The sequence below is a fragment of the Lineus longissimus genome, chromosome 7 (assembly GCF_910592395.1).
Source record: "Lineus longissimus chromosome 7, tnLinLong1.2, whole genome shotgun sequence".
Lineage (NCBI taxonomy): Eukaryota > Metazoa > Nemertea > Pilidiophora > Heteronemertea > Lineidae > Lineus > Lineus longissimus.
The window spans coordinates 6640851-7162989 of record NC_088314.1 but is presented as its reverse complement, the minus strand read 5'-3'; the positions used below and the strand labels follow the sequence as shown (position 1 = coordinate 7162989).

General features: G+C 41.0%; 31 protein-coding genes, 2 long non-coding RNA genes and 2 other non-coding genes across 53 annotated transcripts; 18 read left to right on the top strand and 17 right to left on the bottom strand.

Annotated features, from left to right (window-relative positions):
* Positions 1-9703: 9703 nt before the first annotated feature.
* Positions 9704-98298, top strand: LOC135490987 (buccalin-like). The gene is made up of 4 exons (XM_064776602.1): positions 9704-10027; positions 22797-22881; positions 90832-92103; positions 94718-98298. The coding sequence occupies exons 2-4, from the start codon at positions 22797-22799 to the stop codon at positions 94735-94737; spliced, it is 1377 nt and encodes a 458-aa protein (XP_064632672.1). The 5' UTR covers positions 9704-10027; the 3' UTR covers positions 94738-98298.
* An 8052-nt stretch (positions 98299-106350) lies between these two features.
* On the bottom strand, positions 106351-117013 carry LOC135490840 (uncharacterized). The gene is made up of 10 exons (XM_064776394.1): positions 116985-117013; positions 111907-111975; positions 110475-111694; positions 110099-110216; positions 109673-109765; positions 109281-109418; positions 108981-109089; positions 108595-108680; positions 107145-108252; positions 106351-106599 (listed from the first exon to the last, which is right to left on the bottom strand). The coding sequence occupies exons 2-10, from the start codon at positions 111973-111975 to the stop codon at positions 106538-106540; spliced, it is 3003 nt and encodes a 1000-aa protein (XP_064632464.1). The 5' UTR covers positions 116985-117013; the 3' UTR covers positions 106351-106537.
* Positions 112711-115776, top strand: LOC135490841 (uncharacterized). The gene is made up of 2 exons (XR_010447766.1): positions 112711-113341; positions 114688-115776. It is a non-coding gene; the product is annotated as an uncharacterized LOC135490841 (long non-coding RNA).
* A 2810-nt stretch (positions 117014-119823) lies between the features above and the next one.
* Positions 119824-119895, top strand: Trnap-agg (transfer RNA proline (anticodon AGG)). Its single transcript has one exon. It is a non-coding gene; the product is annotated as a tRNA-Pro (tRNA).
* Positions 119896-120656: 761 nt separating this feature from the next.
* On the top strand, positions 120657-131870 carry LOC135491472 (delta-like protein A). 2 transcript variants are annotated; one of them, XM_064777371.1, is made up of 11 exons: positions 120657-120815; positions 122685-122842; positions 125733-125865; positions 126165-126316; positions 126534-126670; positions 126871-126993; positions 128466-128846; positions 129222-129381; positions 129555-129735; positions 129953-130056; positions 130276-131870. In XM_064777371.1, the coding sequence occupies exons 1-11, from the start codon at positions 120744-120746 to the stop codon at positions 130526-130528; spliced, it is 1854 nt and encodes a 617-aa protein (XP_064633441.1). In that variant the 5' UTR covers positions 120657-120743; the 3' UTR covers positions 130529-131870. The 2 variants fall into 2 exon arrangements, with proteins under 2 accessions (XP_064633441.1, XP_064633440.1); XM_064777370.1 differs by having other exon boundaries at positions 128466-128858.
* A 961-nt stretch (positions 131871-132831) lies between these two features.
* On the bottom strand, positions 132832-147749 carry LOC135491248 (protein jagged-1-like). The gene is made up of 11 exons (XM_064776984.1): positions 147543-147749; positions 140974-141516; positions 140424-140581; positions 137571-137703; positions 137175-137326; positions 136612-136871; positions 135934-136230; positions 135644-135803; positions 135175-135358; positions 134832-134929; positions 132832-134643 (listed from the first exon to the last, which is right to left on the bottom strand). The coding sequence occupies exons 2-11, from the start codon at positions 141028-141030 to the stop codon at positions 134418-134420; spliced, it is 1725 nt and encodes a 574-aa protein (XP_064633054.1). The 5' UTR covers positions 141031-141516; positions 147543-147749; the 3' UTR covers positions 132832-134417.
* Positions 147750-148972: 1223 nt separating this feature from the next.
* LOC135491260 (uncharacterized) lies at positions 148973-154382 on the top strand. The gene is made up of 3 exons (XM_064777003.1): positions 148973-149203; positions 150113-150634; positions 152101-154382. The coding sequence occupies exons 2-3, from the start codon at positions 150128-150130 to the stop codon at positions 152863-152865; spliced, it is 1272 nt and encodes a 423-aa protein (XP_064633073.1). The 5' UTR covers positions 148973-149203; positions 150113-150127; the 3' UTR covers positions 152866-154382.
* Positions 154383-154845: 463 nt separating this feature from the next.
* LOC135491165 (uncharacterized) lies at positions 154846-160438 on the bottom strand. The gene is made up of 3 exons (XM_064776859.1): positions 158931-160438; positions 158507-158689; positions 154846-157697 (listed from the first exon to the last, which is right to left on the bottom strand). Exons 1-3 carry the CDS (start codon positions 159168-159170, stop codon positions 156813-156815), a joined length of 1308 nt encoding a protein of 435 aa, XP_064632929.1. The 5' UTR covers positions 159171-160438; the 3' UTR covers positions 154846-156812.
* Positions 160439-165985: 5547 nt separating this feature from the next.
* On the bottom strand, positions 165986-166057 carry Trnae-uuc (transfer RNA glutamic acid (anticodon UUC)). Its single transcript has one exon. It is a non-coding gene; the product is annotated as a tRNA-Glu (tRNA).
* A 1260-nt stretch (positions 166058-167317) lies between these two features.
* LOC135491014 (uncharacterized) lies at positions 167318-173911 on the top strand. The gene is made up of 2 exons (XR_010447771.1): positions 167318-167424; positions 170789-173911. It is a non-coding gene; the product is annotated as an uncharacterized LOC135491014 (long non-coding RNA).
* A 1686-nt stretch (positions 173912-175597) lies between these two features.
* Positions 175598-264054, top strand: LOC135490776 (synapsin-like). Of its 7 annotated transcripts, none has more exons than XM_064776253.1 (16): positions 175598-175921; positions 195007-195463; positions 197230-197287; positions 197909-198000; positions 198520-198670; positions 223265-223354; positions 224856-224882; positions 247906-247968; positions 248120-248262; positions 248644-248718; positions 248818-248920; positions 249166-249281; positions 251174-251281; positions 254394-256481; positions 258283-258298; positions 259969-264054. In XM_064776253.1, the coding sequence occupies exons 2-14, from the start codon at positions 195213-195215 to the stop codon at positions 254515-254517; spliced, it is 1401 nt and encodes a 466-aa protein (XP_064632323.1). In that variant the 5' UTR covers positions 175598-175921; positions 195007-195212; the 3' UTR covers positions 254518-256481; positions 258283-258298; positions 259969-264054. The 7 variants fall into 7 exon arrangements, with proteins under 7 accessions (XP_064632323.1, XP_064632325.1, XP_064632328.1 ...); XM_064776255.1 differs by lacking the exon at positions 258283-258298 and adding an exon at positions 257405-257439; XM_064776256.1 differs by lacking the exon at positions 175598-175921 and adding an exon at positions 187413-187686.
* On the bottom strand, positions 227199-230742 carry LOC135491208 (metalloproteinase inhibitor 3-like). Its single transcript, XM_064776931.1, has 6 exons — positions 230629-230742; positions 229821-229950; positions 229261-229391; positions 228719-228827; positions 228406-228542; positions 227199-228124 (listed from the first exon to the last, which is right to left on the bottom strand). Exons 2-6 carry the CDS (start codon positions 229933-229935, stop codon positions 227765-227767), a joined length of 852 nt encoding a protein of 283 aa, XP_064633001.1. The 5' UTR covers positions 229936-229950; positions 230629-230742; the 3' UTR covers positions 227199-227764.
* On the bottom strand, positions 231148-234981 carry LOC135491151 (metalloproteinase inhibitor 1-like). The gene is made up of 5 exons (XM_064776838.1): positions 234743-234981; positions 233150-233283; positions 232750-232873; positions 232416-232549; positions 231148-231974 (listed from the first exon to the last, which is right to left on the bottom strand). Exons 1-5 carry the CDS (start codon positions 234855-234857, stop codon positions 231720-231722), a joined length of 762 nt encoding a protein of 253 aa, XP_064632908.1. The 5' UTR covers positions 234858-234981; the 3' UTR covers positions 231148-231719.
* On the bottom strand, positions 235592-239048 carry LOC135491512 (myristoylated alanine-rich C-kinase substrate-like). Its single transcript, XM_064777439.1, has 6 exons — positions 239035-239048; positions 238657-238791; positions 238137-238279; positions 237442-237562; positions 237044-237159; positions 235592-236600 (listed from the first exon to the last, which is right to left on the bottom strand). The coding sequence occupies exons 2-6, from the start codon at positions 238766-238768 to the stop codon at positions 235854-235856; spliced, it is 1239 nt and encodes a 412-aa protein (XP_064633509.1). The 5' UTR covers positions 238769-238791; positions 239035-239048; the 3' UTR covers positions 235592-235853.
* On the bottom strand, positions 239402-246319 carry LOC135491132 (metalloproteinase inhibitor 3-like). Of its 2 annotated transcripts, none has more exons than XM_064776804.1 (6): positions 245922-246319; positions 244582-244931; positions 242298-242434; positions 241960-242065; positions 241068-241189; positions 239402-240348 (listed from the first exon to the last, which is right to left on the bottom strand). In XM_064776804.1, exons 2-6 carry the CDS (start codon positions 244703-244705, stop codon positions 240148-240150), a joined length of 690 nt encoding a protein of 229 aa, XP_064632874.1. In that variant the 5' UTR covers positions 244706-244931; positions 245922-246319; the 3' UTR covers positions 239402-240147. The 2 variants fall into 2 exon arrangements, with proteins under 2 accessions (XP_064632874.1, XP_064632875.1); XM_064776805.1 differs by having other exon boundaries at positions 244582-244857.
* Positions 264055-265886: 1832 nt separating the features above from the next.
* On the bottom strand, positions 265887-267501 carry LOC135491323 (probable NADH dehydrogenase [ubiquinone] 1 alpha subcomplex subunit 12). The gene is made up of 4 exons (XM_064777103.1): positions 267379-267501; positions 267078-267160; positions 266708-266780; positions 265887-266331 (listed from the first exon to the last, which is right to left on the bottom strand). The coding sequence occupies exons 1-4, from the start codon at positions 267465-267467 to the stop codon at positions 266163-266165; spliced, it is 414 nt and encodes a 137-aa protein (XP_064633173.1). The 5' UTR covers positions 267468-267501; the 3' UTR covers positions 265887-266162.
* A 358-nt stretch (positions 267502-267859) lies between these two features.
* LOC135491518 (dynein axonemal heavy chain 3-like) lies at positions 267860-315738 on the top strand. 5 transcript variants are annotated; one of them, XM_064777462.1, is made up of 78 exons: positions 267860-267981; positions 268675-268776; positions 270890-271058; positions 272100-272223; positions 272465-272607; positions 279436-279633; positions 281153-281360; positions 281509-281647; positions 281805-281909; positions 282212-282342; positions 282542-282740; positions 283160-283366; positions 284107-284127; positions 284927-285183; positions 285599-285803; positions 285912-286115; positions 286282-286412; positions 286604-286799; positions 286916-287299; positions 287412-287540; positions 287730-287930; positions 288073-288212; positions 288399-288489; positions 288601-288668; positions 288896-289124; positions 289412-289564; positions 289772-289913; positions 290064-290262; positions 290376-290604; positions 290837-291007; positions 291253-291390; positions 291582-291725; positions 291853-292017; positions 292203-292337; positions 292518-292605; positions 292794-292924; positions 293084-293305; positions 293497-293630; positions 293809-294048; positions 294290-294434; positions 295857-296095; positions 296225-296374; positions 296511-296730; positions 296861-297124; positions 297273-297449; positions 297812-298141; positions 298268-298363; positions 298512-298703; positions 298854-298987; positions 299191-299353; positions 299590-299931; positions 300046-300117; positions 300396-300596; positions 300869-301024; positions 301190-301285; positions 301570-301674; positions 301831-301964; positions 302075-302246; positions 302380-302466; positions 303358-303474; positions 303773-303958; positions 304233-304370; positions 304482-304586; positions 304874-305034; positions 305423-305594; positions 305842-305967; positions 306102-306279; positions 307984-308058; positions 309295-309371; positions 309570-310001; positions 310118-310378; positions 310547-310639; positions 311916-312014; positions 312246-312521; positions 312824-312997; positions 313355-313465; positions 313733-313793; positions 313910-315738. In XM_064777462.1, the coding sequence occupies exons 1-78, from the start codon at positions 267967-267969 to the stop codon at positions 314053-314055; spliced, it is 12750 nt and encodes a 4249-aa protein (XP_064633532.1). In that variant the 5' UTR covers positions 267860-267966; the 3' UTR covers positions 314056-315738. The 5 variants fall into 5 exon arrangements, with proteins under 5 accessions (XP_064633532.1, XP_064633531.1, XP_064633534.1 ...); XM_064777461.1 differs by lacking the exon at positions 284107-284127 and adding an exon at positions 283592-283630; XM_064777464.1 differs by lacking the exons at positions 284107-284127; positions 307984-308058 and adding exons at positions 283592-283630; positions 306499-306528.
* A 198-nt stretch (positions 315739-315936) lies between these two features.
* LOC135491209 (uncharacterized) lies at positions 315937-320227 on the bottom strand. Its single transcript, XM_064776932.1, has 13 exons — positions 320159-320227; positions 319659-319747; positions 319130-319214; positions 318753-318795; positions 318544-318599; positions 318323-318340; positions 317939-318034; positions 317629-317715; positions 317329-317371; positions 316994-317049; positions 316731-316748; positions 316361-316456; positions 315937-316065 (listed from the first exon to the last, which is right to left on the bottom strand). Exons 1-13 carry the CDS (start codon positions 320159-320161, stop codon positions 316060-316062), a joined length of 696 nt encoding a protein of 231 aa, XP_064633002.1. The 5' UTR covers positions 320162-320227; the 3' UTR covers positions 315937-316059.
* A 1291-nt stretch (positions 320228-321518) lies between these two features.
* LOC135490596 (leukocyte elastase inhibitor-like) lies at positions 321519-325286 on the top strand. Its single transcript, XM_064775822.1, has 7 exons — positions 321519-321686; positions 322106-322400; positions 322718-322996; positions 323191-323314; positions 323641-323807; positions 324161-324311; positions 324681-325286. Exons 1-7 carry the CDS (start codon positions 321635-321637, stop codon positions 324858-324860), a joined length of 1248 nt encoding a protein of 415 aa, XP_064631892.1. The 5' UTR covers positions 321519-321634; the 3' UTR covers positions 324861-325286.
* Positions 325287-325526: 240 nt separating this feature from the next.
* Positions 325527-340837, top strand: LOC135490595 (histone deacetylase 6-like). 4 transcript variants are annotated; one of them, XM_064775821.1, is made up of 28 exons: positions 325527-326019; positions 327257-327438; positions 328155-328268; positions 328611-328642; positions 328961-329102; positions 329347-329484; positions 329860-330062; positions 330219-330287; positions 330728-330854; positions 331147-331212; positions 331408-331467; positions 331863-331922; positions 332349-332438; positions 332743-332969; positions 333105-333293; positions 333831-333918; positions 334050-334187; positions 334341-334543; positions 334781-335042; positions 335271-335420; positions 335676-335782; positions 336096-336163; positions 336785-336896; positions 337118-337200; positions 337379-337563; positions 337917-338066; positions 338474-338602; positions 339115-340837. In XM_064775821.1, exons 2-28 carry the CDS (start codon positions 327283-327285, stop codon positions 339166-339168), a joined length of 3402 nt encoding a protein of 1133 aa, XP_064631891.1. In that variant the 5' UTR covers positions 325527-326019; positions 327257-327282; the 3' UTR covers positions 339169-340837. The 4 variants fall into 4 exon arrangements, with proteins under 4 accessions (XP_064631891.1, XP_064631888.1, XP_064631890.1 ...); XM_064775818.1 differs by having other exon boundaries at positions 325527-326843; XM_064775820.1 differs by lacking the exon at positions 331408-331467 and having other exon boundaries at positions 325527-326843.
* Positions 340838-346854: 6017 nt separating this feature from the next.
* LOC135490996 (ATP-binding cassette sub-family D member 2-like) lies at positions 346855-354113 on the bottom strand. The gene is made up of 9 exons (XM_064776610.1): positions 353074-354113; positions 352633-352813; positions 352173-352297; positions 350851-351004; positions 350195-350289; positions 349610-349755; positions 349151-349296; positions 348538-348748; positions 346855-348293 (listed from the first exon to the last, which is right to left on the bottom strand). The coding sequence occupies exons 1-9, from the start codon at positions 354022-354024 to the stop codon at positions 348026-348028; spliced, it is 2277 nt and encodes a 758-aa protein (XP_064632680.1). The 5' UTR covers positions 354025-354113; the 3' UTR covers positions 346855-348025.
* Positions 354114-354586: 473 nt separating this feature from the next.
* On the top strand, positions 354587-366776 carry LOC135490948 (uncharacterized). The gene is made up of 10 exons (XM_064776533.1): positions 354587-354913; positions 357443-357578; positions 357809-357962; positions 358148-358331; positions 358698-358778; positions 359011-360027; positions 360378-360973; positions 361399-361465; positions 361846-361909; positions 362127-366776. Exons 1-10 carry the CDS (start codon positions 354863-354865, stop codon positions 366545-366547), a joined length of 6771 nt encoding a protein of 2256 aa, XP_064632603.1. The 5' UTR covers positions 354587-354862; the 3' UTR covers positions 366548-366776.
* Positions 366560-376502, bottom strand: LOC135491387 (uncharacterized). 2 transcript variants are annotated; one of them, XM_064777223.1, is made up of 19 exons: positions 376415-376502; positions 375884-376177; positions 375180-375308; positions 374816-374959; positions 374244-374399; positions 373853-373978; positions 373488-373646; positions 373039-373206; positions 372670-372837; positions 372285-372517; positions 371955-372112; positions 371348-371499; positions 370924-371020; positions 370436-370598; positions 370030-370222; positions 369306-369546; positions 368510-368610; positions 367810-368055; positions 366560-367419 (listed from the first exon to the last, which is right to left on the bottom strand). In XM_064777223.1, the coding sequence occupies exons 1-19, from the start codon at positions 376449-376451 to the stop codon at positions 367097-367099; spliced, it is 3288 nt and encodes a 1095-aa protein (XP_064633293.1). In that variant the 5' UTR covers positions 376452-376502; the 3' UTR covers positions 366560-367096. The 2 variants fall into 2 exon arrangements, with proteins under 2 accessions (XP_064633293.1, XP_064633295.1); XM_064777225.1 differs by having other exon boundaries at positions 372285-372328.
* An 834-nt stretch (positions 376503-377336) lies between these two features.
* On the top strand, positions 377337-380541 carry LOC135491394 (galanin receptor 2b-like). Its single transcript, XM_064777238.1, has 3 exons — positions 377337-377794; positions 378181-378407; positions 378897-380541. Exons 1-3 carry the CDS (start codon positions 377490-377492, stop codon positions 379391-379393), a joined length of 1029 nt encoding a protein of 342 aa, XP_064633308.1. The 5' UTR covers positions 377337-377489; the 3' UTR covers positions 379394-380541.
* A 1013-nt stretch (positions 380542-381554) lies between these two features.
* On the top strand, positions 381555-390595 carry LOC135490947 (uncharacterized). Its single transcript, XM_064776532.1, has 17 exons — positions 381555-381627; positions 381750-382804; positions 384696-384778; positions 385014-385134; positions 385394-385468; positions 385609-385697; positions 385999-386072; positions 386236-386312; positions 386763-386846; positions 387134-387204; positions 387481-387558; positions 388015-388075; positions 388316-388541; positions 388805-389031; positions 389328-389552; positions 389772-389906; positions 390470-390595. The coding sequence occupies exons 2-17, from the start codon at positions 381845-381847 to the stop codon at positions 390593-390595; spliced, it is 2712 nt and encodes a 903-aa protein (XP_064632602.1). The 5' UTR covers positions 381555-381627; positions 381750-381844.
* A 306-nt stretch (positions 390596-390901) lies between these two features.
* Positions 390902-393085, bottom strand: LOC135491206 (pantetheinase-like). Its single transcript, XM_064776929.1, has 2 exons — positions 392864-393085; positions 390902-392442 (listed from the first exon to the last, which is right to left on the bottom strand). Exons 1-2 carry the CDS (start codon positions 393056-393058, stop codon positions 391117-391119), a joined length of 1521 nt encoding a protein of 506 aa, XP_064632999.1. The 5' UTR covers positions 393059-393085; the 3' UTR covers positions 390902-391116.
* Positions 393086-393392: 307 nt separating this feature from the next.
* On the top strand, positions 393393-397343 carry LOC135491451 (retinol dehydrogenase 16-like). The gene is made up of 7 exons (XM_064777342.1): positions 393393-393474; positions 393880-394114; positions 394546-394743; positions 395099-395251; positions 395377-395573; positions 396128-396364; positions 396669-397343. The coding sequence occupies exons 2-7, from the start codon at positions 393919-393921 to the stop codon at positions 396786-396788; spliced, it is 1101 nt and encodes a 366-aa protein (XP_064633412.1). The 5' UTR covers positions 393393-393474; positions 393880-393918; the 3' UTR covers positions 396789-397343.
* Positions 397344-397463: 120 nt separating this feature from the next.
* On the bottom strand, positions 397464-411040 carry LOC135490946 (uncharacterized). The gene is made up of 22 exons (XM_064776531.1): positions 410812-411040; positions 410253-410573; positions 409866-410054; positions 407398-408258; positions 406799-406978; positions 405935-406051; positions 405324-405510; positions 404544-404679; positions 404249-404360; positions 403765-403929; positions 403415-403490; positions 402802-402993; positions 402235-402370; positions 401855-402052; positions 401493-401646; positions 401086-401152; positions 400639-400803; positions 400097-400265; positions 399603-399707; positions 399233-399350; positions 398730-398944; positions 397464-398389 (listed from the first exon to the last, which is right to left on the bottom strand). Exons 1-22 carry the CDS (start codon positions 411038-411040, stop codon positions 398276-398278), a joined length of 4206 nt encoding a protein of 1401 aa, XP_064632601.1. The 3' UTR covers positions 397464-398275.
* A 1998-nt stretch (positions 411041-413038) lies between these two features.
* LOC135491402 (centrosomal protein of 83 kDa-like) lies at positions 413039-423161 on the top strand. Of its 2 annotated transcripts, none has more exons than XM_064777247.1 (12): positions 413039-413130; positions 413975-414136; positions 414479-414629; positions 414911-415135; positions 415388-415636; positions 415948-416194; positions 416538-416682; positions 417735-417884; positions 418086-418449; positions 418603-418703; positions 420016-420184; positions 421629-423161. In XM_064777247.1, the coding sequence occupies exons 2-12, from the start codon at positions 413985-413987 to the stop codon at positions 421773-421775; spliced, it is 2100 nt and encodes a 699-aa protein (XP_064633317.1). In that variant the 5' UTR covers positions 413039-413130; positions 413975-413984; the 3' UTR covers positions 421776-423161. The 2 variants fall into 2 exon arrangements, with proteins under 2 accessions (XP_064633317.1, XP_064633318.1); XM_064777248.1 differs by lacking the exon at positions 413039-413130 and adding an exon at positions 413310-413431.
* A 6685-nt stretch (positions 423162-429846) lies between these two features.
* Positions 429847-461672, top strand: LOC135491213 (muscarinic acetylcholine receptor M1-like). The gene is made up of 2 exons (XM_064776940.1): positions 429847-430483; positions 459681-461672. Exons 1-2 carry the CDS (start codon positions 430172-430174, stop codon positions 461559-461561), a joined length of 2193 nt encoding a protein of 730 aa, XP_064633010.1. The 5' UTR covers positions 429847-430171; the 3' UTR covers positions 461562-461672.
* Positions 461673-462394: 722 nt separating this feature from the next.
* LOC135490945 (uncharacterized) lies at positions 462395-464567 on the bottom strand. The gene is made up of 5 exons (XM_064776530.1): positions 464494-464567; positions 464177-464311; positions 463798-463995; positions 463442-463514; positions 462395-463084 (listed from the first exon to the last, which is right to left on the bottom strand). The coding sequence occupies exons 1-5, from the start codon at positions 464565-464567 to the stop codon at positions 462785-462787; spliced, it is 780 nt and encodes a 259-aa protein (XP_064632600.1). The 3' UTR covers positions 462395-462784.
* A 3357-nt stretch (positions 464568-467924) lies between these two features.
* On the top strand, positions 467925-469692 carry LOC135490944 (uncharacterized). Its single transcript, XM_064776529.1, has 3 exons — positions 467925-468520; positions 468681-468901; positions 469211-469692. The coding sequence occupies exons 1-3, from the start codon at positions 468216-468218 to the stop codon at positions 469690-469692; spliced, it is 1008 nt and encodes a 335-aa protein (XP_064632599.1). The 5' UTR covers positions 467925-468215.
* Positions 469693-473577: 3885 nt separating this feature from the next.
* Positions 473578-501460, bottom strand: LOC135490795 (uncharacterized). Of its 2 annotated transcripts, XM_064776299.1 has the most exons (29): positions 500581-501460; positions 493850-493968; positions 491348-491434; positions 491046-491105; positions 490618-490698; positions 488741-488792; positions 487963-488551; positions 487642-487835; positions 487270-487354; positions 486421-487043; positions 485858-486064; positions 485111-485296; positions 481851-482021; positions 481607-481622; positions 481162-481431; positions 480827-480979; positions 480524-480591; positions 480097-480176; positions 479875-479950; positions 479626-479661; positions 479045-479214; positions 478671-478800; positions 478293-478418; positions 477784-477899; positions 477421-477495; positions 477026-477111; positions 476698-476914; positions 476252-476517; positions 473578-475947 (listed from the first exon to the last, which is right to left on the bottom strand). In XM_064776299.1, exons 1-29 carry the CDS (start codon positions 500717-500719, stop codon positions 475821-475823), a joined length of 4605 nt encoding a protein of 1534 aa, XP_064632369.1. In that variant the 5' UTR covers positions 500720-501460; the 3' UTR covers positions 473578-475820. The 2 variants fall into 2 exon arrangements, with proteins under 2 accessions (XP_064632369.1, XP_064632370.1); XM_064776300.1 differs by lacking the exon at positions 485858-486064.
* Positions 501461-503707: 2247 nt separating this feature from the next.
* LOC135491244 (transmembrane protein 26-like) lies at positions 503708-508027 on the bottom strand. Its single transcript, XM_064776979.1, has 3 exons — positions 507315-508027; positions 506545-506710; positions 503708-506063 (listed from the first exon to the last, which is right to left on the bottom strand). Exons 1-3 carry the CDS (start codon positions 507506-507508, stop codon positions 505326-505328), a joined length of 1098 nt encoding a protein of 365 aa, XP_064633049.1. The 5' UTR covers positions 507509-508027; the 3' UTR covers positions 503708-505325.
* Positions 508028-514866: 6839 nt separating this feature from the next.
* On the top strand, positions 514867-520247 carry LOC135490943 (neuronal acetylcholine receptor subunit alpha-6-like). Its single transcript, XM_064776528.1, has 5 exons — positions 514867-515143; positions 515451-515578; positions 515949-515993; positions 518669-519191; positions 519709-520247. The coding sequence occupies exons 1-5, from the start codon at positions 514867-514869 to the stop codon at positions 520245-520247; spliced, it is 1512 nt and encodes a 503-aa protein (XP_064632598.1).
* The last annotated feature ends 1892 nt before the right edge of the window (positions 520248-522139 follow it).

Sequence of the window (522139 nt, the reverse complement as noted above, 5' to 3'; positions counted from 1 at the left end):
CGTGTACTTTCGGAGCTCTAGTTGTAGGTCAGCCTACGTATACTGTATCATGTTTTAAATACATTTATGAATGATCCGTGTCGCATATAACATGCAGTACACAAAAAAACAACTAAATAGTAGCAGGTTAAGTGTTTGGCCGTGTCCATTCACAAACCATGTTTTGGGACTTACTTTGATGACATATGGTCGTAATGGTTGAAATATACTTGATATCTTTCTGTCAGGAGTTTCTGTGTTCTGAGTTTGAGGATACGGTACTTGTAGCTGGATTTGAAAATCTTGTCAGAGTGTGTATCTAAGGCTGGGAAGCTATTTTTGGACTCATATAAACCAGGAGATGAAACTATGCCTGTGGTGCACTTGGCATCATGGTATTGGAAATTTCTTCATACAATCTTACATGACGCTGGCAAAAAGGTCATTGAAAGGACAGGGCTTACATGCACTATTGTTGTTCTCTAATTCGTGTAGTTTTTATTCAATGTCATTGCAAAGCATCTTTTAAATATATATAATTGCTTTATAATACTTGTTTTGTATCAAACCATAAAATATATGAAGGAGAGGTCAATCACTCAAGAGTAAGGTGATAATGCCTGACCCCCTGGGAAAGCTCATGCGCTGATGAGAGAATCAGTCATATTAAAACCCGTCGATCACTACAGAGTGTAATGAAGAAAATAAGTAATAGTGTCTTATTATTATTTCATAACAGAGACGCCCCATTGAATAGTGCGTCAAATTCGATTATTGGGATGATAACTATCAAGATAATTACATTGGATATGCTTTTATTAATAACCACCCGCCGCATTTAACCTTTATTATAAATAGAGTTCCCATAATAAAAAGAAAACCGTCCATCGTTATAATACTGTTATATTCAAGAATATGTGAATATGATTAAACAAGCAGTGGCAAATCTGTGGAATGGCAGGGGGTACGGACCCTGAATAGCTTGTTGTGCCATCCTTAAAAATGTTTCGTCAACCACCGATTGTCAAGATGATGATTCTCAACTGAATATGACCCTTTCTTGTCAATGGATTTAGCTATTACATAGTTATTATGACGATAGTCCTATTTTGTTAAGTGCGCTATTTTAGCCATGGAATAAGAAGCCGTTTTTGCAAACACGATCTGTTTTCGAAAACCCATGCAATGTCAAGTGGTTTTTTAGCTAATTTTAAATTTGTGTGCACATTGATAGTTGGACACTTTCACCACGTACTGACGCAAACAGACGGAACACCCTTTCACAATCGCTTTACCAACGACCAATTCGACATACAGCAGCAGTGGAATTGCATTTATTTAAATTCAACTCAAATGATCATGTGACTTAGCCTAACAAGTGTGAAGAAATCCGTTGCTTTGTGTTAGATAATATGTCAACATAAATCCTGGGTTTTTGGTTTCGATTTCAAAGGTTAACCTTTGTAGATTATGACGTACAGATATTGCCGGAAAGTGTATTAAATGCATCAAAATGTGGATTTCGCTTGAAATGTGAAAGATCAAGTATAGCGTTCAAGAGTAAACAGATTTCAAAGAGGAATCCCTGGAAAGGCATCAAAAATGAATTCCCTTGACAATACCGCACTTGTGCTGCCTGAGGTCTGTAACCATAAATCATTCTAAAAGTTATGTCTGTTTTAATCGACTCTTGAATGCAATAAACCTTGGACTACATACCTGAAATAAGTAATAATGTCATTGAAACATGGGTATTTGCTTTGATATAGCAGTTACTGTACTTAGGAAGCTCGCAAGTTAGTAAGTATATGTTGATCAAATATGCTGAAAATAAAAAGAATATAATGACCCTGCCCTAATTAAGAGACAATTGAATTTTTATGAAGCCTAAGATTTACGGCTGAAAAAGATGGTAACCGGAAAAACGCCGACCGACCGACCGAAAGGGGTTTCGTGGTTGAGTCTGAGGGCAACAGTGCATGGTACCATATTTAGCGTGTTCGATTGATTGAGGATTTGATGTCGGTGACGAACATTAACATAGTTGAACGGAAGCCATACCACCTTAGCAGACAGGTACTAGAAAGCAGGTATATCATAATATTTTACCTTTCAATGAATTGCAGGCTTGTCAGCAGATATTTTAGCCTTTCATATCTAGCTACTGAACCTGATATACCTTGTGGCCAGAATTGTGTCATGATCTTCATTGCATGTGTAGTGAATTCGAAATTTCATGCGGTAGGATTTTTTATACGACTGTAGCAGTTTTTAAAATCGAAAGTTATTGCGTCTCTTAATAAGACCATGGTTTAATAAACACCCTGTGAGAAATCATATTCTGGTTTTCCATCAGATAAATAGCCAATTTTCTTCTTATTTTCATAAATTTGTAAGAATTCCAATGTCGTGGGGGTTCCTATTCAAATTAAGAAGTTGGCTTGCCCTGGAGCAATCGTTTGCAGCTTACTAAGGTTTTTAAATTCATCGCATACCTCAATTGAGTTTGACATTCTGTCAGATTTATTTGCACATTCGAATGCGTTATTTTATTTGTTGCACAAGAATTTACGATTAAATGGTAGATCTCGAAAATTGTTTGAATCAATTATGCAATATTCTTTACCGAGAAAGAAGCTGCCGCGATGAATCCTAACTGCTGCTTTGCTCATTAATATTCATCAAAAGCATCTTCCTCTGATAAATAGAAAGAAATCTTCATCCCTGGAGTGTTTTTATTGGCTACAATAGTTGTGCCTGTATGCGTCAATACCAACCTTCATTTCATTACCCGTATTATTGCTGTGTCAAGTGATGAAAAATTGTCGCCTCCATTATACATTTAGCTACCCGCTCATCAGGTGGTGAAAAATCACGGTTTAACTGATGAAAGATAAAAGTTGAAGGAAAATCCTTACCCTTTTCCTGAAAGTGACTGGCGAGAGCGATAATGGTTAAAATCAATTTTCAACTGGCGTTTAAAAAAAATGTATTGCTTTGTTGGTCAAAGTGATTGTAGGAATACATTTGAAGCTACGGCTTCTTCTGCCGACTGCTTTCGTTCTTGCCTGGAAGAATTTTTCTCCCGGGTATTACAGTGTCAGGACTTCTGATTTTTTTTCGTGAGCGCGCACCTTGAGTATGTTGGTCTAGTGACTCCCCGTCGGCACTAGGTTCGCATATACCTCACACTCTTTTTTGCTTGTACGAGTTTCAAAAAATTTCCAACCGGGAAAGACAGTCAGCCAACTTCAGCTGCCCGAGATTCTGGAAACTCCCCTCCCCCCTCCCCCCAATAACCCTTGGCATTTTTATCGCCGGATCAGCAACCTTTCCGAGTATATAGGAGATTTTATCAGGCAAGTAAAACAGTGACATGAGGGCAAGATTATGTCGACAACAGCCGTGTCAACAATCCAATGGCCTGCGACTTTGACATCCACTTCCCCGTGTTTGTGTTCCACTTTTCATCTTGTAGGTGCTGGACTAGCCCATTGGTTGCTAACCTGGCGGCTATTGAGTCTAGATTGTACCGATAAAACAATCTAGTGTGCATTGATTTATATATGTGATAGGAAGTGGAGGGCTTTGAACGTGAGAGTTTAATGGCGTAAATAAACCTAGAAATACTTAGCGATTTATGTATTCCTCGATAAGTTTAGTTGGTTGGGGTAGATGGGAGTGGATGGGGATGGGGAGGAAGGAGGGAGGGACTCTATCAAACCACCAAAATTAGCCGCAAACAATGAACAAGAACGAACCACGCCTTCATGAAAGTGTGTTAAAAGAAGTTGTGATATGACATAAGTGAGCTTTCGAAACTGCCCGCTTAGGCAAGCAACTGCAGTTAATGTCGAGTGATCAAAGTGTGCGTACCCAAACTGATTAACGAATCTTGGCTAAACGTAATCGTTTCCCTTACCACGAAAGCACACTACGTGATGATACTCAACTCAACTATAAGAGTGTGTCACGGTTAGCGATGTTGGAGGGCCTAACAAATGTCATCGTCATTTGGACTTGCTTTCTGTTGTCTGTCCCTCCAGCATGGCGGGTTGTGACGTCACGTGAAACCACTCTATTGCGTTGATTTTTATGCAAAGATGATGCTCAAATGATGCGGGATTGTGTGTATTTCGTATTTTCGTAAACATTGAAAACGCATGCATAATAGATATGTCGTTGTGTAGGTGTGGAAGACCTGCTAAGCTGGTTGACATTTCAACCTAAATACAATGTTAAACGGGATTATGTTATACAGGGTGTGATAAAGAAACACAAAGTTTTATTTTCCATTCTGAATCATTTCTATCTTCCGTTTTTTCTGTTGTAGAGGTAACTGAGATCTATAGAGGGGACAAATATCTACATCCAAACAGTTTAGCCGAACTGATTCCAAACCGACATGGCACCCCATTCAGTGAGCAAGTTGAGACATATAAATCTTACAATTTGAAATCTAAGTTCTCTGTCTAAGTTTCTCTCAGACACGAGAATTGCGACTGACCTGTAATAACTATAAGAATTCATAACCTTAACACCTCGATGTATCTATGGCAAACCTTCAGAAGTGTAGGCCTACTCTAGTATCGTCAATCTAAGACGGGTTGTGACCATAGGAAAACTTGGTATCGCCAACCCATTGTCTATCCTAATCGAACCTTTCAAATGGCGTCGAATGATTAATTTTTTTTCTATATTCGGAACCGGTCTCAGACTTTAATTTTGTTTTATGTATCCCTTTGGCTATTTACTACATTTAGTAAAAAAATCAAGCTTACACATCCAAATTGATATGAATTATATATCCGAGAGAGGATAGCCTAGGGTATTCGCAAGTACAACTTTATTTTGTTTATTTATGCCTTAGTCTGTTTACGTTAATAAAAAAAATCAAGCTTACACAATCAAATTAATCCGAATTAGATATTCGAGAGAGAAAGAGTGTTTTTTGAAAAATCTTAGAAAGGCCTAAATGAACATTCAATGGTGTTGCAAAAAGCAACAAACACTATACATTTTAAATTTAGCTCAAAATTAAGTTACATGTATTTGCAAAGCTTCAATACTGGCCAGAGGGGATATCTTATATTCGTCAACGCCCAGCAAAAATATATAAACCAGATTTTTACAAGCTTACACATTCAAATTAATCCGAATTAGATATTCGAGAGAGAAAGAGGGTGTTTTTAAAAAAAAATCTTAGAAAGGCCTAAATGAACATCAATGGTGTTGCAAAAAACAACAAACACTACACATTTTAAATTTAGCTCAAAATTAAGTTACATGTACATGTATTTGCAAAGCTTCAATATTGGCCAGAGGGGATATTTTATATTAGACAGTTGCGTTTCGTCAACGCCCATTAGCAAATTTTTAAACAGAACAGCCTTTGAGTAGCGCGTTTGTAAGTTGTCGACAGTTGAAAGTTAATTGAAAGAAGGTAAGGTGCAGAAAGCGTACATGTATAAAGATCGATCACCGAACCCTTGTTAATGGCATTTATCACAGGTTGATAAGGTAACTTTACTTAACTTAACTGTCACAAGCAGCTCATTCAACATTGACAGTGTTAAAGTTCCGTTACAAAGATAGAAAGGTTATTTTTATATCAAGGTAACCTGCAATTTATCAAATAATCTTAAAGGCTACCGTTGTAATAACATAACACTTGTTTGAGCTAACGCTGGCGTTGTATTCTAAAAAATTCTACCTATTGGAAAGATTAGATGATGACATTACCAGTGGCCCTCTTTGATAGCTGGTATCTGTGCAACATAGTATTGTGTATATTCGCATTTGTGAGTGGGTCAATTTCGATTTGGTGGACAGGTTGAAGGAACAATTTCAAAACATGACTATTCGGTTCTCTCCCAGATACTTGTATGAAATTTTGCAGCGGTTCGCTCAATGTCGTCGTTGTCTGAAGAGTATGTGCTAGGGAGAAATTGAAGGCTGAACTATAGCCGTTGTCATAACAGAACTAACACTGTAAGCTTTTGGAGCATGCTGAACGAAAAGGTCCATATAACATGCAAGAAATGGTCATGATTTGACTACAAAGTGACCAGAACTATCACCTGAGTGTAACCTATTAGCTATAAACCACATTTCCGTTGTAAGATAGCCTCGGTATTCCTCATTGGGGACCAGTTTGCTTTAATGAACGATGTCACGCCTAAACAAGGAGATATGGTCTCGTTCCGCGGTGTATAATTTTGTTGATTACCAGAGCTATTCGTTATCTGATGGCCTGCCGTGCGCGCCGGTCGTGCTTGGGTCATCATTCCAGATGGTTTAGTATCGTAAAAACAATACCATTTTGTTGCAGTATCATAAAGAAAGAACCGTTTTATCGTAAAATCAATATGTGCCTTATTCATGTAATCATTTTGTCCTTGTAATTATTTGTTAGTGTCACAGGTTGGATAAATTGCAAAACCATTAAATGTTATTATAAACCAGGCATATTCGATGGACGGGTGTCATGAACCGGATATTTATGCACTTTATAACTTTTGTCAATATGGAGAATCATTTTCGAAACTGTCAAGAAGCATATGTACTGAAAGCCCACCTCCCATGAGCTTAGAGGCTTACGAAACCATCAGTTACTGTAATGGCGTTAACAATACAGGCATAAAATAACAAAATTGAGTTCAGGTTCACCAAGCATCATCGAAATATATTCTTCTTGATATCATATCACTTCGGCAAACATCGTCATTCGACTCCAAAGTGGACTTCAGCCACATACGGCGTCGCGCAAAGAATTTAATGCCACCGAATGCGACTCCGTACAATGTTAGTGGAATATGTATGCCACGCGACACCGGATGTTACTGAATTCCACTACGTAATCTCGCATTCTGATGTTTCCCGAAGTGATATGACATTGTATATATTCTGCGCCTCTCCCCCTGACGTCAGATATAGAGAAAAAACTTACTCCTGCTTTTCAATTACAGTTATGATTACAGGGTTAGCCGCGGCACTGACCTTTGGAAATTGAAAACAGCGAAAAACAACCTGCTTAATCCGATGCATTGCGCAGCTGTTGTGTTTAAAAAAATCCAAGCTATTCCTGGACATGGGCGATGGGACCGACCCACGTTTTCTTCAAGTGTTATTGCTGGTATGGAATGGGCAGTCGCCATTAAGCCAACTTTCAATTCGTGAACCTACAAATGTAGACCAGCTGCCAATTCTAAAAAATTACGAAATATGCTTTTTTACGAGAACTGATGAGCCAACAAAAAAAGGTGAATTTGTTTTTCGTTAAAAATCTTTGCGAATTGAAAAAATAAATGGTTGTGAAAATGTTCAGGTTAACTGTACTTAACTGTGTCCCTTTTTTTCTCATTCGGCTTATTTAAATGTTACCGCTTATTCAGACAAGTACTTTGAAGCACCTTTCGGATTTTTCTGCCTACGAATGATCTTTATGGGTCATAAAGATATGAGCCGATAAATGTCATCTTTCGGACAAAAAACATTCCCTTTTTGATATTTTTTCATCCAAGATAGGCACGAGGTCACTTGTCACCATTTCACATTGACCTTCATCATTTTTTTCATCAAAAGCCAGTCGGGAGCAACACTTCAGTGTTTTGTTGTTCATTTGACCCTTCCTCTCAATTGCACTCGCCATCATTTTTACCTGTGTCACGATTTCTGCCATGCTCGTAGGCGTATATGCATCTTGAAATAAACCTGCCTCCATTTAAATCAACTCGAGTGCCCAATAGTCGGTGACGCGTTATTTAAGTCGAGATACTTTGGAATGTCAAGGATACACACCAAACAAGAAACCTCGCTATCAACTTCAACGATTGTATCAAATATTGACTTAGTCCAACATTTGTCCAAGAGAGTTGCACTGATAGCAAAAGTATACATGTGTCAGTACAACTGTAAACCGTGACATTTTCTCTAGCGTTTTATATTCGCGAATTTCCCGAATGATGGAAATAGAAAATTATTATGATGAGTTTGGAGCTGACCAAACTCTGGAATGTAATATTACAGTGTGTCCTTAAGGGTGTACTCAACTGTTTTACCCTGTATATTCAATTCATAATTAATTGGACGTGTTCTTATAAAAATACGTTACGAACTAGTAAGAAAAGTTGTCCTATTTTATTATGCATCTAACGGTATTTACTTCATACCGCTTTGACCCTCGAGCCAGAGAATTCGACGATTGTAATCAAATGACTTATAAAAATAGTTATCAGTTCTAGAAGCTTGCCCTTGGCCAAGCGTTGTTACTTGACGGCAAACTCCTTAGAAATCCCCGTATTTGCACTTTTGGACATACAGTACTCTCTGTCCACTTATATAAGGTCAGTGGTGCGTTATATAAAATGTTATCCGAAATAAAGGGGGACATGACAAAATGTCCCCCTCGCAAAGCCTTGGGGGACAAGGCATTCCCGAGAGCGACATACCCATTTCTTGTCTCTGTACTGTCCCATCACATGGAGTGAAAATTGGTCTGAGAAGTGGTAAACCTAAAGAGTGCATACCTTGTGTACGCCATCTTATAAAAGTGAATAGAGAGAATCTACTGTTACGCTGACAATAGCTTTCAGGCTCGGTTCCTTTTACAGCATAATTTTAGAAATGCTATACGAATTTTGTCTCTATATAGACCAACAAAAAGGTATTCGAGGTGAAATTCAAAACCTGATTACGTATTTTGGAGAACGTAAATGAGAACTCACTGGAAAAAAAAAAGCTTATATTCACAGCAAGTGGTTGGTAGGTTCGAATCTCACGGTCAAAATTATATTCTAACTTAGTTCAAATAGGAGAGATTGTAATACAATGAAGTTGAACACTAATGACGTGTGTTAAGGAGTAGTAAGTATGCATGAAGATTAGATGAGAGCTGTACTACACTGCTCTTCATTACAGCCTGAGTAAGTCAGAGTATGAACATTCTGAATGGATACTATCAGGTTTTACCTTCCTTTAACTGGGGTTAACCTTTAATTAAGGAATCGCTGCACGGGGCATATAATATCAACTAACAGGGTATATTAAAAAGAGGCGAATCATTGAAATTCGTCCATTCAGCATTACCATAGTTATCTGATTGTAATTTTTCAAAAGAAACAGGGACTTGTTTTTCGATTTCATCCGCTGTACTACGAAAGGCAGCTTGAGAAATACACCACATGGTCATCCTGACCCGCTTTTACCGTTCCATGTATCAAACGTAGCTTGCGTGACAACACGATTATCACTAGTCCATGCGGGGGGAAACGACAAGCGTATCCTCAGCTACTCATTTCTCGATGACAATACAAAAAACGTATGTCTTGTTGATAATAATTATTTTTGACGATACGCAAACGAAGTTATCTTTCATTTTTTCTTCCCGAACATGCCGTTTTGTCTTAAAGAGACGGACTGTCCACAGGAGCAAGGGAGTCCAGTTGGACAGTCATATCGGTGGTCTCAAGTCACTTATCTGCGAAGATATGAAACTGGGCAGGCTTTGACCTTGTGATAAGAACAAGTGAAACATACATATGGAAAACTGATCACGACGTTGTGTACCTTTATCTAGCACCTTGCTCCTGCCTATAGTCTTAACGATCCTGTATTTTGCCTGACTAAATCTACCAATAGTCATACTGCCATGCGCCATCTATAGCGTTCCAATCGATGAATGCGCTGTCAAGGCTTCGAGAACAGCGCTCCTGAATCCCACAAGCATCGCGGTGGACGGAACGTTACGAGACAAGGAAACACCACGGGGGCGACGGAACGGAGTTTAAATATCTCCAATGAGGAATCTTGTGCCTCAGTTGTAACTTCGCCAGCGTGGTACACAGAGCGGCTGGCTTGACAAGAACGGGACAAGGAACGGGACAGCTTTTTTGAAACTAAGTTATTTCCAGCATTTTCAAGTAAGGAGGACTACAAAGTTTGTTTTCAATTTTGTGCGAAAACTTTAAGAAACTGTCTTATGATTTTGAAAATTTGCAGCGGATTCAACTTATAACAGGATTAATAATAGAAAAACGGCAAAAACGATGTAAGTGTTATTGTGTTGTATGATATACATAATCAGATGTTGTAAATTGTTGCCTCTAATTTTAAATTGATGAAAGGATTTTCCGGAAATAGAACAGTTGTGATAGCCTTCTTTGGGAGGGCTGATATCGAATTTGAAACAAAGCAGCTATTATACTTGTGTAGAATAAGATTTTGTTTTCGCCGAACCAAACAAATTTGACTTCTAGTCAGATAATTGGTGAAAACGTGAAGAGAATGTTCGTACTATACTTTAATGAGCTTCTAAGTAATTTTCGCAAGGCTAGTCACTGTTAACGTGATGATACTGCTCGCTCCTTGGGCGAGGACTGCTTAATTACGGCACTTAATTCTCGTTGGTACTTGATAAATTTGCACTGGTATGGGAAGGGGTGTAGCCCGTGGTCTTCGACGGGAAGGTGAATATGTTTCGCTATTGGGAACCGTGTCTACTGCCGCAATGGGTGATATTATCACTGACACGTTCCGTTCATGAAAAAATACCTTGTTTGACTCCTGTGTTTATCAGTACCGCAGTAATTATTATATTCGTCATGTATCGTAACCTTTTATTGGATCGAGATTGCCGGCGGGTCATATCCATCGAAATAAATCGACATGACGAATCGAAATAACTTGATAATGGTCATAAAAGTGACGAAATAATGAATAATTGATTTATTAGCATTTAGTCGATTGATGACAATGATTGAAACATTCACTCGTGAGGAAAGTGAGAAATTTTTTCAAGTGAAAGAAATGCATAAAAGGAGCGGCTGATTGTAAGAATTTGATAATCGGAGAGGCGGTCACATCGTTCTTACAGTCTTGATAGCCGTTTGTGAATTCGTTGATGCCGTGCTGAACGTACGCGGCTCTTGCGTAGTCCTTCGCCGATTTCGTGAAAACAGGTCCGTAATAAACTGATAACATGTACAATTATATATAAGGGACGCGGAGACGTGACGTACTTTCGTAATCCTCCTTGGGGTTGGTTTCTGCACCGGGGCAGTTTTCGTTGGTTAAGACTGAGTTGGTTTTCCCAGTAAGTGAAATAATGCGCACTTAGTTTTAACAGCGTTTCTAGAGAAATCGCCGGTTAATAAGTGACCGGGTTACTCACGCCGGCTGGTTAAAAAGAATATATAAGGTACATATACGGTCCTTGCATATCGTGTAAGATTTCCCGAGAAATCAGTTTCAACATCGGATTAGTCTGGGTAGGAACGGGTGTAGTCAATTTGTTTGAAACTGGTCACCAATTATGTTATAGCATTCGCTAAGGGAAGTTCAATATTTCATTCGTATTAGATTTCTGACAATGACCATTTGCTTCATATAAATTGGCGCGGTCCAATTCTAGTAATAATCATTACCAGCATCTCGGCTGCGATTATTGTGCGACAGGATAAAGAATGTTGGCTGATTTGAATCGAGCCTTGAATAGGTTTCGATTTGACATTTTGCTTTTGTGAAACGGTTTTGGACTAAATGTATTTAAGTTCTTATGAATGAGATTGGATTTGGAGCCGTAACTCAATTATTGGGAAGTAAGTGCTCTTCAGAATGGCCATTGCACCCTGCTTTTATTAGAGATGTTAATCACGTAACAGAAGAACATTGTGTATTCATGGACCTGTTTATCACTGGCAGTATTGAGAACTGTCGGCAATCTTTTTTTTAAAAAGACGTCGAGCGATTTTTAGGAGACCCCAAGGAGAAATTCATATATCGTTTCGTTTTTTGTTTGTTTGTTTTATAACTCCATGCAACAGCAATTATCATTAATAATGGAATGCAGTATTTTCTCGACTAAGTGTTGTTTGCCGTTCTATCAATAATGTGAGATTTCTAATTAGTTCTTGTCATTCGAGCCAAATATACGGGTTACGAAATGTTTCGGAACGATACCAAGTTAGAGACACAAGCACTTATCAAATAGAAGATTGTGTTTGGCAACCAAGAACTCCTTGAAGAAAAGTCTTTTGAGCTAATGCGATGTCTTGAAATGTTTTTGGCAAACACGAATATGCATCACACAGAGGTATTTCACTGAGAACATTTCATTTCGTTTCGCTATGGTACTTCTGAGGGGTGCATATTCTGTGTGGTCCGAAACAACTCTTCAAAAAGGTTTTCCAAAACCTCAAAAACCTTAAGATATTCCTCATTTTCCCCGAGAGCATGTAAATACGTTGTTTGAATTAAAGTAGGCCCTATGTATGGCCCCTACGCAGGTAGTCGTTGTTTGAAGTAGTCTTGTCGTGGTCCAGCACAGCACGTCGTTAGACCACTTATCTCATAATAGCTTGACTTTTTCTCAGTGTGGCGTGAAATATCGCTTCATTATATAAAGCCTGAGGCAATAGTGCACTAATCACGCTCATTTGTCGAGGACAAACTCTATAATGATACTGACCTAATGCCATAATATGTAACAACAGGCAGTGTCTAATGCATTTTTGCTCCTTCAAACAATGTCAAAGCAAACATTGATGTGGTAGTGTTAGACCCCTTTTGCTTACGCTTACAGTCAAGTAATGCTGTCCAAATGTTTTCGAAAGAGACCTCTCATATTGACAAAAAACAACCACATTTATCGTGGCAAATATATTTTCCATTTTCTCTGGTTGTCGTGCAAACAATATAATTGCGTCCGAGAAACATGGTAAACAATACGACAAGTGGAATCGCGCTATTGTCTCTGTTGGATGTAATCATCTTGACCCTCAATGTATTGACATTGCTAAGCTTTACCGACAACGCGCGTCGGAGGTAACGGAGGCAATACGACTGGAAGTTCAGTATGGATGTAATGAAATGTCACTTAAGTGAGTTGTAAACAGTGAGTGGATAAGCTTATGACCACTAGAGAAAAAATCACTTCATTATGGTATGTTTAATGCAAAAAACCAACCCAAACTTCTCCGTCTCATGTAATTTGATGTGAATTGATATTTCTGGAGGACTCACACTAATGAAATACGCGTCTCTGGTTTTTTGGCCAAACAATGGTGATGCATTTTAATATCAAGGGAAAGCAAATGGCTCCGTACACAAATAAGATTAAAAAATACACGATAGTCTTATATCATCTAATTTAAGTGTACTCCTTATTATTCAATACTGAATACTAGAACAAAACAATCATAATTATACAAGATTGCTGCGATGCCCTTTCCTCAAATTTCTTGTGAGGTCTTTGTCGAACCACATCCATACACACATTGAAAAGACGAACTGAAAAAAATTAACTTACGAATTAAACTTCTCGATCGGACAGGATATAGGAGGGACGATCACAGATTTTTTCTTCCAATCAAGCACTTCCCCGGTCCAAAAATGCTGAAATGAACCATATAAGATTCTCATTATCTTCAGGTTTTATTCAATTTCGTATCTGTATCGGATTCTGTTAAAACTTTTCAATGTTCATATTATCCATGCAATAGCAATCTCTCAAATATTAGTTGTGTAGGTTTTATACTAAAATCGATTTGCCTGGATGAGATATAAATCCGGGTAATTGACTAATGGATCAGACTCAATCATTTATATTTGAATAAACAATTCATTACTTGTCATTTAATCGACGGGTTATGAACAGCCCGATATTCTATCAGTGATACGTTCATCTGCCATTGCCGGTGTAGGCCAATCCATCGATCCACCACCCTGAAAAACGTATCGTGGTGGTCGATATTATCGAGATTTGCTCTGATGTTTGTCGAACAATGGAATTTTAGGCCTTGGTTGCGAGAAGACAATAGAAGGTGTATTGGGCAAGGCCTGAACCCTTTTCACTACGAGGTAATGGGCAAAACAACGCAATGTGAACAAAACGCCTACCAAAGTCACAGGGGCATTCCGATGATGGAATAAAGAAAAGTTTGAAGGCATTCATAATATATATTTAACTACTTTTATTTATGTTTGGTCTTATTCACAATGTGGTATCCAAAATGCAATTCATAACCTGTATCGCATGTAAAAAGTAGAGCTTACGAAAATCCCGGTGGATGAAATAGTGACCTTCCCGGTCCATCCCTCAAGGGGGTTGCCGACTTCGCATGGCTTCTATTGATGAAGTTAATAATCTTTGCTCTTTGTAAGCTCTTGCAAGTTGTTGCTCTAAACGCCCGAAGGGCCGTTTTATCGCGTTAACCCGGCCCTGGTTGATGTACGCAATGAAAGTTCAAACTGTGTTGAATGCGAAGAGTAAGCCAATCATGCCTGGTGTTGATTTTATGGCAGATGGAGGTTAAATGGTAAAAGTCATCTCCCTTTTTAAAATCGCAACTAAGGAATGAACAATAGAGGCATTCAAACTGCATTTCGGAGTCGTGATGCAGTTAGATTAAAAAATATTGGTAAATAAATGTAAATCAGGAAACGTTCACGACAATTTATATAAGTAAGTAGAAAGTGCCTGGCACGTCATTCGTTCTATTAATGATTCACTGACACTAGAATACACAGACAAGTCTCGGGATCTTTCTTTGATCCAACAGCATTCTCGGGAAACCATATGAAGTCCATTTTAATTTAGCTACAAACTTGGCTGAATGTGCAATACAATAATAGTAACAGAACGACCAACGGTGGCTTTGTTGGAGAAACCATATACGTTCATTAGAGACTTGTGTATCCTGTCTGTGATGATATTGACATTTACACTGTTTATGCCGTAAGAACCAAATGAATATTAGGCCTTATAAGTGAACTGCTGGCGATTCGCAATGATTCATAATAATTAAATATCACGATTGGCAAATTAAGAAATTTCTGTTAATTTTTCCATTCGAAAATTACTTTTTCGAAATTTTCGGAAATTTTGCTGTTAATAGCGAAATTCGCAAAAACTGAACGCCCACGAAGATTTGGCGGTTTCTTAAAAAGTCCGCTGCAAGAACCGAATGAATTAGACTTTAAAGAGCCCTGCGCGAGTCCCTCAACAGAAGGTAATGGCTCCATGTTCTGATCAACTTCCGCAATTTTCGAAATTGATGTAAATTAGATGGGTTTGTCGTTGGTGTCTATCCAATTATAGACTCTTAATGGGCTTAGCTGTTTACCGCCATTACTGAACAAAGGTTAACCCACTCCGGAATAAATGTTTGATGTTGGTTTCTTAAAATAGGGCCCGTTGAAGGATGTGTTGACAGCCACTGTTGAATCCTCGGAAACTGGAAAGACGGCGAACCTGAGGTACATTTGCTCTTGTATCCTTTAACTATACCTGACGATTATTTAACATTACTTGCAATTGTTTACACCTTTGAACATCTTGAAATATAAAGTTGCTACATAACAAGACTTGTCGCTTTCAATATCCCGCGGCCAAGTAAGAAACGAGAGATGGTACACGGCGGATAATTTGCTTGGCAACTAATGCAAAACGATATCATGGCTAATCTGATTTTCGTACAATGTCTGTATTCGCATGACAGAATAAAATTGCAAAGAATGTGACAAATTCTATTCATTTATTACTTTTGTCATTCAGTTCCGTTGCAGGTTTTGTAAACTTTTAGATCGATCCTTTAAATTGCAAAACAATGGTGTGAATTCATATCAATTAATTCTTGAATGTCCAGTGGGAAAAAAACCCTCTGCAGTTGTTAAAGGCGTAGAGAAAAATGTTAAAAAAGATCAGGTTGATTTCTGTGATGATGATGGACGAACTATGTCGTTTGACGCCGAGATGTATTTATCGAATACCCATCTTTGCATAAACTGGTCTGCTATATATATGGCTTTCTGCTGGACACGTCCAGGCATGGTTGTTATTTTTTTAATTTTGAACGTCCTACGTGTATGCACTTGTAGTCTGTTCACACAGTCGTCACGGAAGTGCCAGGACATGTTGGACATGCTGGAGACAGTGGAAGAAGACAAATAGTCTGGTGTGACTCCAGTGTCTCGTTCGGAAGAAGTGGTGCCGGAGAAGTACCCCCAAGGCCCGATTCGGGTTTTAGCAATTACCAAGTAGACATATCTGACCAATTCTTTTTCAGATAAATGCAATCTGTCAACAAAAGTTTTCGCTAACTTTTTTTTCAGATTGTGCGAATAACTTCGATACGCGAATAATGTACATTCTTTTTTCTCATAAGACGGATTCGTGAAATTGTGTGTAAATCAACTGCACGACAGCACTGTTTGTATCTAATTATTTACTTTAAATACCGCCTGGAATGTTAGTTATTTGGTGAAAACGCTTATTAAACAGTTTAGAATCATTAGAACTTTTTCAAATTTACTTTTGACATTGACAAGGTATAGGACTACACTTCTGAAAAAACGTCTAGCTTTCGACATTGTTACGAATCTATGTTATTTAAAGTTCTGACCCGATGTACCACGCAGTACATATTCAAGCAGACGCACGGTTTGTAATGTTAGCGAATCGTCTTCTGCATGTTACGCTGCCACAGCTAATCGTCTACTACTCAGCTTTTAAGGAGAGACACCTATTCATACATGTAGCAAGGAAGGTGAATCAAGCTAAATAAAACTCCATTCGCGCTATTGGGAAAGTAATCAATTCAGCTTAACTTTTTTCGTAAGGTAAATCTAACTTTGCCTCACTACATTACATCGGCGCAACGTTGGGTGATGATTCAGCCTTTCTCCTTGTCCATTAGTAGATCTTTCAAATAGACACCTCCGTGCTATCTCGTTAACTGCCGTGGGCCGGGTAGATTAACTGAACGGCAAACAAGTGACTAACTGACCACAGTTTGATCTCATCAGATTATCTGTAGTTTCAGTGATAAAAGCATCTTGGCTGGTTAAGTTGAGGTAGTTCGCCAAACCTAATAAAAGTGCTTCCATACTCACTTTGACACCAAATGGATGCCGTATAGTGGACACTTTGTCTATGGCAGGATCAAAGTACGATCCTACGTGAACGCCTTTGGCGCTTCTCATACAATTCATAATATTGAAGCACAAATCACTATGGCATTGATAGGTCTTCATCTTCTGATAAGGGAGCGTTCTCGTAAATATCAAATGATATCCCAGGCCAGAATTGCCAATAGTATTAAAGACATGATAAGTCAATTCAATTATACCTGACCTAAAAATGATTTAATTTTTTATAAAAGTTTGAATAAACCTTTATCGACATTTTATCTTTGATACATATCGTTGATCTATGACTTTGTAACCAGGTAAAAATTTGGTTTCCAATCTAACCGAAGTTGAACTCTCATTTGCGTCTAAAGCCGCGTAGGCATGCTGAATAACGACTATGTAAAGACGGAAGATAATAATCTCCATTATCAAACAAAGTATTATCTGCAAACATCGATATTCTCATTAAAATCTTGTACCGGTTTTTTTCCTATTTTTATATCGAAGACAGTAGACAGAAAAAAAATCAACTTTAAGAAATCAACTCTTATTTAAGGAATTAATACCGACCTGGAGGTCCTTGGTTGTATATATCAAGACCGCTCGTATAGTCCGAAAAGGCGGACCAAAATCCGTGGTAGAGCCGAGGGTTTTGGACGTAATTTGAGGTCGTGATTATAAAAGCAAGGACCGACAGCGAGGTGTTAATTTCTATTCTAAACGGTTCCAAAATCAGTAGTTTGGTCCATCTTTCGTCGAAGACGCCACGTCATGCGCTGTGAAGATGGGGATTCCCCAGTCCGATCGGGAGTAGTGCGGCTGCGGTTCTTTCAGGACTCGTTAAATCTACTAGTATTTTGATAATTCCAACTATCGAGGGATTATTGTCTCATTTAAGTAGATAATGAACGGTTGTGATGGTTATTTCCGTGTTTAATACGCACTTTGCGCGTAGTTATCGAAGGAACCAAAAAATTTCCCCTACGGACATTTTGTATGCAACAATACACTACGATACACATGATACAATGTACGTCAGGATACATTGATACAATGTACGTTAGAATACATTGTCATTATATAGGCCTTCGTCTTCGGATTTTTCCATCATCATTTACCTCTTCTGGGTCCTCCAATTTTCCTCCAACTTCACAGATTCCAATATCTTGGAATATTGCAAATAACCTTGTTCGTGACAAGGGTTTCGCGGGGTAATTTGACGTTAAAAGTTGACATGAGAGTGGAAAATTCAAAATGTTATACTTACCCAGGCGGTTCTTGGTTCCGATTAAAGGGCGGTGCGGCCAAAACGAGGCTTAACGTGTTTTCCATTAAACATAATGATATCCTGTGACCAAGGCCTTTTAGAATACATTTTCAGTATGCACCATCTTCACTGCAGTCGTCTCAGGTCGCTCTATGACCGTTATACACACAAATGAATCGTCCTTGATATCCAATCCTACTATAGGCCTATATTACCTTATACCAAAGTGAGTGTTTACCACATTTCGGAGTGGAGGGGGTACTAGTATGTCGAACCAGCGAGGTACTTGACTTAGGATTGTAGCCAACCTTTGCATGTGAGAGACAATTTCTTTTTAAGCAGGGGGCAAATCACTGCTGAGCCGGTTTCACCACCAGGCTTGACATTATCACATATATACAGTGTATAAATCCCCGTGCTAAACCATACCTATTTATAGGATGAATTGGACACAGGCGCGATTGAATGCGCCGCTCGGACCCTTTGCATGACCATTTGCGAAATGAGGCATTCGTGACATATTCTACACTCGGGATTGTAGTCATGTCATTATTAGACGACGTATTAATAAGCAACACGTGCGCGGTTTTCATATCGTGGCATTCCATCAGTAATTTCCCTTGGTAGACGACAAAATTTCTTGATATGCTGATTTCGGTCTTACCATAATTGTAATCAAATGCTGCTTGAAAAAGGAATAAAAACTATATACGTACGCATATCATAAAGTATGGTCGCCTGTAAAAAAATGATAATGTGTTTTTAAAAAGTCGATAGAAGAAACACATGCAGTAGGAGTATTACTTTCTGATCTGTTCGATTTCTACAATATTCCAATATTCCAATATTGTCGGATCTTAAAAGCTGAAATTTTCAATAGATTTGAAATAAAATTCGAAGAACATATCTGATTACTTCTCAACCTACTTTATTTTATTGCCGCATACACCAATGCTCATAGAAAGGAGATTATTGAATCAATTGAAAATCAAATCCACTAAATATTGTATTTATATCTCGTATTGAATATCCAGTGTGATTGTAATCAATTGAAGGACTATTTTTATTGGATAAGAATTCGGGCTGTACGCATGGAACCACTTGGTCGTATCTATCAAGAGCCCATCATTGATACATGGAAAGAGACCTTTGCCTGTGAAGTTTTCGTAGTAATATTTACAACCTTTTTTGAAATTTTCGGTTGGGTGGGTTACTGTGTTCGCAAAATGCATCACCGATTTCGTCCGTTAAGTAGCTCCTGCTTGGTAGTTGGAATGGCTAGCATCTGCTGGCATTTGAAAACATATTTTGACATTCAAGTACAATATAGTTTTCTTTTAATCATTGTACTATCTTTGTTACTGCTTAAACGGCCAGACAATCTTATTTCCCATTCAATAGTAGAGACAAGTTCATCGTATTGTTAAACATTGTCAAGGGTGGCAAAACAAATCCTACTTAATCATAAACCTGTTGGCGAAAGAATATTTTACAGCGTGAATCTAGGCAGGTTGACAACAGTTGAAGCTGGATCGATTAGGCAGTCCTTTTAAACCTATTGACAAGGGACTAAAAGCTTCCGATAAATTGGGTTTAAGGAACGGAGTAGAGTTAATGGATATTTTGCAGAGATGTTATTTTGGTCAAGTTGACTGGAGGTCGAGATACATGGTGTTCAGTTAAAAGATCAAACTAAAACTAAACTTACCGGCTGAAAAACATGTCGTTTTCTACTGACATTATTGTTAAAAAGTAACTTTTGAGATTTTCCAGAGTGAAATTCAAACAGTCACGATATCAAACACCAGGCGAAGCTTTTGAATCATACGCGCGCTGTGAACAATTCTGTGAATGGGCTAACGTTATAATATACAACGTACAATGTAATACCAACGCTATTGTTATCAAATTATCAGAAATGTTTATAACGTTCCTCAATCCGACTTCTATGTCATGTCGGTGTCGGTGTTTAAATTTTTTTTGTCAATTGTTTTTACTTCTAGATGAGGGACACGTACATCGTAATATCAAGCAACGCGGTTCTAAATATGTTGACGACTGTGAAGTTTCTTCTTGGTTCGAATGTGCGTTTTTTTTCGGCCCACAGGCTTTTATACTGGATGGATCTGACTAGTGATATGTTCGCTTTCAAGCAGATTTGTGCCTTATTCTGAAATGCTATAGCTGTAATAAAAAAAGCTTTTCAGCGTTCAGTTCTATGAAAACTGCTATTTCTGAATACTTGATAAATGGAATGTAATGCCAGCTTAGAACATGCGGATTTATTCGAATTGACATAAATAGAAAGTGGTACATCCGGTTGGAAACATTTATTATCATGCTATTGTTTCTAAATACCCCCAAACCAATCCTTCTGTTATGTCAGCGGAATAAGAATTGTCTTTACGAAAAAGCCGTTGGCATCAAAGAATGTGGAAGCAGTTTTACCACAAGGCTTACTAGAAGAGGACAATCCTAACTGTTTGTTTAGTGTACGATTCTTATGGTTACCGAGAGGTGCATCATGTAACACCAAAATCTTCTTCTTGATCACAATCGAGTAAGACAGCAGTTTCCATACCGCAGGATTAGAAAGTTATGCTCGGTAATTTCTACTCTCTCCGCGGCACAAAGGGGACAATTTTGAAAAATACAAAGGGATATTATGAAATTATTGGCTAATTCGCTGCAAATGTTGACGTCTTTTATCCCGGTATGTCGCGATCCTTTGACAGTTGCCAAGACGCTATGAAGCAATTAACTCAAAAACATTCCACAGCAACTGTCATGAATTAAGGCCAAGTAAATCCAAATGTACCTTTCTCGTTCGACATATTTCTCAAATACGTCCTGGGGGTTTATTTTGTATTTCTATTGGTAGCATAAAGCAGAGCCTATACAACTGCGATGCAGAATTCTGTTTTCAGAAGACAAGACGAAGCGTTTTTCTTTGACAAGTGCTGTCGGGCCCGAGAATCAATTCATTAATTTTTCTTGGCCTATTCTATGAGATGAAAGGAAAATGGGGGAGTATAACTCTGCTGACACAGTCGTGGACACACTGATGCCCTGAAAGTTGTTTTGCCTGTGAGGAAATCCCGTAGCGAGTTGTTTTGATGTTGTTAAAAAACCAAATCAGTGGCGGTTGAAAAAGACCTATTCCAAAAACGACACCAAAGCACATGGGGGTTGCGTTTCTTGTACTTGTCTTAGGGGGTCTTCGGCGTATTGTGTCTGTTCTTAATTAGGTACTAGTAGGCGTGTCTTTTCTTAATTAGGTACTAGTAGGCGGCTGCCGCAGTCAACGCTGAATTCGCTCTGCCTGGCCCAGTCATACTATCGTACAATTTAATTAACTGAAGGTATCACATACGGCAAGCTTCTAAACAAACAGTCTCTTTCCGACAAAGTTGCGAGGGAGTGCGAGAAAAAGTTTAATTTCGGTGTAACATGATATTTTCAGAAAAGCTCTAATTGGTTTCATGCAAAACAAGTGTTAAGTAATCGTCAACTTATGTTTATGAGCAAAAATGTAAGGTTGTGGAGAAGTGCAACACAAAAGTGTTTTATTCTGTTAGTATCTGATTGAAGAACCTACATGTACCCAGATATCATCTGAGTGTATGAATTATCTTGCGGGGTAATGATCAATTTTGTTGTGAAAATCTCCTTTGTACAAATTGCATGTTTGCGATTAGAGATCAGTTAGTGAAGAGCACAGAACAGATGAGAATTCGCCGGAAAAAACGGCCTTTCTACCAAGTCTGGGCCCGTATTCTAGAAGACTCCTGAAACATTATAGGTAAAGGCTTTATTGGTTCATAAAACTCCACTTTGTGGAAATTCACGTTTACATAGACAAGCAATTGTTTTCTCTCGACAATTTTTTTATAATGAAAAAAACAAAGAAGACACAATGCAAAACACCCCAACCCAGTGTTTCACGCAGGTGCTGGTAAATCCTGAGAGGTTATGATGAATTTCACGATAGCGACTCTGTCTTATCACCGTTGAGACTGAATAACAGCTATCTTGTGGCATATCCAATTTGTCTAATAAGAATAACGCTTTCATGTTGATGAACCACCTTTACTTGGAGAACAACATCCGAAAATGTTAATTGATTGGAAGTGAACATAAGGGGTAAGTGATTAGGTCGTGTTCTTTGTCGGGAGCAGTGGCCTACGTCGAACTTGGAAGAGGACTTCTGGGTGAAAACGCTGATGGAAGATCTAATGCATAATTTAGCGCTCCCTCGTAGCAAGTATAGATTAGAGAAGATTGAACAACTGAAAATAAGCCCATAAATATGTGTTTTTGAAAGCGTATGGTGCTCAGTTTCAATTAGCCCCCTAGCCATTTGCAAGGATTTGTATTAATGGCAAGACCAACACGAACAAAATGATACCTCCCTCATTTTCATACTTGCTATAATAACTGAACTAAATAGATTTTTGTGAAATGGAAAAACTATGCAATTTATTTTATTTTGTTATCCATGCTTGCCAGCAGCTATATCCGACAGAATTTTCAAAGATTTCAGGTGAATCTATTGTTCATAGTTATTCAAGAAATATTTTGGTTCGGACGATTTCGTGAATCTCCCTTTTCCTCACACGTTCCATTCTTTTTATTCTTTCAGATGACAATGCGTCCGGCAGTATTCTGCCTGCTTGTGATGGTGATATGTTTGGCAAGAGGCAGCACCGTTCAACAAGAGAGAAATGGTAAGTTCATTTCATTAATTAGCCTATTTTTACGTCAATAATTAGCCTATTTTCAGCCAAGTTGTACATTGATTTGGCAGTAATAGCATCGCCAATAAGGCACGGATTTGCGAAAAGCAAAATCTCAATATTTTTTGTTGTTGGAAATACTGAAGGAAATTCTGTAATCCACCTAAACGGCAAATATTTAATTTTTTCGCAAATTTTGACGATGTGAATTAAGTACTAGTATAGAATACACTGTATAAAAATGTAATTGGTGCATTGTTTTTGTGCATACTTATCTGTAGTAGCCATCCGCAACTGAGAAAACTTTCAAAATTTACGACAGATTAAGAATTTATGCCAAGAATTTGAAGTGACATTGGCACTTGTCTACAGTGTTACATTGCGTCAATGATATTTTAACTTCACTTTCGCGTCAAATTTGTTTTGAAAATTATCAAAAGTTATACTGGTATTTAGGAGACTATCGTTAGCTAATAATATTCACCCGTGAAATAGATTAAAAATAAATAGAAATTTGTTGCGGTATCAAGTGCGGTGATGTATTTTTTGTATAATTGCACATGCGATATAAATGCTACGCTTAGCCTGATCATGTTGAGCTGAATTCACCATTCTGTCAGCATCGAAAGACAACATGTCAGATAATATCCGCTCTTGCTAATCCGTTTTAAATTAATCGTGATTATCGTTCATTATCTCAGGATCTAATTTCAAATCTCGGCTCATAAGAGATCAATGGTAGCAGCATTCATGAAATTGATATGTCGAAGTTTTTGGCGTATCGATATAGCTCCGATCAAGTCTCAACATAATTACATTTTTAGTATGATTGAAAAGATTTTATTATCTCTTCTTAATTGGCTGAATGAAGAAGTTTGCTGGAAGCATGAAATGCTTCCAATTATGTTCCATAACATATGAAAAGTGTAAAAATGTTCAAACCAACTTTCGGGCCATACTGTAATAGATCGCACTCTGAGTTAGCATACTACAATACTGTTACAGCCTCTGCACCCAACTCATTTTCATTTTCGAGTAGAACTCTTAAAACCGGACTCGGACGGGATTGCAAAATCGTTTCCTTCTTCAAGAGTAAACACGTTATGGGTAAAGCAAAGTTCAAATTGTGGCCGTTTGTTTTGTAAGCAGCCGGATATGTTTGAATTACTTGTAGTAATCTAATGAACTCTATGTAAATTCTACGCCTTCGTTAGTGTGGATCGGTATCTCCCTTAAGGCTTGTTGATGCGCAACGAGAGGAAACGACCTAAACAAAATTGACATGCCTGGCTTGCCTTATCTGCCTTTACATGTTTACGAGAAACCATTCCACAAAGAAAACCCAACAGAAAATGAAGGTTGTGATGCACACAATCCGCTATTGACATTTTGTTCTGAAAACAAAAGAATAACCAATTTATTGAACTTCAAAACCACGGCAACTTTCAGATCTTTTTGACGAACCGATAGCTTTATCTTAGTCAAACTCACTGGTGGCTGTTGTGGGATTATGAAGAAGGCTTACGGTGCTCTGTCATACAGGGTGTCCGAAAGAAGACTTGTGTCAAAATTAGACGGACTTCACAATGAATGTCATGAAACAATTACATCTTCTTGTTATTGCCCATCGAGTTGACAAACTTTGGGATCATAGTTTCTAAAACAGTGTTTATGCCTGGTAGACATAGGCAGTATTATCATAGAAATGTTCGTGATTGCAGTCAGAAAAGAGGAGTAGAGAAAAATGCATGTACATACAGTTTAACTTCAATTCGGTCACTATTTAATGAAAACAAAATAATTTTTCGCAAGCAAATGCATACGGTCGTTTAATCTGCTGCATTCATTTAATGAATTACAATGACATGATCAATGGTAAGCAATCAAAACTGCTTCAAAATCCTTACATAATGCAAACATTCGTGCAAATCAGTATCTCGAGATGACAAACAAGTATTCCATTGCTCAATGTCGCTTTGATCATTACCCATGCCTTGTTATGCTTCCTGCTCAACTCCCTAAACACTTGTCCGTTCAGCTGCCCACAATATTAACTTCGAACTCATAACTTATGATAGTATTGGGAAAACCCATGCATATTTGCAAGATAATATTAAGATTCACAAGAATAATCATGTTCAATATATCACTAAGATTCACCACGCATGCACAAGAAAATCTGACAAAAATACGGCATCCAAAGTTCGGAAATCCATGATGTTCATGCAGACGCCTAGCACTGTGGTCCCACCATACACAGGAGCGACCACAGGAAGTGTATTCACCTTGGCCCCTATACACCCATGAACTGACATACAATAGCATGCGCGCATTACTATTGTGGTTACAAAGCGAGGGATTATTATTTATCCTGACAATACAAATGAGTATAACACGGATTAAGAAAACACATGCATTGGCAACGTCACCCAAAGCTGCCTTTTAAACCGTGAACAATAGGGCGCTGTTAAAAACGGAAACGTTCTATAGGTTATAAGAAAGAAAGTGTTTTGTCTGAACAATTACATTATATGAAATAAGATTATTGTTCCTTTCTTTCAACTGATATACATTGGAAGCATATCTGTTCCATTGTCTGAAGGCCTAATTCATCTATACCACAAAAACTGCAGTAGATTATATCGTTTATATCTTTCATTTGAAAGTACACTTGCGGCTGTAACCTCGGCTAATGCTTCCTATTGGAATCGGGCCCTTTAGGCATTACTGGGATAATCCATATACAGCCGAATATGTGGACGATATTTGTCTCACGGGTGTTCTTAGAAGCTGCTTGTAGCGCTTTAGTGGCTACGGAGATCACATACTTTAATTGTAGTGATACCGTATCCGTAACCCTGCATCATTTTGCAAGCGTCAATATACGGGGAATCATATTGTTCCTTCATCAGAGGTACTCCGTCCGTAGCCTCACCTAACGGAGTCCGGGTCGGCGAGTGGATCCAAAGCTTGCGGGTCTAGATGTAGCCCGGCTCTTTAGACTGAGTTGACCAGTTTGTTCTCAAAGTGACATCTCAAACTCTATGGACCCAACCTGAACTTTAGAGTACATAAAACCCCATTACCGTATGCAAGAAAGCCAGACCTCTCGTGAGGTTACTGCAAGTATCTTATTTCATAGGATTACCTCTGTGGCACCTGATCATTCGATCCATTCCCTTAATGATGGGCTAATGTCAATAATAGGACCACTGCATCTACTCTATTGACAGAGTGTCCGATATCTTATTCATTTTCATTTACATCGGCTTAATCACTATGTCCCGCCAGAGAACCTTTCCCTAGCTCGCTCAGTCACGCATGTTCGGGAGATGACAAAAGGATAGCAGGCGCTAATGACAACATTTTATGTGATAATTGTTTCAGGATTCGCCTGCATAAGATCCCTTGTCACGGATCGAGGGTTGGGTGTAAAATGACGTAGATTTTTCTCTCAGCTCAAAAGCGTTAAGATGGCCTTATTCTGAACTACATGTACATGTTTAGCCAAAAAACAAATATGGAGAAACTAAAAATGCAGGGATTAATTTGACGTTCCCTATATATATTATACGCTGGAGCAGTCGTTTTTTCCCCCGAACAAGCCCAGCAGTTGGAAGGCTCCCTCGGTTTTGTATCCCAGAGAAAGTGCGTTCACGCATTTTTTGAAGGCCCGGGCCAGGGCCAGAAGTCACCTCCGAGATCTCAACAACTTTTTATAATCTTACAAGTTTAGTACTACTGACCTTCTGACCAGGATTCACCCTGTCCCCGAATATTTTAGATAGGATTTTACCCCCGACTTTGATTAAAGGAAGTAAGTGACGGTAAGAACCTAAATGCTAAATACTAAAAAAGTGACCTGCTCATCGTCACACTATTAAAAAGTCCTCACTATTCTTTAGGCTAAAGGATAAGGCAAATAAGACAAATTAATGAATGCAGAAAATGCTTCCTCCCACCGCGCTAACTTCCAATTATCGGAAAGACTCCTCGCGAGAACCGGAGAATTTTTGTCCGTCGGCAGTAATACAACGAGGCGCCATGTTAAACTAAGGAAACGGGGTAAACATGTCCATAGCTTATTTCGTGCAATTTTTCCGCCCGTTCATATTAACAAGCTTATCTATCAGCGCGGGAGAAACTGGAGAAGAAAAGACTCCGCGTAGCACTGGTCAAAGTAAAATGTTTCTAGACTGGTAACTCTGATTTATTATCCCCTTAATCCATTATTCGCGTCAGGAGATCTCGTCCTGCAGAGCGTGAGAAAATAAATTGCGCGAGATAACGCGGAATGTCGCGTGGCATAAGTTTTCTCGTATCGTCTGGTGCATCTTCTTCAGAGGTGCCCCCTGTGACCTTTCATCACTTTCGCAAATTGGTGAAACAAACAGAGACTCAATTTCCTGGACGATTAAACCGTATTATCTCCAAGTTTCTTCTAAACAGAAGGAAATGTTTCCCAAAGCGGTAAATGTTGGCAGAAAGGAAGGCTTTCACGCTAATTGTGCTGTTAGATAGAATAAAGACGATCTGTTTTGAATTGAAGTACTGAGAAGTAAATGTCCCTCCGGCATGAGGAGCTGTATTAGGCGTCAGCCATTGACTTAATGTCAGATTTAGATCTCAGTGATACAGTTGTATCGTTGTTATAGTACGCTGTCCAATATGCCCTAAATCAGTGCTGGCAGTGAGAATAGAAACAATAATAAGCTAAGATATACATGTAATATTTTCTGGTCTTTTCTTTCGAGTGTTGCGACAATTTAAGTGATGGATATCAAAACAGATAGATTGCGAGTTTCAATATGTCATTGGAAACGGAAGTGTAAAAATAACGCTTCGGTATCTCTCACGCTCAGTTGTTTTTAAATCGGAGAAAGCCAAAATCGGAAGTGGTTTGTTTTCAACCAGGACAGCAGTGTTTTATAGCTTAACATCTCGTATCAAGTACAACAGCATTGTTATGGTGTTTTTTAAGAGAGAGATATCAATTAGATTCATATACGAATCTTGTAATGCAATCGAAGTCGTATTTTTGAATTGGTACCTATAAGTGTTCCTTGAATGGAGTATGGAATTTTGCCAAAATGGTAGGGACAGTGTGTTGTCTTGGGTATTGAAAGCAGTGTAGGGGCTCAACATGGCACGTAATTTCTAGTCTAGATAAAGACGAAAAAGGCATTGATTTTGTTACTCACTACTAGTCACGAGTTTATGCTGGAACCTGGGAAATACTCGACTCAAATCCTTTGAGAATGCAGAAGACTGATACAATGTTCATGTACATGTACGCTACGATACAAAGAGGATTTTATCGAATCGAAATTCCCATCGCTCTATGGAACATGATGCATCACCTTATTACATGAAACTTTATCTTAAGTTACACAGCTCCTGTGATAATGACATATCGACATCCCAAAATGAGATCATAGCCAGTATATTCAGCTACTTAGATCTAGAAGAGATTTTCTTTCAATGGCGTTAGTACGAATTTTTTCGATATGCAGCAACTACACTGTTTTTGCAAAAGGGATGACGAATTTTGATGAAATGCTGACAATGGATTTTGACGTGAGGTTTTTAATCACTTTCCATCATGATTGATTAGGGAGTGTGTTAGAGCGATATGGGCGTGATCTGATTTGTGACACGATATTATGTGAGGCGCTAGATTAAATCTACTGATCCTGACACGAACAATTTGTGACAAAAATTAGTAAGTCTGCAGTACTGTTGAAAGTACGCGTGAGTACTTTTTTTTCGCCAGTATCAGCCAAGCGTAGACTGATCACGAAATAATACTTCACCTACGTATACTTTGTGTAAACAAATTATAGTCTTGCTACTTTTGAAGTTGAATAACGTAGTTTCTTCCAAAACCCATATATTTGAATGAAAACTGGTACCAATAGCGATAGCTTTAATGTAGATTGACATTGATGGAAACTCAGTTCGTTCCAAAAAAGATGCTACTCAAAAAGGTTCATGTTTTGAAGATAACTCACAACTCAGTTTGGGACATCCTCAAGTGACGTACTTGGAGTCTTCTCGTTGATATACTTAGGTCAGCTTCAAGAAATACGATTAACTTTACTCTATTCGTTTTACCCGTAAACGTACACGTACAAAATACGTACCCGTCGTGTAACCACGACATACAATTCTTGTTTTTTTTCCTTTTTCAAAGTCCTAACTAAATTTACCATCTTAACCCAATAGGAACCGCGGTACTAATTCATTTTAAATTGGATTAGCGATCAATTTGTCTCCTATACGTTTTTCCGAATCCTCCAGATTCCTTAGCATTTTGTGCAAATGCAGAACGTCAAAACGCCTTTTATTCATTAGTACCACTTCGGTCTAGGAGATTCGGATCCAAGTGTTTGAAATCGTCAAAAAAATCATTTAATTGGTTCTTTGGCATGCTATGGGCATTCCCCAGGAATACATGTGCATCGTTAAACAAAACGGACGACCTTTGGTGAAGATATTACAGTATAACGTAAACCTGGGGAGCACCTATAATTTTTATTGCAGCCAAAATTATTTACAGGGCTTGCATTGCAACCGGCATGACATTACCTTTCAATATCTGAACTCAATTTAGATCAGCATGAAAATACACGTATTCTCTTCATCTCTAGAATCGGCTCATAGTAGTTTCTGCCACGAAGGTGACAACGAAACTGGCCAGTTAATCGCCCTCTGAAACGAAATATGTAAGTCTGACCAATACCATGTATTGCAATCATATCAGGAGAAGTATTCGATCAGATCACTGCGAATATATTGATGCGCTGCACACAACAAAGAAATGCGACTATCATGGATATCGTTCTTATAATCAAATACACAAGCCTCTCCTGCTAATGGACTGACGAGGGCCATCTTAAACCGCTTTGTGCGCAGGTCTACTTAGCCTAGAGTTGCAGTAGATCGAATTTCACTGACTGACGTCGATCTGAGCAGAGGTGTAAACTAACGTGTCGCGTCAAAAACGTGTTTTCGCGATTCATCCAAACAGATTTCGGATGTGACCATTTACTTACATGTGAATCCTAAAAGGATGTCTTGGTTTAGGGAGAGGCCAGCGTCGCTAGCACTGGTATAACTCCCAAACCAATGTCAGGAAGAGCGAATTCAGATGATTCAGTAGACGAGAAGCTACTAGCAAGAATATTTGTATTTGACAGGGCATGCGTACGTACGTGAACATGAATCGTTATGCTTGAACATCGACACAGGTTGTTTCCGGCGAATTTAATTGGGGAGCACCTAGAATTTTTTGGCCGCCAAATTAATTTAGAGGGCACGCATTACAAATGCATAACAGCATAATCTCATGATTGCTTATACATTTTACACCGATCTGTCATCGTAATGCAGTTCATTATCCGTGAAATGATAATCTCGTACTGCTTTCAAGAAATCGATACATCATATCGGTGAAAGAATGATAATCTTAACACTTAGTATGCTAGCTAATGACATTGTTAGTGGATATTTTTGTATTATACGATTGGTAAAGGCAGTTTTATCTACAATAAACTTTAATAACCATTTTTAAAATTTGAATTTTCTACATGTGTCGTGACGAATGCATTCATTGCTTGAACAAAAGTGTATACGTTTCGAGCTGATAATGCAAAAGAAAGAGACGACATGGCTGGCCATTGATTCAGAAACGCTTGTTGCCCAAAACACCTATGACATATTATAGTACCACCATGAAGAGGCCATGACGGATCGCTGACCACCTTTACCATGAAAAGCAGCTCTAAGCAAACCGGAATGTGTACAGCCCAAAGTGGCCCTCGCTTTAGTTCCGGCGGAGAGATGCGTGACCTCGCGCCCCGGGGATGCTCTGGTTACACCTACTTAGCTGGTCGCGAATTGCGTGACCTGCCAGGAAGAGGTAGCTTTGTATAGGACCGGTGGGAGGGTTGCTGCATGCAAAACGATCAGCAAATAAGATAATCGAAAGGACTCAGCTGATGCATCTTCTATCAGTTTCTCATCTTTCAAGGAGCAAAGTGATTTGATGGTTAGCCCTGACCATTCTGACGACGTATGTAGTGGTGAATAACCGATCATTTAGGCAAACTTTTTGCGCTTCTTTACCCTTGATGCGGACAGAGAGTTGGGGTTCTTGTGGCGGTGATATCAAGTGATAAAGTTTCAAATTTGTCGGAAATTAGCTAAATTAAGGAATTTAGTCAACCACACCGACTTCAAATCTCAAACACAGTCGACGGAATATCCAGTTCCTCTTTCGTTTTGACTCATTTGAAACCAAAAAGCATCAGAAGGAATTTTCCTGCCTCTAGTATTTCTATCGGAAAGTACCTTGGTTACAGCGTTTGAAACCCGGCCACTGGTAAAAGCCCGGAATCATCGCTAATCGTTGCTAATAGTTTTCATTGAGACTGATACAAGATGATTCAGTGTTTTTATGGCGGGGGTACCATGTCAGGATGGAAGCATCTTGTTTAAAGAAGTTTAATAAAATAAAAAAATAAAAATCTGTGTCGTTATCCTCCATGACTTCCCATCAACAAACAGTGCTATTGAGAACTTTTTCCTTTCGGTTTGAAATATTTCAGGGGGCATGTTTGCCACTGTGACCTTCGGTTATGATCGCATGTAACAAAATCGCTCGTTTGCTCTGGTCTATCATCGCGCAGATGCCCGCGACAAAAATCGGTGATCGCTCGACCTTCGATCAATATCAAGCTCTACGATTACTGGTTTTACCCGTAGACGAGAGATCGTTTTGTTCCACATACCAGCGATAACCAACTAGTAAAAAAGGTAAACATAATGTTTTCCCTTCTTTTCAAAAAATATAGCACTACGGCGTCACCCGGACGATTAGTACAAATGTAAGATGTGTACCACACTCAGCTCTGATGCTTTTTTGAATACACGTGTCGCTTTGACAGTCGCCTCAAGCCCTAAATATCGTAGTACATGAACGTATAAATTTCAGGAGAAAAAAAGAGTTTAATTTTGAAATCAAAGTAAGTCATTTTCAAAATAAACATCATATTCATGAGCCTCGGGTGACAGTTTGGTATAATCATAGGTGCCGCCGTGCAATGTGAGGTAAAAACACACCAGAAATAGTCATGATACTTTAGTTGACGCTCAAATTCTGACAACGAGTTCGTTCAATTTACATATTTGGCGTCGCATTTTGTGAAATTTCTATTTCCCAAGATTATGGTTGCTTAGTATAATTATATCATAGGTTTCCCTTGATGTCTTTTTAGATTTCAATCTTAACTAAATGCCTTCAGCTCCGGCGTGTTTTTGTGACACACCTATATGAATGGCTGAAATGTAAAAAACACACAACGCGATGAAACCTTCATGAACACCAGCGAAAAGAGGACACGTACATGTATTTTCCAATAAACTATCCGCCTTACCAGAGGAAATCTTTATCCAAATGATATTTTGGGATAGATTATAGATTTTCTCTAGAAAATATTATGTCCTTGTTGAGACTTTATCAGTCAAGTGACAAAAATCACTCTTGAATAAGTCTGGCGCAGCGTCCTGTTATAGGTTTCCGTGACTCTGCTCCAATTGACATTCTCTGCGCTATCTCATTAGACGGGTATGTCGTGCATTTCCGAAGATAATGCAGTCAATTCGATTCATGAGAGAAACATGCCGTCATAGTTGATACAACCGAGAAAGGCAAGCAATTATAAAGGTGCACTTTTTGCCTCGTGAGGCAAGCGGTTGGCATTTTGAAAATTCAGATAGGCGAAATATTGACTACTGCCCTAATGGGTTCATTGTTTTGGCCATGGCAAATGTGACTCGGTTCTTTTATAAAGGACATCGATTGCCTTTTTTGCAAGAAATTATTTCTGATGGAAAAGCTCGTTTCGTATTTCGATAGAACAAGCATGTGTCGTTTTGTTGTTGTTGATAATTGCGATGACAAGGACAGTGTTGCCCTGGATCTGATTTAGAGATGGTCAGGGCCCAACCTCTTTCCTTAGAGAGGGTCTTTAGAAGTATTTATAAAGTGAAAAACGATATAAATAGACGCGAATATTTTCAGATCAACAGTACGTTGTTTCGATGCAGATCTGCCTGCCATTTCAGATGCTATAACAATAGGTCAGTATGCATGTCAAATTCTGCGATTGTTCGTTCCCAGTTTATTTGTCTACAATTATCTGGTCAAATATATACATTGTCAGTATTATGGTAACGCCCGAATTTCATTATGTTGGGTTTGAATTGCGCAGCAAAGAAGTCATTCTGACATTCCAGAATATTCATATGTTTTATGTCGACCTAGCACCAAACAAATCGTGTGACCGTACGTTATTATATTTAGAACGATAGCATTATTTTCTTAGGGATACCAACGTTTGAAATTTTAAACAGTGCGATAAGGCGTATCACAACCTGTTCCCGACGAATGTATGTTTATCGAAAAACCGATGAATTGTAAGTGACGCAAAAATATGAAGTCATATATATTTTAAGATGAGGGCATGGCCATTCGACTTATTCATCTCGAAGCATGCTTTGTTTTGTACACGAAAATAAATTTATCAAATTAAGCAAACATGGCCCTTTTTTCTCGATTCGTATCAAAACGTATGTGATTGACATGCTCTCAATGCGTCGTTAAAGGACTACAAGTTTTCTTAATTAATTTGGCACATGCCTGGAATTCAGTAGCTGCATTTAGAGAAACGTTGTAATATGTCGTTTGACTCTGATATTCGCACTTGCACCAGCGTTTAATAGTCAAGGCGGAGGCAGATAATAATGGCCAAGTGATGATCCTCGCGTAGTTGTTATTGTAGTCATGTGTGGAACATTTCCGGCGTGTCCGGGAAGTGCATTGGAACCGTATCATTTAGAAGTTGGGAACTGATACCACATGTAAGTTGTTGGTTTTTTCACTGGTCGTTGCCATTCTATGGTGAATGAGGCCATGCGATACACAGATCATGTTGATAAAATCCGGTATGTCCGGGAAGTGAATTGACACTTGACTTTTTTTCTCTTGTAAAATGCAATTCAAAACCATAAAGTTTAAGGATTTCCGGCAGGTCAGGATTGGTGGACGTGCTGCTATTCAAATATCTATGTCACATCCAAAGATCCCGTTTTTACTCTTCGATTCACATCCGGTTCCAATGGTTAGTATGGCCATTAAACCCAACCGGTTGATGAGCATGATGTACCACGCATCATGTTGCTGTTGTCGCCGATTGTTGATTATTTCTGCTACGTCCGGGAATGATTTGATATCTTCATGTCCTGCAAAGAATTAGTATTCGTCAAAAACTGCAGTGGCACTAGCAGTTTCAATGGTCAGTGAGGCTATTAATGCTTTCCAGGTGATGCATTACACATCATTAAGCCCGACGTGGTCTCGATTAGTTAGGAGACCTGAACACAGCCTTGGGAAGCAGTAGAAAAAGAATAAGGGAATTAATGCACCAAGCGTTCTCTATCTCTATTGAACCTAATGGCATCTAGCTATTAATAAAGTCAGTTGCCGCGGGCTTACCTAAAGTGGTAAAACTCATCTTGTTGGTGGATTGGCGGCCGCGGGAGCAGAGGCGAGAATTCGACCAGAGAGGATTGCTAATTTGCCAGATGAATAGAAAACGCATCGAAGTTGGTTATCTTTGTTAGACACCAATCCTAAGCGTCATGAATGACGAGATGATGGTATGACGGAAATTAACTCGCAATGAAGAAAGTACGTAGACTGAACAGTATTCAATTGATTAGATTTGAAGACATGGTCATTGGTCTCAATAGCCATTCATTGTAATCTGTTGTCGTATTTTCTGCCTCTCAATCTCCCTTCACAACAGAAATTGCTTTTTTAAATCGTTTACTTCCTGAATTACCATTTCGCGTGATGTACAACAATAACTAGCTTTATATGGGAAATATAATAAAAATATAATGAGGTTAATAAATGATTGGTTTCTGACTGGCATAACATTAATCAGACATTCAGTTATTTATTTGATTCGGAAGATTAAACTACATTGTATTATCAGCAACAATAAAAACGTGGTCGCTTACATACCATTGCTCCAATGTACAATGTATAGGCCTGAGTATATCAACTCTCTTGGAGTATCTCGTGCCATAGCTGCCACAAGACGCTCACTGAGGGGTAACATTCACATTGATCATAATACAGAGGAATACTCCATGGTGTAACGAAGCAAGTAGTACTCAAGGTTAGGTGACTGTCTTTCTCAAAGACACAGAGACGCAGCAGTGCTATTCCGTCCGAGAATCGAACCTAGTCGTGCCGCGCACACTGACACTATCAATGATAAACCTCAAATTGGAATATATAGATTATCCTCAAATGGTTTTATACCGCCTTATAACTTCATCAGCTAAAAGTTTAAAGAACTTTTAGCGATGTGTACTTCTTGGGGGGGGGGGGGGGGTCAAATTGGAGATAGTTTAATCACCCATAATTCATAGAACCGTTATGAGCTTCATGGAGTTAGCTTTGACATTTTCGTATGACCAACAACGACTAATCTTTCAAAGCTTAAATGCCCATCAAATTAGACTAAAATGATATTACTTTCCTGTTGGCGTCAGCCATCAAGGTATATCTGACACCTTTGTACTGATCGTCACAATGCATTATATCTCAATCTTACCTTGTCAAACACACAATGTCAAACAGATCTTATAGGTTAACATTGACTACTCGATCTTATGATATCAAACACCATAATTGTCATGTCTCAGACATGGCGCGTCCGGTTGCAAGCACTTATTATAGTCTTTAGAGCCTATTAAATTATTTGTTTCATGAGCCGGATGTTCCTTCGACGCCATATTCTTGTGAAGAAAGATAAATGTTGTAAGAATTAAATTAAGACGCACAGATAAATACGCTATAGTCTGTCGAAATACAAACTTTCCATCCTTGGAGTGGTGTACAATCATGTGCATGAACATCTGTATACGAAACTGATTAATAAAATTCTTAACGAGTTTTTCGGCCTGTGCCGACTCAAAGGGGAATGTTATACATGTAATACAAGATGTTACAAGTGGTTAACACGTGCAACAATCGGAAAATCAATGGCGGAGTGTCTTGCCGCCGTCATTCCTTTCTTTGGATTCGAACATGAAATTTAACTTCGAGTTTGAAATCACATGTATTGACGATCAACTTAGTACATTGTCTGTATTTAACAAATCCATTCTGAAGTTGCTCTCAAATTGGACTCAACGTGCAGAAACGCCCAACTGAAAAATGCGCTCGATTTAAGATGACCTTGACCTTTATGTTCGGCTGTTCTAAAGCACTTCCATACCCCCTCCCCTTCCCCACCACCACCACCACCCCCAGCCGAAAGATTCCTCGTCTGAATATCATCCCCGGATGTCACGTCTCTGTCGATCTCAGGTGACGGGACGACAACCTAGCCATATCGATCAAGTCAAGAACGTTCAAGTACATGTAGCGGCTTAACTTCATAATCGTTAGCAGACGATCTGACCGTTTTACGTTACTTACAACGGACATGATAGTGTCTTTGTTTCTGTAATTCCATCCGTCTGGGAGACATGTCTAAAGCGATTTGCTATCGATAAAGCTTTCGATGAATCAGTAATGCTAAACGGATGTACACAATAACATATACTGTCAGGCTGATGATTGTCTCAAGATTTTAACGAATGGTGATACTGAAGAAGTGTTCACATTCTGCAATGTGCAACGAAAAACGCGGGTTCGAGGCTCGGCCAGTCCAAATTCCGGTACGTTCAACTACATGGTTTGAAACTTTGAAATGGCCAAGTGTACAGCGCAGTATGTGCGTCTATTTATTTCTACAGACATTATATCTAGATTCGACTGGTACTCTGAAACAGTACAGAACACAGCTCTGTATAACGTACCTTTAGAATGATGATACTGGCCGTTCATTACATCAGAAACCTAATCACCAATCGGAAGGACAAACGAATATGCCATGTATGGCACAAACAACAAATTGCTTTGCCGGTGCGAATCGATCTTAACATGCCCCTGTTCACCGAGTTTGCAGGTCCTTCACGCCTTGTTTTCACCTCTTGACAGCATCTCTGTAAATGACAAAACGTCGGCTTTAGATAGAGAAAAGGATATCTCCCATCGGGGCATATCTTTACATCTGTTGCGCAATTCTCCACAGTCCCCCTTAGCAGTATTACAATGTAGTTGAGTAAGCATTCTTTCCTAAATAGTTCAAAGGCGGGTTGAGGACCAGGTCCACATCGCCCTGGAGTTAGCTGCGGATAAAGCTTTTTCGGATTATTCGCTGGGGACTTAGACTTAATCTTTGAAAGCTACACTCAGATCTATGGCCGAGAGAAATAAAAAACAGCTATAGAACCGTAAATGCACGTAAACGGCACATGCAATGTGTCCGTTAGAGTGATCAGGAATGTAATTTGCCTTATTTGTACAGTCAGCCTCTGGCGACTTAGAACGGCAGCCATTTTCACGGAAGATTGCCTGCCGAAGCTAAACAACAATCAATCAATTTAAGATGTTAAGGTGAATGATCAGCACGATTTCTTTTGCACATAGTCAAGATTCAAGGGCAGGTTTCGGCCGTTCCCCTGAACTTAAAGTACCGCAACTAGATTTATGAATGATGACTGACATGGTATTGATGCTACTCCAGACCTTGCACGAAACTTGCCGCCCGCGATTTCTTCATCAGAGCTTTAAACAGGATATACGCCGCTTGCTGTGCATAGATGATTGATCGTCATACCACAAACCATCAAATTTTCGCCGATTTGGTGGATGACCTCGATTTGCGTAAATAAAGTTAAATTATAGTATAGTAAAGAATTTTTTTTTTAATTTCGTGAATCGAAAAACTAATCGATTTACAGTGTTTTATTTTCGCGAATATAGTTTATTCGAGAATTCCGCAAAAACAAAACGTTGACGAAAAGTTGGCAGTTTCCAGTATTAACCAGATTGAACATTTTCAAATGCCTTGTATGAGTTATTACATATTCTTTGCTGCCATAAAGCATTCCCTCCGCCATAATGATGCACCGCGATCATATTTTTCCGAACAGATTTCTTCAACCATGATATTAATTGAAACGAAACACAACACACCCGAGATGCCTTGAAGGATGTTCAAGAATGAACGTACATCTTCACTCGCTAGATTAAATCTAGCGAAGCAATCGACAGCAAATAGAAAACTAAAAATGCATTCAGCGTTTTATTTGTTTTATTAAGCAGCGGTTTGTTTTTGCCCTTGGAAATTTTGGCTGGATCATGTTTGTGTATCTTTCATTTTTGTTACATCATTCTCAGTCTTTCAATATCATGATACAGTTGAAATTAATCGTAATTTCAATCATATTTTGTTTGTATAACATTTGAAAGTGACATCGCGCATTTTTGTGATTATTCATTTCAGCACATGATCAAATTATAATTTAAATTGATATTTTAGTTGCCATAATTGGATTCAACGAAATGTTAAAAGACTTTGAAGGACTATTTAAACTTTTTATTTATGCATCATTTTAAGAATCATCGGCGGTTCGATTATATTGTGACATGAAAAACGTCAAACTTCGAGAAAAAAACAATAATTTCTGAGTATCATATTTTTTTATTGGAGTAATACTTTTTGAAATCGGAACTATATGACCATGTACATGTACATGTACATTATCTACAGTTGTCTACAATGCTTAGCAAATTCTCTGAAAACCGAGATGGTGCAGACTGATGACTTCTCTGTCGTGTTGATCGCAACATCGCGACTATACAATGGTCACGGTGAATTAATATTGTTTAAGAAAAGGTTTAAAAAATCTCAAAAACAGGGAGGCGCAAAAAAGTGATAGAGTGATTATTCGGTGCGGTATGTTAATATGCACCGCAGCGAATCAATGGCCATCTACGCTCCAGGAATATTTGTATCACACATCAGTTATAAAAAAAGCTATTGAAGTAAAAATTTGGGTAGACAGTCTAATAAGCTGGTTCTTACATATGGGCGCATTTCCGAATGACATTAAGTAATGCCTTGTTCGTGACAAAACCAAAACAATCCGATTTTTTCAATTTCCTTTCTCATCAATCATGGTCTTTATCAAGTACCACAAAAATCCTCTGGGTGTCTGCTCTCAGGAAGCGTGTCTACTTAATAATGGTAGCAATGTGTTAGCCGTGTTCACACACACGCCTTGAAGAACAATGCAGATATACATGTAGTCTCCGCGCAGGCCCTGAACCTGATTTACTGTACATGTAATTGACGTTGCTCCGTTACTGCCAAGGTAGAAACTTTGATGTTTTGTACATGCTTTTCGAAAACGCTAGATGTTTCAAGACGACCTTTATTTCAAAGTGTGAAAATACTATTGGAGGGCCGTCCACTCAGGTACGGAAATACTTGGCAGTTGCATAGTGGAGCACATCGCTTCCAGTTGTCGATAATGCATTTAAAAAGCTAAACATTGATTAATCTGCAATTTGTTTTGTGGTCATGCAGTCAAAAGCAATGAACTTAAAATGTCATTTGTAACACTATTTCTTCTAGTCTATATTCGATCGCCCTATCCTAAATTGTTAACCACATCTCCGCAGATTTCTTGCCTTGACACCACAACAATGGACTGCTATTCCCAGACGCACCAATTTTTCAGATAATCTTGGCTTTCAACCACATTGCGCCGTGATAATCTGCAAGCTGTGCAGTGGAAGGGTTTTGATACTGTTATGAAGACGACAGTGCCATTGTGGATCTACACAACGCCCATTACTATAATTGCTGCCTTCTATCATCGATCGAAAAACAGCCGAACTCGGGAAAAGAAATTCGAAAATGGATTATCTTGTCAAATGGGCCTCTCACTGCTACAGATGACTTATCGTATATCCTATTTTTTCTATATGCCATATGCCAGATCGATCCAGATCAACAAGAACCAACGATCTGTATATCAATAATGTACAAATACATTATACATTTATTTTTATTTTTCATCGTGAATCCAGCACAAATGAGAAGATTCATAGAAACCACTCTCTGCCATGGTTATGAATAGCTCAAATAATGTTTTATGATGGTGTAGGTCTTTTCACACTTCTTGAAGAGGTAGTTTTCGTGTTTTTCTTAATCATGTATACGTAGCCATCGTTGCTGTGTTAACTGATATAGCACCGTCATAAAGGGGCACACCTTTTCTTAAGGGCACCACATTGTAAAACGCCCATGCATAACATTTAAATATCAAAAACAGACCTTGATCTATTGACATGAAATAAATACATATTCCATTTGGGCGGATTTCAAATGGATTTTGTAACTCATGCATGAATCCAGTTAAACTAGGCGTTATTTCTTTACCTGTTCAAAGGTCAAAATGGTCTTTTGGCACACTTCTTGCACAGCCAAGGATAAAGACAGAACCAAAGGTGTTTGTTGATTTCAGATGTTGCCCGACCTTCATCGTGTTACATTTTTGCAAAACGGCATCAGCAAAGTCCGCTTACCGCACCTCGTCTTGTTCTGAAGTGTGCAACAACCAAGCCGTCGATTTTTTTTCGCAATGGCAAATAAATAGCTTTAGATTTTTTTCTTCATATAAGCATTTTTTGTTTTTTCAAGTTACGACGATATGGTTAGAAATCTTTGAACTAATGCAATTCTCATTTTACCCCTTTCCTTTTATCTGTTTTTTCTTCTTTTGGAAATTGCTAGATTTAGACTTTGGGCAAAATCTAAAAGGTTGTCATTTATGACAACATATCGGGGGCAAAGTGAAATGCTCACACATGCAACTAGGAATTAGGTAATAACATCACATATCTTTAACGTTTATAAAGCTCAGATCCCACGCCTTCAAGTTAGCTTGATAAAGCTCTTCTTAAACTTCCTTATGTTGTTTCGAAGTCACCAAGATAAGCATTTTGGTTTATAAATGACTCTGATGGTCAACATGAGAGAAGTTGTGATTTTCTTTGCCACAATATTATTGATGTGACCCTCTTAGAATGATGCCTTTATAGTGATTGTATCCATTATCAAACGAAAGTTCTACACATCCAAACTCTTCTCGCAGGAAGTGACCCAAAATGTCGATTACTTGAACTGCTCCTATATTCAATTGTTGTTCCTAACTGCTTAAACAACAATGAACACATCATGGGGTGACATCCATTCGTATATTTGATCACGAAAGGCAAGGGTCAACTTCAATAGTTTTATCGATTTCAGATGAGCATTATTGGGCCGTGGATTACGGATGCTATAAGAAGGTATTTCCTATTTGTTGGCTGGGAATAAGTTGCCTTCTTGCTAAGCTCTCTGTGGCCACGGGGATGGCATTAATTGGCTACAAAGTAAGGCCATTACAGATTATGGTTGTCTTCAAATGTTATTGTGCTCGGCAAGATGGCAGTGCACCTCTAGGCATGGTTCGATATCAGTTTGCTTGGAGACAGTTTTATGCCTTCCGCGAACTCATCTCCAGTAAATGGTTATTTGGATTTGAACAAATAGCCAATGTTATATAGAAGTATATCTGAACTATCCATTGGCTTTATATCTCTGTCTAAATGTTTCTAGTGTCTCTATCATCAACAACCATGCATACATTTACTGTAATATACTAATAACCGTCGTGTTTCCAGTATGTCGACGAAATTTGAAATTCTTCACAGCTGTCCCTTTTGGAAAGGGTTTGTGATATTGTTGTTGACTGAGCTATTCATTCTGTACGGAAAAGTCATATTTTTAGTTGCATTGCTTGGGACAGTTTTACACTAGCGTTCACTGAGGCCTATGTCAACATTTTACGATATCAGTGGGTTGTTAGTTACAGTTGTTAATCAAGTAGAGCTCAGCCACGCCTGTTGTAGAATGGGGAATGACTTGATATTTTTTTCAACTAGGAGGAAACGTTACGCCGATCGTCAGCCTGTATTCTCGATGTTAGTCACGTTGAAAGTTTTAGAGGGTGTTTCCCGTTACACCTAGGCGTACATGTAACATTGTTGACAGGGCAAGGATGATCAAATACATAGCACAAAAAGACTGATCACTAGTAAACGTTACTCCGAAAAAAAAGGGAGAGAGAAAGGTTACACTTGTCTTTTTGTGAAGAATTGGCGCGTATAATATTTCAAAAGAAAAATCTCAACTTTGATCACATCACACGATAAATTGTGATATTGGGAGATGGATTCAATACAGTCCATTAAAAAGATAATCATTTCATGAAATCGACATCGGTTACTAAGATTATGCTACGGTGGCTGGGAAAGGACATCACATGATTAATTTTTTTCAACATGAAAATTGTTTTTTTTCAGGAAATATCTCGATCGATGGACTTATTATCTCGATCGCTCAAGACATCTACCTCAGTGCTTGTATTAGTCAATGCTCTTCTTCGTACTGAGTTGCCGGTTATAGCCTAATACGGACGTAAATCATTAATCCAAGGACAAGTAGTTATATTGGTTCCCAAATGCCTAGTAAAAATAAATTTTAGTGCAAATTGCAGTTCCCTTAAAGCCACTTTCGTCTCATAAACATCCGAAGGCTGAAAAGGGTCAGCAACCTCATTTCAATTTACTTTCTGGTACCTGGGTATGGGAAGTTAAGACTATTGATTAAGGTTATTTACTTTAAAAAACACAACTTTATAAAGAATTTTATTTGATTTAAATTTCTTGCATAATAGTGGTGCATAAACCGCCAAAATCCCCTTCCAAGAGGTGTTCGCGTACATACATTTTTGCCTGTTGTAACTGATCCTGAAATAGTTTTTGAAATAAAAGAAAAATGTGTTAAATAAAGTGGCTTTGCAACAATTAGGGCAGCTGGTTTCGAATCCTAATCATGAGAATCCCATGTCCCGTAAATCACTTCCCATATCAAAGGATACCCAGCGCGCAACAACCTGAAATGATTATTGGAATTTGTATCGTGTAATGAAACGTAACGCAAGACCGACGCCAAGTCATATTCGAGTTGATGATCAAATTGAAATATGTACAGCCTTACACTGAAATAAAAATGTCTGCCTCGGGCTGGTTTCAAATTATTCAAAACCTACTGGAGAACATAATGGGCGGCGCATTGTTACCGGGTATGTTGTGTTACGAATTCATGTTGCAATTGCCGGGACTGTCGCAAAGGAAATAAGATTTTACTCGAAGGGTGTATGAAGAAACGTTTGATAATTTCGCTCGTGGCAGGTAGAATTCAAGCAAAAGCCCATTCTTTGGTTAATGACGCTAAAATGTTGACTATTATATATTTTCACTTCCACACCGAGGGAGGTCTTGGCAAGTGTGCATCAGTTAACATCAGAATTGTAGATATGCGGCAACTTGAAGTCTGACACTTTGTGGACGTAGGTGCATACCTTAAAGCAATATTCCTAAAGGTTCACAGCGTCTGATGTCAATATCGATTTGAAGCAGTTTAAGTAACTTATTCCCACCCTTGGAGCATATCTGAATCATATTCAAACCGTTCATAAGAGCCTGATGCAATGTATATGTATGGAAGAACGTGTAGTAGGTGTCAAGTTTAATATGAAATTACATACTGGACACTTGACTATGTTTCCCGGGTTTCTGTGTTCCCCGCGTTCACTCTTCTCCTATTCCCATGTTCCCTGGGTTATATAACGTTCCTTCTAATATGACAAAAGACCAAATTTATCCAAAAATGGTGCAATTGGTTAGACAACCATGCAATACTTTTCTAAAACACCTAAAACTAAACAATGCCTTTTGACCACTTTCATATTTTTTTATCAACCCAAGGTAGGTTATGGTTGCCTACCTTAACCACTGTTAGTCAAAACAAAGCACAGTAGTGAGCGCATAGTGCATGATATACTCAGTCTGTAAACCGGCTTCAAGGTGTTGTGAAATAACCCACGTTAATCGTAAGCTGTGTAGAGTTTGCTTTTCTCCTGCTATTCTTCTTCATCCATCAAAATAGAGACAGCGCCGACAAGGTGACTCCCCCTGATAATTTGAAAGTCGAGGTTATGATTCATCTTGTTACAATCGATGCACTGTTCAACGCGGGGGTTTATCTCCGACTCCATAACACGTTGGTTTCGGGTGTCTTGGATAAAATTACATTTAAAATTCATTGGAAGGATTGAACATCAGTCCACTCCAATTCGTAATAATACACCTTATTTGATTAACGTATTTTGTCTGTATGATGGATTGCAATTGGATGTAAAATGCAATAAACAGTACGTTGACCGCAAGGGCACCGTCTAACTTACCAGGGAGTTTTCGCAAATCCAACGAAAAGACAACGACAAGCTGTCCAAATTATACATCGTCATCCCATTGTCGACCGAAAGCACAACTTTTGAATATACACAATTTATATTACATTTTATTATTATTGATATCATTATCATTATCATCATTATCTTGAAGAAAACCCCTGAACCCGAACTTTACAAACTCATTGCCAATCGTACGCTGTAAACCGACAAAGGTTCGAAGATTTTGTGGTGTGCAGTACTTTCCAAGCTAATTGTGTCTTAGTTGCCCACGCACAACTTCGCGGAAAGGGGGCACCTGATTTGTTCTGATCTGCTGTTCATCCACATCTCCGTCTTAGCTTTTATCGCGGAAGGATTTTCGATTTAATCCTTTACAAAAACATAAAAATGTCTTGGTTTTATGTACAATAAAAAAACAATTTAATTCCATTTCGGTTATCGAAAAACGACCAAGCATCTAAAGACCGTGGCATTTTGGAGAAAGCAGCAACTTTTCGGATTACGCACATCAGCAGGCAGACATCGAATATAGATTGTATTTATCTTGAAGTAATTCTTCCAGCTTCATGCACGTCATTATCATTCGCAATTCTTCCCCCCCCCCCCCCAAAAAAAACACCACAACCACAACCGACCGACCACGACACCCACCACCTCCACCCCCACCTACCATATTTGAAATATATTTTCAAACCAAATTATTGAATGCACCTCATTAAGAATGTACACAAGATCCGCTTGATTCTAATATGGCAAGGGACTTTTTGATACATGTAGTTTAGGATACGACCGATATCAAACAGAATCGCCGAATTCAAGATTGAGCCACTTGATAAGTAACGTCTTGAACTGTAATAGACCAATTTTGGTGGCACTTGGGAAGTGTCCTTTCATCGTAATGGTCTTCCTGGTCGAACGGGGCGTAATTTGTATGTCTTTCCACAATGCTATTGTCAGAATCCCAAGGAGTGCCTTTGTGAAAATCGCTCCAAGAACGAGAAGTAAGGGGAAAATTATAGGGAAATGTTTGTAGAGGAGAATACTGGGAGAGTTGATAGAATGTCAATGGGTGAGCCGCTGTTCGGTTATTGGGGATAATCCTGAGAATTGGCTGTGCGGCTAAGTGGCATTGAGAATCGAGTTCTATCATGAGGAGAAGCCTTAGGAGTCGGACAAAGACAACTAAAGTGACTCAATTGCTTGTCCTTCCCTGTCATTTTATATCACGTCGTAGGCGGTAGGAGAGCTGAGCCATTGATATCTCTAAGTCGCAACTGAAGTCACGAGGCGATGTTCTGGACAGTACCAGGGGACTTGATTGTAAACCTCCAACCTCATCAGGCAGACTACAAAAGAACGGAAGGCGCAGATCCAGAGATGGCAATTTTTTTAAAGATTGTCATGATCGTAGTTGCTACTTGCCATATGTGACCGATGACTTTCGGGAAAAAACAGACCATATAGTGTCTTCTTCTATGCCACATTGAGGTCTAATTAGGATAAACAAATCCAGGATGACTCCCCTGTAGGCGTTAGGCATTACTCTAATGAGCGCAGCAACCACCTCCGCAGCAGACTGTCTCTATCAATACGGTGTGTATCAATAAACATGTGAATTCTACTTGATTTTGTTATGGAAAGGAATTAATCAAAAGTAGAACTCCTGGGCCGCCTGGAGACAGACCTTTGGCTGCTGTTAGTGGAATGGGCTATTGGCGCGGTATCCTAGGTTCAGTGTGGTCGGACAGCCTCAAGGTGTAAACACCTGCTGATATCGAATTAATTTGACACTGTGGATAGTTATTTTCCATACATGCCACATGGCGATCGATATCAAAGTCACATTTGCAGAGCTTCCATTGCAGCATTCAATCACCAATCACGTGGAAAGATTATCCAAGCAGAAAGATTGGATAAATAAGTACCATGTGGTGAATTTTATGGAATAGAAATGATATTACCGTCATGTTTCCTGCGGGACAACTCGAGCAGATTCAAGTTGAAGCACAGACTTTCCCGTTGACGTTCAGCTTCACGAGATTGTGTCCATCAGAAAAAGTGTGTGTGTTTTTTCTCTCGTAACTTTGCAAGAATGAGTTCACACCTTCTGTCGCGTCTCGCAGCTAGAGGCAAAACAGAATGTCATTAATTTCGACAGGTGCCGTAGAAAACTCAGAACAACCTGTTTTTCCGTTTTCGATTTTCAATTCTTCCCCTACTGGTAGGCGTCAAATACCAGACATGTCCGCAGCTGCGCTGTTCTGCGACGTGATATGCATCGGTGTCAACGTTGAAGGTTTACCAATTCAATCCGACTTCAGCGGCGACACGATTATTTTTCAACCATTCGATGTTTTTCCGTCGCCAGTTTTCAGTAAATTACATCGTACCAATAAAAATGTATCCTGGTTTTTATTGGTCTAAAGAAGTTCATCAGCTCGGTTTAGACATAGGTTAATATGTTTTCGTATCACAAGCAAGAGTTTTTATATTCACCCCTGTTTTTTATTGATTGATAGTATTTTTAAATGATTGATAGTATGATGATAGTATTATTATATATGTAGCAGTCTCCAGACTTGTCTGATACATTTGCTTGTTATGACAAGTTCGATCCCCCGAACCCCTGATGATTTATCTAATTGGCTACTATGTTGCATTATAGTCTTTATGCAGTCTTATTGAAAATGAGTAACACGTACACCGCAAGTCAAAATATTAATTTCTTTGGAAGCAGAAATTACGCCACATAATTAGTTACAAGTGCTAGCGAAAGCGACTAGCGAATACCACAGCCACATTCCCCATGGATTTCGGGACTAAATGATCTTATTCTGACGTACCTCAGGCACCGCAAGCCGTAAATTAGACACCCTTATCGGTGTTTATGACCCTCTACTCCCACATGTCATTAAACCTGTATATATGTATCAATAAACGTACCGAGATCTGAACTATCAATATTGCCTTCAGCCGACAATCTCGCTAAATGATCATTCTACGACGACTCGTTCCGATAAATTCGCGTTGCCAACAATTAAGAAAACAACAACTCCACATGATTCTAAAGTATTAATCAACTTGATGGAGAAGTGTTAATTATAATACGATTATTGTATTTGATCTATTATAGTCACAGCCTGTTGTTTATGAAGTTAATGTTTCTCTAATCACGTGTTTGAGAAGTTGAAGACGAGTTCAAATACTGCAATGTATGTGATTAATTACTAAAGGCTTTTTTCTGAAATAAATGCCCACGTTAAAGTTTCATTATATATGATATTCATTCAAAAAAGGCCCCTGCCCAACACCCTCAAAATTGAGGAACATTCTCTTTTACTTAAGTTGCAAATCTTTAACCGGAAACTGTGTAGGGTCTAAAAAATTTAAGGGAAAACTAACTTTGAAGAAATCGGTCCAGCAGTCGTCGCACCTCAAAGGACGTGGACTTCTTTTGAAAAAACCTATAAAATCTGTTGCTCATGCAAGGCACAAACGCGAAAAGTGCCATTGCGAAATCGATTTTCATTTGCTTTGACAACCTTTCTTTGACCGAGTGTACTTTAAAACAAACAAATTATCATCGCTCCGGAAGTCTAATGTCTGTAGGGTCACTTAACTAGCGTCTACGGTCTGAATAATCTGGCTGCTAAATGTCGCTAAATTACGGCAACAGTCGGCTCATTTTTCAAAAGGAATCTTCGGAAGGATTCTACTACGACTGCGACACTAATGCATGCGGCAGTACAAGTGGAAGACTAGTAAGAGCAATCACCATCTACAAAAGAGTTGAATTGATTTGATTATTACTGACCCTCTCGTGACTCCAAGTGTTATGAGTCAATAATAACAATTAGCATGCCTAATTAACCAATTTGTAAGCTAATTACCATTAGTTAATCGGACGGAAAATCTAATTATTAGTTACAGTCAGAGTGACGTCCTTTGTAACATTTAGCATTTTTGACTTTGGCGATTACTTCTTATCTACTTCACTTGCTTCACTTTTTAATCGATTTGTGACGGCGTCTGGTCATTGCTGATATTCAGCGCCACCAAGTGGCGTGATAAGTTAAATTGGTCTTGCTTTTGGTGAAAGCGACGAGACTGTCGATGTAACGGCTTTGGTTATTAGCCATGTTTCAGTGTTACCATACAGTAGACAGGTTGGGAAACCATAAATTTTCCAGTTGGGTAAAAAAAAAGAGAAAAACGTGTCGATCTGCCTTTTAGCATTCCCCCCAACAATGGGGGGAAACACTCAAAAAAGAATACTCAAAAACGTTACACTTGTGTTACGTTTTTTCATTGTTACCCGCGTTTCCCTGTTTCTCGTCATTGTTTTGTAAGAAGAAAGACAAGCTGTCACATATTTGTCTGTAACCTCTTTTGGAAGGTTATTGTTTTTCCAGTTGTCCATTGTTGAGAAACATTAACATAATGACTTGGACTTGGCAACAACGTCAAACTGGCTCTTTTTTTCAATGTTTCTTAAAGAAAACAAAGCTTCCATGACAACACTGGTTCGACCTATGGTGGCCTGTCGGATAGTTGACGTGAACTCGTCGAGACCTTGTCTAGGCATTTGCTTCTGAGGTACATGTATATCCTCAGGGAAAAAACGATGACATTGTCTGGAAACATTGAAATATGGGGAACAACCAAAAAAGGCTGCTTGATATCTGATATTCCTCGCGGTAACACTCACACGTCATTTAATCTCATTTCCAATACCATTACTTGTTTTTTAACTGTCAATATCCCGCCCCAAAGAAGATCTTTACTACCAACCAGTTGGTTTTATTGATGTGGATCAGAGACCCAGACAGGGGTATCTTCACTTTTACAATATGTTTGATTTGGATCGCTATTCGTTATATTAGTGTCAGTCGTAGTACTGATTCTACCCTTAAGTACCTATTTTCGTTCTGATGGTTAGTTTTTAGTACCTATTGTTATTCTGAGGCCAAGAGTCTTCAGTTCCTATTGTAATTCCAATGGTTTATAGTCTTTAGTTTTAGTACCCGTTGCAATTCTGATGGTTAGTCTTTAGTATCTATTGTCATGCTGAGGCGAAGAGTCTTCAGTTCCTATTGTAATTCCAATGGTTTATAGTCTTTAGTTTTAGTACCCGTTGCAATTCTGATGGTTAGTCTTTAGTATCTATTGTCATTCTGTGGACAAGAGTCTTCAGTTCCTATTGTAATTCTGATGGTTTATAGTCTTTAGTCGTGCATGTAGTGCCTATACATAAGGAGTACGTCTTTAGTGCTTATTGTTATTCTGAGGCTTAGAGTCTTTTGTTCATATTGTAACACTGATTGTTATACATGTAAGTCTTTTGTAATTCAGATCGTCAATCTTTTGTACCTACAGTATACATGCTTCCCGAAATTGGTGGCTTGCATTGGAACTAACTTTTTCCCCTCTGTCCGTCATCAAAGGCATTCAAGTGTGTTGGTCAACCATGACTATCTCCTTTGTCCCTCCACCATGAGGCCTAGTTTCTCCTTATGACATCACTATTTCGGACACTCAGCGCTCCATTTCTGGAAATGTTTATAATGAATTTTATTCTATGAATGCCGATTGTGACACGAATGGTCATACGTTAGTCAACTGTGTGTAAACGCTGCAATTTCCAAATGTCTGATTATTTTCGTTGTCATGGAAAAAAATCCATGACAGACTTTTCCCAAGGGTCGTAACCGCTTATATATGCTTCCGTCATCATTTAGCTCAACAATAATTACATTCACTGACGACAAAGATTTCCCATTGAGGGCTGATTTCACAAGAGCTAGTTCCATAGCGGCCAGTTACAATTCCATGGACCAACTTAATAATAACTATTATCGCAAATAATCTAACGAGTCTCTGATACCGGCACCGCGTTCGCCAGCAAAATACTCATAGTGGAAGCCAATATTGAGATTCAACTCACAGAGGGTTATCCCAGCGCGTATTGTATCAACATCAACAGGAATCAGATTGACTGATTCGATTTGTTCATTACAGTTCTTGAGGCTTTCGTCTAAAATATTTTTTATTTCCCACAGAGGTGATGGTTTTGTGCGGCACAGTTTCCTTCAAATCGACTGCTTATTATTCGGCAGTTAGACCGGAGGCCAATTTTTACTAAAGAGTCAATATGCAGAGCTAGAAAGCGCGGGTATCGCGACATCTTACCGATTTTTCACACTTGAGGTTGGTACCAGCCCATAGGCAAACCTCGAGTGACAAACCTCTTGGGACTAATTGCGCATCGCCTGTGTTGCTCACTTGCTCACTCGGGTATTCGTAGATCAGCGCATATTTTCCTTTAATTTACATAACCGGTACGCATGTCATGAATATATACGCAGAGACATTCAAGCGAATTTATCGAGTGAAATTTTTTCTGTATCCCGGATCGCTGTTACTTTGAAAGTTTTCAACGTACACAAAGTATAAGTTACCCAGTGCACTTCCTCAAAGAAAAAGCTACTGGAAGTGAATTATTATCCAAGCATAGGCCACTTCACCTGTGCGTTGTGTTCTGAACAGTTGGTTCAGTAGGCCCAGTCCTTATTGCTGACCAAATAATGTATCATTGTATGCATAAAGCCATTAGCTAGGACTTCACACCAGGTTACTCGACACCTTAAACTGGTCACGCTGTTTTCCATGCCATGACTGTTGATTGATTCATCGGCCTCAAAGGATTCGAGATTTTTTTACATACATTGCCCACTTTTCCTTGCACTGCTTCCTTTTACGCCATGCTCTACAAAAATCCGAAAACGTGACTCAGTTAACGATTTCCATGACATCTTGCTAAATTTCTACATCATATGGATAGCATTTTTGGCTTTGTCTTTTTTCGTGGGATGGTCATGAACTCAGTCCAATGAACCTTGACTGCTAATCAGATCACTTTCCGATCTCAAAAACAATAAAAGTGCAACGGATTGTCGGGCAATTCTCATCATGCAGTCAACGAACAAATAAACTTTTTACCATATAAAGCATTCCCTGGAGACACGTTGGCACAGGCGCAGAAAATCTCTTAAGTGAAAGGTTTTTAGACTTCTCGATGACTCCTACTTCGACGCAGCCACTTTGAACTACGTCGCATACCTTCCGGTCCTGTTATAAACACTTCCTTTACATTTTAGACAATATGGCGGAAGATGAGTTCATTAAAGCTGCCCTCGAAGGTAACTATCGTACAGAATCCATCAATAGCTTTTGAGAGTTGTTAGAAGTTCGTACCGGGAATACGGTCCATTCTACTTGAACAGATATCTTGTACATTCTGTACAGATGTATTCAGAAAATACATACTGTGCTTTTGGTATCTTTAACCTGGATTTTATTTGTTCGCCAGGTCGGTTACAAGGATATGCTGCTGATATTGCGGTATTTATTACGCGCACCTCTGGGTCTACTCGTGTTTAACATAGAGGATGAATGACACAGTATTCTTAAATGTCAAGTTGAGGCACTGGAAAAAAAACGTCACTTTGGGCAATATAGCCATGTAACATTGTGATCACCTTTCGTCAGAGACTTGTACACAGAGGAAACTTTTATCACACTTAATTTATCAACACTTTGCCAGGGCGATTTTTTCTCTCTCGTAAGTTTAGATCCAGAGGTAAATTTGAGTTGGATAGATAAATAATGCACAAAGCCCGGACTTTTGACTCCGCTTTAAGAACGTTGCAAAATGCAATGAACGTTGATACGTGTATGACATGAAATCACATGATGTTATCAACAGACCTGTTCTCGGACAAAACAGGGGCGACCAAAACAAACCTGCAACATCGTAGCAACTTGCCCTCTCTATCACAAAAGGAAGTATCCCGGCTATACAAGAATGACGAACCCACTGGCACTGCAACTTCCGCCGTGCATAACTGGCGCTGATGTAAATGTCAATATGCATATTATCTTCTGTATACACGTAACATAGTGAGCGTGATCAAGTTATATTTTAGTCCCCTATTTACATTTAGTCAACTTTTCTCTAAAGGGCAGGTCATTGAACACTAAGTGATTACTTCCCTGAAATCGCACATACTTTTTAATTTCTACTCAGCATCATACTTAATCCGGATAATATCAAATGCGCACCCGTTGTAATGCTACCCAAGATTTTCTTTATTAATTTTCAATTCTAAAAGGTTTTTGTTCGTTATTCTGCTATATGAGATATATTTTGGTGTTTTTATTCTACTAATGGATTTTGCAAGAGATTAATGTAATCTGAACCGTTCACCTGTAGTTATAGATAGTACTTTCTACAAGAAACCACCGTGCCCTTTGCAAATTCACTTTTTTATCAGGAATTCCCGAAAACAACTGCGGCACAGGAATATTCTGGAACTTACGATATTTTTGAAGTACAGGTACTTCCTGCATGCAAATAAAATGGTTCTTTCGTCAGCGCATGCGTGCAGCTAAGGTCAATGACAGCGAAGTATCCATGTACGCATACTACTTTGGGTCAGTGTGGTGGCATTCGTACGTCTTGAGAACTTTTGAAAACATTATAACGTCGTAGATATTGAAAGGTACAGACATGTGTACAGATAATTGTGTTTAAGACAAATGTTTGACCGAATGAGAACATACACAACGTTGATTTCGACTGTACCGCCTCAATTCAGTCTAAAAAGCAAAACAAATAAAACAAAATGGCCACTTGTTTCACTTGTTTCACTTTAGCAAAACGATTCCTGCAAGTTCAGTTGCCTTCGCGACTGAACCTTTTTCCGATACAGCAAAACAGATATTCACGCATCGGAAGAGCCATCCTGCAGTTCTGATAAGAATGCTTGGCTAATTGGTAAAACAGAGGCAGTGAGCTTCGACGCATTAGCAGGCGAACGTCTAATCGTTGAGGACAGGTCATCAATATTTAAGACAATCGGCGAAATGTGTAAAAACGCCAATATCAGCTCGGTGCGTTAACTTCGTGTTTTCCCTCACAAAATAGTATTTCATAATTTCCATTAGAATATTTTGTTTTGCGAGGTTTCACGATTTTCGCGTTGAAGTCCAAATAACAATACAACAACGTTTTATTACATGCATCAAAGTTCTGACATCTTCAGGGAAATGGTTTCGACGATCTGATTCAATTTGTTGTTATATTTTGTTGTGATATTAAATGACCCATTTTTTGCAAGTAAAGATTAAATTTAATCCATTCCGTCTTGTTTTTGCAACATGGAAACTTACCAACAAAAGTTCTTCTCGAAATGTCAGACTACAACATAAAACGATTTATGTTACAGACATCCCTGCCAATACCATTCTCAAAAGCATAAAATGCCAATTCTTTTTTACCAGCCGGAACGAAAAGGGCAACGACGCAGAAGGCATTCAGCGCCATGTTTTAAAACACTCTTTAAGTCACGTTCATGTATCGAATTGATACCTAATCAAATGACAGAGAACACACGGTGGGGTAAACCCAGAGGACACGTAGTATCATACCCCGGGCCAAAAATCATTCCGACGACAACGCATAAATGTTTAATGGTTGATTTTTACATAATCAAAAACCGCGTGAAGAATGAGTAAAAAATATCACATCTGCAGATGAACTTAACTAGTCAAAGCAGCCATGTTGATGTGTTTTATATGCCGACAGCTATAACGAATTATCGGATTTCCGCTTTATGATTCTATTAATTCCTGTTGCCGATCCGTGCATCTGTTATAGATGCTGCAAAACAAATCATCGGAGAACCCTCAACGGTGCGCTGTGACTTTAGATTTGCCGTCAGTCAATGCTGGAATGAGAACGTAAATTGGCCTCGGTGGTATCGTGTGCTGGTTGTTGTTATATCGTTGATGACTTCTATCACCCTTTCGTAAGCTGTGATTTTGCGCTGCGACTTTTTCGAATACGATCCTGTTCGTATGGGTGCACATTGTCAAAGGTGCGATGCGTGCAAGACATGATCAGACTGCCTGCAGTGGGAACTACTTTGTATAATGTATGTAAATTAAACCCATGGCCCAAGATGAGTTAAGGTACTAGACGCATAAGGCATGAATGAGCGCATATTCCAGCTTTTTGGATCTTAGATCTTGCAACATTTGTCGGGAAGATCCTGAAAATCGCTGAAAAATGTATTTTGCGTCCCATTCCTGTCCTAATTTTTTCCTGAAAAATACTCCACCAGTAATAATCCAAGACTAACCAATGGTAAAAGTTTCAGTCAACTCCGCTGACCCCAAACTTCTCACTTTTTGCATGGTCTACTAAGTAAGTATCTGTGGACTGACACTTAATACGTAAGCCGCCGGATGCAGACATAGACTAGTCTTCTAAAGGGATAAAGAATATCTCGGGATTTTTTTTATCCGAAGGCGACTCGAGACCTGTCTAGGGCACTTCTTAGGTTAGTATTTCTTTCTCTGTCGAAGCTTTAGATGCTTTATGCTACAATAATATACACAAGAAGCCATCCATCGAGCAGGCGACATAATAACATGTTTATCTTGTAAGGATATTCAAAGAAGATGGACGATGTAGGTATATATTGATTGATATCGGTACAAAGAAGTACATGGCCGTTATTTTCTCTTGTGGAGAGGTGATGGCGTCTTATCCAAATCTACTTTTTAGCCATCCTCTCTTTGTGATTCTTTTCGTAAATGCTTGCTGCCTACGTAATGTCAATAATACCAGGCATTAAGTTCTGCCGAAGGACAACTCGCGCATCGACGTTCTCGTAAAACATTCTCCTGCTAGAATCGGCCATAACTTTGTATTAGGTGCTGAAAGGTTCATGTAGTATACAAAAGGGCAGGTGGGCTTGGCATAAAATCCATGCAGCTTAAAGACATTTGACACATCGACGATTACCTGAAATATTCACCTGTTCATCTGGGACACTACCTTGGAGTAGATAATGATTCATGCAGCTTGACCTGCTATTGCGCATTTCTCAACTAAGTGAGGCGCTTGACGTGCAAAAGAAATGGCGTGGGCTCTTGGCCGAATCACATCCTGCTTAAAAACAGTCATTTGACGCATCGAAGACTTCGTGAAGTATTCACCAAGTCATTAGGATATGGTCACTCTGCATCAGTCATACCTTGTGTGAGTTGCCCAAAAGGTTCACGCACTTTAAGCAGCTGCATGTAATTGCACACTTCTGAATCAAGTATAGTGCTCGTCGTTGCATATTAAAGAAATGGCAAAGCATCGAAGATATCATGAAAAGTTCCAGTTTTCCAAGTCATGGTCAGTTTAAAACGGCAATAATCTCCGTTTTCCCATCTCGACTTTGATCAGAAATAACATGGCATAAAATTAGCCATCAGTGTTTCCCCTTTCTTATGTTAATTGCCACCGCTCCTTTGAACTAATGGAGGATAAGTCGAAATCTGACTATCTGCAAATTACATTTTTGTATTCGATGGTGAGTGTCGGAGTGTCTTTATGAGCTCCTTTAAACGAATGGAGCGTAACTTCGAATCATATCATCCTCCACCTCTCCATTGTGGTAATAACATTGCATTAGATGCTGAAAGGGACAAGCAATTTGACCTGTAATTGCACACATTCGCAAATCATTGCGCAGGCAGTTGAATACAAAACGGCCAGTATCATTCCAAAGAAACAACCAATGGTCCCAGAATCCCAGAGGGTGGATGATTTCATTGCTCGCAGCATTATTGTTTAGTACACTCGGCAATAACTCCTAATCCCTACGAAGGAATGAAAAATCCCCAATTATTTACCGCTGGCGAGGTAATCGATTTTATAAACCGCGTTGGGTTAGAGGTCTGCGGCAGCGTTTCTCCCCTCGAGGCCACTCAGCGCTCTCCCTTGCCTCCTCACAGTGATGTATCGTTACAATATTGCCATAATCACCCCGAAGTCGACTGGATACAAATTGAATGACTGCAATAAACGCAGTGATTTTAATAACACGCTGGTCCTAATTGCCAATGTCGTGAATGCAGAGAAGGCGTTGAGATGCCTTAATTCATCATTCATTTAATTTCTCTGGTTATTTTCGATTCAGGATATTAGTCAAGTTATTTTCCCACCTTAGAGAATTGAATTGAACCTGCCTACATGTAAGTGAGTTTTAACTCTGTTTGAACTCAGTACTGCTCCTTTTAACACGATATCGTTTACAGCTTATTACGAGGATAACTATCAACGTAGTCCAACCTTTACAATGTTAGGTTCTTGTATCTCGCGCCACATCCCGCCCATAAGACTATTCGATATCACACCCAACGATGTCTCGTTTGATCCGAAACGTGATCTCGCCTAAACGTGACGCCATCCTTTCGCCCAACCATTGTAACAACCTGTATCGAAAGTAGCTGCACTTATCATGATAAGGGCCAAAATCGACATGATAGGGCCAGAGAAATCGATCGGGCTAACAAACGACGCTTTGTGACTGGGTAAACAGCTCACATGACAAGGCGATAATAGTGCGATACTGTTGCCATTATGTCTGATATTGGTTATGATAACGTCATTGGTTATTTGAGGTGGGAAGCGTCAGGAGTTTCAGATAACGCCATACGCTTGCGGCAGGTTTACGGCCATTGTCCAAAGTTGAAGGAAGTGACAGTCCCCGGTGTAGAGGCAAACACTACCTTATCAGTTCCGTGTTTCAGAGTTCATAGAGAAGCCGTGGTTTCGATATGGATGGACTGAACTACACTCTGTACTATAGTACTAAACACAAAAGGTTATTTGTATGTTAAGTGTCGCTGTGGCAGCGTGTGCAATAAGATGCTCTCTCACAATTCTGTTGGGCGCCCATTCAATGTATTGGCCCGTGTTGAATCTTTCCTTGATTCGGTGAGGGAGTCCATCTCCTAATGTTTCGTACTTCGATGGGGTATTTTGCCTTGCCAAACCCTTCAGCTTGATGTCTCATTCAGGTGACGCGGCAATTCAAGTTACTTGCCCAAAGTCACGTGAGACTTGACCGTAAACGCACGGGTCGAACCAACAAAGTTTGGATCACGTATCATTGCCAGAACCAGACCGCCGCTCTACACTTGGTGCAAAACATCGACAACAAAATAGTTACTTCACAGTCAATCGGCGGCAGTTTCGATAAATAGTTGCTGACACGGTTGTTATAAATCGCAGCAGTGACAATAAATTGCAACAGAAAATAACAGCAGGTGATTAATCGTATTCGAATACAAAATCGTATTGACTACGGGTGCACTGAGATAGGCTGTGTGGTTTATTGGTAGAATGTTTGAAAAGGTCGACAGAGCTTCTCGTAGCAGATCTGCTATAGAGAGATAGATACTTCCCCTAATAAACTGCCGCTAACACTGATACAGTGAACTTCAATTATGTCGCATCCAGACTCCACAGTTTGCTAATCATGTTGCCATCATTACGCCACCATCAGTTAGGGTACGAGCCCATGACGAACGATGGGAAAATACTTTCGGAAGTTTCACATCACCCTAATGACAGAATCAGGATGCACGCATTTATTAGTAGGCCATTATAAAGAAAAACGCTTCCTTTCGTATCGATTCTGGCGAGACATTTGAGAAAATCTTGTATTTTGCAATGAATTTGACAAGCCTAAGGAAATAAGGAATGTTAATGAACATATGACACATGTCTAGAGTAGTTTTGACACGGTTTCGTTAATCCATTACATCGAAGTGTCCTTGTACGGCCGGCGCATTGGGTAAAATCTTCAGTTCAGCAGCTGGTACAGATCCCTTTTTTACCAACAAATCATGATTTATCATAGGAATTTGGCAGAATGACGTAATATAAGGCCACCAAGCAGATGTAAAGACCGATTTTGCTAGAGAATCTTTCCAATTGTGACCAATACAATGCACTTGATCAGCTAACTGTCAATGGCGAAGAAAAAATGATTTTGGCAGAAGAATAAAATATGCTTTGCAAAGTAGCATTTTCTGACTCCGATCAGGTTTTTGTTTTTACTAAGCACATGTACCTTTAACCTCATGTTCAGGGTACTAATGGTTTAACTCCTGACGAGAAAATTCCCGGTGATTGATTTAACAGGTCTGTAGCATCCCACTGTTTAACGAGCAAAATAAATTACGAGGCAAACATAACACCTTTAATTAGCTCTCCAAATGAATCGCTGTCATTAAGTTAAAATCGTTTATCACCATTTATTTCAGGAAGCAATAAACAATATGGCGTTGATGGCATTCAGCTGCTTTAGAGATTACGGTGTCTCGTGTAATCAGACTGGCAATGTTCCTCGCTGCACAGGCTGTAGCCCGATTAAGCTATCCCTCACTGTTAGATCTGCGTCAGTCTTTAAATCTTGACCGGGGTAGATCGCAAATAAACTATTTTGCTTTTTGGTGTATGCTGTAATGTACCTGACCGTGGCAAATCTTGACATTGGATATGACTGGCGTCGTCGAAGCAGTGGGTGTATGGGCGAAACAGCTCGGTATAGCTCCCACTTGTCAATCGAGGATTGCCTCCTTGGTAATTGCTTGTCGGACGATTTGATGCAACCGAACTTTCCCAAGGACAGTTGGACACCAGGGTGCGCTTGTATTGGTATATCTGTATCAAAGGGTTTGCTTTTGCAAAATTGAAAATTATCGCAAATCACTTTTTTAACTCGGCAGAAGCATTTGAAGCGGAATACAAAATGTGGATATTGCGTTGTTAATTCAATTAAACTATGAAGGCTGTTTGCAAACTGGTGATTACGTTTTTACATTCACGGATAAATCATATCGTGCTTTACCAAATGAATAGATAAACTGAATTAGCTATTAAGAGAGATAAACAAACGTTCGATAATTGAAACCAGTCATTCTGTTAAAGACGGAATGAAATTCACCAGTGGAAAGATACGATAGAAATCCTTAATATTCTGAGATTTCTGGTCGTACTGCGACAGAAATCTAAACGCGCGTCTATCTAGGTGACGTGGCCACGGGGACGAATATCTCTCGCCCGATATCGTGCGCGTTCAACCAAGTGACAAATCATGGTTTCCCCACCCTGGAGACGAGTTCGTTAGCCGATAAGAACGGTGGTTGATTTTGGACCGTGTGGCTGCCTTTTTCTGGTTTAGGTAAACTTTTATGTCATTGAAGGGTTAATGATATAAACGGCTCCAATATTGTAGAGAATGTAATGCATAATGCATATTGTGTTTGCGTATTTATTCATAGTTACCACGTTGTGGGAATCTTTCTTTCATTGGCTCCATACGTTCAAGACTAGGCGCCAGTCAAAAATATACAATCATGATAGACCAAAAGGTCATCATATTCATTGACCCAACGGTGACGCGATTTTTCGTTCAGCAGTCTAGTATATGGCGAATATTTCGCCCGAAAGGACTCATTCGAAATATAGAGTAACACGTATATCCTCTGTTATCGTCGGCGAGATCGCTGGTTGGATGAGGCTCTCTTAAACCATCTTCTATACAATCCGAGCTTTAACTCGCTAGTAAGGTTCGACGAACTGAAAATGTGGGATGGGGATGTCTTATGAACACCAGAACGCAAATTGCACCAGAGGTGGTAGGCCTACACACAGAATATGAAGATGGTTATGCTACGAGGCACGTCATATCAACGCCCGCTCCCAACGAACGAATTCATTTGTCGGGAGTGGCAAAACAGATATAATTTCATTATTGGGTTCTTTTCAAAAACACAGCAGCGACCAAACTACCTTTCGACTCGCTCGGCACTCTATCCTTTGTATTTTTATTTCCTCTTTGGCTGAATCTGTTAGCTCGTATGAATGCTTTGAATCGACCAAAGAGAGATGCTCTCCCCTTTCAATGAAAAGCACATCATAAGCTTTGGCGCTGTTTACACATTCTCGCTATGTTATGCCATATTTTTTAATCTGATTTAGATTTAAAATTCATCTCTTTCATGACAAACATTACGTGTACATGTACATGTACATCGTGAACGTTCCGAAGTTCACCTTTTGCAACTCGACCCAAGGATAATCTTATATTGTGGCGTAAAAAGTTCTGACATACATATACTGTAGCTGCTCTTTGGGGGAAGATCGTTGCGCTGTATTTTTTACAGCCCGCTCTTTCGATTTCTGGACCTCGAGACATAGACTATAGACGAAGCCGCGCGCACTCCAAATTCTTTTCATTGGTTCCAATCCTTTGACGCCAAAGACACCAGGTCGCGGTAAAAAGCGACTTTTAAGGTTTTGGACTGATTCGTGCAAAGCGACCGCGTCGTCTCCCCTGGCGACAATTGGCTATGCTGAATCCCTTTGATGAGACTTGTGGATCGATTTTTTCTTCTTTTCACCGGGAATTTGTTGGGTATCAAACCTTTGTGGGTCGAATGACCGCCCTGGGTCCAATAAACATCGCCATCGCTTCAAAGGGGTGCTCGGCTTAGTTTAAGCGTGTCTAGATACAAGTCGTCACCTTATCCAGTATTCAGACTGACCTTCTTATTCGCTATGAGAAAAATTCATCCGCATTTGGATGACGCCTGTACCGCACCCCTCCGGATATGCGCTAGCCCGATTACAAATGAAAACTATCCAATTTGGTTCGTGCCCATCATTGTGTGATTTGTCACTAATTGTAATTATTTTCGAGAATACCATCAAGTATATTTTGGTATTCCAGTCTTTCATTATCGATAAACTAATAAAAGACCTTTTAGCTCTTGAGGTGTTTCGAAAGGCAACCAATACCTTCAGTTCGGGGTCCTTGAATAGACAGAGGGTATTTATACGGGTATTTTCATCCGCGTAGTGGTGCATGGCCGAAAGTCAAGGAAAGTTTTCATACATCCGTGAAAACGTTCGCACGCTCCAGGCAGCACAGATCCCAATTTCATGGAATTAACTGTAGATATTTGGAGCGTTCTTGGAATTGTGTTCAGCTAGGAAATATATTGCTATAAAGAAAATCAAAGTACATGTAGCCTTATTTTGATATTATATCATGGAACCTACTAAAAGGATTGACATTACTGAGACAATAACGGGATGCTGTGAGCAGGGCCTAGCTCCATTATCGTTTTTATTACCTTAAGTTACATTCCGGTTATTGGATTGAAATGCTTTTTTACCAACGAGAGAAAATGGAATACATTTCAGGCACGGCGAACACATTCATTAGTTTGGCCAGTGCTCAAGGAGCTGTCAAAGGGCGTAGTTGCTATAACACAATAACATGATAATGTCGGTGATGATGGAGATGCAACGAATTCAGATTCGGTTGAACACTCATAATGGTCAGAAGTGTCCACGTGAATACTGCGCCAAACCTCTGGTGTTTGATGAAGAATGGTCTGTTTTACTAGACTGTATTAACTTTTCCACAACAGTTTATAGTCTGATGTGTTTTTACATTCCGATACGAACGAATACCATGCAAAATACGACATGTTACGATAGATTGCTCTCTCCCAAATACTAGTAAGGTGGCGCATCTCCCGTCTCCTTTTGTTTCGTGGACGCGGCTAATCGGGCGAATGCAATCTCTACAGCAGGTCTTCTCCCTCAACCCCCTCGCAACTGTTTCTGACGAAGGTGATGGTGAGGTTGAGTTTTTCTGATGTGCATTAGTTGGCTCCAGCTGCAGGCAACAGCTGCTTGTCAACTAATCTGGTACGCCTATCAGACCATTCCTTACAAACTCAAATCTCAATCCGTTCTGGCTGGATTTTTCTCTTCTCAGAATAGTGAAGACTGAAACTGGCACTTTTTTCAAAATCTTTCGTGTGCTACGGAGAGCACCGTGATGCAGGCGTGGCGCAGGTTGAAGTTACAAGATAAACACGTTAAACGTCCTCAACAAGTACCTTCCTTATGATGTATTACAAAGTACACACACTGTGCAATTAGTAAGCGACTCCTATCAGTTGACATGGTTATGCTATTTTAGCAATCAGGGCGTGCTTGTTCATTTTGAGACGTGCCGAGTGGGTAATTGCCGTTAATGTAGTTGTCGTCCGTGCCCTATAATGCTTTAACCTGCGTGTTGCTGACTAGATATTGGTCACATCGACATGCTTTTACAGTTTTCTGATGATCGAGTATCTGACTGTTTCTGATTTCAGTCAGATTTCAGTTGCTCCCGCCCACTGCAAAAGCAATTTGAGGTTTCGCTACGCATTGAGAAAGCGCTCGTTTAACATCAGCGTTTCACGCCAATTATCCCTAAAAACATTCCTGAGGATATCTGGGGGTACGTTTTACTTCTTAATCTGGCTCTCACAGAAGGTGACCGGAGAAGCGACTATTTTTAAGCGGCCCTCGATGGCGCGGCGTAAACTACAAATGGCTTGCGCATGATACACTGCGTGACTCTCTGATGATGAGATACGAGGAGAGGTTAAAGCGAGTCATGCCTCTAATATGGCAAGCCGTTTGCTTCAAAAAGTCGAGATGATTTTTTTCAAGTCGAGATTTTTTTTTCAAGTCAAGAAAAAATATTTCAAGTCGAGAAATTTCTTCAAAAAGTTGAGATTAGTATTTTCAAGTTTACACATTTTTTTTCAATTCTACAAGTTTGTTTTTTTTTAAGTCGACTTTTTAAATATATATACATATTTTTTTTTTAAGTAAAAAAAAAAGTTTTTTTCATTAATTTTTTTATATACAACTTGTCAGTTAATTATTTTTCTAATTCTTTTAAATTTTTTTTCAAGTCGATAAAAATTTATTGTAAATGACAAATTTCCTATTCAACAAAAAAAAAACACATTCGAGACAGAAAAAATAAGTCGAACATTATGACGTCATCACTTTTCGTGTACAGTATGTAGACTCGTCCCCAGCCGTTCTCTTGCTGACTTCGCATTCTAGGTCTCACTAGCCAGTGCAATGGCCGGGCCTACCTGGCTCCACAAATGGCGCGACGTCATTTCATGCATACCCCTGTTCAAGTGGCTGTCGACCTTGCAGTATATCACTCTCACAAATAAACCTATACATTTCTGCATAGCTTGTCGCTTCTAGAATACATCTGGCCAGCTTTCATTGTTATCAAGTAATTCAGTCATGAGAACATGGGGGCAGCACAATACATGAGACACCCTGTACATCGATGAAAATTTTGAAAATTTCACCTTGCCGCCTTATAACTTGACAATTAACATGGATGGTGAAATAATATTTTTAGAAACTTCTACTTATCACCTTGAGAAAGCCAAATAATAACAATTTTAAATTTTGATACCAAAATAGGGTGTCGTTGCGGCTTTTCTTTGAGCATTTTGACCTCGAAGTCTCACCTTGAGAACATGTGCACTCTGACAGGAACCAGTTCATGTCAACATCCGATTGAGCTATACATAGAATGCGAGGCCTGGTCACTGCGGACGTGCACAGAAGAAGCTGATATTTTCCTCAAATAATCGTCAGAGCTACCTCTTCACAAAATACCCAGGACACCGACATTTGAACATGCAGCAATAGCGATATGATAGGCTCATCTGTATCCATGGTAATCGCCTGAGATTGAAGAACTTTTTTTTTAAGGGGGACCAATGTTGACCTGATCACCACTGGCTAGTGAGACCTTAATGGTAACATGCAGTCGCATATTTCCCCTTTTTACTACAAAATATGAAAATCTGGATTGATACAAACATTTTGGTGTCCTACATGACAGGTCCAACAAGAATAGCTTCCAGTGGTGATCCATTCAAAATCATAGGCAAACTCAGCACTTCACCCATTTTCAAATTCGTTCAGAAAGCGGAATTCAGAGGGAATTCGAGTAACAGCACACCTCAGCTGTGGAGGCCTTTTTGGTCCATGAACTGAGATGAAAGCATCTTTATCCACCCGAATGCATTCGATGAAGTCAAATGATGTTCAAAATGACACTTATTATCATATTTTATGATTTCACTTTTTTTGGTATTTTGATTAATGGTAACATGCAGTCGCATATTTCCCCTTTTTACTACAAAATATGAAAATCTGGATTGATACAAACATTTTGGTGTCCTACATGACAGGTCCAACAAGAATAGCTTCCAGTGGTGATCCATTCAAAATCATAGGCAAACTCAGCACTTCACCCATTTTCAAATTCGTTCAGAAAGCGGAATTCAGAGGGAATTCGAGTAACAGCACACCTCAGCTGTGGAGGCCTTTTTGGTCCATGAACTGAGATGAAAGCATCTTTATCCACCCGAATGCATTCGATGAAGTCAAATGATGTTCAAAATGACACTTATTATCATATTTTATGATTTCACTTTTTTTGGTATTTTGATTAAGGTCTCACTAGCCAGTGCAATGGCCGGGCCTACCTGGCTCCACAAATGGCGCGACGTCATTTCATGCATACCCCTGTTCAAGTGGCTGTCGACCTTGCAGTATATCACTCTCACACATAAACCTATACATTTCTGCATAGCTTGTCGCTTCTAGAATACATCTGGCCAGCTTTCATTGTTATCAAGTAATTCAGTCATGAGAACATGGGGGCAGCACAATACATGAGACACCCTGTACATCGATGAAAATTTTGAAAATTTCACCTTGCCGCCTTATAACTTGACAATTAACATGGATGGTGAAATAATATTTTTAGAAACTTCTACTTATCACCTTGAGAAAGCCAAATAATAACAATTTTAAATTTTGATACCAAAATAGGGTGTCGTTGCGGCTTTTCTTTGAGCATTTTGACCTCGAAGTCTCACCTTGAGAACATGTGCACTCTGACAGGAACCAGTTCATGTCAACATCCGATTGAGCTATACATAGAATGCGAGGCCTGGTCACTGCGGACGTGCACAGAAGAAGCTGATATTTTCCTCAAATAATCGTCAGAGCTACCTCTTCACAAAATACCCAGGACACCGACATTTGAACATGCAGCAATAGCGATATGATAGGCTCATCTGTATCCATGGTAATCGCCTGAGATTGAAGAACTTTTTTTTTAAGGGGGACCAATGTTGACCTGATCACCACTGGCTAGTGAGACCTTAATGGTAACATGCAGTCTCATATTTCCCCTTTTTACTACAAAATATGAAAATCTGGATTGATACAAACATTTTGGTGTCCTACATGACAGGTCCAACAAGAATAGCTTCCAGTGGTGATCCATTCAAAATCATAGGCAAACTCAGCACTTCACCCATTTTCAAATTCGTTCAGAAAGCGGAATTCAGAGGGAATTCGAGTAACAGCACACCTCAGCTGTGGAGGCCTTTTTGGTCCATGAACTGAGATGAAAGCATCTTTATCCACCCGAATGCATTCGATGAAGTCAAATGATGTTCAAAATGACACTTATTATCATATTTTATGATTTCACTTTTTTTGGTATTTTGATTAAGGTCTCACTAGCCAGTGCAATGGCCGGGCCTACCTGGCTCCACAAATGGCGCGACGTCATTTCATGCATACCCCTGTTCAAGTGGCTGTCGACCTTGCAGTATATCACTCTCACACATAAACCTATACATTTCTGCATAGCTTGTCGCTTCTAGAATACATCTGGCCAGCTTTCATTGTTATCAAGTAATTCAGTCATGAGAACATGGGGGCAGCACAATACATGAGACACCCTGTACATCGATGAAAATTTTGAAAATTTCACCTTGCCGCCTTATAACTTGACAATTAACATGGATGGTGAAATAATATTTTTAGAAACTTCTACTTATCACCTTGAGAAAGCCAAATAATAACAATTTTAAATTTTGATACCAAAATAGGGTGTCGTTGCGGCTTTTCTTTGAGCATTTTGACCTCGAAGTCTCACCTTGAGAACATGTGCACTCTGACAGGAACCAGTTCATGTCAACATCCGATTGAGCTATACATAGAATGCGAGGCCTGGTCACTGCGGACGTGCACAGAAGAAGCTGATATTTTCCTCAAATAATCGTCAGAGCTACCTCTTCACAAAATACCCAGGACACCGACATTTGAACATGCAGCAATAGCGATATGATAGGCTCATCTGTATCCATGGTAATCGCCTGAGATTGAAGAACTTTTTTTTTAAGGGGGACCAATGTTGACCTGATCACCACTGGCTAGTGAGACCCTAATGCCCACATATATGCATAGCAGGGGACCAGTCTATACAGTATGCAAGATAGCGGGAGGCGATGTTGTTGACATTGCCGAGTGTCTGCGTCAGTGTCCCGCTATGGTCCGGCGATCTGAAAGGGCCAGACAATCATTAGATCAAAACAAACTAGAGAACTGTTCCAGGCTACTAGATGACATTCTAGGAATTCTGAGTGCGCTGTATATACGTGCATGCGATCTCTTCGGTGCCGGTGTAACATTTGTGGTTGTTCCCCATGTGTCAGTGTTTCCAAACAATAGGCAGCTAGAGAGACCACGACTTTTCAATAGGGGGGATACACAGAAAAACTTGTCAATCTATTTTTGAGCGTTCCCAAACAATGAGGGGAAACACTCAAAAACAGAAACACTCAAAAACATTACACCGGTTCCGTTTTGGCAGAAGATTTTGCGGGGGTCTTGGCGCTATGCACAGCACTAACGATCAGGTATTGCACGCGATAGAGGGTTTGCAGAATAACACGACACACGGGCCTGATCGCGGCTGGCCAGGTGTTGAATTAGGCGGCGCGCGCAATGTACACAAAAACTGATGACGTCATAATGTTCGACTTTATTTTTGTAGCGCTCGACTGATTATTTTCTCGAGTATGAAATTTTTACTCGAGTATGAAATTTTTACTTTCGACACTATTTCGGTATTTATTATGTATCATTATTATATTTTACAAACACTATTTTAATTTTTATAATCATTTTTTTCTCGCAGTGAAATTTTTATTAATTGATTTAACTTCAATAAGTTAAATGAGAAGAAAAATAAATATCTCGACTTGAAAAAAATTTTTATTTCAAATTTTTTTTCTTGACTTGAAAAAAATCATTTCGACTAGGAAAAAAATCATTTCGACTTTTTGAAGCAAACGGCTTGCCATACTCTAAGTCGACCAATTAATTCAGCGTCAGTTCCTTGGCTAGTACTTTGCCTTATTACGAAACGTGTCTCCCGTTACCGTTTAGGCGTGCGATTTGAAAATCTTGAGAAAAAGGTTTTCCGTTACCTTGACTGCGCGTGTGATTTAAAGATCCCCTTAACGAGTACGCCAAGAAAATATGCAGCAGTCTTAAGAGTGCATACTTTTTTTTGGCCGAGTAGGCTAATTCTGTTTGGGTCTCATGCACTTTTAGCATCAGCGGTTGTAACTTGGCGGTACGTGTACACTTACTTGACTAGACGAGATGAAAACTTGAAACTGCGTTTACTTTAAGGATTTCCATCACAGCAATACCATGATTGAGGAAGCACACGGAGAACGGTGAATAGTTAACTGCATTTTCTCCTGATTGGCAAAAGACTCAGATCCTGTCTCGATGGTAATTTGTGTATAATTACGCGTCGTTGCTCTGTGTACACCAAACCAACCACGTCTAAGGCACGTTAGACAGCAACTATGTCAATTGTGTTCGTGAGGAATTAGCCCGATCCGCATCTTATAAGGTAAGGTAAATTGGCAAAGTAAACAAACTGTGGTTCAATATCGAGCATGTGTCTGACAGTTTACGTTGTTTTAAGGGAGCTCTATGGTTGAACCAAAGATGTCTGAACTGTTGAATGCATAGCTTATTTATCGCTGCTATGAATTGAAATACACGAGGTTTCCTGGTGTTGCAACCCTGACCAAGCTTCGTTGATGTAAAAATGCCTTCCACCAGAACCGCGACTTCTCCAAACAGGCCGATAATTGAAAAAAAAACATTGAATTGCAGCTCGGAATGCATCGTCGCTGAAACTGTTATTTGTAAGTCATGTCGAAAATCGCCTAGCGAAAAGCACTATAAGAGATCACCATTAGTCTGTTGCTGCATTGGATGGCGCCTGGTGGCGCGTCCGCACATAACCTCCTGGCCATCTCCATCCAACGACCAAGCTGGCCCCTTAAGCGTAACCGTATTCATGCATTCGTTCCGTATGGTCAGCTTTCGATACTCCGTAATCCGATGTCTCAATCCTGGCTGCTGGCTTGCTTGCAATCGTCTTAGCCTAAGTCCTCTTAAACGCTGATATAAGGAAGATTATCGGCCACTTTAGGTCAGTACACAGCTGTAGCATGCATGTTCTCGTCTTAAAGTATTTGCCTACAGAACGACAGACAGAAAGAGGAGGATTAGACTGGCCTTAAGATAAGCTGATTGAACAATGGCTAGGTAGTGTCTTCTTCGTCGTCCTTCGTTACCTCTTTCTCCTTTTTTTTCTTTTTCTTCTTCTCCTGCGATTGATAATCGGGCATCATACTCTCAATGCCGTAGCATGCTTTCCCAAAGCTGGTGGTCCGGCAGACAGTCATTCTCAGAGGAATTGACACTGATAACATTGACCGTCATCGGGAAAATGTTGCTACTTGGTAATTTTTCAAAGATACTAATCATGCTCCTGGAATGTCCGTCGAAAATACCTCAACTCTGAGACAAACAAGGTTTATTGTACATGTGAAAATGCAAGGTCATAGGCGAACACGGAATGGGAAAACAGTGCAAACGACTTATCCACTGTCACATTGAACGCTTAACAAGAAGGACCAAACTTCTGCTGAAAACATTTCCATCATAACAATTGTCTTCGCGATACGAAAATAAAAGGCTCGGGAACAACTAAATGCAGTCGGTTGAAAAGGCTAATAAACTGTCAGGGTGTTACTCAGTGGCAGAATCTGTGTTCTGATTATGTGAACAAAGGAATCCTCGGGAACTTCCCCAGGGAGGATGAGCTTGTGCTCTGAAAACAAGCCTGCAAAAAAACAAGCGTGCGCCGCCGTTTCTGCTAAAACGGCCAATGCTTCTTCACAATAAAAGGTTTGGAGACAAGGCTTGAGGTATTTAACGGCTCCACTGATATTTATATTTTCCTTTCTTCGTGACGTTCATCAATTATGAAGGAACCGTCATGTATATATAGATAATTCCTATTATGGTTTCAGTCGATTGTCGAAAGTTGCTAGACCGAGATTTTTCAAAATTGGGAAGTGATCATTATTCCCATGCTGTCTTATAAATAGCTCCAGTTCTTCTTTTTGTTCTCGACTTCCTGTGGCTCTCTCTTAAGAAAAAATAGTGAAAGTACTTCTTCAGAGGAAAGGATCACCCGGTCCTCTGATTCAACTGGCTGTTAGAAATCTGTTAGCCAGCAGGTACTTTCTTTTTTTCCTTACAAGCTTCTGTTATTGGTATGCACATATCATGTAAACGTCTTTGCAACAAAGGAAGCGACATGTTGTTTGGTATTAAACCTTGATTTTGGGCAACAGCGAGGGTCTCTTTCGCTAGTGGAGCTCATTTTGATATTTTATGCATTTTATCTCTCAGAAAGAAAGACGAGGCAATACGGGACGTTCTTAGTAATCCATTTGAACTATTACTATCATATAATTCGGTTGGTGAAACCTTGCAAGATCAAAAAGATACATAACCAAATGCGGATAAAGAAGACTTAGATTTACGAGCGGATTGACGTGTTATGGGTTTTTGTTTTTTTTTCTTTGTGACCATTATATTGTATAAGCCTACAAGTGTACTAAAATGCCAGGTCAAGAACTACATCATGGTGTACATCCTCAGTGATTTTGACAATGATTTTGATTCAGGTTGTGCTTCCGATACATTGTAGCTGTTGATATCAAAGAGATGATATCAAAAAACGACAGAGGTGATCGGTTGCCAACATGATAGTGACCCGCTGCGAGAGATTGTTACGCAGTTTTTTTAACAGCTGTATGCGAAGGATTTGCGCTGTTTTTAACAATGAAAAGATATTGCTGTGACTTGGCATGCCTTCTCCAAGTCGAACTTTCGGGGAACCGATTCGCATGGCCTCAGGAAGTGCTCAGTTGAAGTAACCAACGACACATGACTACATGTACACCATTGACCAATTGTGTCATGATTCATTTACACGTACTTCACTCCTAATACATGTCTTCTTACCATCTACTGTAGTTTTATATGTAATATCATCTCAATATCTCGAGAGTATAAAAGCATTGAGAGAAGAGTGTTAACTGTTCGGTTGATGGCTTATGCAGCATATAGTACATTGATCGCTAGTGATATTGGACGCGAATCTCCTCCGTTCCAAAGCGCATGTGCAATTATCGATTCCTTTCGCTAAGCATGGGAAAATGCAATATGTCAAAGTCTTGGCCTGTGACGTGTTGACATGTCCGTGCTATGTCAAACAGTCAGGGAGCCAGTTCGCTCGGCCTGATCTCGGGACGCCCACTGCCTCCTCGTACTGCAGTAGTTAACCACTTGAGATTGAGATGGTGGGTCTGGGATTAGGAGGACTTATTGCTGAGTAACTAATCCATCTCCTCCTCATAGTTTAAGTCAGACGTTCCGCAGGTTTAGTTCATGTGGTACGTTACGAATGGTAGATAAGCCTGATACCACTGACTTTGAAAGTAATCAAAGCTGTAATGGCAATGTGCTGAACGCAAAATTTACATTGAGTAAACACTCTTGATGACAACATATTGTTCATGTATACCTTATTTAAGCGGTCGCGAACTGCATGTTTGTCTATCTATATGAGATACCACTTGCCAAAGAAGAAAAATTAAAGTTCACGACAGATCAGAACTCATCTGGGTTGCACCTTAACTTATTTAAAATCTATGGCTCCTTTTTTTCCTCTGTCGGATCGATCAACAAATGCTCACACCTTTGAATGTGAAACATACGAATGCTTCACTTCGAAAAGCGTCAACTCATTTTTTGGTTGAGGAAAAAGTGCCTCGACTCTGTCAAAGAGTTAGAGGCAAATGGCACGCGCGTCTTTACAAGCGCGCAGTGTAGATCAAAGAGTACACAGTCTCTGTGATTCCCCCGGTACAGCTATAAACTTTAATATAAAGTGAAACATGGTGGATAAAAGAAAGTTCTTCTCTCTTCCGCGCAACTTGCCTGAAAGTGAAACGAATTATTGTACTAATCCGTCTTTCGCTACATCAACATCGATTGAAAAACCGACCGCATTTTCGGTATCTTTGATGTGTTTGTCGATGCGTTATCCTTGTCTGTTGAAACGTGAAATGTACACCTGGTTACATAAATGGCAACAAAGTGTAACACCGTATTTTGTTACTTTGTTCATACTAACCCAATCAGTGTTTTCGCGCCTGCGAGTTTCGGCTTGTCATTTGACTCTTTAAAATGAAACAGTTGGCAAATACTTCCTGAAAGACTCCCTTTGGCAAAGATAAGATACATCATGTTGAATTTCTTTGAAAGCACTTTGTTTCCATATTCGGTTATCCGTTCGAACAGTCAGTTTGGGCGGCACCTGGTGGTTCGGCAACTGCGTCAGCATACCATCCTGAGGAGATCTCGTCGTCTCAGCGCTCGCATCCCTCCGTGACCTTGTGTGCGGTGACGGAGGGAGTGGGAACTCAGAATCACCGGCTGAATATGCTCTGGACTGGGAAAGGTAAAGCCTGGCGTCAGCTTCAAGGGTTGGTTACTGTATTAAGATGTACACATGTATTTCAAGATGTTCAAGTATACCCAAAAGACTCTCCTTATTTCGATAAATATAGACGTAATTCGAGATTTGTAAAATAAAAGACTTTCATACTATTGAGTACTCACATAAGAGCCAATGCATGACGGCTGTTTTGCGCGGTGTTGGCTAGTCATTTGGAAGTGTGTACTACAACTAATATATTGACGATAGTATTTCAAATATATGAATGGAACGCTCTTTTTGCAAAGAAAGACGACACAGGATTTCTATTTCGTCTGCAAAAGCGCTTCGCTGCCATATCATTTTAGATAGAAGTCGGTTTTGATGTTTGTTTATAGCAAGGTACACATGCATAGGCCTGTGAAAACCAGTACAAAGCGGATTTGGGCTTTAGTTTCAAGCGGGAATATTGTTTTGAAGATAATATTTCAAACGTATTTGTACGATCCTAACTACACAAGAAACGCCAAAAGGTTTAATTTTACGAAACACGCGATGTTTGAGATGTTGGTTCCTGGCAAAGAGTTCAAAAATGATTCGAAATTTGAATATGAAATGGGAGTCGCTGAGGGAAGGGAAATTTTCCCAGTTTGATATTTTTTATCTGAATCAAATGAGCGTAGGTTGATCTGAAGAAGTTGGATGTAGCTGGTAAGCGAACGCTGTTTGAGTCATTGTACAAAAATAAAGATTACGCGTTGAACGACAGGCCACTACGGTATAAAAGCATTCTTCCAAAGAACTTTCTTCTGTATTTATACATCGAGCAAATTTCACGTTAGCACGAAGCATGTCAAAATAATGCCAAATAATGCTGATAAAATTTGATCACTGACGCTAAAAAATGATGCAGATAACATGACTAAACGTTTCTTTACCCCGTCCTTTGGCCTCCAGAACATCATTTTGCAACTTTACGTAAAGCAGTCTAATCCCAAGAGTGCAATAGTCAGTGGCCGGTTCCACGGAAGTTGAAATTAATGGACGGTATCTGACCAACCAGTATAAGAAATTGCCAAAGTAAAACAACGCTTTTTTGTGGCCACGCCATGGTTCGTGTTAGAATTACATTATTACCTGGCGTGGCATGTTGCAGTAATTCGGCTTAAATTGATAGTTGATATTAAAACTGATGCATTCTCATGCACTGAATTCGACCCCCAAAGGTAACGGGAGGACAAATGATTTGAATTGGCAAGGCGTGAAAAACGGATAAAACATCGAGCCTTCATCTTTCAGTTTAGTACCAGCTGAGTGCGCGCCGAAGACGAGCTTAAAATTTGAATTTGAATCGTGTTGTGAATTTCGACGTCAATTTTCGAAGTAAAGTTTGAATTTCGAAGACTTAGTCGAGTATGTTTTGCGATGTAATCATTTTAAAGTGAAACAGTTAGAGTTAGTTTAGATAACCGAATTGTTTTTTACTACAAAGCCAAGCTGATATATTGCGCGACCCGGCCATTTCTCGGCAACATTGAAAGTCTCACGAAAGACTATATCAACAAAGCAATATGGCCATCTTGATTGAGACACTGAACGTAACTTCTTAGCCATGTTCGCGTAAAGAATATGACATTACAGATAAAAATAACACTTCCTGCTCATCTCCGCGTCCGCCAATATAGGCTTCATTTACGTCAAGAGCACGGACCATTGTCTCTTTTTCATATCGGCATTTGTTTGAGCATTCCTTGGCACAAACAGAATGAAATGTTATCGAAGTTGCAAGAAATTGACGAAGCTGTATCATTCTATGATATTGTTGGTGAAGCTGTATCATTCTATGATATTGTAGCGACATGCATTTGTATTTGCCCCTGGGCGAATTTCTTTGGGTGTATTACAAGTAATGTTTTGGTAAAAGGCATGTTGAAGTTCACAATGCGTGAAGGGTTAGCTGCATACGACAAGTGTGCTTTCAAAGTACATGTAAATGCATCAGTTATCAGTTATCAGTTATGACTGCTCATGTGAGAAAAGCGTGAGCTTCCTTGATAGCCCAACGATTCTCTTCAAGATTTCACAAAAGATGACATTTAAAGAAGATATGGATTTTCCTTTAAACGAGGAGAAGACGTCATTAAACCCGACCCGTGCATCGTTAATCATACTGCTTTTAAACCAAATTTAAAGTGGCTACCATATTTCATTCATTGTGGGACATGTTTTTCCAACATTTCTTAGTGATTACTACACACCACTGAGGCATCGACATGTACCTGCTACATGTAGCTAGTTTTAATGATTTGCGTGTGATAGCACAATAAGATGCATACGTTTTATATATCAAACACGCTATTAACGAATCGACATCGTTTTGAAGAATATCGTATTATTTTTCACACGAGCGACTCTGGCGGTTGACAATAAGAATATGGAACTGACTTTACAATAGTGAAAACAGAGTAACAACCCTCAATCCTTGGCACTGATCCCAAGAATATGAACGAAGTTTGTGGTTAAAAATTCATGACTTTGCCTCGTTTGTTGTGGTTACTGGCTAATCACCGATTCACCAGCGTCAATTGTGGTTGTCGGCGGGAAATTGACAAATGTATCCGCACCGGATTGGAATCATTCAATCAGGTGATATTTTCAATGATATTGCACATTCGCATGTTTTACGGAAGCTATTATTCCAGTGGCTTTCCATCGAAGGATTGGTCCTTTGAATGATCTATTTGATATATCGCTATACCATTGTTATCAGGTTCAACGGTACGCGGAGATGTACAAGAGTTGTTTGAGAAAAATACTGCCGTCCTGTGGACCAATCAAAGTCGAAGATAAACCTCGTCCGCAGACTGCAATGTAACTGCCCCTGCAAAAAAACATACATATGCATCTCACTCTTTTGCATTTGATATGATTTACACGTACATCCGAGTGTTACAAATAGTCAAATTGGGATTCTTTTTACTCGAAGGTAGCCATTCTCTGGGGTATTCTTGCCTCTATATGAGAGTATGACGTTCGTAATGAGAAATAATGATGAAGAGTGCGATAAGGGTGATTGTTAAAAGATAGACTGTTCCGGCGTTTAGGAATTCAAGCAAGTGAATGAACGGCGCTATCACAACTTCCGCTTTCTCTGTTTCCACGAGCAGCTGATGGTGCTATTTTGTCTTTGTGTGGTAATGAAAGGATCTGTGGAGTGTCTTGTTTTGACAAGGCAATCGCTGCTATGCTGATTACATTTCTGAAAGATTAATGGAAAAGGAAAGACGATTCTTACTCTTTTTGAGCGAACGAGAATGTGGTAATGTGATACCCCTGCGACACGTATCGACCACAGCAGCTTTATATCCGGCCAGACCGCGTCCGCGTCAATGGAAACAATAAACTAACGCCAACACACAGAGAAGCAATAGTACTATTACCATGTCTTAATCTTATGTCAATAGGGAGCTGGTTAGCTATATCGTTCTCTTACTGTGGTCTCTATAAACCCAAATGATAGCAGACAACTGATCCAATTTCACAAATTACCTGTGTGTCCAGACATACTTTCTTAGTCTAACGTACGTTTTTTCACAAGGGTTTTGCAATTTTCTTCTTTTGTTTTGTTTTGGTTTTGCCCATGACCTGCCTTTCGTGGAACATAGTCGCAGCCAGCTCCCCGTAATGGTCGTTCCAACGGCGGTTCGTTTCTTAGACATCTCAAGCCGGGTGATGGACAGTAGCTCACCTGCCGAGTGGCGTTATTGTTGAACACTGCAGCGCACAAAGAATATTCATTTCTTCTTCAACAAGAAACAAATATTTATAGCTCAAAATATTTTGATAGGAGCAGTTTTTTCTTTGCTTGTCCAATTCAACCGAATGTATTGTGCATTGGGTTAGCAATACCCGCCCGAATATTTTTACACATTAGCATTTGCTGTGGAGCGATTTTCTGCAAATGAAAGGGTGACAGCAGACCACTTTCTCCCGTTGAGGGCCTTGTGATTTTTGCAGGTTTCAGCGACGGCAATTACTGCCGTGTGATGATGCCTCGTGTCTGGAAGCACTGCCACTACAAAGCTGGATCGTCAGAACTCCATGTTTCTGACCGGGCAATTTCACGATAATTACAGAACCGCAAATTAATAGCAGTTATTTGTAACTGGTTCCTGTGATCTTAACTAAGTACGCTTCGAGGCCGGACGTGAAGTGTTACGCAGATTCGCAACTGGTTTTGACGCACAGGATGGACTGTCTGTTGCATTATCATCCGACATTCAGACCTTGGGCTAGTCACTTTGTGACAGCTACGTCCATCGGATGAGATGGAAAAAAATATCTGGGTGGTCTTGATACGTGTATAACATCAAAGTCACCTCAAGTACAATGCAGTATATCCCTAAAGAAGTGGTTTTAAAGTGCTGAAGGATCATCGAAAGGTGTGTGAATTTTTCTTAAAATTTAACATGAAATTTGCTGCTCTATCCTGGAGGCAAAATGAGGATAAAATGCACGCCTGTGAATACAAGTAAACCATTAATATATTAATCGTCTAGACGTGCCCTGGATCAAGCTAATAAATATTTGGTCCTTAGGCTAACTCTGAGAAATGTCAAATTTCAGTCTTCCTTTAGCTAAAATTTTATTATTCGATATTTGACCTTTGAAATTTTGAAACTTTCGTAAAACAGATCGATTGATTAAAGATTTAAGGTCTGGTAAGTTCTTAATATTTTGGTGCTGAATGTTTTTTTAAAGCATACATTGTACCACAGTTTCCGGCGGTAGTGTACATGAAGCTTTCAAAAGCAACCTTTTTCCAACATGCACATTCCGTGTACATTTTTCGAGTACACCGATTTGGCACGCAAAACCAATAAGTGAATGAGTACGTGAGAGGGAATCTTTTAGCAGAAATATATGTGTGTCATAGAAGAAAAAAAGATGGTCTCTACCCTTCTCTGAACAATTGACGACCATACAGCATTTATAGAACCATATGCCATAATGCGCCAAAATACGATAGGGCTGGACACCTTTTCCAGGGGGATATTTTCTACTTCTACACCAGCATACATGTAGCATGGATATAGCAAACTACGACTATGACTTACTAGGAGAGGAGGGTGAGAAGTGCATCTCGAACCTCTTACTTTAATTTGTGAGTACTCCAGAAAAAGAGCGTGAGAAATGTTATTGCCTCAAGGAAATTAATATAAAATTGGCAAAGTCCAATTAGCTTGCTCTTGTTGATATAATTTTGCCATCGTGTCAATGACTTGACATATTGATCGAAAATAAACACGTTGATCAAATTAATTAACAATTAGTCAAACAAACTAAATACACCTTTTCCTCTGTGAGGAAATTTGATTTCACGGCATGCTTTGTGATGAACAATGCAAGGTTGCCAGTTTTTTTGCCAATTTGCTGACACTTACTTACATTTAAGTTGAACGATGTATAAGACAGTCGATGATGTATGCCGTTATTTCTAAAGCACCGCGATATCAAACAAATGATTCTAGGGTCCGGTGCGACCTGCAGGAGCGCCATGACAACATGACGATTCGGGTTCGAATGCGGCCCGCCGCCCCAATTTTAACTGAGAATGAGAAAAATGCTGAATTTGAATGACGTGTTAACCAGATTTTATATAATAAACCCATAATAAAACTCCACTAAAACTAAAGGAATCAATAACCATAATGTATACAATTTCCAGTATTTGATATCTATTTCGTTTTTTACAGTTGCATGTAAATGTATCGCAATTGGCTCAGTGTGTTCAAATTATCAAATGGCGCTTTGCCAAATCGGGTAATAAAATTTGGGCTACGTTATTGGATTTGTAAAATTACATTCTTGCCTCTGTAAATCGAATTCGAATCTCGTATAGGTTATTTAAATGAGTATCGTGAGGGTGTTGGCAAAAACTAGCGTTGTACATCAGTGTACTTTAGTTTGTCCTATATACGCTGTTCCTAAGCTGGATGCACTTTTTTGGGCACAGATAGAGCTCAGTCACTTTCTTCGAGTTCCATTGTACATGTAGTTACATGTATCCATGACCGTAGTTTTCTTTTTTTTAATTCTTCAGTAGCTTGCTTTGTCCATGGCTGAGTTGTTCAAAACAACATTAACATTAACGGAAGCGTTAAGTCTTAACGTGAAAATTTCAATGTGATTAACAACCGGGCTCAGTGTATGCACATCTACGCTTACATTAAATGTTTGGGCTGTGCATTGCACCTACAACCGCCTACACCCGTACACACTGCTAATCAACACGCTATCTGACTTCGTCTACACAGACAAAATGCATTATCTTTCATTACCCCGTCTCAAAACAGATACTTATTAAATCAGGAAATTCGATACCGAATCGTAAGGAGAATTGAAGACAAGGATATGCTTAACGATGAACGATCCGGTTTCGGCGTTTTCAATCTCGGATCCTGATGATATTAATGGATGCCGGTTTGGAAGGCATCCGTTGACATCAATGTAAATACAAGGATTATCTGAAGCTATCACGCAAATAAAATGCATTTCAGTAAAAATTCAGATTTAGCATGTCGGTTCAACTTATCCAGGAGCGACACTTTGATATTTCGTTTGTGTATTTAACCTTTGGACATTTGAATTAAAAGACATTCCCAAAGCGGGTTCGAACTCTGGATATTCAGCTTGATCGTAGACCGTTTAACCCACCATGGCGCCACAAAGCCGTTGTGGTGAGTTATCTGTTGCTGGTAAAGATCATCCGTATTTTCTGTATAACACTAATAGCTAAACTATATAGCAAAAACCTTCTGGCAAACTTCACTTCTTCGCGGTGCGGCAGTATTTCTGTCACATGGAAAAAGCCTCTCCACGTCGTGTCGGTCTACAAAACCTTGCAAAAAGGCTTATATAATGTTTATTAAACCGTAACGATTGCATGCCCACAGATGGCAATTGACATTAGCTAAGTGCTATGCACATCAATCAACAGATTGGTCAGTGTTAAAAACCATGATGAGGGGGCTGGCATTTTAGCTTGTTTTTTTCCACCTTCACTGACATTTGAATCAATGGGCATTGTACCGAGCTATTGACAGAAATGTTTTCGCTGAGTTTACGTCATTCGGGCTGACATTTGCTGTTCAGATTTTAAATTTAATTTTTTTCATTGCAAATTTTTCTTTTGGCCTTTACAAGAACTTTTTTGGCTCCTCCCATTATCTGATAATAAAATGCTTAAAAGATTTGCACGGGAAAAATAATTGTCAAATACATGTACATGGCATGGTGAAAATGGCAGGGTTTCTTAAGATACTGATTGGAGCTATTCGCAAGTATTATTTATGACATCATTTTATATATCGATAAGTTTGTAAAAAACAGATTTCTACAAAGTTCGGCTGTGCAGCTTACATTTATATGTACGCATATCCGTTCGGCTGTCTTGGCAGCTTACATTTATATGTACACGTATCCGTCGACAACTTGCAAATAGGTAAGTCGACCTGTCTTAAAAATTATAAAATTCCTAGCCAAATTTCCGTTGAATCGATTAAATGATACAATGCCATCATCCAAACCATTAGTCATTTTAGTTATCTCTGCAACGCATTTGATTAAGCGTGATGCGTAGAGATCCCAGTCGTCCATTGGGGGAAGTAACACGGATACCATGGACATGGTTGTAATAACATTGATTAAGTTTATCAGTTAAAATACCGATTGCCACGCGCGGTGATTTCGAATTGGAAGTTGTGATGAAATTCGCAGGTGTCTGTCCAAATTCCACGCTTCTGTGAGTCCGTCTTGCGGTATGATAAACCGTTTAGCTCTTGAGGTGCCAGTCGTCAGGAGGATATGGTTTGTTGATTCTTATCTTCGCCGTGTTTCCCTGTTAATGTTCCCCGAGTAGCCGAGTGAGTGCGGTCGGGGAATAGAAACATCGCACCTATTCGTTCTGATAAAATGCTGATCATCATGAGTTCTCGTCGGGCGAACACGCCCGGTTGTTAGAAAGCATGTTAGCTTTTAAAATCATGTTGTTTCATGTATACATCAATGCACATATAACAACATATCAGCATGATATTATGATAATATGAGCTCATATGCTTTCTAATAACTAGACCCCGGGGTCCAGTTGTTAGATGTCAAATCAGGAGTCGATGTAGGCGAGATTTTGTCATGGCTTGTAGAATTACGCAAAGCCTTTTATATGAAAAAGGCGTTTGATTATAGCACCAACGGTATTTCCATTCTATCTCACTGCGCCATTGCACCAACACGCTGAAGGCTGGTTTAGTGTTTCAAAGGCATTTGCCTTTTCGACATCCTTTGCCAAGGTAAAACCAAGATATTACCCGATCATATGGCGCCAATATTTCCAACAGGGCTTGTTCCCTTGCGTCTAAGACAGTTAATACATTTGGATTAATATTAGTAGTTTACATACTTAGGATGGGTCAGACTATGTCCTCACACAGATAATAGGACTCGTACTTGAAACAATTACGCTTGATTATCCTCCTTATTCGTTCAGCTACATTTGCTGTGGCGAGGAGATAGGATGACATGTGGTGGACGGTTGCTGATCGAACTTCAAAGCGCGCCACCCGCGGCAACCGATCAGCCGCCGTAGCCGTGAGGGCTGTATGTCATGGCGGACAGAGCGCACTACACACTAATGACAAGAACGGCTCCGCTCTGCCTTCCAGGAACGTCGTTTACTGTTAGAAATGAGGGTATAGTAAATGCATATGGAGGCAAACTTTTTAATTACCAGTTGAGGTCGCTGGCTTGGTTGACAAGATGGCGGCTACGTTATCCGTCGGGATTAACCAATATGCTCTCCAAATGAATAATAAATCTCATTGAACTGGCACACTGATTTTAGTGCGTGATTCTGCCGGCGTATTAAAGGAGTTTATTAAGAGGAGGAATAAGAGGTACATGTACCTGTCCCTATATCAGGATTTTGGTCATGCCGATTAGATTTTTGAAGGACTGAAAAACTGAAACTGGACTCAACAGATGGATGTGTTGCTTGAGGTACGAGCAAGGCGCATTTTACCACTTTTTAACGTGAGCCAAATTAGTTCGAACCAGACTTCATTGGTGAAGTTAGTCTGGCGGAAAGGTTATGGTTTTGTAATAGATGGACACAAGTACATTCCGGCGCATTATATGGATATTTATTGTAACCAGCAAGGGAACAAATAGGCAATGATCATAAAAGTCCCATTGTCCATCATTACCTTCAAGATAACAATCCCTTAATGGCCCATTGTCATAAACAACTTCCGCCCAAAGGACTTCTGGCACGCCTGTTTGTTCCTTTCGGTCATTTAGCACAAGGTCATACGCGAATGAAATATGGTGACAGGTTGGAAGGGAAACATGGGGAAACCTTAATTTTGGATTCGGATAGGCCAGCGAGAAACCTTAACAGCTACAGACAGGTTTCCAGCTAAGTTTGCATCCTTGATCATGACGGTTTATTGTTTCATAGATTCCAATGACCGTGCAATTGTATCATTCTCGCCCAAGGTCACACCTCATGAAAATGTGATGGGGGGGGGGGGGGCCAGACAGCAATGGGAAACCTCAGATATAGTGAGGCTAACGTTAAAAGACACTGCAATCGTACCATTCTAGCCAAAGGTCATACGTGAATGAAATGCGATGGCGGGTGCGGAAAGGAAACATGAGAACCCAAAATTACAGAATTGTCTGGCTAGCTAAAAATGACATCCTCAATACCCAAGACTCATTGTATCACAGAGTTGAATGACTCCGTGATTTAATAAATTGCAGTTCGTATCAGTACGGTGTGTTGTTATATTGGGAAAAAATCCCGTGCCGCCTTGAATTTAATCCCACATTCAATGGCATCTCTCTATAAGCGCACTCATGGGACTGACAAATATCGTCCTTAATAGAGAGGTTTTTCTGGATTGCAAAGGTTATTTTGAATGGAAATGGTCAATTTTGGAACAGAATCAGCGTCCTCAATAAAGACGGTGCCTTATTGACAGATGTGTCCTTCAATGGAGGTTCAACTACCTTATGTCTTGTTCAATGAACGTTGAAGCGAATTGCTAATGATCGTATTAAGAAAATGTCTGAACGCTACACCCCACAATGGACTGATACGTGCTGATGACTCGAGCTGGATGCTCGGCAGTTCCGTCACCCATAAACTGGATCATCATCGCCTCAATAACGATCTTCGATATTGTCTTTTACGTTCGCATCAACACGTGTCTCAGTTGACAATTACGCCATATAAGCAATGGAGTGATGGGTAAAAGATCGGTATCAGTTGTAACGGCGGGATGATAGACTGAATACAAACGCACTGTCGGGAGAGGCTGTCCTGTGAGGTATGTATTTTGTAAGATATTTTGGTTTCGCATTTTTCCGCCATGAACAGAAATGATAAAGGCTTACTCGTAGCCTTAATAGGTCTATAACATGTTTGGTATAGGCTGATTGGTGTCTTCTTTCTGAACGACAGAAAGGCATCGCTATGTGCATGTGTTTTTAGAGTAAAAAGCAGTGAAATCAATCTCTACCTCACACTTTTCACATATGAGGACAGCGACCCCCCCCCCCCCCCCCAGCCCAGCTTGTAGGAGTGTCTATTCCACCTTCATTCCACCACACTGTCTGCATGCGATGCCAATTCAATGAAGATAGACGAGACTAACAAGAAATGTGCGCCTTAAGCAATTGGTATCAACTCTAGCTGGCGGACCCGGAAACATTCATCAACTGATGTCGCTAATTGTGTGATGTGTCTGACCCTAAGGGGACTTGACAGGAGGGAACATGGTGCGGAGACTTACTTCCGTCAGACGGAAGGGGGTATTTTACAAAATGAATGTTGTAATTTTTTATGGCAACGTCGTCAATTTTCTTTTATAGGAGAGTCGGTACCCAGTCATAAAATGACTACAAGGTACTTGTGCATATGTGAGTTTTGTCGTCAGCGAAACGGGATTTGTGATGCATCAAAAAAAATATGTATATCAAATTGTATGCGAGATAGTTGTTGGCCTGTGGCGACGGGGGTCGGATTTCTTATACTACTTCTTTAACGTCGTGTACGTTATCGTCTTCTGGAGGGTTTGTTTCAGTGTCGTGACTCGAACCACATATATGCGATAGAAAGAACACTTGACGTTTCCAATAACAGAGTAAGATATGCGTTATGAAAATGTATTTAGCGGACCACCCTCAAGCGGGGAAAGAGGCCGTTCGATTCTGAGCCCCCTCTCCTCCCCCAGCCACGCTTCTCAGATATGACGGACAACATACTGTATCAGCCGCAAAAGCCACAAGATCTCGTCAAGCAGTAGACGGTCGCCCCTATAATTGCGAGGCCCCCCAGGACTGAGACGATTCATCATTGTTACCGGCTTGCGCCCGCCAATGGCCTTTTAGTGAGACGGATTTCCTCTGGTTTATACCTCGACCACTTCCTTATGTATACGCCGAACATGTGTCTCTGACGGATTTCCTAGATATGCTCTTGACTTGTCTCTTATTTATGTCACCTTGGCCTGTCTTAGTCGCAATCTCCCTTAACTCCTAATGGGTGCGATCATTAATTCATCTTTCTCAGCACGGAAGAACGTGAATGAATGGATCTCCAAAGGTATGGACTATCCCCTTATTGTAGTCCCCTTGACCCAGATTGACCGAGGGTTACTGCCAACACCTAATCGAACCTGACCGAGGTTCCGGTAGAGTCAACCTTTGCTGAGTGAATTCACGCGATCGGCTGAAGCTTGGGAATCTGTTATTGCTGAACAATTCCCATGCTCTCTGACTTAGTTACCTAAGGTCTCGAATCGTTGTGACACGAAGTGACCTCCTATCAAGATCTGATCACAAGTCCGATAAAGCAATCAACAGTAGACATCGACGAAACAACCGAAGGGATCCAATACGGGGCTGGGTCGGCGGTCAGCCGAGATCGATCGACTGCCTCACATAGATCTGGCCTACAGGAGCGCCCGAAGATGTAATCAAACGGGTGTCGCGTGTTTACATTCTGACCAGATACATACAGCCTTTGTCCAATGATTTCATTAGCTTCGAATAATTGACTGATGATCTTTAGGCAAATATCACCCCGCTATAGATTATCTCTTCTCACGATACCTCGGGCGAGAGTGGCCACGCATCGGGACTTGAATTTAGATAGGCTACTACTGGATCTGCTGACAGAGCATTGCTTTATCAGTAGATCCAGTAGTACTGCATTTCGTTCTTAGTGTGGCCCAAAGCCAAAAGCAGACAAAGGAATCACATGCCGAAATACACGGTCTATTGTGGCTAAACAAAGCCCGCTCGCACGGAGCCCAAAGTCCAATGTTCTAGTGTTTTATCAAAGGGTATTCAGGACAAATATTGACGTCTAGTAAGAAAAATGGACTTGCTGTCACGAGATGTATGAACAAATCTGCTATAACCTTGCACTAAAATATTCATGATACTGAGTTCTTCATCCATTATTGCCTGTAGACATCTTTCATCGAAATAAATCTAACTACAATCTGAACGTGAATTATTTACCACAATAGCGCAGTTCATGGTAATTTTGATAGTAGTGCTCCCCCATGCATGGTTGCTGGGTCTGTCATACTTAGTACTTTTAAACAAGATTCAGGTAATAAAATGACCTCGACGTTTTCTTACATTGTAGCACATTAGAGTACACACTACACTATTTAGAGGCAGTAGAAACATTACCTAGTATGTACCTCAATGGTTGTTTTCGAAGTGATACGTCAAATGCAGATCTTAGAAACCACTCCAAGGGGGTTGATTTTGCCCATAATGCACTGAACTGAAAGTCAAAGCAACTAACATGTACATGTATGTTAAAAAATCGATCGGATGGGTTTTCTTTTTGGCTTTCCAATAAGAATTGTTGATTGACACATAAGTTAGACTGCAAGTGATTTGCCCAATGATACAGCAGTCAGGAATGTGATTGGGTTTTGTGAAAAAGAACATCTAAGTACATGTACATGTATCTTAGAGCCAAAAACTTCTTTTATCTTGTTTTCTTTTCAAAACAGAGAAATCCGCGTGGGTTTTTTTGGCTCCGATCCGAACCCTAAGTTCATTTAGCCACACTCTATATTAATTTCGATTCTCGATGAGTTTTGTTATACAGCCGGTGACGACGGACTAACTTCTATAACAGGCGACCTGTTTTGTTCGAGTATAATGAATGGCATGATATAGTTGGTAACAATAAACTTCCCTTTAGCGTGTTAAGCTAATGTTTATTAATAAGAATATGGACACGTATCAAGCTAGTGTAGGCGTTTTCGTTTCAACTCGATTCTTGGGATTTGTAGTTATTGTGTTTAGAGAGTCAGCGCCAGAAACCATTTTCCGATGTATTAAATGAATGATTTATAGAAAAGCTAAAAAACAAACATTTTGTTTGACTTCATAAATGTCGATAACAGTGTGTATGTAATTGAACTGGCCTGAGGGAATGTTCATATTCTTATCCTTAGGAATCTTGGAATGACAAAAACATAAATCAGTTTGTTGGTAACATCCATAACTGATTCGTTTACATACTTGACCTCATATGTCTAGAGTTGTATAGGTATAGAGTGGTTTCACTTGACGTCATCACCTGCCATTTTGGAGGGATAGACAAAAGAAAGCAAGTCCAAATGACCATGACAGCATTTGATTCAGTTAATCATTGTTCGGCCCTCCAACATGGCTGACCGTGATAACATTCTATACTTTTAGTAATGAGACCTGTTTGGCTCTGTTTTAATGGCCTTACCTACACTTCATAAAGTCTACAAAGGAAATAAGAAAATGAAAAACGGTAATTGAACAAATTTGCTTTATGCTGCGATTTAGTTACATTAGACCAAAGAAAATTATCCGTGACGACATCACAAGGTTATAAGAACCTTTATATCTAAAGCGTATAAAGTAGACAAGGAAAATTCCCCATGGTAAAGCTGTTTCAATTAAAACAAGTTGGAGTTCACCGAGATCGAATTTCTTGTCTACGTATAACTGAATGAACTGGATGACCCATGTATCATCAGGAAAAAAATTTGTGTTTTATTTAAACTTTGCCTTTTGTAGGCCCAAAAAGTGAATGATCACGTTATTACTTTGCGGAAAGGGGTGATGTCATCTTTTATTGTAAGTTTGACAAAAGTATGAAAAATATGACAATTCATAAAGACTATTGTTGTCATATTTCAATAGATATACCTTTCCTTTTACTTGTTATCGATAATTGCATCACGTTCCAGTATTGTTATTGCTTTGGGAAGATATACCGGGGGCAATATGAGCAATTTGGCGAATCTTCGAAAGAGCTGATTCCCGCGAACACACCCCATGACGTCACAAAATAGAATCGGAACAATGGATTCGTGTCAATCTCCAGAACGAGGAGGCAGGAAAGAAATTAAAAAGGCTCTGGGATAACTTCCACTAATTACTTAATTATGGCAAATTGACGGTAACAGCCACGGGCACATTCATGATATGAAAATAACTGTGTAATGGCTGATGGAGCTGAGGTCTGGACCCCGGGGACAGAGACTTGGCGAACGCATGTCGAGTCGAAGAATTTCGCACGAAGAAAAGAAATCTATGCCGTCGGAACGTGAGATTATGCGAGGGTATCCATACCTGAAGAGCATTTGACTGGAGAACTATTCTTAATTGGTATCCAGGAGATTAATTGGGAGGGGGTTCTGGACCTGAGGGGTACAAGGAGTGAAATGCAGGGATTTTGCCCTTTAAGATAGTTGTACTCGACATACTTGAATACAATACATTCGTTAACTGAGCACGAAAAACGTCAGTTAGATATACATGAACGTATACATTTACGCACCGGAGAGGAGAAAGGTTACGAGCTGATCGCGTACCTTCTGCCAGTAATGTTTCTGACAGCAGTCATGTTCGAAAAGCTCCTAAGGTCAATCGGTGACGGAAAAAAACAGCACGGCAGCTTACAAATTCAGCCAGAAAAGAAGTTTCCTCGATAACATATGAAAATGATCATCTCTCACACACCTTGACGTTAAGATTTTCGATAATTTGCCATAACAGATGTCCTTGAGATACAAAATGTACATTCAGATGCTAATGTTAGTATCGTAGAATATTATCTTACTTTTTTTGTTGGTGATCTTATATAAAAAACATTGCAAATTTGATTAGTCTACAGATATGAGGGGAAGAGCTTGCCCTTAGAAATGTGGAATTCCTCAAACTTCAATGAAAAGGGTGGTTTTTTTACGAAAGGGTTGAAATTTTCAAATATCTCCAGTACACTAAATCAGACTAAGATAATTATTTCGTCAGATTCTAAGTGCTCAACACAGAAGTACACGCCAATTGAAAGATCTGAACTTTGGTGATGAGGAGTCTGATGAATTCAGATGTTTTTTTCAATTTTTCATTTTTTGTACACGATCTCATATTTGGTCTTCAATTTTATATTTGCCAAGTTCACCTGTTTCATGGCAATTTTGTGTCTCAACCATCACATAGAAGAACTCATTAACTAGACTAAAAGAAATAAAGGTAAAAACGGCTCGATAATTATAGCTAGAACTCCATCTAAACGCATTCAATTATTACGCCATATCCGTTTCCAAAAATAAATGGTTTGTCATTGTCCCAGTAATAGAAAGCTGATTGGATTGGTATCCCCTTTGATGTCGAGACGGGTTGATGAGAAGTAGGAATCGAAATCTAATACTTTATAGTTGTTGAAAATAAAAAGATGAAACGACTTAAGAATAATTAGATATGGCAAGGTAGTCATCAGCTCTTTAAGCGCTCATGAAGACATACCGTTTTGCCGCTTGTATATAGGACTCTATAGTCTTGCGTCAGTATTTTGTTCAGTTTGTAAAGTATTCGAACTGAAATCTTCCCTTAATCACCTCATTCCTTTCGTAAGATAAGTGCACATGAGCGGCGGAGTCTGAACACTAGAGAGAATACTTGGGGACGAAATTGATGTTCGTAGTACCCTGAACGCGAAAACTGTGGAAGTTCACATTGATTCCAGACGTTCGAGTCAGGCCACTTTAGCGGATGGTCCGCATCGGCGCATGGAGTTCTTGGTTTATCAGTAAGACAGGTCAATTTATTGTTCCAAGAGCAATGAATTATTTTAACAAATTGACATCCACATGACCATTCGTTGAAACCTTTCGGTGAGCTCATACCTGATGTTTGGTTCTGAAGTAAAACTCTTCACGCGCCGTATGAACTCCGCACTTCCGGCACCCTCTTTGTGGGTTAACGCAGCTTACACGATATTACAAGAACAACTGGGCCGATCTACCCGTCAAATCAATTAAGAAACATTAATTAATTGAACTACCACGGCGCGATAGAAAGAAAAGCCGCTTATTTCTAAAGCGCAAAAAGTGAATGGAGTTGTCAATTTGAGTGGAAGTGGTGTCTTTCAAAGGATTGGGGATGATGAAAGAATTTGTTTAATCTAATGATTGGGAAAAGAAGCTGCAGTACATTACGTCTAATATTCGGGAGTCTTCAGGTATGGGCTTAAATTTTGGAACCTATTCCGAACTCAGGTGCATGTAGAAACCTTGTTGTGTAAAAGCGCTCACTTTCCTAGCTTTCTTGGCTACCAGTTTTCCGATATGGATATGTCACCCTTTCTCCCAAATGACTGGCAACCAGTCCGGGAATGGTTCACATTCTACTTGCAACGTTTCATTAATCAGCGTGCACGCCACTAAGAGCCCTTGATTGCTGCCCCACGCGTCAACAGCCGCTCGTCACGGTAATAATGATGATGATTATGGGGACCTAAGGAGACAACATTCATGATCTTACCACAAACCATCATCGAGATTTTGTGGCGTTGACATGTAGACCAAATAAGACGTTTTTGTCACGGAAGCGCTGTTGAGAGTTAGTTCCTTGGCTACTTTGTCAGCTATTAAAAGTCTTAGTACCATGATGCCCCTAAGGAAAAGCCTTGATCGCCGAAGAAGCCGTTTCTATTATTTGTCTTTTGACCAAACCAGACTGGACCAGACCAGATCGCATCGCTCACGACGCCATGAATGACGTATTAAACTCATGACCTGGTTGTTTCTCCTTCAGCTAAACCCTCAGACTTAACGGCAAGTTAAGTAAACGCCAGCGTTAGTGACAAAATTGGGTTTGAGCAACAGGGAATATACATGTATGTACCGCGGTACCTACTTTTTCGACCACATCGAACCAGGCCAGACCAAGTCAGACACCATCCGTGCGCGTTTACACGGCAGGCCAATCAAGACCAATCCGGGTCGGCATAATCAGTTTTGTCCCGTGTAAACGTCCCTTATTTATCCTTAATCTATTCTTTTAGCGAATAAATCCGTAGCTTATGACATGATCTTCAATCACAGATGATCACGGAAGCAACAGTGTTACGTTTTTGTTGATACTGAGCCGTCATCCCCTTATTTTGTATTCATTAATTCAAATTGTCGTTTTCTTATCGTATGGGAGATAATGAAGTGCAATTAAACAGTCATTAGCCGAAATCATGCGGATGGAGCGCGCACTATTTCTCCAGCATTGCCGGAAGCGGAAATTCTGACGCTCAGATGTTAGCATACACGCCACAGGCAGCGGGAGAAAGGCAAAGTTGTTTCCGTTTGAGAGCAATACGTGCTAATCTTAATGTTACCGTACAAGTAATTAGTTTTGTAGTCAGATAACAAATCACTTGAATGTGTTTTTGTCATCTCTGTTTGGACTATTTATGATTATTCTTACTTCACAGTGGCCATTTCTTTTCTTAACCCTTCTATACACGTTGAGACTGGTTATCACGCGAATCACTTATGACTTTTCGACTTTGCGACAGAAGATATACCCATGATCTCTTGATTTCCACGAAGTTAATTCCATGACATTGAAATGGCTGTCTTAGGTCGTGATGTAAGTCTGAAGTAGCTCCAGTAAACACCTGCCTCTTCAAAAGTATGCACATTCTTTGACGCAATGATAAGTGCCCAACCCACTAAGCTGGGTACTTTTGATCACCAAGCAAAAAACAAATAATCTCATCCAGAACATACAGCACAAGCTTAACTAAACGTCAGACCTTACTTATTTGCTTTCTTCATGGCCAAAAGCTTTTGAAGACACTGTTTGTACATCATGATTTGCAATAGCCCTACTTTAAATCTGGATCTAATGAAGGTGTCTAACTTTTTCCGAGGATGGAAAGGTGAAGATCGCAAACGCACAGTCAGTGGCAAAGGAGACGTATTAGCCTCATGGTAATAATAACATTGACAAACAGAAATATGGTCTCAAATCATTGCAACAAGACAGAAGGGTTCGGCGGTGACCATTGGTGTAAAAGGGCATGGGTCCGCTCAACCGCTATTATGCCCTCTTCCGCGCAGGTTTTAATTGATATGCGCACTCCTTGATTAATTCATATATTGTGTCAAAATCACTGTAACAGTTTTCATCACTTTCGTCCTAGAAGATAATTTGCTGACTTCGCAGTCCGTACGAACGACAGAGTACGAGGTGCGGAGGTTACTGGTGTCTTCAGTTCCTGCACGAATTTCAGGAGGCTACAAACATTAGCCTAAGTGTCGTTAGTTCAAGGCATCGAGAAAGTTCGCGAGTCACCCGTCTTCATGAAATGAATCGATGTACAAGTAATGCCAGCTTTGACTGAACAAAATGAACTTTCTGGTAGAGGTTGCGAATTTTTCTAGACAATGAAAATTGCGATTATTGATCAACTTTCGCACGTTTAGATAACTACACCTGGCTGTTTGTTTCTCTTTTTAACCAGAAATGACCCCTTTGTTTTTTATAGCAGGGCTTCGGGTCATAATGCAAGTTCTTCTCAGTTGCAGATGTTGGCTCTGAGAAAATCTCACTGTTTACTTAAGGCGTTGCCGAGGAGACCTCTGACAGTAGGACGCATTTACTACTAACAGTCCGTTAATGATACTATCCCACTCGATGGATTGTATGCAACTGAAGCAAATACATAGCGTTAAGAACATATAATTTTTTCTACTTGCAGATGACTCGGGAGAGGAGGCAACAATGGAGAATTCCGAGAAGTCCAAAAAAGATACGTCAGAATACCTCAGTGACGACAGCACCAGTGACGTCATTGATTCTGGTGCAAAACGTGGTTTCGACCGCAACATGTACCTTTACGGAATAGGGAAAAGAATGGAGGAACGAATGCCTGATGCTGGCTTGAAAAGAGCAATGGATTTATTCAAATATAGAACTTTGGGTTTAGGAAAACGCGGATCGGATTACAGTGATGACGAAATGAAACGAGGAATTGATCATTTGCGGTATCAAACACTTGGATTAGGGAAAAGGGGGATTGACCACGTGAGGTATCAAACTCTCGGATTAGGCAAAAGGGGCATTGATCACGTGAGGTATCAAACTCTTGGATTAGGGAAGAGGGGAATTGACCACTTGCGATATCAGACTCTAGGACTTGGGAAAAGGGACGGTGATGATGAAGATGAGAAGAGGGGTATCGACCACCTGCGGTATCAAACCTTGGGTCTGGGAAAACGTGATGATGACAAAAGAGGAATAGATCACGTCCGATACCAGACCCTCGGTTTAGGTAAGAGAGATGATGACAAGAGGGGGATCGATCACTTGCGATATCAAACATTAGGCTTGGGGAAACGTGGCATCGACCATCTGAGGTACCAGACCTTGGGTTTGGGGAAGCGTGACGATATGGAAGCTGAGAAAAAGGGGATAGATCACTTGAGGTACCAAACCTTGGGCTTGGGAAAGCGTGAGGGTATAGATAAGAAGGGCATAGACCATGTCAGATATCAGACATTGGGGCTGGGGAAACGTGAAGGTGAAAAACGGGGAATAGACCACATGAAGTACCAGACCCTCGGTTTGGGGAAGCGGGAGGATGGGGAGAAAAGGGGGATTGACCACATGAAATACCAGACTCTTGGTCTCGGAAAACGCGATGGAGATGACGCAGAAAAACGTGGCATCGATCACATGAAATACCAGACCTTGGGACTCGGAAAACGAAACGGCGAATCAGAATCATCCGAACACACCCGAATCGAACGAGCGGTGGATTTCATCAAATACAGAAACTTAGGACTCGGAAAACGTGACAGGGCATATCAACCCTATAAAAGAGGCATGGACTACGTTTTATACAGGAATCTTGGGCTAGGGAAGCGAGCGATGTCTGACCTTGACCTCGGCGAAAACGACATCCGACCGGAACTGGAAAATGCTGACCTCGACGATGAATCGTACCCGATGCTTGACATGGACGAACTTGGTAAGAAAAGTGAAACAGCTGAGTCTGGGAATACTGACTTGAATTCTATTAAAAGAAGGCTTCGGGATTTTTTAAAGTATAGATATATGGGTCTAAGCAAAAAACGCGCACGGCTGTTTAAAATGTGGCGAAAATTTGGCGCCATTAAGCCGTCCCCTCAACTGCGCACACGCGTTGACCCCTATCGCTACATGTTTGGCATAGGTAAATGAGCACAACTTTCAAAATGTCCGTTTATCAAAACAAATGGCATATTTTGTGTGGTAATTAGGAACCGGTTTAAGGTTGTGCAAGAGACAAACTTTCAAAATAGGTTTCGCCTCATGTCCCAAAATAATCATATAAAGTACTGTCTTTACTGGTTGAACGATTTTGTATGCAACGCCTAAGAATCAGCATGCTGCTTCTTGGCGCTCAGTGAAATTTGTGCATACATGTATAAAAAATCAACTGACGCCTTTGTGGCAAAATGTGATAAGTCTGATGAGATTTCAAAATCCGATTCAAGATGACATCATAAAAACTCGTACGGTTCTAAACTTGCCAGAGAACACGTTGCGATTTGCTGCGGCATAAGGTGTCAGAATCGCATCTGTAAATGTCACAAGTCGTTTTTGCACGGACTTACTTGAGCATGTTGAGAACGATTCCCGTCAGGGCAAACGGTCGTGTGTCATTTATCCATGAGCAGATCGTTCCACCAGGTTAGACAATGAATAACGTCAATATTCTCTTCCAAAGTCAACTGAAGACGCAAATCGTAATGCGCGCCACTACACAGCTATTTTTCATCCAACGTAAACGGTATGCTGCATTGCAACATACAGGTACATTGACACATTTCAAGCACAAAACATAGTACAAGGTGTTAAAATAAGATTGGTAGTTCTAAAGTTGAATAATATTTTTAGAAAGCAATCTTTTTTGACGCAATGTTTTTTTAAGAATCAATTTTAAATGAAATACTTGATACTACCCCATGTAATTTTTAACACCTTGTATAAGAGTGGATGAAAAGTAACTCTTTCTAGACGCCAAAGGCGCCTTTTCCATTGATTTGTAATTATCGTTAAAGTAAGCAAAAACAGAATATTAATATAATACCAATGATCTCAAAGTCTATTGTTGTTCTAACTTATAATAATTTTACTGAGATACAGAATCACTTAGAAACAGAAAACTATAATGGAACCAGATCATGAAATGACAGTCCAAGAATGAGGGAAAAAAATAGTCGAAAGTGTGCGATGTTCATTTGATGTTCACGTTTTCATTATCGGTTTTTTTTAAAAAGCATGGATTTATTTCTCCTTTACTTCGCACTCAATAAAATCTAAAAAATAACCCCTTTATTTCACATTCATTTCAGTTGTCAAACGTAGATAATCATGTTATCCATGATATTTAGCTAAAATGCAAATTGCATCGGGAAGAAATGGTAAAAATCAATTTGTAACAAATGTATCCTGATGTCCGACAACGCTCGGAATCTTGTGTTAGTATGTCAAAATCTTGCAGCGTAAGTATCAATTTGGGATGCTTTGTCTCTTTGATTGATTCCAAGTAACGCTAAAGCTAGAAGTGAGACATCATTCTTGCACCTGCAAGTAACCAGAGATTGTCTAAAATAGGGCGTCCCGCAGCGCACATAAAAATGATTCTCTAGTAATTCAATAATCCCGAGAGGACGTTCTTTTTCTACAATAGCGGTATCGTTTTAATCAATTCTGTTTCGTGTATTGACATAACGAATGTTTTTTTTAAAACATGCAACAATTTGATATAGCAGCACATTCCACAGCATAAACAAAAACCTTCATACATCATGCTGCTATGATAAAACCAGCATATTCCGTTGCATAAACGAACATCATCATGTACAATGTATATCAACAACAAATCGAACGCACTACGCTTACCTGCTAAAACAGTCAAATATCTAATACGTTCTCAGATACTGCCTGACAATAACATCCTCAAACAAACAAAGACCCAACACAAAAAGATATATATATTTCCATTCTGAACCTCCCACCTAATAACATTGAATACCCCTGTATCATGATTTTGTAACCACAAACCCAACCCAATCTAACATCTCCTTTTGCCGACGCATCCCAGATTCTCCTAAGCCATTGTTAGTATTAATCCGCTTCCTTTTTTACTAACATGTATCGAAAGCAAAAACATTGCCGCTAAAACCTATAGAATACGATTTATGAATAAATGTACCCGCTTTTAAAAACGAGGAGTCCCACCTACGAAACATATAGTGAACCAGACATGCATGTGTATGGTACAGATATGTCTAGTTCATTTTCTGTTCCGTAGGTGGCGCCTCTCGTTTATAATTGAGGTGAGGTTTCCATAATCTGTTTGGTTTGCAATGTTTTTGCTGGTCTCGCAGCCAGTTAACTGAAAAAGATGGCTCGGTTGGGTACAAACCTCGAAGCTTGTACCGGGCAAGACCACCATCAGTGTTATTCATGCAGCACATGTCTGTTTTGACAATAGCATCTCACTGCAGTTGATTCATTGGCTTGGCCCACTAAAGGGTACTCGAACAGCATCTTTGAGAAAAAATGCAAGTAAATCTTCTATTTCTTCTTTGCAGTTCCCTATATCCGAAACTGACACTAAAACTTGCCGCTCACTGTCCAATGGCTACTAAAATGGACTGTCATGTTGTGTCAACTTCGGGCAATCGTTGGTCAAATATGACGGCACTGCCCAGCAACGCAAAGCGGTATCAGAAAGGCGAAAGAAGGTTACACATACACGTAATGATGTAATGGTTAGAAGTTACTTGAATTATTATTAGTCAATTGCTCGATTTCACACATTTTAGTTATGATATAGTTCGCTTTCCTGCGCCTGTGAGGAGTAATTTTTGTCATAGATCGTCATAATGCATTGGGCAAAATCTCAATTTAGTAAATAACTGGCCATGCACCTGGCATATGGTTATTAGTGAGGACAGTGCCTCGGAAAGCAACCTAGCCGTTTCACAGTCTGAGCCCACCTCAAAGAACGCATCATGGTTGAATTCTTGTTCTAATACTGGATAACGATTATTTTCAGGTCATCTCTAAATCAATTTTCGTCATTTTAATTATCTCCCCTGCCCCCACCCTTCCTGGAAGGTAACCTTAACCTATCCGCCGAGAACCCCCGCCCCTTTTTTCCATAACATTTCAAAATGCATCACCACCCCTGCCTCTTTTGTGCAATGAATCACCTACCATCCTACCCAACCAATATCCACCTATTGTTTGTTCCGTCGACTTTACAACATCAAAAAAATACATCCAAGTTAACAGGGTCAACAATTCAATTTCACATACAGTTTTCATTATGAACAAACAAACAAAGTGATGCATTTTGATATATACTTACCACAATCAGATCAATCACAAAAAAATTACAATGAAACCAACAAGAGTGACAACAACTGTCCTGATCCACAATAAAACTTCCAACGAAACAAGTGCATGTAATGTACACAGCATCCAAGTATACAACTTGCACAGCTTGTACAGCGCTCAGTTAAAAACAAGTGCATATGTACACAGCATATACAGATTGTACAGCCAGTACATCAATCCACACGTACCATGAACAGGAATGTACAGAAATATGATAAAACATCATCAGCACATGACAGACGCAGGATTACGAATTCCATGTTGTTTATTTTGGTCTCAAATTTTCTGTCGAGTAGTTTGTTTGACTCTTGTCTGTTACGTTAGTTCATGATTTTTCATTATTTTATAGTCGTTATCATAGCATCTGTGTAGCGCATGAAAGTCTAGCTGTACATACCGTGTTTGTAATGGGTGAAGAAAGCCGTCCTGCTAAGATTCGAGGGAAAATCACATAAATGAAAGAGTGGATTGACTCAGTATTTCAGTGGCAAAAGTGTTACAAAGCTGTTCAGACCAAGAACCAATGACTTTTTTTAAACGTCCTTGCCAGAAAAAACTGTTATCAGACATTAACGGGGAAAACAAGAGCATGCGGGCAACGTACCAGTTTATATGTTTCCCTAACGGGATGCCAACATATTTGCAATCCAAAGTCAGGAAAGCTTTGTAAAATGCTGTTCCGATTGCATTCAAATAGCAAAGCTCAGTGAAACTCTATCATGTCTATCAACAGCGGTCGTATGCATTTCAAAGTAGTCTGAAACGTTTTAAGTGAATTTCGAAACTAAGCATGACGATATTTTTGCACCCAGCACGATCGGAATCAGAATGGCCGAGAAGGTATAAAATGTAGCGGCCATTTTGAATCCATTAGGTCAGGTGATCAGTTTCTGCGGGATGACTGTCGAATGAAGCATATATCACCAGACCTAAGCATATTACATGGAAAGGCGATCCCTTAGCACACACTAGCAGTTGAAGTAACCGCAAACAACCTTTTTTCTTACGTTTTGAAGACAACGTGCGGAATCCCGAATGAAACTATCAAATTCATTTGGGATTTCGGAAAATTTTTGCATCACCTGAACTTGACATTTTAAGTCAAGTAGGCAGACGTCAGCCCTAAATAAACTAATCTCATGATTCCTTTATTTAACTTCTGACTATGGCTCAGTCATCTGACTATGAACTGGTAAATCTAGATGGGCGATTCGAGTCAAGGTGAAATATCTCACAAGCAAAAAATACACGTCAATTTGAATAGAAATGTGTCACAATCATTCCTTCCAAACGTTTACGCCATTATCATCACTTTAAAGGAACCGCTTGGGCGAGAGATACTGCGGTTTTTGAAACAATATTCTCCATTTTCGTCTCGTATTACGCACTATGCGAGAGTTCTTTCCCCTCCGAACACGACCTTTGGCCCAGTTGTAGCTGTAACGAATCCCTTCTGCGTGCATACATGTTGGCTTCAGGAAAACATAATCATTTGTCACTCGGCGAAAAAATCTTATCCAGGAAAAAGCAAGTGTGACCATTGAAATCATTTGGACAACACTAAAGCACTGCATCGTTCGATCAAAAAATAAAATGAAAATTTCCAATTTCGTAAACAGTAGCCTACTGAGTACAAATTTCAGCATTGCCGTTGCGTACACATATACTACAAATATCAAGTTTCAGCAAATTTGCATGCATAATAACTGGACTATGACACTGTGTGTAACCGCATTTCTATTTTCCTGAACCACCCGTAGATATGAACGGCGTACTTTTTTAAGCACTTCGGACACACTTAAGCATTTTGGACGATGTAGAGCATGTTTGGACAATGGAAGTACATGTATCACTAAATGTGTTCCTCATATGTTTCCTTCAGAAAGAACAGATGTAATTGCCTATTATGTCATTAAATGCCGCAATCTAATGAAAAGAAGTATATTTTTATTAGTGAAATACAATTGCCCTGTAAATATATTTTATGATTCGTTATATGATTGTGATTTCTTCTCAATGTATATAGTTGATATTTGAATATGGTCGAATAAAAGTGACATTATAGATACAAGTAGCAGAGATGGGAATTCGTCAGAAAAGCATGGAGAAACCTCGAGATTTTTTGGTGAAATTCAGAGTCATTCGACTTATCATAACAGTTTAAATGAACAAGGTCACGTATAGTATTGCAAAGACACGTCTATTGGGCAGATTGCATCAAATATCATCTTTGTTACTTGAAACTCTGAGCAATTGCGAAAGCCTACTTTGGAAATAAGAAAAGCTTTCGCGATTCCAACTTCGTTACCATCTGCAGAACTTCGGATGTCAGAACTGAAAGCTTGTTTTATTCTCAAAGTAAGTTACACGATGAACTTTGAAGGTCAGGTATGGTGCGTCTTCGCAATGGGCATATGTGTTATCTTCCGATGTGTGCGCTATATCATCATTATTTTAACCAAACAATGAATAAATTCTTTATGACCACACAAAGTACATTTGCAACAAAGAGTACATTTTTGTTAAAAAGTGATCAATGCTATCCAGTCCGCCATCAAAAGGTCATCCCGGCCACTGAGCGGTTTCCGAAGGATGTAAGCGGCCATCACCTCTCAGAATGGGTCATGGACAAGCTCTGATAGCGGAAGGAAAAGGTATATAACCAGTGTAATATTGATATAAAACCGATCAAAAATGATGAAAGACCTAGGTGTAAACCAACCAGAATGTACATGTATTTCTATCATAAATGGTGACATATATCAAATGACACGACGCATTTCTTCCTCGATAGATGCTAGACACTCGAATCTTCTACTGCACATTACTACTGATATGAGTGATCCTCTGTTACCAGCATAATTGTTCGACGGTTAATGTTTTATTTGACCAAGCAACCGTTATCGTCAGATGAGTAAGCGGAAGAGGACATATATGGAAAAGGAGAAGTCATCTACGCAATCTCGTTACCAGTTGTATCTGAGAAAGGTAGGTGAATATGTATTGGGGGTGCACAGACCTTATTTATAAATTGTGACGACGTTAACCCCCATACAATGCCCATCCGCCACTTTGACCTTTTGACTTTAAGCAGCAATATGGGTATTGACCACAGAAAAAATCTCTCGGGCGTATTTGGTGGAGGCAACATTCCCATGACTGAGAAGAGGGCTTTTGGTGGCCGTTTAAAAGAGCAAACAAATGCTTAGCTTGAGGAAAGGAGATATTGGCGCATGCTTGTTTGGCGTAGGAAGCATTCCCATGACTGATTTGGTGCTTCTTGGTCCCAATATTGCCCGAGGGTCAAAGAGGCTTCTCGGCGCGGAAGGTTACGAATAGGCAGAGTGGCATGAAGCAAGACGACGCGATCACAACGCGTTGTCTTCTCTAGGCAGCACCTATTTGTTTGCAAAACAGACGAAGTATTCGATCACAAGTCGGATAGAATGATGGTGATCAGTGTACCAAATGGTGCCAAAAAGCGCAACTTCACGCGGGTCACCAAAAGAATTTCGCCTCGATAGAGGAAATTCTGTTGAAACTCTTTCACAAGAAACTAAAGCGCGACGGAGAAAACCGATCATTTCTAGCTGTTGTCATTGGTCCAGAAGTGGGTGATGGTGCTGAATGTTAGTTATTTTGGAGGATATAATTGAAAACATTTACAGCTCATACGTCACTCGGATATAATTACTTATGCAAAATACATACAATAATGTATTTAATTGTGAAAAACCAATTTAAAGTGTGACCGCTGTTGATATCGAAATGATTTTGGACCAAAAATATAGAACATCCTTGACCACCTAACCTATTGCAAAGAATATTCTTGATATTGGTCATGACATGCAATGGCCGTCAGACAAGGTGAATAACACCGTGATTTTCGTCCACCCATCGCACTTTTCTCCGGCTCCAGCAAGGCATGCCCATGAGTAGATAAACCAGTTGATTTTAAACAAATATTTAGCCAGCAATACACTTAGAGGCTATTAATCTTCTAACCATCGAGACCGATTGATTCAGCTCCCATCCAAAGGGTGCGACGAGGTCTGGTCTCTGACTGCTAGGTGACGATAACGGCCGGGCAGCCCGGTACGGTTATCTGTCACTCAGGACCGGTTGATGGTATCGCATTAATTGAGATCATGCTCGTAGTAAGGGATGGGGGACTTTGCACCATTCATCCAAGGGAGAAAAGTGTTCTGGACTAAATAAGCTGTATTCTGATATTTCTTTGCGCCATCGTGTGACACGAATTGATTAAACTAATGCTGATTGGTTTCCAGGAGAAAGCATAAGAGCGAGAGAAAGATTATAAGAATGTCGGTGTGTATCATATCGATGCCTCGCTTCAAAAGGAGCCTCAGTCAAAAAACTGAGTCATGAAATTGGAAATGAATTAGATATTCTTCAGGTTTTGTCAAAATATCGAGTGCCTCGATCTAAATGTACATGTAGAGGAAACACACAATGAGACACCCTGTATGGCTTCAACCAACTCTCGGGCAGTGCCTGAAACTCAATTCAAGGGGGAGTTGACAATGGGACACACTGTATTGTTACAGCCTGTTCTATCGAATATTTGCCCCAATTTACTTCAAGGAGGAATAGGAATCGAACACCATGTGTGATCACAACCTGCGTATTGAAGACAGTGCCTCGTTCTCAATCTAGTGAGAGTTTGACAATGGGACATCGTGTATCATCACAACGCCACAATAGTCTCCAATAGGACAGGTTCGGACCATACAAGGTCTCATTGTCCTGCTGCAGTGCGATGATGCACTGCCTTTAGTAGGACAGGTTGTGAGCGTACAGGGTGTCCCATCGTAGCTTGAAGCGCGCGGCAAGCTATTCCAGATACCTCAAATACGGCGGGTTGTTGTCTAAAAAGGGCAAGGCATAATTAGTAACGTGCCAGAACTTCAAGATCCCAAAAGACAGTAGGTTGCTCGACCTCTCAATACATGGCGAAACATAGTTGATAACGTTCTGCCTAAGTGTGAGGCACCAGTTTTGCGATGTGTCCCAACGACGACAGGTTGTTCTTATAGGCAGGCAACACATATTGAGTAAAGCAACCCATATACAGGATGTCTCTAAAGAATGTAAGTTGTTCATTTACAAGGGAGAGACGTAATTGGTAAAGAGACGGATATCCACAGTCTTCCAGAGAACGTAGATTGTTCTTTAACAAGGACGGGATGTACCCGATAAAGAGCTAGCAGAGTGTCAGAAATTACAATAGGTCGTTCTCGAACCGAGTGAGAAGTAATGGATGGAGAGCTAGCTCTTCAAGCTGGATGGCCTCTAACATGTCTAAGTACAATAGATTGTTCTCCAGCAAAGGGTGAGACGTTAGTGAATAAGAGTTAGCTATTCAGAGGGGCACAACGACACTAGTTTGTTCTCGAACGAGGACAAGAAGTACGTGAATGAAGAAATAGATCAAAATTAATCGTGTCTCAGAAGACAGCAGGTTGCTCAAACAAAGGTGAGGCGTAATGGATGAGACGGAGAAGATGATGAAAACAAGCATGACGTCAGTGTCTCGATGTCAATTCAGTAAGAGCCGAGAATGAGACAAATGCAAGGTCACATCCTGTTCTATTAAGGCATTGCCTCTAGCTCAACTCAGGAAGAGTTGACCACGGGACACCATGTATGGTTACAACGTCACAACCAGTCATTGAGGCAATTGGACAGGCTAGGACCATACACATTCCCAGTGTCTGCTCTACCTTGATTGAGATTTATGCACTGTCTTCAGTAGGACAGGTTGTTACCGTACAGTGTGTCCCATAGTAGCTTGAGGCTCAATCTATTCAGTGTGTCCTAAACCACCGTAGGCTGTTGTCGAACAAGGGCAAGACATCAAGTGCCGGCACTACTGTGGGCCCAAAAGACAGTAGGTTGTTCTCCCACTACTTTCCGAAACATAGTTGGTAACGTGCTGCCTATTAAGTGGGAGACTTCAGTAGATAAGTACCCGCTGCTTTGCAATATTATGTTTATTTCGTACATCAAAAAGGTACATATTTTACAGTGCCAATTTGTCCCAACGACCATACAAGGGCAATACATATTACCAACTATGTATACATGCTTTATATTACATGAAGCAACAATTACTCAGGTTGCCCCAAAAGAATGTAATTGGTAAGGAGACAGCTCACAGTCTTCCAAAAATCTGGGTGTTGTTCTTTGTCAAGGACGGGACGCGAGTTTTTTTTCACAGGTAGGTTCGTACCATTGTGTACATTGACAGCCAATCAGAGCTCAGTAACTTCGCCTGACGTCATCAAGTAAGAAACGCACGTGTTGTTAGTCAGTATACCTTGGTAACGTAAAGTCAACTTTTAAATGGAAAATGCATAAGCCTCGTTCTGAGAGTGGAGTGTTTTGGACACGCAACAAAGATGCTCTACCAAAGTTCCCTCGGGTTGCACTAAAATGTGGAAACCATGCACACAGCTCACTTCAGAAGTTTGAGGCTCTCAAAACACTGCTTCAAACACAAATCAGCCAAGGAAGCATCAACCACCCTAAGTTTTTTAATGAGCACTACACATATTTGCCGAGAAAAGCACTCCAAATAGCCCATTTGCGCGGATTTTAGCATCACTTGAGCGAGCCGATGCGGACTTCCTATGCGCGCTGCTGTACAAAATGTACATGTCTCATTTTCTGTAACGTTGCCGTAACATAATGTAAACAACGGCGCTACCGGCGCTCCGGGCCGGCGATGGATGGAATTTGCCAAATTCGCACATATTCAAGTTATTTTCGTGGCCTATCTTTTTAAGTTTGAGGTATTTTAGAATAGAAATTGAACCCTCGGCTTCGGACATTGGTTGAGTTACCAAGACACTCTCGGGTGGAGCTAAACAAGATCAGCGATGCACATTGACAAATGGTGCAAATTCGAATCTCGGAAGGACCCAAAAAATATGCACTTTTTGTTTTAATTGCTTTTTTTTCATTTACTTAATTATTTTAATAATAAATTTCTTGGCTGTCAATGTACACAATGGTACGAACCTATGCCTGTAAAAAAAACTCGCGGACGGGACGTACTTGGCGAAGAGCTCCAAGGTTGTCTAAAAGTACTACAGGTTGTTCTTGAACGGGGCGAGACGTCTGTCATAGGTGAAGAGCCCCCTATCTAGGGTGTCCCCTAGATACAGCAGGTAGTTCTCTAGCAAGGGTGAGACGTCTTGGGTGAGAGATAGCTATTTTAGGGTGTCACAAACAACTCTACGTTGTACTAGAACAAGGACAAGATGTGTCCTATGAAGAGCTCCGCATTCAGAGTGTCTTCGAAGACAGCATGTTGCTCAAACAGGAGCGAGACGTAATGAGTGAGGAGCTAGGTATTCAGGGTGTCCCAAATGACAATAGGTTGTTCTCTAACAAAGGCGAGGATGTACAGGACGAAGTACATGTACATGTAGTTGCTTTGCAGGGTGTCCTACGGGAATGCAGTAGATCTCCGACAAGGACAATATGTAAAGGATGAAGAGTTATCCATTCAGGGTGTCCCAGAAGACATGCTGTAGGTTGTTCTCCAACAAGGACAAGATGTACCAAATGACAGCCTAACTATGCAGGGTGTAAGCAGTAGATCAGTTGGTTGTTCTCCGCCACATGTGAAGTCATCGACGAATGCGCACAATGATTTTTCTCAGTCGGCCTTTTGTCTCGTCAGGCCGATAAGAGCAAGTTTCTTCCCCTCCCTTGCGGGCTGGTGTTCCCGCATGTGTCTCTAACCAGATTACGGGGATATGCAATCCCCTCCGGCGCCCTACCTGAGCTGGATCACGTCTTCTCTGTTGTCTACGCATTCGATGCCACCCGATACTTCCTCTCTCATTGGGCGCATGAGTGGACGGGGTTACTTGAGTGTCTTTCACAGCCGATTGTTCTCAAACAAGGTGCGACGTGATGAAGGCCTAGCTATTCGGGTGTCTCAAGGGACATTACGTTATGTCACCACGAATCAACGACTCGCCAGTGCTGTGTCTCAAACAAGAGCGGGGGTTAACGGATGGAGTGGGTGATACTCAGGGTGTCCCCAGAAGAATGAAGGCAGTTTTTCAACAAGGACAAGATGTACTGAAATGAATGCGAGCTCCCTGTTCAGCGTGTCGATGAAGATAATGGGTTGTTCTCCAACAGGGAAAATGTGTACTTGATCAAGAACTCCCTATTCAGATTGTCCCAAATGACAGCAGGCTGTTCACCAACTAAGACAAGATGTACAGGACGGTGAGGTCCCTATTCAGGGTACTTCAATAGACGGTTGGTTGTTCACCAACAAAGACAGGTTGTACTTGGTGAAGATCTCCTAATTCAGGGTGTCTCAATCGATCGACGCTACATGTATGTTGTTCTGCAACAAGGACTGGATATACCTGATGAAAAGCTCCCTGTACAACGTGTACGATTGGTTACTCTCCAACAAGGTTTGTATCTACTTGATGCTTAGCCCCATATTCAGCGTGTCTCAATAGGCGGAAGGTTGCCTTCCATCAAGGACTAGGTGCACTGGATGAAAATATCCTTATTCAGGGTGTTTCAATAGGTAGTAGGCTATTCTCCAACAAGGACTAGGTGTATTTTATGAAGAGCTCCCGATTCAGGGTGTCTCAATTGACGTGAGGTTATTCTCCAACAAGGACAGTATATGTACTCGATGAAGAGCTCCGTATTCAGAGTGGCTCAATAGACGGTTGGTTGTTCCCGAACAAGGACAGTTTATGCTCGATGAAGAGCTCCCTATTCAGGGTGGCTCAATCGTGGATAGATTGTCCTGCAACAAGGTAGGGTTTACTGGATGAAGAGTTTCCTGTGCAGGGTGTCTCAATGGACAGTTGGATGTTCTTGATGATGAGTTCAGCGTGTCTCAATGGGTCGGTTGTCCCTCCAACAAGGATAGGGTGTACTATTCAGGGTGTCTCAATGGGCAGTTGGGTGTTCTTGATGATGAGTTCAGCGTGTCTCAATAGGTCGGTTGTCCTCCAACAAGGGTGTACTATTCAGGGTGTCTCAATGGGCGGTCGGTTGTCCTCCAACAACAACGCCAGGCACTTGGTGAAGAGCTCCCGGTTCAGGGCCCCTCAATAGACGAATAGTTGTTCTCAAACAAGGACAGATGGTACTCGGTAAAGAGTTCCCTATTCTGGGTGTCTCAATAGACAATTGGTTGTTCTGCAGCAAGGACAGCAAGGGCGTACTTTGAAAAGAGCTCCGTATTCAGAGTGTCTCAATAGACGATAGGTTGTTCTCTTGCAAGGACTGCATATATTCGGTGAAAGATGTCTCATTAGAGGATAGGTTGTGCTAAAACAAGGACTGGGTGTACTTGAAGAAGAGTTGGAGTGTCTCAATTTTTGGTCATCTTGAGATGTAATGAATGAGTGAGATTGAGGCACTGTCTAATAAGGCGTGTTTCGAACATACAGGGTGTCACATTTAATTGTCAGCTCTTTCTGAATAGAGATTGAGGTACTGTCTTCAATAGGACAGCTTGTAACGATACAGGGTGTACCATGGCAACCTCCCTTAGAATTGAGTTTGAGGCAATGCTTCGATAGGACAGGTTGTAATCATACAGGGTGTCCCATTGTCAACTCTCCCAGAATTGAGATTGAGACAATGTCTTCAATGAGAACAGCTTGTAACAACATAGGGTGTCCCATTGTCAACTCTCCCAAAATTGAGATTGAGACAATGTCTTCAATGAGAACAGCTTGTAACAATACAGGGTGTCCCATTGTCAACTCTCCCTGAAATGAGATTGAGGCATTGTCTTCAATGAGAACAGCTTGTAACAATACAGGGTGTCCCATTGTCAACTCTCCCTGAAATGAGATTGAGGCATTGTCTTCAATGAGAACAGCTTGTAACAATACAGGGTGTCCCATTGTTAACTCTCCCTGAAATGAGATTGAGGCACAGTCTTTAGGCAGTGCCTCAGTCAATCTACTTCAAGACGAAAATGCAATGCAAATAGGATAGAATACTGTAACAAGAAAATGTTACATAACATGTTTTCTGTGATGCAAGTTTTATCATGTTTATTGATTACAACCAGTGTTATAATTTTGTTACCACATTTCAAGCTGCATCAAAATTTGATATTTCATTCAATTTTCATGCAACAATTGCCAATTGGCTAAACTATCATTCTGTACCTACACTGAGGGCTCACAAAATGTTTTATGTTGGAATACAAGTCATGTTTACACAACATCAGTAAGTTTTCCCAAACGTTCATAAAGAATACATGCACAATTTTAGTCCAATTAACAATGCCTCCTCTTTATCTGGTGTCTGTCAATGAGTGAACAACTCCATTCGAAAGCGTCTGCTTTATTACTCAGGAGTAATAAAGCCAAAAGCCACCGTCAGGTGCTGCCACCTATATTGTTAAAACAATATAGGTGGCAGCACCTCACGGTGGTGCTGGACATACTATGAGCGTCAAATCGAAAATAATAGTAAATCAAAATGCTGGAAATTTTTTCAAAATTTGACCCTCTCTATCACATGAGAATAGCTGGACTGACATGTTATTTCACGTACTAATAGTCAGCTTTTTACCTCAGCAAATGTCTCATGTTATTTTTTATCAGTTCAATACTTGACTTGCCAATCTCAGCTCGACGCCGAACTGCAGCGCCACTCGCGGACAAAGATAGAACAACTCGACATTTTTTTCACCGGTTTTCTTGCTGCACATGCGTACCAGCGTCATCTTTTGTTGATTTCCGCTGGTACGCATGCGCAGCGAGAAAACCGGTGAAAAAAATGTCGAGTTGTTCTATCTTTGTCCGCGAGTGGCGCTGCAGTTCGGCGTCGAGCTGAGTTTGGCAAGTCAAGTATTCATGCTCGCTCATATCAAAATCCACAACAGGCAGGAATCACCGACACAGTCACGTACAGACAAGTCTCAGAGTATATAGGTGGCAGCACCAATCAATACAGCAGTCTCGTAGTCGTACTCAAACTTCCAAATCATCCATCATCTCATCTTCGAGGCCGCATAGAAGATCACTGATACTTTCTGGAAAACAACAAATGATAACCTTTAGAAAAAGTCAGCCAGAAATGCATTTATCTTTGACAGCAACAGGAAAGATTACAGTTTTTGGTACAATTGATCAGGCTCTGTATCAGTGATCACTCATAACTCTGCTGTTTGGAAATGTCAGTATGTCGGTCTACTTTTGAAATCGTTTCACATGAAGGATACACATTTCTAAGTAGACAAGCAAAATGGAGTTTCCTGTCACTTAATTGCCAAAAACTACAGCATTGGTAGTTTTACTGACATTCTTAACGTTATGAGTGCAGGTTTTTTCAGTCAATGATAAATTTTGAAGTTGAAGAGGTAAAATATTACTTTGACAAAAAGTCGGCCACTTTTGTCTTTGATCTGGCAATGTACGAAAAAACACTTGTCGTTTATAGCAATGCATTGACATTCATGGATTAACTCTTCCCTAGTTATGTACAGCATCCACGTCTTGGTGAAGCACAAATTTCCTCATATCCTATACAGTATACTGCATGCACAATGACACAAAAAGCAGGAGGTAGAAAACTCACCATTTTCCCAATTCACTGCATCAGATTTGCCAGCGACTGACTTCTCCCAGGCAGTAGAAGTCTTATCCCCTGGTGTAGACATCGCAGCTTGTGTCATATTCCCATGAGCAATTTGAGCAGATGGCATGGACGTTTTTCTGAATGTAATATTTCCACCACCAGAATGACTTGGTCCCGAATTGTTCATAGATTGACCAGAGTTTTTTCTCTTGCCATTATTTGGGACAGCTGCACACACTGGAGTCATACTATTTCCTTGAGAACGACAAGGAATTGATGGATTAGAATTCTGACGTACTGGACCCTGCGACATGTGCCCCGGGTTAGGAAGTCTTTGATTTGGAATAGGAGTCCTTAGGCCTGCTCCTTGAGACCGATTCTGTGTTGACACATTAGAAGATTGAGGGGGACATTGATGTGAATTCGCGCTCGAACCAGATAATGTACCAGCACCACCGAGCCCAGATACTGTGGGTATAGTCTGACTAGGTCCAGGTCTTGGTGTCCCAGAGGAAGAATGCTTCGAAAGACCACCAGCCGCACCAACACTGGATTGTGCAGAATTTTGAAACTGTCCACTGCCCCTTCGAACTCCTGTAGGCGTGTTCAATCCTGGATTTGAAGCAAATGATGTCCTAGAATTAGGACTTGGTCCCATTCCCCGCCCTTGCATAGCAGCTTGGGGCATTCTGGGAGTCTTTGGTTGTATGCCAGTAGGGCAGGGAGGACTCCGAACGCCCACACTGCCTCTTCCAGCAATGGTAGGGGTACTTAGTCCTGAATTAGGAGTTGCTGCGGTTCTCATGCTGTTACGATTCTGAGATTGTTCCCTCCCATTCGGTGTGTGAGGAATAACAGCAACCGGCGTCTGCATATGATTCGGTCCAACACTATGAGACTGAACGGGCGTCTGTGGCATTCCTGCAGTAGTAGATCGACTATGCTCCGCTTCTTGATCCAATATAAGACTCTCTTTAATTTCGCCAACGGTAATGGACGAAATGTTCTGACAAGACAGCTGGGCGTCCTTCTTGGTGTAGATATACACTAGGTTATTCGGTGTGATGTTCAGGTAGTGTTTTCTTACAGAGGGACTGAAGACCCCGACCTGAAAATAGATGAAGACATTTGCACGTTAGGAAAACATTGTTCGCAGCTGAAATATGCAGGTGGCCTTCTTGACTTGTTTCACTTCAGCCAAACCCTCGGCAATCACTCCCTACATTCTAGCAGCACCCTCGTGGTGTTTGGCCAGACAACCAATACCTACAGTTCAATATCAATTCCTCAATCAAAAGCTAACAAAGTTAACATAGTTTTTTTGACTTCCATCGGCTGGATGTTCTGAGAAAAGTCTCTGCTGATAAAGCTTTTGTGGCCAATTCTGCTAATGAGTTCCAGCCAGAGAAAAAGTTAACACAGATGTGCACCCTCTTCCGACTGCACTTACCTGTTTCAGAACCAAACCACAACCTGCTTGCAATTCGGACTGGAATTCCTTCACAACTTGCCTATGTACAGTGGCTTTTATCTCTCCTGAATAAAGAGCATACTGTTAGTTTTATCAGATGCATTTGCAACGGATGTACCTAAACAGTTATCAGATTCATCTTTTTTCTTACACCATTTGACAAAACCATGTATACTCTAGTAACAGCTATCCCATTGAGATATGGATTTCAACCATGCTATCATTCAAATGTTGTTCTTGACTGGTGTTCCATCATCTCCATTGTAGGGGTGGTTTTCCTGAAGTGTCTTTGAAAATAAAGCCTGCGTCTTTGAAAATGAAGGCTGAACAGTACCAGAAGTGTCTTTGAGAGTGAAGGCCTGTACCTGAAGTGTCTTTGAGTATTACACTAGCTTCAGCCGCCAAGACATTCATCGAGTCCACCATTGCACACATCACAGGAACCTTGCCACGAGGGAGCTGTTTCGAAGAAGACTGAAAAAATATTGAAACCAAAGTAATTTCATCAAGATTACAGGAGTGCGTTGAAGTCAAAATAATCAAATTAATGTTTTCTTTTGTACATAGAGAATACAGCTGCTCACTACTAAAGAATTGTTTACATCATTCATCTCGAAATGATGTTTTAAAACTTTTCATTTGAACATGTATCGATGGATACCCACCTTGACAATAATATGAGCTATATTAAAGTCCCGACAGAAGTGATAAATCTCTGGTCCAATATCTTCTTTCATACACTGCCAGACTTCATCACCAAATGGTAGCTGGGTCATCTGCGAGGCCGGTGGGTCAGAATCGTCCTGAAATTACAAAAAGTTACATGTTCTAGCGCGAGACGGCACAAGTGGGAATGAAGCTAGAGGAATGATTCAGTACAACACGTCCACCAGGCACTGGTTTTATATCTCATTCAAAGCGTAAGAGTCTTGCTCTGGGACAAAAAGACAAAACAGTGTCGATTCTTTAGAGTATCAAACCCACATTCTGCAGATTACAAGCCCAGGGCTCTAACAACCACAAATTATTTAGTGCTGAAACTATCATAATGTCTTACCTCCGCTGGTGTCTTTTGTCCACTGTTTTCTTTCATCTTGGCAGCGTTATCGAAAGGATTGATACTGACATTGTCGAGATCTTGTCCTGGGGCCTGAAATACATGCAGGTGTCATCATCACCATCATCATTATGACCAATGTCGTAACCCTACAGGATTTTTGCCCGAGGTATGGAGTCCATGAGAGGCTACTGTCCATCTATGAAGAATATTTTACCTGTCCGGCATAGACAATTGAGTCTCATCCGATACAACCTCGAATATTGATGTGTTATGTTCTTGCTATTGCCAGCCCAGGCACTATTGCATAGAAACCATCAGTATTTACCACTAGGCTAGAGGGCTCCTCAAGTTCAAACAATGAGAGACTGGTGAATGAAGATCTCCAAGAATGACATCTCACTCGAAGCAAAAGTTTACACATACCAGTTTGGGGAGCATGCCTGCGGGGCCAGGAAATTTTCGTCTTTTCTTCCTCCTTCTTGGAGTATCATCATCAGTTGTTCTCATCCTTCCTTGGGCAGGACACTTGGGAGTGATGTACCTGGGGAAAGAGGAATGCAGGACTTGGCAAATGGAAATTGGGATTTAGAAACCATAACAACCAAAAGCTGTTGTTCTCTGCAGGGAACTTCGTCAGTCTGTTGACAGATGGCAATACGACTAACGATCATTGTAAGTGATGCTCTGCATCTTGCTTCAGATTTATTGGCCCCGCCGTTGATAAGATTCTTTCTTCTCGCTAACAATACCCGGCATCCCAGTCGAGGATTTCATTCACTTATTTTTTGTTGTTACTAACCTTGTGGTAGCCTCTGGTCTTCCCTCCCTTGGACAAGGACTCGACGTCTGCAGTGGGGAGACTTTCGTACGCACAAACAGTGGATTCTGGTGAGAAGGGGTGCATTGCTCGTGGACATTTGAAGCTCCTCTGCTTAGGGTTGCAGTCACTCGTTTGTCTGCGTCTTGTTGTATAAGTACATCTGGTGTGCGCAGCCTGTAACTTCCACTTGCAGAAGTTGAAGATCTTACTGTATTACTTGAAGTATCATGTTGTGGATTTGGCGTCGGCGAAATATATCTTTCAGAACCTAGTCGAACTGGTACATATGGAGTGCGCAGACAAGATCCTGCCGAATTTGAAGGTTCGAATGGGGCATGAGGCTGAACACTTGGAGTCCGTAAAACCTTTGAAAGATTTCCTTCACCACCACTTTCATTGCGATGCGAGGAAGAAATGTTCAATAAACTGGCAGTTTCCTTACCACAGTTGCTTGGAGCGTTACTTGACAAACTAGGCTGGACAGAGTTTAGGGGAGTTCTCAACCGACCAACAATACCAGGCTGATTATCTATCCCCCGCATGTTATTTGAAGACAGTGAAGGTGGCTTATTCGAGTTAAGTCCTTTGTTAGAAACAGTTGCAAAGTTAACTTTTGACGTTGAGGGAACTTGTGAATTGTGAATAATTGCATTTCTGGGTGCTAAAGGAGCTCCTTGTTTTTTTTCATCAACAGTCTCGACAGCACCAACCATTGCATTCACTAGACTCAAGTCCAAATCAGAATCAGAGTCAAGTCCAAAATCCAAGTCATTTGCTGTACTTCTACTTTCTGAATCGGGCACAGTGAATTTGTCACTTACTGAGAGAACACTGCCACAAGGTTTGTTTGAGAAAGTCGACGAGACAATGGGTTTGGGGGTATTTGGTTTAGACACACTGCTACATGTAGCGCTAGTAGGCCTACCAGCAAGCCCAGTGAAAGTATTTGCAGGAAGTGAACAAGGAGTAGTAGCCGCGTTACTCCTGAGAAACGAAGGAGGGTGGAGTGTTAAAGCTCCCTTCTGTTTATCTTGGCCTTCAGAATTTGTCCTCTGTACACCGTTCTTTCCATGTTGTGATGCTAAATTTAGTTCTGTGATGCATGGCTTTTTCGTATTGGTGTTGTGATCGGTCAGCCCAAGATCAAAGGAGCTACGCTTGGCGGGTCTGTTCTTTGGAGATGGGACATCTAGGAAATCCTGAAAATAGAACAACCATTACTAACTAAACAACACTGACAGTGATTGGCAACCGAGGAGTACTAGTACACATCTAAGAAGATGTCCAAGTTCCCAGAGGCTTGACTGAACTTAAACAGGAACTGAATCACTAAAAACCACCATTTCCAAAATCTTGTCAATACTTCTTCCAAGGAACGGACAACTGCCAAAAACCAGCTGGAAATACTTACTCCGCTGAGGTAGTCCAGGTCATCATCATCTGATATGCTGAACATCTTGTAATGTATGAAGGATTTCATCTGAAATAAAGGATATTTATGGAACACTCATATTTGTTGAATTGAAGTTTTCTCGGGTATGCACTACTGGTAGCTCAGTCAACAGTCGCAGGGCCATGATGATATGATGATGCCCCAGAACTTGTGGGACATGTCGTGGCACAAGACAAGTAACGTTGCACGATATTGTATCGCACGTCTGGATTGTATCGACATTTACGTCACGATGTTAATTCCCTTCAAAAAGTGGCGGATACACTATTGCACAACGTTACAACGAAATTAAGATGGCAGAATGTGAATTAGAACTACGGTAGGCTATAATCTCAATCTGGCGATCATCAGATCGCTAATTCCCTCGAGGAGACATTTTTCTCTGTCACACCCCATAGTCATAGTGACATCACAACATAGAGTCCGTAGACATGGTGTCCATCCGACAAAAGGGAGTAGCCTACGTGACGAAAGGCAAACAACACTGTCACTTGAATTGGACACACATTGGGAGTGTGATACTCTATTGGCGGACAGCCTTTCAACGCTTCAGAAACTAAACAAATCAACTGTTCTTACACAAAAAGGAAGGACCGCATCTACTCTAAATCATAAGCTGTGCTTTCAGCATATATTTTGCCTCCTGGTTTGGTATTCGCAGTATTTGGAATGCACCGCCATCACTTTTCGTTCCAAAGGTAGTTAATAGGAGTCGCTTCGGATAGATATGCAACTACTGTAAAATTGTCAGGGGCTGCAACGGCTGGCAAAGACAATCATGAACATACAGTATACATCGGTGTACCAAAAAATTTGCCTTCACTTTGGGGTTGAGAATGCTCTTGGTTCAATTAGCCCCGCGTTATTTTGTCTGTACTATAGTGTTTGTAATTTTGCTGGCTTTCTATCGTGGGAAACCAGGGCAGGATCTTCTGTCGCCTTGATGTGATATCCTAATTGTCCAACTTCATCTTGGGGAATCCCAGATTTAATTTGCATTATAGTGTTTTTGATCACTTTCGGAGTATCGCGCAAAAGGCAGCGAGTAGTGACTTGGTCGCTGGCTTAACTCTTGGAGCCGTTTTTCTCTCGCCTCATTCGAACCGAACTAAATATGCCTCTAACTGTTCACCAGTGCTGTATCATTTATGGAGTTATCTGTGGAATTGTCCTGGCATACGTGATCATCCCTTTCGTTCTTTGGACGGGTGGTTTCGGGAGCACTATCTCCAAGGGCTCGTTGGCCGCACGCTGGCAATCGGCGATCGGAGGCGGGTCAGTCTTCCGCCTGTTGCAGAGGACTGGTGCCAAAGGCTTAGGGATCTGGGGAGCGTTGTTCATTATGGCAGCATCTACAGCTTTACTGTTGTTTAAAAGTCTTCGGGAGAATTAGGTAAGAATGGTGTCTCGTGTCGTTCTCGGCTGACATATAGGCCTACATCATGCATCTGGTAGTACAGTAGGCCCTACAGTAGATCTTTGCCGCGCCAGTCTGACTGACTAGCCGAGCCCCCCCCCCCCCCCCCCGTCATACAGGGACGTCGTGTACTTTATTGGTTGTCTATACCAAGTGAGATTTTTTAAAGCACGCAGTTGGCCAACGACTGCATTTTAGACGAATCATGTATATAACCATCAAGCGACTGCATGGACTGCGAACTAACAAGTAACCACATTGTGTTTCTGCCTCTTGATCAACACTAGCGGCGATCTTGGAAATCAATTCCGACCGACCGGATTCCGCGAATCTATACTTCGTTCGGTACTCGGTAGGCTACAATTATTATTGTCGTAAGCGGTAACCAAATCGTCCATTTTGGTTGGGATTCTTCCAATCTTCTAGCTTACATCAGTCTTGTGACGGTCTTTACTTGGCTCATGTTGTCAGAACAGCCCGGACACCCCGTATTAGGCTAATTGTGAAAATGATGGAGTTCGTCATACCAACTCGCTGCTTGGTTGCTATGTTTGTCGGTGGTAGTATCGGCGGAATCGCAACGGCAACAGGGATACCCTTTCTGCTGGGTTTGTTTGGTTTCACTGCTGCTGGCATCACGGCAGGCTCGTTGGCGGCAATGTGGCAGGCGACGATGGGCGGGGCCATTGCCGGCGGAGGTCTGTTTTCGCTACTACAGAGCATCGGGGCTGCAGGACTCGGTCTATGGTCAACGGTCTATGTCACTGGTGTATCTGCAACCCTAGCCTTGGCCTTTTGTAACAAAGTGGATTGCAGCCTTGGTTACCAAACTGGAGAGGTGTGCCAACAATAAACCCATATGAGGATCAGAAAGAGGGTCAGTCACTACAGCAGCAAACAAGGTTTTTTTTCTCATGGTCAACCCAACTTTGACGGTACTGTGGGGAAGGTGCCGTGCCGTACGGTAACGGTTGTGAATGTAGTAACGTTGTATGCTATTTTATCGCCACTTCTGCGTTACATCGCCATTTACGTCATGACGTTTGTTCCCATGATTAAAAGGGGTGATATAAGAACGCATTATCTTCTCATGTCGTGGCGATGCATTGTGCAACAACGTTAGTGGGGAATCCCGTGGTCTGAAAGACGATGGAGTTTCCCAGCCTTGAATAACCCAGCCATCTCCTCCAGACTCGATAGTCGCATGAGCCTGATAGCCAGTTGTGTGTTGGCATTGTAAAGGGGAGAGAGGGGGTGCAATCACCATTGTTTAACATTGTTCGTGAGTCCTACTGACAAACATTCGTTTTGTGTCGTTTCAGACTGACATGGACATGTACATTATACTTCAACAAAAGCTTTGGTCATCGATAGGCCGTGCCAGACAGAACTCTCATTCCAAACTGGAACAACCGTTAATATCATAAAGATAAGAATGCTATTCACAGAGAGGATATTACATATAGACTTCATTGTACATTGAGCCATAAGAAATTTTTTTGACAATCGACAAATTGGACAGACATTGATATTTCCACCCTTTTCAGCCAACTGGCAGAAAAATCTCAAAACACGCCCCCTATTGCCCAATTATATAAATTCAAAATTAATATTTTCATCAAATAATTTCTTTATATCTGTAGACTTGCCACAGCAAATATTTTTTCAATACCTCCAAATACATGTATGTACTTGATAGTTAAAAACATGCACGCGTCTAATTGATAGGTCTGGAACCTCCAACCTATGAATATTCAATGGTGGTATTGTCTCAGTTGTACCTATTTAGTAGGAATAAGACATCACGGATGTATAGCAGAAAAATATGAAGAGTTTAAATTCAAAACGCACCAAAATGCCATTTTTACCATTTTGAGTATGTCAACTGTGGGTAATAATGGAGAACGCATGTCAGTTTTATTCTACTTCTGGTATATGGAACGTTTTGAGTATGTTAACTGTGGGTAATAATGGAGAACGCATGTCATTTTTATTTTACTTCTGGTATATGGAACGTTTTGAGTATGTTAACTGTGGGTAATAATGGAGAACGCATGTCATTTTTATTCTACTTCTGGTATATGGAACGTTTTGAGTATGTTAACTGTGGGTAATAATGGAGAACGCATGTCATTTTTATTCTACTTCTGGTATATGGAACGTTTTGAGTATGTTAACTGTGGGTAATAATGGAGAACGCATGTCATTTTTATTTTACTTCTGGTATATGGAACTTTTTGCATTTTTAGCTCTTCAACCAACCATATAAATTCATGTATCGTGACAAAAATATCTAACCACTAATATTTTAACAAATAGTACAGCACGAAGTACCAATTTCTGACAATACGCGTGTACATGTATATGACTATTGATGAATAAAATCCCTCCTATTTGACGGCTTGATATTACATGTACTTTGTTGTTGTTGCCCAGCGGCTCGTAGATGCTTTTGACACCCTCTCTCGTACGCGTTCTAAATTAGGACAAAAAAGAAACACCACATTAGATAAAGTGTGATTTTTTTGGCTTAAGAATGGTCACAACTATCGTTCCATCCGAACTCTTCCTCTTTCCAAATCTTCTCAGAGTTGTCAGTCGACCCTCAACCGTCACTGCGACACACAGGCGACACATCCGACAAATCAGATGGCCATTTTCCGTCATCTCCGTGTGTTTAGTCGACATCATTGCAATCAGGAAATTCACCAGAATAATGGTGACGATGATGATGAATGCAACATGGTAGATCTGAACGATGTATTTAGTCAAAAAGTTAAGGTTGTATTCGTTCAAATTGACCATGTTTAACATTATTTGGAGGGTACTATAAAATCCATAAGAATTGCCTTCGAATCTTTTTTTGCAATCCAACCTCAACGCTTCTTGAAATACTGTGACGAACGATTGAAATATTATTAAAAATATGCCACAGAACTCTAAACAAGCTGTAAGCATTCGCTGAAATCCAATCACGTATTTCCCTGTGCCAGAAATGAGTTGAAAAAAATATAGGCACGACCACACAGTGGCTATCTTAGCAGTTCCATAACTTATAATAGTCACTGGTGTTATCAAGCTCGTGATGAGTGGCAGCACAGAATCTTTGTCACGCATCCTACCCTGTATGATCAAACCTTCAACATAGATCAAGAGGTATCCTACCGCCATCACTGTGGTCGACACCCTGTAGAATATGTTGCCGACAACGCGGCATCCATTTTTCTTGAACTTCCGATTAAAACGTGCATTTCTCACGCTTTCTACCAAAGACCAGGTAACTTCGAACAAGTCGAAAGCAAGGATTGGGACGACGAGACAAAAAACACTCGCTGCAAACGGGAAACTCTGAATGAGACTTGGCTCATTCGAGGTCATTGCCTGATCGATGTTGAGAAGGATGGGATACTGACAGGCGAGAACGTTACTGTCCTTCACCAATCCAAGTTGACGAAATGCGGCAGAAATGTTGTCTAGGGTACTGTTCCTTGGCGTCAGTCGATTTACCGCGGCTATGTATGTTAGTTCTACATCGCGCGTACGCAAGACATAATCAATGTAAGATAACAGTCGGCCAAGAAAACCTCCAGCTGTCAAAAGAAAGATACTGACTACAAACCTCCAGATTCCCCAAGCAATGATGACTTTGCTATTCCTTTTGAATGTTTTCTTCTCCCACGTCTTAAACAATGGTGTCTGCATCAGGCCAGTTATTTCACTGGCCTTGAGATCTTTTTCCGTCATGGCCAAAATGTCCATAAGAGGCGAATAGTAATATCGTGATCCGTTTGGTTGGTATTCCGATACGTTGTAAGTGACCGTCTGAAAGGGACCAGTCCGTGACTGACCTTTTCTATAAATGCCTGTAGTTTCCACTATAGCGGTGACGAGACGATACTGACCGAGCCTGGATGCCAATTCCAACGGTCTCAGACCATCTGCCGTCTCGGCAAGTAAAAGGCGTTGTCTCTCTTCAACATCCTGGTAGAATCCCATGATATCATGATACAACTTAACATATCCCTCTTCCTCTTCAACCTGAAGGTAACTCCCAAAAATTAAAGCGTGAACGATGTTTGCCTTTCCAACGTCTGTCATCTGCAAAACTTCAGTCGGGAAGGTTCTGTAATAAAATTCAACAATGGTGCTGGCGTCGAACATGGCTGCCAAAATAGGAACCAAACGGAAGTGACAATCTTTTAATAATTCTGATGGGAAATCGAGATTTTTCAGATCTTTCGGCAAGGATTCATTCGCGAGTGTCAGGTCATAAAAGTGCTCCCTAGCCGTCACAGAAACAAGACTGTGGAGAGTTTCCAAGGTGTCCAGATCTGCCTCGCATATCAGTTCCATGAGGGAATCCTTCGCTTGTCCAGTAAGTTCATGGATCGTCGGTTCTATAAAAGCACTGTTTATCTCACTCACGATCAGCTCCTTAATGCTGAATTTGTCGTACACTGAAAGTTCTGTTTCTACCGCGATCACAGGAGAGATGCGATTTGATTTGCTTGGAAATGGCATTTTTGCGATAATCACTGAAGATCGAATGAGATAATGCAACAAAAACGGAAACTCGTTTGAGGCAATTTGGAAACCAATTTTTACCCGTCGGGGTTCTATGGGTATTTCTCACACTCTCTCGCGTTATGGAATGTGATCAGAATTCAAGAATTCATGATATCCTAATTCATACTACATGTACATGTACATTCAGTGCATGGTTCATTTTTCTTCCTTAAATATTGAGGTTGTTGTGCTGATTGAGCAGCTCATTTAATTGAGTTCTACTGAGGTTTCATGATAGACCTCGGTTAAAATGTAAAGTCGAATCATAAATAACACAGACTCAATTCGTCACTGTTCGAATCCATAGCAGGCCCCTACATCCCGTTCTCTCATAGTGTGGAACAGAGCACTGGCATCCGTCCTCCGTCCCTTCTTCCATGAAAATGTCAGTTCTCTCTCGTTTGAGCCAATATGAGTTCAGTATAATTACGGTATGAATATCACCCAAGTTGTGCTTCATGTCAATCCCGTGCAGTATTTATACAGTATTTATCCTTTTAGTAACTGTCAATAGAAAATTATAGGACCGTCAATAACCGTCGTCCGATGCTTCAGTTCGTGTAGGGTCCTTTGTCGGAGCATCATTCCATAATTTAAACAAATCCCTCTAGCGACTTTCGTGTGTTGTGAGATTGCGCTTGAATTGATCGCAATAGCATGGTGACTAGCGAATCAATGATGAATCATATTTACTTTGTCCAACTGGGTTACTAAAACCAACTGCTGCTGATGTTGATATTCCATTTTCATTTTGCTTAGTTTTTAGCCAGTGAAATAATGGGGCCGCGCTACTCTGCATTCAAATCATAATGACGATCAAACTACAAGTATATTCATCAATTTTCTTATTGATACTGTAAAGCCGCTAATTTTTTGTGTCACTTAATTTCTGCAACTCGCGAAAATTTCGAGAAAAACTTTCGATTTTTATTTTGACCTATGACGAAAAAAAATCAGATATAAGCCCCTATATATATATCATGATCAGACATCAGATATCCGATACATCAAAAACGTTTTCCCGCGAATATAAAACTCCCGCGAGAATTGAGCAGTTTACATAATGACTAGACTCCCGGGGCAGTCCATCGCGTTATCCTAATTGAATGTCCTTAGGGTGAGAGGGACGAGGCCGGTCCACTGCGTCCGGAGTGTAATAATGACCAACTGAGTATCTAAAATCAATTACTACTGATGCTGACATGCCATTTGCATTTCGAGTTAATTGGTAATATGGAATATTCGGCGAATAGGTGGTACCAGAGCATGTTTGAATACTATTCAGAATCTGTCATCATCATTCTATGGTTAATTAATTAGAGATTTTTTAAAATTCAGGCCTGTCAAAACACGAACAATTTGTTAATTTTTCCGTTCCTGGTAGGTACAACCTTCCTATGGCCTGACACGACCCCCCCCCGCCGGCCCGGCCGGAGGCCAACAGAGCTGGAGCGGGGTGACACAGTGTATCTCACTCACATTTAAGAGCAAATTCTGAGTAAAAACTCAAATTCTGAGTATACGGGGACTTTATGGGGGTCCTTTGTGTGGCACAACCACTAAACTCCAATCAAAAGATATCTATAACGACCATAGTAGGCGTATTGCGAATTCTATTGACAGTCTAGGCCCCCTGGCTTATCAATGTATGTAGGTTAGTTCGTTGAATGTTATCAAAGATAATTAGATCTTCAAAGTTTCGAAATTGCTCATCTGAAGCAAAGACGGACGCTGCCTGTATTTGGAACCACACTGTAGCATAGTATAAACGCCGTCTATTACGGGGCACAATAACTAAAATTCAACCAACAGTGTCCCTTTTAGCAAATAGATGGCGACCATAGTAATCCGTATTTATATACTCTAACAAAAGAGCCCATTGATCATCGCCTGGCCCGTTGGTCTAGTGGCATGATTCTCGCTTAGGGTGCGAGAGGTCCCGGGTTCAACTCCCGGACGGGCCCGCTCGGCATTTTTTTTTTCATTCTCATATCTTTTAATAAGATAACGGGGATATTTTTCTGACCAATTCAGACGTATTTTTCGTGTTTGTTGAAGCCTGGCCGGTATTTATGCAATGGCCTATTATAGTCTTGTCGAGGCATAAGAGTGGGCCTGGATGATGATGATATGCACCAACCAAGAAAGAGTCTTATGCCCCCCCCCCCCCAAGAAAAAAATGAATTACCGCTGTAAATAGGAATGATGTTCCGTGAAAATAATTTCCTTGGCCGGCCAACTTCGTAGATGGAGATACCGGCCGTTCTTCAAATCAAATCATGATGATCGTAGCCTCCGGTATATGGGCTCTTTCTGGGTAGCGTGGGAGATAAATTATCTGTCATTTTCTCCACCATGGTACACGATTTGCCTTCACACCATCCTGAGGAAATCAGGGGTTAATGCTCGCTTCTCCGGCCCTGCACATAAACCCCTGATTACCTCAGGATGCCTTTACACCGATTTTGGCGATGAATAAGGTCATTTTACGAGATAAGTGATAAGTCAAAAATGGCTTTTTTCGCGACTACCAATCCTTTAGTTTTTATTTTTAAAATGTTATTCAAAAACGTGCAGATTTGGTACAGACCGATAAATTGCGGTGGTTTCTCCTTAAAATCAAGAACCGTGTTCGCACACGTCGACCTTTGTTTTTGGAGAGCGTGAATATATACGGAATAAGTAATTTAATGACATGTTGACCCAGATCTATATCGCAATGCGGGTTTATTTTTATTAGTTCAGCAGATTCGAGTTGTGAGGGCATGGTCAGGACATAGGATTGGTGATAGCTGTCATTTGTGACTTCAAAATGAGGAACATTTCTAATTCTGTTTTTTGCACAATTGTGGTTTTTCTAGCCTGTGTATTCTGCCTCGTCCAGGTAAGTGTAACTTTTAAAACGTTTTCTCTTTATTATGGAACTCTTAGTGGCAATGTAAATCACTGCGTTTATACGTAAATGTAGCTATCGCTCGAAAAATTTTGCATTCCAAGATTTACAATTGAGACGTGCTTTTTTTTAAAACAAAATCTAACTCGCGTCACGCTTATTGCACTTTTATCTGAAAAATTCGCAATTAGCCGGTACAAGTGAAACAGTTCTAGGCGTAACGGATTCATGTGGAAAAATAACTACATGTAAATACATGTAAAAGTGATATGATGTAAATAAATGGAATGAAGGCAGAAAAAGATTATTTTCGAGGATATTCCATATTGCAGAAAAAAATCCTTCCCTTTTTGCTGTAACAAAATAAGTTGGGAGATTTAAATCCTCCCTGGTCTTCTTCCAGCGGAAATATACAGCGTACACAATGTATACTGTCGCCGCAACGACACCTTATTTTTGGGAAACTGCGTGGTTCGATCCGGTGAGCACAATGGCCCATGGCCATTTTTCCTTTTTAATTCGTGAGAAAGCCAAGGCTAGCCAGTGGCCTGACCGAAAAAGGAGCCATAATGAATCATACATTACAAGTGCACGGATCCGAAAACTAAAGTAAAATACTCAGCCTGAGAGATCGCACGCCGTCTCTCTCTCTCAAATTCCAGGTCACATCACCTTGTTGAGCCAGGGTAATTGACACAACATGCAACTCCTTGAAGCCAGGATTTACTCCGCCAACGTTTTTCAAAAGAAGTCATGTTTTACTGGCAGACCATGAAATGTAGGCTTATTGTTTTTGGCATCTGGTCGTGCAGGGTTCATTTCACTCGAAAGCAAGACCAAACAAGATTGAAAAAAATCATCAAGCGGCATTGGACATTGCACTTTAGAATTCGCAAAATTGCTTGGCAAACAAAAAGTGAAAATCATTGGTAGAGCACTCAGTAGAAATCAGCATACATGCATGTGTGACTGTTACACTATATGTAATATTTTAATCGCCTTACAGTAGGCGAGAAAATATCGCATGGAAACAATACTTGCATAAATATTTGATACCATCGATATGAAATCTCTAACAATGGAAATCGAATCCGTGTTATTCATAAACACCTTCTATTGACATAAGGTAAGGTGGAGCCTTGTAAAACATGTCAAAAGAAAACATTCACTTTCCACATGTGTTCAGAGAGTCTGAACCTGGGAAATCACTTGGACAAGTGTATCGGTTTACCCGTCAAAAATACATGGTTACCTTTGAGAGGAAACAGTGCCGTACACAAACCGATAATTCATTTTTCGCGCCAAAGAAAAGTTTCCAGAACTTGACTTTGCATCTACCATTTTTTGTACGCGTGACGGCAACTAAGTGTTGGCAGGAGCCAATTACTCCAATCAGAACAGTCGCCGTCTTTTTACCATAATTGTCATAATTCGTGGCAAATTCGCTACAAATGAACCTAATTCGAAAGAATCGTTTGTAAATGGTCAGGTGCATGGGCACAGTCGCTCTTTGGCAGCAAACCAAGTGTATGTATTACCTAATCGTAGGATAAAACGCATTGTTTAACAGTTTTAAAGGGGGGCTGGAACATTATTACGTAATATTTTTGCCGCCAAGTACAATATTGCACATGCTCGAAAGCACCATTGTCTGTATCAGAGTGGGGGACACCGTCAGTCGGCGCTTCTGAGTCGCCACCGGCATGACCGGACAGGACCAATAATCATGCCATTGGTTAGGAAATCAGTGCCCTGGTTCGCCCTTTTTTATGATTGTGTAAGGCCATCCGCTTGAGAAGCAATTACTTTCAGCGTTAAAGGTGTATTCTAACTGCAAAAACGCCAACTCTATCTTTTCAGCTCAGCGATGGTGGCGCCACTATGCAGATCCGGTTCCTGACGTACAACAACCCTGGCGGGAAAGGGTCGAACGGCCATTGTTGTGATGGAAAGTCCATTTTCTGTTTTAGTGCATGTGATCACAAGTTTACCGTCTGCCTGGACCACTCGTATAGCAGGCAAGTAATTGAATGATATTTCATGTGAATTATCCGTCTTTTTCAGACAAACTGGCATCCTCTGCGAATGACGTTTAGGCCGTCCCACCAATCCCCATGCTCAATCGCCAGAGCATAATAAAAGGTCAGCCCTATCAGCAGATAGGTCAGCCCTGTCGGCAAGCGCATCCCTTTAACAATCGCTATGAAAATCGGCGATGAAGAGGAATTGACGTCATTTTGAGTGGTGCTTATTTGCACACAGAAGCTAAAAACTATACAAGCGCAAATAAATACACGGCCTCATTTTCGAAGTTGTTGAACTAGGTCACATGATTATCCAATTACCAACAAATAATGTTTTGAAAATCAATCTTGGCAACTGGGCCACTGTAAATGGATGGAAGCTTTATTTTATTTCCCGGAAAATACATGTATCCATCGAATCGTTACCTTACGACGATATCATCTTCAATTTTCATCCCCAATCATCATTCACCATCGTGAGGAAATCTGGAGCCAGCGCTCTTTTCTCGGTCCTTGCAAATCAACGATTTTATCTTTTACAGCAATGATAGTCATGACATTATTGATGATGTGATGGCAGTTCAATACTTAGGAAATAATATGTAAAATTCTGTGCCAAAAAATTCTAAGTGTGTACCAGTAAAATAAAATGGCTACCACCCTATATTGTAAACATTATACATAATAAGCAGCAACAGTGCACTGTATACATTGTGACACACCCAATTCAGAAATAGGTCTCAGAAGTACGTTCGCTGTGCATATCAATGTGGGTGTAATTAGCGTTTATGATTGTCTGACAGATAGCGATTGGACAATTGTAATTATCACGAACTAATTACTAATAGAATGCGGTACTTATGTCATTTCCACATTTTGCATTACATTAGGCGAAACTGAAACTGATTTTAACCCTTTCTAGGCTTACCCAACAAGTGAATAAGCTCCAACAAGACAAAAGTTCGTTACAGTGAACGCCGATCAACTTCATCCTGAGATCAGGCTTTTTTACTCCTACGTCGCCTACAGATATTTGAAATGTTTTAAATATCGAGAGGCGGAGTATATTGAAAACAACATGTGCCAGCATGATCAACATCCGGTGTTATATCAGTGGTTGCCGCTCCCCGCATTTCAGTGTTTCCACAGCTAAAGAAACTGACTTTTCAATACAGGGACAGTGATCAATCAACTCGACTGCTGTGGACTAAAATCATTTTATTGAAGACCGACACACTAGAAACTGGTACAATATGGAAGTCTAATAAAGATTGCTTTAAATTGTTAGCGTGTACTCTCATTGTCAGACAATATGATGCGAAAGTCACATATCGCTAGATGTCAATGTTCGGGGTCAAATCCGGTATGATTACCGTAATGTTAAATCGGTCAATTTTCAGCAATAGTTTCAAAATATTTTGCATAATTACAGAGCAAATTACATAAAATTGTATGCATGTAATTGCATATTGGGACACTATTATGATGAGCATTATGATAATAAGTTATCATTGGTGCCCACGTAAATAATATCATATGTATTGTAAATGAATCTATGGACGCATTTAACTGCCACGTAGAATTGGCGAATGACTCCAGTTACGCCGATCTGAGACAGTTTCTGAGTACTGCACGAAAAAGAAATTTTAAACACCCATCGTTCAAAATTGACATATTTTCGGAATTAAATGATCCATTGAAGTTTTGGCAGCTTATCGATGTCAAGATAACCACGAGTGCATGTGGCACGTTCTGATCCTTTACTTAATTTCCGTCAACAATCTTGAATAAGCTGCCACATGACCAATTAATGCAGGATATGTTGATTACATGTATTAGATAAAACTTGAAATTACGTCAACAGGAAGTAGACAAGGGGTTTTATTTATATGGATGACTTTCCTCCAGGAAGACAAGGGGTTTTATTTATATGTATGACTTTCCTCCAGGAAGGCGTGATGTGAAAAACCAGACGACCCGTTGCTAGATCGTATGCTGAACCAAATCGATACTTCCATAGTTTTCTTTGGGAAGCTGAATGATAGTCCATCCAGTTCAAATTTTGTTCCACTCAGTGCGAAGCGAGATTTTACATCATTCTCACATAGTTTTTGTAATCTATGTTACATTTTACACTAATATATGGTCTGAAAGTGCAAATGCATTAGAATATTGCCATAATGTTTATGATATTATATGTACAATTCAGAGAATGCGACTTTTGGACCCACTCGGGGTGGTCATAATGCCAGACGAAGAGAATGTCAATATCGAGTAGCATACACTAAAAGTAACACATTTAGGCCAATGTTTTTTAGGAACCCATAAAGAATAACGAGAGGTTTCTGGCGGAATTGTTTGCCAAAAAAGAATGGTCAGGCTGAACTTTGAGCTTAGTTGGGCCATGGAAGGTGTAGTGGCTGGCGTTTATAAACCAGGGCAAACCAAGCCTGACATGTCTGAGTGCTACATTACACTGGCGTTTTTCTTGGCATTTTTGGAACCAGAAGCGTCTTTCAAACCTATTTAGAATGCCAAGACCGAGGAATGTCAACAGTAAACAATTATCAAGGACCACGTCGGGAAGACGATTTAACTCTTGCAATTCTCGCACGCCAGGCTATTGCAATCACACGTATTTAAACACATCTTTTCCGTCTAAAGACAAAACAATTGTCATCTTCAAACGAAAAGGTACCAACCCATGCCCACTGTTGAGTGGATCGCATCTGGGTAGTACATCCCAAAGCCATCGTTTAGACCGAGCGATGCCCACCTTGACGTTTTGATTGTAAAAGTTAAGATGGCCTTCGCTACATAATCGTCCTATCTGTAAAACGCATTCGTAATTCAGATTCTTTATTCAGATGACTCTTCTTTATAGGTCTTCTGATCCATATTATTGTCCAAATGGTAAGATCCAAACAGATCGAGTCCATGATAGGAATTACATCACTTTTGGTACCTGGTTCGGAAAGGAACGGAACCCAATGGTCTATAAGTTTCCGATGTGGCCGGTAGGTGATTTTTCTTTGGTTTGTGATTTACATGTACATGTACATGTACATGTATATGTTTATTCTACATAGACATGTATAGATAGATACAGAGTGAAAAAATGTACCCTCTCGCGCTGAATTTCTGGGTAATTGACATTCTATGGGCGGGTACCCCGGCGTGATTATATTTGGTGAGGTATTGCCTTGTCTTATTTCATCGGCGGGTACCCTCGTTAGAAATACAGTGTGTACGCTGAGGTATTGATGCTGAATTCTATATTCAATTTTTATTTAAATTTACTTTCTTACCTTTACAGGGCTCAGTAAAGCTGAAGGTGCGCATCGTCGACTACGATCCGGTTGGTCCGCCAGATCACGTGGACGATCTCGCGCGGGTGATATCGGTTCGAGCGGCGAAGTCGTTTCATCACGCGGCGGCAACGGAATATGTTGTCAGACATCGAACAACGTAGGTATCATGCATATTTGAAAACGGGTCACCCATTTTCCAAGATGGCTGCCGATTCACATTATACGATGGGGTGTCTATTTTCTCTTTTTCTGCAGTCTTGCGTTTTACAGACCAACATTCGTACATGCGACCGTATAGAAACATCTTTATTCGATGAATCGCTCATAAGACACATATATATATTTCAGCCCTGCTGTTGACATTTTTTCTTCAGGCTCAAGTTTTGGGTGAAAGTATTTTGTGACCCTTACTACTATGGCGATGCATGCACCATCTATTGCTCAGATCGAGACGACGAATCGGGACATTTTAAATGCAATATCGAAACTGGAGAAAAGATATGCATTGCAGGTAAGCGGTGATGCCGAGAAATTTTTTAGTAGAGGGGCTTCATATTTTAGTGCATGTTTTGGCCCCATGGCTCCGTCACAGAGACAATCTCTGCTCTGAGGTGTATCACTATTTTGAGTTAACTGCCATCTTGGATTGTGATCGGCCATTTGTACTCGATCCCCGTCCTTATTTTAAACGCCTTGCTGTTTCTTTCTCAGGTTGGACCGGAGAAGATTGCAACATCCCCATCGACGAGTGCGGTAGTTCTCCTTGTCTTAATGGGGGCCTATGTGAAGACAAGCACAATTCATACCACTGCATCTGTCCTCGTGGTTTCCTTGGTAAGTCAACAATGTCCTAACGGAGTCGTCTTGGAACGTTTAAGACGCTTCGTCGCTGAAGATTCCTGTACAGTAACTTGCGTTGTATTTATACCTGGAGGCCGAGGTCTCAACGAAACGCAAAAAGCTCCTAAAAGGTGGGGAAATGTTTCAAAACAGTCGTTGCCTAATCAGAATCGTTTTCGTAGAGAATCAGTTCATAACATGGTCTTCTGAAATTGCGTTTTATTCACTATCAGGTCGGATCAGATGCTTGATAAGCCCCCCTTTAGGAGGGGCTCTTAAGATACACGTGTGTGCGGGAGTAGATAATGTAAATGAATGATGAGAAATAAAGAGAGTAACTATTGATTGTATATCCTACAAACAATTTTTTTTGGTATTTTTCTGAATTAACTCCGTTGAGTTTACCGATTTCTCCGCGATCTTCCGGTGGTGGTTGCTATTTCATTGATTGAAATTAATTTAAATTAATTTAAATCTTCATGGGAATTCGCTACATCATATGCCTAAGAAATTGGCCAATTATATTAATATTTTTATCAGAGAAATATCCGTCCTAAATAATGACAGAAAAGGGTGGTTTATTTCAATTTTGTGTCGACATGATCGAGGTCACGTGACATAAAAACAAAACAATCGCACACACCAGTCCAAAAAAGGCACTTTAAGAAAAACAAATACGTTTTTCCAGCTTAAAACCACACTGACGACTAAGTTATATTGGTCTACTGCCCAAATCTGAAGTATCAAATTGAATCACAAACTAGAACTAGCTCTATTTAGCTATAGTTGCGTGAAAAATTCGGGTGAGCGACGTACATTCTGTACCCTAGCGGCCAATAATTAAACTACTTTCAGCCGTCTGCTCCGGTCTCGTTAGGGAGTTTTTCCCAAATGTACGCGATGATGACGTGCCCCATTAACAGGACGTAACATCTATTTTAAAATGCGTTTCGAAAGTGAATGCATGAGGACAACCCATTTGTGTCGTATATCACTGGAAACGCCCGATTCCCGTGAATAAGGTCAATCACAATGTATTACATTACCAAAACAAAAATGTGTCGGAAGGAACTATATGGATGGTCCCATCGCACCCCCCCCCTCCAGCAGTATGACACAGAAGGGCTAGTTGACCGTCCACCGGGGGGGGGGGGTTTGGGGGGAGCTTCCCCCCAACGCACTGGTAAAAACCTATGTCGACGGAGGGGGGTTTTGGGGGTGTCCCCCCATTGTAACAGCTGTAGTTGCTAGAGCTTGCACTTAACATATGCTCGTAGGGGGGTTCGGGGGAGCTCCCCCGACCTAAAGGGGGGCTCACTAAGTTCTTGACTTTACATATTAGGATGTGGTTTTATGGTATCAATTGCAGATTTGGCTGCTTCTTTAAATGTAGGCACTTGAGTAACTCATTACAGTAGTTGCCATCATATTGTTACTCAAGAATCTGGGCACGATTCTTTTTGTAGGAAACCACTGCGAAGGAGACTTCAACGAATGTGGCAGCGACCCATGCCGAAATGGAGGAGTGTGTGTGGATGGGGTGGACAGCTACGAATGCCTGTGTGACTCTGGTTATACTGGTACAAATTGCCAAACCGAGATTATGCCTTGTACATATTCCCCTTGTCAAAACAACGGAACCTGTATCAACCTGAACAAAACTCACTCTCAAAACTATTCCTGTGATTGCTTGGACGGTTTCATTGGGTATGATTGTGAAGATGTTTACGTACCAACGACCACCACAACGACTACTGTTGAAACGACAATACGGAGCACAGCGCCCCCTACGACGGTCAGGATTACTACACAAAAGACTATTCCCACGGCTACCATAGATGGAAGAGGTATGCGAACATGTACGTGAAGTTAAATCTTCACAAAATCGGGAGTAGTCGAAAATGCTCCATGTTGCATGGAGTTTGCAATTTTGCTATCTTCTATTTCACGTTGCATTTACCATGGGCAATCCCGTACGCGCCGGTCACCCATCCAATTGATGACCGCGCTCAACGCTGCCTCTGTTGGAGACAAGGCGCCAACCATTCGGCCTTAAAGGAATTCCTCTATGCGGCAGGCGGGTTAAGCCGTGCCCCATAACTGGGGGCTACAGTAATATTTGGGTTAGCAGTACTGCCAATGCATCTCGAAGTGGAGGGGGGGGGGGCTATCTAGTATAAATGGTGTAACATAAGAGTTGACATTTCTTCTTTTTTTGTTAGATATGTTTGCAATGTCGGTGATGGTAAATGGTAGACTCAACGATTCAGACCTGAAGATCATAAAAGATTGGTTAATGGCCAAGATAATGGAGACAGAGTTGATGGATGTCAAGACCATGCACTTTGGTATCGATGTACAAGAATGTCATGGAGAAAAAGGGTAAAACAAGAGCTACGCAATTCGCTTCTACATCGAATTAATTTACTGTGCAATATAAGACCACAGTCACAGCTACTTTGGCGTGACCTTCTTCTTCTTAGCCCCATCTCGAATTATTACGATCAAAGTTGGGGCATGTTCATTACAAAAACTGCTTTCTCCTTAATTTGCAGTCCTGTTACGGAACTATACATCGGTATAAAGTATGATCCAACAGATCTGACGCCTGACGAAATCAAATTCGTCATGCGTCACGTCGGCAGGTCGCTCAAGACGGATTTTCCTTACGATAAATATCAAGGAAAGGAATGCAAAGCAGTTCGGGTAGCCGCCATCACGACTGAACATGATAAGGTTTGTTGATGCAATGTGCATCTTTCCGCAGACTTTGTTTACAAAAAGCAATTTGTATGGACGTAGAGAGCCATCATCCTGTCCTTCTATTGTCCTCGCCAGAACCAAACTACTTGTAGGTACTTAAGTGAAATTTAAAGGAAGCGATTTTAAGGTGATATCTAAAACAGGGAAAATGAATGTAGCAGAGTCAAGACAATGTTTTTTGTTGTTTCAGACCTGGTTTGAAAAGAACTGGGCTCTCCTTTTTTCTGCTGTTGGTGGATCAGTGTTGATTATTTTGGTGATTGTTGGCGTTTTTATAAGTCGGCGGCGGCGGAGGTAATTATGATTTAGTCATTTCATCGTACGAATTAAAAGAAAGTGTATTTCACTGTGAACTGGCATGATCGGACTGTGGTTCACTAACATCACATTGGACCTACATAACGTCTGTGTAGAAGCGTACAGCGCTATACACCCACGGGACACGAACATTCGACTTTCGTGTCATTGGTTCGCGCGCGCAGTGGACTCAAAAATCTATCTGGTTCATTTCAGACGTAAGCAGTCAGAGGAGCAGCTAGAGGAGCGCCATGAAGACACATCAGAAGAGGTCGAGACATACGACTCGATAGAGGAGGACGTTCCACCCCTTCCACCCAGAAAATACAGCACGGCCGAGCATAATGCCACCCAGGCCTTCGGCAACGCCATCTATTTCGATCAGGAGAGTCAACCGTCGACAACGAGCACAGCACGGGAGGGCGATGTTGAATCATTATATGAGCGAATCGATGATGAAGAGTGCTAAGATTGATGACGTTTGTTTTTTGTTTTTTTACATCGGTTACAGGTTATTTGACGACGACTTATTGGTTGTATTGACGACAGTCAGGTGTCGACCACCATCAGCTCCAGGAGACATTGAATCTTCAACGACCAAATCATTGATGAAAAGCGCTTAAATTGATGTTTCATGACGTTTTATGCATTTTTTTATGTCGATCGCTTACAATTACGCAAACATTGGAGAAGGGAAAGTTGATTCCAAAGACCGAATTGAATACCCCTCTATCGATTATGAAAAGCGCTAATATTGATGACGTTTATGGTGTATATAGTCCTAAGACAATTGTGCAATATTTTTTAAAGACGATATATGTGGATAAATAAAATGGTGCTCTATTCATTGAATCCAAACCGACTGCCAGTTTGGATATGTTCGCTAAGATTCGCGAAAATTAACTTGCGAAATTCGTGAAAAAACCAGAACATCTTCGTAGTCTTCCAAAATAAATAATGTCAATGTGTTTTTTTAAAGAAATTTTCTGGATTACAGTTATACATGTATTTTTATCGATTTACAGTTCGAGTAGGTCTACATTTTGGAAGTTGTTGGTTGTTAATATGTACGATTACTTTCTACAAATATTGCTTAGTTAGTGAGTAAAGCAGCGCTGTTCCCGAGAGCAAGCTTAACATTCTTTCAAAAGATTCAAAGTTAACCTCTGATATGCATTACTGTACATGTACATGTACGCATACATCATACATTTTTACAATTAAAAATGAATATTTTCACCTTCACCTCAACTCAGTGCAGCTTCGTCTCATATGAATTGTGTATCAGAAGGGGATTTGCTACCGAAGCACTAAATGAACACTACACGAATCAGCATCCGAGATACATGTATACAGTATAACTATGCAGAAGTCCTTATGCCTACATTGTAAATAAAACATTGTCAAATATTTGATAAAAGTGTCAGAATATTTATTTTGAACTTGATACCATGGTGCTAAAGTATTACGGCTGCCTCACTAATCATGACGAAATATTCGCAAAAGAAATTTTCCGTAGATTATTTCAAGGCAATAAAAAAAGGGGAAGTTTGGAGCTAATTGATTTAACTAGTAATTATTTTCTTTCTTCTATTGCGGGCGCTAAAAGATCAAACATGAAAGCGGGGGGGGGGGGGGTTACACAAATAAAGATGTTATGATTGTTTTGTTGAAGCATCGTGGGGGGGGGGGGCTTGCCCTACTGTCTACATAAATTGGTGCGTACAGTTTTAAGGTAAAAAAGTTGTAAAATTGTAAATATTCGCTTACAATGTACCCGGTAATCAATAAAATAATATTTCTACACTCAAGATATTTCGGCGTCCTTTTACTGTACCTTTTACACAGTTCAGAACTTTTCAGTGGCCAGTCGGGAAACCTGTCAGGGTGTGTTTTCTCTCGAATTTGTGAGGCTGATCAATCGCTATCGATCTGTTAATTCAGAGATTTCATCACGCGCCTGTACGCCACATCCGGGACCTGACGATGTAATAGGTATTTGTGTTGGCAGAGAGAATTTCCTTTGCTCTGCTTGGAAAATGCACTTCATAAGATATTGCTCTGGCAGAAACAGCCCCGCCTAAGAATCTCTAGCGGAAACAGCCCCGCCAAAGACTTACATGTAGAGACAGACAATCGAGGAAGTGGCGTGACATAGACATTACTTCTTCATTAACCTAACGGAAACAGGCTTTTTGAAAAGGGGATATCCACGGAACTGGCGGATGGATATCCTTCGCCTGCTTGGAGAATTGTTCCAGTCTGAATATTGTTGGCGTTATGTAGTAGGCGTTAGTCTTCACTGGACTCGTGCCGAACTGACGCCCACACTCGTACGCCCACCTGCGGTAGCGTCTATTCAGTGGCCTGTCTTGCCCCGATGCAATCCGATTATATTCTATCTGTTCCTCAGACTAAAAGATATAGATCTCACTTCCCCGGTTACCATAGAAACAAGTATAAAGATACAGTGTGCATTTCGTTGAGACGTCGCGAGTCGATGTTCGGAAGTCGGTATATACATGAACTAGATCATTGGTGACCGGAAGGTCATTGGTCAGCCAGATGATTAGGAAATTTCGTCAGCCATGCTGGCAACGACGTCAAGGGCAGACGAATGCCTTTGGCCTTCTATTGAAATACTGGCTTATTATTTGATTTTCGTTTCCTTGTCACTAGTTTTGGCAACCTAACCATGGACGTTATTTCACCAGTAACCTAGTCATCATCGGTTTCCCTGTAACCAGAAGAAAATGACGAAACTTCAAGGAATATATGCAATGTTTCAAATTTTATTTGAAAATGTTTAATCGAATGTACAAAATAGTGCTCTTGTTTCTTTCAGTATAATGAATATTTACAAGTATAATGACAAGCACCTTGGAAGCGCTAATCTGAAATCTCTCTAAGCCGGCACGGACTGGCGAGTGTCATGATGATTAGCCGGTTAGCCAGAAGACTTGAATATTTCATTCTGAAATATTTTAAACAGTGTACCCAACACTTTGCAAAGCAAAAAAGCAAGTTGCCCTGTAAATCTCAAGTGGAACTTCATGTTATGGACGTGTAGCTTACTTCCTCGAATAGCTTCCTCGAATCCACATCACTTGCTGATTTGGGTGACATACAGAGTAGTTATAAGTCCACACTGGACCACTGGTAAGGCCTAATTGGCCACACGACCATTCATAAGAGCAAGCTCTCTTAATCTATGATTTTAAAGAGTTAGTCTGTACATATCTTAATATTTACATGAAATGATCAAACAATGAGCAAATAATTAAACATTTTAGCACCATATTCATTATCCAGTCAAACAGTAGAACCCATTCGGCCAGCATCAGTGCTTGAATGTGAGTACAGTGACCAAGTATCAAGGCTCGCTACGATTGAGTATCAGTAATATCGTTAGCCTCATCGCATAATTGCCTAAGTCATATTTTGGCCAAAATGTGAAAATTTTATGTCTATGTCACTTTTCTGTGTTATTCAAGCATTGTTTACTTATTTGATGGTTTTAAAAATGTTGAGACATCTGTAATAAGTTTTTGTTAAAGTTCGAATTAAAATTTCCTAAGCGTTGTCTAAAAAAATGGTTCTTTAATTTTTCTCAAAACCTTCAAAATTAATATGAGTTAGGGAATTATGCTATGAGGCTAACGATATTATGCATTCAGTGTGACTACCAATCTGCTAGTCATCAGTTTATGTACCCTTATGATAATCCTGCCCCGGTTTGAAAAGCATTAAGAAACCGCTAACTATAAAGCATGGCCGTTGCTAGAGGGGACGAGAGGGACAAATGCCCCCCCCCCCAAAAAAATTAGAAGAGTCACCAAAAAACCACCGTGACCACAGCCTTCATGGCCTGCTCAGTCGATTGTACTCTTTTACTTAACTGTCGCCATTGCGTTGGCCAGAATTCGTACACTCTTTTGGCGGCTTTAATACCGCATCACCCACTAAAATCCATTTACATGTTTTATCTGTTCCTTGTGTATACACAGTATGAATGATGATAAAATAGTAGCACCAATCTGGAATATTATTACGCATCACACTTTATTCTCAGTTCACAGGTCATATTAGGAAAGAAGAAACGGTTCTCTCTGTGAAGAATTGCGCGGATAAAGAGTTTGAAATGTATTTCAGTTTTTTTCTGCGAATTCCTTCGAGGAGGCAATTTCCATCAAGAGCAATAAATATATCCTCCTTTATATTTTCTCTAGCCATTTCCTACGACTCCTGCATCAATGTTGTGTCAGAGACTCACAAGGACATGACAAAAAACTAAATTTCAAAACCGGTATGCCTTAATTGAATTGGACCGCGTGATCTATCTCCTCTCAAAGAAGCCCTCAATCAACTACTTGATAAATATCGTCATCTTCATCAAAAGCAGAATCCCTTTGGTCCATTGACTCCTTATTCGGATCCATAGGATCAAAATAGAGGGCGTTACCAAACGATTGCGTAATCTCATCATCTGTCATATGTTTTATTGGGCTAGTACCGGGCGATGTATTTCCTATACAGTCGTAGGTCACTGCATGTTCAGAGTGCGACCCCCGCTGCCATTGCCGCCTGAAGGTGAAAAATTGAAGAGATCATGGCCTGTACTACGAAAAAGAGTCAATGAGTCAAAGAGCTAAGGGAGTGAGGATTTCTCATTGGGGTTTTTAGCATTGCTTTTTCTCTTTTGACCACCTCATCGGTATGGTCACTACTAATCTGATGTCAGACTGATGTTTGCAGTATAATTCTCTTCTTACCTTCTTTTGAAGAATATGACACCAGCTATCACTAAAGCCAAGACGACTAAACCCACAGCCAGCAAGGCTATCACTAACCAATTGTCGGCTATCCAAGACTGGAATCAGAAGAAACGATACAGTTATTCCTGGACCAGTAAAAATATTGAAGAAGTTTGAATTGAAAATAGATATACATAAACAACACCATTTGATTGAAAGTGTTTCTCCTCGCTAATTTCCAAAATAACTGTTTTATCAGAATCTCGATCGCACACTAAGGAAATAGCCATGCACATTCCATTGTTGATACATGATGAACAAATATACGATCATGGCACAATCCACAAGGAACTTTACTTACATTTTCCACTGTAGTTTTCCTCGCTGATATAAACCCAGCATTGCACTCTTGCCCATCGTATCTTTTATAAAGAAAGTCAAACTTTAATGCCCTGTTGATGAGGCCCATGGAGAACTCCAGATCATCAAGAGACATGCCATGAGACGGGTAGTGGATGAGGATGAAGATTTCTGTCACGAGTACTCTGAAAATGAAGATCGATACCACTTTTGTAAAAGGTTTTGCGAAAGTTTGGGTTGGAAGAAGGTGGTGATGATAATGATGAAATTGATCTTCATGTACATATCAGTCCATTTTCCAGTTACTGGTCCATCAAAATATCATTTCCCAGTGTAAACATTTGAAATGTCCTGGGATGGAGTGCCCGGGTGCCAAAGGATTCGTACAGAAAATAAATCAATAGAAAGCTATGGGAGTAAATCCAGTCACTGAAGTATGGATTGGATCGGAAAATAGCCAGAGCTCTTACCCTTTGTCTCCTGTGCATGGCTGCATCCTGACTGTGACATCAACTAAATCTCCTGATATCCTGCCCGTCTCGGTCATCTTCTTCTTGGTCCACTCTTTGATGGCTGCTTCATCGGACTCTCCAAGGCGACCCTCAGCACTCACCGACATACCGAAAGACTCTGAAGTAGAAATAATTTGTGTCACAGGTGATATACACGTGGAGGTGCGGCTTTGTCACTTTTGAATACTGGAATACGGGGCCAATTTAATCACTGCGAAAATGAATTAAGGGCATCGTTATCAACCTACCTCGTGGTTCCATTCCAGAAGGTGGCAAAGCATCCGTATCAAATATCTGCAACTCACAGTCGTCCCCAGAGAAGCCTTCCATGCAAGTGCAATTATAATGGGTCCCATTGATGTCTTGACAGGTGCCATTATTGAGGCAAGGGCTCGAGTAGCAGGCGGGTAGCTGAGACTCGCAGTTAGTGCCACCGAATCCTTCGTCACAGACACAAACGAAGCCATCAACCATATCCTCACAGACACCACCATTTTCGCAAGGGGAGCTCGCACATTCGTCGATATCTATTTCGCATCTATCACCTGCAATAGAAATTAAATCGATCAGACTATGTTTAAGAATATTCTCATAACGTTCCATCACTATTATTACTATGGTCCTTTTAGAAACAGACACTATAGAATACATCAACGTATTCTTGTTTAGTGTCAAAGTTTTTGATAAAGTGTTATCACTCCAGCAAAGAGTTCGTACCAAATGACTTGAGACGTCCCAACCAAAATGACTGACCAGTTGACTGGTGATGAAGATATTTCGTCCTCTCCAACAAGCAGTGTTATAGAATATGATACAAACTCATTTGAATACTTTTTTTTCAAAGGAGTAATGTTGCAGAGATTGACCTATAACTTGTCATTTTAGTTCACAGTGCAAGAGAGAGCGAGAGACAATGCATTAATTACCAGTGTATCCAACTTCGCATTTACATGAGAATGAATTATGATCGTCAATACAAAGTCCACCATTTTGACAAGGAAAGCTTCCACACTCGTTGAAGGCGAGATTGCAGTCTTCACCAGTCCAACCTGCATGGCAGTCCTTGTGCCCTGTTGATGGATCACAGGTATAGTGCCCATCGTAGTCATCTCTCGCTGAACAGTAGACAGCACAGGCAGGTCCGTAGAAGTGAGGGTCACAGAACAACTTCAGCTCTACTGTCAACCTTGAAAACAAAATTCAGTGTAACTATTTCTAAGTTTCGAAATAAAAATTCATATAGATTTGCTTATCACTATCAAGTTTCTAATCAATGGTCAAAGTGGCCACTTTCTTTGAGGTAAAAAATGCACCAAAATCTGAATCAATTCGGTTGTGTAACGTTCTGTTCCTGTTTGTAGTAAACAGCGCCAGCTAGTAACTTAAATTACCAAGTACCCGCTGGGCCCGAGTGCAATTTCGCTCTGTGGCGACCGTAGCCGGAAACTTTCTCGTAGAATCGAGCCTTCCCTGTGAATAATTAACTTACTGTGTTCGTGACTGTACCAGCTCAAGCTCCTCCTCTGCTGTTGATGCTGAGGGCGATGGTGTGAGTGATACGGTCTTCTGGAGGTAGTCGACATCATCCCACAGACCAACTGCATCATAGTCCCACACCTTCACTTTGATCTTGACAGAACCCTGATAAAAACAATTCGGGAATCCTGAATATGAGATTTTTATGATACGTATACATGTACATGTATTCATCTGCCCAAGTTACAGTGTGTGTGACATCGTCCTAACATGTAAAAGCTAACGATCTCAAGTCAGCATCGTAACTGGTTTAAGGTCATTAATTTTGGTCCAGTACTTCTATCACTTTTTTTCAGACGCTGCGTAGGTTACTGCAAATTCATGTGACAACATTGAGACTCATGCTTACCGGCCACATATCAAAACGGAAAGTCATCGGGTTGCGAATGCCTCCCATCAACCGACCGAAGGTAATTGAGTCCTGGTTGGTTATTTTAGATGATTGCCTTTTTCCGTGAGGGCAGACATTGGCGTCACGTGACCTGAAGAGGTAAGAATCGGAATGACACTATGATGTATCTCTATCAAGGACATCTTTTTGACTGACAAATGCTGAGAGGTGTCCTAATTACAGACAGAGGTCAAATTCAATGGAAATGACCTATTTGGGACCAAACTTGGTGTCCTTAATAGAGGGGTATCTGACCACAGAAAAGAGTTTGATTTGGTCAATTACGTTCGGCAAGTGGCCATTGACATCTCCGTCTCAAATGTCCGGAACTGGCGGACGGAGTGCCTCTTGCTTCCTCCGCCATATCCTGGCACAGATCAACAAGTGGTTAGATGACCATGCCGATTTATCGGCGTTGTGCGTCTGTATTCATAAGGTAGTTTTCGCAAAGCCCTCGAAACCCCATCGTGAACGTCCATCCCATTGTTCGAGCTCCTGATCGAACGAACAATGACATAAGCATTCACGTTGGCGTTTCGGGGGATGCGAAAATTCCCTATTGGATTGATGCACACCGCCTATCAATCGGCATGTGGCAGACACGAATCGAGCAGTTGTGTTTGTACCACCCTTTGACAGACAAGTTTCACAACAGGCTAGTTAACGGGGTTGAAGGTTTTGGGAATGGACGATAACTCGGAATCCCTGGGAAGGGAAGGATATTGACATCACTACAAAAATAATTTGCATATTGACCTAGTGGGTAGTTCATTACTCTACATGATACCACACAAGATATCGCTGTCAAAGTGCAACCTACGCGTTGTTTTGTACTCGGGTATAACAAACAATCGTCAAAATATCCTGACCCAAATCATAACAATCATATATTTCGCATACCCCCATGATTTGAAAATATCGCAATTACTGTCAATTTTGACTCTTTGGAATTGGGTAATTTATATTACTCATTACATGTTGATGAGTCAAATAATACTGCGATTGCTGGAAGTTATGATTTTTTGCTATTCAAATGCACTATGTCTATGTATTAGTATGCTAGTATCTGGGTTTATAGGAAAAGTCTGAAGCGATATTTGAAATGGCAATAACATAACAATCCCAGTAGCAAACTTCCCGTCGAAACAAATGTGCAACAAAATTGAAATAGAGCATTGCCCCTGGAATGTTCGTTTCCTCGAATTTTCTCACCGACTGTTCTCCCACAGGCTGTGCATGCTCTGAGGCAATGTTGCATTGCATTTGTTACAACCAGCTCGGCCACCTACTTCCCTTCGCTGCCAGTGTCTGACAAGGGTCGCCACAAATACTGTAGGTGAGAAAATTCGAGGAAACGAACATTCCAGGGGCAATGCTCTATTTCAATTTTGTTGCACATTTGTTTCGACGGGAAGTTTGCTACTGGGATTGTTATGTTATTGTCATTTCAAATATCGCTTCAGACTTTTCCTATAAACCCAGATACTAGCATACTAATACATAGACATAGTACATTTGAATAGCAAAAAATCATAACTTCCAGCAATCGCAGTATTATTTGACTTGGTCCAGTGACCTGATATATCTCGATCATGCTTGGGGCTAAAGTTCCATAATAACAATAACATTATGCATCAAATAGTGACTAACTCCCAGAATGTAGCTAAAATTGCTACTAAGAATTGAATCAGTGGCCTGACCATGAACTGCAGAATAACGTATTTTACAGCGCCCCCTGCTGGGTCCTTGAAAGCCGGAAGCTGTATGCTTAAATGTTCTGCAGAGTGGAAGATTAGCCAATTAATTAAAAATGTATTAGCCAATTAATTATCAAATCAATATCAAAATCTTTTTCAAGTCCGGATGTTCAAGTGAAGTCATCAGAGTGACGGGTCACGGGTAGAGTGAACTTGTCCAACTTCCTCCACTGCAGAGTTCTTCCCCGGAGCATATAATCATAACACGATTGTCAGGGACCTCGGCCGCCTTAACATTGTTAAGATTGAGTAAAATACCGAATCAAACAGACATATACTTGGATACATGTAATGAAATAAAAAAAATTTAAAGATAATTAATGAAATAGAGATCAAGGACCTTGACTATGTTGACCTTCAACTTGACTCGCTTTTTTATCTTTATTGTTTCATTGCTGACTAAACAGTGATAAACTCCAAAGATTTAGTCAGTGTGACCTCATCAGTGAAATTGGAGCCAGGGATGAATTCTTCAAAACGCAAAGTTCACGTCAATTAGTTGACTTTTCGATCATCTCTATTGTACTATTATCAAAATGACTGACGATAATACACTGTATCACAAAGTACGTAAAGTTGATCAAACTCCAAGTAGGACTACTTATCTTCTCATTACAATTACATGTACTTGTAAATAGACTAACTGATCGTTGACATCCCTGCAGTCCGTGTGCCACATCCCCAAATCTGTTTAGGGTCAACCATCATCGAGACAAACAACGATATGACAAGATGTTTTTAACGCTGACAAAATCATTGCATTACTTCAATTTTCAATAAGATTCTACATGCAGTGGCAAAGGTACTGAGTGTCCCATTATAGACAATGTGGATGCCTCCGAAAAACAGTTGCTTGTTTCTGCCCGTCCATTCTTAACTTTTGTTTACTTTCATGGAGATTTCTCTTGGTAGGAAATGTGTGAGGGAGCAGTGCATGAAGTATAACATCTGATATATCAAGGGGTTCTCCATGTTCTTCTGACTGATATAACAACAAACCGTAATACATATTATTGGAAGTCAAAAACCGCAGCGATATACACGCAGCACTTACCAACTCGTTCCATGATCGAGACAGGTGGTGAATATATGATCGCATGGCGTCAAACAGAAACCCGCCCTTCCGTCGCAGCAATGGCCGTTGGACCCTAGACCTCCCGGGTTGGTGAAGTGCACGAACCGGATGCTGAAGGTTGCGGATCCGAACACCGTCTGTAAATAGAACAATGGTGAAATACAGACTATGAATACCATCAGATCCTTTAGTTTTGCAACATAAATGCACACGTAAAGGCGAAGAAGAAGAGGAAGGCACGGGTTTTTTGTACTGCTGGCTGAAGCCTTCCAAAGGTTTACCAACGATAACTTGAAATAACTCTTAGATATTTTAAGCAAAACATCAGGGATGAAAATCATCGTCGAGCACAATAAGTTGTGATGGAGAGCGGCCCACGGATAGACATAACCATGACATCATTTGTGTTTCACGGAAAGAGATTCTGTGGTGTTTAATTATGTTTCCATTCGTCCCAACTTGGTCTTTTGAGAACAAAATCACAACCAGAACCCAGGCATAAATTCACTTTATATATTTAAGTACTTACTTGAATGCTGATGAAGAATGAAGCCAGGAGTAAAACAATTCCTAACAAATCTGCCATGATGATCTTCGATGCTGTTCCAAGTTCAATGAAGTAGAAGTTTCCGTGAACTGCTGAAGCCAGTAAACTGGAATCTTGATCCAATGTTTCGTAACAGAAGTCTTAGCAATGCGAGTAAATGGATCTATCCCCTTTACCTCAGGTTATGACTATGATAACATATGTTTCCTGATTAGAAGATGCACTGCGTAAACGACGTAGAATAGGACGGAATGCTTTTGCTCCACAGTTGTAGTTTATGGCGTCACTGAGTGAGGGTCTCAGATTTGAAGATATAAATCAAGATCCTGAAAAGTGTGTCCTCCGCGCCCCACAACAACTGTCCTGCTGAGGTTCAAATCCAATTAGAAATCTCACGAACTCGGTGCATCTAAACTGATCTAAACTGAGCACTGCTTCTGATATCTGTGGATCCTGCTGGCCCACTTAAGGCAATGACGACTGCAGCACTTAGTAAATTGACCTCTTTCTGCGTAGGAGGTGGGCCTGCAAGGAAACGATATAAAAACAATGGATAATGCGAGGCATTTCCAAGTATTGATATATATAATTTTGATTAAATAACTGCATGCAAATGAAGTTCAATAGCCATTAATTTTCAAGTAGTTCGCCCTCACAATAATTTTATTTTCAATGTTGCTTGTCCGGGTATTAATTAGATAACAGTGCGCTCTAACTAGATATGCCAAAGCACAAATACAAAATATTCGTAATACATAGAAAGAGTGACCTATTGCAAAGGATTACGTCTACCAGGACGTCATTTCAATATATGTAAATATCGTTGGCCTGCATGATATGTAGATGCTCGAGGTATGGCAACAAGTTACATGTTGAAAACATAGCCTAAGCAGTGTCAAGCAAGGTCCTGGGCGTAGCACGACTCTTAAACACGTACCGCTAGTGGCCAGGCCACGAGTTAATGTATTCCCAGGTAGATATCCTGCTGAGCGGAGTGGGCAGTATTTAGGTCTTAGTGATAGGTATAAATAGGTTGCTACGTCACTCGTAACGAAATACAACGTGGTTTTGGTGCACTTCCTGGATAAAATTCATCTCTTCACACACATAGTATTTGTGTTTTATTTGTGGTTTATGACCAAGGGCAATGTGCAGAATCTGTTATGTGATAGTCTTCCACATGAGATATCCTGGTACAGTATTAGCCCACAGACTCTTGAGTTTTTGAGGGGTCATCTCAGGTTTTGGTGATGTGCATCCTATCTTGGTGATACCTGTATCTGGTGTCTTTCAGTCATTTTCTATGATACACCCCCTTCCTTGGAGGTGGTGGGGTGATAGATCATTTATAGTTCATTGCACTCTTGACCTGAGGAAGTCAAATGATAGCTTGCAAAGTGTGTTACTGGGGGAAAATGGGATTGGGATGGTTTTGCCAGATGCCAAAGGTCTTTGAAGTGCTACTATAACAGTTTTTGAGTACATCAGGGTGCAGGAAGGATTGGGAGAGTCCATCCCTTATTTTGAGATGGGGAGAAAGGTAATTCTTTGAAAACATAATGCAATAGTAGGCTGTGTATCAAAGCTGAATCTTACAATGGCTGAACAAGAAAACTTTCAAAGTCTGAGTTCAGCATCAGTTGCTGGAGGGTCGTCAAATGAACATCCGTCACCAATTCCTGTACCTGTAAGATCGAGAGAAAAGGAGCGTTTGGAGAACCCAAGGAAGAGATTCCCATCTGACAGTCCTTCGAAAGTCCGAAAGAGGAAGGAAAAAAGCCAGAAGACATCATTTATCGTTCGGGGATGCTTAGAATTCAAGGCGAATTCTGAAAACGAAAAAGTCAACCTATTTGATGACATAGACGGCATAAAAAGACATCTTGGTGGAGGAACTGCCTCAAAGATAACCAATTACCAGCTTTTGAAGGAACTTGTCGATTTTTATAAACTGCACAACACGTTTGAGGGGGACAACGAAGATGCATCATCATCATCAACTGATAAATGCCAAAGTGAACCTAGTGGCACTTCTTACCAATACTGCCAGAAGAATGAAACCAAATCACCAATATATTTAATGACAGTTCAATCTTTGGACAATTTGTTGGACAGAGTTTGCTTGCACCACAGGACATGTACATCAAAAATGGCAGTCCGGGAGGAAAAAACTGCAAGAGATGGCCATGTCGGTCTATTTCATGTCACTTGCCAAACAGGCAAACACAACATATATTGGACGACTTCACCCCATGTGGAAGGAGGCAAATTTACGGTGAATCTAAGGATGGCCCATAGTTACTTTGTCTCAGGAATCCTGCCGAATCAGTATGAACGTATCTGTGATGCAGCTGACATTGGAAAAATGGGAGACAAGACACTTACTAAATTCCAAGATTCGTATCTTCCTGTCACGGATGGAGTTGTGAAGGAGTCAAAATCAGATGCTTTGTTGGAAGAAATTGCTGCTTCTGTTGAAAGTACCGGCTTGGATGGTATTGACATTGCTACTGACGCTAGACATTGTTGGCGAAAAAATGCCCGCTTTACTGATGTTGTCTGCCTGGGCGAAAAGACGCATAAGGTCCTACAGAATGAGGTAATTTCCAAAGATGACGATCCAATCACTCAAAGGCACGAAATGGTGGGAACACGGAGGATCTATGAATATTTTGACAGAGAGAGTGTCCCAATCAGAGTGCATTCACATGATAACAATGCCTCGATCACTAAGTTTGTCCGTGTGGAACGCTCCCCAACCGTTACTTCTTTAGATACCTGGCATATGACAAAGGGTGTGGCCAAAGGAATGGCGAAACTGACAAAGGGGAGGAAATATTTAGAAGGAAGGTCTTGGTTTGTTGACTTGGCAGATAAGTCAGCATCTGTAAAAACTCATATATATTGGTGTATCAAACGCTGTGAGGGGGACACAGAAAGACTAAAAGCCAGCATAGATAATGTGATTGAGCACTATAAGAACAATCATGCCAATTGTCATCAGGAGTCCCCATGTCGGTCTGATCATGACTATGAACCCAGCAAGCGAGAAATATCTTCAGCCCCTGCAGAGGCAGCCCTCAAGAAGTATCTTCACAGTCTGTTGGTTTATAAATCACCGCATCTTTACATTGGATGCAGGGATACGCATTATGTCGAAAGTTTTAATAATTCTCTGCTCCAATATCACAACAAAAGAATCGTATTCGAAAGGGCCAACTACCAAATCCGAACCAACTTGTCAGTCCTGGACTGGAATGAGCACCAAGACAGCGAGGTGACGTCCACTGTGCTGGAAAAGGACTCTAGAAATCCAAGGCGAATGGTGGGACGAGAAATCAAAAAGAAAAAGAGATTTAATTTTTGGTCAGATATTTGGGAGCAATGGATACAAAGTTTCTATACATAGTAATCTGAGTCCTATATTAGGCCTACCTATCCCCCCTTGACTCAGGACAATTCTATTGCTCGGGTTAGGTAGATGAAATTGCTGACTCTGATTTTTCTCACACACTTAGACTAGAGCCAGTCTTTGAATGCTAACTTTTTTGCCATGTCTCAAAAATTGCTATACCAAATTTATGTCACAGAGGAAGAAAGGGAATTGATAAGAGGTATTTTCACTTTTCATGGGATGGACTTAGTGGAAGCAGAACCACAAATGGTGGATAAAGGGATACAATGTATCAGAACTGAATCAGTCCAGGATGCTGTTGAACCTGTGCCATCATCATCATCTACAGTTGATGGACCTAACAAGGAGGATAGCTCAGACGATCATGACAGCGATGCTGGGAACAATGTGGCTCCCTTGGACCCTGTAAATCAAGGTGGACACGATGAAGAAAGAGAGAATGGATTTATTCTGCCGGACCTTGCCAGTGAAGAGTGTACACTCTGTTACTGTCGTCCTTGTGTCACCACCAAACGTCCCAGATGGTTGGGTGCTGGTCAAGCAGCGAAGAAAAAAAACAATACTTTGAGAAAGGGTTTTTATAAGAGGTATTGGAAGATGCTCAAGGACAGGGCTGCATGGATGGATTATCGCTATCTTCAAAAAAAGCAGAGGAGTTTGCAAAATATGGGTGAAGATGAGACTGTTTGGAGCTGTACCAGTGACCGGGAAATTATCCCTGATTGTGTTATCACATTGGTTAGGGGACTGTATCCGAACCCTCCAGGAATTCCCTATGTTGGCCATCATTGGCATTAATTCTTCTATGGATTAAACAATCATTTATTGTGGATTTAGATTTAGATTTGACTTTTTTTGTGTTGAATTCAGTGAAGGAGTACACTAGTTTTATGTGATGCAAAGCAAGTGGATTAACATGATTGAAGTGGATATTTCATAACATTGAACATAAAGGTGAATAATATAAATAGGTGAATAATAACATGTTTTGGTGGAATATAAATCATGGAATACATCTGGACTACCCCCAATGAAAAGTAGGCCCCTTTCCACATTTTTTTGGGGATATTTTGCATGCTTTTTCAGGGGACTAATTTTCCTGCACAACAGTCACATGCTTTTGTTTACAATGTCCATATTTAGCCTTACCACATGCCAATCATACCTCAAACTGTCTATCACATAGTACATTTATGCATTATTAATGAAGCAAATTTTCAGTTACAAATCTTTCCCACCTAATTTCTCCGACAAATAGACCATCTCATAAACCCTAAGTGGGCATATGGCTTTCATGAAACTTCATGATAAATGTATCAACTTTTCATTGAAAACTGCCTTTTCAAACTCTTGTAATTTTGAATAAACTGGCCCAAATGGCAGGAGCTCTGAATTCAAAAATATCTTACTGGCAAAAGCCAGCCTCGTCCCAACCCACACCTTTTATATGGCAGCTACCTGTTTAAGAAAAACAAAGTTTTGTCCCCAAAGTCATGCGCCTTCTCAGCTGCATCGGGGAAATACTTATTTGCGTTTCACTGCATAGCTGTCCGTATTTTGACAGCACTCTCATCTCCCTAAAACGTATTCAACAGAATCATGTTTACTCATTCCTCACTGAGCCATCAATTTTCATATAATGTTTTTGTTTACCAATAAGGTCACACCTGACTCACTCCACTGAAGTTATTTCCACATTGGTAAGATGAGATGTAGGCCTTGATGTATGCCCAAATGGCTATGTCAGCATGGTCACTGTGGAGTATAGGAGGTACCTGTGCGTGCCGATATTGTCGTACATAGTGAGTCATGTCAGAAATTACCACATAGTCTACATCCATCCTATGATGAAAAGTACTTCTATCGGGCACAAGTGAATTCTTCCCCTCAATGACAGCTCCAAAATCTTCATATTGTTAAATGTAACATAACCTTTTCCAATATCAATTGTCTGAGAGCCAGGAGTGGGGCTGCAAGTAAATATGCCATGTACATTGTGACACCGATAAGGCTTAGTTTTCACTAAAGATTAATTAAAGAGTTGAACGTGTGATCAAGTTATTCTGTCGAGGCGGATATGAGAGATAACGCTTGTCATTTGTTATCTTAATTTTACTGAGGAAATCCTGGTTGTGACACTCCCAACACAAAGTCAAGCCGAAAGAGAAACATATGTCGCGTTTTTTCATGACACCATGACCGTGCTGACGGGTGTCACCTGTGCACATTTGGGTCGATGTATCCGAGATCCTGCTAACGATAACACTATTTTATAAGAAATGATAGGGCTGTTGAACTTTCAACAGGGGCTACTGTATTGTCATGCTAATCATTTACAAATTTAAAACATTTAACGAACGGCGTAGGCCTTTAATTTGTTGGTTAGCAATGACCATCGATATTGAAGCGGGTCTCAGGCAGGGACAAAGGCCATAGATACAAGTACTTTAAAGAAAAAAAGGAGAGTTCATTCCCGACCAAGCTCGACTCCATAATGCTCTGTTGTAGGCGTTGGCCTAGCTATCTAAGCATGCCATTTCCTTTATTTACCATGATATCACAATAAACATGTCCCAGTTGTAGATTTGTTTGTCAACAAAGGGCGGGATGTCGTTGTATGTCTCCGGAAAGTCCTGTTCATGAGAAGTGCGGGACTTAAACTGAGGTTTGGGACGTAATTAGGAGTACCAAAACAAAAACACTTTAGGCCTATAAAATCATTCTGTAAGGCTTCATTGGCCTTTAGTGTGTATACCTATGTACATGTAGGATTACATTTGGTTTTCACCGTGGGTCGACAGAAACTAACGGAAAGTAGATAATCTCAATACATGTAAATACTTTCTACAAGACTATCAATGGTATTGGACATTTCTAAACGTAGCAAGACAAAATTATACCAGGGAGGTTTAAAACAGATATCTCCCTGATTATACTTAAAAATAAATAAGATCTAAACAGGCGATCGGGCCCAGATTCACGAAATGATGGCCGGTCATGAACAAAGCTAACTAGCTAACGGTAAACATAATACATTGGCCTACTGATGCTATTCGAGCACACCTCAACATGTATACATTTATGACAAGCAATTAAACATCATTGCTAACTGCTAGGCTATGTTGGAGCTACTCACCAAACAGATACCTCCTTCGCGATGAGCAGCAGCAATGTTTCTCAAATTCTCCAGCTGTTGTGTTGCTTCAGGAATTCCTTCCTCTATCTCTGATCTTGGTTACTCTTATTAGCTCTGATGTAGTAAAATGTATAATTTGGCCGTACTCTTGATGTGTGTATGTTTAGATCTCGTGCCACAACAAACGGTAGTAAGCATGAGAGTTACGATTTAGCATTCTTGCCAACTTGGCTTTCATTCAATATCAGCAAATACGGCTAATCAACGTGGGCGGATTGGGGAGACACTGACGTCACAAACTGAAAAAATGTTACACTTCGGTGCAAAAATCAACACAATTTTAGGGCTATTTTTTTCTAACGATGAAAACTGGTAATTGAGTGAATATTCTGAATGAAATATGTGTTGAAAAGTGATTTTCAGGCTAGACAAATGTGCAAACGGCAACTAATGACGTCACTTGCTCATCGCCACCTGACATTCTCAGAATAATTCTCAGGTTATTTTTCCAGAGATTTCACCTGTGATTGGTTGTTGAGGACGCGCCATATGCTTTTCCGCTAGTCTCACGCATTTCTCAATTTTATTTTTAGGTGGAGAATGTTGCAAGTAAGACTAATCTTACTTGCGAAATGCGCAAGAATAGTTCCTGGAACGTCCATTGACGCCGATTCACACTAACGTGACCCACTTAAAAGTGTTACCTTTTATCTGAAAAAGTTATTATTTGCATGTTTCTTTGTTCAAATTGTTCAATGGTTTTTGATTGTAGGTACAATGTATATGCGTATATATAAATATATAGAGTACCTCCGACATTCAACAAGTTTGTATCGACATAGTAACGCCCATCCCGAGCGCCCCAACATGCATGCCCAAACAGGGGGCTGGGATAGGCCCGTTATCACCAAAATATGATCGCGAATGATGAAAACAGACCGTGGCCAGCAGCTTTCGTTCCCCAAAGCCGTGAAACCTTTCGTTCCGCCATCTATACATAGGACCACAGCCAGCAGAATGCCAGCGACTCTGCATCATTCGTTTGTCATTGCCGAGGCCTTTATCTTTAGAAAAAACCTTCATGGCGCAAATTCTACCGACTCTTCATTCATCAGTAGCTAATGTTTATTCTAATGGCTAATGCCGCCTTATCTTTTGATAAACCAAAAAGAAACTTTTATTATCAAAAATTGCGTCCGTGCGGCAGACACATCTAAGAAGTGTCATAAACATTACCTCACATGACCACCATTGATGGCAACCTATTGTTGTCACCAAATTCCAGTACAGTATGGGACCATCAGCAGAGCAACACCATATATGGAACACCCTACGCGTTCTATTGTCCTTTTGTCACAAATGATAAACTTAAAAATGTGTTTATCAGACCGTTGCATTACGTTCCGTTTGCCGGGTGGGAGGCGCGTTCAACATTTTACACTCGCCCGATAAGGCAGACTATCCGTTAAGGCAGTTGTTTACATTCGAACATTTCTCTAATTCTGAACTAAAGGACTGTTTAATCACCGGGAAAAAAATTCACTAATTAATCAAAGATTGACTGTGCTCACACTCGAAGTGATTTGTTTACGATCGCACGATCTATTTGGCGGAAATCATAGATTCATTATTGGCGACCCTTAACCAGGTGTCGTTAACAGGTAGGTTGATAGAGAAAATGGCCGACTTAATACGGTCACCAATTTCTCATTAAGTGTTCTGTTTGCTTGATTTTAAGGTTTGTATCCCACTGTAATAGTATAGGCATGGTATCTGGTGTATTTATCCGTTTTGCTACATTTTATACATTGCCAAGCCGAAGCGTGACTTGGGTTATAGAGTGGCTCGAATCAATAGGAATTAAGTGTTTTTGTCAGTTAAGCCAATGTATATGTATTCTATGCGTGTTGTGTAATATAATGACAGATGTACACTGCACTACATGTAGATACATGGTATGGCACACAATAGTATAATTACTCTTTTATGCAAATAAAATAGCCTTCAGCTAATAACGAATCATACAGACGTCCATACAAAGGAATAATCCAACATTGATACAATGGCCATTTGGATAATGACTAGCTAGGCTTTACAATTCGATAGACAATTTTTCCCCTCCATTATCATCATTATGAAGTATCAGATACAGACACAGTGATCCATCCAAATGGTATTTCTTTGGCCTTTTGTCCGCCCTTCCAGAAATATGTTTTAATGGTACCTGTCACGAAACGCTGATAAACAAAATGGGGAGTTGCACGTCCTGGTAAAAACTGAGGAAGGGAACGCTAAGGATCTTCATCATAAATTTGAGCAGTTTTGACGACACCACACGGTGGCACAGTAACTTAAAAACAGCATGACCTCCTAGTATTATTTTGAGAAGTATTGTATCAATATGATTGTATCTGACGATCTAAATGATACAGTCTATACCACTGTTATGTCTGGCGTAGAAAATTCCTGAATATTTCTCTTGCACGTACATGTATATCATTTCGTTGGTTAAGATTTTTTTGCCTGCACCACGACGTGACCTGCCATTACCGCTGTATCATCTTTTGTAGGTAAGCGAAGCAAAGATGACGTCGATGAGATCGGCGAAGGAGTACCGGTCATTCCGACGGCCTCCTGAACGTCTCCCAGCCGCAAACGAAATGACGGGCTCCCTGACCCACATCCACAACCGCCACTTCAAGATCACGAAGAGGGACCGCTACCACACATTGGCGCGAATCCGCGGCGAAGTTGTTCCTCAGGACATGGACATCGTAGATGGCGGGGACTCCCTGAAAGTGACCTCGATCAACCAGAGGTCCGCTACGTGGTGGCTGAGTACCCTGAAAGCCAACTACCCGCAGGACACGTGCCACATGGAAAGGGAAAAGGTCAAGATGAAACCGGAGACTGGGCTGACGCTGAGTGTCAATCAGAAGGATGGCACCCTGAAGATTAAGGGCAAGAAACACTGGGATTGGTTTGCCGACAACTTCGAGCGCATCATGGCGAATGCTGAGCCTGACATGGAAGCAATTGCGACCCTGAATTCCATATTGAATAGAGCACTCAGGATTGACGACGGTCTTGAGGTAAGAGAACGCATTATTTGATCATGATTGACAATACCATGTACATGAAGACATGGAAACAGGCGACACTGTAGACAACTCCCTGTCGTATTGATTTTCTTGGTGATTTTGTCGGTTAGCCCAAATATTCAAAAAATACTTCATGTATATGTCAATTCTCAAGTAGACCAATTTACAAGTGAATATTGATCTAAGAATTCCCATTTACAATAGTAAAACATCTTATCAGCTCCATGATGACGCTGTCCCAAAAAACAGCCACGACACTTCCAGACATGACCGAAATATGTATTGTACATCGATCAGTCCAGTTAATAATACAGTAATCATCATAAGTCAACAGTAATGTCACGATCGACGCAGATTTTGTTTTCTAATTCTTTTTCTATGCCACTTTCACGTTTATAAATTTCAAATGCGCAAACATGCTTCATTTGTTGTGTTCATAGTGGTGAATCAAATAGACATGTATGACCCCTTAATAACTGAAATATACGTCAGAATAGACGAAACCTTTTCTCTAAAGTACCACTTCTTTCTCAAGATCACTTCACACGTTTTTGAGTATTTTTTAGATATCATTTGAATGCAGAAGTGGAGAATTGGCATTGAAAAATGTCTGTGTACGGCACAAACAAGGTTCCTGTTTCAAAGACAAGGATTTGCGAATCAGAAAAGCGTAGGAGGTGACACTGGGGGTCTGTGCACGCACGTGCTTGTAGATGCAGAATGCATTGTGAACAGACGTGTTCTTTCCATCTGAGCCCTACGATGTTATCATCTTCTTATAAAAAGTCACAATCCCATTGTCAATATCTGTCTAGTATGCTATCATACTTGAGCGAAGTAAAGTGCAAATTAATGTTGCATGTTAATTAGACCGCAGCCATCAACACGAAGTTTCCTTCGAGTAAAACAAAGTCGGCCCATTTACTAATAAAATTTCATGGATCATTAATTTGTCAATATGTTTTGCCAATGGTTGCAGCTGCTGTTCCCCTTAGGTTTCTCTGATCTCAATACTGAGCCAGCTCGCTACACTGTCAAAACTGACTCTTCAATGTCGTTCTTGGGTATTCCCTCCTTTACCGAAAGCTTCTGGTGTTTCCGTTTCGTCAGTGACGACGATATCATGTTTATGTCACGCCACTTCCTCTATTGCCTGTCGGAACTGTTTCCGTCAGAGAAAGATGTGTCAATGGGATTAATTGGACAGCATCATGTACTGCCTATGTAGGCACATCCGTTATGAGTATCTTTTCTTGCCAAAATTCGACGCAAGTGAAATAAAATGGATAGGAAACCTTCAAACTGGAGTGGCCACTTAATCCTGCCCAGGCGCTTAAGTATGGTGTTTTGCTGATGATTTTGGTGCAAGAGAATCCCGACCGATAGTGTAAATAGTTTTCTGCGATAAACGACGCGAAAATATTCAATGACATGTTAAATTCTTTTTCTACTTTCAGACTGCCGCCATATTGAAAGACTTACCCAGGGCTGGTTCGATTAGAAGCGGGGCCCGCTACATCTACCGACTTTGGAAGGGCATGCTGGACAAGTGGATGGATTCAGGGGCCAGGGTAGTCGTAGCCTCCCCAAGCATCGATGCACGGAGACTAGCGGACATTTACTTGCTTGCCATTAAAAACAAAGGTCGTGGATTTCAGGTGCGAATATGCACACAGCCAAAAACAATGGGGAAAAAGTTCGACGAGAATCAAAAAGAGGCGCGAGAAATGGTGAGAAAGTTGAAAAAATTGGACGGCAAGAAACAATTGTTTTCACGGGAGATAATAGACTGGGCGTTAGACACAGTGCACGTGCAGTTCTTGTCTTTTCATTGTAATTTTATAAGCGGTGCAATGTCGGAGGAACGCAACGAAATTATTATCACAAGTGCTAATTTTAATGGTCTATATTTTGAAGTCGATGCCCGCGACAGCGTGAACTATGCCAAGATGACCGAGTTGGGTTTGAACCAGTTCTACTTGGAGCCACTCGGTATTGCCCAGCCGTCAGCTCGGGGCCGAGACCGCCATGGCAGCACTATATCTTTGCCCTTCATCTCCGACGCCATGCCCTCTGCAAGTGCCATCTCGTACGGAGCATCCCACTCCCCGAATGGAAGGGTGTACCAGTACGACGACGTGTCGCAGCATTCCATAAGCAGCTCGCAGCGCTCTCGTCCAAGTTCTTCTCGCCACAGCGATATCAGCGAGGAGAGCGCGTGATTGGTAGATGTCGTCCTTACGTCATGATGTTTAGGATGCTGATTGGTCAAAAGTTGTTATGTCATGTCATGTGCAATGTGTGATTGTTTGATTCGCGAACTGTGATTTGTGGATAGTTTATTGGTGCAGACTATTGTTTTGTGAAAGTAGTCAGATGATTTTTTTCAACATTATGTTGTTTTTATCTAAGTGACGTCTGCTGTCACAACAGGAATCAGAATCCCCTAGAAAAGTGTTCCTTAAGTCCGCAGAGATAAGATCGCACTAGAGAATCTTTCCATCTTCCCTAAAGATATTCATCACACCAGTGTGAATGACAACTATGTCACCAACGTTAGGTTGTAGTAAGCAGGAGTGGTAGGCAAGTCTGTACTTAAAGCCGTGATAAACCTGACTAAAATCCGTACTCGAACAATGGTTATGCGTACCAATTTTGCACCCCCGGGTGCCCTACGTCTCCTGCCAGGTAGGAAACTTTTTCAATGCTATTGTGCATTGTTTCCTTGGACCAATACGTATATGGAAATACAGAAAGATATACATGTACTTTGATGTTCAATTAGAAATTTGATTTGTCCCCCAATTGGACGGCGCTTGATGATAACCAGAGGCAATGTTCACTTTAAATATGTTGGAACACGCAAATACGCTTTATATTATACATGTAGCTCAAATCATATTTTCAAATGTAGGCCGCCTTTGATTCTATAAATGTGACCGTTGTGGCTGTTTCTAACACCGTAGTTTTAAAAATAAATGTATCATTTATTAGATCGTGTATAGTTGAGTATGTACATGTATTTTAGCAATGCAATTTAATTGCAAGTTTCAATGTGTTTTCAGCTGATTTGTAGAATGTAGATTTTTTAAGAGGACATTTAGTAATATATATTTCACTACATATTTCATTTAGTTTTGGATATATTGTATTTAGCAGCATTCCATGCATTGTTCAGCCCTGCACCCATATTATACATACGCTGGTTTCAGTTAGTGTCCATCTTGTTGGAGAACGCATATATGTAGGGAAAAGCGCAGGGCACCTATTCTAAATGATCATGTTTGAAAATGTGATTATTTTCGACATATAATAAATCCAGCCTGATGTCTCTGACTATTTTTAACAAACAGAGCACATTTCTACAAATTTAGTACTTTAGCAAAATGTAGGTGTATACATGTACCTACATGTACGGCACACTAATGATTTATACCAATAAAAAGTTTTTTCTTCGTTGCACTACCCGATACACACTAGCCTAGTGCATGTATTGGAAATCACTACAAAACCCAAAAAGAGAAATTTGCATGTTCGACGTATGATAATCTTCACTAAGGAAACACGCTGATGTTTCACATACACAAATGTCTTTTCAATAGCAAACGAAGTAAGCATAGAGTCCAGGGAGTTGGTGTAGCCTGCAACAGGTCATATTCCACGTTTTTACCTGTACCGTGACTATACATCATGTATGTTGCATGCTTTTTAACCGAAAATAAACAATTTTATGTCTTAATTTCATTTTAATTTGTTGCTGTGCTACCGGACAGTGGGGTGACCTTCAACTACAGGAAATTTCAGAATTTCAGTGTAAATATGAAAAGAACTGATAAAGTAACGCGACCAATCCTTATTCCGTCTTTGTCAGACAGAGTGAGATGTCTCACAGTCCTTGATATGAAGCGAGACCATGATGGACATGAGCCAGGTATGGCCTAGTTAGTCACTCGAAGGCCCCAACAAGGTTCCCTGATCCCCCTCTAACAGTATTATACATGCTTCCCGAAATTGGTGGCTTGCATTGGAACTATACCTATTCCAAGTGGTGCGCCATCACATGCATGTTATGCTGATAAGATTGGGGGATGTTGCGAATCGCAACTTGCACAACATGCAGAGAGAGCGCACTTGAGTCCCAAGCAGACAAGGGAGGGCGGGTTGGGTAAGATCACACTGTCCTTGGAATAGAATCCCTCATCTGGAGCACAGTTTGTTCCTCTCCGACATCCGTTCGTCACATCCGTCCCTGTCGTGTTCCAAACAATAATGACATTGCCGCTCAGCTCACGTGCACATGACGTCACCCCACTTTGGAAATATACCTATTCCAAGTGGTGCGCCATCACATGCATGTTATGCTGATAAGATTGGGGGATGTTGCGAATCTCCACCCACACAGACTGACTACGCTAACCCCTGCCCAGCAGGTATGCGTGTTTTATACAGAGTTTTATCCCAAACTCATCCCCAAACTCATACATATAAACAAAGCATAGAAAAACAGGAAACAAGTAAATCAACTATATTTTGGCTTTATTACGAAATAGGTTTTAACACAAAATAGAATTACAACTGCTCTATATATATATGTACTGGACTGCCTAGGAAGACTGCATGCAATTACTGCTCCAGAGACCGTATTAATCTTGACTGTGGGTAGCCTGTATAACTGCATGACACCGGATACCCAGGCCTATACTCGAGAAATTACAAACGTGGTAAGGCATTTGGTAGACTTCTCTCATTGACAAAATCCTGTTCAGCCTGAGAAACAATATTTAGATTGTGCATAAGCCTGGCATTCAAACGGGTCTGGTTAGAGCAATCTGCCCTGGTATAATGCTTAGCTGATGCCTCTGAAGCCCAGCCAATATGTTGCATCACGGCGCCTAGGTCCCTCCCATCACCTGTGGCTGCGTGAAGAGATATTGCGCAACCTCCTCTGAAGCTGTGAGGGGTTTCCCCCTCGTCAATACCAAGGGAGCGCAAGTAGAATTTAAGTCTAGCGTATATCGCTTCGTATGAGAGTGGCTTGTTTAACACTTGGCCTTTCCACACTGGACGGAACAGGAAACCACACCCAAGATTGATACCAATGGACTTTGCCACAGAAAAATACCTTTCTATAGCCTCCACTGGGCATAAAGATTTGTCCTGACACCTTAGAACCGAGAAAACCTTGGGCCTATCAATTCTGGCTGTTTTACCCCAGGTGTGCCTGATAAGGAAGCCCTCATGGTTTGGGAGTTCCTTCAGTTCTTGACAGAGCATCAGTCCAAGATCGTGGGACCGGTCGCCCCCAAAAAATAAAAGCTTGAATAGGGCCTGGTCTCTAGCAAAGATAAATGATTCGGAAGATTCCGATTCTGATTCCAAGTGACGCTCTAAGTAGAGCGCCAACAACCTTAGCTTCGATATGAAAATGGGTTTGGCCTGTTTGGAGGTCACATGAGCCTTGCTCTGTTCCACTTTGACTTGTTTCTGATAAATGGATATATCCTCGGAGATAGCCGGGTTACCAATGATCTGACCCCAGGGGCGGCATCTACCCAATGCTATGAAGATGGATTTCATCTGGGAGATTTTACTTACAACTGTGTTATAAGCCAAACGTAGAGGGCATGCGCAAAGAGGTTTCAGGTCTGTCATAAATTCACAGTCAACGTGCTGAACCGGAGTTTTACCCTGGGAATCACATGCCGCCAGGAAAATGTTGATCCCTGTTCAAAGTTGTCGATGTAGCCCCAGAAGAGAATTTCTTCCCTAAGATCGCCCTCAAATTTTGATGGGGGACCCTGACTTCAAAGCCTTTGAAATGCTGGCAGCCATGATCCGGATGTATAGCCTTGCGACTGGGATACACAACTTAAAAGACATACATTTGCCCATGAATTTTTCCATAGTTTTGACATGCACAGCTTCCGACTCTAAAATGGTTTCCCGTAAGATCTTGAAATTCTCCCGTTTAGCCTCTGGGATGCTAAACTGTCTCAATTCAGAGTGAATACAAAGGCCAAGGTGGATCATTGCTAAGACAGGGAACCAGAGGGACTTATTCTGTTCTATGAAGAAACCCAAGAGGTCAAGGATGGCTGCATTGAAATAAATGGACCATCCGGTCTGATTCAATTTAGATGCAATGATGGATTTCAACGGGCCAAGGAATCTATCGTCGAGGTACTGAGTTGTAATCATTCCACGGAGACGCAGGAATGAACGTAACCTGCATCCCAATGGTCTGGTAGATGTATGGCGATTCCGACCAGCCAAATGGCAGAACCGTGTACCTTAGGTACCATCCAGCAAACTGTACCCCAAAATAGGTTCGCGAAGCTGGAGATAAGCAAACTCCTAAGTAGGCTGATTTTTCGTCAGACGACGCCATAAAATCCCCTTGATCCAGTAGGGAAGGAAGGAGAGAGAGACCCTCAAGAGAGAACGGAATGTGGCGCATCCATAAGTTCAAAAACTGCTCATTATGGCAGAGCCTCTTTTCCCTTTTGCCATCAACCATCAGGAGAGGCATCACAAGATGAGGGGGGTCTACTTCTCCAACCTTTCCTACTAGCTCAAGCGAACCATTACGCAAACCTTCCTCTAGATGACTCACGATATCCTCTTTGTGTTGGGCACAATTTGGCGCGTTATGAAAGACCATTGCCGGGGGAAGCTTTGAGTCATAGAATTCCCCTTTGAAGTAACCCTTAAAAGGTTGAAAGAAATCCACTATTTCAACTTCGTTGAAAATCCACTTTTCCACCAACTTAGAATCTTTATCATTAACCTGATCGAGCAGTATGGACCAGTTTTGCTTTTCTGTGTGTAGCTGCCCCGCTACGAACGAATTAGGGTCTCTTAGGGAGAGTGAGTCAAGACAGTCTTGCCAGTTTTTACCTTTGACATCCCAAACTTTTAGTAACAGCACAGTGGGTGAAGAGAGAGAGGGCACCGAACCCCGACACTCGGTCCGCCTTGGTGACCTACGTTCGGAAGTAGCTTTTAGAGGATCGAATCCGGTGTTGAGTTCCCATCTGTCGGGTTGGAACCTCGACTGAAATTCAGAACAAGGAAAGGTCACCAAAGCGAGTGCCAGGGTCCGACCTCTCTCTCCCGCTCACCGGGGTTCAGTGTGACCCCATAGAACAGGAAAAAGAAATCCAACCGAAACACTACCTTAAAGTTTACTGAAAATTTTCCCAACTGAGGCACAGTGGTATCAAGACATTAGGCACTATATAGTTTTACTTGAAGTGATGACGTTTGAAGTCAACAACCAGAGGCGCTTACTACAAAATTTGTTTCAACATTACTTCTTCTTTTGACAGAAATGAAACCAATTATTTATGCTCAGATTTGACTTTCGATTGGAGATTTAGGGGGCAAGAGGCCAGAAAATGCTCAGATGACCTACAGAGGTAACACAACCTAGAGAATCCCCTGCCCCTGCCCCTGCCACGACCTCTAAAGGATGAACCACCATTATTTTGAAGCAACAAAGGTATAAGTTGCATAAGAACGTCACTGCTTTCTTTTGGCTTGTCCTTACTATTCTTGGGATCGTTATCCTTATCAATATCTTTGTCTTGAGGCTTCTCCTTGGCATCTTTCTGGCCCTTTTTTAACAGACTTCTTCCAGGCGTCAACTGCAGATTTGGCTTTCTTAGCACCCTCAGTACCCAAAAGCCGTGTTACAAGCCCATGTAAGTTACCAGATTTATCGTTCTCCCTACTGACCTTCAGAGCCGTCTTGTACAGCTCCTTGTCAGTATGATCAGAGGCTACAGCCGTGTCATAAAGGCTTTCGAGGGAGGCTAGGAGGACGCCATTTGGGGTTGTGGTCCGCAAAGCCAAGGTTCTCACCTGAGAGAGGGCTGTTTGGACTGATGTGCCTTCTTGCGTCTGTCTTATGCGCTTGACCTCCCCTTCTAGGAGTTTTAGACGTACTGCTGGATCCTCATTATCAGCGTGAGGGGCCGGGACATTGTTATTGTCAGCTCCCTGCTCCACGTTGGGGGGTGCCCCTGCAGCGGCTTCTGGGGCTTTCTAAAGGAACGAGAGAAAGATCAGTTACTAATGATGTTTTGTATTGACATTACATTATAAGTAGGAATCCTGCTCGGGGCCCTGCCCGACATGTCGTTCATAGATTGGGAGAATAATATATCCCCAGGAAAAGGTGTTTTACCACGGCATATATTACCATAAATCTGCCTTTTTGGGGGGGGGGGATGACCCATGCCCGAGCTGTCCTCCACTTATTAGAAACCGGCAAGCACTAACTTACCGTAATGTCATACCCAGTAAGCTTTTTGAATTCACTGCCCAGGTCGTCGAAAGAATACGATGTAAGAGGGTATCTTCTTGACAGACTGGCGAAATTCTCTGGATCCACCTCGTCCGGATGAACTAAGCGCGCGGCGACCGGGAACATGTCTCTGCCACGTAGGGAGTGTCCCTCCTTCAACCATACCGCCGGTGTAGAGGGGTGGGCCGAAGCAGTACGATCCGAGCCTGAGGACTGCATCTCGCGGAATGAACCCCAGAGTGAAAATGAGCTATGAATGTGAGGGCCTCCAAGTTGTATAAATTACCTCGTGTTCGGGTCACGTGATACATTCATGTAATTTCGGACAAGCATCGGAACCATTTAGTGCTGGCGGGTATTGTCTGGCCCTGGGCCTTTGTCATTTTGGCTGATCAATTCTATTAAGCTTTTCACACCTGACATGCCTGAGGCAAGCTTGATTACAACATGGTTACACGATGAATTGTTGGCACATGCCGACTGAATAAAAGTACTCTGTCCATTACTGGTCATTTGAACAATCGATAACGATCTATCCGAAGGATTAATTGGGCGCTTATTCAATCTCCACTAGTGGAACAATGTAACGCATAGCAAGGCCATCGTCTGGATTTTGCAAGCCCAAGCGTTGTCCCCCCGTACTACCATGTACCTATATGGTACTCCTCACAGGAAGAAAAACCGCGTAAATGCTGCTCGAGATAACCCTGGCACACTGCCCATGGTGAATTCAACCATGGACCTATTATAGGTCCATGATTCAACATACGATATATAGACTTCTCTAAGAGTCCGATCGAGTCTCACACTCAAAGTCTATCCTTCGCCGTAGCAACTGACATAAAACGTTGTCTTAAATGAATCTGTCACGAACGGCCTAATAGACCACACAGAAAGGTCTCTCCTACGACTAAGTCAGCTGCTGCCGCAAGATTACCAACTAAATTCCCAGTCATATATCAAGGGATAAGCTCGAGCACAAAGTCAGGTCTCACAGAGTTTATAATCTTCAGAAGCAGAAAACTGCCCTAAGATTACCCAGAGCACATAGCAGGATCTCACAGCCTATCTTTAGAAGCAGAAACACTGCCCTAAGATTACTGTCTAGCTTCCTTCCCCAGACACATAGCAGGGGGACGACCTAGAGCACATAGCAAGGTCTCACAGCCTATCTACAGAAGCAGGAACTGCCCTAAGATTACTGTCTAGTTTCCTTCCCCAGACACATAGCAGGGGAATGACCCAGAGCACGTAGCAAGGTCTAAGCCTACGGTCTATCTCGAAAACAAAATGTCTTGAGATTACCGTCGTCTAAATGCGGGTAAAACCACGGAATCGGTATATACTCACCCAAAGGTATAGGCCTACTACCCCAACGCCATGTAGGAACTGTGAAGCTGATGTACGATCGGAGAACCGATCGTGACCTGTACGGGCGGTGTTCCAAACAATAATGACATTGCCGCTCAGCTCACGTGCACATGACGTCACCCCACTTTGGAAATAACTTTTTCCCCCTTGTCCGTCATTAAAGGCATTCAAGTGTGTTGGTTAACCATGACTATCTCCTTTGTCCCTCCACCATAAGGACTAGTTTCCCCTTATGACATCACTATTCCGGACATCGACACTCAGCGCCCAATTTCTGGAAAGGTGTATACACATCAGACGAAACAATTCGCGATTGTATGAGGAATAAAATTATCGCTTAATCAAAGACAATCTTGGCCCCTAACTGTGCATGCTAGTGAACTGAAGACCCCCCCCCCCCCTTCCTCCGCACTTTCTGGGAAGTTTGCGACACCATGAATCTTCACCCATGGTACTGATGCTCCGTACCCAAATGTGCTGATGTTGGCTTTCAAGAGAGCTTCCAGAGTTACATGTACATGTATGTCCAACTTACAGGTACAGTATATAATGTATATTCCGAACAGCATTACGTGAAACTGATGTATCAAAACTGAGGAGGCTATATACAAAAAAATATATCATGTATTAAGAAAGAGCCTGAAAGTTGGAGCTAAAGCCCCAACAAACTTACATTTGGCAGAAAAAAAACAGAGCGTATCATGATGACAATATTCAGACTGCAATTTGATCTTACATGCAATATTGATGATAAAGTGGGACCAGTTGTAGTAGAGTGACCAGCCCAAGGTTCTAGCTGTTGATGGTGGACTTGGATGGGTTAATATTAGAGACTGGAATTTCGATCGATCCCTGTTGCATTGCTGATGAAATATGTATACATATTGTGTACATGATTTCAGTGCATGGTTCAATCAATAAAACAGCTGACTCGGCAGGCCTCCAACCTGACCTCGTAACAGCACGAACAACATAATTTGTTACTAAAAATAGCACACTACCGCACATACAACCAATCAGCGTCGCGAATATCACGTCATGGTCACGAGGTACACTAGGGGTATATAAACCCGGACCCGTTGTGAATTGATCAGCGCCAGGCACCCAGGCAGTCGGCTTTCTGGTTTTCCGTGAAAATGGTGGACTGGAAGCACCTGCTCTCATGGGTTGACATATAACTGATCAGTCATGAACAAGCTTACTTCGTAGCCTCCTGGGTCGTTTGGGTCCCGGGAATCACTGGTCCTCGACTTCCTACCGTAGCGGCCCCGCTATCGCTCGTGAGAGCGCGAGGGGTTGGTAGGTTGACCCGAGGGCCGCCCCCTCTCACCTCTCTGACCGTGTTTTGCGTTCGAGCTCACGGCTTGCGGTGATGAGGGGCGTCCCTTGGAATTTCATCGAAAAAGGTAAGTTTGTGACTGGTGTTCCTGCGACCCAAATGGTTCATTACTCATCGGGTAAGTACATGCCATGTTCCGAATTCTTTGGTGACCTTAGGCCTATATTCATGATATTTTGAAGATTCTAGGCTCACCCTCTTTCAACAATATGTACCGATTGATAGGCCTACCAGTATGATGCACATATCATTGGCCTGCATGGTATGTTCAGTTTGTGTGTACCCGATTCTCCAAGCTCTGAATAATAATCAATATCAGGCCTTATGCGTCTACTTGATGCTTGCATATCGGAGTTTCAGACTGCTAGTTTCATGCATATAAACCTAGGCCTGCATATATGTTTCATCAGCTAGCATCTTCACCTATATTGACATACCGTTCATTGTACAGGGCCGGCAGACTGCTCTTGGTCTGACTACAGATATCTGCAGCCATTTTGGTTCTTTCTGACTCCCATTTGGACTAGGCTTAATGTATATCCCTGCATGTAAGGCCTCATATTTCGATGCCAGTAAGTTGACTACATGTACCAAATTGCCATTCTTAATCAGTAATGACAGTCATTATACGATGTTATATCTTATTTCCTCGTATAGGCATATGCACATGACTATTATGTATAAACCCTTATTGGAACAAAGCTTTGCACAGGCTAAGACTTGTTCGAAATGTCCGGCTTATCGAGCAAGTATATACGTTTAAGCCTCAATGCCACAAAGTCTTTAGGCGAATTTATTATAATCCTAACTCATATTAGTCAACACAAAAACTTAATTCTGACTTTAAGTATAGGCCTATACTGTATCGACGTAGGGTTAGGACAAAGTATTTATCCGGTCTAGAGGCCTATGATATCGACATATCGAATCATTATCATATCATTGTCATATCGAATTACGATTCAGTTTAAGGAGTTCAATTTTAATAGTAAAGTTGGTAGGCTTGAAGTTTTCATTAGTCATTTTGACATAACTACTCCAAAAAAGTCAGGCCTTATATATTAATATCATTTCTGTCCGAGAGTGAGATTTTTATTTTGTCACCTGGTCACAAGAATTCGAAAAATCATGGCATGTACTTATTTTTCAAGCTTGTTTATGACTGAGATAGTCACATGTCGCTCCTGAGGGCAGCCGCATCCTCTCCCAGTTTGGGAACCGGCGGATTGTTGGTCATGCCTGGCTCTGATGTTATTACCAACGTCCAGTAGAAAAAAAGGAACTATGCATTAATGGCATAATGGTATGGTGTCAACATTGTAAAATCAGTGTCTCTGCTGTAAAACTGGTGGAGAGCCGTCGCGATTTTTCAACAGATGGCAGCACCAATATTTCATTGTAATATTATGACCACCTTTAGAGTCCCCGGTGGTTCCTGTGCGTCGGCAGTTGTTTGGAGATGAATCTCATAAAATCTAATATAAGAAATAAGAATGATATGAAATGAAATAAATATACCTGTACCAAAAATATGATGAGGGCAAATGTATGAATACCGGTAAGCAAAACACTGTATCATAAAATGTGCATAAGGTTCTGGCATAGGACCTTTTATTGGTGCACCACAGATAAAACGCACAAAATAAGCCCTTTTTCATCTCTAACCCCCCCCCCTGAAAAATAATTGATGAGATATTGATAGGGTATATTCAAATGGTGCGAAATCATATGTGGTTATTGATCCAAAAGTGAGCAGTCGCATGTCTCCGAGGGGTTTTACGGGCACGATGTCTTCAAAGATATCACTTTTCAGCATAGCTCGTCGGGTGGGACCAATTTCAACATGCATGTCCGTGTAGTTACGAGGAACATGTTTGTTATAAAAATGAAGTAACAAATGACCAACAAATGAGCAGCAGTCATGGACCAGGAGCTAAAAGCCCCCGTTATCAGATATTTTTTCCAGGTGCCAGACCGTTTGTCAACTTCCTGGTTAAACATTTCTGTCCTTATGAATTTTTGCTAGTACACACGTAGTGACACTGCATGGCACCGGTGTGACAGCGGATATAGTCCCCCTGGAGTCATAGTCCGGTAGCATTGTATTTGACCAATTAAGCAGCATGATCTATTGTACCGCTAACCCTAACCAAAACATTTAGCAATGCGGGCTATTGTTACACGGACTATCAGCCCTAGGACTACTCTCCCCGCCACACCTGTACCTAGGTGCATGACTATATAAGCATGCATGTTATATTGGGTTTGATGAAAGGCAATTTTTCGGGCGGACTATTTCCTTTCACACCAGTATAACTTAGTCAGCAGACATCAGATGGCGAAGTGAGCACAACCATCAAAGAATTATGTCCTCGCCACTGGTTTTACACGTTGCCGATGATTTTTCCAAACGGCCGGCCAGTCCCCTCGCCCACTAACCCCGGGCCACCAACTTCCCTTTTCCACTCGGACTCCATTATGACAATGTTGGACGTCTATAGACGTCATGTCGGACAACATCAGCGCCAGACTGGGCCAGCTAACGGTATTGGTGAACTGGGAGTGGCTGCGCACAGGAGAACAGTGTGACGAATCAGCAGTGAACAAGCCTTTGCGCCATCCAACATGAGTGCCTTCGTTACGTATCGGAAAGTACATGCCATGATTTGGGAATTCTCGTGAAACAGAAAAATTGAAATTTCACGCCAGGCCTATAAGCTTACCCTCAACTATAGATTTGCAAGTGATATTTACGGCCTAACTTATTGCCTAATGGACTTGTACCTCTACACAGTTAAAGAAATCTCCACCAATATTTCGATAGTACAGTTTTAACGTCTTGTATAAATCACGGACCTCTGTACACGTACATATACTATCGTGCATAAATCTATAGCATTCGAAGTTGTATAACGACAGTATACATTTTTGATATCATCGATTGGGAAAGGCCTTCACGATAACTAATGAAAGAATTTGATGTACATTAAGTAGAAATATGTCACAAATTATAAATAGCAACACTCTGACACAGGCCTACGATCATACACTCTGTTCGCTAAGTTAAAATGGCCTAACCCCCCCCCCCCCCGGATTAATCGACCCAGGCCCTACAAATTTGACTTCAGCATGATAAAATGCAGGCCTATACCATCCGCCAAAATACATCTACTAACATCTGTCAACAACGATGGGCCTAAAGGACTCGAAACATGGCATGTACTTACCCGATAAGTAATGAAGCATTTGGGTCCCAGGATAACTCACAAATCACAAACTTACCTTTTTCGGTGAAATTCCAAGGAACGCCCCTCCCCACCGCAAGCCGTGAGCTCGAACGCAAGACACGGTCAAGGAGGTGAGAGGGGGCGGCCCTCGGGTCAACCTACCAACCCCTCGCGCTCTCACGAGCGATAGCGGGGCCGCTACGGTAGGAAGTCGAGGACCAGTGATTCCCGGGACCCAAACGACCCAGGAGGCTACGAAGTAAGCTTGTTCATGACTGATCAGTTATATTGTTCCCATGAGAGCAGCCGCTTCCAGTCCACCATTTTCACGGGAAACCAGAAAGCCGACTGCCTGGGTGCCTGGCGCTGATCAATTCACAACGGGTCCGTCTTAGCAACGGAATTCCGGGTTTATATACCCCTAGTGTACCTCGTGACCATGACGTGGAATTCGGCACTCTGATTGGTAGTCTGTGTGGTAGGGTGCTATTTTTAGTAACATTATGCAGGGTCAATGTCAGCGGTTCAACTTTGCTGATGTCAGGTAAAAAAACTGCTTGGGTTTGCAAGTTCGCGTGATGAAGTGATACATGTCTTGACACATGACTTTATTCAACTTTTTTGTAAAAGAATATACAAACATTTGAATTTGAAGTTTGCAAACGAGCCGGGGGAATCGAAGTCGGGAACATACGACTTGCAATACGCATTCTTCATTTCTTCTTATACAGGGCCCGATTAGGATTTCAAGGCTCCGGTGTATAAAGATCATTGATATGAAAAAGATCTTTCAATTTAGTGAGGTCAAAGATGTCACTAGATGTCTGTGATTCAGTTTCAAAGATGAGTCGCAGTCAGAGTCGTAAAATCCATTCACTATTCATTCACATGTAAAAATTTAGTAAAAATAACGTAGTTGATATAGTTCCCTATCGCACCACCTGTGAAATTAATAAAATATTAGTGAAACCTGTCATTAATTACAAATTGTTTTGCCTTTAAAAAAGGTAAATAATAACAGTGGATCAATCCCATCAATTCTGCAATAAAACACAATCTCCACTCCCCCAAGTCATAGCTAATAGCAAAATAATGTGTTCCCACACCGGGAATCGAACCCGGGCCGTCTGGGTGAAAGCCAGAAATCCTAACCACTAGACCATATGGGATTACACGATAACAGATAAAGAGTTGTCATATCCAGATGTAAGGGTATATTAATAAGTAAATTGTTGTTTAACTGCTCGTGTCGTCATTGTGACCTGTATCCAAGGCCTGGGACGTATGATTGCAAAAAAGGGGCGTTATAAATTAAAGCTTCATAATTATCTAATATGGCTTGATGATAATTTCAAAAATTCTACTTCTGCTCTGTGTTGAGAAAAGAATAATGTGATATACCTTCAATGGAAAGGCGGTCCACATGCTTATCGACTTAAATTTGGATCAGTGATCGTGAATACGTGTCTTTAGCCTATTGACAGTTGACAGATGTAGATAATAGAAAGTATTACACGTTACAAATGCACATAACCAAAACAGATAACTTTATGATATTCATGATAATTCAATAATTTATAAATCCCACTTATTTACATGTAGCATTGTGAGTGCATTGGAACCGGTGTGCGAGGGATAGCAGTCCTAGGGCTGATAGTCCGTGTAACAATAGCCGTTTAGCTATTGAAATAAATTATCCAACTGTCTTTTCGCCGTGTTGTCTGAGTGAGTGTATTTGTATTTTGCTATTTTTTTCTATTTTATGAAATACAGCCGATCGCAGACTGCTTTCTCTATATTCTTGTAACGCATGCCATTACACCAAATGCATTAATTTATAAACCATGGACACTCATCTGCTCTAACCAGATAGTTTCTTATAAAAACCATTTTTCGAATCAAGAAACCTTTTTTTCTGATAAGAAACTATCTGCTATCAAGAAATAGCAGAATGATGTCTTCACTTACAATCACAGAGAATATTGCCATTAAATGAGGTGTGTTGACAAATGTGTCTATAACAAAAAAATATTGAATGTATCTATTGATATATTAGACGAATGGACTATCCTTCATTTATCTTTCAATGACATATATATAATAATATGTTTGTCATGAAACTCAGTCAGCCCCGTCAACTATAAAGTGTCACCATCGCGGGAATGAGAATATTTTCTTAAAATTCCGGCTATGTCGAATATTGATACTAGTATGTAAACGTTTAATGAATGGATAGATATACATGTACTTATAGGTCAAAGACAAATAGGACATTTTAGTTTGTATCCAATTGTATTATACATACCTATTCATACTTGACCGCACATCCTTTGTGTTTCAAAACCCCTTTGAGCATTTGTGTGAAAATAGACTCAAGCGCGTCCCCAATGGTAATGTGTACAACGTCGTTACACCGAGGCTTCAGTGTATTGCACACCGTACACGCAGGATTTTACTGCTTGAATACAGGCGACACTTATTTCCTGGGTTTTTAAGAAAACCACAAATTTTTTGTCTTTATTGGATAATGTGACAGGTAAGTGCAAACTTAACGCCAAGTTACATTGAGAAAATAACATTTGTGATCAACTGAAGTCCTCAAAAGATTGTTTTATCGAACTTGAATATGCTGTGAACTATACATGAAAACATAATGGAATGTGTATTACCAGGTGATTGTACGATCGTTAAGGCATTCTGAAGCGGTGTAAGTTCGATTTTTATGAGCTAAGGGTGAACCCACGATTTGATTTTCACAGACTTAATTGTCTCATCGGTTAAACTTTCGAATGAACTGCTTTGAGAGCATAGTTTTTAAGCAGTCTTATAACAATTAAAGCCCGTATTCAGGTATTGGAAACTAGTTCAAGGTGGGTCATAAAACCGTTTCCAATATGGCCGCCATTGCCAAATTGAACAGGTGGGAATTGCAACATCTCTGCCGCAAATGATGTTCACCGTTCAAATTTGCAGAATTCTTCAAAATTTGACACACTTTATGTATTCCTCGGTTTTAAAGGCAATTTCAGAAACTCCCTCTCTTCAGATTTACTTCATCACCTATTACACACTACGCCCTTTTGCGTGTCACTTAAAGTAAACAATATCAAAATATCTTAACATGGCTGTTCACTTGAAAGTTATCAGACTCAAGAGGTGTGTAGAGTACTTTATACAGGATTATCACTTTTTAACACATGAAGGGAAATGTCTCGAGGGTTCGTGGGCATGGCCGGAGAATCGAAAATAACCGCTGGTTTCCTCAAGATGGATCTGAGTTATCTTTCATGTATTACGACTCCGTCTCTTGTGCAGTTTACAACTCACTGTAAACATTCTATCAAGAATTATTAAATCACTGACTCTTCATGTAGTCTTTGTCTATTTTTGGTTCTATACAAGATTATGGTCGTCCCTGATGCCCAGCATTTCCCCAGGGTGTCTCTGAAATAATTCATCGGCAACAAAAATCATGTACATTTGTATCTAGCATACGGTGTGTTCTGTACATTGCATAAAATGGGTCAATGCTTTGTTACGACAACCACATACATGTACATGTAGTATGTTAACGTCATCCATTTTTTTCCCCATTCAATCTCTCCATGAAGCCAATACAGCCTAGGCCGATATCAATGCAAGTTATTGTCAGGCCCCACCCTTGGGAGAAAGTCATCAGTGATGACTCAACTTTCTCCTTATCACCGACATAACAGTGTCCCTGACTCAATGGAGCCTGCAGGTACATTGTATGTGACTCTACATACCAATATCATTTACTTTTGATCCTGCTATTAGTACATGTACATCCAAGACATGTCCCACCATGGTACATGTACATATATTTCTCTGAACACACAGGTATATGTCAAAACATGATATACCAAGGACGAAGGTACATGCAAGGTCACTGTTAGTGTGTTTGCATTTTGGATTAAAGATTGACGTGGTTGTATTCGAAGAATTAAGTCGTTGGCACCATGAGGGGGTCTCTCAGAAAATGTCAAATAGCCTACTGAGTTTCAATGTAATGAATATTAGAATAAATAGAAGATAGCCACCAGCTCTACTTTCCTTTCTATCTATTGCTGTTTTCTGCAGTCTTGGATAACAGCTTGCAAACATCTGTTTTTTTCGATCTTCATACTCTAAATATGTAACGAATTTTATTACCTACTACTTTTGTGGTAGTCTGATCAACTTCATGTATCTCTGCATGAACTTTAGTCTATTTTGCCACAATAAGATCATTAATGGAAAAAAATATTCTGCTCTTGACCAGAATGGAGTAACTAACAAAATCTATAAACGAGTACGCATTAAACCTTTTTTCGACCATTTCGATAAGTGGGTTTTTTTCTGAGTACAGGCCAATATGACACACTGGACATGAATACATAGGCCAAATGGCCTTTTTCTGGAGGGCTTAAGGGTCGAAACCATGTAAGTGCCCATTTTGTTATTTACTCTTTTCTGCTCCAAATATATACAAATGTTTTTTCGAGTGCTAATATACACCGTCTATAGTCTGTACAGTTCGGCCTTTACGAGACAACCATAAAGGTTGGCCAATTATACATATTTGTCTCAGTTTGTTCTCGATGTCATGCTGTAAATTCTCTACTCCGACTATCGCTCCGGCAAAAAACAGAAATCAACTCGAAGCTTCACTGAATCAGTGCCCAACGTTTCTCAGTCTCGACACACATATCCGTGATATCTGACATATGATATCCGATATCATGCCAGATTAGCGTCACAATGTCATTGATGTCATGAAAATGACATTCAGTATCTCTAGACAAGGATTTAGAATGTATTTCGGCGAGAAAGACACTGAGCTGTTAGAATTGAAATTGCTTTTCCCCAACCTGGTACGTTCGAGTTTGTGTCTGTACCATGGTTCATAGGACTTTCACTAACATGTGGTAAAGTTCATCTGGCACAATTAATGATAAATTTGCGTCAATCTATTACACATATACATGTATGGCAACAGCATTTACTGATAACTTAATGTATATTCATTCTCGAGACCATTCTGTACAAAACTGAAGTAAAATCATTTACTAGTCTTGATAATTCAAAGTAGCAATATGAAGTGCACTCTTTACCCCTTCGATTGTTTTGCACTGTGACAGCATATGATGTAATGCAGGCGTGGTGATTTCCGAATGATGGCATGAGATTCCTTGTTGCACGTTGCGATGGAAACGTTACCATTATACAAGCATATACATGTACATGTACTGTACCATTGGTCTTCTTAGACAAACAACATGACTCTTATGAACCACTGGCATTGCGTGATACGATTATCACCCCATTTTCACTCATACCCGCGAAAATCTACACTAATCAATAAAGGTGGTCGTTACAGATCGATTAGGTTGCTTCGGTCATTGGAAACCGGTCGGTTGCTATGATCAGATGGCTGAATGATTAGAATGCATATTGCTCGTCTACCTGGTTCTCAAATGTTAAGATCCACAGAAAGCATTTTAGCAGATGACATTAGTCACAGCACAGACAGACAAATGCCAGTCAGAGGATGTCCCATGGGCTGTCAATGGACAGAACATGCGTCCGCCGACGGCGGGTAAACCATCTTGACATCTTGTTAAGATAAACCCCGTTTAGGGAGTATAAGACAAGACGTTAACCTGGCCGTTTGATAGGGAGTTTTCGCAAAGCCCCCGAAACGTCCACGTTAACGCCGTAGTACATCCCATTCATTGACTTCGTTCAGGAGGTTTCGGGTGATTTGCGAAAACTCCCTACTTTCTGCCCAGCATCAACATCGACCACCACCTGCATGCCAGCTGTAATTCTGAGCCCCGAATCGTTCAAAACAATAACTTGTCATGTTCTAATCCTGTCTCCTCCTTGTCTCTTTTCAGACATACCCTGACTAGATTTCTTGAAGCAGAAGACATCAGTCTGCATCCAACATGGCTGGCACAAATCTTACCGGAGTTGTGCACATCGTGTGCGGCATTCTTGCCATTATGTTCTACGCTATCATCATTGGGATCAAAGTGCCCTTTTTCTACTTGGGGGCCGGCATCTGGGGAGGATTCTTCTTCATCGTGGCGGGGGGAATAGGAATCACCGCGGCAAGAACTGACCAAAAGGGCATGTACATGATGTCCTTTGTATTTGGCATCATAGCCTTCCTGTGCGCCCTTGCCTGCACGTGCATTGCTGCATTCGTCTTCTACTATTTGCTGAATATCCATCCAGACCGCTTCGATTACATGCCAATGTTCCAGCTGTACTTGGCGTTCAACAGCCTGTTTTTTATCGTCTCCATTTTCGATTTGGCGGTGTCGGTTTTGCACTTGAAGGCGTCCTTGTCGGGGATTTCGGACTCGTCGTCGTATGGACAAAATAAAAATGTCAGACCACCAGCCTATAATCCGGAAACAGGATATCGCCCCCCACCCCGGGGAAAATATTGATCATCAAACATTTAGCCTGTGCATGAGCAGTGAATACATTTAGTTTGTAACTTTGAAATTATTTTGAAAGTATTGTATATACTCAATTAAGTGCATGAACATAATACTTAAGATGAGGTGATTACCAATTTACGTAAGATAGTGTCGCCTGATGTTCCCGTACTTGAACCGGAAATGAAGTACAGAACTCCTGGTGGCGAGATTGATGATGTGTTGTATGTTGTGGATTCAGTGCTTGGTTTTGATATATCTAGAAACGTCATCTAGAAGTAAAATGGAGGGGGACGCTTTTCCCTGCCATTGTTTTATTACTTGCGAAGTGTGGATAGAACACAAGGGAAGGACCATGAAGCCTTTCCTTGGACTGGCTTCACCCCATTTTACCTCATTTCCGAATGCATAATCTTTGTCAGGGCAACTACTTGTAATTATCAGGGTGTGATAGAAATATCGCACAGCCTGCACAGAACCACCTGTGACCATTACTGGGACTTGCTTCCAGAACTGGTTGCAATGTAACTCTTTCGGAAAACATAAAGAAAAATATAAGGGGTTTATATTAAATCATTTAAAAAATATTTTTTCATTCCCCTTAACTTCATACATTCCATTTTATATTTAAATCGTCCTCTCCCGTTTTGCTGAAAACCGGTGTGACGTTTTTGGTTGTGCGCCATTTTTCTGTGTTCTTAAACAACAGAGTGTCGGAATAAGTTGTGACTTGACTCTAGGGAGGTTGAGATCAAGGACCTATCACGGATCCTTATACGTTTACGGATAAAAATGTCCAAAAAATCGTCCTCTCTGTCCAGGGGTATACATATGAGGATCCTTGACAAGTCGCTGCTTTCAACCTCCCTGTAGGGTATTACACCGAGAAAGGTGAACGCTGTTTTCTAGCGTTCCCAAAAGAACCGGAAGCACTAAGAAATAGGTACACTCAAAAAGTAGTTCACTTGAGCCAGTTTGCGATATGTATGTAGCTTAGCAGCTGACGCGTCCACTCATATCAAAACGTCCACTTTTACAAACTATGTAATATGTATACAACAATGCATTATCGAAAATTAGTAGTATAGACATTGATTTTTGGTAATGTCACAAACCTAAATGCTATTTACATGTAGGTTTGTGGTACAGTGTTCGTGTGTATAAACCATCCATCCAATCCGTTGCGTGGCAAGTTTCATCATCAAAGATGGCAATTTACATGTATAGGCCTGGGCCTCCTTTGGGTCATCCTGGCACCACCGGTTTTCGGTGTACTCCACCTCTCACGAGGTAGGAGAATCTCAGGATGCCTTTCATGGGTCGCACTGCAACGTAGCATCAGAGATTTCACGAGCTTTATGCACTTTCCAGTGTAACTTTAGGGGGAATTGACTCTTTGGATTTTTGTTTGACATTTTTACTCTTTTTTAAATCTGTTAAAGCGATAATTGAACGAGATGTTCATTTGTATGATCCCTCCTTGCAAATATACTAAAGATGGATATACATGTACGTTAGGCCCTTTCCGGAGTGGCTCTAAGAAGTTGTCAATAATAGATCTTGTTTAGAATCACGCGAGCATCGATATTAAAATTCAACTTTAATTATCAGTATTTCATTGCCTTCGCACCCCTGTTTATATTGTATCAAAAGCATAAAATCAATGCTCTATTAGAAAAAACTGAATTTTTGATTAGCAGTTTTGATAGAAACGTATGGCTGTAAATTCAGGCTTTATAGTGATGGATCCTTCATTTTCATCTTGACCATTCCGTATCTGTCGTAACATCATATCAAAAGAAGAAACGGGTTGTATACATGTACATGTATATAAGCATGTTTGTAGTTTTATATCGCATGTAGTCTTAGACACTATACATTCAAAATACATGTAGTGGGTCACTTTGTTAAAAAAAAAGATACATGTAGCCTAGAATTTGCGAATAAAATTTCGCCAGTGCATCAAAATGAAACACGAGCAATTACGAGCATGGGTAATTTCGTTGTTACCGTTTCTGCATTCCAGTCTCGAGAAAGACTTCAGCCTGTGACACGAAACAGGGTTATTTTTGTGCTAAATCAAGACGTGACTGGAGCAGTGGATAGGCTCTTTCGTTATTCTTGCATGGTACCAACCAAATTTTCCAAGCATAGAGTTTGTCCACATTTGTTGAGTTCATTTTTCATTTTGTTGCCGGCGCAGGGTAAGACTTTCAATCCTCCGATGTTGTTTTAACACCTTGTACATGCGCACATGAAAATGGCAGGTCTAAAATCAAAAACCGAACATATCTGCAGTATCTTTGTTGACCGACAATATAAAATTACAAAATGTAGTTGATAGTTTATACATGCTATATGTCAGGCTACAAAATGGGTTATTAGATCTATTTCAATGCTGTGTTTGTTCTGTCGAGGGTTATCAAAAAACTTGTACAGGCATATACCTGATATGATATATGATGATGACTGACAACCGACCTTGCAAGTTTCATTTTTAATGATTCGTAACAAAATATATAGTATTTTACACACCATGTACATAGTGCTGTTGGTCAAAACGAAGAAGAACTTACCAGTATTGCAAGGAACACACTTTAACAGTGGTTTTTTTTCGGCCAACAGAAGCACCCTATAGAGGTCTTTCAGCTAAATGAAAAACCCCATTAGGAATTTTTTTGCCAAAATGCCTCTGGAGGGTGCATTCTTGTTGGCCGAAATGAAAGCTAAAACCCTTATTTTCTAAGAGTTAATGCTACATGTACATTGTACTGGAAATGTTAGCCCGTTTATCAAATTTTAATAGTTTAAAAAATCTGTTTGCAACAGCATACGTCCAAGTTTAATGATGTCATCCGCAAAAACCTATACATGTACATGTAAAGCCGGTGTGAATTATGCCACTGCAGGAAAATGTACATAGTCCTTCTCATTTTCGGTGACGGATCATAGAGGTGCAAGGAGGTGAATTGCTATGAAGAGCGATAATGGATTTTAATCTTAAAAGTTCTTAGCAATGAACATTTATATATTCTTTATTCCGCCGACTTCTAAAATTTCTTTCACACCAGTCCATCGGCGGTTGCATTAATTCTCAATACATTCCAAGCCGAAAAATATAGATATTGAAAGTTTTTACCTTGCTTGTTTTTATCGTATATAGATATTTTGTACCTGAATGTGTTGTTCATGTAGACTAGGCTGTATTCTATTCTTACTTTGTGTACGCATTTTATTCCTGCAATAATATATACAGACAGCTTTGGAAATTGTATGATACTTAAGTAGGCATTAAGTAGAATATACTTTAGGTAATTATCGTGTGTTTCAAGTTTGTACATATCATGTTTATTACCAAATAAAGCAATTATTTCTGATCAAAGTTATTATGTCATGATTACTTCCTATCATGGAAATAACGCGATGGCGCCGAGAATTCGAACTTTGTCAAGGATCTGCGTCGTCCTTCGTTCGGTGCGTCACTTTTCGAATGCCTGCGCTTCTACACACTTTCTTTGTCTGTCAGATCTAATACCCAGTAAGACCCTGCAGCCGTCCGTTCACACATTTGACGTATATGGGTTTTTTGAGTTGGTGCTGAAGTGCTGTCAAAGGGTCATTATCCCCCATTTATCTTACAATTTTCTGGAAGACATTCACGGCCTTGTCTCTCCTACAATAGTCATCCGGGCCTGCTGTCTTGGACTGACCTAACATCTCACTGTGCTCTAGATGACATGCACACCAGGGCCTACTGCCCTAGGCTGAGCTGTCATCTCACCATGCTTGTGAAGACAGTTTTATCCGATTCTGCAGGCCATCAGAAGACAGAGCGCCACTGACCGCAGGTGACTTGTGTCTTCGTAGAGATACCTCAATTCTGCCATCTAGGAGTAAGCGATGTAACTGAAAGTCTGCTTAAAAGCCTGTGAGTATAATAGTTCCACTATCGACGTCCAGACATTCCCCTCGATTGCTGCTCGCAGAACTTCATCCGTTTTCGCTATATCACGACCAGAGACACCTCGCAGTATACACCGCATTTACTGCTGAGCTATATCGCAACCAGATAGTCTTAGAGACACTTGGTAGTATACGTCTAGATATTCACCGACTTTGCATTGGCCATGGGAACACTATCATTATGCGTCACCCTGTACGCCTCAACCACTGTTGCTATGGCAACACATTACATAATATATTAATCGCTTGCATTACCGTTTTCATTGATATATACACGAAATCGATATTTGTTATTTATCAAGCGTAGCAAATAGCTTTATGTAATGACAGCGTGCTACATAGCAGCCTGGTGTACTCAAAAAGGGAGTCAGTGACGCGTAAAATTCTCCCCCCTTCGCGACCGCCGCTCCCCTCTGTCTCTGATGAGTTCATCCAAGATGGCTGTGACGAGGACTGTGCCGGTGCTGCGCTGAGGGCCGATTATCTGACGTTTCTGACGGGAAATAGCCCACTGTGACTAGCATATAGCCTATGGATAGTCGTCTTTTACTGTGCAAGGCGTCTCGTTTGGCCTATTGGGATATTGGATTACGTCTTGAAGAGGAACAGCTGAGTTAGGTAAGTTGCATTTTTCGATAAGCTGCCATGTGCTGATAACTGGCTCGTAAAGGGTGAATAAACAGGCGAGGGGGAAAGTCTACCCGTGTCGGATATTAGGGCCTGATCACAGGCAACATAATCAAGTGTCAGTATCCTATAGATTCATTTGTCTCCTTCTACATTAACCTTTCATTGCCTACATGGACATTTTACAATGTGTTAACCCTTACTGACCCACAATTTAGTGGCCTGTGGTCTGAAACAGGCTGTGCTGCAGCACTAAATATACACTAGTAGAACCTCCCTTTGCGGACACCTCAAGGACACCCTCTCTATTAAGAACACTGGTTTTGGTTCCAAATTGGCAGTTTTCATTCGATATGACCTCAGGACACCTCTTTATTAAGGACAGCACAGCACAGCCCCGAGGGTGTCCTTGATAGAGATGTTCTACTGTACTCTTCATTTAAGCCTGATGGTGTATATGATTTAATTAGTGATCAGCTGTGAGAGAGGAGAGGCAGCTGATAGAAAAGGCTATTGAAATAAGGGGTGTGGGGGGGGGGGGGAGTAACAGGCATTGGCATGTTAGAACTTTGTAGTGGATGAGGCAACAAATAGGGGGGGGGGGGACATCTGGCTTCAAATTGTGATGACCTCCCCCCTTTAGAACACTACCAAGTAAGGAACTACCTAGTTAGTATAGGCTTTATAGCCAGGTATTTTTCTGCATCCTAAAACAGTATCCTTTTTGTTTTGGGGAGGTTCACCTGTTACCTTATATATATCATATTGGCTCATGGTTGAAAAGCCAATTTTCTCAATAACCAGAAATAGATGTGGGCATAAATCTCTTCGACTATTTGCAACCAACTCATGTCTCAGTAATTGTCGATTGTTGAGTCATGGTGTCAGAACAAACACTTCAGATGAAAGGTCTTAACTGCAGCAGTGAGTCAGCCTGTATCCTACTAGTAAGGTGACAATCAGGTGCAACATGAACATTTTATCATGAGAACTATAAGTTAAAGTGTGGTAGTGCAGTAATTGCGAGACAAGTGCTATGAAAAACTTGGCATGTGTATTAATATCGTATTCATTTATGCATAACAGCAAGTATTGATATGTCATTTAATCCTTACTTCTTGTTAACGGGTAAGAGAAATGTCCTAAGATTTTGGCTTCAAATTGGCTCTCGATCGCAGAGTCCTTAAGCGATCCATTCCCCTCAGGTTTCTTTTCATATCATCTCCCTGTACCACCACTGCCCAAGTGATATCTTGGCCAGGGAGTGGTATCCCACAGTTCTGTACATTTCAACATGTAGTCAGATTCTGTGAATGCTGTTTGCCCGGACTGTTTATGGACCGTTTATGGATCAATAAGTCGTGTAGGACCACTCATGTATGTTTGCTACATTTATAGCCAATATTGCTAGCACATGTAGCATTAGCGTTAGCAGTATAAAAGTAAGCATGCTGAGTAATTGTTTCGATGAAGTAATTTACATTTTATTCTGTTGTTTGAAATCCAATGAATGATGCATACATGTATACCCAGAATATCCGGAATGAGTGTGCGCTAGCTAGCATGTAGCATGTTATGAGTTACTTCAAAAATAAAGACATTGTAGTGGAATTGTTGAACATGGAATTTTGGGTGTGGAGTACACAACACAATGCTTATTATTCCAGTATGTTCTACAGGGTGGCCCAGAAAACCTTTCCCTCACACAATGGATACATGAAAGAATATTATTCTGCAAGGGAAAAGTTTTTTGGGCCACCCTGTAGAGTAGCGGGGTCATTCCAAGGGTTGTGGGGTCTTCAGAGAGTCCAGATATCCCTGTGGGTCAGATAGGGTGGGAATATGATCTTTTTTTGTGTTTTCATATCTATGCCTGGGCAATCAGCTTTCAAACTACATATGGTTTATTGAGTAAATCTCTAATAACTTCCCCACAGTAGCAAAAGAACTTAAAATCCTTAGAATCCCCATTAGATGGGGAATATTAGGCCTCAGCAGCAGGAGGGTTAATCATGTGACACTAGCTGGGATGATACTGTGGCCAAGAGTATACTGACATCAAGTACAGTTGAACCTTCCTTATTGGTAACATCTCTATTAAGGACAACCTCTATATTAAGGGCAACCTCTCTATTAAGGATAACCTCTCTATTAAGGGCAACATCTCTATTAAGGACAACCTCTCTATTTAGGGCAACCTCTCTATTAAGGACAACCTCTATATTTAGGTCAACCTCTCTATTAAGGACAACCTCTCTATTAAGGGCGGGCAACCTCTCTACTAAGGACAACCTCTCTATTAAGGACAACTGCTCTATTAGTGACAACCTTTCTACTTGGGACAACCTCTCTTTTAAGGACAACCTCTCTATTAAGGACAACCTCTATCAAGGACAACCTTTCTATTAAGGACAACCTCTCTATTAAGAGCAACCTCTCTATTAAGGACAACCTCTCTATTAAGGACAACCTCTCTATTAGGGACAACCTCTCTATTAGTATTAAGGACAACCTCTCTATTAAGGGCAACCTCTCTATTAAGGGCAATCTCTCTATTAAGGACAACCTCTCTATTAAGGACACTAGGTTTGATCCCAAATTGTTTTTCCCCTTCAATTTGACCTCTCTAATCGGAACACCTCTCTAATAAGGACAGCACTGGTCAGTCCCGAGGATTTCCTTATTAAAGAGGTTCCACTGCATCAATAAAGGCTTGTCTTCATCAATTCTTGCTGAAACTAATCTTCTGTAGCAATAATACACCAGAGAAAAAACAGTATGTGATTTGAGAGTCGCAGAACATACCAAATGGGCATCAATTTGGCTTGCGCTGTGCATCTTAATCCAACAGTGTCAGCCTCAATTGCATTACGAGCAAATCAAATAAAGTCGCATGAGATTTCTATTTGATCAAGCAGAAACTTTCAGTTAGAATCAGTGACAAGAAAAAGACAAATATGCATCGAGTAGTAATGCATGCTTCTTGGGAACGATATGAAATTGGAAAATGACCCTGGATGTTGCTGGGACGTTCATATTCAATTGTTGTACGATGTTGTTGTACCTCCCGCACTATAATCTTAAATATTAAAAAAAAAATGTCTGCCATGTCATTGGATCATTACAATTGAGTTCATACGAATGTTAGGTTAAAACATTGAAATTACAGGGTGATCCCAAAAATGTCACCCACGAACTTGTTGATAAAATACACCATATCTTCAACACCAACTCCAGATTTGTGCATTCTAACTTGGTTATCATATGCTTGACTTTTACACCAAGTTTCAATGCTGGGGGTCTGACAGTCTCAGTATTTTCTATGTGGTGTACTCTCTATTAAGAAAGTGACTGATATGTCAATGGCAGAAATGAAACTGATGTCTAATGACTGATAGTTTACCATTACTGATACATTCTGTATGATTATTATCATCATCATGATTGTGATTATGGTTATGATTATGAGAGTACCCAAGTGAGCTATGTTTTACGATGTTTGTCTTCATAAATAGCAATACTTTTTTACACCTGAATAATGTTGCTGCATCGTTTCTTAATGATGAGCAGGCTCTTTGTGCATTTGTTGCCTGGCTACTCCTATAATAATTCTTCTTTCGTCACTTTGCCATTTCGACTTGCATCACGCTGGGAACAAGCTAATGGCTCGACTAATTAATCAAACATGCATGTAATGTTATAGTCCAGTCGGGGGTAAGATCCGATTGTTGGCCGATCAAGCTGTCTCATGTATTTTGCCCGAAATGCAGGTCAATCTGGCTGCATCCTTTCTGCATCAGTCCATTATCTCAAACCTACATGTACTCTGACCACTCTTCAATGACTCGAAGAGATTTCTGTGCATGCTGGTCACGTCATGAATTAATGTAATTTTCAACTACCGGTACCTACTTTGCGCCAATATAAATAAATTAGCCACAGCCCAGCAAACATCAAGTAGCCCATAGAGTGCACTTTTTAAGTGGTGAACATTGACAGTTTTTCAGGAAAGGTTCAGGATACAAGTGCTCAATATTTACAATCACTTCCCAGGCTGCAATGGTGAAGCAATGATGACAGCTGTAAAAATGTTTCAGTAAATAATTTTGTTCAGTATTGTACTTTCATAGTAGTCATCCAAACTTGTCAGCAAGATGAGCCATTCCCTGGCCACCTGCAGGTTCGACTACTGCCTTGTCTGGGATCCTGACTGTACTTGAGCTTTACCTGTGTCTAAAAATGCATTTGAGCTTTACCCGTGTCTAAAAATGCATTTGAGCTTGACTCGTGTCTAAAAATGCATTTGAGCTTGACTCGTGTCTAAAAATGCATTTGAGCTTTACCCGTGTCTGTTTCAGTAAATAATTTTGTTCAGTATTGTACTTTCATAGTAGTCATCCAAACTTGTCAGCAAGATGAGCCATTCTCTGGCCACCTGCAGGTTCGACTACTGCCTTGTCTGGGATCCTGACTGTACTCGAGCTTTACCTGTGTCTAAAAATGCATTTGAGCTTTACCCGTGTCTAAAAATGCATTTGAGCTTTACCCGTGTCTAAAAATGCATTTGAGCTTTACCCGTGTTAAAAATGCATTTGAGCTTTACCAGTGTCTAAAAATGCATTTAGCCACCTGTCGGTACTGCTAGATAAAAGTATTTCCATGAAACTCCCTGGTCTAGCTAAGAGGGGATTGTCTCACAAATTGTCATCATCTCCTCCTCGTATTGCTTGACTGGTTGTGACTCCTGTGACTTCCGTGACCAAAATGGCTTGTATTTATACTTTATTCCAAAAGCAACTGAAAACAAATGTAATGTAAGGATGGAGTCGCCCTCTTTCATTTTGATGACAATGAGCTACAGAACTTATGCAAGTCATCAACCTTAATAATTCATAACACAGTCTTTATTTATGGGTACTTTAGGCCGTAGAGAATTGTTGTTGCCCACATTCGATGAAGTTTAGAATCACAATATATCAACAGTTCATTGATCCAAATAGCCATTGATTTTAGGCGGGCTTCTTAAATGATTAATGAGTGAATAATGAACAAATCGATGGGGTATTGAATTCGATGTACTCAGGCATTGTGGGTTAATTGGGTCCATTGAAGACTTGCCAAACTGGGGTAGGGGTAATGTTGGCCAAGAGGGATTGCGTTACTAACATAAAAGATTTATGAGGACGTTGACCAACTGGCGTGTAACTCTATTCTAGCAATGCCTGCAGACTTAATAAAATAAAGTTGGTCATACAAATTTTTAGTCTACTTCTAGTTGGTTGATATGACATTAGAAACTAAATACATCACAACTAACTTGCTGTAGCGCAAATGCATGTGATGGCAAGTATTACTATTGCATGAAAATGCTTGAATTGATGTCATCCTGCCCCACATCACATAAATCTCCTCCCATCCTTCGGTATAGTTGCACTTAACTCGGCACATATAAAAAATTCATGGTTTCCATGGAGGATGCCATATCGTACTCCTGTCTAAACTCATGACATGAATATTTCACTGTTTGGATAGATAACGAATCTGATATTTGCATAGTTGCATTCAACCCGGGCTGGCCAATATGCCATTTAACATGCTTAGGCAAAATATGGATTAAGGTGCACCTGTTGGTCTCTTAGCAGGGTCTTTATCATACTCCCTATGTGGAAAAGATATCGGAGAAACAAAAGAGTTGTTTGGCTGACGAGGTATTGGAAAACAACAAAAATCCCTGGTAAGTTTATTCAGACTGAACCATATGAAGTGCGATCTAGTGACTTGGATCAGCCACTCATGCAGCTTTCTAATTTTAATGCTATGATCTTCCCTTCCGAGGACAAAAACCAGATATCAATAGGATAGAGTTGTCTCTTTTTCTCTTGACTTTGGTTACGTGTAGCTTATCGGCACCCTCTACAAATAACTCTCCTCGATCCATTCTCGTCTTGCGGCCAGCCTCATCCAGAATGATATCATGTCAAGTCAGTGATCGATTATCCTGATGAATCTATATTTGAAAGCGATTGGGAAATAGATCTGATTAGTTCTCAGTAACCAAAAGCACATTTATAATAATCCGATTGAAGCAGTCTGATGTTGCAAAGAAGGTTTACAGATGGATTTTGACGACTCTAGTCAGTCTGATTGTACCCTATGTGCACTCTATTGGCGGTTACTGAAATTGCCCTCCCCAAGAACCTGTGATCGGATGGTCATTGGTTCAAGGCTAATGGCCAGTACCACTCGGACTTATGGTGTGTTCACACTGGATGTGAATTGAAACCGAATTCCGTAGAGCGCTCTCCGGAATACGAATTGGTTAATCCAGTTTCAGAACGGTCGCGTCACACTGGCCCGAATACGCATTCAAATCGGTTTAAAACGCGCCACACTCAATGCATACTAACGACGCGCCATCTATTATTATTATTATTATTATCTATTAACCTCCCACATGGGAGAATAAAATTTACAAGTACAAAACATATAAGTATATAATATCACAGTATCACACAGTCATTATTAACAAGTTAAAATCGCGTAAGGTGCTTGACCATTTCCATCTCCCGGCCATGCCTATTGCCAAAGTTCGGGTCAAAGAGGAGTGTCCTCAGCGAGTCAACACCACCGTCGCTAAATGCGGAGAATCCCGGCCTCGCCCTCGAAAACGAGGCCAAAACCGGGGAAAACCCCGCCGCGACGATGTTGCTGACTGACCAGCGTACCTTTGACCAACGAACCGGCGGCAACATACCTTGCCAGGAAATGGAAATGCAAGTCACGTGCAAGGGAGTTGATTTTTCCCTATTCTATGGCATAACGAAAAACGATTTGAGTTAATGAGATCATTTAAATACATCAGTTAACTAGTTCGGAGCACTAGTTCCCGCGGTCAAAGGTCACTTTCCATGCGCCGGGCGCATGCGCAGTGCGATCGAAAACCTTAATTCGTATCAAGCGCGTCACACTTGAAATCTCAATACGGTTTCGTTGATTCGGATTAGCTGATTCGCATTCAATTCGGTTTAAGAACCGTGTTGGTTAAAGCGGATTGAGATCGGTATGAACCGAATTGAGTGTGACGCCCCAATACGTATCAACGTTTTAATTCGAATTCAATTCGTGTTAAAACCCCAGTGTGACCACGGCATTAGGAATGATGTGAAGTGCTTTCACCATTTAGACTGCACACTTGCTCAGTGTGAAGACTATATTGCTGCTGAGAAATTACATTATGAATGGAATCTATTGGTAACAGCAACTCTCACATTGAAGACAAAAAAGAAGATTAAGAGACTAAGTTGCATAGGAAACCAATGTTAAAGTGACTTAGAATGTTAAGAGTTCACAAAACGTACAACTTTACAGCAATGTCTTCTCCATCGTTCCATCAGGACCGCTTGATTATCGTGATACATCCATATTTGAGAGGTATTGGAGATCAGATCTGATTACCCGAACAACCCAGAACAGATCAGTAATGGAAGGGATCCAATTTCTTGAGAAAGATTAGGCAGAAGATGATTGGTCTTTAGCAAGACTTTGAAAATGTCATTTCGCCAGGCCATCTGCTGACTAGCAGCTCCTAGCTTTCTTTGCCTATATAATGATTCGCAAGTTTTGAAACGCCAGGCCATGTGCTGACTAGCAGCTCCTAGCTTTCTTTGACTATATAATGATTCGCAAGTTTTGAAACAACTTTGACCTCAGCTGTCTTTCCTCTATGAATTTCCTTGATAATGCCATGTCAGTCAATATGCAAGTGCACCACAGCCGAGCAGTTTTTGAAAACTCACTTAAAAATTGATTGTTCCGTGGTTGTTTAGATGCACATTTTGTTGAATGCTACACATGTATATTGGGTTTGAAAAACATAATATAATTGTATCCAAATCTAAATTTGATCAAATATCATATACATTCCAATGAAATTGCCCAAGGACACTCGACAACGACATGAATCAGTTTTTTCAACTTATCGATTATGAAATTGATGTTTCAAATGGCATATCATCATGCCATTGGTACTACTGTAATCTCAAGCCTGCTGGGGGTGTTGTTTTTCGTTCCGATCAGAAATGTTTTCCTTGTTTCATCGCTTGTTGTGTAATGTCTTCAATGTATCATGTTTTATCTTAAATGTTTATTTCAGTAGGCCAATTGCCGCCTATCGATTTCCTGAATGGCAGAATTAAAATATTACGTGTGAAATCGTATCAGTGTCCTTAAGTTATCCTTTCAGCTTATAGGCCTCCTTTATTGTTCAAAACGTTTTAAAACTACATGTAATTCAGTCTGAAAATATCTAATTATGTAAAGATGAACTGAATATAAATCTTTCATGATTTATGCTCCACTAACTCATTCTTGTAGTTCACTCATATATGGCATGTTGGTAGAATTCCGTGGGGTGTACCCATTAGCCACTAATATATCATCCAAGGAGCTGGGCGAACGAAAATCTTCTATCTGACATTTCATCAATTTTATCTTCTCTTCAATCTATGTGAGTATCTGTAAGACATTAGTTTGTGGCAATGTAGTTGATACAGTGGCCTTTGAAGGAGGTCAAGGCCAAATATAGATGTCTTCATCGGCCAAATAGATTTTAAATCAGAATCTAGAAAACCAGGAATCTTCCGGGACCCAAAGGAATGAACTCCAACATGGGCAACTGGTATTGGTCTTTGAAGTCATCCGGAATCCGAGGTTTCAAAATATGCTTCGCTTGAAAATGACAGTTCCTTCATGCGTTACATGCAGAAATATTGGCAATCTAGTTGGTACATCAATGAAATCAAGAAATTTTAATTAAAATATTTGGAGTCGACTTTTAATATAAAGTAAACACTTATGTTGTATCACGTTTTAACGTTGCGACTTATGGAATGTCATTCTGTGACATTTTAATCAGGATATTGCCAAATGTGTCATCCAAGTTTGAATCTTCGGCTTCAGATTTTGCAACGAGGTGGGGAGACCATCAGTGACATAGTGGTTTAAGTACTGGGCTTATAATCAGGAGGTTGTGGACTCTCAAAAGGTTCGTCGCCGTTTCGTCATTGTGTCCTGTAGCAAGACACTGAATTGCAAATTGTTTTGTCCTTCTAATGAGGCGTGGAATTGAGTGCCTTGTGCCAAAGCAAGCAAAGTACCCCACCAAGTAGCCCACCTCTGGCAGAAGTCAGAGTTACGAGGTCAATCTGAATCTATATCCGAAAAACCCAATAATCATCAACAAGTATAACTGAAATTGAGCAAATACCTTTCAGCTCTAAATTACTGAATTCATAGTCATCTTGTACTAAGATGTAGAAGAGTCCTTTGTAAAAGCTTAAAAAATCCAACCGTATGCCAAACCTATCGTGGTACATTCAAGCAAGAGTTAAAAGTATGAATCTTTTGATATTCTAGCGGCCATACCCATGTCCCTGAGCAATGTTGACCGCTATCGCGCCTGTCAGCCGAGATGATCAATCCGTCCATGAGGGCTTCCGGGGCTAACTCTATGGAATACTAATACCTTTCTGGTAATTAGAAGTGCAAATGCCAGTCTGATGGAAGAGCTAACCAGTCTTGTTGATGGGTGGCTGGCAGTGTGATATGACAAGCTATGCAAGAGTAAAATACTCCCTGTCATCTTATCAGCAGGCTGATGGTATGAGTTTTATCAGTACAGCTCGGATGACTGATGGTTGGTTTCATTGTGTAACAAACGTATGGCTGGTTTCATCTGTAGACTTGTCTAACATAAAAATTGTTTCGTTCATCAGTCAGCTTTTCTGACAGACAGAGGTTTGGTTTCAGCAGTCATTGTCACAAATAGTTGGTTTCCTCAGTCATCTTGTCCAACAGATTGAAGGTTGGTTTCATCAGTCATCTTGTCCAACAACTTGATGTTTAGTTTCTTCAGTCATCTGGTACAACACATTGAAGGTTGGTTTCATCAGTCATCTTGTCCAACAACTTGATGTTTAGTTTCTTCAGTCATCTTGTACAACAGATTGAAAGTTGGTTTCATCAGTCATCTTGTCCAACAACTTGATGTTTAGTTTCTTCAGTCATCTTGTCCAACATATCAAAGGTTGGTTTCATCAGTCATCTTTTCCAACAACTTGATGTTTAGTTTCTTCAGTCATCTTGTCCAACAGATTGAAAGTTGGTTTCATCAGTCATCTTGTCCAACAACTTGATGTTTAGTTTCTTCAGTCATCTTGTACAACAGATTGAAAGTTGGTTTCATCACTCATCTTGTCCAACAGATTGATGTTTGGTTTCATCAGTCATCTAGTCCAACAACTTGATGTTTAGTTTCATCAGTCATCTTGTCCAACAGATTTAAGGTTGGTTTCATCAGTCTGCTTGTCTAACAAACAGATGGTTAGTTTTTTCAGTCAGCTTGTCTGACAGATGGTTTGTTTCAACAGTCAGCTTGTCTTATAAACATATGGTTGGTTCCTTTTGTCAGCTTGTCGGCTGTCAGGTTTTCTGTTGCGTCTCGATGCATTCTTCTTAAGTATATTCAAGACTCCACTGTATAGATGTCATTTCACAACTTAGTTGTCAATGCAATGCTTTGGATACTCTGAAATAATTCTTCCAACAACATCCTTTCACTCGCAGCTGTTTGTACTCTAGTCCTCACAAGTTGAGGCAAGGCAGGAAAATAATTTCCCCGAGTAAGAAGATGCAAACAACCATTTATTGATCCAGCAATCACCAATAAATTCTGGAGCCAAACATCATAATGACATGTCTTGTGTAGACACGGCTTGGGGCAATGTTGGGAAGAAGTGATGCACTTGAATGGAGCAGTGGAGTCCTTTATCCGGTTTGGTATGAGTTGGTGGTGTTTCTCCACATGAGTTTCCAACGGTTTTAGTCGTCAGGATTTGAAATAAATATGACCGGTAAGGCGCAGTGTTGACCTATTTAATGCATGGACCATGAAATGATGCGAAATTCTCAGATTTCATTGTTTGCAGTCCTACTGTACAAACCACAACAGTGCTCTCCTCTTTGCTTGTGAACTGAGTCCAGTGGCCAGCTTTGCCTTTCCGACCATGCTTCAGAGGATGAAGAAATACATAACAACCTGGGTGTGGGGCCTGCACAAGCCTTATGGTTCGGCTTCAATCCCTGTTGCTGCCTTGTCAGATTCATCTATTTTGGGACCTCCCGGACTGATATAAATCTTTTAGATTTGGCCGATTTATTCAGGTGTTCATGCTCAGACATAGTCTCTGCCACCCCCTTTCTCATAATGCTGGATCCGCCCCTGAAACTGATAGCAATGCAAGTTATAGTCTTTATAAAAAAATTTTGTCGCTCAAATAGAAACCTTCAATGTTGTTGTCTGTGCCGAAGATCACTAGGGATGCAAACCTCATTAGCAACTGCATCCCTAATGTATGTTCTTTAATCCAGACACCCTCCTTATCGCATACCGAGCAAAGGAGATACATCACCAACAGCCATCGTCTGCCTAGCAACTTCAGGGAATCACATCGCGATAGCTTCATTGCTGGAATGTCATATATTTTTCACGATGGATCACAATGGTTAATACATTTGGAATGTGAAATGAGATTTGCTCGTAATCCCATCACATAACAGAAAGAGCCCACAGGATTACCTCGTTGCCCGAAATCAATTCGCCGTTGATGAAAATAATTCATCAGCGCTATACTAGAGTGCGACGGTTGAATCTACACAGTAGCATTGTGTGTACGCTGTATCAGATAGCATTAGGCAAGGTATGTGTCTTGTGTTTTGTTCCTTATCTTCAGCCGTTTTCCGACGTTTTTCTGTTCAACATTCACTTTGGAGTTCTTTCGACAGTTGTGCTCGTGTTGAAAAAGGTGGCTTTCTTGAAGGATCTTGAGGAATGGATGGAAGAGATTTGTCAGGTTTGAGTCGATGTTGTCTGGATGGGTTCATTTGCATGTGCTTGATATTTAGCGAACAAGAGTTAGCATTGTATAGTTGCTGTATTCTGTCAGGTTGGTGACTTAACTTGAAAGAAGATGCTTCGTAAGGTAGCCAGCATTGAACATGTGGAAGTAGGTCACTTGTAATTTGTTTGGGAAATGTTGGTGTTTGATGAGGTCTTGTCTGTTAACATATGGAATGATTTGGTGAAGTTGCTTCCAGATATCGTTGAGGTGAAAAGTTTCAGCTGTGTTACCTTCCCAAAATTTCTTCCTTCTCTCGAACATTAGGATGATGGAGGCTCTCTCTATTCAAAACAATAAAGCTTTAAGCCTGCCATTGCTGGTAGATAAATGTAAGTACTTCGTGCTTCTTTAATGTACAACATTCTCAAAGCTCTTTTCATCAGTCTACGCTGAAACCTTTCAGAAGAACTATTAGATTAGCTGCCCAATCAGGGCTACAATCTGAGCACTTTTGACCAGAACGCATAAGACCTGGATTGAGTTTGGCGTGTACATGTAAGGCAAAGAGACTGGCTGCCAAAATCACATGCCAACAGTGGGAATCAAACCAGGGACATCATAACCGCCAGTCAGAGACCTGAGCCGCTACACCAACTCGTTATGAACAATCTCAGAAATACAGATAAGTATGACTAAAGGGAAATACAGACAGGTCCATAATCAAAAGAGCAATTTCTCTTATGGCCAGGCTTTGCGTTATATATATCAAAGGTTCAGCCTCTCAAAAAGATATGTGAGATTAGCAAGTATTGATCATTCTGCTTTTGTCCTTAGTGAGGTTAGTCAAATAATTGCCTCCAGAAATTACTATATTTTATGTTGTCTGGCAAAGGAACACATCAATATTGTGTCTCTTTAGTGAGAAAATATTATTATATTGGTTATTGGTTTCAGTTCAAGTGACTGCTGTATGATGCTTTTGGCTTGATTATATGTGTGTGTTGGCTAATTGCTTCTCTGCATCACTGATTGTCTGCCAGAAAGGAAGAGTTTTATGGAGATGCCATTCTGTAGTTCAGCTGATATATTTGTGAGGGTACTGCCATTCAGCTACCTCATTTTGTGTGGCCAGATTTATGATCTAAATCCTTCAAATGTCTGGTTAAGGTAGACCATCCTTGATCTATCTTTGGTCATCTTTTACCCCTCCTCAGCTGCTGATTGGGGTGGGTAGAGCAGATGCTTATTATTATTTTCGCCTTTTCAATGATCTACAGGGACCAGTTTTCTTCATACCTGTACAAGATACAAAAGAAATGCTATCAAGATATCGAACCCCGTCATTCAGAGGAATTCACGTTGCTGTCCTTTTTTGACAATGTTCTCTTCCCTTGACACCATAAGTTCTTCTTCATGCCTCATGATGACTTTGAAATCTTACCCCTGTAGCGGAACCCATAGTGACATCAACTGGGCCCGAAATGCATATTTACATCTTTATTCTGATAACGCTCTCTCCTCCCATGACACCAAGATTTTGTCCTCATCCCGAACATTTGTCTGGATGTCTTATTGCTGTAAATATCTGACAATGTTCTATTCCCATTGCATCGAAAAGCTGTGGAAAATAACCCCACTGCTGTTGCAATGAAGAGATCATGTCCAAGGCATCAACGCAAGTGAATCATAGCTAATTGTGCATCAAGAAAATGCCCTTTATTTTGTAATAGACAACCTACCTGATGAATTTATTCAATTATCAGATGCTCTTCCTCATTTCTAACTCAGTTAAGGTAAGCTGAGTGTTGAAAAGATGCCCATAATATAATTAACTAGATTTTAAATGCCTAGATCCCCTGGTCCAGGCTTTGTAAGGCGAGCCCTGAGGAGGCAGCCATAACGTCATCAACTTGCCCTGGAATGCTTGCCTGGGATGTTGTCGATTGATGAGTATAATAGGTTTCAGATAATGGCTTTGTAGGATGTTATTTATCTTATCTTTGTCATATTTGAAGTCTTTGATGCTGAAGCCACAAAAGGCAGTAAAATTGTCAGAAGTTTCAAAAGTGCATACACTGCTGGTAACAATCAAAATGTCAATACTTCCTGCTGTATAACCACAAACAATTAAAATCCTTCTCCAACAAAGGATTCTTTATCAGATTGTTACAATATGTGCAAGACAATGTTCATCAAATATATACCAATGTGAAGAAAAATGGTCACATCCTCTGAAACATCATGCCTTTGATGAATATTTCATTTGAGTGTGTGGAAAATCAGATCAGTGGTCGATGACACGCTAAAGCAGTGAAGGTAACCTCAGATAAAAGTCATCAAGAGATCCTATGGCGGCCTGTGGCACGATTCCTCCATAGGTCTGTGACAGTGGGAATATTGCTCACTTACAGCAGAGAAGGAGGTTAGAGTGATATCACATCTACGTTGCTTGCTTCTGGCCAAGAAAAGAGAGGACTATACTTGTATATATATCAATAAGTTCTGTCATCACATCTAATAGGAGGCATTGGGCAAACCAAAAGACAAGACGTGTTTGCCAAGTGGTTTGATCTAGATCATTCTGGTAGTGAAACGTCCTGCGTAATGGCAAAATTTTCCCAGCACTAATCAAATTCCTTGATCGGCCGTGTCGAAGTTCCTTATGAAGGTCAGAAAATGCAACGATTTATATAGAACAAGCGGCAGTCTACAATGGTTTATGACGATGCTTTCAACCAAAACCACTCTGCCATACAGAAGCTATCTTCCTCTGCCAAACCCACAAGTGCACTTCCTCCAGCATGCCAGTTCCAGGCATAATTTAATTGATCTGGGCCGGGTGACTTCCATGATTGTAATGCCGAGTGAATCTGCAGCTCCACTTGCCAAGAAGGAGCATTATAGAGCGGTTGGGAATCCATATAGCAATCAAGATGAGCCTAGGCGGTCAGGTTTCAGCCATTATGGCCAAAGGGGAGATTTTCTTTCTTCTGGGATGCTTAATTGATTTCGGGATGCTTTGGTGGAATACCACTCCACAAAGAGCCCATGTGGCTCCTTGCCTATCTCTTAGTCTTGAGAATAATCTGTCGTGACATGACTTTAAAGTTCGAGCAATAATCAAATTTGATGAAATTTTTTTGTTGATGGTGTTGACATCCACATTTCAAAACATTTTTCCTATGCAAGATGGGTTTACCTACATGTATTTTCATAATGTTATTGTATGATAAAGGAATAATTGCCATTTTGGCTGCAAAAGTACCGAGCAAAATGCAAGTTAGGAGTAACAGTCATCAGTTTTATATGAAAATCTACCCATGGCAACATTGGAATTCTGTGCAAGTCACCACTGTTGCTTTTCATATACTGAGAAACACACTCCCTTAACAACAATTGCATTTTGTCTAGAAGATTTGCTGGGAGGCCTTTACAACGAGGACAGTGACCTTTCACCACAATAAAGCTGCCGTGGAGGTGTTATTTAATCCCTTCGGTACCAAAGTTCTCTCATCACCCAAACTCTATGATTATTGACTTGCCAGATGCTACACTCGGCATCCTGCACCATCAGGAATTAAAATCGGACAATTCCAAATTCCTCGTGAGAAGATGAACTCATGTACATTAACTTGTGATGCAGGCCCAGTGACCATTAACTTTGAATCCTCTATGCAGCTCTCAGCACTCTGAATGAATGCATTCCATCAGCGTGCATGGTGACAAATTTCCGGCAAATAGCTCGGCTTAAGAAAATCCTTTCAAAAATCTGCTGAGCCATCAGGCGCCCAATGTTCGCCACCATGAAATGCCATAGTTTAAAGGCAAGGAAATCGAGCCCATTTATCATAAGCTCCATCTGATGTTTTAGAATTGCCAAAGTGGTGCTATGTGATTCCATTCCTGTAACAATGTCATTCCGTGAGGCAAGGAAAATGTTTTGAGTCTTTAGGGCAACGTGGCTTTTTCTTCGTCAGCCAAAAGTGTTATTGGAGGAGTTTTGAATTCAATGGTGGGAAAACTCGCTGTCTATGAGGTGCAAGACTCTATGGTATGTGTTAGAACTGTCCTTGTGGTGCTCTACGATTTCTGAGTATTCGAAGTGAAGCGTGTCTCTCTTTAATGGGCAATGTTGTTTCCAGTATGTTTCTCTCTATTGGGCATGGTTTCTTTTTTCATGAGCCAAAAATGTAATGTAATTTGGGAATTAGTTTGGGCTTTGAAATTGGTAGTGGGAAAAATCGGTGGCAACGTTGGCTATGATTTTTGGTGTGAAAGATTGATGTTTGGCAGGAACATGATAAGAGAAGCAGGGTGTGTCACAAATGAAGTTATTGAAAGGCCTGCCCTTCAAAGTCTTCTCAGTTTGTACCGCAGAGCCCCTCATATCCTCTTGCAGCACGTTTCTCTCCACTCCTACACATTTTCATATTAGAAGAAAACAGCCATCTGCAGCTATCCTCTATAGCATTGCATGACAAAGTAGCCAGTATTGGCTTTCTCGCATTTCTTTCTCCAACACGTACATGAGAATAATCTCAGTGCCATTCTCCATTAGGATAACATATACTTATCTCAGTCACCTGCTTGAGTGCCATTATATGGAGAAGTAGTCTTTCCTTCAGCTGCCGTATTTGGAAAATGGCCGCCTACTTGGTTACTTCAAAAATTTGAATAAGATTGCTTCCATCTTAAGGATTTTTACAACTAATTGCTTATCATGCTTAATAAATACGGCTTTTTACAACTAATTGCATATCGAGGTAGAGCCTTACATCTTATTAATTGCAGGAGTAGCCAATGATGTTAAGATGGTATCCAGGATATAGTGGCTGATAAAACGATGAGGTTATTTTGCACCATTAGTTTGTGGCTATGAATTGTGGTTGGCGGTTAGTAACGCCACAGCAATTTGTGTCCTTTGGCTGTTGTGGCATTATAAAAGTGGCTCCCAAATGTGGCTGGGGCAGAAATGGTACATCGTGTCTGCAGGCTCTGTAAGCTGATCGGGTATAAGGGTCATCCAAGTCCCCATATTCAACTGCCAAGAAAAAGGCATGGTATTTCAAAAAAATGCAAAATGTCACCAAGATGCGGTCAAATAGATATCATTTCATTTCTTCTCATATAGTTTTCAGAGGAGGGTGATGGCCTGCTATCATGATAAAAAAGTCTCGGTTCCAAATCTACAGTATAGGCAAAATGCAGTCTGCTGCTTACACCGGAAACCTGGTAAAATAATAAGTATGTCTATCTCTAATCCTGACAGAGTCCGAAATAAAACCATTCCCATATCATACTCTGTATGCCTTCTATTAGTACGTACATGTACGTCGACTCTCATTAACGATCCGTCTTTTATTGAAATATATGTCTAACATTGACGGGAACGTCCTGTAAATTGTTATAAACTAGATTACATTGACAGACGCTCGAGCGGGAATTGAAAAATCTCCCCAAGGCTCCAACTCTGTCTGCCCAATTTTAAATGGATGACTGCTATTGCCATGGAGATAGCGGATCAGTATTGCTTCTGTAGAAGCTCTCTTCCAATAACAACACCTCAATTGATTTCCATTATGTGATAATTATAATCCATGTGGTGCAGCACGATATTTTGCCAAAACGTGATATAACTTTCTTTTTTTGACATCTGACATCAACATCTGCTAGTTGGTGTTTGGTTATTTATGTGAGGAAACCTCTGTCAACAATTGTGACTCGCTCTACCAAAACTAGGCGCTTGTCGCATCTGAACTTGACAGGTTGATACGAACTTGTTGTTCATTTCCCTATTGTAGACCTTTTGTGAATCTATTACAAACTGATTTGGTCACATTTCACAAAAGGTCTACAATAGGGAAATGAACAACAAGTCCGTATCAACCTGTCAAGTTCAGATGCGACAAGTGCCTAGTTTTGGTAGAGCGGGTCACAATTCTGCAGAATGTCCTGGAAAGCTTTTTTATATCATTCAGCACTTGTACAGGTGTGTCAAGTAATTGTAACAGCAACTCAGGTCATTGGATTTTACTGCATGGTTCTACGCAGAGTTTTGTATATGAGGTAGGATTGAAAAGCTTGAATCTTAGAATGTGGAGGCTGGAAACTTGTCTAGTGTCTATGGCAACCACACGTGAATAGCAAACCAAACGGCTTACCAAACTTCGTGTAATTAATGGTGTGTGATATTGCTTCGGGACGATTAATCCCAGTTGTCAACCAATCCCGCCCCCTGAGTGTTATAAATGGTAAACTATAAATGACATCCCTTCCCGTACAGTAAATCACCTTGGCGACTTCGATAATGTAAACATTGAAATCAAAGTGTTACTGCCATTGTGCTAGTTCAATCATGGTCTCCCACAAGGACAGATGAAATGTCAGTGTATGAATTAATCTATTAATGCGATTCAAATAATTCATCTCTAGGCTCACATATTGTGAGGCAAAAATTAAAAATGAAATATTCTCGGGACATTATATATAGAATAAAAACGAAGAGCTACAGACCAAATACAATTACAATTACAAAATAACTTTATCAAGCCGTATAACTTTGTACAAATAAAGTTACATAGGTTAGATATGAACAAAAAGCTTGCATTTCTAAGGATTTCTTGTTTCCGGGATTCCTTAAAATCTTTGTGGTCGTCAAACTCTTAACCAATGGTGTTTTCATTGAGCACATTTGAGAGTGCGTTGCTGTTGGCAAGATTGGGGATCGAGTGGTGTCTGGAAGGTAATTTTCTTAATCGAATGTCTGCTGCGCCTAATGTGATATATGATGAGAAGACTTATTAGTTGCCCTTGAAGGGTTTCATTGAGGTGGTTGTATCTCTGATGGAATTGCATCTCCATGCAGCCTTTGGTTGGAACTCAACAAAGAAATGCTCCAGAATAGAATCACTTATCTCGAGAGGGGGATTTTATAAGTTTGTCATATTTTATTTGGCAGAAAATATTCCACAGCAGACTTTCCTTCCAACCTGAAGTTCAATATCAGTTTAAAGTTTGTGGACGTCTAATGGAAAATGGAGACTCTCCTTCAGTTTATGGAATACGATTTGCTCAGACTACCGGCATTTGCACAGGGAAAAGGCTCCATGCTCTTAGCCTGTTGCTCTTCAAGATAATTCATCATGTCCATTGAAATTTCCCCCTTTCTTATCCTTGCAGGTCAAGTAGATCCATCACAAATGTAGGATACATCATTTCAAGGACATTATCGGATTAAAAAAAGACACTGTGGAATATCATAAATTGGGTCGGGGATACAAGGGATCTATACATCGAATTCAGAACTACAATTTATCTCTTAGGTGGTGTTCACGGAATCCGCCAAAATTTCGTTCTCAAGTTTCAGCGCCGGTTTTCAGGGGAAGATGAATTTCTTGAGGAGGAGGTTTAGTTCGAGTGACCTTCAGGGTGACCTGAAGGATGAGGAAAAGGACACGGGTATCTTGTCGTTTGCGACCAAACGAGGCCCGTCTCCGAGTGCGCCGAGTTCCCCGAGTAAGAGTACCCCTGCTGGACTAACACGTGCTTTGTTTTCTGCGGCCGCTCAGACGCGGACGGGATACAATAAGGATAGGTGTAAAGCGTTATTGGTTATAGATGACCCGCATACTGACTGGTAAGTAAGATGATGCTTTTGGCACTTTTCTCTGTTGGTTGGTCTGAACGTCGGGGATTTCATGCTCGGCAATATCAGGTGACACCAGTGTCCATTGGCAAGTCACTCTGCAGTCAATTTCCACATACTTCGAGTTAGGCGTAAAACCGAAATTCGTTCTATGTGGTACCAATGCTAGAAAGTGTGACCAGAACTCAGGTGAATGTATATAATATATGGCTGTGGTCACATCAAAATAGAAATGTATATAGAAACCTTGATATTTGGTTAAATTACTGATCCCCTCGACAAAATACAAGGGTGCAATGTCGGTTGCCATGAACTGTAGCCTTTTTCCTCACTTAAAAACTAGCACTTGACAAAATTACAATAATCACCATGTTGTGATTACCCAGCGGACTAGTTTAACTTGACAACGATTATCTCCACGCACTAGTTCACTTCACTGATGAACAACTCTGATTCTAAAGCTGGAATGATCAATACTTTTGTCTGAACTTGGTGTATGATACTGCAAATTACAACATACACCAGATACATAATGTATATTCTACATATTTTTGCAATATATCATGATTAAAAGGCAATTGAAGTTGAGCCAAGGCGCTCCGGGGAATTCTGTTCGAGAAATATTCTTCATTATCATCCTTTTGATCTGCATCATGGCTCCCTGCGGGTTTTCGGTTTCCTTGCCTGGGAACTCTTTTAACCCTTCTGTATATATCTTGAAGGGTGTTATGATTGCATTTAACCCTTCAGGGTAAGTATGGAGCGTATGAGTATTAAAGGGTGGTTATAGGCAGGTGTCAGGTGGCCATATAAAGCATACTTGAGACCACCAGTCATGCCAGTTGGACCCCTAGCTCCAGCCTTTTTAGTCCCTCTTTTTAAAGGAAAACATCGATTTTTGTTTGTGATCTGGCTGCTTCTTTTAAAGATGAGCCAATTATTTGAACAAGAAAGATGACTTTTCTAGCCAGGAGATATTGGAGCAAGGATAGATTGCTAAATTTGTTTGATTTCATTTGTGCGCAGAACCAAATTTTCTTTATCCAGAGGGTTATTAACTTCGCTTAGTGATACATGTACTTTGAAAAAAATTATTTTATCAAATGTTCCACCCAGCATGTTCAGTCAACTAATCGTGAACGAACCAACGGTTGAAAAGAGCCACAGAAACCTTAGAATTATCTACACAACTCAGGGTGGCGTGTTTAGAAAGAGGAAATTGAAAGCCAAAATCTAATATCAGTCGCCAAGGTAACATCGTGTGCGATTTGATGGATTTTCGATTTTGTTGGACAGGTGGTGATATTGCATGTTGCTCATTAAAAGGACGCCCTCTATCTTAATAGCGTTCAACACTCATGGTGTAAGAACTACATGTTACTTGGATGTCCTATTAAATTCTGCATTCTGCAACAGACGCTGGCTCTGTTAGCTTTTCCAGCGTGACCTCATACGTCATCAGCATTTGGCCTTGGAAAGGTGCACGTCTCACTGCAGGGCCATCAACAGGGCTTAATCAAAAGTCGACTCACCCAGGGCTTGGGCAGGCTAGACTTTCTTACTCGGGAGTCAAACTAAAACTTTGACATCATCTCAGAAGTCCTGTAACAGATTTTTGAGTTGACAGTTTGAAACACGAGGGTCCTGGGCCAAGTTTCATTTTTCAAAAGACGCTTTTTGGGGGTTCTCAAGCCATTCTAACCCATTTAGTCATTTAGACCTAAGGGATATATATGACCAATCATTCTGTGTTTCAGGTCAAAATATTTTAGAGGAAGAAAAGTATTTGGTGACTGGGACATTAGAGTAGAACAGGTGAGTACACATGGGCAACTAAACTGAGAGCGACAGTCTGAGAGCGGGCATACGTTTTCGTGATTGGTCAGCGAAGGGTCAGGTGACAGGAAGGTGTTCCTAGTGAGGTTAAGATGAGGTTGAGTACTCTGACTCCGACTAGTCTTTGACGGTCATCCCGTAAAATCTGGTAGTTGTTCTCTATTTAGTCGCCCATGCTTCTGAAATTAGACTTTTCCGTTTCTCAACATCAGCAGAGCCGTCCTGTCTGGCGGGTCTCTAGTTGGGTGCACCTTTAATGATTATAATGAAGTGCAAACTTTCATGTTGAGTAAGAAGGATGATCAAAGTATTCCTGTGAAAGGTGTTTGTCATTGAAATAAAAACCTCACGTAAACATCTTTAACCTATTGGAAATTTGTCTGAAGTCAGCTTTTCAAATCTTTTGTAGAGAGATACATCAGTTAATTAAATATATTGCAGATTCAGAGGATTGAGTCAGTGTCCCCCAAAAAAGGAGCAAGTTGATGCGTAGAGACAGTTGTCAAGTTTGGTGCTGGCCTTTTAATCAGATAGTCTGCATTGTCCTCTCAAATGCTCAAAAATACTATTTCTGTAAAACTCTCTTTTCTGCATTTTCAGGCTGAATTTTCTGAGATTAATCTAGCTGCATATAGTGATTCAGGTACTATGGTAGATATACAAGTAAATAGAAATGGAACAAAAGTTGTTAGGTAAGTGAACAGGGTGTCCCAAAACATTCGACTGTTCCCTTCCTTCCATTTCTCTCTTACCGTATGTTTTTGAGAGGGTCAATTTGCAACCGGTTTTGTAACTTGGAGCGGAAATATGTTTTTACTGGCTCATGCAATAAGAACTAACTTCCTAAGGCTCCATCAGGTGAGCAGGAGATGGAAATAAGAGTTTTCACCAGCTTTCAGAAATTGTACCACACACATTTTGCAAATAAAAGCGTTACCCTAATGAGATTCAAGTAGAGCTGAAGTAGAAAAGGAGTATAATACTTTCTAGACATACCGGATGCAAGTTAGTTTGAGTTCGGCACACCACAGGCGTGTGAAGATACCAGAATCAATACCTAGTCAATTTATAGTTCAAGAGCTCTGTCAAATGACAACACGCCTGTGGGTACACGGGTTGAAAATTGGTGGAGGGGAGTTGCTGTTACTTCTGTGTCATGTTGTAGATAGATTTACCACTCATTACTTAATCTCATGCGACTCCTATTGCAGGTCATTTAAACCCGATTTTGTCCTTGTGAGGCAGCACGTCAGAGATGCAAACGAAGACTGGCGTAATATCATCCTAGGTCTAGCATATGGAGGAATACCCTGTGTCAACTCCTTACATTCCATATACCAATTCTTAGACAAGCCTTGGGTTGTAAGTTTATTTTCTAGTCATTTATCAGACCACTCAAAAAACATCTCCTGGTAACACGTACTCTGCGATTCCAGATATGACACTTGGCAGAGGAAGTTGCACCTGCCGTTTCTCAGAGGGAAATTTCACCTGACTTCATCTCCCCCAAAACCTTGTTGTTCAGCTGGGCGCGGCATAGGAAATGAAGGCATTTAATAGAGCAGCTGATGAGCAGTACTTCCTACTCCTTCTTTTTAGCTCACCTCTGGGGAGCTTATACAATACCGTGTCGTCCGTCGTCCATCGGCATCCGTCGTCGTCATCCGTTTACTCACCGCGAGGGCTAGATGGCTAAAACTTGGTGTGATGGTAGCTTTGGGCAATATGCCCAGACTTATTTTTCTTTTTTCGATATGACCTACTTTCTGGGCTCCAGGCGGCCGTCTTGGGAATTGGTTTTTGCTATACTTAGATGGTACCAGTAATTTTCTTTTGTGCCATTGAGCCGATAAGTATAATATTATTCAATGGAATCAAAACTGGTGAAACTAGCCAGAAACTGTTCTCCCACTATCCACTGCAAATGACATGCATTACATTACCTGAGGTGAGCACATGGTCCCCGGATCATTTCATGTATCTATCATTACGTTCCAAAATTTTCAACATCTTAGCCTCGCTCGTGTTTGCCCTGAAAATCTATCCAAAAATAACACAAAATGATATATTGTTATAATTGATATCTAGACATGTCAGAACCAATAAAACACTACCAATGTAGTTGTTGTTGTTGTACAGATGCTGCATGCAAAAATCAGCTCAAAATTCCAACCGCTTCATGGTTTTTGGCTCACCTGTGAGCCTTTACCATCACGCAGTGTCCGTCGTCGTCCGTGGTCCGTCGTCGTGAGACATGGGTGGCACGTTTTGTAACCTCTCAAGCTTTTGAACTCTAACTTGGTACACATGTACCCCTAGGTCACCGCTACTCAGAGACGGAATCGCAGCCTCATATGATACACGGTTTTGCCACCAGGGGCGCCAGAGGTCAAAAATGGAAAAATTGTGTTTTCTCCCTTATTACCGGTCCGAAAAATTTGAAAAAAATATGGTAGGTACTACTACCAATGGGACATCACATATCCTCCGGGTTTTTGATTTGACCTAGGGTCACTGAGGTCAAAGTTTGTCGGCAGCAACGCCGTTAGTCGGTGGTGGCACGTTTTTGTAACCACTTTAGCCAGAGATCTCAAACTTGGTACAAATGTACCCCTGGGTGACCCCTACTCAGAGACCGAATCTTGGCGTAATACAATTCACGGTTTGGCCAATAGGAGGCCAAACGTTAAAAGTGAAAATATGCGATTACTTGCCTAATACTGGTCCGAAAAATCTGATAGATAATTCTTGCAGTGTTACATCATATATCCTTTGCGGTTTTTTACCTACTTTTCAATGTCACAAGGTCAAGGTCGTCCAGGAGCACTGCTGTTAGACAACAGTGGCACATTTTGTAACCGCTGAAGCTATTGAACTCTAACTTGGTACACATGTACCCCTGGGTGATCGCTACTCAGAGGCCAAATTGCGGTCTCATTGTCATAAAGGTTTCTTGAGTGATATTTCCATCCGACTTTCTTGTGATTGTCCCAATCTTATGATGAATTAATTTAAACTTGGCCACTAGAAAATCCTTATTATGTCATTTTGTACTCATTGGCTCACTGTCTATACAACACCGCTGTGTCCATTGTCATCGTCGTCATTGTCTATATCCGGTTTCAAAAACAGTGGCATGTTTCTTAACCGCTGGAGCTATGAACTTGAAACTTTGTACGCAGGACCCCTCAGGTCAGGTGACCTTTGACAATGAATTTTGGTCCGATTCTTGACTTAATTACATGCTTACTAAAGAGTAGAATGTATTTAGGACAGTCGAGATAGTTTCTACAAGTGTGTCATGTGTGGAATAGTAAGGGGGCATCTTCATAAAGGAGCAAGGAGATCTGGGTTCAAAAGCTGAATCGACACTGAATGTAAACACCTTGAGTGTATAGCGATGTACAGGGTGGCCCAGAATTATTTTCCCTCACACAATGGATACACAATAGAATTCTATTGTCCAAAGGAAAATAATTCTAGGCCTCCCTGTAGATAGATCTATGTCTATTACACCCAACCATTCAGTGCCCAATGACGCTATTCTACGTTGTTGAACAGGGGGTCCCATTGACTTCGACAATCCTCTCTTTGAAACAATGTCAACTACACAAGCGGCATCTGATGTGCTGGTCCTGAACCGAAGAAGTTCTTAACGTCATCTTATCTAACGAAATAAATCACGAGTCTATTATAGCAGTGAACAATGAAGATGAAGAATGTCAATCCACCTCCGTCTTCTTTACTCTGTCTGGTGACAACATCAAGAGGAATCAATGAGAAATGAAATTTTGTCTCTTTCACAGTATCAGTCTGGGCGGCCGTACATCATGCCCAGATCCTTGATGCTCGCATTATTGCATTTCCTTATTTAACTATGATAATAATAATAATAATAATAATAATAATAATTGTTATAATAATAATAATAATAACAATAATATAATAATAATAATAAACTTTTATTAATGATTAAGGCCATCGACCCCTTACAATAATACAAAGTATTATATCAAGCAATACAACTCAAGATGACGAAACAAAGTAATACAATTAGAATTCGAGTCTCCTACCCCTACTCTTGTATAGAAAAACTGACAAATTACACAAGATTTCTGCACACTAACTATTCATTGAGAAGACAAAGGAATACATCGTTGGCACGGAGAAAGGTAACAGTCTGGTACGAAGATATTGCAAAAATACACATACATTCAAAACATGAACTAGCTCTCAGCAAGAGCTTGCAGCAGAAGTGCAGGAAGCAAAAATGACAAGTTGGTGAAATGGGGAGGGTTGTTATGCACAGATTGAAAATGCATTGGCATAGTGAATGTTCAATGGAGTAAGGCATTTAATAGGAGAAGCTTCCCGTTCACTTTTACAGTAGAAACCATGAAATCAAAAAAGGAATGTCTGTGGAAATGAGCTGTTTTTGATAAAATCATTTGATGTTGGGAAAATAGATGTGTTTACATGGTTGAAGGGAAGTGAAGGAGCAGACTGCTCTAAAGTGGAGTCTGTCATTCACAATAATCACTGGCACCCTGACTACTGAACGATTGGAAGCTCATGTCGCTACCAAGTGTGACGTGACTGCGTATTCTAACTGTGAAGATGCTCCACCATAGATCTCATCTTTCTGATGAGACATCCAGAAATAGAGCCAGGATCCTAACTGTCCATGTCATCTGTATCAGGTTTCAAAAAAGTGGTACGTTTCTTAACTGCTAGGACTCTCCAGGTCAGGTGACCTCAGACACTGATTTCGGTCCGATCTGATTCTTGACTTAGCCATCAGCAGGCCAAAAGTGAAAACCTAAAAAGTGTGATATCTCTCTTATAAGTGAATCGTTTTCAATAATATTTTATGGTAGGTATTCCGAGGTGTAAATGGTGTAAATTGGCTGTGAGTGTAAGTATGGCACATTTCTTAACCGCAAACGCTATGAACCTGAAATTTGGTACACATGACTCCCTACGTCAGACAACGAATTCCAGTCTGATCTGATTCTCGACTTCAAAACTGAAAAGGTAAAAAGTGCAATATCTTATCAATTACTCGTTTTCAATAATATTGTTATGGTAGGTACTCCTTCTTGCAACTGCACAGCAAATAATTCATGTCTAGGTCTAGTCTGTACAATACCGCAGTGTCCGGCGTCTGTCGCCCTAGTCATCATAGTCGCCGTAGTCGTCAGTCGTCAGTCATCAGTCATTCGTCATCGTCTGTCGTCGTTCGTTGTCGTCTGTATCCTGTTTCAAAAACCGTGGCACATTTCTTAACTGCTACATGTAGTAAGTCTATGAACGTGAAACCTTGTACACAGGCCCCTCCAGGTCAGATGACCTCAGACACTTATTTCGGTCCAATCTAATTCTTGACTTAGCCATCAGCAGGCAAAAAGTGAAAACCTAAAAAGTGTGATATCTCTCTTATAAGTGAATTTTCGATAATATTTTCTAGCAAGGATACATCACATATCATACGGGTTATTGATTTGACCAACTTTTCAAGATCACGTAGGTCAAATGGTGTAAATTGGCTGTTTGAGTGTAAATATGGCACGTTTCTTAACCGCTAAAGCTATGAACCTGAAATTTGGTGCACATGACTCCCCACGTCAGATAACCTCGGACAATGAATTCCGGTCCTATCTGATTCTCGACTTCAAAACTGAAAAGGTAAAAAGTGCAATATCTCTGCATGAATTCTTAACCACGAAATATCTAGCGAAATACAAATACTTGTGATGCATTACTGAAAAATGTGAAAAAGAATGAAAGAATCTCACTGAAAAGCTTTTGTGCAGCATTGAAATGGCCTGAAACGATTGACAAAGCCATCAGCTGCATTGTGACTGAAGTCAGGGGCTGGTTTGCTGTGTGACCATGGATATCATTTATCTTTCCTGTGTCCTTTCATGGTAGACTTCGTGCATTAATCTCGCTGTGTGGCTCCAGACTTGAAACCAATGATGCCGTTACTCCGTAACCCAGGCTGATAGACCACTTTGCCACCATTTGAACCAAAAACCTCATTCTCTCTTCGGTCTGAAGTGGTCGGCTGATGCTCTCAGAATTTGATTCTTGCCTGAAAAGAAGAGACAACAAATAAATACTCTTGTTTAGACATAACACCCATGACTTTGTTTAAATTGCTTCTTCAGCAGACATTTCCACCCTGGGCACAGCCCCAACAGTTTTATTCATCACCAACAATGGGTCAGGGCTTGAGTTAGAGTTTATTAATCGAGTTTAGAAAAGGGTCTAAAGTTTGATATGAGGCAACGCTATTGATCCACTTACATGTATCAAATTGGCTCCAATGTCATCATCATTGTGTGGCATTGATTCCTCTCTCTTCACTGATATAGTTCTATGGGGTCCTGAACTCTTGCGAAATTTAGAGACTGGACCTGATCAACACTAGTGCAGGAGTATAAATCAGTAAGTACAACTTTCAAACGGACTAAAACACTGGAAGATAAAAAACGAAGAACTAAAATTTTTTACCAATTTGGTGGGAAAAGTGCATAATTCTACCTAAAAGAACAAAAGAAACATTTGTCTGAACTTTACAATCCCCGATTGACGTAACCCTGCAGGACAACTCAACATGTAGTAACAATGAACAAGCCTGCCAACCCCATTGGTTGATAGGTGACATGACACTGAAACTCAATTTAATCCTTCTGTTGTACCTCATGGCTAGTTTTAGAGTGCCTACGTCTTACAGTTATAAAACGTGCACCATGTTGACGGATGGAAAGACAGACGCCATTCTGTGTTGACGGAATTCTGCGTTGACGGATGGAAGGACTGACACCATTCTGAAAATATAACGTGCTAAAGAGAAACATGCACCATGATGACGGATGGAAGGACAGACACCATTCTGAATAGTTATCGTGCTAAATTTTTTGTCAGGGTCGTTTCCTTGGCTGTTCCTCCTCATGGCCAGATATGAAGTGCCAAGGCCCATTGGTTGATAGGCAACACGATTTCTTGCTTAATCAACACCTGAACACATTTTAGTCCCTCTGACGTCACAATCTCAATTGCGGCCATACTGTATCGATCCTGCGAATAACTGGGACAATGGGCGATCAAGTGGGACATGGAGTTCCATTCCCAAAATTACCAAGTTCTTACAAGCTTATAGACAAAACGTATAAAGTGCAAAATACCAAGACCAAGGGTTTCCTCAAGAAACATGCAGTAAGACTCACATCGATCATGTCAACAACGACAAGAAGTGCCTAGGCCCGTCAAAGACCTCCAAGACAAGGATCAAAGTCTTGTGTTTATAAGTTACCATTGTATGCCTTAGAGGTGGTGAAATGGTACTGTTTAGACAAGAAGTCTCTCCAAATGCCTCAAAGAAGCTGAAGGATTAAAATCTTGTCTTTATTGGCTAACAAATGCTTACCCTTTCCAAAGACATTCTTTCGGGAATCATAATTCCCACGGGGGTGACTGGCTCTTCCACCCTTCCCCACTCCCCCCGTGCGAACATATCATTAGATAAACCCAGGTCTTTGAGATCGTGGTGGAATGTCAAAAAAAATTGCAAGCAAATGCCAGGGAGACCACTATCTGACATCCATAACAGCTTACCTCCCTCTTTAGCTAGTTACAGTTGGTGTGACACAACAGGCGAGTATAGTGGTTGCCATATTGATTGATTTATAACATCATTTGAAATATATCCCATCAAGAAAATATGACAAAATTTATGTCATATAACACACCGATGAAGGATGAGGCCGATAAAAACAATAGAGTGGGAACGAATCACTTTTGGCAGTTCATAAAAAGTTAAAGATAGGATGTATAAGTTATATCCGAAAATTACCAAGACCACAGGTTTCCTCTGCAGAAACATACAGTAAGACTCGCATCGATCTTAAGTCAACAACGACAAGAGAGTCCTTCCTCTTCTGGAAGATGCCCCCACACCTTGGTATCCCTACCACAAGAAAGACCTAGACTGTCCTGTGTCTGGACGTTATTCAGTGGACAAAAGCACAATCTGTTCTGATCAGAGGATTGCGGCTGCGTTTCCTGTATCAGACGGTGAAACCACATTCGACTCACTATCTGCTCTATTAGAGAACTGCTCTGGTTGCCAGACTGGCCCAGAGGATTGCGGCTGGGTTTCCTTGGTCAGACGGCGGAACCACATTCGACTCACTATCTGCTCTGTTAGAGAACTACTCTGATCAGACGATTAAAACTTGCTCACTCCTGTCAGATGGCAAACCAAAGCATAGCATACATATTCTGACCGAAACACTGACCATTAAAAACATTGATAAAGATTCGAAGTGCCTAGGCCCGTCAAAGACCTCCAAGACAAGTATCAAAGTCTTGTGTTTATAAGTTACCATTGTATGTCTTAGAGGTGGCGAAATGGTACTGTTTAGACAAGAAGTCTCTCCAAATGCCTCAAAGAAGCTGAGGGATTAAAATCTTGTCTTTATTTGCTAACAAATGCTTACCCTTTCCAAAGACATCCTTTTGGGAATTGAATCATAATTCCCACGGGGGTGACTGGCTCTTCCACCCTTCCCCCACTCCCCCCGTGCGAACGTATCATTAGATAAAGCCAGGTCCTTGAGATCATGGTGGAATGTCCAAAAAAATTGCAAGCAAATGCCAGGGAGACCACTATCTGACATCCATAACAGCTTATCTCCCTCTTTAGCTAGTTACAGTTGGTGTGACACAACAGTCGAGTATAGTGGTTGCCATATTGATTGATTTATAATATCATTTGAAATATATCCCATCAAGAAAATATGACAAAATTTATGTCATATTACACACCGATGAAGGATGAGGCCGATAAAAACAATAGAGTGGGAACGAGTCACTTTTGGCAGTTCATAAAAAGTTAAAGATAGGATGTATAAGTTATATCCCTAAATTACCAAGACCACGGGTTTCCTCTGCACAAGCATACAGTAAGACTCGCATCGATCTTAAGTCAACAACGACAAGAGAGTCCTTCCTCTCCTGGAAGATGCCCCCACACCTTGGTATCCCTACCACAAGAAAGACCTAGACTGTCCTGTGTCTGGACGTTATTCAGTGGACAAAAGCACAATCTGTTCTGATCAGAGGATTGCGGCTGCGTTTCCTGTATCAGACGGTGAAACCACATTCGACTCACTATCTGCTCTATTAGAGAACTGCTCTGGTTGCCAGACTGGCCCAGAGGATTGCGGCTGGGTTTCCTTGGTCAGATGGCGGAACCACATTCGACTCACTATCTGCTCTGTTAGAGAACTACTCTGATCAGACGATTAAAACCTGCTCACTCCTGTCAAATGGCAAACCAAAGCATAGCATACATATTCTGACCGAAACACTGACCATTAAAAACATTGATAAAGATTCGAAGTGCCTAGGCCCGTCAAAGACCTCAAAGACAAGGATCAAAGTCTTGTGTTTATAAGTTACCATTGTATGCCTTAGAGGTGGCGAAATGGTACTGTTTAGACAAGAAGTCTCTCCAAATGCCTCAAAGAAGCTGAGGGATTAAAATCTTGTCTTTATTGGCTAACAAATGCTTACCCTTTCCAAAGACATCCTTTCGGGAATTGAATCATAATTCCCACGGGGGTGACTGGCTCTTCCACCCTTCCCCCACTCCCCCCGTGCGGACGTATCATTAGATAAAGCCAGGTCCTTGAGATCGTGGTGGAATGTCCAAAAAAATTGCAAGCAAATGCCAGGGAGACCACTATCTGACATCCATAACAGCTTACCTCCCTCTTTAGCTAGTTACAGTTGGTGTGACACAACAGGCGAGTATAGTGGTTGCCATATTGATTGATTTATAACATCATTTGAAATATATCCCATCAAGAAAATATGACAAAATTTATGTCATATTACACACCGATGAAGGATGAGGCCGATAAAAACCATAGAGTGGGAACGAGTCACTTTTGGCAGTTCATAAAAAGTTAAAGATAGGATGTATAAGTTATATCCCTAAATTACCAAGACCACGGGTTTCCTCTGCACAAGCATACAGTAAGACTCGCATCGATCTTAAGTCAACAACGACAAGAGAGTCCTTCCTCTCCTGGAAGATGCCCCCACACCTTGGTATCCCTACCACAAGAAAGACCTAGACTGTCCTGTGTCTGGACGTTATTCAGTGGACAAAAGCACAATCTGTTCTGATCAGAGGATTGCGGCTGCGTTTCCTGTATCAGACGGTGAAACCACATTCGACTCACTATCTGCTCTATTAGAGAACTGCTCTGGTTGCCAGACTGGCCCAGAGGATTGCGGCTGGGTTTCCTGTGTCAGACGGCGGAACCACATTCGACTCACTATCTGCTCTGTTAGAGAACTACTCTGATCAGACGATTAAAACCTGCTCACTCCTGTCAGATGGCAAACCAAAGCATAGCATACATATTCTGACCGAAACACTGACCATTAAATACATTGATAAAGATTCGAAGTGCCTAGGCCCGTCAAAGACCTCCAAGACAAGTATCAAAGTCTTGTGTTTATAAGTTACCATTGTATGTCTTAGAGGTGGCGAAATGGTACTGTTTAGACAAGAAGTCTCTCCAAATGCCTCAAAGAAGCTGAGGGATTAAAATCTTGTCTTTATTGGCTAACAAATGCTTACCCTTTCCAAAGACATCCTTTTGGGAATTGAATCATAATTCCCACAGGGGTGACTGGCTCTTCCACCCTTCCCCCACTCCCCCCGTGCGATCTGTGTGTACTTTTGGGTGGAGGGACTTTTTAAGGTAGTTGAGGAGAGTTGTTCATGGAGAACAGATTGAGTGAGGAGGACATATTATCTAGAGGATAAACTATACCAGTACACGACAAAGAATGATCACAAGCAAGAGACCTGGGCCGGCCCATCATATGGAGTGACTGTGTGAGTGGAATACAACCAATGTCAGTAAGTAATGACAAACTTTTCATGGTAGCAGAGGCTGTGTAACAATCTACAAGGAGGACCTCTGTGTAGTGTTAGCTGGATACTTGTGTGCATATACATTTACATTCCCTGTACATCAGTGCCTGTACTTTATAGCAAACATAAGAAAAAGATGGCCGCCGGATATAAAAACCCCCCAACCTTTGGAAGTGAATCTCATTCCGATTATGAGACATGGAAAAATGAAATTTCTATGTGGCAACTTGTGACAGAACTTGATATAAAGAAACAAGCTCTTGCAGTCACATTATCACTGAAAGGTCAGGCGAGAGCCATTGCATTAGAACTTGAAACAAGTGAACTCAATACTGATGATGGAATGAAAGTACTTCTAGCAGCCCTTGACAAGGTTTACAAAAAGGATGAAATTGATGTAGCCTACAGCATTTACACCAAATTTGAAAATTTCCAAAGAGTTGAAGGACAGTCAATTGGGGAGTATATCATTGAGTTTAAAAGACTGTACTATCTTAGTAAGAAACATAAAATGGAATTACCAGAAGCTGTTCTAGCCTTCAAAATTCTAGATAAAGCAGGTCTAGGCCAAAATGAGAAACAACTTGCACTAACAGCGGCGAAGGAACTGAACTTCCAAAGTATGAAATCAGCTTTGAAACGGATCTTTGGAGAAAACGATGCATCGAAATGTTTAAATGACTATGGTGTGACAATAAAACAGGAAGCAATGTTCACAAACAACCAAACCAGAAATAGCAGGAGCCACTACTTCAAGAATAAGGCAACAGAGAGACAGCCTCATTTACAGCGTGGAACAAATCCAATGGATAAGAAAGGCATGAGATCCAGATGTGCTGTTTGTGGAAGTACATATCACTGGGCTCGGGATTGTGAACATAAGGACTCAAAGGAAGTAGTAAGATTGGTAACAGAAGAAGAGTCGTGCAATGTAACATTGTTTACCAGTGAAATAGACAACCACAACCTCATATTCATGTCACTGAAACATTTGGCACAGCCATATTAGATACAGCATGCACTAAGACTGTCTGTGGAAATAAATGGCTTGATGAGTACATTGAAACGTTGAATGACAGAGAACGATCATCAACAGTTAAACAAACAAAAAGCAGCAGCAGCGTATACAGATTCGGTGATGGGGTCAAGGTGACAGCCTCCAAGACGATTACTATCCCAGCTTACATAGGTGATACAAAATGCAACATTACAACTGACGTTGTGGAATTAGACTTGCCTCTATTGTTAAGCAAGGAGTCGTTGAAAAAGGCTGGAGCCATCTTAGACCTAAACAAAGATGAAGCAAAACTGTTTGGTAGGACTGTACATTTAGAACAAACCTCGAGTGGACACTACTGTCTGAATCTGCTTGGGAGAAGAACCATAAAAGAAGAACTGAATTCACAACAAGTACTGATGATTAACAGCACCAAAGAAAAAGAGAAAGTAATAGTGAAACTTCATCGTCAATTTGGACATCCTTCAGAAGAGAAACTGAGAATGCTGCTGGTGAAAGCGGGCATCAAGGACCAAAGTATGATGAAGACGCTTGACAAGGTTTCGAGGGAATGTGAGATATGGCAACGATTTCAAAAGACACCGAGCAGACCTGTAGTTTCTCTGCCACTTGCAACAAATTGGAATGAAATGGTAGCTATGGATCTACATCAGCTTGAACCTTCACTTTGGTTCTTACACATCATAGACATTTACACAAGATACAGTGCAGGAGCAATTGTCAAAACAAAAGCAGGAACAGAAATTGTTGAGAAATTCATCAGTCAATGGATAAGCAGGTTTGGTGCTCCAAAGAAAATATTTTCAGATAACGGAGGGGAATTCGCTAATGAAGAAGTTGTGCAGATGGGTCACTTGTTTGGTATAGAAATTCTCACGACTGCAGCTTACAGTCCGTGGTCCAATGGAATATGTGAAAGGCACAACATGACACTGACAGAAACATTGTCCAAAGTTAAAGCAGACAAACAATGTAGCTGGGAGACTGCATTGAGTTGGGCTCTGATGGCTAAAAACACTATGAGCAATATACATGGATTCAGTGCCTACCAACTTGTGTTCGGTGTTAATCCCAACTTACCCTCTGTTCTTGAAGAAAGCCTACCAGCGCTTGAAGGGGTAACAACAAGCCAGAAAGTTGGAGAACATCTGACAGCAATGCATGCAGCTAGAAGTGCATACACAGAAGCTGAATGCTCAGAAAGAATCAGAAGAGCTCTGCGGAAACAAACTCAGACCAGCCGAGATGTAGTGTACTTGAACAATGATAAAGTGTTCTACAAAAGACCCAATGAAACTGAATGGAGGGGACCAGGTCGTGTGATAGGACAAGATGGAGTAGTAGTCTTTGTCAGACATGGAAGCCAGCTAGTGAGAGTACATGTATGCAGACTGAAGAAAGTGGAGAAGAAAATAGAAATTGATGAAGAAGAGAAGGAAATGAAATCAGTAGAAGGCAAGAATAGTGAACTAGAAGAGGCAGCAAATGAAGAAGAGATAGACAGTGAAGATGAGAGAAGAGACCAGACAACAGAAGAGAGAGATAGTGATCTTGATGTGAACAACGAAGATGAAGAGATAGTAGAAAAAAGGGGAGATGACCAGAATGCAGAAAGAATGAGAGAAGATGATGCCAGCACAGAACTTCCAACATTGACATTGAAAACAACATCTCTCAAACCAGGACAGCATGTAATGATTAAGTTCAAAGATGAAGAAGAAACAAGGAATGCTACAGTCATCAACAGAGCTGGAAAAAAGACGGGACAGTATAAGAACTGGTACAACATGGGCGTTACTAGTGAAAATGGAGAAGTTGAGACCATGTCAGTGAATCTTGAAGAACTAGATAATTGGAAAGTCACAATAATAACAACTGATGAACAGAATGGGGAGCAAGAAAATGATGTTTATATAACAGAACAGAGTGTCTTTGAAGAAGCTAAAGAAAGAGAACTCACTAGTTGGAAAGATCACAGGGTATACTCAACTGTAAATGATGAAGGACAAAGAACTGTTTCAACCAGATGGGTATGCTGTATGAAAGAAAAGAATGGAAAATTGGTGCCAAAAGCAAGACTTGTAGCGAGAGGCTATGAAGAAAGTGATCTTGAAATGGAGAGAGATTCTCCCTGTTGCTCAACAGAGGCTTTGAAGATAATTCTTGCCATAATGGCACAGAAGGAATGGACCCCAAAATCAATGGATATAAAATCTGCCTTTCTCCAAGGTGAGAGATTAGAAAGAGAGATATACATAAAACCTCCAAAAGAAGCTAAAGAAAAGGAAGGAAAACTGTGGAAGTTAGAAAAATGTGTCTATGGACTTGGAGATGCTTCCCTTCAATGGTACAAAAAGGTGAAATCATGCATGAACAAATACGAAGGAGTGGTGTCCAAACTTGAACCAGCTGTGTTCATATGGCATGATGAGAAGGAACAACTGAGAGGAATTCTTGCATGTCATGTAGATGACTTCCTATGGGCTGGGACACCTGAGTTTGAGAAACTAGTGATAGAGAACGTGAGAAAAGAACTAGTTGTTGGGAGAGAGGACAAAGAAAGCTTCAAGTATGTTGGCTTAAAGGTACAGTGTGACAAGGGACAAATCAGATTGGATCAGAATTTTTGCAAGGACAATTTAGAATACATAGAGTTGAGAAGAGAAAGATGGGACCAAAAGGATGCTGAAGTAACAGAATCGGAAAGAAAGATCATGAGAGAAAAGGTTGGCCAACTTCTATGGTTGGGGAGACAGAGCAGGCCAGATATCATCTTTGATACTTGTAATATAGCCTCAAGAGTCAAGGAAGCCAAAGTGAGAGATCTGTTTGAGACAAACAAAGTAATCCGAAAAGCCAAAAGTGAGAAGGTGACACTTAAGTTTAGTAAACTGAAGAACCCCAAGTTGACTGTATTTAGTGATGCATCATTTGGAAATTTGGAAAATGGAGCTACTCAAGGAGGACACTTCATATGTCTAGAAGGAGAAGAACAGAAAATTTCACCATTATGCTGGAGTTCTAAGAAAATAAGACGAGTGGTGAGAAGCACACTGGCTGGAGAAACCCTGGCAATGGCAGATGCAATGGATAATGCTTTCTTTATCAATTCTCTGATTTCGGAAATCATAAAAGAAAGCCCTAGAATAACTTGTGTGACAGACTGCAAATCACTCCATGAGGCTGTCAGATCCAACAAAGGAGTCTCAGAAAAGAGGTTGAGAATAGAAATAAGTGGTATCAGAGAAGCCATTGAAAGAAAGGATATAGAGAAATTCAAATGGATCAATGGAAAAGAACAACTGGCAGATGTATTAACAAAGAAAGGAGCATCAGCAAACCGGTTACTGAAAGTATTAGAAAGCGGAAAATTGGACATTTGAAAAGCAAATAAGAGAAAGATTCCTTTTAAAGCGTATCTGCATTGAAGACTTTTACTGGCACTTTAGTTTAGTTAGGAGCACCAAGATTATTCTTAATTTTAAGTTTCTTCAAAAAGAAAAAAAGAAAAAAGGATGAATTTGTTAACTTTAACTAGCAGACCACTTACTCACAAATAATGACATTGTGCTGATGTAGTGATGACATCACAGATCTGTGTGTACTTTTGGGTGGAGGGACTTTTTAAGGTAGTTGAGGAGAGTTGTTCATGGAGAACAGATTGAGTCAGGAGGACATATTATCTAGAGGATAAACTATACCAGTACACAACAAAGAATGATCACAAGCAAGAGACCTGGGCCGGCCCATCATATGGAGTGACTGTGTGAGTGGAATACAACCAATGTCAGTAAGTAATGACAAACTTTTCAAAAGCCAGGTCCTTGAGATCATGGTGGAATGTCCAAAAAAATTGCAAGCAAATGCCAGGGAGACCACTATCTGACATCCATAACAGCTTACCTCCCTCTTTAGCTAGTTACAGTTGGTGTGACACAACAGTCGAATATAGTGGTTGCCATATTTATTGATTTATAATATCATTTGAAATATATCCCATCAAGAAAATATGACAAAATTTATGTCATATTACACACCGATGAAGGATGAGGCCGATAAAAACAATAGAGTGGGAACAAATCACTTTTGGCAGTTCATAAAAAGTTAAAGATAGGATGTATAAGTTATATCCCTAAATTACCAAGACCACGGGTTTCCTCTGCACAAGCATACAGTAAGACTCGCATCGATCTTAAGTCAACAACGACAAGAGAATCCTTCCTCTCCTGGAAGATGCCCCCACACCTTGGTATCCCTACCACAAGAAAGACCTAGACTGTCCTGTGTCTGGACGTTATTCAGTGGACAAAAGCACAATCTGTTCTGATCAGAGGATTGCGGCTGCGTTTCCTGTATCAGACGGTGAAACCACATTCGACTCACTATCTGCTCTATTAGAGAACTGCTCTGGTTGCCAGACTGGCCCAGAGGATTGCGGCTGGGTTTCCTTGGTCAGATGGCGGAACCACATTCGACTCACTATCTGCTCTGTTAGAGAACTACTCTGATCAGACGATTAAAACCTGATCACTCCTGTCAAATGGCAAACCAAAGCATAGCATACATATTCTGACCGAAACACTGACCATTAAAAACATTGATAAAGATTCGAAGTGCCTAGGCCCGTCAAAGACCTCAAAGACAAGGATTAAAGTCTTGTGTTTATTAGTTACCATTGTATGCCTTAGAGGTGGCGAAATGGTACTGTTTAGACAAGAAGTCTCTCCAAATGCCTCAAAGAAGCTGAGGGATTAAAATCTTGTTTTTATTGGCTAACAAATGCTTACCCTTTCCAAAGACATCCTTTCGGGAATTGAATCATAATTCCCACGGGGGTGACTGGCTCTTCCACCCTTCCCCCACTCCCCCCGTGCGAACGTATCATTAGATAAAGCCAGGTCCTTGAGATCGTGGTGGAATGTCCAAAAAAATTGCAAGCAAATGCCAGGGAGACCACTATCTGTCATCCATAACAGCTTACCTCCCTCTTTAGCTAGTTACAGTTGGTGTGACACAACAGGCGAGTATAGTGGTTGCCATATTGATTGATTTATAACATCATTTGAAATATATCCCATCAAGAAAATATGACAAAATTTATGTCATATTACACACCGATGAAGGATGAGGCCGATAAAAACAATAGAGTGGGAACGAATCACTTTTGGCAGTTCATAAAAAGTTAAAGATAGGATGTATAAGTTATATCCCTAAATTACCAAGACCACGGGTTTCCTCTGCACAAGCATACAGTAAGACTCGCATCGATCTGAAGTCAACAACGACAAGAGAGTCCTTCCTCTCCTGGAAGATGCCCCCACACTTTGGTATCCCTACCACAAGAAAGACCTAGACTGTCCTGTGTCTGGACGTTATTCAGTGGACAAAAGCACAATCTGTTCTGATCAGAGGATTGCGGCTGCGTTTCCTGTATCAGACGGTGAAACCACATTCGACTCACTATCTGCTCTATTAGAGAACTGCTCTGGTTACCAGACTGTGTCAGACGGCGGAACCACATTCGACTCATTATCTGCTCTGTTAGAGAACTACTCTGATCAGACGATTAAAACCTGCTCACTCATGTCAGATGGCAAACCAAAGCATAGCATACATATTCTGACCAGAATACTGACCATTAGAAACATTGATAAAGATTCGAAGTGCCTAGGCCCGTCAAAGACCTCCAAGACAAGGATCAAAGTCTTGTGTTTATAAGTTACCATTGTATGCCTTAGAGGTGGCGAAATGGTACTGTTTAGACAATAAGAAGTCTCTCCAAATGCCTCGAAGAAGCAGAGGGATTATAATCTTGTCTTTATTGGCAGTTCATAAAAAGTCAAAGAAAGGATGTATCAGGTATAACAGCACTGAAATATCAACATGGACGCAACATCTGCGACCCAAAAGCCTAGGCTGACATCTCTTAAAAGCAGTTCCAGTTCCAGTTCCAGTTCCTAGGCTGTCCTGTGTCAGGACGTTATGCAGTGGACAAGAGCATGATCTGTTCTGATCAGAGGATTGCGGCTGCGTTTCCTGTATCAGACGGTGAAACCACATTCGACTCACTATCTGCTCTATTAGAGAACTGCTCTGGTTGCCAGACTGGCCCAGAGGATTGCGGCTGGGTTTCCTGTGTCAGACGGCGGAACCACATTCGACTCACTATCTGCTCTGTTAGAGAACTACTCTGATCAGACGATTAAAACCTGATCACTCTATCAGATGGCAAACCAAAGCATAGCATACATATTCTGACCGAAACATTGACCATTAAAAACATTGATAAAGATTCGAAGTGCCTAGGCCCGTCAAAGACCTCCAAGACAAGTATCAAAGTCTTGTGTTTATAAGTTACCATTGTATGTCTTAGAGGTGGCGAAATGGTACTGTTTAGACAAGAAGTCTCTCCAAATGCCTCAAAGAAGCTGAGGGATTAAAATCTTGTTTTTATTGGCTAACAAATGCTTACCCTTTCCAAAGACATCCTTTTGGGAATTGAATCATAATTCCCACAGGGGTGACTGGCTCTTCCACCCTTCCCCCACTCCCCCCGTGTGAACGTATCATTAGATAAAGCCAGGTCCTTGAGATCATGGTGGAATGTCCAAAAAAATTGCAAGCAAATGCCAGGGAGACCACTATCTGACATCTATAACAGCTTACCTCCCTCTTTAGCTAGTTACAGTTGGTGTGACACAACAGTCGAGTATAGTGGTTGCCATATTGATTGATTTATAATATCATTTGAAATATATCCCATCAAGAAAATATGACAAAATTTATGTCATATTACACACCGATGAAGGATGAGGCCGATAAAAACAATAGAGTGGGAACAAATCACTTTTGGCAGTTCATAAAAAGTTAAAGATAGGATGTATAAGTTATATCCCTAAATTACCAAGACCACGGGTTTCCTCTGCACAAGCATACAGTAAGACTTGCATCGATCTTAAGTCAACAACGACAAGAGAGTCCTTCCTCTCCTGGAAGATGCCCCCACACCTTGGTATCCCTACCACAAGAAAGACCAAGACTGTCCTGTGTCTGGACGTTATTCAGTGGACAAAAGCACAATCTGTTCTGATCAGAGGATTGCGGCTGCGTTTCCTGTATCAGACGGTGAAACCACATTCGACTCACTATCTGCTCTATTAGAGAACTGCTCTGGTTGCCAGACTGGCCCAGAGGATTGCGGCTGGGTTTCCTTGGTCAGACGGCGGAACCACATTCGACTCACTATCTGCTCTGTTAGAGAACTACTCTGATCAGACGATTAAAACCTGCTCACTCCTGTCAAATGGCAAACCAAAGCATAGCATACATATTCTGACCGAAACACTGACCATTAAAAACATTGATAAAGATTCGAAGTGCCTAGGCCCGTCAAAGACCTCAAAGACAAGGATCAAAGTCTTGTGTTTATAAGTTACCATTGTATGCCTTAGATGTGGCGAAATGGTACTGTTTAGACAAGAAGTCTCTCCAAATGCCTCAAAGAAGCTGAGGGATTAAAATCTTGTCTTTATTGGCTAACAAATGCTTACCCTTTCCAAAGACATCCTTTCGGGAATTGAATCATAATTCCCACGGGGGTGACTGGCTCTTCCACCCTTCCCCCACTCCCCCCGTGCGAACGTATCATTAGATAAAGCCAGGTCCTTGAGATCGTGGTGGAATGTCCAAAAAAATTGCAAGCAAATGCCAGGGAGACCACTATCTGTCATCCATAACAGCTTACCTCCCTCTTTAGCTAGTTACAGTTGGTGTGACACAACAGGCGAGTATAGTGGTTGCCATATTGATTGATTTATAACATCATTTGAAATATATCCCATCAAGAAAATATGACAAAATTTATGTCATATTACACACCGATGAAGGATGAGGCCGATAAAAACAATAGAGTGGGAACGAATCACTTTTGGCAGTTCATAAAAAGTTAAAGATAGGATGTATAAGTTATATCCCTAAATTACCAAGACCACGGGTTTCCTCTGCACAAGCATACAGTAAGACTCGCATCGATCTGAAGTCAACAACGACAAGAGAGTCCTTCCTCTCCTGGAAGATGCCCCCACACTTTGGTATCCCTACCACAAGAAAGACCTAGACTGTCCTGTGTCTGGACGTTATTCAGTGGACAAAAGCACAATCTGTTCTGATCAGAGGATTGCGGCTGCGTTTCCTGTATCAGACGGTGAAACCACATTCGACTCACTATCTGCTCTATTAGAGAACTGCTCTGGTTGCCAGACTGGCCCAGAGGATTGCGGCTGGGTTTCCTGTGTCAGACGGCGGAACCACATTCGACTCACTATCTGCTCTGTTAGAGAACTACTCTGATCAGACGATTAAAACCTGCTCACTCCTGTCAGATGGCAAACCAAAGCATAGCATACATATTCTGACCGAAACACTGACCATTAAAAACATTGATAAAGATTCGAAGTGCCTAGGCCCGTCAAAGACCTCCAAGACAAGTATCAAAGTCTTGTGTTTATAAGTTACCATTGTATGTCTTAGAGGTGGCGAAATGGTACTGTTTAGACAAGAAGTCTCTCCAAATGCCTCAAAGAAGCTGAGGGATTAAAATCTTGTTTTTATTGGCTAACAAATGCTTACCCTTTCCAAAGATATCCTTTTGGGAATTGAATCATAATTCCCACGGGGGTGACTGGCTCTTCCACCCTTCCCCCACTCCCCCCGTGCGAACGTATCATTAGATAAAGCCAGGTCTTTGAGATCATGGTGGAATGTCCAAAAAAATTGCAAGCAAATGCCAGGGAGACCACTATCTGACATCCATAACAGCTTACCTCCCTCTTTAGCTAGTTACAGTTGGTGAGACACAACAGGCGAGTATAGTGGTTGCCATATTGATTGATTTATAATATCATTTGAAATATATCCCATCAAGAAAATATGACAAAATTTATGTCATATTACACACCGATGAAGGATGAGGCCGATAAAAACAATAGAGTGGGAACGAATCACTTTTGGCAGTTCATAAAAAGTTAAAGATAGGATGTATAAGTTATATCCCTAAATTACCAAGACCACAGGTTTCCTCTGCACAAGCATACAGTAAGACTCGCATCGATCTGAAGTCAACAACGACAAGAGAGTCCTTCCTCTCCTGGAAGATGCCCCCACACTTTGGTATCCCTACCACAAGAAAGACCTAGACTGTCCTGTGTCTGGACGTTATTCAGTGGACAAAAGCACAATCTGTTCTGATCAGAGGATTGCGGCTGCGTTTCCTGTATCAGACGGTGAAACCACATTCGACTCACTATCTGCTCTATTAGAGAACTGCTCTGGTTGCCAGACTGGCCCAGAGGATTGCGGCTGGGTTTCCTGTGTCAGACGGCGGAACCACATTCGACTCACTATCTGCTCTGTTAGAGAACTACTCTGATCAGACGATTAAAACCTGATCACTCTATCAGATGGCAAACCAAAGCATAGCATACATATCAGAATACTGACCATTATAAACATTGATATGGACTGTATTAAATCATGCAACTATTATGTCTTGAAATTTCTAAATCAGGAAAAAGGTTTCCAAATAAGGAAGTTACTAGACTCGGAACTTGGTGTGTGCTTGGCCATATGATCGCTGTCGACTATCACTTCAACTACCACTTCAGACTACATAGAAATATAGTAAACAGGCATCTTGGTTTGTTGTATGCAGTTTTAGCTCAATCAGTAAGAGGCAGAATAGACTGAAAGACACCTTGATAGAAGAGAAATTATACTTGCTCCTCTTGTCCAGCTGACCAGTGGACAGACATCTCTCTAGTCGATGATCAACTGAAAGTAAAAATTAGAGAAGGGAACAGAAATATTCAAGTGTTGAAATCCAGTTTGGGTTCCTGGCAATGCTGATTACATTTCAACTTCAAATAAATCTCAAATATTTATCATAAATGTGATCTTGTAGCTCATAAATGTGAGACACTCACCTTTTTACACACACCTCAGCCCAGGCACAAGCTGTGTTCTGTCTGATTCCAAATGCACAGAGCAGTTAGAAGTGGTTCTGCTAATTATGTCATGAGCATGTTACCAAACCCCATTTAATTCCCACCCTCTTAGTCTTTTCATTGGTCAAGGCATGTCCTTATGACTCTATTGTTGAATCTAATCTAATCCCTTGCCCATTGTCCAGTGTCCATTGTCCTGGAGTCCAGCTAGCCATGTCACTATAGTTCTAATTCTTGTCCTTACAATGCCTTTCTTCTTTTAATAAAACTACTTGTCATGGATGATGATTAGATTAGTTTTCTTAAAGGAGGAATATGTCATCATTATTGCATCTTGACCATGAAGATTTTTGCATCTTGCTCTATTTGCATTTGGCTCTATACTATAGAGCATGAATTCTTCACCACCAAATATCTATATGGTGAGCGCAATGGCCCCTGGCCTTTTCATTCAAATAATTATTTGGTAAATTTTTGCAAAATTGTGCCATCAAACTCAAAAAGGGGCCTTGGACCCAGGGCCCATATGACCATCCATGAGCATGAATGTATAGGACTGAAAAGCCTGTAAGACCTGGGTACAAAGTATTTTTAAAGTGGTCTGCATCCACAAACTGTGCGTGATATAATGCTGAAAATGCGGGATATTGATGACAGATACATATTAGATGTTAAAGTGAAATTTTTATATCAATACTGGTTTGGCAGTAATTCTTCAAAATATCACAAAACGATATTTCCTCTCAATCAACTAGACTTTGATGTTTTCACCCCAAATCTTGGTTCAGTATTCAGACAGACATTGTCTCCCATGTCATGAAGAAAATTTTCAAAAAATGTTGATATTTTGAGAATATGATAAAGTTGTCATTTCGTGATATTTAGAAGAATAAATGGTTAATTAGCAATGATATCGATATTTCGCTCTTTGCATCAATCAGATTAGTAGCTCACCTCTGGGGAGCTTATCCTCTCTACAATATCCTTGAACTTTCAGTCAATTCCATCGACCAAGATGGCCGCCAGATGGCCATCTTGAAAATTAAACAAAGTCCTATTTCTCCGAAACTAATAATCTGATTGCAACCAAATTTTATGTGATTATGTATCTATGTACTCTTATCAATATCCTAAATTTTCAGTCAAATCCAATGACAAATATGGCTGCCAGGCCGCCATCTTGGAAATCCAACGAAGTCCTATTACTCCTAAACCGTTGAACAGATGTCAACTTATTTCCATGTGACATATACACTCTTCAATAATCCTGAAATTCAACTTTATAACCAAAATGCTATACTTAGATGGTACCGGTGATTTTCTTTTTTGTCATTGAGCTGAGAAGAATAATATCATTCAATGGAATCAAAACTGGTGAAACTAGCCAGAAACTGTTCTCCCCATATCCACTACAAATGACATGCATTACATTACCCAAGGTGAGCACATGGTCCCTGGACCATTTCATTCTACATCCTATTCTTGATGCACCATATCAAAGAACATAGCAAACACAATAATTCATCCCCCTCGTCATTAGTCATTCTGCTCCTGACGTCATACAAATGCAATCAACAAAGCAGTGGCTTTGGCATAAATGGCTGATAAGTCATAAATCTTATTTACTGGCCTGATGCAGGATCAGGGGGAGAGTGTCATATCAAAATCAAAGCCGCTCTGACTTCTCTTCATAAGCAGAAGATATTTAGGTCTTCTGGGCTTCCCCATAAATTCGTTGCTTCGGGCAGATGGTTCAGTGGAAATATTGGACAAGCTGTTCTTAGCCGGATCTCCCTCCTGCAGAGATGATAGCAATTTTTCCAAATGTGACTTGTTGCTTTGCTTTGAACAACCTGTCACAAGACTAACACAACCCTCATCTCTGATATCAATTGCTTTCATGTATATTCATGACGCACTATACCAAAGATCTTAGCGGACACAATACTTCATATCTCCTCATTAGTCATTCTGATCCTGACATGGTACAGTGTAATCAACAAAGAAGTGCCCAGAATGGTTGATGAGGAATAAATCTTATTTACTGGCCTAATTTACTGGCACGATCCGAGAGAGACCATCAAATCATAGATTCCCACTCTTGAGTTCAAATCTCTAGTGATCTGTATTCAGAGACTGAGAAAGTACAAGCTGGTGCATGCATGGTGTGAATGATGATTATGAAATGGCTGGCAAAAATGCAATGAATTTTGGCACTCCAATATACTGCTCTAATAGCAGAATTGCTATCTAAGTTCAAATCTCTTGAAGAGTCAAAAAGAGTTCAAAATCACCTGAAGAGTCAAAAAAGTTGTTCATGTAGCTTACTTTTTAAAAAGGGTTAAATAATTTGGATTGATTTTATCTTCTGGCATGTCACCGCAGTAAATTAAGAATGCTGATGATAAACTTTTATGCAGCAACAAGACCGTTAAATTCGCGTTTCCCTGCTGGGAAATGTACCGTTGATAACAAAACTAGTGCACTGTGGGTGAGGACTGTGAGAGGCATCGTGGGGAGCGTACATCATCGATAAAAATCGTCAGCATTCAACATAGGAAAAGGGCTTGTTCATTTTTGCAATTCGGAAAACAAATTTACCATTAAATATTTTGAAAAAAGGAGGAAGAGAGGGTAGAGCAGTGTTCGTTTAGGCAGAATCCACAGTAATGGTAAAAATTTCCCTCTTCCTTGAAATCTTTATAACACCCTTGCAACAAGAATTCATCCGTAAATTACGCTGTTTATCACAATTGCCATGGTTACCAGTAGCCACAGTGGTGTTAATAAAGAGTCAACATTTTTCATCCTTATGAATATTCATGATTTGCGTTTCTCCGCATGAATATAAATTACGGTTGAGTTATAACCACCTTGTGCTAATTGATGCTCTTGCAAACCAATCATTTCATTCCAGCTTTTCTTTCTCTCAGCATTCTTATACTGCCACGTACAACTTCTGGCATCTTCGTCCATGTAGCGACACCACTGTGCCACCATGGGACCAAATTTGTATTCTAGCAAGCTATCTAGATTAGCTAGCGGCATTCTTGGGAATCATCGCAACTGACAGCATCGATAGCTATAAGAAATAAGATAATATCCATTTCACTCTAAATAGGGAAAAGCAACATACAGTAATCTAGATAAGTGGTGTGGCATCTCACGTGTTAATCATGCCATCGTCACATGGGATGAACCCGTGCGTCTTCTTTCATTGATGTCGTATCTTGCTAACATAGCTTTGCCATCATTAGACAGCGGTCAGAGCTGACAAGCCAGGGGGCACATACATGTAACGGAACTTTGAGGATAACGCTAATAGCATGATGTTAGCATTGTGTTTACCAGGCTAGCCTCAAAGGAAAATCATGCCATTTCTGTGTTGTCCATTTGACCCCGACCACTTTTTCCACTGGTCTGGGCGTATTTATTACCAGGCACGTCCAGACTGTTCCTATATCAGATCCTTTCCAACTTGACACCCTGACTTCTTATCATCAAGGAGAAACAGATCCAGCAACAACTTGACATTTTATACTTGTGATGTCCATGCAGAATACTAGAGTGCCTGAACATCACATGGATAATTGAAGTGGTATGAAGTGATGTGCCCAGTCGTTGTAAGATTTTTGACTACTTGGAGGCCTGGACATTTTTCTCTGTACATGAATATATAGGTCTAGACAGTATGAATACAATTTGTGTCGGTGATTAAAGTGTTCTTCCATTGAAGTTCCTAGTTTAGTCTCAATCTTGATGATACCTTTGTATCTTTATGCATCGTGTCAAAAATTAACCCTCCAGAACCATGGCATCAACCATGACCACATGACCAGCTGATGAGGGGGGATGGGCATCCCCAAGAGGTTATGGACTGGTAGTAGTTCTGGTAGTCCCACAATGCCGAAAACTGTATAAAATAATGACGTGGGCACTTTGATCATTACTAGAATGTGTCTTCTTTTCAATCGCAGTTCGCACAACTTATACAGATTCAAAACAAACATGGCAAGGAACGATTTCCGTTGATCGAACAAGCGTACTACCCGAACCACAAGGAAATGGTGAGTAATCTCTGGGTGAGTTTCGATGCTTATTTTGTCTTTCGCCTACCGTCAGTTCCATCCAGTCTACAGAGGACTAAAAGTGCTGAACAGCACACCCTTGTGTGCAGTATTTGAACTAGAATTTGATATCGATGATTACAACTTATGAATGGTAGTCTTAATGTGTGGAATTGTGGAGGTTCAAAAAAGTTGATTTAAAGATATGCTACATTTCAAGTTGGTGTGGAGTTATTGTCATACAAAGCTATATTAATTTTCACACAAAGCTATATTTTTATGATTTGCTTTGCTATTGGGTTTGGTCCAAACTATGTTGATGTCATAGCACGCACAACTAAAGGGTTTGCAATGCAAGTATACATCCATTTTTTTGAAGAACCGTGACTAAAAAATCTCTCCCTGACAAATCCTTGGCCAAAACCATGGCCTAAAGCACTCAGACAATGTTGTGTTCATGGTGAGCTGTGTCATTTTTCAAATGAAAGGCAGTTGCAAAAGAAAGCAAAGATGATTGTATTCAGCCCAGATCAACCTGTAACTTCATCCAATATGTCACATTCCTCGCCAATCACCAATACAACTAGACGTTAAAGTTCCGGTGTCCTCTCTGTCTGTCCTCTGTCCGCAATTTTCTAATTCTTCTTCCCAGTAATGTTGTCCGTCTGTCCATCTCGCCCCGTAAGTCTGTTGTCACTTTCTTGAAATCGTCACTGTCCGAAATTTCCATGAAATGGGGGGGGGGGGTAAATGTGGTACCAGTCCCGATGCCCAGTTAGTAAATTTGCCTTCTCCCAATTCTCGATAATTAATTTTGGCCAAAATCTCGGCCCAATCCACTGATCATCCCAAGTCCTGCTGAAAGCAACTGTCTATGCTTATTCCCAACACTGATTTCAGACCATCTTGTGTCCCCGTTGGGGCAAAAAGTCTACAATTGTGGACTGTCAAAATGATCCCACCTCATCCTATTCCTGAAAAAATAGGCCTTCTTGAGCCCAGCGTTTCCCCATTTTGTTGTGATGGTCCGTACCATTACTGAGCTGCATGGAGTTTGTGATGTTTTATTATCATTTCTGTTCATCTAAAATTGATCTTCGTCATGATACCAAGTCACAACCAGAACGCCAGGATAGGATAATTTATTCTTGTTGTGTTTTCAAATCATCTGGTTTTGAAATATTGTTCAGAATTATCAAGCATGACCTTTTATGTTGAGTTCATGTTTGCTATTGAATCATAATTTCAAATGATTAATTGGTAACTTTAGATATTTTTGGAAACAGAGTTGATGATATTAGTAGTAAAGATGACATGATATATAGCTGACAGTTTAGTACGATTTCAAAACCAAAAAAGCATTCGTTTTATCCAATGAGACATAACATATCAAGCCAACCATCGGATTATGCCATCATTGTCCAGTTACATTTCAACTTTATTTCTGAAACCGATACGTCACTAATTTGTTGCTCCCGCTACTATTTTATGCATCACCCAGATAAATAAAACTCCACCTAAGGACACGGTAAACATATTTCTGTTCTCATTATTTTTTGCAACTTTTTGCCCTGTCAATACTAACAATCACAAATTCCAAATTTCAAATTCTTGTATTTCAAAGTTTGGTGCATCATCCACCATGCACCAGTGATGAAATATCCAACTCACTTTAGACTAGTCAGAAGTAACATCACTTTTTGCATGCAATTTTGGCACCAGAACACATTCTAGAAACTCTGCTGCAGTCATGTTTTCCAGCATGCAGTACTGGTCACAGCTAACATACCTTCACATGCCATAAGCTTGAGACTTTATATTATAAGGCTGCATTCAACCTTGATTCTGTTTAGCCTACAAGAAAGCTACAACATGTTTCAGTTGTGACCAGTACTGTGCGAAATAACAAATTTGGAATTTGCCGTTGGTGTTCTATTGTGTTTCTCCCTTTGCTTGGCTTTTCTCTCGAATTCTATCGAAACAAACAAATCTGTAGAGAATCCTGGTCTAATTAGTGTCACTCATAATTGCTGTTTTTTTTCTTGTCGTTTTGTGGTGTGGTTCCGCCTGTCCCACTGCTTGTGTCACTTGGTGCACTCCCCTCATGGTGCAACGGTGTAGCTCCAACTTTTTTCCCCACCTTTTTGGGCTTGAATATACTTCCAACAAGTTTTCTGTAGGCTGGATGGAGCTTAAGCATGTTAGATGTTCATACTTACACAGTAGATGTTTTCAAATCGTCAAGTCTAGGCAATAAGTTGGCCTATTTTGAGAGGCTGAATGGAAGCACCTTCACTGCATCTAGTTTCATGAATGATTTTCAAATATGTTATATAGCACATCAATTTAAAAACTTTTCAGATATTTGCATCTATTCACTCAATAACGCAGCACCTAAACACTTGGGCAATAAAGGATTCCTACAATGTGAGTTGTTGGCAAATCGGGCAGTTTGGCCCTCAACACCCACAGATTCAACAACTGCCTGTCTGGGACCCTGACTGAAACCCATGTCATCTCCAGAAATAGGTCTGTGCTGTGGTCAGGTCTTGTAAGAAAATGGCAAGTCCCATCGTTCAAGAGGTCTTGTGGTGAGTCAGTTGGCTGCTCTCAGTGAAAGTTGGGTGGACTTTGACAACCAGTAGAAGTTAAATGGAATTCACATCAGATAGTAATATGATACTGAGCCAAACACCCTTGAATTTCAAACATGCAGGACAAGCTATTCGCAGTGAAGGTGGTGAGCCTGCAGCTCTTGGTAAAAGTAATGAATATAAAGTTGTTAGGTAGATCACCATTTTAGGCTTAGTCTAGTCCCCTGCCCATTGATCTCAATATTTCTGGACTGGATAATTTGAATACAATCATTCTAAACTCTCCGTGCAAATGATAAAGGTTGTAAGCACTACAGCTAGATTGCTTAGACGTCAAACTGTGTACGGTTAAGATATTGCGCGTAGTTATCTGGTCCAGAAACAAAATAGGATTTCACAATGAATTGATCAGTACTTCACTATCAATTTTCATGTTCAATTGTCACTCTTTGATTTGAATGATTTCTCTTTTTTGCTTATTTCTTGCACTTGATTTAGTCATATTCTCAGCAGCTTAATGTACATGTACCTGTTTTTAGATACCTTAACACATACTAACTTTGCTGCTGATAAATTTGCCACCTCTTAACACCTCTTGGGTGCCTAATGACGTAGATCTATGTCTTTCATGCCTTATGGTGGTGCCTAATGACATAGATCTATGTCTTTCATGCCTTGTGGTGGTGCCTAATGATGTAGATCTATGTCTTTCACGCTTTATGGTGGTGCCTAATGACATAGATCTATGTCTTTCACGCCTTATGGTGGTGCCTAATGACGTAGATCTATGTCTTTCATGCCTTATGGTGGTGCCTAATGATGTAGATCTATTTCTTTCATGTCTTATGGTGGTGCCTAATGACGTAGATTAACGTTGTCGAACAGGCAGTCCAATTTACTGTGGCAGTCAATGGGATCACTGTGATTCAAATTTGGAAAATGTTGATGTTTGAGTTGTTACCTGCCACAAGCATGCCAAATTTTGGTTGTCCTTTTCAAGTGTAATTTAAGTGTCCCTAATATACTTTTGTATCACATATTTCCTACATTTAAATTGTGAAGAATATGCATGAAGGTAACACCATTTTTACTTTTAAACTTTAAGTGTCAAAATCTTTGCAAAAGATTCCTCCTTATTCTGTGTAAAACTCTCGGCATGAAAGAGTTTTAATTGCTTTAGGATTTCAAGTTCTAGCCCAAATGGTGGTACGTATGGTCAACTTAATCTTTCTGAAAATGAAAAAAGCAAATTCCAATTGTATGTTGTTATATTCACTGTATACTATTTGCAATCTACAAAATCAGTTTTCTTTTTGTCCTGGTTTTGTTTAGTTGACCAAGATGTCTGCAATGAGTTCAAAGCAACAGGTAACAAAGATATACATTTTACAATAGAAGTTGCGCTGTCAAAATATATTGCAGGGCCATAATAATGGGAGGCAGTAGGCTCTCAGGGGGGGGACACCACTTTTCGTCCCGCATCTGCATGTAAAAGATGTTAGTGGGCATGTACTGCCAAACCCACCCACCCCCACCCCCTCCCCTAAAATATGGCCCTGTAGTTTGCGATTTGGATGCAGTGATACGGTATTTCTCACATTTTGTTAGTTTGAATTCTGCCGTTCGTGATGAATTGCACCAACTGCACTCAGTGCTGACTCAGTTGAGCAGACCTTGTCACTTTCAATTTGTTTAATATACCGGTGTGCACTGGACTTCAGAGTTAACAATATATAATTTTTCTCCAACAGTTGATTAAGTTGTGCCTCTGTACCAACCGAGTAGGCCCAACTAAGGATTCACATCAGTATATTGTCTATGGATCTATATCAATTTCATCAGAAAGCCCTGTGTCCGGTTCATCTCCAAACACATCAGGAAGATCATCAGCATCTTCCTCCTCAGTTTCATCATCATCATCATCATCATCATCATCATTATCATCGTTATCGTCATCAACGCTTTCAGCAGAATAGGCCTCGACCTCATCTGAAGAGACGTAGCCACGTTGACCCCAATCCATCTCTCCTTGGCACTCTTTCAAGTTCCAGTCACATTCGCCTGTCTCCTGTCGTAGGCATCGTCCATCTGTCAGACAGGATGCATCATTCCATAAGTACGGATTATACAAACAGGTGTCATTTTGGGCATCATGACCAAAGGGATTGATTTTCACCTTGAAAGTATAAAGATCAAAAGTCAATGAAAAAGGTTTAAGAGGGAATTGCTAAAGGGGAAAGGTGGTATCTGTCCCCATATCCACCTGAAAAGCAGTTTCGGTCAATTTCCAAAGCAGTCCACTCTTCGTCCGACCCCCACAAAAAATGAAATTGTCCATCCTGATCCCCAACAGCAATTTTTTACCCTTATCATGCTGACTGCATAAGATAATCAGGATATTGCGATCATTGGTGCCAACCCTGCATAATCTCGAGATACTAGCTGTTTGTTACGCACCTTGCACTCCTTGCAAGCATCTACGTAAACTTGATTATTAAAGTTTTTTCGTGTTTCTTCTGCTATTTTGACCCATTTTTCCACGTAGGATCCACAAATATCTGCCGATGGTAACTTTGTGTCATAAGATGAATACACTGAAAAGGTAAAAAGTTGAAACGTCTTTTTTTACTGCTGCTTCCTTATTAGCTGTAGGGTGAAGTTGTGCAGAGACTGTCGAGACGGCATGTTCCGGCTTGGCATTTGTTTCAATTTCATCCTAAGTAATCAACCAGTCTTATATCGGTGAAACTAGTGTAGAAAGAGGACTTACTTGAAATGACATACTCCTGACTCTTGTTCAAGGATATCCCGCACATTCCTGAATAAGCATTAGAGTACAGATAGAAAGGTTCCGTATCGGCGTTGATTGTTCCATCAGACTGGATAAAGCAAAAGCAAAAGAAATCAGCAAGTTGGCTATATTCATAGGTCATCCTAATGCAGCAGTTGCTGTGAACTTTGTACCCCCCTTTCAGGTAAAAGAATTTGACGTCGATCCCCGAAGAGGGGGATACATGGTTTGCATTGGGTGCCACATAAACTACATACACCAGCATCATTAGTAGCATCCAGTAAAGTCTTGGAGTCATGAAACTCAAATTCAGTTGTCATAAACAATATGAATAAGTTCAACAATTTTAGCCGAAAACCTAATCATGCATTTTGTCCCCGGATTTTCAACTCCACTAACGCGACCACCCCGGTAACGCAACCATTCAACCTCGGTCCCATGAGTGGTAGTGTTACCGGGGTCCACTGTAACCACATGAATCCAGTGTCACATCCTCGCTGAACTTTAGGTTTCCAACTCACCGCATATATTTCATTTATCTTTAACTCATATCTGTATTTATCAGAGTGGTGGCTCTTCTTCCCTGCCTCAACGAGGACTCTGTCTTTATTGTAAGAGAATGCCTTTGAATCTCCAACTGTTGCTCTCACCACTGCAGATAGAAGGTGCAAAAAAAAGGCTCAAAACAATTCCCTCAAAATAAATCTTTTCTCTCAAAATACTTCAAACGCGCCTCCATATTCTACAGGAATCTTCCCTGAGTCAGGGGCACAAAAATTAACCCTTCCCAGCAAACAGTGGAACTCCATGTGGTTGTCCTGATCCAGACTGAGAGCATGGGATGTTGCATATGATTGCTATTCCAAGCGTGGAAGTCTTTACCGTGGATCAGAGAAAGTGCTGCCATCTTATGATTTTATGAAAAAGTAGCATGTTATAGTTTTTAGCTGGGCTGAGTCTCAGGGCTTGTGTATCAGTTTGGCTTTCTGCAGCATCAGCAACAGGAAGTAGGACGGGTGGACCCAGTATTAAATAGGAATAGGGCCAAAACAATCAACGAGTTCTCAAAATTTTTACTCACTCAAAGGTGCATTACAGATGGCGTCCTGCGGATGAAGGGGTCCAAAACATGTGCAACCTTCTGTTACCATTGCAACCAAGGACAACACTCCTGCCAATGCTAATATCTTTATCATCTCGATTTGTTCCTTCTGAAAAGTGAGTGGTCATTTTGATTTGGCAGTTTTTATCGCGTCCAAGAATCACTTAATTAAGAACAACATGATGAGAAATGTAATGAAAATGGTGCGGTAGATTTTAGAAAGTTACAAACATTTTTTGAACCGACAGAGATCCTTTTACCTTTGGCAGCCCCTGTTGCTGTTCTTAGCCAACACACTAAAAGGTCTTTCTGAACAGATGCCGGCACTCCCCAGGTTTTTAAACACACGGTTAAGACACAGGTCTCAAATAGTTGACAGATATGTGGAAGGAAGTAAAGCTATAAAAACTGATGTGTCCTATCCAGACTTCAGAACATTTGGGCCAGCAGTCAAACTTTTATGACAAAATTTGTCCAAAATCATCCAATACATTTTCAGTACAATTCTAAACTTTGAAGCGAGCTCTCTCAAATGGCATTACTGGATATACAGTAGAACCACTCTATTATGGACACCCTCGGGACTGACAAGTGCTGTCCTTAATAGAGAGGTGTCCTGATTAGAGAGGTCAAATTGAATGCCAACAACCAATTTGGGACTAAACATAGTGTCCTTTATAGAGAGGTTGACCTTAATAGAGAGGTGTCCGCTAAGGGAGGTTCCACTGTATCTCATTTTGGGATGAAACTCTTCAAATGGTTATGTAAAGTATCGTATATCGCTTACCTTTCGTCCAGCACGGTGCTCTATCCATCTACTGGTGTCCAATAGCACTGCATGGTCTCTTTTATCCAAGCACTCAAATTGCTGATATTTATGACAATTAGATGATTGTATATTGGTTCAAGGCTTATATGACTATTGAGGGCAAATCATTAGGCCAGATTTCGTTCTCAAATTAAGTGATAATTTAGATGACATTTTTCTACTCGGTAGAGCCAACACATCCTTTAAAATTGTGTGGTTTATACTGATAAACTTGTAGTAAATATTACAAGTGAGGAGAAAAATATATTTTTTACAATTTTGACAGAAGATCAGAGGAAATAAAAAGAAAAAAAGGTTGCCCAGAACTTTTTTCCAACTTTTGGGTTTTTGATGTGAGGCAATTCCATAATCTAACAAATATGATAATAGTGACCTAACTGGAGCAATACTCAAATTGATTTCCCCAATGTCAAGTTAATGATAAGAAGGGATAATATCACTAATTTACCATTTAATGATGAACAAGTACAGTCATGATTTTAAGATAAATATACCGGGCGATGTTTGTTTTGTATTTATTTCAACTAAGATTGACAAATAATTGCTTTTACATTTACAGAATAGAGATTTCTTCACATTTGTATATTAGTTGTTTTCAAACTACCCATACTTACTGAATTAGTCATGTAAAAAAATGATTGCAGCAAATGTTCTGGTGTGTGAGGAGACCGAAATAAGCTATTAAGCTATTTTGTTATTATGTGCTTGACATCATTCCAGTGAAGTAAGGTCAACATTCCAGTATCTGTTAGCTAGTGACCGTCAGTTACACTCACTAGCCCCGGCTTTTTTCCGTCCCAAGGTATGCTACCAGAGAACTACAATGCTTGAATATACACCGCATATTACTAATCCACTTTGAGGACATAAGGACTTTCCTGCTGCGACCATATTGTTTGCTTATCAATCTTCTTGACTTCTGCTCACAGAACAATTTGCTCCAGCTTTCATCAAGTCTGGCATTTCCCTTAAATTGTTTGTCTGGTTGATGTTATCGTTGAAGATATGTTAATTTTGACCAGTACTGTAGTTCTAACAACCACACATTGCTACTGGTCATCATCTGCTTCTGCTTCTGAGCTATCGCTTGCAACCTCTGCTTTTGGTTTACTGGTAGTTGTAATTTTCATCCAGTCCGGCATGTCCTCATGATCACATTTTTCCCGGTCAACCCAGTCGCATTTCCCATTCTCCATCCTCTTGCAGACCTTGTCCTTAAGGCAGAGGTCCATGAAGTTCTTACCCACGTTCCAGGTGCACGTGTCATTTGCCTTGCAGCTTTCACCATCGCAGTCTCTGCTGATCTGTGGAAGGAAATGAAAGCTTCATGCATTCCTAGAGGTGTACCCCCATTTCGCCTACACCCATTTTGCCTACACCCATTTCGCCTAGAAATATAGATGATCAACACGAATATGCACCCCTTTTAAAGGTTTTTTGGTACCCGGACTCCCTAAGGTTTTTGAGGTTCATATTGAGGTCCATGTGGTACAATGTGTCATACTAATGTCTTATTCTACTACTGTGGCAAGCACATAAACTGTCCAGGTCAACTTAGTCTTATCCCAGGCACCTGGGCTGACTGCAGCAACAGGAGCCGTTTTATCACAATAGCGACTGTATCAATTCTATTCGCTCGTTTGCGGGGCGGCAACGAATCTAAGTGATACAATGGATTTTGTATTTGGAAGTATTATAATAGCATATCATTGGAATGGAATGGAATGTAAGTAAGCTGTATTCACCCTGCACTCCTGACAAGCTGGGCCATAGGTGTTCACGAGCTTGTCCAGGTATTTGGCCGAGACCTCATCCCATGGTACTGTGTTGCCACAGGCCGTGATCTGGGGTTGCAGGGACCCTGCGTCTTCTGGTCTTACTGAAAGATAAGAGCCATGGTTATAAATATCTTAGGATTCGAGGATAGAAAAAGAGGTAAACTCTTGAATGTTGGGAATAAAATTGTATTTCCAATCATAGTACACATAGTTCTCTCAGTAAACGTCCCTGGATTCCTATGGCGGCCTAGAAAGGACACTTCGGGCTTGAAACTTTCTAGCCAAATCATCGTTTACTTACATTTTTTCCCATATATGAGGAATTCCTTGCCGACATATCCCCCTGGCGGCAGACCACAGAACTCAGGGCCGAACGATGCATACATGATTAAGGGTTCTGTGGAAAGGTCGACAGTGTCGTCCCTCTGAAACGTCACATGAACATATGGAAAATGAGAGGTGCAGCACTAACGACTTGGAGGGTCAGATTTCACTTGGGCGCTCCGTCCTTGAAAGTTTCCCACTTTCACAGGGTTTGTGGTCAGTTTTCGATTAATTTACATCAAAGCTAATCAATGCCTGTGAACGTGCGGTACGGTTTTCTTCATCCACCTCACTTAATTCATAATTGCATGTGGTCAGTAGCTCCAGGCATTACAAAATAAGGAATGGTTTGCAGAAATGACAGGAAGCCTATATACCTTGAATATTTGGTCGACTGTGAGTTCATACTTATAGTTGATGGGCCATGGTGATATAATCCTGTGTTTCGGCATATCAGCGTCTGGTCTTGGCTTTGGAATGACACTGCTGGAAGTCACTGTCGCCCGAATTACTAAAACAAAGAAAAATGACAGTGATACACATGTTTAACTTATTGCTACTGATTCATGAACTTTTTCTCTTCCTTTCTCCATTGTGGTGGTGAATTTGTGGAAGCTTTCAATAATTGATCAGACAGATCCTGTTTCTGATGCAACAGTCACTCAATGGAAATGCACCCCACCCCCCTTATAAACCTTCTGCACCACCGAAACTGACATTTCTAGGGCATATACTACAATTGCCAGAAAATGAGCCAAACTGTATGCCCTGCACGTACACCAGGGCCGACCGTATCGAAACTCAGATAGTGTTATCAATGCCTATTGAAGGTATAGGCCAAATGCCAATAGGCACTTTCCTCGAATCGAAACTCTGGTAGCCACCGGCGTTGTTAGGAAGACCGAATAGAAACTTTGTTAGGCTACCAATGACGTCACAGATAGGCGCCGGTAAGCCGTTTCACTATAGGCGGTCAGGACCTCCTTTAGCGCACTGTTAGTAGTATGTAGATCACTTCTAAGCAGCATGTGGCGTGTTGAAGGTGATGTGGTGATGGACGTCGTTGAGGGACATGACCATGGGTATAAAATGCGGGCTACTATTTGTTTTACTTCCCGTTTTAGGCCCTGCCACTTATCTTTTATGCTACTGAGATTTCTTGTAGAGACACCTACAGCATTAACTTGCTGAAGGATATTGGCGTATATAGCGTCTTCATCCTTCTGCATTATTTTGGCCGAGTATTTTGCCGTCAACTTTCTCACAATAATACATTTTTCGGCCTCCGAATAATCAAGGGCATGATTTCGTTTCGGCTTATCCATGGCACAGACTGTCACAAACTGGGCAGAACGGGTGAACGTTTCAGCACGATACCATACAATACCGCGCAATCCATGCCCTCATATTTTCCTAGTTCCACAACTTACAAAGGAATTGAAATAGATCTCGTGGTGATGGATATTTATAGACCAACCTTGGTCCAAGGAAAGGGCCTACCGTACGTGGTAAAATCGTTACCAATAGCCTACCAGTGGCATGGACTACCGGCGTACTAACAGCATTTGGATTCAGCCACTTTACTAGCGCTGGTACACTATCAGTTGATAGGCGTTGTTAAGGCCACTGTCGTCGGCCTCACTATTGGAGTTTCGATTCGGTTGCCCCAGGCATTAGGCATATGGCAGGAGACTGAGGCTGCCAGCGAATATCCTTCCTGTCTAACCCAGTCACTGCTAGGAGATGGAGAGACACTGCTGACACCTAGCCATATTTAGGGCCTAGGCCAGAATAGGGTTAACTGGAGGATGTTTGTGGCCACCTGCCGCACCGTCGACTGCTGCTGCTGCTGCTGCTGCTGCTGCTGCTGCTGCTGATGATGATGATGATGATGATGATGATGATGATGATGACCCCAGCATTTACATGAGTAAATCCTCTGACTTTGCCCGAGAATGAAAGCCACTTACCATAAGGAGCCTCGCAGAACCGTTCCTGTGGATGAGGGAAGTCACATTCTGCACATCCCTTTGATAGCCCCACTGCCACCAAAAGTACGGTGAACAATTTAAAGAAAAGTAACATCGTTTTGTTGAGAAGTTTGCTGAAATACTCCACCGTAGGCCTCGTGCCTATATGATATAGATTTGTATACCAGCACTCAGAAAATATAACAAGTGCAAAATAAGATTAACTGTAGTATCTGTCTTATCTTCCTAGGGTTGAAAGGTCAAGATAACGTTCTTTGATGGCCACTTAGTAAAACGTGCACACCAGAACAATTGACTACTAATTAAGTTGACTGATTTGATTATTAGAATGGGTCAGATTTTTCCAAACAACATACAGCGATAATTTTTTACTTGTTTGTTACAGCGTTTATGGTGACCTCAGAATTTGATATTCCGGATCTGGTTGTGTGAGTTTACCCGGAATAACAGTGAGTCTTCAAAATGATCTGAGTGATATCAAGTCGCAGTGTACAGTCGGCGTATGAACATCTACATTGTTATCATGTATGGGTCACTTGTCACAATGTCATCTTGTGTCCTGATCGGTACTAGCTCTCTTGATGTTAATGTGTAGGAGGCCCCATCTTGACTTACAAGATCCTCGATACACTACATGTGGATTGTGGTTGTAGTCTTTACGTCATGGAGTCCTAGGATGGGGAAACCAAATACAAGCATAACAGGTGTCAGGTACCAATATTTGGCTGTCACATCAGTGATATGTTCCTGAAGTCTCCTTAAATTCAGGACATTCCTTGAGTGACACCTTTAGGACTGATGTTCTAAAACACCTCGATTAGTCCATGGCCAGGAACAAAGTTTTGAGATATGAGATTTTCACAATACATACAGTAACTTTATTTACTTCTATAAAGCAACATATTGTAACGACTGAATGCAGAGAGAACACTTCTGCCATCTATCAATATGATGTCATACTTGTACTAAAAATGCTATGTTAAAAGTTTCATCTTGAAGAAATAAACATTGCCAAACACACAGCAAACATGCATTGATTTTTCTCAAGAATTGTCTTTATTTTAATTTTATGCCTTTTCCTTGGCAGGTTTTATGGTCTAACTTCCTTAGCCAGTTTTGTAGTCTTTGCTTCCTCAGGTTTCTTTTCCTCAGCAGGTTTTTCAGGATTCATTTCCTCAGCAGGTTTTGCAGGTTTCATTTCCTCAGCAGGTTTTGCAGGTTTCATTTCCTCAGCAGGCTTAGCTGGCTTTACTTCCTCAGCAGGTTTTTTTGCCTCAGTCTCCGCCTCTCCTTTCTCCGCCTCTTCTTCTTCAGCCTCTTCTTCCTCAGCCACCACTGCCAGAGCCTCTTCTTCCTCAGCCACCATTTCCAGAGCCTCTTCTTCCTCAGCCACCACTGCCAGAGCCTCTTCTTCCTCAGCAACCATTTCCAGAGCCTCTTCTTCCTCGACCTCTTCTTCCACAGCCTTCCCTTCACCAGCCTCTTCTTCAGACTCTCCTTCCACAGACTCTTCGTCAGCCTTTCCTTCCTCAGACTCTTCTTTTTCAACCTCTTCTTTTGCAGCCTCTAATTCCTTCATAACCTCGTTTTCAGCCTCTTCTTTCTCTTCTACTTTGGCAGACGGAAATACAAATTCTTCGTGCGTGAATTTTTCTGGTATCTCTTCCTTCTCTTCAACTTCTGGTCTGGCACATTTCTCATTCTCAAATTGGCACTTTCCGTCTTCATTCATGGTGCAGACTTGATTCTCAAGGCAATAGTCAGCTTCGAATTGCATTGGGTTGTACTGGCAGGCATTTTCCTTCTTCTTGCACCAAGCAAAGCAGTTGCTTTGGACCTAAATAAGACACAGTAATGTGACAGTAACATGTATCAGTTAGCAGTCAAGCATGCAACCTGGATGAGCTGATCAATTGGGTGTAAAACTGCCTTAACGAGTGTATCATCGGGAGTTAGGTAGAGGAGATGTTGGTGAGGTAACACGAAGTTGCCAAAAGGAGGTCTCTCCTATCTCGCATTTCATCAAACTATTCATTGGTGTTAAAGAAATATGTCAATATTGAATCAAAGACAATCTGTTTCCCCAACTGTGTATATTAGTCACATGAAGAACACTAATTTGATGCCCTATAGCTTTTGCCTTCTCCGGATATTGCATATATTAGCTGACTCCATGTCCAGCCTCCGCTCTTAGAAATTGTTTTGGTTGGCCAGTTTGTGTCAAGTATGTTTGGGGGTGCCTATACTTCATTGGTACAATGCCCTAAGTTAAACCCTTACCTCACAAACATTGCAAGCCTTTTTGTACTCCCGCAACTTTTGTCTCTCTGCCTTCTTCATACTAGACCATTTTCTTATCAAGCTACAAGCATTAATGTGAGCCTTGTTGTCCAATCCTGAAAGATGCAGTTTATGTAGAGTTGTACCTGTTCCTACATGTAGATTTTAAATGGAAAGTTTGGTATCTGATGCATTTTCTTTCAAGCCGGTATCACTGCTAAGTCGTAAAAATAGTTGCGTGGTGGAACAAAAAGTTGTAAAATCAGTAAAGTTTTGAATCAATACTTTTAATGCATGAAAGGTTCCAGCTATATGTATGAGTACAAATATAACATAAGAATCTTGTTTGTAATCTATTCAGGTGCTCAATTTTTGAACCGATCAACTGTCATTCTTACCTGATAATGATCCCAGAATGATGTATTTTTCACCGATGGTCAGTTTTAGACCACACATTGATGAGCTGATCGGACTGTAGAGTTTATCAAGTGTAGCATATCTTCGACCAGTTCGCTTGTTCTGGAAACAAAACAGTGACAGGTTGATTTAGAGCGCTAAATGCATTATCCGACTGCAAGAGGGATGGGAATTGAACTCCAAAAAGTTGTTCGTGTGACAACGCAAAAGTAAAATTTCATATCAATTTATTCCTGCGTAGCACCTGACGAACATCATACTCTCTATTATTAGTCAATTAAAAAAATTACTGATAACATGCACTTGGTTATCGCTAAAGATAGTGCTAGGAATCTACCCTCCCAACAGCTTTTCATAAGGTAGCTCAACACTATTACAGACAGGCAGTGCTTCTGTCTGCTAAGTGTAAGTTAGAGTGCCACTACCATCAGTTATCCAACTGTTCTTGGACCCCAGGAGCTGACATGAATATGAGATTGACTCAGTCACTGCAAACTGCAGGATAATGAGAATTTGGGGAAAGAAGGGAGGAAAAATTGCCTTTTCAAAACACAGATTCCTCCTCTATTTCAACTCAGAATTGAATGACCATGTGACCTCAGTCTTCCTCCAAATTCATGGCATTCTTAAAGCCAAACATGGCATCACGAACATTTAACAGTTGAGAGGATCATACCTTGTACACCGCTGTGATCTTGATAGAATATTCATAATCGCCTTGAATTGATGGCCATGCCATTTCCTCTTCTACATTTTCCATTGGAGGTTTTTTTTCCTCTTCCCCCTCCTCTTTCCTGCCTAGTATGAGCGCCTTAATAACTGAAGAAGAAAAGGAGGAAATTGGTATACAGTGGAACCCTGGTGACACGACCACTCATGGGACTGAGGTTGAATGGTTGCATTACCGGGGTGGTCGCGTTAGTGAAGTTGAAAATCCGGGGACAAAATACGTGATTAGGTTTTCCTGCCAAAATTGTTGAACTTATTCATAAGTTCAAAATTCTGAAAAATTTCAAAGCCAAAATATTTCTTAGACTGATGATGTTTTTTTCATTTTGAGCAGAAAAAAAACAAGTGAAGAAAATATTTTGTACTACGCCTATAGTGATCAAGCTGAGCATCAAATAGCATCATTATCAGCTCTATAAAACATATTGGATGATTTAAGTGAAGTAGGAGGAAACCAGTTTACTTACCAAAGTCTGCATTACAGAATTCCTCCTGTGGATGTGTAGGAGGACAGTCACATGCCTCACCAATGGCTGCAGCGAGGATGAGCAATAATCCCAGTGTGATAAGTTGGTTCATCTTGGAAGGTTTTCTAGAATAACCTGGGAAAGCAAAAAGGTCTTAAATCCTTTCATTGACCTGGGTTGCCCATACAGAAAAAAGACTATTCCTCTCAACATTATAAAAAATAACTCGATGTTTTTAAGTTGGAAATCTAAATCCAATTCGGTAGGATGCGGAAATACCATCCTTAAATGGAAACGCCTTAGTGACTGATAAAAATACAAGAGAAAATTGACAAGAGAAAACTGAAGCTGAAACATTATGTAGAATAAAACACTTACCAGTTGAAGCTCGAAAGGTCCTTCTGCGACTGTTTGATATTTCCGCTTCCTTTATACCCTATCTGACGCCAGTGATATTATGCAACTCACATCATGATTTGGTTCTATTTTTTCTTTTGTCATAATTAATCAACCCAAATGTTACGGGGGCATGTACCGTTGGTAATGATAGGGGCATCGGTGTTTGTCTGATGTAGCCCCCAAGCGACCTCTGCCTAGTCATCACCATCCTGAGCTTTAAGGCCTTTCACTCAATAACGGCCTCAGCGATGCGGGTGGCAGGACAAGCATGTAACTGACCTTAGTGCCGAGCAAGGATGGGTCATCACTAAAGAATCTGTTGTGAGGTATGAAAAACAAGACGATATAGTTATCAGATACTTTATTGGTAAAATTACACAGTCGTACAGAAACTAATCTAAAATTTATTGATTTAATGTACACGCCTTGGTTGCCAACTTTGGTATTAGCTGATTCTGTTAAAAGTCTAGAATAATTTGTTTGTCAAAAGATGGCAATACTTTGTAGTCTTCAGAAATTTGGAATTTGGTCACATCAAATGTTCAATAGCTGGGGTGCCATGCATGAAACACCAAATCTAAGAATCAAGCATTCTGCATGCATGTCTGATTCCATTTCTTGCTAAATGTGACCTATCACATCAGAATGGGTTGTTAAGTCGCATTTTGGGCATATGAAGCTGTCCTCATATTCATAGAGCTTCCAAAATCAGAAAAAAAACATTATTTATGCAATTGACAACATCAATGACATTGAAAGTGCAATGCAAGTTACATACATGGTGGACCAAAAAGCAAAATTTAATTGAATATAATTTATGAATGTTAATTGTTTGTTAACTAATTTACCTCAAAAAGTGGTGATGTGTCTCCATAGTAATAGTTTTCGAAACGTTACACAGGCATTTCAACTTGATTCGTTCTCAGTTCCAAAATGTCTGCAAAATTAGATAATTTAGTGACCCTCATAAAACTAACAGCTTCATATGGGGTACACTGCCTGGTTCATTGGAACAGTTCGAGGGGTACCCTTATCCTGACAAGATGGCAATTACTTTTTTTGGAACGTCCTGTGTCAACCCAATCGTCTTGTTTAGGGTTCGGACAAGTATGCACGCTTCTTCTTCTTGTAGCAAGCTCTGAAATAGGAATTCTTTGACCATCGGCAGGTATCCTTGTCGTGTTTAGTGCAGACCGAGCTAAGATAACAGTCCCTGGCGTAATGTTGCTGGTCCCAGCTGCAGATGTTTGAGGTATTGTCGGCCTTGCAGTCAGTGCGATAGCAGACTTGTATCTAGGAGAGAGAGAGGAAGTTGTTATAATTGTGTCGTCAAACATTTCAATTTGAGATGTAGTGTGGGTCATAAAACATTCTTGGTGACAAAGAGAGAATTCTGAGTCTGCATGTAGATGCCCTGATGGGTTTTGAGGCTCTAATACACACCTTCAAGCTCCATGATTCAAGTTGTGGTAGGAACATTCTACCTGCTTTGTACACAGTGATGTCATACATGCATAACATGTTGCTGGTGTCTTTTTAACAAGGCCAACCGCATTAGTTAAAATCATCAGTGAGTTCTCTCCGGGTACGGGATTGTCACGTATCGATGCATGTACCCATACTTTGGTGTGTATTTGGCATTTTCATCAACCCACGCTGTTTGCAGAAATGTCAGGTGCCCACATTGTTGTAAATAATCATCATTACTGGTAATTTAGTGAGGGTAGCATGCAGCCATGTCTCATTGTTACCACAGATTTGACCACTAATGGCAGTTAATCACCAATACTGTAACCAACTCATTGGAAAGGTTGGAAAAACTGTTAATGACTTTTAGTATTTGATGAGCAAAGTTTATAATACATGTGGGTGGTTTGGTTCAACTGGAATCTGCATATATTCCTGACCTGAAAGAGCAATTCTTACCATATTCTTTTGTTTGCCATTTACCCGCTCAAAAAATCTGATCGGTTCCCAGAAATAAGGCAATGTACAATTTCTGTCGTATTTACCTCGCATTGTTTGCATTGTTTACCATATGAATTTAACGACTTTCTCTCCCTTCCATTAAGGCTGCTCCAACGTTGGTTAAACTGGCATAGATCGGTGTGCATCTTCCCTTTTTCGATCGATCCTGGGAGGAATATAGAAAAAGATATGTTTTTTACCTCCACATAGTTTTTGACCCTTTTGAGAATAGAAATGAGCTGACATAAAGAATTATTGATAGTGTCCTGCAGCTTGTCTTTGCATACAATATAGTCAATCCAAATGACCTGTAGCTTTGTCTTTGCATACAATAGAGTCAATCCAAATGTCCTGCAACTTTGTCTTTGCATACAATATAGTCAATTCAAATGCCCTGCAGCTTTTATCTTTGGATACAATAGAGTCAATCCAAATATCCTGTAGCTTTGTCTTTGCATACAATAGAGTCAATCCAAATTACCTGTAGCTTTGTCTTTGCATACAATAGAGTCAATCCAAATGTCCTGCAACTTTGTCTTTGCATACAATATAGTCAATTCAAATGCCCTGCAGCTTTTATCTTTGGATACAATAGAGTCAATCCAAATGACCTGTAGCTTTGTCTTTGCATACAATAGAGTCAATCCAAATGACCTGTAGCTTTGTCTTTGCATACAATAGAGTCAATCAAATGACCTGCAGCTTTGTCTTTGCATACAATAAAGTCAATCCAATTGGAAGCTGCTTGGAAGAATTAAAAACCCATGCTGTGGCACTAAAAATGCAGGGAAGGTGATAGCTCATCTGCTGAGCATAGCCAAAATCTTGAAGATTGAGTTCTTATACTTTCAACATGCCATTTTATTTTTCTAAAATTTAATAAAGCATCGTCATTTGGATCATCTGCCCATATAAACATGACAATACAAAGCTCACCCATGATAACATATTTCGTTCCTTGCTGTAGACTGACTCCACACATTGCTCCATTCAGTGCTGTGATGAGATGTTGCTTGCTGACATTCTTTAAGACATCTTCACCCTGCAATGGAAGGCACTTTTTGAAACATCTGCAGGCAACCCCTTGTCTACCAGAAAGAAACAGTTGTCCGATCTCGAGGTTTGAAATACTGATATATCTCTTAATTGTGAAAAAATCCTAGGTGAAAATATCGAACATTTGATTCTGCTTTTGTTATGGTTACAAGTACATGGATTCATGAAAATTTCTGGATAACTCGAAACTTAAGAGTAGGTTACTAGAATTAACTTACCTTGTAAATCTTCATGATCTTCACGGTGTATCTCTGCTGGTACGGCCGCCTGTACGAGATCTTCTCCCCTGTTTCATAATTCTTGCCAAGGTATTTAGTGTAGAGCTTTTCATTTCCCTTCACTCTTGCTTTGATTACTGAAATGGACAAGAACGCATCAACTGTCATGCCCATAAGTAACATTGCTTGCCATGTGCAACATTTTGTTTAACAATTATGTACTGTTGTTATCGATGTATAATCTTGGTGCATCATTTTAACTTTTCCATATCGGTGTCTTAGCGATTGTCATGCCTTTATATCTGAATCATCCAGGCGTAAATCAAATTCTACCAGTAGATGCATCATCATGGTGTGTTGAACACGACCGAGTCTCGAAGCTAATCAGTTGATATTGGTTGTATTGACATGATTGAGGGAGTGGGGTGAGAGTGATGAAGCCAATCGAATATGACAGGTTGTTTCGATAGGCATGGTTTTTATAGGATCAAGAATTAAACGAATTCTGAAACAGCAGAGGTTTGGTCGATCACTGCGTTCAATGCTGGTTGATAAAGTATTCATCATTGGTGACAAACTTGCCTCTTAAAGCATGTAATATAGTAACGTGAATAATGCAGTGCAGCGACACAGGTTCTTGACATCTCGATGTGTGCGGTGTGCAGTGCTTGAGAACAGGAAAGGTACAATATGCCAGTACTACGTATTGCATGACATTTCAGAGGCAGCTGTGTAATAAAGTGATTAAGTCTTTAGCTTTTCAGTCTTAATGAAAACTGTTTTTGTCGAAATGAGGCAGCAAACATGTTGTGCATGAGATGAGATTTTACTTCAGGTGCACCGGCCAGGAAAGTAGGCACAATGTTCCATAAGATAAGGCTGTATTTTCTCGTTCATCATTTAACAGAGTCATATTGATTTTTGATAGTTCTTCATAGTGCATTTTAAAATTTTAAAATAAAGTAAATATCAGCATCATTTTACTTGCTATCATCTGAAGCATCTAGGCGTCAATAATTCCCGCTGGAGTCGTGCCATCATGGTAAGATAAATATCATCAAATCACGGAACAGTATCATACTCTACAGCTTGGCACTAATGTATCAAAACTGATGGGCATTCATGGTAATAATCACAAGGGATAGGAGATTTTGTTGACCCTCTCCAAACTCACACACACATGTTTTTTAGGTAACTCTTGCTGGATGACATTTGCTCAGATTTTGATGTAGGAGATACCGGTATAAATGTTACATCTAACCAGAAAGTGCTTGTTTTGTTGAAGTTTCATGTGCCTGGTTATGCTGTGTTATGATTGTCAATTGGAACTTTGATGTGGGAATCATGCTTTACAGGCCAAGTCAGTTTGTTTAAGAATTAAAAATCGAACTGCAAAATTTCCTGTGGTTTTATAATTTCTAACAAAAGTATTGTGTAGACTGATGGGCAAATACTGTAAATGCCAAGTTGCAGAGAATTTGCTGCATAACTGCATCACAAGTGCAGTATATAGGTATATAAACTATTCTGTCCTGATTCATTATGCAGTTGTACACCTACTAAATTTCCATCAGAAACATTGTATCACTAATTAGCCCATAAATTTATTGTTTCACTTTCATTTATTATGATTCATAACGATCTAATTAACGAATCAGCAGACTGACTCAAAACTTTCATCCGGGTAAATGAATGATTTATTTGGCAACTTAGTTTTTATTTGGATGCTGGCTCCTGAATTATTGTAACAGATTTCTGTAGTGCTGTGAAATCTGCCAATAATTTACATTCCCACAGTTTGTTCTAACTAATTTGCGAAGCGAGATTTGGCCATGCCATGATAGGGTATACTGGTAGTACAATTGTAGCCCCAAATAAAATTATAACCAGTGTGGAGAAAAATTCTTGGCATTAACATACCATGTAAAATATCTTATATCTCACCGAAATGTCTCCCAATATCTACTTGGATAGGATCAGCACGAAACTCATGCATGAATCACAATGTTGTTTGGCTGCATCTTATCTTTACTGCCTCACGATAACCAATATTTATCTTGCTCTTTGAGGTGAAAATGTCAGTATCAGGAAAGGCCTGATTCAACTAGGGCAGTTTACCTCTGCAGTAGGCTGATTTTTACCACAACTATATAGATCTAATGTCCTGGGCAGTAGTAATGTGGCTTATTGTTTGCTACATGCCGAAGAGTGTAAGGCACTACCACAGACAACTTCACCTTCCATATTCAAGACAAAAATACAAGAAAACAGAGAAAATACTTACCAAAATCAGCCTTGCAGTATTGGTCCTGTGGATGGGACTGTTGGCATGAACAACTCTCTGCATAGACCACCAAGCCGTACAGTATCAGCAAACTTGACAAAAGTGTCCTGATTGACAATATCATGTTCCTTGATTGTTCACAAAAACGTCAATCCTGAATAATCTCCCCTTTGTTCCCTTGCCGCAACTTTGGCAGAGCTATTCAAAGCTGCGTTAATTATTCCTCAGTGCGTTCAATATTCTTCTTCTGCTGGAAAGCTTCTCCAGTGTCTGTCTCTGCAACGCAATGTTCAAAAGTACTACAAGTAGTTGTCTTTGTCTTAAATCATATCCTACATGTAGCTCCCCTCCTCAAAATTGAGTTTGGAATGTCAAAATCACAATTTTAAAGCCCTATATTGTGTCGTCAGCCCTTGGCAGGAATTGGCAGAATTCCTGTTCCTGGTTGTGCCAAGATCATTAGTGCAATATGTTTTGAAGTATAAATATTGACTTATGTACAAAATTACGTGTAGCCCAATGTTTGATATTTAGCAGTGTGACCTTTGGTCTTGATCACTATTTGGGCTTCATACTCTATACTCATGTTTTAGTGCTTGGTAGACAAACATTTATTTTGAAGGTCAGATTTTTAACAGTTTTCTTTTCATGTGTTAGAATGAACGAATTTTTACATAGAAGCTGCTTGGGTAACACATTTTCCTCTTCGAAGAAATTATCAATGTTCGGAAAGGTACTATCAATAGGTTGGCTTGGAAATGTTAAGGTACCAGTACAAACGAGAGCTTGAATCTGGTGGGAGGCTACAAGGTGTGGGAAGAAATTGTTGAAATATGTAGGTGCCACCGCAATAACAAATCATGCGGTTTGATGAAATGTGTGGTCAGGTTGCTGCTAATGTGATGAGGTTAACCCTTTGGGTTTGTGGGCAATCGAATGCAGACAACACCAGTTACAAGATGAATTTCTCTGGATGTTGAAAGACTACATGCGTGTACATCAATTGACATGATATTGCTGAGGCAAACGAAAGCAATTGGTCAGTCAATCTTAATTCTGACTTTATCTCTCTGATAGTACGATGCTTACATCATTGCCAGTGTCGTCATGATATCAAGGTCTTCATGAGCAACTCAATGATGTCATGATGTCAAACCTTGCCTGAAAATGTTGTCGGTTGTTCAATTTTTCCATTTTCTGTGCATTATGATGGTCAAAAGGAACACTGAAGTGGGGAAAGTGACTGGACAGCTGACAGCTTATTTATGTTGCTTTAAACTTGCCTACTCCTTTCAGAATGTCAAACAAATGAAAAATATTCAACTTATTTAAAGTCTTACCTTGATTGGCGTTCCAGTTGTAAAGTTCTTCCTTCGAGATCAGTTCCGATCTCCAATATGACTTATCACTGATTTATTCCAAGTTTCACCTGTTTTCATGAAGTACAGGGGTCCTATCACTTATCTAGCTTGCTTCATCCCCCAGACAGGTATAGTGATGCTAATATTCTACAATTGACTCCAACGGAAACATCAAGAGTCTATAGCGCAGTTAGCGTCACAGCATAGTACTAAGTTGATAGTACCTATAGTCACCATGGTAATAATGCGCATGTAGCATTAGCATAAAACTCGCTTTGTATGGGCCAATTTTACGATGTTTTCACTGATGGTGATTCTAGATCGCCTCTCGCAGGAATTGGTGTGAATGCAGGCGTAAAATATTAATAGAGTGGTTTTTGATTGGTTGATTGAAAGGATGAATTGAAGCATTAAAATGTGGTTAGATTTATGGAGAATGTACTTTCGATATTTCAGCCGTGGCAAATATTTTGCAATATTTTGAAATCGGCTTCCATTTGGTGTTGAGTCAGAAGTTTTGATGAGAAACTAATAACCTTTTGTTCATAAGTAGCCCACCTAAAGGTCACTTAATTGTGACCAACTGACTGACGAAGATAGGCTGAACTCTCCTCATCATGATTAGCTTATTAGTCATCAGAATCTGATTATAGCTGATTATTATCATTATGGTTAGGATAAGTGTCACCAATTTCATCAATCATTGGACACTTCTTTTGCAAATTAGTTGATAAGTTTCAAAGACCTATTCTACCAAACCACTACTGCAGAATATCCATCATATACAGGGAATGCTGAAACACACTTAAAGGTGCAGTTTATTTGTGTACATTGTTTTTGTCTTTCAAACACATAATCAGGCATAAATATTGTACGTTTTCAGCAGACTTTCAAGTCACTGATTTGTGTTTTCAAGAAAAAATTGTTTGGATGACTTCAAACATGTCAATGTGTTAAATTACAGTTGCAATAATTTTCAGATCTGTAGAGCAGGAACCCGAGAAAATTTTTCCTATCATTCAAATGGATACAAATTTATGCAATATACAAGCTATCAATTTTATTTTTTGCACATTTTCTTGTAGAAGTTACACTTGTCTTTTGACGTGATAATTTTTTCTGTTTTTGCGGTGAACTTTCACTTCCTTGACAATTTCATCACTTTTTTCAGTTTGGCTGTTTTTCACCGCAAGTTTATGTTGTTGTTGTTGCCACGGCGACATGTCTGTTGTACATTTCTCCCTTATGTAAGTACTGATTACACGAATTATACGAAATTGTGCCCCTTTTCCCCTGTTAGAACTAATCAGGAATTTTCAACACAGTTCTCATCAATAGGAGCAAATCACATTAACAGGAAGACAGTGGACCAGCCACTGCTGTTGTAAACCTTGCATAGGCTTTGCATAGGCTTAGGCATATTTTTTGTTCGTTATGTAGGTATTGATTGACGTACCGGCTCAGTGTCACTTTCACCTCAGTGCAGTTATAAAGCACAAGTGAATATTGGATATGACAAGAAAATGGGCCGCCTACATCTCAATTTTGTTTTCAATTTCCACTTTTTTTGGGTGTCAGGCCTACATGTATCTGGTTCTTCCATTTTGGCTTGGTCCCAGGCCACCAAGTCTTCACCAGAGTTCTTGAGGGGGCCAAGGGGACAGCTGGGCTTTAGACCTATAGTAGGCTTATAGTTGGATATCCTCATTCTGTAACACTAGGTTCCATGCCACTACAGGGGCTACTGAAATTTCAGTGCCGAGGCTGCCATCTTATGCCATTCTGAGTGACAGAATAACTTAGTGAGGGACATCCTTGGAGGATCTGCATGAACAATGCATTTGGTGTCGTGACTCTGAGCTGGGTTGTCAAACATTAAAGCTAGGATCTGTTTAACCAACTACATGTATCATTTGAAACAATCTGTTGATATTTTAGCTAATCTTCTGACATTCCATTGCAGTTGACAACTCCGAAGTTTCCAGTTGTGGTGAAAATTGGACATGCACATCAAGGAATGGGGAAGGTAACTACTTCTTAATACATGGAATATTCACATTTTCATGTTCGTCGCTTTTTTTCCAAGATGACATCAACTATCCATCACCTTCAAAACATCTACACTGAATAGGTTAGTTCATTTGTTTCAATTCATTTTTAATTTTGAAATTTTTCAGGTCAAATGTAACAACCATTACGATTTCCAAGACATCGCCAGCGTGGTAGCCGTCACCAATCATTATTCAACGACTGAACCCTACATTGATGGCAAATATGACATCCATATACAGAAGATCGGAAGTAATTATAAAGCTTTCATGTAAGTTGAAATATGTGTGGTAGTGGTCTGCAATGAGGAAAAGGTGGGCAGGAGAACTGAGATATCCAAGATATTTTACTCGCTCTGGCAAAGACACTCAGTGTCCCAAAAACGCCAATCCGCCTCAGATGTGAATCTATTTTGTTTCGGATCCAAGAGGGGGCTGTCCCATGCTGCCCATGACCAGCCCCCCCCCCACCCCTTTTCAGAAAAATCTTGGAGAGAATAAAATCAAAATATTTTCCCATGAAAATCTGAAAAATAAGGGCCCTGTGCCTCTCTTTTTCTCCAGTTCAGGCAGAGAAACCCCAGAATGCATTTTCTGTCATTTGAGTCAATCATTACAAAACTTTAGCATTATAATTTTCTTTTTATTTTCAGGCGGAAGTCTATTTCTGGCAACTGGAAAGCAAATACTGGGTCGGCCATGTTGGAACAGATAGCAATGAATGAAAGGTACATGAATAGAATTGTCAAATTTGTTTTTGATGACAATTTAAACTTTGGTTGTTTTCCCTTCCAAGATCGAGCCTAACATATATGTCTTCTTTTCAGATATAAACTCTGGGTTGATGAATGCTGTCAGATGTTTGGAGGTTTGGACGTCTTGGCTGTGGAAGCTATAATGGGAAAAGATGGGAAGGAAGCAATTATTGAGGTATAAATTTGTAGTTCTTGGAGGACTTCCAAAGAGAAAAACTATAACTCGGTGTGACGTGATGGTTTTGGACGTCGTGATGTTGATTTATCAGATGACCAATTTAATGGATGTTGAAGAACCTTCTCTATGCAACTAACCATACCAAATTTTGCTTACACGTGTATGGGACTACAAAAACATGTTAAAGATACCAGGTTTGTAGAAAATTTCAAGGCTTTAACAAAAATTGTTCCCTATCACAGGTGAACGATTCTTCAATGACATTACTAGGAGAATCACAGGAGGAGGACCGCAAATTGATATCGGACCTGGTGGTCGCTCGTATCCAGCAGATGTGCAAGCCGGTCAATTCTATGAGGTGGGTATTAGCTGGAGTTGTTGTAACCCTGTGATAGAGAAGTTAACTCCTCCGAGATTGTCCCTCTTTAAGAGAATAAGCTTTTTTTATGTAAATTTTATCGAAATGTCAGAGATGACAGGAAATTGAAGTCTAAGACTACAGAACTATATTTTATGCAGCTTGACCAATGATACTAATCCAGAATTCCCTTTCCTACAATAGTAGTCTCACTTCACCATTTTATTTTTTCAAAAGTAGTTTGCACTAACCTTAGAATTTCCATTATGTTTGACTTAGATGTGACGTAGCTAATTTAACCCGCCCTATCAGGTAAGCTTATGTTAACCCTTTCACTCTGTACAACCCAAGTTTAGCCCTACACCCTGGCCTGAGTGATCCCCAGTTAAAATGTGACCTACCTGATCCCCAGTTTAAAACTTGGTTTGCTTGATCCCAGTTTAACACCTGGCCCACGTGATCCCCAGTTTTTTTTGGTTCATCAATGGCTTTCCGATCCACCTGTCGTTAACCCTCCATGCCAATAAAGAAAACTGTCCATATGTTGTTGTGTGGTTGTTGCTCTTTTCTTCACCACAACCTGACCACTGGATCTCCACTGGTACACCACTGGCTGCGACCAGAACATCGTCCGTTACCAATGGCCTCCTGTCCTCCGCTGGAAGTTCACTGGTTGCTACTTTTAAACTTCACCGGTACACGAATGCCACATGTTTATTAAAGCATTGGATCTCAGTGTTTCATAACTTCAAGAAACACTAGTTACACTGGTCACCGCTGGAGTCCCTTGGAAACACCAATGGGTTGTGGTGGAGGTATGCCTTTGGTATCATCAGATTGTGGCTTGGACTTCTGTCGCTGTTTGGTTTATCTACCAAAGTATGTTGTAGTGAATGGGACTCGTGCCCATGATGTTCTGCAATCAGGTCTCTGTTGTTCTTCAGCCAAACTGAACTCTTACAACCCATTCCCATTTCTTCACGATGGGGTTATGTCCAGCAGTTATACTTGTAGTCTCTTATACTAATGATACTTAGCTAGGTTGATTCATCATGACAGGTTTAAGGGTACATTTACTCTAGTGTTGCTCTCGCTTTCCCCCTTTCTTCGAATCGTAGGGTGAAAGGGTTAACATTGTTAATTATATGAGCCATTAAACTCCTCATGCCAAAATGTGGTATGTTCAATATTGTCGAAATTCAGGGTGATGGGGTTGATAAAATCAAACTCTCATTTGAGAATTAGTCATTTTAACTTCTCTTAAAATTCTCCTAACATCTCCTTACTGCTTTTGATACTGCAATTCTTTTGCTCGCTAAAGCTATAGCACACTGTTAATCTCAGTGAGCTAAAACTATGTGCGCTTCGAAACTTAAACTATGTGTCCTTGGTCACAGGGAAGACATTCTTAGAGAATTAAAGAAATCGCATGGCTATATGCCCCCTTTCTATTCTTATTTTCTTCCTTCCAAAATGTGGCTCATCCTTCCTTTCTCTCCTATCTCAACCTCTTCTTCTACATTATATATTTCACCACTATATCTTTTTGGATTCTTATAGAAATTTTTAAGAAATTAGTTACCAGTGAAGTTGAATAAAATAATCAATCAATCGAAAACGTCTAACTTGTCTAATGCATGAGTATCGACCTTGGCGGACACATGTGACCTCCCCAAAACTTGCCTCCTTAGCGACTCCCTGAATGTTGCCACATCCAGGGACCCCACTCATTTTTTTCTTGATTTTCAGCTATTTTTTCGAAGAATTCAATTTTGTCTTGTTATTTGTTGTCAAGATTTGCTTACAGTACTTGGCCAGTCAACGAATATTCACACTTCAAGTATCATCACAAGCAGGGAGAAGTGTAATTCATAACTGTATTTAATTTCCAGCAAAACAACAAGTGCAGGCGCCTTGGCACATTATTGTGTCAATGGCCGCCAGGATTCTAGCGCCGGACCAGGTGTACACCAACAGCCAATGAGACCCGAGAATGTTAAGTAAGTCATGTGATGCATGACATGCTTGTGGCGGGGTGCGCCCATTGCGGATGTACTTCTTGGGGTGTGGTGACATGGACAGCCAGTTGTGTCAGGTTATCCCTTAATTTCTGAGCAGTGATTAAAAAAGGCTACTCTGATGTTGAGACAAAGGTGCTGGTGAGCTTTGACAAGTGTTAATGTGCATTTCTGAACAATGTCTAACAACTTGAATCGCATCATTCTTTACCTTCCATTAGGTCAAAAATTAGTGGCCCAGATAAGGGTCATTGGCCTTATGAGTTCATCACAACCTACTCGTGTTGCTCTTGTGGTGGAGTCTTTTGCCTACTCTTGAAAAGGCACCATACGAATCCAGCAGATCTCGGCTTTACCGAGCTTGGAAAAAGATGTAAAAAAACGTGCCAAAGGCGATATAGGTCTTGCTGCCCTTCTACTGGGAAGCATTCCTCTCGTAGCATACTTAGAAACAAATATCATGCAACTGGCTGTCATCAAGGTTTATATTGTCCATACCCTGCACCAGAAAACAAAGTATGTGCATGTTGTCTTCCTCCAATCACACTACTCATCATTCTCCCTTAATAGTTGTCTCGTAGCCACTATTGTAGAAATAGTTCTAAGGGCCCAAATAACAAAAGTATATGTATCAATACTTATAGGTCTATCTCTTCAAACTTCTTTACCTGTTAAGGACATTCCACAAGTTGAAGGATTCAGATGATTTCGAAAAGTATTGACAGTAGACCTCTTCCTGGAAAGCCATGTGATGATCAACATCAATGGGGAAGTGGACTTGCCGCTGATGGTGAAAATGACTTCACAGAACACAGGAAATTGGAAATACAAAAAATAACGGAAAATCTAGCCTTAACCGATTTTATCTGATATTGAATAAAAAGCCTACTAATGCATGATCTTGCATACCTTGCATCAAATTCAATGAGATTGCCTTGATATCTAGCACCAGTCCGTGCATGTCTTAACAGTGCTGTCCGAAAGTAACATCCCTTGATGCTTGCAATGATGGCGGACACTCGTTTAGACCCAGTTTTGCTGGGATATTTCTGAAGGGGGTACTTCTTCCGACTTCTCCTGATATAAAAGTCCTGTCCTGCATGATTCCTGTCCACCAGTTTTGGCCACATCCCTAGGCAATCCACTCCTCATCCTAAAAACCTTATCTCAACAGAGATTTTCAGCCCATTCTTGCATCCCAAAAAAGACAATTCCCCCTTTCTAAACTATCTGAGTGAAGTGTGTAAGCAGGCAGATTTCCAGAAGTTGTATTGTTCGGAAATTGCACACAGCAATTAGGGATGTTACTTCTTGACATTTTGGTACCTTTTGGCTGCTGATGTAGGTAGATAGCTCATGCACATGCATTGGTTCTGTGTCACCCTTTATAACCCCATCACTTGCTTGAGTTTGCAGCGTATATCTGTTATCGTCCGTCCATGTCAAAGGCGCGAAAGAACTAGACCAACAAGATTGACAGATTTCAGAATCAACGACTTTGGAAAGAGAATTCCGACACAAACTTGTCAAAGTGCATTAAATATAATTATCATAATGTAACTCACCAACACTCTGTCACTCCATCCTTGTATAAATAAGTCTTATGATTGCACTTGTCTGCAAAGAACATATACTTGTCAACCCTCCATGGAGAAGGTCTTTCGTTGAATTTCAGGTACAGTAATAAAATGGTTTTGAAATCTGTCAAATTTTGTTTGTCCGCCAGGGTCCAGTCTTTGCCCAAGCTTTTTTTCTGATCAGTAAATCATCATTATATTTTTATCTTAGGCCTGGCCATGTCCGATCCAGTTCAATGGGCAACAGCCCTGCCGATGCCTTGTATAAATGGCTGTAAGTCTGTGTGCCAATTTGAAAAATATCTTAGTATCAAATGGATTTGAAATGATTTATAAAGCAAGAGGGTGTACACGTAAGAAAATATGGAGAATTCGTGTCGAATAAAAAGCAGTCATGCAAAGATCTTTGAATTGATGGACCAATCATTTTGCTTAAATTGCAGTTCAATTGGTCCATCGAGGCTCTTTGCCTGACCGCCCCTGTAGCTGTAACAAAAATGAGTTAAATCAGATATATTTTTTACCATTTACACCGGATATGTTTGAATCATTTGATACAATAATTTGATTTGCCTGACACATTTGCTTTTGGGTTGCATAACAAGATGAAACTACAATGAGAATACAGCTTGAGTGTCTGTCTCCCAGGTCACCAGATCACACGAGAAAATCAATGTGGGGTCCTGTCTCGTGGCCGTGTTCTAACAGAGGTTGTGAGAGTCCCTACCACGTTCACTGTGTTGACTGTTGCTGTGTAATCCCATCCTCATGTTGGTCCTCCATCTTTAAAAACATATCAGATTGGAAGGATACGCTGGTATGAAACTATGGTAGTCGGGATCCCTCGCCCTGCGAATGCCAATTCTTGTTATGCACCTCAAAATCTTTCCAACACTTCACCACTTGCTTGTTGTGCACATGTCTGAAGGATTCTGGGTTCAATACTTTCTAACTTTCTAGAGTTTCAACTTTTAAGGTCTCAGTATTTTCATGGACACTGCCTAAATTATTTTTTTCTTCAAAAAGGTTTTTGCTTATAATTTATGTGGCAGTGATATCTCATTTGGAGAAGTACAAATCTTTTTCAATATTTTAGGCCTTTGCAAATTTTATATGGAAATGCTTTTTTGCATCAGCATTGCTCTTACAGAAATTTGGTTTAGCGGTTAAAATCAGCCTTATTTCCACCGGTCTTACATGTCTAAGTGGTCATTTTGAAACTTATTTTGATGAGATGTAAAGTCTGTTCGAAATATGTATTTCTATAAACAGTCTTGTGTAAATGTCCAATTAATATTGGTATATGTCGGGATAAGGTCTCAAAGTAGCATAAAAATAGATACAGTTGAAACATATCTGTATGTCATATGTCATCCTTTTCAGGTAATTTGCATTTCATTTCACTACTTAGTTTCTGTATTCATGAAATTTCCATCTTTCCGTTCTGTTGCTGTCTCTTCCCTCTCTCTCTCTCTCTTTCATTCCTGATCTAAATTGTTGCTCTTTCTCTTATGCAGCAAACCTCCTCCTCCCCAGCCTAACTATAACCCTGCCTATGGTGGTGGTAATAACCCCATGTACAGTGGTGGCGGTAACCCCGCTTACGGTGGTGGTATAGGCAATAACCCACGATTCAGGTGAGACCTTAAGGTTCTGAATTTTGTCAGGGTTTCAGATAGCACCTGAGTTGAAGCACTGACGTTCGTGGCTGTGGCAAAAAATGATTGTGACAGTGTGTATTGTGTGGTACTTGGATTATTGGGAGTACTCAGTACTTGGTATGTGGTACTTTTGAGTACTCAGTACTTGGTATGTGGTACTTGGGAGTACTCAGTACTTGGTATGTGGTACTTGGGTAATCGGAAGTACTTCATACTTGGTTTTTAGTGTATACAAGTACTTACATGTAGTACAATTGGGATATGACACTTTGGGATGTTGTACTTGGACAATGTGTAGGACACATCACATATATTAGGTTGACCAGAACCACCCAAGAAGTTATCTGGAACTCTGCTCTCTATTTCTTTTGCCCTTCATTAGGGTAGCAGGGCTCCTTGATCTAGTTTTTAAACTAATATCACATTTTCATTCCTTTAGAAATTCTTGAGTGTTATCCGTCCTACCACTCTAGCCCTTGTTTATGCAGCATCTTCTAGATTTGTGGACCCTTAAGGTCATGTTAGCTCGTGACATTTTAGCCTATAAGGTCTCATTACGCCCTTAAGGTCATCTTAGTACTCCTATGTTAGCAGAGTATTCCTAAATTCTGCCAAACTGTTAGTCAGGGTTTTTAAGAGAGAATGGTATTTGCCATTGATGTTATATTGTGATACCCAACTATTTGTTTGCTGGGAAGTTAGTGTGAACAGCATGTGATGTTGGTTGTTGTTAAAATATAACTATAGGAAAAGAGAACCCGTACAAAATTGGTGTTTTGTCTCGGTTTAAATCTATGGAAATAATAAGGGGGATTGCAATACCCGGCATCAGAACATCATGATGCTTGTGGTATAAAGTGCTCGATTATCTTCTGAAAAGTGTCACATACAATGTAGTTGAGACATTTACCCAATTGCTTCACCCCGGATCTTGTCGGAACGTATGGACACTATAGCATCCCTATATCACGACATCGTGATTTTTCTTCATTCCACTTGCTTTTTCCCACTTAGCTAAGTTTCAAATGAGATTATTTTATTTCTGAAAAGATTTATTTTCGTAAAATTTTTTAAAAAATTAGCTTATTAGTTTCAGCTCAAATTGCACTTGTTCCCATGCATCACTAGAATAAGGTATGCTACAAACCCCTTTATTTCTGCAAGACTGTAAATTTTTCCTTGATTCTCATTGGGGAGATAAAACTTATAGGTGAAGATAATCAATTGTTACAAAAACTTGCTGTTAGTTTGTGTCTCAAGAAAGGGAGGCCGGGCTCACATACATATAAATATGTTCTGTTTCCAGTGATTAGTTAGAAATAGGTTAAGTCATTAAATTTGCATGATATCTATTGTGTTACAGCAAATACTTGTCACAGGTTCATACTATAGATTGTGTATGTACATTTATTCCAGGTTTTTGATAATCTGCTGTCTCTTTCCTGTGGCTATCAATAAACGGATGGATGGTATTAAAAATTAATTTGTGGGAAAAGCTTTTCGTCATTAAATCTGCTATGTTCCCAGAACCAGTCAAAAACAGGTAATTCATGGTGAATGATGGAATCACGCAACAATTAATTTAACGAAGTGGAAGAAGAACGGTGCTTCACAGACAATGATAGTTGAAGAAAAAAGGTATAAAATATATTCATTCATTGCCCTTGTGTCTTTCAGCAAGCCACCGCAGCCTGGGCAACCAGGACAACAAGTACCCCCACCCCAACCTAATGCACAGGTACCTCCTGGTCAGCAAGCACCTGCGGGCCAAAATGCACCATTAAAACAAATGAACAGCATGGGGAGCGTGGACGGATCGAAAGGCCCCAACCAGCCAAAAGCACCAAACCAACCACCGATGCGGCCACAACAGAGTACTGATCAGCAGGAGGATGACACCATGAAAAATCTCCGCAAAACATTTGCGGGAATCTTCGGAGACATGTAAATATCGTTTCGCATTATTTTTAAAAGGTGATTAGAAGAACTCTGCTAGAGTCATTTCCTTCCTTCTCTTAATGGCGCCTGCTATGAGCACCCTGTGTAGTGTGTGTAGGTCGGTCACCCGTGAGCACGTGTTTTGACCATGAAAAGCTAGGCTGGAGATCCTTGGAGCATTTTTATCATGTTGTGCACCGCTTTTTCTCTGGTCGTTTTTGTGTAAAAGAAGGAAGCTACTGTTGTATTTTGCGCTGATTTCTCAAGGTGGGTATACCCTGGGCTGAAGAAGTTGATGGTGCTATGATGAGGTCTTTAGCTGCAATGCTTTTTTGTCATTCCCCCTACCCTATGTGCCAGTCTTCGAGGTTGCACCCAATTTGATTTGGATATACATGTATGTCGTAACGTTTATCTTATCTTATCTTATCTTATCCTTATAATGATCGGGTTCCTTTCGGGACGTAATTGATCATATGGTGCTGTGTGCATGCGGAGCGAAGTGGTCCGACTTTGATAGATAGAGTCCACGCTACTAATGTTTCTCACTTGGTGGGGTCTTAGCTTGCCCTGGCATAGACACCAGGTACAAGGAACCTCGGTTTTGAGTCTCATTCGAAGGACTGTGAAGAGCCAGGAATTTTAGTTCCTTGAAAGCCACGCCGATTCATCCAGACATACGATCCTGGGTTCTCCCCGGGATCGAACCCGGGCCCTATTGCGTGGTGGCCAGCAGTGTAAACCACTAGGCCATGAGGCTCCTCCTCGTTTATAATGATGCTGATGAAAAAAAAATATACCTGGACAAGGATGGGTGGAAGACTGTAGGCAGTAATAGCCTATTGATTCATTATGGAGTGGGCTTTTAATATCGACAATTAGGGGCTATTGTGTGTTTTTGCAGCATGATTATGTTTTTATACTTCTAGGTTTAAGTAACACAGTTTATCGTAGGCACATGATGGTAATGACCGAGATATGAACTGTTTCTCAGTGTCACCCTTGTGTCCATGTCAACCTGTGTCTCTACTGTAAACCCCTTTATTTTTTGGCCCTATATGTTCACATATTTCAAATGTCCTCACCTCCAACGTCCCTGGGTGAGCAGGTGTCAAAATGTCCTTGCTTTTAAAATTTGAAAAGCACCTCTAAATTTCTTCATTGAAAAAGATAGAATTAGAGAGGTCAGTCCCCATTTGTTTTTGCACAACCTTTGACTAAGCTTGCACTTCCTTCATATGGATTGGTAGATTGAATCTAAAAGCGTGGATATTTTGACCCCCACGACCCGACGAGGAAAGTTTCAACCTGGGAACCTTGGCTATGGTTTCAACACTGATATCACTTGCATCAAAACAAGGCCCAATGCATTAAACGTTGTTCACAAAGATGTAAAAAAGTGTTGCACATGATGAAAGTGTTCCAATGTTGTTTACCTGCTTTTCATGGTCTCATTGACATGTTTGAACTGATGTGGTGTGCTGTAGTGATTTGCACTTGGAGCTGTGAAAAAACCGTCATACTTATCAGCTGATATTATGTTCACGCTGGCGGATCAGTTGCCCAACTTGTTGAGAACCAGACAGACGTCCCAACTTACCAAGCAGACCTGTCCTGGACTAAGCTCGAAAAAGGAAAAAGTTGGGACACTGCTTGAATAGACCTGATTTTCGACAAGTTGGAAAGCTGGTTCTCGAGGGTGATATTGTCTTCCTCAAAGTTTTATCTCTAAAAAGCTCTGGGGAAATTCATTTCCAGTTTCAAAACATTAGTTTGCAGATCTACTAATATGTGTTATACCTTTCAGGCAAGCTAATTAAGTAGTAAGATAGCTCTTAGTTATTAATCGTTAATCCTACTTCAACTTTTTTCTGTACGCTTGTCATCTTCTTTCTGTCTGAATTTAAAGGACGACTTATATGAATAATGTATCCTCCTTGAAGTACCAGGAGAGCCACGTAATTAGCAAAACTGAACTTTTACTTTTTTTGTTTATTCATGCATTTGTCCTTTAAAAAGACCCGGCCAGTGTCTAATGGTACCATAAATCTGGTTGGTACCATTAGTGCTAAAAAACACTTCGTAAACTGGCCCTTGGTCACAATTTTTTGCGCCATGGGAAAGTCCCAAACATTTGATGATTAATTCATAATAGAAAATTTGAGTATACTTCTTCGCTGATAAGTATGTCTTTGCACCAGCACTTTTTGGCTCTTTGTCTCTAGTTGCACAAGGTGGTAAAATGTGAGTACAATGTTGTTGTTTGCTGGTTGTCACGGCAACATAAGCTTGGGCTGCAAATGTTTATTGGTTGCCAAGGTAAATGAAGGATTGCTGGGTAGTGTTTGCTGAAAGCTGGACCTGAGGTAGGTCCTATACCAAGTGAAGACCCACCTGGGTAGCCTGTAATGCATATTGGAGTAACGTATTTCATGATGCACTAGGAAAACCTCTACCTGTGGTCCTAAAGGAGTGAATGATAAATGATCTATGCATTGTAGTTTTCTTTTATGGTGGAGACCCAGGTTTAAAAAAGCTTTGAGCAATATTGTATGAATTATGCCATACATCTACGTGCTTGCAATCCCAGTGTGGTTTCAGTCCTATACCCTGCTTTAACCACAGCTTCTGGGCTATTTTAAAGTTGCACTATGCCATCACTGCTGCAGGGCAGTTCTTTAAAGACTGCTGCTCTATTGCTTTCAATGGATACCTGCAGTTACCACTTCAAATATCATAATTGCTTGGGGGACCCTGCATGATCTGAACAACTTCTGTGACTTAATGTGACATTGGCCGATAGGGGCATACAGCCAATTATAGGTGTCATACGCATCCTGGTTCCTATTTTCACAGGCATGGTTTGTCTGGACTGAGGATAGTGGATTGGGGCTTGGAAGTCCTATTGATTTCAACTGCAGCCTTTTCTGCAATGGCTGCCAGGCAGACATCTTGTTTTTTTCATTCCAGACCTTGAATAGAGAATGTGCTTCTTGTCATTTTCCAATATGTTCATTTACTTCATCCAGTCACTCTCTTGTCTGTTGAAAAGGGATAAATGAAGAATTTGACGTTTTTGCTGCCTTTCAAAAGAAAGGGGAAAAGTACCTTTTAACCAAGGACTTATTATTTTCTAAAGAAAGTACCTTTTGCATGTTGATATCACAAACCTTTTTATATATATTTCATTCTTGAAATTTTGAATAAAGCTTGCATGTGTGCCACTATTCCCAATCTGCTTCAGGCTTAATCTAAGTGTATTGGATAGCTAAGTTGATACATGTGGAGAGGACATGCACTTACCATAAGTTGAAGCTTCAAAAATGAAGTTGGGCATTGTACTCAGAGGTTCAAGAAATACCTTCATTTGGAGAAATATTTGTAGAGACATTGATAAATCTACGTCTGGCTGTGGAGTTATTTCCTCACATATTTTCTCATCTTTGAATTATTGTTGTCTCTATCTCAGACCTGGGCTCGTTTCTCATTTCAGCTAATTACTCTTTATGAGGTTGTTTTCCATCAAGACTGTTTTCAAACATGCCATAAACAACTTGATCGTCATCAAAACTTCGATTTGCCATTGATACTTCTTTGGAGTAAGACTTCAATTCGCCATCAACACTCCCTTAGAGTCGACTAACTCAAAAAGCTTCGACTCTTAATATTTAGAGACGTCAACCTCAAATCGTCGTCAATACTTACGTTGTACCTTATGAACATGTAGCATCAGTTTATTTTGATGTCACAAGGAGGCAAATTTTATGGACTTTTGACGTACTGACACAATTTCCTCAACACTTTTTGGGACAACCCAATATCTGCCTGTATAATCTTATTGCTGTGTTTGTATTGAATATAAAAAAACATTGATATTATGATGTATCTTTACAATAAATTGCCTGTCATTGATTCAGTGACTTGGGCAAAAAGCAATTTCACCAAAAGGAAGGAATCTTCACCACGAAAGGTAGTCTTCTTACTTACAGAAATTTACTGCAGCAAAATTTAATTAAACTCCGTTTGTACATAGAGATTTTGTATCATACCAGTATTGTTTTGTTGTATACTCTAGTTTCACTGATCTAAGACTATTTTGGAATGTTGAAGAAATGAGAGATATTTTGCACAATTTTGTTATTGGATGCCATTCAATTTGGATAGAAAATGTGTCGGTGACGTCAAGTTGTCTGATAATCATGACATCATGTTCAGGCATTTGTGTAGATTTCATAGTCTTCATAATTAAGGGGTCTTAAATCGGTGAAGCTAGAGTATTTTGTTTGTGTTTGAAACCTAAGTCTCTACATCATCTGTTAGTGTGATTACTTGGTTGGTTTTTCATCAGTTTGTCTTTGCAGTTGTTTTTATTTTTATTTTATATTGCATTTCCACTTTCTGTGATATTTGTCATGCATTTTAGAAATAGTCATATCAGTCACTAATCCCTGAATTAAAATAAAATCTTTAACGATATTTTGGGATAAATTTCATAAGATGTAACTTTCCAAAAAATGAGTGTAATCAGAGGCAAAAATCTGTTATACCAACACTAGGGAAATATCCAGAGCGAAATAATTGATTTGTCCAGTTGAATTTGGCTGTCTCTTTACATCTAATTTGTTTAAAAGAATTTTTTCAGTTTTAAATCTGGTTAACATCCAGTCATTTTCATCGGCTTTTAAAAGGGCTGCAGGCCTACCTGAAATGTATACTATAAAGCATATCTGTGGGAGATTTTTTATCTTTAGTTGAATATTGCAAATGACTGTTGTAAACTTAATAGGCAAAGACGAAGTTCCCTTGTCACTGAAAAGAATATTTGAAATCGTGTCTATTGTTATGTACATGTACTATGTGTAAATTTATATGCAAGCAACTAGGAGTATATATAGTGAATTGAGATTTGTACAGAAATTATAAATAGGTAATTTATGGCTGCAGAATATTTGTTTGTTTACAACTTGGGTGGGGTCTACCTTTAAGATTCTGATACTGTGGAACATCTTTTTACGGACACCTCTCTCAGCAAGACACCCTCTGTCAAAGGACACTGGTTTTGGTCCCAAACTTGTCATTTTCTATTCCAATGACGCGTCCTTACATTACATTACATTATACCGATGTTATTCCAATGGGAATCCTTACATTACATTACATTATACCAATGTTATTCCAATGGGAATCCTTACATTACATTACATTATACCAGTGTTATTCCAATGGGATATCCTTTCATTACATATACATTATACCAATGTTATTCCAATGGGAATCCTTACATTACATTACATTATATCAATGTTATTCCAATGGGAATCCTTACATTACATTACATTATACCAGAGTTATTCCAATGGGAATCCTTTGGATTTTGTGGTGGATAAAACTTGTTGTCCACTGGTAAATCCCATGCTGCTGAAGGAAGGTTTTAGTGTCGATCAGCAGTTTAGATTGCTGCCTTGCCAAATGTTCAACCCAAATAATGAACAAACAAATCATTCTGTAGCCTTGCAATGTAACTATAGTGTGTAGAATTGATGTATTAGTGACCAGTGTGGTCTAGACTAGTTCTATCGACATGATATGTGTATGATTTTCAAATATTTTGGTGGTCTTCGCTTGTCTTGAGCATCGGCCATAATCGGCTGAAGCTACTGTTCATTTTGGATAAAATATATGGAAAAATTCATGTGGTACTGCACATATAAATTTCCATTACATGTAGGTTAGTCCATTTGCCAATAAAGATATATGTATATGCATTTGTCATTTGAATAATTGCACATGCCATTAGGAAAGCAAAGGGTTAATTACCAAACATTCAAGTTTATGTTTCAGCATTTTACGGGTGAAAAAAAGGAAAAGTATAGTGCTTACCTCTGAAAAGTTTGATATAAAATTGTGATAAAATAACGCCCGGGCTCTAAGTGATTCAGCATATGTAGCAAAGAGTAAATTCATTAGTCTGTGTGTTAAACAATTATGTAGTGGAGATAGATAGATATAGTTGCTATGACATCATACATCCTGGGATGAAACAAATCTAATTGTGTCGCCATAAAATGGCGTGTAGGCCTTCACCGAAACAAACTAAAAAAACTCGGAAATTGAAAATGATTGTATAGTCTCAAGTCTTATTGAGGCTAAGTTCCCTTTATTTCATTTGAAAAGTTAACATTTATTGACATGAAACAGAACACATGTCTCTCACTTTCGATAAAAAGTATGGTGATGCTAAAAGGCTGAGAAGGCAGACCCATGATCAAATGGTAGTCATAGTATATAGGCCAATGATAATTCTAATTATTGTGCGTGAATATGAATAATATTTCTTAGCGTTGTGATCATTACAACGGAATGTGGGTTTGAAATCTTGTCATATATGTTTTATTTAGTCAAGCCTCACTCAAGTGCCAATTTCAAAACATGTCAGTTCCTGTTCAAATAATGTAACATATGAATATGAATAGTAATTAGATGCGTGTGCTTTGAAAGTGCTGTGCAAACGAGCAATCTGCGATTAAAATCGCTGCTGTGTGCAACAAAAGGATCTCTAGTCTGCAGGTAAAACCGATCAGCGCTGGGTTTGATATTGAATCTGCGATGACCACCACAAACAAGCGATTTACATCACATGCGACTTTAATCACCAGTCTGCAATTTAAATTGCTCATTTGCAGGTTGCTTAAGGGAATTTTTTCTGACCCAGCTCATGATAAATTTGTCGGCTTGCAATAATCAGGCCTGTAATGGACAAATCTGTCCCCACTAACTACATGTTTTTCTTGCTTAGATCATCATAGGAGCTTCCCTTTAATAAAATTTATTTGTACCTTGCAGTAGTATTGAAATTAATTGATTAACAATTTACCACCGATAACGAACACGACCCACCAAATTCTTTTCCAGCCAACTATTCATAACCGTAAAGTAGGCAGCGCCCACCCCCAAATATGGCAGCAAGAAAGACATGACAGCTCCTGGGTGGTTTTACAGTACAAATTTGTGAGCTGGGTTGGTTTCCATGATCTACATCTGTATGTACTGCTTTATGAATAGAAATACCGCTTTGTTATGGACTCTTTATGAAACATAAAAAGACAAAGCATTGTCAACTGTTGGTTCTGTCAAGTGCCATTTGAGCCTTCAGAGTTGCAGCTACTGTGGAATACATTAGGAAAAACCAACATGCCCATGCTTTACAATCTGAGACACTTGAAGGTCAGAACCATGTCTGCTCAGCTCAACTTGAGTCTTGAATTAAATTGAAAGATGATTGGGGACTAAGCCTGTCTAAATTAATAATATCACAGGATATTAAAAGTTCCCTTGGCCTTGTGATACAGCCCTACTCAATGGATGGGAATAGTGTTTTCCAATGGATACCACAAAATAATAGTGCTGCCACTTAGAAGATCACAACAGCACCTGACCGATTTTACAGTAATTATTGTATGTAGTGATCTTGGTTATGATCTATTAGTAGATTAATGATGTAATTAAGAGATCCATGTAATTATGATGTGAAACTCAAATGATTAACACTATAATGATTAAAGAAATAAAAAATATGATATTGAAATGGTTTTGTTGCATTTTTCCTTTGGCTTAAATACCAGCATGCCAATTGACCACACCAAGTGACATCATCAATATAAGACAGCCCCCATCAATTTCAGTTTACGTGGAATGGGCCAAATCCTATAGAAGGGACTGTCATGTAATCTGGCCAACAGGTGTCCATTTTACACCATCGGTCTGTAAATAGTTCAAAGAGAGCGCTATAGGCTACAAGTCCTTGACCTCTGACCATACCTCCTCATCAGTTTACAATATTCGTGTTACGAGTTGTGACCAACATGTCGACAGCAGCCAGGGATGGAGGCCCCGACTGTCGCCAAGATACGTGGACATCAGGTGTTGTCCTTCGAGTTTGGGGTGAGTAAGTGCCTTTTCATCATCTGATGATCTGCCCCAAAACCTTTTTCCTTAGGACAAGCTCGAGTGGAGTGTGTCCTGAACTATGTACCTTTTCGATAAAGATGAAGCAGCACCCAAACAAACAAATGCGCATACTCCGACCACATCTGAAGGCCTAAGCAGACCTCAGACAAGGCTATAAGCCACCGTGGCCCTTTGTTCCAGGTGAAACACATGGCTGGTCAGCGCCCAAACGAAAGTCTTCGAAATTGTGATCCGCCATGACGGAACAAGTCGCATGTCGCTCCGAGCTTGACAGGTTGAGACAGACTGGTTGTTCATTTCACTGTTGTCTGCCTTTTGTGACACCTGAGTTCATCAATTTCTTCTATGATGACCTGGTGTCATTTGAGGCTCATCTTCTGAGCAACATGCGACTCATTTTGTCGTGCTAGGTCACAATTGTCCATACTACAATCACAAGTTCTTATCTCGCCCAATCATTCTTTTGTTCGGCTGCAGAAAAAGGAGAAAAAATTGCAGTTGCATCCGTCTTTCTTACAATCTATTGATGTCAATCAATTAATTTGTGTCTTTAGCCAGTCCAACGTGCCAAGTTCACAGTGCACTTCACCTGGTATTTTCTGAGTAAAGTTAGCTGTGCCAAGAATAATTTGTGCAGAAAAAGTGGCTCTTGGAGTCATGAACATTAGGTCTTTCTGAACTTCTGGTCTACAGTGATGACGGCGTTTGTAGTATTCATCACTCCAGCAGAAAAGAGGGTTAAGCGGGCACAATTTGTTCCAGAAGTCCCACCAACTCAGTTTGGTTCAAGAGCATTGCAATCAACACAAATTCCATCTGTGAATGATGCAGGATACTAATCAAGGAGGCAGATATTATCAGAGAGTTAATTTTAACCTGGCTGGTCATGTGGGATTGCTTTAAAAGCAGGTTTGGAATTGGCACAATAAGTATGTATAAGGGGTAACTGTCCACTTGTCTTAAAGGGGGACTTTAGGCATGGGGGAGGTGGTCAAATTGGTGGTCTCTGTCAGCAAATTTCCAAGGTTAGGGAACTGGGTCGTGTTTGAATTGGTGATAAAATTGTTCCTAGTACAAGTGCAATTCTAGAGCTGATGTACTGCGTGACAGTAGAGGCACCTAGTGGCAGTTTTGTTCGACTTAATCAGGCCCAGCTGGCTCCTGCCGTTTAATAAAGGACAGGCTGCTTTTCAACACTAGATTTCAAGGAAACTTCTGAAAGGTTCTTCAGTTTGTTTTTACTAAAAGCATCTAAGCTTTGGTTTGTAGGAGACTTGGAGGGTTGTGTGAGGTTCATCTCATCTGGTTTTTCCCAATCTCCGTCTATGATCTTGAGGGCAGAGAAAATACCATTCAGGGGCAGCAGACTTCTCCGGGGAGATTGTTGACAGGAGAATCAAGAAGTGGTTTATAGAATAGAAAAAGAACAAAAATTTTCCAATCTACAAATGGCAGACTATTTATTTATCAACACGTGAAAACAAGCACATCACTACTCCAGATATGTGCAACTCAATTCCAATTCCATCTATGATATGAGATTTCGTCAGATTGAGTACGTCCAGGAAGTAGAATTCCAAATGAACATGTTGTTATCTTTGATCTCTCATCTCTGCCAGGAAAAGAGACATTCAAAAATGACAAATCCGTATCACGGTGTCAATCTAACAAGAATATCTATTTACAAACATTAAATGTACATGACTAATGTCCATAACTTCATTTTTTCGGGGGTACCCATGATTCAACTTTTGGTCTTGCTGTTGAATAAGGTACATAATCTTTATTCGTTCCGGTGAAATTTTCTTCATGGTCACACATCCACCGTTCAAACTTCGGAGGTTCCTCGATCGGAGATTTATCCGTAATAGAATGAAGCCACCTGTGCCTGAAAAAAACAAGCAAGCATGATCTGATGGCTAAAATTTGTGACAAATTGTGCATCAACCGCTTTGACTAATCCAATTGCACACCATCATCATTAAAAGAGTTTTTTGAATGTCAATCATTGTTGGAGCCATTTTACGGAGTACAAAACTTCCTTGCTGTGCAAAAAATTCCAGAATTTCACTACAATACTTCCAGGTCTAAAAATGGACCTTAGTAGGACACAATTGGGGTTCAAAATTTTATTACTGCATTGATTTTTAAACCTGAAATACAACCCAGACGCACTGAACCTAGTTCGATTATGGGCTGACAGCCACAGAGGCTTGGGCCACATTCAATCTTACTGATATATCTTGAGACATCAACTTGCTTACCATTCTGCAGGAACCTGGCTTCCATCGTAATCGAAACCAACTGATTCAGGATACCTCACCCAGCGATTACGACCTGAAACACAATGGACACAGTGAATTTGATTAAGTACACATATCTCTCTTAGAATTTTGCAGTCCAATCCGCGTCGCTTCCGCTGGCCAAACCTGGCCACCACAGTCTGATAGAGGTGGCAGTCTTTAAAAATATGATTATGAACAGGAGTCTGTTCTGATACAAGCTCCGGTCTTGGTGAGGTCTTCCCACCCTATGTACGGTTCCTCCATTACATGCTTTAGCGGCACTGTCCCGGAAACAAGAGATTCATTTGTCAGTGATAGGCCCGATTTCTCGGCAAATAATTTAACTTACCTAAGAAAAATTCATTATTTTCATAATATTTGTTTCCATACTTGTCTTCTCCCACTAACTTGCCTGCTCTCAAATCATCAGTTCTGAAAACATAATGTAACAGTGAATAACTATGTCGAAACATAATAGAAAAGCCTGTAAAATTAATTTGGCTCTGTCTCCTTGTCCGAAAATAAGTTTAGAAATGTCGTCCGATAAATAGATTTCCCCGATTAAAAATCGGTTTTAGATAAGATATCTTCAACACATATCTCAACTATTGCATTGTAAGTGTTCAATGAATGATGAAATTAACGCTCACCTAAATAGAACCAAAAAGGATTGAATAATTCCACCATTTTCGCGGATTATTTGCCTAAAAGTAGAAAGTTTCTGCAGATACTTCGCCATCTTGGAAGGTCATCCACAAAACTAATTTCAATACGGTGTAGGTAGGTCACGTGAGCGGGGAATTAAAATTTGAAATACCGTCGGTGTGGAAACTGTCCCAGGATAGAATGTCAGGGGAACAAAGGACTCTGTTATCTCTGAGCTACTGCTGGTCATGGCCTCTTTAGAACTATGACTGTAGACTATATACCATAATACGCCAGAGCATTCACCATACGAGTTAATTCCCCGAACTGGTTTCCATAGCAAAGTGCATTGTCCACGGTCACAACCCACGCGCGCACTTTAAAAGAATGTTCCCCACCGCCTGTATTGAAGATGGCTCGTACACTCAATGAGGTAGCTGACTTCCCCTCCTGCACATTGTTGTCATATCTCCAAAGTAACTCGAAGCATGGCGTCAAATGGCCAGTTTTTGCGGTGGAATAAACACGAAAACATGAGTTAAACATTGGATATTTTTCGGATATTAGGAGGTTACTGAAGCATTTAAGTCACCATGTCAAGTCGAGGAGTAAGTTAGATTTTATTTAGGAAAGATTAGCGGAAACAACGGGAGAAGAACTATGCTCTTTTCTGGCTCGCGAACAGTACACTAACCGTATACAATGTATATAATTAAGTACACTATCTCGCCTGTCAACTTGCAGGGGTCAGTTTGTCAAGAGTGACTGACAATTTGAGTGGAAATATGTCAAGTTTTATATAGGCTTATATACTGTGGATATGTGTGGTTTGTCTTACCACAGGTGCAGATAAGTAACGAGGATGGGGAGAGAGAAATTCATGGCTATGTACTGAGGTGCAAGCCTATTACAAGGGACATGCTCTTGGCTACCTAATAACAAGCTACTTGCAGGTACTTAGGCCTACACACACTGGATTCACCTCCTGGTCATAAGCTGAAGATGCAAGGTATATGTTGTGATTGTAAGATTTTCCAATTTGATGTGATGCAACAATGTATACTTCTGAAGAATTACCCATACCTTGGAGGAATTATACTTCAAGTATAATTCCTCCAAGCCCATACCAATGAGCTGTGACTGAAAACATGGTCTTAATATGCGGAATGTTTCCAGTCTTATCGGTAGGGTCGTCTTTTCACAGTCAACCTGCGTAAAGCAAAATGTATGTCAATTGTGACCAGTACAGTGTTCCATTTTTGTCCATATTTTGTATTGTGACACTAAATTTTACTTTTCAGATGAATGGTTACCATGTGCTTGCGCCAGCCCAACCAAATGAGTTCGAGGCCCAGTATCGCCCGAGTATAATATCCCACCTTCCACCACTCAGCGCAACTCAGGTAACTTTTGAACCAGACTGGACTTAATTTTGTTTCCACTTTACGGAAAATGACCCAAGATGGATTCGTAATCCAACAAATAAAAAAAATGTGGCCTAACTCTCAGGAAGTCTTGTACCATGATGGTGGCTGTCATGCATGCTATCTCTTTGAATATATATTTTAGGTCGTCACAAAAATTTTTGGCTTGAAAAAAATTGGTCTTTACCAAAAGGACTAGACCTGTTATTTTTGTTGTTTTTTTATTTAACCTGTTAAAAATCCCCCAGATCTTTGCTGCCCTTACAAGTTTAAAATCCATTTGCAAAAATAACAAAATACAAGTACGCTGATGCCAATATGCAAATTACAATGGTGGAACCAATTCGAGTATAAATGGCATTAAATGGGCTTGAAAACTTGTTTAAAAGTAGTGGGTAAATTGTTTAGCCAGAGGCATAAAAAAGACTGGTATAACAATGAAATATTGGGGACCTTATCCTTGGGCTTGAAATACTAATAAAAGTAATAGGCTTACTTTAAATGGCATTCTTTATAACATCAAAAATCTAACTAGATTATATCAAGGATAGATTAGTATACTTAGGCTTCCTTTTGAAAATTGTGTGTTGTGGATTAGGTCAAGTAATCAAGGTTTTGCCGACTTTTTCTTGGTTCCCAATAATCAGAGTGCTTTACGTGTTCCAGGGTTACAGGAAAATTGGTCCCCGCAAATTCATCCCTGGAAAATTCAAGAACTTTACAGTAGATTTACTACATTGTATCATGGCTAATATAACCTTCGCATCAAAATAAAATTTTGACAGCCCACGGTCGTCAGGAAGAATTTCATTGAAAGGATATATGTATAAATAGCCAGATTTTCCGATTAGGAATAAGATTGTCCAAAATGCTGATCTGAAAGAATGGGTATGGTTGAACCCAGAATTCATTCCCTTTTCAGCCAATGGTTCTTTAAGAAATAAGAAAATCTGGCCATAAGAGCATTTGAAATTATTCAGAAATCTCTTTATACTGATTCCATTATTTGATTGGATTGATAAGGCGTATGTATTAGGCTTTTGTATAAAAATCTGGATTAGAGAAAATCCCCAATGGTGTTGAAGAATTGAAAAAGAAGGGATATGCAGGAAAGAAGTAAAGTAGCGGCACGCTTAGCTGCGTGGTCAACTGCCATTGGGCGCATGACCTAGGACTTGGAAGATATAAATCGGACATCAAAATGACCTGCAGATAGATGAGACATTTCAAATTTCATCCCATATGTATGTTCCTAGCTCTCCAATATCATACTCGTAAGAATACCTGGCATACACATATGCTTTCTTGATTTTGGCCCGGTAAGCTCCTCCGTCATTATTGATATAAACATTTTAAAGTCCTGTCTTGGTGACCAAATATTTGAAGACAACAAGACCCTGTCTGTTAATGATGTGTGAATGTTTATGAATAACATGCTTATTAGAGAGAGGGAATAGGCTTTTTCAGCACAACGGTCATTGCCTGAAAATGACTATCAGGATTCGGGATAGTGGAAAATCTTCATCAATCAGGAATATTGGGATGGAGGGTTGCCAAATGATCAGAATACAGTGCCCCATGGCCTTACTTAGCTTTATTTTGTCTTGGCTTTTAGCCTTGTAACAGCAAATACCCGTGGATTCACATTTCCTATAGAGACCCATACCCTTACAAAAATATTGATCATATTCCTTTGAACTAACGCTAATTATTGATTAGCCGAGGTCGGGTTTGTTCCGATTGGTTGATAGCTAATAATATGTTTATCAAAACAATCCAAAGGCCAATTACCCCGTCTGTTTAGTCAATCACGCAGTATTGATTTGGTCCTAGTCGTGAAAAATAACGCTGAACTGTCAGGGTGAAAAAGTAAAAAAAACTAAATTGCACAAATTATTCTCTTGACAGGTTAGTGCAAAGAATAAAGGAATGTTGATATTGTGAAAGTGTGAAAGTGTGCCAAACTTTTGCTCTGACTGGCATTTTTAGCTCAGACCAGCCCAGCGTCATCTCGCATGTTCCTCCCTTGGCTTGTTAGATGATTGAAGCCTATGGCATGATCGAATAAAATTGTTATTCTTGTTATTTTCAGCCTGCTTTCAGTGAGAAACCAAAGATCCTTCACCGCGGCTCTTGGACACAGGCCGCCCCGATCAAAGAACAGAAATATTTCCGCCATGTTAGCGATTCCATCGGGAACAACTACAGCCCAAATGCACGAGATCTCACTGCTTCTGTGATATACGAAACAACAAAATTCTGTAAGTTGTTTTGTGGTTGTGAATTCCTTAAGAAGCTGGAGTAGAGTAATGATCTTGTTGACTTATGAATAGTCCTCGATGTAGAGATGCCCATTGCTCAAATTGTCAAGATCAAACTTTTATGTCAGCTGAGGGTCCTGGGGCCTCTGGTTTTTCTCATTCTGTATGCTCATCTGCCTCTTTGATTCCACATCTTGCAAGAAACTTAGAAATTACCACTTTATTTTCTGTGCATGATGTTGCGTTGTTCTGAGTTTAGCAGTGGAGTAGTGTTCCCTGCACAGAGATGGCTAATATCAGGGTTGCTATGTTTAGCATTGTTAGCAAGTTATAATAAATTCATGAAATTATAAGGCATGTAGTTACAGTAAAACTCTGCCCCAAGCATTTTTAGTCAATTCATGCTTGACTTTCCGAAATGAAATACTGTAGGGTTATTTCTTATGGTTTTAAGCCAATTTACTTTTAAGAATACCTTTGGAATTAAGCTTTTCTTATCAAACAGTCAAAGTGGGAAATTTGTTTTTTCAAGAAAGCTAGGTGTACTTTTTCTTCAGTCATTTCAGTAATATTGTTAGTTTTGCTCAGAATGTTTAACTTAGGGAGGTGAAAGGAATATCTTGAGCCCAATTTGGCATTTGGTGTTTGCATTATTAAGGTTTGGCATGAGTTCAAGGCCTATAAATTGGGAGAGTGTAGTAATAGCAAAAATGAAATTGTTGAAAATATCCATTTTGATGGTATTAGATGAAAAAGACTCTGATCAATACCAAATATTCACTGATATTTATCAGGAGGTTGTCTTTATATCACTCATCTGATGCAGACTTAAAAGTCGTCCTAAAATGCATTACTGAAGCGATGTTACACATAATTCGTGTAACGAGCAAGTGGGCCTATAAATATTCCATCCTCTCCCATTAATTGTCTACCATAATTATCAAATTCCACAGCCTGACAATCTCCAACTTTTCAAAGTTGATTGGTAAACTATTCTGATCACTGAATGAATTTTCTTCATATCTTTCTGTCTCTTTCCAGGCCAAACCATTGAAGAGTTACACAACGAGAATTTGCAAACGCCACGATCGCACATCATACAAAGACGGCTCCACAATGTCCATCAGATTACGTTAGAACTTCCCATCGGAGGGGGGAAAAGAAGGTTAGAGCATGACGTGTGAAATAATATTAATCATGCCATCAAACGAATACTATGTCAACAAATACTGTTTGAATATTGTGAGCCTTTTACCAGCTGATAAAAAGGAACATGAAAACCACAAAATTTCGCAGAAGTTCAAATTAAATAAAAATAAAAATTGTGAATTTTCAAATGGTTTAAGATATTTTTACAAAATTGCAAAAATTAGTCAGGTCATTAAAATCTTGAAATTTACTTTCAGTCCGATTCCACGTGAAGATTCACCCAAATACTCTCGGTTATCTAGTCAGGGGTACGTCCGAAGTGAGACGTATGATGGGACTGAGAACGGATATGATAGCACACTGCCGACCATCAGTAAGACTGAGCCAGAGATGACACCAGGTGAGTCATACATTTGATACATCATCGCATAGATGTGCGATATTCATTACATGCAAAAAGTCATCTGTCTGCAGGTGTCATCGCGGCCAGAGACAAGAATCAGGCGGTGTGTCAACAAAGGGCGTTATGATTAGGCTGTGGGGCTTGCCCTGTCACGCCAAGTACCAATTCTGACCAGCCTAAAGAAAACACCATTTGTCATTTCGATCAAGGATTCATAGTGCATACTTGCTTCGATATATGCTTCAAATTCAATAAGACTTAGTATGTCCTTCGAAGGCCATTATAACAAAACCATACAGCAAATATTATAGAACTGGCTAATAAAATCTACCAGGAACATACCATCATGACCAATCCTTTTTGTTCTGGCACCATTTAGGCACATTTTACCTTGACTGGACTCTTCTAAATAGCTCTTGAGAGTGTATGATATTTCTTTGTAAATTTCAGAGAAAGTTGTGTGTCACTGTTGAGTCGATCTCGAATTGACCATTAAAAACGTGTCATTATCTATTTATGTATAGACATTTAGTTGTTTTGGTTCAGTGGTTTTGATAGGTCATGTATGGCGTCAAAGTGGACTTCGACTGAAAAATGGGCTGTTACATGAATCCCATTTATTATAACATGGTGTATAGACCTAAATGCATCAAGAAATATAAACGAAGTGGACTTCAAATCCCGTAAACGATTCTTCAAGATGAGTTGTAATTAGGCGACTGGTCGTCAGTCACAAAGTTCCTGGCAGGAAAACGTTGATAGTCAGCATATTGATTAGTTATAATATAACTATTTGGGTCCTACTTTGCTTGAGTCTGGAGAGAGTATTCATCTCAAAGTCATGCATGCAGTTGGCATGTGCTTCAACGCGAAAGAAAAGCCCGGGTTTCCGGGGTCGGCACCAGAAAAATGACATCGTAATTGTAACTACGGTAGTCTTTACAGTGATGTCCAATAACATCATCACCAGTCTCAGCAAAGCCAATATCTATTATTAACCGATCTGCCGATCGCTTGTGGAGATTTAATTAAAGATTCATCATACTAGTTTAGTATCCGATTAGGTTAACATACGCTCATGCGTGTGCAGTTACTCGTGTAACATAGAGGTTGTTGTCAGGGAATGTGTTCATAATGATATTTTTCCTGACATGCCTCCTCAGGTTTCATGAGGAGCAACTTGTGAACACTACATCTTGATCCCTTACTAATGAGTCACCAATCTCTATGATACACCATAGAGGGCGAGGGACAGGGTACTGTCCTGACGTCCAGTTATAAATAAGGTCAAGCCCGTCTCCTGAATCCCAATGAAAGGTTTTGGTCCAATCCTGACCCAATCCTTTGCTCGTCCCAAATATATTCCAGCTATAAAATGAAGAGTGGCATAACCAACTGCCTTTTTGCCAGGCATTCCAAATAGAAGTTTGGAATCAGACATCTCCCTTGTGAAGAACAGAGAGGAGTACTGGCCAAAGGACACCACCTTGATCACAAAGCTCTGGGCCTCTGTGGCTTCAGACCTGCTCCCTGATGAAGAACAGAGAGGAGTACTGGCCAAAGGACACCACCCTGATCACAAAGCTCTGGGCCTCTGTGGTGGAACTCTCTAGGACAGCTGACTTTGTTACCGAAAACAGACTGACTGGCATGCATCTCCAAAATTTTGAACGCAGAAGAAGTTTGGATCTCATAAGCGAAAACCTGGCTTGTCCTTTTTATTAGCTCACCTCTTAGCAGAGGTGAGCTTATCCCATACCGTGGCGTCCGTCGTCCGTCGTCGTCGTCGTCGTCGTCGTCGTCGTCGTCGTCGTCGTCGTCGTCGTCGTCGTCGTCGTCGTCGTCGTCGTCGTCGTCGTCGTCGTCGTCCGTCGTCCGTTAGCAGGGCACGTTTCGTAACTGTTAGAGCTATTGAGTTGAAACTTGGTACACATGTACCCTTATGTAATGACACGTGGGAGACCAACTTTCGGTCCGATTCGTTTCATGGTTTGGCCACTAGGGGGACAAACGTTAAAAGTGAAAATATGCAGTATCTCCCTTAATAGTAGTCGGGAAATTTTGAAAAAAATATGGTAGGTACTTCTAGCAAAGGTGCATCATATATCCTCCGGGTTTTTGATTTGACCTCCTTTTCAAGGTCACAGAGGTCAAATGGTGTAAATTAGCCGTTAGGATGTAACGATGGCACGTTTCTAAACTGCAATGACTATTGATACCAAATTTGGTACACATTTACCCCTTAGTCAGGTGATCTCAGGGACCAAAGTTTGGTCCAATATGATTCACCACTTGACCACCAGGGGGCAAAATCCAAAAACCTTAAAAATGTGATTATTTCTTAACTTCTTTCCCGATTGCCACCAATTTGATATCATGGGTACATCTAACCACCATACAGTATATGTCACACAGGTTTTTAATTTGACCTTCTTGTCAAGGTCACAGAGGTTAAATGGCGTAAATTCGCCGTCAGGCCGTACCTATGGCACGTTTCTTAACTGCAATGACTATTGATCACAAATTAAGTACACATGTACCCCTTGGTCAGGTGATCTCAGGTACCGAAGTTTGGTGCGATCTGATTTGCCGTTTGGCCTCCAGGGAGGGGGCCAAATCCTAAATTCTTCAAAATGCCATTATTCCTAGTAATGACTTGCCCGATTGGCACCAATTTTATATCATAGGTACATCTAATTCTAACAACCATTGAATGTGTCACCCGGGTCTTCTTTGATTTGACCTACTTTTCAAGGTCACAGAGGTCGAATGTACTGTAAATTGGCCATTTTGGGGAAATTGTAATTGCTTGGACCTACATCAAACCTAACACTACATGACACAAGACCATGCTCTTTATCCATCTTTCCTCCACATGAGGTGAGCACAATGGCCCTGGCCATTTTTAATTAGAGGTGACACTATGATAAACAATCTTTACTTTTATACCATACATCAGTTCTGGCCTATAAAACGATGACCCCACTTGTTTTCTTACTAGTTGGGTGCATAAGACATCAATCTCGTAAAAAATAACCAACCAATCTTCATATCTCAAGAAAGTTATGTATCGACCTGAACCTGTTTTAGATTTTGGGGGAGTGTTGCTTTTGGTCGCAATTGAACTGGCAATAAAAGTCTCAACCTACTGTGAAATTATATCCATTCTGAATAGGTAAAATTCGAGGGAGTATGCTGACACAAAACGTCTTTGAGTCCCTCAGCATGTAATGTGCCCATTAACTTGAGGAGGATTATTCTACTCCGATATGATGGTTTTGTGTGTGTCTGAGATATCGTCAAATAATTTCGATAATAATGTTTGAACAGCAATTGCAGGTCTTTTGTAAACCGACGTCACGTACTGTAGACCTCATTAGCTGGCCTTTCAGTTTTGATGTTAAAACATGTAGACAAGGTTTTCTTGTGCCATCAAGAGATGAAAGGTCTCCTTTGATAGGTCGACCTGTTTTGACAACATAGAATTCAATGTCAATTATTGTCGATTTGGTGAGGGGTTTCAGAGAGTTTGTTGACGGAGGCAAACAGACAAGCTGCCTCAAACAAAAGCAAGCAATTTCTCTTCTTAGAACCAAAGCATCCTTCAAAACACAATGCAAGCTTTGCCGCAGGGACACTGCAGTTGCTATATGGATTTTTTAGGCAGCGATTACCCCTCTCAAGGAAGTTGACGAAAACTTGACTCTCCAGGAGCATGACGTTGTATCTTCATAGCCAATCTGTGCATGGTTTGCATCTTTGTAGGCCGAGGTCAATGTTACCATCTCAGTCTCTAACAACATCGACATCATCAGAAGTCTGTGACGGAGATTGCTTCGAAACAATGCTGCCAAAGGTTACAACCTGAGTTTTATTTCATCAACAGATATGGCCCATCTTGAAATCCAGAGGTCGAGCTGTCATTTCTTGGAGGGATATTTTCCTGTGCCTCGTCTGGTTATTCACAAATATCGCCTTGAATGAATCTTTGGACAATTTCAAACGAATATTCGGTTCTATTCAAATTGCGGGTATCAGGGAAAGAAAACCAATTAGACTGTCTAGCTGTCAATCAATATGATATTACAGGTCAATTAGATTATGAAGGTTATGAAAGTTGATGACCTATTGTGCAGTTATTGATTGAAAATATGAAAGTCTCGACCATATTGACAGGAATTTGCGTATGTTGTGCTCAGTCTATCGCAGCTTAAGATTGGACTGTACCATGCCGCTGCAGGCAGAGATACGGCCACTGCACACACGCAGAACTCACTCACATGTCAATAGCAATAAGTATTTGAATCGTCAGTATGTTGGCCATCTTTCTCTGATGTGTCAATGAACCATCAGCTGATTGTAATTTTTATTAAAAAATGTGTCAGCACATTATTATAGAAATATCAATTTCTCTAGGAGCAATTTGCTCAGTTAGATTGCTCAAAACAAAACGGTTCAATGCCCTTAGCAACAATTGCATGCATGGATACCTATCGGTATAAATAATTAACCTGAAATGATATTTTGGTGCACTTCAGTCTTCCTCATATCTGATGGATCAAAACACAACAGAAAACCGATAAATCTCTGGAAGACTTTGGCAAATATTGCACTGGCCTGAGGGGCAATGTTTATGTTCCTAGGCCTAGATAATGAATCTTATTCATGGAGAGGAGATCGATGATCCGATATTTTGGGTCTTGTCAATATATCAGGAGGCCTATTTCTTAGGCGGTCTATTTACTGTGTTTGTTTTGTGTGTCTGTCTGTGTATGCTTCTGTCATATGCAATAGGCAGTGACCCAATGGAAGGGCATCCTACTTGTGATCAGAAGGTCATGGGTTCGAGGCTCGGCCAGTGCAACCTCGGCACTTTTAACTTGTCTGAAATTATCAAGTGTAACGCATTTCGTCCACTCCCCGTTTCTCAGAAAGGTTCCTTGATTAGGCACATGTCTAAACTAAATTTATATTCCCATGTTTCAAAACATTTACACCCAATCCTCATTTCCTCCCTATCACTGTTTACTTTACAAATGTATCTTTTGTGCAACAAAACAATACATTGATGCATCTGAAAGCATGGATGATATTTTTATCAACAGTATGAAAACATGGCCACCAGGGTATCTGTTAATTGGTTGCCTAGCAATTTGCTGCTAAATGCGACCTATCTCTTACAAAGCAGACATTTGGTTGTTGATGTCATGTTGTTGAATAACTTGGTAGGTGTAATCGTATTAACCCTTTAGGTATGATGTTAGAAGATTACATAGATTTGATAAGTGCCTTGTTATTGCATAGTAATTGAGTCAAATGAACTGTCATCACTGGTGCTTGCAGTGAGTTTGGCCTGGGGGAGGGGTGGTGGTGACATTATATAAGTGCATACCCCATAGTCCATCCCAACCTCAAATGATTACAAACTAGATGCAGTGAACCGGCCTCGGTCCTCACCCTAAGTGGTGAGCTTTCTGGAGGTTTTGTACCACAACTTGGCAACATTTCGGCACAGACGATTGGTCATTTGTGATTTCCCCACTGGTGTCGCACAGGTGAACTGGAATTTGAGCACTTTTAAATGCTGCTGACTCTTTCACAAGCTGCTCTGGTCTGTGGAAAAGCAGCCAGAATTCGTTACTTAACTGTGTTCTCAATTTGCCATATGAATAAAGCTAGTTCACGTGCAGCACTCAAATAGCTAGATTACATGGTAGGTCAATTGAAAAACTTGATCATTAGACTACTTAGGAACGGAGGCCATACTCATAAATCCATACCTCCTCAAAGATTGCTTGGTAACGGGGTGACACGGCAATAACCGCTATTATAACAGGTGGAAGCCGTAGCCGCAGTTAACGACGTCCAGCCATCAATCACACCAACTCCTCGGTTTAATAACCGATTCCATTGAAGTCAAGTCCATAGCAAATATAAACTGCTCAATGGCTAGGTTGAACTGAGGGTTTGACCTCTTGTTTACAGTACAGGTCACAAGTTAGATCACTTAGCTCACTGTAAGGGATGTCAATTGTGATTGGGACTGTAGGCGCCATGGAGTAGGCCCTATTAGTGTTAGATCATAGTCACGGCTATGTGAATACAAAGAAGTTATCATTGAGTCGGTGACATCAATCTCCTGAAATAGTAATTTGTATATCATCATGATGTAATTTGCATATGAAAAATGTCACGCAATCTTTTTATCTATTATTAGATTTCCTTTGGTTTCTTTATTGCTGTTTTTGTCAGATGATTAGAGATAACCCCCTAACCCCAATTCTAAATTCTTGTCGAAAATCACATATCAAAGCCAATATACATGTAGGGCTAACAAAAGCGAAACAGACATAAATAAAGAGTCAAAGGGGGGATATTTTTTCATATGCAAATTAACCCCTCATATTATGCAGATTGGGTTAAAATCATTTTGGGGGATTGACGGCATCGACTCAAGCTTTCCAAATATACCTTTTTATTGGTACAGGCAATCTGAGCCGACCTTGGAAATCCCGCACGGATGTACCCTTCACCATGGCTGGTCACATATTGACTTGGTGCCTCGAAAATCCAACTTGGGCAGGTTATTCAATGAGCTACGCTACTGCCCGTGATCTCAAACATGACAAAACTGATTGTGAGAACATACACGAACGTGGCACCGCCACTCATTTGAAGAGTGTACACAAAACTTGATCCCAACCTTTGATGACTACACGGTACCGATGACCATTGTAATTGATGATAGAGAGTACACCGTGAGAGTAAATAAAACACAGGCTATTATAATAATTCTCATACGAATACTCATCTTTCTCTCTCCAGATGAGCCGTCCCGTAACACAGTGTCCGGAAATGAATCAAGAAGCATCAACTTCGGCAACAGCATCACACCGCAGACGGCGGCACCATCTGCAGCCAAGACTGTCGGTTCGGTCAGCTTTGCTGATGATCTCAGCTACGACAGCGGGCGCCCGCCTTCCGGGATTTTACCATCGATGCGGGAACCAGTTTCTGTGGGCGGTAGGTAGGGGCTTATTTCTCGTTAGGGCAAGGGACTAATGTTCTGGTTCTCTCGTGAAGGGATGAAATCTCTTTTCTGGGGTAGGAGGAATCAGAGGCGCTGGAAAACGATATCAGTAAAAACACCTTCCTTCCTTCAGTGAAACTCCGGCGTGATTGTCATGTGGAATCTCTGTTTTAGGGAAACTTCTGTACCTCCAAGGAGAGGTCAGCAGTACAATTTGTTCCTGCCAAGATGAGGACTGGCTAAATCCTGTACTTCTCATTGTCCGAAAGGTGCAGTGGTCAGACAGGGCCCTAAGTTCAGCCTGTTTTGTGTGAATATGCAATGGTGGAAAACGTCTTAAGTTGTTTACATGAAAAGCTTGTTTTGATGGAGTTAATAGAACGCGCTGTCATGATTTATCTTCAAGTCGGCCCCCTGTCATCGGCCCCCGCCGTAATGACGGGTTAAACGCACTAGATATTCATGTTTCATTTATTCCCATAAAACATTTTTCATGCAAGATATAATAGAATATCTCACATACTTTCTACCATGAATCGATTATGATGAAGTAATAAAAAATTGTGAACATTTACACTGAAAGGAATCGTCGGGGCAGAACAAGTTTTCAGGGCATTCGTGTTGGGCAATGAAAGATGGGTTTGTTTGGCTGTTTGCGATTGACATTTACAAACTACCACTTAATATGTACTTAATGCTATGTTATGACGAATGCCATGCTGTGTTTGAGTCCGTACAATCATGAGATGTGTTATCTACCATTTAGCTACCCATTTGATGGTGACTCTGGCCTGCTGCTGCACAAAAAACAAGTCTATGATAAACCTTGTTTCCTGTGTTGGCAAATCAGCAGAATCTGAGATTTTTTTGTCGTCAGCAAGTCGATCTGTCAATCTATAGAAAATGGGACATGACATGGCGGTTTATCACAATAATATTGGCTGTGTTTTGATAGACATCAAGTCTATTGCCTGTCAAGAGAACATGCATGGCGAGTTTATTCAAGTCCTAATCCATGTTTTACATTGCAATTATGACCCGAAACTTATCTTCGTAAGCTCGTGTTTAGTGAAATAACATTCAGTGTGTTGAGTGAAAGCATTTCCTTGTTAATTTTTTTTTCTAAAGGATTGGACAGTGCTGAGGTGGATTAAACTGTCTGGATTAAAATAGATTTTCAATAGGATCATCTTCATTTTAAAAAAAATTGAAGGTTGACAGGCTAATCCATGAAAGTGCCAATTTGAACTGTTAAGGTTAAGCTCCCAATTGGAAGGTGGTGGCCTAGGTTATTGCATGAAAAAGAAGGCTAATATTTACGCAGTTACCAATCCTCACCTCCTCTGTTGAGAGTCATAGTAAAGTGCTTTGAGACATAAAGTCAAAAGGGACAAGCCCATTTGGCAGGAGTAAAGATGAGATCCTGGATGCAACAAATGACAAATGAGTAGGACTGTCTGAAACGTACTACTGACAAGCGTTGCATCTCAAATTCATATCATTCAATTTCAGAAATGCTGAATGGCACCACCTACACAATGGAAGTACCAGTGGAGGAGGTACCGGAAGAAGACATGGAGCAGTCGCCCAACCAAGTTGACCAATGGCGGGAACACACTGCAGACGAGGAGGCAGTTTTAGAAGTTGTCTTTCCGCCATTTTTTCACTCCACAACTGGTCTGACGCGGCCTAGTACACCTTTGGAAGAAGAGAAAGAAAGGTATATTCTAATGGGCATAAGTGGTTCATATGTGTCGGACTAGCGTGGACAGTATACAGACTCATCTGAGGTCATCCAGGTGTGGGATGCTCCTAATCACATTCACTACAGCAGTTCCTGGCATACTTCAGCTGCTTTTCACTTTCAGATACTACAACCTCATAGAGAATTCCATAGAGCCTCACATGGTGGCACCACTGAGTAAGGAATGGGTGGAAGGAGCTTCAAAATTTGTGCCAAAAGATTTACTCGCTGACTTGCCTGAGACCAAAAAGAAATTTGTTAAGGTAATAATAATAGCGTTCTTCTGTGGATTAATTAGATTAATTCTGTATCTTTACGGTAAACTGTCATCAGATTTTCACTTAGGTGTGTTCACTCTTTATTATAAAAGAACCCAGTGTTGTTGCAAAGATTTCTTACCTAATTTTTGCTTGTCTGTAGGAGATGGACGAGGACTACAAACATGCTGTCAGGAAGGCTCAGTTGGATTATGTCTTGCTAGATGACAAGGAACAGGAGAGGTTAGGGATCACACTGCCAATTAAGGTGAGAATGTTGTCTGAAATTCATATTATGATTGCTTCGTCTCATGTCTGTGCTGGCCGAAATAAGGCTCTTGATGTTGCCGGCATCGAATGGTGCTTCGTGAAGCCAAAAACTGCCATGTGTGCAACTGGTTTCGGGATGCTTGACAGTGGTCATCTCGGAGTAGCTGCCTTGGCTTTTGCATGAAAAGTGTTGGGCAGTCACAGGCCACTGTTTAAGAGAGGAAAACTCAGGTAGGCTGTCTGAACATAGCCACTCTCTATCAAGATTACGGGTAACAAGTATCTTCATTTTGTTTTCAGATCTCCAATTCTGCTGGTCGCCATAACTTTCCTTGGCATGAGTTGGTGGAGAGCTCACGTGATTTCATGACGACAGATCTTTACATCACCCACCCAGTTATGCCTACTTTACTCTATCATTTTGAGACAAAGTAAGTCAACTATTCCACTTAGGAAATCATGAAGCATCAAGTCATTTGGTTTGATTATCGTTTGAACATGTGGAAGTGACCCAAGACAGACATGACAAATACTCATGGTAATTAAAAATAAGAAGATGAATGTTGCGAGCGCTGAGCACTTTTACTGTTGGTTAACTCAAGCCACTGATTGGTTCTGCTGCTCTTTCAGATATGGCGAATTCCGTCTCATAGACATCCCCAACCTAAAGCTTGTCATGCCCCTCACTATGGAACTCTTCCTCGAGCATGTGCAAAACTCAAGCCGGCTTGCCTCGGCCATCCTGCGGACCGATTGGGCCACGGAATGCTGCAATATCATCGGCGAGCACAGAGATGATATTGAAGACTGGATGCCTATAGGTGATAATGTAAGTTGTTGAGACTTTTGAACCCGCAATTGGCTGATCATGAGTCCTGCACCTATAAACGAAAACACATGAAATCATTGCTTGTGATGTTGGGCTGAATGAGGCAAAAAACCAGAATCTTTGTACCCGGTGCCTGCCATGGCAAGCAAAATATCCTATTCCATATGAAAGATGTGAGGACCTGTGAGTGGCTCCTAAGTCCTTGGCCTCCTACCCTGAAGATGCAGTGACCCTGGTTTCCAGTGGTCCTGGCTGACGCTTGAATCGGCACAAAATAGCATACGCCTCTTAAGCATGCATAACCTCAGTGATGTCAGTCCAGCTGCAGCTCTGTAAGCAACTTATCTACAACTTGGTGGAAGATTTACCTTTGCGCTCTAAAAAAAACTACAATTTAGCCTTTCCTGTTTGATTTATAGGAACTCCGAATGACCAAGATGGACCACTACTTCAACAGCGTGGCCTCGTTGATGTCCGTCCTTCTACGGAGCTGTGTGCGCAACTCCATCTACGACCTCGTTGACCTGTTGGAGGAATACTCGGAGGGTAATGAGTACCAAGGCGACTACAACATCATGGATGGGCTAGGCCTACCAAAAAAGTTGCATCCCCTCAGATTCTTTATGGTAAGGAAACAATATGTTTACTTTCTTGGATTATTCCCAGTTTGCATCACTTTCCTACGATCCACTTAAAGGCCTACTACATTTCGGTAAACATTAGAAAATTTTAATTGAATTTGAAATTTCCACTGGTGTAAATACTGAACTCTTGGTGTCTAGAATTGCAGAAATAACTGCATGAATATTGTATAAGCACTTCATGTCACATATCAAAACATCTTTTGTTAGGAGTCCAGAAACTTGGATAAGGTTCCTGTTCAAAGAAGGGTTTGTAGTCCTAGTATTTGCATTTTGATTCTTGCTGATTACGTAGGTTTGAATAGTGTGTGATAGAAATCTGTTGTATGTCCCATTAAAGTATGACTCCACGAAAAAGTGGAAGACATACAATTCCTCATCACAGTATTTAGAGAGAGAGGACCAGAACCTTGTTTTGAACTTTCTAGGTTTGATTTACCTGTGTGTGCTGTTCTTAGAGATAGATATTTCGTCACTCGGCCAGCTTAAACATGCAACACAGTATTAAGATAGTGTACCAGAAGCTTGTTTTAAACTTTCTAGGTTTTATTTTCCCGTGTGTGCTATATATTTGTAGATAGATGCACGCTCATTAAAAAATATAGATGTTTCAGGTGACCATCAAAATAGGATTATTTTCCTTATTCTTTAGCTTCAAACCGATTTTGAGTATTTAGTTCTCCTGAATAAATATATTTCCTACAGTAGATTTTTAATAATTACAGTTTTCAAAAATGCAACTTGGAGTGAGTATAAGAATATGAGGCAATTAACCCCTGTCTTCCTATCCTATACTTCTCATCTTCCCCTCCATGTAATCTCTTAAAGCTGAACTGTCCAAAGTTGTAACCAATTCAGCTGGTACATGTATGCAATGACGGACTATCATATGATAGTGTAGAAATGTAGGCTATTGCTTGCATGGATGTGTTTAATGTCGCCTGTAACTCAGTTTTTGCATTATTATATTTGTTTCATCTGAGGTAATGGGAATTCTATCGTTAGAAAAAGCAATATTTGCCTGTTGATCTGTTGAGACTAATTGGTCGCCCGATTTAATGGAGGTTTTAATGGATATTATAATGTTTGATGCATGTATTATTCACATCTATCACCAATGCATTTATCTGTAAGTGGTTTTGTATGGAAGCTTGGCAACTGGCAGATCAAATGTAACATAATAATTTGATTCATTTTTTTATGGATGCTCAATCAGAATTGATGGATGTGCTAATGTTTGTGCAAATATCTGTTGAAATGGAATGTTAGTTTAATTGCCTGAAATTGTGTCCCCATGCATGTGAATGTAGGTGGACTTTTCAGTTAGCCCGTGAAAAATCGATACTCTGATGATGATATACTTATCTTAAAGGGAGACGATAGGCAAGAGCTATGAAAGTGCAGATGGAAACTCATAAAAAAGTAGATCAAACATATTGAAGTAATAATCCGCCTTGTCCTTTAAGAGTGTACCATCTGATCAGTTGGACTTGCATGGTTAATGAGTGCGTAAAAGCTTTTGACATTCGCCCTCTCTTTCCTCAGGATGAAGATATGACCTTGAACGAGAGTACAAAGTTTGTCCCATCTTTCACCGGCGTCTGTGAATTCTTCAACACGATCGTCGACACCATGGTCGAGAGCGTTTTCAACATTCCGCGTGTTGAATACAAGTTGTTTTATGAGGTGGAAGAAGCGGAGAGAGTTTGCATCAGCACCGTTAAAGTCGACGAGGAGATTGTCTTAAAAGCTAAGGAGAGGATCCATAGGGTTGTCTTTAGCAATAGCCATGGTCCTACTCAGTAAGTGGCCTAGTGCTCTGTTTATTTTGTTTCAAAATATGAATGCAAAACAGCCGATGTTGTTGTGAAATAGGTAAAGTTTTGTTTGAAGTTGAGTGGGAACTGGTATGGCCTGGTGCCACTTGTGGTCTTAGGGTGGTCACTTTGCTGCAATTGTGATACCCATCAAATGAGACCAAAGACCAAGATATCTGATATCTTGCTATGGTACCAATGACAGGGCAATTGCAATACCCTTTAAATGTCAGAAGTAGAAGTGTCTTGTAATGATCTTCTCCTTCCTGACCAATATTCAGATTTGGCCGTGAGTAGTCATACGTGGTAGGCAAAGAACAAATGTCACGAGCATCAATAAAGAAAAAGGAAAAAGATGAGGGGTATTAGGGTAGGAGTTGAACATCTAATTTTTTTCCAGCTATGCAAGCATCTACAACCCATACAAATACTTGTTGACGAAAGAGGCCGATAGGCGGGTGGACAAGTTCATAAACAAAGAGCGCCACCTACGGGACTATGTGCGAGAGATCGAGAACTTGAAAAAGATGGCGTCCGATATTGGGTCGATGCCAGTCTATGTGCCAATGCATCTGTTCCTGTTGGACTGTGATACATTCCATGAGGTAGGGCCATCACCGTCTTTTAGTTTCTTTTATTTTTCTGTGGGTACTAAAATATCAATGTAGCTTTTGAGTATTATATAGTAACTTAATTCCTATTGTCACTTTCAGTGGATGATAAAGAGATCGCGCTCGTTAGCGGATGTGATGATCATGAACATCGTCAACAACAGCCGAAAGTTCAACCGCAGCATCTGTACGCAGTATGACACGATAGTGAAGCATATCACGTCACAGGCGGAGTCGACAAATGATCTGGTTCAGCTGCAGAATTATGTCGATAATCTGCAGGTTGGAGAGCTGCTCAAACTCAAGGTAAAAAAGTTACATCTAAAAGAACTCTGATATCATAAAGGAGGTTTCAATGTACTTCATGATCACTTGGCCTGCCAAAATCATGAAGGACAGTGAATTTTCCCCCAGTGGACAGGGATTTCAGTCCCATTGTTAAAAAACTTCATGAATTTCTTGCCATTTTCAGGAGAAGCTCGAGATAGCTGGCGGGAACCTCCTCTTCCTGATGGAATATGCATATCTACCCAAGGATGATGTCCTGCTCAATGGTAACACATTCTCCTGGCCGGATAGGATTGTACCTATCATTAAAAACAGGTAAGCATCTCTTGACTGTCTCGTCATTGTGTTGTGAGCTACGAGACTTTGTGATGTTATGTGGTGCAAATCCATTTAGCATCTAAACGCAGCCTCGTGAATCTAGGAGGCTGTCCAGCAATAGAAGCTTGTAATGCCCTCGATTAAAACGTGAGTTTCCTCTTGTTTTAATATACTCCTCTTCTTTACAGTGAAATGAAACTTCAAAAGCAGCATGACATGGCCTTGGCCAAACTCGCTGACTGGCAGAACAAGTTCACTGCTAAGCTCGAGGAGAGCCTGAAGGCTGTGAAGGATTTCTCAAGCAGGGATCGGATGTCAGAGGCGGAGACCTACCAGCTGGAACTTCTAGAAATGGGTGAGAAGGTGGAGCAGTTCATTGCTGAGGTAGGTATCAGTGTGATTGCCAGTGGTTATGGTTAAGACTGATTAGTGATCTGCCCATCGTGGGTTCGATACCTTACACTGATATATTGCTTGTCATGAAATGTTATTTTTTTCAGAAACTGCGTATAAATCAAGAAGAATCACTCCTTGGTACTGGACAACAGACACCTTACAGCGAGATCCAAGTCATTCAGAACAAGAAAGACCCATATGATAAGCTATGGAACGCGGCGGTCCAGTTTCATCGCCAGCACGACAAGTGGATGAATGGACCGCTGCTGGAGGTCAACGCAGAAGAGGTGGACGATGAGGTGCAACAACTATGGAAACTAGCCTACAGATTGACAAAGACGTTTGGTCACCCTGACATGAAAGGCCCGTTACGTGCTGCAGCCACCATCAAGGCCAAACTGGAGAAGTTCAAGATAAACATGCCGCTGATTAATGCCTTATGTAACCCTGGCATTAAGAATAGACACTGGGCTATGATGAGCGAGAAGGTAAGTGGGCCTACCGTGAAACACCGGATTGAGTCAAAATGCCCTGGGAATTGATAGGTAGCCAAAAGAGTCAAAACATCTTGAGATTGATATAAATCATCTATTTTTTCAGGTTGGTTTTGACATCTCTCCGAAGAAAGACACACCCCTGTTTGAAGTGTTACAGATGAACTTAGAGAAGTACCTGGACGATTTATCAGAGATCAGTTCTCAGGCCAGCAAGGAATTTGCCTTGGAGAAGGTAAGTTCTGTCATTCGTAGGCCTGGTGGGCGGGACATGATGGGTTAGACTTAATCTCTTGATTGATGGATAAGATGATGCCAACATGAGCCATCACTGCGACTTAGATGATGCTAGAAACAGCACTTCAAAAGTAGGATCAGTTTAAGTTAACCTGCATCTATTCATTGACTACCCTTTTCTTTCCAGGCTTTAACGAAGATGAAATCAGAATGGGAGTCTATCATCTTCAACTTCATCCCGTACAAAGATACGGGCGTGCACATCCTCTCGGCCATCGATGACGTCCAGGTGCTATTGGAAGATCACATCGTCAAAACGACGACCATGAAGGGGTCGCCATTTATTGGACCATTTGAAGCCGAGATCAATGACTGGGATCATCTAATGGTTGGTATTTGAAATTGCAATGGCTGTGTTCATTGTTTTCCTTGGTTGTTTGTTTGACAGAATTCCAAGCCAAAAATATGTCCCTGCAACTGCATGGATATGCATTAACAGTGCTGCATAATTCCCCTATTTTCTCTTCTAGCGTCGCATGATGGATATCCTGGACTCCTGGCTGAAGGTGCAAGCCTCCTGGTTATACCTTGAACCAATCTTCAGCTCGGCAGATATCAGGCAGCAGATTCCTACAGAGGGGAAAATGTTTGAAGAGGTTGACCACCACTGGTAAGCAGTTTTACTGAAACAGACCTTGCTATTTCGCTGTCACAAATGAGTGCAGTATGAAAAATTGGCCCTGTAGGCATGCCCTCCCCCACTCGGCAAATCTAAGGGTAGGAGGTGCTTGTACCCATATTCCAAAATGACCCCCCCCCCTGATAGATTTGATGTAAGTTATGTTTCATCTTTCAGGAGAACCATCATGTCAAATGCTGTGAAGAATCCCCAGGCTCTCGTCGTCGTCTCACAGGATCAGATGTTAGAGAAATTGCAAGAATCTGAGGTAATTGTAAAATTATGATTTTGTAGATGATTTGAAGTCTCCTCAATGTTACTTAGGGCATACTCCGGTTTCTTAGTATTTCCATTAACCTGTGTCTTCTTTTCTTTTCAGACGATGCTAGAAAAAATCCACAAAGGTTTGAACGATTACTTGGAGACAAAGCGGCTGTTCTTCCCAAGGTACATGAGAATATCATTGCCAGAAACGGCTTCAATTCTCCGATTTTGGTGTACCATATCGCCTGACTTTAGATTGAGCAAGTTTCTGAAAAGCAGTTTGGTAAACACAGCACAGGGTTTATGCTCTGTGACATTTACCTGTTTGGAGCACAGTCTATACGTGGCAACAATCTTGACAGAGAGGCTTCCAGTGTCGACAAAACCTCATTCTAGATATCGTTTTTCAGGTTCTTCTTCTTGTCAAATGATGAACTTTTGGAGATTTTGTCCGAGACGAAGGACCCGTTGCGAGTGCAACCACATTTGAAGAAATGCTTCGAAGGAATCGCCCAGCTGTCATTCGATGCCAACAAAGTGATCACAGCGATGGAATCTGCCGAGAAAGAAGTTGTCGAGTTCTCAAAGAAGATTGTCCCAGCTGATGCAAGAGGGCTGGTGGAGAAATGGCTGCGCCAGGTTTGTCCTTTCCTGCTGCTCTCTGGGCCAAGTTTTTCAAGTCACGTCGGTGCTAACTTGGAGTTGTCTTCTTCTAAAGTTAGAGTCGGGTTGGTGAGAAATGACCATGCCACCAGTCTGCTCATGGGAAGTTGCGAGATCAGACATGAACAACAACAGTCATGAAGAAGCCAGGACAACGGTGAAACTGTAGACAATCTGCAGTGAATTTGAATCCTGTGAACAAATTGAATGTCATAGTGATATTACTACTTCACTGTTTACAGTATCAGTGCTTTCTTCTCCAGGTTGAAGAAGTGATGAAGCTAAGTCTGCGTGAGACAATGACAAAGGCCACAGCTGCCTACCCCAACACTCCGAGGAAAGACTGGGTGATGAACTGGCCGGGTCAGGTCGTGCTGGCATCTAGCAGTATACACTGGACAACGGAAGTCACAAACGTGAGTGAATTCCATTGAATTATTTTCTGGGAATTTGGCAATAAGATTTGTGTTAAGGAAGAACATTCTTTGGGGTAAAGAGAAAAACAAATGTTACCATCTTTTTTGCTTCGGATCTGATGCCTTAGTTCCTGCCAGTCAAGCGGTAGTCCAGAGAAACGAACCTTGGGTCATCTTGTGTGCTTCTTACCACTCTTTTTCTTTCAGGCGATCCAAAGTCCAGGTGGGTTAGAGGCCTACTTGGCTAAGAGCCAGCACCAGATTGAGGAGATTGTAGGCCTGGTCAGAGGCAAGATTCCGAAGATGGCGAGGACAACACTCGGTGCTCAGATTGTTATCGATGTTCATGGTAAGTGCTTGGTGAAATCATGAGGGATTCGATAATTCAGGTTGTCCTGAAACCGAAAGGGGAGGTTATTTACTTAGTTGAAATAAGTTGAAATCATCTTTTATATTTGTAAGTGTGTATTCAGTATCAATATTTTTGTGTCATTTTCAGCACGAGACGTCGTCTCCAACTTGAATAACCTCGGCACTCAAAGTCCCCAAGACTTCTCCTGGATAAGCCAGTTGCGATACTACTTTGAGGACCAGCTGGTTATGGTCCGAATGATCACCACCACAGTGCCTTATGGATACGAGTATCTCGGGAATACAGGCAGACTGGTCATCACTCCGCTAACTGACAGATGTTACAGGTAGGAATGTCATCATCTTACAGTCGCTCAATGAAAACACTTTTCAAATCTCCCACAAATGGCTGCGAATACCTGATCTAATATCATTTGTTACTTAATTGTTACTTTTACAGGACTCTGATGGGTGCCCTCCTGCTAAATCTTGGAGGGGCTCCCGAAGGACCAGCTGGTACTGGCAAGACAGAGACCTGTAAGGATTTAGCCAAAGCTGTTGCCAAGCAGTGTGTTGTGTTCAACTGTTCCGATGGCCTGGATTACAAGGCGATGGGCAAGTTCTTCAAGGGTTTGGCTCAGTCTGGTGCCTGGGCCTGCTTTGATGAGTTCAACAGGATTGAACTTGAGGTGAGTAAACTGGTAGCCTGCAAAAGATAAGTGCCACTTGGAATGGAATGGCCTAGTGATGGGGTCAGCCTTAGTTGATTTCGATGTCCCAACTCATGACAAGAAATGGGACTCTGAGTTCAGTGGCTGACCGAATTAGTTGGCCACTTTGTTTGTTTCAACAGAACAGAGCACCACCAGTGGTGGCCCTCATCTGAAAAGAGGCAAATTATCAATATGTGTCTTTCTCTAGGTATTATCTGTGATAGCCCAGCAGGTTCAGACAATCCAGAGAGCAGTCGCTGAACAGGTGGCCACATTCAACTTCGAAGGGACAGAGATCTCAATCGACCCTTCATGTACAATCTTCATCACCATGAACCCTGGCTACGCTGGTCGAGCAGAATTACCCGACAATCTCAAGGTAAGGCCTGTTTTCGTTGGTTGGCCATTCCTGCCAATAAAACTACACTGATAAATGGAGGTTACCATTTACATCATGTGACATCACATGATCTATCACATCATATCGACCTCTGTTGCGTTGGGGGAGGGATTTCGTTGACAGAGTGCCCCACTGTCGGCGACAAGATGAGTTCCATCTCAGCAAGGTTGAGATCGTGTCTTCAGCAATAAGCATTAATCATATGTTCTTGTTTCCCTTTGTAGGTTCTGTTTAGGACAGTAGCCATGATGATTCCCGACTACGCTCTAATTGCTGCCATCTCACTCTATTCAATGGGATTCGTCAACGCCCGAAGTCTCTCTGCCAAGATTGTTGCAACATATCGACTCTGCTCTGAACAGGTAAATAGCAATGAGCATAAACAATGACCACTTCGAACAAGATATGGCCGCAGCATTGGGGTCATGCAGTACTCAGTCTGTGTGAAATTCCATTGAGGAGCACAAAAAGTGACTCGGACAATCTTCCACTAAATGTGTACTCCAGAGTCCCTCCACATATGTTATTCATAAAAGCTTCCCTTTGTCTTCAGTTGTCCTCACAACACCATTACGACTATGGTATGAGAGCTGTCAAGTCCGTCCTCACGGCTGCCGGGAATCTAAAGCTCAAGTACCCGGAGGAAGATGAGGATAAGCTCTTATTGAGGTCGATAAATGATGTCAACTTACCCAAGGTGAGTAAAGTTGGTGTCATGTTCCGGATGTCATGAGTTCGATTCCTTACATAGCACATTGGTTGTAAGCTTGGGCAAGTCACCTTTTGTTAGTTGAATTCTTATGTTTTTCTCCTTTGTTTTACAGTTTCTCTCCCCAGACATACCGCTTTTTGAAGGTATCATTAGCGACTTGTTTCCTGGTGTCGAACTGCCCAAGCCTGACTACGGCCACCTTGAGTCGGCCCTGATCGATGTGTTGAAGAGTATGGGCTTACAACCTGTGCCATGGTTCATTGAGAAGGTCATACAGGTAAGTTTTCATCAATTTATCACCATTGCTTAGAAAGTTGCCTAGAGTCTCTCGCTGATTGTGGGATTTGAACCAGGGAACCCTCTTGACTGCCAGTCGAGAGTCCAACTCCGAGGCCACAGTAGCTTATTATAATCCTTCATCACTTTTCAAGATTTAAATGGTCATGATTCCTTTACTTACAGATCTACGACATGATTTTGGTGAGACATGGCCTCATGATTGTGGGTGACCCAATCGGTGGGAAATCTTCAGCTTTCAAGTCTCTGGCAAAGGCTCTTGGGAACCTAAGAGAACTTGGACTCATGGAAGAAAATGCTGTAAGTGAAAATTTCACATTTAACTGAGCAGAATCTATATTCAATAATGGTGCGATATCGATTTACCTTTCACCGTTTTTTGTTGTAGCTCCCCGGCATCCTCCCATTGGGCCTGGTATCTTTCCTCATACACTCAAAGGCTCAAGTGTGAGAAATTTAAATTCAAATTCTTTGTTTCAGGTGCTGTATACAATCATTAACCCCAAGGCGGTGACGATGGGTCAACTCTACGGTTCCTTTGATCCCGTCTCACATGAATGGTCAGATGGTAAGCCAGTGTCTCCCTCTCTAAAAAGAAATCTTTGGATGTTGCAAACTTTTCTCTATTTCCGACTAGACGACATATAATTAACGGTCCAAAAATTCAGCACTTATTTAGGTTCCTCATGTTGCTTTCCTGTACTCTGTGTGCTGCCCCTTGATGATTGCATTCAGCAACATAATTCTTCTTTTCAGGAATCTTGGCTAACACATTCAGAGATCATGCTTCCAGCACCACTGAGGAACGAAAATGGATTCTGTTTGACGGTCCGGTCGATGCAGTGTGGATTGAAAACATGAACACTGTACTAGATGACAATAAAAAGGTAACATGCTGTTAGGCATTAATTCTCCTTGGAATTATTACATGTACATCAAATAGTATGTTAAGGTTAAAGCAAGTCCATTGATCACAAGAATGAGACTTTGGGGATTGATTAAATAGTAAATTGTAAAATATTTTCAATGCCGTCTTCATATTTCAGCTGTGTTTGATGAGCGGCGAGATTATTCAAATGAGTAACAAACAGAATATGATATTCGAGCCACAGGATTTGGAGCAGGCTTCCCCTGCGACGGTCAGCAGATGTGGTATGATTTACATGGAACCGATGCAGCTTGGCTGGAATCCGCTCGTCGAATCATGGCTGCAGACGTCAAAGGACATACCTGAAAACTTGACTGTTGAGCAGAGAAACATTATAAAGGTGAGTGGAGATGCTACTTTCTGATCTTCCTCTTCTTCTCGTATTAAGTTACTTCCTTCATAATGTTTAAGATGAGTGTGGGTGCCATAGTGGGTTACCTTCACTGGTCCTAATGGCGTTGGACCACTCATTGATCCCAGAGCTCGAGATGGAATAGAGCTCCAACGAATTTTGTAAATTTCTTCTTGCAGATGTTATTCGAATGGATGTTACCAGCGTGCCTTGAGTTTGTCTCCAAGAGTTGTCGGCAGTATGTCACGTGTCATTCCATGCATCTCACCATGAGCATGCTCAAGCTTTACGGGTGCATGTTGGATGAGCTCAGGTCAGTAACATTTTTAAAGTCTTCTTCTGTTGTCGATCAAATCAGATGGCAATCATATAGTGTCACTTCATGCCATTTTTTCGGGCAACATACATATAGGCCTACAGAATAATTACCCATGATTACAAACTGAGGAATGTTTTTTCTGAAAAGTTTTAAATCTCCTTTTCGTCTGCAGAGAAATTGGTAACCATGACGATGACGACCACGACATGTATGACGATGAAGAAGAAGAAGAAGAAAAGCCGCCATCGATGTCGGAACAGAAACTCATCGAGGAGCGGACGAACATGTTGATCTGTCATTTCTTCTTCTCTATCGTCTGGTCAATAGGGGGCACCCTCGAAGGCCTGTCTCGTGTCAAGTTTGACGAATTCTTGAGAAACGTGTTGGATTCAGAGTCGGGAAAAGTGCAAAGGTACGTGAAGCTATTGGAGAGGCTATTACCCTTATGCACACTTATGCTGTGATTGCACCACAATGGTAATGAGAAAATGTTGGACCTTTCCTGTGAAAAAGACTTTGTTATCTTGCAATGTCCCCTGGGGTATTCACTCTGCAGGTTCCCCCAATCTCTGTCGATTTCAAATAGAATCTGAGCATCATGCTTACCTTGTTTTTACTTCCTACGTGTAACATAGTTCCTTGCAATTTTGCAGGCCAAAGGATCTCAAGATTGCACGCAACCTCTTGATTCCGAAGAAGGGATCCATCTACGACTACGTTTACATTAGGAAGAACTTTGGGTCGTGGTGTACATGGTCAAGCTTGGTTGAAAAATTGGAGATCTCAAGTGGCGCCAAGGTAAGCTTGGGCATTGGTACAAAAAAAGTTTCTATCTAAACTTTTTCATTTTGTTGTTATATCTGGTACAGAAATCATTCCCGAAGGAGCCAGGAAACTGATACATGCACTGAAGCACCATTAAATTTGTTTGTGTTTTGATACTTTTTAATCTTTTTGTTTTGTTTGTGATTTAATCGGCCTGTCTTGTGCGTTTAATTCATCTTGGTGGTCATTTGTGTTACTTGTAACAATTGATTAATAATCTGATTAAATCGATTGATATTCATTATCATATTCAACTGATTCATTTTCTCTTGTTTCAGACTCTTGTGGTAATTTATTTATTTTTTAAACAAAGTAATTGTTGAACTTAAAGATCGAGAAGAGCTTTATAAAAACAGGGAATAGCATGCGGTTGTTAGTTGATATTAACCAATTTGTCCACACAAAAATAATGAGGTTATTGTGCAAAATTGTACTTTCAAGTACTCTTTTAATTAATGAACTATGCACCGATAACTCCAGTACAGCGATTCACAGTCACTGTTTTGTCGATTTCACAGGCTTTGTGGTCAGTTATCATGCCAAGCCATTATAACTTACATAAAATTAATCCAACGCCTGTGAGCACCTCCTGTGAGAGCCATGGGATTTCCCACTGTAGCGAAAACGAAGCTTTATTGTCACATTCCACATGTTTCACATTTTGTCATTTGGTTCCTCACTTGACCACAAAATTAACCCACAAAAGATGATTTCACGTTTTGCATGTGTCCTGTCTAATACATGTACATTAATACAATATGGGTTTGTCCTGTCTGTTTGTTAGCGTTTTGAAGCGATAGAAATTCAGAAGTTTAGGCCTACCGAGTGCTTCCTTTGATGATAAACATGTAGCATTAAAAAAAGGTTGTAGTCGGTTTCTAGTTTGTATATATAGTTTGTTTTTAATGGTAAATTGCTTGCATTCTCAGCTACAGTTTGGTGCCTGAGAAACGTCCTTGTTTTAAGGCCTATATTTATCATTTGTTTGTTGATGACATCATGTTTGTTGATGAAGATATCCAAGTTGATTTTTTCGCATGGTGATGGTGTTCTAATTTGCTGGGTTAACAATAACTCTGAAGAAGTCCATGTATATACTGGGTGACACCAAAAAATTGGTACACTTTTGAATTTTAATAACTTCCATAGTATCAATTACAGATTCACCGAACCTCAGCAACATGTAGCAAGGTCAATACTCTTGATTTCAAGTTTGTTTGACATTACCTGCATTAGTTATTTTGCAATATGCATTTACATTTTTTTGACACTTCTGCACCTGTGTAGGTTTAATTGGGTGGTCATTACAGGTCAGTGTCTTTGGCGAAGTGTAGTATATTCCTCCCGTTTCTTATTCAACACCCAAATTTATTTTCGAATCGTTCCGTGTTCCAGGTGAACGAGTTGATCATCCAAACGGTAGAGACTGTCCGCCAGCGCTTCTTCCTCAACAAATTCCTCCCGCAGAACAAACCGCTCCTGTTCGTCGGTCCCACGGGAACCGGGAAAAGTGCCATAACGAATGATTTCTTGCTCAAGTTGCCAAAAGAGAAATACATACCAAACAATGTGAACTTCTCAGCTCAGACATCTGCCAATCAAACTCAGGACATCATATTTTCAAAACTCGAAAGGTATGCACAGTGTCACACTCTAAACTTCTACCGTTATCGTGGGTCAGGGAAATAGAAGTGCATTTATACACAATGCCGCTGAGTATCAATAATTGCTCAGACGATTTTAACATATTTCATTTTCTCCAGGAGAAGGAAGGGTATCTACGGTCCACAGCTCGGCAAAAAGCTATGCGTGTTTGTCGATGATCTCAACATGCCTGCAAAAGAGAAGTACGGAGCCCAGCCTCCGATAGAGGTGCTACGCCAGTGGATTGACCAGGGATACTGGTTTGATAGGTAAGGGACTTCTCAGGCACCATGGCCTTCTCACGATGCCAACCACCTTCTTTCTGAGTTTTGCACATTTTCAATCAAATTGGTCAAAATGTAGTCCACTTTCCATGGGTAACAGAAACTCCATTCTTCTATCCAGGAAAGATACAAGTGTCCTTGAACTCGTCGACATCATCATGGTGGCTGCAATGGGTCCCCCTGGTGGTGGCCGTAACAATGTCACGCCGCGATTCTTGCGCCACTTCAACATCATCGGCATCGACTCGTTTAACGAAGAGACGATGAAGAACATATTCCAGCCAATCATGGACTGGCATTTCAATCAGGGATTCGATACAACGCTCAAGCGCTTCTCCAGGGTAAGTACATGAAGAAATTTGTGCACAAATCTGCTACTTGCTAAGGGCAGCCATTTTAATTCACCTACAACAACCAACAGAGGTCATTTAGTCTCAAATTTGACAGTTTCTTTCTAAATCCTTGTCTCAGATTCTCATCCATGCGACGACAGAAGTCTACCAACAAGCCATCAGCAATTTCCTCCCCACCCCAACCAAGTCTCATTACATCTTCAACCTGAGGGACTTTGCGCGGGTCGTCCAGGGCATCCTGCTGCTAGGGCCTAAGAAGGTCCCTATAGGTTCTGAGGGGGCACAGAAACTGCAGCGGCTCTGGGTACATGAGGTCTACAGGGTCATCTATGACCGGCTTGTTGACGAGGAGGACAGGGAGATCTTCTTCAAAATGGTCAAGGTAGGGATTGAGATACTCTAAACTGCCTTCATTTCTAGCTCCTTCACCAACTGCCTAGACACATTCTGCACTATTGTCGCCTGATGAAAAGAAGACACTTGCGTAAATACCTTTAGATCTCTGATAGATATTTTGGTATAATTTTCAGAATGTTGTCGAGAGTCAGTTCAAGGAGAAGTTAAATGCCATGTTTGCCCACCTTATGACCCCAGGAAAACATGTGACCGACGATGACATCAGAAGTCTCATGTTCGGGGATTACGTCGTGGTGAAAGACGAGGAGAAATCTTACGATGAGATTACAGATTTGAGTTTTCTACGTGAGGTAGGTTTGACAGTCTCGGTCATCATTTACCAGATGCATTGTGGGAACACTGGAGGTTTGAATCCTCTTCCCGGCGTCTTGCTAACGGGTATACTTGATGTGGTGTTAGAACTGGTCGTGGGTTGCAGTGGATTCCTGTTCCAGCGATCGTCCTAATTGGGTCACTTGATGGGGTGTTAGAACAGAGTTCCTTGGTTGGTTACCTGTTCTGCTTTCACAAGCTTCAATTGGAGACTAATCCCGTCTGGACACCCCAACATGCGTAAAAATTTAGGGGTCAGGGGGCTGTCAAGCCCTGAAGGAATTAGCATGCTATCCTTTAAGAATTTTGTACAATCCTTTGAATTTTCCTTATTTTTCAGACCATGGAAAAATACTTAGAGGAATACAACCTGATGAGCAAGGCCCCAATGGAATTAGTCATGTTCCAGTTTGCCATTGAGCACATCTCCCGCATCAGCCGAGTCCTCAAACAGCCAAACGGCCATTGCCTTTTAGTCGGGATTGGCGGCAGTGGCCGTCAGAGCGCTGCCCGCCTTGCAGCCTTCATGGCCGATTATGAACTCTTTCAAATTGAGATTACGAAGAATTACGGGTTTAACGAATGGCGGGAGGACATACGGACAATGATGAGAAAAGCTGGCGAGGAAGGGACATCGATGGTCTTCCTGTTTGGCGATCATCAAATCAAGGTACTAGTTACACAAATATTGCAAGATGATACACCCTGTTCTTCACTGATCAAACGAGATTTCCAATAAATACGGCCTCCCTGAACAATAGGATCCCCTTTAAACTTTTTTCTTTCGTTGTTTCAGGATGAGTCATTCCTTGAGGACATCAACATGATTCTGAATACAGCAGACATCCCCAATCTGTATGAAAATGAAGACAGGCTTGATATCATTGAAAAGGTAATGACACCCCACCTTTCAAGCTGCTAAGAACACAATTCTGTTGCTTGCATGACAAAAGAGAGTAGAGAGTGATTTCTTTGAAGTAATCGTGTAACCCGAAAAAAGTGATTACATGAAGCTATAAATCTACCCAATGTTCTTTCAGATGCAGCAGATCACCCATCAAGCTGACCCAAAAGCCGAGACAACACCACTTAGTATGTACTCCATGTTTGTAGAGCGTGTCAGACGGAACCTTCATGTTGTCCTGGCTTTCAGTCCGATTGGGGATGCATTTAGGAACCGTCTCAGGATGTTCCCGTCTCTCATCAGTTGCTGTACCATCGATTGGTTTAGGGTAAGTGGAGAGCAGTCAGATATTCTGAGTAAAGATGTCCCGCATTCGCAAGGCTGCGTGGGCTCAATCCCCTGTCATGGTTGCCACTTATTCCTAGCCCGATCAGCTAATCGGAGACGTAACTTTGAATTTTGTCGATTTCATTTCCAGCCATGGCCAGAAGATGCACTGGAGTTGGTTGCACACACCTTTCTGGATGATGTGGAGATGTCACAGGAAATACGCCACGAAGCAGTCGTCATGTGCAAACACTTCCATGAGAGCGTCAGGCAGTTGTCTCAGGAGTAAGTAGAGCATGCACCTATTGGCCATCAGGCATCGCCACTGACTTCAGCAGAATGTGACTTGGTCTTCCTGCCCAAGATTATGGCGTGTTTGATGCCCATCAGTGAACAGTGGCACTTCGAAGAGTGAATTTGATAAATTTCGACTTTCCTTTTGCCATAGCAATATGTTTTCAACATTTTAGGACATGATTCGTTTCCAGATATTACGACTCAATGCGACGCACAAACTATGTGACGCCGACCTCGTACCTGGAGCTGATCAAAACATTTAAGAATTTACTAAACAAGAAGCGGCTTGAGATTCTGACTCTGAAAGATCGATATGTCGTCGGTTTGGAGAAGTTGGAATTCTCTGAAAACCAGGTGAGTTACTGAGGTCTCTTGTCCAATTCTATAAGATGTTGCCTGTTGACATGTGTAAGGACTGCTGTTAGTTGTAACCATGACAACTGCCTCGGAGGAGGAATACTCCCTGGAGGATATACCTCCAAGCACAGGGCAATTTTGTAATTTGAGCTTAACTCGAATGATGATGAGGCCATTGCAAGTGCAGAGCAAACTTTGAAGATGCTTATCACGTCTTTTGAATTATTTTCAAGATCGCTATCATGCAAGTAGAGCTCCAGGAGTTGAAGCCCGTGTTGATTGAAACAAGTAAAGAAACGGAAGAGCTAATCATTATCATTGAAAAGGAGTCAAAAGAAGTGGAGGCCAAGAAAGCCATCGTGGAAGAGGATGAGGCCGTCGCTAATAAATCTGCCATGGAGGCCAAGGCAATTAAGGATGACTGTGAGGAGGTCCTTGCCAGGGCCATGCCAGCCCTGAGCGCTGCCATCGCTGCTCTAGACACTCTCAGGCAAAATGATATCACAATTGTCAAGTCTATGAAGAATCCGCCATCTGGTGTAAAGTTGGTCATGGAGGCTGTGTGCATCATGAAGGTGGGCTGTGACTCCTTTCCCCAATGCTGAAAATTTTGTTCCAACTTTTGCTACTGATGGAATTGGAACTGATTCAAAGTTCTATTATTTATCATTCATCGTATTTATCTTCAGCTGATTAAGCCAGAAAGAATGACAGATCCAAATGGAAAACAGTATGATGACTATTGGCCTGCAGCTAAAAAGGTAAGTTTGAGAGTTAATCTGAAATTGACTTGATCCATGAGTAAAAAGCAAACTTTGCAACTTCAGACTGATTTTCTAAAAACTAGAGAGACAGTGCGGTCTGGCAGTTAAAGCATCTCGCAAACGAGCTATTTCAGTTGCTGCAACCTGGGATCATGATTGCATGTGACAAAAATCGTTCATCGCAGGTACCTGCAACAAGAGTCGGTGATCAAACCCTGAGACATTCTTGCATCTAAATGATTTTGACAATTCTCAATATTCATTTCTGATTTCAGATGCTTGGTGACATGAAGTTCCTCGAATCGTTAAAGGAATATGACAAGGATAACATTCCGCCAGTAGTCATTCGTAAGATCCGGGAAAAATACATCACAAACCCCGAATTTGACCCAGCGATCATCAAGAACGTGTCATCAGCGTGTGAAGGATTGTGTAAATGGATAAAAGCTGTTGCTACATATGACGAGGTGGCTAAGGTAATGACTGCCGCAGACAAGCTATATGCTTACAGAAGTCTATCCCCAAAACTTAGCGAGTCCAACACTGTTGCCATTGTTAGCAGATCAGGGCCAAGATGAAATGGTGTTTGAAACAAACACCAGCTGTATTTAGCACAACTGGGCTTATCTCCTTAAGTAAGTTTCATTTACAATAGTAGCAACTTTATAGTTAAAGTTAATTGAGCCACCAGGCCCAGATGGCAATGGAATCCATCTGAAAATTTACTCATATCGTATTTCTTTTTCAGATCGTTGCACCAAAACGTAAGAGTCTCATCGGTGCAGAGGCTGTGTTGGCAGAACAGATGGCAAAGCTAAAGGAGACACAGGCGGAGCTGAAAGAGGTGTCGGACAAACTCAGCATGTTGATGGACAACTTGAGTATGAAGCAGCAAGAGAAAACGGTATGTCTGTCAGATGTGCTTTTGGTAAAGATAGCATATGAGGCTGAAGTCAGCACAATTCTATTTTTGACATCAGAAGTTCCAAAAACTGCTGTGAGGTCAACTGGTTGAGAGACTGGGAGTTCTTGTTTTGCATTCATAATTCATATCACGTTCTTTTTGTAGAATCTCGAAGACAACATAGAACTGACCAAAGTGAAGATAATCCGTGCTGAGAAGCTCATCAGTGGGCTCGGTGGAGAGAAGAAGAGATGGACTGAGGTAGGTTTTGCTTTGCTTTTCTCAGTCGTGGTCTTCTGCATGTTTGCTTAAAGCAGCAGTTTGTTGTGTGACTATTATATTGGCTAATACTCCATCTGCCAGGGAAGACTAGACCATCACAAGATATAGATTTTTCCTTCCAAGGCAGTGGAATGACCCCCTCATCCAACACCTCAATTTGACATCTTTAATCAAGACAGCTCTACTAAGGAAAGCATTTGACAGTCCTAAGGGTGTCCCTAATAGAGATGTTTTACTTTACCTTTGTGATCTCCATGTTCCAGAATGTCAAGAACCTCAGCTACACCTATGACAACATTGTTGGTGATGTACTCCTCTCAGCAGGTGTGGTTGCTTACCTTGGACCATTTGAATTAGCTTACAGACAGGTGAGAAAAATTATTAACAGATTCTTGCTGCATTTGCAGTGTACTTCTGCAAACCTTGGTATATAGGCCAGGTGGTAAGTTTTTTCTCCGATTTCTATTAAACCCTCTGTCCCTTCTGGTTTCCTTTATTATGATTCTATACCTTCTTTTTTACAGGACTGTTTGAAGGATTGGCATGAGAGGTGTGAAGGGAAAAACATCCCAATCTCTGACCATTTCTCTCTCTCGTCGACCCTCGGCGAACCAGTCAAGATCAGAGACTGGCAGATAGCCGGGCTGCCAGTTGATAAGTAAGTTAGTTGACCCATTCACCCCCGTATTTCAAATCACTTAAAAAACCTTGTTTGAAGGTCACGTCCAACAAGTTCCCAATTTTACAATATTCTTTTACATTTTACAGTTTCTCGGTTGACAATGCTATCATTGTTTCCTGCGCTAACCGATGGCCTCTGATGATTGACCCGCAAGGCCAGGCCAACAAATGGATCAAGAATATGGAGAAAGCAAATAAGCTTGCTGTAGTCAAACTCTCGGATCCAAACTATACGAGGGCGCTAGAGAATTGTCTGCAGGTAAATGGTCTTGTGTACTCGGTCACATGTTCCTTGAAGAAAAACAATGTTTTGACAGGGCTTTTCACTTTGGGGGAAAGCCAGGGGTTCAGTCACCGTGAGTCTACCTGAACTGTTTCTTGTTGTTTTGCAGTTTGGTAATCCTTGCCTCCTGGAAAATGTTGGTGAGGAGCTTGACCCAATCTTAGAACCACTGCTCCTCAAGCAAACATTTAAACAGGTGAGTAATCTGCAAAATAATTGGAGATACAAGTTTTAACTGCTATTGACCCACAGGGCGATAATTAAAATAAGACCCCTACTGCACCACTGACCTGCAGAGCGGTAACATGTGTAATAAATTTAATTTATCCGAGTGTTCTGTCAGTATTTTTTTATGACAAGACATTTTACTACAACTCTCATTAATCATTCATTCTAACTTGTTAAGTTTTATTTTCCTTTGGTTGTCTAGCCACATGTAAGTTGACAGTATCATTGGTTTGTGTGTGTGCTAGTGTTTTTTCCGTACGTTTTCAAGGGGTTGAAGAAATCAGGTCGACTTTTGTCAGTAGTTAGAGGACCCCAATGTTTTCATTGTCAGCAATGTCATGATATGTTTACATCTTGTCTTGTTGTTTCATGCAGCATTTATCAATCGCATCTCTCCGGTATAGAATCCTGACGTTTTAAACCAATGCCATCACCAAACAAATCACGACCACGGTCAATGCTTGCATTCATTACTCATTATTTAGTGAAAACTAGCTAGTTTCTTGATTGTTATTTTCATCTACTAATCATTGCACTAAAAGTATTCTCCATTCAATATTAAATATCCACTCGATGCCTATTTCATTCTCAATCAAAGTTTTCATAATGATATAAACTGTGTGCTGCTGCTAAAGTAGTCTGATGACACCCGCAGCCAAGATCAGTCCTACATTACCTTATCAAGATGGTGTTACCGCAGGCAATAGAGTTGATTCACTGGACTGAGTGATTTGAGGGCCTATGATAGCTAGACAATGACATATATTTTAGCGATTTCTTTCAACTTGAAATGGTATTAACATCCACTTCTGCCCTGTGCGCTCTAAGCCTTTCAATTTGTTCCCTGTTCACTTTCCAGAGTAATGTAGATTACATAAGGATTGGTGACCGCATCATCGAATACAGCAAGGATTTTAAATTCTACATCACCACAAGTTTGCGGAATCCGCACTATCTTCCGGAGGTCTCTGTCAAGGTAGGTCAACTCTCAGCGTGAATGTGTATCGATGTTGTTTTCTGTTGTGTCAGTCATGGCTTCTTTGAACAGAGCTGCTGAGGATTGCAGTCAAAAAGACCTCTTGTTTGATGGTTTGCTTGTGACATAGATTAATGCTGCACTTGGGTTATCTATCTATCTATCAATCACATTTGTATAGCGTCCAACTCAACTTTTATCAGACTCTATCTAACTTCAGAAACGGACTGCCCCTTTACATGCTGTATCAAACTAATCGGCCAGCTGTTTAACCTGGTGCATCTATTTCTCTTCTTAGGTGACGCTCCTCAACTTCATGATCACACCACTAGGTCTGGAGGACCAGTTGCTGGGGATTGTAGCGGCGAAAGAAAAACCTGAGTTGGAAGAGAAGAAGAACCAGCTGATCTTAGAAAGTGCCAAGAATCGCCGCCAGCTCAAGGAAATTGAGGACAAAATATTGGAAGTTTTGTCGTCATCTCAGGTAGGTCATTTCAAGTGATTTGCAAGTGATATCTAAGAGATTTGGTAGGTTAAAGTCTGCTGCTGTGGGCCATCAGGCCAAAGCTAATCCCTGATAAGGTAGCATGATGCACCTTGGACAGTAGGAGAGCTGGGGATATTGATTATCGCCCATTGACGTCACAGGTTAGGCTTGTACCCATTCCCAGATCAAGAGGAGCAATTAAGGGTTCCTTGCATGTACTGTAAACCCAAAATATTTGCCTGCCTTTTATTTTTGTGTTTTTGCTTTTCAGGGCAACATTCTTGAGGACGAAACGGCCATTGACATTCTCTCCTCCAGTAAGGTGCTATCAGCGGAAATCTCAGAGAAACAGGAAATCGCTACGAAGACGGAGATCGAAATAGACGAAGTCCGGAATGGTTACAGGCCGGTGAGTAACTTACGGGGATGAGTGCATCAATGAGGTCGAAATTCCTGAGCTGAAATGCATTACACCACATTCTTGTCAAAATAATGTACGATATCATTTGATCTTTTTCAGGTGGCAAAACACAGCAGTATCATGTTCTTCACAATCCAAGATCTTGCCAACATTGACCCGATGTACCAATACTCTCTCAATTGGTTCATCAACTTATACCTACAGGTAAGGCAAGTTTAGTTAGAGGACTTGTTCTTCTAGGTTCAACTGGTTAAAGTCAAATCATATGTGTCAATGAATGCGTAGAGTCCCAATTTTTAAACATGCCACAAAGGCTTGACCCTGCCGATTCCTGGAACACTGCGAAGGAGTCTCCTCTCGCTCTATCTTAAGGACAGTAAAAGCATGCCTTCTGCTTCTCTGTGTGTTGAAGTGTCGAGTTTTCGACTTGGGAAGTCCATGCCTTGGCCAGTACCTATTTCTCTTTAATTATTTCTCTTCATCATTTTCAGTCGATTATGAACAGTAAACCCTCATCAACACTCCATGAGAGAATCCAGAACTTGAACGACCACTTCACCTACAGTATCTACCAGAATATCTGCCGCTCTCTCTTCGAGAAGGATAAACTGCTCTTCTCGTTCCTGCTGTGTATAGGAATTGCTAAGGGAGAGTAAGTAACATTCTAACCGCTATCTCTTCGAGTAAATCTGCTAGTCTGTGGGAAGATCCCCTGAGTTCCATTATGTTGGTGCATAATGTACTTCCTGGGAAGAACTCTCGAGTTGTGTCGGTACACTGGCCTTTAGGTCTTCCTCTGTACCTCACAGTTTCTTCTCGATATTTTGATTCTTTGGCCAGGCCACTTTCAGCAGGGCTTCAAACACAGCCCAGTTTTGGAGGATGGGATGTGATTGCTGACTGAGACGTTTTGGGTCCATATCCCTTCCGAGTTCTCTCCCCTTAACACCCTATAGAAGTCAATGTGGTGCCTGTGTGCCAAAGAGCAAAATCTCGGAACATGAAAACGAACTAAACTTTAATGTTTGGCACATTTTCAGCGGGTGGATCGATGACCGTGAGTGGCGGTTCCTTCTGACTGGTGGCGTTGCCTTGGAGAATCCCTTCCCTAATCCTGCACCCAACTGGCTCACGGAGAAGTCCTGGGCTGAGATCGTCAGGTGCTCAGACCTTCCCGCCTTCAAGGGATTTGTTGACCACTTCAAAGCAAATGTAGGTTGGACAAGTGAGGATTTTAGGGAGCATGTTGGAACTTTTTCTGCTGGAAGAGTGAGGAAGACTATCAAAAGTTGCTTTGTTACAAGAATGGACAGATTTGTATCGCCAAAAAGTGATTTTGTACCTGCAAGAAGTGTCATAGCTTTGCATTCATTCCCCAGCCATACTGTAAATACCTTGACTATAGAAATGCCTGCACCTAAAACTGCCAGTTGTTTGATAAATTCGTTCGTATTTCCAGTTGAATGAGTGGAAGAGAATATCCGACTCACCGAATCCTGAAAAAGAGAAATGTCCATCGCCTTGGGATGACCAACTGACTAAGATACAGGAGTTAATCGTACTGCGGTGTTTGAGACCAGATAAGGTGAGTAGGTCTAAGTTATAGTTAAAAGGTTTAAAGTAAAGTGACGGTTTACTGTAATTCAATATGACAAGACACTATAACCTGATCGTTATAAATGTGGAAGATTTCATGAAAACCCCCTTTGATCTTTTCAGATGGTTCCAGCCATCCAAAACTTCATCACAGAGCGTATGGGCAATGAATACATCGAACCACCAACTTTTAACTTGTCGCTCAGCTACGAGGATTCGAGTTTTTTCTCACCGCTTGTCTTTGTGTTGTCACCGGGAGCTGACCCCATGGCGGGACTGTATAGATTCGCCGAGGAAAAAGGTAAGAAATGTAACGAAGTTTATAAGTTTTCTTTAAAAAGTTTTTGAAAAATTGTAAGGATTTGATGCTCTCTTCATGTGATGGTTGTCTCAGCTGTGGTATTTCTTGCATTTCATGATCGTTTCATTTCCTTGTTGTGAAACTTTGTGTCAATTTATCATTAAATGCCATGATATTATTTGGTGTATGTATTTGATCAGTCTATGTGTTATCGGATAGGTTACCAGACTGGAACGGTTAAAACTAAAGGTAAACGTTAGAGTGAGGTTTACTACCATGCAATATTTTCTAGAAAAATAGATATCTTTTGAGATTCATCGTACACTTTCTTCTAGACCATTTCTTTAGCTTTCAAGTTATTGGCAAATAGTTGGCAGGCAAACCTTTTGTGATTGCATAGTTTTGATGGCCAGGTTAACTAATGTCGTCAAAATAGAGCACGCTTTAGTCCCTTGTAGCAATTTGGTGAAAAAGAAAGTGTCTGCTTGAAACCTGTTACATGTAGGTTTGCTGTCTGTCCTAAAACTACTTAAGTCAACCCATGTCCATCTAGAAGTAGCTCAAGATTTATTGCGGTCTGTCGTGTGTTTTTCGTAGCCCTTTTAGATGGTCTGGTAATAGCATGAAATGATAGAATTGAGATCATAAAGTCATATTTTCTTGTACATTGAATGGTATAGAAGCCAATCGAATCCGCTAGGATCGAGGTGCTAGCCAGGGATACTTCAGAAGTCCCCTTCCTCGTTTCAGATAGTGATTTAGCAGATGGTGATTGTTTTGTTACTTTGCATGCGGTTGTAGCACAAGTTTTAAGGAGCTGCATAAAGGGCTTTACTGCTAAGCCTGTCATGCTTATACACAACTGGTTACTGTATGTTTTTGATGTGTGTCAATTTTGAGGGAGGGAGGATATGCACTCTAACACAATACACACAGTGACCAGCTGTTATCTAAGAGGCAGACTGTAGTTTTTAGGCTACACTTCAAGACGACCTGCCGGGGTCACTTCATCTGCTAACTATCTTCTATGAAATCTTCATGGGATTTCTCACCTGTTGGGCTTAAGTCTTCGTCAGTAGGCCATGTCAGTGGACCTCACTGACTCTATGTCAGCAGACCTCACACTCGGGCCCAACTTTATGTCAGCTGGCCTTGCTCTTTTAAAACTGCCAGTGAATCAGACTCTCATGTCAGATGGCCTGACTTTCGATCAGGGCCATCCTCTCGAGTCACTTGTTGTGACTCTATGTCAATGTGACAAAGATTCCAACCACAGTATGCCTTAATGATAACATGGATACGGTAAAGGTTTTGGGGTGGCAGCGGTGTACATGTATATGGTAAAACAAACAGCATGCTATCTGTGTACAAAGTTACATTAAGAATGGTGTGGGGTGCATTACATTCCAGTAAGTTGGATTCTGCAACTGTTTTATATGTCTGAGACTTTTTTGTAAATTATGGATCTTTTCTAATGTCTCTCTCTTTCGCTAACCCATGAACTACATCTGACGTCTTCTTCTTCTCTTAACCTTGATCTCTTTCTAGTGTTTCAGGGTAGCAAATACAGTCTAGACCTGACGTTGTATATACTGATTGTGGCGTTGTCACCCAAGGAAATAGGGTGCGACGTCTCTGTGATATCTTTCTCTTCTCTAATCTCACTTTTCTTTTCTATCACTTTGTTCCACTTTCTGCTGTTAGGAGTCGTACCTCGTACACCAGGTAGCCGACCGAACACGCAGTCAAGCACCAAACACGGAAGACCTGAAAGCAAAGGTGACACAGACGCTTATCATCAAGGACAACCTCACCAAACGATTTAAATACAGCACTTAATACTCAAACATCACAACGTCATTTCTGATTTCACCTCCGCTTCCAATTTGGGGAAATATTCCGCAAATGCCGGTTAAAACGGAGTCAGAATTGTTATCAGAGGTGACAGCATGGAGCCAATGCTTTGGTTTTCTTGTATGATAATAAAATGACATCATGCATATATTCAAGATGGCTTCCAGGTGGCCATATTGGAATTTGCTTGAGAATGTAGATAAAGATAACTACATATACATTTTAGAGAACCCTCTAATGTATAGTGACATACATGTACAATAATACAAGAAACTGGTTGTTACCCCTTAATTTCCAATAGATGTTCTACTTTTAAACTCGTGATAATTTCTCCCGATATAGCTTTCAACACAAACCTTTGAAAATCTGCCCTATAACAACTCGAACGGTAATCTCAGGGAACAAATTGCTTATAATTTTCCCATACCCAAATTATTGGGCTCCATAACAATCAATGCCTGAGATTAATTTGAATATCTTGAAACTGATTCTAGCTTTGGCTCCAAACTCGCATGGTGTGCTTAACAAAATATGCACGTTTTGCCCCACTTTAATTTTAATCAAGTTAATAGCATTTCTGTTTATTTCAGCGCCTCTTGTTTTAACACCACATAGGGTGTGTTGTCCACTTTCCTAAACAGAACCTTAAACATTGATAAAATATGTGTTACTGCACTTGCCCCACGTTGATACATGCATTTTTGTACATAGAACGTTTTGTTTCAGAGCCCATCGTCCCATGATTCTTTCCAATTTTATTTCGTGAACATAAAGTTGGTTAACTTTAAAATAAACTCCATAAATATATAAAATACAAACCACATTTTGATTTTATCCCTTTAATCATGCACATGCATGGTAATAGCCTTCTAAATGTTATAGCCTTCTATAATCTGCCTTGATTTATCAAATTAGATTTAATTAGATTTTTTTAACCTGAGCTGTAGACCCGAGTGGGCTAATACGTTTGAACCAGCCGTCAGCTGTCGGAAATTTGCCTTAAACTAAATATAATTAGTAATTTTTACACTTTTTTTCTCCTTGAAGTTTTGAGACTTCTCAAAGAATATTATCATATAAATTTTTGAAAACATATCTCTCATGTACTGTTTTTCCATCGTGTGCATTTGTTACATTTAGTTTCCTTTCCTAATTTTGTAGGTGTGACGGGTAACCGTCTTCAGACGATATCACTGGGTCAAGGACAGGGTCCTATCGCTGAGAAGATGATTATGGAGGTAAGGAATTTCATTTTAATATATTATTTTAGAAAATTTACCAACGAGCACACATTTCGGCTGTTTATTGTGTGGGTAGCACATACTTTCCCCTGGGTCTTTCAGTCACTTATCAAGCAGGCATCGTGGTGAGTTGGATAGCCAGCCTTGATTGCACAAGATTTAGATAAAATTCTCATTTTGACTCTTTACTTACAGGCAATTGATTCAGGAACCTGGGTAGTCCTCCAGAACTGTCACCTGGCGAAATCATGGCTTGGAGAACTTGAGAGAATTTGCGACTCCGTCATCACAGATGCATCAAAAACACAGCCAGCTTTCCGTCTCTGGCTGACAAGTTACCCATCACCAGATTTCCCCGTCTCTGTCCTACAAAATGGCGTCAAAATGACGAATGAACCGCCAAAAGGCCTACGTGCGAATCTACTCAGATCGTACTTGAACGATCCAATATCAGACCCAGTATTTTTCAACGGATGTAATAAACCGAAGGTCTTCAAGAAGCTCTTGTTCGGGTTGTGTTTCTTCCATGCTCTGGTACAGGAAAGGCGTAAATTTGGACCCCTTGGGTGGAACATCCCGTATGAGTTTAATGAGTCTGACCTGCGGATCAGTGTTAGGCAACTGGAGGTAAGTGTCAAGCTGTAAGATTGCAAAATTATCTCACGTGTTGCATGTTCTCGACTCCGCCCTTAAGGCTGAGTCAAGCAAGGTAATACTGCATTTATTTTCTATTCACCTTTCAGATGTTCATCAACGAATATGAATCACCTCCTCTGGAGGCCCTCTCGTATCTGACAGGAGAATGTAACTACGGTGGACGCGTAACAGATGATTGGGACCGACGTCTCATCCTGAGTATTCTGGCCATCTTCTACTGTTCAGACACCATCGAAAATGACAAGTACACTTTCTCAACTAGTGGAGATTATTTTGCACCGGCGGACGGGCAGTACGATAGCTACTTGGAGTACATCCGGAGTCTGCCTCTTTCTCCACATCCGGAGGTAGGTTGAAAAATAATGAGTGGGAGTGAGAGTAGAGATCATAAGGATTGTTTAGGGGCTGGTAAAGGGAGGCTGTAAGGATTAGGAGACTGGTAGGTCTCTGCATGCAGAAAGTAGACAATCCTTAAATCTGCGTTCGGCCTTTAATAATGGTGTCTTATTTTCCAGGTTTTTGGGCTCCATGAGAATGCTGACATCACAAAAGAACAACAGGAGACTCTACAGCTATTTGACGGCATCCTCCTCACACTCCCTAGAGAGGTAAGCTACCACATGCACTGATCTTATACGCCTTGGGCTCATAATCAGTAGGTTGTAGGTTCGACTCTCAGAAGTACCACCACTGTTTCATCTTTGTTTCTCTTCACCTTGGAGTAAAAAGGGTCACAAAGCTGGCAGAGATAGCAAAATGCAGTGAATACCAGCCCTGAGCACTGAATACATGCAGCTCGTACATATAATACTCCCCCAGGGAGTTCAGCCTGAATCTGAATACACAGGCCTATAGCTGGGGTAGTGATATGTCAAAGTGCAGTTGAGTACTCACTGTTTTTTAGACAAAAGCAATTGATGCATTATCAAGTCATACGCGAGTTTCTGAAGGGAACCCTATTGCAGGCCCTATTGTCCACATGTTCATCAGGCCGAGTCTAGCTAACTGATCTGCGCCGGACTTTAAAACAGGAAATGAGAAGGTTCATTTTCATCGCCCGAGAAAACGCAAATAGGCCGAAACGTTCGTCGTGCGAAATCCGCTTTAATGTCGAGACCGAAGTAGTATCTCTTTCCTCCTTCCATCTCTCCAATCTGTCTTCTCTCTTCTTCAGGACAATAAGGTAGATAAAACACAATAGTTCATCTCACTTCTATTACCTTTGTTGGCTAGCTCATCATCATGGTACCATTATGTTGTAGTGTCAGAATTTAGGATTAGAACTTTTGGTCTTTTCTGCACATTTTGAATATCTTCATCACCTCACTTTGTGTCACAGATAGAGATTGTAGGGGCGTTGCAAAATTTCGTTTTGATCAAGAAATTGATACTTTTCTTGCTGCATGTTTGTGCACAGGGCAACAGTAGTGTAAATGTGTGACATCCCAAAAGAATCATGTTTAAATGACACCATGGGTACTTGAACTATGCTTTTCCAGCTTGGGTGCAGACCAGCCTTCATGGCTTTCCATTGCAAACATTCCTAAATACATTGTTTATATCCCTTCAAGCCTTTCGTACCCTATCATCACTTACTCTGCATATCTCTTCTGTCTATTCTCAGTATTTTTGTACACCATGATATTCAGTATCACTTACAATTCATCAGAATAAATAAATGCATGGACTCGTGTAATTATACATGTAGGCGTGGATAATTCCTCACCATCTTTTTTCTTCAGAACACAAGCTGTTCTTGTCATAATCTGAAGATATAAGAGTACCTTTGGATCCAATGCACGCATTCAATGCATAAAATGACTTTCTTGATCTTTGCGACGTATGAATTAACTTTTGATATGATCGTCACTGTCTGTGTTTCAGTCTTCTGGGGGAGGTCGCAGTGGTCAGCAGGTGATTGAGGAGTTGGCAAATGACATCTTGTCCAAGATTCCCCAGGATTTTGATCTTGATGACGTGAAGGTAAGTGCCCATCAAAACACGATATAAGAAAATCAGATTTTGTCTGATGCTTTGACGGTTCCAAGTTTTGTTATCCGATTTATTGATTGTCAAGTTTTGCAATCTCATCTTGACATTTTCAGATTTTGCTGCCCAATTTTTAAATTTTCAACTTTTGTTTTCTAATTTCTGGATTTTCTCTTTTACGTGTGTGATTCACTTCACCAGCAATACTCTGTTTTCACATTGTAGGCCAAGTACCCTGTCAAGTACGAGGAGTCCATGAATACAGTCTTAGTCCAGGAGTTGATTCGATTCAATCGACTGACACGAGTGGTGCGACAGAGTTTGCGTGACACACTCAAAGCCATCAAAGGTCTTGTCGTTATGTCCTCGGAACTGGAGGATGTGTTCGACAGCATGATGGTTGGAAAGGTTCCTACAATGTGGGCTGCAAAATCCTACCCCTCGCTTAAGCCTTTGGGAAGCTATGTTGCTGATCTTCTTGCTCGAATTCAGTTCTTCAAGGTAAAAATATAACATGTATTTTTTTTCTCTGGAAAATTTGCCATAATATGCCAAAATGCGCACTGTTTAATTCTTTGCATAATCTTTGGCACAACTCAGGTGCTACTACATTTGCTGTGTTCTTCTCAAAACAGGTGAGACCAGTATACTGATGGTGAAGTGCATGCGAGGTCCTTGAACCTTGTTTCAGGAATGGATCAGTCATGCTTTAACTTCGGTTCATACTTACCTCTCTCGTTTAAGGATTTCATCAATAAAACCTTGTACTTGTTTAAAGAAATATCTTTCCGGTCTTGTTTCAGGACTGGATCAGTAATGGCATACCAAAAGTGTTCTGGATCTCAGGTTTCTACTTCACACAGTCATTCTTGACAGGTGTCACTCAAAACTTTGCAAGAAAATATAAAATTCCTATCGACCACCTCGGATTTGAGTTCGAGGTTACGAAGGCAGAGAACACCATGAGCGCAAAACCTGTGAGATATTCTTTCTTTATTTTGTTCTTTTTTTGTCTGGTATTGTTACATTATTGTGTCATCTCACATCTTGAAGACCTTCTCTGGAACATGCCTGACAGCGTGTGTTGCGTGTGTACAATTATATGGGAATGTTTTGCAAATTTTTGCATATAGGCAGGTTTATTGAAACATCTATCCAGTTAGAAACTCGACTAAACAATGTACAAAGTGTACTGTTTTGATAGTTTGATTTTTAGACCTATGTAAAATTTCAGATGTTCTTCGTGATTTTTTTGGGTACTCGTACGTCATCATGATCGATAGGTCTTGATAACAGTGCGGTGTTGGCTAAAATTTATTTTGTTTCTTCTTCAGACGAATGGTGCCTACGTCAAGGGCCTCTATATCGAAGGTGCATGCTGGGATAGAGAGAAAATGGTCATAAGCGAATCACAACCCAAGTTACTTTATGATACTATGCCTATCGTATCCTTTATTCATGACTTGATGAAAGGGTCTCATCTCTTTGAGAAAGTATTATTTAGCTTGAACTTATGTTGACAGGTGGTGAAAGCCTCTTATAAAATTATTTTTGTTGTTTTCTCGTCCAATTGGATTCAGATCAGCATGGAGGAGAAGTAACTAATGGTCACACTTTTGTGGCCTGGGTAAGATTCCTGTGAGTTCGATTACTACTTTTGAGGACAGTTTAGATACAGTTGCATATGTGTTTTATCCTTAACCGTTGAACAGATTTGGTGTAAACCTGGGGAGAAAGCCAAGTTTGTGGAAAAACAGACATACAACTGTCCAGGTGGGTTGGAGTTTAGATTTAAGCCTCATATTCCCAATATCACACAGTCTATTTGCTATACAATATCACTTGTATCCCGTCCTTTGCATTCTATAAATCTTTTCTTTTCTTTTCAGTGTATAAGACGAGTGCAAGAAGGGGTATTCTTTCAACAACAGGTCATTCCACCAACTATGTCCTTGACATAGACCTGCCTGTCGATCAGCCTGAAACTCACTGGATCAACAGAGGAGTGGCCATGCTCTGTCAACTTGATGACTAACATCATCACTTAGGCCTAAAACCAATGCATAACTTGATCAGTTGACCTGAAACTCACTGGCTCATCCGAGCAGTGGCTTTGCTCCATCAACTTGATGACTTACATCATTACGTGGGCCTAAAATCAATGAATAACTTGGTCAGTTGACCTAAAACTCACTGGCTCATCAGAGGAGTGGCTTTGCTCCATCAATTTGATGACTTACATCATTACGTAGGCCTAAAATCAATGAATAACTTGGTCAGTTGACCTAAAACTCACTGGCTCAACAGAGGAGTGGCTATGCCCTGTCAACGTGATGACTAACTTCATCAAATAGGTTGAGCTCAGTGATGGGCACCGGACTAAAGGTACCATAAATCAGCCTGAAACTGTCAACTGGATCGAACGGTCCTCTTATTCAGTCCAGGGATAGGAATTCTTGATGTTGCGTATGATACTTTAGAAATTATCATCACTTCTCGAGATACTGATATCATATGCATGCAAAATACAAAAGCTACAAGTGGCCTTGTTACTAATTTTGGAAATTTTTGTTTACGATGTCAAAAAATATATCTATATTTTCATCCGTCCAAATTTATTGCTATTGAACAAATATTTCAGATTCTTTTGTATACATGTATATTCTTTATTCAGTTTTGTACGTTTTGTTGATTTTCCTTTTTTTATGATTAGATAAGATATAGTCAAATAGTGTGGATCAGCCCACTTAATAAATAAATCGTATCAAATCAGACTCATAAAATTTATGATTAACGTACTGTGATATAGACCCATGAAGTGAAAAAAATGTTGTTGTTATATTTTTCGTGATATATATTCTTGCTGTCATAACCCATAGATCATGGAGAATATTGTAAATAAAAAGTTGTCTTCTCCTACCTTGGACCAATGTAGTGGTGTATTATTTTCAGAAATGCACTTGCGTCAAGGTTCAAGTCTGGTTGAAACCGCCAAATTTTCGGGGGTTGGGGGGGGGTCTTACTTTAAAAAGAGATGCAAAAATTTGGTGGTTATCATCACACTACAGGTTCTGGATAATGTTGTTAAAAGTACATGTATAAGTAGTGCAATATTTCTTGTGATTGTTTCATTTCTTGTGCTAGTGTTCAAATTATGTGATAATCACTACATTTTTTCTATTGGCGAGAACTGTAAATAATTTGTTTAAAAAGCATAGTCAACAATAAGGAGTAAAGAAGGTTAACCTTTCGCATAGATGGAGGGGGAGTTGTGGCCTGTTTATGCATGACTGGGTCTGGTTGACGAGTCGTGCGAATCTTTTTTGGATTTCTTTCAATTTGCTGGAAGAAGCCCATTATCACGTTTATGATCATGATTTCTTGATTAATCATTCTACATTTTTCTACTCATTTACAAAACGTGGTCTGTAAATGGGAACTTTAAGAAGTGGCCGAACAAATAGTGGCAAGCTTCTGCCAATGTGTTTAATACTTCGCCAATTTGCCAGATTATAAAGAGAATAGAGTGTTAGCTTGCTTGTAGGTAGTCTCTCAATAGTGTAAAAACTAACACTTTTTGAACAGACCGATTAATATTCCATCCTGGTGTATTTCTTTTCTTGTATTATAAATCGTTGTAGTTGCGTACCATCATTGATGTATACATGTATGTTTATAAGATGGAGAAGAGACTATTTTGAATAAATAATTTATCGTTAGGCAAATAGTTTTTCCTGGTCTTTCAATGTTGCTAAAAAACTAGTCTGAAACACAGGTCCAGCCACCTTATTTTCGTTGATGTCGAACGGACACGCCCCCCCCCCCCCCCGGGCCCTATTCAATAGAATTAGGGGGTTTGTGTGGAGACTGTCACAGTCTTAGTCCTGTAACAGGTGCCAGGAAAATGAGAAACGCATTGTTTACAGTTGTTAAATTATAAGAAATTTATTGGCAGCTGTGGTCATACAGTTGTTAAATTATAAGAAATTTATTGCTAGCTGTGGTCAGTCGGTACTGTTGGAATAAACGGAGTGTGTTTCTATTCCTGAAAAAAAGATCCAGAGAAAGTTAACTAACAATAACCATGTCATTGGGAGGTTAAACTTCAGTAGACTGAGCATGAAATTTGATAAATAAACTTCATTTAGGCAGGTCAACATGATATTAAATTCTCCTTTACAGCCGGCAGTTAAAAAAGCAAAACTTTGAGAAGCGGAATCGTCTGCTGTTTTGTTGGGGGGGGGGGGAGAGGGGGTGCAAGTGCAACCCTCTAACCTACATCCCAGAACTGACGTAAGCTGCGGGCCAACTACAAGAACAAATCTTAATATCCAACCCACCTCAACTACTGGTACCTTCTTCATCATTTCTTCAAGGATTTTGTCGAATTTCTGTCGGAAAGCTTTCTCTTCTGGAGATATCTCATGCTCTTCTGGCTGAGATTGACAAAGAAAAGAATGTTTCATGAACGCACATATCAAATAATGCCCCATTTCAGAGACCAATCTTTCGATTCGAAATAGATATGATAGAGAAGTACAACAGTGGAACGTCCCTTATAGCAGACATCAATTAAGGACGTTTCTTGGTCCTGATTGGCCATTACTATTTTATTTCACTAAAAGCAAGATTATATTAAGAGAAAAGAAACAAATCTCTTTTAGAAGCGTCAATATAAATCTGATGATTTTGAACATTCGTTTTCATTACCTTGTTTCCTCCAAAGAGCTGAAATACAAATGGATGGATGTTAACTGATAATGTCTCGTGGAGGCTATAATCCTTCTTGGTATGAGCAATTCCCACCTCGCTGGCAAAGCAGTCATAGTCAATAGCATTACCAGGTCAACATGATCAAGTTAATCAAGAAAATGAAATACATGTTGGATTGACTTCCTTCTAAATATATTGCCGCATGTGACATATCGGGTGAGTAAAATATAGCTAAGTAACAGAATGTACAATCAACTTACGTTGAAGATGCTGCTAATGATGCTGTCAAATTTATCTTTAACTTTACCGGGGATGCCTTGAAAAGAAAAACGGGTAATCGAATATAATGAGTGTTAATACCCCAAGTACAAGCTTTGCATAAACGTCACTAGTGCAGTAATGGATAGTGCTTGTTCCTACGTAGTCTCCCGCGCCCCTACCCGCGCACCTTTCTGTTACTCTGACACTACACCTTCTAAATTTACTAATGCTGATGAATCCTCGGAAATGAAGAATTCGTTAAGATGAAATCGGTTGAAGAGGAAAGAGGCAAACTTCAACAATGAGCTCTCTGTCAAAGGACTGGGTCTCTTACTTGTAATGGTTTCCTTCAGCTTGTCAAAGAAACCAGGGTCAACCTGCACACAGAAGAAACAAAAAGAGTTCGAGACTTTAGAAGTCATTGCAAAATATAGATTTATTAGTACATGTATATGGGATTGTTCTTTCGTTTTCCTCAAAACATGGAAAAATGAGTCGGATTTGTTTAGGAGGGTGACGATATACCAAACATGTATGTCAATAAATTACATGTAGAGGGTCACTCATGAGATCTCATTGCAATCTTAATTCTTTATTTTCCATTGAAAAGTTCTCGACAAAAAATTGTCCCTACCTCTCCGAACTTCTCCTTCAGTTCGGCAATCACTGCATCAAGCTGTGCCTTGATTGCTTCATCAGTTGATGGCATGAATCTTTTTGCCTAGAATGCACAACAGAAGCTCCTCTAAGTATATGTCATTCGAAATTTACTCTAATATGCAATTTTAAATTGAGCAACATCTTCTCTTGTATCTATTTATTTATTTTCAACTCGAGAGAGTTTTTTTCTGCTCGGCTAAAAACTTGACAAGAATGTCCCTGAAGTTTTTACCGATGAATTTTCGAAAACTTCAGAAATAAGATTAAAAATATAAACAACCTACCTCTATTACTGGAACTTTCGTCTTCATCTCTTCAAGAATTGTGTTAAATTTCAGTCGGAATGCTTTCTCCTCTGCGGATATCTCATGCTTATCTGACTGAAGCCAAAGCAAAGGCAAGCAACCTAATATTTTCACTGACAATTTGTAACTGTTTAGTGATACTGTTTACCTCTGGCTGTCCTATTGAAAGTCAAAATATTTCTTTGGTAAACAGCATTGGATATACCCTTCTTTGGAACTTACAGTGATAAGCATTAAAATCTTTGCAATCCCCTTTTCTAAAACATGATTACAAATTTCAATTTTTAAACTAACGGCCTTAAGTTTGCTGCAATTCTTGCAAGATGTGTGGGATTTAAAAAAATAATTCGTTAAAATTTTTACCTTGCCTTTTCCGAATAGCTGAAATTAGACGATAAAAAATGACTGTTGACATGATGGAACATTGTTTATCTGAGATTTTCTCCATGTTAATTTGATCTAATCCTCAATTTAAATCACAGTTTACTGGTAAACCACGAAAGCGCGTATGACGGTATTCTCTATATTCAAATCCACATATTTTGGTTCATTAAGGATTACGAAATGAAATGACATGTACTTACACCGAAAATTCCACTTATGAGGCTATCAAATTTGTCTTTAATTGTGCCAGGGATGCCTGCAAGAAAAGACGACAATTGACCTACGGGAAATAAAAAGAAATGTACTGTCCGGAGAGCACAGTGGAATTCAGTTATGAACGGGGCCCATGACATGATATTACAAATTAAAGGAAGGAACAAGCTGTGTGTAAGGGTTACTTTCAACTTACTTATAATGGTCTCCTTGAGTTTGTCGAAGAAACCTGGATCTACCTGAAGATACAAAAAAGTCACAGTGGAGATTCTTTTCGTACTGACCTATTTTTCTTTGAAAAGGTAGTAAGCTTAAGCACAAATTCAAGATCGCTTTCCCATGCGGTCGCACTGGATATTATAATTTTGAGTTTTCGTCTTTAACTTGCTCTAAGTAAATGAGCAGCTCTGCGAAAACTGCTGGGCAGAATTCTGCAAGGCCGCTTTTTTCTGTTTTTAATTATAAAGTATACATATATAACGCCATTGGCACCGTCCATAAAAAGGGACGGTTTAATTTCCATCCGTTTTGGCACGTATCCGTATGGGCGTGGTACTCAGTCGGCGCGCCTACCTCTCCAAACTTCTCCTTCAATGACTTGATGACCTCGTCGATCTTGGCCTTGTGTTCCTCGTCAGTGGTAGGAATGAATCTCTCCCTGCAAAATCACAACATTCTAGGCAAATTGGGCATGAGATATGTTGCTTCAAAAGTGGCTGCCAGTATATATAGGACCGTGACTGTGATTTGCAATATTTCCCATTGATAACACGTCTCATGACTTTTTTATCCTTGAAGTTCGATTCTGGTTTGACGCAAGGTTCGACCGGGAAACGAACCTGAGCCCCGCCGAGAGGTGAGGCAATGCTGTTAATTTGAACATCAATCTTCAGCTGTCAGCAGCACCGCGCTGATGGCCCATGAGAGTTTTGGCAAATCCCCTGAAACACCCACGTGATGAAAGCCAGTCCCATTGTTTCATATCAAAATCGAAAGGTCAAACAATGTGATTGGCGTCCGCGTCGACGTTCTAGAGGCTTTGCAAGAAAACTCGTAACTAACGTATTACAAATCCATCAGAACCCTCGTGCCGCAGACTTACCCTCTCCTACTTGAGGATTTCGCCGCGCCCGGAAATCCCGCCGAGTGCGCGATGAAGAGGAAGAGGACGAACGCAATCCAACACTTTCCCTTCAAAGTATCAAGAAAATGAGATTAGGCAGTGCTGCGTTATTTCTATACTTACTCTCGGTGTTAAAAACTCGTCGCTTTTCATTAATCTAACCAATATGGAGACAGAAAATACTTTCAAGAACTGCTAAATATTCGCGTAAAAGTCACGAATAATATTTGCTGATTTGGAAAACCGAAGAAACTCCGCAATGCGCCAATTTCGAAACTCCTTTATTGCTGGAAATTTAGGATCTGCAAGCTTTAGCCAAGTGACCATTTTAAAACCAGTCCTCCTTTTCCGTATGTTTCACTTTCGTTTTACTCATTTTCAGTATACCGCCCTTTACGCTTGATGGGCGTGCAGGTACAAGTTCTAGATATCCGTTATGTACTGAGAAACACGAAAATAATTAGAAGAAAACTGCTTACCATTTTGGCGGCTGTCTTGGTTAAAGCCGAGAGAATATGACCAGGTGACAAGCTTCTAGCTCTTTTATATTGATGTCTCGAAATGATAAGGATGACCGAGAGAGACCGAATAAATATCGTAACTATTGACACCAACGTCTAAAAAACCCATTGGTTTCGAAAAAAATTAGGTTGTACATGATTGTGTTTATCAATTTTGTCGCCGTCAGGCTGATATCTGTCATCTAATCTCATGACCCCTAGGTGGAGGGTTAACTTGACGTTTACTTTAACTTGGCGTTACTATAGCCTAATGGATGTTTTAACTGATATGGGTGAAAAAACGCCAAGTTGGAGTTAACGCCAAAATACAAGATGACACAACGAACATGATCTATCGCAAAATTCTTCCAGCGTGCAGTGTCTGAAGTCATTCATGATTTATGATTATCTTGATAGAATCAAAAACCTGTGTCGTCAATAGATTTCACACGGTTGCCACAACAGGCCATTTGTATTTCGCACCAGACGTCCATCCGTCAGACCATTATTGTAAGGAGGCAGGCGGTAATGATAAACGTTACACCAGTGATTGCACGCGCCCCGGATACGCAACACCTTCTCTAAAGACTTCAACGTTAAAACAATACAAACGCCATCTTCAGGATAATGAAGGAACTGAGGCCGTAATGATAAACGTTACACCAGTGATTGCAAGCGCCCCGGATACGCGACACCTCTAAAGGCTTCAACGTTAAAACAATTCAAACGCCATCTTCAGGATAATGAAGGAACTGAGGCCGTAATGATAAACGTTACACCAGTGATTGCAAGCGCCCCGGATACGCAACACCTCTAAAGGTTTCAACGTTAAAACAATACAAACGCCATCTTCAGGATACTGAAGGAACTGAGGCCGTAATGATAAACGTTACACCAGTGATTGCAAACGCCCCGGATACGCAACACCTTCTCTAAAGGCTTCAACGTTAAAACAATACAAACGCCATCTTCAGGGTAATGAAGGAACTGACTTCGGGAGTTTTTTGAGGGGGTCGTTTTAGTCAGATTTTCTCACTTTTCTACCAGAAGAATAAAATACAGCTAGCGGGCATAGTAATTCTATGGATTCAGCAAGCTCTGGCCTTGGGGAAGCTATTGTAAAAAATGCCTTATTGAGCTATATACTAAAGTATCTCTGGTAGATATTGTCCTGGGGGTCTAAAATGGTATTGGAACGTGGGCACTATAATGGTGCTAAGACTCTGCAACAGGCTGTACGTCATTCCCGCCGATCATCTTCTAACCCCGGATATTTACCATTACCGTGCCCCACTGATCTAGATTTTCATGGAATCAACTGATTCACAATCATTACCGCTTTTCCCAACAAGGAAGTGCTTATCTATTAAGTCCACACAGACATACATGGCATTGGTATTACTCAAAGTTTAAACGCAATTTCTTCATTAAGTTAGTTTTCCTGTTGAGCGAAACATGGAGTTAGTCTTGAAGGTCGTCTTCGTGTTGTGTGTAGCAGGTTTTGTTGGTAAGTGTAGTGTAATGCTTCTTTGTCGCAGTTTGATAGATGCCTCCAACAACAAGCCCAAACCTAATTACCCTTGTTCCAGACCGAGAAATTATCGGGGTAGTGGGCCACGCGAAACGAGCAGCCTATTATTTATAGTGACCCGTTATATTAATTTGACGTATCAATAGTTTTTTGCTCAGCCGCCCTTCCTCTATGGGTTAGGGTGAGGGACGAGGCCGGTTCACTCCGTCCGTAGTGTAAACACCCGGTGTAAACATGAGTAGCACACCTTCAAGTCTTTCGACTTTCTTTTGAAGAGAAGGTGTGGATGTACATGTAGAGGCAAAGTCATTTTATCAGGCCGGCAGATCAAAGATGCGACAGGTCGACGGCACTTGCCATGTGGACATTTCGTCATCCCATTCTACCTCTTTCAGTTGGCCAGAACGAAATAAACAATGTCCACCACGGTAGTATGAAGAGAAGAAGTCAGTCATTCAAGGAGTACATCAGGCGGCTGCGACAGTTCTCGAGCGACATGTACACTCAGCTGTCTGAGGAGAAACCGCGACAGAATCTCATCTTTTCCCCGTACAGCATCGAGAGCGCGCTCATGATGACTATCCTTGGGGCCAAGGGGAATACCTGGAAGCAGCTCCGGGCGGGCATGAGGATGGGAACAGATCGCCAGCTGAGGAACAACACCAGGCACTTCCGTAGCACAATGGAGAGGTAGGCATTATTACCTGATGGACATATATAGACTCCCCGCGGGCAGTCCACTTCGTCATCCTATTGATACTGTCTCATAGGGGAAAGGACGAGGCCGGTCCACTGCGTCCGGAGTGTAGATTGTCCCTTTTTAATCGCGCCCGGTCGAGTCCGCCGACTGCCCAGTGATCAGAATGAAACAAACCCGAACAAGTAGGGGGGGCATAAGAGGTAAGAGGAGGTGCATAACTTGTGTTGGCTGAAAAAAAAACTATATTTTTAAGAGTGTAGTACTCGGCGTCCGCACAGAAAATAACTTTCGAATTCATCTTCTGCAGATTGCCAGACGGATATTTTTTCGAATCAGCCAACCGGGTATTTTACCAGAACAGCAGCACGATCTCAGCAAAATATCTCAGCCTTACGGAGGATGTGATTGGGGCATTTCCACAGGCGGTTGACTTCAAGGCCCCAGATGTGGCCAGGGACACGATCAATCGCTGGGTGGAGAAGAAGACCAAGAATAAGATCAAAGACCTCATCTCTGATGGAGTCTTGGATGAACTGGTGCGAATGGTCTTAGTCAATGCAGTGTACTTCAAGGCTGATTGGAAAACGTATGTATTTCCTAATGTTTATAATAACCATAAGTTGGCACATTATTCGTGTTCTTTCATTTTCGTTTTCTTTCTGGCCGACATTTTACCTAAAATCAGAGCGAATGAATAACTTTTACCATAAATGAATAAACATAAAGGTATTAGAATTGGTGATACCTTTAAGTGTTTTACTTTATCTTTTTACTTTGCAGGAAATTCGATGCGCAGATGACGAAAGAGAAGAGATTTTTCAGTCATGATGATGAGCAGGTCGTGGATATGATGGATGTAACCAGTAAATTCAAATATAAGGAAGATGAAGAATGCAATTATAAGGTAGCCCCCGAATTTAAAAAAAGCAGCAACAACATGACGTCCAAACTCTAAATTTATGATGTTTATACTCCTGTCAAAGTGTTTTTAGCGGAGAATCTCGGTGTAGAAGTTTGAAATGTCCTACGGGATAGCATGTCCGGGGAACAAAGGGATTCTATTATGCGCTTTTAATCGCTGAGGTATTAAGGGACCTTTTCTCTGCTATAAATAGAACCATTACCATAATCCGTCCGAGTAACATTGGTCCGGACACCTTTTCCTGTATGTGTGTCCCTTTACGAATTCTTCAGTGCAATGTTAAAAAGCTGTACGTGTTTCTTTTCCAGGCCGTCGAGATGGAATACAAGGGCGGCAGTATGAGCATGGTGTTGGTCCTTCCAATGCACAGGACAAACCAGCAGCAGTTCCAAGCCTTTGAGGAATGTCTGCAGCGGAACATTGAAACTGTTACCAAACAAATGGTGGAATGGAATGTGAACATTTCTCTGCCAAAGTAAGTACCAGAGAATCGTCGTCGTCCACCTTTCTCAGTCCCGTTCTTCGTGCCTTGAGACAATGAATCAGTTTCCACTCTCGCCTATGGGTAGCCTTCGTACATGTAGATGCTTTCCGGCACAGGTCGTCTGCAGGCGTAGACCAAGCAGCCTCATTTGAATCAACTCCACTGCTATAGCGTGTGAGGGCGCCATGTCTCCTTTGGACGGCCTTACTCTTTCTGTCGTCCAATTCCGTCTGACAATACGTTACCTGTCACACTCGGGCGGGGCTCCGAACCGGAGACATGCCCTCGGCGGGTAGGACGAAGGAGCACAAGTCATAATCATCTCTTATGTCATCTTCCCATAGGTTTAAATTAACGCAGCATTTTGACCTGAAGGAACCCCTAAAGCGGATGTCAATCGTGGACCTGTTCATCCCGGGGAAGGCAAATCTGACCGGAATTGACCCGACTGGTGACCTCTACGTCTCTGACGCACTACACAAGGTCTTCATTGAGGTATGTAAAACATGGTCCACATACTCAGTCTTCACTCTCACTGTAAATGTTTCCATGCTGCACTTCACCAGTTGATGTCTGACACGTCGGTAAGATAGAGAACATGGAATATATACATTCTAGGGATCTTGACTATCAAGATTTGACAAGGCAACACCCTGACCAGTACTAGTCATGCAATACCCTTGTGGATTCAAGTCCGTCGAATCTGAATTCGATCTAACCTATTGCCCACAGAGGTCGATCCGGGTCGATCGACCGGCGTTGTATGTCCACCCGGGTGGCGAGGATTTTTTTAACAGGAAGGTTGGTACGAACTACTGGTTAAACATTAGCACCAGCTAAAATACCATTTTATTCTTCCTTTAGGTGAATGAAGAGGGAAGCGAAGCGGCCGCCGCAACCGCCATGGTATCCCGCGGAAGATCCGCCTTCGGTGACCCAGTGTTGCAGTTCGTCGCCGATCATCCGTTTATGTTCTTCATCAAGCACAAGGTTGGGGGAGTTATATTCATGGGCCGCGTGATGAACCCCTCTGCGAATCCGTAGGCAGGGATAACGGAGCGGTTAGATCGAATTCAGGTTCGACGGACTTGAATCCGCTTTAAAGGGGAGCAAGTGCGTCTAATTGGTGATCTTCATCAGCGGCGGGGGCAAGCCCCTTGATCGTGGATCTTGTTTGATTTTGCGATAAAAAATAATCCTGGTACAAGCGTGAATATTTTCGGCTGTTAATTGTAAATGTACGTAGCGCTATCCTGTGGGTAATTGGCCCACGATGTCGGTCCGGCGTTATCTCCTGCTGCTCTTCCTCTTCTATCTAATTCCCAGAATGGATGCCGGCCAAACAGTTTCGAATCGAACATTGTTTACTCAAGTATATATTCACTGCCGTAACTTCCATGCTGACGCACATTCGCATTTTATGTAAAAAAATTGTCATTGGGCTAGAATAAAGTTTATCTCTAAGGGCTACTTTTGAGCTACACTCCGGACGCAGTTGACCGGCCTCGTTCCTCACCCTAAGGAGACCAAATTAGGATGACGCGATGGGCTGCCAAGGGAGTCTACGTTTGAGTATCCTTAGAGACTCCCACCTAACCGCTTTCGTTTAATATACTTGATTCTTTTCACTGATATGGCTTCATCTTGAACGACCTAGTCGATCAAGCGTTTCGTATAAAACTACCCGACAAATTCAGAGGATTTTTCAGTGAAAGAGTACGGGTATACGTTTCGTGCCGGTATATCATGGATATGCGATTATGACAACACCAGTCCAGGCTGTGACTTTCTATTTGTTAAATCTGCTCCCCTGTGCTGTCTCTGGTCGGTCAGTGCCTCTTTCATTAAAACGATTCTTAGCCACATGCAAATTGCCCAAAACCCAACCTTAATGAGGTATCGTTAGTTTGGATTCTTCTAGGCCCAATGAGTCCTCAAGTCGGACCAGGAGAGCTACAACGTCACAACCATGCAAGTATTACCGTGGGAATCTGCTACAGCTACGTTGTCGTAGACCTTTAATAAAAGCGACATGTCAGGTTTCCTGGGGAAGAAAAACATACATAATGCTGTCGCAACCCCAGCCCGGGCCGGGTCACAACCGATGGCCCGAGACAAGAGACAATTCGTCTTTAGTACGTGTGCTGCCATCTTTCGTGAGTCGGTTGAACTAAGGATGGTAAATTTAGCGGTTGCGAAAATCGTAAGATTTTGCATTACAGCAATAACTGCAACAAGAATATATCTGTCGCTTAGATTTAGATTTTGTTAAATTTCCTTTTTATCCTGCCATTGTAATGAAAGAAATTGATCAAAGAATGTGGTTTGAGTTTTCCAATTTTTCCACACGAAGTTCTAATGCATTGACGTAGGCCTATATACAGGGTGGAACAAGGAAACCCTGTTCCAGATGAGGGTGACAGTAGCTGCATTCGCATCATGACCACAGACTGGACACCCCAGACTAACTGTGTGGAGAGACCCTGAGGGGGCACTCAGGGTCCCAAAAAGGGGTACATGCACATCTCCGTCATCTGTATCCATTATAATATTCCATGTCGCAGGCCGCTGCGGGATTAATCGGGCCAGGGAAGGAGGTATGAGAAGGGAAGGACTGGGAGTTAAATACCCCTTCTTCTCTATCGTAATACCCCTCCAATAGCTAGAGCACTACACTCTGTTGTAGCCGAGTCGTTGAGTGATTGTAGGATAATGTCTCTGACCCCTGATTGATTAAATAATTGAGCTCATCTCGGCTCTGATTGATAGGCTTGTGAAAGCAAGCTTTTGTTACAGAAGGGTCCGATCTATTTTGAGCCTTGATTGCCAGGATTGGCTTGGTATTTTCTATGATAGTGTCAAAGTCATCACGGTTAGTTCAAACAAAACTTTAAACTATTTACTATAGGCCTAAATTGTTCCTCACTTTATATGACACATGATGACGACATTAAAAGATGAAAGAAACTAGGTCGAGTGTGGTCCGACTCCGGCCCCATGGCCATGGGCTCCGGCCTTGTAGAAAAGGTTTGTCGAATTTTCAGGTGTTGTGAATTTCAATACTCCTACTCCTATAGTCCTATTTAATACCCAGCTGACCAATATTCAGTGGCACCAGAGACCAGTCAATGTAGTGTTCCAGGTTTAGGCCAACCAACGTTGTAGTGTGGGTCAGGAGGCAGGCAAACGGAGTGGTCTAGATCTGGCATGATGTTGGCAGCTTTGCACCAAGGCTAATGACTTTCATTATAATACACCATGTTGGTCATTCATGTCTAAGGAGGAAGGATCAAACTCCAGCTCCATCATTCCCCACAAGTTGTCCTTTGGTGGATACTGTAATCACTCCAGATGATTAGAAAACTTCCTCTATACATGTATTTAGCTCCATGGAGAGCGATTCAGCCCTCGTGAAATTGTCCTTTTCTCTTTGATTTTAGAGAATGTGACAACCAATAAGAGCATCATGGATGAGGACAACAAGCCACGGCCTGGGAGGAATCGTGGCAGTGCCAGCGGGCAGAAAGAGAACTCTAAGCCTGCAACGCCACAACAAGATGTCAAGGAAACCCCGGCTAATGGTGCAAAGAATCCTGTGAAAAAAGGAGGTGCACGACCAAAGGTACATGTACACTAAGTTCTTCTTTGGAGTGAGTCAGATAAATTCAAGAAGAATAGTTCGCTGGTGAAGTGAGAGGTCGCATAGCCATAACTCAGTGACAGTGTTAATTTGGTACAGGTTGATCTTATGACTCATGAGCTAACCAGCCTGCCACATCAGAAAAAGCTTCTAAGTGGGCTCAAACTTTCTGCCTTCTGTTCACAGGCAGACTTCTTAAACCACTCCTTTATGGGGATAGGTGGATATGGGATAGAGACTTCTTCTTTCTTCTTCTTCAGCATTTGCTTTGCACTTGGAGGGGTCATTCTCCTAGGAGTAATCCTCCTCCAAGGCGGGATGAGCGTATCCTGCGTGCCACTACGGTTAGGCACCAATTGGGTTTATTGGCCTAGTGGTCCGACTTTTGCGAGAGAGATAGAGTCCACGCAAGCTACCCATGTTTCTCACTTGGTGGGGTCTTAGCTTGCCCTGGCATAGACACCAGGAACCTTGGTTTTGATTCTCATTCGAAGGACTGTGAAGAGCCAGGAATTTTAGTTCCTTGAAAGCCACGCCGGTTCATCCAGACATACGATCCTGGGTTCTCCCCGGTATCGAACCCAGGCCCTATTGCGTGGTGGCCAGCATTGTAAACCACTAGGCCATGAGGCTGCTATGGGATAGATACATTAAACATTTTTTGTTATTAAGAGCATTGTTATTTTGCTTGCTTGTAGACCTCTTCCGGTAAAAAGAAGAACAACGGCAGCCTGGCTGAGGCTAAGAAGGTCGGACGTCAGATGAGGTCAGCAAAGAAGAATGCGAATTTGGTCGGAAAGTTTCAGAGTCTGGTGAGTTGAGTTATCTGAAATATTTTAATACATGTAGGCCTAACAGATTACAGAAAAATGAAGAGTTGTGTTGCCGGTAGCCTAATCCACTCTCATGAAACAGTTGAAAACCAGCCCACACTAAACAATGAATGTAAAAAGATTTTCCTGAGAATATGAAATCATCTCTCCATAAATAGTGACCCCAGTGTCGTGGTCAAAAGAATTCTTGTCAGAATTGGAACATATCTCTGTGCCTTATGTAACTGAAAAAGCAGATTTTTAATGCTGGAAAAAATTTGTGATTTGTATAAATTACACATGTATCATTATTTGGTATTTACTGTAACTTTTTCCTTTTAGTCTTTGGACAGTCGACAGCATGTTCCAACTGGGTATGTGTCAAATTTTCTTATTTCATATTCTGATATGCAGAATCTAGTTCCGGTAAATGAAGTCGTGTTCAAAAAGAGTCAACCATTTTCCTTCGTAGGACATGTAGAGCATGTAGAGTGCAGCAGCGGATGGAAAAGAGCAAGTTTACACTCAGGAAGTCTGACGAAAAAAAATCCTATTGTTTCCTCTGCGTCTTGACTATATAATGGGTTCATGATATCCTGCTTCATTAACCCCTTGTGTATTTTGATTTATTCGCTTGGCATCACTGTCCTGAAATCCAACCATGACTAATAAATCTGAACATCACATTTTAGGACAAGTTTGGCGTATGATGAGAAGATGGCTGAGCATTGCTGTCTTTGGGATAAGCAGTATATAGAGAACCCTGAACGATTGCTCAAGACCTGGGAGCGAATCTGCCATTACAAACTACAGGATAGGTGTGTAATGGTTAAGGTAGGGAAACTCATCTCATATCTGAAAATGTTAGTTGCCTGTGGAAAAGGTTATCACATAAAAGTGGTGTGCCGGGGAAAAGTAGTTTAGTAAACCGTGTAATAGGTGACGAACTTGATACGAATGAAGCTTGCTTTGAAAAAAAAAGCAAAACTGCCAAATTTTTACACCTTTTAATCTTTGCGATTTGCGAAAATTTCTAAGAAAATTGAAAAGTTAACAGAATTCTTTTCTAACTTTCCAGCCGTCAGATGTCTCAGACCAAGACCTATACTCCGTCCACAGTCAAGAGTATGTCGATTTGATAAAGAGTACTGCAACAATGGAAGAAAATCAACTTGCCGATTTATCTTCGAAGTATGACTCAGTCTTCCTTCATCAGGTAGGTTAAAAATATATCTTTTGGGTCATCCGTAATCATCAACAATAACATTTTCAAAAGAATATCAAAAGTACTCATTTTAGTCAACCTAAAAGAGCCCTTTCTTCTTGGGGATTAAAAAAGAGTACTAAGTTTAGCCTCTGTCAATCCAAGCATTCCTGTCTTCTCAAAATGAGATCGGATTGCAAAATATCGTTATGAATAGGCACAAAGTGTCTGAGGTATTTGAAGTAGGGCATGTTTGTCAGTAATTAGAAGGGGTTCTTGGCAAAACAACCTGTAAGTCCAATGCACTAACCATACGACTTGGGTCGTCTTGCTCCGCAGACCTTTAATCATGAACTTGATAGTTATCAGTGACATCCTTTCTTGCAGAAAACATTCCCCTGTGGTGAGTTAGCGGTTGGCTTCACGCAACAGATCATTGAGGATGTGGTGGGAGGGAAAACAAGGAATGGCATGGCGATCATCCGACCACCTGGACACCATGCTCAACAGAATGAACCTAATGGATTTTGTGTGTTTAACAATGTGGCTTTGGGGGCCAGGTATGCCAGGCAGACACTCGGTGTAACAAGGTAGGTAGTTAAATTCATACTTGCTTTAAATGATATACATGTATGCAGAAATTAATCTGTGTTAATACAGTGTCTTTTTTAAAAGGGTCGTATAATACATGTATTTTTTTTCACTTGTTTAACATACAGAATGATATATTGTCTTTATGTCTACAGGATTTTGATTGTTGACTGGGATGTGCACCATGGCCAAGGGACGCAGCGTGAATTCTATGATGACCCAAAGTAAGTAGATATCTCCATTATGTGTGAAGGAGGAGTTTTGATATCATTGATGGTCAGTTGTATGAGGTTTTTTTTGCACCAAGCTGGTTGGGTGTGCAGCCAGGTTCGCCCTAGGTATCCTAACTGTCAGGTGCCCCCTGGATCCGCTTGGTACCCCAACAGGCTGCTGATAGTAGTTGTTAAGCCCTGAGAGAATAAATCTTCTTGCTTTATTGGATCCCCAGTCCCCATTACTGATCCCCATAATATATTACGTATTGACCTCAAAAAGGCTGGGCGAGGACCCCTCTGTACAGAGAGACAGGCCTGTTGATTACAGCTACATGTCCCTAACAAAACTTGATGGCCAACGACCAATGTGAAGGACTGCTTACGGCTGGGGGATATCTTTTGACTACCAAGCTGCAACACACCAACTGAATTTCAACTTTTTTTTGCAGCATCCTGTATTTTTCCATCCATCGTTATGAAAATGGCACATTCTGGCCGAACCTACGTGAATCCAATTATGATTTTATTGGGGAAGGACGAGGCAAAGGTTACAACATAAACGTCCCTCTTAATCAGGTAAGCTATGTTTTGATTTTGGAGTGAGTTGTTTGTTTAACTGTGACCCATCACTGGCTTTAAGTCGCTTTTTGAGTCATATGGAGATATTCACATGTTCATATAAACTGAGGTAATAAGCTTCATTTTGATACAGATGCCTATCCTTGAATCTTTGGTGATGCAGGTCCACATCAGTGCCAAGCTAGAGCTCATTGGCTTGCTTCTTTTGAATGAACTTTCAAATGTTTTCAGTGTATTTGATTTGTCGGCTGGAATCTTTTCTATAAATCATCTGATTTTGCTTTTCCAGATCGGTGTAGGAAATAGTGAATACCTTGCTATATTCCAACAAGTGCTTCTCCCAATAGCTTACCAGGTGAGTCCAATGATTTAACTAATTCATTCAAAAAAGGAACTTGCATAGGGGCCGATGTCACACAATCATAAAAATGTCCTCAGTAATCAACTGTTTACTCTTTCTCATATATACATGTAGTCTGGTACTAAAATTACAGTTTGAATCAATAGTCAAAAGATATGGCTGTAAATTATATCGTTATTTTTCTTTCAGTTTAATCCTGAGCTTGTTTTAGTGTCAGCCGGCTATGACGCAGCCCTTGGTTGCCCTGAGGTATAGTCTGCTTTAGCGGTCTCATACTGTAAACCACCAAATTTTTATTTGAAAAAAACCGGAAAGAGCTAAAATAAAAGCGTGAAAATATAGTTTCTTTCAGAAATTGTCGCTATTCGCAAAAAAGAAATCTAAAAATTTGGTGGTTATAGTTTCTCTTTGCACGTTTTGACTGTCACTTTGACATCTCTAAAGGGGAATATTGGTGGTGATTCCGTGACATGCTAAATCGATTATACAATTTGTACCCCCACCTTACTTTCAGTTTTTGAAAATTGTCAACTGAACACTGAGAGCCTTGCCTATATTCCCCTTTAAGTTGTCTACTGCATGTGTGGCTTTTCATGGTGGGAATATCAGTAGCATTGTCACATTCATCTGTCCTCTTGTTTTAGTTCAGACCCGAGATAGTTTTGGTATCAGCAGGCTATGATTCTGCTCTTGGTGATGAAAAGGTAAGACTGGGGTTCAGAGAATTGGTTTTAAGTCCTTTCTCACTGTCAGTCATGGCCGCTAAGCTGCATTTCAAATTGTCTGTGGTTTAATCTGTGATACTATAAGGACTCAATATCTGCCCTCAATCCATTTGTGATATCCTACGAACGTTACGAACAAAATAGATGAACTCTATCAGCTCATGAATGGATGTATTGTACGCGCCGGTCACCGATCCGAAGGTTGACCGCGCTCAACGTTGCTTAACTTCCACTCTGGGGCCAACGCGCCAACCACTGGGCCATAAAGGAATTCCCTCATGGCCGGCGGGTTAAGCCGTGCCATATACCTGGGGGTACTATACAATGGATAATCAGAATATTGGTTTCTGTCATTGAATGCTGGAGATATTTGGTGTTAAATTGAGTGCATTTTTCTCTCTCCAGGGGATGATGAAGGTTACGCCAGCATTCTATGCTCATCTGACCCACATGCTAATGGGACTGGCCGATGGAAAAGTCTGTGTTTTCCTGGAGGTAACTATCTACAGGAGAACTTTCCTTATAAGGACACTCTTGGGACTGTCATATGCTGTCTGTAATAGAGAGGTGTCCTGATTAGGAAGTATCCTTTAAAATAGAGGGTGTCCACTAAGGAAGGTTCCACTGAATATGTAAAGGAACTAAATGCAGTGTTGCCTCTTTCCATTTCTTCCTTCTTGACCATTGGCTGTAACCCTTTTCTATGGCCAATAGAGTAGAATGCAAGCCTGACTATTGATATCTGACATGGTTTCTCCGACACTCTTTTAACCTGCCAATCATCTTTCTTCTTCTCTAGGGTGGTTACTGTCTGAAGTCGTTATCAGAAGGTGCTGCACTGACCTTGCGGACACTACTTGGTGATCCTTGTCCAAGTGTTGGGCCTTTGAAGCAACCAGAACGCAGTGTGGTCAACACCATACTGAACTGCATCAAGGCTCTGCGGCCATATTGGAACTGTTTACGTTACCAAGGAAACCTTGACCCTGGTCAGCCAAGTGAGGTAGAGGACATTTTCCATACACAGTAAGTTTTTTTCAGTACAGCCTATTTATGTCGTCTGGCTTTCTAAATTCTGATACGAAATTTAGATGTATCATTGAACCTAGGTCTCACTAGCTGAAATTCTAACCTACGTGTATGTTATCTTTCCTCCATCAGTGAAGACGAAGAGAAACCAGACAGATACAAGCTGACGAACTGCTACCCCGTCCTGCCAAAAGAGACCAACATGTTCTTAGACTGGCAGTTGGAGCAGCTTGTCAAAGAGACGAACCTGGCAGTGCCGCCAGACAGAACGTGCCTTGTTTACGACGAAGCCATGAGGAAACATAGGAACGCAGTGTATAAGTAAGTTTAAGTAACATGTAACATGCCTGTATCAGGTACAGAAGGGCTCGTCTGCTAGTGTCTTGACGATTGTATACACCAAAGGGACACTTTGGGCAAATTTCAAAACCCCTTCAAAGTTTAGCTACATGTATTCAGGAGACATCTCATGTAGTAACTGTCAACAGTCGGGGGGTACTCTTGAAATCTTGTTCTCAAAATTCGATGGTCAATTTTATGCGCTTAGCCCACCTTAATATCCCCACAGCATTCTTAGATGCTGGAAGTGCGTTGAGCTGTAGTGCTGTAGATTGTTGAACTTTAACTTTTAACTTTAGACAGAAACACTGCCTTATACATTTGTAAGTCTAACTTTACTTAGTTACAGTGTTGGACAGCTTCTCCTCCGTTAGACTAGCTTCTCCTCCGTGAGACTAGATTCAAAGTAACTCGTAGTCTATGAAAAGAACTGATGAATGTTGAAAACATCCTTCCAGCTTCATAAGAATAACACGTTTTTGTTTTACGCTTCTTACACTTGAACTTCTTGATTTTCAGTGGCCACCCTGAACGTCCAGATCGTATTTCTCGAATCTTTGACAAACACGAAGAATACAAGTTATTGGATCGGGTGGTGCAACTTAAGGTTTGTATGGATGTTGTGTCTCTCTTTACGGCGTATGTGCTTTCCTCTCAATGGTGTTTTGGGTTTTTTGTTCAGTGATAAAACACAAAGGCATACTGCTAGGATAATTCTAGGTCTTCTTCCATTTTCAGTCCAGATCTGCTACCACGGAAGAGCTAGAGCTGGTGCACAGACTCGCCTACATCGAAGAAATACAGTGCATGAAAAACATGAAACCTAGAGACCTCATTGACCTTGAGGATAGGTACAACTCCGTATATCTTTCACAGGTGAGGTTTGTGAAGATTCATGTGTCAATTTCATAGAATGTAAATGAGATGTGGTGAGCAGAATATGAAGCATACTGTCTAAAAACACCTGCTAGGATGTTTGAAAGGAGTTTCAGGAGACACAATAATGACACTTCTTCTGCTCTGTTCCAGGATGCTCATGAATGTGCTAGTCTAGCTGCCGGCTCCCTGCTAAATGTGGTAGACCACGTCCTGACCGGTCAGTGCCAGAATGGCCTGGGCATCATCAGACCTCCTGGGCACCATGCGGAATCGAGTAAAGCTTGTGGATTCTGTTTCTTTAACTCTGTGGCAGTGGCAGCGAGATATGCTCAGAAAAAGTACAATTTAGAAAGGTAAGACATACTTCTTTGACAAAAGATCAGTCTCATTACTGCAACATAACATAGTTTATCTCACGAGAAAATGCCATTCTGATTTGTGGCGATGTTGCACAGAAAACCAAGAATGAGCCTTCTGAATCAAAATGCTGACAACTCTGGAGTAGGTAACGCCGAGTTAAGTTAATTTCAGTGTAAGCAACAAAATTTGTTCTGAACGACCAGGCCCTTATTTTGTTTTCTCATTTTCAGGGTTCTGATCCTTGATTGGGACATCCATCACGGAAATGGTACCCAGCACATGTTTGAGGAAGACCCCTCCGTCCTTTACATGTCCATCCACAGGTACGAGTATGGCTTCTTCTTCCCTAGTGGTCTGGATGGAGACTACGTCAAGGTCGGCCGAGGTCCGGGCGAGGGCTTCAACGTGAATATACCCTGGAATAAGCGTGGTGCTGGTGACCCGGAGTACCTGGCTGCCTTCCAACAGGTCATAATGCCAATAGCTTATGAGGTAAATCTCTGCATGTTTGCTATAGATCTTTCTGAAAATTGGAGATGGAATGTCGATGAACCATGTCTGTGTCCCTCTTGTTCGCTTTTGAAAATAATGGTGCTCACTTTTTTTGAGCAACTACATTTCTCAAGGTGCTTTATTGTATTCGGTTTAAGATGCACTACATGTACAATGGGTGCCTTAAAAATCAACGGCTGTGTGTACAATCTTACCATTTTATTCCAGTTCGATCCAGAACTTGTGCTGGTGTCAGCTGGTTTTGATGCAGCCCGTGGTGACCCACTTGGAGGCTGTAACGTCACACCAGAGGGCTATGCCCACATGACACATATGCTATCATCCCTCGCAAATGGAAAAGTCTTATTAGCATTAGAGGTAAGATATTCTTATTGGTTCTCGTAGATAATGCTTCTCTTAGATTATGTGTAGCATGTTGACTTGGCAACTAGAAGAGTTTTGTTGCAGTTCAAACTCAAAACTTGAAATAATCTGAATCCTCATTTAAGTGTCACTACTGCATCGTACCAGCATGGTCTATACTTGATCTCTCATACCAGGTTGGGCCAGACTCTTTGTTAAATGAGAGAGGCACTCATTTCTTTGACACAATATGCCATTGACTGCTTTCAGGGCGGCTACAACTTGACGTCAATATCCGAGTCGATGGCCATGTGTACCCACACCCTCCTGGGCGATCCTTGCCCGCCTCTCAACTTGGAACACCGGCCAAGTGATATGTAAGTCTGGTTAAAACTATGGCCGCTGTGACATGGCGCTGACTGTCACAGGCTGTCATGACAGTCCACAACATATGTGGGCTTATTTGTTTGTGTTAAGGGAGTCACCCTGAAGACTTAATTTTTTACATGTGATGGGGTGGAATTTGGAAAAATTCACGTGGAGTAGTAAATATGTTAATAACTCACCCCACCATACTGCTATTTTGATGTCTGCACATTCTGAATGAATAATGTAATATGCTGAAGTTGGTCTGTGGTATTTACTCAAAGAAATTTCATTGACACTGATGTCTTTTTGCTCTGATTTCAGACACGTTGAGTCCATTTGCAATGTCCAAGATGCACACTCAAAATATTGGACATGCTTGCAATACAGGGGTGAGAATTATTTTTGGAACGATTGTCTGATTGTCGTGACAAGAAGCACATTGCATACTTATACAGTTTAGCTCATATTTTGAAAGACTTTAAAAACAGTCTATACTCAACCCAATCCTAAAAAAACCCAGCAGTATTGACACCTTCAGCGCCGAACAACGTAGATCCACGTGGCCCAAATCCCCCCTCTTTGAGCTGGTTATCTGAGTCTCATGGATTTCATGAAAGAACAACGCCATCGCCATCTTCAGGGAAAGGTAGGAACTGAAAGACTTCACGAAAGAACTACGCCATCGCCATCTTCAGGGCACGGTAGGAACTGAAAAGACTCAGTTCCTACCTTCCCCTGAAGATGGCGATGGCGTAGTTCTTTCATGAAGTCCATGAGACTCCGATAACCAGCTCAAAGAAGGGGGATTTGGGCCACGTCGATCTACGTGGTTCGGCGCTGAAGGTGTTAAGAGAGTCACATAAGAAGAGCCACTTTTGTTTTTGAATAACCTTTATTGTGTTTATCTGCAAAATCCATGAAGCTAAAGTACTGACTGAAATTTGGCGATTAAGTGTATTTGCTCTTTTATAATGCAACACGTCGAAAGCATTTCTATGTCCCTTCTTCAGTGGATCTTCCTGCTCCAATCAAACACCGCAGTGCCAAGTCTGAGTTGGGTGATGACAGTTTGACTGATGAAGCCAGCACCACAGACACAGATTCAAATGTTACAGAAAGAAGGTAAGAGAGTATTGAAAGTTTTTTCTCTAAGTTGTGATTGTCAGTTGTTCTGTAGACTGTGGCTGTAAAAACATTATATCAAATTTAGGTACATGTAGGCCTATATTGCAGACTTTAAACCTTTACTGGATACTTGTGACTGCTAGCTGAAGCTGTTAAAGTCCCAGATGGGGGATGATTTTGATATTTGATAAACTTTCTGCTTCTCTCTTCTTTTCTAGTTCTACGGCTGGTGACACAAGCACTCACACTGAGGAATCATTCCAGATGGAAGGTTTGATTACAGATATGTCAAAGGTCTCCGGTGAGTAGGATAAAGACAGATAAGTTCTGGGGGCCGTTGCATAGTATTTTAAGAGTTGACTGGTGCACACACAGATGTTTGGTAAAATCCATCATTGGACTGAGGCTTGAATTGACTGAATGAGGAAACCATACTTGCCATTATTTATCACCATTATCTGTTCGTTTCATGATTTCAGTGGAAGACAATATGAAACAAGAGGGAAGTACAAGCGGGTCACTGGATATATCCAAACCACTTCAGCCAGGGTCGGCAGATACATCTCCCGAGGTGGAGTCTCTTGAGGATGAGGCCGGGGCTTGTGGTGGTGTGACCGGACAGACCACTGTGGGTGAACTTTTAGGAGGTATCAGTGATGACCCAGTAAGTCATTCATCAGTTTCTGTCCTAGCTCCTAACTGGCTCACAGTCAGTCACTCTTGTTATTTTAATGTAAGCTCAGGGTGGAAACAGGGGGTGGATTTCAAACCCCATTTAATGAACCCAGTTTCAATAAAAGACTCACCTGTGTATGACATTTCAATGAATACCTGGCCTGTGAATGACGTTTGATAAAAACCAGTCCTGTGTATGAGGTTTCCATGATAGCATGGCCCATGAATGAGGTTTTCATGAAAGTTTGGTCTGTGAATGAGGTTTCTATGAAAAACCTTGCCTGTGAATGAGGTTTCCTCAAATAACTTGCCAAATATATCATGCTGATGTTTTGTTTTCAGAATGCTCATATGTTTGCTGTGATGCCGCGTCCTTGGTGTCCCCATCTGTCCATGATAGGTCCACTCCCAGACAAGGGTCTCGATGCCAATGCCCCGTGTCTCGACTGTGAGGCCGTTGGTGAGAATTGGGTGTGTTTGATCTGTTATAAGGTATGTCGAGGGAATTTGCTTTCCTATTTTTCCTTTACATGTAGAACTATTGTGGTCTGGCACCTTGGATGCTTTAGTGTAGAATGGAAAATTGACAATAGTACCAAGGCCCTGTGTATTCTCAGGATCTGTCAAATGTCATCCAGTCAGGATCAGTAACTGCCTGTACATTACTGTACACCACTATACTACTGTCAGTTTAAGACACCTACAGGACATAGGACTTGAAAACCTGATGCATAGACAGTAGGGGCCTACATGTACCTTATACTTTTGACGGGTTTGGCAGATTAAGTTAATGCCAGTGCATTACTGTTTTTATCAGATGTTGCTGGTAAAATTAAAAGTCCTGCTACGGTTTGCAACACGAGTACATTGTATAAAGGTTTTATCCTCCGTGATTTCAGGTGTATTGCAGTCGTTATGTGAATGAGCACATGTTGTTCCATGGCATTGCCACAGAACATCCTCTCGTGTTGAGCTATGCTGATCTCAGTATCTGGTGCTATGCCTGCAATGACTACATTCATAATGATGTGAGTATGGTACCTTTAAGCAGATATGTACTTCAATCATTCAGATAGTTACTCAGATGCTTTCTGGATGAATAGGGGATGTTGCCACTCGTGCACTGAATCATGACACGTGGTCACGAACGGCAAGACAATAATGTGAAGTCAGCTTTAACAGCACTAGCTTCTGTCGACTGTGACGACATACATATATACAAATTCTGACTCGTGAGCCCTGTTGAACTGACGTAGTACTGTACACGATGTACATGTACAACATCCCTCATGATGCAGTTTGTCTAACAAATTGTTCATTAAATTGAAATTTCTTAACAACGTAACATGCTTAAGTGTGAAACAATTGAGTTTGACTCCAAAGGTCAACCTAATGCGATGCCTCGTTGTGTTCTAGATGAAGTCATACGTTGACCTCCATGCTGATGGTAATGTGACCGGACATCCCTGTATGATTTAAATTGAACTCAGTGTCACAGTATTTTCCTTTGTTACAAACATTTTTCCATTTCGTCTTTCAGGCCCTCCTTCCAGCTAAGCAGTCTGCACACCTGAGCAAGTTTGGACATCTATGATGATGGATCTGGTCGCTTTTATATGTAGATAACGTAGACACATACCATATGTTTTATTTGTTAACCCCTTAGGATATACTAAAATTTCATCAATTTTATATTTTGTCTGCTGCAAACGAAGAAATAAATTGTCCCAGGGTGTTCTCAAATGTGGAGAGAGTGAAACATTGTATTCTTATATCCAGTATATCACATTGTCATCAGTTACCAGTATACGGGTAACAATTTTTATCTCGTGGTCCAAGTTTCATTTTAGACTATATGTATAACCAAAAATAAAATTTGTCAGGAAGACTATATATTTTTGCGTTATTACTGCACCAGGTGATTGTGATTTAAGTATATTTGTTATCTTTCATATTATATTGCGCTAAATGGTAAACGAACACTATAATATATTTCAATTGATTAGATTTGTGGAATAACTGGAATAGACACCCCTTGTGTGACATTTTTACATTTCAGGTTGATGGTCAATGTAATTTTTTTTGAGTAATTTATTTTACTAATGTGAAAAATGATAGCAAGGGTAATATATTTGTCTCTCAGTAATAGTAAGAATTAATAAAGACTATATCTTTATTTAATCCTGGTAATAGCAAGCAGTGCCTATCTTACAGTATCAATTCTGTTTCATTAAACCTTGTTGCAATTAAGAAAGATCTGAAGTACATGTAATTTGGTCTTTCAATCAGTCAGATTATGGACAGCTTCCAGCTAAAAGTCCTGTTCAAATAATGTGCCCTTCTATCAATACCGGTAGATCCAATGCCATGTGAATATTTTTGTGTCTTTCTCTGAAGAACATGTCCCTGTCCTTCTGTGACATGTTGTGTTTGATAATACATGTATACATGTAGTAGCATTTTTGAGAACGCTCTGTTTTGATCTGTCACAGGGCACAGTCAAAGTTGCACTGTGCACAGGGTAGTTTTGAACCACTTTTAGTTCTTCAAGTTTAGTTAGTTTATGCAAGCTAAATTCATTGTGCAATGAACATTCTTTGGTAATCACTGATATATATCTTGAAGTAGATGTCCTATACGTATAACTTATAACAGGATGTGCACTACTTTAGTAAATGTAGGTAAAATACGTACCCTAGTGTCACCTATGTAAGATCACTTCATTAAAAACTACTCCAAATGCCAAGTCAGAATATGACATCATGATCATCAGAAAACTAGGTGTCACCAACCCAATGTCTATCCAAATTGAACATTTTGTGTGGCTTAAGACCACAGTTATATCTCCAGTTTCTTTAATATTCAGAAATGGTCTTAGGTGAAACTCATATATCTTTAATATTCAGAAATGGTCTTAGGTGAAACTCATATATCTTTAATATTCAGAAATGGTCTTAAGTGAAACTCATACATGTATATCTTTAATATTCAGAAATGATCTTAGGTGAAACTCATATATCTTTAATATTCAGAAATGGTCTTAGGTGAAACTCATATATCTTTAATATTCAGAAATGGTCTTAGGTGAAACTCATATATAGATGTCCCTCCTTTTTGTTATAAATTATAAAAAAATGCTTTTTAGTAATCTTGCTATGCACTGGTATCCTCACATTTGATCTGAAAATCTTGATTGTCGTAGTGCTTTGATACAGCTTTGTAAAAACGATAATGTATACCTGTATATTCTGATACAAAAAATAAATGAGCAAGTAAATTGATACAGAAGTTGTGTTATTCTTGTGACAACCCTGTGAGATATGTTGCAGCACCAGTCCCCAGCCAATGGCTATCCATTGATTACACCCCTTGTCTATGACACTATAAAGGACAGGAGAGGACAGTTGTCTCTGAATGCGAATGTTCTCTCCTCTCCTGCCCTCTGTCTCACCTCCCAACATATCAGGCTGTCTCTGGACGACCTCCGTCGCCTCTTAATGCCAATGCCTCTACAACTATACTCTGTCCTATCTCATCTGCTCAAGGTACCCGGAAACGTACTGGTGTCGCTTCGAAAAGCGGATGCATACTGTCTTCCGTCCTTTTCTCATTGTCTTTAAGCCGCTCCTCCCCCTAACACCTCATGCTTTCTCGAGATGTATTCGGTCTCCCCTGAATGCAAATGGCTCTACAGAAGACGTCCAGTGACTGCCTGATATGTTGAGGTGTGACTGAGGACTGACAGGAGAGAACTTTCGCGTTGAGAGGCGACGGAGGCAGGGATAGTCTGAGATATTGGAAGGTGGCTGAGGACAGGAGAGGACATTCGCATTCAGAGATCGACGGCAGAAAATATTTTGGTGGACTAAGATGATGAGGTAGTACTGCGGCCAACAACTAAGTCGGTGCGCGCTATGTCTGTTACCAGGACGTCCAGAGCCAATATGTATTTTTCAGTCATTATACCCTCTCGAAATGTTCCTTTTTCCGGCGAGTGCATCACAAGCGAATCGGAACCCATTTGCATCATCTTTTCTGAATGCGAATGTCCTCTCCAGTCCTTTGTCACCTCCAAATATCTCAGACTGTCTCCTCTCCACCCATCCAATCTCATCATTTTGGTCAAACAAAATGTCTTCTGTGATCACTGAATGCGATGTCCTCTCCTGTTATCTGTCTTACTGCCCAACATCTTAGGCTGTAGTGTCCCAGGACGTCTTCTGTAGCCTCTACATTCGAATGCCTCTTGTACAGTCTTCTGTCTCTCATCTGCTTAATGCACCTCAAAAAGTCTTCTGTCGCCTCCAAAAGCGAATGCGTGTACTGTCTCCTGTTCTTTTTCTCCTTGTCTTTAAAGCACTTCAAAGTGTCTTCTGTCGCCTCTGAATGCAAATCATGCATCTGCGTCCTCAGTCACCTCCCAACACCTTATGCTATCACTGGACAATTTTTGTCGCCCCTGAATGCGAATGGCTCGACTGTCTTCTGGGCCATCTCTTCATCTTCTCCCACCTCAAAACGTTATGTCTCCTCTGAATTCAACTGTCCTCTCCTGTCCTTGGTGACCTCCGAGCATATCAGGCTTTCCCTGGACGTCTTCCGTCATCTCTGCATGCGAATGCTTCTACGTCCTCCGTCCAATCTCAACATCTATGCCATCAAAAAACGTCTCCTGTCGTCTCTGAATGCGAATGTCCTCTCCTCTCATGCCCCCTGTCTCACATTCCAACATATCAGGCTGTCTCTGGACGACCTCCGTCGCCTCTTAATGCCAATGCCTCTACAACTATCCTCTGTCCTATCTCATCTGCTCAAGGTACCCGAAAACGTATTGGTGTCGCTTCGAAAAGCGGATGCATACTGTCTTCCGTCCTTTTCTCATTGTCTTTAAGCCGCTCCACCCCCTAACACCTCATGCTTTCTCGAGATGTATTCGGTCTCCCCTGAATGCAAATGGCTCTACAGAAGACGTCCAGTGACTGCCTGATATGTTGAGGTGTGACTGAGGACCGACAGGAGAGAACTTTCGCGTTGAGAGGCGACGGAGGCAGGGATAGTCTGAGATATTGCGAAGTGGCTGAGGACAAGAGAGGACATTCGCATTCAGAGATCGACGGCAGAAAATATTTTGGTGGACTAAGATGATGAGGTAGGACTGCGGCCAACAACTAAGTCGGTGCGCGCTATGTCTGTTACCAGGACGTCCACAGCCAATATGTATTTTTCAGTCATTTTACCCTCTCGAAATGTTCCTTTTTCCGGCGAGTGCATCACAAGCGAATCGGAACCCATTTGCATCTTTTTTTCTGAATGCGAATGTCCTCTCCAGTCCTTTGTCACCTGCAAATATCTCAGACTGTCTCCTCTCCACCCATCCAATCTCATCATTTGGTCAAACAAAATGTCTTCTGTGATCACTGAATGCGATGTCCTCTCCTGTTATCTGTCTTACTGCCCAACATCTTAGGCTGTAGTGTCCCAGGACGTCTTCTGTAGCCTCTACATTCGAATGCCTCTTGTACAGTCTTCTGTCTCTCATCTGCTTAATGCACCTCAAAAAGTCTTCTGTCGCCTCCAAAAAGCGAATGCGTGTGCTGTCTCCTGTTCTTTTTCTCCTTGTCTTTAAAGCACTTCAAAGTGTCTTCTGTCGCCTCTGAATGCAAATCATGCATCTGCGTCCTCAGTCACCTCCCAACACCTTATGCTATCACTGGACAATTTTTGTCGCCCCTGAATGCGAATGGCTCGACTGTCTTCTGGGCCATCTCTTCATCTTATCCCACCTCAAAACGTTATGTCACCTCTGAATTCAACTGTCCTCTCCTGTCCTTGGTGACCTCCGAGCATATCAGGCTTTCCCTGGACGTCTTCTGTCATCTCTGCATGCGAATGCTTCTACGTCCTCCGTCCAATCTCAACATCTATGCCATCAAAAAACGTCTTCTGTCGTCTCTGAATGCGAATGTCCTCTCCTCTCCTGCCCTCTGTCTCACCTCCCAACATATCAGGCTGTCTCTGGACGACCTCCGTCGCCTCTTAATGCCAATGCCTCTACCACTATCCTCTGTCCTATCTCGTCTGCTCAAGGTACCCGGAAACGTATTGGTGTCGCTTTGAAAAGCGGATGCATACTGTCTTCCGTCCTTTTCTCATTGTCTTTAAGCCACTCCACCCTCTAACACCTCATGCTTTCTCGAGATGTATTCGGTCGCCCCTGAATGCAAATGGCTCTACAGAAGACGTCCAGTGACTGCCTGATATGTTGAGGTGTGACTGAGGACCGACAGGAGAGAACTTACGCGTTGAGAGGCGACGGAGGCAGGAATAGTCTGAGATATTGGGAGGTGGCTGAGGACAGGAGAGGACATTCGTATTCAGAGATCGACGGCAGAAAATATTTTGGTGGACTAAGATGATGAGGTAGGACTGCGGCCAACAACTAAGTCGGTGCACGCTATGTCTGTTACCAGGACGTCCAGAGCCAATATGTATTTTTCAGTCATTATTCCCTCTCGAAATGTTCCTTTTTCCGGCGAGTGCATCACAAGCGAATCGGAACCCATTTGCATCATCTTTTCTGAATGCGAATGTCCTCTCCAGTCCTTTGTCACCTCCAAATATCTCAGACTGTCTCCTCTCCACCCATCCAATCTCATCATTTTGGTCAAACAAAATGTCTTCTGTGATCACTGAATGCGATGTCCTCTCCTGTTATCTGTCTTACTGCCCAACATCTTAGGCTGTAGTGTCCCAGGACGTCTTCTGTAGCCTCTACATTCGAATGCCTCTTGTACAGTCTTCTGTCTCTCATCTGCTTAATGCACCTCAAAAAGTCTTCTGTCGCCTCCAAAAAGCGAATGCGTGTACTGTCTCCTGTCCTTTTCTCCCTGTCTTTAAAGCACTTCAAAGTGTCTTATGTCGCCTCTGAATGCAAATCATGCATCTGCGTCCTCAGTCACCTCCCAACACCTTATGCTATCACTGGACAATTTTTGTCGCCCCTGAATGCGAATGGCTCGACTGTCTTCTGGGCCATCTCTTCATCTTCTCCCACCTCAAAACGTTATGTCTCCTCTGAATTCAACTGTCCTCTCCTGTCCTTGGTGACCTCCGAGCATATCAGGCTTTCCCTGGACGTCTTCTGTCATCTCTGCATGCGAATGCTTCTACGTTCTCCGTCCAATCTCAACTCTATGCCATCAAAAAACGTCTTCTGTCGTCTGAATGCGAATGTCCTCTCCTCTCCTGCCCTCTGTCTCACCTCCCAACATATCAGGCTGTCTCTGGACGACCTCCGTCGCCTCTTAATGCCAATGCCTCTACAACTATCCTCTGTCCTATCTCGTTGGCTCAAGGTACCCGGAAACGTATTGGTGTCGCTTCGAAAAGCGGATGCATACTGTCTTCCGTCCTTTTCTCATTGTCTTTAAGCCGCTCCACCCCCTAACACCTCATGCTTTCTCGAGATGTATTCGGTCTCCCCTGAATGCAAATGGCTCTACAGAAGACGTCCAGTGACTGCCTGATATGTTGAGGTGTGACTGAGGACCGACAGGAGAGAACTTTCGCGTTGAGAGGCGACGGAGGCAGGGATCGTCTGAGATATTGGGAAGTGGCTGAGGACAGGAGAGGACATTCGCATTCAGAGATCGACGGCAGAAAATATTTTGGTGGACTAAGATGATGAGGTAGGACTGCGGCCAACAACTAAGTCGGTGCGCGCTATGTCTGTTACCAGGACGTCCACAGCCAATATGTATTTTTCAGTCATTATACCCTCTCGAAATGTTCCTTTTTCCGGCGAGTGCATCACAAGCGAATCGGAGCCTATTTGCATCATCTTTTCTGAATGCGAATGTCCTCTCCAGTCCTTTGTCACCTACAAATATCTCAGACTGTCTATTCTCCACCCATCCAATCTCATCATTTTGGTCAAACAAAATGTCTTCTGTGATCACTGAATGCGATGTCCTCTCCTGTTCTCTGTCTTACTGCCCAACATCTTAGGCTGTAGTGTCCCAGGACGTCTTCTGTAGCCTCTACATTCGAATGCCTCTTGTACAGTCTTCTGTCTCTCATCTGCTTAATGCACCTCAAAAAGTCTTCTGTCGCCTCCAAAAGCGAATGCGTGTACTGTCTCCTGTTCTTTTTCTCCTTGTCTTTAAAGCACTTCAAAGTGTCTTCTGTCGCCTCTGAATGCGTTTTGGGGTGGGATAAGATGAAGAGATGGCCCAGAAGACAGTCGAGCCATTCGCATTCAGGGGCGACAAAAATTGTCCAGTGATAGCATAAGGTGTTGAGAGGTGACGGAGGACGCAGATGCATGATTTGCATTCAGAGGCGACAGAAGACACTTTGAAGTGCTTTAAAGACAGGGAGAAAAGGACAGGAAACATTACACGCATCAAAAAAACGTGTTCTGTCGTCTCTGAATGCGAATGTCCTCTCCTCTCCTGCCCTCTGTCTCACCACATATCAGGCTGTCTTTGGACGACCTCCGTCGCCTCTTAATGCCAATGCCTCTACAACTATCCTCTGTCCTATATCGTCTGCTCAAGGTACCCGGAAACGTATTGGTGTCGCTTCGAAAAGCGGATGCATACTGTCTTCCGTCCTTTTCTCGTTGTCTTTAAGCCGCTCCACCCCCTAACACCTCATGCTTTCTCGAGATGTATTCGGTCGCCCCTGAATGCAAATGGCTCTATACAGAAGACGTCCAGTGACTGCCTGATATTTTGAGGTGTGACTGAGGACCGACAGGAGAGAACTTTCGCGTTGAGAGGCGACAGTACACACAGGAGACAGTACACGCATTCGCTTTTGGAGACGACAGAAGACTTTTTGAGGTGCATTAAGCAGATGAGAGACAGAAGACTGTACAAGAGGCATTCGAATGGAGAGGTTACTGAAGACGTCCTGGGACACTACAGCCGGAGATGTTGGGCAGTAAGACAGAGAACTGGAGAGGACATCGCATTCAGTGATCACAGAAGACATTTTGTTTGACCAAAATGATAAGATTAGATGGGTGGAGAGGAGACAGTCCGACATATTTGGAGGTGACAAAGGACTGGAGAGGACATTCGCATTCATAAATATCCTTTGCTTGCTTTGATTAGAGCCTTTTCAAGAGTTGTGACAAAAGGAACTTGGACAATGGCAGCTTTTAACCCTTTCAGGACCGAGTGTTATACCAATATGAGAACAAGAGTGTTTATTCAGTATATCACCTCCAGGGCCAGAGTTTTTTCCTACAAATTTCACAAAAACATGATTTTTGGATGTGTTGTAAAATTTTTATTGTTGGAGCTCTTGCTTTGCTGTATTACAACAATTTTTTCACAATCTACAATTATCACATAACTTATATTGAATAAAGCAGTTTTGACTAAAGAAAGAATTCCATCCAGACCCAATACCAGAAAACTACTCTAACAAACTTCAATGGCAATGAATTGAATATAACTGGTGGGACTAGTTCTTGTTCCATTCTATGTAAGAACATGATAAAATAAATACAAAATGTATCGGTACATATCAGAGTAAAACTTTCATGTACATGTGTATGATACTTGACCAGTAATTTTTGTTCGTTGACGTTACATCAAAAATCTGTCACACGCATTACTGATCCCAAAACAGAGTTGGAAACTGGAATTGGGACTTCGAAGAACTGTCCATTCTGCTAATGTATCCAGTTCATGTGAGTTCAGAAATATGCTTTTACAGTTTTACTGCTGGCATATTTGCATTCTTTTCACGATAGTGATCCACATCAAAAAATAAACTATAAAGGTACATATGGCCATTGTGCACAGCACATCCAAGTAAAATAAAGCCAGACTTCCATGAATTTCTGTGAATGATTTATAATGACAGTGCTAATATTTTTCACCCTTCAGTCACTATCTATATAGGAATGACCTCTTTATGCAAAAATTTCTTTTAAAAAATTAAAAATTTCATGATTTTTATTTTGATGAAAACAAAAAGCCTCATGAAATTTGGTGGTTTTACAGTATGGAACTCCTTTATGAACATTGTGTAATCACAGACACAATCCAAATATTGCTTTCCCCAGATCAAATCGTATATATGTAAACAAAATATGTACATTTTATATTGACTTCTTGTTCGGCAGAAATAAATATACAGGACGATTCTACCTTTAAGTGTTCACAATCAGTCTTACACCGTGAAACACTTCAATTCAAAGACTGCCCTGGAAATCAGTATTCTGATATATTATAATCACATTACCCGCTGATAACACACACCTGGAAACTATTACACCTACACTACACACTCAGTCAGCTAATCAACACTGAGAAACTTGCCAAAAGTCTTTGACTTTCAAGGTGAAGGAGTTCTCATTCGCCACGTTTGAGAAGTACACCTTCTGTTGTTTACTTAAGTAAAATGAGATCAGACCAGTTCAAATGAACGGTTTCTTAGTCATCCTTCTCCAAGTCTTCCACTTCGACTTCTACATCTACCTCATCTTCATCTAGAAGTTTCCCCTCCTTGTTCAAGAGCACCGAATCATCGCCGAGAATGTTGCAGAGTTCCTTGAGACGGTGTTGCATCTTCGGTACGCCGGCGAGCTGCGTCTCCAAGCGCTGTTTCTCCTCGTTGAGTGAAACCCTAGCGGCAGTGTCCAACTCCTCTAATCGCCATCCACCCTCGCCGTCAAACTGTAGAAGATGACTGTGGAATTTCCTGAAGAAATAATGCACAAATTAACGAACTGCTCAAAGCAACATCAATGAGGGATTGTAAAATGTAGAAGCATTTTAAAGAATCATACATGTAGCTTGCTGCCACCACTTTCAGAGGAAGTGTCAGTCCAACTTCTTCTTTTTAAAGCTTAGATAAAACAGAACTTTACAACTGCAACCATTTAAACTGCGCACTGGCAAATCTGAGCCAAGACTTAAACTTCATGTAAGAGTGTCAAACTTACCACAAAGATGGTCTGTGAGTGATTGTCAACAGTATAATCCCCTCATCCTTCACCTTCTGGTACATCTTACTTTCCACGTCAATCGACACAGCACTAGTACACTCGTCCAGGAGGGCAAATTTGGGCTTGTGGTAGAAGATCCTAGCCATGCCCATTCTTTGCTTCTCACCACCGGATAAAACATCCTTCCAGTCACTGACAGCGTCCCACCCTGGAGGAGTATGATTACACTCATTTTAGTAAGGGGACACAAGATGAGAAGATTAACAGAGCCTTCCTCTAATCAGGCCACCAGGGGTTAGTGGGTCAAAGTAGTGAGCCCTGCAGGTGACAATCAGCTGCAGGCCTCAAGCTAGTCTTTCTTGATAGGCAGTAAAGCCAAAGTTTGGACAAAATCTCAGGAATCTTTTAACAGTTTTGAGCTAACAACTTCAAAATTGAGGGCCCTGGACCAAGTTTCATGCAACAAAAGATACTTTTCAGAGGTTATTTCAAGTCAACCCATCAAACACCAATAACTTTCAGAGGAAAAATACCCCTAGTCTGTGTTTAGACAAGACAATACAAGAGATATCTGTAGCTGACAACCCGAATGAGCTTACAATGTACATACCTCCTTCTCTGTGTATGATGTACTGCAAGTTCACGATACCAAGAATATTCTCCAAGTCAGCATTAGAGAAACCCTTCTCTCTCATCTCATCCACGGTATCTGGATATATCACCTGGTCTCGCAGAGTGCCAATCGACATGTATGGCCTGTAAACAGAAATATCACACATTTTCAGAGCTGTCGGAGTGGTGTAGTGATAACATCAGTGCCTGGCACCTCGGAGGCCCTGGTTGGTCCCGGTACACTCATGTGATAGAGAGAGCGACTCTCTTAGACAGCGTAGGTTACCTCCGCGTTCGGGTGCCTTGCTCTAGGATGTCGAGACAACACAGATGCGATCATGCTGAGAGACAAACCAACAATTTCCTGCTTAGGCAACCGGTGCTTTCCAAACCACAATGCCACTGATATCCTCAGACAGTTAAACAATTTGCAAATAACAATTTTCTTCAAGCTTACCTCTGTGGTATATAAAACATGTTTTCTGGCCTTGGTTTATGGAGTGTGCCACGATAGACGACCCACAATCCACTGAGTATACGGAAGAGGGAGCTCTTACCACACCCATTAGGACCAGTAATTAGCAAGTGCATTCCTTCAGTAACCTAAAACATCAAGATGGAAAGGGTATTTAACTACATGTAGGTTTTAGACAGCCGTTTTCAAATGTTTAGGCAGTGTAGTGACATCACCTGGACATTCAATTTTTCACCCTTTGGTATTAAACTGAGTAGGTTCAGGCCTCCCGGACAGTACGGTAATAACCCCTTATTGTTCCGGACATGTAGCTCTTCAAGTCTGATCGAGGGATTACAATATAAGGGCATACAATGTCAATCTCCCAATGATGGGAGTTGCAAGCACTGTGCAAGGATTATGTTGAGTAAGGGCCTTGCTGTTATAGCTGCAGAAAGAGGTCACTGTCATCACTGCCAGTGCCACACTTATAGTGATAACTGAGGATTTCGTAAATCTTTAAGTAGAGTATCTTTAAGATGTCACCTTGTACCGTAGTAATAGTTACTGCTACACTACATGATTTACCTTAAACGAAAGGCTATCCACCACTACATCTCCATTGGGAGTTATCACAGGTACGTCTTCACAGATAATAGTGTCTTGGGTATCCACAACCTTACCTAAAACGAAACGATACAATTCTTTAATTTGTCTCTATTTCAATTCTTGACACTCGGCTTATCAGATGCTTCAATCAATCAATGTCACATCAGTCTTCAGACTGTAACATATCCTTATATCAGGGAAACTTTATCTGATACGCTCATCATACACGTCATCATAGAGCCTTTAAAGGGTCGAACCCAGTTATGACACTTTGGCTTTCTATATTGATATTTTATAACGAAACTTAAATAACATCACACAATCTCGCTGGTCTTATTAATTTATCATCTTTACTTCTGTTAGACATTTTACAACAGGAACCCACTGTGAAGGCAAGGAACTGGCACTCACAAGGTATAACTGTCCTAATACACCACTTTCCTCTCATCACATAGATTATGACAGTAGAGAAAAAAATCAATTACCCCTCATGACTAGCTCTCCTTCTGTTAGACATTTTACAACAGCAACCCACTATGAAGGCAAGGAAGTGGCACTCACAAAGTATAACTGTCCTAATAAACCACTTTCCTCTCATCACATAGATTATGACAATAGAGAAAAAAATCAATTACCCCTCATGACTAGCTCTCCTTCTATCCTTCCACTCCCCTTTAAAGTCCTTTTAGTGCTTGTGACCGACTTCCTCACGTATATCCCAGCCTTGACATCTCTGAAGACATTGAACATATCTGCTACACGAGACGTATAACCAGCAAGTTCTGTCACCTAAAAGAGAAGATATTGGATTGCAACAGCTGATAATTGTAAAGAGACATATTTTAATGTCATCCCAAAAGTGGTGCGGAGTAGTTCACACCACCAGGGTTGCCAGAAGTTTACCAAGTGTAGAAGTGTGATACAAATCAGGCAATCATGGGTTCAACTCTCAAAAGTATCATTTTGTGTATTGAGGTTTGCCACAGATTTATATACATGTAAGGTCGCTAACCCCTTGTACTGGGTGTAAAACCCAAATATCGAACCATCGGGCTTAAAATACCAAAAGTCCAGTTTTGTTCTGTTCTTTATTTCCTTGAAGGGTTAGTGTTATTAGGATAAGAGGGGGTTCTAATATTGGCAAAGAAGATCAGGTTACCACTGTATGAGGCACTGCAAACCCTACTTTAGGAATTAAAAAAAATTTCTCTTCATTGTCTCAAAGCTATCAAAGTGTGCCTAGTGTAATTTTAGTACATATAGTACTCAGTGCTTCAATTGGAATTGTGTTACATGTATTCTTGTCCAATTAGTCACACGATGCCCCCCTGACCTTGCATTATAGCAATTTATTATTAATGTCAAACATTACATAAATTATTGAGTGGTACTAACAATCAATGATTAATAGAACAAGTGCCACACTTTTCGCATCACATGATTTTCTAATGCACACAGTAGTGTGAACAGCTGCCTGTCACGAAAGCATTTTTGGAACACAGACCTTTATATTATATTGATCCTAACAACAACAATGAACATCTGACACCGAACTCATTCAATCAAAAATTGCCTTGAGCTGGTGGATCCTTGGTTCTTAGTTTATTGATCAAAGGCAACATCTGACACCTGCCTTGACATGGTGGATCCTTGGCTTAGAGGTTATCAGGATATCACCTAGTGTCAGACCCTTGTTTGGTTAGTAAAGTTGTTCTAATGAGGTCTTAGCCGAATCACCCTGTTCATAGGGCAAGATAAGTGCACAAGCGAGGCAATCTAAACACTAGAGGGTCTACTTGGGGATAAAATTGACTGGCGTGGTGCCCTGAAACCAAGTAATACAAACAGTGAAGCACACACTGAGAGGATGGTTTGAGGCTGAGGCCACAAAAATAAAGGGGTTTACAGTGTCAGGTTTTGTTATTTTAGGCCTGCTCAACTCTTTTTCCTGACTTACTTCTTTGTATGAAGACATCATCCTCTCAATAGCATCAGCAGTGGAGACTAGCAGGTTCCTGGCAGTTGTGAATGACTGGGTTCTCTCACTGACACCACCATCAGGGTCATCATCAATAAATGTACCTGAGAAAAAGCACAAAGAAGAATTTCAGATGTGATGTGTATACATATAATGCCATCCCTGCCTTGCTGTTCTGGTTGTGACTTTGTCCCCATTAGAGCTAGACTGATTTGTGATAAACAAAAATTATTATCAAACACCACAGAATCCTTTCCATGTACCACCCATATCAAATAATAACATTTCACTAACTATTAATTACATCTTTCCAGCAGGGGTCGCAATAATGAGGTCAACTAGGACTAAAATTGAAGAAACCGGAACTAGAATGTATCATTTTCACAGGAAAAAGCCCACTAGAGGAACATTTGCATATGAAAAAAACACTTCAACTCACCATCTGACCTCTTCCCTTTTGTAGTGAGTATTGGCACTGCTACCATGATCATTCCTGATGTACTCCACACATATTTCATCAGAAACTGCTCCAACATGATGTACCAGAGTCTCTTCTTGAAGATCAGGTCCATCTGGTCTGCCAGGGCTCGGTAACTCCTCTGTAAGAGGTTCATCTCAACCTGAGGGGAATAAGACAGTGTCACTGTAACAGTTGAGGCATACTCCGATGGTTCAAAAGTCGAATTTGGAAATTTCTAATTTAAAAAAAACATCACTATGAATACAAAGTTCATCTGTTCTCTAGACAGAAGTTTCAGCAAATTTGCATGCATAATAATCTGCATTTTGAAACCCCAGGTTGCAAGATGCCTCTCCAAGAATTGGCACCTCAACGCACTTTATTCATGTCATTCGACTAGTATTTCATGTCCATGCTTACCTTGTGGCCTCCATAAAAAGCTATTTCTTCAGCATTAGCAATTATTCTTGAATGTACATATCGAAGGTAACCCTTGTAATGTGCTTCCTCTGCAACTAGGTTCCCAAATCGTGGAGACACGGCTCGCAATAGATGGGCAGTTAAGATGATGACGACGGTTCCCATTATCGTTGGCACCTTTGAACTGGCGCCTCTGCTGCTGGCAAGCTGGTATAACGTGAATGCCATGAGAGCAACATCGAGCAACGGCTTTGTCAGATGAGAATATAGATGTGCCAACGAAGACGTGAAACAAGTGATGTCCTCGGTTAAGCACTGGTCTACATTTGAGATCCGACCATCCAGGTTATCAACTCTGTAATATGTCTGACTGTCAAAGTAAGATTTGTAGGCTTGTTTCACAAGTTTGCTTCGCAACGCCAGGGAAAGTTGGCTTTCCAGGAATCGAATCAAGCTGTTCACGAATGTTGCAGGAACAGCAATCAACAGCCATTTCGACAACTGCCATACAAATTTTGTGACATTCCTTTGGACAATTGCACGTACAATTTTGCCGTCTAGTTTAGCAACAAAAATAGACAGAAATGTTCTCGTGACTAGCGACATGGTGTGAAGAACCAAAATCCCAAATTCCTTTGTCCAGATTCCGGGAATCATAATTTTCACCAATTCCCTCAACTGACCCAAAAATGCCATATTAACAGCGTGTGAGGTTGATTTCTCTTTCGAAGCATCCTCTGGCATTCCATGGGTGGGCGAAAGTACCAATTCTCCATTCTCCGATGCATTTCGTGACAAATGCTTTGTTTTGGACTTTGACTCCTTGGACTTTGACAGCCTTTGATACAGCTTTCTCACTGCAAAACTCACGACAATGGCGGCGGCAGCTCCACCAGCTACCTTCCCTCCATACTGCTGGGCCTTCGTGCTTACACTGAGCAATTTTGACATGTTTACGTTGCTGATTCTTGCTATAATTCGTCAAAATTCGGAGACAAATTAGAAATTTTGCAGAAAAAAATCTTTGACATGGTGGCGGCCATTACGATGTCCTCAAACGAGGCTAATTTTTTTCAACCTGGCAGGCAGGATATACCCATGCATACAAAATTTGTACACTTATTTGTACAGGGGCGAAATCTCAGGTCATGGGTACAAGGTGAGAGCACCTGTTTCGTCGTCTGCTAAATTTATCTTTTTGAGTTTGACATTATTTCACACATTTTACTTCATTTAGTGCTCTCTAAGTCGATAAATGAATTGGGTTGGTGGTGTAAGAAGTCGTTTGAAGCTTCAGTATGAGAAGAAACAGCAAAAGGTCACCATCATATCATTATTGGAGAAGAAATAACACTTTTATTATGATTTTTTTGTCATGACATGCATGTCACTCTCACTGATTGTCATAATATTAATAGAACGAGCAGAATGAAATTTTCCCATATTCCATCCATCATCATCTTGTTAATAAGTGATGTCTTGACAATGCTTAACTCTTTGACTGCCAAAGGACGTCGTTCGACGTTTTTGCTATAAATCACTTGACTGCCAAAGGACGTCGATCAACGTTTTTTTAGTTCAAGGTCTTATAGCAGATGGCGTGGCGATTTGAGCTCATAGAATCAATGTATGACTCATGTGGCATCAAGCAGACGATCGAAAGTGTGCGTAAGCATTACGAGGCGACGTCATTGGCCAAAAATGGCGGGCAGGAGAGGGAAAACTTTCACTGTGGAAGAAGTCGCTGAGATTTGCGCTGATTCTGGTTCGGAAAGCGATCCTTTTGGCGATGATTCAGACACTGAATATGATTGTGATGTTGAGGAAGGCCTTGATACAGGTGAGAGAGCTGTTGAGTCTGTTGATGGCGATTTTGGTGGCCCAGATGTTGACTCTGATAACGATAATGGTAGAGACAATGACTATGTGCCTGTGTATCAAAGTGACAGTGAAAGTGGCGATGCTCTCGGCAGTAATAGGCCTGATTTAGATATAGATATACATAGTGACGATGGTAGCACTGTTGATAATGAACCTTTACCAGGGCCTAGTACTACTACTAATGCAGCTAGGGGTCGTGGGGCTGTACGCCGTGGTGCTAGAATAAGGGCACGCCATGGCCATAGTCCAGCCCGCATGGACACTTCCGGGAGTGATGCAGGGAATGCCTCAGGTGATTCAGATAGTGATGGTGGGCCTCTAGCACCAGTTGCTACTCCTAGGGGACAGGGCAGGGGACGTAGACGAGGTAGAGGTCGACGAGGGAACCAAGGAAGGGGGAGAGGGGCCCAAGGTCAACAAAATCGAGGTAGAGGTCAACCAAATCATGCCCGGGGCCAACAGAATCGTGGAGGACCTGCAAGAGCCAGGAGAGGCAGAGGGAGACCACAAGTTCTTCCCCCTAATCCATTTGGGCCTGCTGGACGTCAGCCAGTGGTGCAGCCCTGTGACGGGAACCCTGGGCCTAGAGGGCCTGCACGCAACCTAGGGAATAACCCACTCGATCATTTCCGCCTGTTTTTTGATGACGATGTCTTGGAAGGTATCGTAAATGAAACAAACAGGTATGCAGATCAATACTTCACTGGTCTGAATGCTATTCCCTCCCCTCATTCACGAGTTCGAAAGTGGGATGCTATGACTATGGATGAGTTGAAAAAACTACTCGGGTTGCTCATGCTGACTGGTATCACGAAAAAGCCTGAGTTATCTATGTTCTGGTCTACTGATGAAGTGCTCGCCACCCCATTCTTCAATAACACTATGTCTAGAAACAGGTTTCAGCTGTTGATGAAGTTCCTGCATTTCAACGATAATGCAGCGATGCCTGCTGACAACGCAGACAAGCTTTATAAAATAAGGCCTGTCCTGGACGCATTACTTCCTAAGTTTCGTGCTTATTACACTCCGAATGAGCACATATCCATAGACGAAGGTATGCTCCGTTGGAAAGGGAGGCTAGCATTCAGGGTTTATAACCCTATGAAACCAATCAAGTACGGTATAAAGAGTTACATCCTTGCAGACTCTCATACAGCGTACTGCTGGAACTTGCAGATCTATGATGGAACTCGAAACACACTTCGGGAGATAGTAATGGCTCTTTGTGGCAGACTACTGGGACACTTCTTCTCACTCTATATGGATAACTTTTATAATTCAGTTGCTCTGAGTGAAACATTACTTGATAGGAACACCTATGTTGTTGGTACACTGAGGAAAAACCGTGGAGAGCCACTGGAGATTCGTGAAGCTGGGACTCGTGGACACGCTCTTCAGAAAGGAGATACTATTGCCAGAGACAATGGACGTTGCCTTATAATGGCTTGGCAGGACAATCGAACTGTGAGAGTTATAAGTACAAAGCATGACAATGCAATGAGAGAAATTCAGATCAGGGGAAGGGGTGGCGCTCGTACCAATGTGAACAAACCTGTGTGTGTCATAGATTATAATGAGAATATGAATGGGGTTGACCGCATTGACCAGATGCTTTCGTACTACCCCTCTGTGAGAAAAACAATCAAGTGGACCAAGAAACTTGTATTATATTTGTTAGAACTGTCCTTACACAATGCCCATGTCATTTACAATGACAATAACCCAAATGACAAGTTGTCATTACTGGACTTTCAGCTATCAATAATCAAAGAATTATGCAAAACTGATGAGGAAATGCCGTCCAGCTCAGATGATGAGAACCCCCCTCCAGCACCCCAACCACCCCGTAGAGCACCCATTCATGACCCCCAAGGTAGGCTCATTGGTGGGTTTAAAGTCCACAAGAAGGCTATGTTCCCTGCTGGGGAGGGAAAGAAGCATAAGCAGAAGAAATGTAGAGTATGTCAAAAAAAGGGAAAAAGGCGCGATTCTCGCTACTTTTGTGTAAAGTGCAAAGTTACCCTTTGTCCAGATGAATGTTTCAATGTATACCACTCAGAAAGAAAGTATTATTGAATTGTTTCATGAAGAGGAAGCATAGACAAAGAAAATAAGACATGTTTCATTGGTATATCTTCTTTATTTCTATTTCATTTTTATTTCACAAAAATGGTCAAAATACAGCAATTCCTGGCAAACTAGGGGTATTTATCGAAAAAATATCTGGCAGTGAAAGAGTTAATGGCAAGCAAGATAAGCATGAATATTAAACTTTAACTATACCAAGCTGCACTTCGTAATTATGTATGTAAAAGTAAAGGTAGATATCATGATGATCAGCAGCAGCAGTCGTGTCATGACTCGGCGTCACTGTTTCATCAGGTCATCACATGGACACATTGCATGATTGTGACATTGTCATTGACATGTAGGACAGTGCTGAAAAAATGCAAAGCTACTTCGTTTTTCATTTATTCCTTCTTTCTAGGAGTTCTTTGAGAAGAGAAAATACATCAGTAAAGTGAGACGTGCCCAACCATATTCATCCCCAACAAGAAAAGGGGTCAGTCTCGATCTTCAGTTCATTCAAACTGTTGAGAGGACTCATGGACCACAGAACCGAGGTACAAAAAGACAGTTGACAGGCTGCAGTGCTATGACCTGCCATTAGTGGATAGTGTCTTCCACTCATTTGAAGCTATGTAGTTACCAGTTGGTTGTGACATGTGGTGGAAAGTTGATTATGATTGTAACTGTCATATTAGTTCTTGCTGTCCCTAATTTTACAACTGACCAGATCAGAACAGAATGCATGCTAGACCCATAATGAAATCGTCTGTCTTCTATTTTGCAGTTTCCTCTACTGTTGTAAGGAAACCTGTTGTTGTTGATTTGGAGGGGCATGCCTCAATACCAAGACCTCCAAGAAGACAGGAAAATCTTGAACTGCCAAACATGTCTCCAGTCAAAACTGTTTCAGTGTTGCAGCTTGCTTCTGCAACTGAGAGGTAGGTTACGATGAGAGATGTATTTTACTTTTCTGTAGGGAATTTTGTGCAGAATTGTTCCCTGCAAATGTAGCTCATTCTGTCTTCACATGAGCCTTTCCTCATAGAATACCTGCTTCTTGTTAGTTCTTGATAGCCATCAGATTATGCCTATGGAATTTTGTGATGCTCACATTGTTTTGCAGATTAAATGCCAATGGGTCCCAATGTGCACACAGGGAAATTGACAACAAGTTATACAGAGCATGGGAACCTGGAGACAACTATCACATGAAGGAAAGTAAACTAAAACATTCTGGATCCCTCATCTCAAGCCATGGACCAGTAGTTTACAGAACTCCACATTCAACAGAAAGCCTTGGAACCAAGGTATACAGCATTGAATTTTTTAGCCATGCTGGCTTGGACTTCGAACACTGTCACAATAAAGACAGATGAATATCATGAGTATTGTCACGTCACAGAAACAGCAGTTTGACTATTTGGGGACAATGTCACAACTGACCTTGGTCTCCGTCACTGGCAAATTGACAATCTCACTCAATGTTACAATAAAGACTGGACATTGTCACAGGTAGTTAGTTGTGAAGCAGTTGTCTAACTACTATTACTTGCAATTGAGGACAAAATCACAACCAACTTTGGTCTCTGTCACAGGCAAAAGAAAAATTTGACTCACCGCTGCACACTGAGGTTCAACTTTGGGGGTCTAACATTCATTTTTATTATCGACAGATGAACAGGAATGGTCACATTTTCGATTCAGCTCCCAAGAGTTGTCAGCAGTTGCACTCTCTCTCAGATGTTGAATTGGAGGTAAGGCCTTTGTTTTACAACCACTCTCATTTTGAGACAGCGAAGGTTGTTCCTATGATAACATGGATTAGTAAGATACCGCAGGGTGAGATTTCCTCAGAACTTCTAATTTGAGATTTATTCAATGAAACAATTTTGGACCAAAATCAGTGTCCTTACAGTGACTGCGAGCGTCCGTACAGAGATGTCCGGTGTCTGTTCTAAAATACTTAATGTCTTTGTTCCATTTTAGACTCCATACCTCTACCTCAATAACGGTTCACAAGTTGGACTTTGTACAATCCAAGAGGAGGGTGCTCAATCAAAATCAGTTCACCCCAAGTCTTCCGGAATGGGGAGTTCAGAAGAAGATAGAAACAATGCTAAGCTAGGGAAAAGAGCGTTGTATACTGTGAGTGAAGACTTCCAAATGACGCCTTTGAAGAGATACCATGAGCCAACCAAGAAACATAAGGATCATCACCAAGGCTGTCATGAAGCAGTATTTGGAACCGAGAGAGCTTTGTTTGATCAATGGGATGGCTCAAGGAGAAGCTCGCATTTGAATTGGCAAAAGACGTCAGTCAGAGATGATGAGGATGACAATCGGTGTGCTGAAGACAACAAGAAGAAACTTCGGTCCGGGAATGTGAAGGGGGCAGGCAATGGGCATGAATGGGACAGGTTAAGGATTCATGAGAATTTGAACAAGAAGCACAGCAATCAAACCAAAAAGATGGAGAGTGAGCATTTGGGTGATGGTGAACATCCATTTGGGTTTAGGAGTGATTACCAAAGAGACAATAGACGCAAACACAATGTGATTGAGCGAGATGAGAGACAAGACTTATACCAAAATGATGAAGTCAAACCTGGCACCTGTGATAAGAGAGCCAAGAGAGAAAAAAGACATCGCTTTGATGAATATTATGAAAAGAGACGATCAAATTCTGGAGACATGAAGACTTGCAGTCAGGATTTCGATCAAGGTGTCAAAAGAATCAAAGATGACAGAAAGCCCAGAACTAGGACAGATTCCTTTCTCCCTAAGCAAAAGATGCAGAAACTGCTAACCTCTACCCCTGTACCAGATTCAAGAATTGATCTCACTCCTCTGGAAGAACTGATGGATGATACAGCTTTCAATAAGAAACATCCTCGACCACTCCATGACAATGTCATTGAAGACAAAGATGAGGGCCTTAATCAGGATTTAGGAATGAAAAGAGGAGTATGTCCTCCTGTAGTAAATAATAGCGTACTTGAAAGGGTAGGTCCAAAGTGTTTGATTCACTGAGCTGTGTTGTAGTGTCACATCTAATGTCACAACCAAACCTGTTTGTTCTTGTCTGGTCCAATGTCAAAATCCAGCACTGTGAAGTGTCATGTCATGTCACATCCAGTGTCACACCCAATGTTAAATCTACTCCTCACAGTCCTGTATTTGGCATGAAGCTGTAATGTAGCATCACATCCAGTGTCACACCCAATGTTAAATCTACTCCTCACAGTCCTGTATTTGGCATGAAGCTGTAATGTTGCATCACATCTAATGTCACAACCTAAGGTTCTATCTGAAATTGGCCTGAAACGTGTTGCAATATTGTTCATTTATTTTAGGAATCTTATGTTGAAGACACCTTGGCAATGCCAATCTACAAAGAAAGACTCTTCTCACTTCTTGGTATGTCGCAACCCACTACAGAACAAAGTGCATCACCATGGCTTCACGGTCAGAGAATTGATAATGTTCAGCACCCAGTTGAGAGGAGGACAAAACCCAAATCACATGGCAGCACAGATTTAAACAAGCAAGTGAGGACAAGTATAGAACAAAGCAAACTTGGCAGGAACAGAGAAGTTTGCCGACTTGAAAACTGTAGTGATAAAGCTACTCATTGCAGCAACGACAAAGGGAAAATTGCTTCAGACAACGACCTGAAATCTGAAAATTCATGTGAAGCATTTGCAGGAGATGAAACCAATCTGGTTTCAAAGGAAGTCTCAACAGAAGAGAAACTTGCTAAACCATTGATTGATCCTCGTGATCAGTGCACCTCCAAAGAGCCAGACAGGCCTTTTGGGTCAAATTCTTCCATCAAAGTTGTCTCTGAAGACCAAGGGCAGGTTGTTCGACATTCAGTGCTGGTGTATAACGCAGCGAAGAAGCTTGAAAGCGTGGAGATAGAATGCTCTTGGAATTCATCCAATGGAAGGTGAGCCTCCTAGACCATATTCCTGCAAGACCCATCTACCTACACTTAGCTGGGACAACAGGGGAGGGCATGGCAGAAGTGCCTGTATTTGGATAGATTGTGCCAGTAAGGCACTTGATCATAGCAAATCAGCCTTTTGGGAGACAATGACACATCTGTCTTTACCAACTGTATGCTGTACTTGCATTTCTGATCTATGTACTAATGCCTGATTGAACATTTAGGCAGTTTCAAAGATTATTCACATTGTACCAAGGAGTACCAAGTAGCTCCAATAGACCTGATAGAGTCAGCTCAGCAAAAAGAACTCCATTGTCCCGAGCAACTGGTTTTTGTTGAATTGTCTTTGCAACTGTCTCATTGATATGAGAGTTGTGCGATACTATGTATTATTATTGCCTGTCTGACAGCTTTGTTTTTTGTAGCCAAGGGAACAGGACAAAGAAATACAGAAAAGGACAACAGTCCTCAGCACAAGACGCACTGGATGAGGTGAGAAGGTTGTGATTAATTAGATTTATGCCCCTAAAATGTTGTTTTCTCTCAGCTCCTTCTGATCCGAAGACAGTATTTATAAAAAAGAAATGAGGGCAGTCTCCTCTCAATCAGGAATCCTTCCTGAAGACACCCGTCTCTCTATATATATATACAGGAGGACAATCTCCTTCAGGGCATTCAAAGACTGATTTCAGTACCAAGAGACGTCTCTTTAGGACAGTGCTCCTTTAGTTGTCCAAATGTTTTCTTCCCAGTGCAAAAAAAACAGAGAGATCAAGTTGTTTTAGACAGAAAATGTACATGTCATGTTGTCGAAGGACTGAAGGACTAAAGGAGCGTTTTATGATAACTATACAAAGATTCATCTCTTCCAGTTGTTGCAACTTGATGACATGTGTAATGATGCAGAGATGGATGAAGAGTTGAATTTGGAGGAACGTAAGAAGAAATCTTAATAGAGATAAAACGTTTTACTGTCCATTAGACCTTCTCTTCTGTTGTGGCACACAAAAGTGTCAAAAATATTCTCCTCCTTAACAAGTCCTTGCGAGGTGTGTTAATATCCTAGTTTTGTTTAAGGGTTGAAGAAAAACAAACTGATCGACCTTCTGGTTGTGACTTTGTCCTCGTTACACACATAGCTCTTATTTTGCAGAATTGGAAAGGGAAACAAAATGTGCTAAAGAATTTCAAGAACCTGAGACAGCTATTGATGAAAGAGTACTGACCTTCATGACATCTGTGCAAGCAACTGGCAAGGACGCCTCAGAATCTCTTCGTCATGATGAAAACTTTGTAAAGACTATTGATAAGTATATTCCGGTGGAATTAGGGAAGGATGCTGTTTTTCAAAATGATGTGAAAGATGTTGTTCCAAATAGTCAGATTTCCTCTCAGTTGACATTTGAGGCCATGCAGCTTGAGTATTATAGTAATTTGATGAAAATAACACCAGTTAAAAGGAAGTGTGTGCCACCAGGGTCCGACAGATCTGCTTCTACTGGTGAGAAGGTAAAACAGGAGCCTACTGGAGAGTCGGCCTTGCAACAAAAGTTTGACCAGCTCAACGTGTTTCAGGATACCTTCAATAAGGATGCGACACCGCGAAGTGATTGTGATAAGATTGAGTCATTTTCAAGTGTGCTAAAAAGTCCACAACCTGTTTTGATGACTCCACCAGAGAGTATTGTCAAAGAGACAGTTCCAGAAGCCGTTCCTGTCACAGTTCTGTCACCTGTCTGTGACGTCTCAACATCAGTCTGCTCTCTCTCAGACCCCATCCATGAAAAGTGTCCTTTTGACAAGAGTAGAATTTTGAATGTGTATAAGATTCCAGAATGCACCTCAAGCCCACCTTCCATAAAGGACAAGCAAGTGACGAGGGAGGATGAAATAAAGGCAGACATTCAGCTCAAGCATTTGATGATGCATGCCAAGGTAGAATATATTGAACAAACGCAAAAAGGCGCCAATGAATCTAAGTTGGAATCTCCATGTCGGCTACCCAAGCTAGAAACAACAGCATCTCCTTTAAAAAGATTTTCAGACATTGGCATAACATGTGACATTTTGTCTGACATTGATAAAGTGTCTCCAATGATGAAGGATGTTGGGGTCTCCTGCAACCTGCTGGTTGCTCCAGAATTTGAAAAGCGCACAAACACTGAACCTTGTGTTTCAGGCAGGTCTATCCAGACTGACGCATTGATCCTCTTTGATAGAAGTGCTAATACTGAAGCTGTGGTACTTGCAAGCTCATCAACTCAGGTGTCTCCTCTTGAAAGTAATGGACCAGCCAATTTGGCTTTGAAGGATGACGGCACTTACATCATCACAGCACTGAAGCCCTGCATGAATAATGCCTCAGAATCTCCAGGTCCACCACTTCCTCTGGCCTCTCAGGCTGAAGTGCTCTCTTCTAGTATTCCATTTGAGAACATCCCTGTTTCAGACTGGTCTACACAGAATGTGACTAAATTGCCGTTTGAGGACATCCTTGTCTCGGACCTGTCTACTCGGAATGTGACTAAATTGCCGTTTGACGATATCCTTTGCTCGGACCTGTCTGCTCAGAATGTGACGAAATTACCAAGTCAGGTAGATGCTTGCAATACGTCAGAAATTGAAGATGGAATGCTTTCCAAAAAGAACATTGAATTTTACTCTGATTTTGAGACACAGTTTGTGGAATTAGAAGACTCCACAGATCCACCTGTGGCGGATATAATGGATACGAAATTAGAAAACATGTCCGGTGAAACTACTGTGGTGCAAGGATGTCTTGGTATACCAACTGAAGAGACCAACAAAGATAATCCGCTGGATGATAGTGAGGTCGGTGATGGACTCCTTCGAGCTTGGGACACATTGGTTGACCCACCTGGGTCATCCAGTTTCAAAGATTTTAGGGTAGATGTCACAACCACGTCTAACCAAGAGAAAGACAACTGCTATAGGGTAGATTCGGATGAGTGTTCAATGGAGACAGGAGAAGAAAAAAAAGGAGGCCTTGATATGACAACCAAAGAAAGCAAAGAAGACAATGCACTGGATGATAGTGTGGCCGGTGATGGACTCTGTCAAGTTAGGGACACAACGGCAGATCCATCCAGTTCTGAAGATTTGATGTTAGATGTCGCAACCGCGTCTGATCAAGAGAAAGACAGCTACAATAGCGAAAATTTAGAGGAGTGTCTAATAGAGAAAGGAGAGACAGCCATTGCCACTTGTACCTGTCAGGAGTTGTCAGTGGTCACACCCAGTATGTCATCTAATATTGGCCAAAAATGCCCAGCAGATGAAGCGGTTGAACTCTCTTCTCAAACAGAAAGAGTCATAGATGTAGTCGTAGATCTAAAAAGATTTCATGATGAACAATTTTCTCACTGTCCCGAGAAGGACATGGTTGCTGAAAATCCTCAAAAGGTCGGATGTGCGGAAAACCACTGTCAACATCCCGTTGTAAGCATGAAAGACCAAACAATGGTTGTGAACGAAGAATTTGAGGACAGATCCATGTTGTCCACAGAATCTGATCATGAAGGGGACATCAACTCCACTCCTGTCTTCGAGGTTCCTGAATCATCTGATTTCCAAGAAACCGTGATAACTGAGACTCCTGTCTTTGGTGGTGATGCAAGCCCTGTGTTCGGGAGACTAGATATGACGGCTTTGAGGCCCGTCTCCAGAGAAGAGGAGGAACTACTTTTGAGTCCTGTCTTCAGAAAGGATGACGGGGAGTTATGTTTCAGTCCAGTGTACACAAAGAAGGAAGCATTTTTCAGTCCAGCCAAGGAGGAATCGTTCAGTCCATGCTCTAGAGAGGGGAGTAAGGAAACCTCAAGCGTTGTGTTGGAAACAGAGAAGGAAAACGAAGACACGACAAGCTCTAGTGATGATTCTGCTGTGACAGGAAGGACACAAACCAATGACAAGAGAAATCGGGATAACCAACGTGAGCCCAGTCATGACAGCTTGGTATCTGGTCTCATACATTTGAGAAATATCCCAAAAACGGAAGTACAAGAGTGTTATGGTTGTGACGATTTTAGTGGAGAATCCAAAAGTAATGTTGCTGAAGCAATGGTGATGGTTGACTCAAAGACAGAAGTTTCTCCAGGTGCGCTCTTTCAACAGCCTTTTGATATAAAGTCTGCAATTGGGATTTTAGACCAGAATATCAGTCATTGTCTGGAGTATGCTGATGAGAATGGACACAGAGATGAGGAACTTGAGGAAGTTGAGAGAGATTCAGCATTGAGCATGGCAGAATGTGAAAACTCAGTTGCTGGAAAAAGTGCAAGTACATATAGAGCAGAACGGCATTCAAGGATTAAAAAAAATAATTGTTCTGCACTTGCTGATAAAAGGAATGTTGAAGTTTTGTACGCAAGGAGTTCGTCCGATGAGGTCACTACACCAAGAAGTAAGCTGCGTTTGAAGAGATTTTCCATAGTTGCTGAAGGAGGTCAAAAGATGGGGAAAAAATCCAGTGTCTCTCCCAGAGGAGCAAAAGTCGTCAAAAAGTCATCAGAACAGAAAACAAAGAGACTGGGTCGGTCCTTTAGACTGTACTCGGGAGGAGCAATATTTGGTGAGGATCTTCCAGAAGTGAGTGATGCTCCAAAAGCTGCTGAGCCTGGGATGACGTGTGGTTGGTCTTTGAGACAGAATGATGAGTTAAAAGAAATCAGGAAAGAGATAGATAAAATCAGAGCCAAAAACAATGACAGTATTTGGCAAACTGAAAGACGTGATAGGTTTGCTGGGGTGACATTAAATGACACCAGCTTTGAAGTGAAAGTTCGCCGGGATGATATTCAAAATGATAGATGCTTCACCCCCTGTGGTGAGGAAAGGCGATGCAGTGATGAAGACAGAAACTGCATTGTTGGTGAAGATGGGACCAGGGATAAGGTAAGAAGCTGCAGTGTTGGTGGAGATGGGCCCAATAAGGATAACGTTAGTAGCTGCCGTGTTGGTGCAGATGTGAGCAGGGATGAAAACAGTTGCAGTCTTAGCCGGAATGAGGATAAAAGCTGCAGTGTTGATAAAGATGAGAATAGGCCAGACGGAAGAATTAGCTGTGTCGGTGAGGACAGAACCATTGAGGAGGGAAGAGCTTGTAAAATTGGTGAGGATGTGATCAAACACACCAGAGGTAAAGAAATACGGAGGAGCATTGATGGCGATGATACGAGTTGCAGCGTAGATGAAGAGGAGAGCTGGGTTGAGGACAGAGGTTGCGATATCGATGTGAAAATGGATGAGGGTGATGTGACGACGACATATGGTCCTACAGCGGCTAGAATCGGTTGTGACTATGATGAAAGCATTGAAACGAAACAGAAAAATCATAAATCTCCTTGGACAGAAGATGATGAGAGCAGTGTGGGTTCCGTCGATGATGGTGATAAAACTGAAACTGGCTGGGAACAGTCAGGTTTTGAGGGAGAATTTGAGGAATGGGGCATCATTGGAGTTGGGACACACAATACCGATTCCTCAGAGGGAATGCCCAGGTACAGACTCCGTTCCCAACTTCCTCAGCCGTCAAACACATGCTCTATGCATTAGGTCAACTCGGGATTGACTGTTTTTGCATTGAGTAATAAAATATCACTTTTGCAGTTACATGTACTAGTATTTGTGTAGACTTGTGACTATGATAGTGATTTTCCCAACATTGAGTTTGACACGTTTTTACATTGTCAATCGTCAGTTACCGCGTGATTCCTTCACATTTCTTGCGTTGTATGTAGTATGATGACGCACTATCATTGAGAAATACATGTATATTTGTTAACATTATATTTATATAATTTCAATAATTTGTTTCACTTACTAAAAAATGGGAAATGGGAAATCAGCTTCTCCCATCACCGTCATCTACATCCTGATGACACGTACTGAACGATAGGTACCGACTGACACGAATGAAACATCTGATTTTTATAGTAATCACGGCTGATGAGACACGACTTCTTATCAACCCAAAATGTCAGCCTAAATTACCAGCGTCTTTTTCATATGTTGCTACTCGGGGATACCGGCCAGGCCCTTACTTCCCACAATTTCGTCAGCCTCGGCGGACTACTACTCGGGCCCCATCAGTCAGTGGTTACATTATCGTGGCGTCATGATTACCTCCGTTCTCCCGGCTGGCCTTTCATAGGAGGAGACGCCAGATTTGCCTCCACCTCCACCAGACCCGGACTTCTTATTATAAAAGATAAAGTTCGTCACATGAGTGTTTGTCAGGTTGGGGCATCTACTGTTCTTGAGTGAACAGTAGCTCCCACTACCCTGCTTGACGTGTAAGAACGATTGGCAGTCCTGCCTGATGTTGCATTCATTTTTGCAACGGTCTGCTTTCATCGCTTGATTTATTCTCTTTATTTCGTTTCCTGGGCAGTCTCCGAAGCGTGCAGTATAGTCCACGCTGTTCTCTGTAAAAAAAACCCAGAAATGATATATTAAGTGGTTTCAGTAGAAGTTTTCCGTCCAGGCCACGTCGAAACAAGGGGTCCAAGTGGTTCAACGGGCTGAGGCTCGGTCTGCAGACTATCTGTGGTATCATTGAAAGACGGAATCCCCAACCAAGCAACCTCCTTCTCAGGGTAGATCTGTTTTTCAGTGTAACTGCCCGGATCTTCAGACGTCTGTGCTGCAAAATCCGGGTGCAAAGTAAATGTATATATGCGATCAGTGACTGTATAAGGTTACCAGTTACGACTGTGAGATGCCAAATTTTATCATAGTCAATACTACAAAAGCTCCCGTATTTGCATAACACTGTCACAGTATTCTTGAAATAAAATAAAACTTTGCCATCATACCTATTTTGGTGTAGGTGTGGTAGCGAGCATTGTTCGTTGAGGTTAATACAGCACACTTCTTCGTCTTGAGCCAGCAGTAGCTACTTTGGACATTTTGGACATTTTCTACCCACAAGAATGACTTGCAGTTGGCCATTTCATTGCAACGCCTCCAACATCCTAACGTCTTCGTATAATCGACTCGTTTTATATCGCCACCGGAGCAGTCTCCGTAGCGATGCATGTAACCGTCGTGTTGTGGGAAGCCTGGAATGATAGAATGACATCAACAGGGTTTAGTTGCACAAACGTCGTGAGCGCTAACGCTGGCAATACATTCTAATGATATCATCTTAGCCAAAGAAAATTGCATCACCTCGGGATGCAAAAAAGACACGTATGCCTAAAATCCGCCCAATTAAGATCGTATTCTCGCTTTCGCCGATTACATATGCCGAAAGTAAAATTGTTCGGAAGTTTCCAGATATGGCAGAAGCGTGTCAGGTTGTGAGAGACCAACCCTCTCCTGAACCTCGTAGTCTATACCCCCTTTTAAATCTAGACGATAAGATAAGATCCAAAAAGGCCTTCACAGAGAAACTACTTCTAGGGAAATTGCCAACTGCTGTTGTTACCGATAGCGGCGCATGAAATAGATCAGTTCTGTTACTTTATTACTAAAATGTAGTAAAAGTAAAAATAATCCATCTTGTGAACTTACCGGTACAAGCCACATACAGAGCACAAAAACACCAAACAAGAAGAAGCAACATAGCACTCATCAGAGGTTTCGTCATGGTGCAACTCCGTACTCGTTTCGATCTAGAGTAAAAGTGACTGACAATTTAGATGCTAACAGAGATGACCGGAGTCATCCTTTCAACTCCCGGTACTAATACAATAAAATCTGTTCACGTTGAAAAATCGGTAATTTTGTGTCATTTCAAGTGCCATGGGGGAAATTGGTCTAAATTAGACCAAGGGCAATTAGTTAACAATCATGACCAACCAAAGGTCACACTGTTCAACTCGGCAATGTGGGGTGCAAGCTGGCATTTGCAAAAGTGAAGCATGCCTGTGCAACGATGAAGGGTAATTTTGCCATCAAAGGAATTTGCAAATATGACAATGCGGATAAAGGCTAATTAAGTCTATCAACGTTGTAATCATGGAGACAGAACCAAAGACATGACTTGTTCATGCAAAATGTTTATTCAATTAGATACTCGAATACCAAGATATCTGGTATAATATGCAGCCATACCATGCCGATGCCGGGCCCCAAGATCCGTCATCTGGACATTATATATAGCAAGCTATCAATGTCATATTTTTCCGATACATGAGCCTGCAAACGTGAGATTTACAATGTCAAGGCTGTGGACTCGGAAAGGAAGAGTTCTGGGAATGGAATTAATGATTCTCAACTCTGAATAACTAACTCTGGTGATCTATAACTAAAGATTTTGTCCTTATAAATTTTTTTGTTTTGTTTTTATTATACTTGAGAACCGTACTGGTACCACAAATATGGGGCTGGGCTGGGTGTCTGTGCTTGCGCGTACAACATTCCCGTGGAGGATGCGCTATCTTGTCGTTTAGATGCCGTCGAATACCGCGTTTTTTCCAGCTGTCGCTTCCGCAGACGATACAAGATGGACGCAGCCACAGTCAGGGTGCTTGTGACGGAAAACCCAGCAATGATAGTCACAAACATTGTTACGTTCAGTCCGCATATTCCAAACATGCCCGGGCAGGCTGAAAAGAGAGGCGTATATCAGCTGAATATATCCACAGACTGAGGAGGACATCAAGAAAATTAGATTACTCAAGGTACTTAGATGCAAATGGACAACTACATTTACGTTCTTTATTATCATCTACCTCATACATCCGGTACTTGCATGGTTTCCAAACAAGTTTCTGGCATGATTACTGTGCCGACGCAGTTAAGCCAGTTGAGGGGCGCCTGCACAAATGCCATTTTTCCATGTAATGGGAGGATGTGTTACAGATGGGCCTCAACCGCTTCGACACCGTGTAATATGGATACATCGTGCACAGACCTTACAGCAATAAAGCGATCGGGTTCCCAAGTGAACGTTGAAAATAATGAACATATATAACATATATATCTCGGGGTATACTCTTATTCGTTACCCTGGTAAAGCTTTTACATCACCCTGGACGCAATTCCCATCAGCACCAGCGAACGGTTCCCCAAGACCTGATTCTACTTACTACGTTCCATAGTGTTCCTATCTTCATCAACACCGCTGTTTGACTGGTCTTCCATGAAGCCTTTGGGTCTAATATATATCCCTCCAGTGCTGACACCGGACTTGACGCCCCAGTCGTACTCCACGAGTTCCAGAATGTCCTGGTAGGATCGGATACGTCCACTCAGTGACCTTCGCTTCCGGTAGCAACTAACCTGTCAAATACGGTTCAGAAACGAGCTGGTTATGTGCATTTCAAATTTAAGAAGGTGGCAGAACTTGTTGCCATATTTCATACCGAATATGCGCCTTGGTGCCTCCTCTATACGATTGTAGATCTGATATTACCCCCAGTATATACTGAATATACAAAATAACTCCCAATGGCGACATAAAGGCGATCTGGCAAAACAAAAGTAAACACTTACCTCCGGACATTCGGATGGTTGCCTGCAAACCCTTATCGCACAATGGAAGAACACGTAACTGGAACCCTCAAATGACACACTCGGGAAGTACTCACTAAGAAGAGTCTGGTTAGGATCAGTTGGGTCCAGCTCAAATGACGGATCGCTTGATCCAATCGGGCATCTGCAATGCAGAGCAATATAATGCAGGCAAACCTTTCCCTAACAAATTAGTCATATTTACGAGGCAGTTTTGGAGATGGCTTGCGAATTTCAGGCAGGCCTAAGGCTACATCCCTATCTGGTGCCTTGTTTATTGCAGTCCTTGTGATTTTCAATGATCTTGTTTGGAAGTTACGGTCCTGTTTTGTATGGAAAACCAACATATCTTATGCCCAAGTTGGCCCTTTAACGTATCCGGGCCACCGCATGTGAACTGAACGAAGCCAGTCTGCACTTGCAGCAGCTACCAAAGGCGACGCTAAGAGATAGAATGGGCAAGCTCTTACCCGTCATTCAAAAGAAGTATCGTTTGAACAGCAGGGTCGTCAAGGTTAGGTCGATCGGCAGCGACACATGTCTCGACTGTAATCTTGGTATATGCATCTATAGGTAAGAATTAACAAAGGACAGTCTTTATCATAATTCGTGATCTACGGGAGAAATTTATATCATGCATGATCCGAGGCAAAACGATGGTAAATTTTCAAGGTACCGTTACTCTTGTACAATAGGCCGACATTCCCGTGGTAACTTTGCCTAAAAGGACAATAGGAGGAATATTAATGATTGCACGTTCATGAATCAACAGGATACAAAGTGTACGTTAAAGTGACCAAATGCTTCCAACACAGACTCTTATCTGCCTTTTGGCGTATAATTTGCAATTCTTAGCCAAGCTGGTACGTTTTACGAAGCTCCATGTTCACTCACCTGCGTCGTCTGTCATTTGGACAATTAACTGGACATCATCCCCCATCGTCAAGCCGGTTTCTTCAGCATCCCGACCAAACTTATCTTGCACGCTTATTTCCAGCTGGGCGGCAACAGCCACTCCCTCCGATGCATATTGCAGTCCGAGTTCGCTATAAAAAAGGGGATCCCGTACACCACAATTCATTCAGAATTTTTCTGGTGGATTACTGTGCGGCCTCATCGCGCGTTTGGAGGAAGGGTCGGTGTTGTGTGGGTGGCGGGGGCCGTTGAGTTAGGAATTGCTGGTAACCATTCCATTTAGCGATCCTGCTTTGGAAGACAGATGATATGATGGCCGAACAAGGGGTAAGAATACGAGAGCAGGAATAAAGGAAGCAAAGCGAGCCGCGGTCAGTGCAAAGCCTTCTGGAAGAGGGAAGAGAATATTTCAGGAGGTAAGGGATATTTCGAGGAAGAGACAGAAGGGCTATCAATCAGAAGATCTAAGTATCTCTCGGCTGTGACTCTATATAATTGGGGGAAATAGTTCAAGAGGACGAGAGCAGCAGCCAGGGTCTCGACTCTTCTGTTGGATAAATGAGGTGAAATTGCATTCCATACTCACCGGTCTTTCACCTTGACCCCACCTTCCCCGGCCTCGGCGCCAACTGTCTTATAGTATGTGCAGTATGCGCTAAACGTAAAATCACTCCAACCGAATATGCCCTGGCCAGTTTTACCCCTCTGAATCCGAACTTCGGTAGAGTATGTGGTGGACGCATCCTAAAATATGTAAAAAGAGGTAAACAGCAATATGTTAAAGAGAGAAATAGGCAGGAGCTTAGGATCATATTGGTGGCCATATACAGTTAGGGGGCAGGCTCGTGTTTGATTCAGCATTAATTTCTCGTACAAGCTTGATTATTTCCGATGTACTGCGAGATATTAAACTTACCAGACGTTCCATTTTCTTGACACCACACATTGGCAGCATTTCATCTTGCAATGAAAAAGTCAGTTCGTACATTCCGTTGACCTGATTAAACCAGCACTCGCCAGCGTCCTGCTTGTGGCGGATGAACACACTGCCTTCATCGTTTTGCAGTTCTGATAGCAATGAAGTGTATTTGGCTTTGTTCTGTGGCAAATATGTGATCTTCATGGAGTCTCCGAGGCAGGTTACGTTGACTACATGTAAGAAGATGATGGAAAAATGGATAATGAAAACTTGAATGATAATATTTCAAATGGATCAGAGGGAACTCGTAGAAACCAGTCATTTTGGACTGAAATCGTCGATATACATGTACATGTATAAAACGTTTTTTCTCTCAACCTACCGTGGTCAGTGTCGCAGTCGAACTTGGGATGAGCATGGCTACTGGAGGACTTGGTCTCTGGGCACATACAGTCGTCTCGAAGGTAATCACCGTTTATGTCCACGCAAACACCTCCTTGCCTAGCACACCACTTGCAGTTGGGATCGGTGAATTTGGAAATGACTTTCACTATAAGCCAACGAAAAGAAAACAGACAGCAGTCACTACTAAGGTTTAAATCACACGAGGGCGCTCTTTTGTACAATAGGGCTGTAAGAAAAATCCATCATTTTGTGCAAAGAAATATATAAATAAACAGATTTTGACGTCGTGGGTGTACTTCAATAACTAGCCACGGGCCTTCATGACCCAAGTACCAATGATACACACCACACTTTGCGTTGTAGTCCGGGTTGTATCTCTCTGGCACAGCCTGGTACGTCAGCTTGCACTGGCACTGGTGATGTTGAGACACCGCCTTTGCATGAATACACTGCGCGTTTGGAGAACGGCACACAGACTGAACCCCCTCAGAGTCGCACAATTTCCCCGGATCAACTGAAAAGAACAAAACAGAGGTGGATAGGATTCTCCATAAATACTAAAATTAGCAAAAGAGTTTGCCAAGATTGCTTTCAAACAATCTGGAACGCGGAGGTAGCCTTTTAACCGCATTTCAGCGGTAAAATTCATGAAATACCGGCTTTAATAGAAAATCTCCTCCCGTTCAACACATAAATCTTGACTCTGTAAGAACGGGGATGGGTGGGGGGGGGGGGGGGGGTAGAGACCCCTGGGCCCCTGATGTCTCCCCTTCTCTCACTTACCCATCTACGTACCTAACGAAACGTCACAACCTACGGTGAAGTCGGAGGGGTTGGTCGATTGCTTGTATGGTGGGCACGCGCATGTATCAGGGGACGAATCGCTGTTAGAATCATAGCATACTCCTCCGGACAACTTGCAGGATGAACAAGCAACATCTGATGACGGCGTTACTGAACAAAGAAATATAAAAAAAATCCAAGAAACGTAGCTATGTAGACAACCAGAGAGATCCGATATTTCAATAGGGAGGAAACACTGACAGAAAAACTTGTCGATCTTTCTTTCAGCGTTGCCAAAAAATGACGGGTAACACTCAGATGCGGAAACGCTCATTTAAACGTCACAGACCATTTCCCCAACTTGTGTAGATACTTACTACACGCTTCTGCGCTAAAGACAAACTCCTTTCCAACAGGACATTCGCATTCGCCATCCACACAGACACCATCAGTCATGCCGCTCTGGCAGTCAGCATCGGTTGAACAGCTCGATCCTGGCTCAACTGAAATTGGAAATAACTCCGCGAGGGGTATTGCTGCGAAATAAATGCGAAAGGAATGTCTACGAAACGGACTGTGAGGGAGGGTGACTAACGCCGGGGCATTGTATATACGGCATGATTTTTGTCTAGAACGACGACCGAGCTAGCTAGGTTGTCGAAAGCCTTTTTTGGGAACTGTCGGCATATCCCATACGAACCTCTCTAGTGGTCGAGTCCCATGGCAATATTGTACAAGTAATACATGTATGTCTAAAGCTATACTTACAGTGCTTGCAGTATTGCTGGCCCCAGTTATTGATGGCAATGTAGAAACCGGTATCACACTCGCACTCGTCGCTTGCTCCACATTTGGAGTGAGGTATCCCAACCTCACAGAAGGCGTCCGGGGATGGTTTGTGGGAACAAGGAGTGCCAGGCACAACTGGAAAAGAAATGACAATACGTATCGCACATCTTGCCGACATGATCCAATGCTGGTTCTGTAGCCCGACCTGCAGCTCTTCGTTAGGCCGTTACTTTGTTCAGCCACAACTGCAATTCTTGTGCGTTAGTTTTTTTTCTTGGATGGCAAATGTCAGATGCAAAAAACCTACATTGTAGCTGAAAGGTAAGGCGAGGTCCGGGGCCAATATTTCTCATCCACTTCGGAATACCGTGCCAGCAAGTATCGTGTATAATTGTATGATCTAAGACGGATTTCAGCCGATTAAAAAAAAATTACGCTTTTTTAGTCAAGGTCTTCGCCATGGTTTTTTAACTTGACAGAAAGCGCACTCGTTCAAATTTGCATGCCGGCTATCAAAATACAAAACTGTGACAACGTTTTCTTTTACTTACTCGGAATGCATGAGTGTGACGGACTATGTTGAAAGTATCCATCCATGCATACGCACGTGTTATCCGTATCACATTTGCTGTAGGCTAGGGAGTTTGGATCGGATCCATTGTTACAATCAATATGCAGCCCTGTGCAAGTCTTTACTGAAACAATCCGATTTACAATATTAATTAACGAGAGAAGGGGGCGGCTTTAAAGGTAGTCTATAGGCAGGAGCCAGGTAGGTCGTACATTTTTTCTCGGCTTCGGTCAAAGCAGAGGGTCCAAATTTTATGGCCTTTGAGCTATCATTATTTTGTCAAAATACATGTATATCGCCGGGCTTCTGAAGGATCGACAAATTCACTGGTGTTAGCTTAATACCTATAAATCTCTGCGTCGGTTCATCACAAAGTTCCCCCTGCCAACCGTACGTGCAGTAACATGCAGGATTTCCATCATCCATATAACAGGTCGCTGCATTCATGCATGGTGTTCCCGAGCAATGAGGCGCTGAAAATTGATTGAAAAAATGTGTGATTTTTGTCCAACGCGATTTCACTTGGGGACTTTCGGCAAGTTCAAAATGCATGCCCGTATTGCGTATCCGGCGCGTATCGCTGTTACGTAATATATGTCGTGTTTTCACATCTTGCACATTCCCGATGCGTGATATATAATATGCGATAGCGACACTGATTTACATGTAAATGATACTTGATTGACAAGTTACTTGAAAGTATCATTTCAGTTCACCTTTCAACACTGTACAGGCTGGGAAAATGTCATACGTAAATTCGATAGGGATATAATACGTAACACCGGCGTGAATTTTGTACTTAAGGGTTTGTTGTTGTAACATATGATGTAGCATCAAACAGTCATTCCAGGTTAGCAGAGGCACGGGGCCTCCCCCACAAGAGAAGGCCATATAGACTGATGCGATTTACAAGCATCTCAGCATCAAACAGGACAGGACTTTTTGTGATCCTTTCCCATGGGATTTTTTTTCTTTCTTTCTTGCGAAACCTGTCTTTGGTTCTGACTTATGGCAATGGGGTACTCTAAAAATTATGCCTTTTACTTACAATCCACGCAGTTCCGAAAATATGCCACTGCTCCTGGTAACACGATACTCGAAATGAAAGAGCCAGTAATGCTCGTCAATATCGTACACCCATCATTGTCCGGATTGAACGTGAACGCCGGGCAACTGTATCCTACCGTCTCGCAGGCTGCCTTGCAATCTGCCAACGTCGCCGCTTCAGCTTTGATTTCGAGTTGGCCAGCCTCAGATGCTTGAAAGGAAACGCCTTCTACTGGATCGTCCCAGTTACACACTGCCTGTATGCTTTCTGATGCAAAGGCAATCACAATTGCCACTGAAATGAGATTGAAAGTGATATCATAAAGATGTGCAGCAGACAGTAATGATGTAGATCTTAACCGTGTTACACTGGATCTTCTAGGGCGTAGTACGTATCCGGTTGTTCAGATTTATGCATGGCGTCTTCGATTACTCATGCCGCGCTTCCCCCTCACGGCTGTTGGAATTCTGCCACGGGAAGAACCCTAACCACATGTAAGCCATAATATGAATAATATTATTCGAAACTTACCCTCTATTGCGAGAGCTAAAACTTTGTTAATCGCCATCTTGTCAAACTCTCCAGCTCTAGATGTACCCACTCACAACAACTGTCACCGCACCAACTGAGCTTCCGAGAAAGCCTTCAGAAGGTTGGGCGTTGGGTGTGGTGACACTTGTATTCATTGAGAACTGATCGTAGGCCTACTTACGTAACATACGAAAGCAGACTCGAGGAGAAGAATCATATTTCATCTGAAGCTATCCGACAGAAATTGAAATGGACATAATTGACAATTCAGAGCAAGCAATAGACATATATCTGCACAGGTGCCGAAAAAAACTTGCGTAATCAATGTTGATAAGATTTCTTCAGATTTCATCAAGGATTGCATCAAATCGGCTAGGAGAATCTTGAAATAGATACACGAGACAAATAGATCGATCGCTTGAGATAATTAGCTCCAATCGATCGAGATGATAAGTCAGTCGATCGAGATAATATCGCGATCGATCGAGATGATAAATCCATCGGTCGAGATATTTCAGGAAAAAAAATCGTTCATGTTAAAAATAAATAATCATGTGATGTCCTTACCCAGCCACCGTACGATTATGTAGCTCCGACGGTTGGCGCTGAATCTAGTTAGCTACATTGTATATTTAATGCAGGATATCTATTTAGGCTTGTCATGATTAACATTTAGCGTTCGTCCGTGATTGGTGACTATAGCCTACATGCCCAAAATGTAAAAAAGTTCTTCCCGGTGAAACTGGTAGAACGGGAAATAATGTTTTCCTCTTATTTAACACAGCAAGATTTTGATTTCACCAATTTCGGTGTACGGTATTATGTTTTTTGCACTGTATAAATAACACAGGGTGTCAGGTAACGGCTATTTAAGCCGCCATGGCATTGTTCCATCAATAGCGAGAGAAAAACTAGCAACGCCTCGCATTGACGATATCATTAAAAGAGCGTCTCAAATGACACCCATGAACGGCAGAGTTTTTCATGATATACCAGCAGTCCGTCTCCAGCTCTCGTGGAAGTTTTTCAAACTCTGCAATTTTCATTTACGCGTATCCAGTGTGAGTTCTCGAGGATGGAAACGCCGACCTCTGATGCGTGGACCATGGAAGCAGAGGGTCCAGTTGGTTCTTCGGTTCTCGCTCTCCGTGTCGTTTATAAGATCTTTACAGAATATCTCTGGATCGCCGTGACGGTTTTAGCGCTTTTCGGAAATGGCATGTCGATCTTAATTACGATACAGAAAGACAACCGGCGTATCTCGACCTGCAGCTACATGACGGCGTTGGCCGTTGTTGATACAAATGTTACCATAGCAAATGGATGGGCATTGATTTGGATGTTCTGGGCACCAGCGCCTCCTTCGGAGCTCGCCCTTCAGTAAGTTCGGGCATATGTATCTGGCCTGTTGGGTAATGCAGGTTTCTTTGACTCTTACCGGCAGAATTTTTCGAAACCTCTGCATCGGACAGGGGAATAAACACAGTCGGATGAAGAGTCAGTATTCCTTAGAAGACAACGATGAGCGACGTGAGTCTTGCCCGGCCTGGTCAGGTTTGGTTGGGTCCGGTGTAAACGGTGCTATTATAGGGCAAGGCTATTAGGGCATGCTTTGAGTGAAGTACGTCAGTTGATACGTGCACAATTATTTATAGATGTAACACATTGTACAAGCACAATGAAAAACCCACTCCCGTTCTCCTCTTCGGGTATCCGTCCCGAGGGAGAGTACACCATGGACCATTTGTGTTGTCTTTTCTTTCCAGGGGTTTGTGGTATCTCTCCTACACCAACGCCATCCTCTCTGGCTTCTATCTGGCCGCCATGACAGTAGATAGACTTATTGTTGTCCGATTTCCGATGGCTGTTCCAAGGCTGTGCACCATCCGCCGGGCCTGGCTGACAATCTTCATCATGTTGGTTATCATCAGTGGCCTTAACATCTACTTGTTTTACACATTTAAAATTACGAAAAGTGGTGGTCACACTGGCAGTAAGTCATTTGACAGGTTTCACAATACAGTTCATCTCATATCATGAAAAGAACCATAACAGAACTCCGAATTAATACATTTATGCAGAAATTGCTGACTTGGCTCATTACTTTCATCAGTTTCATTAGTAGCCACCCAAGTCCTCTCGACGAAGTATGTCAGGAACTGTCCGTTCCGCCAAACTTTGTGTAACACAGGTTTCTGGCCATTCAAGGAGTTTTTGATTAAAAAAAAACTACATGTATATAGTAAATTAATGAAAGTACTTCGGAACTGGTTTCTATCGATGACTTGACACTGCAAAGTGGAATATTTTTATCTCAGTATGTATCACGTTTCCGACTTGGTCTAATACATCTTACTCGTGATGACCCCTACGCTGCGTAGCGAGAGCTCGTATATGGGGCGGACCGGCGCCACACTCGTTTTCCCAATGTCAATTCTCGACGGTTTGTGCTGCTCTGTATGAAATCTTTCTGTCTTTTTAGGTGTAGGTATCGTGGTCATGTCAGTACCAGACGCCCCAGAGATGGAGACTTTGGGGAATATGTTCCAGTTGGTCATCGGGACCATCGTACCCTTCTGCATCATCGTGTTCTGTAACCTGTGGATAATCACTGTGTTACGCAGCGCCTCAAAGGCGAGAGACAAGATGGGTGTCAGCGAAAAAGGCAAGAAAAAATCAGAAAAGGAGTCAACCCACCTAACTAGAATGTTGATTATTGTCAGTATTGCCTACGTCGTGACGTCAATCCCTTATAGGTTATACATCGTTATTATGGGAGCACCAGAGGTCTTCGCTCCTTATAAGTTGAAAGAAGAATATTGGAGTTTGAGATTTTATTGTCAGAATTATATTCTTGATCAGTTCTGGGAGTTAAATTATGCTATCAACTTTTATTTATATCTAATTGGCGGTGGTAAGAAATATCGCAATGACGTCAAAGAAAAACTGAGGCTAATATTTTCATGTTGTAGAAAGTAGTTATATATCTGATAGAACGTACAACTAGTTTTGCGATTATAACCGTTTTCATGCAACACTGCAGCACGGCGCCAGAGAAACACTGCCAAATATGGTAAATGCTGTATAGAACATGTAGACACAACAAACTGTTGAATATCCGTATCGCTGTAACGTATGGTGCTTTCACATCTTGGACATCCCCGATGCGCGATATGCGATAGCGAAACTGATTTACATGTAAATGATACTTAATTGAGAGTTTACCTGGAAGAATCGTTTTCATTTCACCTTTCAACATTGTACAGGATGGGAAAATGTCACAGTACGAAAATTCGATAGGGATACGTAACACGGGCGTGAGTTTTTGCTTGCCGAAAGTGCCTATTAACATGTGGCAGGTTTCGCTTCGTCGACGTACGTTATTCTTCGTATGGGTTGCTAAACCTGCCTATTGTTCTCATCATGCCACAAAGACGAAGTCAGAGAAAAGTTAAAACTATCCCATACCTTCCTCTTACATTGACACATAAAATTTTCAAAGGCATCGAAAAAATGTCTCCTTTAACGATAAATACCAAAAAGGAGTTTGAGCATTAGAAAACACTGAATAATTTTGAGTATGGAGGTACATGTACAAGTCATTGCTGTCAAAATACTTTCCTAGTAAATTCTTGTTTTCAAAGGCCAAGTTTACCCACTTATCATAATTGTTTTGATAACCAAACTATAATCAACAGTTAATGAAATGGCAATAGCTAATGATTACCCGAGAAGAGTTATGCAGTTCAGTCAGTAAATGGCCAGTTCAAACACAGCGTTGTGTCCTGTACAATTACACTTTACTGCTCTTATTTAATTGACATTAAGGATTTTGATCGAAATATCACACTTTACGGATTGAAAGTTCAACTCATTTTAGTTTTGCCGTAATCGCTTATATATTTATGCGCGCACGGCCTTTTAAAATGCATAGCGACTATAGCTAAACTCGAGATGAAACCGCTGGTAACGTTGGTTTCACCTAACTTCAACTGTATCGACTGTACACTTGTACATGCAACCCCACTGAAACATCTTGGCAACAAGGAATTGTCGTAGGTTTTCTCATATTTTGATTTTGACTTCTGGTCTTCACGCACCTTTTGCAATACGGAAGGAAAACAAAACCAGTTAAACGGTCAGATGTGTGGGATGTAGTCGCCTTTTCTGTGTTTATACCTGATTTCATGACTGTCAGCTGAAGTTTTTGATACCGATAAGCAGTGTACTTGAACATCATCACGCATTTGAGGAATAATGAAAAGTATACACGCGTTTCGAAGAAGATTGTAACTCAGGAAGGAATCACCAATACTTCGAGGAAGACGTCAAAAAGGACTCGAGGGGCTCCCTCCTTGAGCCGCTGGTACATGTATATATTAGTAAGTATATATATTTGACAGCAGTCAGCGTATTTCCAAATGGCATCTTTTGTGTGTTTCGATGCTTCTAAATTGTTTAACCTTAGATAAGGCTTTTTGAGGTTTTAAATGCATTCAGTGGTTTTTCAGCCAACATTATATGCACCAGTTTGAGGCTTTTCAACAAAATGAACAGGTTTTTTAGAATCTCAAAACCCTTTAGGCTAACTTATTTTTCATTTCACCGAAAAAAACTCTACGGGGGCATATTTTTCAGTATCGTTTTCAACCGAGTCTATAACATTGAGATTATTCTAAACAATTTTACAAACTTCGATCTGCGTTTATCTTTGTAATCCTCGCCAACGCGTCTAGAACAAGTGATTACATTATTGTAATAACCCATATGACATGATGTATTAGGATAACAGTTAAAGGCAGAGTTCCCTTATGATATATTGAATCGCTGAATGATATATTGAATCGCTGGAGTGCAGTTATTGCAGAGGAATGGCCTGATCATACAGAGATATTCTAGAAAAGTGAGCAAAAAAGTAGTTGACTAATAATTGTCTTAAGGGGAAGTCCTCTTGGATGAGGAAAATGAACGTAAACATGAACACAATCAGTGAAGATATTTTTATGCGATTTTAGCCAGATCTATGAGGATTACCGCCTTAATCACTCGTTAATGAAATAACTCCAAGATAATTCAGTATTGGTTTGATATATGCACCTCAAAATAAACGTTTTGCTCTTTCGATCCTCTCCTTCAACGGACCATGGCAACGATAGGTAGACTACTCTCAGCTGATCTCCACGGAGATGTAACTTACAAGTATTGTTTTTGATGTGAGTATGACTCATTTACTACGTTTTTTTCAGTACAAATCAAGCTGAAATGCGTCATATTTTTACCATAGATATGGAGTTTCTCTTACTTGCTTCACCTAATATCAAGTTGATATCTTCAGTGTTCGAGGTGAAACTATGTGACATGTAATAATGGTCAGCATCAAAATCATCCGAGACCCCACCGCCTGAAGGAAACGAAACAGGGAGGTAAACGATGGAAGAACGAGAGAAAGGCGAGACAGCCACTCAGGGCAGAGCTCTCTTCAACGGACCAAGTCCGTTACCAGGTTCGATATGCTCCTCTAGCTCTCCAGACGTTGGCGAAATGATTCTTGGCGGACTACGCTGCACGAAAGACAATTGTAAGGATCGTGATCTACCAAAAGGAAGTTACATTTATCAGGACCACCGTAAAAGTGACGTTAAATGCCTTTCTGGTGAAAAGAGAGGTTCCATGTCTCAAGGAATCCGTTCAAATAACAAGGATATGGTTAACATTAGACTTAAAAAGGCGTTGATGTTAGATCGACGGACAAACATCAATGGGTGTGTTGGGCCCCCGCTGGACCAGGATACTGAGCAATACCCTGGTGATCGACGGGCCTCAGTGCACCCGGAGACTATGCCAGAGAGGCATAAGGGTTCCGTACCCTTAGCTTCTTCTGCAACCACCCGAAGGTGTACCGTCGTCCTAGGAGAACTCAAACAGTTCGAGAGACAAAAAAGTGATAAAAGAGGTAGTGTCTCACAGTTCTACCAGAGCGGAATTAATACAGTTGATATCAAAAGAGACAATATAGCTAGGATATACGCATATGCCCCGGGATACAAGCAATCTCAAGAGATACGGCGAGGTTCTATGTTATCTGGCGAGTCCTCACAAGTCGGGTACGGCAGGCGCCGAGACAGCTCGTTTGGTAGTGGCCAAGGATACAACAGGATGTCATCTTTGGAAGGCTCAGGGTCTGTCTTCACGGGTTCACGGAGTAGTAGTATTAACAGACTGATGCTGGACGCCCCTTGGGGTCGGAGGATCTCGGGTGGAGGGCATGTTTGGTCCGCCACTGCGGGATATAAAGTGAGGGCTTTGGCCAAGATGAAGAAGGGCCGGCGGAGACTGGAGTCGAGCAATTGGGACCGCACCATGTCTTCGGATACAGATGAGGATCGAAAAGTAAGTTTTGCTACGTGTGTATATAGCTACACTCGCCCCCAATTTTTTTGGTCATCCATCACGCGGGCAAATCGAACAATAACAGTTGATAAATTGCGGAGGAGAACTTCTACACGGCGGTATAAATACACGTTAGAGTGAAAATAGGCCTTTACAACAGATCTAGATCCAGTGTGGGTCTACTCGCCCAAGGGCACAGTCATCACAAATCTAATTCCCGGTTTGATTTTATAAGGTCTAAATAAACCCTATACCTTTTTGTTCAGTGATATATAGCGCACGATTAAAGAATGGTTGACCGATTTGGACAAGTGCACCAAATGGAAAATATTATTATTGGTTAGTCTATTAGCTTGTTGGGTTAGCTGTAACTCAAACCCTCTAGCCGCAGAACGTGCGAAAGACGGGTTTATAGCCTTTAGCCATTTTTTGCCTCAAATGTTTTTTTCCCTTTTGAGTAGAATGTCGTTCTTGTTTCGATTAGGGATTTTCGTCTTGTCCTAGAAAGAAAGGTACTTTGTGTTCATTATGGGAAGTAAACAACCGTTGTCATGAATTGTCCTCAATATTCGAACGCCGACGAAATTCCTTTGGTTTGAATTTATCTCGTAATGTGAATCCTTTATTTTGATCATACAATTGAAAGCTCTAGATATAATATTTACCCGTGTTCGCTTTAGAACAAGCAAGCTATCTTGTCCGACAATGCTTGTTGGCCTAAACATCATCGGGTACACATAACCGATAATTCACCCTATAGCGCTTTTTCGAAGACAGTGCTAAGAATCCATGAAAGGATTGGTTCCACTACAGAGGGAAACCAGCGCGGTTGTCATGATTACGATCGCGCGCGCCGTTTTCCACTAGCATCTTCAGTCGTCATTACAACAATCACCTCTTTGCACTAGCATCACCAATTGTCATGACTACCTTGCTCCAATTAATGGCCAAGCATTCTTAGAGCGTTATTTGAGTTTCATGTTTATATGTACTGGTGGATGCTGCGTCAGGAACATGATAGCTACTATCCACCTTGAAGCGGTCTTCAGGGTGTCCACACCTACCAGTTGTCCACTAAACTATTGTGTGTCTTGAAAAAATCTGACAAAAAGTAGATCATGTTTTATTGATATAGACAAAATAGATTTAGTTTTAGTTATGATTGTTGTGATAGCTTATTGGTTTTGAGGTCAAGTGATCGAAAAAGCATTCATATTTTAATCGTCCAAATTCAAATTCTAACATCCAAATATTTGGCAAGGTTTTAAATTGTTTGCTGTGTTCTGAATTGGATGGCTATTTTGCTTTCTACCGGTAGAAATCCAATTCATTTTACTTTTCGATTCCTTTGGTTATGATGATAATGTCGTGATAGATATTTTTCCTGTGGTAGCTTGATTATTTCATTCTAATGAAAGATTCTTCGAACTTTATTGCAAGTAAAGGCTTTAAAAGTTAATGACTGAACTTGTAAGATATACAGTGTCATATGGTGATGGGTTTTGGATTGGGATATTTGACAGTTCATTCTGAAAGGATAATTTAACTATCGTTGACGTCAAAAGCAATGGCTCTTAACGTGAAGTGGATTACAGACGATTCTAGCAGTGTTGGGAGTTTTAGAAGAGGTTCTCCGTTGGGTCATAAACATTCTCTCCCACAACCAGGACACATAGTGCAGAAGGTAATTGGCCCATTAGCAGCCCGTAGGAAGGGGAAATCATGTGACTGAGGGAACTCGGCAATTGGGATTGCTTTTTCTCTCGAAATATCTGTCATGTAACAGAATTGGCCGGAGAGGGCAATACAAATAAATGTGAACCTTCGAAGCATGTGAATGAATATCCATCTTCGTTCGAGTGATCAGCTAATGTTTATCTTCTTTTTTTAGGAAAGCCTTCTTCCAAAATGGCGGTTGGCAACCAGAGTCATAATGATGGGGAGATGGATGCTAGAGGATCACATCAAAACATGGTAAGAGACACATATATTCGTAATTTAAGTTTAAGTTTTTAAGTCGAGACCAAACGATATCAATGCGAAAACATTCGTCGGTTCGGTTGAATCGAAGTTGTCATCAGACGACTGTAATTTACCCCAAGAGTTAATGTGTATTGCAAGTGGCGCAGGTCTACGACTAGAAATGCAGTAAAGGTACACCAAGAACGTCATCATTTCATAAGATTTGTTAAACCACGTTCCCTTCCAGCGATTACGCTGGAACCCCCTACACAAAACAAGTGGAACAGATCGATCAGAGTGCATCTCTCGGCATCAACAGGGATCACTATCTTTTCTTTGATCCGTCGGATTTCAAAGCAAACAAACAGGTAAGCCGGATTTGCCAAAATGATAAAATAGAGCCTCCATGTATCCAAAAGAGAAATGTCAAGAATACTGTAAAGAATGTGTAATGCCAAAGTTTTAGGATTGTATTCACAAACCTGTGATCGACTCGGAGAATCGGGTAGCGGGTCCAAAATGGCGGCCTGTATTGGCTGTCACGGAATGATGTCATAAATCTAGTTCCGTGGCTGCGCAGAAGTCTACGTTCAGTGGTCATGATAATGGTGCCCATTTGTATTTCAGATGCGCATGTCAAGTGAAGCAAGAAGAATTCTGACGAAGAGACCTGAATACAGGACTGAACAAGAGATCTATTACGTAAGGAATGTTTTAAAATCTCTCGAAAACTAATCACACAGACTCACACACGACCTCGCCTGTTCTTCCTCAAATATTACTTTTGGTGAATGTTAAACAGCTAAGAATCATTGTGATAGATTGCTTCTTCTTTACTTCAGGCCATGATCGCCCTGAGAAGTGTTCCAGCAATCGCAGACTACCCCGTGCGAATGCAAATGAGACTGGCCCAGTGGGGATCATTTCAAAGGTAAACACGAAAAAAATAGCAGCACGAATGAAGGTACTTGAAAAAAGCAGATTTATCGAAAACTCTTACAATAACCAGAGTGGTGATTCCAATGACAGACCACCATGTACGCACTGTAAGTCGTGACGTTCTACAGTAAGCGGACCATGTTCATTCCTGTGATAGGGGTGAAGTGACGGCCTGAAGCCCCTCAAGGTAACCATGGCCCAATTTTAGTCTGTTCTATTAAGCGGAACCAATGACCTCTATCTTTTTCGCAGCTTCAAAATTGTTTTTTCACGGCGTTCCTTCTTTGTTTTAGTTTTGACGCCAAGCGTATAATAGTTCGAGAGAACGACCCTCCATACGCATTTTACTTCATTCTCTACGGAACAGGTAAGTTTATACATGTATGTACGATGCATGCATGCTTATTTGAATTTGTTTTTGAAATTTTCCTTTTTTCTCACACCAACTTCGGCTCACTGAGAACTTAGTTTGTTACAGTACTGATCCATGCAGACCATTTTTAAACTGCTATTTTCTTCTTTTTTTTCAGTGGTAGTTTGTATCTTGGCAGACGACAAACAGGAGGCGAGGACCGTGTGTTTCCTACATCGCGGCGATAGCTTCGGGGTTCGTGAACTGTCACTTTCCATTTCAGAAACAAAAATGACAGCTGATGTTATCTCTTGCAATCACAAGGCATAAGAATCTGTCCTAAAGGAAAAAAATTAATAGGGAGCCTCGTATAGCCTTGTGTACACACTGCTAGAGTCTATCTTGCAGTACAGGCACGAGTTCGAACCCGGATAGAACCCATATTTTGCATCTCTCGATACAAACCCGGTACGAACTGACGTTCAATGGTTTCAAGGAACTCACAGCCCTTAGAATAACACAAAAAACTGATATTCTCTGCTTCTTATCATGCCCTGACTAAGGATTACACACAAAAGGTAGTAACCTGTCGCGAAGATACACGACAGACCACGGGGTAGCCGGAAATAGTGAAAAGATATAATATTGACCAAATTGATACACCCATATGAGTTGCTACTTTACCTTCAAGCCTTTGTTTTTCAGGAACTGGCCATTGTGAACCAGTCAGCTAGACAGTCGACGGTCATCGCCAAAGACTACATAGAAATGCTGGTCATTTCGGACGAGGTACGTAGAAATATTCGTTTACATGACCTGTATTTATGATACATGTACGTTTGTCAACATGTACGTCTGTGCACTAAAAGCATGGTTCAGTGCCACGTACAAAGATACATGTATTGTCGCATGCGTGGACAAAATGAAAAAAAAAGAAGATATATGCAGCGGGGATAGCTTTGTCGAGTTGAGCCGGTGTCCTTCATTATCATGATGTCAATAAATCGAAAAAAATAAAGACCGCGAACTGACCGTGACTATATAATATGACTTCATTTCTATATTGTTTCTTGCAGGCGTATGAACGCATCTTCATGGTGGGAGGAAGTAGAACGATCAACGATCCAGACCATGAGACGTTTATGAGGTAGCGGACATGTTAAATCTCATGCGCCTAACGCGTTAATATGGCCGCAGATAAAATATTCTCATTGGATGCTCTGAAAAAAGATTCTTAGGGTCCATGCGCACAAGTGCTGATTGTGATACGTCATCTGAACAAATTTTCTTTTTGAGACATTGGATTTGACTTTATAACTCAAATTTTGTGACGAAAAGTCGCCGTGGGGAATTTATCATACAAAATATTATGTAAATTTTCTTCATTCTACTGGCATAAACAGTTTCCAATTCACCCTTTCAGAGGACTCAAGTTTTTGGATGGATGGCCGAGGGATTTGCTGGTTAATGATCCAAAAACGTTCGTCTTCAGTTTCTTTAAGTGAGTCGTTTCTTGCTAGTAGTTGATCATAATGTCTTGCCACCCTGTAACCTACGTGGCCATGAGGCAAAAAATAAACATGGAATTGTCATCAAAGGAAAAATAAAGTTGTTAAAGAATACATGAAATTTGTATCATACGCATCATGAGCTGGCAAAAGTAGGTTCCACGGAGATTTGATTACGGATCGCGGGATTCAAAGTCCCACTATAACCATTACACCATGGAACCTTTGATGCCTGTTTCGGAGGGTGTTCTGAGCATGAGTATTCCGTTTATACCCTTTTCATTACAACAAATGAACCCTACTATTACTAAATCAATTGATTCATGTATTTTACTTGTTTTTGTAGTCGGTGATAGTAGCGACATCTTTAGCGCGTTTTTCTTCGACGTGGTTCAAAATCGCCATCATTGTCGACTCTATTAATTTTACCAAAATAACTCTATTTACAGACGCGATGCAGTGCTTACCATAGACACAAACCTGTCAAACTGGATCTTTATCGTCAAATCGGTGAGTTGACTACTATATAAGCTCTTAAAGTCTGCTCATTATTTTGCCTGGTCACATGTGGCAGGGCACGCAACCCATTGCAATTATCTCAGAGTGTTCCTTAAGGAGGTTCATCTGTTCGATAATACGTATCAAAATATGAATCTTTTCACGAAACAACCAAGGTAAAAAACATCTAAACTGTTTCGTGAAAAGATGAAATGCTTCCAATCCCAAAGTGTGGATCATTTACCATTACAGGGAAGTGTAAACGTCCTAAAGAAACTTGTCAAAATGAAGCCGAACATAAATGCACGCACTGGCACCATATCTGTCAAATCAAAGAGACGTGAGGCATTCACAGCCTTCAAGAACAACCAGTATGATGCCTACATCGCGAAAGAAAATATCTTTCATCCTCTACCTTATGGCCCAGATGATGATCAGGAGCAGGCTATCAAGTATATCACAGAGATTAATATAACAGGTAGGCATTCAAAAACATTTTCTAAAATTTGAGAAAAAGTTATAAGTGAATTTTTGTAAAGATATGAAATCTGAATTGAGCCGTGAGCGCAAGTTATCGTTGAGTTCACGCTCCGTAAAATAATTTCACTATACCAGGATACGGATCGTGCATTATTACTTGATTCCTGCTTGATCTTTACTCCAAAATATAGGACACGAGTTCAAATTCCGAATTTTTATATCACGCTGCACCCCAATCTTACCAACCTATTTTTTTGCAAGGAATCCACATTCAAGACGATACTGACATGGCAAGTGGTGACAAAGAATGTGAGGTCAAACATGGAAAAACGAACAGCAAAGTGGCTCTAAACATCCGACCACACACTGCACGGTTCGGGAAAGGCAAGAAAACGGACTCAGTGAGCTTGACGGATAGGACAGACAGACGACCAAAGACGTCAGTGGCGGAACTCACCAAGGACGACAAAGCAGATTCAAAGAATGTGGTAATTTTCAAATTTCAGTTCTATATCACAAACAAAGAAGCAAAAAAACTTCATCAGATCGTATTCACATGTATGTCACAACAAATGTACACATACTGTCGATATCGAGGTTTTCTAAATCGAAACTGGCGGCGTCAAGTTAGGCGTGACTGGTAACAATGTTAGATGTACAGCAAGTTATTGTTTCAATCGCTTTATAAGTTATTAAAATATTAATTCACAAACTTTTCGTGCTATTTTTGCGATGTAAGAAAGTTAAAAAAAGCTTACGATTTCTTTACTCGTACACGCTGTAGGCATCGACAGCTGACGGTAAGAAACCGAGACGAAAAAGCAAACAACAACAGAATACGGTGGAGTCAAAGGTCAAGGTTCAAGACGAAAACGATGATCCTGGCGAACGGCGGACATTTCTTGACGACTTGGATGCAGCCGCCAAACAGCGAGAACATCAACTCACAGAAGCTGACCTGAACCCACAGTTCGTCCACGTACGGACACTCACAAAAGGATCTGTGTTTGTGAGTAAAAATACAAGTGGGACTTGAAAACAAAGCCCACCAAATATTTGAACATTTTGGGTATGTTATACCACATGTAGCTATACAAATGATTGATAGGATGGAGTGAGATAGTGTCGTTCTACGCGTCCTCCTACTTAATCTACAAACCCTCAAATTTTTATTATTAATCAAATCGACGGCCACGCTAAGTCATTTCGCTTTTTCCTTCTGTTACAGGGTTTGGAAACCTTAGTGTTCGACAACCAGCCCAGTATGTGCCTAGTAAGTAATGGATCTGAATGCATTCTACTCAATAAGAAGTTCTACCGCGAACACTGCCCACCGGAACTCTTTCGGGGTCTAAGGACTCAGGTGAGCAAAAGGGAGTTTTCGCAAATCCCCCGGCGAAACGCCAATGTGAACATCTTTCTCCCCATGGTTAACCTCCCGATAACGAAGTCGAACATTAGGATAGGCTTTCACGTGGAGACGTTTTGGGGGCTTTGCAAAAACTCCCAAATTTGTTGTCGATGCCAGCAGGCTTCATGAACTGTTTCAGTTCTGTTGAAAGTGCCCTACCATTGAACTGGCACTTCCAAACGAGCTCGTCCCTAATGCGTCTCGGGATCTCTGCGTCTGGACGCCTGACGTCCCCGAGTTCGTGGTTTTCTCTCACCTCATATTTGGCGAGTTCCGAGTGGGTACTGAAGTCAAAGCATTGGGATCAAAATGGAATTCCCGGAATTTCAATGCTGTGCTTGTTCTGAGTAAATAATCACTACACTTTGTCAATACCAATTCCCCTGCCAAGGATTATTTCGTCAAATTATGGATTAGCCTCATACATGTAAATACTGAGTGTAACAGATTCGTTCCGACATTTCTAGGACATTTGAAGAAAAAAACGAATTTAAAACTGTTCTTCATCGTTTCAGATATCACCCTATCCAAGCGACGCAGAACTGAAGAACAGTCTCTTGACAAGACTAAACTGGGATACTTACAAGGACGCAACGTTATCGGAGGTCTTGGCAAGGCGAAGATCTCGAATGGACCATTAAGAGGCAATGAAATCAATAATGATGCATTCGTCGCGGTGATTTTGGTGTATCTGGAATCAGTGTCCCTCTGGAAGAGTTAACTTCCCTATTGTTCGATGACTGGTTGAGGACTGTGATCTATAGAAGAAAGGTCCTTTGCCAAAATGATAAACATACATCTGTAACTCAGCTTAGCATGCATGAACAGGCTCATGTAGCTTTAACATGGCTTTTCAGTTGCCAACAATTTGATGTGATAATTATAAGATAAATGTGAAATTAATAAAAATCGCTCTACATATTTTTGAAAGTAATTTTTTGTCTTGTAGAACACCATGACCAGGAGGATACCGCCGTCATGTTTGCGTGCCCCAATTATCCTTCACATGCTATCAGGTCGTTATGGACCTTTTTTACGAAATGAATTTTTGTCCTCGAGGTTACGATGAATTTTGTGACTTTTAACTGCTTCATTTGTCGTATGAACTCCGCTGTAATGCACTTCCGGCTTTCTCCTTGAGTGCAAGTTCATGACAAGATATCTATTGTTGTCTCGGATCTAGTTCGTCTCTCTCGTACGCCCTTCCTAAAAAGTATGCTGCCACCAGGGGACGTTTTGTGCCGTTCTCGCTCCATAGCCGGCCACAAGTTGAACAATGATGCCATTCGTCACTCTCGGGGAAAGTCATGCCGGAATTGACCACGGATGGGTACATGGATTGGGAAGAGAAATTTCCTGATATGTCAAAGTTGTCAAAGGTAGTGGTGGCGTCTAGTGAAAACGTACCACATTTGCTCCTGTCTTGCTCCGGACACTTCATAAGGGCACAGATCTGCCCGAACAATTTATGCTGGAGGTTGGGTTTCTTGGTCGGGATGAGGGAACTCTCGTTGAGTGCGTTCAGGCCACTTGCTATACCAAAGGCGTACAGCTCTTCATTTGGATTGGCGCGGATTTTGTAGGACAGGGTACAACATAAGTCATTATCACATATGGTGAGAGTATCATGATTTGAGACGAGTGGCGTGAATTTCATTACTTTTGCAAAAATCTGTGACTGTCGAAGAAACGTATCTTCTGGTTCAGGTCTGAATTTGTATTTGGCTGCAGGGTCGCTTTCCGTGCATCCGCATTGGTTGCACTTGTGTCCATGGTCTCCCTTGCTCGGGCCAGCAACTGGAACTGTAGCTATCTGGAGGGCAGTTTCGCCGTGGGACGATGCCAGGACGTCCTTACCGGAGAAAATACCACCACCGGTGGTAACCGGACCGTGAGTGTTAGATGCGAAGAAATTCACGTTATTTCCAGCTGCAAACCCTTGCTGCCAGGGTAGTGCAGGCTGCAGCGCGTCAACCCAAAATGTCAGAAACAGGACATTCTTGATACCCGCTTTTTGGATCAAGTCAACGATGGGGAATTTGAAAACAGAATCAAAACAGATGCAGAGGCCGAATCTCCCGAAGTCGGTATCGAACACGGGGATCTGTGGTTCTCGCGGGGAGTTGTTGATACTCTCGAAGAAGAGATGCGTTTTGAAGTATCTCAGGATGAGTTTGCCAGTTCTGTCGAACACCACAGCCGTGTTGCGGCTGTATCTATCGTCGGCTGGGCAGCCGTGTTCGCCGACACACGAATGAGAAGTGATGAGGTCCGCCACCACGTAGATGCTGTTTTCTTGTGCCATGCAGCTGAGACGAGCGAGAGGGTACGCCTTGTACAACTTGGGTTGGTCGCAAGGGGTCCAGTTCTCTAATTCCGGGTCCGGACATTCTGAGCTTAACGCTTGTAGCTTGTCCCTGCTGAATGCCATCAACGTTTTGAAGTTACCGGTGAGGCCGACTTCGGGGAAGACAATGATATCAGCTTTCTGAAATATCAATAAGGGGCCTGATAAAAAATGTGGTCAGTTGGAACATACATGTATTGTATGACATTGACATCATTTGAACTTTTTGAGATATGTATTTTTGTACTGAGTTATCAACTGGGCCTTATTAGGTCAAATTGATAGGGATATACTCATCGAATGCAATGCATTGTGTAGATTTACAGAGAGGGCAGTACACAATTTTGTAAATGTGCGCTCGTTGATACCACTCTCGAGTACATACAGTTTAAATAAACCTTGGCTGTGGCTATCATAGAGTTGAACTCAATCAGTTGAAAACGGTGTATATAATTACAAGTCGTACATGGGCAGGCCTACGTTGGAATTGCCCTAATCCAATGAAACAAAGGCAAGGCCTCTTACGCAAAAGCACCAGAGATCTACATGATCACTTTTTCACCTTTCTCGAAGCAATCCTTGTCTGTTCCTCGTATATGTCCAAATTCCGCTTCCATACGTCGATCGGCGGTCTGTCATCGCGTGCATCGTACGGAGCGTGCTGATATACTGCTGCAATGAAGTCTCGGTCGCCGTGGACAGAGGCGAAGGCCGCGAGGACCAGGAGGACAAGCGGAAGAAACACCACAGCCGCCATCGTGCGCAGTGTTATTTAGACATTATACATGGGTATTTATTGAGAAAAAATGGGCCAAATGTCTGCGAATATGTCACGTAATGATCTTGATTGATATCATATCAGTTAGACCATTCAAAAAGTGGACAATTACAAGGTAATGGGTGATATGAATAAAGACTAGTAAATGCTTTTACTTCAGTTTTGAAGAGAAAGGCCTAGTGTAAATGTACATGGAGTTTTCAGCAAAAGCATTTGCTAGTCTTTATTCATATCACCCATTGCCTATTAGATGTACCAAAATTTTGTGTTAATGAATTTCTTCTAATTTGTAATCCTATAATTATATGCCTAGATATTTTTGATGTCATCGCAATTTCGCTATATGGAGGCAAGTTAGGAACGGAGCTCGTTCATTACCAGGTTCATCGTGCAAGGTAAGGTGCTTTCGAGTTGTCAGCGGTACTGCGTCATTCGTTTTTCTACAGACTTTTAATGTGCAGCAGGCCTAATAAATATAAATACATGAATCTGATGGTAAGCCAAAATGCAATATTTCCAGAGTGTTGAAAACAAGACAGATTATTCTTTTCTCAGAGGAATCCGAGTCGAATTTCGTTAACTTTAATGACCAAGACTGTATTTCCTTGACTTTGAGCGATATGATAATACAAAGCATGTCAAGGCCACAATCAAAAGTCATTGTGGCAAAGCATATCAAGTACCAACACATTCAAACGTCACAATTCGTCTAGCATACCTGAATATATATTAGGAAATAGGCCAACGCGTTGTCAACAGTGATAATTTGATTACTTACTATCTATTTACACTTCCGGCAGGTTGGCCTTCCCTTTTTCCTCTCCGCACATGCAAACAAAATGTCAGCACAAACATTATTCGGAGGATTCCTCCTCCTGGTTGCATTGGTAATTTACATAGTCAATGACGGGAACAAAATGGCCACCTTTGCCATGTGGATGCAGATTCTATTCGGATTAGCTGCTATGGTTCGCCTCCAACCAAAGCGGTTGGACATCAAAGGCAAGGCGATATTTGTTACAGGATGTGACACAGGTAGGTTTAAACGAAATTTATACTTAAATCCGAATTTAAAAAAATCTAGACAAGTTTGAACAAACTTCAAGCACATACTTGATAAGCCTGATACCAACGATTTAATCTACTTTAACATTTCAAATATGTATATCCAACGAACCGTTTGTTCAATTTAGAAAATTGTTTATTTTATATCTCTTGATAAAAAATCTCCTAATTACTCCCAATAAGTCCAAGCCCCACCTTAACTATAAGCAGTCCCTTAAAGTGCTCTCGGATCCTTGTATAAATCTGCTTAACACAATCAAAGACTGTTATTATACCATCGTATACGTACATGTACATGTACATCATTGCCTTACTGGAATTCAATGTGATCATGTGAAAACGTTTGACGCGAAGATGACCAGCAAACGAGTTTAGAAATATCCGTCTCTCCTAATGCACAGGTTTTGGTCACGCGTGTGCCAGGGCCCTAGATAGACTTGGCTGTGTGGTGTTCGCCGGATGCCTCCGCCCTGACGGACCAGATGCGCAGCAGCTGAGAGCGGATTCTACCGATCAATTGCACATTGTCCCCCTTGACGTTACCTCTGATGACAGCGTGGAGAAAGCAGTGAAGTACATCAATGAGAAGGCTAATGGAGGTAGGTTTGGTGGTTGAAACAGTACCGGCGCACTTGGCAAAATCAAACACTGAAGAAATTCTATAAAGGGTAAAAATTGGCATATTGGTTTCCATTCTTGGTCTTATATAATTGTGTTCTGTTGCATTATCTTTAGCAATTGACCTTCAGAACGTCTGGAAGAAGTATCTTCCTAAATCAATTTTTATGGGCTTACAGTAGGAGGCTCTAAGAAAATATGGAATTCATGACCGCCTCTAGTAATCCATCCTTAGATTTCCTTGCGTATACGGCCCTGTCAGCTTCACAGAAAAAGGCAGATATAGTCCAGGGAGGATGAATGGACATTTTACTTTTTACTTTTTGACTCTTCCAGAACTATGGGCGGTTATCAACAACGCCGGGATTAACTTCCTCGGAGACACTGAACTCTGCACGATGGCGATGTATAAACGGGTTGCGGAGGTTAATCTTTTTGGCATGATAAGAGTGGCTAAGGCGTGCCTTTCTATGATCAGGAAAACTAAAGGTTTGCATTCAGTATTAAAGTGTACATTAGTAACTAAAAATTGAAAAAACTTCAGGCAGTACAGTATTTTTAAGGGATGTAACTTTCAAAATGTTTTTGCCGAGACTATTTTCATCTTTTTATAGGGAGGGTTATCAACGTGACAAGTGTAAAAGGTATCGCAGCGTTCCCGTTGTGTAGTGCGTACACAGTTGCGAAGTATGGAATGGAAGCCTTTTCCGATATTCTTAGAGTTGAAATGCGAAAATGGGGTGTGCAAGTGGTCATTATAGAACCCTGCAACTTCGGAGGTACTACAGCTGCACTGAAAGTTCCGACACACGTGAGTATTGGTAACTTTTTTATGAACTGCTTGACAGCTACAAGGCATTTGCAGTTTATGATCATGTATTAGCAAGCCAAATTAACCAATCAAGGACGGTGAGGCATGCAGTCACACAGAACCCAAGCAAGGATAGTAATACCTCGAATGAGACTGTTACACTGAACCCAAGCTGGGGACAGCGAGGTTGTCACGCTGAATGTGGAAGAGAGCAATTTCAGTTGAATAACATGCATGGCGTATATAGTCGCGCTGAAGTTGTACACGTAGGTGGTTTGCGACCTGGTACGTGTAAGGAAAAGCGGTACAGTTAAAGCCTCAGTACAATTCAGCCCCACAGTGAAAAAACTGCTGATCGTACGAGCACAGTCATGTACACATAGGCTATAATTTTACCGGGGCTGTGGCCTTACATTATCATCAAGCAACTTTGACCGAACTTTCATTAACCGTATCTTGGCCACGGAGATAGCGTTTACGGGCGGTAGTTTTTAAGGGTCTAAATCGACCTATTTATGCCTTGTTTGGTACCGTTTCCATCCTTATAATCTCAGGGCCTAACATTCGAAGATGACTTCAATGCAATTTGGAACTCAATGGGCGAGGACCTACAGCAGGACTACGGGCGTGAATACATTGACGCCCAGATCCAGGCGACAAGGGAAAGCGCTGAGACGACCTACCGTGGCATGGAACCCGTGGTGGACAAAATGGTGGAGGCAGTAGCAGCTCACTTCCCTCGGGATCGGTACCTGATTGGGGGAAGCAATCAACGCTTTGATATATACAAGGTAAATATAGTAGGGGAAGATATTTAACAGGGCAATGAAATGAGCGAAGTGGTAGGGTTGAAAGATATGACAAAGTTGGTGGCTTATGGCATAAGGAACATGAGATGGGAGATATTGAGGGGAGAAATGTACGGGGCAGATCTACTGGGACAAGAGTTAGAGATGTACTGTGCAGTTGACGTTCGCATGTTTAGATTGTAGGGACAATCTTCCTCACGTGGGAGACTGAGCCAGTGGCCGCGTACTGACACCCCGGGACGGTAGGCAGCGGTCTGTGTCAACCACTGTCCCTTTTTGTTTCCAGGTGATAGTAATCCTCAACCGATGGTTGCCCGTCGAAATCATGGACTTCATAATGGAATACACTGTTCTTAGTGGATTACCACTGCCAAGATTACTGGAGGAAGACCGAAAGCGGGAGTAGATAGGGCCAAGACCACTATTTCCCCTGACCATCGCCTGTGCATGCAGTTGGAGCATCCTCGATGCTATTTCCGCGCAAGTTTTAAAGACTCTTCAAGTTTAAAGACGCTTATTATTTACTAGGACTTCGTGAGCGGAGCCTAAAATTATTCATTGTTAAATGTAGCATAAGGCAACACAAAACTACTGCAGCAGGTGATGCTGGTCGACCTTTGAGTAAGTTTAAACTTAATGTGGGTTTACAAATATCCATGCACCCTATTCAGCACTTTTCAAAATGCATGTATCTTTTCAATCTTCTTTTCAATAAGGTAAAGCATGGTAAATAGAATAGAATAGAATAGAATAGAATAGAATAGAATTGAATAGAATAAGGTTTATTGCTCAACAAAATTACATAATATACATGCGAAGGTTTTTTAACATCAACAAAAGAATACGAATTTGCTTACAATATGATAAGAGACTTTGACAAAAATTTAGTTAGTTTTATTAATGTATTCTTTGGCGAGTTCAAAAGTTTTACATATTTAAATAAATCAGGATATCTGTGAAAGTCGACTGGAATGTAATTTACTCGAATGTTTGAAAAGAAGGGGCATACGAGGACGTGGTGAAATTCATCTCCTACTACTCCGAGGTTACATTTATTACATGTACGTTCTAGTCGGGGGGGGGGGGGGGGGGTATTATTATATCGGACTAATTCTATAGGGAGTTTATGGTTGGTACATCTAAATTTACAGAGTAATATACGTTGGGCTTGAGATAGACAAAGCAAATAATTCTCAAAACCCCATGCAAACTTGATTTCTCTGTAGATCAAACATTTTGGAGAGTTTATCAGAGTATTGCGCCATTCTTGGAGATACTGGTCCTGCAGTCGTCTCTTCTGACAATTTCACCGAGATAATTAACGTTGGGGAACATCTGTGTCAGCCAGATGTCCCCGAGCCCACAAAGTTCCAAAATATTTTTGACAAACGCGACCCATTTGATATTTTGACCGTTTTGTTGCCTATGGTATGCAATTTTATACATTTTTCCGCCTATAGTTTGTTCCTGTAGGACCAGTTTCCCCCAGAATTTTACCATCTTGACTTGACCTTCTTGCTATTTTCTTGCATGTACAAAGAAATTCGAATCACCGAATCGACTCCGTTACTAAATGTAAGATGCCTGTATTATAAGATCCCATTTTACAATGTACTACATGTAAGTATGTTGACCTGTTCGACTTTCAAGTTAAGTTGGGTTAGAGATATCACTAAACCGGGAATAGGCTATAATGTTTCTCAGTCACATTCCCCAACCCCAACCGCACTCCAAACTCCACCCATGGAACGTTCTCAGATCGAATCTTTACCAGACTCAAAAGGCTAGTCCGATCGAAAGAGTATGGAAATAGCCCAGGTGAAATACTCTTATTATCTTCAATTAACATCATCGAATATTGCCAATTTATCCTCTCAACAGCGTGCACACCAGTTAATATCGATCCTTCTGCTTCCTCTTATAAAGAATCGGCTTGGTTTTAAACGGAAGATTCGGCAGATCGGTGTTCTTGCTCTTTCTTACGATGTAACGAGAAGGGCATTCCACCTAAAACCAAAGATAGTACGCGTTCAAATTTTGACAGGCGATAGCCTTTCGAAATCGGGACTTTTGCAATCATGGCTAAACAGTGATCACGGGAGGAACTTAGTTTGTATTCAGTAAATTGCTTCGAAGCAACCTAGATGCACCCCGGCCTCCACAAGCTGGGCCTGTCTGATCAAGTAATACCTAAGAGGACGTCTACTTATTTTCACGTTGTGTCATTCGATGTGAAGACAAGTCTTACAGAAGCCGAGCCAGTTCGATCCCCAGAAGATACAGAAAGGGTTGCAAAAAGCTCATTAACTCTAAGGGTAGGACACATACATTCCACTCTATTCTTTACCTCTGTAAGTTTCCCGTCTTCTTCGGCGTGTCCGATGCTCTTGGACAAACTCCCAACACTGGATGTACTGACACCAATGCTGTCAAAACTCTCAAAGTCGTCCTCTATCTCTGTATACGGTTGTTGATCTATGGTGATGTTGACTTTCTTTGGACATGTTACGCAATCGACTATGCTTAAGGGTGTCACGCTCCCATTCTGATTTGTTCGGCCATCTTAAGATAAGAAAAGATGCTGAGAAATGTTTTAACAGTCAATCACCGCCATACGTCTGAAAAAGACGACAAGTTTACGGGAATATAGAATCAGCAGAAGTTGTGATAACAGGGAGTGATCGGCCAAAGGAAGTTGAGATGACTGATGGAGGGAGGAGGGCTGATACTCCTCCGATGTCCATCAGCGCGTCTCAGTCCACCAACCCTAGCCAGTCGTAAATTTGGATCGATTCCAGATTCCAGGCGTTTTCTTTGAATGTTATGTATATGATGAGGGTATATACCGACCTTCAGGGCTAGTTGGAGCCACTTTAGCCCTGCTGCCAGTCGAACGAAAGCTGCCACAGCTCCCTAACTTTGCTTTGGAACCTTCGTATTGACTCATGACAATGATTGGAATAGCCATCTGAAACACAAATTATCGATATGTGTTGTCGATAAATGACTACAGAGATGGCTTTAATAAGATATAGGAATGCTTTGAGATTTCTTATGGAATATGTACAGGAATCTTCAGCACCACCACATAATTCGCCGATAGTGGGGATGTGTTTTCGGGTACTTATGGCCAGCAGGTCATCAACGTATTTTTTTTTAAAAACACTAGATGATGCACTTACTTTAAAACTTGCCTAGTTGAAAACCTATTGCAAATTACCTTATTTGATTTACATGTACCAGTAATTGGAGTTGAGATTCGCACACTCTGGAGTTCTTTGGATAAAGAACTTTGTTCCCGTTTTCTTTTGAAAGCCGATCGCACCTGAGAGAAAGTGATAGTAAATCGGGTTTTACCAGATCAGTTTTTATCAGACCTCGAATGTTACGCGTAAGGAATGTTACAAACATATTGAGATCATCCACATCTAGTCACACACGCCTATAAACGTACGTCACAGGAATATATGATGTACATGCAATATATATACATGTACTAATTAATGAACATGTTGCGGCTTTTTTACCGGCACCATTACCTGTGTGCTCTGAGCTTTCGCCGAACAATGTTTAACATATGATATTCATAGCATATTAGCTATCATTGGGATATCTCTATATCCAAGACCAGTTACTCCCGCCTCAATACAGCCTTCCCCAAAAGTCGTTCTAAAAGTTATTTATCACAAAAAACGCATATTTCTTTGCACCCACCTCTGAATTTCCAACGCAGTGGAACAGGAAGATGAAGAGTCCTTGAAAAGCGTTACAGAACGTGAAGAGAAATTCGAACACGAGCAGGTCGCGGTTGAGGGCTACAAACCCGAACAGCCATGATAAGCCAAGTATCGGGGTCAGTATGACGATGCCTTTTATGGCAGACCTAAAGAAGGGGAAATGATGCGATGTTTTGCACAGCCAATATCGCAATCATGTGATTCTGGGAGGAAATTTTGAATGTAGGCGAACGTAGATGTTTGGCGTATTTCTATGTTTTACGAGTCGTACATTTTAGGTCGGTTACATTTGCGAAAAATTACGAATGCTGCCAACAAATGATCAGTCTTGGAGACTTCAAAATTAACTTGGATTTACGATGGTCAGTACATACATATTGCCTCTACAAATATATCAATAACGATTGTTGCCAACATATATATCATCAGTATTGGAGTCTTCTAGTTTAAATCATATTTACGATGGTCAGTACATACATGTACAATACATATTCGCCTCTGTAGAAACAAGTAACCTACCATGCCTGTCTTATCAGCTTCGGATCTTGAGTCTGAGGTATGGTACCGGCGGCGACAATCACTATCCTCACAACAAGAACCAGAATCATCAGGTTGATCGCAATGACACATAATGCTGGACCAATGAACGCCCATATCAAACCATCTTCAAGTGATAGCCAGCAACTGGAAAGGATGAAAATGTTAGTATATCCAGAGTCCTTCAATATTATCAGGTGTATCATATAATTATCGTGTATTCGTGAATTCGTGTATTTGTCGAACTCAAAATGTTTAGCCGATAACAGCTCTTTCCCAAGCGACGTTTTTGCAAAGAATAGTTCAGCTGGTATGTTTTTCAAGATTTTTTTCTTGACATCTTAAGGTTGTCTACCTTTGGCGCTAGAACCACTGATTATACATTTCCAGAAATCACAACATTGTTGCCAGCTTTAGGCAATAACTTACTAATCCTTCGTCCCGTATCCATCAATTCGTATGCCGGCTGATACGGTGACAACAACAATTGGCAAACCTGGAAAGATATATCGGGCAGGTGATGACAAAGATAAGCTAATGGACCACAAGCGAGGATGATGATGATGATGATGGTGGTGATGATGATGTTGAAGACGATGTGGATGATGATGGTATTCAGCAAAGGGCAGCAAATGGAACCCATCTTCTAGAGTGTGAAGATCGTGTCTGCGTTGAGGAAGATTTAAAAATCTTAGTATGTTCCATCCTCTTACATGTATAGCAGGACTTTGGATTGTCTCTAAAATACACTTGCACAAAACCCCTTAGCTTATTTAGGAATGATACAAAGGTCCGCCGTGGAAGGATGGTATATAGAGAAGAGAAAACTCACTTACCCCAGCCAATAGTATAGAATAATGGCAAAAGATTCCTTCCTCCGGTGAACACGTAAATAACTTTGGCATACAGATGAATGCCTTCGGCCAACATCCACATGAAACTAGCCAAGAAGAACAGATGCAGCAATACTGCTATAACAGTACACGTTATCTAAAAAAAGAGGGGAAATGCCATTGAGAAGCAACATGGACTTGTATGTTGAGTTTATTCATGTAGTGGACGATTACAAAAAAGCTACGAAACTACTATACGACCCTGAGTTGATTCATAGGTAAATCTCAGATACATGACGTTTATTAAAAAAAGAGTCAAAATTATGTCTTGCTGATTATTTTCTGAATTTGTCAAATCCACTGACCTTATCATTCGTCACATTGATCCCAGTGATGAAAACTAATTGTCCGAGACCTATCGCTACCATAAGGTTTTTATGGATGGTAGTCCTCTCGCTATGGAGGATATCGTTCAGGTAGAGGAAGACCCCAAATGTGGCGAGGAGTGATAATATTGAGACGCAGATGCCAACATAGGTGACGATATCCAGCACTAACATTGTCTGAAAAAGAAAAAAAGGTTTAATCTCTAACATTGACTCGTTCAGGTGGCCTTTTGATGACTTCAGGAAGTTCAGATTTTCTCATTACGTTAAAATCTGCCACTTCTCTTGTTCGCGAAATGCAGGGAAAAGAACACAGACAACTAGAAGGAATCGGGCATGACATTTTTAAACTAACTTACCTCTTCTGACTCTGAGGGAATGAACTTCATCAGGACGGCAAAGCTTGTCAAGTGATTGCAGTGACATATGGTATGGGTGCCGTTGGTGCTGTTCAGCCGGCAACCATTCGTTGACCACGCTCCTCCAGTCTCTGGGCTGAAATGAATGGACAATGCGGCCAGTAAAGACCTAGGTTACTTGTATTGTTCAGAGCTGTAGGATTTTCGTTTGAAAATATCAGATAGTCCGTTTATTCTTTGCTACGAGACTCAAATCTGCACGACATCGTATCGTTTTGTCAAGGCAACGCGCGCGTCAAAGTTTTGTAGCAGTGCGGTGTAAAATAGTGAGGTTTCGCAACCACCCGTTTAGGCCCTACGACGACGTTTATCTATTGTGTGAGTTTACCTGAACAATAGACAAACGTCGTCGAAGGGCCTAACCGGGTGGTTGCGAAACCTCACTATTAACACTGCGTTTGCCACGTGCATGCGTTGTCAAAATGAAAATCTTGCATTCCTGAAACTACCCCCTTCATACTCGGTAGAATAAATCGTTAAAATAATGATACATTGATAGATTAATACCTGAGGGAGTAGTTCCAAAAGACACAATCCGTTTCGATCTTGTACGAATCATTCTTCTTGCTGTCATTGCTTCCTGGTATGGCGTGCTCAAGTACCACCACAACAGGTTGGGCAACATCGTGAGGTGTTTTTAAGGAGGTGGAGAATGTTACAACGTTCGTCTTCATGGTAACGATAGTGTCATTAGACTGCCTGCAATCGAATGAAGCAAATGGAATTTTATGATAAGTTACATTTCGGAAACTGAGGGCATTCTCTACACTCTTTAAAATAAAGAGTTTTGAGCTTTTGAAAAACCTCAAAGGGATGATCGGCCAACCAAGATATATTCACCCGCGAAATATATTGAGCTTTGAAAACCATCCTTGAAATGAATTCAGAGTGCATACATGTATTTGTGATGGCCAAAATAAACTTCAATCTTTCACATAACCATTACATGTACATTACAGGACATTACTTACGTACAAACATGTGTACATTGTGTACATACGTGAAAGGGTTTCGAGATAAACATTTTCTTTTCTCACTGAAGATGTGAATAAAGATAACGTGTTAAAAATCGAGTGTGATAATCTGAATTGCCTTAGTTGATGAACTGATATTAACTTACTCGACCTCTAGCTGCAGAGGGAGGTTCAGTGCTTCCTTGCTTATGCTGATAGCGACAAACGACACGTATTGCGGTTCTGAAAGATAAGGGTCAAGAAATGGATGAATTCATCACACGCCTCCGCCTCAATTCCCTAAAATACCCCGACCCGACCTATCAAATCTCGTGTCATCTCCTAATGTCTACGTTTTATCATTAGTTGTGTAAACGCATGCGCCAAGCTTGGGAGCAGTCAGTGTAGCGTAAAAACACGTTTTTCACGTGCGTTGACAAAAAGGGAAAACGAAACGTTCATATGTCCACCAAATAAATAAGTACAGAAAGAAAGAACGAAAAAAATTAATCCTCACCAAAAGTTGGTCTTTCATTTTCACTTCCATCGATGGCTGTTCCACGCAGTTCCTTGAAGTAAGATGGTGGTAGTAGACACTCTTCATCAAGCAACTTTTGAATACGCGGAAGGCGAGCACCCTTTTTCATGACCTCGAATGCAGATTGAGAGCTCACTTCAACGGCTGCAAAACAATAATAAATTAAAAAACAACTTTGTTGCAATATGCCACTGTTTACAGCCGGTATAGTTTTGGCGGTAGCGGTTACAGTTAGGCAACCACAGCACCACTTTGGTTTGTGCAAGAGATGGAAGCAGTAAAAACTGTAGTTCTGAGAAAGGTTTGAGGTTTTTCAGAAAGTGTCCGAAAATGTTCATTTGATGTAACAGATCCTCCTATCAGGTATATGTAGCACCCCGCAAGTGCAGCTATAACATGCACCGTTTCTGATTATGAGTGCGCCGTAATTGACATCACGTTTAAACAACGCCATACTACAAACCTATGTCTCCTACTTGCATTCCGAAAACAGCGTTAGTTTGAAGCGATTCGGCAGCCCTTCCCATGAAAGTTTCGAGGGTTTCTTGCACCTCGCTGGCCGCGATATTACTTTCCTAAAATTACAATTAAGGGGGATTACCTGAAGATATCAAACAGTGCGTGCGTTGACAAAATGGAGAAGAAAAATTACTCTGGCTCTGCCAGTGCAATATAATGGATTCTTTCGCTTATCTCTTCTTTCTTTCATTCGTTTCAAAATATGATTATATACAGGACGTGAAAAATAATTCACTCACCCTTGAATGCGAGTTTTGGAAATATCCGGTTGACAGTAAGTTGTAGGTTGCTCTGATGTACGCGCTCAAAAACTCTGACGTATGACTGATTGTTGATGTGAACACGGTTTTCTCCGCAACGTCTGCCAGAAACTGTCTGAAACACAACAATGCATGTTGGCACTGCCGATATTGGATTTTATTTTACTTAGGTGGTCACCGATGCCGGCAGGGTGATCGACCGACGCCCGACACGTTCCCGTCAGTTTTCTGATAAGATCCAGTTTTACCGCCCGGAAACATGGCAGGAACGTTTCGTAAGCCCGTGCATTAGCTGTATTGGAAGTAAAGCTAGTTGATGGAGGACACCAGGATGAGATAATACTGGTATTCCACTTGCGGTCAAGCTCACTTCGATATTGATGGTCAAACTCAGAGTGTATTAGAAGTATTGTCTATTGACAGACAGTTACATAATGCGACCTTAAAAAGCAGAGACTAACACGTACAGAGCACTGTTGCAATCAACTGGGCTATCAGCTGGGACAAGGGTACAGCATTTATTTTCCTCATACTTTTTTGCCGGGGCACTGTGGTACTTGCTACTGGCCAGTTTCTTGTTGGCCAGGGCATCCCATTGGAGGACAGATCAGTGCTAGCTCGGAGTGATGGTTAAATGGGGGGAAAACCTATCTTTGAGACAGATCAGTGCTTGCTCTGGGCGATGGTGAACTGGTAGAACAGTCCATCCTGAAGACAAGCAATAGCAAACTAGCAAACTGTCTCAAGATAAATTCTTACCTTATTTTCTTTACTTGCGGCTCCGGCAATTTCTTCATGTTAGCTTCACTGACCGTGAGTCGCAGCAGCCCCGTGGCCTTCTCCGCGCTGAGGTTCGGGAGGGAACCAGTTGGGAGAGGGACAACTGGGCCCCTCTCTGGGCAAACGATTGAGCTCTCTATCTCGATGCCGTAACCATGCATCTGTACTGTAATTAGGTAAAATAAAGGTTTTCGATAAGTTCAATTTCTTAAATTGTATATAAATTGTGAGCTTTGGCCTCTTATGGTTGCAATGGTTTTAATATTTACAACCTAAATACCGGGGTCCTTCTTTGATGACAGGATACAAAAATCTTTAAGTGCCCCTGATTTCGAATCGTCAGCCTTCTCGAATTTTGTGAGTTTAAAGATACATGTATTACAGTTTAATACGTTCCTGAGCTGAGATAAAATGAAATGAGGCAGGGCATATCTCAACCCAATGTCAAATAGGACGTGCGTACATATGCAGATTGCAGAAACTTTGACATTTTTCTCATCCCATTCTCCTTTTTCCAAACAATTTCTGTTGGGGGATGTTGTGAGTTTTTATGATCAGCATTTTCTTCTGTCGGTTCACTGTTTATTTACCGAATTTTGATCCAAGGACATACGCCGTTACATGGCTCGCACTAAGACTATGATCACATTCGCTGGAACTCCCCGCTACTTTCCCATAGACATCGAAGCTACATTCATTTCCCTTCGCTGAAGAAAAAACACATAACTATATGCACATGTTATCACTTACCGTATTTCCAAACGGATCAAGACTTGATCCGCTTGGAAATAAGGTTTTTGAGCTTTTGAAAAAAAACCTGCACCCCTTTGAGGTTTTTCAGCAAAATGAGATTTAAAAAAAAGGTTTTTCAGGATCACTAATCTCATGATCACAAGGATTAGTGATCGCTCGACCTGCGATCGGTATCAAACCTAGCGAGCGATCTCTTTCTGACCCAACGCAGCGCTAAATGTTATCCGATTGATAACCACTGTTCTGCACTCTTCTGAAATTGGCCATCACCAGGCATAAACACCGGCACACGAGCAAAGTAAACAAAAGGTGTTTGTTAATTTCCTAGTTGTTAGGTTATATGACACCATTGAGGGTAATGGTCTGATTTATCAGCTGATAAGCAGGTAATTTAATCATCTTATTGTTGAGGTGAACGTGATATGACATCACATCTGAGTGATACTGTATATCAGATACATATACATGTATATTGAAAGGTCATTCATCGTTAGAATCAAAATAACGTACATGTAGCACTATATTCAATTTATGCAGGCCTTGTTATCCGTTTTGTGGATGCAACTGGCAAAGACTTGATAATTTACGCCCAATTGTACCCGAACAAAGTTTCTGTTGCATGCGTTGACAAAGAGAAAATACGCTAATACATGTACGCACGTTATCGCCCGTTTGTTGGGTGCTTAGTAAATGTCACTTACCGGCGTAGCAAACGTTGTTCTTGTCCACGGCGAATATGGGTGTGCCAACCATATGGGCGCAAAATGCGCATTTTGAAATTGGGTCGTTCCTGAGAGCATCGTTTCCGTCAAGGTGAAAGCATGTTGCTTTTTGTATGGCACCAGAGTTGTGGTTCTTGAAACATCCAATTTGTTTATACTCTGAAAAGAATCCCCGAAATTATACCACAACAAGATATGATGTCCCAATGTTATACGTGTGGCCAATGGGACAGAACATTCTGATCCCACGAATCCTACCGAGTCATTGACCAGCTTTCATCTAATGCGTCATAGAACAATAGCGTATAACACTTTTTCAAAGGGACACAGATTACTGATACAACGGCAATTACAAAACTGATACAAGTTAAAACAGCAATTGGTAGCGAATATCATTTAGAAATGCCAGTGGGTGGCGGGCTCCCGATGCGTTAGGAGCGAAAAATCCTTCGCACACACGAGTTCCGGGCACCAGTATATTTCGAATTGGGAGGGGTGGGGACGCTGACGCAATGAGATTTTGTTCGAGAGCGATGTAAATAAGTAGACATCCGTGCCGAGAGTTCACGTTTACTTACCATGGACAACTGGACCTGTTAAACCAGAACTAAATGTTTTAGCATAAACACCCGTAACATTTGGCGGTGACTGGTCACCAGGAAGGGTGTCGATGGAAACGACATCATTAACACTGCTAGTTTTAGCGAAATCTGGGAAAATGCCATTCGTGGTGGTTTCATTCGTTTCTGTTACATCACTGCTCGTTTTAGCGGGGTTACCAGTTCTATCTATGGCAGATACCCCGCCAATAGATACATATGTTTCGGAAGAGGTTTCCTCCGGTGTGTCTTCAGTATCAGAGCTTCGAATGGTGCGCACTTTGGCGTCAGTTTCGGCCATTTCTGAAGTAAATGTCGCGACTTCTCCTGATTCATCAGTGTCTAAGGATACTCCCTCACTTCCAGTGTCATCCGGGCTTATACTGTCAGTAGTGGTCTTAGTTGACAGTTCATTCAGGACCGTCATAGCCCAGACGTTCGGCTTCCCGCCAATTGTTACCTCAACAACGGGACTGTTCTGATTCGGATGCCTAGGCTTAGGTTTTCGTGGTGGCCTGTTGCTGTCGTGTGGTTCCTCCGCCCTTCCGCTTGGGTCGATAGTTTCCGGACTTCGGATCTTCTTATTCGGAGTAAAATAGTCACTGTTGTACCCTTGAGCGAGGCTAGCCCTTTCTTCGTTCTCTTCATTGAAACCCTCGCCTGTGTTCGTCGTTTCTAAGTGACCTCGGTCCTTAAAAACAACATCAAACTTTCCATTCGTCCGCACATTCTCGATAGCATATCCTTCGCGCCGCCTGGCACCAATGTTCCACGGAGGTCCATCCATTCGATCGAAACTGTCCAGATTCCTATCCTCACTGCCTCCAGAGTATATACCCCCTAAAATAGGTTTATCTCCACATAACAGAAGAGTCAAGCAAACTGTTAACAAGTAATGAAAAAGACACATCCTACAATAATCCTTAGCTCCTGATATCACTATCCCAACTGACGCTGGTAATGTCTTATGATTTCCGTCGCGCTGTAACTTTTGTCTCCAATCAGACATAGGCCCGAACCACTTTAGTCAGATTGTCATACGAATGTTGCCAAGTTACTTAACGTATCAGAATGAAACCTAACACTTCCCAAGTGTCAATTTCCAAGTGTTGATCACATCCGTCGACGTGATCGAAGACGGGGATTTTTTGTCATTTAAGTATTAGTACACATCCACTTGACTCATTCAAATCTTAAGATTGACACTATATCCTGCTCCTTACGTACTTAAGTCTCCTGTCCGGTTGGTTGACATGATCCCGGTAGCTCTACATCCGTGACATGATAGACTGACTCATCTTCATCATACTGTCGGCGGTGCTGTAGCACAAACGTCACTGAACCAGTTTCGGTCTGTCGTGGACCACAATCCTCCTATTGCCGGCGACTCCGCAAACATACGTCAGCGATAACAGGGCCCTGGTAACCAATAAACTACACTATCTAGGAAATGATGGAACTTATCAAGGAGATTTATCGGAAATCGTGTATTATTGATAAAAAGTAGCTGTTTTATAACTGTTATGCGAAACAAATGTCAGGTAAAGGTGAAGGGAGGGAACTTCAACATAATATTTTGATTGGGCGGAATAGAAAAAGCCCAGCTCCATTTTCCGAAGAGGAAGAGGGTGTATCCGTCCACTTACATTTACATTTATAAAGCATTTTCCAGCTATTCTTGAAACTGCTTCATCAGTCTTTGATTTATACTCCCCTCACAAATTGATTGTACATGTGCTTTTAAGAAGATGTCCACCCCAACAGCTGCGTTAGTTTACGTCAATGATACTTGGCACGATCGTATAGATAACTGGTTTGAAATTACCAAGAACGTTTGATATAAGGTACACCTGTTTGTTCAAAAGACCAAAGGGCGTTGCTGAAACAGCCAATTTTCGTGTCCGGGGTGGGTGAATTAATGACGTGTGTACTTTAAACGGGAAATGGGTAATCAGCATACAGTCTCGTTAATGGATATGTCATATTTTCATGGAGTTGGAGAAGTTTAGTTTGAAAGCACTCCTGAACTACATCTTGTCGGGAAGTGCCTTGTCACCGCGATGGTAAATGTACAGCACCGTATCGGTTTTAATACAAAAGTCCTTCCATTATAGATTTGGAGGGGTCAAATGGAAAAGAAATTAGCCACGCGTGGCCTTACGCCCCTCAAAATGAACTAGTCCTTTGTCTGCTTCTTTTGTGTCGTCATTTCCTATTGAGGTAAGTGCGTATTTTTGGAAGGGAAAGCGATATATTTAACCACTCCCTGTACCTTGTCAGAGCATGCTCAGAGTTCAGGTGCCGACTTATTTTCTCTGGCCCTATATAAACTTGCATATTTTTTTCATCTTGATTTAGTGCTTGACTGCGCTGGATACTTGTATTCATTCACTTTCCGAACCGACTGATATTCATTGAAAAAAGAAGCAAGGCAGTTATTGACTCACCGAAATCATTAGGACACGAGAATGTATTGCACACTTTGTCCTCCGTCTTGGTTCCATTACATTCCCCTACGCCAGCAACTGGTGGTGGCGGATTTGCGCACGTTCGGGTTCTGTTTGTGACACCGCCGGCACAGGCGGCGGTGCAGGAAGAGTAGGGGGACCACGCACTCCATTCGGCCTTAACCAGAGCTGACGGAGAGAGAAAAAGAGAAAAATTAAGCTTTCATCTTCACGTCTTAACCAGAATCTTCGGCTCGGGGGAGTTTCGTCCTGGGGCCGGCGTCAACCAAAGAATCGAAGTCGGGCACTGACCACGCCCAAAGACAAACTATTCCAAGTGTAATGTTTTTGAATAGTGCGTCTCAAAAAGCGGGCCACAAAACTTACTGCTTGCATTTATGTAAACGTCTATCGCGTCTGCACGTCCTTCGCCGTTATGACAACCAGGCGATGGACCCCCAGTCTGGTAAGACATCGTCTGGTTCTTCAGCGTCGTATTCATCCCGAAACATTGGCGGTTACGTAGAGCCACGATGGTGTAACCCAGGCTGTAGCCGAGGAGACAACACTTCTCGACGCTGGCAAGCCTCGCATCATAGACCATGTCGAGGATGGTCCGATCGTCTTCGAGAGATATGAAACCCAATTGCAGCAGTATGTCGTCATGTCTATTTGCCGTCCAGCAGCCGGCCCATTGGTACGGAGAGGCTGGAAAGTTCGAAGAAACAAAAAATATAAGTAAATATCAGAGGAAGTCGAGCCAAAGGACAACACTGATGCAGTTGGTTGTGAAATCGAATAAACGTCGCTTGCCTCTTGAAACGCGATCAATTTTGTCTCGTGTTCTTAAGTGCGAAAACGCCTCTTCTATATTATACGTACCGTGTGATATAACTAAGATTTTTGTAACATTTTTTTATCATTTCATTTGAAACATAGCCCTTACATGAATTTCCAAAGAAAGGCCCCGGTCCCCACAAGGCTTGACCTTCATTACACTTCGTGACTTCTTCTTCCCGCTCTGTGCTCCCTCCCGCAGCAACCTTGTACCTCCGCCTGAGTTTGGTCCCGCCGTCATATCCCCTGGTGCACGACGTCCACGGCGTCCAATCGCTCCACTGACCAAGGTACGCATCTGGAGGAGATATGGTGTTTTGTATGTTGTATGTATACATGTATTACATTGTCGTCAAACATGACAAAGGTTTTCATGAGAGGATGCAGTAAGTTCACTTAATTAGATTTTCACTGAAGAAACGACATAGAGATCGATCAGAGATTCGCCAATACGGACGCAAACTCTCCTATATCGATGCCAGCGGATACGTTATCCAGCTGACGTTTTCACGACTTGGGGCGGAATTTTCTTTTCATACAAGACACATCCTTACCTCCCGTTTCACAAATGTAGGGTAACAATTTGGCTGGATCGAGGCCTGGGATAAGTTTTTCTGTGACCCCACCTGCAGCCGGCGAGTAGAACTTTATGGCGTAGTTAGGAGTAGCACCGCTTCCTGCGCAGAAAGAAAGAAAATGTACAGTCTCATTCCTTGAAATAGATTGAGAAAGACCGAATAATGAGCCTTAAACACATCATCTTTTCGTTGACCAGGCTTCACGAACAGCTTGCAGAAAGTAGTAGACAACGAAAATCGAAGACGATTCCGACAATTATCATGCGACGGATTCAAGTGTCGCATTCAAGGCTAGGACCAAAAAGTAAATTCTAAGCTGGTGTCTCAATCTCATATAGATTCCCCAATCCGCCCTTTTTTCGATATTTTTTACCAGTGGACAGAGATCTCCTTCTTCTCCTAAACATACCGGTGGTGTTGTCTTGTAATCCTGTCCACCACTCCTGGGGATAGACAGACGTCCAGTTGGCGACGCTCTTGATCCAGGCGACCAATGGGTATATGAGGCTAGCGTTGTGGCTGGCACAAGCCTCTTGGGCGTCTTTGAGGGAGAGAGGGGTCGGGACTATACCACTATTGAAGGAGTTGTAACATGTATGGCCGATCCGAGTCCAGTCCTTCGGACACTCTACAGATAAGAAAAGGAGTTTACAGAATGATATACATCTCAACCTCGAAACCTATAGTCACCAGGTTGGAACGTTTTGCTTGAAAGACTCACGATTCCCAAAACCACCATGCATGATGGGATCACGGCGGCATAACGCCACTTTTCAAAACCAAATCTGCATGAAAAAACATATTTTGGAGACGTCTTCCCCGCCATCCCCCGTTCCAACTAAATTCGTCCCTGCTGGTCTGTAACCACCTTACCTGTCTGCAAGGCATAAAGAGCAAATGATTTGGTTTGAGTTGGTAGTCCATCTTCACAATCATCAGACGCATCGAACAGAACAGACATGCTTGATATGCCGTGACAGTTTGCGGTTGGCCTCTGCAAATGAAATAGACATGAGCGCTTACGGCGTGAGCGTTTTGGCTCAACCTGCTAGCTGAACGCATAAAGAGAGCTAGAAGGGCAGATCAATAAATATGATAGTGATCGCAAGATGGCTCCAATTCATAAAGGCAAAGAAAAGTTGGGAGGCCACCAATGTTATCTTAATCTGAGTGTGTAGTCTCTCACGCGGTGTCTCCACCATTTGGACAACTTACCACTAAAGAAAACGATGGATATCCAAGCGACATGGCTAATGCTGCACACGCTGTGATGGGATCGTCGGTGCTCGTGTTGAATTTACTGGTGTAATTCATCCACAATCCCCGGCTAAATCGGATTCCTTCCTCACTTGCGATCTTCCAGCAGCCGAGGTAGACAATATCTGAAGGAGAAAGGGTCAGGGTAACGGTATATAAATGAGATGCTATATTTTCTTCTTGGGATAATCGCTCAGTCCCGCCTAACTATAACGTTGCCACTTCTTGAAGAATGCACAAACGCCGTACCAACGTGGCAACCTGGTAAAATATCTACATGTACCCTTAGTCAGATGTGGCAATAGACTAACTAAGCCTACTAATGTCCTACAAGACTGTTTTCCCCACGAAACATTGAGAAAAAAGAACTGTGTACTCCAGGGGCACTCGCCGTGATCGAGATAACAATGAAGACAGTCTTCGATGAGGGGCGATTCGCGGCCATGACAGAAATTCGAAAACGATATTAGCGAACGACATCCACAACTACCGGAAGTCGTTACCGATGTAAACAATCAAAAATTCCAACGACTATGTTGCCGAACTTATCCTTTTCCCCCTGAATTTATTTCCCAAATATTGGTTACGAAAAGGTAGTTATGTTTGTTTACAATATCTCCATGTGCATAGTTAATTTTATAGTTATTTTGCCAACATAAAACGAGATATTGACGTTGTTTTCACACATTCATAAATGTTATTTAGTTTGCATGGCGCGCGCTGTGCTTTCATTGTGTACGTGCATGTTTGGGCTTGTTCAGCGTCATGCTCATGTCACAGTCGTACGGGTAGTAGCTAGTTTCTAAGTTTGTAGTAGAAGTATAGAGAAGGCCGTACCTGAAGTTGAGGTTATCTAGTTCCGTGTACGAAATAGTTAAGCAAGTAAAGCCTAAGGTAAGAGTAAAACTGTAAAACTGTTGACGAACACGTCACAAGTGAGGTCACAGTGAATCGCAAGACAAGGCACCACTGCCACCAGTAACAGAGCCCAGTAAATCCTGGGTTAGGGTTTTGGTTAATTAATCTAATTACTAATTAGCCTGTCCCTTGTGAATGAATAGACTTGTTGGCTAATCTGGAGTAGTTCAGTCTCCATGCTATTGTTTTTTTCTTAAACATTCAAAATTAATTACCAAACTATTAAACTCTAAGTATGCTTAACAAGTCTTGATCACCTTTTCTGATCAGTCATTAGCTTACATTTTTAATCAGGTTTTCATTTCCACTGCATTAAGCTAGGGCTTGTGCAGCTTCTAACTGATGTTTTGTAAGTAATTTTGAAATGTAACAGTGTTCAGTATGTTTGTAATTCAAATTTGTGGTTGTAAACAGTTTGGTCTGTGTCGACCCAGGAAAGCCAAGTAAGCCTTTTTTAGTTTATTTCCACAAGCAACACCAGTTTCATAAATCTTCTTACAGTTCTCTATATGTTTGCAGAGCACAAACCATGGCCTCCATGTATCCAACGGGCAAGCGACTGGGGCAGTCTATGCCAACCCTTGCCACAGAAACAGAAACACAGAAAATGTTGGCAGATGAGAAAATGAGGAGCGAACAACATCGAACTAATTATCAAACTCTCAAGGCAGAACACACAAGGTAGACAGGCGACAGAAATGTTTTGACTTCGAGTCAAATAGCATTCTTTATTCCAAAAAACTCACAAAAGCTGTGTGACCAGAAGCTTCAATGCCCAATGTAGATATGATGATGCATTGCAGATAGGTTAACTTAAGGGTACATATACATGAAACTTGATCATTTATCAGTATATCTAAACTGGCTGACACCTTTGAGACCCTCATAATTTTAGTTTTTAGACCACGGTGCACAAAAACATGAACTAAAAAACTGTTTAAGCTTGTAGTCTCACTCTTAGTAATCCTTTGTGATGTACATCTATCATTGCTTTCATATCTTGTTTACTGACATTTATTACAGGCTCCAAGATGAATACACCCAGATGCAGAACGAACACAGGAACACAATCGAAGAGAGCAAACTTATGCAGGAGAAATACAAGTCGTTGATTGAACAAGGCAAACGGGAAAATGCTGATTTAATTGCTCAAGTTGATGATCTCAAAACTCAGGTGCAGTCATCTTGTTTATTCATGCCAATTACCCCCCTCCCCCCGCACATGTGTACAACATTGAAAATTTAGTGAAGGCAAACACATCACCTCAGGTCTGTCCAGATATAAGCCGTGATGGGCAAACTTGAAGCCTCAGTGCTCCATGCTCCCATCCAAAATGTAACATCAGACTTATGTCTGTATTTTGCCTTGTATTGTAAGAAACTGAAAGACTTGTAAGAGTAGTTTTATCATGTGTTTCTATGCACCTTCCAATATGTTCATTTATCGGTTTATAGGTTGTGACGCCGCAGCGCCTGGATATCATGCGCATGCAGATTGCTGATGAATTAGAACGCGTCTACAAGGAAAGGTTCGGCACCCTTGAGGCAGAGACGGAACGATATCGTTCAGAGTATAACAAGCTACGCTACGAATACTCGTTCCTCAAGTCTGAGTATGAGCATGATAAAGTTGAACAGCAGAGGATACTTGATGAGATGAAGTTACAGCATGAGGCGGAGGTAAATTTGTGGAAACCTTTTCAATTGATCATTCATGGGTGTGTTACAAAATAACTTTGTTCAGCTTAAGTTGTTGAAATCATTGAGTATGGGTATTGAATGCTCTGTGTAGTGTGTTATTCATGTGGTACAAAAACCTGTTCGTGTCGCAATTGCGAAACTTTATTCAGCTTTAGTAAATCAAAAATATCTATGTGAAAAATTTAAAAAAAATTGAAGAATATAAAGTTTTTTTATTTTGTCAAATTTTAGGTGACCAATCTAAGGAAAGAACGAGAGGCAACGATAGCAAGACAGTTATCCGAGGTCAGCCATGACACTCAGAAAGTCCGCCAACTCCAGCGAGATAATGCTCAGTTACATTTGAAAGTGAAGGGATTGTTGTCCGAGTTGGAAGAGATCCGTGCGCAGAGGGAGCATCTTGGGATGCAGTCTGACCACGTCAGTCGGATCCAGACGAAACAATTGACCGAGCATGCTTCAAATATCCGAGCTCTCCAGGTAATTAACTGGTCTTAGAAATGACTTGTACTGTGGTGGCAGTTGTATACTGATAATATGCGGACTCCGGTGGTGCTGTGGGCTGTTTATAGCTCTTTCAGTTGTATCAGTTGGTTAGCTGCCTTCTTGTTAGATATAGGGTACAGTGCTTTCTCACCGGCTGCCAAGTGCCTTAGAAATAGGAGTGGTGGAGTAGTGGAGAATTGTCTCATGAGACAAATCTGGCGGGCTCTTCCATTCGGGGTGACAATACAATAAACATGTTTACTTTTACTTTTTTTAATAATATGATGAATATTTTTTATCTTCAGACGGAACGTGATTCCCTCCGAGCACAATTAGACAGCGTAACGCGAGAACTGACAAACTATTCCGATGAAAACAACCGCCTCACATCCCGCGTCCACGAACTTGAGAAAGAGAACATCGTCCTGAGGAATCGTGTGGATGAATTATCGCACCGCGGAAAGGTAGACATGACCAATCTCAGGATGGAGATGATGAAGAGTAACGGAGAGCTTGAGAGGGAGAGGGACAAGTTACAGAGTGAAGTAGAAGGTTAGTCGCAATAAAAAAATCTAAAAATTTTATTTTTTCATATTGTTATGGCCTGCTCCTAAGGGTCTTATTGTTCAAATATGATGTAAAAATCCTGGGGGGACTCAAATATGGCAAAGTATGGGACTCAAATATGGCAAAGTATGAGTCATAAGTGAAAAATTTGATAGGAGTCCTCGTTAAGATGCTGTAGTTTTGGTTCAAAATTCTTGATCTTTATGAATTCTTGATGAACAGTGACAGATATAACAAAAGAACTTCAGAACACCCCTAGAAAAGGGCGTTGGCCTCTGTCCGACAGTGATACAGGATGTATGATGATGGTGTTCTCGTTCTATTTTAGATCTCCAATCTCAACTGGAGATAGCCAAACACACTCTCCAGCAGCAGAGTAACAGCTTGGTGGAGAAGGAGAGGGACTGCGTCAAGAAGATTCAGGTTGCAAGAGAGGAGGAGTGGAGCAAGATGACCAAGATTGAAAATGAGAAGTAAATGGGGTTTACATTTTCTGCGTAGTTTGACAGCTGAGCCGGGCAAAAACATTTAGTATTTTGCTAAATACCAGTTGGATTGGGTGGGTCACTCAGGGTCCAAACTCCAGCAAAGGGATTTCAGACATCCCATAAAACTTCAGTTCCAATGGCAGCCTTGACCCACGTAATTTGCGGGGCAGACAGCAATGCTGCACCATTATGTGCGTTGCTTGGAAAAGAGGCAAATTCCAGCCTGTTAATCAAAATGACTTTCTTTAAAAGTTCTGGGCTGAGCCCTGAATAGGTTACACAAGTGAATGCACCCCCTAACGGATGCGATCAGTTACTAGCCCGTCAACAAAACATTTAACTCACCTAAAGCTGTTAGGCTTCCGTTCTGTGTGGCAGGAATGGGTGTTGCTCTGGTCATGAAAGTAGCACCTCGCCGCGGACTACTTTGTGATGGTGACTCACTTGTTACAGTTGTCACCCAAGCAGACGCTGTAGTTTCTTGTGTTGCCACTGCAGAAGTCGTAGTTTCCGTCGTTGTCATTTCATCAACTGTAGTTTCAGTTGCCGATGTTGCAAAAACTGTAGGTTTATCCACCGCTGCAAAAGTTGTAGTTTCCGGCACTACAGTCAAGGCTGTAGTTCGTGCTGGTGCGCTACACGCAGGTTCCATGTACGTCTTCAAACCATGTGCCCGGTAGTCACCGGCATTTGTTTCATCTTTTGTCTTGGAGTGCAGGAGGCATTTGTTGTTCTGTCCATCGTGTGTCACTGCTTTGCAGGCTGGGTACGCCAAGAGACATGCTTCCTTACATTCTGATCGCACCCTTGCAGCCACTTGTCTATATATGTGGGAGTTGAGACCATGTTTCAGTCCAATGACTTTTATCTCAACATCAGCTTTGTCACAGACGAGTCCTGAAAAATACAATGGTTGTAAAGTCAATCTTAGTAGAGCCAGAATTGAACCTTCCCTAGCGGACATCATTTGTCGGTACCAAAGGTATCCTTGATTAAAAAAGGTAGCTGGTGGTATCTTTATCTTTATATTTTTACAGATTGGAGCTCGAAACGAAGCTGCAAGAGGTTGAACGTCGGCGTATTGATGAAGAAGGTCGCCTTCACCAGGAGAGAGAAAAGATGAACGAACAAATCAGGGCAGCTGAGGATGCGCGGGAAACTGCTGAAAAGGAGACACTGGTTTTCAGGTAATTTCTTTTAAGTATTAGTCAATGATAGTTTTGAACCCTTTGAGTTGATGTATAGGCTTTGGGCTCTTCCAGGTTTTAGTTGACGAACATTAGTTTCTTGCAAACCACGTTCAAGACCTTTGGACTCAAATGATATCTCAGCTACCTCAAACAACATCCCAATTAAATCAAAATCATTCGATATACAATGTATTTCAGGACAAAGTTCCAACAACACCAATCAGTCCTAAACCAACTAGAGCAAGAGCGCTCAGAAAATTCCGACCTGAAAGCAAGAATCCATCGCATTGAAAACGAACTCACAGCATTTGTCACAAGCGAACGAGAAATCTTGGAGGAGAACTCGCACCTGCGAAGCCAAAATGATATGCTCGACAACGAACTAAAGAGAACACACGGGGATTTGAATCGCGATAAGGAGGGATGTGAAAAACTTCTTGCTCAACATCGGGCGATGTGGATAGATGAGAAAACCCAGTTGCACGGACGACTAGCAGAATTGGATGAACAGCTTGCGGCCACGAACAAGAAGCTTAATCAGGCAACAGTCGTGCACAAAAAGGTGTGTGTTTAAATTGTTCGACCTTGGAATGAAGAGTCTTGTATCACAAGTCATGATGCCAGTAGGGCGGTTCTTCATGGTAGCCGCTGTGAGGCGAATTCCGAATAAAAAACTAACAAACGAAGCATTTTAAAAATCTCTTTATAATTGCAGAGGAAGCGACGGTATCAAAAATATGCCCGCGCCTTGAAGGACAAGTGCGAGCTGTTGAAGGCAAAGTGTGAGAAGTTGTCACTGGAGAAAGGAGCCCTCAAGTAAGTTTCTGCATTTGAAACTATGTCTCAGACCAGCTTAAGAAGAAAGCGAGGACCACCTGCATTGTGTTTGCTTTAAAATGCCTCCCTTATCTGTGCAATTCACAAAGTCAGCAAAGCTTTGAAGATCCCAGACCTGGGTCGTGGGTTCTCGAAATGAGGGATTTTTAGTTCATGAGGGGAGTTAAGTAGGATTCCTGTATATGGGATATGTATTGTAATAGGCATTCCTTCATGTGTGCTACTTTCATCGTGGCAGACTGACCACTTCCGCTGAAGAGAAAGGGTAAGTCAGACATGCCTGGACTGGTTGTATCATGTGATTTCCTTGCTTTTCCTCCTAACTTCCAAGACGAGACCTAAATTGTACTGCTTCACATTGCCAAAGGTTTTCATGTACTTTACAAGATTTTCTCTGACGTGATTCTAACTGACAGTTGTATGATCAACTTATTTCTGCTGCTTATAACCATGTGGACGGGATTTCTCCTCACTGCAATCCACGGTGAATAAAGGTATCGATTTGCCTTTTAAAAATTGGTGTTTACCTTGAGAGGAAAATTCAACACAAACAATTAATAAGAATAGTGCATTTTGAGGGGCATCGTAAATCAGTCCGATACCTTTGCCCACTGTGTAATCATTTCCACATTGACAGTTATTACGTTGTGAGTGGAGCATATAAGGCCACGAGTACTCTGGTCATGAGGCATGTAAGGTTGGTTTGAACTAATAAACAAACTTATGGGTGTGTTTTTTTATCAAAACGTAAATAATCACAACCGTTCACCTTTTGTACACATCGTCACATAACAAAACAAGCTTATACTGATTTTGAGTTATTTTGCATGTGTTCTAATATTTCTTAAAATATTTTTTTTGGAAAACATAAAATTTAAATAAATGTGACGGATGTGAATCAGGGAAAGTTACACTCACACGTAGGACATCAAACTCAAGGGAGGAGACTACACTCACTTCACATTTAGTATTTACTCAGTATACATGTATCATCACAACTTGCATGAACAATGTAGCACAAATTATACAATATTATAATTATACACATTTTTTTTGCTTGGTTGATGTATTATTAGAGTGAAAGCAAATATTATATCATCTTTGGCTAGGTTTTGTTGGCTATGAATGACCAGACACCTGGGTAATGAGACTCTATTTACACTGTTGCCCTTGCCTCTATGACACGCTCCAGACGAGAAGTTAACGATGGCTTATCCCAAAACTAACCAACATCAAACACCAAGGTTAATGTCAAAATGTTTTTGTTTCACAACTAATTTGGCAATTTCAGAAATTCCGTCTCATCAGATGCTTACAGTAAGGTACGCCGTCAGCTGAAGGACCTGACCCGTCGCCATACCGAGTTCCGTAACATCATGATGATGGGAACGAATTACAAGGATGTCCTCATCGGCCAATCAGAACTATTGATGCCAATATCAAACGATTTCGAAGAACAGGTAAGGGATCGTTCAATTGTACTTGTTTTTGGGCTGTGTAGCGCAAACTACTGTTTGTGAATAGTTTCAACGTATTGTGAGAGAGATCCCCCTATTGGCGACTTTGTGCAACTTGTTATGACCTACTGGTTCCTCCTGCCACTCTCCCTTTAACGCATATAGCATTACTTTTTGACTTTGCTTTTCACATATCTGCCATGTTAATAATCCCTGTCCCACCTGTAGCCGAATGGCTTTCAAGGAACTAAAATTCCTGGCTCTTCACAACTCGTACAACGTATGAAATATATGAGGGTCTGTGGGATGGGACTAAAAGCTCCCTTGTACCTGAGTGTCTATGCCAGAGCAAGTATATAGTGGACTCCATACCTCTGGCAAAATCCAACAGGGTTACGACGCAGGTAATGATGTGATGATGATAGTCGATGTATAGGTCTTTGATACCTGTAAGTTGGGCCGTGGTCATTCTATGATTAGACATGGCGTTTTCCAACTCTTTAATTTCCAACCTTGTCACCTGAAACAGGTCACAATATTGCATACCTGCCAATAACCACATTCGTACAATATTTACCAAAGCTGGAATCCCATTAAGTGTGCAATACTTCACGGGTCAAGGCAAATAGTTTCTTGGGTATTTCCAATAATGAGAGGTTTACTTCACCACGGGTCAGGGCAAATAGTTTCTCAGGCATTTCCAATAATGAGAGTTTTACTTCATCACGGGCAATGTTCAAGATACTGGATGATAGCCTTTGTGCAAAGTGCATCAAAACATTGAGGTATAACCACTCGATACATCTGCATTAAGGAAGTATTTCCACATGAGGCCTATCGCATATTATTAGGTGAAAGCTTTCATCAGTCACATTCAAGTGCCCATCACTGACTGATAAAAAATCATGAGCAGGTTCTATGTGGCACTGCACAGTGTGACCGTTTCTTATATTCGCAGGTGTCTACTGGCTTCCCTCCATCAGACTCGTTTAATTATTGATTTAACTTAGTATGGATTTCGATCCATCAGCCGACTAAGCATCCACTTAGTTGGTGTATTTGTGATTAAACAAAATGATTTTATTTCCATTAGTTTCAGGATATTAAAATTTGATTGATTAATCTCTTCAATATTGTCATGAGAGACATAGACATACCAGTTCTAGCTATTACACATGAAATGCTGTCTTGAAGAACAAAATTGATTAAACTTACATTACAAAAATACATGCCTTCAATTGTACATTCAAAACACCTTGGTTACAATTCAGCAGTGTTTTTAATGTAAAATGCATTAGGCCTCGATTTGGCTGCACCGGCTTTGGTGAAACAGACCTCAGACCTCCTTTTTTGGTAGGTCTTTGTATTTAACTCCGGATATTATCATATACTGGTTGCATTTATTACTGGAAACCACGGCAACTGTGTAATTACATGGTCTTTACAGGAAAAACAACACCAACGTGACCTCCAAGTCGTACGTCAACGACTCGAAACTCTCGACAACAAACAACAGGAACAGATGGACGAAATGTCGCGCCTAAACGCAACAACGACATACCCGGAATCCCAGGTTGAGACGGATGAATGCTAATGCTCCCTAGTGTCAAGAAAAGGTGCTAAGTTTATGGAAAAACGAGAACCACAGATACATGTATTTAATGAAGATTCTAGACTTTTTGATAAAAACAAAGTCAATTTTTACAAGTCATAATAAATTGGACAATCTACACTCCATGTATTATAGGTCTGGTGTTATTTTCTTGTCATAAGGATAACATTACTTATACTGTGGAAATAGTTTTAGATTTTCCTAAAGATCATGTTTTCATAAATTTGCATGGTCATCTTGTATTTGGTAAGTGTCCTCCATCAGGTTTTCATCACACAAATCAAGTCCTTTTGTCAAAATCAAAATATTGTATTTGTAGATGCCCTTCTTGACCTCGACAGGGTTGAAGGGCGTGTTGCAAGCTTTCCATAATGCCCGCCGAACACAATCAAATTGTTCTGAAAATGCTACTTCAGGTTATGTGTTGGTTGTCATTGGTCTGAATTATCATTTTCAGAAATTGGAAGAAAAATTGATGAATGGTTAATCAATGGTCCATCTGCCTTATTTGATCCATTTATGTTTTAAATGTGAGAGTTAGTTAGTTGCTAACTATATCTATAGGATAGATGCTGAATAGTTCCCGAGTTTGTAGAGAGGTATAGAGTTATTTACCTGCATAGTTTACCCACTTAAGCTATGTGACCAAGTGACCTGAAGTTGAGGTCGGATTTACAACTCTAAACCTCTATTAATAAAATAGAAGTAGTGCTCATTAGTAGTGTAACATAGCTTTTAATTTATCGATTTTTTATCTTATTAGAATCATTCTGTAGCTTAATATTATGATGTAAATGTTTATTTATTCAGAAGATCTAACACAACGAAAACTACAGTGGAACCTCCCTTAGCAGACACCTCTCTATTAAGGACACCAGTTTTGTTCCCAAATTGGTCCTTTCCATTTAATTTGACCTTTCTAATCAGGGCACCTCTCTATTAAGGACAGCATTTGCCAGTCCCGAGGGTGTCCTTAATAGAGAGGTGCTACTGTAGTTTATGCTAATCATATATCAGATTCATGAGAAAATTTCAACTGCTATGCATTAAACATTCGATTTTGGCAGTAAATGCAGTGACCAATTTCACCAACTTTAGCTTTGCAAACATTTCACAGTGGTACAGTATATTATTTCGTGAAGGCTTCATGGAGTAGCGCTACCTATCAAATCTACAAAGATACATGATCTAACATGTGATATAATGTCATTTGAGTATGCCCACTAACATGAATATTAGCTACATTCCAGACCTATTCCTATCTAGATAGCTGGGGTATATTTACTGAAGGTGTTTAGCAAAGGAAATGTAGGGTGTCCTGTATATATGTAGCATGGAATATATAAGTTTATGATAAAGATTTTTATTACGGAATGAATGTTGTTTTTCTCATGTTGTGGTCAGAGCCATCCATCAAAATGTGGAATCCCCCCTCATTCCTTCACACCTGGCACTAAAGTACATGTCCAGTGGAAGCTTTCCTAGACCCCAGTCCCCTCCCAAAGGAATGCCCTCTCCCCAAGGAGTGCCATCTCCAAGACCTTCCCTGAAGTGGCCAAGTTGCTTACCTGACATGGTGCCTTCAGTTGGTGTTCCCAGAACCTGAAATGTTGAAAAGAGCCAGAACTGTATTTTGTGGCTTACACACATAATGAATTCTTCATAGTTTCAAGAGCTGTTTTAACGTTCTCAGTGAGAAGAGTACATGTAAGTCCCAGTGTCCTTGGGACCTCAAGGGTTGGCTATAGATACCCCCATTTCAAGGGTGGGAACCTGTTCTTTGTTTTCTAGAGAACAGCCTCCCAGGGCCAAATATATACGATAAGGAATTAAATTTCTCCTGAAAATTTCTTTTCCTTACACTTCATTCTTAAATGCCATTAAGTATGATTAAGTACAGATAAGAATCAAATCTCCGACAGTTCCCTTCAAACTTCCTTACCGACATCCGGCTGAGTCCCCAAAGAATTAGTGTCGGGAACGCCGATGGTGACGGGATTTGTCTGGAGTCTGTGGATCACCCCCTCTCTATTACGACACAACGGAGAACAGAAAGATTACTTACCAAGAAGCAGCACAATAGCATAATCGAATTTTGACTCGTCGCCTCCATTTTCATGCTCGAATGGACTTTTAACTTGCTCAATTGTGGCACATACTAAATGTTGTAACTAGGACACCGCTGTTGGACATCAATATCTTTCTCCAAAACTTTCCTCCGCTTTCCTCGTATTTATCCAAAGTCGTCTTAATTAATTAATCAAAGATATATTGTCGAATTCAAAATCGTGTTTTAATTCTCCTTGTCCAATCTGCTATACTATCGGAGTTAGGGATTCGGTCATTACCACATACATGCTCCTGAACCGCCAAGGGTATTCTATCCGTGGCTTACACCCCATGTTTTACGTTATCAATTCATGGAAGTTGTACGACGGACACTCGCGGAGTTGCGTCCGTACAGAAACGAAGTCAAAATCAAATCTATCGAATTACTTCCTGACAAAATCCTCATTAAAATCGTAACTATAGGCCTACTAGCATTATTATCCGCCTGCCTCTTCTGGTGAACTGTATTCTGAACTTTCTCCCCTGATAATACAAAATGCGCAAATCAATCAGAATTCGTATCGAATCGAAATGATAACGCTTTTGGTCCTCATTGGTGGGAATAATATTCATCGTTGTTGCTTGATTGTTGGTTGTGATGACGAACGCGTGCTGTCATCAACCAAAGACGATTAATTAAACATACAATGCAATAAGCTGCGATTGCTTGAAGGTAATCGAAATCGGAAATCATTAAATGAAAAATTGAAACAAATTTTGTTTCAATTTTTCGGGTCAATCCGTTACCATACACATGTGTTATGAGACAATTCATGCTGAATGTTCTGTATCGATATTTAACGTTAACTGTGATGTAATATGACAATTATATGTATTGGTTCATGTCCTAACATAATTGGGATGGTCACCATGGCCATTAGTCTATTCATTTAAAGGGAGCCATCGCGATGGAAGACCAATGGAGAACAAAATAATTGAGTTACGCGAAGTCTCGGCAGGTGTCTCTCCAATCTGAGCGCAGCGAAACTATTCATGCTTGAACGAGGAGGACTTGTACCGTCACATGAAATAACCAATCAGTTCGACCCCTCGCTCCTGCCCCGAGTACGTCCCTACTTGCCTAAATATAAAGGTCAAAGCCTACGCAAACTCCTATCTGTAGCACAGGACCATCTCAAACTCATCCGTAGCTGTTCGCCAGGTTCTGCTTGACCAAACACTGCAAGGCGATGCTTAATTTTTGGTTTCATGATGATTCTTTATAACTTAAGAGTGAACGACAGCAGACGGGAAAAAAACGGAGGTCGCCCAAAAGCGACCAGGCGCGACGTACAGAGGGAAATCATGTAGTTATTCCAGTAATACCAAGAATTCATAGAGACTAGCCTTTATTTATTCTTGGTAATACGGATATAATTTCAAATCGAATGATGCTTTACACTTCTTTTATTTCCGATTTAGATACTCATGTAGGAACATATATAAAGGATGGAAACAAAATTATCACAACTCTAAAGCAATACCGAGTGTCAGCTGAGCAAGACTGGACATGTATTATATCAATATGTCTGTCGCAAACTACCACCGCTCAGATTACTTGCTGTAGTATATATAGTACAGGCAGTCAACAAGATATAACAGAATAGAACTATATTGAACTGAACCACATCGATGGGATAGGAAGGATATCACGAATTATAAAATTGATGTGTTTATTGCTGATAAGATGATGTCCCATCGGCGGTCACTGCACAACGTGTAAATTCATTGGACCTAAACGTTTGTTTCGTCGTGAGACTTATTCCCGCACGTGTACGACACACACAAACACGTTAACGCCACTATGGATTTCAACCTCATCTTCCTGTGTCATAATCCTGGACATCAAACTGATCTTGTTGACCACGAATATGAGGCAGCGAAGCCGAGTCATCTGGTCATGCAGCGTTGAATGCGAGCAACTTGATGAGACAGCAAACTTTGCCAAGGTGAAGATAGCCGACAGAATTCCAAGTTTGAATATCGAATTTTGGGTCAAAGGTTAGGTTTTAACCTTTTAATTCGAGTTCGGAATTACGATTTCGACTTTTAAATTTCGAAATCAAGTTTTGAATTTCGAAGTCAGTTTTTGCACTTCGAATGAGTTCCCTGGCGTCTTTCCGGCTTTAAGATGGGGCGTTCAGCCACGACCACAAGCACTCCCGCGCAGATAACGAATGAGGCGCCGTCGTTGGTTGGAGAGAACACTCTAGAGACAGTCATTTACACATTTGAATTCATTCTTCCGCCACTTTTAATCGTTGCTGGTATCATTGGTAACAGTTTCAGCTACGCTCTCATGAACAACGGTAAATACAGATACTCAACAACTTGCTTTTATATGCGCTGTTTGGCGATTTTTGACACCCTATTTTTGATTGCTAAGAGTTTGCGCTATGTCATGTCCATCTTGCCAAGGCTATTCGCTAATGAAAGCGTGAGAGGAACTTACTGTATCGTCTATTTTGTAGTCACGTACTTTTCCAGGGGTTTGTCACCGTTGTTACTTGTGGCAATGAACGTTGATCGATTCATTGCGCTTACGTGGCCTCTTAAAGCGATCATAGTATGCTCTCTGAAGAAAGCGCGCATTGCTACAGCCATAGTCTTAGTGATTTCGTTAGTTTACGGCGGCGTCAATGCACTTCGAAAACCGAGCTTTGAAAAATACAAGTTTTGGATTTGCCCGTACAATTTTGACGGAAGGTATGTACTCCTTTTTACCGCTATGGTTAATGTTCAGAGTTTTTATGTACCAATTTTGGCTCTGTTGCCATTAAATGGCGGAATCATCTGGGCCGTACGGAGAAGCAAAACATCTTGTGCTAATCTCAACACCACAACCAAGACGTCTTCTAAAGAAGGAGCCATAACGCGAACAATTATGATCGTGACATCTGCTTTTATCCTATTTTCCCTTCCCATTCGGATACAAACAGAGTTTTGGAATGCCTGGCAAACTCGGCCAACTCAACGCGTTCGGCAGTGGCAGAGGTTGACCTTGAACTTTGGTATTGCCGTTAACATGTCCAACTATGCTGTCAACTCGTACATGTACGTTTTAGCTTGTAAGCGATACAGAAAAGAGTTGCTAATTCTACTGAAAATGTCGTCATCAAACGTAAAAGATAAAACCGAAACTATACACGCATGTAGAATTTGATATTGTCCGATATATTGCTTCAAAAACTTTTTAGGGTCCTTTGTTTTCGGTTAGAGGAGTAACACTGAAAAGGAGTCACCGGTATGGATTTAGAAAGTGATTTCGAGGTTATATTGGGGTTTCTTGCTGGTCAGCAGAAAAGGAAAATGAGGTTGTTGCTACACTAGCGAGTTTCCGCATCGCTTACGATTACGTTTACGATTACGATTTGTGTTTGACGTCATCGATTTTTGGTGCTACGTCATCCCCAGCGAAATCGTCGATGGTACTTTCGTCTCGTTCTTACGAGGATTCCGGCTGATCTTCGTAAGTCGAAAAACGATTACATGGATTAGCGAAAAGCCTATTTTCCACGCTACATATCAAATTCAAGGTGAAATATTCATTGAAGAATACTTTAGAACATATTTGTCAAACATAGGAACTGCATCTAATGTGATCAACGGCGATTTTGATCATGTTTTAGCGCCGAGAAAAGTGCACCCAGAGCATGAGAGCAGAGTATAGGGCCTATACTACAGTACACCAAGTCGTTGGTGTGAATACGGAAACTAAATTTCTGGTTCATGCCGGTTTTGAGAGTATTACGATTACGACTTTGAAATCGTAATCGTAAGCGATGCGGAAACTCCCTTTTGTTAGACGGCAGACGGACGAATTCCATTCTCCCGCCGAAAAGCGACACAGATTTCAACTTCATTGTACGATGCGCATATACAGTGTACGTACGCGGCCGCCCACCAAGCTAAACACAATGTACGGGAGATCATTTCAACAGCCCATCTCAGGAGACTTTGGACGGAAATTTTTATTGCAGGAAAAGAACACTATATCAACAAGCCATCTGCCAGTTGATCGAGTTAAACGTTTCAGTGCTAAAATGGATTGGCCTTGCGATCTATCACCCAAAAGTAAAAAAAGACCAATGTAAAATTCAGGGATTAATCCAAAGATAATTTAAACTCGTTTATTTTTCTCTTAAATTACATTTTATGATAGATTGGTGCAGTTGCATTAAATGAGATCAGCTTGTTTAGCTTTTATACTTTCAAAAAATAAGGAAATAACAGTGTAGCAGACGATATGCTGGAGCTGATGAGAGTCCTCAATCCGCATCCTTAAAGGAATATTTGCCAATTATCTTTGCGACCGCGTTTTTTTATATCAAATCGTTACAAGGTCGTTGAAGCTGATTTTGCATTAAAAAACAGCTTTAAACTAATCCTTTGAAATAATCGTAGATCCTCCCAGCTCATCATCGTTATCGTCATCGTCATCATATTGATCTACCACCAGGCGCCATCCGAATGTAACTAGTCCGTGGCGTCTGGGAAGACCAGTCTTTTCTGTGACCTAATGGTCCTCGGGTGAATCGCTGATTTCATTGAAGAATATGCACAAGACACTATTTCAGCCACAGCCATGCTTAATTAAGACGAACGAGAGTTATAATGGTCAGGCATCATTGTTATTGAGTCCGCTGGAAGGCACGACTACTGCAACATCCTTGAAGGATGATCTCCAGGATGAGTCTGATGTCTTTGGTCGGATCTTTGACGTCATGATGCCATGGGTAATTGGCATTACCTGCAGCCTTGAAAGACAACAGTTCTTGTCCGCCGAGACCAAACAGACATAGACTCTGGAACTAAGTCTGGTCCTGATTTCTCAAGTGGACATCTCATATATGTATATCTCATCATATGTTGCTGCTGATAAGAAAAACCTTCAGCAGTCGCCAAAACTGACCAGCCAGAATCCATGACCACCCTTGCATGGATCTTAGACCGCGCGGTCGGTATGGGAGTCACAGTTCGCCGCTGTATCCTGGCGCGGTCGTCTGCAAACACTCTTTGGTACCCGGAGAAACCAAATTTGGCCAGACGATGTGGACCAGACAGCCATATGCAAGCTCCGGGGAATATGAAAGAACTCGACGCTGATTGAACTACTGAAGAAGAAGAAGATGACGAAGAAGACGAATCTCTGTATTCATTCTGGTAATTGGATATTGCTTACAGACAGCAACCAAGTCCCGCGTGATACAGTTCCAATGAGTTTGCCGGTGATCACATTGACGGAGATAAACGACCCGTTGTCGGTGGTTATTAGACCATTGGGTATTTACGATCATTGACTTTGCGTCAAATTGGTCACGTTTACAAATGGGCCGCCTATATACGCCGGCTACGTCGCTCTTGAAAAACCCAGACGTCGGAGACAACATGTGGCTTGATGACTTACTGAAGAGAAAAGTATTTTCAACAGCCTACAGAGAGGAACCAGTCAACACTGCATACGGAAACCGTCAAATCACCACGAGCGTCGAGTTTCTCGCAGACTTTGCGAATAATCGACATTCATGAAAATAAAAAACGTCGAGAGATATTTCTTGAGGGGAAAACCGAAAGAATTTTCGTAATCGGCGCAAAAATGAAAATCGTAAACATGTTATTTTTCACGAAAATTTTGAACCGAAAAATCAAAAAGAATCAAAAAGAAAAAATGTTGGTGGTTTACAGTATAGTCTAGAATTTTCCCGTCCTTCCAAATGTAGCAGTAACAACTTTCGGTCCCTCGCCGTGACCTACGAAGCGGTTCAAGCATCCAACAAATGTCGCGTAAGCATCTGCTTAATCGCCAATAATTGGATCGCTATCTGCGATCGCCTCGCCGGCGATTGGGTCCGCTGGTGGAAGGTGTCTGCTCGGATGCAGCGACTATAGTCCCTCATTGATGGCTCGGTATCGAGCTGCGGCAACAGCTCGAGCGAAGCAGCGCCCAGCTCGGTCGGTACGCACACCACACAGCAGACGACATTCTAAATGGATTAGACATGCAGCTGCAAACTGTTTTGATATTTGTTTCTCACTGAGAATTCGTAAATGATATACATGTACCGAAATCAGAGAGCAGGCCACCGTAACATTCATTTTTGCATCCGACTAAAGGCTGTTAGGATTATTTACTTTGAATAAGTTATATGTCGTTTGGGCACATTGGGGTTGCCATCTGTGGAGGTGTCGTCTGAAATAAGCTGAAGATCCTTGAGTTTGGCTTAAAGAGGAGGGATGACAAGGTTCCTTGCCGCACTTCAACCCAGATAATGACTGAAACAGGCCTAACCAGTGGAGTGACAAATGATTCTGAAGCTACGGTGATACAGGGTATATTTCTGGACTTGTGTCCACGGAATCCGGGTGAAAATGATTCTTTATGGATATATAATACTACGGATTACTCAAATTTAAAATGTTCAAGGAATGGATCTTCGGATTTTGGGCCAGAAAGACACCGGCCATGGGGAGTTGCTGTTGATGTTGTTTTAGGAATTTGTCTGTTTCTACTGAGCATTTTAACATTCACCGGAAATGCAATGGTGCTACATGCAGTACGGACCGAAAGGAGACTTCAAACGGTAGGTCAACAATAAAATAACTTGAATCCATCACGTTTAGATCAAATGCTTCCTAGAGGTTAATGGATGGTGCAATGCAACCATACACAAACATTGTAGGATTGAAAGTAATGTCGAAAGCGATGTTTTAGCAACAGACGGCAGGGCCCGGTCGTTCAAAACAAATTTTGTCACAAACTTTGGCGTTAGCTTAGCTTGGCGTTATCTCCTTCAGGTAAGCGCATAGACTTAACGCCAAGTAAAGTTAACGCCAGCGTTCAGTTCAACCAAAAGTAGTGATCGAATATCTAACACTACTTTGAGTATATGTATAACCATCTTTTAGTGATGTGGGATCCCTTAAGAATACAAGTGTACAAACACAACTTTAAAAGGCTTATCAGTGTATTAGTATTTCGATGATTTCAAAATATTTTATGTGCTGGGTCCTCGACGGAATATTTTCAATCAATCGATCTACCAGTATTCATCATGCATATATCAAAACGTAAGACTATTTTTCAAAAGGATAGTGATAATTTAAAATATACAATGTATTTACAATGGTTGCTTACATTTCCTTTATGGTTGCCAGGAGGTACTTGGATTATAAGACCATTCCCAATGGTGTGTCGTCCTGCGGTAATCTGGTCTTTGCTCGTTCTGGGATAGATGACCATTATGCTTGATCTTTGATAGTGGTTTATCATTTTGTGCCTGCGGCAATTGCATTTGCGTATGGCATTCGCATAACAATGCGGATTCTTCTAGAGCAACAGATTTAAGATACTTCACCTAGGCCCAGATTGTACATCAGGAAACTAGGTAATGCAGTTTCGAGCCAACAGTGTGATTTTGTGATTGAATGCCATTTTCACTTCATTAACTGGAACTCGTGTGACATTTTATCAAAAACGACTCATCATCAATTAAAGTGTCTTTTTCATGGTGAAACTGACGCTTGACATGTCAGCAACATACATGATAAAACTTGATAACTACATGTAGCATTATAGAAAAATAATTTGCAAATTATATTTTTCAATCGAAAAATGGAAATGATCACTGACTACGCTTGCGAGCATTTCAAACAAACCATGCTTTCATTTGAGAAACATTCTGATAAATTAGTATTTTACACTTTCGTCAGGGCCATTTTCCATCCGAGTGGTCACTCAAATAAATTCAGTTACATGTGCTAATACATTCAACGCAACACTGAGTCCATTTACGAATTGAAAACATGACGTAGAGCTTCAATTAACTTAGTTTTCGAACGATTCTCAAAAGCTCAAAAACTTTTATATCTAACAGTCTACGGAGTTTTAAGGGAGTTACAGCTCGACTATATACTGTACTACAACGTATACATGTATTTTTAAAATGATAACGGCGTCGTAATGACTAAATGCGCACGCTATTTTAACAACAGAGCGTAGGCCTACATCAACCACGTAAACAGTAACCTTCTCGTTAGCCTCTACCGTTGAAGCAGCAATCGGAAAGCAGAAGGCGTGCACCCCCGTCGTGACATTGATACCAACGAAGCTACGCGGTTAGGGTTATACGGCTCATTGAAGTCAACTATTCCATTGAAGAGCCCGCGGATTCGGGAGCAGACTCCCACGGTGAATTATCTCCCCCGTAACTGATACTACGCGTTATATAGTTAACATTCTTTACAACCAAAGATAATTTTTTACATAAGTTTGCAACAGAAACATCGGATCACTACACATTTTCATGTTTACACGTCAGGTGTCTTGGCCTCAATTAATTAACAGATATAAATGTTAGATGGGAATACATGTATTTGCGCCACGTTTGTGGTGTTTACTTATTAATTTGAAAGGATACTTGTACAAGTTTAAAAAGTATCTCGTGAGAACGGTGCTTCATGGATATACTCCAATACCTCGGGCAAAAGACGGCTAAGGAGCAGGGGTAAATACCTGAAATGAATAAGGCAAATAAAGAATATAAGAAACCATGTTGAAAGATCGTTTAATGCCGAGTGATATTTGCTCGCGCCTAAAAATTCGAAATTGTTGAGAACATCTGATATGATGTTTTGAAACGCCAAAGGCACTATCTGACATGTCTGAATCGAAAGCATTTTGTTCTTTCGCTCTATTGTCGTGACAGAAAATCGTGGTTGCGGTAATATTTATGAAGAGTTGATGTTCACGGAAACATCCAAGTACTGACATGCTTGTTGTTCAAAAGAAAAAGCGACCAACTGGGAATTTCTGTTATGTTCATTTCATTTCATAAAAATCATGTGGTTTATGGCACGTTTGCTTTGAAATCTGTGTTTGCTGAAGGCATTTAACAGTGCGTGGTTGGTTGTTTTCGTTTCAGTACTTTTGTATCACGACTTCTCCCTAAAATCTGTTGAGCTTTCAAAACACCTTTGGAATGCTTTGCAGCCAACACAAATGTGCACCCTCAGAGAGATTTTTCAAAAAAGTTGCTGAAAAACAAGAGTGTCTTCACAATCTAAAAAACCGGCCAATAGTTGTTTTTCTTCATTTTACTACATATCATCGGCCATGTCGATTTAACGGAATCGACGGAATCAACGGAATCAACAGAAACTCGACTAAAAGCCTCCTCTTTTAAGATGTAAGAAACTTTGATATATCTATTAAACATTTTACATTGCATTCGATGTATATATTAGTATACAATTCCTACAGTTTGAAATACCCCGGTTGCTTTCCATTTGCTCAATGTTGTACTCTTTTCCACTCGAGGCAAAACGGTCGCTTATCTCATCACGCAATTGGCAATAAAAGTAAAATTTGACTGATCCCTCCGGACCACAGTAAATTGGATTAAGCCTTCTGACAGATGAGAAGAGATTCTTTCCCCACCGGATCCATCCCCAAAGGGCTGTATAGCGCGCGTATAAAAGTGACAATCTGAAAGGCACTGTCTTTCTGCGCGTGGCGTTGTCGTTCACTCAGAAAAGCCTCATTCTTTACGAAAATTCGTTTTATGAACTATCCCTTCAATGTCATATAGATCCAATAGAACCTTTCTATTAAGGACACCCTTGAATCGAGCAAATGCTGTCATTGATAGAGAGGTGTCCTGGTCACAATAGGTTAGTTTGAATAGAACTTGCTAATTCGGGACAAAAATCAGTGTACATGTGCATGTACTTATAAGCACGGATACATCCGTGTTATTAGAGAGGGTGTCATCTTAAGAAAGGTTTCTGCAAAGGGAGGTTCCGCTGCAGACCATTTAGAGCATCAGTCAGGGAGCTAATGAAGCAAGGGGCTATTAACGGAGCCTCATTAGAAAGCTTTGATTGGTGTTGTGTTGAGTTTTCCTAAAATATCCTTAGCGTAAAGTGTAGTTTCCACTTACAGCGGTGAACCGAGCGCTTTTAATGATCAGTGGCTTTGGATTAGTTTAGCTCAGTCGGTAAATTGACGTAAATAGATTCCCTAACTATATTCAAAGACATCAATAAAGTTGTACCCAGGTTTCTTTGGAAGTTACTATTCTCACTAAGAAATATTAAATGAAACAGAAAGAACTTAGTGTGGGTGAGGTACATCTGTATTCCAATTAAAGTTATACTGTATCACTTCGTTTCAAATGGGTTTTTTCAGAATAAGTTGCAAATAATTGAGCTTTCTGAGTAGTCAGTGGTTCCTAGAGCAGTCATAGAGAAAAATTCAGAATATTTGTCCAAATCTTGAATTCTTGAATTGGAACATCAGCCTATACTGCTTGTTCATCATCGTCGTCGTCATCGGTGGCCTTAAAGAGCCATGAGTTGCCAGCCCTTCTTTTGAGTCAGGCATTACATCAACACCGATCGCATGTTCCAATTTGTGATAAACTGACTGCGCGCGTGCTTGTGAGTAAATCAGGATTGTTTTAATTAGCTTTGTTACAAAGACATATTGTCAGGCTATATGATAAACAGAATGTTCTCTGTCATGCTACAGCTCTACTTTAATCACGGCCTATCTCAAGAAAGCGCTTTTTAGACAGATCTAACTCTTTTCGGTTGTACATGTATGCACACAAAAGGATGCATTTCGTTCGCCTAAATTATCACCGCTATATTGAAGTTCATAGAAAAGGTATTCCTGTCCTTGAAAAAAAAATCCAGCTATACATTACGGTTCCGTAAAGGACTGAATTCCGCTAAAAAGTGTCTCCCGCAGAAGCCACAGTGGAGCATTGGCAAAACGGATGGGACACTTTGCAATTGACACCATCCCCTAACCTTGTGACGGGCTGAATAATGTTTGCACTCCAAGCTTGCTTCCATTACCAGGTACTGATGTTGAAGGACTCTGGTTCGGATTTATATATCATCAATCACTCTAAATGAATTGAGAACCTGTTGTCGGACTCAATCACTTCAAGTGATGCCAATTTGTGGTCGATGACTGATGCGGTTTTTACTGACTTTGACTGACCGGGCCTCGATATCTGTGGCAATCACAAATGGATAACTTCGATAAAGCCGTTGAATTGTGTTGTTTACATTGAATCTGTCATTGTAGAATACCAATTAGCATCAGTGCACTTCGTGTTTACTGAACAAGCAATCGCGATTTTGTTCGAATAATCTGCCTTGGCCATCGAGAAGGCAAAATCGTCAGGAACAGCCATGAGGAAACTCATGGAATCAAGGGCTCATCCTGCTTTACTCGAATTGCTATACCAACTTTTCTGGACTGAGCCAGTTATTCTATTGACGGTACAGTGCTATACATGTTGGGAAGGGGTCCATTCTTATTATTTGATAAGCATTGTAAGCAAGATACGTATGTAAAATCTCTCGGGTACGGACGAGGTAGAGTGGAGAAGACCCCTGTGTAATTGGCGTCATGATATTAAAGAGGAGACAGTCCTTCCCTTACAAACCGTACTCAACATTTCTACTTCAATACAAGTACATGCGGACAATGTATCTATGGATACAAACATTTTGTCCTTTTTACCGCATTTAATAGATGCATTTTCCTCATTTGTTTCGGAAATATCAAATCGTCACATGTTCGACTCACTTTGCAGACAAAGTCCATTTTCAACTCGCAGTTACAATGTACATCCGACAGGTACGCGTACCCTCCACGTTTGAGAGTCTTTATATGGAATGTTGGAATGTTACCGGCGATTACTTGTTTTCTCTAGTTTAGACTATATGTAGTCTCGTATGATATATACTTAAGCTGAACTCCAGCTAAATTACAAGATCGTCATTATTGGCTTTCCTCAGTTGTCATGGTACTAATAGCTTGGTAGAAGAAAGACAACGTCAACAGACACGATGATCATTGTGCGTTGTCTAAAGTACATGCAATGCCGGCAAGCTCCAGGGCACAGTCGTTAGGAAGGCCGTTTAGTAAGTTACAACTGTTCTGCAGCTCTTTCCGCCCTAAAGGCCCACGCCGTTCGTTAAATATTTAAAAGTTGTAATTTGAATTCAAATTGTGTTAGTATGTACTGAATATAAATCCGACAATGCCGTTGTCCGGACAGATAATCAAATACTTTAAATGTCAAGTTTCAGTGAATTCGTACGCATACTAACTGCACGACGTCATTGCATAAACTATTTTCCTTGACCTCTAGTTTTTACGAACGGCGTACCTTGACCTTGACCCCGGCAGTCTTAATTTCCTTCCTCTCGAGAACAGTATAGTGCTACACTGGCTATTTAAACACCAAGGCTACCTTTCTGCTATCAATCAGTTACATTACATTCCCCCGTCCTCTGCAATTGCTTCGGACTTTCTCGGCCATGCGAGGCCACTAATTAATGAACGGATTAGGATCGATTACTTATCGACTTGGTCATTGAGCGGTAATTAGGAGCGAAAAATATCAACGATGATAAAGTATTGAGATCAAATGACCACCAGCGTCGTGTACGTGATTGGGTCTCTCAGATTTCTTCCGAAGTCAAGACAGACAGTCTTCCTTGAAGTGGTGCGCCGTTCGTAACTTATACGAAAATACATGTAGATAATGCAGTTATACACAATGCTTTAGTCTACGAATATGCTGACACTTGGTATTCATAGTTATTTGTATATTTGTCTAGACGACGGCAACTTTTCTCCCTTGCCTGAAACAACCGAGGAGGCCAATCTCCAACCAGAGGAAATTGTCGTCAACAAATCCAATCAAGATGTCAAGATTTGAGGAGGCAAACACTGATCGATGAATTTGACAAAGTCAATAGATTATCTCTCATGGGTGGGTACCTATGATTATTATATTATTAGAAAGCTGATTAGGCGTTAATTTAACCAGGGAATTGGGTTGCGCCCGAGGATTGTCATCTCAGTCTGGTCTTCGCTCTGAAAAGGTTTCCGTCCGTATTGTAATGGTGACGGAGTAAGACCAGACCAGATCGCTTTTACACGACGGCAGACTGATCTAAACCGATCCGGATGTATCGCAGATCGCCCTAACATAACAATGATGACTCAAGTGTATCTGTAAAAGGCGCTACATTCGTTTTGGCATGGCCTTTTTATTTCTCTAAACTCAAGTGATATTCAAACAAAAAGAACTGAGACAAGTGAGATGACGTTGAATATGCTTAAGATAACTTTCAGCTGATTGTCCTCCATCCGAAGATGGTAACTCAACATGCCCCGAGCGGATGTACCATTTTCAATGGAGATAGCTTTATTGCAATATAAAAACCATTCCTGCGTTTCCTTAGAAAACAATACACGAACTAAAATATGCGGAAGACACCAAGTTATGGGCGACTCAAGAAATGTCAGCGATATTTGCAATGGAGACAAAGGCATTTTATCTATTCGTGGTTCTAAACGCTGTGAGCAAATGATGATGAGAACGAAAACAATATGAATTTAACTCTGACATCTACACGTCGAAAATATGACTGGAGTAGGAAGCGAAGATATGAGATGTCAGTTTATTTTTCTCATAATAACATCACGACGTTTACGTTAGTTGCTGGTACTACAATAGCATCCTGTTTACGATCATAAGCCCAATTTGACTAAAACTTTAGTCTCCACTTCAGCGAAAACTGCGGCGAATTCACTGGCGTTGGATTAATTTCGATGTAATGTAAAGGTGCAACTTGACCACCAATGTTCTTGCATCTTACCCGGCTACATTTAAAGGGGGTGTCGACCATGAGGTTGAGGATGGTAAAAATCGTGTAGCGAAATCTGTCTTGATGTTCCACAACTACATCAAAACCAAGATGAGGATGTGAGGAAGTGTAAGGAGAATGTTGATACTTGGCGTGTAAGGGAAAGCAAAGCCAGACGCTGTCCTGCACCGTGATCAAACCGGGAAAACGATCTGGTGGTGGTAGTCCATTGTGGATCTGAATATATAGCCTATTGACGCGCACTGTATCTCACTTCAGTCGATGAGGATGTCATTGATAATATCGATTAGTTCGATATACAGGCCGCGCTGGTATTTATATTTGATGGGTTGACACTAATTGATCGAATTGATATCGAAGTACTAGCGGTGTTGAACTGTTATAAAAACACCCCGAGTACATGAAACGATACTTCACCATCGGCATTGGTTCGCAAACACCCCGACTGCTCGAGTCAGGGTGTCATTTCTCCGCGCAAATCCTCGGCGAAGCACCGCGGGTCGTCTTCAGAGCTCGACTCTCGCTTTGTTTGGACAACCAATATCGACAGCGGACATCAATTCATATCGAAGTAGAGCTCTTGAGGTCGATCTCATCATGACTTGTCATAAGCATTGCTGCTTCGTGAATGAGTCGTGGCTTGATTGACGAAGCGAGTCATATTGGCTTTGTTGTCAGGTTGGTATTTGATCTACGGTTAAAATACATTAGTTGGGCCAAAGCCAGAATCATCTCCACTTCTGGCAACTTGTATGAGTGATGTAAAGAAATTTCTTCATCGTTTTTGCTTGAATTGTCGCTGCAAGAAGTGATCATCTTATGTGGGGCGAGCATCGTTTGATTTTGCTTTTCGTACTTTTGTAGCGTTTATGTACATGTTACAAAGCTATAGCGTGTAATATTCTACAAAATGCAAATCTGGGACAGACGTATGACAGACGGACGCTGGGTCTTAACAATGTGGTGACCGCAAGCACTGTTGACACGGGCTTTGATATGAATAAAGATTAGTGTCGTTTGTAAACCAATACGTAGTAAGAGCCTACCCTGCTCATCCAACTTACCATACTCACGCTTAGAATATCCCCATGGGCAAAAGCATCCTGTTTTTCATGTATAAATACATTTTAAACATGCACTCAAACAGAAAATAGACGTGTCTTTTCAACACCACATATGATTTTCATTTGCCTCTGCATTGTTTTCCTTCTAAACAGCAGATATCACTCAAACCTAAATTACCAGCGCGAAATGATAAATGCCTTGAAATCAGATGCGTAGTTTTTCAGTTGAAATGTTATGCGCAGTAGGAATCTCACAATTTTCCTGATAACGATCGAATGATTTAGAGTCTGATCTCTAGTTTGTTGAGTACCTAACTGAGGTATACCTGATGGAAAGATTAAATCCACCATGTCTGCTTCTCTGCGTGCCATGGTTTCGGTAGGCCTCGCATGGGCACGTGTTTTAAGGTCAAAGGTCACCAAATTTATCGTAATAAACATAAAATAAAACAATACGTCAGTGCTGCATACAAACAGCAGTGTAAACTGCCCATCTAAGAGAACCACAGTAGTGTTAAGGCCAGAGACAAAGTTTATTTCATATTCCGTGGTATAGAAAAGCCATTTTCGAGTTTGACCAATTGACAATTCTTTAGCTATAGGCTATTCAATGTACAAATGCAACCAAACCGAACCATCTTGCCTTATCAGGCGAATCAACTTGTCTTCACCTTCATCAATTACCTAGCTATCTCTTCGGATTTCCCTAACGCGTTACTCATAAATGTGATAAATTACTGACTTTGATTTTCAATTTCCGAACTTGTTCAGCATCATGTGGCACTTTCGAATTGATCATAGTGATAATTGTAATCTGTCTTTCTTTTTTGTCGTATATAGAAGAGAAAAGAACTGTTTGCATGCAGGTAACATGAATTTTAATTTTAATACATACAGAATGTACACTTAAAAGTGTTTGTGTCATTGTGTTTTTTATGCACCGAAATGTACTTCAAATGATTTGCAGTATTCAAGCACCTACGTACATCTATGTAAGTCACACTGTGCTACCATAGAGTCTCTGTGGAGAATTGACGGAGTCTCTGACCGCAAAATCAGCCGAGCAGTTCGCTGCTTTAAGCGACGACTGGGAAGCCAATAACATCAACAAAAAAATTGTTTTTGGAGACGATGTGACTTGGTAAAAAGGAAAACCTCTGCCGATAGGATCCGGAAAACTTGATCTGCTGAGTTCGAAATGTGCCACCTCATCGATAAAGGTCATTGGCCGACTAATCCTGTAGGCCGTTGGCGATTCCTAAGGTATTTCAGAAACAGGAAGCAGAGCAAAGAAAGACGAAAATTTAATTATAATCCCCAAAGGAAATCCTATTTAACCTGAACAAGAAATCTTAGCGATATTAGGCTTGTTAGTCTTCCCGGCAAAATATATTCTCTGCCAGTGATATTTAGACAACCATGTTAGCGAAAGGTGTGTCGCTTTCATTTAAGTCGTCGATCTTGAAGCTATGTAATCTACTTTTAGTGGTTTCTATGCCCATGTGCTTTATTCTGCTATCGAACAATAAGGTATCTGACATCTGCTCAGAGGAAATGGCGCATTCGAGACTAGACGAGGTAGACGAGACTCCAATGGGTCGCCCAGGATTGTCTTTGAGTTGGGTTGGTTTTTAAGCACTACTTCTTCATTCCTTCAGCGAATTGTGATGTTTACGTCGTGTTGTGCTATGATGTGTGTTTGTGACGCTTAATTTCCTCTCTACAGAATCTCTCAGTCATAACATTGCGCTATTGAATGAGAAGGCAGAATGATTATCAGCTTATTCCGAACTTGCTGACACTCCATCGTTCATGCAACACCCTGCCCTCCAGTTCAAAACATGTATTTCTCTAAGGTATAACACAGTGATTCGTTGTTATGCATAGGCAAATTGTGATGTTGATATTTTGCCTCATTATATTACCAGGGATGAGGCAACGGAAAAGGTTTTTCGAAAAAAAATTACATGACTCTTGAAAAACTTTCGTTGTCCCATCGTAGGTTTGAATAGGTTGGTAGTTTTGCGATATCATGGTCATTGTGCATTCTAGGGCGGGGTGTTGCATGAATGCGAGAAAAGCCAATAAAGTTGCTGGTAATGTGGTTTTTGTTACTATCGGTAAGGAGGCGGAAGAACCTGATGGCTGTATATGTCTGCGAACAGCGGCCTTGCCGAAAACACAACAACTCCTCACACAATGAAAGTAAGGGAGAATAGAAAGACTGGAAGCCCCATGATGGGCAAGAACATGAATACGAAGACGAAAATAGCAAAAACCTTATTAAGAGCTGCTGATGACTCGGAAGCAGAGAGATGACCGAGGTACATGTACATGTATACAAAGCTTTGAGCAATGTGTTCGTAAGACAGAACAAACTGCAATTGAGTCCTGTCATAATCTTACCATACGCAACATTTTGCCAGGCTAGACATTACAGTAATCAATCCGGAAAAGCAGCTCCCGGAAATGACTAGTGAAACATTATCAAATCGAGGTTTTCCTTGGTGATACTGATGATGGATTTCATTGAATAAGAAAAAAAAAACAATCGCAATATCGGCAAAAAATTTATATCAATCGCATCAATATTTGTTTCAGTTGATGGCAATCTGTTGGTATTTGGAAGAAAATATCTTAAGACTGTCAGGATATTCATTGGCCCGCTTTCACTCAAGAAATCGAGATTCAGGAAATTCGTTATAAAAAGCACTAAATTTCATGGACTCCATTCACAGCTTAAAAGTTAAAATACATTTTTTTTCAACACACTTTAGATTTTAGTAAAAAGCTGCATGCATTTCAGACATTATCTGAGCGTTAATTGTTAGATAATGGATGTGCCTCACATCAATCATTTAAATCAACTCCGGGAGACACGGGGACACTTCGCAGCTACTCCCGCGCCAAATGAAATTATTCAAATTAAGTTATACACAATCCAAGAGTGTTGCATTTCAACGTTAATGTATTCAACTCCGCAACGTTATTCTATTCAACACCGCAAATGTGATGGAGTCCCTTGTGACAAGAATGAGCGAAATGTAATTAGCCTGGTGTTTGAATTAATTTTCGACAACAAGAGTTCATAAACTCTTAGAAATAAAGGTTTTGGAGCGTTTGAAAAACCTGTTTTGGCTTTTCGGCCAACTCAAATACGTGTTCAAGTATGTAACCTGTTCATCCTGGCAATGGCCTCTCGGTGTACATTAGGAGTAAAAAAAAACCTGAACTCAGGATGCCTGTAGCGGTGTCTTGTAAAACAAAAGCCCCTAAGGAGCCGTTGTCCACTTTAGATACATGTAGAAGAGATCGGCGACATTGTGTCGACTTTAAAATCGGAAAGAGAACGAGCGAGATTTGGCACTGTCAATATAATAAAGATGGTTGATTAGTTTTGCGTTTGTTTTAAAGTTTTTTACCGTCTCCTTAGATTCTGATAGGCAACCCAGTCGTCATCTGGTCCATGAGTGGTAGATACTGTTGAAAAGGGGAGCTGAGTGTTTTTATGTAGTCTCGTATACTTTGAAAACGGGAGTTCACGTTTCTCTCTTTTTGTGAAAGAAGGGAAAACGTGTGTAAGTTCCTCAAGTTAAAAATCGTTTGAAATACACTTGACTTGACGACATACATGTATTCGCCGCTTTGTTATGTTTATTAGCCGTTGATATTACATATATCTTGGTCTTGTGTTTTTAAAGCACGAGTGGCACGGCGTGAGATAATTTTGGATTACTTGGAGTATGTCTAAATGTCGGTAGAAGAAAGAGAACATGAAAAACAATCGAGTTTTCATACATTTCTCTGACTAACGGGAGAGAACGGAGGAATGTGCCCCTTTATAGATTTCTGTGCATGGAAACCAGTGTTCTCTGACACTATGGATGAAGGTTTCAAGTTTGTCTGACCCGCGCTGTACTGACCATTGAACACGCACTTTCATTCTCGTTCACTTCATCATGGTACTGTTAATGGGTCGATACGAATAAACAAGGCAGCGGCTTTCACTGTCAGCAGTCAGACAGTTAATCGACACATATCGCACCATCTCGAATAAATATGATTCCATAATGATGACAAATGCATATAAACAAGTTATCAATTAGAATGATGTGCACACCAGCAGCTGCTGTCGATGTATTGTAAGAATCACCATGCTTTAATAGGTTTTACTTTTCGTAAATGTCGCAAAACAAATCATGAAAAATGATTGTTGGGCAGAAATATACTTTGAATTTATTAACATGATCGATGTCAAACTTACGGGTCTTATATCCGCTGCAGATCGTAATATGGACACCCAAGATCCCTTGAATAGAGTGACCACTGTCCAACCTCTGAAGAATGGTAAACAATTGAAGTTCTGATCAGGTGTAATGTATTTGGCTGTTCCCCATTTCAGTGTTTCGAGACTAGAGAAACCATGAATAATCATAGCGGGAAGCAGAGCAAAATATGTCAATCTTTAAATCTATCTTTCGGTGTTCCCAAAGAAAGAGGGGAAACTCTCAGAAACGGAAAAGCTCAAAAACGTTGCACTAGATAGTGATAACGCCGCTGATGTAGCCCGAGGTCATTACTGGCTACACCAGTTGGCTATGAGTGATCAAATATTGAATCAGTCTGCAGCGGATGGTGCAACAAACCCCTCATTGTGTTCGAATGTCGTAAACAAATGATTGATGCGGCGTCCTGTGATCAGGGATTATCAGGATTATTACCTGGTGACATGGCGTATTGTCACACAACATATTGCGATGATAATCTGACAATGTGACATGGCAACTGGTTGTTCGGGTGCCACGACCATGATGATGAACGAGCAGGTTTGGCATTGTCGACCGCGAGTAGGGAGCAAACAGCTAAACATGTAGGAAGAAAATGAACATAGGAAGGCTTCACTATATCTGCAGCCATTAATGAAACAAACAGTCAGTATAGAAGCTGCGTTTGGTGGCCGCAAGGCGAAATCAGAAAAAGTCTCGATTTTCATCTCGACTGAAATAGATGGTCACTGCAAACATAGGCAATTTTTATCGACATGGTCACGGCTAACATAACAAAATTTTATCTGTAATGTATACATGTACGTGGTCGCTGCCAATAAGTGACATTTCTTCTTTGAAAGCCTCACCTTTGGTATTAAGATTAATAACTTTTTATATATAGAAAGACATCCCTCGCAGGTGTTAAACCAAGAAAGTCTCCGGAATAAGATGACATGCAGGAATCAGTTAGAGGATTCAGAGAATTGGGGAACCGTCTGCAGTCGATATTTATGACGTCATTAGAATATGGAATCGCCGTGCAAGCGACCCTCTTCGAAGCAAGGTCGGAGTGATACTAAATTGGATTGCAGAATAACTCCAAACTTTGCTTCATATACATGTAACTGAGGCTGGAGATGAAGGTACAGAACCGAAGCTAGACATCTTGGTCTCATCTTTCTTCCATCTACTCGTGCTAATGGGTCACTGAATGCATGGTTGTCATTTTTCCCTCGCCTTGTAAAAGCCAATCCTTGTCAGTACAGAGAACTAAGTAAATAAAACATTCACTCAGTGTTCATTTCTCGTAGTAATGCAACACTATATCCCAGGCAAACAACGACTTTGATAAATAAGCGTTCCCTCGCAAAATAATATGTCATTGACCCTGCCTCAAATAGCAATACATTGACGTATTGTATATGTATAAGCAGTGAACAGGAGGATACACGCGACCAAATAGCGCTAAATTTTGTTGTTAAAACTCAGTGGCAAAAAGTCTCACAAACTGTGCCGGTTCGCCGTATGAAAATGCGGAACTGACAACCGGCAGATGGTATGCTTGTTTTTCATTCACCGAACTCGTGCATCAGAGATAGTTCAATTTTTCATCATCTTTGATAATTTTCTCTCGCAGCATGTGACCAACTCGATCAGTCAATGCAAAAAAATAATGGGCAAGTTTTTCTTAAACGAATTCGATCTGTCATGTCATGTCAAGGTACGCTACGATCAGCATTGTAAATGGAAAAACTAGATGTTAAAGGTTAATAGTATGTACTGTAATTTTACATCAGTTTTTTACCTATACGTGTACCTTTTCTTAGCTTCTGGTTCAAACCACTTCCAAACTTTAGTTTCATTTCGAGTCAGCTCTGGTTACGCCTTGTGAGGCACCTATAAAAATAGCCCGAAACGTACATACAGTGCGTGAATGGATACGTTCGTGATACGCCTATATACCTCTGAAATCTAAATTTCACTATTTTCGAGTTCGATGGTATGACACGTTTTGTTCTTAATTATCATTTTTATTTTATACTTTGCTTAAACACCGCCCTGGAAAAAAGTGACGATTATCAGCCTTCGTGTATAGATTTTACGCCGATCATGCCGAGAAAAAAGAAATTTGCCATCAAATGATAATTGGATACGTGACTAAACTTGCATGCAACTGAAAACGGATGCGCTTGCAAGGAAACTCATAGCCAGAGAAATATGGTGACGGAAATAAAAAAATGCCTGAATTTTTTTTACATGGGTAATATAGTGCGAAATGTCTGTAAAATTAATTTGCATTGCTCAATAGTACGCAAATATCAGTAGATACCGTGAGATACCCATCTTAAAAGCCTCATGTTGAAATACACTGAGTTCAACACCAACGGTCGGCTGAGGCCTCTTATTTCAGGACTAAGCATGATGTATATTTCTTTTAATGGACACGTGGAATGAACACGTTTTGCCCTTAATTATTCCGCGAGGAGCTTTCTCTTCTCTTTCCATCTCTATCCTTATCTGAATACCAATGAGGAGTAATCTGCGGAAATGAGGGATCAAACAGACTAGACGATGTTTATGACAGCCAATTTATCTGGTTAAACGGGGACTAAAGGCAGGAGCTGGCCGGTCAATTTGGTAGTCGTCTTGTGACAAGTATCACAGTAAGGGACCTTGTATGTGTTTGATAATTACACTCATCAAACACAGTGCATTACAGTGCACTTGTGAGCTCAGGGGAGAATTTGGTCAATAGTCAGCGTGATAGTGACCCTAGCCGTGCGCCTTCTTTAAGTCCCTTATGAGATGGGCTCCGATCCAACTCCAGCTGCTTGGCAAGCCGATCCAAAACCTCTTGCATTCAGTTTGCTACCATCACCTATGTTAGTGATTATGATACATGTAGTTCCTCACTTGAAAAGGTCGCTGCTTTGACGCACTTCGCCGTCTGTACGTCAAGCAATCGGTTCGCCGTCTGTACGTCAAGCAATCGGTGACCATGGCACTGATAGGGCATTTCCTTTCTCTTTTTTCTCATGCCGTCCTCGAACTTCTCTTCCGATGAACATTACCCCAAATGGCAAACCTGAGTCCGGAATGCCATTAAACAGTTCCGGTGACTTCTCCCGAGAAGCGGTGACTGCGGCTGATTTATGGTGTCCATAATTCCCGTCAGGATGCCTTAACCATTAAATAGCAAATACAGAGTGGTTTATGGCCATGGCCGCTGTTGTAGAACACGTTGACCATAAAAGGATTAAGGAGCGCGTATAAACACGTATTCCTTAAGTACAATTGTATCACCAGATTTGTTACAGAGAGAAAAATGTTGTTTAGGATGTACATGTACTTTTCTCAGCACAAAGTTGTGCCGTGGCCGCCAAACTCGCATTCATTCTTTTTTTGCCGAATTTAGAAAAGCAATTTAGTCTTCAGTTGCCATCTTACTTAATTTGCTGTCAGGAACTACCTTTCATTTGATACTTGCAAGATATAAAGGAACATATGCCATTTTGTCCACGACACAGCCTTGTGCTCAGGAGAGTGATATAAGTGATGAGTGATGCTCCGAATTCCGTCCATAATGCAACTATCAGGTGACAGGCCTAATGAATTTCGAACATCCATATTCCGACAGCGCTTAGCCGTGATAATTTTGTCGGTTACCCTATATAACCTGACCCGCTCCCTCCAACTGTAGGTATAAGCATTGTCAATCAATCGCATTGGTATAAGGAACCACGTTCGGACACCACCTTGATTTTTTTTTAAATAGCAAAGAAAAGCCAATAATGGCAATGCAATCCAGATGTGGAGGGGGTATTGACTTTCGTGATAATTAGTAGCACAAAAACTCCGTAAAGGCGAGAGTAATTGGGGTATCGATTGGTAAAAGACACCGGCGAGAGACAATTAGGTTGGGCACCAGCCAACCTGACTGAGTCGTTGGGTGATATGAATAAAGACTATAGCAAATGCTTTTACTTCAGTTTCTTCAGTACGCAATGGAATTTTGTTTAAGGTCGCTCTCCAATCCCAACGGATTCAATTATAATCAATATGCACACTCACTTATAACATATCTACCCTCAATCATGATAAAATACACTAGTTTATGACCAAATAATATTTGAGGGTGAAATTCTAATGAAATTTCTATCATAGCAAGGATCATTAGCCACACATATCTGGCAATATCACCCGGTATAGAAATCAATAGCGTGGCCCTTTGGATGAGTTTGTGCTCGGAAAGTGCATTAGATGTATGGAAGGCTTTACCTTATCATCATCCAATCGTAGCGAGTTCTCAATCTTGGTTCTATGGAGTGATTCCAATGTAATAGATTGGATTCTACACATGAAGCGCACACGGAGGCAAGATACCATTATACGTACAAGTAGGTTGGGTTAAGCATGTGCGTGGCCAAAAAAGACTGACGAGCATTTCTACCACTCGTAGATTGGAAGTAGACCTCGCCTCGCTCCCTCACGACAAAGTCGACAGCAGGTTTTCCTTTACCCACATATAACGTCACTTCAGGTCATTCATTCCCGGCCCGTTCGATGAATTACCCCCAAAACATGAGACTAGATATAATCAGCTTTGCACAGAAATATCTCCACTACAGTTCACTGACAACTCGAGGCTGAAAGTATACATCTTGTCAGTGCGAATCTTTATCAAAATCTCCTCTCTTCTCCATCTCGCAGTGACGAGAATTCATTCTGGCATTTAATCAATGGCGGATCAGATCATTGTAACTTCATGTAAAAACATGAATTAGACCTGTAGACCAGACGAGATCAATTTAACCAGTAGATCGATTTGATATAAGTTACACGGCAGTGAACGACAAACGCTGTGATGAGAATTGACATCCGATTTAAAATTTTGGACGACACACTGTAACAAGAAAAAAATCAATTTCTACTTGCTATGAAATTGTTCCTTGAGACTCGTCTTGATTCGCACGTCGTACCCTTGGCCCCAAATTTTGTTGTGTTCTTAAATAATACTGATGCTTGTACGTGTATGTCCTCTGCACCATTCTCATTTCTTTAAAAAGTAACTATGGTTTGTGCTATCTAATCTAATTGCATGACTATAGGCATGCGAGGTTGCTCATTTTCTATCTGAAATGATTGCTAATGTTGTCGAAAGGGTTTCTTCCCTGTTGCGAAGTGCCTGAAAATCATGCTTTTTAACTGCACATGAAACGGGGGTCTGCCGTCACACTGGGAGACAGTTCTAAGGAGAATGGACAACATCCAATTATTCTGAGTCCCTGATGTGAATTGCCAGTGGAATTCGATGAAGAATTTTTACAGTTGCACATTTGGCTCACACATTTTTCTTTTGTAACAAGCCGTTGAGAAAGGTTACCCCCGACACACCCGCACACACACACGCGCACACCCAAATGCTGCTGCAGAATTCGATAACGTAGTCGATCTGAAGGCGTACTACCACTAGTTGTCAAAAAGACCCATGCCAGACGAATATTCCAGAGGCAAGATGATCTATAATCATCATGTTGTTGACTGCCGTCCCGTAGCGGCGATGATGAATGCCCGACGAGAGGCGCACAACTCTCAGCTACGAAAGAAAGTTGACAAGAAATCTGTCAGTACGATTCGTTGATAAATATTCTGTTCCCCAGCGTGCATTACCAAGTCTGCAGCGGAACATTTTGTGGCATGCGAGTTCGTTAACCGCTGTCACGCGCTCGAAGCTGATGACCTAGTTTTTAGGCAGACATCGAACTCATTTAGAGTATCTTGCTCTATAGAATTAAAATTAAAAAGAGAGATTATTTCTAAGCATAAAGCGGTTCCATGGACAGCTGCGTTGTATTATACAAAAATAGAAAGTCACTGGACTTTTACTATCCTAAAACTATAGTCCTAGTGGCTAATGTCCTCAACTGCATTCCGTCCATGATTTTCTACCCGCTACAAATGCCACTCGATCAACAGTTCAACTGGAGGACATGCTATGTCATCTCAAATCTTTATTTTTGCTCCAAATCTGATGACATCGTTTTTTCTCGCTATGATCGAGTTCGCCTGCAAATAGAGTTTTTGCATCGTGAAGCGGTCGGAGAATTTTCCCTGTCGGTTAATGATATACCTTCAAAAGGTCACATGTGGAGTAGGCTACTCTTCCTGAATACCCAATGAGTGGTTATTAGAGAAATCAAAGCTTCGTTAATAAGCTCCTTCTTATTGCCTTGACAGTCGAACGTGCGTGTTTGATGGTGAAGAAGTCAAGCACTCCACTCGCGGGTCATTGACTTGGTGATGTGATGCTCAACACGCTTGACGGTAGAACACCAGTAGATTGACATGCTGAGGATTCGAGATAAAACCAACTTCCTATCATGTGCTCTACACTGGAAAAGCAAACTCTGCACAGACCACCTGTTCATTGCTCGTTCAGTCACTGGTAGAGGTTCTCCTTGTGCATCACTTGGTAGAATCTACCACGGGCCCAGCTACTTGCTTGGCAATGATTTGGCCTTTTCGTTAAAAATTCATGAAGACAGAACAATAGATATCAATTGATAGGCTGAATCATCTCAGATCAATACACTTTTGATAATTTCGCTACACCTTATAAATCATGCTACATTTGTAGGAAGTAGACACACCATAATCTCTGTTCATTGAAAGGCTACATTGTTTGTATTTCTCGAAGAAAAAAATATCAATACATTATTGATCGACGAAATTATTACAGATAATGTCAGTTTGTCCCTTTATTTTATAGAACATAACAAATTTCGTCATATTATTGTCCTTGTCATAACAAGCTCCCGGGTATATTAGCGGAAACCAAAAGGCTCGCTCCAGAAGCAAATTTAAAATCTAATTTCAGAGAGCCAGAGACTGTGATTTCGAAGAATGCTCAGTAAACACGATCAGCTCAATTATAAGGGAATGTTGCTTCATTTTACATCTCGCATCCTGCCGTGTGACTTTTTTGTCTCAAGTCTGATATTGAATGCTGGTGCGGTGTACAGTGGCATTTCTGAATGAATACATGAGCACAAACAGCACCACGGCATAAAAACCCAATTCCATCGGTGGATTATACTAAGACACCGAGGCGGCTGTTGGTAGAGAGACATCATAAGCAAACATCAAAATCTTGCCGGGTTGTTCGTAAAAATTTAGCTGGTGATCAAGTTCCGTATTTTGATGAGGGTAAATTTCTTGAAAATAACTTGATTTCTCGCTTTTATCAAATGTAGCCAGCTATGGCTTAGCACTGGTTAGCTATCTGTATGAAACAGCCTGTTGATCAACAGATTTGCCTTTGAGGTTTGGCAAAAGGCGAGTCAGTTATTAGTGAGCACATCAGTGCAAATTCGATACACGCATGCACCTTGACTGGAAAAATTGAGCACCATGAAGAGTCACCGGTTGTTTCTTAAATACGCCTTTTGAAAAAGTGTTTGCCTATAATTACGTCCATTTTGGCAACATTGAGCCCAGATAAAGCATCAAAAGGCTAGATAATGTTTTAAATTTTTTGTTTAAATCGGTCGCATTTATCAGGGAAATACTAGTATGCTTGAAAAATATAAGATATGTTGAACGCATTATTTCATTGAATAAACTGGTTTACTGTGAGATCGTGCTTCCAGGTACCAGTTCCCGATTCAAGGCTCCTTAAGTCGTTGTAAAAACCGCCTAACTCAAATGTTAAACGCGTAGTGGCAGCCTAATTCAAACACTCTCTTTGTGGTTCCTTTAGATAGATTTCTCGAAATCAGTCACTTCAAACTAATCAATACGAGAATCACTTCAGGCCATGAACAAGATTTGAAAAATATCAAACGATTTCAAAATGAAATCATTCACAGGCAGATATCGCGCGCCAAATCCGCCAGAAGCAAATATCCAATCTCCATAAGTCAAGATCGGCGGCAAGTGATCAAAGCTTCTCCCATTTGCGGTCTCAGTTTCCTCGATCGGCCGATAAATCACTGTTACCCCAGTTAGATCTGAATAGATGCTGGTGGACTTGCGGGACAGGAGAGTCAACGTCTGACCTACACTGATAAGAGGCGGTGTTTTCATAGTTATCAGTTTGGGTTCACTCCACTAGGACCAGAGGCCGAGACGTGCCCCCAAGAGGTATCGGCGTGTGCATCACTTCAAAGATTCCGCCCAAACAACTCCCCATTTGCCTTCATTTCGATTGATCTAATGACATCATTTGAAAGGCATGGTGTTTCGCTAAGCGCATGTTTACACTGAATGCAATTTGATACGAAATCACATGAATTTCACAACACGTACGATTTTTGCATAGTCTGAGTGCAATGTGGCAATGACAAAGCACTCCCGTATGCATTGTCGCAATCCTACTGCCGGCGACTTGCCAATGCCACAGCTGGTTAATCAGCATGCTAGTCCGGCACATATCACATCAATTTTATTAAAATCCGTTCTAATCAGGGAAATCATGGGTTTTCGGTTTGATCGCCTCGAGAAATGCTTCATGTGTATAGGAAATACTAGTAATGATTATCAATTCCTGGTCCTTTGGCGAACACAGCCCATGTTAACCTTGACAATGAACAGTACATTGCCTGGTGCTCAATCAGCGTTAGCATAAATGTTGGCGTTAGGTTCTAACTCTATACTCCATACATGTATATCGTAACTTTCGACATATAATATTTTGCCAATTGTATTTGTATACTTCTTTCACTCTACTCGTGTCTGCTCTACATCCGTTTGCATCAGAAAAACTTAATTTATTCGTATCTTCTTTTCTCACTGTCATATCTTTCTTCATTGTGTTTCGACAATTACTTTCCATTTTGCTGGGTCTTCAGTCAGCGATCGATCTTGTCTCGTGGGCTTGCGATGATACTTTTTTATGTGATGACGACATCTCTATTGGCCAATGTATAAATGTTCCAGACGTGTCCTCGGGAGCGCTAACCTTAATCGTCCTTTGCGCAGAACCGAGGCAGTTTGGCTGATGAAATTTATAACATTAGACGAGCAGGGCTTTTTCTTAGAATTTCGTTGACAAGGGCTACCATTGTCAATATATACCCGTACTTTCCAGGGCATTTGTGTTTCTCTACCAATCTCACGGTGATACAAAGTCAACCGCGATGACCAACACTCTGCATGGTTTAGTTATGAATGTCAAGGCATTGAACTGCTAAATCCGAATTATGGCTTGAATAGCGAAGTATTGCCAGTGTTTGGAGACAATGCAGTCAGCTTCTGGACCGTTTTGGGTTTTTTTTACATAAACGTCTACCCGTGGACTGATGGCATTGTTTACCCTGTGGATTTTCAGGAGACACCACAAACTGTCCCCGCCGGCCGGCCAACTTGCAAAAATGGTTTCCAGATTAGTGTTCTTTTCTTACCAATGCGAATATTCCTTAAATGTCCAATTCTGTGGGCTGTGGAAATGTACCTTCTTATCATTCTTATCAAATGAATGGGGAATTGCACGGAAAAATCGATTCCGTGTGGTGTTTTTTTTGGTTAATGAGGAAAAGGTCATAACCGGATGCCCGGATAGTCAAAGCTGCCTATGTATATGTATATATCATCCAAGCCATACTTTGATATAATCATCGGTAAGCTATGACAGCAGCTATTATTCATGTCAACAAGTGAACATCAAATGACAGAGACAAAAGACGGCCGTGAGCCTTCCACGGGCTACCAGAGCAACCCTCCATGATGAAGTCAAGATCATTAAACCACGAACCGCTGTCTCTTTCATGACTTTTCCTCTGCGCCTCCCATCACAGGTAAACAAGTTGGAGTAATTATGTTGGTATCATACGTGCAATTGGTCCACCGATATTTCGTGGTGTACGCGCAGCTTAAGATTCTATGGTCATAGGAGTCAGTTTGGTATTACGCAGTGGCCAGCCGCTTGTCTCCACCGGAAGTGTCGACCAGACGGACAAGAGCGAATTCGTTGCAATACAGATGGTGAACAGTGCTCCTATGGCAAGAAGCCAGAAGAAGTTTTACATTGCTATTACATAGGCATATAACGTTAGGAAGTTTGCGTTCGCTTTCAAAAGTGCGAAAAATAAGTTGACGATCTTCACCGCCGTGACTGTTCCTCACAGGTCGTGATTTATTGGATTTGTTTGTTTTGCTTTGAGTATCTTCTCTGACACGTGATCCCATTTTATCGCAAACGACATCATCAATTTACCAGTCGAGTCCCTTCCTCATACGTGTATCATGCAATCAAAATAACAAATCACGTGGAACACGAAGTTGCGGAGGAGTAGAAGGGGCTTTTTTCTATTTTGAAACAAGAGATATCCAATTTTGTTGATTTAAATTGAATATCATTCCATGTTCTACATGTGTAATTGGCTTCGTTGCGTTTAAACAATGTCTACTCCAGGATGTTCGAAAAGGACACGATAACGAACTGCTGGTACATTCATTTAAGAACGGTGTAAACACAAAAACAATAAATGTATCCTTATTGTTGTTTCGAAATATAAAAGTGGATGAAAGAGGGATCGAGATTTGAAGAACACTTCAGCACACCGAACATAGTGCTAGCAACCACTATGCAAGACCCGGCGTGCAGTTAAGTTGGACACCTTTTCAAGGGGGGGGGGCATTTTCTACTTCTTCACCGCTTTATCTTCGCTACGGTACGTCCTTTCTCAGTGCCTTTCTAAAACTGGAAAACATTTGGCGATGTTACAGTGAGTTTGTATCATCATGTTCTGTTCATTCCGTTCAACCCATCCATTCCGTTCATTCTATCATTCCGATAGGCCCCGACGAGTATGCATTTCTAGCAGTTTCAGAGAAGCAAACGGCATCGACAGCAGCACCCTGGTATATGCCTTCCATTCTGAGAATGTCAGTCGAGAGCCAGTGCCTCAACTGCGCATTAATCATACCAGCGTGCAGCAGGGTAATCCATCACCGTAGATTTAGATATCATTATCTTGAAGAAAGGGTGTCAATGAAGCCAAGGCCACTGCATGTCAACGCCAGCACTCTTATCTCAGGTCAGTGCATACCAAACTGATCGAGTGCGACATGACTTCGTGAACAGCAAAACTATGGTAGTGGTGAAAGCGATGTTTTAAAAAAAGATATCCAGGCCGCTGGTGTTAGACAACCGAGGGATATTTCTAAGTCTACCACCATCCTAGTCGATTGGGCAAATTTCTTGGAATTCGCCCTCGGGGTGGTAGTGGGGCATTATTTTTCAATCGAAAGTACAATTAATCTGCTGACCTCTTGAGCGGAATTGATTCTCCGATGCGCGACCATCGGCGTTCCACGACCAATCAAAATCTGTAACCGCTGCTGATGTACACCTTGCTGCGGAATTAGAAGTCTAAGCCAGTGAATCACTCCTGGCGACCAATCATTTTAGGGTTAAGACCTTGGGATTTTCGCAAAAGCTTGATCAATGGGATCAGTTATTGCGATCTTAGCTTTCATCAGTGACCTTGACATTTAGTGTAAGTGGCCTTTGCCGTTTTGTTTCCGCGATATAGCCGCACTGCGTATTTATGCACAATTTTACGACGGCCCGGGACTTATTACTGTACTGGTGCAGGAAAGAGGCCAGCGATTTTCAGAAATTGATGAACTATCTGTCTGTCGTCAATGCTGAAGGCTGCAGTTAATGCAACATAGGACATGGCCTCATCGCTTACAATACAGCGTTCCGCAATAGATCACAAAATGTTCGTTGACTCAATATTTCGCCAGACTGTCCGAAATATCCAACCCAACTAACTGTTGCTCTTGGCTGTGTCCCTACAGGCCGTTATTGTCACTACTGTTGTAAATTTCATTCTTGAATTATGTTGTTTGCCAAATAAACTTACCTATGAACCTACCTATGAACCTATGACTCTCGAGTTGATCTCATTGACGCTTATAGTGATACACCAGGGCTGCTTAATTAGTGGTTCGTGATGCAGCCTCGTTTATTATTCGTTGATCTAAACCCGAAACAGCGTAGTTATGGTGCAGTCGGAGGTGTAGCGCCGGCAAATAGGCTGTTTACATGTTGGGGTTCAGCTGTACTCAATTAGATAAGCCAATATCAATCGTTTAAGATGAAAAGAAATTTTCGTTTTTTTTATATGATATGATAATAATGATAAACAATACAATTAATAACGTTACTTCGAAAATCGCCGAATTCATCGAAATCCCATTGAGTTCATAACTAAGTTGAGCAGTAACTTACTGATATCGCCAATCTTTAATGTTTGGCCTTTTGGTTTAATTTACCTCATTAGTCGCTGTGCTGTTGGCGGAAATATCGACTGCTGTCATGACCTTGGTTCGGAACGGGGTTGTGGTGAAATTTGTCCGCGCCCAGAGCACTTTGTTCTCTCATAGTGGAGTGTAACCTTGCCTAGAGGACGTTCTCCCAGAAGGTTAGATTGCTCTGAAAGCCCGGTTGAGGATGACCGTTGCCTAGAGCACATTCTACCTCGGCAAGGTTACTCTGAAATTTGACCTTGCATAGAAGACATTCTCCCGGGTTTAGATTGCTCTGAACTTTGACCTTGTCTTAAGGACATTCTCTCAAGTTCGGGTTCAAGGGTTTTCAAGATAAAAATGATAAAAAATTATATTGATAATGATGATGATAATAATACTAATAATACTACATGTACATGAATGAATATAAAACGTAAATGAAGAGAAAAAAATGTTGTGGCTACACGGAGAGTCGAACACATGACCACCAAGTCCAGCAGTCAAGCATTCTAACCGTTGAACCACGGAGGTTTACATGTTAGAGTGGAGATTTTCTTCGCCTGTAATAGCTAAGCTGTGGCAATATGAGCCTTGTGTAAAAATAGAGCGAATTTTTATATCACACAAGCTTCAGATCACTATGATACGGTGGCTGGGAAATGACATCACATGACTTGCGGAACATTTTTGGAAATCCATGTTTGTGCCAGTTTATATAGGGTGAGGAATCTGTAGGCACTTCTGCCAAGACATTTGAAGGAAAATCATCGATATAACATTGTGGGGCAGTAGGATTGACAGGGAGGACCGAGGATTGATCTCAATCTTGACCTTGCCTATACATTCTCCCAAGGCTGGATTGCTCTGAAAAGTGACTTTGCCAATAGAGAACATCCTCCCGGGTGAGATTGCAATGAAATGTGTTATGTGGAAGACTGATCCTGAGGGCAGAAGTTTTTATAGACATGGTACAACATTTCGCTTGATACTTCCATCCATTACACCCACATCTTGATAGAGATCCCTTCAGATGATGTCACCGGGAGCTCTACTAATCCTACAGGCAAAGTCATGATAAAAGAAATATATTCATATAGCCAACTCGGCATGTAACGCACTTTCGATCGTCGTATTTTTATTACCAAACAGACTAGGTGCATTTCATTGTTGGTCGCCTACATCATTGTTTCAAGCAAAAAGGCCTCAAGAAAAGCAAGTGATGAATATCACAGCACTTCCAGAATTGATGTTCTTAAAACTCTACTGAACCCAAGGCGATTACTTTTAAGTAAAATTGCACTCGGCTCAGTTGAAAATATCGTAGATATCGCAGGAGAACAATCATAAAACATTTAAACGGTCACCAAGCATTGAAAATATACCTAACTTGTTTGAAATGATAAGAAAATTGAACGATCGGCTACGTATTTCCGCCTACGTTTTCTAACGATGTTTTCCGCTCACCCAACTCAACTCCAAGCATTATATCGGAGCCTCTCGCGTTCGTGAGTTCCGAGTCACCCCGACACAGTGTCTTGGCGAAAACCTGCTCATGTTCTTATTTTACTCAGTTGGGCGTTCGGATCTGGGGCTAATTGGAAACACGATTGTCGAAGTTTCACATTAAAAGCTTTATCCAGTCGCCCAGGCTGAATTAAGGAAAACCTTTTCGGTATATCTGCTATATATAGCAGAGCTAGGATGCTTGAAAGCTGTCCGTTTCTTGATCCGATTGCAAACATCAGCTTGGTACAAGCATACGCGGGTTTCCCAAAGTTATTAAGATTTAAAAGTAAAGTATACTTGTCTTGTTCCGCTGATCGAGGCACGAGATTTACCCAGACAGTAGATCATTGAAATTGGTTTTAACGTCACGGAGTAAACGGAAAATCCAATGGGCTAGATTCGCTACTGTTGGTGAATACATTTAGCTGGCGGGCTGTGTTCACTGCCGACCCGACTCTCGCTTTATTACTATTGGGAAGTTTAGCATTTGTATGCTTGAAAAATCTCAAGATGTTTAAGTTAGTGGAATAGATGGGTTTTAGAAACGGTTTATTTAGGACAGACTGCCGAGAAGTTTTTCAGATATCATTGTTTGGTCGCGTTTTGTGTGGTAAACAATACTTTAGTCATCTTCCGAATTAAATATCCACGTCCCTTGGGATCGCTGAAAACTACTTAGCCGAAGATTTCTTGAAAGTTAATTTTTTCTTAATCTAGTTTGGGATCCAGACAATGCCTATACCAAACGCCTATCCCATTGTTCGACATCGTGCTCAGGAGCTCGAACAATAATAGGCATTCGCGTTGGTGTTTCGGGGGCTTTGCGAAAACTCACTGATAGTACAGACACTTTCTCCACATTACCTTCTAATAAAGGAGTAATTTTACTGAAAATGTATTCCTACTCCACCACTTCAATTAACTTTATCAGACTGATCCGTTCGTTTGTTTTGTCAGTGACACACGGTTCCAAGAAAAGGTTTGTGGTTTCCAAATGAACTCACCAATCAAGTTGATTGGACTGTTTATCAAACGGATACCCATTTAGATAATGTACAAGCAGCATAACCAATTAAGTCGAATCAGCATCGCAACAGCTGCGTTATACAAGAAACAATTAAATTAAAATAAGGCCCATTTTGTTCTTGTTCTAATTGTCACGAGCAATTTTATTGTTCTTGACAGTTGTAGAATCTGTCACATTTATTGGAATCTCTGCGTTCGTGGACGGAAGGGTCTCTAACATCTTTTATCTAGACAGTTAAATCAGGTGAAAAATGTCTCTACGGGAACCAGTTCACACTGACAAGGCTGGTGGCGCAAATTTGATTCAGAGACGGTTCGCCCACCTTGTGATGTCTGCTTTGGGTCATTCGAAAAATGCAATCCCATTGATCATGTCACGTTATCGAGACGAAATTGGACCATATAGTCCATTTTGTTCTTCTTGTTACAGTAACACGCGACGTTGGTGGTGGTAGAATATGTCAGGATGACGGCCAATTCTTACTGATGGTGGTAGAATTTGTCAGGATGACGGGCAATACTTGCAATGACGTGCTTTACTGCGTACATGTATTCTTGAGTGGACGGTTGTAAATTTTTCTGTGAAATGAGCCCGTCACTCCTCCCTGGGTTAAAATTCGTTGAAAAGTGATAATTGATATTGTATCACCAAACGATAAGTGAGAAATCTCAGTTTCACACATACAGTATTACCATCAAAAATGGCCGCTAAGGCGCAACTAAATTTTGTTGAAAGTCGTTGTTTGCTGGTCACCAATGCCGAAATACAAAATGAACATTGTTACCTTTGGTTCTCAAGCCCGTGTGGGTAACGTTAAAGAGGTACACCGTTCATACTTACAGGTGGTCCAGGAAAATGGAAATGCTGTTACATGTATACACAATGTCGCAGTGCAGTTATTATGCATACAAATTTGCTGAAACTTGGCATTTATGGTATTTGTATATCTGTCTACACAACGGCAATGCTGAATTTATCTCCAGTATACGTGCTTACATACAATTGGAAATTTTCAAATTCCGTTACAAATTCAAATTTTTAGCGAATGGCGCAGGCCTTTAAAGAAACGAAACAATATTGGCTGGGGGAAAACAGCGATAAGCCAAAACATAACATGTCCAACTCTGAATACATGTATCTCTTTGTCTGATTATCTCATGCATCAATGATAATCTCGCCGTCAAGCGGCTAATATAGATGCAGCGCTGTACATCCGTGGGTCACTGTCACAGGCAGTCAAACAAATTATACAGTCCAGGGATTCCTACTAACCATGTTAAATTTGTCCATGTTAGTTAAATAGTTTCTGATCAGCTTCATGCAATGACATGTCCATTTTATTTCCCTAATGGCGACCAAACGCAAATCAAATGAAAACGGAGAAAGCGTTTACGAATTGATTGGCGAGGGTTATTCAGTTGTGGGAGTAATACCGATAGTTGAGCGATTATTGATAGGTCTTGGGGCTTGTTCGAGAGTTGGCGTCTATCAATTCATTAATAGAAATGTATCCTGTCGAGAAAACAGATGGGGTATTTGGTCAAAGTGAATAAATCTGAATTTTTTATTGACTCTATCGGTACTTTATGCTCGGAGATTCAATTCTTCGTGTAGCATGACATGAAAATGGCCAGAGCCAACGCATGATCGGAAAGGATAATTTGAGTGTCTCTTATCAACCATGCGTGGAAGATGTTGTGTTCTGCAGTTGAACAAGTCGGAGAAAACCTCAAGCTGCAATCAATCCAACCAATCAGCTACCCTGCCCATTTGAAACGCCCATTTTCAACTGCGCTCATGACTCAGGTCCATGTGGGTTCATTACGTTATGTACATGTATGTAAGTATGTATGACGAAGTTCACGGGAAAACCATGGATAGCCATAAATCACTAGTTTGAAAAAAGTTCTGACGTCATCACACTCATCAATAACGCAGTTTTCTTGTCTACTTTCAGGTCAGCAACATGTTCATTGTCAGCCTCGCTGTGGCAGATCTCGTTGTCGGGTTAATCGTCATGCCCATCAGCGCCCTTTATATTTTCACCGAGAGTTGGCCATTCGGGAAGGTGATATGCGACATGTGGATAGGAATAGATTATACTGCCAGTACGGCGTCCATTTTGAATTTGTTCATTTTGAGTTTAGATAGGTATTGGTCAGTGACGTCTCCGCTAAAATACATACGCAAAAGAACGAAAAAGCGCGCCATTATCATGATAGGAATAGTATGGTTTGTGAGTGCTTTATGGATTATTCCGATTGTCGGATGGCATCATTTTTCAACGGCTGGCGTTCGGACGGTACCGCCTGATGTTTGCGACACGGAGTACGCAACGGATACTGTCTTCAAAGTTTCCACTGCAATGGTTAATTTTTACATTCCTTTAGCTATCATGTATGGTTTGTATGGTAAAGTCTTTCACGAGATCAGAAAACGTTCCGAGTTTGAGTTGGGTCGAAAGTGTGGCGGGGGAGGTGCGTATTTTGCTAGCTATCAGACCACGTTTGAAGAGAGTGGTGAGCGGAACGATACATTCGCGGATATTACTCCGCCTTCGCCGGAAGAAGGTGACTTGATGTTAGAAAAACCACCTGATGACACGGAGACTTCGGAAGAAGAGCCCAATAAATTCAATTCAAAATACGATTATAGCAATCTAAAGCTCATACGAGAAACTGCTAATAGTTTACGAGGAAGCCAAAGCCCCAGGACAGGGCGGCAGCAGATTCGATTGAATGTAGAGTACGCGTACGATGAGTGTGTGACAGATGACACCACAGAGCAGGTCCAGCCTTACCTGCACGAAGAACATAGCATGACTGTCCTCGGGGTTCACAATGGAGATACGGATAAAAACGGGAAGTGCGAAACGACCTTCATCAATCTGAGCTCAAGTCCTATCAACGGACGAAAAATTGAGGATCATTTACAGAATAAGTTTTCAAATATGACAAAGCCTTTACGTAGCCGAAGTCCATCTCCTAAGTCTATATCATGTCAATCATCCTTTCGAAATATAAGCGAATCACCAAAAGAGAGACAAATATTTGACCAGGAGATGCCTGTGACATTTTCGCCTGTTTTGTGTGGCCGTGGAAGTCAGAACTCTTCTCCAAAACTACCTCTTCATAATACGCTTAGCTTAGATGACGCGTGTACAATCTCACAAAACGACCCTCTAGCCGCTGATAGAATCATTGTAAACTCAAATTCCACTCCACATCTCAAAAGTAGTTTAAGAAAAGCCAATTCGTCGCCTCCGCACAAGAAAGTAGTTCTAGATATGCCTGAAGAAAGTCTGACTCGTGGAAAAGTTCAAAGAGAGAATAGTAAGAATAGTGCGCGGACTCCGTGCCTTTCTCAATTGAATCCCTTCGCAAGCGAGAGGGGCGTACGCTCAATATTATCCACCGTGACTAAGAATAACCAAAACTCGTCTCCTTCGCGGCGAGCCCTGATCCAATCTCGCTCGGGGAATGGCCTAAGGAAAGTTGCCACCGCAAATAAACATGGCTCGCGGAGCAAGCGCCGAAAGCCCAGCCTGTCCTTAACGAAGGAAATAAAAGCAGCACGGCAACTCGGGGTAATCATGGGTGCGTTCACGTTATGTTTCCTTCCATATTTCGTCCTTTTTATGGTCGTATCATTCTGCGAGGGGTGTATAGATGTGGGAACCATCACAGCAGTCACCTGGGTGGGTTACATCAATTCCACTCTTAATCCGTTTCTTTATCCTCTCTGCAATGCTGGTTTCAGAAGAAAGTTCCGGAAAATGTTTCGAATGAAAACTCACTTTCGACGGGCCAGCTACATGTATGACCCAAGATACGACTGAATACGTACGGGTATCGCGTTCATGTCAATCGTTTTAATAAAGAAGACAGGTGAACTTAATGTTGCATCGTGCTCCATTGCCCAAGAATAGTTGGTGAGATCCCAAGAGAAACACTTTCGTTCACGAATGGTCTTGACCTTTTATCTAAAACATTTGATTCATACTTGATATCATAGTCAAACAGACCATGATTTCCTGAAAAAATGTACAAATGGCGACGAAACGAGCGGACGAAGTGAAGACCAATTACATATAGTCTAAAAGGCGTGCTCTGTGTTCTATCTGGTGCTTCCATCTTGGCTCGTAATGGTATCTATGTACTCTACCCGAGCTATATCACCTAGAAAAAAGCCTTTTAATGTTCTCGATCAAGGGATGTAAGCAGCACTCATCCAGTCCTGATATCTTCTGTTATGTAACAACTTTCACTCCATTCATGCCCTGAATGAGGGTTTATGGTATTGTGTGGTAATTTCGTTGTTTTGTTACGAACATTCCAGTGGTCCAAAAATGCTAATATCACAAGCAAAGTCTTGCAGTGTATTGACGAACATCTGAAGAACTGAACATTGACTTACTTCGCTTGTGATAACATTATGACATAGCCAATATTAAACCAAGCTGATAAGTTTGGAACGAACATTTCAACGGTTTCTATGATATGGTTTTTCTTTTGCCATAACCTTTTAGATTGTATGCGCCCACTGGCCTATCCCAATTTGTTGTAATCCGTGCATAATTTATTGTTTTTTCAGATAGTTGAAAATAAATATATTTTATACAAATTAAAGAAAAAGTATACTTAAATTCCTGTTATGCACATAAACTGAACGTTTGTAGCTGGTCAGTGATGAAACGAAGCTGCCATCGTGTCGAAACAGATAATAGAAACTCTAACCACAGACTGGTGTCCGTATACAGCATCTGGTTCTTGCCGACCCTACAATAATTCCTTTTTTACATGTATGATGATGAAAGCCAACCTGGCCAACGTTCTACATAATGTTAATGAAATCGTCCAATGATCCAACGTATAGCACCAAGTTAATTGTTTGAGACTTTCATGCATACATGTAGATATATCGATAGAATTAAATGGTAACATTATCACCGTATACCGGGTTAACATAGAGATCATCTTGTACAAGACGAACAAGCAACTCTTTTCATTGTCCATAGCTGTTCACTCTGGAAAAGGCCCTTCGTCTCAGATTTGATGGAAATTAAGCATCTTTAGTCTTCAGATAGGCATCGTCCATTTCCAGTGCAATGTCATCAGCATCCCCATTCCTTTCTTTCATTTCGCTGTACTCCAATCTGTCCTTTTCCATACCGTTTCCGACATGGTGCGCTTTGTCATGTAGGTTTTCAGACGATTTGTGACCTTTTGCTATTGGCGGCGGAGGAAGGTCCAGCAAGACTTTCTTACCAGTCTCCGGCCAGCTTGCCATGATCAGAACCGCACTGATGACGGCAAAGACGAAGCAGATGATGAAGGGGTAAACCCAAATCCTTATATTGCCCTGTAAATGAAGGACTGAGTAATAAAATCATGAGCTTGCTTGGAAAAGCATGCACCACCTGGATACGACCAACTATATCAGTCGCCAAGTGTAAAGTTTTTAATACATATACTGCAGTAAACTAAGTGCATAATTGAGGCAATCTAACCGTTAGAGGGTCTACTTAGGAACCCGATTGATGGATGTGATGCCCTGAACAGCTAGAAACCTTGCAAACTAAAATGCACATGTGCTGATAACAGGCGTTCGAGGCAGGCCACTCTATAGGATGGTTCGTTTCATGCGCATAGAGTTCGAAGCTAATGATAATGCAGGCTGGTCTTGTGACCGCAAAGAAGAAGGAATCCTAGTACGTACCAAATAGGCCGCAACAGGAGCAAGGACGGCTGCAAATCTTGCAGAGACGCAACCAAGTCTAACAGCATGATTTCTGGAAGTAGAATACATGAACATTATGCCAACAATGGTAAATCGTCTTTTTGCACCAGCCATGAGGTAAAACATTGAATAAATCGAGAACAACAAAGAGGAATCAAAACTTCTTGAGTAACATGCATCTATATCAACAATACGAAAAAGATTAGTCGAGTAGATGCGTAAGTAGTGGAAGTCTACTCGTTTGACCTAACGACATCAGCGTATGTAGAAGCGTGGCGACTGCTGAATCTTAAGCAGGTATTCCGCTACTATAATGACCTGTAATTTCAACTTACCGCAATGGTCCCGGGAAGATTTCGTTGGTGTACTTTCCTACCAATAGATCTAGGGCTCTGTAGTATGCCCCCGCGAGTATGATCACACCCATGGTTACGTTCCTTAGCCTCAGGCCAAGACCGTAAAACACGATCTCAGCAACAAGGGCAGACATCGGCACTATCATGAAAATTACGAATGCCTTCTTTCGACCAAATCTGAAAATTATGATTGAAATGACATCGTGAGATAAGGATAACATTATTAAGGTGGTTCAGCACGACGTCTTCAAATACAAATTGCAAAGACTGGGAGAAGTTTTATAATCCGCCAATATCAAAATCGAGACCGAGATAGTTATTTGGGATTTTCGCGAAAATGTTCCGGCTTGGTACTCACTTGCCAGTCAGAGGATAAGTTGACGCCAGTGCCAGAAAGGTTGAGGTGGCCGCGGAAAGAACATTCTGGTAGATATCGCCAGGCTCCGTAAATATCAACATAAATGCTGTGTGGTAGATGAGGCTGTGCGTGAACCTAAAGAAAAATTAAATAAATTGGTTGAAACAGGCCCTACTGCAATTATCTTGGCGACTTTTAACCATATCCTGGCGACTCATATATAATCATGTACTTTTGCGACCTATACTCAACCAGAGTGGTCATATGAACGAAAATCAATCATTTTGATGACGCGTTATACGTTGTCCCAAAATTACCTATCATCAACATGTATATCACTGTGAATGCCTGTGAATGTCTGGAAAACTAATCTCCACTCTGAGAATATCATTGTGATTGTCCGGAAAATTCACCTACCATGAAAATATCACTGTGAAAGTCCGGAAGCCAAACTTGGGTGTAGAGAACAAATCGGTGTATGTGTATTTGTACCCACTCTCGGTAATGACCCTCATTTTCTTCTCTTCTTTAACGAAACGTTTGACATCTTGAGATGCAAGTGTCTTCCCGTTGACAACAGCGGCCATTCTGATCAAATCTTTTAGTTCGCTGTAGCGTTCTTGATGCAGGAGCCAGCGGCCACTTTCTGGTACGAATCTGAAATCATAATGGAGTTTTTCCGATGAATATACGTTGTAAAGAAGCCCGAGATTGCGACAGCTGATGTCGTGCCATAACGAAATGATACATGTATGTACGATGAAGGCACTTTGCTGATGAAACATTGTGACCTAGGTGCTTAAGAATAACTTTACCTACTACTCGGTACTTACAAGAAGACGAAAATTACTAAGGGGGCCATCAGGCCACCAGTAAGGAAGGCAAGGTGACGCCAGTTCTTGAGTAGGTAAGCGAAGGTCAAGAGGAGCAGGTAGCCAATCTCAAAAAGGGAGAAGAATCTAACGAAACTCCTCCATTGGACACCTACGAATTCTAGGGGCAGTACCCTGGCAAGTCGACACATACCGCCTGAAGAAAGAGTGCAGTTGATTGTTTGAAGGCCGATTTTTTTATGCTATCATACAACCATAAAGGAACAAACATAAGCGAAGATATCACAAACAATAACGTCATATTCATTTTTTCAGAAGAATGTACTGCAAGTTGGTCGTTTCGTGATTTTTAGAGAGATGTTTAAGGTGAAACTATAGTGACCCCATTTTGCGAATATGCGGAACACCAGAACTTTTTCAAACCCCAAAAATAGAACGAGATATTGTTCGGAGGCCATGCAGACCAAAGGTGAGAATATCCGCCGAGTGATTCTTTTACCGTTTTGTGGATGCGTTTTGGTGTTTCTTAGATTGGCAAAATGGAGTCACTGTATAGTTTTTGTTAAATTGTTCTTGTTCTTCAACCTCTCTAGAACGCATCAATCGCAAACTTTCCAATCGGGAACACAACCTACCTGTAAAAACTCCAACACAAAACCTGAAGAATGCGTAGACTTCCCATATTGGACTAACTCCTGTTAGGATCTGGAACAACGAAGCGCCGAATGTGAGCAGCATCAGAGTCTTCTTTCTGCCAATCTTCTCCTCTATAATATCAGCTAAGATGGCACCGACGAACATGCCCAGAAAGAGTAGGACAGTGCATAGGATTGGAACGTACTCCAGGTCACAGAGTAAGCCCCACTGAAAAAGAAAAGGGAGTCACGTATCATCAGCTATGACTGTTCCGCGGCTGATCTTTGATATCATGTATGGCCATCTCCCGGGACATGTGTGATGACGCTGATGATCCTGCCCAGGGAAAAAGTAGTACTAACAGTGCATAGGATTGGAACGTATTCCAGGTCACTGAGTAAGCCCCACTGAAAAGGTTGGAAGATCATCATCAGCTACATGAATGACCGCATAGGGCAAGTATATGATTTGAACGTCGCACAGTGAGCCTCGCCAGTGAAAAGGGAAGAAGAGGCATCAACTTCGACAGCATTTTGGTGAAATTTTTTTTAATAGAGGTACAGGTCCTAGTAACAACAGACTTTGCTGAAAATGTTTGAAAATGGATAGCGAAGACCTCGGCCACACCAATCGTGTCACTCCTTGACTTACCTCTGTGGTGGTGGTTAAACCACCTACATCTTCGAAGACATATGCGTCACAAGTGGTACCATTAGCAGGGCACGCTCCCAAATTTTTAGTCGGGCTTGCACTACGTGGTACAAAAACAACTGGACTCTGCGTTGTAGCTGGCATTTCCGTTGTATTAGTTATATCGTCTGTGGTGATTCCATTTTTTTCCTGTGGTTTCCGAGTTAAAGCCAACGAATCCGTTGTAGCTTCCAAAAGCTTCCGTTTAGCGCCACCTGAATTTTGATCGGGATCTTGGGTTTGAAGGCGGTCTTTCGTTGCATAGATTGACCAAATAGATCTCTTTTTTCTCGATAGGGTTTTCTTGGGTTCCGAGTCACTGCCTGTCAGATATGTCCACACCGACCTTCGCTTTCTCTTCTCAAAGTTGGGCCCGACAGCTGGAACATTCGGCGGCGGCCGAATGGTTGAAAGAAATATTGCCGTGCCATCCGTCGCGAGACCGGTTGGAACGATCGTTGCATTGGCATCATTAGGCAGTTTACCGCAACTCCATCCGGGGTTGTAGTCCGCAAACAAGAAAAAGAGAATAAACATAGCCACTAGAATGTCGTGCAAGATACATGTTATGTAGGCCCGTTTTTGGAAAGGTCCGAATCCGCCGATTTTTACCAGGATATTGTCTATATTCCACTCATCTTCCCGGTCCAAGGGCTCCACCGCTGGTACAGTCATTTTGAACGTTTCACTGTTTCAAAGGAGTCATCTCCGTAAAGAAGGAGGTTTGTCAAAGCACTAGTGACATACTGCTGCCACATCTAGCCCTTGTCGTCCGTCCTTCACCTAATATGTTTGCAAATGGAAGGGAAATCGTGAAGTATAGGGGGCCCACTTAGTTCCGCCTATCTGCTAGCAATGTGGTCAACCGACGATATGCAAAAGTAATACAAAATGTAGGCCTACATGTAAATATACAAGTTTCTTTGCAATGCATATACGGTGTCCACTTCTGTCACCCATTAGGCAAAGGCCTAGCAGCTAATTCAGCCATGCCAATTGGTGAACAAGTGACCGGTCGCAGTGCATGGCGGGTGTGGGCTTGTTCCAAGTGATAATAACAATCATTGGCTAAGGTCGTGCGTTATGCATATTCAAGTATTGTACCGACCAGTAAATCTTTGAGGATTTCGCCTTTAACCAGGCCACTAGCCACGATTCGCAAAAATAAAAAATGTGAAATGATCTTTTTTGGATTGGAAAAAGCAAAAAACATTTTGTACTTCGCCAAAATCGTGAAAAAAATTATTGTTTAGGAAATGCGCAAAATTAAAAATATTTTGAGTTACGGATTTATTTTATACTTCTTCGAAATAGATCAGAGTTGCATAAAAAGGACAATTTTGACGAAACCTCATATACATGTAACACGATCCTCAAAGTAATAATAACTTTCAAACTTATCCTGCGATGCTATATTTAAATAAGACACGTGATATTCGATCGTACATAACCGCTCAGTTTTAGAAACAACATTAAACGAGCAAATTACCAGCAAACCTTGAATGCGATATTCATAACAACGTTTAATAACGTGCTCTTGAATGGTGTTTCGATGGCATCTAAATTAGGGGCAGAGTTGCGCTGTGGTATAAGATAATTTCAGCGCCTCTCAACTCTAACGAGATGGATTCGATCCCTCGTCATCTCAATTCGATCCTAGGATGATGGAGGCTGCTGCGTAAGCTAGGTTTCCGCATGTGTCTGGGTCTTTCTCTGACCTTACATTACAAAAAAAACAATAATGTCGTTAGAGCTAATAAAGTCAAATCTCACGCTCAACTCCCAACGACTCAATAAGCTTCATCTGTATAAATCTGTATGTTGATTTATTGAACGACGCCTTAGACGAAGAGTTGGCGTAAAGTGCTGTTGAGTTGAAGATGAACGTAAATTCAACGGACTTCGGCCGTGAAGAGCCCGACTTTCCTTTCCTTCAGGCTATGTTCGACGCCCTAACGAAATATGTCTGGGTCCTACCAGTGGCCTTCGGGATCCCAGGAAACATTCTGACCATGCTGGTAGCAAACAGGAAACACAACCGGAAGCTGTCGCCGTGTGTTTACATGTCCGCAATGGCCGCCACGGATTTAATGTTCCTGCTGGAGGTTGCGTGGTATTATTCGGTGTTCTTTCAAGGCATGTTGGATCACTGGATAGACAAGGCTAAGAGAGGACTTATTGTTACGTAGGTATGGTAACATGTAATATTACCTGGACCAGCAGTAATTACGAACGGCGTATCCCTTTAGTGCTGAAATAAACGATCAAATGGCGTGTCACGTGGACTGTGTATCATAGTTTGTTCTAACCAGTTCGATCATCCGTCTCCGTCTCATCCTTTTCAGGTTTCATGTATATCTAATACTGGCGTTAGGGATGTTATCCGGTCTTTGCCTAGCTGCTATGTCCGTCGACCGTTTGCTGGCAATCAGGTTCCCTCTCGCTGCTGCCGGACTATGCACGACCAAGAGGGCAAAGATCACAGTGGTTTTGATTACAGTCCCAATCGCAGCGATCAATGTCCATACCTTTTTCGTGTACGATTATATTGAGGATCTTGAAGCAGGTAAGCCCTGCGAAGTATCTCAGATCACACGACATGATCGTCTTGGTGACTGTTGTGCAAATTAAGACACTTGTAGACCAATGTTTGCCACTGAGACGCCACTGGAAGACAACTGACAGTCCACACAGCGACCACCGTAATGAATGGTCGTCCAAAGGACTGCTCCCACCCACCTAAGCATTGGTCGTGTTTTGGTTTTAACACCTCTTCTATTAGCATTTTAACGGTTTCTGGGTCAAATTTTTTTTAACGGTGGAATGGAATCGTGTAATGTGCTTTCTAACTTTTGTTATTTTTTTGTCCTACCAGGGTCGCGTTTCATATTCTATGATGTTCCAGTCGCGATAGAAAAAGCTTCCTCCTTGTTCAACATAATCTTTGGAACAGTGGTTCCATCAGTCCTCATCTTCGGCTGTAATCTATTGATAATCATCACAGTAAAAAAAGCGGCTGCAAATCGAGCAGTATTTAAGTCGAATCAAACAGTAAACAAGGACAAGGATTCTCCGAACCTTGCAGCAATGCTGCTATTTGTCAGCATTGCTTATATCATTACCACGTTCCCTTATAGATTGTTTGCCCCCATAATTGAAATCCCAACATTCGCAGCAATGTATGACATGACACAGCCATATTGGAGGCTAAGTTACAACATTGGTTTGTATGTGCTGGCGGACCTGTGGTTCTGTAACTATGCAGTGAATTTTTACCTCTATTGTATTGGAGGAGGAAAACGGTACAGAGATGATACGAAGGCTGTGATTGGTCAGATAGTTCAATGTTGCAAATGAATAGCATAGTACATTTTTGTCGTCATTGTATTGGGGCCAAGAAAACGGTACAGCTATGATGAGAAGGTGGTAAGTGGACAGCCTTTTTCTGAGAAAAAAGCCCCGGAATGTGTTGAAAATTTGACATAGAATGACAAGTATGTAATGATATTTCATGCACTTGTCATTGAGATTGTTGAATATCATGAATATATCGAGACCTTGGAAAATAACTTTGTAAGCACTTGAAGGCTGAGTTAAAGTGCATTTTTTGTTAGATACAGAATACAATCATGAAAATATTTACTCATCTCAACAATCTGTTCTAATCAGTACAATAAACAATGCTGCCAGTTTTGGAGCCAACCCTTTCTGATCCCTTTCCCAGGATGAGCATACAAATGAAAACTTTTGTTTCGATCGGACTTGTTTCCCGAGTTTCCCGGGGAAACAATTCAATTGTACGCACTTTGTGCCCATGCCCCAAGGTCAGGTGCTAAGCTAAAAAGAGCGTTTGGATCGGCTGTCAATTCAGACGCCAAAGCTTTGTCGATCATTTACACTAATCGGCGATGAAAGGGTCTCATCATGCCCCGGAGGCCACTGTATTTTATAGTCTGGTTGGTACGGTACGTGTACACGGATGGCGTTCTCATTATTGTCAGCCGGGTAGCAGTCTCCATCTCCAATCATTTGAAAGACAACAACAGGCACACTATACACAGTTCAATGATAAGTTTTCGGAGATGGTTACGTCGTGTCTGGTGCTGCGATGGTTCTCTCGCCATGCTAAAGGGAAGTTGAGTAATAATCTTGCTTGGTGGACTCGCATATGGTCAACATGGTGCTACACAATCAACATCCATCGCCTTCCTCACGTTCTCAAAAGTCGAAGTACATGTATAATCAAAAATGTTTCGCTCGCCACTCGCCAAAAGAGGAAGCGTAGCAATGGATTGTGCATGGTGGAATCGTACATGTGTATCGACAACATGGCGCAAAAGTCCATCGTTTACAAACCTCGGCAGAGTTCGGAGCTGTTGCTATTCAAGCCTTTAAAACGACCATACAATTCGACAAATGAATTCGGGAGATCGCTATTTCTGTAGGGGCCCGTCCGACGGGTCTGTATAGCCTCAAGGTGGTAATCAAAATGTGTGTTGTTTTAGGAGACGACCATGGAGTTTACAGGAGCCCACCTTTTGCATCTACAGGTAGCCTTTCTGTGACGACGCCTACATGTTTATACATGTATGTCTGATTCAGTCATGTGATAGACGCTAACGTCATATCGAGATTAATCGCTAAGTCTTACCTAAGCTGTGCCCATCTTGTCATCTTGCCATTTTTACAGTACAAAAATACATGTTTTGTCAAAAAGTGACTGACCACGTATTCGTATCCTCGACAACAATTCTCACCAGTCGTTGAAACACTTCTTGATCATAGTTAAGAGAGAAAACCAACGGAAATGGGGGCCTGTAATTTTAAGTTATGCTTTACTACTAAGGAAACATTTTCACCAAAATCGTGTCCCTATTTTTGAGGGTGAATGTTTGATTATAAACCGTTCTCTTTGCAAATAGACCGCGTATAAATAATTTGAATGTGTTACCTCCCGGAAACTCTGTTACTGCTGCTGTCCATCATAGGATCTTCTTACCCCGCCAGCATGAAGTTTAAAATATTACCTCTCAGTAACATAATACTAAGTGACTTCGACCCTCCGGAACCATCGCGCAACTCATCTATCAAATGCGCTGTGACTTGCATATTTGGTACAGAGTGTCGAGGGTTTCAAGTCGAGAGACAGAAAGCATCTGTTGTCTGTCAACTTCTTGGATACCTGTGTAACTTTGTGAAACAACTGAAGGGAAATAAGCTGCCTGTTCGTTTCGTGTGGATAAAGGGTGGCGTTATGAGAGGTAGGTGTTCGGAAGAAATATCTTACCATGTTCCGACAACATCGTATTTGGTTGGCTTGAGTTTCGAGCGCGGGTTATTGTGAAGGTACTAGTTACCATGTCATCGGCGAAGGCCGTGTATAGGGGAAAAACACCTGGCGGTGACGACGACGTCGTTGATGGCGATGATGATGATGTACATGTATATATTTACAAGAAAATGAAATAATATTAAGAAATACGACTGAAATATTTTCGAATCCTTTCGTTTTCTCTTCAAATTATTAAAATCATATCTAAGGAAGAAAACCAAAGGTTCAGCAGAACAGATTCAGCTTCTCCAACCTCAAGCCTGAAATGCTTATGGTAACACCACGCCGTTGGCCTGTGCATAGATTTGGAGTGTTACAGAATGGACACCTATACATAACAGTAGAGGAAGGTTTATTCGTCTACAGACCATTCTTCTACAAACAAGGGGATCTGAGGGGTAAGGAAATCCAGGAGAATAATGCAGGAGAGAGGTGGCTTCTGAAGATGCAAGTTTCCTCAGTGACCGAGTACAACGGCTTACTTCTGGCATCGCCTTTGGTTAAGCTCGACAAAGCAAAGCGGTGTATTATCAAAGGTGAAGCAGTTGTGCACCTATTTGATATGCAAAGGAATGATGAAAGATTACCAAAGCAGCTTAAACTTATTCATGGTCCTGTGTCAGAAATCAAGGTCATTCATGACTTTTTAGTTGCAATAACTTATATCAAGAATGATAAGAATGAACTTTGCCACGCGTTAAAGGTGTACTCGATAGATGGCTTAAACATCAAATCATTACAAGGGCCCACCGATTTTAAGAAAGTCATAAGTGTAAAATCATTGCTGGCTGTGACATATGATCATATTTTGGTCGGCTTTAGAGAACCACATAAAAGAAAGCCAGTTTCTTTCAAATCGTACAAATTATGCGGAAGGCGATATTTCTTGATGAGGGTCCAATCACCCATTTGGTCACGTTTCAAAATAACCTCCTTCCCCCAGACAACCTATGACCCGTCAACAGACATGGTCATCGTCGGCAGCGGGAAGACATGGTATAAGATGTGTCACAGTTTAAAGCGACAGACCATTCGAGACTGCACGCCGACGACCTCTCTCCGTGACAAACCTTTCAAAATGAACTCGTCAGCATTAGATTTTGATCGGCAAGGGAATCTGTATGGAATCTCACTCGTAGATGCTATAAGATTGTTGGTGACTAAGTACACACGCATTTGAATATTTTTGCTCTTGGTATCAGTTTCATGGCAATTTTACTAGGAGTTTGACTCTACTATCTTCAGGGATGTCGCTGATGGGTGCTACGAGATCGCAAGTTCACTGGGTTGTGAAAATAATTAGAAATCTTCGCGATTCATATTTTGGTGGATTACAAAACTTGTTTACGTTTTTCTTATAAGAAATTGATATTTTAATTTTCACGGTCATTTGCGAAATACGCAATATAAAACACCCGCTAAAATATGACGGTTTACAGTACTGGTTCTAGTTTCATTACCCTTTTAACGATAGTGCATTCTTACATTTTTATCTTTTACCTCGCCTTTGTCAAGCTAAATAACTACTTGCAAACGTTACTTAAGTACAGTTACAAAAATCATAAGACTTTGTTCCTGGGATGCATCAGAAAAAGTACACAAACATGATCACAAAGGACTTGTGTATGATTTCGGATGAAACCCATCCCCACAACACCCTATTCACAGAGAAAATACATGTATTCACTCATACTACTCTGAAGTCGTTTGTAAGAGGTCACAGATTAAGCCCATGCTGTGCATGCAAGTCGTATGCCTGATCCGTTACCTATTAGAAATGATTTCAACCCGGGGTATCCTTTCTAAGAAGTCAATGACCAGTAACTCCACCCCACCCACCCCTCCCCCGCCCGACCCGCTAAATTCGGTATGTCTGCCAAAAGTGGTACTAATTCGACAAGAGATGAATATCGCTTGGCCTCTCACCTTTGAGTTCGTTCATCGATCAACACAAAATAAAGTATATTATTTTATTTGCTTTTGTATTGATTTTGATGGTATCATTGTCCTATCAAGAAAACTGCAACCCCGTGAAGGAGGTTGAAAATACATGTACGTACACGTTTAACCTGTCTGCGTGATTTGCACTGTACGTCAGATATATCTGGAAAGTCATTGATATGACGTGTAGTGTACGTCACATGCCGCCAAAGCCGATTCGACCATGCCGGAAGTCTTAGAAAAATGATGACGAGGGTCTAATTTTAATAAGACCGAAGTTCGGTTTAAACGTATGTATGCCTAAAGTGTGATTTTGATATTAGGTGTACATATGTTTGTCGAAACGTCAGTAAAGATCGACAATGACGAAGAATTGGTGTTTTTTATCTCTGCATTGAAAACCTGACAAGTCCGATTTTCATACTACATGTTCTCTTAATATTCGTTTAAAGCTCGGAATCACAGTCTTCACCAGCACGAGGGAAATCAGACAAGAGAACACTGCACACAAACGCCCAAATAATTACATGTATAGTGATTTCGGAGGATCATACATGAATATATTGATTTGAAAAGCACTAATAACCCAAACAACTAAATCACGAAATAACAACACCACCAAGAAGAGTGCGAAAAAGAATCCGTTTATTACAAACAATTTAGTTTTAAAAACATTTTGGTATCAAAATACATGTAACTAATAGAACTCATTCATGTCTTATCAGAGGAGATCTTGGAATGGAATGGTCTGTGTTGGTACAGGAACTTGCATAGATTCAAGATCGGTCTTCAAAGTGGTGAAGTTTTGAACCCGTTATTAATTTGCAATATTTCATGATACTGCAACACTAAGAGCTTTTATCACTGTAAACATTAGCAATCTAGCCAATCATGACACAGCTAAGAACTGGCCAATCATTACCAAAGTACGATCAAATCAAATCATCCAATCGAAATAGAGCATACATATCTGGGTCAGATATTTGTCAAAGACAAGTGGATGTTTAGCGTGCACGTGACTTTTTAAGAAACACACACGAAAAGTGCAATATACGGAGTATTTTAGACAAACGTGTTTACTTATAAATGTCATTTACATTATTTATACGTGTCATAATAAGGTATGTTATTTGTTGGCGAATCTCCCGGACTACAAATTGGAGATAAAGATGAATGAAATGTTAATCAAATACAATGTAGCACCATTATTAGCATCAGCAGCTTTGCACCAAGTGCGAATAAACAAGGATACTCAGTAAACACAACAGTTGCTTCAGTCCTGTACGAATGCCTGAATTGATTTATGGTTCGGGGCTTTGATCCTGGACTGGTCTTTATCACGAGTAATCAGGGATATTTTGGCGGTATTCATCTGAAAACATTCCTTGTTGACTGGTCCAGCAGCGGCCAAGGCAAACGCTGTAGCCTCCCATCAGGCCAGTCAGCGAAATCACAATGCTTTATTATATGTAGCTTGATACTGCTGCATGGTCAGCTGTATGTCAGCATTGCCTCACATCGTGGTGATGATGCAGGACACAGCAGTCAAATCCCTTCCCTAAAACTACTCTTTTATTTACTGAGTATGTGCGACACACAGTGCACTGTGAACGTTAAGTATACATCACTAAATTTCAACCCTACAGAAAACGAAATGACGCCCCTGGTAGTAAAGGACTTCCCAGAAGAATCCACGAAACCCCAGTGCATTGGGCACTTGAGGGGACGTGCAATCTTTCTGGAGCGCCCTGGTCGTTTCTGTGACGTCAGAGAAGTCACGAATTAGCCGGGAATTCAAAGTTGTTCATTTGTTTTTTCTGCACCTGGTAATTTATATAACAACGTGATTCAGGGTCACAACTTTCAATACCGGCCCAGTACGTACGGTGGGATATCACAGCATAGCTTTGGACAAAAACAAAATCACATGTTAATTTTTATTTTTTGGCATGTTGCGGAGGAAACTCTTCACCATTCACTGGGACTCATCAATTATGCAGCTTTTCCGATATCACAGTGACCTTCTTTGGCACTGAAGGGGATCTGAGACCAGAGTAAAATACCAGAGACAAAACCCTGCTAGATCACAAAAGCTTACAGATATCACAGTCACTGACCAAATATCACATTTTCCGAGTAGAATTACCTTTCACATACTGCACATTTTTCTATTAACAACTCAATCTAATAATTCAAACTGGTGTCCCTTTTCTCATTTATCATCAAAGTCATCATTGGCGAAGATGTTCGTGCTCCAGTCATCTTCTTTTTTCTGCTTACTGTTGGTCCCGGGCGTGTCTGTAGCTCCTTGTTTCGTCGCACCGATCATAGACGGTAATCTAGAAGAATAGAAGGGAAAGGGTACGTGTAACTGAGCAGTGCTTAGAGTGTTAAGGTGGAAATAAGAAGGTTTGGGTGGAAAATATCACGACTTGCCAACTCACCTTTTGTGTTTGAAATTTTCAAATGAGAACTTGACCTTCTGCCTCTCACATACCACCCACCATCGGTGGAGGTGCGGAATGGTTTGTTTGGTGATGGCAGACAGGAACATTCTGAACTGCTCTTCTTTCAGCTTTCAGCTTTAAAATAGTTAGTTCTATGGGCGCAAAAAGAAGATTTATCATTATAATCATCACTTACTTTGAGTATTTTTCAAGTAGCTCCATGTTTTCCTTTGTTATATCGGCCTTGACCTTCCCCTCCAGAAGATCATGGGCCTTCTTCCGCAATATGAACGCTGTTGAATTGTGCATCTGATACCCTAGGGGATTCATATCTCGCTGGATGGAGTGCCGCCGGAGCATACCGGAGTATTTCCCATCGGACATGTCAAGAGGATTGTCGCAAATGTTTTCGTGCATCGAAAGGAACAGCGGAATGTAACACATGTAGTCGAGGAAGTTGATCTGGAAGTGGATTGAGTGTGTTTGTTATCTACCGACAATAACAATTTAACCAGAAAAGGAAGTCTCAGTTCAACTGAACAAAAATCTACGTAAACCATAACGTTGTTCTAAGCAGGGATGTAGTGCTACGTTATATACATTATTAACATGCTTTTTCCAGAACTGTTTTGCATGACCTACCTCTCGAAATTTATTCGGCATCATCTTATCCATGATAAACTCTTGCTGTTTCCAGTTCAGGCCGCCAGCAATGAGCTCTATCTTGAGCGATTCGGAAGTGATGAAGTTGGCGTCTCTATCAGCACTGGTATTACAGTAGAACATAGCTTTGTACAGGTCCATCTTTCTCTCTATGTCTAACAGGTTACTGATTTCGAGTAAGTGCTTACAGTACGGGCTGAAAAGAAAAAGTAGAAGTACTGTTAACTGTTATTTTCGCGGACATCGTGCACAAAGATTCGCGGGAAAAATATTGAAAAATCGAAAGGCATTTGTAGTTAAAGCTTACTCCATCTGTGTGACTCTTTCGCATAGCGCAGATATTACTGCAAACATCTTAAACGTTACTTGGCTGGCATCGTCTAGCTTAAGCACCTGAAAATAAAGGTTACGAATTCAGACGCTTATCATAATAATTTTGTTTTTTAAATTTTAATCAACTATTGAAGACTTCTTGACCTGAGTTGATTTAAGATGGACAGTCCTGTTTAGGTGACGAACGTTCTACTTCTTAATCTGCCTGGTCATCGTACAGCTAATCCTGGATGCCGGTTCCAGTTGGCCAGCATTCTTCAATCAGGGCTACTAGTTCTGGCCATTTTGGCAGGATGAGATTGACAGTCCATAACAAAACAAAACAACATGTTCCAATCGGCACTTAGTTCTAAACTTCAGACGGTTTACCTTAAATACATATTCCATCTGTTTCTTTGTCAAATGCTGAACGGTTGGCACACCATCCAAGCCAAAACGCAACTCCTGAAAATGAGAAATTGAGAATGTTGAAATTTGCCTGGGTTACGGCATCCTTTAAACAGTACCTCAAATCTGCACTAAGCTTCTTTGAGAAAAAAAGATAATCATGCCTATTATGAACCTGTCAAGATGTTCAATTACATGTACAATTACTTCGACGATACGATGTGTTGCATTTGATTGCATTCGTGGAACTGATGAGCATTTGGATATATAATCCTTCTCTGCAAGGTCGTATAGATGGTCTTCAATTCGATATTTCAATGACGGTTTATGAAAACGATATCTAACCTTATAGCTAAGAGCGGCATCAAAGTCTTCGTCTTCGACCACAAATGCTTTGGCGTACATTTCAACCTTCCCGGCGTCAACCAGCCGGTAATGAGCAAGATAATCAATGTCACCATCTGCAAGAAATCAAAAAGAAGAATTGGGGGAGCTTGTCCAAAGAGAATGAATGGATTCTGCATCACCAGAGTCAATTTTGCTTCGGCAAAAAGTCGATTAAACATAGAGACGTTACATGTAGCAAGATGCTGAGGTCCCGCGAATCTCCAGTTTCTATATAGATTTGCAAAGACTGCAAAAATATGGCATTCGTGGAAAGTTCTGGGCAATTCATCACCCAAAAGACCACAACAGTAACCACCTGATGTTCATTAGACTTTCTGTCCAACAATTGCTCTTATCACACATCATTTGCATGATTTCCTTTACAGGAGGGTGTCAAACTTTCGGATCAACTTTCGATAGAATTTACATATCATGAGTACCATCACTACTGTCATGACTTTACCAACCTCTCTCATCGAGATCATTAGCATAATCTGATTTTAATTTCGAATCTTCTATAATTCTCTTGAGATGGTCCAACAGCGCCTGTCCTCCTCTTCTCATCTTGACATTGACCTTTCTTGTGCCACGTACTGAAAAACAAACAAAAATCTTAACTAAATGCTAAGTACTTTTGCAAATTAAAGCATTGATTACATCTGAAAGTTAACTTATTTGATAGCTTTCATCCGAAAAATTACATCACAAATTATTACTTGTCTTCAAAATTTTCCTCGGTATAAAAAGAATGAGAGGTTTCTTACTAATCACCTATTACATTGCATTTGTAGAGACAATGCGAAACACATCTGATAATGCACGCGGATCAGAAGTGCGAGACTTACACGTAGTAACATCAAAGTCACTGTCATTGGCCAAGTCATCGGTGTTGACGTCACTTCCGTAGTCTGCTAGTGTCTTCATACCAATTTTCTTGCCTCTGTCAACAATGTCTATATCTTTGCCAAACTTCTCCTGTTGGGTGAATTAAGGTACATTTCTGTAGTCTCATACACATCAGAGTAATCAGAGATTGTCGATATTTCCCAGCACATAAAAAGACTTATTCGCCAAAATTCACGCTGGGGAATAGCGACAGAATACATCAGATTGCATACATTGCAACTGTTTTCCGATCAGCTTTATCAGCGTCAAAACCCAGCCAAAACAAGAAGCACTGCAGTGGTACGACAGGATAACAATAATGACGAAAACTTACCATAAGCAGTCTTTTTATCTCACTCTTCGGGAGAGTGGGGTCGATGCCGAGCCGCCTGAGATCGGCGTCGGTGAGTTTCTTGATATCGATCTTTGCCTTGCCCGCCTTGAGACGGACCTCACCCGTGACTGGGTCAATTTCAAAATAATCTCCATCCGAACTCGCGTCGTCTGAAAATAAGTGTGATCGAGTGGGGTTTTTCATGTAGCATTTTTTTTCAGTTTTAAGGGTGGTTCAATCAATGACAAGGCCTATAAAGTGGTTAGCTATTGGCCACCGTAATTTAAATTTAACAGATAACATGGACAAGGTTATAATGTAGTTAGCTATTGGCTACCGTAGTTTAAATTTTACTGATTACATGCACATGTACGACAATCAATGACAAGTAATGTAGTTAGCTATTGGCTACCGTGATTTAAATTTCACTGATTACATGTACATGTACATGTACATGTACATGCATGTCTTTTGTTTCATCTATACTGAACGCTATTCACACACTGCATTTGCTGAACCATTTGACTGGGAAATAGGAAATAGGAACCAGTAACGTGAATGAAACCATAGAAAATACATACCAACTTCTTTCTTCTTTATAAGGTTACCTTTGGCATCTGAAAATGTAATACAATCGTAGAAGCGATATATCCATAATGACAATATGTAATATAGCTATCTTGCTGAACAGGACAATGCTTGACTTTCAAATAAAGGTACAGTAGGCCTACATGTAGCTTTTTCGTAAGTCATAGCTAAAATAAGAAATCATATATCAGTGAAACAAAAGTCAAAGGTTTTTAAAGGGTATCCAACTACTTTATTCTTACCATAAGTATATTCATATCTCTTTCCACCCTTCATCTTGATTTTCTTCTTGATTTTATTCCCATCTGCATCGACGGACTGCAAAGAAAGAAAACAACATGTCATGCAATCGTGAGCAGGTCAGGGATTGAATTTTTTGAAAGCGGGTATAGAAATTTGATATTCCGAGGTTCTCAAAAACAGAAGATAAAGTTTGGAAAACCATATAAACGAGTCTTACTCACCCAAACTGATTCGCCACTGAAACTGCTGGCGCCACTTCCTTTCCTTCCCTTCTTTTTGCGTCCCTCACCATATTCACCGTCTGCAAGGAGAAACAATTTGCAGGCTTATCGACATCTTTACTTGCCTTTCATGATTCCCAGCAAAGTTTCATAGCCAAAGTGAAAACTTGGCTTTAAAATTCAAACTCATAACAGTCATTGCCTTGTCAACACAAAACTGTGCTTATAGCTACTTTCCAAGAACTTATGATGTAGTAATTGTGTCATCAATTTTCAGAGCTGAATTCAAGACTCTTATAACGTAGTTATTGTGGATTTAGAAATTTTAGTTGAAAGCGGAGTATGGAAAACTGTATTCTCCAGACTCCTAGAGTTGAGGCTAATACAGTTCAAAACCAAGTTTTTGTTGTAGGTAGTGTACACTTACCGTCACCCTCGCCGTCCGCCTCGTGTCCATCTTTACCCTTTTTACCCTTGCCTTTAGTTTTGCCCCAACTGAAAAGGGAATATAAGACGTCTCAAACCTGCTCAATTTCTTGAATACCAACAAATTTGCTGTCATGATGGATACCGTACATGTACATACATAGCACACACGCGTTTACCCTTTTTTCAGTTTTATAAATGAGGTCAACCGCGTTCTTCACAATGCAACCAAAAGACTAACGTAATGTGTATCATATTACTGTCTGGTCGCCTTAAACTGATTGCATAGTTTTGATATACATACTCTTCATGAGCGAGTCCGATGCCGCGGTCATCCATGTCTTGGCTTCCCATTCGACCTCGGCCTTTACCGTAGGTCACCATACTCTTTGCTTTCGCCGCTGCTTCCGCCTTTTCGTTCTCATATTTCTTCCTGGCTTCTTTCACCAATTTTGCTCTGAAATTTCAAAGATAATTGATCCAGTCAAGCTATGCACCAGATGGAACCAAAAGATTCATGTCAAATAAATCATATAAGCTTGTAGTAGTTAGATGTTTTTATCATCTTTTCAATACCGATATGACTTAAAAGGCAGTAGCCGACACAGATTGCGTAACAAAGCCGACTCTCTGACTTACTGTTTGTTTTTCTCCACCATCTCATCATATTTATCACCATACTTCTCCTTACGCTTCGCCTCGCGTTCCGCCTTTCTAGCCTCTCTCTCGGCAAGGTAGACTTTCTTCTCTTCCTCTGTCATATTCTTTAGTTTCTCGGCTACGATGTCCGAGTCCGTGGTGGCATCACTGAACACAGGGGTCTCGCCCTTCCAGTGACCTGCTTGTTCCTTCCCCCGCTGCTTGCGGATGCGGACCTTGCCACCTTTTCCATCACTTACGCTGATGAAACTGCAACATTTAAAGCCAAGATTAAGACATTCCAGGCGTAATCAGATGACTTATACAAGATATGAAACAGTAGTTTGTACTCATCATAGAGGCATGGCCTTCATACGAGGTGGTATAGTTTTGGTATTAAACTGTAATTTACATGTACAGTACTTCGAAGAAGATTATCACTTACCTATCGGAATCGGAATCTGCAAGTAGAAGAAAAGAAGATAAGTGGACTCTGGTACTTTATGACGTTTATGCCAAATACATGTATCACCAAAGTGCCGTGGAGGACAGACTGATGTGCATGAACTGGCCACCATTTTTGACGACCATAGCACTCGCTGAGGTTGCACTGGTCTGATCGGTATAGGCACACAAAGAAAATAAAAGCAAGGTTGGCAGAGTCAATCGCAACTTAGTTGATAACGCACCTGAGGCTATCTCTGCCTTCCCGTGACCTATGACCTTTCCTTGCGCGTCCCTGATTCGCTTCTTTTTCATCACCCTTCGTGTACCTCCCGCGCTGACCTCGCTGTAGTAACTGTGGTCGCTGTCCGGACCACCGCGCTTCTTTTTCTTTTTCCGCTTTCCGTCTTCGTCGTCTGAAAGATAACGAGGTCCCGCAAAGTTTCAGTCGAGATCGAACAACTAATATACCGTACATTGTACTTTAACCTACTTACATACTTTCTTTTAGACAGTATAGCCTGTTCTATAGATCACCCAGTAGACGCCCCTTCTTTGAATCCTTGATATAAAACAAATGTAACAGTTTTAAATGTCCTAGGACAGAATGTCGCCGGGAGAAAGGAATCTAGTACGCTATTCATCACTGCAATATAGAACGCCGGTCATTGCTCTACATCCATACCCTAATCCCTCACAATTCAGATTCAGATTCAGCAAAACTATTACGGTTAAGATACCTTCAATCTGAAAGAACACAACTTAGTGTTAGGAGCAAAATAACAATGGATTATCATCATACAAAGTATAAGATTACAAGATTATGGACCATTTCACGGAATGACAAAAAAGGACGAGGATGAAAGAATAGATTAGGTCAATTATGATACTGAGGATGAGGGTAATAGGAGGAAACTCCGAGAGAACACAATCTGAAAATTCAGATAACAGTTGGTTACAGTACGTAGAAGTGGACAAACGTGATGTCAGAGACGCACGAAACAACTAGCACGAAGAAGGACACGCGAATCAACACTCCACACAATCTAGGTTTCAATACACGGAGATTAGGTACAGTACAACGACAGGAACATAGGACTCTCCACGCATCACACCACAGGTTGTACCCGAGGGGCTCGAGTAGCGCTGCCTCTCCTTGTACCCGACGACATTCCCGTCCTTGTCTCGTATCTTTTCCTTCCTGAAGCGCCGCCTCGTGCCTCCTTCGCTGGTTTCGCTGAAGTAGCTATGAGCGCTGTCAGGCCCGTGCACTCTTTCCTTTTTCTTCTTTTTACCACCTTCATCCTCTGAAAGTTTCAGTAAAAGTATTCTCTGTGAAAATACCATTCTGTTTGGGATCAACCTAATGGTCAGTATACTCGCCATCTCAAGCATGGATGGTGTCAGACCTTTGGATCGTCTGAACCAGCTTCTCGACTACTCACCAACGCCATAACACTGCAAGGCTGAAGTGCGGAAAACATTGATTTCTAGCCAATGGCCGAGTAAGACCAGTTTTGTCCTCACCCGGTAAGATAAATCCAGCTATTAGGCTTTACCGAGGTAGAAAGACACATTTCCTTCAGTTAAACAAAATAAAAGTTCAAGCATTAATGAATCTCGTTTAACGTAGAATCACCTGAAGGACTAGTGTAGTTCTCAACCTCCCCGTGGCCGATGACATTGCCGTCCTTATCCCTGATTCTCGCTCTTCGCTTCCTAGTCCGCGTGCCACCCGCGCTAACCTCGCTGTAATAGCTATGGTCACTGTCAGCCCCGTGCTCTCGGCGCTTCTTCTTCTTTTTCTTGCCGCCCTCACCCTCTGTAGGTGTGAAGATTCAATTAGATTTAGGTAATGAATCATTGATACGAGTATGATCACTTAAAAGATGACCATCCACAAATAACAATTAATTCATTTTTTTGCCCTCAACGTTTTAGGCCTCCAGAGCCCAACACGTTGCGGACAACGGATAAACGAATGAATATCAATAATATTGTGGAGATTAAGGTAAAGAACACAAGTGGTACTATTACTGGTATATACTTGTATTTCAAAATCCAAGTTTAGAGAATCAAGTGTCCCGCCTCATCCTGAAAATCCTTGAGAAAAGTGTATTAGTTTAGGAAGCGCTTTGCTCGTGCTGTCTATGCTGCTTTTGGCTGAATAGAACCGCCACGTCAGACAAAGTTTCGCGCACTGGCAGTAGTCCAGTACTACAACAGCAGTTACTCCAATGCACACCTGCACAACTACACGCCCTGACCATGTAACTGATTGACGTATAACAGTGGGGATAGACTGTTGGTGTCAATAGACCCGCAGATCTTCTGCGTATGATGAAATTTAATTGCGGAAAGATTCGACGAGTATCATGTGGGCATCGTCTGGTAACTCATGCACGCAAATCTGAAATTGCTGAGGGTAAAAACAGGAATTTCTCAGTAAGTAAAGGAACGTCAGGTACGGGGCTGCGAGGAACTGACAATCACACACAGAATCACCTGAACTGGAGTAGTTCTCAGCCTTCCCGTGCCCTATGACCTTCCCGTCCTTGTCCCGGATCCTCGCGCGTCGCTTCCTAGTCCGCGTGCCGCCTGCGCTGACCTCACTGTAATAGCTATGATCGCTATCATCTCCGTGCTTCTTCTTCTTCTTCTTTTTCTTGCCGCCCTCGCCCTCTGCATAGGTATTTGAATATCATGGTGTGAAAAACTATATATTATATGCCTTCTGGTATCTTTTGAGATGAATATGTACACGTACACTGTGGAAACGCTACTGAGTACATTGTACGTAGGATGCTTTTTATCAACTTGTCCTAAAACTTTAAGAAAGTTTCTATTTGTTTATAAAGCGCTGATTCGCTCGTGCATGCACAAAAACTGAACAAAAACGCGCTTTCGCAGGCAGCGAGAACCTCACTGGCGCTACGAGTTTACACTCTTAGCCCGTTGCAACATCCGCGCAAATCTGGAATAATGAGAATAGGATAGAACATCTTCATCGCATGACGAAAGCAATGATTCTGCAGGGGACTGGGAAGACCAAACAGTCACACAGAATCACCTGAACTGGAGTAGTTCTCAGCTTTTCCGTGCCCTATGACCTTCCCGTCCTTGTCTCGAATCCTCGCACGCCGTTTCCTAGTTCGCGTGCCGCCTGCGCTGACCTCACTGAAATAGCTATGATCGCTGTCTGCGCCATGCTCGCGCCGACCTTTCTTTTTCTTTTTCTTGCCATTTCCTTCATCCCCTATAGAAACGCCATCACGAATGATTTTGAATAAAATTGTAATATTATACTAAGATAAATAACAAAAGAGAACATGTACCGGAAAATAAACAATGTTGATACACCGAAAATGAAATACGAAGGCGCGCAGTTATAAGTTTTAGGCGTTAGCCGGCCTACACAAGGAACCAACTGAACTCAGTGGTGATACTGATAGAAATATTTCAAAAAGATCGATTACAAATCATTTCTGTGGTTCGATCTACCTACCTGAGCTTGAGTAATCCTGGGCCTTACCATAGCCAATGACCTTGCCGTCCTTATCCCTAATTCTCGCCCTCCTCTTCCTGTGCTTGGTGCCCCCCTCGCTCACCTCGCTGAAATAGCTGTGGTCGCTGTCCGCGCCGTGTTCTTTGCGACCCTTTTTCTTCCCTTTCTTGCCTTTACCCTCATCCTCTGAAATTGAAAAAAAATGTTATTAGACCACATGTCGTATGCACATAAGTAGTGGTGAAAATGCGTATCGCTGCGATTAGTTATTGAGGCGAATAAGACTCGGCTATCTAGGCGAAGCGCGTTAAGAGGTAACATTGGTAAAGATGAATCAACATGCCAATTCGTTTCATTACAAACATCCACACAGTGGAGAGGCAAGGATAAAGTAGGACGGAACAGGTTAAGAAGGATCTGAGGCCATGGCCACACTACGGTAGGGATTGAGAAGGAGTGAATGGGGAGGAAGAGAAGATCAGACAGTGTAGGACAAGATAGCAAAGAAGTTATAACCCATCACGACGGCGGTAATACTGTTCACATGCAAGCAAGGAAACATGCACAAAAGGATGTAAATTAGAAGGTGATCAGGCGGATTCGAAAGAGGAAAAGAAGAAAGACCTCCTCTACCAAACACGAATTAACACAGTAGAAAGCCAAGTAAGAAAAAAGAACAAAAGCAGGAGGATGTTAGGACAAGATTGCCGCTCCGCTCCTAAACACACAACGACACCGGATCCGTACCACTTGTGACCTCTTGCGCCTTTCCGTATCCGACAACCTTCCCATCTGCGTCGCGGATCCGCTTTCGCTTCTTCTGATGCCGCGTGCCGCCAGCGCTGACCTCGCTGAAATAGCTGACGTCACTGTCTGCGTCACCTGCCTTCCCCTTGCCGCCTTTCTTACCCTTCCCTTTCCCTTTACCGCCAGCGCCACCTATGCCCTCGTCCTCTGAAATCGGCAGTCAGGCACACGTAGAGAATTTTCATCAATTTTACCCAATCGCCAAACCAATGACCTTAATATTCTTTAAAAAATATTACATTAAAGAGCCCACACTTACACCTTCAACATTCCACATGACGTCACAAACATACGGCACGCACAAAAAAATAACCCCACTTCAAGTTTGCATGTTAGACGCTGTACTACGCTATGTGTTGTGTTCTTTCAGCAACCATACAACCATACTGACTCTGAATCCGCGCAACCACTAACAGAAGTTGCAGTTTGTCTTCGTCTGTACTAGGACCACCTGAAAAGTGTGCGAAGATTAGCAAAAAGGCACAGGTGTAAAACCAACTCACCGCTTGAGGTGTAATTCTCTGTCTTGCCGTACCCAATGACATTACCCTGTTTGTCCCTAATTCTCTGCCTTCGTTTTCGGTGATGCGTCCCGCCAGCGCTCACCTCACTGTAGTAACTATGGTCGCTATCAGCTCCATGGTCCCTGCCACGTTTCTTCTTCCTCTTTTGTGCCTTGATCTTCTCACTGGTATCACTGTGGTACGACTCGCTCTTAGCGTATCCGCCACCAGGCAACTTTTTCTTCCTGCGGACTCTCCGAGTACCGCCCTCACTGACCACGCTGTAATAGCTATGGGCACTGTCCGCCCCATGCTCTCGTGCTCGCCTGCGGCGCCTGCGCCTGGCTGCCCCCTCCTCGTCTTCGCTACTGTGATACGAGTGCGCACTTCCACGGCGCCCGCCCGCCAACTTCTTTCTCCTCTGCACATGGCGGGTCCCGCCATCACTCATAAAACTCTTGTAACTGTATTCGCTGTCGCTACCCTCCATTCGTTTCCCCGCTTTGTGTTTTTTGTAAGCCTCCTCATCTATCTCGGCCATGCCATTTGCCCCCTTCTTGGTAAACCTTCCCTTGTTTATGGATCCAATACCGCTGTCATCCGAATCCGCTCTTGCTACCTTCCTAGAGAGGGAGAGAAGAACACAAATTACTGATAGTCATCGCTCAGTCTATAACATGTCTTAACTACATGAACGGCATAGGATCATTACCTTACAGAACGATGCTTAGTACGTTCAATGTCGTTGTAAACGAGGTACACCTGCAGTCAACATGAACTCATTCAAAAATACTTCTTCGTTTTCTATCATATCGAGTCAAGTTAATTACACCTTGCTTCGCCACGTACTTTTTAAACATTTTCCCAGTGATTGGATCCACCACGTACTCGTACAGTTCTCCATCCTTCCCTCGGACTCGGGTGCCCGGTTTCACTGAAATGGAAGTCAAGCGTCATTGCTAAGAAGTCCAATAAAGGTTGGGGCTACTAGGTGGTACATGTAGCTGATGGTGTTACTCTTACTGCGAAACATTTTAGTTAACGGAGGAACTACTCTATATATGTGAGACTACAAGCTCGAGAACATACTAGTTCCGGTGTTATAATCCTTTTATCCACAGACAAGCTCAACGACTGAGACCTATTCTGGTTGCGACTGAAAACTCAAATAAAGTACACGTAGTGTGTGTAGCGAGTTCTTGTTAGGGGGCTTTGACTTACTTTTGGCGAGCGTTTCCTCATCGTCAGATGCAGAATAGACCGTGGACGCCTTCTCCCAATTTTCTATCTCCTCCCCCTGTTCAAGCTTGATGAACTTCTTCAAGAAGTTCACATCTCCGCCACTTTTCTGAAACTCCGCAAACTCGTCTTCCGTCATAAGGATTGTCTTCTCAATAAGGCGACCGCTCTTCGTCCTAAATTCAAACGCAAGTTAAAAATAATATATCAGGTAAGCCATTTCGGCGACAAGAAATATTTGATAGGATGCAGTAAGATCTGAACTCATTGCACGCTAGCTTCGATGTACATGTACCTTCTTACCTTATGTAAGTCTTCACGACCTTCATGGCGGTCGACTTCGGTTTCTCCCAACCCGCAATTTCCTCCCCCTCCTCAACCTTCATGTATTTCCTCAGTATCTCATCTTGAACATCCTTACCACCCTTCATCATCCTCTGATAATCCTCCTCGGAGATCTGTATCGTCTTTTCAATAATCCGGCCACTTTTGGTCCGGATTTTCGTGGTAATAGTCCGCATTTTCGCCTCACCCCAACCCTCAATCGTCTCCCCATCCTCCAGCTTCATATGTTTCTTGAGCAAAGTGTTAGCATCAACATCACCCCGTTTCATAGCCTCGTAATCAGACTTCGAGACATACACCAATTTTTCAATCAATCTACCGCTTTTTGTTCTAATAAAAGTCTTGATAGCTCTCTGTTCTTCTTTGTCGTAAGAATCCAAGTTCTTTGCGTCCTCTTTCGAGAGATACTTCTTTAGAAATTCAGTCGGGTCGCCTCCTTCTTTTTGAGCTTTTTGAAAGGCTTTGTAATCCTCGTCCGACATGAAGATGATTCTTTCCACGAGCCTACCACTCTTGGTCCTGATGTAGGTTTTCACAGCATGCACAGCTGAAGGAAGAACGAAAGGTAATCAAGAAAGGGAAACTGGAAAGGTTTTTTTGAGTCAATACTGGTGACCTATTTTAACTAGCTCCAGTGTGGATTGGCCCCGATGATCCATGATATCACTTTCTGGAGGAGTCATGTTAAAAAAGAAGAATTTTTTAAGATGGTCCCTTGTTGTTTTATATCACTTACTTTTCTCCTGAATTGCTTCGAGTCTTTGCTGACGCATGATTTCCTGCTGGCGCTGTAAATGAAAGCACGAAATGCATATTTCGCAAAGAATTATTTCATATCCTATTTTGTACACCATTTATTCATAATTCGAAGTTGAACTTTTAAATTACATGTGCATGTATGTTTATGTACAATGAATACAAATCTAAACATTGCTGTTGGGGTACCATAGGTCGAAGTTTATCACACGCATATCTGGTTCTCTAATATTTGGCGCAGATGCTGCATTCGTTATTATTTTGGGATAGGGTAACATCACTGAGAATATGCAGCCTCACTATGCATGTTAGAACACATTTACCTATCCTCTAGCCCAGAGTAGCATTGGGTAATACGCTGAGTTCAGGTACTGGTGTCGAAAATACGACTGCGGTGGAGCGCTTTGAAACGTCTACGAGCATGACAAGTCCTATTGCCTATTGGCGTAACACTCCCGACAAAGGCAGCGGAAGAAGAAGTAGAAGTTTGTCTCTCTTCATTTTACTCACCAACCAACGCTGCATGTGGTATGGAGGAGTTATGGAGAACAATCGATTATCATTGATGCAGATGGTTTCAGAACATGGTTTTACCTCACTTCGAAAGAGTTCGTACTTACACGTGTAAAATTTAGAAAACAAATGCATTGCATCTAACTTTACCAATCGTCAACTACGAACTCTAAATGATACGACAGATTCTCAACTACAGGACACGCTGTTAGGATGGTTACACTTGGGATAAAAAAATAAAATAATTGTGCAAGGACGTTTTGTTATCAATAGTTCTATTGTATCAATCCACTGGCAGTATGAAGTTGTTACGAATCACACTATACATGTAACACTTACATTTTAAACACAGTAATTAGTATATCGAACTAAAATGTGGGTGCGGGGAGATGCAATAGGTAGATGCAACAGGTTCAAATGCATTTTTCAGGTGGATCGAGTGCATTTCAGAAAGGTGAACAAATATTTCATTGTTAGTACTGCACAAATGTCCACACATCGGCGATAGTGGATGTGTTCCGGGACAGTATGAGATGGCAAATGTTTAGTGCAGTTACAATGTATTTGACATCATGCATATAAACACGCTGAATGCAAAATATTGCACATTTGTGCAGTACTGTTAGTCGAAATGCAGTTATTTCATGGTCAGTGCAGTCATATCATATTTTGTTTTGTGTGTAACTACCTGGAATTCGAGTTCTTCTATGACCGCCTTGACGTACCAATAGCTATGGCGGTACCCACCACCTACCCGGATGTACTTGTGCTGGAAAGCATTACAAAGCAGTTGCCATCATTACTAAGATCTAATCAAGGCAGTCTATTGCAATATTAGAGAAAGATATAATGCTGTATGAAAAGTGGAAGAAAAAAATGAAGAAAATGAAAATGAAAAGTTAGGGAGAAATGTGTTTCTTCTAGCTGACGAAAGCTGCAGGAGGACAGAAGCATGCAAGATTTGTGCAACCTTGGCAAATAGCTATTTCAGTGCGGAGCCGCAGCGGGTTTCCAAAAGAGTTGAATTTTCCAATCCTGGCTGAAGCTCGTGGCTGACAAGCGATTGTTATCGCAGTGACGTGCGATGTAAATCACCGTGCGACGACACATGTATCTTATGTAACGGGTTTTATATTGTATATCAAACACTGGTTGCAGCGATTTTTGAGCAGCTGTTTTTCGCAAGCGACGCAATGAAAATCGTCCATTGAACCAGATACGCACACCCTTCCATTTAAAATTTTGTACCATGATGCGTAAGCGCCATTTACCAAAGAAGCACTGAAGAGCCAAGTCACACTACATTAACCAGCCACTACGAGCAACATCTGACCACCGGTTTACCTTGAACTCTATCTCGAGAAGCATGGCCTTCACGTGCCAGTAGCTGTGACGATAGCCACCGCCAACACGGATGTATTTGTGCTAAAGAAAATTATTATTTCATTAACGTGATGATCTTATCATTATAATCATTACCGTGTTAAACACTTTGGAAAGATCATAATCGTCCTCATTCACGCTGGTTCGTCGACAAGTTTACTCTTGTTGAATAAATTTGGACATACAGGACTTCATTGTTTTGACGAATGCAGTAGTGGAACACTTTTTATACAACAGAAAAAATTAGTCCTTCAATGTATCCTGACCTTATCAGTACGTGCTCTTGCTCCCACTAAAGAACATACTTCCTAGTGATACAACAAGAGTACCAATGGCCACAGTGACGAAATACATGTATACACCTGCAGTACTGCAGTGGCCATACTTACAGCTTCGCATTTCTTATGTGGCACTCCAAGCATGCATTTCAAACAATCTTCGTCCGCGGACTGAAACAAAAAGATTCGAAAAAAATTCAAAATAAATGCCTGAACGCGATATCATATTTCCTGTATTGCAACGAATCATAAATGATCAAATCTTTGCTGATGTGAGTCTGATGTTTACTTTACTGATGTAAGTCTCCTTGGATTAAAAGATCGACAACTTATTTGGTGATGCCACCACCACGATAGCTTTCTGTTTCTTGCAGTCAATCGTGGGTGATAAACATGCGTGGTAATCGACTTACATATCTGACAAAGCCGGCTGGATCCCGCCATCGGTTTCCTCTAGGGGTGTGCAAGGAGCTTCCTAATCGGTCTAGCGTCTTCACCGACTGTAAAGAAAGGTATGAACGTACAGGGCTGTAACAGCTTTTTATAGAGCTTTGACGTTAAAAAACAAACTAAACAGGACTAACGTTGTTAAGGATATTAAACGTAACCGTCAAAAGGGATAACGTGAACTTTGTGCATTTGAACAATCGGGCCCAGAGCGGTTCCTTGATATTTCTAACTCTTTTACACTTTGTCACAGAAAATTCAAGTACATATAACTTTCGGCTATAATATCACTTCGGTGTGATGGGTAAAGCGTGTGAAGTTACAAGTTATTTCTCTTTGCTTGTGGCACGACAGACAAAAAACAAGATTCGCTATTAATCGCGTAGGCCTCAAAGTACTAAAATCCAATTTAAGTAACAAATATTCCGCGTTCAGTCAAAATTAGCGGATAGCAGATGAAAAAAATCCTTAGCGCAAAAGAATGTTACAAAAGAAACCATTCCAACCAAACAACTTCAGGCGATATGATAACAACATTGTACCAAGATGCCCAGGTCGATAGACTTGACCAGCGGGGGACAGGCTATGGGTGGTGTCCAATTTTACGCTTCCATTGAAAAAGCCTGCGGAAATAGGTCAAGCTGGTGTCGTCGTGCTGGCAGCGATAAATTGATATGTTTGAAGTGGCTTTCAAACATGTTCGTATCCTGACTGATAATTAGGTAATTATGAAACCAAAGTTGCCAAGGGTTGTCGACCCTTGTATTCCTCTTTAGTCAGCTCTTTTGACCCACTGCTGTTAGAATGACAGTATGATATCATTACCCATCGAACCTATTTAGGCCTATGATATAGCCTATTCGACAACGTTTGTTCGTCTTGCGCTCGCTGTATTTCTGTGAGGTTTGGTTCTTACTGATCAGAGCTTCGCTGGATGCCATTCTCATTGCAGAAATGAATAAAAACTTCTTCAGTTCGGAGGCCCTTGATGCCCCAAATATTTTGTTACGATGGTTACAGAAATACAAAACCCTGCTTGTTCGAGAGGCTCCGATCAGTAGTTTGTGCTCAGTATAGCCCAAAACATAGCGAACGGTTGATAAATGGTATAGGACTATCATTAAACCCATCTCAATAGATCAACAGGAAGGTTATAGAACATTCTAGACTGAGATCGGTATGATACGATTCACAATTTTCATGACATATGTATAACAGATCATACGATTTCATTAATGAGAGATTTTGTTGATGATATTGATATTAACAACAATAGACCAGTTCAACATTTTGACGTTTTCAATATTTTTCATAACATCAAACTGACAAGAAACTGTTTCCACGTTTATTATCCATACAGGGAATGATCAGATGAACTTAATATACCGAATCCACAGGTATATACGAAGTTGACTAAAATAATCAATTCTACTTGAAGTACACATAGATAGTCTTAGTTATTGAGCTTTTGATCTGTGATTGAATGAAAAGATTGATTACCAAATTAAATTGGTTTTCATTACATTTGAAACTATACTTTGCTTGATGTGATATTTGATAGGCCGAGAGCAACTCAGCATGTCCTACATTAATCATTTAGATTAACTGGTTATATCGTGACAGGGGAGAGTTTTTGTTTTGGACTTGAAACACATTAGATTAAAAGATTTGACTTTGATTTGATATTTAAGTTCTAAAAGTTGGTCGTTGTTTGTGTTGTGAGTGTAGATAGTGCAGTGAGCCTGCGCATGAAGCGTAAAATTTAAAGCGTAAAAAGACAAATAAGTTTTCTCGCTTCCCCCAGACGTAAAACTTGAATTGCAACTTAACCTCAATATACCATGTACATGTAAATATACACTGATCAACGACCGGCTCGGATTCTTTAATAAGATATCTTGCACATGGTCGTTCTTAAATTCAGACAGACTATAACTGCACCGTTAACAGATCCTCACTTTTTTCGATACCGAGAACCATCAACCGGAAGTGCTTGACGTGACAGATTTTATGGTTGTCATGACACTCGATAAACAAGCTCCATGGTGTTGCTTGCAGACATTTTTGTTACACACTTATGTCATTAAGTTTTATACAAATGATGCGAGAGTCGGTGATAATGATTTTTTACCTAAGGTAACCATTTACTATAGTAACTGACCGAGTAATGCACAGTACGAGACTATAAATCTCAGAGCACAAGTAATTTCATGGTACACAGAATTTCAAGTTATGAAGGCATGAAAGATGGAATCAAAGTCATTGACTAAGGCCTATCTAAGCAATATGGGTTTAGAGCCAGACCTGACTTTACCATAGACAGCTACATGTACACTATATGAAAGACTTGGCATGAGTAAAAATCAAAAGTTCTTTTACTTCCTAACCTTTGCTTTCGAGAAAAGTAATGCCTGTAAAGTTTTTTAAATTTTCAACTTGATAGTAATATGAAGTCTTATAAAACTCACTGAAGCGTGGCTGATTCCTGGCCCGTTCTTTCCTTTGTTAATGGCGGGGAGCTTGACGACTCGCCCGTTGTTTGAGCGGGTAGTTGAGCGATTGTTGGCCCGATAGAAGCCATGGTGATCTGAAAGGGAAATTAACAAGTTAAATTTAATAAAAAATCGTAATATTATTCGGTGAACAAAAAGTCTACCAGTTCAAAATATGTTGAACAGTGGATCAGTTTTATCATATATCTATTTGGCGGGCTTCAAAAGATTTAGTTCATCAACTAACGTACTTATTATCCGGCACAAAATGTGTAACAATCTTTTTTTTCTTCAAATATTCACAATCGTGCATGCAGTGTATTCAAATTGAACATCTGAACATTTATGTGCCTGATAGTACATGGAAACGCCGCTGGGCGTCCATTGTAAATTGATGAAGAGCATCACATGGAAATCTTTCCTAATGGTCTTAAATTACTTTATCAAACGATTTGGGAAGTACTGAAATATCACTTAGGTGCTTTTATCATTCAAGAAGATCAGTTATCTAGCGCTATAAAGAGTGTTTTTTTAGGAATTATATATTCACAAATTTATTCATGGTGCTTGTAAAAGGTTTAAGCAAATATGCTTTCATTTTTCGAATATCGTGAGTGAATAGAAAGAAATTCGTACACCATGTTCACAGTACAATAGGCAGGTTTCGCTACCCTCGCTGAAAGCTTCGTATACGATTGACGGAGTATACTGGCCCACAGATCATAAACTTACAGTCATATAATTCCTAAATTCGCTCGACAAGACGTAAGAGGCCTAGTCAAGCCAAAAACCAATTTACTTAGAAAAATTTAAACCGTTGTTCGACACTATTTAATTTTTCTTAGCGGATCTGGTTTAATCCGCTTCTCAGGCTAACGATCTGAACTTTGCGCATTAAGTATGGCCATGGTCGACAACAGCGTGATTTCTGTTCAAATTTCTGTGTTCATAACCTTAGCTATTATCTAGATATATCAGGCTAAAAGAACCATTTAACAAGATGGCAGATACGAACTGTTTGAAATCCCAGAGAAGACATATCTAACCTTCAAAGTGTTATGACAGCGCAATAGCCAATGCATGTAAAACTATGTATCAAACAAGTATGAAATAATGTTTCCCTTTCACTGGTTATAGAAATGGCCCGGAAATGACTCCAAATAAACTAAACCAGAAAGAGTTATCAAAAGAAGGTACTAGCTATTTAAAACATTAAAAGCACTATAAGTATCCGTCACCAAAAAGGTAGATATGACCCCAGAATAAACCAAAACCAGAAAGAAGTATTAAAAGAATGTACTAAATATTTCAAACAAGCATAAGATCACTAAACATACCTTGGCTTTCGCCGATTTCGTCTAAAATAAAAATGTTGTTTTAATCAGAATCATTTGCATTATCTAAAGCAAGGTTTCTATGCCTAGTTCGTACTCTCAGTAAAGTAGAATTGAAATCAATTTGTTCTATAATAATTTTACACTTGTCTATAACAAGGCAGCACTTGCACTTCTTCTTCCCTTTGTATGGACTGGAAAAACACTCAAAAAATCCTTCACTACTTTCTTACTAATCTTTTTTGCAACTTGCTTAAGTGAAAGTCTTTCAAATATAATTTGAAAGACTGATTATGTTTAACTGATATGAAATGTCGTTTTTATAAGGCGTCAATGAATATAATTGATTTGGTTTGATTTTTTGAGTCAATCATCACAACAATTGAATTATGTACATACTCACTCTGGACATTTTGCTCTATAAACAAACCCTGACAACTATTTGTATTTTAGTCCAACGGTTCTATTCGGATCTATTTGCATTTTGTCATATAAAAAAATGACTAATATTTGTCGAAACATTAGTTAGGCAAACAGCATTTCATTATTTACAATTAGATTTACCAAATTATATATTTACTACAGGTAACCTCTGTCATCTTACACTATCATTCACTTGCAGTACAAATAGAGACATGGAATAAGGATTTATGCCTTCTTCAACATTAAACATGAACCGTAACCACTGTTACCACACTTATGTATTACTAGCATACAAATATTTCATTTGCTTTTCTTCTCAGAGTAATACTTTTACTTTGAGCCTTCTTGAGGTCTGGTTTTCTTTTGAACTAAAAAACCTTCTATCCTCTTACATGTAGTTATAAATTAAAATGGGTTCATGATACAGCCAACGGAATTGTTGCTGGCAATCATCAAGTATTAAGTAAAATAGCTATGGCTGCAGAGCAAGCATAACGAACACGAAAACAACAACAAAAACTCTATAAAATGTCTCTATAGAATCATGCCAAATAGATTCATCCTGCTACTAATCAACTAATATTTGAGAGCACTAGTTGTGACACACTTCAATCATATCTTCTGCCGGTTCTATACCAGTGTGATGATTTACTCAACAGAAAACGCCTTGTAGGTCTATTCGTTTGTTCCGGTTCTGCGGTACACTTTGAAATCGGGTTTACGTGGGGTAATAGGGGTATCCGGTCAGCTTGTCAACCTGTCATCCCTATAATTGTATAGTAGTAACATGTCCCTAATCATTGTTGATCCACAGAAGAGGAAAACAGATGGACTTACAATGCGTATTTTCCAAACTGAATCGTCACACTCTATAGGCTACATCATGAAACAAACGCACACCGTTCTATCTAGAAACTCATACTTTCAGGTTCTTCGGGTGGGGTAAGATAACAAGGAGTAGATTTTCGGAATCGTACTTTTTTGCGTTTGGAAATCTTAACCATTGGCAACTTTACTGAAAAGAAGCGGGGCAACGATAACAATTTTGTTAGCAGAAGAACCTTTTTAAAACTGTATTACGTAAATGACCGCACTGTGTTACATGTGTTAATGTACACAAAATTAGGTCTGTGATTTTTCTGCGTCGATTCGAACTGGCGAATGTAATTTGTGGCTTACATCTCTTATGACTTGAAGTGTGTCTGCTACACATTTGCAATTACCCTTTGGTCCTTTTGAGCCAAAAATCAAGCGTTATAGAACATTTGAAGAATAAGTAAATCTTCTTAGAATAAAACCAACATTTCTGCCGTCAAAAGTGGCTTAGGGACTTACTTTGAATTAGAATCAATGGAATCTTTGAAAGTCGTCCGTTATGACTAATGAGCATGACATGAGCATGCATAACACAGTAATGTAAGCATGGCTTCTTTATATATAATACAAAAAAACATATCAGATTTGCCTGTATGTTTTTAATAATGCTTTCTGCTTTTCTACCAAGAACAATCGAGGACCTTTAAGTGACCCTCTTTGACTGAGTGTCCGGGCCCAGGCCGGTTTGTGAACGCCTTGACCTTTTCTTTTACAATGTATTCTAATTAGTCTGATAGTCCCTAACCAGCAGAGTGACGGGCATTTTACACGAAAATCAGATTTACTAAGCGTAGCTACAAGTAGTTATGTTCGAAAAATCACTTTGGGGACCCGTGCGAGTGTCATTTGATTTTTTTTATTTATCGGGACGTGTTGGTTAAGCAATACCTCCAATAAGATATAAAATAGCCTGCGCACCTAAGGTTAGAAGCCCTTAGAAATAACAAAAATAAAGAATTCCTTGGCCCTAAAGCAAGAACTAACACATTTGCTTTAAAATTACCCAATTAAGTGTGCTAACAACGGGTCCAGCAAACAGCAAAATTGATTATAAGTCTTGAACATTAGAGTGACGGCCATTTTGCTTATTTGTTGGCTGTAAACATTTGTTCATAAGGGCCAAAATGGCAATAAGTCTTGAATAATGTTGCAAGCACGTTTAAATACTAGTATGATAACAAATAATACTATCTGTCATAACATCGGCATGACAGCTGGAGGGTCAAATTAACTGCTTGGCGACCTTCACGACAACAGATCTGGTATTGAGACCAGTGCAAAGAAAATCTTAGACAATTTTTGCCCGGGAATTTATGATAGATTGAGGTTCGAAGCATCAGTATTACTCTATTCGTATTGATGGTAAACTTACTTAATCTGAGATTTAAGTTGGGTCGAGAAGAACTGAAGTTTTAACCAGAATTTGGTAACAGCCCGGTGACAGGGTCATTCGTGACACGATATTAGCAGGGAACTTCTCCGGCGGGTATTTTCAATATTGATTTGGTTTCACTCTAATCAATGGAATTGGTACAGTACTTCACCACACGGGCGAGAGAAGTCGATTTAGAAAACACAGGAAATACAAATACAATCTGGCGTGTTTTTATTGGCGACATTTTCTAATTCAACTGTCAAAATAAAACATAGTTTCAGGCGCTCTGATTGGAACATATATAATGCACGTACAATAATGGAAGCAAATACGAGCAGAGAGAATATGTTCGATCGCGAATATGATGTCAGCTTTGGAGAATGACCTGCAGAATCACTCCGCCCATGTGTGAGCATAAAAACCCACCCCATTCAACAAACTCACTCTACTTAAACATATTTTTCGAAAATCTCAATTATCACACATTATGGCTCCATTGCTTTGTAAGGAGATTATGAAGCTCTAATATAATATTTATAATAGGTCACGAAATCCGTACAGAAAATTGCTCATTCATGTAAAATAGTTCACAGCAGGCCTTTTTGAAATACAGCGAGTGGCATATAATTTTATTGAAAACTATTTCAGATTCTTTTATATTCTTTTGTGTTGTGTTTTGTAGTACGGTATTCATGACTTCTGGTTTGGCCAGTGTCGAAGCTCATGAGATTCGATACCTCCAAGATATCAAAATATTATATCATGGCTTGCCATCGTGACCAGCTGAAAGTATAAAGTCACGTGTGAGTCGGGCCTACAATGCATATTGAATGGTCTCTATTGTTACTTACCTAACTAACCGGTCCTTAGAAATATATCTTTCAAACATTAACACTAATTTGACTGTACACAAATGTATATGTTCATGAGTTATCATCACGCATGAACATTTTCACGATCGTCAAGGAATATCATAAACTGAAAAAGTACTAATCTTGCCAGTAAAAAGTCAAAAGTAGTTTATAACATTTCAAATAGCGAAATCGTCACCTTATTTGAACTTTAAATTTATTTGATAAAGAGATTCTAAATCTCTAAATCGTCCCCTTCATTAGAACATTAAACTTGTTTATGAGATTTTAATCTAGAAATTTTATTAGCCCCCATTCAAATATAAAGTGGCAGTAGTGTTAAACAGTCTAGCTCGACACAACAAACTTGTCACCCTTTTGCATTGCTCACATCAATCAAGTTTTCATACCAATTTCCATACCAGCATGTTTTATATTAGTGTCCATTCTTCAACTGTTGCTAGCTAATATACTAGCCTTGTATCGCATTTGTATTCGATATAAATTGGCATTCTTATGATTCTTCATACACTCATTGGTGTCTTCTCGACCAATGAATTCATCCTTACAATTCGATTTCTAAGACTGATAGTGCTTATTGTAGAAAATGATATAATATACACGTTTAAGAAATCATTGAGATAGCACCATCGAACTGGTTTTTTTCTTTTTAAATTTAGCTGTAAATTGATATGGTATGTGTATAGAGTCGCTCATGCAAAATGTACTGATAATTTCGGCAGTTTAGGATGAATTGAAATTAATATCAAGAAATCACTTGTGTGGATATCAATTTGAACATAACATACGCATCGTTTTGGTAAACTTATTCGCGTATACTAAATCACCATTTAACATGTTTAACGTTACATATACATGTACTTCTAGGGTGAAACCCTTTAAATATGAGGTGACGTTGAGTTCAAATGTTGTTTCCCTGTGTATATATGATATACTTGGTGTTCCCAACACGTCCTCACACCCCCTGGGGACCTGGAGCATCCTGGAATTCCAAGCTGACGGTATATGGCTACGGACATGGAACATGCACAGTACATCAATATCAATTCTATAGCGAATCAAAACATGGTAAAATCAAGATGGTCGTGGAACTGCAGGGTACATCAATATCAATTCCACAGCGAATCAAATCATGGTGAACTCTAGATCGATGTACAATAAACAGCGTAACACCGCAACAACATACACAATAGCCATCCAACACGATTTCAGCGTCAAACACAAACATTTACAAGATCAATGGCACTTTAGTGTTACACTATCAACCCAATATATGCATAAGGAGTTACAAAATGTACCTAATTGACGTGGTACTGTCAGCTTCTTATCCGATGCAGCTGATCAGACCGCTGTAAACAGTCTTTATTTTTCATGTCACGTACAGACTGCGAATACTCATTAAACATGTTAAAGACGACCTCGGTTCTTCGCTCAACGTAAATAAAAGAGGCACAAAAAGTATACGCATATGAAGTCATCAGAAACATAGCATGAACCAATATGATAGTTCGCCGTTACTTGTTGCGGTGCTTGCAAAATTAATATTTGGATTGTGAGCTAATATTTAAACACGTAAGTTCCATAATTGCCATGGAAGCGCATATTGTTTCGGACGGAGTGGTTGTCAGGTTGTCTAGTTGTGTCAGATCTACTGCAGGACACACGATTTTTTTGTTTCCTTAGAAACACGGACTGTGATAGCGATATGTTGTTATTAAGGAAACTTTAGAATACGCTATCTGAATTGACAATACGATGTTACATGTATTTTGATGACAGCAAAGAATAAGTATCGTGTATGAAATCCAGATAATTGTTTTTACTCACCTGCTGAAGGCGGGGGAGCCCACGTGTAGGCCGTGCTCGTCGTTGAACTCCTACTTGAGGGCCGCGAGTCTTGGCTGTTGTACGACTGACTGAGCATACCCCCGGGTCCTATCGGGGGTAAGACAGTCCTGTCTGCCATTCTTCAGTTGTGCTCTCGGGATATCCGTAATCAACTGTACTGCATTGTGCAATTTCTTCCCATGCTCTCGAGGAGATAAGAAAGCCTAGCGAATGATGCAGCGGGATTACACGTATATAAATATTCTGCGTCGAAAGGGCAACTTTTCCTATACCCCCTTCCTTAAACCTCTTGTAAGAAATATTCCGACCAATAGATTATTTTACTGCTAACCCGTGACACTTAGCACAAAAAGAGATCGATATTTATTTACATCCAGAGTACTAGAAATAGCGATAACTACTAAGTATTCTTTTGCCACGTCGCCTCACGGTCACGGCATTACCATCTCACTTAATACAGCGAAACAGTTTTGAATGCTGCTGATTTGCCTGTCAACCAATTGGTGGCTACACCGACCACCTTTGCTACGTTGCCTTGGTAAGCACAGAAACCGTTCAGTGAAATCCGTTATCGTCGATCACATATTTCGTCCAGCGAATGCTAACCGGTAAGATTCAGTTACCTTCACGAATATCTATCCAATGAAGACCAGGACGATTCGTACCGCGCTGACCACTTGTTCAATGTTCCCGCATCTGCTAGATGATGGAATATCCCTTGCTGTACATTCGACCAGTCAATAGGCCTACTCGGCTACTTTTCCCGCCTTCGAATGTTAATTGGCGTCATATCCATCGGCGGTTTAGCCGCGTTAAGGGCTAGCATTGAACTGTCATCCATAGCATTAAACTCAACTTAAACCACCAGTGTTGTTGTAACACACATACGGGTCTATACCTTGACTGTTGGGTTTCTTTCGCTCAATGGGGGTTCAAAGAATGGTTAGGCCTTATTGTCCATGCGATTTCGTCCACGACACCCAGGCCTAAGTAGGCTGGTTTCTCTAGGCGACAGAGGCCTGGAGCACTGAAGCGCACCACAAGTCCCGTTCAAATTATAAATAATGTTACTCTGGACGCAATTCAAGTCGAATCAAATCCTTTGCATGGTTTTTAAGCCATATTAATACTAATACGTTGGCTTAGCCAATAGTTTTTTGTTTCTTAACGGCAATGATAGACTAAAGGTACGGTGTCGCCACCGCGTGTTGCCATCCCTTTAAGACAATGGGTGTACTGGTTCCTTTGGGTGTGGTTGTTGAAGGCCGAAAGTTTAGGTTGTATTGTAATGATATCAGTTTCTTAATTGCAGTTTAAAAAAATTGTCATTAAAAGTAACTTGATATGTTTCGTTTTTTAGAACTAAACACTGAATATATATCTTGTTGCCTAAAGGGTTTCCCTAAAGGCTCATCCACCCGGGAGTAATTGTAGAATAACAGCTTTCAGTCCTTGACGCGTATCAGTAACGCGACCGTTGTACTGATGTAGTACTAATTCATATTTGTTTGCATTTGACTTTTGAAGCATTAAAAGCCTATTATAAATTTTGAAGCAATCAAACAAGAAAATGATGAGAAGGAAAAATTGATGGCTTCACGGGGAGTCGAACACGTCACCACCAGATCGAAAGTGTTGAACCACGAAGACTTTCATGTCAGGTTAGAGATTTTCTTCGGTCTCATAGCCAGGCTATGGCGATTGCCATCTCGAGCAAATAATTGGAACTGGTGTTACGGTTTTCATTGGTTACTGGTGACGACGCCGACATCGATCACTTTCCACTGCATCAAGTACAGCCGCTGTGAAATAGAGGGCTCGGACTCTCAAAGATATGGAAGATACCGTTGCTTGTAAACCGCCTACTTAAATTTTGGCTCTTTCGATGTTTCCTCTGGAAACAGTCACAAATCATTGGGGGGGGGGGTTTAAAACGGGATGCCAAATAAAAGTTACAAAGCCTCTATATTGCGAGATATTTTGCGTGCACTTTCCCTTAGTAACAACGATACCTTTTAGTTCGCTTCTGGTAACAGAATATTGAACGCTGCACCACCCTTTATGTCTACCCTAATGGGTATAACTTCACTCAATCGATGTTTGATTGGTGGTTCGACAGTCTGGGATATTCACTGGTAATAAAAGTGGTCAAACCAATTTTTCACTTCATTCATTTCAATTATGGTATATACAATTGATTTCCTTCTTTCTCCGTAATTTGTACAAGGTCCCGGCCAGACCGGAACTGGCGCAACTCACAACCAACATTAGTTGCCAAGGTGATGGTAGTGCCCTATTCATTCCCCGTATTTGCCAATCTTTGCTACGTCATGTTCCTGTCAAAGAAAATATTCATTCCTGGTCAAAACATCATGCATTTCATTTGAACCCGTCAACACTATGGTTAGTCGTCCTTTTACCTGTTTCCATTTACAAAGCTGGCAAGAAATAGCAGCGTTTCGCGTGTTTCGAAAATTGTCGAGCAGATTTAGGGCCGGATACCTACAATGAACAACCCTCGTTTATACCAGGGCGCGGATGGCACTTGTACATGGTACGTTCAAGCGCTTGCCCCTAACCTTGATTAACGCCTCAACGAGTGACTGTAGGCAGGAGCTTGGGCCCGTACAGGATCTGGTGGTGGTATGTGAGTGTTTCATAGCAACAGTTTCCAAACAGGATTAGTTTTGACTTGAATAAACCATTCCTCGTACAAGCGTAAATATAGTGCTGATCAAAATTCGCTTCGTCGATATCGGCGACACACAGTAACTAATCTGGTAGATTCATGCAAACGATGGAATGAAAGCAATAATATTTTTTTATTCTCTACTGATTATTTTACATTTGTGCAGTTATACATTATATACATTCGTGAAAGATTGACTCACACAAAGAATTACGAATTCTTGCTCACACTGATTGGTAGATCTGATTTTTCTTATTGAATGCCGCATCGTATATTTCCGGCCATGCCTATAAACTAAATCAAATAAGTTGAAATAAATTAATATACCATATATCAACTTTTACTCAATCATTTTCCACTTTCCTCCAGCAGTAATTTGGGTCTTCAGGTTTCGGATCAGGAGATATTTTTGTCAGATGTCAGAAAAATATATCCTTCCATAACGCCACCATGACCAAACGTCCGGTTATCACGCTGTGTAAAAGTGATTAGTTTCCAGTAAACTTACAACATCACAACTAATATATACTATTATCTAAACAATATAATGATTCTATATGATGTTATTATAATGCTCATTTATGATGGTGGATTATTCATATACACGATACATACATATGTTACTCTGGAAAATAGAAACACTATGTCTGTCGACCTTCTGGACCACTGCTGACCAGTAAAACTGATGTTAAAGGCAAGGTTCACTCGTTCAAAAATTTCAAATTTCGTCTTGAATTCGATATTTTACAATTTACGAAAGAGGTATTGAATGTAACGTCAAAAATGAGTGATATAAAAATAGTATGCATACCAAAATCCATCTGATTGGCGTCAAAAAATTACGGCAAGGCCTATTACCTTTGACGTTTAACATAGTTTTTGGTTGTGACTGCGGTTACAAATGTGTACATCGTTCGTGTACTAATGTACGTACATTCCGGAACAAAGTTTCTACTGGACTCTCGTGGTCGTGAAAACCAAGACGGCGGCAAGATGGAATCGATTTAAACCCGCTGCACACTATCAATGTTTTAACTAGACCCATTTTCTGAAAATACTGATTCAGGGCCTATGACTGGAAAATAATTGCCCGTATGTAAGACTTGATTCAGTATATCCGAAAACCGGATGAAATATAAATGGATCATGCGGGGAATTGGGCCAAGTGTTGGACATAGGACATTGAGTAGCTTACAGCTTGTCCACATTATAATGAGAAAAAAAAACAACTTCAACACCTTGCACAACCTGTATTTCATTGATGCACATGGTTGGGACTGATTTTTGTATTTAACAAAACTATAAATATCGGCAATGCATTGGTAGGTTGCTGGTGAAACCCTGGACTGAACTGGTCATTCGGATGAGAGTCAATGAAATACGTGCATTTACTTGTGTATGTGCATACACACATGAACATGTGCATGTACATGTGCATACTAGTATGTTTATGTACATGTAATATGTAATGTACATGTGCACATGCATGTACACGTGTATGTACATAAGGTCTATTCAACACAGCAATTAGAATATATAATTTACCAGCAATTAGTGCCCTAGACAAAATTTACACAAAATCTTTAACGAATTGACTGACATTCTCGTTAACGTTCTTTGAGATCTGAACAATAGGCCTACTTGAACAGCTCAACTTTTAAGGTGATGTTTGGGTGGAGACCGAATATTCATGTGATGGATTAATCCCTCAATTTCAATTAAAAACTTGAACCATTCACGAAAACTCTTAGGGCTTAAGTGGGAAAACCATTAAGGACTTAAGTGGGAAGACATGTTCTCAAAAGACTACCTTGTTCTTAGCTTCATTTTTATTTCACCTCACTGAATGAGTCAAAAAGTCAAAAAGTTATTTATTTATTGATGATGTGGTGAATACACTGAAATGGGTTGGACATTTACACATTGATTTCAAGCCCAGGATCAAATATTTGTTGAGATTCTCATACGATAACCTTACCATTTCTTTACCCTTTCTATTAGTAATTAGTTTGTGTAGATGCACAGTGTATGTAAATTACCTCGACCTGGTGGCGTGTTGGGTTCTTTTCCGGACGTCAGAGTCCCCACAGATGTAAAGCCCGTTTCCATTATCGGCCCGCGGTTTCAGTCTTTGAGCTTCCTCCCTCTTCATTGCTCTCTTGTTCTTCATCTCAGCGGAGATTACAATAACCAATCTGTAGAACTGCAGAATACAAACGAGGATATTTTTCCCCGTGAAGAAATAGATTGTGTACGTGTTGATGCTGTACATGAAGATCGAGAGGAGACGGAGGACAAGGAACGGGGCATCCAGCATGGCCAACATAACCAAAATACTCCAAGTCTCATTTTCGCAACAGAAGCATCCGGATGACGACTTCTTTTCTGGCGCCGACTCTAACTGGAGTGATGTCTGGCTTCCATGTTCGTCGGCGTCAGCCACATCGTTATCTCGATGTCCTGTTTTGAAGGCCTGTCCGCGCGTCGCCGTAAGAACCAGCGTAAACTGCATCAGTGACCAGGACCACGCAGCCAATATGGCGAAAGTAAAAATGACATGGTCGATCAGTCCAGGTTCGTCAAATATCGCGAGAAGTTCAACGATATCCGCAGCCAGCCCGAGGTAGACGAGAAGAAGCTGCGAGAGCTGGTCACGGGTCATGTGATTGCGTTTTAAAGGCATCAGCCATCTTGATATTATTAGGACGCATAACATGACCTGCTCTATCAACTGAGTCCACTGGCTTGGCTGCAATTGAACGTAGGAGTCCAGCTAAAAGAAGAAGACAATGGTTATAAGTCAGCATAAACGTACATGTCATCCGTTCATTATGAAATAGATGAAATGTGGCTATAGAACAAAATATGACGTTTCATCCCAAAAAAAGTTTGCCAAAATCGGACAGGAACGAGCTACATGTATTTGAATCCGCGAAATATTGGCGACTAGATTCCGAGCCAGTGAACTAACAACAATTCGCAGCCATTTAAGACCGTTTTTGGCATGCAGTGCCATTTTTTCATGAAATATAGAAGTTTCCATGTACATTTTAGCGTGTATCGTTGATGGGTTGATTTTTTAAATCATTTGGCGAGTACTGCTATATCGAAATCGGCTGTTACTGTCCTTTAGGAATCACATTGGCATGGGATCTTTAATCACCCAGAATTCAATATGCCTCGACATGAAGCCATAGAAGATGCAGTTGGGTTGGGTTGCAATGAGCAACAAAAAGAAACAGAATTTTGCTTACGTCCGCCAATAAATTGATGCCGCTTGATGTGTTGTGCGTATCGTTCTTATCAAGTGGATTATGCAGGTGCTCGAGGTGTTCTTTCTTATCATACAACCTGCCAAGTTCGAGCCACCAGATGCAAGGCAGGACTGAACCAAGATAAAAAAATATACTGGGGCTGAACCTGAAGTGACAAAAAATAGTTAATTTTAGTAATCGGACGGCAAATTAAAGAATGCATTGACCAAACCATATACAAGTTCATTAACATGATTGAGGGATACGTTAAATCATAAGGTGGCAGCTGTCCCTATGGTTCATTTACAAAACAACGCTTATATATTCAGTACCCTCTAATGAGTCAGTTGAGGCTGAAATCAAGATGGCTTTTATACATTGACCGCCATCTTTGAGTAATGGCGCTAGCTATCATGAGCCACCCCCCCACCCCGGCGCAGCACTGGCGATCCACCACTTATTTCAGAGGGAGAGGGGATTTATATAGATTCTTATATTGCAAAAGCAAGCAAGTGACAGTTCTTGGGAAAACAATTACCGAAACCACCGGCCAGGGGCTCACTACTGTCGTACAGTCGGTCGGTCGAAGCAAGAGTCCTGCCGCTGCTGCACTCTTCTCGTCACATGGCCAAGTGGCGCAGCTGGCCGAGACCAGACTTGAGACCCGGACTTGGGATGGGAGCCTGATGGGACCGGGGAAATTTCCCTCCTTGCATATGGTTTGTGGAAGGTTTCTTTAAAGATCTCTTATACGATTATAAGCTACTCACCATTTCCATTCCTCGCCTTTTCTCCTCCACAAGATATATATCATGTCGGCTATTGTCCCGACCAAGGGTAGTAACAGAAGCCAGTACATTAGATCCTCCTTGTATTCTACTACTCTCCATACTGATATGAAGGCATGAACGATCAAGAGTAGTCTCGCCAAAATGGCCTTAATTACGTCAATGAAGACAACCATTTCTGTCCTTGTGTTCGAAAAGTGTCAAAAATCCTATATAAACTTCAATCGAGTATATATTGCAACAAAGGCTGTACACAAAAATAGCCTTGATTATCTTTCTTATAAAGTTTTGCTTCTAAACGCCACAAAAAACGTCTTAAATAGATATCATTTACCCGCCTGAAGATGCAGTTCTACACGCGAAATTCACACACCTATCCTGATATCTCTCCACGAAAACTGTTCACGAGGTTTGGTCTAACAGTCAAGCACGAATATCAATAGGTATCCACCCACTCTTTCACAGCCAACTCATTCCAACATCTGATCTGCGCGGCACACTGAGTATAACACTTATTAAAAATGAGCACATGGATCTGGGTTTTTTTTCGGGAGTACCATATGCGAGTCCAATTCCTACCACTGACTGTTGTTCGTACTAATCCGACAGAAAGACGTTGCGCTACACCTTTCGCCCTCGTAGTAGTATCAGATGAATAAGAAATCGTCAGAGTTTGGTTTCCGCCTGCCCGGGTCAACCAAAATAGCTGAAAAGAGATGAGAACATCAGTTGTGCAAATGTTATCAGATAATTGTAATAATTACCGCGCCACCGGCCCTTACCACCGAACGTATCATATGTCAATCACTTGCGCCTGCAATTAGATCGGAGTGCCTGTATATGAATATGTTTGGATATTTCGACCCTCATTTTAGAATTGCGAGTCAATAGCAAAACCTGGGGGTATACGGCCACCAAACTCGTTTTTGATGGCAGGAGTCAGGTTGCCTATAGCTTAAAAGCTACATGCACAGTATGTACCTGAGCTCTCCCAACCCTTTTAAACATAACTGACTCTGATGCGATGGTACATGTATTAAGTCAGAATGATGGCTACGTCACTTCCTGGACACCAGACTTGACCAACAATGTGTTCATGTGATACCAGACATGTTTCACTAAAACTGTGCTTTGGAAACTGGATGATTTTTAGTGCGAACATTATGATGACAAGGAAAAATGCCCCTCTTTGGAAATATAAATGCTGTTGCTTCGGCTTTGTGCTGAAAGGGTAAGTGTAATATCAATATACACGAAGTTTTCCGTATGAAGGTCTGGTTCTACTTCAACGGGAACCGCAGGACAGGGCGGGAAAACGTTTTCCGCACTGCTATGTGTATCACAATCTGGTGATAAACTTCGTGCTTGAATCATCGCGAGAAGGCAATACTTCTATTTAATGTAAACTTCTGAATACATTAAACATGTCCAAACCACAATAAAAATTACCTTCAATGCCGGTTAGGACAACCCACATTCACAGCTACAGCTCCGATCATCAATATGAAAGATTATGTAAACATAAGTGTCAACTTTTAGTTATTGACTTTTACCATTTTCAATGCGTTCGTTTAGAATTTCATATGATGTCCCTTCCATTACCTTTACCATTTCCAATGCGTTCGTTTAGAATTTGATATTATGCCGCTTTCATCACTTTTATCAATACATTTCTATCAACATTAAAGTATAATGTAGTCCCTTAGCCATATGGCGATATTGATGTTTGAGTGTCAAGTGTCACTTTGTGCACTGCAAAGTACTTATTCATGAAGAACACACCTCCCCGGCACATTTTAGTGCCCATTTTGTTTACATTTGCTAATCTGCGAAGAACATCTGGCTTAGAGAGTCAAAAATTAAGTTATGGGATTTCCGATATATCGCAGCCTTTTACAAACTGATGAACTGGACGAGTGATTTTGCTACTGCGACAGTACTAAAAAAATAGCGTTCTGTCCACGAATCCGGCTCGTTTGTGTCATGTAAGGCATAACTGAAATCGATTGGATGGCTAAAGATAGTCCATATCGTATGTTTTGACATCTGACAGTCACAGCTGACACCCTCAAATGGTAAAAATATAAAGCCGATTGATGTTCTACCCCTACTCCTCTACTCCAAGGGACATTTAGGTACTCACTCACTGCAGCTCATGTGTGAGCCACCATGCAGCTGCCCATCAAGCGAAGGTCTAAACGATTTGTACATGTATACATTATAATTCCCTTTAGTAAGATTTTTTCTGTCTATATCTAGGTCACGCACGTTGATAAAGCCCTGTAGATCGTCTTTGAAAACTAACTTCGTCTCGGATAGATGTCTAGCCCATCATCAACTTATGGCTTTCAAACCTGACTTGGTATCGACCAGGTATCTGGACCATCATCGAACTATGCTTACAAAGAGCTACATGCACATGTACATGTAACTTCGTCTCGGCTAGAGATCGAACCCATCATCAACTTATGGCTTTCAAACCTATCTTGGTATCGGCAAGATATCTGGACCATCATCGAGCTACATGTACGAGTATATCAAACCATCATAACCGTCAACGAAATACCCTCACAACTTCTCCCCAACCAAATATGATTATTCGCTCACGGTCGCCTCGGCAAGCAAACCTGATTACCTCGGCTCTCAGTGTCATTTGCAGTCGTACTAATGGTAATTAACAATGAATGATAGCAGTCCGATAGGGACCAGACTGGATGTTGATATTGGTCGTCAATCTGCTTTTATTGATTGCCAGATGAAATGTGGCCAATAAATACATAATTGTACATTTAATTACGAATCTGAACTTGAATTGAACCATAACATAGAGAAGTCCAAAGTCATACTTTGTATGCAAATGAGATTATGCAGGCGAATATTGCAAACCTCAGTACATGTATAACATATATCTGATTGGTGTATTTGTGCTGCAGCATCTTTAGAAATATCCATGATGGATGCGATCACAAAATTGTTATAAAGTTCGTGGAACTGGTGACCCGCGGAAGGGGTCCACACTGCAGACGTACAATGTTCAAGTACGAAAACTGTGCATGTTCCACTAATTCGGCTCAGGGTTATTAGCTCAAATAAATGCATTAAAAATACCATGCATAACAGTTATACACATCCGCCACCATTTAAACTGGATTGCTGGTACTCATCTTCTGAAATGTAACACTATTCGTGATGGCCGCCCCTATTGGGACCGATCACTCATTGAAAGTGGTGGTCAACCTTTTGCGCAGCACTGGTGGAACCTTAAACATGTTTGGTTGCAGTTGGTGAACTCTTATGGTGTAACCGGACGCATCATGCAATGCGCTAACACTGGTCATGGTGATATTTTGTCACGTACTCGGTGTAAAAAGGAAATTCAGCCACCAGGAATTATCTCTATGGAATAAAAAAAACTATACAGCTCGCTATGTTAATGATCTGTCTTCGGTAACGGTTTGGAGTTTTAATTTGCAGTTTTCCTTTTCCATGTAGTATATTGTATAAATTACATGTAGTGTAAATTAAAGGAGGGGTGGTGAGGGAAAGTGCTGGATCGCCACTGTAATGTAACCAAGAGTTGATACTGCGGTATATGTTATGCAATATGTATCGAGCTCGTTTTATGGATACATTACATCAGAAAATGTAAGCATTGGCTTGACCGTCATTATCACTAACATCGCTAATCTGCAGGCCGTTGATCCGGTCTAAATTTGCTTTTGATCTACATTAGGTTTTTTTTCTACATGTACCAATTAATAATAATTGAATGCAATTAATTATCAGTAGGACTAATCGCTGGAAATTGTATGCAGACAGTATGATAGCATAGTTAGCGCAAGTCTCATTGATCCTTTTTCTAGCCAGTGAATCCTCATTGTTTTTCATTTAGTGTGATAATTTTGAGTAGTTACAGCCGATTTCATCATTCCATGAGGTTATCTGTATGGCGCGTGGGAAAAAAACACTTTTTAGTCGGATTATGGAGATTTATTTCCTATACTTGTAATGCAGTGGTCATGAACCCTGTTACAAAACAACCACCCCGCTTGTTTAATTCCCAATTCTCTCGAGCAGTTTTCTATTGATGCGCCAATAGCATTGTCCTGCCGGTGTCGACCAAAACCTCATCGGCAGGGTATGTTTGCATCAGTCCTAATTCGAGAAGTTACCCTAGTTTGATTCGCTCGGGCCGTCTGTCATTTGGCCCGATAATCCAATCAATACCTCTACAGTTGTTGTTATGAACAAATTACAACTAGACTTAACATCCGACACGATTTTAAGACTTTTAAATATCGGATTGCGTGGATCGCTGGCAGGAATATGATCAAAACAACTGTAAGCAGAGGCGTGTAGATATCGATCCAATTTTTTTTTCTGATGCAAGGTTATATCTTTCCTGTGAGTTCGTAAAATGCAATGTTTTCTATGATGTGAATTCAGACATCAAGCGTATCAAGGATACACTTTACTATCAAAATCGGGTTTTCTCTTGGAACATTTACTTTCAGGTTAAGAGAGACAGCGCTTTGTCGCCGCTCCGATAGCATCCCGCCAGAAAACTCTGAGATGACGAAGCGATTTTTGCGCTGACCTAGCGATGGAAAAGTGCTGTATCTATGAGAAATCGATTTTTAAAAATAAAATCTGGGATCAAATGCCTTTTGTTGACCAGTATCGAGTTGAGCGCAACTTGCTTATGTTCGCTTTCAGCTTGTTTACAGTGCAAACTTGACCTTCAAGAACTATACATGTAACAGTTTTGACCTAAGACTTGTTCTCGCAGTTAATAAATACCAAGGTAGATAAAAGGATTTCTGATGGTATGAATGTTATTTGTTTTTCTACGCCAGAGTTCTGAATTGTAATCAAACTGGACTGGATGATGTATTTGTTTACATGTGTTTGTATCAAAGAGTTCAAGATAGCGCCGCAACGGGTAAAAGCAGAAGATATTCTCTGGATACCAAATGTTACCACATACAATGTACATGTATATAGAGAACAATGCTCGCATACCTGGTAAAACAACATTTTCCGAATACAGTACATCGGCTTGATCAGTATTTGTTTTCAGAACGGCGTTACATTTATAATAGGAAGAACCATTCCTGCAGATAATAGTACCCCAACCATTTCTCAGCTCAACATCTGAGGTTGTCGTGTAATCTTGGCATTGATCACATAATACTTCATTAATCAGCAATTTCAGAAAATTGGATAAGAATCTGGCAGTGTCCCCGCAGGTATTCCACAGGTATAGATTTCAGCCGCAACTATATGGCTTTTCTCTAAGTTGAATAAAGACTTATTCTTACCTGAAAGTTAAACACTATCCATAATTCCTAATCCCAACCAATAAGATGAGGCAAGAATATTTACGACCAAGGCCTTGTCACCTTTGACACGAGAGTGTCGGTGTGGTTAAAACAAGTTTGCCGCTTGTAATAGCTTATGCTTGCTGATGATGCAGCCGATCTTTGCACCAGGTGGTATATCAAATACTATAAATTCGATAATCTCAATTCCACGATTTTACTTTACACAGAACCAACGAGGATGCCGCATGTTACGGTATGTTACGGAACTAAATGTTGCGATCGGGATTTAAGCTTTTATATCATTTCTCGGTCTTTCTTCGCAAAGACTTGGTGAGATTTACCTAAAGATTCAACAATGCATGAGGTTTCTTTACTAACTAACGGTAACTCATTAGAGGCGACACCATCATTCGCTTGCCTTTTCCTCTATATTAGATGCAAATCCTGCTCCTCGCGGGAATATACAAATATATAACAACGAAACTCGCTCGTTTGTTGCAGTGAGTGGTTAAGGAAAGCTTCAAATCTGGTCAGTAGTCCTTTGAAGTACATGTATAAGGAAATATTTCCGCCCCCCTTACACAAGAAGACGGACCGCCTCGGAAGGCTAAAATGAGTAAGCAGAAGAGGTCATATAAGGAGAAGGAGGGACTTTCCATTGTCCTGAGATACCAGGAGGTATCCATGCAGAGTACCTGCGTTCTCGTTGCACTTTTAAGTATGAATAAATGGAGACAAGACCACAATTGATTTTTTAAGCCTTTTAGCAGTTAAATTGTCAATGTTTGACCGCGACGCATCAAAGAATGCGTCAAGTTGTGAAACTGAAATTCGGATATGATATACGGGTTAGTCTTGCGAGTAACTGGTGCGATTTAAATTGGTGATTGACCACGGAAATTTTTTTTTAAATTGACAAGTTTGACACAAGTGGACATTTTTACCCATATCGGCCATTTTCACTCCAAATTTGAACCACCCACCTATGGCCAGGTTGTCGAAATTCAAAATTATTTTTTTTACCAAACAATTTATTTATATCTGTAGACTTGCCACAGCAAATATTTTTTCAATACCTCTCCAAATATGTACTTGAGAGTAAAAAATATGCACTCGTCTAATAGATAGGCCTGGACCTATGAATATTCATTAGTGGTCTTGTCTCGTATGTCACTCAACAAACTCCCACTTGATGCCATCCTCGCCGTCGTCTCGGAACTATTCGGGATTTTCCGGAAGGTCGTCGGAAGTATTCGAGATTTTCCGTGTGATGCTTATTAGAATAACGACTTGACTTAATGGATACGCCAGGAAAATGCTGGTCAATTTTTAAATCAAATCTCGTAATTACCTCCCTTAATGTAGACAAGAGATCAACCATACAGAGTGGGAACATTATTACACTGCACCTTGTATATTGTTAATGAACGGAAACGGGTGTTCCCCGTTACGGTACAAGCAAATCATTTTTCGCCATAACAGGATTTTTTAAATGTTATCTAAGTCAGGGTAAAAACATCAAATGGTATTATCTAAATATTGAACCATTAAGATATTACACAAACGTTATGTTAATAATACATTGTACCATAAAATAAATGAAAGACAATTACACAAAAATGCCATTACGTAAGTAACATGATTCGGGCTGTGTTTCCATTTCTTCGTACGGGACCATGTTAATTTGGTTGTTACAGGTAAGTTGCGGAACCGAGAATTACCAGTGTTTGCCAAATGTCAACCAAACCTACGCCCAGAAGTATTATAAATTGTTTGATTTTACGTTTGGTCGGACTCCATGACGTATTGGTGGCGGCAGAAGCTAAGTATGATATTCACGTATAAAGCACCGACGCCAACGGACGACTAAACCAAGAGCGACAGCCGGAGCAGCAGAAAATTTCCTTCGTCTGGGTGGTCAGTTGACTCTTAACTCCTTCTGATATTGGCTTTGCTGCCCCAATGAGTTTGTGCTAATGTTTTGACCCATTTTTGTCAATTCTTGTCATTTTGGAAAAATAATTCTTTTTGGCCAAATAAATCATATTTTTAGGACTACATGTACCATATAATTTCTGACAACGGAGTCCTCCTTTAATCAGGACTGAATACATCTTGTAGTGTCTACCAAGAAATACCACTATCATAATCATATCAAAAGGATAAACCAGTAGGCAACATCGCCGTGGATCATTACTGTCAGCAGAGCAATGCATCGATCATATTTACTGACTGCCTTCGTTGCGTTCGCGTTGATACTGATAACCGTCGATGCAGGTGTCGACGTTGAGGAAAATGTCGATGCAGATGTCGACGTTGAGGAAAATGACGATGCAGGTGTCGACGTTGAGGAAGATGACGATGCAGGTGTCGACGATAAGGGAGATGACGATGCAGGTGTCGACGATAAGGGAGATGTCGATGCAGGTGTCGACGAGGAAGATGAGAGTCGTGATAACAAGGCCAATGTTGTTTCGAGTACAGCATGTGAGTTGCAAAACCGTTTTTAAAACCCTGTCCACTTAAAAAATAAAACATTTTAATTCTGTACCTGATGTTTTTTTCCCTTTTATGACTTGAAATAATGTTATTTTCAGTTAGTAAGCGTCGTATGGCAGGTTATTAGGGTATATTGTTATAAGTAGAAAAGTTATTTTATGGCTAGTTGAAACAAATATTTCAGATAAAAAACGAATCTGATACCCTGTTGGGGTGGGTTTGAACAAGGGTTTCATAAGGTTTTCGAATTAACTTTACGGCTGTCATAATAACAATGTTATGCATGTATTTTCAGTTAGCAACGAAGAAAGACTGATAAACGATTTGATGGCTGGTTATAATAAGAATGTTAGACCCGTCGTGAAGCCTTTCGAACCAGTACAGCTTAGTCTTTCATTCAGCGTTCAGCAAATACTTGAAATGGTAACTATCGGCCTGAAAGAATGAAATTTTCATTTTTTAATAATTCTTTGGACAGAAAACGTACACACAGGGGGTTTCTCGTGTGTAGTCGCTCCGAGTTGTGGTTAAAATAAAGTTTTCCATGTTGTTATCAAAGCTTATGTCTTGAAAAGAAGTTTTTATTCACCATCATATTCTCCAAAACGGCTTTTGATATTGGAAGCACTCCTGTCTCATGTTCTTCCACAAACCATGAATGTGCATACTCATTTATGCATATATTATCGTCATGTAGTAAGAACAATACAATGAACCGAAATTAAATTATGCTTCTATAATTGTGTGTAATTGGAATAGTTAAGTTCCCTCATACCATTCTTTTTCTCTCCAGGATAGCCGCGACCAAACCATCACCTTAACCGGTACCCTCACTATAGTAAGTTGAAATGAAAAAAGGTGGTTCGTGCAAGTTTTCAAAATCTTACTCCTTGTATGTCACACAAGATGGGACACTCTTTCTGGCCTATTCTGTAGTAGTATGCCTTGGAGATTTCGCCCATTCTGAGATTTTTGAAGGGACAGCTCGGCCGTGGGATTTTCCTTGGCAGGTGGACAATATATTTGTACTTCTGCTTGCCACCATGAGCCGCCACCTGTGGCATCTCATTAATGCTGGTCGCCAATGAATATTTTCGCCAGTGTTGCTAGACCATTTTGTGAGGTAGAGGACATGGCTTGTGAATTTCAAGCAGGCATATGGCCTACAGTTCAATGACTTGATTTCCTGCTGGAAGATTAAAAACCCACCATAGCTCATGCCCAACTCGTCCCTTTAAGATGCGACTATCGGCACTAACACGATTAACAAATATAGTCAACCTTGCATATAACCGCCTTGCCTAAACTGGACAATCTCATATCATACAAATGACTCTGATGGTTTAGTTTTAAAATTTTTTGAACCGACGGTGTTGGTTGTTACACGAATGATTCAAATCTACCCCAACGTCCTTTCGCAGAAATGGTATGATCCTCGGCTCGCATGGAACAGGAACGATTACGGATACTTAACCATGGTGAGGCTGCGATCGGCGGATATCTGGACACCCGACATTGGACTAAATAATGCGTAAGTAAATAAAACAAGTATCATACAAACCTTCCTTGTTGTCACCATCGCAAGGCGGAAACCTCTCTACTCCGAACTGTTGACAGGGCAATGCCTTTTTGGTCCAATCACCTCGCAATTACATTGGCTAATATTTATAAAGACTAGTAAATGCTTTTACTACAGTTTTCTACAGAGATGGCTGGTGTAAATGTACATGAAGTTTAAAGTAAAAGCATTTACTAGTCTTTTATAAATATCAGCCAATAAATGAAAGCAATGGATTTAGTATGCCCGAAGGGAGTTGAGTAGTCCTTGGACACTATCTCCGTGATGTATAGAAGCAAGAAGTATACTCGTGGAATAGACCGTTTTGTACTACATGTAGTTCGGAAGAACAGCCAGCCTCACTAGCTGTACTTGTAGACGCCAGAAACGAGGCCTCATGTATGGGCGGTTATTACCGCAAATAAAGACAAACCAAAGCAAAGACACTTGTGTAGCATATCAAGGACACGTAGATTGATACTCCTGGGCGGTTATTACCGCAAATAAAGACAAACCAAAGCAAAGACACTTGTGTAGCATATCAAGGACATGTAGATTGATACTCCTGTGTGTGCCACATCAAAGACATCTGGACCATACACCACGTCAAAGATAACGATGCGAAGTCAACAGGCGGCGCCACTGTAGATTGCTGGCGGCCGTACGCTGCCTGTTGACGTTGTTGTTATTTGCCACCTCTCTCCTATGGCAAGCCGTTTGCTTCAAAAAGTCGAAATGATTTTTTTTTCTAGTCGAAATGATTTTTTTCTAGTCAAGATATTTTTTTTCATATCAAGAAAAAAAATTTGAAATTAAATTTTTTTTTTCAAGTCGAGATATTTATTTTTCTTCTCATTTAACTTATTGAAGTTGAATCAATTAATAAAAATTTCACTGCGAGAAAAAAATGATTATAAAAATAAAAATAGTCGCTTATATCAACAAAAACCTATAGTTGTCGAAATCGTTTTTACTTGTCCCAAGACGGTGGCGCCGCCTGTTGACTTCGCATCGTTATCTTTGATGTGGTGTATGGTCCAGATGTCTTTGATGTGGCACACATAGGAGTATCAATCTACGTGTCCTTGATATGCTACACAGGTGTCTTTGCTTTGGTTCCAGGAGTATCAATCTACGTGTCCTTGATATGCTACACAAGTGTCTTTGCTTTGGTTTGTCTTTATTTGCGGTAATAACCGCCCAGGAGTATCAATCTACGTGTCCTTGATATGCTACACAAGTGTCTTTGCTTTGGTTTGTCTTTATTTGCGGTAATAACCGCCCAGGAGTATCAATCTACGTGTCCTTGATATGCTACACAAGTGTCTTTGCTTTGGTTTGTCTTTATTTGCGGTAATAACCGCCCAGGAGTATCAATCTACGTGTCCTTGATATGCTACACAGGTGTCTTTGCTTTGGTTTGTCTTTATTTGCGGTAATAACCGCCCAGGAGTATCAATCTACGTGTCCTTGATATGCTACACAAGTGTCTTTGCTTTGGTTTGTCTTTATTTGCGGTAATAACCGCCCAGGAGTATCAATCTACGTGTCCTTGATATGCTACACAGGTGTCTTTGCTTTGGTTTGTCTTTATTTGCGGTAATAACCGCCCATACTCATGCAGTAGCCCGCCGAAGCTGTCGAAATAAGCTTACATCTACTTGTAGTCGATCCAGGTTCTCAGTGGATATGCGGTAGCCGCCCGTCACAAGATGAACAAAAGACTGGAGTTTTGACAGATACCACCCTGGTTCGAGATCGGGGCTCTACTAGGTTCAAGGCTACCTACCGAGCATGACCGTGGGAGTGGGGGTCTTTCATACTTCCTAACTTGTCCACTTCGAATTTTGTGAGTGCACTCGAGTGAACGTTGATGGTTATAGTATTTGAAAATTTCTCACCAAGCGGGCCTTTTTAAAATTTGCAGGGTCAAAGATCAATTTGATTTGTCACAGGTGACCAATTACAAAGCTACAATCGTCAGTGTAGGCGCGCATCACTCTGTCTGGTGGAATCTGCAGCAGGTATTCAAGGCTACCTGCGAGATGGACATGACACGTTTCCCATTTGACAAACAAAAGTGCAAGCTCTGCTTCACTGGCACGAATACCTTTGCTGAACTCACCAAGTTTTCTGCGGTGCCCTATCCCAACGGACCATTCTATTATCCGAACACCGAGTGGCAGTTGATGGATTATAATGGGTATGTTGAAGAAGTGCCATTCGACTACTCTGTATCCTTAACGTATACGGCGTACTATTACGAAATGACACTCAAGCGTCGCAATCTCTACTACTGGATCCACCTGATTGCCCCGTGCATGATCTTCTCATTCCTGGTAACACTTGTCTTCGTGATGCCCGCGGACGCCGGGGAAAAGATCTCCTTCAGTGTGACCGTTCTCCTTGCCTTCACCGTCTACCAGTTGATGATCGCGGATGATCTTCCCAAAGGGTCCACAGGCATCTCCCTTATGTGTAAGTATGAGAAATTACGCGACCTTTTTGGTTCAAACATCGTCATTAAAGCTGTATAGGCTACCCATCATAATCGTCATCGCCATCGTTATTGTCATCGTCACCGTCACCGTCATCGTCAACGTCATTGTCGTCATCATCATCATTGGGCCTTTCTGGTTAATCTTGATTTTACAGGAGTCATTCTTAAATTCCCCGGAACAGGTTCAATGAAGAATCTATAGAAAAAGCTGTCGGCGATGGTGGTTCAACTGTCTTTGACTGGAGAACTTTTTGTTTTCTAAACTTAAAACGGGTTCAGTGAAGAGTCATTACCATAGATATGTAGACAAAGCATCTCGGCGATGGTGGTTCAACTGGGTTTGACTGGAGAATTAATTGATACGTTTTTCAAACATTCCCGATGAAACGGGATTCATGAAGAGCCTAATGGAACAAATAAATTCTTTTGGCTAAGAAATTTGACACCGTAAACAAAAAACAGCTTGGGACTTTAATCACACGTTTTATATTTTAGCTCGATACCTTCTTGCCCTCCTGGCTCTTTCCGCCGCGTCCGTCATCTGCAGTATTTTCGATCTGTACATCCACCACCGCGACCCAAAGACGCCGCTTCCCCGGTTCTTCAGGGTGTTTATCTTCTCCTGTCTGGGACGTATTCTATGCAAGGGAAAGCAGACGGCAGATCAGCGCAAGAAGGTCATAGTTGCACCAGAACAACGTGGAAACATCATAATGGTGCATGTCAATGAGTACCCCCTTCGGCCCGACAACAAAACTAACAATGCAGTCGCTTACACCAATCAGGAAAGTGCAATCTTTCAGGATAACTCAATGATGGCGATGGCAGAACGTGCTTTTAAAGAGATGGCCCAGATCAACGAGAATCTGAAAGAAGTGAAGGCGATATTGAAGAACTCGCCATCCGAAGAAGAGAATGCGGTAGATGAGGTTAATGAATGGAAATTAGCCTCAGGCATCCTCGATCGATTCTTTCTTGTCGTATTCTTGATTGCTGCGGTGATGATTAACATTTTCTGTATTTTCATTGCCTAATATGTCACTAATTTCACGAAGTGACCAATGTGCAAAATTTCCATTTTATGTGGTAGCGATTAGGATGAAATTCACCGGCCGTCCTCGTTTTGATTGTGACTCTCGTTTTATGCTATTTCATTTTGATTGTGAATCTCGTTTTTTTTGCTTTCAATGAACATTGGCCAATTTCGTCAATCCGTCGACACCCGTGAGTCTCTATTGTTGATGTATGAACTGTAAACAAAAACATCTTATATCAACCCTTTGAAGTAATGCGATTTGCTGTGAATTCGGGTGGGCAAAATGAACAGGGCGATTGTGACTGTCTCTGCAACGAATTTTTATTCGATCTAAGAGTCTTACATGTAAAGGCTTATTCCACCCGGGAGCGTTTTCCCGGTTTAGTAGCCGGCCATCGCAGCAAAATTACACTTGGCTCCAGCGAGGCGGATATCTGGTAACTCAAATAACCCCCTAGCGCAGTTGTTGGGTGGCAAAAATATCATTGAGAGACGTCAACACCGAAAGCGTATCCTCTTAATTACCAAATGCTAATAACCGCTGTTGTGTACATGTAGTTTCCCGCGACGGCGACTGAAATGGTGAATACACTCCTAGTGGAATCAGTCCTCTATCAGTGAAACATTGTTTTGTATTATTGGTAGACATATCAGACCTCAAAAGCAAACAGCTCTTAAGACTACTGTATTTCTGACAACAGGCAACGCGATATATCAAAATGTCACTTCCTTCTTGTTCTTATCCTCAAAACAAAATCTCAATATCCCTTTTCCTAAGGACTCCATGATATTCACTTCATTGTCCCGAGAAGAAAAAAAAACGTTTCCGTTGGACAATCATTGATAAGTTCCGCAGCAGTTTTTAGTATTTCTGCTCAAAATCACCAAACAGAAGCTCTCTTCCGCCGTAGAATCATACGAAGGCTTCTGATTGGTGAATATAGACGGATGGTCCCGTCTTACGACGCTCTTTGAGGAAAGAAGTTAATTTTCAAACTACTCAGTAACCCACTGCCCTGGCGACATCGTTCCCGTAATGCGACTTCACCCGCATTCCCATTTGAGCCCTGGCGCATGCGTGGTTCTTTGTGAGAAAGTTACACCAATCAAATTGATCAAATCGATACGAAATAAATTGATGTGTCATGATATAAATGCACGCTCAAATTTCTAGTTACAATTTTCTACAGCAGTGTCCCCAGAGCTGTACAAAATGTCCTAACATCAGCAGCGTCCACGAACAGGTCAAAGGCCACCGATTAGAATCCCCTGAATTTCCCTCTCCGCTTCCCTTTCCCGCGCTAATCCTGGTGGCAGAACTAATATCCATCTTTGATGTCCTAGATGTAACAAAAGTTCGCCGCGAGAAGAGATCAGAGGTTACGGCAGGCTTTGATACAGTGGATGTAACAAAAGTTGTTGAGGAAGAGGTCTTCCGAGATTCATCCGCTTTGTGCAGGAAGCCGACAAAATATTGTTGATATTAAGAAATCGTTAGCTGTAAATTAGCTTGGTATTTAATCATGGTCGGGAATGATCAAGCAGCTATAGCGGATCACTCACGAACAAAAAGAAGACTGGCGCAAAATACGATCGATGTCCGCGTTAATTAGCGTCCGTCGCAGTAATCCGCCATTTTGGAAAGGCTTCTTGATCCATAGTCTCTCGGGGGGAGTTCATTATTAGCAATGGTGTTTGTGGTCTCTGATAAAAAAGGAAAATCTCTTTTACCGTCCGATCGACCTTTAGGCAAGTAAGATAGGGATAAGTCAATCATTGGGCAGTTCGCGTTCTCAACAGAAATCAGAATATCACTGGAAGAAAATTAATATCCTTGGTGAATAAGGTACAGGTTCTCTGCAATCATCCTGGTCTATGATCAGGGCATTC

Excerpts from the sequence above, each read along its gene's own strand:
- LOC135490944 (XM_064776529.1), top strand. The coding sequence starts at position 468,216 with ATGAACGTAAATTCAACGGACTTCGGCCGTGAAGAGCCCGACTTTCCT. Across the intron at positions 468,521-468,680 it reads AAGAGAGGACTTATTGTTAC|GTTTCATGTATATCTAATAC; the intron begins GTAGGTATGGTA and ends CATCCTTTTCAG. Across the intron at positions 468,902-469,210 it reads TATTGAGGATCTTGAAGCAG|GGTCGCGTTTCATATTCTAT; the intron begins GTAAGCCCTGCG and ends TTGTCCTACCAG.
- LOC135490795 (XM_064776299.1), bottom strand. The coding sequence starts at position 500,719 with ATGGCAGACAGGACTGTCTTACCCCCGATAGGACCCGGGGGTATGCTC. Across the intron at positions 479,951-480,096 it reads TCAGTGGCGAATCAGTTTGG|TCCGTCGATGCAGATGGGAA; the intron begins GTGAGTAAGACT and ends CTTTCTTTGCAG. Across the intron at positions 476,518-476,697 it reads TGCCGAATAAATTTCGAGAG|ATCAACTTCCTCGACTACAT; the intron begins GTAGGTCATGCA and ends ATCCACTTCCAG.
- LOC135491323 (XM_064777103.1), bottom strand. The coding sequence starts at position 267,467 with ATGGCGAAGTATCTGCAGAAACTTTCTACTTTTAGGCAAATAATCCGC. Across the intron at positions 267,161-267,378 it reads TCCTTTTTGGTTCTATTTAG|AACTGATGATTTGAGAGCAG; the intron begins GTGAGCGTTAAT and ends TTATGTTTTCAG. Across the intron at positions 266,332-266,707 it reads AGCCAGGTTCCTGCAGAATG|GCACAGGTGGCTTCATTCTA; the intron begins GTAAGCAAGTTG and ends TGTTTTTTTCAG.
- LOC135491151 (XM_064776838.1), bottom strand. The coding sequence starts at position 234,857 with ATGTTACTTTTCTTTAAATTGTTCACCGTACTTTTGGTGGCAGTGGGG. Across the intron at positions 233,284-234,742 it reads GTTCTGCGAGGCTCCTTATG|TAATTCGGGCGACAGTGACT; the intron begins GTAAGTGGCTTT and ends TCTTTGTTTTAG. Across the intron at positions 231,975-232,415 it reads CAGCTTGTCAGGAGTGCAGG|ATCAGCAGAGACTGCGATGG; the intron begins GTGAATACAGCT and ends TTCCTTCCACAG.
- LOC135490947 (XM_064776532.1), top strand. The coding sequence starts at position 381,845 with ATGGAAGAACGAGAGAAAGGCGAGACAGCCACTCAGGGCAGAGCTCTC. Across the intron at positions 385,469-385,608 it reads CTGAACAAGAGATCTATTAC|GCCATGATCGCCCTGAGAAG; the intron begins GTAAGGAATGTT and ends TCTTTACTTCAG. Across the intron at positions 389,907-390,469 it reads TTCGGGGTCTAAGGACTCAG|ATATCACCCTATCCAAGCGA; the intron begins GTGAGCAAAAGG and ends TCATCGTTTCAG.
- LOC135491472 (XM_064777370.1), top strand. The coding sequence starts at position 120,744 with ATGAGGAACATTTCTAATTCTGTTTTTTGCACAATTGTGGTTTTTCTA. Across the intron at positions 122,843-125,732 it reads CTGGACCACTCGTATAGCAG|GTCTTCTGATCCATATTATT; the intron begins GCAAGTAATTGA and ends TCTTCTTTATAG. Across the intron at positions 130,057-130,275 it reads ATAAGTCGGCGGCGGCGGAG|ACGTAAGCAGTCAGAGGAGC; the intron begins GTAATTATGATT and ends GGTTCATTTCAG.
- LOC135490945 (XM_064776530.1), bottom strand. The coding sequence starts at position 464,567 with ATGATATTCTCAGAGTGGAGATTAGTTTTCCAGACATTCACAGGCATT. Across the intron at positions 463,996-464,176 it reads ACTTATCCTCTGACTGGCAA|ATTTGGTCGAAAGAAGGCAT; the intron begins GTGAGTACCAAG and ends CATAATTTTCAG. Across the intron at positions 463,515-463,797 it reads ATCTTCCCGGGACCATTGCG|AAATCATGCTGTTAGACTTG; the intron begins GTAAGTTGAAAT and ends TTCTACTTCCAG.
- LOC135491248 (XM_064776984.1), bottom strand. The coding sequence starts at position 141,030 with ATGGCAGATTTGTTAGGAATTGTTTTACTCCTGGCTTCATTCTTCATC. Across the intron at positions 137,704-140,423 it reads CTCGATCATGGAACGAGTTG|GTCACGTGACGCCAATGTCT; the intron begins GTAAGTGCTGCG and ends TTACCTCTTCAG. Across the intron at positions 134,644-134,831 it reads GTCATATTCTTCAAAAGAAG|GCGGCAATGGCAGCGGGGGT; the intron begins GTAAGAAGAGAA and ends TTTCACCTTCAG.
- LOC135490946 (XM_064776531.1), bottom strand. The coding sequence starts at position 411,040 with ATGTATACATACAACATACAAAACACCATATCTCCTCCAGATGCGTAC. Across the intron at positions 401,647-401,854 it reads TCAATGTGACGAATGATAAG|ATAACGTGTACTGTTATAGC; the intron begins GTCAGTGGATTT and ends CTCTTTTTTTAG. Across the intron at positions 400,266-400,638 it reads AAGCTGATAAGACAGGCATG|GTCTGCCATAAAAGGCATCG; the intron begins GTAGGTTACTTG and ends CCCCTTCTTTAG.
- LOC135490948 (XM_064776533.1), top strand. The coding sequence starts at position 354,863 with ATGATTCAGACACTGAATATGATTGTGATGTTGAGGAAGGCCTTGATA. Across the intron at positions 357,963-358,147 it reads CTTGCTTCTGCAACTGAGAG|ATTAAATGCCAATGGGTCCC; the intron begins GTAGGTTACGAT and ends ATTGTTTTGCAG. Across the intron at positions 360,028-360,377 it reads ATAATAGCGTACTTGAAAGG|GAATCTTATGTTGAAGACAC; the intron begins GTAGGTCCAAAG and ends CATTTATTTTAG.
- LOC135491209 (XM_064776932.1), bottom strand. Across the intron at positions 317,716-317,938 it reads CGAAAGTTCCAGTAATAGAG|GCAAAAAGATTCATGCCATC; the intron begins GTAGGTTGTTTA and ends TGTGCATTCTAG. Across the intron at positions 317,372-317,628 it reads TGAAGGAGAAGTTCGGAGAG|GTTGACCCTGGTTTCTTTGA; the intron begins GTAGGGACAATT and ends TTCTGTGTGCAG.
- LOC135491512 (XM_064777439.1), bottom strand. The coding sequence starts at position 238,768 with ATGAACCAACTTATCACACTGGGATTATTGCTCATCCTCGCTGCAGCC. Across the intron at positions 238,280-238,656 it reads ATTCTGTAATGCAGACTTTG|TTATTAAGGCGCTCATACTA; the intron begins GTAAGTAAACTG and ends TTTCTTCTTCAG. Across the intron at positions 236,601-237,043 it reads AGGCTTGCAATGTTTGTGAG|GTCCAAAGCAACTGCTTTGC; the intron begins GTAAGGGTTTAA and ends TGTCTTATTTAG.
- LOC135490595 (XM_064775818.1), top strand. The coding sequence starts at position 326,774 with ATGAAAGAAACTAGGTCGAGTGTGGTCCGACTCCGGCCCCATGGCCAT. Across the intron at positions 332,439-332,742 it reads AAGTCTGTGTTTTCCTGGAG|GGTGGTTACTGTCTGAAGTC; the intron begins GTAACTATCTAC and ends CTTCTTCTCTAG. Across the intron at positions 334,544-334,780 it reads AAAAAGTACAATTTAGAAAG|GGTTCTGATCCTTGATTGGG; the intron begins GTAAGACATACT and ends TCTCATTTTCAG.
- LOC135491132 (XM_064776804.1), bottom strand. The coding sequence starts at position 244,705 with ATGATATTGTCAATCAGGACACTTTTGTCAAGTTTGCTGATACTGTAC. Across the intron at positions 242,435-244,581 it reads ATACTGCAAGGCTGATTTTG|TAATCAAAGCAAGAGTGAAG; the intron begins GTAAGTATTTTC and ends TGTCCATTTCAG. Across the intron at positions 241,190-241,959 it reads AACGAAATATGTTATCATGG|GATCGATCGAAAAAGGGAAG; the intron begins GTGAGCTTTGTA and ends TATTCCTCCCAG.
- LOC135490943 (XM_064776528.1), top strand. The coding sequence starts at position 514,867 with ATGCATCGATCATATTTACTGACTGCCTTCGTTGCGTTCGCGTTGATA. Across the intron at positions 515,994-518,668 it reads TAACCGGTACCCTCACTATA|GTGACCAATTACAAAGCTAC; the intron begins GTAAGTTGAAAT and ends GATTTGTCACAG. Across the intron at positions 519,192-519,708 it reads CACAGGCATCTCCCTTATGT|CTCGATACCTTCTTGCCCTC; the intron begins GTAAGTATGAGA and ends TTTATATTTTAG.
- LOC135491402 (XM_064777247.1), top strand. The coding sequence starts at position 413,985 with ATGGCCTCCATGTATCCAACGGGCAAGCGACTGGGGCAGTCTATGCCA. Across the intron at positions 415,637-415,947 it reads CAAATATCCGAGCTCTCCAG|ACGGAACGTGATTCCCTCCG; the intron begins GTAATTAACTGG and ends TTTTATCTTCAG. Across the intron at positions 417,885-418,085 it reads AAGGAGACACTGGTTTTCAG|GACAAAGTTCCAACAACACC; the intron begins GTAATTTCTTTT and ends AATGTATTTCAG.
- LOC135490840 (XM_064776394.1), bottom strand. The coding sequence starts at position 111,975 with ATGAAATCCTTCATACATTACAAGATGTTCAGCATATCAGATGATGAT. Across the intron at positions 111,695-111,906 it reads ACCTGGACTACCTCAGCGGA|GATTTCCTAGATGTCCCATC; the intron begins GTAAGTATTTCC and ends TTCTATTTTCAG. Across the intron at positions 109,766-110,098 it reads CAGGCATGCTCCCCAAACTG|GCCCCAGGACAAGATCTCGA; the intron begins GTATGTGTAAAC and ends CATGTATTTCAG.
- LOC135491165 (XM_064776859.1), bottom strand. The coding sequence starts at position 159,170 with ATGCAGTCCTCAGGCTCGGATCGTACTGCTTCGGCCCACCCCTCTACA. Across the intron at positions 158,690-158,930 it reads TTACTGGGTATGACATTACG|AAAGCCCCAGAAGCCGCTGC; the intron begins GTAAGTTAGTGC and ends TCGTTCCTTTAG. Across the intron at positions 157,698-158,506 it reads TCCAAACAGCCCTCTCTCAG|TCGAGGTTCCAACCCGACAG; the intron begins GTGAGAACCTTG and ends TCTGAATTTCAG.
- LOC135491208 (XM_064776931.1), bottom strand. The coding sequence starts at position 229,935 with ATGATAAAGATATTAGCATTGGCAGGAGTGTTGTCCTTGGTTGCAATG. Across the intron at positions 228,828-229,260 it reads AGATAAATGAAATATATGCG|TCTGATGGAACAATCAACGC; the intron begins GTGAGTTGGAAA and ends TGCTTTATCCAG. Across the intron at positions 228,125-228,405 it reads ATGCTTGCAAGGAGTGCAAG|GTGAAAATCAATCCCTTTGG; the intron begins GTGCGTAACAAA and ends TATACTTTCAAG.
- LOC135490996 (XM_064776610.1), bottom strand. The coding sequence starts at position 354,024 with ATGTCAAAATTGCTCAGTGTAAGCACGAAGGCCCAGCAGTATGGAGGG. Across the intron at positions 352,298-352,632 it reads AAAAGGGAAGAGGTCAGATG|GTACATTTATTGATGATGAC; the intron begins GTGAGTTGAAGT and ends GCTTTTTCTCAG. Across the intron at positions 350,290-350,850 it reads AGGAGAGCTAGTCATGAGGG|GTAAGGTTGTGGATACCCAA; the intron begins GTAATTGATTTT and ends GTTTCGTTTTAG.
- LOC135491451 (XM_064777342.1), top strand. The coding sequence starts at position 393,919 with ATGTCAGCACAAACATTATTCGGAGGATTCCTCCTCCTGGTTGCATTG. Across the intron at positions 394,744-395,098 it reads CAATGAGAAGGCTAATGGAG|AACTATGGGCGGTTATCAAC; the intron begins GTAGGTTTGGTG and ends TGACTCTTCCAG. Across the intron at positions 395,574-396,127 it reads CACTGAAAGTTCCGACACAC|GGCCTAACATTCGAAGATGA; the intron begins GTGAGTATTGGT and ends TTATAATCTCAG.
- LOC135490596 (XM_064775822.1), top strand. The coding sequence starts at position 321,635 with ATGGAGTTAGTCTTGAAGGTCGTCTTCGTGTTGTGTGTAGCAGGTTTT. Across the intron at positions 321,687-322,105 it reads GTGTGTAGCAGGTTTTGTTG|TTGGCCAGAACGAAATAAAC; the intron begins GTAAGTGTAGTG and ends TACCTCTTTCAG. Across the intron at positions 324,312-324,680 it reads TACACAAGGTCTTCATTGAG|GTGAATGAAGAGGGAAGCGA; the intron begins GTATGTAAAACA and ends TTCTTCCTTTAG.
- LOC135490987 (XM_064776602.1), top strand. The coding sequence starts at position 22,797 with ATGACAATGCGTCCGGCAGTATTCTGCCTGCTTGTGATGGTGATATGT. Across the intron at positions 22,882-90,831 it reads CGTTCAACAAGAGAGAAATG|ATGACTCGGGAGAGGAGGCA; the intron begins GTAAGTTCATTT and ends TTCTACTTGCAG. Across the intron at positions 92,104-94,717 it reads GCTTGACATGGACGAACTTG|TTCCCTATATCCGAAACTGA; the intron begins GTAAGAAAAGTG and ends TCTTCTTTGCAG.
- LOC135491206 (XM_064776929.1), bottom strand. The coding sequence starts at position 393,058 with ATGGCGGCTGTGGTGTTTCTTCCGCTTGTCCTCCTGGTCCTCGCGGCC. Across the intron at positions 392,443-392,863 it reads CAAGGATTGCTTCGAGAAAG|AAAGCTGATATCATTGTCTT; the intron begins GTGAAAAAGTGA and ends TTGATATTTCAG.
- LOC135491518 (XM_064777461.1), top strand. Across the intron at positions 293,306-293,496 it reads AGCAGAGAAACATTATAAAG|ATGTTATTCGAATGGATGTT; the intron begins GTGAGTGGAGAT and ends TTCTTCTTGCAG. Across the intron at positions 304,371-304,481 it reads TCCGGAATGGTTACAGGCCG|GTGGCAAAACACAGCAGTAT; the intron begins GTGAGTAACTTA and ends GATCTTTTTCAG.
- LOC135491260 (XM_064777003.1), top strand. The coding sequence starts at position 150,128 with ATGACGTCGATGAGATCGGCGAAGGAGTACCGGTCATTCCGACGGCCT. Across the intron at positions 150,635-152,100 it reads GGATTGACGACGGTCTTGAG|ACTGCCGCCATATTGAAAGA; the intron begins GTAAGAGAACGC and ends TTCTACTTTCAG.
- LOC135491213 (XM_064776940.1), top strand. The coding sequence starts at position 430,172 with ATGACTGAAACAGGCCTAACCAGTGGAGTGACAAATGATTCTGAAGCT. Across the intron at positions 430,484-459,680 it reads CCGAAAGGAGACTTCAAACG|GTCAGCAACATGTTCATTGT; the intron begins GTAGGTCAACAA and ends GTCTACTTTCAG.
- LOC135491387 (XM_064777223.1), bottom strand. The coding sequence starts at position 376,451 with ATGGCGATTAACAAAGTTTTAGCTCTCGCAATAGAGG. Across the intron at positions 376,178-376,414 it reads TTTAGCTCTCGCAATAGAGG|TGGCAATTGTGATTGCCTTT; the intron begins GTAAGTTTCGAA and ends ATCTCATTTCAG. Across the intron at positions 374,960-375,179 it reads ACCGACGCAGAGATTTATAG|TAAAGACTTGCACAGGGCTG; the intron begins GTATTAAGCTAA and ends GGATTGTTTCAG.
- LOC135490776 (XM_064776254.1), top strand. The coding sequence starts at position 195,213 with ATGAATTTCTTGAGGAGGAGGTTTAGTTCGAGTGACCTTCAGGGTGAC. Across the intron at positions 197,288-197,908 it reads GGGACATTAGAGTAGAACAG|GCTGAATTTTCTGAGATTAA; the intron begins GTGAGTACACAT and ends CTGCATTTTCAG. Across the intron at positions 198,001-198,519 it reads AATGGAACAAAAGTTGTTAG|GTCATTTAAACCCGATTTTG; the intron begins GTAAGTGAACAG and ends CTCCTATTGCAG.
- LOC135491244 (XM_064776979.1), bottom strand. The coding sequence starts at position 507,508 with ATGGTTGTCTTCATTGACGTAATTAAGGCCATTTTGGCGAGACTACTC. Across the intron at positions 506,711-507,314 it reads AAAGGCGAGGAATGGAAATG|GTTCAGCCCCAGTATATTTT; the intron begins GTGAGTAGCTTA and ends TTGTCACTTCAG. Across the intron at positions 506,064-506,544 it reads GCATCAATTTATTGGCGGAC|CTGGACTCCTACGTTCAATT; the intron begins GTAAGCAAAATT and ends TTCTTCTTTTAG.
- LOC135491394 (XM_064777238.1), top strand. The coding sequence starts at position 377,490 with ATGGAAACGCCGACCTCTGATGCGTGGACCATGGAAGCAGAGGGTCCA. Across the intron at positions 377,795-378,180 it reads CCTTCGGAGCTCGCCCTTCA|GGGTTTGTGGTATCTCTCCT; the intron begins GTAAGTTCGGGC and ends TTTTCTTTCCAG. Across the intron at positions 378,408-378,896 it reads AAGTGGTGGTCACACTGGCA|GTGTAGGTATCGTGGTCATG; the intron begins GTAAGTCATTTG and ends CTGTCTTTTTAG.